The sequence below is a fragment of the Pinus tabuliformis genome, chromosome 1_1 (assembly GCF_031772625.1).
Source record: "Pinus tabuliformis cultivar Carrire ecotype Pingquan chromosome 1_1, CPIR1, whole genome shotgun sequence".
In the NCBI taxonomy this organism is placed as follows: Eukaryota; Viridiplantae; Streptophyta; class Pinopsida; order Pinales; family Pinaceae; genus Pinus; species Pinus tabuliformis.
Window position 1 is genome coordinate 821,143,302 of NC_142297.1, and position 576,716 is coordinate 821,720,017.

Consider the following 576,716-nt stretch of genomic DNA (forward strand, 5'->3'; position numbering starts at 1 on the left):
GGTATCGCGAAATATATATCCTCGGAGGTTCAAGCGGCTGTAACGATCGCAGAAAATTCAGTGGAAGGGGTGTGGGACAATGATGTCTGGCGACAGGACGATGGACAAACAGGAGGTGAGAGAGTCCTTCGATAAGCTAAGGCTATGTGTTGCCGAAGAGGAATTGGCCTCCACGATTTCGTGATTAGTCCCAATTTCTTCACGAGTACCCTCCCGCTCGAGTTAGCTAATATTACAAACGTCCAGTACTGGAATGTGAGGGGTAATTTGCTAACAAGAAGTATACCTATGGTCGCTTAAAATCGCTCACCAGATTCCTGGCATTTGATAACTACTTGAGCGGAGCGATCCCAACGGAGCTCGGAAACTGCTCAAGCTTGGCCTAGCTTTGGCTCTCTGGAAATCGGCTCAGTGGGCGTATACCAGAAGAACTTGGCTGCAGTTTGACGAAGCTTAGTAGTCGGTCTCTCTACCACAATGACTTGAGCGGCACAATACCAGAGAGCATGTCCAACTGCACTCAAATGCAAGACTTGAATCTCGGGTACAATCAGCTTCGAGGTAACATTCGTCCTGCTGTTGCGAATTTAAGGCATATAGTTCAATCGTTTTCTATGCCACGCAATCTACTTGAAGGCAACATTCCTGTCGAGATCGGAGGCATGATGCTTGTTACCAACATAGATCTCGCAGGCAATCTTCTGAGTGGTAAGATTTTCGCCAGTTTGGGAAGTTACGTGGAGATCCTTCATTTCAACCTTTCCGACAACCGCCTTGAGGGAGAAGTTCCGTTGTGGTTTCGATCGACGATCACTCTTACAGATTTGGATCTTTCCAATAATCAGTTGTCTAGTTCAATACCACCGTACCTCGGCGACATGGGAATTCTCCATCCTCAACATGGGAACTTTCCATTAACGCTTCACTTTCATTTCTTTTGACCGTGTTCTACATGGCTTCCATGCGAGAAGTCCCAGCCAACAATGATAAAAGAAATGTAAATAGTAAAAAGAGAAGAAAATTTAGGTGCTTGTGTTATAGGAGAGGAGGAGATTTAAAGTTATATTTGCACCAAACTCAAAACACGCTGGCAAACCTTAGAAAGTTAAACATGGGAAATGGAGACAAATGGCTTACAGCTTAAAGCTATTATGATATAAACATTGAAACCTCTTTTGATATAAACATTTAAACCTCTTTTGTCACTTTAAAAGCTAAAAAAAATTTCCTCGCAGAAATGAAATAAATGTTTTTGATACATATTCGCTGAGTTTGTAGAAGAAAATATTGTGGGCACTTATTCCATCTCGGTCAAACTTTCTCCATCCTACTAAAAACATTTTAGTTTTATTTTATAAATATTAATGATTCATGCCGGGGTTAGTAAACCAGAATTTTCCAAATGGGCTTCTTGAATTAAATGAGAATCAAATTTCTTTCAATCTCACAGTTGGGTATGAACTCGTAACTCATTTTTTTTTTTTCAAAATTTCAATGGTCTTTTTTAATCGTTACCGAGATGAAAAACTATCTTTGAAATATTTCAATGTTCTTTTTTAATAGTTATGAAAAGCTATCTTGAATCATTGTCGTGACTTTTACCCTAAAACAAAGCTGGAAAACATTTAAGGTAAAGCAGTTATTCATATTTTCCATTACACATCTCTTAAACCCATTTGAATTTTAATTTGCTCCCATCAATATTAGCAAGATTTCATCGAACTTCAATTTGAATAGGGAGGGGCAAAAATAAATATTAAATATTAAATATTAAAATAAATTAAATATTTAGAAAACAAAATCCTTGAATTCACGTGTATCAATTAAAAATATTTGTCAAATATTTTAAGAATTATATTATTTAAAAAGAAATAATGATTAAAATTCAAACTGATCTTCATATATATATATGTATTTAAAGAAATCAACTTCAATATATAGATAGACTCTATAAATGTGCATAAGTAGAAGTTAGATTGTATAAATATGCATATATGGATGTTGGCTTCCATATATTTATATATATACGAATTTGATTTCAATATATAATTGCGTATAAGATTTTCTTTCCATTAATGCATCCATATATGTGCATGCACAACAACCTATACATATATCTATATTTGTAAATGTGTATTTACAAAATTTCACATATACAAAGGCTAGTGTTTGTTTATGTGAATAGATTGATACCCATTTCTATAATTACATATTTATATAAGCATGCTTTCATAAATGCACACATACAAAAGATTATATATGAACAAATATAAAAGCATAAAAAAAAAAAAAATTAAAGATAAAATAACTAAAATATAATAAAAATAACAAATTGTTTGCGCAAATCTTATTTTTGAAAGGGGAAAATGTATAAATATAAAATAAAAAGTTTTATTAATATTTTATTTTCAATATATTTTATTGATTTATCTCTAATTTTCTCTCTCTCACACTATATATATATATATATATATATATATATATATATATATATATATATAAAATTAGAATTTAGAATTTCAATAACTTGATGATAAAAATAATTATAATGTTTTTATAAGTTTAATAAAATAAATAAAATAACATTTTTATTATAATTAATTTATAAAAAAATAAAATACTTTAAAATTTTGGATAAATAAATGTGAGAATTATTCCAAATGAGAATGGTAAAATATTTTAAAGTGATTATTTTGCCCCAGTTACAAGCACACTCACTTTAATTTCATAAAAGTAAGAATAAAATTAATTATGATACATTTTTTTTAAAGTTTAACACTTTATGTGGATACCACAATATTATGATAAGATTGATTATTTAAAAAACAGTTATTTTAAAATGTATTTTTCCTAATTAATTATTTATGTGTAAAGTTTAGTCAAATTAGGGATGCACACCTTGTAGGCGAGTCAACCTATCATCCATCCTAGCTCTGGAAGATATAGTAATAATGAATAGTTATAATAAATTTAAAGATGTTATTATTATAGTGAGGGACATTTTTAAATGTTTTATTGTTTTAATTAGTTATATTAATTTATTGATTTTTTTTTTAATTTTAATGGTTGTTTATTTATTCTCTAAAGTTCTAGTTGATTTTAGTATTATCCATATCTATCTATCTTGATGATGAACTATAAGTGATTTTAAAAGCATCAACCTTGAAATTTCTATGTGATTTTTCCAAAAATGACTTGATATATGATCATAATCACACAAGCTTGCATCCTAAGTTAAATTGAATTTAAATGCAATAAGAATAGTGTTAAATATATATTTCAATTATCATATCAAATATTTATTTTAAAAATATTATCATTTAAATAGAATTATTATAAATTTAATCACATTTTAATGATGATTAATGAAAATGTTAATTTTTATTAAAATGACTTATTTTAGAGTTGTTTTATATACTTTTAATAATAAGATAGGTCTTTCCAACTATTACATTGAATCTTTATATTAAAATATTATGATTTGAATACACTTTTTATAAAATTAATCATATTCTAAGGATGAATAAGGTAAAATGTTAACCTTTATTGAAATGATTTAGTTTATGGTTTAGTTGCATATTTTTAATAATAAAAGGAATAAAAAATGTCACCAATGGTTAAGGTATAATGTTTTCTTAAAGGAAAAAGTGTGTTTTCATGCTTTTATGAAAAGAATAATAAAAGATGCCTTTATAAGTATGTCTTATCCCATAATGTGTTTAGAGTATGCAAAGGAGAATGTGAAGGCTCGATAGTTATTCTTTGAAGTCATTTTTTTATTTAACGTAATGAGAAATAAATAAGGTGTCATTATTTTAGGAATAACAGGTTTAAATATAATTTGTGAAACATTAAATGACATGAATTTAGGAAATGTATAGAATTTACTTTCATAATCTACCATTCCATGACAAGTAGTTTTAGTCATAACAATGGCACATTGTTAAATTAAAGGGAACATACTCACTTTTAAACGAGGAGGGAAGCAATGTTTATCTAAAAGAATGATAGAAGATAGTCATGCTTAAATTAGGAAGGAACTCAGAACACGCTCTTTTACTTCATATGGAATAGAGCGAAAGCACCGATAAATCACACTTTGAAGGGTTTAGCTTTATTTAAATATGATACAATGCCTTTATCATTAAATATGAATTTGGAACATAAGAAATCTACAACACAAGAACATAAACAAAGAAGGTTGTTAAGCTGATAGTTAACTGAGAATGAAGAGCAAGGAGAAGAAGAGTAAGAAGAAGGATGAAGGACTTATATTGCTTAATGGAGGGAGAAGAGTAAGAAGAAGGATGAAGGACTTATATCGCTCAATGGAGGAATAATTCAAGGAAATCACTCCTCCAAGACATCTCAGAGAGCCTAGAGAAGACATCCCTTCTTCGAGATACCTCAGATGGAATTTAAAAGTGAACTCTCCTCAAACTCCATGTTGATCTCATCCATATTCTTGCCTATAAACAAAGCTACGTCGATGTAGGATGTTTTTTTATTTTACAATCATCTTCTATAGATCCTAGAGATAGCAGCAGTGGTGGTGCAAAATTTTTGGTTCCCTTCAAAAGGCTGACGCCCATTTCATTAACCGAATTGCAAGTTGGGGAAGTCCGCTACGATTAGGTAGTCTATGGAACACTTTTCATGAAGGTGTACAAGATGTGCATTGTCACGACTTTTCTTGACAATGAAAATGGTCTTGCAGCTTGGTTTGAAATTTACGATGCAATTCCTCCCCAAGTGGACATCAAGAAGCTTTACGTTATGGGTGCCAAGGTGGCCATCAAACAACCCTATATAAATATATCCAATGATGATGGCTTCTCCATCCACATGGACAACCTCGATAACATTGTGAATATCATGACTGAGAAGGGGAAGCCAACTAAGAGTATGTTGCATCTAGATTTGGAGGACTTGAGAGAAGAAAGAAACATATGCTTCAGAGAAAAAAGTTGGTTCGTGACATCCAAGCATTACACAAAACACATTGGCACCACTCTACTTCAAATTAGAACTCCTCCATTTCCAATGCTAATGATCATATCATTAATGGCCTTTTTTGTTCTTACTATAACATGACAAAGACGTGGTTGTAGATAAAATAATTGAAATGGGAATTTGAGGATTCAAATGAGGCCCTTCGAATCGATGCCAACCATCTAAAAGAACTCTACAAGAAAGGCGGGGCGCTACTCAAGTTGAGGCATTATAGTGCACCATGCAAATGTTGGAAGCATGAGAACATGACTAAAAGTGGGAAGACATAAATAAAAAAGTCACTAGGCCGGTGTGTAGGAATTGGGGCATCATATCTTTCTTCACACATGACATTCCTAGGAACTTCCAATCAGAGTTCCTCTAGTTGCTGTCAACCACCTCATATTCCATATGAGGACATATTATGTTGATTTAATCTAGTGTGACACATGCCTTACAGCATCGACTTTCATGGGAGGAGATTCCTTTTCTTTGATCATGCTTCTCAAGATAGAGTAGTGATCCATGTTACCTACAACCATACAACATACAAGCATACATACCTATTTTACCCTTAGGTTATCTACAATTATTTCAACAGCTTCTTTGATTGAAAAGAGCTTCAACTCCTTGATTTGCTTCATCTCTTATGCCATCATACCATTATCCTATGAATTCCACAAGTTGGAGTTCCTGATGAAGCACTTGCTTCCTCTCTATATTGGCGAACCTTCTAATATATGCGCAACTTCTGTATATGCATATATCTTTCATATATGTGAAGCTTTTGTACATGAACATATTTTTCGTATATGCACATACACATGTACAACTGCAACATTCATATATACACAACTCCAATATATATGCGTATTTTCCATATGCGCATAAATTCTGTGTATATGCATATACAGAGGCTGTGCATTGTAGAATATGCACATTTACAACAGATACACATATATACGGAAAAAGGTGCTACAGGACGCCCATGAGCTATTCTACCACTCTAGATGCCCAACCCCTGAGTTAACCTAGCATTTCAATGAATTAAACCCAAAGTCGCTCCCACGACAAGGCATGCATACAACTGGAAACCTACAGTCGCTTTCATAGGCTTGCCTGCCAGTGTCCAAAGACCCAAATTGGCAGTGCTATGCCAGCGACTCCAGGATTTAAGCCACTTTTTTAGGCCTAGAGCCCAGGTCGCTGCCTAGAATTTAACCATCTCTTCAAATCAGTAAAATAACATGGAAATGACAGTACTAAAGCAAATACTTGTTCAAGACCTTGATTGGACCCCTACTAGCCCTGATAGACATTTTTTTAAACACTTAGTAAATATGCAACCTAATGGGTGTAAATAATAGATCTGAGCATAAGGGTCTCATACTTATCTGAGATTCACTATGAATCATTGTCTCCTTGTCACATTAGTTTCCATTTCATCCATTAGGTCATAGATATATTGATAATTCAATAAAAAATAAGAACATGATGAGAGCCACTCATGGCTGCTGTCATAAAACATGTACATAACCAACATAGTAGGGACAAAAATATCAATGAAATCACAACCATATACACCAAATATAATCCATCATAATACTCATAGAAATACCAGGAGAAATAACCTTTCATTAATGATGCAAAATCCAAACCCAGGATGGAACATTTACTTGGAGGGAATCACGGGAAGACAGAAGATAATTCCACTGTTTACAGACAGTCCTCATTTTGCCAAGAACTCACATGGGCAACCTTGCTAAACTCATACACAACAAATCTTCTGGGAGCCTTTGCCAGATTTCTGCTTCCATAGTTACAATAATTTTTCCCTAATGATTGAACAACATATCTTCCATATATGCGCAATTTCCGTATATGCGCATATCTTCCGTATATGCACAATTTCCGTATATGCGCAATTTCTGTATATGGAATTTGTACATATCTTCATTCATGTATCTACATCGTATATGCGCAAATTCCATTTACAGAAATTTCGCATATATGGAAATTGTGCATATAAGGAAGATATGCGCATATACGGAAATTATGCATATACAGAAGATATGCGCATATCTTCTGTATATCCCTAACATTCCTATATGTGCATATCTTCCGTATATGCACGCCGTTTATGTATCTGCATCGTATATGCACAAATTCCATATACAAAAATTTTCGCATATACGGAAGATATGCGCATATACGGAAATTGTGCATATACGGAAGATATCCCTAACTTTCCTTATAGACTTCAACTTTAATTACAACTCCTCATTATATGTGAAAAGGAAAACCACTAAGGGATTACATATCAAATTTGAGTAAGAGAGTCAACCTTATAAACAAAGGTTTGTGTAGAAGGGAACCATAAAATCCAAGGTTAAATTTTCAATATAATGCTCCAAAATAAAGGTACAAAAATGGTCAATTCCCCGTTCTCCATCACATAAACCTTATTTATACTCTCATAAGTTGTCTAAGTTCATTGGGAATAGAAATTAGGGTTGTGTACTATAACAACCTAGTAACTTGCACTCAAGAGCATGCAATTAATGTGGATTTATTATTTTTTCAAAAGTTTGGAATGCATACACACCGAGCATGAAGAGAATGAGTGTATAATATGCGTGTTTCCATAAGGAAAAGTTTTTATACTAGGTAAAAAGTTATTTTTAAACTAATTTCAGTGGAAAAAAAAGATATTAAAGTAGATATATCCTTGTGAAGAAGTCATTAATGACAAAATAAATGTTATAGCATATGTCATCTAATAAATGAGATCAGAAGGGAAGTTGATGGTTGAATTACATTATAATACTACAAAAGATTCAGATAAGTGTAGCGAAGTGAAGTCCAACAACCACAAGATCAAAGCATTATATTCAAACAAAACCAATGTATCAAATTACTATCTTCCCCAAGGCAGGCATATACATGTTAAGATGAAAAGGTAAGCATGGTCACCAAATCATGTATGATGAAAATACATGAAGAATATATAGAATGGAAAATCCCAGACATGGAAAATACATATTGGAACCATGTCACATGCAGATCATAGCCACGATCAAATAAATAGTGGATCTATGTCTCAATGTATGTCGACAAAGCAACCAAAACTTGAGTAAAAATAGGAATTAGTTCTCCAAAACAGTATCCATTTCATATAGATAAGTAGTATAATATGTGTAACTTGAGGAGTAGCATAAGAATGAAAAACTACTACAACCCAAGGTCTTCAATTCAAATTTATCAAATATACAAATATAAATCATATGAGTTGTTATAGGCCATCTTGTCACATTTTGTCACTAGGCACGTTAACTGGATCAATCAACATCATTTTACCCCTTGTCATCACATTTGCACAAATCCCTAAGCATGACTCTCCCTAATCCTTGAATTTCTTCCTTTAACTGCTTCATTTAAGTGATTTTAAGGCCCAACGCACCCTGCTTCCTTAAGAGACTACGTTCACCAGCAGGCTAACCCTTGTTGGACCTGCACTGATTACCAATAGGTTACCCCTTGCTGGGGGTGTGCTAATTCTATAAATTCATGAATAATAACAAGAATCTCAAAGCTTACTTCTCCATAAGGTTCTAGGAATTCTTAAAACCATTTACCTTGGATGAAAGTCTCGAATCCTATCCCTTATCCCTTGATCTCATCCTTTCATCAAGAGTGGATCTCAAGCCTAGATTGGGTAAATGGATAAGAATTCCTAACCTACCATCCTGTTAGGGTCCCACCCTAACCCCCTTATTTATGTCATGGGATCACGTCATAGTCAAGAGTCAATAAAGCCCATATTAATATTTGTAAGTGGTTAACTCGCAATTAATGACGGGACCACAGTTAGTTGCAAATGGGTCGTAGTATTAGATAGATGGTATTAATAAAACCCACAGTATTGGCCCGTGGTATTGCATGTATGAGTCATATATAAAGGATAGAGACTCCCTGCGAGGAGTATCGTGTCTTATTTTGTAGTCGAGCTCTGCTCTATTGGAGGTTGCCCCCTCGAAGAGGCAAGTGAACATTACTCTCTGAATAATAAAATCATTGCTATTCTGTGTTCTGGGTATCTTTTCTTCGCATATTCTGTATTTGGGTATCATTTTGCAGGTTAAGAGCATAACAAGTGGTATCACCAATTGTTAGCAAAAAAAAATTTGGCTAGAGACGTGTTCCGACGTCTTTAAACCATGGGATCTGTCATTAAGCGCATAAACCTGCAAATTTGGGGAGGCATGCATGCAGGAAATACAAGAGGTGGTCACGTCTGTTGGACTCCCTTGTAACCCCTGTGTGTACCCCTTCGAGTAGTAGTGTATTAGACAGAACCGCGCACGGACTGTCTTCCACGTACCCTCTGGGTATATCGGAAGCCCCTAGGCTCCCTTGAAACCTCGCCATAGATAAACCGTCGACCGTCTTGTGGCTACAATACACCAAGAACAACACTCGAAGAGATTACTTGCCCGTACGATAGGGTAGTCGGGTTGTACGGCTAAGGGTACAGTCGATCCTCCTTAGTTAGAGCCCTGAAACATTGGGCCGAGTACTACTGCCAGACCCTTATGTATATTGTGATCTGTAGCACCTGACACTCCTCAAGACCATAGTTCCCTTTTCTATCGGGGGATCGCACATCATCTATTCCAGATCCGCTGGTGCAACGGGGTGCAGCAGCAACCGACATCAGTCCCGCAGTCTCGAGTTCGCAGATCAGTCATTCCGATATATTAGAGCCAGCTGATCCGCAGCAGCAGTCTGTTCCGCCACCCAGAGCTATCTGATCCGCCATTCAGATCTCTCAGATCCACCAGATCGGAGTTGTTGTGAAGGGTTCCTATACCGAGGTATAATTTTCGCAGGACTTTTGGCCGCATTGACATTTTGAGGATTTGGCGACTGCAGTATTGATCAGGGAGGAGTAAAACTCTGTTAGGAGTTAAAAAAAAAAAAAATCTGAGATCTTCCAGGGCGCTTATTGGTGATCTAGCCCATCAGAATCAGGACGACGAGCTGAGCACGGTGGTATCATTCAATTATTAGTGAAAATTTTTAGGCGGTCCCAATTTTTCATCAAGTTGGTGTATGGTAGAAACTAGAGCTCAAGCAATGGCCAATGAAAGAATGGACGAACTTGAAAAATCCGTCCAATCCATCAATAAGCAGCTTACCGGACTATGTCTCCAGGTCCAGCAATTAATCCCGAAGGGCAAGGAGCAAGCCCCAGAGGAGGAGTATAATGACAATGAATACAATGAGGGTGAGTCTAGCCACTCTCCTCACGTCTGGCACACCCACCCACCACCCAGTCAGCGACCTCCCAAGTTGGATATGCATAAATTTCACTGTTCTCATCCGTCCGTATGGATAGCACAAATGGAGCAGTATTTCAAACTGAATCATATCTTAGATGATGCGACTAAGCTTATGTTGGGGAGCATGTACTTGGACAATGAACGGTGGCAATGGTGGGAATGGCATCAACGTTGCAATGGACCTTTTAAGACTTGGACCCAATTTACCAAAGCTCTTCGAGACCGATTTGAACAGGAGGATTCTTTTTTGGGTCGTCTTACTAAGCTCCGACAGACAGGTACAGTGGATGAATATATTACAACTTTTGAAGCCTTAACCTTCCGCACTTGGGGTCTCTCAAATGTGTTCTACACGGAATGTTTTATCAGTGGTCTTAAAGAAGCTATCAAAGCTCAAGTCTTACTGCACCACCCTCCCACTTGGACAGAGGCTTGCAAGGTAGCCCGTAACGTGGAACGTGCATTAGCAGCCCAATACAGTCGCCCAAATTTCCCCGCTAAAGGTCGTCCCCCACAGGCTCACAACACGACTCAAACACTTAAGGTCCAAAAGGTGTCACCTGCGGAAATGGCCGAAAGAAGGAAGCAAGGACTATGTTACTACTATGATGAAAAATACTCCCCAGGTCATAAATGCAAGGAGCCCAAATTTTTTCAAATAGATGCCACTGACTACAGCTCAACAGAGGAAGATCCACCACTTGAGGAACATGAGGCGCTCGAAGAAGACAACCCAAAGGAGAATGTCTCTGACGAACCAGTTATTTCGCTGCATGTGTTGGCAGGGATTTCTTCCCCTCAAACTCTCAAAATCAGGGGTTTTCTTAAACATCGCCCAGTAGTAGTCTTGATTGATAGTGGAAGTACCCATAATTTCATCCATCAAAAAATCGCAGAAGCAGTGCATTGTTTTGTACGAGCAGTTTCTAACTTCCAAGTCCAAATTGCAGATGGGGGCACAATGAAATGTGAAGGCCGCTGTGAAAATGTCAAACTTCAAATGGGGGATTATCAGTTGAAAACCCACATGTTTGCCATACACATGGGGGGTTGCGACATTGTCCTCGGCGCTGAATGGCTCCGCACTCTTGGGCCAATCACAATGGATTTTCAGGAGTTATATATGAGTTTTAAGCAGAACAACTACACACATACCCTCCGTGGACTCCAGGCGGGAGCCCCCTCTATCATCAGCTCGCATCGGATGGAAAAGTTGTTAAAAAAGGGAAATCATGGAGTGGTAGCTCAATTTAATGCCATCCAGGTCGTCGAAACCAAGTCTCCGCCAATTCATCCTGAGATGCAACAGATTTTAAATAACCATCTACCTGTCTTTGACAAGCCTCATGAGCTTCCACCCTCGCGAGGGGAACATGATCATAGCATCACCTTGGTTCCAGGGGCCCAACCCCCAAATGTGCGGCCATATAGATATCCGTTCACCCAAAATAATGAAATAGAAAAAGTCATCAAGGAACTTTTGGAAGCAGGTGTCATTCGTCCCAGCATTAGTCCTTATTCATCCCCAGTGGTCATGGTGCTCAAGAAAGATGGGGAGTGGCAGATGTGGCCCGACTTCAGGGCCCTCAATAAGTTGACAGTCAAAGATAAATTTCCCATTCCGGTGGTTGACGATTTGCTGGACGAACTCAATGGGGATCAATTCTTCACTAAGCTGGATCTTCGCTCAGGCTACCACCAAATTCGCATGAAGGAAGTCGACATTCCCAAGACTGCTTTCCGAACTCATGAAGGCCATTATGAGTTCCTGGTCATGCCATTTGGTCTTTGTAATGCCCCCTCTACTTTTCAGAGTCTTATGAATCACATTCTCAAACCATATCTCAGGAAATTTGTCCTTGTCTTCTTCGATGACATCCTCATCTATAGTGGCACTTGGGCTGCACATCTTCAGCATGTAGATCTACTTTTACACCTGCTCCGCAAGCATAAATTATTTGTCAAGATGTCCAAGTGTTCATTTGGCATGGAAGAAGTTGAGTATTTGGGCCACATTGTGGGGCGTGAAGGTGTCAAGGTGGACCCCAAAAAGATCCAGGCAATGCAAGAATGGCCTCAACCTAAGACCTTGAAGAGCTTGAGAGGATTTTTGGGTCTCACAGGCTATTATCGTAAATTTGTCCACAACTATGGCCGCATAGCGAAGCCCCTCACTCAACTCCTAAAGAAAAATTCCTTCTTCTGGAATGAGGAAGCACAATAGGCATTTACCGCTCTCAAAAACGCCATGTGTTCCACTCCAGTCTTAGCACTACCTGACTTCACCAAATCCTTTGTCATTGAATGTGATGCTTCGGGGACCAGTATTGGGGCGGTCTTAATGCAGGAAGGGCGACCTTTGGCCTTCACAAGCCAACAACTAAGTGGGAGGAATCTAGGCCAATCTACCTACGAAAAAGAAATGATGGCCATCTTACATGCAGTCGAGACCTGGCAACCTTACTTATTGGGGCGACGTTTCCAAATCCGCATAGATCATCACAGTCTTAAATATATTTTGGAGCAATGCCTATCCTCCCCACAACAAAATAAATGGCTCGCCAAAATGCTGGGATATGATTATGAGATCATTTACAAGAAAGGGAAAGACAATAGTGTAGCAGATGCATTATCTCGCCAATTTGAGGAAGAAAGTACTCTGCTAGCAATTTCCCTCCCCATTCCAGAATGGATTGAAGAGGCTCGCAAGGAATGGTTTTCACACCCCGGGCTATCCCAACTCATTTCTCAATTGCAGGTAGATCCAAATTCCACCAAGGGCTACTCGTGGCAGGATGATATTCTTCGCTACAAGGACAGCGTCGTAATATTCCCAACATCCACCCTCAAAGGTCGCATTTTGGCAGAATTTCACTCATCGCCCATTGCAGGACATTCGGGCTTTCAGAAGACGTATGCTCGCACCGGAAGATCATTTTTTTGGACAGGCATGAAAAAGGACATCCTTACTTTTGTAGCAGAATGCGATGTCTGTCAACGCCACAAAGGGGAAACCGTTAACACTCCAGGAACATTACAACCATTGCCCATTCCGACATCAATTTGGACGGAAGTTTCTATGGATTTCATTACAGGTCTTCCAAAGTCCGGGAACAAGTCAGTCATCATGGTGGTTGTGGATCGACTATCGAAGTATGCTCATTTCTGCGCCCTACCCCACCCATTTACACTAACTTTGGTCGCTCAATATTTCATGGATCAGATTTTCAAATTGCATGGCATGCCCACTTCTATTGTGTCCGATCGCGACGCGATCTTCACCAGTAATTTTTGGCAAGAACTCTTCAGGATACAAGGCACTCAACTAAAACTCAGTACTTCCTATCATCCGCAAACGGATGGTCAAACTGAAGCCGTCAACAAATGTCTAGAAACCTACCTTAGGTGTTTCACTTCAGAAAAGCAACACCTTTGGGTACAGTGGCTACCTCTGGCTGAATGGTGGTATAACACCAACTATCATGCCACCACCAAAATGACTCCCTATGAAGCAGTATATGGTCAAATTCCGCCTTCCCCTACCTCTTATCTCAAGGGGTGCTCCAAAGTACAAGCAGTGGATCAACTCCTACAACACCGCGCAACCATGCTCGCCCATCTTAGAGAGAATCTTCATCAAGCTCAGAACTGCATGAAGCAACAGGTAGACCAGCATCGCTCAAAGCGCCAATTTCAAAAAGGGGATCAGGTCTTTTTGAGGCTGCAACCATATAAGCAAACATCACTCAAAGAGAAGGGTTATCAGAAGCTATCTCCAAAATTCTACGGACCATACCAAGTACTTCAGCGCATTGGAGAAGTGGCTTACAAGTTGGCTTTACCACCTACTGCAAAAATCCATCCAGTTTTCCATATATCGTGCCTCAAGAAAGTGATCGGGAACAATTGCCGAGTTCAAACCAGTCTACCTGAATTGGACGAAGAAGGGTCAATCTGGGTTCAACCCGAACAGGTTCTAGACACAAGAGATAAACACCTGCGCGGCCGCATGATTAAGGAAGTCCTCGTCAAATGGAAAGACACCTCTCCGGAAGATGCAACTTGGGAACCAGCCACTATTCTTCAGCAGTTTCCGCAGCTTCAGCCTTGAAGACAAGGCTAGTCTTAAGGGGGAGGGCATGTTAGGGTCCCACCCTAACCCCCTTATTTATGTCATGGGATCACGTCATAGTCAAGAGTCAATAAAGCCCATATTAATATTTGTAAGTGGTTAACTTGCAATTAATGACGGGACCACAATTAGTTGCAAATGGGCCGTAGTATTAGATAGATGGTATTGATAAAACCCACGGTATTGGCCCATGGTATTACATGTATGAGTCATATATAAAGGATAGAGACTCCCTGTGAGGAGTATTGTGTCTTATTTTGTAGTCGAGCTCTGCTCTATTGGAGGTTGCCCCCTCGAAGAGGCAAGTGAACATTACTCTCTGAATAATAAAATCATTGCTATTCGGTGTTCTGGGTATCTTTTCTTTGCATATTGTGTATTTGGGTATCATTTTGCAGGTTAAGAGCATAACACATCCTTTTTTATATATTTACTATCATCCACAAGCTAGCGGTTGGATTTTGGAGATAGATTCTACCCTCATGTTGTTGTTGTGAGAGTCATTATTCCATGCATTAGGGTGACATAGAGATACACTTTGTGACAAGGAAGGTCAAGTCAACTTGGAGATCTTCTACAAGACCAACTTTATATTTGGTTGTAACTCTCTCCATTTCTATTAATACAAAGAGTTCATTGTTTTCCTATATGTGATATTATGATTTCATGTATTTCAATACCATGTTGAAATATTGAATAAAGTGATTGGATAATACTACATAGATATTGTAGATATTTGGCTTGTGTTATCTAATTGCGGAGGTTCTAATTATAGTGATCAGATCTAGGATTGGATATACGGAATATATGCGTGCATATACGGAAGATATGCACATACAGGAAATTTAGGAATATACGGAAGATATGCACATATCTTCCGTATATGCCCAATTTTTGTATATGCGAATATCTTCCATATATGTACAATTTCTGTATATGCACAAATTTTGTATATGGAATTTGTGCATCTACGATGCATATATATGAACAACGTGCATATACGGAAGATATACACATACAGGAAAGTTATGGATATACGTAAGACATGCGCATATCTTCCGTATATGCGCAATTTCCGTATATGAGCATATCTTCCGTATATGCGCAGTTTTTGTATATGCGCAATTTCTGTATATAGAATTTGCGCATCTGCGATGCAGATACATGAACAACGTGCATATACGAAAGATATGCACATACAGGAAAGTTAGGGATATGCGGAAGACATGCGATTATCTTCCGTATATGCCCATTTTCCGTATATGCACATATCTTCCGTATATGCCCAATCTTCCATATATGCGGAATTTCTGTATATAGAATTTGCGCATCTGCGATGCAGATACATGAACGACGTGCATATACGGAAGATATGCACATACAAGAAAGTTAGAGATATACGGAAGACATGCGCATATCTTCCGTATATGCACAGTTTCCGTATATGCGCAATTTATGTATATGGAATTTGCGCATCTACGATGCAGATACATGAACGACGTGCATATACGGAAGATATGCACATACAGGAAAGTTAGAGATATACGGAAGACATGCGCACATCTTCCGTATATGCCCAATTTCCGTATATGCGCATATCTTCCGTATATGCACAGTTTCCGTATATGCGCAATTTCTGTATATGGAATTTGCGCATCTACGATGCAGATACATGAACGACGTCCATATACGGAAGATATGCAGATATAGGAAAGTTAGGGATATACGGAAGACATGCGCATATCTTCCATATATGCCCAGTTTCCGTATATGTGCACATCTTCCGTATATGCACAGTTTCCGTATATGCGCAATTTCTGTATATGAAATTTGCGCATATACGATGCAGATACATAAACGACATGCATATATGGAAGATATGCCCATACAGGAAAGTTAGAGATATACGGAAGACATGTGCATATCTTCCATATATGCGCAATTTCCGTATATGCGCATATCTTCCGTATATGCACAGTTTCCGTATATGCGCAATTTCTGTACATTGAATTTGCACATATACGATGCAGATACATAAACGACGTGCATATACAGAAGATATGCACATACAAGAAAGTTAGGGATATACGGAAGATATGCGCATATCTTCCGTATATGCCCAATTTCCGTATATGCGCATATCTTCCGTGTATGCACAGTTTCCGTATATGCGCAATTTCTGTATATGGAATTTGCGCATATATGATGCAGATACATGAACGACGTGCATATACAGAAGATATGCACATACAGGAAAGTTAGGGATATACGGAAGACATGCGCATATCTTCCGTATATGCCCAATTTCTGTATATGCGCACATCTTCTGTATATGCACATTTTTCGTATATGTGCAATTTCTGTATATGGAATTTGCGCATCTACGATGCACATACATGAACGACGTGCATATACGGAAGATATGGACATACAGGAAAGTTAGGGATATACGGAAGACATGCGCATATCTTCCGTATATGCCTCGTTTTCGTATATGCGCACATCTTCCGTATATGCCCAATTTCCGTATATGCACAATTTCTGTATATGGAATTTGCGCATCTGCGACGCAGATACATGAACAATGTGCATATACGGAAGATATGCACATACAGGAAAGTTAATGGTATACGGAAGACATGCGCATATCTTCCGTATATGCGCAATTTCCGTATATGGAATTTGCGCATCTACGATGCAAATACATTAACGACGTGCATATACGGAAGATATGCACATACAGAAAAGTTAGGGATATATGGAAGACATGCGCATATCTTTCGTATATGCGCAATTTCCGTATATGCGCATATCTTCCGTATATGCACAATTTCCATATATTCATAATTTTTGTATATTGAATTTGCGCATATACGATGCAGAGACATAAACGACGTGCATATACGGAAGATATGCACATACAGGAAAGTTAGAGATATACGGAATATATGCGCATATCTTCCGTATATGCACAATTTTCGTATAAGCACACATCTTCCGTATATGCACAGTTTCTGTATATGCGCAATTTTTGTATATGGAATTTGTGCATCTACGATGCAGATACATGAACGACATGCATATACGGAAGATATGCACGTATAGGAAAGTTAGGGATATACGGAAGACATGCGCATATCTTCCGTATATGCCCAATTTCCGTATATGCGCACATCTTCCGTATATGCACAATTTCTGTATATGGAATTTGCGCATCTATGATGCAGATACATGAATAATGTGCATATACGGAAGATATGCACATACAGGAAAGTTAGGGATATATGGAAGACATGCGCATATCTTCCGTATATGCCCAGTTTCTGTATATGCACACATCTTCCGTATATGCCCAATTTCTGTATATGTGCAATTTCTGTATATGGAATTTGCGCAACTGCGATGCAGATACATGAACGACGTGCCTATACGGAAGATATGCACATACAGGAAAGTTAGGGGTATACGGAAGAAATGCACATATCTTCCGTATATGCGCAATTCTTCCGTATATGCGCAATTTCCGTATATGCGCAATTTTTGTACATTGAATTTGCGCATATATGATGCAGATACATAAACGATGTGCATATACAGAAGATATCCACATACAGGAAAGTTAGGGATATACGGAAGATATGCGCATATCTTCCGTATATGCCCAATTTCCGTATATGCGCATATCTTCCGTGTATGCACAGTTTCCATATATGCGCAATTTCTGTATATGGAATTTGCGTATATACGATGCAAATACATGAACGACGTGCATATATGGAAGATATGCACATACAGGAAAGTTAGGGATATACGGAAGACATGCGCATATCTTCCGTATATGCCCAATTTTCGTATATGCGCACATCTTCTGTACATGCACAGTTTCCGTATTTGCGCATCTACGATGCAAATACATGAACGACGTGCATATACGGAAGATATGCACATACAGGAAAGTTAGGGATATACGAAAGACATGCGTATATCTTCCGTATATGCCCAGTTTCCGTATATGCGCATATCTTCCATATATGCCCAATTTCCGTATATGCTCAATTTCTGTATACGGAATTTGCGCATCTGCGATGCAGATACATGAACAACGTGCATATACGGAAGATATGCACATACAGGAAAGTTAGGGGTATACGGAAGACGTGCATATCTTCCGTATATATGCAATTTCCTTATATGCACAGTTTCCGTATATGCACAATTTCTGTATACGGAATTTGCGCATCTACGATGCAAATACATGAACGACGTGCATATACGGAAAATATGCACATACAGAAAAGTTAGGGATATATGGAAGACATGCGCATATCTTCCGTATATGCGCAATTTCCGTATATGCACAGTTTCCATATATTCGCAATTTCTGTATATTGAATTTGCGCATATACGATGCAGAGACATAAACAACGTGCATATACGGAAGATATGCACATAGATGAAAGTTAGGGATATACGGAAGATATGCGCATATCTTCCGTATATGTCTAATTTTGTATAAGCACACATCTTCCGTATATGCACAGTTTCCGTATATGCGCAATTTCTGTATATGGAATTTGCGCATCTACGATGCAGATACATGAACGACGTGCATATACGGAAGATATGCACGTAAAGGAAAGTTAGGGATATACGGAAGACATGCGCATATCTTCCGTATATGCCCAATTTCCGTATATACGCATATTTTCCGTATATGCACAGTTTCTGTATATGGGCAATTTCTGTATATGGAATTTGCACATCTACGATGCACATACATGAACGACGTACATATACGGAAGATATGCGCATACAGGAAAGTTGGGGATATACGGAAGACATGAGCATATCTTTCGTATATGCCCAGTTTCCGTATATGCGCACATCTTCCGTATATGCCCAATTTCCATATATGCGCAATTTATGTATATGGAATTTGCGCAACTGCGATGTAGATACATGAACGATGTACATATACGGAAGATATGCATATACAGGAAAGTTAGGGGTATACAAAAGACATGCGCATATACGGAATAAATGCGCAATTTTAGTATATATGCATATCTTCCGTATATGCGCAATTTCTGTACATTGAATTTACACATATACGATACATATACATAAACGACGTGCATATACGGAAGATATGCACATGCAGGAAGTTAGGGATATACGGAAGATATGCGCATATCTTCTTTATATGCCCAATTTCCGTATATGCGCATATCTTCCGTGTATGCACAGTTTCTGTATATGCGCAATTTCTGTATATGGAATTTGCGCATCTATGTTGCAGATACATGAACGACGTGCATATACGGAAGATATGCACATACAAGAAAGTTAGGGATATACGGAAGATATGCGCATATCTTCTGTATATGCTCAATTTCCATATATGCGCACATCTTCCGTATATGCGCAATTTCTGTATATGGAATTTGCACATTTACGATGAAGATACATGAAAGACGTGCATATACGGAAGATATGTACATACAGGAAAGTTAGGGATATACGGAAGACATGCGCATATTTTCCGTATATGCCCAGTTTCCGTATATGCACACATCTTCCGTATATGCCCAATTTCCGTATATGCGCAATTTCTGTATATGGAATTTGCGCATCTGCGATGCAGATACATGAACGACGTGCATATACAGAAGATATGCACATACAGGAAAGTTAGGGGTATACGGAAGACATGCGCATATCTTCCGTATATGCGCAATTTCCGTATATGCACAGTTTCCGTATATGCGCAATTTCTGTATATGGAATTTGCGCATCTACGATGCAAATACTTGAACAACGTGCATATACGGAAGATATGCACATACAGAAAAGTTAAGGATATATGGAAGACATGCGCATATCTTCCGTATATGCGCAATTTCCGGATATGTGCATATCTTCCATATATACACAATTTCCATATATTCGCAATTTCTGTATATTGAATATGCGCATATGCGATGCAGAAACATAAACGACGTGCATATACGGAAGATATTCACATACAGGAAAGTTAGGTATATACGGAAGATATGCGCATATCTTCCGTATGTGCCCAATTCTCGTATAAGCGCAATTTCTGTATATGGAATTTGCGCATCTACGATGCTGATACATGAACGAAGTGCATATATGGAAGATATGCATGTACAGGAAAGTTAGGGATATACGGAAGACATGCGCATATCTTCCGTATATGCTCAATTTATGTATATGCGCACATCTTCCGTATATGCACAGTTTTCGTATATGTCCAATTTCTGTATATGCGCACATCTTCCGTATATGCACAGTTTCCGTATATGCGCAATTTCTGTATATGGAATTTGCGCATCTACGATGCAGATACATGAACGACGTGCATATAAGGAAGATATGCACATACAGGAAAGTTAGGTATATACGGAAGACATGCGCATATCTTCCGTATATGCGCAATTTTCGTATATGCGCACATCTTCCGTATCTGCACAGTTTCCATATATGCGGAATTTTTGTATATTGAATTTGTACATATACGATGCAGATACATAAATGACATGCATATACGGAAGATATGCACATACAGGAAAGTTAGGGATATACGAAAGATATGCGCATATCTTCCGTATATGCCCAGTTTCCATATATGCGCATATCTTCCATATATGCATAGTTTCCATATATGCACAATTTATGTATATGGAATTTGTGCATCTACGATGCAGATACATGAACGACGTGCATATACGGAGGATATGCACATACATGAAAGTTGGGTATATACGGAAGACATATGCATATCTTCCATATATGCGCAATTTTCATATATGCGCACATCTTCCGTATATGCACAGTTTCCGTATATGCGCAATTTATATATATTGAATTTGCGCATATATAATGCAGATACATAAACGACGTGCATATACGGAAGATATGCGCTTATACGAGAATTGGGCATATACGGAAGATATGCGCACATCTTCCGTATATGCTCATATCTTCCGTATATCTCTATCTTTCCTGTATGTGCATATCTTCCGTATATGCACGTTGTTTATGTCTCTGCATCGTATATGCGCAAATTCAATATACAGAAATTGCGAATATACGGAAACTGTGCATATATGGATATATGCGCATATACGGAAATTGCGCATATACGGAAGATATGCGCATATCTTTCATATATCCCTAACTTTTCTGTATGTGCATATATTCCGTATATGCACGTCGTTCATGTATTTGCATCGTAGATGCGCAAATTCCATATACGGAAATTGCGCATATACGTAATTCATGCGCATATACGGAAGATATACGCATATACAGAAGATATGCGCATGTCTTTCGTATACCCCTAACGTTCCTGTATGTGCATATCTTCCGTATATGCACGTCGTTCATGTATCTGCATCGCAGATGCGCAAATTCCATATATAGAAATTGCACATATACAGAAATTAGGCATATATGGAAGATGTGTGCATATACGGAAGTCTTCCGTATATCCCTAACTTTCCTGTATGTGCATATCTTCCGTATATGCACGTTGTTCATGTATTTACATCGTAGATGCGCAAATTCCATATACAAAAATTGTATACGAAAATTGTGCATATACGGAAAATGTGCGCATATACGGAAATTGGGCATATATGGAAGATATGCGCATGTCTTCTGTATATCCCTAACTTTCCTGTACGTGCATATCTTCCGTATATGCACGTCGTTCATGTATCTGCATCGTAGATGCGCAAATTCCATATACAGAAATTGCGCATATACGGAAACTGTGCATATACGGAAGATGTGCGCTTATACGAAAATTGGGCATATACGGAAGATATGCGCATATCTTCCGTATATCCCTAACTTTCATGTATGTGCATGTCTTCCGTATATGCACGTCGTTTATGTCTCTGCATCGTATATGCGCAAATTTAATATACAGAAATTGCGAATATACGAAAACTGTGCATATATAGAAGATATGCGCATGTACGGAAATTTCGCATATACGGAAGATATGCGCATGTCTTCCATATATCCCTAACTTTTATGTATGTGCATATCTTCCGTATATGCACGTCGTTCATGTATTTGCATTGTAGATGCGTAAATTTCATATACGGAAATTGCGCATATATACAGAAGATATGCGCATGTCTTCCATATACCACTAACTTTCCTGTATGTGAATATCTTCCGTATATGCACGTCGTTGATGTATCTGCATCGCAAATGCGCAAATTCCATATATAGAAATTGCGCATATACAGAAATTGGGCATATACAGAAGATGTGCGCATATACGGAAGATATGTGCATGGATTCTGTATATCCCTAACTTTCCTGTATGTGCATATCTTCTGTATATGCACGTTGTTCATGTATCTGCATCGTAGATGCGCAAATTCCATATACAGAAATTTTGCATATACGAAAATTGTGCATATACGGAAGATAAGCGCATATACGGAAATTGGGCATATACGGAAGATATGCGCATGTCTTCCGTATATCCCTAACTTTCCTGTATGTGCATATCTTCCGTATATACACGTCGTTCATGTATCTGCATCGTAGATGCGCAAATTCCATATACAGAAATTGCGCATATACGGAAACTGTGCGTACACGTAAGATTTGCGCATATACGGAAATTGGGCATATACGGAAGATATGCGCATATCTTCCGTATATCCCTAAATTTCATGTATGTGCATATCTTCCGTATATGCACGTCGTTTATGTATCTGCATCATATATGCACAAATTCAATGTACAGAAATTGCGCATATACGGAAACTGTGCATATACGGAAGATATGCTCATATACGGAAATTGCGCATATAGGGAAGATATGCGCATGTCTTCCGTATATCTCTAACTTTTTCCTGTATGGGCATATCTTCCGTATATGCACATCGTTTATGTATCTGCATCATATATGCGCAGATTCCATATACAGAAATTGCGTATATACAGAAATTGTGCATATACGGAAGATGTGCGCATATACGGAAACTGGGCATATACGGAAGATATGCGCATGTCTTCCGTATATCCCTAATTTTCCTATATCTTCCATATATGGACGTCGTCCATGTATCTGCATCGTAGATGCACAAATTCCATATACAGAAATTGCGCATATACGGAAACTGTGCATATACGAAAGATATGCGCATATACGGAAATTGAGCATATACGGAAGATGTGCGCATGTCTTCCGTATATCTCTAACTTTCCTGTATGTGCATATCTTCCGTATATGCATGTCGTTCATATATCTGCATCGTAGATGCGAAAATTCCATATACAAAAATTGCGCATATACGAAAACTATGCATATACGGAAGATGTGCGCATATACGGAAATTGCGCATATACGGAAGATATGCGCATGTCTTCCGTATATCGCTAACTTTCTTGTATGTCCATATCTTCCGTATATGCACGTCGTTCATGTATCTGCATCACAAATGCGCAAATTCCATATACAGAAATTCTGCATATACGGAAGATTGGGCATATACGGAATATATGCGCATATACGAAAACTGGGCATATACGGAAGATATTCGCATGTCTTCTGTATATCCCTAACTTTCCTGTATGTGCATATCTTCCGTATATGCACGTCATTCATGTATCTGCATCGCAAATGCGCAAATTCTATATACGGAAATTGTGCATATACGGAAACTGCGCATCTACGGAAGATATGCTCATATACGGAAACTGCGCATATCTTCCGTATATCCCTAACTTTTTTGTATGTGCATATCTTCCGTATATGCATATCGTTCATGTATCTGCATCGTAGATGCGCAAATTCCATATACAGAAATTGCGCATATACATAAACTGTGCATATATGGAAGATATTCGCATATACGGAAATTGGGCATATACGGAAGATATGCGCATATCTTCCGTATATTCCTAAATTTCCTGTATGTGCATATCTTCCGTATATCCAATCCTAGATCTGATCACTATAATTAGAACCTCCACAATTAGATAACACAAGCCAAATATCTACAATATCTATGTAGTATTATCCAATCATTTTATTCAATATTTCAACATGGTTTTGAAATACATGAAATCATAACATCACATATAAGAAAACAATGAACTCTTTGTATTAATAGAAACAGAGAGAGTTACAACCAAATATAAAGTTGGTCTTGTAGAAGAGCTCCTCCAAGTTGACTTGACCTTCCTTGTCACAAAGTGTATCTCTATGTCACCCTAATGCATGGAATAACGACTCTCACAACAACAACATGATGATAGAATCTATCTCCAAAATCCAACCGCTAGCTTGTGGATGATAGTAAATATATAAAAGAGGATGGTAGGTTAGTAATTCTTATCCATTTACCCAATCTAGGCTTGAGATCCACTCTTGATGGAAGGATGAGATCAAGGGATAAGAGATAGGATTCGAGACTTTCATCCAAGGTAAATGGTTTTAAGAATTCCTAGAACCTTATGGAGAAGTAAGCTTTGAGATTCTTGTTATTATTCATGAATTTATAGAATTAGCACACCCCCAGCAAGGGGCAACCTATTGGTAATCAGCGCAGGTCCAACAAGGGTCAGCCTGCTGGTGAACGTAGTCTCTTAAGGAAGCAGGGTGCGTTGGGCCTTAAAATCACTTAAATGAAGTAGTTAAAGGAAGAAATTCAAGGATTAGGGAGAGTCATGCTTAGGGATTTGTGCAAATGTGACGACAAGGGGTAAAATGACGTTGATTGATCTAGTTAACGTGCCTAGTGACAAAATGTGACAAAATGGCCTATAACAACTCATATGGTTTATATTTGTATATTTGATAAATTTGAATTAAAGACCTTGGGTTGTAGTAGTTTTTCATTCTTATGCTACTCCTCAAGTTACACATATTATACTACTTATCTATATGAAATGGCTACTATTTTGGAGAACTAATTCCTATTTTTACTCAAGTTTTGGTTGCTTTGTCGACATACATTTAGACATAGATCCACTATTTATTTGATCGTGGCTATGATCTGCATGTGACATGGTTCCAATATGTATTTTCCATGTCTAGGATTTTCCATTCTATATATTCTTCATGTATTTTCATCATACATGATTTGGTGACCATGCTTACCTTTTCATCTTAACATGTATATGTCTGCCTTGGGGAAGATAGTAATTTGATACATTGGTTTTGTTTGAATATAATGTTTTGATCTTGTGGTTGTTGGACTTTACTTCGCTACACTTATTTGAATCTTTTGTAGTATTATAATGTAATTCAACCATCAACTTCCCTTCTGATCTCATTTATTAGATGACATATGCTATAACATTTATTTTGTCATCAATGACTTCTTAACAAGGATATATCTACTTTAATATCTTTTTTTCCACTGAACTTAGTTTAAAAATGACTTTTTACCTAGTATAAAAACTTTTCCTTATGGAAACACGCATATTATACACTCATTCTCTTCATGCTCGGTGTGTATGCATTCCAAACTTTTGAAAAAATAATAAATCCACATTAATTGCATGCTTTTGAGTGCAAGTTACTAGGTTGTTACAGTACACAACCCTAATTTATATTCCCAATGAACTTAGACAACTTATGAGAGTATAAATAAGGTTTATGTGATGGAGAAGGGGGAATTGACCATTTTTGTACCTTTATTTTGGAGCATTATATTGAAAATTTAACCTTGGATTTTATGGTTCCCTTCTACACAAACCTTTGTTTATAAGGTTGATTCTCTTACTCAAATTTGATATGTAATCCCTTATTGGTTTTCCTTTTCACATATAATGAGGAGTTGTAATTAAAGTTGAAGTCTATAAGGAAAGTTAGGGATATCTTCCGTATATGCGCAATTTCCGTATATGCGCATATCTTCCGTATATGCACAATTTCCGTATATGCGAAAATTTTTGTATATGGAATTTGTGCATATACGATGCAGATACATAAACGACGTGCATATACGGAAGATATGCACATATAGGAAAGTTAGGGATATACAAAAGATATGCGCATATCTTCCGTATATGCATAATTTCCGTATATGCGCATATCTTCCATATATGCACAATTTCCGTATATGCGAAATTTCTGTATATGGAATTTGCGCATATACGATGTAGATACATGAACGAAGATATGTAAAAATTCCATATACAGAAATTGCGCATATACGGAAATTGTGCATATACGGAAGATATGCGCATATACGGAAATTACGCATATACGGAAGATATGTTGTTCAATCATTAGGGAAAAATTATTGTAACTATGGAAGCAGAAATCTGGCAAAGGCTCCCAGAAGATTTGTTGTGTATGAGTTTAGCAAGGTTGCCCATGTGAGTTCTTGGCAAAATGAGGACTGTCTGTAAACAGTGGAATTATCTTCTGTCTTCCCGTGATTCCCTCCAAGTAAATGTTCCATCCTGGGTTTGGATTTTGCATCATTAATGAAAGGTTATTTCTCCTGGTATTTCTATGAGTATTATGATGGATTATATGTGGTGTATATGGTTGTGATTTCATTGATATTTTTGTCCCTACTATGTTGGTTATGTACATGTTTTATGACAGCAGCCATGAGTGGCTCTCATCATGTTCTTATTTTTTATTGAATTATCAATATATCTATGACCTAATGGATGAAATGGAAACTAATGTGACAAGGAGATAATGATTCATAGTGAATCTCAAATAAGTATGAGACCCTTATGCTCAGATCTATTATTTACACCCATTAGGTTGCATATTTACTAAGTGTTTGAAAAAATGTCTATCAGGGCTAGTAGGGGTCCAATCAAGGTCTTGAACAAGTATTTTCTTTAGTACTGTCATTTCCATGTTATTTTACTGATTTGAAGAGATGGTTCAATTCTAGGCAGTGACCTGGGCTCTAGGCCTAAAAAAGTGGCTTAAATCTTGGAGTCGCTGGCATAGCACTGCCAATTTGGGTCTTTGGACACTGGCAGGCAAGCCTATGAAAGCGACTGTAGGTTTCCAGTTGTATGCATGCCTTGTCATGGGAGCGACTTTGGGTTTAATTCATTGAAATGCTAGGTTAACTCAGGGGTTGGGCACCTAGAGTGGTAGAATAGCTCATGGGCGTCCTGTAGCACCTTTTTCCGTATATATGTGTATCTTTTGTAAATGTGCATACCTTCTCTACAATGCACAGCCTCTGTATATGCATATACAAAGAAGTTATGCGCATATGGAAAATACGCATATATATTGGAGTTGTGTTTATATGAATGTTGCAGTTGTACATGTGTATGTGCATATACAAAAAATATGTTCATGTACAAAAGCTTCACATATATGAAAGATATATTCATATACGGAAGTTGCGCATATATTAGAAGGTTCACCAATATAGAGAGGAAGCAAGTGCTTCATCAGGAACTCCAACTTGTGGAATTCATAGGATAATGGTATGATGGCATAAGAGATGAAGCAAATCAAGGATTTAAAGCTCTTTTCAATCAAGGAAGCTGTTGAAATAATTGTAGATAACCTAAGGGTAAAATAGGTATGTATGCTTGTATGTTGTATGGTTGTAGGTAACATGGATCACTACTCTATCTTGAGAAGCATGATCAAAGAAAAGGAATCTCCTCCCATGAAAGTCGATGCTGTAAGGCATGTGTCACACTAGATGAAATCAACATAATATGTCCTCATATGGAATATGAGGTGGTTGACAGCAACTAGAGGAACTCTGATTGGAAGTTCCTAGGAATGTCATGTGTGAAGAAAGAGATGAAGCCCCAATTCCTACACACCAGCCTAGTGACTTTTTTATTTATGTCTTCCCACTTTTAGTCATTTTCTCATGCTTCCAACATTTGCATGATGCACTATAATGCCTCAGCTTGAGTAGCGCCCCGCCTTTCTTGTAGAGTTCTTTTAGATGGTTGGCATCGATTCGAAGGGCCTCATTTGAATCCTCAAATTCCCATTTCAATTATTTTATCTACAACCACGTCTTTGTCATGTTATGGTAAGAACAAAAAAGGCCATTAATGATATGATCATTAGCACTGGAAATGGAGGAGTTCTAATTTGAAGTAGAGTGGTGCCAATGTGTTTTGTGTAATGCTTGGCTGTCACGAACCAACTTTTTTCTCTGAAGCATATGTTTCTTTCTTTTCTCAAGTCCTCCAAATCTAGATGCAACATACTCTCAGTTGGCTTCCCCTTCTCAGTCATGATATTCACAATGTTATCGAGGCTGTCCATGTGGATGGTGAAGCCATCATCATTGGATATATTTATATAGGGTTGTTTGATGGCCACCTTGGCACCCATAAGGTAAAGCTTCTTGATGTCCACTTGGGGAGGAATTGCATCGTAAATTTCAAACCAAGCTGCAAGACCATTTTCATTGTCAATAAAAGTCGTGACAATGCACATCTTGTACACCTTCATGAAAAGTGTTCCATAGACTACCTAATCGTAGTGGACTTCCCCAACTTGCAATTCGGTTAATGAAATGGGCGTCAGCCTTTTGAAGGGAACCAAAAATTTTGCACCACCACTGCTGCTATCTTTGGGATCTATAGAATATGATTGTAAAATAAAAAAACATCCTACATCGACGTAGCTTTGTTTATAGGCAAGAATATGGATGAGATCAACATGGAGTTGGAGGAGAGTTCACTTTTCAATTCCATCTGAGGTATCTCGAAGAAGGGATGTCTTCTCTAGGCTCTCTGAGATGTCTTGGAGGAGTGATTTCCTTGAATTATTCCTCCATTGAGCGATATAAGTCCTTCATCCTTCTTCTTACTCTTCTTCTCCTTGCTCTTCATTCTCAGTTAACTATCAACTTAACAACCTTCTTTGTTTATGTTCTTGTGTTGTAGATTTCTTATGTTCCAAATCCATATTTAATGATAAAGGCATTGTATCATATTTAAATAAAGCTAAACCCTTCAAAGTGTGATTTATCGGTGCTTTCGCTCTATTCCATATGAAGTAAAAGAGTGTGTTCTAAGTTCCTTCCTAATTTAAGCATGACTATCTTCTATCATTCTTTTAGATCAACATTGCTTCCCTCCTCGTTTAAAAGTGAGTATGTTCCCTTTAATTTAACAATGTGCCATTGTTATGACCAAAACTACTTGTCATGGAATGGTAGATTATGAAAGTAAATTCTATACATTTCCTAAATTCATGTCATTTAATGTTTCACAAATTATATTTAAACCTGTTATTCCTAAAATAATGACACCTTATTTATTTCTCATTACGTTAAATAAAAAAATGACTTCAAAGAATAGCTATCGAGCCTTCACATTCTCCTCTGCATACTCTAAACACGTTATGGGATAAGACATACTTATAAAGGCATCTTTTATTATTCTTTTCATAAAAGCATGAAAACACACTTTTTTTTTTAAGAAAACTTTATACCTTAACCATTGGTGACATTTTTTATTCCTTTTATTATTAAAAATATGCAACTAAACCATAAACTAAATCATTTCAATAAAGGTTAACATTTTACCTTATTCATCATTAGAATATGATTAATTTTATAAAAAGTGTATTCAAATCATAATATTTTAATATAAAGATTTAATGTAATAGTTGGAAAGACCTATCTTATTATTAAAAGTATATAAAACAACTCCAAAATAAGTCATTTTAATAAAAATTAACATTTTCATTAATCATCATTAAAATGTGATTAAATTTATAATAATTCTATTTAAATGATAATATTTTTAAAATAAATATTTGATACGATAATTGAAATATATATTTAACACTATTCTTATTGCATTTAAATTCAATTTAACTTAGGATGCAAGCTTGTGTGATTATGATCATATATCAAGTCATTTTTGGAAAAATCACATAGAAATTTCAAGGTTGATGCTTTTAAAATCACTTATAGTTCATCATCAAGATAGATACATATGGATAATACTAAAATCAACTAGAACTTTAGAGAATAAATAAACAATCATTATAATTAAAAAAAATCAATAAATTAATATAACTAATTAAAACAATAAAACATTTAAAAACGTCCCTCACTATAATAATATCTTTAAATTTATTATAACTATTCATTATTACTATATCTTCGGAGCTAGGATAGATGATAGGTTGACTCGCCTACAAGGTGTGCATCCCTAATTTGACTAAACTTTACACATAAATAATTAATTAGGAAAAATACATTTTAACATAACTATTTTTTAAATAATCAATCTTATCATAATATTGTGGTATCCACATAAAGTGTTAAACTTTAAAAAAAATGTATCATAATTAATTTTATTCTTACTTTTATGAAATTAAAGTGAGTGTGCTTGTAACTGGGGCAAAATAATCACTTTAAAATATTTTACCATTCTCATTTGGAATAATTCTCACATTTATTTATCGAAAATTTTAAAGTATTTTATTTTTTTATAAATCAATTATTATAAAAATGTTATTTTATTTATTTTATTAAACTTATAAAAACATTATAATTATTTTTATCATCAAGTTATTGAAATTCTAAATTATAATTATATATATATATATATATATAGTGTGAGAGAGAGAAAATTAGAGATAAATCAATAAAATATATTGAAAATAAAATATTAATAAAACTTTTTATTTTATATTTATACATTTTCCCCTTTCAAAAATAAGATTTGCTTAAACAATTTGTTATTTTTATTATATTTTAGTTATTTTATCTTTAAATTTTATTTTATTTTAATGCTTTTATATTTGTTCATATATAATCTTTTGTATGTGTGCATTTATGAAAGCATGCTTATATAAATATGTAATTATAGAAATGGGTATCAATCTATTCACATAAATAAACACTAGCCTTTGTATATGTGAAATTTTGTAAATACACATTTACAAATATAGATATATGTATAGGTTGTTGTGCATGCACATATATGGATGCATTAATGGAAAGAAAATCTTATACGTAATTATATATTGAAATCACATTCGTATATATATAAATATATGGAAGCCAACATCCATATATGCATATTTATACAATCTAACTTCTACTTATGCACATTTATAGAGTCTAACATCTATATATTGAAGTTGATTTCTCTAAATACATATATATGAAGATCAGTTTGAATTTTAATCATTATTTCTTTTTAAATAATATAATTAAAATATTTGACAAATATTTTTAATTGATACACGTGAATTCAAGGATTTTGTTTTCTAAATATTTAATTTATTTTAATATTTAATATTTAATATTTATTTTTGCCCCTCCCTATTCAAATTGAAGTTCGATGAAATCTTTCTAATATGGATGGGAGCAAATTAAAATTCAAATGGGTTTAAGAGATGTGTAATGGAAAATATGAATAACTGCTTTACCTTAAATGTTTTCCAGCTTTGTTTCAGGGTAAAAGTCACGACAATGATTCAAGATAGCTTTTCATAACTATTAAAAAAGAACATTGAAATATTTCAAAGATAGTTTTTCATTAAAAAAGACCATTGAAATTTTGAAAAAAAAAAAATGAGTTACGAGTTCATACCCAACTGTGAGATTGAAAGAAATTTGATTCTCATTTAATTCAAGAAGCCCATTTGGAAAATTCTGGTTTACTAACCCCGACATGAATCATTAATATTTATAAAATAAAACTAAAATGTTTTTAGTAGGATGGAGAAAGTTTGACCGAGATGGAATAAGTGCCCACAATATTTTCTTATACAAACTCAGCGAATATGTATCAAAAACATTTATTTCCTTTCTGCAAGGAAATGTTTTTTAGCTTTTAAAGTGACAAAAGAGGTTTAAATGTTTATATCAAAAGAGGTTTCAATGTTTATATCATAATAGCTTTAAGTTGTAAGCCATTTGTCTCCATTTCCCATGTTTAACTTTCTAAGGTTTGCCAGCGTGTTTTGAGTTTGATGCAAATATAACTTTAAATCTCCTCCTCTCCTATAACACAGGCACCTAAATTTTCTTCTCTTTTTACTATTTACATTTCTTTTATCATTGTTCGCTGGGACTTCTTGCATGGAAGCCATGTAGAACACGGTCAAAAGAAATGAAAGTGAAGCGTTAATGGAAAGTTCCCACGTTGAGGATGGAGAATTCCCATGTCGCTAAGGTACAGTGGTATTGAACTAGACAACTGATTATTGGAAAGATCCAAATCTGTAAGAATGATCATCGATCGAAACCACAGCAGAACTTCTCCCTCAAGGCGGTTGTCGGAAAGGTTGAAATGAAGGATCTCCACGTAACTTCCCAAACTGGCGAAAATCTTACCACTCAGAAGATTGCCTGCGAGATCTATGTTGGTAACAAGCATCATGCCTCCGATCTCGACAGGAATGTTGCCTTCAAGTAGATTGTGTGGCATAGAAAACGATTGAACTATATGCCTTAAATTCACAACAGCAGGAAGAATGTTACCTCGAAGCTCATTGTACCCGAGATTCAAGTCTTGCATTTGAGTGCAGTTGGACATGCTCTCTGGTATTGTGCCGCTCAAGTCATTGTGGTAGAGAGACAGACTACTAAGCTTCGTCAAACCGCAGCCAAGTTCTTCTGGTATACGCCGACTGAGCCGATTTCCAGAGAGCCAAAGCTAGGCCAAGCTTGAGCAGTTTCCTAGCTCCGTTGGGATCGCTCTGCTCAAGTAGTTATCAAATGCCAGGAATCTGGTGAGCGATTTTAAGCGACCATAGGTATACTTCTTGTTAGCAAATTACCCCTCACATTCCAGTACTGGACGTTTGTAATATTAGCTAACTCGAGCGGGAGGGTACTCGTGAAGAAATTGGGACTAATCACGAAATCATGGAGGCCAATTCCTCTTCGGCAACACATAGCCTTAGCTTAGCCATAGCCTCTGCGACCGTTACAGCCGCTTGAACCTCCAAGGATATATATTTCGCGATACCCAGCACTACCAGACACGCAGTATGCACGGCCAAATTCAAAATATAGTGGGCGGGTAAATTGAAAATATCAAAACCGGGCGGGAAAATAATATCAAAAATTTTTGGGGAAAATTCAAATGTGAGATCCATCATGTCGATCATGCCCATGGTGGATCGTGTGACATCCACATAAGCCATGGTTGATGGATGCGAATACATACCGAGACGTCAACACAATCTCCTATTAATCGAAATCTGTTTGCCAGAGAAACGATGCACACGGGTTGACAGCCAAAGCCGATGTCAGAACCCGTCTCCCAAGACTGTCCTTAGACTCTGTTAAGAGAGCATTTATAATGCTATAGGGTCTGAAATAGGAACTGCCGAGACTCTAAGGACAGTTTTGGGAAACGGGTTCTGACATCGGCTTTGGCTGTCAACCCGTGTGCATCATTTCTCCGGCTAACAGATTCCGATTAACCATGGCTTATGTCAATGCCACATGATCCACCATGCACATGATTACGTCGATGCCACATGATCCACCATGCGCATGATAGATCCCAGAAATTGCGTTGACAGTACGCCATGCGTTTGGAGGTTATGGCATGGAGCATACATGAGGTTGTGCGCGGGCGAATAAAATTCAAATTTGAAATGGCGTTGCCAGTGATGGAAGACAAATGGTCGAATGCTCGGATCGAGTTCGAAGGGAGACTCCATCAGATAAACTCACAGAGGTAAGCAAAATTTATTATGGTAGTTTGCTTGGAAAGCTAAGTGGTACGGGATCGATGAAGTAGAGCACAATTTCTTCGGTTAATCCTTTGTTAAGACCAAATCCCCCCTCCCCAAAAGGGTGGTCTGATCTGAAAAGGGATTGCGGAAATAAGGCCGCAGGTGATGAAAATGGATTGGAGAGACAAGGGATTAGGCCAAGAAATTGAACAAGCCCTCTGCTGCCGATTGAACAGAGTGGTGATACGAGGTTTTGTGGAAAATGGATCGTAGAGATAAGGGCTTCGGCCAAGAAATTGAATAAGCCCTCTGCTGCCGATTGAGCAGCGAGTGCTGATATGAGGGTGTTTTTTTTTGGGTTAGAAATGTAATTTTCTTTATAAATTAGTATTGCTCTGTATTTGCCGGGATGAAAATGGGACCAATATTTGGTTAAATACACCAATCGCTTCTGCTGAGTTTTCGAGAAAAATTCTTTAACTACCTTACTCATCCGATGGGTTCGCAACATCTCTGAAATTTGGGTATAAATTCATTTAAGGAACTTGACAGCCTGTATTTCGTATCGTTGATTTTCTACTGATAGCTAGACCCTCGTCGCTGATTCTGTGCCCGTGTTCATATTATTATTTTCTTGTCAATTAAAGCTTTGGGCAGAGGATTTCGGTATCGGTTGCGAGGCAAAACAAATCATGCTCCTGCTGAGAAATTCAATGATCAAGACTTCAGTGACACCATGTTTTGTTTTCCCTCCGCAATTGATACTCACAAGTCCTGCCGAGGAGCACCAGCAAGGATTCATTAGCACGACGCTGAGGCATAGCAGAGCACCGCATCGTGTTTTCTCCATTTTCATTCAATACATTTTATATTTTCCCCGTTTCCATTTTTTTTCCTATTTGTTGAGCGATATAGATAGGGTTTTACCTTGTATAGCTGCACAGAGTATGAAAGCCGCACCAGGGTAGGTATTATGGGAGATCGTGAAGCAGAACAACTCTTTCCTTGTGAAGCCGAACAGCTACAGGAGCACCAAGATCTTTTCTTGTGCAGCCGAACAGCTACAGGAGCACCAAGATCCAGTTCAGCGAAGACACCTATAATCTCTGCAACTTGCATTCATTCAAGTTTTCAGGTATGGCTTCTCTTTTCCCTTTCTGTTGAAGTTTGTTGGTATATTTTGAACTGCTTATTTGCATATTATGATCAGTGTTTTTTGAAGTCCCAACAGAGACAAAAAGAAAGCATGTAGATGCATTGAAATATAGATTACATAACGTAAGGGAAGAACTGCGTGACTTGGACCTTGATTCTCCATAAGCTTATAAGTTTATTTTCCGTGCAGGAATTTATATTTAGCTGCAAATTTTCAATAAAATGCAAAATTGTGCAAATTTATATTTTGAACTGCTTATTTGCATATTACGGTCAGTTTTTTTTGAAGTCCCAACAGAGACAAGAAGAAAGCATGTAAATGCATTGAAATGGAGATTACAGACTCCAAGGGAAGAACTGCGTGACTTGGACCTTGATTCTCCATAAGCTTATAAGGTTATTTTCCGTGAAGGAATTTATATTTAGCTACAAATTTTCAATAAAATGCAAAATTCTTGCAATTTTTGTTCATAAAGGTGCTTGTTATGACCTATAAAGCTGAATACAGGTATAGATAACTCTGACAATGTTGCGGTTTTCCTCTGCTGTATGTGTTTTAGGGATCGATTCCATTAACTCACGATTTGATCTTTGGCTGGCTAACTATATAACGCTCTTCTTCCTCCTTGTTCTTTGGCAGGCTAGCCATTTTTCTATTTCTTCCTCCTGTCTGAAAGAAGTACTAGTTCTTAACATACTATAGGACAAGTAATGGTAAAGTTCGAAGATGAAAAGCAAGGAACCTTTGAGGTAAATTACCTTTCCTTTAATCCACCTTACATACAAACCAAATGCTCCATTTGGGGACACTGGAAGTGCAGAGAAGTTGATTGCTTCATTGGGTTTCTCTGTAACTGGGAACAACTATGACACGTGTTTGTTGAAAGCAATGTGCAAGAGTATGTAGGAAATTATTTCCCAGAGATTTGTGGGAATTACCCTGGTGATTCCTTTGTCTCAAATTTCAAAATAAATTACTTTTGTTGTAACATTTTGAAAAAACATTTGCATGGTCTCAAAGTTTGAAATAAACTTCTTTCATTATAACATTTAAAAAAAAAGCATTTACTCTGCATCATTCAATGCCATACATATGATATTCAAAGGTTTTATATTCTGGTTTTGCTTTTCACAAATAATGATTCATGCCAATGCAGACTCCATAACACACGTAAACATTGCAGACTCCATATACTTTGACTGGTACACACAATTTTGCAGAAGCTATATATTATTTGTGGTCATTGCCAATCATAGGCAGTGACCAGATTCTAAAAATGATTGGAATTATGGCATTCCATTAATTTTATTATAATATGAATCATAAAACCATATTGGTGTTATGGCATTCCATTATTTTTCTTATTTGTAATATGAATCATAAAAACATGTATGCAATCATCTGTACTTGTTCAAATGGTAAGCGGAGCATTAAGCTTCGTTCAGGTTTTTTCAATTAAATTTCAGATGGAAGTTGTGTAACACATTCGTGTTGGAAGGGAGAGTCAGCCAGTTGTAATTTTATTTATCGTGGATTTATAATGAAATGAACTTGTTAATAAATTAAACAGAGTTTTGAATGTGATTTAAGATTTGGAAACTTTGGATGGTCACCTATAAAGGATGATTGACACTTTATTATTGTTTACCTAAATTAGGATTTATTATTACTTTATGAAATATATTTTATAAAAGAAATATAAATTTATGGTTGTACAAGGAAATGAATATGATTTTAAACTCATCAAAAATATTTTAGGAAGAAAATTTCACTTTGTAATTTTATTTTTTTAAGAAAATAGATTAAAATTTAGCTTTTCTATAGTTTCTTAATATGGAAATTCATATAATTGGGTTTGTTTTAAATGTTTTTTATTATGGAAATATTTGTACGCTGCTAGTTGAAGAAATTCACATAAATAATATATATGAAAATATATGCAGACTCTTTTTTTTATGGAATAAATAAAAATACCTTACTGATGTGAAATTAATTATATTATGTATACATAATATATTTGAAAAGATTCAGCTTACTAATTGTGAAATAAATTATATTATGTATAAAGATTTAGTTTACTAATTGTGAAATAATTAGTGATAAATTATATTATGTATAAAGATTTAACTTACTAATTGTGAAATAAATTATATTATGTATAGATATTATATGTGAGAAGACTTAATACTAATCAATTAGATTTAGTCTTTAAATTATTGTTCAGGGGATTTATTATTTAAATGATTTTTTAGGAGATTGTAAATTCTTAGTTTTATTTTTTGGTTTGACATGTTTTTTTAATGGAAAAATAACATATATTTTTGAAATATTAAATCAATTGAAAATAATAATTTTGAAATATATTTTTGAAATATTAAATTAATTGAAAATAGTAATTTTGAAACTTGTATATTTTTATGTTAGTTTAAGATAAATTGATTACTGATTTTGTGAAGTTTTAAGAAATAAGAATTGAAATTCTAGAATATATAAAGTAATGTAGTTTTTTCTAAATAAAATAATAGAGGTTTAATTTTTGTATATACTAAATTAAAAATATGAAATGAAATAATATATATATATATATATATATATATATATATATATAAGTCAATATATGTCTCATCTTGTCTATACATTATACATTAGGCATATGAAATTAAAAATAATATCCTTTTTTGAGATAGAATAATATATATATCATCTTATCATACAAAATTGGATATATGAAATTAAGTGTTTCAAATGATAATCATGGAGCACATAAAATTTTGATTTTTACTATTTCAAATTCTATAATTTTAAACTAAGGAATCTCGCATGTTAATATGTACAAAGAAGATGACATTGTTTGGTCTTCTTGATAGAGATGCCATAAGGGACTTGCAGATATTTGATGATTGTTTCTTAATTAACCTTTGTAGTGGTTTGGAAATTGAGCATGAATTTGTAGGATTTTCCTTCATAGCGATCTATGAGAGAAAAGCGAGATGGGAAAATGTGAAAATATGGTGTACATGAATGCTTTCTCAATAGCCCTGGAAACAAAAGCTTACTATTATGCTTCAACTTAACATTATTGATATATCGACATTCTACAAACATTTAGATAAAAACCTATATCATAAAAATACAATGGTTGAAGATATTTTTGAACTAAAATATTGTGATATTTATATCTCATAAAAGAGTTTTGAGATAAGAGTAATTTAAGTCTCATTTTGTCTATACAAAATTGGATTTAAAAATGTGTGTGGATGCAACAAATACATCAAAAGATGGGTAAATTCCATTTGTTGATTTATATCCCCTATCTACCTTTGGAATGCCCACTATGCCAAATGTTTTGAGTTCTTTTATGTCCAAGCTACTATTCCTATATGCATGTACATAACAAAAAAACATATGAAATTCGACAACATGAGTAGACTAACATGTTAGGTATTTCAAAGAGGAATGTCATCACCCAACCTTGATTCCCCCTTTTGGGGGGAACATTGTTACATCAAGATAAGGTAAATTTTGTGTAGCTATACTAATGTCATCACTGGAGGAAGATGGATTTGAGGTTCACATCTCAATAAGAAACTGAATGCCTTCAATTTGTTAGCGGAGACTAGAGAGCTCACCATCATTTATGTGTATTAAGGTTCTATGTTCAACTAATAGGTCCACTGATCCAAACTTAATGAAGAACACAACAAATTACAATGTAATCATAAATACAGAGACGTAGCAGAAAAACACTTCATCTCATTAATAGAAAAATATTGAACTATGCTTACAAACAGAATGGAAATAAACTAGCTCGGGCGATGGTAGCTTATCTCTAAGAAGAGATGTGGTAGCTACATGCCTCTGAACTATGTTATAATGAGGCTCAAAGGCCTATTTGTTATTGAGCAACAAGATAAAACCCTAAACAACCAAAACCCTAACCCTAGGGATGTAACGCCAAGAGTTTTTGGGCCTCGCTGGGGTTAGTTGGGCAGCCAACTTCTCACGGTCATAAGTTGGTCATATTATATCCGTTTGGCACGTACGATACCTTGTTGGAAAGGTCTCTCTGAGTACTACAAGATTTGTGGTAGACATGAACTTACAACGGACCTAACCAAAAAAAAAAAAAAAAAAAAAAAACATTTAGGGGGTCAAAATTGCTCCGAAAGTTCAAGACCCGAAAAATTGCTAAAAATAGTAAATTTTGAAATAAACAAGAAAACAGATGAAACTGACTGGAGGTCTAGGTGGAATAGGCAGGTGGCCACCAATATCCACTTGGATCATCCACAACAATGGTCAGATTGGACACCAATTGATTATGGCGCAACGAGACAATTTCTTCCTAACGTTGATTAATTTTCTCCATTAACTGTTTAAATTCCACATTGGAGGGTCATGGCATAATGTTGACAACTTTGCACCCATTGGTTTTGAAGAAAGGTATATAACTGATCTTTGCCGATAGGAAAATCCCAACAAAATGTTGAGCACTGATGTGAGTTAACTTTCATTGTTGAGTGCTTGAACTGCCAATTATATTGGAGGCCTTGTCACTCTTGAGGAGATTAAAGAGTTTTTAAAACAATTCGGCAAAGATAAAAGTCATGGCCCTGATGGCTAGACAATTGAACTATTCCTTTCTTTCTTTAATGTTATGGGTCCAATCTTCTCTTAATGGTGGATGAATCTAGAGAAACAAGGAAAGTCTCAACAGCCATAAACGCTACTATTATTTTTTTGATTCCAAAATGTTCAAATCCAAAAAACCTCCTTGGCTAATCTGGTGTATAAATTAATTACAAAGATCATTGCTAACTAATCAAGCATCCACTAGTTGAGAAGATGTCTCCAAATCAAATTGGGTTTCTTGCAGATACCCAAATCCATGATGCCATAGGCATTGCACATGAAGCCATTAATTCTATTAAAACAAAAAATCAAAATGCCCTTGTGCTAAAGATGGACCTCAATAAAGCATTTGACATAATTAATTGGTCCTTTCTTATACTCGTTCTTCTCCAAATTGGGTTGGGCTTGGATGTTAGAAACTAGATCATGGATTGTGTGACTTCAGCCAATTTCTCCATTTTAATTAATGCCCCCCCTCCAAAAAGTTCACTAGCACTAGAGGTCTTAGACATGGATGTCCACTGTCACCTCTATTATTTTTTCTAGTGATGGAAGGATTAAGTCTATTATTATTGATAGAGAAATAAATTGGTAGTTTAAAAGGTGTAAAAATAACACATAATCTTTTCATCACGCACCTTCTATTTGTGGATGACGTTTTGATTCTAGGAATGGGAATTGTAAAGGAATGACATGCATTTCATAAAGCCATAAATCCTTTCTGCAGTGCAAATGGAATGGAAATCAACCTGAACAAATCTTCTTTCCACCAATTCTCTGTCATCCTGGACATCCTCTCAGATATACATTATTTTTTCCCCCTACATACTTCCTCATTGGAAAATGGTATCAAATATCTTGACTATTTTTTAAAGTTGAATGAATACCATAAAGAGGATTGGAAGTGGATGATAAGAAGAGTGGAGCAACAAATAAACTTATGGTGCCACAATTGGTTTTCCTTGGGAGACAAAAAAATTATGGTCAAATATGTGTTGGAAAATATTCCACTTTACTGGTTATCGTTAGCAAAGATTCCCATCGCCATCCTTACATCCATTAGACAGTTAATGTTTAGATTTCTGTGGACCGGGAAAAATAGCAAAGAAAGTTTTCATTTGGCAAGTTGGACCTCTTTATCAATCTCAAAAAGTCTTGGAGGTTGGGGGTTCAAAAATTTGAACTGGTTTGCAAAAGTCTTAGCACTGAAAAATATGTGGAGAGGCCTATTTGGTGAAGTTCTTTGAAGTTTGGTTTTAAAAGAAAAATATTTAAATAGGCAGTGAATGGTTGATTGGCTCAGAAAACAGGCAGGGAAATCTATTAAAAGAGGCTTTATTGTTGGGAAAGCTCTCATGGATTCCTTTCCCACTCTCTTCAACTCGTTAGCATGGAATGTAGGGGATGGAAAACAAATTGTTCTTAGAAAATATCCCTTCATAGGGGGAGCTGGTGTCTACAAACTATCCCCCAATTTGATTCAAATCTTACACTCCAAAGGGCTTTTCTACCTGTCAAATATTAAAAGAGTGCATCCTCACCAGACCTCCTCAAGTTATTGGATGACCTAAATAGAGCTTGGATTGGTGGGTCCTTTAGCTTTGGAATGGAGCTCTTTCATAAATGTGATGAATCTTAATGGAGTGAGACTTAGTAATACAAAAGAAAAAGTTGGTCTAGAGCTTGGATGCCAAATTCGGCAAGGTAAACAGTCGGCTTGCTTATGAAGAAATATCACACACAAAGGTCATTCCAATCTTTAGATGGTGGAACAATCTCATATGGAAGTGGCACATTCCCAACAATTTAAGGTGTTTCACTTGGTTGATCCTCCATAATAAAATTTTAACTTGGGATAGCTTTAAAAAAAGAGGTTTCATGGGGCAAAATGGTTGATGCCTCTGCAAATATAATGAACAGTCTATAAATAATATTTTTGTGAAATGTATTTTTGGTTAGGAAATATGGACTATTGTTCTTTGAGTCATGAACATTAGAGAAAATATGATTGAGAACACCTTTGCATATATGCTCCATTTATGAGTGAAGAAATATCAATATATCCGAGCACTCCCTATCTTTGTGGCATGGGGCATCTAGCTGCTTAGAAACAGAGTTATCTTCAGAAATAGAAGTGTTACCCATCATTCCACAAGCCTAAAAGATCATATCTCTTTACAAGGATTATTTTCCTCTCCAAAATCCAAATCCCAGAGACTTGCTCCTCTCCCAAATATCCCTCATGCTCATCCTGTATGCTTCTTTGATGAAGCTACTCAATATAATTCATGTGGGGGTGGAGGACTGATGAAGCTGTTAGAAACAAAATCTATTTGCTTCAAAATTGGAATCGGATCCAGGACGAATACCAAAGGCGAACTGATTGTAGTTTGGGCCCTGCTATCCTCTAAACTCAAAAACATTAAAAGCATTAAATTTTTTGGCGATTCTAAATGTGTCATTCACTGGCTAACAAGTCAGGGACAACTGGATGTCCTAAATTTAACGTCTTGGAAAAGCAAAATTGTGGAAATGAAAGAACACTTTCACGACATCAGTTTTGGGCACATCTACACAGAATTTAACAAAGAAACAGATAGATTATCAAAGAGTGCCTTAATTATGGAGCCACAATATACATCATATGAAGAATGGGAGGGTAAATTTATCCTAAGAACTCACTCCCTCCATTTAGCACATATGTTTTAATCTTATATCTCCTTATATGTGCAGATCTTCCGTGTATGCATATATGGAAGATATGCGCATATCTTCCGTGTATGCATATATTGAAGATATGCGCATATCTTCCGTGTATGCTAACTTTCCTATATGTGCATATCTTCTATGCGCATATACAGAAATTGTGCATATACGGAAGATATGCGCAAATTGCGCGTATACGGAAATTGTGCATATACGGAAGATATGTGCATATCTTCCGTATATCCCTAACTTTATTATATGTGCATATCTTTCGTATATGCATGTCGTTTATGTATCTGCATCGTATATGCGCAAATTCCATATACAAAAATTGCGCATATACGGAATTGTGCATATACGGAAGATATGCGCATATCCCTTCCACTCTTAACGATTTGGAAGAAGTTGTTGAAAATAAAGAGGAACCTCCAGTATTCCGAGAAGGAAAGCAAGATAAACTCTTACTCTTGGGATCAAGTTCCGGTGGAGGAGGTGGAGGGGAAGGCATTGGAGGAGGCGAAGGCAGAGATGACCAACAGATTCAGAGGTAGAATCGTCAGATTCAAAAGAAGAGGAAGAGGATGAAGAAGAGGACAACATGGTTGACCAAAATATGGAATGGATGACCAAGGCCCATTGGCACTCTCGAGTGTCTTGCACAAGATGCCAAGATATGCAGAGAATTTGTTAACAAAGTATGAGCCTGAAAATACAATGAAGGAAGAAGACCATTTACACACATTCTACCTACATCTGCAGACACTCGAGGTACATTATGATGATGTTGCATGTAGAATATTTCCATGTACCTTGGATGGCAGAGTCGTTGTATGGTACCACGGCCTTCCTGTGAACTCCATTCAGAATTGGGGGGTGTTCAACAGAATTTTCCTTGAGAAGTTTGTTGAAGACAAAACCTCCACCATGTTGCTAAAAAAGTTGGGTAGTCTCAAGAAGGAGCAGAAAGAAAAAGCCAAATATTTTAACTAGAGGTTTAACCGTATCTTGAACAAGTTCATAGCAGCCACCAAACCTCACGACTCCATCACTGTTGACTACTACAATTCTACACTATTGACCAGCATTGCGCAGTTCGTCAAGCGAGCCGCGAGACCAACACTATTGAAAAATTTCCAATAGGCAATTGTTGTGGAGAAATACCTGCGCAATATTGGAGTCATTGCAGATGACGAACCAGCTAAGGACTCTAAAGACATGGGCAGGAGGTCTCAGACTACTATGAGTAAGGCAAAGGAAAAGGAAGCAAATGAAATTGAGAGCCTTGGTCGTCTCATCAAATCCTTGACAATCGAAGTTTCCAAACTCAAACAACGGACGGGCGAGACAACCGAGAACAATAGGCCTCCCAAGTTTGCACAGAGGAAGAACATGACTTCGGGCAGCAACAATAACTGCCTGGCCAAATTTGAGCAAAGATCTAACCTTGTGCTCAACCTCAATGAGATCGCGACAAATCATTACTGCAATTTCCATAGAGAACAACATTCAGAAAAGACTTGCCTAGGATGGAACCAAGGAATGAACACTCTGGCTACACAGTTGACTGACCAATTCGCGGCGAGTGAGTAGGCTCAACCTAAGGATGAAGATGAAGAAGAAGTTGATGCATCTAATGAAGCTTCAAGTGTTGGGCATGTAATCAACATGTATTAATGTTCTCACACTACCCAGCAAAATACCATCGATAAGGAGCCTCCGAGCGACCATCCGGCCCCAAAGCAAAACAATTGAGACAACTTGAGAAGCTCAGGGGGCCCATTGTGTTTGAGATACTGAAAGACAAGGTAAAGCAAAGTCTGCTCAGCTCAATTGGTTTGTCAATCAACCCAACACAAAAGACTCAAAGAAAGTCTGGGAAGACAACTACAGCAAAAGGTACATCTATGAGCAGCAAAGACAAGAGCAGCCCACCAGACAACACGAACACAAGTCTACCCCCAGACATCTCGGTGAGACTTCCTGCTCTAAACTACAACATTTTTGAAGACAAGAAAAAGACCTATTCAAACATATCTTTGTATGGGTTAACCAAGATCATGAGTCAGGGGGGTATTCTTTTGCGCGCACTAGGGGAAACCTCCACATCCAATGTTACCTCTTCCAACAAGGGACCAAGTAAGTCTCCCGACTCACTTGCATCTATGCTCAACGCACTCTATATGGAGGAAGAAAACTCGCACTGCCCACCATTTTTGTTGTCATTCAAAACATTTAACTTCAATGTCCACAACTATTTGGTTGATTATGGCATATTAGTCAATGTCATTCCACTCTCCATTTCTAATAGCATCAATGTTCAATGGAGTATCACAATTGCGCAAATTATCCAACTTGACAGAAAATGTGTGCCAACCATTAGTGAACTCCGAGATATGATCATTTAGCTATCATCTGATGGACGAGTTCACCAGTGCATTAATATTGTGATTGTGGACATCCCAGAAGCATATGGCTTACTGCTCAGCAAAGACTAGTCTAGCAGCATGCAAAGACACTTTTCTATGGACTGGTCACACTTTGGCTTTCGTACAAGGGGAGAAACAACCAAATCTAGGTGTTGTCAAAAAGATACATGAAACACAACATTACTCCCTTGAATGATGAAAATGAATTGTTGGCTTTCATAGAACTCATGTTCATAAATTTATTTCTGGAAACACAGTTGGGGTGTTATCTCGCACAACTAGCCCCAACCCCACCAGACACATAGTTGGGGTGTTATCTTGCACAACCAGCCCCAACCCCACCAGACACACAGTTGGGGTGTTATCTCGCACAGCCAGCCCCAACCACACCAAACACACAGTTGGGTCTCCTTCCTTGCCCAACTGGCAAAAATGAAACATGTACCATAGATTGTAACAGTAACAACAGTAGTGATAGTAGTACTAGCGCAGTAAGCAGTTTGTGTACAGATAATATGTGGACCTTATACTTTGACGAATCCAAGACACATGAGGGCTCTGAATTCAGTTGTGTTTTGACAGAATCGTTGCAAAGAAAACATTTAGTCTCAAGTCTCTTGGAGTTCGAGTGTACGAACAACACCGCCAAGTATGAAGCACTTATTTTGGGCTTATAGAAAGCCATCATCCTCAACGTTGTTGTACTAAAAGTGGTAGGTGACTCAAAGATTGTGGTGCATCAGGTATGTAACACTATACACTGTGTGTCACCCCGTCTTAATAGTTATCTACAGGAGTTATGGAGACTTATCTCTAACTCCCAAGCTTTCAATATTATTTTTGTACCAAGAATGTGTAACGTAGCTATAGATGCTCTTGTAAATACAGCTGCTAGGATGAAATCGCCGAGGGATAGATTTTCTGTTGAAATTTTTTATAAGCCATATGTCCTTGATAACATCACTAATTTACGTGTTTTTCATGATGACCAACATATACTGCATTTCATGGCCAACGCTGACGTCTTCAAAGACGCAGGAATAGATGAAGACGTGCGCAAGCAGTCTCTGTAGAGCACAGCTGATGACAGTAAAGGAAACCTCATCCCCAAGGGGGTGGTATCACTTGAGAAGTTGTATGACTTTCAGAACTGCTTCAGTGGCTCGTGAATGCCAAAACCCATAGTTCCACCATGTTGTATGAACAGATCAATCTAGGAATATATAAAGATCTGAAGTTCGTGAATCTCGGTACATGTTTTAGACATTACCATGATGTGTTCGCATGGATGTACGATGACTTGAAAACATATGGCATGCGAATAATCCGACACGTTATTCCAATGAAGGAAGGGGCCACACATTTTCAACAGAAGCTAAGGAAAGTGCATCCATCACTTGAGCCCCTTATTTAGAAAGAATTGACTAAGCTACTGGATGCTCAGATCATTTACAAGGTTTGTCATTCCACATGGGTTTCCAATCTAGTCCCTGTTAGGAAGAAGTCCGAGGAGATCCACCTATGCGTTGATTTTCGTAATTTGTATTGTGCCTCGGACAAAGATAACTACTGAGTGCCGTCTATGAAGCACATATTATACACAGTATCTGGAGCAGAGATGTTCTCTTTTATAGATGATTTCTCAGGATATAATCAGGTTCTGGTAGCAGAGCCTGACATACTGAAGACAACATTTTGTACCAAGTGGGTTATGTTCGCCTACCATAGAATGTCATTTGGGTTGGTAAACGCAAGCGCTGCATTTCAGCATGCAATGGACATCACTTTCTCTGGGATCATCGGACAAAGCATAGTGGTCTACCTCAATGACGTGACAATATTCTCTAGATAGTATTCAGACCACCTACGCCATCTTAAGAAAATATTTGAGCAATGTTAGAAGTATGGGATATCCTTGAATCCCAAGAAGAGTGTATTCACAGTATTTGAGGGTAACCTCCTTGGGCACATCATTGCCAAGAGTTGGATCAAGGTAGATCCAGACAGAGTTCAGACCATCATGCAGATTCCTTATCCTGTGAACAAGAAAGTTATGCAGTCCTTCCTGGGGAAGATCAACTTCCTCAGAATGTTCATCTCTGATTATGCACAAATTGTCAAACTCATTCAAGAAATGACTAAGAAGGACGTAGTATACAGTTGCGGAAAAAAGGAAAAGGAATCGTTTTCCTGGATTAAGCAAAGCTATAGTAGAGGCACCTACGCTGTACAACCCAAACTTCAACAAAGATTTCTTGCTCTACATGTTTGCTTCTGATACTTCACTCGTTGTTGTGCTCACTCAGAAAGATGAATTGAACAATGAATGACCCATCTCTATCATGAGTGAGCTTGCAAGGACTTGAACTAAACTATCCCGCCATGGAAAAACAAGCATATACAGTATATAAGGCGGTTAAACACTTCAGACCCTACCTATTAAAAAATCATTGCATTGTCTTTATGTCGCACCTAGTAGTCAGATCACTGCTTGTTCAGCAAGAGCTAGGTGAAAGACAAGCGAACTAGATGACAGGACTGTAAGAGTATGACCTTGACATCAAGCTAGTTCACACCATAAAGGGTCATGTCTTTGTATATTAGCAGCAAAAGAAGTACATGTGCAAGAGGAAGAAGAAGAGATCATCGGTTGGGAGCAATAAATTGAAATGTATAATGTTGAGCAAGCCCCACCACTTCGCAAAGAAACTATTGGTACATAGACGTGTGCCAGTACATGGAGCATGGCACCATGCCCTCTGACTTCTTTATGCAGTAGAAGAGGACACTCCGACTAAAATCATTATCTTATCATTTGGTGCATGGAGTGCTTTACTAAAAAAAATCACAACAATGTTTTTCTCAGGTGCCTAGAGGCACGGGATTTGGAAAGGGTGTTACGTGATCTCCATGACAGATCATCCAGGGGTCACTTCGCCGGAAATAAAACAGTGCAAAAGGTCATGTGGGCTGGTTTCTACTGGCCTACATTATTCAAAGATGTAGATGCCTATCCCCACAAGTATCTGGTTTGTCAAAGATGTGCCAGCAGAAAATGAATGTCAGCAAACCCGTTGTAGTATGTTGTAGTGGACAAACCATTCCAACAATGGGTCTTAGACATCATTGGGGAGATTTTCCCACATTCGTCAAAGCATCACCACTACATCCTAACGGCTACATATTACTTCACGTGGTGGAAAAAATTAGTTCCATTGAAACAAGTGAATGACCAGGAAGTCATCAGCTTCCTAAGACATAACATCATCTCGAGTTTTGGCATTCCTGTATCACTTGTTTTTGACGATGCAACGTAATTTTCTTCGTTAAAGCTTTATGACTTTGCATTGCAAAATTGTATTGTTTTAGAGAATTCTACTAACTAATACCCGCAGGAAATGGTCTTGCCGAGTCCACAAACAAAAATAGTTTGAATTATTAATAATTGGTTACTATCTTAAGGAAAATAGTTTGATTATGTAAAAGCAAAATTAGTGTAAAACTCTATATTAAGACATCTTGCTAAAGAATAAAGATATGGATTTATTTTGAAGCTTATTCTTGGGTTCATTCTTATTTTTGAAAGCAATATTTTTTATGTGAAGGTTGAGGCTCATCATTTGGTATTAGAGCTTACAATTCATATCTTTCTCCTCACATGAATTTGGTTCCTTTTAGCTCCAAGACCACCCTTATTTCATTAAAAATTTGGTTCCTTTTGAGGTTTTCCACTCCACATACACCTTATTTTGGTTCCTTTTGAGGCTTGAGGTTTCTTTTGGCATCCAGGCTCTAATTATTTTGGCTATGTGCCCACATTGAACCTTTTACCACATACACCTGGTTTCCTTGAGGTCTAGTGCTCCGTCCTAGGCACTTCTATTTTCAAATTTGGTTCATTTCATGCTCCCACACCCCATCTAGATCCCTTGGCATTCCATCATTGCATTCCTTTAGAGGTCCTCACCTCAACCCCAAGGGAACTTTTAAATATTCATCAACAATAGTTCAATCTAGGTTCTTTTGTGTTTTTGATATCCACCTTCAATACAAGTTTTCAATAATAAAATACTTTCGTCACAACTCTCCTCTTGGAAAATCTATCATTAGCTTCCTTTACCCTTTTTTCTATTCTCTTTATTTTGCACATTACAGAGTCTTTCTCCTTGGGCCACCTATCAAAGTTTACCCTTCAACCTTCACCTTAACATCGTGGAGCTCAACTAAAAAACACTACTCTCCCTACAATATCTTCTCAATAATATTCTTGCTCGGTCTTGGCATGAATTTTTGTTAGCTAAGAAGTCAACATTTCTCTCTCTATTGGAAAAGTTACATAACATCCTTTGTTCCAATGTCCTTAGTTTGGGGTTTGAATAGGGGATTGGTGCTCAATATTCCAAACTTACATCCCATCATCTCCTTGCATTAATATTCTCATTGTTCACATCCACATTGCCATTTCTTATCGCAACTTATTATTGGTCACTATATCTCTAGAAATTGCCCCAATATCACATTAACAAGGCTTGGGCATGCTAGATTTTGCCAATTTTGAGGTATACATAATTGCCCCTCCATAATATTCTATTAATAAAGGTAGCATAGATGCAATACAACTCATGGAGAAATGAGTGAATGACTTTATCACTCTCCAATGTAATGTACCTAGGGAGGTGCCCAAGGGGATATTGAATAAAATGTATTCAAATGTATTTTTTAAATATTTTGTTGATGGGGAACTAGCAACCACCCTATATATATGCAATAACCCGCAAGCCATATATATCATAAACTCATAGTTCAGCCTAATACCGAGACGTTTGGAGACCACCGAAAACTGGAGCCATGATCCTAGACTTCAATGGGACACCTCTCCTTCTAGCGTTACTATGATGGGCCATGGTGTCCCCCCATAGGATTTTAAACCAGGTGGAAGGGATACATCCCAGTGAGACAACCACCCCGTCGTCCCACAAGTACACATTTTATTTAATTTTAATTACAAGCTAGTTATATTCCATTATTATGTTTGTTGGAAATGTAACTAGTTTCAGTCTTCATAATTCTTCTTGTACTCATTTCAATATGTATCTTATCTAAAAAAAAAAAAAAAAAAAAAATATTATTATTTTAAAGAATGGGGTTCATGTATCTACATCGTATATGTGCAAATTCCATATACATAAATTTCGCATATACGGAAATTGTGCATATACGGAAGATATGTGCATATACGGAAATTGCACATATACGGAAGATATGCGCATATCTTCCGTATATCCCTAACTTTTCTATATGTACATATCTTCCGTACATGCACAATTTCTGTATATGGAATTTGCGCATATACGATGCAGATACATAAACAACGTGAATATACGGAAGATATGCACATATAGGAAAGTTAGGGATATACGGAGGATATGCGCATATCTTCCGTATATGCGTAGTTTCCATATATGCGCATATCTTCTGTATATGCACAATTTCCGTATATGCGAAATTTCTGTATATGGAATTTGTGCATATATAATGTAGATATATAAATGACGTGCATATATGGAAGATATGCACATATAGGAAAGTTAGGGATATATAGAAGATATGCGCATATCTTCCGTATATGCACAATTTCCGTATATGCGAAATTTCTGTATATGGAATTTATACATATCTTCATTCATGTATCTGCATCATATATGCGCAAATTCCATATACAGAAATTTCGCATATACGGAAATTGTGCATATACGGAAGATATGCGCATATATGGAAATTGCGCATATACGGAAGATATGCGCATATCTTCTGTATATCCCTAACTTTCCTATATGTGCATATCTTCCGTATATGCACGTCGTTCATGTATCTGCATCGTATATGCGCAAATTCCATATACAGAAATTGCGCATATACGGAAATTATGCATATACGGAAGATATGCGCATATCTTCTGTATATGCACAATTTCCGTATATGCGCAATTTCTGTATATGGAATTTGCGCATATACGATGCAGATACATGAACGACATGCATATACGAAAGATATGCACATATAGGAAAGTTAGGGATATGCGCATATTTTCCGTATATGCGCAATTTCTGTATATGTGCATATCTTCCGTATATGCACAATTTCTGTATATGTTAAATTTCTGTATATGGAATTTGCACATATATGATGTAGATACATGAACGAAGCTATGTACAAATTCCATATACGGAAATTGCTTATATACGGAAGATATGCGCATATACGGAAATTGCTTATATACGGAAGATATGCGCATATATTCCGTATATCCCTAACTTTCCTATATGTGCATATCTTCCGTATATGCACGTTGTTCATGTATCTGCATCATATATGCGCAAATTCCATATACAGAAATTGTGCATATATGGAAGATATGCGCATATCTTCCGTATATGCACAATTTCCGTATATGCGCAATTTCTGTATATGGAATTTGCACATATACGGAAATTGTGCAGCGCATATCTTCCGTATATGCACAATTTCCGTATATGCGCAATTTCTGTATATGGAATTTGCACATATACGGAAATTGTGCAGCGCATATCTTCCGTATATGCACAATTTCCGTATATGCGCAAATTCCAATATGGAATTTGCGCATATATGGAAATTGTGCATATACGGAAGATATGCGCATATCTTCCGTATATGCACAATTTTTGTATATGCGCAATTTCTGTATATGGAATTTGCGCATATACGATGCAGATACATGAACGACGTGCATATACGGAAGATATGCACATATAGGAAAGTTAGGGATATACGAAAGATATGCGCATATCTTCCGTATATGAGCAATTTCTGTATATGCGCATATCTTCCATATATGCACAATTTCCGTATATGCGCAATTTTTGTATATGGAATTTGTACATATCTTCATTAATGTATCTACATCGTATATGCGTAAATTTCATATACGGAAATTGTGCATATACAGAAGATATGCGCATATACGGAAAATATGCGCATGTCTTCCGTATATCCCTAACTTCCCTATATGTGCATATCTTCCGTATATGCACATCATTCATGTACCTGCATCGTATATGCGCAAATTCCATATACAGAAATTGCGCATATACGGAAATTGTGCATATACGGAAGATATGCCAATTTCCGTATATATGGAAGATATGCGCATATCTTCCGTATATGCACAATTTCCGTATATGCGCAATTTCTGTATATGGAATTTGCACATATACGATGCAGATACATGAACGATGTGCATATATGGAAGATATGCACATACAGGAAAGTTAGGGATATACGGAAGATATGTGCATATCTTCCGTATATGCGCATATCTTCCGTATATCCCTAACTTTCCTATATATGCATATCTTTCATATATACACGTTGTTTATGTATCTGCATCGTATATGCGCAAATTCTATATACAAAAATTTCGCATATACGGAAATTGTGCATATACGGAAGATATACGCATATACGGAAATTGTGCATATACGGAAGATATGTGCATATCTTCCCTATGTCCCTAACTTTCCTATATGTGCATATCTTTCGTATATGCACATTGTTTATGTATCTGCATCGTATATGCGCAAATTCCATATACAGAAATTGCGCATATATAGAAATTGTGCATATACGGAAGATATGCGCATATCTTCCGTATATGCACAATTTCTATATATGCGCAATTTCTGTATATGGAATTTGCGCATATACGATGTAGATACATGAACGATGTGCATATACGAAAGATATGCACATACAGGAAAGTTAGGGATATACGGAAGATATGTACATATCTTCTGTATATGCGCATATCTTCCGTATATCCCTAACTTTCCTATATGTGCATATCTTTCATATATACACGTTGTTTATGTATCTGTATCGTATATGCGCAAATTCTATATACAAAAATTTCGCATATACGGAAATTGTGCATATACGGAAGATATACGCATATACGAAAATTGTGCATATACGGAAGATATGTGTATATCTTCCATATGTCCCTAACTTTCCTATATGTGCATATCTTCCGTATATGCACGTTGTTTATGTATCTGCATCGTATATGCGCAAATTCCATATACAGAAATTGCAATTTGAAAGATATGCACATATAGGAAAGTTAGGGATATACGGAAGATATGCGCATGTCTTCCATATATGCGCAATTTCTGTATATGCGGATATCTTCCGTATATGCACAATTTCCGTATATGCGAAATTTCTGTATATGAAATTTACGCATATATAATATAGATACATGAACGAAGAGATGTGCAAATTCCATATACAAAAATTGCGCATATACGGAAATTGTGCATATCTTCCGTATATGCACGTCGTTTATGTATCTGCATTGTATATGCGCAAATTCCATATACATAAATTGCGCATTTCCGAAAATTGTGCATATACGGAAGATACGCGCGTATCTTCTGTATATGCGCAATTTTTGTATATAGAATTTGCGTATCTTTCGTATATGCACAATTTCCGGAAATGTGCAATTTCTATATATGCAATTTGCACATATACAATGCAGATACATAAACGACGTGCATATACGAAAGATATGCACATACAGGAAAGTTAGGGATATATGAAAGATATGCGCATATCTTCCATATATGCGCAATTTCCGTTTATGCGCATATCTTCCATATATGCACAATTTCTGTATATGCGAAATTTTCTGTATATGGAATTTGCGCATATACGATGTAGATACATGAAATTTATGTATATGGAATTTGTGCATATAGATACATGAAATTTATGTATATGGAATTTGCGCATATACGATGTAGATACATGAATGAAGATATGTACAAATTCTATATACAGAAATTGTACATATACGGAAATTGTGCATATACGGAAGATATGCGCATATGCGGAAATTGCGCATATACAGAAGATATGCACATATCTTTCGTATATCCATAACTTTCCTATATGTGCATATCTTCTGTATATGCACGTCGTTTATGTATTTGCATCGTATATGCGTAAATTCCATATACAAAAATTGCGCATATACGGAAATTGTGCATATACAGAAGATATGCATATATACGAAAATTGTGCATATATGGAAGATATGCGCATATCTTCCGTATATCCCTAACTTTCCTATATGTGCATATCTTCAGTATATGCAGGTCGTTTATGTATCTGCATCGTATATGCACAAATTTCATATACGAAAATTGTGCATATACGGAAGATATGCGCATATCGGAAGATATGCGCATATCTTCCGGATATGCGCATATCTTCCGTATATTCACAATTTCCGTATATGCGCAATTTCCGTATATGGAATTTGCGCATATACGATGCAGATACATAAACGACGTGCATATACGGAAGATATGCACGCGCAATTTCCGTATATGCGCAATTTCTGTATATGGAATTTGTACATATGTTCGTTCATGTATCTACATCGTATATGCGCAAATTCCATATACAGAACTTGTGCATATACGGAAATTGTGCATATACAGAAGATATGTGCATATCTTCCGTATATGCACAATTTCCGTATATGTGCAATTTCTGTATATGGAATTTGCAGATATACGATGCAGATACATAAACGATGTGCATATACGGAAGATATGCACATATAGGAAAGTTAGGGATATACGGAAGATATGCGCATATTTTCCGTATATGCGCAATTTCTGTATATGCATAATTTCCGTATATGCGAATTTTATGTGTATGGAATTTGTGCATATATGATGTAGATACATGAACGAAGATATGTACAAATTTCATATACAGAAATTACGCATGTACGGAAATTGTGCATATACGGAAGATATGCGCATATCTTCTGTGTATCCCTAACTTTCCTATATGTGCATATCTTTCGTATATGCATGTCGTTTATGTATCTGCATCGTATATGCGCAAATTCCATATACAGAAATTTCGGATATACAGAAATTGTGCATATACGGAAGATATGCAGATATCTTCCGTATATGCGCAATTTTTGTATATGGAATTTGTGCATATACGATATAGATACATAAACGACGTGCATATACGGAAGATATGCATATATAGGAAAGTTAGGGATATACGGAAGATATGCGCCTATCTTCTGTATATACGCAATTTCCGTATATGCACATATCTTCCGTATATGTACAATTTTCGTATATGCGCAATTTCTGTATATGGAATTTGTACATATCTTCGTACATGTCTTGTAAACTTCACTTGATTTGTTTGTAGATCTTCCAGTGTACCATTGACCATAGTTGTAGATTTTTAGTGCCAATAGTAACCCAAAAATGTCTTTGCACTATCCACACTAGGGAAATAAGGTTGTTCAAAATATATCTGACGCAGGGCATGACAAGCACCTAGATATGATGGACCCTTCATTTCAATGCTACCCATGGCTGTTACTACCAGCTGCTGATATGAGAAGAAAAACCTTTTCACCACGGCTTCTATTGCCTGGAATGCCAACAGAACATGTATTGTTGCAACATGATATGCACCTGAAGTGTTATGTGAGGGAAGTCCATGTGAATGAAACAAATGCATAAGTGCCTCCTGGAGCCTTGGTCCACCCTTTGGATCAGCCTCAACACCCATGACTTTGGGCACTAGATGCCTTAGTTCCTTGCATGCATTTGTAAGGTCTTTAAGGGGGGCAGACCGAAGGCAATGAGTGCCTGCAAGCGTAATAGTGCTGCTAATTGCCAACTGGTGTTTAAGGCAAAGGAAATCATTTGGGTCCATCACTAGAAGAAAATTCGTAATTTCTGTGAGAATCTTCCACATCCTTTCAACCATCCAACAGTCTGTGGATGCTCCTACGAAATCCCCAAAGTCTATTCTTTGATATATTTTGTGCAACAATTCTTGGCCTACAAATACCCAGGCCTCAAAGATCTGGAGGACATTGCAAAGTTTGGCATCTTCTGGATTATGGAACTGTTTATGTTGTTTTAAAGAGTGAAAATATCTTGGCTTGCAGATTCTATCATATTCAAGAATAGGCTTACTTGACATATTTGGTTCCCCCAGAGCTAAAGTGAAGGGAGTCCTCTGCATATGGCCTTCAATGGCAAGCCATATTCTAGAAACCATAGCTTCAGCTCTTTTCCATGTACCCAAACGAGGAAGTAAGCTCTCTTCACTTGTTCTGCTAACCACATGTAAAGCACAGGTATATAAAAAATTTGCACATGCTACCCCTTTGAAATCCCCTTAATAGTATAACTCAAATTAATAGTGACAACACTTATCTAGAAGATGTTGATCGTCACCAAGGTAAAACAAGGGTTCCTTGCTTCTTTATGAAGATATTATAATATAATAAGTAAAGTCATACTGAATTTGTGAGACCCTAAAGTTTCTTGTAACAATTCAAGTCATATTCAATGATTACAACATGTATGATTAAAGTGCAGGATTGACCTTGTTACTTTTCCTTACTCGAGACTTGCCTACTGATATAACTCTTGTTTTTTTCTTGTTTTAAGAAACAGAGCCACGTTGAGGGGAAGCCTTTGTATCACCCAATAATTGAAGATTAGTTAAATTTTAACAAGTTCATTTGAATACAATGTGATTGGTTAGTGAGTGCAATCTATTACATTTTATGGTTGATTTTTCAAGTGTGGAACAAGAACCTTTGATGATTTAAATGAACTAATGTGAGAAGGTTGTTAAGAATTGACTTATAATTGGTTTCATTTTCTTTCTCCTGCAGATCTTTCTCTTAGGTGCAGTTTTAGACCTATGATTTGGGATACCTTTTGGTTTGAGAAGATAGAATAGAGTATGGTTTTCCTGTAATGAAAGTTTATACATTTGATTTGTACACCATAGTGCCACAATTTACTTTTGAATGTACAAGAAATGAGAAGTTTAGATAGTGTATGAATGATTAGAGATTTGTTTGATTAATTTTAAGCACACTTTTGAACTGAATGGATTGAGACTTGTGTTCCTTTGAGACTTTTGATTATTTATCTAGCTTGAAATCTCAGTTTGCTTGATACATTAATGAGTGAAGTAGCTAGTGTCCATATTGATCAAGTTCTTTTTCTTTTAATGAAATTGTCAAATCTAGTGTAGGAATTGAATTGAGAATTTATGCATTGTTTTCTAGAACTTAGAATTTTTTTAACATTTTAGAGTCTTTTGAACTTTTCATGTTTTCTTAAGATTCCTTTGAAGTGCAGGATTCAATTTAATTTGTTTGGATTGATGCACAAGTTGTACTAGAATTTGGTTTGCAGGTTGCTAAGGGCTCTCTCTGTCATTTCTAGTGTTGCGCCTCGAATTTCACGAACTACTGGATTGACAATTAAATGTTTGTACATTAATATGCCCTATACAACACCCAACATTTTGCCGCCATTGTTAGGGAGGCGCTTAGGGGATTGACCTTCGTAACCTGTTGCAGTTTGGTTTTCTTTTCACCTAGTTTCTCTTGCAAGTTTGTGTTCTTTGAATTTATTTATTTCCTACATATCTTGTTTATTTGAAGGTTTTTCATTTCTCGGGTGCTTTAAGAACCCCCCTATGTATATATACATTACCCCTGCGATAACGAAATATACTAGTTGGCTTGTTGAGAACAGGAAAATGGTATTTTGAGGAATCATTCAATGAGGAGTTTTGATGCTGCTACAGAGACATATAAATCATCCAACGAAGAACTCACAAATGCAGAATTTAATATTTTGATTGAACATAAAGATATTGTTATTAAATCTTTGATTTCAAAATTGGATGATTTGCAGGAAGAACAAAAGGATGAAAGAAACTTTTGCGCCAACTATAGAAAGAAACACTTCCTTGGAAAGTGTCCACTTAGTAGCCTGAAAGTTTGCAAAATTTGTGAAGAGGCTCATCAAACAGAACATTGCCCATCACTACCAAGATTATGAAAGCTACTCAGGAAATCAAGTAAGGAATCAAATCAACCACCAGGTATAACTCAAAGCCCATCATCATTCAGTACTTGGATTAATGCTTATTCTCCTGAGAAAGTTTCTCAACATGTTTATAATTCTGCAGCTTCATGGCAAAATTTTAGTCCTCCTCCAATTGAATACCCTGCTTCATGGCCACAACGGCCCTCTCCCTGGACCTCATCCTCAAGTCAAATATCCCCATGGCCTCAAGAAAGGTTTGGAGCCCCTTCCCTAGGGTATTCTTTCATGCAAAGTAAACAACACTAACAATTTCCACTTAATGCACAACCAAGTTATCCTCCTCCATGGTCACACCTACCTGTGCAACCTTACACTAATCCATACCATAGCCCTTATCCTACTACATATCCTATCCCTCATCCAAACCCTAGTCCATATCTTAACCCAAACCCTAGATCTAGTTGTAATCCATAACTTAATAGATACCCTAAACCTAGTTCAAACCCTAGACCTAACCCTAGTCCATACCCTAATCCAAACCCTAGACATAACCCTAGTCCAAAGCCTAACACAAATCCTAATCCAAATCAAAATCCTAGCCTAAACCATATCCCAAACCCTAATTCAAACCAAAAGGTTGCACAAGTAGTTAAAAAACCTATTCTTCCCATTGATTCCCCTACTGAGTGTAGTGATATATCTTTGAGGTTGGGGGAAGAGGTGAGTTTGGAAACATCTCCTATCACTATAGAACATTCACCCTGGGAAGATCTAATTCAAAGACCATTAGAGGAGAAATATTCAATTGGAACATGTTCTAAAATTGTTGTTGAATCTCAAAGCCCTAAAATTTCCCTTAACCATTCTTGCCATTATGAAAAGAAAATGTTTGAGCCCGAACTTGAGGGGTTTCTCTTTTGTCTTTCACCATATCCTTCATACCTCCAAGGGAGTGATTATCAAGCTGTGGAAGATTTGTAAGAGTTGGAGAATCATAAATATGTAAATCCCATTGAATCATGTTTTCAAGCAGTCATCAACACACCTTATTCCCTCATCATTCAACGTCTCTTGGTACCATATCAATCAAAGAAACTAGTTGCTCATACTCTGGTATGTCTTGAAGTTTATTCTTTAAAACTGAGTGTGAGTATATTTAACATTATGTTACACACATGGCTACATTGGAAGTACTCCTACACTTGTATATTTTTGTGTGTTAATGTTGTCATCAATATCAGCAATTCATGTTATTAATGAGATCATGTTGTTAGTATAATGTTGGTCTGAAGTATGGTTATTCATCTATATATATACATTTTGTACCACTGCCTTCATATGTTTAAACATCAAATCAAAAATACACCAACAACAATGAAACCACAAACTATTTGATGAAAGTCCTCACCGAGAACCTCAATAAAAAACTCATAAATTGGGTGGAAAGTTAAGGGCTTTGGGAAAGGGAATCTTACACCTTATCAAAATGGGTCAAACATGTCCCTTGGGATTAAACCCGGGTGGATCGGAGAATACACCGTGCTCCCAACCACTCGAGCTACCAACCCAATAAATTATTATTAATGTTGTTGGTGTTTTTTAACCATCGCTTTTTTCAAATGACATCTTCCACGTATAGGTTGGTGCATCCCTCTAAAGTGGTTATTGTTACATATGGGCTTGTTGGGACAATCAAAATAGTGTGTTTTTATTGTCCAAGAAATTATTGTTCGACCATTAATAATATTTAGAGGGCTTGCTGGGACAATCAAAATAGTGTGTTGTTATTGTCCAAGAAATTATTCAAAGTGGTTTATTTGTATTGTTCATGAGATTATCATTTGACCATTAATGATATTTAGAGGGTTTATTGGGACAATCAGATTAGTATATTCTTATTGTCTAGGAAATTATTGTTCGACCCTTAATGGTGAAGTACCTACATTGTTGTAATCCATAGATGTACTTCAAAGAGGGTTTGTAGAGTTAATGAAAGGGAAAGTTGGTATTTCCCACACCAAAGTTGATTCCCCATAATGTCAAAGAGGGTTTGTAGGGTCAATGAAAAGGAGAGTTGTCCTCTCCCCCCACAAAGTTTGATTCTCTGTAATAACATGTTTGCTCCAAATAGCACATTGGGCTAGGTCGAACAATAGATGTCTCCCATGAAAAAGTGTTTGCTAATTAATATTGAGGTCCCACTAAGATTTAAAACTCAATTAACTCACCTAACATACTTGTGAACAATTATATTACATTCAAAAATATAAAAACAATCCCTCTAACTCTAAATTTCCCTCATAACAAACAAATAGTTTACCAATTCTCTGGAATAATACCACATAAGAAAAGAAAAAAACATGTTTATCTCCCTTTAATTGATAAATCATTTAAAAAACAAATAAATATGTAAACCATTGTTAAATAAATGATATCATTGTTTATGAAATTCCTCAAAACATTACACACCATAATAAAGTGATACAATTGTCACTTTTTAACTAAAATACTCCACACTTAAATTAAATTATTAAAAGAAATAACCAACCAACACTCTAATTTTAAACCTTTGAAATTGATCCAAAATTTTAAGATAATGAATGAACAGAAAACAATTTAAATTATAAAGATGACTGAACTCTTTCTGCAAATGTCACGTGAAAGTATTGCCTAACCTATCCCAATAGGTGACGTATTCCATAAATATTTCGATTGGCCATGATTTTCGCGTTATTTTAATTGGCATATAACAGATTCCACATTATAATTGTATTAGGTGAGAAGATTACCTTAAAATTTATTAAGAGTAAGACACCAATTTTCATGATCTAAAAATTAGTTTCATGATCTAAAAATTTTCATATTACCACATTTAATGATAATAAAAATAAATTATAAATTTTATTAATAAAATTTAATAAAGTTGGGTTGAAAATCACGATTTTAAATTATGAAATTCATGTAATTTTGATTTTTTAAAGATTTTTAATAAACTAAACTAATAAATATATTTAACAAATACAATTTAAACAATAAAAATCACAATTTTAGCCCAACAAACCAAAAAAATTATTTCTAAATTTTATTAAAGACATTTTAAAAAAGACTGACATTTTTAATTATGTAACTACAAAGTTTGAAACCATTTTTCCAGGAGGAGATGGCACTCCTCAGCTGTTTTCTCCAACAGCACACTAATATTTTTTTAAAGGCCTCTTCACTGGTTACTGTACAAATTTACCTCTCTGAGGTTTCAATACCAGAAGCTCGACCAAACCAAATTAACAACTACTTTCACACAATGGATGTAAACCTTCTCACCAAACTGTTCTACCATCTGTAGAAAAGCAAGTCCCCATTGATGTTGATTTTAACCGGGCGCACAATAATACTACAGCCTACGCTTTACTGAATAGCCAAGCAGGTCACCAATACTACCAACTGTTCGCTTCAGCCTCTCTTACAATCAGGAGAATGCGTGGACAAATTTCATACTTTTCTGGATTCCAGAAAGCCCAAAATCGTACCATGCCTTCAATTTTACCATCTTGTGCTTTAAGAAAAGTAACTTCAAATGCATTGAAAGTGTTTTTTTTATACAATACCAAAATCCCTGCAACATAATCCAACAAAGCCAAAGAAAGCTGAAAACTTCGATTAAAATGTTCCGAATAAGCATGCAGGAAGAACTGAAAGAGGAGTGTATACCTTGAAATTTCCTAGGAAAAGCTAAAAACATCCCTTGAAGCTACATGCTTATCATGGCTGAAAGAGGGCCTAAAACAGGCACCAGGCCATAGATTCATACGCCGCTTCATTTTTCTTGGAAGAAATTTGTGGTTATGGCTGTCCATAATGCTCTTTGCTGCTCTCTTTAAATTTCTAGCTGCCTGCTTCACGATTTCTTCAATGGATTCCTCTCTTAGTTTCCGAAAGGACCTTTTCAGCTTATCTTTAAAGCTTTCTTCGATACAAAACTGGTAACTCCGAAGAAATGCTTGTCTGGCTAGGTAATTCTGATTTCCCCTGAACCTGTAGCCGAAATAGTAAGCATCGTCTTCAGTGGCATCAAGGAGCCTCACGAAGTCCATGCTCGAATAAGACCAGTTTCCGGAGCTCACATATGTTTCATAAACTCTCCCGACACACATAGTTTCTTTGTTCAGAGGCATGGGAAAAAGATCAGTAGGAATCCTTCGATTTAAATGACTAGTTCAGTGATCCTCCATAACCATAAGGTCACGGTCAAATTGGACAAATTTAACGACTCCAGCGAGGAAAAACAAATCATTTTTATACCTAGCTAGCCAACCCAAACCTGACTGTGTAGTGACTGGGAGAAATTTCACAAATTGAGTATCCAGAATCAAACTTGGAGGAATATGACGAAACTAAGAGATGACGCATGAAAAGCCAGCTTTTTCTATGCTGGAACAAGAATTTGAGCCTGAAACGAAAACAAGTAAGCATCATTCTTAGTTATTAGGCGAAATTTTTTATCAGTTAATAACGAATACATACTTTATTTAACAGACTTTTATGCCAACAAGAAAATGCAGAGACCTCGTCTAAACATAGATTACGAACATCTAAGCTGCTTTCGTCGGAGATTATAAAGATTTTCAGCTTCATGTAAGATGTGCGTATAAAATACATTATGGAGTTCATTATACCTTAGCTTACACAGACTGAACCGCAACTATTCAATATCTAAGCAAATGATTTCCAACTTATGTAGACATTTAGGCTTTGAATTTAAAACTTTTCAGCATTTTCAAAGTCGGGCCAAATATTCTAGATATCTTCTTTCCATTTAAAAATTTTCAGCATTTTCAAAGACGACCAAATGTTCCAAATATCTTATTACTCTCTTTCCCAGTTACAAACCCCAACACTGATATAATAAGAAGGCAAAGCAAAATTTGATTTAAACTTTCAGCAGCTTTACAGGCGGCCAAACCTGTCAAAAAATTTCTTTCCATTTCTTTAGAGTACTACTATTTTTTAGTTACAAGCCTGAAAACTGAAAACAAAAAAGCAATGCAAAATTAAATTGCACCTATTATACCGAACGACTTCCAGAACTCATCCGAACAGGGTTCCCATTTTCACGGTGTAGTTTGAAGTTCTCTGCATCCTCTAAACTGCTTTAAGCCCGGATTTCCTAAAATTTTGCATCAGCGAAAACAACGCATTTTTTAGTTGGGAATTTACCTGGTTTGGCAGCCTACGGCCGTGCCGGTCCCTTAATCCGCAAGAAACCGAAATTTCCTCATCGTATTTTACTCTGGGATTTGAAATTCATGATGCTCTCCGTGGACTTCAGCGGTTCCGAAGCCGCAGGGCTCATTGGCGGTGCGTGGCTCAAGTACTGGGTTGAGGTCGGCGCCGCGCTGTCCGTCGTGGGGCTCTTCGAAGCCCAGTTGAGCAGCGTTTCGTTCCAGTTGCTGGGCATGGCGGAGATGGGCATCCTCCCCTCCATCATGGCCACGAGGTCGCCGACCTTCAATACGCCCACTTGGGGCATCCTTATCTCCGCCTGCGTGATGCTGGGGATTTCCTACGCGGTTTCAAATTTTAATTTCATTCGCTCGCGCACAATTTAAAAATTTGAGCACCTTATCATGTATGCTCCATGCCCTAACCTCCAAACGCATTGCGTACCATGGAGTCAACCCAATTTCTGGGATCCGGTGGATCATGTGGCATCATAAGCCATGGTTGATGAATGATGCACACATTCTCCTATTAATAGGAAACTGTTAGCCGGGAAATGATGCACACGGGTTGACAGTCAAAGTCCAGGAAACTGTTAGCCGGGAAATGATGCACATGGGTTGACAGTCAAAGTCATGTCAGAACCTGTTTTTCAACACTGTCTTAAGTCTTTTAAAGATGCATTTATGTTTTTATGGAGGTGGAAATAGCGTTTGTCAATCATGTTCATGAAAAGACTGCATTTATGTTTTTATGGAGGTGGAAATAGCGTTTGTCAATCATGTTCATGAAAAGACTGATGGATTAAAATTGATTACAGAAAATTGGGATGCTCGACATGACGATAAGTGGAAAAAAAGTGAAAATAAATAGAATTAAGGACGTTTTCAAAAAATTGTTGAACCTCGAAAATAAGTTTTCCTGAGATTCAAACACGTTTAAAAAAACAGGTACCAAACCATTTTAAATGTTAAATACGGTTAAAATTCCGGGCATTTTTCCTCTCACGTTTAAAAAAACAGGTACCAAACCATTTTAAATGTTAAATACGGTTAAAATTCCGGGCATTTTTCTCTCAAATTCCATCTGAGTGGGAAGGCCATTGCGGCTGGAGAGATGCTAGTAGGTTGCACCAACCGATAGGGATTAGACTTGATCTTCCACATTCATTGCGTATCTTGCCACCCATGTGGACCATTAAATAGGATCCCCTCCTGTACCATTAAATAGGATCCCCTCCTGTATCTTCAAGGGATATCAAACCATTTACTCCACCACCAACCATTTACGCACCTCGGGACAACAGAGTTTGAAACCAGCGGAATCTCTTCGATCGAGTGGAGAGGAAAACCATATGCGATTATTGCGTAAATAAAATTATGTTTCCTGAGTTAGCACTCAATCCTTTTTTTGGAATGAATGATTATATGGTGTGGTGGTCAACAGACAGAAAAACACTGCTTTGTATGGCCAGGAACTACGTACCTTTGCTTGCTTCGAGCCCAGGAGTTGTTAGAAAGCAAGTAAAGGTCATAAGAAAGCAAGGAAAGTTCATATATATGATCAGGTATATAACCGTCCACAAAGGAGGGACTCTACTTATAGCGAAGGGAGGAGCTTGTGCTTGAAGCCCAACCGAAGCGATCAATGCAAGCACTTTGAATTTTCAATATTTACCCTTTGTTGTTGATAAATCCCTTATCTGTATTCTTACCACCAACCCTGCTCTGATCGTGCCTTTCCTTCGCTACAGTGGTCTAGGTCTTACGCATAGTAAAGGTAATGTTTTTCTCTTCCTCGAACTATACTCTAGCCGAACCCATCAGATGACAAACATCTATCTATTTCTTGGGAGAATAGGGCTCCGGCTTTTGGGAATCAGATCCTTTCTGGCGGGTCTGCATTCATGATCTTATTAGTTTACTGGATTCCAAAAGGAACTTCTAATCACCCTTGTCATGTGTGCAAGGAATCCTGTCATTGTTCTTTCCCCAACTCTAGAAGTTGCATCAGTTACATTTTATCAAACCAGCAACAAAATTGGGTTGAAGGAAATCGCCATAACTCATCTAGGGAATCACTAGCATCCTACAACTGCATAGGCTATTGCTCCAGCATTACAGGGAATCACCAACACCAAGGAAATATGGTTTCACTCCCTCAAACACCATTTCAATTATGGTATGTATTTTATAGCAGAATATTTTCGTCTAAAACTCTCTCTCTCTTTTGTAAACTTGGTGAGGCACATTTTCAAAACAAGTTTTAGCCACAGGTCATTCCTATGCGAAATTAGAAACAGGGAAAAAAAGGACCATAGTTTAAAGCTCTTTTGTAGAGTTCAAGGAATGATCTAATTCATATTTGCAACTCAAACTTGGCACGATTAGATTCATTTAATGACAAATGCAAACTATAACTGCTTTTTTTCACACAACAAGCTTCCGCTTCGTTACATGAGTGAAATTTTCAGCATTGGATTCAATTGATCTTTCAGAGCTGGAAATAGTTGTTAATGATTCAACCACATGCTGTTTTGGGCTTTAGGCCTGGCTTCTGAAATTAGAACTGGACTTATCCTTTACAACCTACATCCTTTATCCTTTAGTTTTGTTTTAAGAACTTTTTCTTGCATAGTTTACCATTATATTGTATTGGCAAGCTGTGAGAATTTTGCATATAACATTTGATTAAATCTTCTCTTCAGTTTTTTGTATCTTGCAGAATTTCTTTCATGCAATGAAAGAAAATTATTGGCACTCTTGGACTGTAGTCACGGTCTGTTGAGGTGATTGAGGGATGCCTTAAGGCTGGGATATCGAGGGAGTCTTCCTTCAAACATTGTTTTGGAGGTCTATTTTTCTATGCTAGAGATGCTTATTGTTTTGTAGCTTTCTGAGTTTGGGTAGAATCATAGCAGGGGTTAAGATGGATTGTTCATCTCCATGGTGCTTATGAGACCTAGGATGTGTTTGCTAAACAAGACTTGTATAATGTTCTTGTATAATGTTTGCATTTTGTTTTTTCTACAGTTTCTTGATTTGATTTCTCTAAGGCAAACAATGAATATCATCAAGAAACTCTTGAAAACCTCATGATTGAAAAAAAATTGACAGAAACGTAAATTGACAGGCATAAACACCTGTCTTCAAATTTTCATTTCACAGATTTTTTTCTTTTGAAATTCCAAGGCTGTAGGCAACTAATATAACCGGGCCATTGACCCATTAATGTGGGGCGGAAATATATGCCACTCGTTCGATTATGTACTTGGGGTAGTTTAACTGGTGGCATATATTGTGGCCTAGCATTAATGTGTTAATGGCCCAAGATATAAGTCTTGCTTTAAATATAATAATAGTGTATTTGTTTAATGGCCCAAGAATTATAAGTTTGATGAGTAAATTCTCCACAATTCCATGACCAAGAACCCAGTGCCTAGGCTATTGGTCCATTAATGCCCCTTAAAAGAAACAGAAGTACCAATGGCCATGCTCATGCAAGCCCATGCCATGTGATCTTATGTCGTATTTCAAACTTCTGAGTTATTTCAAATTTCTGAGAACATATTTAAATTGAAAACTTAAGAGTTTGAATGTCCATTTCGGGTCTGGCAATCTTGGGTCATTAATTACTTTTCAATGCATTACCTCTTTTTCTCTTCATAAGTAAACATAATGCTCTCTCTGTTGAAATATTTATGCTTAAAATTTTGACCACATCAAGCACTTAAACACTCCATAATATAAACCCCCAACTTTTATATTTGCGGTTGAAAAATGAATCTAATATACAAGCTCAAGCTCCTGTGCATTGAACTACATTAATGCTCACATTTTCTCTTTTTGTTGACTCAAGATGGGACTATGAACTGTAAAATAGATCTCACCTGTTTGCTTACTCATTGTGAGCTTTGAATGTTTCATATATATTTTTTATCTTTCATGTTATGGTGAGAATTGTTACACAAATCTAACGAATTCCAGAATGATTATGGCAGGCTCTCCATAAGTAGTGAGACAAGTATGAGAATGATGAACCGTTGAAAAATTCTTACATAAAACAAAACTTAAAAAGAAAAAATGACCTGGATTTCAAGCAAACTAAAGTAGAATAGTATACTCAATGAAATCGTGTTTCAAAGTATAGAGAGTTTCTAAACGCAATCAATTAGATGGAATTAACAGGCTTACATCATTTCTGGTTTTAGTTACACAACTATATACAATTCATGAGAATGCCAAACTTTGATTATTGTCACCATTGTTACAATACATTATAATTTTGAACTTTTATTGTTACCAGTCATACAAGTACCAGCCTAATTACCACTGGTACTTGAACTGCCCAGTAAGCTCTGATATGATATTTGACTAAAATTTGACTTCTGAGGATGGAGAAAGGTATCTCGAATGCTTTGCAATGTGCAAACAACGTCCATCATATTTGGTCATTCTTGAGGAGATTGTTGTGTGCACAATAAACCTTATTCTTGAGGAGATTGTTGTGTGCCACTGTGCACAATAAACCTAGTCTTATAAGTTGATTGAGGCACATCAGTGTATTATCTTTTTCTTCAACTTATTACTTGTGTTACTATTATTCAATACATTTTTATCTACCATTTCTTCTAATTGATTTGGAAAACCATTACTCTCTATATTTTCAAGTCTAGTTTTTCTACAAATAGATTATAGGTACGTTTATTTTTTGTGAGCATCTCCAACAACACTATTCCATATAGTTACAAGCATCACCTTTTTTTTTGTTGTAACTTTCCCTCCTAATACATATTCTGCATTTTCACGACTTCAATTAAATATTTTTAAATACAAATAAAATACTAAAAACCAAATTTAATATGCTATCAAATTCAAATTATACCCAGAAAAATGTAACCTACAGATCCTATATAGACATATAAGTCGATTCCTCAAAATTTGCAAACCATATGGTAGCAATTCCAAAGTCTATTAAACAATATTTTAGAAACCAATACTATAACAACACTTTCCGTTCCCAATACTACAACCCACACATTCCCACATTCTGTATCATTCCCCAATACACCCATAGTCTTGCATTCCCTCCTCTTTCTCACACCTTCGCCTCCACTGAAATTCGGTCGGTCTGTCCTTAGTTAGTAGTCTTAATGCTCTGAAAATTACCAAACTTTGCGCTTATCTTATGCTTCCAATCAACATAGTTATGCAGGGAATTGCAAGAAAAATGTAAGAATGCACAAAGTCATTAAAACCAAGCCCTTTATCGAATCTCAAACAACCAAAATTGAAAAACTATAAGAATACACAGAGTCAATCACTTTCGTTACATTTGACTTTAACCAAGAACTAATTGCCTTTAAGAGTAAAACATTTTATATTATTTTAACATGGGTTTGGTTAATATTTTCATGAGATTATGCAAGACCCCTACTTATATTGTTAAGCAACCAAAAGAAGAAAAAGAGGGACCTATTGTTCCTAGACCATCTAGATGTTTACACCAAAGTCAAATACACTTGTATAGCAGATCTTCCTAGCCTCCTCCCAATCACCTTTCCAGTAACATATTGAAATATTCCCTTAGAATTTACTTGGCATTTGAAAAGAAAAAGTAATATAACTATATAGAATATGTACGAGAAATAACAAAGTGAATACTTTGTTTATTTTTAAAATAATTTCAAAGATAGATTAGTGAACTAGTCTAGTTTATGTATTTTTAAATTAAGGTTAATATATGAAAATGAAATGTATAATAATTTATGTTTTTTTAATGTTAGTATATAAATGTAAATATGTTTATTTCATTTTTTAAAGAAAATGTTAAAAGTAAATTATAAAATTATATATCAATTAAGTATAATGAATAATAATTTAATTAACAATTTATTATGGATTTTACATTTTAATACTAGTATATACTTATTTTTTTGGAAGTATTATGATGTGACAGATTTTTATGCTTTCACTATGCATGATTTGTCTATTGATAGCATTGCACCTTTTATTTTTCATATGAAGATTATTTTGTATTGAATTACTTTCCCTTGAGTCATCCTACCCTTACCAAAATGTATGATGTCCTTGGAATATTTAGTACTTAGGTAAGGTCTCATGTTTCCTATTCTCTTGTTTTTGGCATTTACTTGTTGGTTTGAATTTTCTAGACCCTTTGAGTCGCCAAATTGGGATGCTTTTTCCATTGGTTGGGATTTGTCATAGGGATTTTTTCTCCCTATCTAACCTACATTTAATTGGAGCAATTCACTTTAGGTCTTCAATGACCCAAATCCATTTGGGTATTATAAACATAGGGTCCAATGTGTCAATCCTTCCTTGCCCCTTTCCTTAATTCTTGATTCCAAGTAAACAACAACTTCCTTAGGTTATACCATGATAATAAGTCAGGACCCATCGAATAGAGTGTGCATTTAAAAGGAATTATTGGTGGAGTAGGGCTCAAACCTATGGTTCATAGTTCATGGTACACTTCCAATGGATGACAAACTTTTCCTAGTGGCTAACATGGAATTCATTAACTCCTTGAAGTCATCTCTTAACCTATTTACATCCCTCACCTCCTCTTTGTAAGGCCTCTTGAACTATTTGATCTCTCTTTTCATATCTCATATGAACATTGTTGGATTGTCATCAAATCTCAATATATTTCCTCTACTCCTTTTCCATGCTTTCGAGTTACTTGGTCCTATCATATCCATTGCCTTTATTGGTATATATTACTTTTGATTCAATTTATTCCTTGAAGTTTTTCTATCTTTTCATAAGACATCTCCATTAGCTTTGTACCTCTCACCCCTTTGCTAGTTCAACTCTTCTACGTCAAGGGATGGTCCAACATAGTTAAGGTAAGGGAGGTATCACCTTTATGAGGGCACTCACCATCCATCACTTCATTGTTTCATTACATTATTTAATACATATGATGTATTATATTGCATTGTATTGAAGATTAGGATGAAGTCTATTTTGCAGGAAGGTGCAACAATTTGTGTAACTCCATTTAAGTGGAGTTCCACTCACTTTGAAATGCCCTTTGTTTCTAGATTTTCATCTAGATTAACCTGTATTGTCATCTATATTGCATGAATCTTTGAAAGCTTCACCCTCAATTTCTATGAAGGTTTGCAGATGCATTGGCCCTTTTGTCCAAGATGCATGTGCGCTAGAAAGATTTGAATTTGTTCTTTTGCATTGGTTTCTTTGAGGATACTCAGGGATTTATGTATATTGAAGTTTTAACAATGTACCTCATCATATTTTTATTTTTGCAATTACATTTTTAATTTTTGTGAGATTTGAATTTGGAAAATTGTGATTTAATTGAACCACGATATTGAATATATATTTTTGATATTATTAACTTGTATCTATTTTAATTTTAGATTTATTAAAAGTTATGGAGTATTAAATATTTTTTTAATTTTTAATTTATTTTTTGGTATAAATGAGATTTTCATTATAAAAGTTTTTTGTATTGTTAATGTCTTAAAATCTGTGTTTATTTCCTATACAGAAACTTTGTTTACTTTTATTTTTTAAATGAAAGATGAAAGAATTAAAATTACAATGGAAAATTAAAAAAAAAAAGAAAATATCTCCAACTTTTGCATGTGAATTTGTTATGATTTTGGTTGCAAAGTTACATATCTACTCATATTTATCTAGAAACATTCAATATATAATACACATTTTCCTAAATATGAATGATTAGGTTTAATTTTGTTTATTTAATTGAAGACTATATATTGGTGTATGAAAGTTTGTAGCTAGCCTCTTAAGAGAAATGAAGTGACAAGGGGAGGCAACAAAGTGAAGATAAAGCCATCCTTTGAAGGATGTAGGGGCAAGCAACGTCAATGACTGTAATGATTGTAATTTTAATTAAATCATTTATAGTCTACTATAGTTTATAAAATATGTTGTTCCCTAATTATATAAGTTATAATCCAGAACATTCATAATGCATATTACTTATCATCATTATCACTCTTAATCTCTATAATTTTTCTTAACACTTATCATTTGTGATTCCTATTTGTATAAAACTTCATCCCTAAGGAATTTAACTCTTAACTTATTTAAACCCTAGCTCCTATAATCATAATTACCTTCAACTATTAACTTATGTAGATCTCAACTATTAGTAGGGTAGTTACTTAGTCTTTACTTTAAAATTTTTGCAATTCACACATAGCTTAATCAAGGGGAAAAGTAAGTGGCCATAATCCACACATCTTTTTCAATTTGTTTTGTTATTTTTCACAACTCACATACCTTAATTAGCAAAGGAGTAAGTGACCCATAATCCACACATTTTTTTACTAACCAAAGCATTTTTACTTCATTAGCATTGGGACTTGGAACTAGGTGTTATTAAAGAAAGGGAGTAGCCCCTGCTTCTCTTGTGTCTTGGGCTTGCATCTGAAAGCTTTCTCAAAACACCTGATTTTCCATCTCCCTTTTTAGACACATAGTGTTATAGGAAGGAAGTAAGTGGCCCCTCAACCACACATTATTTTCTTTACAGGTAAGGAACAAACATAACTTAGTGTAAGTAGGGGATTTTGTAAAGGATCATCACATATCCACATCACTACACCCTTTGTATGTTCACATTGTCACTTACACACACATTGTACTACACATACTAAGCTACTCTAAACTTTGAACAAAGGGCATCCAATTTCAAGAGCTTTTGTACTTATTTTATTTGAGCTTAGTTTTTCACACCATAAGTGAAGGAAGACTCCTAAAAGTAACCATAACTTGAACAAACTAAATTTACCCACGGGGACCATAAAATAATATATAGTTCAGGTTAGGACCATTGGGGGTAGGCATCCAATAAGCCGACATGGGCATGTTACATTTTGAAGCATACAAGTTATCTTTTAGGGTGACCCCATTAGCACAATGAATCCCACTATCGTACAATCGGTGGGGGTGTATCATCGCCCACACCCACTACCTTTTTCCTATTTCATTTCCACCATGCCTTTATCCATCACCCCTGAACCATTCTTATATTCATCACTAAGTGCTCCACTATCTACCCTGGAAGGGAAGTCTTCTCCATTACCTTAGATCTTCACGGTGAGAATGAGTAGTTAATCAAAATCTCATAATGAATTTGTCATGAACCGTGTTCTCAATTTTTTCCTTTTTTTTTAATAACTTGAAGTTATTGGCAACAAATTTAAGGCAACTTGGTCACCCTATTGATTTCATGAACTATAATATAAGATAACTTATGGTACATTAAGTTTCACCTTAAGGCATATAAGGAGGCTTACCATAAAAAAAAATTCCTTCACATATAAGGTTTGCATGGTGTAAATCACAACCTTCTATCTTATATATATGTCTTAGCATAAATCTTACTCCATGCCATTGATCTATATGTATTCCCCATGTATTGTCATTTCTAGACGCGCCCTTATTATCATATATATAGATGTACACATATAAGAAAGAAAGGAGCATCTTATCTCCATTTCCAATGAAGTTCTTATACTAACCATACCTCCCATTCATAGCTTATTCTATTTCCTTTTCTACATCTTCTAATAGTTGTAAGAGTTATACCGCTGAACGGAATATACCTTTAACATTTATAAGTATCTTTTAATCCTTTGGATGATCATCCAATGGGGAAATTATTGCTAGTTTGGATTTGTAACATTGGCGAGATGGATAAATTGAAATTTTAGGGTTATCTGGATTGTTCTGTGAGGTACCGCCTGGGAATATGTGAAATGTGGGTTTGTGCATAATGAAGCCACAACTCACCATGTCCACCCAGGTCATGTGACTCCATGTGATTATCATTCCTTGAAATAATGAACGATATAGATGGGTTCTTGTTGATCCAATGGCAGGGATTTGTTTACCAAACCCTAGATTATCTTTCATGACTCATTATGTCATTTTCATTTCGTTCTATTCCATTTGGGATTTCAATACAGTGGAAGGTGTCATGCCTGGAGAGGCACCACCCCAAAATTTTCTTAATACTCGGCAATTGTATTCCCTACCTCATCTGCGTGACAAATAGACCTCTCCTTCTGGTGCAGGTTCATTCCTCAACAGATTGCACAGTAAAGTATTTAATTTCTTTCCATGGTGTCATTCTATATTATCAGACTCAATACTGCCTATTTTAGGTTTCATACCCTAATTGAACCTCTCTTTTTTTTTCTTCTCATAGTTATGTTCGACCCTCTTCCTAGTTACAGGTTAGGCATGTGTTGGATCAGTTTTTTTTTTTTTTTGGGTTTTAATGAGAGGGATACATTAAGGCAAGGGTTTTCTCTGTGTTATTATTTTTCTTTTTCATGCAATGCTCTTCTCATTGTGTCATTATGTTGTAGCGACTGCAACACCCTCCAAAATTTTGGCCCGCATCCAATTTCAAAGCCTCCTTTGAGAGTTTTACTTGATGTCTGCATGCACTCGGGTTCACCCTGTGAGCTTGTGTGAGTCTTCACACCCACCTTGCTTGATCGTTCAACTGACAGTGTTTGCATGTTGATAACAATGTCACGCGTGCGACCTTGTTCTGGTCGTACACAAGGTCTCCAGTTCATGTGTACATGTTGTGCACGCTATGTAAACATCCGTCAAGCTCACACACGGAGTCATATCCACTGTCGTGCAAGCATCATCGTGGTCATCCAACGATCAATCACAAGCGTCACGCTTGTCGACTCACACTGTCAGTCAATCATCTTGATCATGTGTGTCTATATGGTTTGAGTCATCTCGTCGTCAATCATGTGAGTGTGTTTGCAAGGTCGTGTATGCACATTTTAACTCGCTCACACGCTTAGTAGTTTTGCTGAGGTTCTGACGACCAGATCACCCTCTAATAGTGAGACCTTCACCCTGTTATTGACTCGATCGATTGTCACCCATAATAGCGCAGAAGCACCAAGAAAGCCATTTCAAGTTGCGTTGCCTGCAAGCTGATCAATCAACCCTCCTGCTGGTCAACCAGAGAGTTTGACCCGGCAGTCACCTCAAGATTGACTCCCCTAAAAAATTGATCAGAGGCTGTAGACCACGCTCGCTCCATTGACTAAGAAAATTGCACAGACAGGCCAGACAGACACCCAGTTCCCGTCCCTATATCCCTCAGGAAATTGCGCAATTTTCCCAGCCAACCCACGAGTCAGTCGGCTAGCTGCTCACCCAGAAAACTCCGTAGATTTCATGAGCAAACCCTCTGCTACCGAGCAGTCCGTTCGGCTCAGAAAATGTGCAGAGGTGATCAGAGGGCCAACCTCCTAGCATTAGCGTAGTTTTTCCCGCCAGCAGCTCCCAGTAGCCCGCTTCCAGTTCCCTCCAGGAATTGCGCAGTTTTTGTTGCCAAGCTCCCAGCAACCTGCTGCCAATTCTCTCCAGGAATTGTGTAGTTTTTGCTGCCAAGCTCCCAGTAACCTGCTACCAGTTCCCTCCAAGAATTGCACAGTTTTTGTTGCTAGACTCCCACTACCTGCTCCTTCCAAAAATTGCGCATATTTTTTTTGCCCAGCCTTCCTGTAGCCCGGACTTCTCCTCCCAAAAATTGCGCAGATTTTTCCTCCATCCGAGCAAGACCCCGCGAATAGTCACTGTCGATCTGGATTGCCCGTCACCATCTTCTAGTGACTTCTGCGTAGTTTTCACTAGCAGTGCCTGGAGCCTCCATCCTAGCTCGAAACTTGCCTCACCCGGTTTTGTAACCTTGTCTTCTCTCCCGGTCACCTACATCTGAAACGGTGATGCATCATGGTAGACTAGGAGGTTTATGGATTTGATGTCGTCTCGTCATGAGTGATTGCAGATACAAGTACATGAACAAAGATGGCGTGACAATGGATGGAATAAACAAAGGGAGTACATGCAAAAGGACACGTTCGAGAATGAACGAACAAACGATGTATGCAAAGAAATGTGTTCACAAATAGACGATCATGCAAATATGTGTTCACGGAGGACGGACAGACGAACATGCGAAGATGTGTTCACAGACGGATGGACATAATAACATGTGAATATGTGTTCATGGATGAAGGACGGACGAACATACACTTTTCACAAACGAATGAACCTATCGAGCATGCCAACATACAAGTAATGGGAAACGTACAAATGCAACATCAAGTGAACCCAATGACCATCAAAGACTCTGTGCATCTTAACATGTGGAGGTGAAGCTATGACACACCATAAGGACATCCATCACCTAGCAACACTGCAGCTCGACATGCACAACAACAACAACACGAATGTACCAGCACTGTCATGTTGAGCCTTGTCATGAGTCATGTTGTCCACATCTCTACTATGGGCCATATTATCGATCAATGTAATGTAACGTGGAAGTCCAAGAGACCCACTTGTCATATGTAGAGTCATGTAAAATTGAAAGGTCATGGAAGTCAAATAGTCATGAGGGAAGTCGAATAGTCACAAGGGTCAATTTTACCCTTGGCTATAAATACCCCCTCATTTGTACATGCAAAGGACTTTTCACCTTGGCTCCTCCCACATAGCCTTGAGATTTTGTAATATTTTCTTTGAGGAGCAAGTAATGGCTCCAATGCCCCGCCCACAAGGTTAATTATGTATGGTGTATCGATGTGTCTTGGAACTTTCGCTAAATTCAGAAGCCTACTAACATGCCAACACATTTTCACACATCTGTTGTAACTGTTTGTAAGATTCACCTTGAACACTTTTAATGCATGTTGCTTTAACCTATGTTTAACACTTGGATTCATTCAACTTTTCTAATACATATATATTAATGAAAATGTGTTGTATAAGTTGTTAACACTGTCCTACCCGTGTTGGTTACCTCTCGGACATCAGATAGAACCTTTCATGTGAACTTGCTGTAACGACCGTCGCACTCGCGCTGATTGCCTGCTGAGTGTTGTACATGATATCTTACCTTGTGTGTTGTGACTGCCGCATCCGTGTGGATTCCTCCTCCGCAAGTTGCGCATGTCCTATTGTGTTGTGTGTTCATAACAGTGTTGGGTTTCCTACGATCCGACTTGGGACTCACTCCCACTCTCTCTCTTTGCGGTGAAAGAACCTTGACACAAGTAACACTATCAATCACCAGGCATAAGAACCTCACTACTCGAAGACAAGGCAGACCACTCACCTGTGATGACAAGAAAGAGCCAAGGCAAACATTTAAGATAATGGAAATCGGGCCATCATACCAGATGGGACTCCCACACCAAATTGTGTGAGATCTAGTTGGGACTTCATACTGGGGTGATCCCCTGAATGTTAGCAGGTCCAACACCATCAACATTTCTGGCACTAGAAGGAGGGCCTCTAGTTGTTTATGGTTGAACATCCTCTCACACTTACTCATCAACCATATGGTCAAGGTAGTAACTCGCACTCCCTCTCACCTACACGTGACTCTTCAGTTGGTTACTCCTCACCTCCTAGGAATGAACACAAAATTCCATATCACCATCTTCACTTTGTCCGTCCCATCACCCGCCAGTTTGCGAATCAGTCAGACTGATCCCAGGAATACAACATCTTCCATATGCATCAAGGAAGCCAAAAACCACTCCCACAGGGGTTTTTGTATCATCAATGGAAGAAGCAGTTCTTGCCACACTTGAAGGTCTGGAAGAAGTTGTTGAAGATGGAGAGGAGCCTCCGATATTCCGACAAGGAGAAAGAGACACCCTCGTGATCTTGAGTTCAGACTCCGGTACAGGAGGCGGAGGGGAAGGCAGCGGAGGAGGCATTCGTGTTGATTACTACACATTCGCATTGTCGACCAACATTGCGCAGTTCGTCAAGCGAGTTGCGAAACCAACATTACTAGAAAACTGTGAAGAGGCTATTGTTGTTGAGAAAGACCTATGTGCAATTGGATTCATCAAGGATGATGAACCAACAAAGGACTCCAAAGACGCAAGAAGTAAGTCCCATGTGGTGGCAATCAAAGGTAGAGACAAGGAAACAAGCGATATTGAAACCCTCACTTGCCTCATCAAGAACTTGACAACAGAAGTGTCCGAGATTAAACAACGGAAAACGGACATGTCTGCAAGCAACCATCTACCCAGACAGAGACAACGAAGCATGTCATCAGGCAGCAACCGTCTCCCTAGAAAAACTACACAGAGCTCTATGTTCCAGCTCGAACGATGCGCGAACCCCGAGTTCTATTCGTTTCATGAAGATGGTCACTCAGAGAATTCTTGTTCAGACTAGAAGCGAGTTGCAAACTCAGTATACAGTCGCACATTTGAGTGGACAACAGTATCCAGGAACATCTAGGAGATACAGATAATGACAAATATGTTTCACCTGATGAGGCATCAATTTATGGGCATGTGGTAAACATGTATCAATGCTTGGAAGCAACTCTTAAGATGAACACAGAGAAACAACCCCAAAAGTAAAATTATCGTTACAATCTGACGAGTAAGGGGGCTCCCCCTAAAGTTAGGGAAGTGCAAGAAAGTATAAGATTGCTGATGAGGAAGGTTGATCCACCATCCATCCCAAAGCAGAAAACACAAAGCAAATTCGGGAAGACAGCGGTGGACAAGAGTACATCCATGAGCAGCAAACTGCAGAATACTCCTCCGAACAACACGAACACCAATCTTACCCCGGACACCTCGGTGAGTCTACCCCCTCTAGACTACAACATTGTGGATGACATGAAGAAAACTCATGCAAACATCAGTTTGTTTGAGATAGCTAAGATCCAGAGTCAGTGGGACATCCTGCTACATGCATTGGGACAAACAGCAACAGACAGCGCATCCTCTACCAGCAAGGGAGCAAGCATGCCTCCTGGAACACTTTCAAATGTGCTAAACGCACTCCAGATGGAAGAAGCAAACTCAAGTTTCCCTCCATTCCTGCTCTCATTCGAAATCTTTAACTGTAATGTTCACAACTACTTGGTTGATTCTGTCGTGGAAGCTAATGTCATGCCACTCTCCATTGCCAAGAATATCAAAGCGCAATGGAGCAAGACATATGTTATCACTGAAAATGCTGTAGTCAAAAATTTTTAGCCTGGCTTAAAGAGTGGGTGTTTTCGCAGCGCCAGAATTTTTTTTAGCAGTTTCGCAGCGCTACCTGTTTGAGTGGTTTCGTAGCGTGCTACGAAACTGGAGATTTGTTCGAGTTTTCAGTGGAGGCCCGAATCATAGCATGCCTATTGTACACTGGCTACAACTGCTGTAGATGAGGTTGATGTGCTTAAAGGTCTAATGCTGACTAAAGGATATAACTCTGGTGTTGTTGCATACAATGCTCTGATCTATGGATTTTGCAAAACAGGGTCAATGAAAGAAAACTTGAACTCTCATGGGTTAATTTGATAAAAGTTTTGAGTTTTAGTTGGGTTATATCATCGTTCCTTGCAATAGCTACTTCTAGAGAACATTGTGCCTAGGCATTATGAACTCAAAATATCCAAAGATGGATGATATAACGAGAGAAGAGCAGAGATAGAATGACATGTCACGAAGAATCTCATGCATGCATCAAGGCCACTACATACGGATGCCACTTCACCATGCGCTCTGTTCTCCATCCATTCACCTCATCTTATCCTCCTCATCAATGAATGAGGTGAACTCATCTGAGATTTCCCCAGCATTTTTAGCCTTTCGCTAGGAGGTCCTTTGGATGATATTCCTCCGGTTTTTACTTCTCTTTATATATCTACAGTTTCTCCCTACCGTCGTCTGTCCAATATATACTGTCATCGTCATCTTCTACTTAATTTCTTCACGAAGCGTCTCCATCAATCCTGCAACGAAGTTGGGAAAATGAGAGTTCAAAATAATGGCATGACTGAGATTGAAGAGGGGATTGTAGGTCAAAGCCATGGAGAAAGTGCAGAAGAACAAGAATTTTATTTAAGGGAGAGCTCGTCATCATGTAAATACAAACAGCGCCTCATGTACATTCGCATGGTTCAACATTTGATCGAGAAATGCCTCATATTTCATATGGGTTTTCGTGACTGTGTTCGCGCTCTCGCTAAACATGCCAAAATTCATCCTCTCGTGACTCTCACTGTTTGGAAAGGGTTGGTAAAAGAGAACAAGGACTTCTTTCGGGCCTATTTCTTGCAGATGGGGTCTCAACCATTTTCTTGCTCACAGGGAAACGGGACCTCTTATGTCTCTCACCGTTTCTCTCGTCAAAGAAGGATTACTGCAGTATGTGAGCTCCGACCGCAGTATTATCCCTCCGAGCATTCCGCCCGCTTGGCAATCATTCATGTGAGTTTTGTCAAGATGTTAGAAATGGCCAGAACAATCTGAAGAGCTATTAGGGTTGATTGTCAATTCTCTCAAGGCACTCGATGGTGTAGTTCCCCGCGGTGGTCCAGAACCGAGACAGAAGCCATGTTATCTATTTATTTTGGTTGCTGGACAATTTGTCAGTGGAAATGATATATTCATTATACGATAAGGAAGCCAAGCAGGCGCTGAATTAGATGAGGCGGTGGGCACCTGTTGACACTACAGGGGAATTGAAGCTGCTGTCTCCTTTATTCAAGAGTGAAAAAGAATATTTATGATAAGGTTTATGTTTACACCATGTTCAAGGATAAAAAGAAGGGCACTTCGGCGTTTCAAACTGGAGATGTCGTTTTCTCTGTTATAGGCGGTCGCTCAAGAAAAGAAAGAATGATATGATAGAGTGAGAGATTCGATGAAGTTTGTGATACTTTCGAAATCTACTTTTCAGTAGCTGAGCAAATAAGTTTATACCTGGCACGCATGTGTCAATAACAAACAATTGATCACTTGGTTCTGATTGCCACAAAGCCGCCGTTATTGGTGACACCTAGGATCCATTAAAATATATATCGAGGCCACATGCGTTTGAACCGTGCCCAGAAAACTGCACCAGCAAGTTTTGATGCCACTACTGCAATCTGGAAAATGTTAGTGATAAATTTGAATGCATTGCCTCCTTAGAGGGCCGTGAAAATAAAGTCAAAAGTGGCCGCAGGTGGTCGTGATAAGTCTATCAAGGTTTGGGCAGGAGACGGTGATGACTAGGCATGAATGCAAACATTGGGCAATTCTGTCAGTGGTCATACATCAACACTGTGGGCGGTTTCTTTTGACTCTTCCAGAGACAAAATGGTCTTTTGCAGCGAAGACTTAACATTGATGGTTTGAGATGCAAGCATAAACCCAGCAGAGAGAGATGGAAATAATGGGCTCTGGAAACATCTTCGCATCATTTCTGGATATCACGATCGAACAACATTCTCAGTTCACTGGTCAAAGAACGGTTTTATTGATAGTGGAGCATTTGATGATTGCATCAGGCTTTTTAGTGAGAAACACTGTAATTTTTAGATGCCTTTATCTTTTGTCAAATATTAAATGAATTCGATTCAAGGAAACTGGATCAGATGAATATATTTCAAGGTGGTGCATAATTCTTTCGTCTCAGATTACAGAGCATTGGAAAGGAGTTGTAAGCAGTTTATGGAGGATTTGCAGCGCTTCAAGTGTCACAGTCAGTTTGGGTGTTTATATGGTTGATTGTCATGTGGTTGTTTGAACAGAGTGTCTGCAAGCTGGATGCTCTTGCAGCTGTTGATGCATGCGCCAACATTGGGAAGTCTAAAGGTCAGGAGGAGACATTGGATGAATGTTGTGTAGAAATGCTCTCAGAAGTCGCCAGTGATGATGTTTATAAAGAAAATGATGAACCTGTTTCTTATACCTGAAGGATGATGGATGGGCAAGCAGATGATGATTCACAATATAAAAATGGAGAATACAGAGATCTAATTCTTGTTATTAGGATGAAGACAATACTATTCAAAGGGTTAACTATCAGGTGGAGCCTCTAAATATTGACCTTGTATCTCTTGCAAACCATAGAGATCAAGACAATAAACAAGTGAATCTCCATTTAGCGATTCATTTGAAACTCGTACCCAATCTTATGATTTCTTCCAAACAGCAAATACTCCACCTGATGTGACTTCTCAGAAAGGAAGTTCATTTGTTCATGATATATTCCAGAGCAGATCGAGGTTGCTTCCAGAAGAAACAAATGGATCCTCGGGTCTACTTAATTCACTGATCGAATTGGAAGACTGAGGAAAGAGAGCTGGGACTAAATGCTAAACTAGTAAACTATGTTCCAGCCAAAATATCTCCAGAAAGCAGAGGAATCCGGGCATGCTGTTTGAGTTTTGCTTTTAGGAAAAGCTATTGACATTGAAGCCTGGTAGCTAAACAGGATTATTTGCAAATTGTTGTTCATTTGTTAGAATGAGGAGATCATTAATAAATGTAGCACAGTGTTAGCAGAAAACCAGTGAGGAGGACTGTGTTTTTAAATCACACAGCAGTTTCGTAGCGCGCTACGAAACTGCTGTAGGTGATGTTTTCAATGCAAAATGAACAGTTTGACCAGGAATGTTAGAGGAGAGACACCTGTACATCAAGGCAGAATACAGCTCATCTGGAGACATGGTATGGTATTTGGTAGCAGCGTTCAAAGTTATTAAAGAGTTGGGAACATACTTCTACACTTTCGGAAAGTGCTGGGAGACAGAGACCGTTAAAATAGGAGCACATCTTGTGGTCAATTAATGAGCCATCAGCGCTTTCAAGCATCCAAAGTCAGCCTTCATTGCATCCGTAGCTCAGCCATCTCAGCCTAGCAGAAAGAGGACATGTGGCAGCATTCAAAAAGGCATCAATGCACTCGAGGAGAATGGAATTAATGTTTTAGTTTGATTAGGAATGTGTGTAATTACAGCCCAGCACTTTCGTAATTAATTAGTTTGTTTTAGATATGAATAAGGCAGTTAATGGTAGGATTTCGAGCTCCCTTCATGCTGGTTGAGGAGTCTCAAGAAATTATAGTTTGGTTTAGCTATATATAGAAATGACTCTGATGTAATAGGGGTTGGACATTTTATAGAAAAACAGAGTTGTTTTGGGCCATTGTAAAGCTTATGACAGTATTAGTAAAACAGTGTTGATTTCTTCCCAAGATTCTCGATGGATTATTGTGGTCAAATATAAGGATGGTGTTTTATGGTTTATGTTCATTTACAGCCTTGTTGTAACACAATCACTCAGAATTCATAATATTATGCTCTGACTTCCTGTGTGTTTAACAAGCTGTGGTTTTGATGGAGTATGTTTGACACTTAATGCAAAGAGCCTTGGCTTCTATGAAATGATAATGTTTTCTTGTTTACTTAGTGTATGAGACTCCATAGCCCAATGAGAACCAGTTTGACATGAATCCAACCAGCTTTTGCTTTTATCAATGAATAAAGAGTTAGCCATCTTTTGTAGTGAATGATTTTAATCAAGAGTTTGTGAGAGAGCCCTCTCTGATCAAAGAGGCTAATCTTTGATCTAAAGCTAGGTTGAAAGAGTTACATGAAATCTTGCTTGGTTGCAGCCCTCAGTAGTGATTTTGTGATAACAACATACATGCAAATCATCCAACTTGATCGAACATCTGTACGATCGATTGGTGAACTTTCATCTGAATATCTCACGCGGGCGAGTCCACCAATGCATCAACATTGTTGTTGTGGACATATCGGAAGCATACGGCTTACTACTCAGCGGAGACTGGTCCAGCAAGCTGAACGTATATTTTGCTACGGACTGGTCACACATGTGGATTTCATACAAGGGTAAAAACAATCAAATCTAGGTGCTATCCAAGAGGTATATGAGGTAGAATGTCACTCCCATTAATGGCGAAATTGAACCGTTGGCCTTCACAGAACTCATGTTTGGCAACTACCTCCTAGAAACAATGTTGGGGTGTTATCCTACACGGCCATCTCCAACCCCACCAGACATGCAGTTGGGTCTCCTTCCTTTGCCCAACTGATGGAAATGAAGCATGTACAATACATTGTAACAATAGTAGAAGTAGTAGTAGAAACAACAGTAGCAGTAGTGCAAGCGCGTTGAACAGTCCGTGTACAGACGAGTTCTGGACCATGTATTTTGATGGATTAAAGACACAAGACAACTTAGGAGCTGGGTGTGTCTTGATCGACCCAAACTATAGGAAACATCTAATTTCTAGTCGCTTGGAGTTCGAGTGCATGAACAACATTGTTGAGTACGAAGCACCCGTTTTGGGCTTACAGAAATCCATCAGCCTCAACGCGGTCACGCTCAAAGTGGTAGGTGATTCAGAGATAGTGGTATGGTAAGTAAGTAACAACATTCACTATTTATCACCGCATATTAAAAGTTACCAGCAAGAGGTTTGGCGACTGATCTCTAACTTCCAAGAATTTAATATCATTGTCATACCACGTACGCGTAATGTAGCTGCCAATGCTCTGGCAAACACAACCTCTAGGATGTCACCGATTAGGGAAAGATTTACTATTGAAATTTTATATAAACCATCTATCCCATATAACATAACTAAATTACATGTGTTTGATGATGATCAACAGATACTGCATTTCATGGCCAACACTGACACCTTCAAGGATACAATGATAGACAAAGACGAGCATGAGCGATCTCTATAAGAAGATGTTGGTAGCAAGAAAGGTCACCTCATCCCGAAGGGAGTGGCATCATTGGAAAATATTTATGACTTCCAAGAATGCTTTTAGGGGCTTAGGAATAGCAAAACCCAGAGTTCCACCATGATGCATGAGCTGATCAACTTGGGAATAGAACAAGATCTGAAGTTTGTCAATCTCGGTACGTGTTGCACATAGCAAGAGAGACAAGCCTTTGTTCTCTTGTTCAAACAGTACCTGGATGTGTTCACATGGATGTACGATGATTTGAAAACTTGTGACACATGAATAATCCAACACATCATCCCGATCAAGGAAGGGGTCAAGCCATATCAGTAGAAGATGAGGAAAGGACATATATCACTTGAACCCCTCATACAGAAAGAGTTCACCAATATGTTGTATGCACAGATCATATACAAAGTTCATCATTCCACTTGGGTTTCAAACCTTGTTCCTGTACACAAGAAGTCCGGGGAAATCTGCTTGTGCGTTGATTTATGGAATGTGAATCGCGCCTTGGACAAAGACAACTACCCCGTGTCGTCTATGGACCACATTCTACAAATAGTATCTAGGGCCTAGATTTTTTCCTTACTCGATGGTTTTTCAGGATACAATTAGGTTATGGTGGCAGAACCTGACAGACTCAAGACTACCTTTTGTACCAAGTGGGGTACATTTGCATACAGACAAATGTCGTTTGGGCTTGTGAATGCAGGCACAACCTTTCAACTCACCATGGACATCGCTTTTCACAGACTCATCGGATAGAGCGTAGTGGTATACCTCGATGATGTGACTGTGTTCTCAAGGAAACGTGAGGACCACATACGCCATCTAAAGAAAATTTTTGACCAATGTCAAAAGTACGGGATTTCCTTGAATCCCAAAAAGAGCATATTCGCAGTGTCTAAGGGGAACCTTCTTTGACACATCATTTCCAAAATCGGGATCAAGGTTGATCCGAACCGTGTAAGGACTCTTACACAAATCCCTCACCCCACCAACAAGAAAGCCATGCAGTCCTTCTTGGGCAAGATAAACTTCCTTCGGAAGTTCATCTTGAATTATGCACAGATAGTCAAACCCATGCAGGACATGATCAAGAAGGATGTAGTCTATAGCTGGGGAAAGAGGAAAAAGTACACATTCACCTATATCAAGAAGGCTATTGCAGAAGCACCTGCACTCTACAACCCAGACTTCAAAAAGGACTTCCTACTATACACCTTCACCTCTGATAATTCGCTCACTGCAATACTCACTCAGAAGGACGAGATGAACGACGAATGCCCCATCTCCTTCATGAGCTCAAGCATGTAGGGACCTAAACTCAACTACCCCGCCATTAACAAACAAGCATATGCAGTTTACAAGGTGGCGAAACACTTCAGACCCTACTTGTTGAAGAACCACTGAATAGTCTATGTCCCTCACCCAGCAGTCCGCACACTGCTTGTACAACAAGAACATGTGAATGACATGTGAACTGGATGAAAGGCTTGTAAGAATATGATCTTGACATCAAGCCAATTCACACGGTCAAAGGACATGGGATCTGCAGACTTGAAACTAAAATAGTATAGGTGTAGGAGGAGGAAGAAGAGCTCACCAACTGGGAGCAGGAAGTTGAAATGTATGATGTACTGCGAACAACACCCATTGAATATGGAACCTCTTGGTACGCAGATGTGCGCCAGTACCTTGAGCACGACACTATACCCTCTCACTTTTCCATCAGACAGAAGTGGGATCTACACCTCAAAGCTTTAGCATATCAATCAGTGAACTGAGTGCTTTACATGAAGCACAACAACAGATTTTTGCTCAGGTGCCTGGAGGCACATGAATCAGAGAAGGTACTACAAGATCTACATGCCGGACCCATTAGGGTTCACTTTGTAGGAAACACCACTGCACACAAAGTTATGCAAGCCATTTTCTATTGGCCCACATGATTCAAGGATGCACACGCTTACGCCCACAAGTGCTCGGTCTGTCAACGATGCGCCGACAGAACACGAAGGTCAGTAGCCCCACTACACCCTATTGCAGTGACCAAACTGTTCCAACAATGGAGCTCGGACATCATTAGGGAAATTTTCCCACATTCGTCAAAACAACACCGCTACATTCTGACAACAACTGATTACTTCATGCGGTGGATAGAAGCAGTTCTGCTCAAGCAAGTGAATGACTAGGAGGTCATTAGCTTCCTCCAACAGAACATCATCTCATGCTTCGGCATTCCGGTATCACTTGTGCTTGATAATGCAACGTAATTTTTGTCTTTTAAACTTTATGATTTTGCATTACAAAATGGTATTGTGCTGAAACACTCATCTAACTACTACCCACAGGGAAATGGTCTCACAGAATCCACAAACAAAAACCTTATCTGCATAATAAAAAAGATTGTTTACTCTGAGCAGTACAACTAGCATTCTGCCCTGACGAATGCATTATGGGTTGGCCATGTAACACCCAAACCCTCTCTGAATACCTCACCGTACCTCCTGGTCTATGGTAAAGAATCCATCCTTCCACCCAATATCTACTTGACTGCACTTCAGCTATCCCAAGAATCCCAAGGCAAGCCTTGCCAGCTAGTCCAGCGTAGGATGGATACACTTTGCAAGCTTTAGGAAGAAATGATGAAAGCAAGAGAAAAATTTACACTTCTCCAAAAATGTATCAAGAGATGGTTTGATAAAAAGTCTGTAGGGGAAGTTGACTTCAGCGTTGGTGACTTGGTCTTGAAATGGGATAAATCCCATGAAGACAAAGGCAAGCATATGAAGTTTCAGTCCTTGTGGATTGGTTCGTACACAGTCCATGAGAAGCTTGGCCCACACACATACCATCTTCAATTACTTGACGAGAGGATTGACAACCTTCCTATCAATAGCCAAGATCTCAAACAATACTTTAGGTAGTTCGGGCCTCGCCCCGCGCCATGTACATAGTCTGCTTGCTGCTTTTGTTTTCACTTTGTTTGCCTTGCTTGCTATTTTTGTTTTCATTTTGTTTGGTTTTCTTGATACCTTACTATTTTTGTTTTCCGGAAATAGGTGTTGCCATCTACTAAGTTCTGGATTGAATGAGTATGTAGATGAGATATGAAGAGACTTGTGACACTACAACACTTGGCTAGTTTTGTGTCCATCTTCTCTATGCTTGGTTACAACCTTCGGCCGATGAAGTCTTGATGGACAAGCTGTCTGCAAGGGGAGATTTGGTCGAACCATGAACCTGTGTCCACACTGGGAAGCTCCATGCCTGTACTCAGCCTTCTGCTCTGTTTGCTCAATCTCATCCAACTATTAGAAATGGAGAAGGGGAAAATATAAACGAGCAAACCTATGTCAGAGGTCTTACATGCTTCTCTGAAGGACCAACCTATTCTTCTCTCAATAAGTCGGGATCCCTCTTCCTCCCCACAAATAAATAAGTGCCTATGCACAGTCCTCTTAAAAAATGCAAAGGTGAAAGAAGAAAAAGGCTTCCTTTGTAGAGAGGTGAAGCATGCAACTCCATTAGGGTACTAACCAGGCTCGCTAGTAGTGAAGCAATGCGTGTGTTCCTGCGTAACTCTATCGGGGTACTATCCAAGCCTGTCAGCAGCAGAGCAACACCAGAAATGAAAACTTATACTATGAAAATCTTCAACTCGCGAGCCAAACTACCCATCCCAAATTCGAAACACTGTGATCAAGCTGAATTTTTGTTGTGTTTGACTGAGTTGGAAAAAGGTGAACCATGTCTATCCACGAGGTAAGTGGGGAAGTTGAAGTAACCCGCACAACGATTCAATACTCTCTGAAAGACTAAGGCCCTGTGCTATCAAGGAACCAAAACAGAGAAGCTGGAGTTCTACTAGTGTTTCGCCAAGTGTTGTAGCGGCTGCAACACCCTCCAAAATTTTGACCCGCATCCAATTTCGTAGCCTCCTTTGAGAGTTTTACTTGATGTTTTCATGCACTCAGGTTCACCCCGTGAGCTTGTGTGAGTCTTCGTACCCACCTTGCTTGATCGTTCAACAGACAACTTTTGCATGTTGATAACAATGTCACGCTTGCGACCTTGTTTTGGTCGTACACAAGGTCTTTGCTTCATGTGTACATGTTGTGTTCGCTATGTAAACAACTGTCATGTTGATCATGTGTGTCTAGATGGTTTGAGTCGCCTTGTCATCAAGTCATGTGAGTGTGTGTTTGAAAGGTCGTGTATGCACATTTTCACTTGCTCACACACTTTGTCATTTTGCTGAAGTTCTGATGACTAGATCACCCTCTAACAGTGGGACCTTCACCCCGCTATTGACTCGATCGATTGTCACCCAGAATAGCGTAGGAGCACCAAGTAATCCATTTCAAGTTGCGCTGCCTGCAAGCTGATCAATCAACCCTCCTGCTGGTCAACCGAAGAATTTGACCCGACAGTCACCCCCGAACTAACTCCCCTCAAAAATTGCGCAGAGGCTGCAGACCATGCCCGCTCCGCTGATTGAGAAAAATGCACAGACAAGTTTGACAGACACCCAATGCCCATCCCTATCTCCCTCAGAAAATTGCACAGTTTTCCCAGCCAGCCCACCAGTCAGCCGGTCAGCTGGTCACCCGAAAAACTGTGCAGATTTCATGAGCAAGCCCTCTACTACCCAGCAGTCTGTTTGACTCAGAAACTGCACAGAGGTGATCAGTAGGCCAGCGTCCTAGCATTAGCACAGTTTTTCCTGCCAATAGCTCCCAACAGCCCGCTGCCAATTCCCTCTAGGAATTGTGCAATTTTTGCTGCCAAGCTCCCAGCAGCCTGCTGCTAGTTCCCTCTAGGAATTGCGCAGTTTTTGCTACCAAGCTCCCAACAGCCTGTTTCTAGTTCCCTCAAGGAATTGTGCAATTTTTGTTGCTAGGCTCCTACTGCCTGCTCCTTCCAAAAATTGTGTAGATTTTGCCTGCCCAGCCTTCCTGCAGCCCAGACTGCTCCTCCCAAAAATTGCGCATATTTGTCCTCCAGCTAGGCCAGACCCCACAGATAGTCATTGTCGATCCGAATTACCTGTCACCATCTCCCAGTGACTTCCATAAGTTTTCACCAGCAGTGCTTGGAGCCTCCATCCTAGCTCGAAACTTGCCTCACGCAGTTTTGTAACCTTATCTTCTCTCCCGGTCCCCTACATCTGAAACGATCATGCATCATGGTAGACTGGGAGCTTTATGGATTTTATGTTGTCTCGTCATGAGTGACTGCAGATACAGGAACATGAAAAAACACGGCGCGACGACGGATGGAATGACCAAAGGGAGTACATGCAAAAGGACATGTTCAGGAATGAACGAACAAACGATGCATGCAAAGAGATGTGTTCACAAACAGACGATCATGCAAAGATGTGTTCACAGATGGACGGACGGATGAATATGAAAATATATATTTGCGGACGGACAGACGAATGGACGAACAAGCAAAGATGTTTTCTCTGACAAACAGATGGATGAACATACACTTTTCACGAACGGACGAACCTTGAGCATGCCAACATACAAGAAAGGAGCAATGTGCAAATGCAACATCAAGCGAACTCAATGACTATCGAAGACTTCACACATCTTTCCATGCGGAGGTGAAGCTGTGACACACCATGAGGACATCCATCACCCAACAACACTGCAGCTCGACATGCACAACAGAAGCAGCACAAATGTACCAACACTGTCACGTCGAGTCTTTTCATGAGTCATGTCATCCACATCTCTATTGTGGGCCATACTGTCGATTAATGTAATGTAACGTGGAATTCCAAGAGACCCAGTTGTCATATGAAGAGTTATGTAAATTTGAAAGGTCATGGAAGTCAAATAGTCATGAGGGAAGTCGAACAATCACAAGGGTCAGTTTTACCCTTAGCTATAAATACCCCCTCATTTGTACATGCAAAGGACTTTTTACCTTGGCTCCTCCCACATAGCCTTGAGAGTCTGTAATATTTTCTTTGAGGAGTAAGTAGTGGCTCCAATGCCCTGCCGATGACGTTAGTTATTTATGGTGTATAGATGTGTCTTGGAACTTTCTCTTAATTCAGAAGCCTGCTAACAGGCCATCACGTTTTCACACATGTATTGTAACTGTTTGTAAGATTCGTCTTGAACACTTGTAATGCATGTTGCTTTAACCTGTGTTTAACACTTGGATTCATTCAACTGTTCTAATACATATATATTAATGAAAATATGTTGTATAAGTTGTTAACATTGTCATGCTCGTGTCAGTTATCTATAGGGCATCAGACAGAACCTTTCACGTGAACTTGTTGTAACGACCATCGCACTCGCGCAGATTGCCCGCTGAGCATTGTATGTGCTATATTATCTTGTGTGTTGTGACTGCCACATCTGTGTGTATTCCTCCTTCGGAAGTTGTGCATGTCCTGTTATGTTGTGTGTTCCTAACATTGTTGGGTTTCTTCCCATCTGACTTGGGACTCACTCCCACCCTCTCTCTCTGCGGTGAAAGAACCTTGACTCAAGTAACACTATCAATCACCAGGCAAGTGAACCTCACTACTTGGAGACAAAGCAAACCACTCTCTTGTGCTGAAAAGTAAGAGCTAAGGCAAACATTTAAGATAATGGAAACCAGGCCATCATACCAAATGGGACTCCCACACCAAACGGTGTGAGGTCTAGTTGGGACTTCATACTGGGGTGATCCCCTGAATGTTAGCAGGTCCAGCACCATCAACACATTATTTAACATTCCCTAACACATGTTTAATCATCGATGCTATAGGCACTCAAAAACTCCAAGGTATTCAATGCTTCTTATTCTAGGATTCCTCTATGGTTGCACAAATATTTATAAGTAAAGTTTCCTTGTTCCATAGTGGTTTTCCTCAGTTTGTAAGGTCATGGTCTTATCAGCCTCATTTTTTTTAGTTAGCTCAGGGTTTCAAACCTTGAAGTGGTTATTTTTGGGTGTGTTATATTCATTCCATGACTAGCCCCACGCGTAAAGTCAGGGGGTTAGAGCTAGTCCCCCCTTTGTTTAGGTGGGCGCAGTGGGGGGGTAGCCTTTTTTGGACCCTATATTAGGTGGGAAGACTAACCTATGGTTTTGTGCATGAATTTCGCACACAGTTTTGGACATGATGGTTTGTTGTCCATGGTATTTTGTAGATCCGATCAAGGGAACTATAGTTATGATCTAATCCAAGGATAATGGATTTGATTTTATGGATACTTTGGCATGTATATATATGTATCAATTTGTCTTTAGTGAGACTTTTTGGAATATTTTCCAGTGGGTTTTTCTGGTCTAATTTCTCTAAAATATGGTAGAAATTTATTGAAATCACAAGCTTGATGGGTAACACCTACACAATCAAACTACCCTAGGGGTTTTCCAGGGTGCTAAATCCATATATATGGTTAAAAAACTAGTTTAAATAACACAAATCAAGATTTCACCTCAATTTTTTCCGCCAGATTCCGGCATCGAAAAGTCCAAAAAGTCGCACTAAAGGCAACTCCTATATGTATTGTAACATTGAAAGGAATATAATGAAAAATTAATCTGGTAGTCTCGGTTTTGGGATCCATGGGAAAAATATTTGTGTATTTGTTTTGCATTTCTCGCCATTGTATATTTTCTATTTTTAAGAATTCGTTTGTAGGTAATTTTTGTACAGGGTTAAAACCTACATTTGGTATCAGAGCCAAGTTTCGGCTTCAAGGGGATGCCTTTGCTGCTAAGGGGTTTTGCTTAGGCCTATGGTAGACCCTTTTCAGTGGGATATCTGCGGGATCGATTCTTGCGGTGAAAGAAGATGATGAGAAGTGGAAAGATAGAGATCAAGAAATTTAATGGTTAGAGTTTTGAGTTGTGGAAACTCAAGATGGATGATCTGCTGGTGGATAAAGATCAGTGGATTGCGATGATCTTGGTACTAAACCAATGACAATGTATGATGAAGGCTGTAAGAAGTTGGATCGAAAAGCAAAGAGCACAATATGGTTGTGTATCTCAGATTCATTATTGTTGAATATATCAAGGGAAGTTATGGTGAAGGCTTTGTGGGACAAGTTAGGGACTTTGTACCAATATAAATCTTTGATGAATAAATCTTTCCTTTGGAAAAAGTTGTATAACTTGAGCATGAAGGATGGAGGCTCAGTGATAGATCATATGGACGCCTTTAATGCTATGGTAAGTCAGTTTTTATATGTTGATATTAAAATTTCAGAATAAGATAAGTGCATCAATTCGTTGTGTTCTCTACCAGAATCGTGGGATAGTCTGGTTGTTGCAATAGGTAGCAATACAACTACCTTGTAGTTTGATGAAATAGTCTCATTCTCGTTGTCGGAGGTGTTATCACTCAGGTTGTTTCCAAAAGTTGTAAGAAAGGGAATACGGCCGAGGTAACCACAAACCAGTCTTTTAGATATAGACTCTAGCCAATCTGTATCCAGAGAGGGCTCTCTCTTTATGATTTAATGTTGTTTTGAAAGGTATTAGGCTAGTTATGAAGTTCAGGGGTTTTGTTTGATTGTTTGGATGGTGAGTTTTAATAAAGCATAGGTGTAAGTTTGAGTAGTTCAGTCCATTGGGCTAATGGAGTCAACGAGGATGGTTTCCCGGATTTGGTTTATTGACAGAGGGTGGCTTCATAGAGCAAGGTAGTCAAACATGGAACAAACAAAAGATTTGTAGCAGATGAAATGGGCTTAAATTAGATGAAGGGCAGTTAAGAATCCTTCAACATACTTAAAGAGGGAAATGGGTAATTACTATAGAGGAGCAGTTAAGAATTCCTTAGCAAATAATCAACATGAGAGAATTAGGAAACATGAGCTATCAAGATTTTGCTGCTTATTCTAATTCTGGAGAAAACATAAAGAATGATAATGAATGAAAACCAGAGTGTGATTAAACATATCCTGGGTTATTCTTTATCTTTATCGTTAAGATTCTGAAATATAAGCAATACAAGAAACTAGAGAAATTACAAAACAGGAAATATAGGGGACTTATTGGTCCACTGATTGATTCAAGAATTCTGCAACAAGTCCTATGCTTCAATTCTACATCCAGTAAGTCCAGCAAAAGTTGATTCCAAGAGCTTCTTTATTCCAAAATTTCAATATTACAGCCAGTCTAAGAACGCATCACCAACCCCAAATACTTCGATTGGCGAGGTATTTATACAAAATATCTTTACAATATATCTCACGGAGATAATATCTAGTGATGATTCATCGCTTTTTACAAAAGATAGAGACAAATAGTCTCGATAACAGGGAAAATAAAAACTGATGCTGTGCTGGCTACTCCGTCATTATCAGAACTTTGGAGGTAGGCTCTATGAGTCGGTTTACATCTGTCTTCCACTGATACTCTGCGCTGGCTGCTTCGTCATTATCAGAACTTTGACCCGTTTGACACTTATTGATTAATGTTGATCTTATCATGAAATAATAACCCAAAACTTACGTTTTTCATCCAAGAGAAATTTACAAAATCTCTAACATATCCTCCCACCACTTCTGCTCTGGCATTTTATGTCTCTGAAGTTTTCTGAGAGTTTCATCAGTCTCTGTGTATCTGAAGAAATTAGGCTGAATGGTGAATAGATGCCTTACCTCATGCTCTATGTAAAATAAGTCTTCTAAGTTGTCATATAGAGCTTGGCCGGTGGGGGGTGCTTTTGCTCCTGAAGCACTTGTGGATGAACTGGCTTGATCAGCAGCATATTTATTCAATTTGTGTACATAATCAATGTGCTTCATCAGTCGGTCATTATTTGCTAAAGGACTTGGTAGACCTTTATCCTGCAAAACTATGAACTTATTTAAGAATGAATTAATTTCTACTTGCATATCATGGCATCGTTTTTCCAAATTCTGCATCAAAGTCTTCTTGGTTAGGACTCTCTTGATTACAAGGATGGTGGCTGTCCTGTCTGTGATTTCAAGTGCTTCCAGTTGTTCGCTGGTCTTGGTATTCAAAAAATGTATAAGCCGGTTGGCTTGTTCAGGCATCTGTCCCAATAGAATTTTTGTCCTTTGAATTTCAACATATGCTGCTTGCACTAAGTCCATCTGCTCATAGATAGCTTGGATGGATGGCCAAATATTTTTTATGGACTGATTGATGTTGGCCAAAAGAATTCCATTGATTTCTGCTAATGGTTTATCCAAAGTGAGATCCTTCTCTAATGTTCTCACTTTATTCTCCAATGCTTTAACCTCTCTTATTTTCTCTGCAACATTCATCTTGGATTTGTCATAATTCTTTTCTATTTTTTCCAATTTTTCCTTTACTTCTTTCAACTCTAATACTTGGAGTCTCAATTCTTCCATGGCTTTTATCAATTCTTCTGTGCTCATACTGGTATTGCTGCCTGGTGTTGTTCCTGCTGCTGCTGTTGTTGATGTACCTATGATTGCTCCTGTTGTGACTGTTGGGACAGTTGGGACCAATGTTGATCCAATTGTTGAAGGTGCTGCAGTTGTGACTACAGGGATTACCTCAGGTGGCTGGGAGGTCGACTCTCCCTGCTTTTCTTTTAATGCTTTTTCCAGCGCCTGCTCTGTTTCAGTTAATCTTTCATTGAGCCTCACGAGTAGGTCCATCATATCTTCTTCTGATTGTTGTTGTATAACTTCTGCAGTCTGTGGACGCCTAGAAGGGGGAAGCTTCAGCTGTTTCTTCAAGGCTGCAATGTCTTCTTCTTTCTTCTTTATTAGTGCCTTTATGCCTTTAGCATCTTTGGGATCATGTCCCAGTTCAATGATGATTTCCTCTAAAGATTTGATCCTATTGTCCTTGGCTAGAGAAGAATCTTTCTCCAAATATAATTGAGCAGATGTGTTGTCCAAGGAGTTTTGTAATTTATGGGCCAACATTGCTTTATCAGCCAATGTAGAGTAGACCATCTCTCCAGTCTGTTTATGAAGCTCAATCTGGTCCATAGGATGAATATCCTTGGCTAAGACCTCCAAATTTGTCCTGATGTAATCAGCTGCTGATTGCGGTTGTTGCACTTTGGGCTTAAAGTAGCTCATTATCATTTTTCCTTCCTTAATGGCATAGGTTGACATTAATCTTTGCTGCTTTGTAGGGGCCATTTTAAGATACTGATTGTAGATTTGAAGCCTTAGTGGGTCATTCTTGGCCTTTATCTCTGTGAATGTCCTTTTGATGTCGGAGGCCTGTTTGCTTTGTGGCTTAGTGGATGAAACTTCTACACTGTGTTGCCTTTCTAGCTCCTGCCTATGTGAGCTAGTTGATGTTTCTATCACCGGGGAAGTCTGTTGGCTAACTAACCTCTCACCTCTTAGACTGTCTGTTGTTTCTTCAATGATTTCCTCTTCTGACAGAGGATTCAGTCTTTGCCTTTTTTCCCCAGGTTGTTCTGCAGGTCCATTGATAGGTGTGGGGTCTTCCCTGTCTCTCTTCTTGCTTCTTTCCTCATTTAGAGGAGTCTGTAATGCAGGAAATTTTGCTGCTTTAGTTTGGGCCGGAGGAATTTGCCCCTGACTCTGCTCTTGTGATGTTGTTGGCTGATCTGTCATTATAGGAGGCTCTGTGGTATCTATTTCTTTGCCCTTTGAAGTCCCTGTGACTCGTGTGCTGGTTTTCTGTGTAGGCTACTGAGAAGTTCCAGCAGAGGATGTTCCAACTCCTGATTGCTGAGGTAGCTTAAAAGGTACCTGTCCAAAAGAGTCCAGGTCAAGGGTTTTTTCAAGATCTTTCATAGATTTTTCCATCTTTTCTTGCTCACTAATTTCTTCTATTAAAGTCCCTTCTACCCATTCATCCTGATTTGAAAACTGTTGAATTTCTGGGATATTATGATGTACATAAACTGACAACCTGTTTCTTACCCTCCTGTCACTTATGAAACTATTTGGGTCATATGGTACCCACCAAAAACTTTTCTTCAATTTGAGGTCTTCTTCTAGAATCTTCTCAGCATCTTGCCATGCATTCCTAGAATGGATGACATAAGGGCCTAACTAGTTTTTGATTCTAAATTGGGCTTTCTTCTTTACATTACAAAAATGAAGTCTACATTGATGATTTGTCTGAAATATTCCAATGCAAACAGTCTCATAGGCACATATTTAGGCAACTTGAATGGGCAAAGTTCACACCCATACATTCTGATTTCTGTGTGATTTTGGTACAGGTACCAATCCCCTATCCTGCATTGCTTGGAAAGATGCATAATCTTCTTCATGTCACCAGTGAGCCTAGGAGGATGTGATCCTATCAACAGAGTGGAGGCTGGATGTACAAATAAGTCAATGAATTCATTATAGGAATAAGGGGGCTCAAAGATATGATGGAAGACTTAGGTCCAAAAGATCATAGACCTTCAATTCCCCTTTGAATCCAATTTCCTGATGGGGAAAGAAAAGCTGTCTGGATGATGATATAACAAGAGGTGGTATATAAAAGAGGTGTATTTGAAGACTCCTTCTCTATCCAAATTCAGAAATTGGTCATGGATTTTGTTGGCAATGAAAGTGGCATAGTCATATTTGATAGCAGGGGGTTGTCCTGGGGTAAACATTGACAATAGAACTAGGATGATCTCATCAACAAATTCACTGGTATTAAATCCCAAGATCAGGGATATCATGTCAACAATGAGTCTTCCAGTTTTTGTGAACCAGCAATGCAAATAGGGAGGTGGGCCTTGGGGCTGGCAGTTTGGTTTCATGAACATATGAGCAATACGGGTTATCTCTGAGCTGGACAATTGAGAAGCTTTTTCAAGTAGATACCCCATGGAAAGACGAGAAAGGGGCTCAGTGGAATGGAACTGTATCATTTCATTAATAGACTCTGCAGTTATGGGAAAAAGAACAGTTTGGGATGGGGACATGACTACTCGGTGGACAGGGTCATAGTTGGCACAACACTGATGAATAATGTCTAGGAAAACACGGACTGAGGGGAGAAAATACATGGGAAGGTTGGATTCCCATATTCCAAAAATATCAGTGTTGTTTACATGACTATCCCTGACTTGGCAGAAGGCCTGGAGATGGTTAATGTCAGTGGATAACTCCTTTATTTGAAAATCTTTGTCGGCCAGGCCAAATAATCTTGGTCCTTATGAGGTGCATTAATAGGCGCGACGTTCAGGGCTACGGGAGCTTCCATGTTTGGTTCTTGTGTTTTCAACTGGAAGTAGGTCTTCTGTGGAGAATTTGGACTGAATAGCAGGTTTAGGGGCCTCTTTAAGGTAGCTACAAACTGATTTTTTCTTGAATTTGGCTGTTTAGGTAGAATTCGCAGCGAAAAACGGAAATTACAGGGTTACTAGTAAACATGGATAAATACCTGGGTTTACAAAGGAAACCCATACAATGGTAAGTGTTGACAGACTGCGGGGGCGCGTCGCTGTGGTCTCCTTGGCCTGGTGGTGGTTGGAAAGCTGGTATAGTGGCTTCAGTTGCTATTTTTGCATGGGGGCTCGAACGAAGAAAATCACAGTGAAGATGACATTGCAACGTTTTTTAACGGAATTGACTTTGGCGGGTAAATTTGGCATTTAATGGTCAGATGACGTCACCGTGATGGGACGTCTTGTCGCTTAGCGAAGGGTGGTAAGTGGTTTCCCCGCACCACTTTTGGGCTTGGGCGATTTCGGGCGGAGGGGCAGCGAACATGGCGGGAGTGCGACGTGTGTCCGCCTTACGGGGGAAATACTGCCGGTTCCCCGGGACTTAACGTGCAGCGGTTATGGTGGTCGCGAAATGATCATCGACTGTCCGATGCGAGAGCTGAGATTTGATGGTGGGTGCTGCGCGGAGATGGAGGGAGATTAACACTGTGGGCCCAATATATTAACCATGTTTTTAAACATATCGGGGGTTTTTATTGGTTCGGGGGTGAGTGGTTAGGTTATTAATTAACCAAGGGTTAATTAATCCCTTGCGCACGGGAAAAAGGTTTTTTAATAAGCTCCAAATGAACCTATTAATCCCTGATTAATCAGTGCTATGGTTATAGTTAACCGAGGCGGGGATACATATTTTTTTTGGGCTTTTTCTTTAATATAAATATAATATGGGAAAGGGTTAGTGTATGGGAATTAATATAATAAATGTTAATTTGTTAATATGACATTTGAAGTGGAAAGCGCTAAGCATAATTTTTGGAAAATTTTCATAAAAACTTAGGCCAAAGGGGAAGAAAAGGGGTTTATATGAGGAATATGGTTGACTTCCTAAGTAGAGTAGGAATTCACTTAGGCAAATGAATGAAACGAAATGAGAGGCTTAGTGATATTAAGCAGATCTTAATATTACTGGGGGAATTAGTAAATGATTTGGGGAGAAGTGTGAAGGGGAGTTAGTCATGCCTCGCTTGTGTTGCCCCAAGAGAAATATTTGCCACAGTACTTGTGATAGAGGTAAAATTAACAGTTTGAGAGACAAAATCAATCACGAGTCTCATTCTGCAACACCAAAACTGCCTACCCAGCCTACTTTGCCTAACATTTTTTCTTCTCTTTGCTCGGGTGCATTTAGACTAGCAAACCCTCATCAACTTTCTTTTCTTTTCGTTGTAAGCCTATCTAAGTCTGCACTTATTTCTTCCAAGTGCTCAGATTAAACAGTTGAGCTCTTTTGCTTCTCTACCTATCTATCTATCTACCAAGATTAAACAGTTTGGACAGACTTTATTCTCTATCTCTAAAACAGGAAATTTAAACATGAACTGGCCAAGATTAAGTTGTTTGGCCATTCATCAATTGTGGCAAGAATTAACAAGTTGCACACAATACTTATTACAGAAAATGGAAAAGTAGTGGCATTGTGGATTGCCCACTTTCCTGGTCTATTTTGTTTGGGGTTCATTTCTTCCACTTTTTTGACCATTTTATTCTTCTTGCCCTTTGATTTTTCTTTTAGGGCATACCCTCTTTACATTTTTTAAATTTTTTGATTTTTGACAATATGGAAAACCTTTGCAACAAGAGAAGGTATGAACATATTACAGAGCTCATCAATGTCAATCATGAAATATGACACCTATTGGTATAGGAGCATAACAGTGGCTCCACTTGGGGATGGCTTTCCTTGGTGGAAAGTCAAGAACAACAGGTCAGATGGCCTTCTCCATAACTTTGACTGTGCTCTGAAATCTCCTTCTACTGGTTGCTTTATTATATGTACAACAGTTATACTTGTGAAGCTTAGGGCCTTCTCTTTGGGCTCCTACTCCATCAAAAGGTTGGATCAAAATAATGTTTTAGCATCCGACCATTGACTGGCCCTTCTTCTGTTTCTGTACCATCCAGATTTTTCAAAAAGTAAGTGTTGTTCCCTTGTAAGGCCTGGATAATAAAAGGTCCCTTCCATAGGAAGTCAAACTTCCCATGTTTTCCTTTGACTTCTCTCCTGGAATCCCATTTTAAAACTTTGTCCCCAAGGTATAAATCTTCTGCCTTGGTCCTTTTATCAAATATTTTCTTGAGTTTTTCTTGTAACACTTGGGATCTTAGGTATACCTCTTCTCTAGTCTGCTGCAAATGGATGGTATAATTTATTCTTCTCTGAATATCATTGGGTTCCACTTGAGCTTCTTGCAGTAATTTCATTACAGGGACTCCTAAAGATGAAGGGAATACGACCTCCATGCCATAAACTAACTCATAAGGGCTAGTCCCAATAGATCTCTTTGTAGTTAATCTGTCTGCCCATAGTACATTTGTAAGTTTTTTGTGCCAGTTTTTCTTGTTATCTTCCAACAATTTCTTGATAATGTTAATCAGGCTTTTATTGGAAGACTCAGTTAGGCCATTACCTTGAGGGTAATAGGTTGTGGAATGGCCTAAAGTGATATGGTATTTGCGACAGAAATTTATCATTTTCTTAGATTTGAAAGCAGCAACATTGTCAGTTATGATCTTGTCAGGACAGCCAAACCGAGACAGTATGTTGGTTTCTAAGAATCCTATAATCATTGTATCATTGGCTTGTCTGGAAGGGATGGCTTCAATCCATTTGGTGAAATAATATGTGGCAGTGAGGATCCATTTATGCTGGCCAGAAGAGGGAGGATGGATTTCCCCTATGAAGTCCAAACCCCATTGTTGGAAGGGTTTTTCAGTGGAAATTGGTCTAAGGGGTAGAGGTAAAAGTTTCCTCTTGCCTTCAAAAATTTGACATTTATGGCAAGTGGTGACAAATTTCTTTACATCGGCGAACAAGGTGGGCCAATAAAATCCAGCCCTTAGGATTTTGTCTACAGTTGATTTCCAATAAAGATGTCCACCACAGTCCCCTGCATGAAATTCTTTGAGAACTTTGTCAGCTTCATCTTTTATTAAACAATTCAATAGAATACCTTCTAGTTTTTCCAAAAAAGAGCATTATCTAAAATACAAAATTTTGAAGCTTTCATCTTTAAAAACCTTTTCTTTGTTCTGGATAACCTTGGAGGAGCCTGCAGGTTTAATAATACATGAGTTATATCAGCATACCAAGGTGATTCTAAAAAGGCCTGGCTAATTTGTGGAGTCACCATCTCCTGTTCATTATCCAGTTCATTGATATCCAGGGCTTGAAAGTTTGTTTCAGTCATGAGTTTAGCCAAACCCTATCCTTTTATAAGCTTTGTAGGTCTTATTTCAATATCATACTCCAATATATTAGCTATCCACTTACCTCGTTTGCCTTCAATTCCCTCCTGAGTTAGGATGTATTTGACAACAGTACTTGGTACATAAGCTATCACATGGTAGTACAATATATAGACTCTGAAGTCTTTAATAGCTTTCACAAGTGCAAAAGCCTATTTCTCCATGATTTGGTATTTTAGCGGTGCATCTCTGAGTGCTTTATTGAAAAAGGCTATAGGTTTTTCACATCCTTGATCATCTTTTTGTAGTAAAACAACAGCAATGGTGTGTTCTGATGCAAATGAGAATATTATGAAGTCTCTATCAAACTTTGGACTTGTAAGGATTGGTGTTCTGGTCAAAGCCATTTTGATTTCTTCAAATGTTTGTTTAGCTTCTAATGTCCATTTAACTTTGGAGTCCTTTCTTAACATATTGTTCAGCAATCTAATTAATTCAGCCAAATTAGGTATGAATCTTCTTAAAAAGTTAATCTTTCCTAGGAAAGCTTGAAGTTCCTTGACATTTCTGAGGTGGGGTACTTGTAGAATGGCTTCTATTCTAGCAAGATCAATTCTGATGCCATCTTTGGAGATGATATGGCCTAACAGTTTACCTTCCTCTAGACCAAACAACGACTTCTTAGGATTTAACGAAATACCATATTTTTTGCATTTTAAAAACACTTGTCTTAAATGATCTAAATGTTGTCGATCTGATTTAGAAAAAGCAGTAAGGTCATCTAGATATATGACTAGAAAATCATGAATTTCTTTTGCAAAATCTATGTCCATACCTCGTTGAAAGGTTGCCCCTGCATTCTTAAGTCTGAATGGCATTTTAACATATTTGAAGGTTCCCCATGGTGTTGTAAAAGTAGTCTTTTCCAGGTCATCAGGATGGACCAGAATCTGGTTAAAGCCTGAGAACCCATCCAAAAGTGAAATCCTCGAGGCACCTACTATCCTTTGTAGAATGTGATCCATCTTAGGTAAAGGGTAATTTTCCTTTAAAGAAACTTTATTTACATTCCTTAAATCAACACACAATCTGATCTCTCTAGTCTTTTTCCTAGTAGGTACTAAATCAGACACCCAGTCAGAAAATCTAATAGGAGCAATTGTCCCTGCTTCATACATTTGTTTTATTTCTTTTTCAATTAAGGGAAGCAGAACTGGATTAATTCTCCTAAGCTTTTGTTTGAATGGTTTTTGATATTCCTTGAGGGGTATTGTATGTTGAATTACGGCGGTGTCATAATATTTCAGATCTTCATAGCTCCAGGCAAAAACATCCTGGAATTATTTGAGCAGATCAAGATATTTGAGTTTTTTATCAGGGGGCAAAGTTTTGGATAATTTTATCATTTTTGGATTTTCTTCAGTTCCTATGTTATAGTCTTCAATGTCTGCTTTTGGAGGTTCCATTTTGGGTTTCGTTGGAATATCATTGAAATCAAAAATATCTTCCAAAGGAGTTAATCCTTTGGGAAACTGATTATCCTTTAAATTGATAACTTCAGATTCTTCTTCAATAATCTCATCGATGTCTATTTCTTTAAGATTTTGCATTTCTTCATTGGTAAATTTTGTTGGGTGAAGCATTTGGGTTGCACTTTCTGCTGAAATGTCTGTTTCGATCTCGTCTGTTTTATTAAACTCACTAATAGTGTCCATGTTTATATTTGTGATAGAAAACTCTTCCTCTAGGGTTAAGAAATTGTTAATCTGAATATCATTGTCAAACACTTGCCAGTTCTTTACATTGTCAGGTATGGCTGGCCTATGTCTAATCTCAGCTGTGAACTGATGATTGGGTTCAAAAGGCAATTTACAAGTGCTGGCAAATGTTGCCAAGTTGTGGGCATGCAAGTTATGTTTTCTTGGAATTTTAGCAAGCTGTGTTTCAAGAAATTTATTGAGGATCTCAGTCACTGTTCCTCTGTACAATCTTAGTCTGGGATCAATTGTGAGGAAGTTCCCTTTTATCTGTTGAATGACTAAATCAGAGTCTCCCAAAACTGATGCCATGATTGCCCCTAAACTTTTGATCAATTTAAGTCCTAGCAACAGGGCTTCATATTCAGCCATGTTATTGGTGCATCTAAAGTTTAACCTGTAAGCATGACCTTCAGCATGATCATTTTCAAGATTATACACCCAAATCCCTGCTCCTGCTCCTAATTTATTAACTGAACCATCAAATTCTAAGTGCCAAAGGATCTCATGTTCATAGTTAGGAGTCTCAGCAATTTGTTCAGTAAGATCTGCTTTTTTAGTTTCATCTGTTTTCTCTTGAGTATCTGATATATCATTGTTCTTAGAAATTTCTTGAACCTGAACACTAGACTTCTCGTTTATAATTTCTTTTTGTTCAAATGCTGAAACTTTGACATTAGTTGGAGGATCAATTTTAGCGTTGTAGAGAATGAAAGAATCCAAGTTAGAGTGCATGGAGTAGATGGGGAAATTTTGGGGTTTCTCCTGGCTACTTACCACATATTTCATTAAAGTTTCTCGGTACAATTTCTTTGGTTGACCAAATACTGAAACAGTAGCATAAGACATGTCCAACTATAAAGATCCTTGGAGTTTTGCCCCCCAAGATCTAAACAATAACATACCATATTTTGGTGAAATATCAGCTACCACTATGTCCATTAAAATGGTTTTGGCAGGGTATTGAACTAGTGATACACATAAATCTTTGATCAATCCTAGACATCTGACCTGGCTTGAATCAAAAGAGAATAAGTCTTTGTATGGCCTGGTAATATCTAGGTCCAATTTCTTCATTACTGATTTAGGCATTAAATTATGAGAAGCACCAGAATCAAACATGGCATTATGGAGTATTTTATTATGTACGTTCAGACTTACATATAAAGGAGGAACACCTCCATCTACTGATTTTCCGTTTAGCTCAGGGCCAAAAATTAATTCAGGCTAATCATCAAAAAGATTTATTGAATCTTTGTTCTAAGAAATTTGGAGTGATCTGCTAATTTGACTTCTGTAGACATCATGTTTAGCCAATTCTGACAATGGAATAGCTATCTTTAATTTTCCTATTTCAGTCTCAAGGTTGAAAGGTTTTTCAGTTTGAGCTTTTGTATTTCGGGCAGCAGGATTCTCTTTTTCTGCTGTATTTTCTGTGTTTTTCTCTTTTTAAGGAGTGGTGTTATGGGCCGAAGTTGCTTCCAAATCGCTTTCTGAAGGTTCTTCCACATTCCCTTTGGGAGGAATGGAAGTGGAAGGTTGTCTATTAGGTCATTGATTGTCTAATACATCTTCCACTATTGGGTTATCTGGGTTATGACCTGTTCTAGGAAGGGCTTGTACCAGAGGTTTATTGATCTTAGTTTTATTAGTTTGCTTGGTATCTTTCTGTTTATTGGTTTCAGGGACATCTATTCTTCTGCTCCTTAGATTGTATTGCTTATGGACTTCATAAATGGCTGTATCATATCCCTCCCTAAAATCAAATGATTCACCTGACTGAGTTTGGAATTGTTCATGAATGTGAGCTTCTTGGTCCTCTTGGGTCAAGAAAACTTGTTGTTCATTATTGAGGCCCATTAAGTTATTTTGAGTGTCTTCTGGTGGTTGATCAGAAGTTGAGGCTTCAGCATAATTTTCCTGAAATGGGGGCCTAATGTTTTGGTCAGGTCCCGCCTTTCCAGTATTAGGGTTTTGATTTTTCCTGAAATTTGGATTTCTCCCTGTATTAGTTGGTTGACCATCCCAAGGGGACTTCCTCTCAATTGTTTATACTCTATCACCAAGTCTATCCATTCATTTAATAATAGCATCTAATTTCTGTTCTAAGGCAGAAGGTTCTTCTTTGAAGGGTATCCTCCTTTCAGCTCTGGCTCGAGCTCGTTTAGAAATCAGGTTGGCCTCAACGCTGACAGCTATACTCTGCATCTCTTCTAAGTCTCGAGGAGCTCTTTCCCTAAGTTGATATGCCATATCAGAATCAAATGCATCAGGGAATTTGATCAAGGCCAAGTCTGGAGGAGGTCTGAGATTTTGAGGAATAGCATTGTAGACATTGTTGAATCTGGTATAGTAATCTTGGACAGTTTCTTGGGTACCTCTTTTTAAGCCTTCATATTCTGATAAAATGTGAAGAGGATCTTTCTTCTTTTCCCATCTGTTCAAGAAGGTCTGATAAAGAGTTTGAGGGTCATTGATACTGTTTGGAGTGAGGGCTCTGAACCATGTTCTAACATCTCCAGTCAGACTTTGAACAAATACTCTCATTCTAACATCATCAACATCCACCTCATATATTTCAAAGTAATCTGTCATTTTCTTAGTATGTTGTTGAGCTGTGTATGTGCCTGTGCCATCAAAAGGAGTGATTTTACTTTGATAGTCTTGGGGCATAGCCCCTAGATTGGCAGGCAAGTTCAGAGGAGCATATCTATTTTCCATGATAGCAACAATATATGTGACAACTGGTGTAGTAGGGACGACAACGGGAATATGGATGGCAGATGGAAGAGTGGATGGGGTGGGTTGAGGTTGTGAAGTGTGAGGTGCTGATGGTGAACTTGGAGAAGCGGTAGTAATCACAGAAAGATTTGGTGTTTTTCTAAAGGTAAGCTCAGATTGGATGGAGTTCTGCGGGTATTTGTCAAGATGTGAAGTACCAGCTTCAAGCTGCAAATTTTCAATGAATGTTGGATCTTGAAGTGTATGGGTTAGCCCAGATTCTGAAAAGGTCCCAAATGAAGAGTTTTCTAAATAGTTAGCTAAAGGTTGGTTCTCAGGGTGGGTCCACTTCTCAGGGCAGGATTTTGATCTAAATAGAGGCTGCGAAATAGCAGAATTTTCCTAGCTCTCTTGTCTCCTAAGAATCCTAGGAATCAAATTAGGATTTTCAAACATAGGTGGAGGGTTTGGATAAGGATTTGATCTGGTGTAACGAATCCTTTCTAAAGCCAGGCTTCTTAGTATGTTATTGGTTTTCCTGTAAATGGGTTTAACACTACAACTTTAACAATTTCTTTAAGAGACTTTGGATATGGGAGTTGTGAACTTTCTTAAAGACTTTTGATCAAGGAACTGACCAAATATTTGAAACCAACCATCCAATTTATAAGTTAGAGCAGAGATAGACTAAAGTAGCTTATATTCACTTCTGTCATTGCAAGGCAAAGCATCTCAAAGACTACCTGGCTAACTTCAGGCTCTGTCCGTTGCTTATAAAGTAGACAGCAGCAAAAACAAATTATTCAGGTCCCCAGCAGAGTCGCCAATGATGTTATCACTCAGGTTGTTCCCAAAAATTGTAAGAAAGGGAATACGGTCCAGGTAACCACAAACCAGTCTTTTAGATACAGACTCTAGCCAATCTGTATCCAGAGAGGGCTCTCTCTTTATGATTTAATGTTGTTTTGAAAGGTATTAGGCTAGTTATGAAGTTCAGGGGTTTTGTTTGATTATTTGGATGGTTAATTTTAATAGAGCATAGGTGTAAGTTTGAGTAGTTCAGTCCATTGGGCTAATGGAGTCAACGAGGATGGTTTCCCGGATTTGGTTTATTGACAGAGGGTGGCTTCATAGAGCAAGGTAGTCAAACAGGGAACAAACGAAAGATTTGTAGCGGATGAAATGGGCTTAAATTAGATGAAGGGTAGTTAAGAGTCCTTCAACATACTTAAAGAGGGAAATGGGTAATTACTACTGAGGAGCAGTTAAGAATTCCTTAGCAAATAATCAACATGAGAGAATTAGGAATCAGGAGCAATCAAGATTTCGCTGCTTATTCTAATTCTGGAGAAAACATAAAGTTCTAAAACATAAAATGAAGCCTTCCTTTTCTTTTGATTCCCTAATATTTTATTTTCCTATGCCTTCTTTATTTAGGACAGAGAACAACTAACATTTTATTGATATGGATGCCTATAAAACATCGAATTTTCCTAACACTTTAACTTTTCATTCTTTTGCATCCATATCCTATCTTAACATTTTCAAAATTATTTGACTAATATGCTAACTTATCAAAACTAGATAATGTTACAACAATATCCACCTTATATTATTTACCATGTATCCTGCCATTACCAGTCAAGGGGTTCCTAGGCTCAACAAGGGTGTTCACAACTAGGATTTATCGTATATACCACCAAAGGATTCCTAGTCCTTGTGATTCTTCCCGAGACCACCCCACTCAGTTTTGAAACCATCCGACAATCCATCTCAACTAAGTAAGAGAGCCCCATCACACCATATTGTTTCCATTACACATTATTATGGTACTTTAAAGAAGTTAAAATATATGTATTACCCACAGTTAAACTTGGAGCTTTTAAAATTAATGGTCAAACTCTTCAACCTTGATTTCAAAGATGATATTCCCTTAGCTCTAGATTCTGAGATTAGAGCCATCATGCATGATATAGACGCAATTAGAGGAAACATAAACGTTCTTCTCACAAATTTCACCAAGGCCCTCTAACCTACATACTCTCACTACCTTGAATCCCTGCAAGAATATGACAAAGTGAAGTCAAATACATTTGATTCTCTAGTCGAGAAAGTTGCAGAACTAGAGAAATTTTTTGGGAATAGGAATACAACAACTTAAATCTTTGAAGAAATAGTGTGCCTTTCTCAAAAGGGAAGAATCAGTCACATGATACCCCTAGAGGAAGTGAGAGTAATAGAGGTCAACATGGAACAATAATTTCATAGGTAAGGGGGGTAAGCACCATCAAGAAGAAAAATCTAATATTCATTTCATTCATTGCAACAGAGATGGACATAATGCATCAACATGCAAAATCCTATGGCAAAATATCAAAGATAAATAAAATAAAAAAGAAGATAGAGGTAAAAATAGAACCAACAACAAGTAAAAGACCTGAATATTTTCATTTTGTCATTTTCCATTACAATGTTGGAGTAATTGAAGGTTTTCTTCAAAATAAATCTTCTTCTTGGAGAGATGAATGGATGCTTCACATAAGTGCAACATGCCACATGACATTTTGCATATACTTCTATGAAAACTTCAATGACAATGTAGATGGAACAACGCATTTCACAGGTAAATCAAGTATCAAAACCTCAAGATTTGGCACCATTAGGTTTAAATTTCCTGGATTTTCTAATTTTCTTCAGCATGATGTACTCTATCTTCTAGAACTGCAAAGAAATTTGCTATTTCTTCTTCACATTTTCTAGCAAGGCTACTCTATTCATTTCCTCTATGGTAAAGTAGGAATAAGGAAGGCATCTGACAACATGGTTGTCATCACTAGAGTGGAGGATGAAATTCTACTAAAGCTGAAAGGGACATTTTCTCATGGACATGATTCTACATATCTCTCTCATCACGATGAAGGTACATTACCATATAGTCTATTTCATGTTAGATTTGGATATATTAATTATGACAAACTTCATTTATTGGAGAATAATTGTATCTCTAGTTTTCCTACTACTCCTAAGAAACTAAATCAATGTGATGCTTATATCCTTGGAAATGTAGCAAACAACCTTTTAATGATTCCACTTCCAGAGTATGTAGAAAAATTGGACTGATTAATTTTGATTTGTTTGTCCCTATGTATTTTCCATCTGCTAATGGAAATAAAGATATGGTGAATTTTATTGATAATTAGACCTAGGATGTGTTGGGTGTACTAGTTAAAAAATAAATCTCATGTATGGATCCAAAATGAAGCATAATCACATATTGGCTCTTTTCGCACTAATAATGTAAGAGAATATACCTAGAACGAATTTGAAAATCTCTTTTTCAGCATGGGATTCAACATCCAACTACTGTTCCATACAATTCTCAACAAAATAGTGTCGCTGAAAGAATGAATAGGACTATATTGAATACGATTTGTTCCATGAGGTTTTTAAAAGAAGCAAAGTTTATGGTTTGTGATAATGAGGTTCTATGTGTAGTTTATGTGAAAAACATATTTCCATCTCATGTGCTCATAAATAAGACTCCTAATGAAATGTTGTATGATTTCATTCCTTTGATAAGACATCTCAAGGTCATTAGTTCGACTGGTTATGACTTGATTCCTAGGGGAAATGGAAAAAGCTTGATGCAAGTGATCAAAAGTGCATATTATTGGGGTATTCAAGTACAACCAAGGCATATTGTATTTACGATGAGGTAATTAAAACATTTATTCTTTCCAAAATTTTATTTTTTCTTGAATCTTCTACACCTAAAAACACTGTTGAGTGAAAACTTGATCATTTGGATATATTTGTTGATGTAAATACATATCATGAATTTGGTAAAAGGTTCCACATCTTGAATGGGGGATCACTATCTTGGATCAATATTTGGAATCTCATTTTGAAGCACCATCTCATGCTCATGAAGTTACAACCACTTCAACAGATTAGGAAGATCCTTTGAATAAGCATAAAGAAAGCTTTGTGGCTAAAGTATTTGCACAAAAGGAAGGTGTTTATAATGATGATATTTTTTCCCTCACAACAAAATGGAACACCAAACAGACCACCTTTTCCCTGGTAGCTCAGAATGGATGGAAATTTCGTCAAATGGACATGAAGACTACTTTCTTGAATGGAGACTTGAAGGAGAATGCCTTCATGTCTTAGATAGAAGGTTTTGTTGTGAAGGGACAACAACATAAATTATGTAAACTCATTAAATCCTTATATGGCCTAAAACAAGCACTATGAGCCTAGCGTAAAAAGTCAACTAAGCATATTCTGAAATTGAGTTTCAAATACTTTAATCTTAATAATGCAAATTTATTTGTCAAGAAGGTTGGACAAATTATTGTATATATTATAGTATGTAAATGATATACTGATGATAGGGAAAATTGAAAGATATATTACATCCATAAATAAAGAATTGAAGAGTGGATTTGAGAGTATATATTTGGGACATCTTCACTATTACTTGGGCATTGAAGTGACTCAACATCCAAATTACATATTCATCTCTCAAAAGAAGTAAATTGTAGATTTGTTGAATAGGTTTGACATGGTTGAATGTAATCCGCTTTCTACTCCAATGGTGTAATACCCTCCTCCCATATTTACCCAAGTTACTAGCTTGTTAGGGTAAAAATGTGATGGAGAGTTACTATGATATGATTTAACTCCCCATGTACAGTTAATGAAGTTGAATCGACAAGAAAATACCAATTTGAACTTCCTCAAGAGCTATAGAACCTTCAGGAGCCAACCAACCCCTTCAGGTGTCCAACCCTGAGAGAACTTGATGTTTTTTTGAACTAGACCCCTAGTCACTCCCATTACAAGGCATGCATGTGACTGAGACCCTCCAGTCACTCCCACAACAAGGCATCCATGCAACTGTGGCCTCTTTCAGGTAGTTCTGTGTTAGTGACCCCAGATACTGAGCCATTTTTCAGGGCTAGGACTCAGGCCACTACCCAGAACTTCATGAAACTTCCAAAAATGATAACTAACAATGATACAAGGCTACTAATGCAACCACTTGAACAAGGACTTGACCTGACCCCTACTAGCCATGATAGGAATTCCATCAAACATATCATAAACATGTAATCTACAAGTCATAACAACATATCTAAACATAGGGTCTCATACTTATCTGAGATTTGTCAAGAAGGAATGATGCCTCCTCATAGTAGCTACATTATCATCTATTAGGCCATAGTTTCACTATTCATTCATTTACTAATCAAGAATGATAAGAGCCACAACTAAGATTTGTCATAAATCCATGCATATAACCAACTAAACAACATAGATAGAACAACCATCAAACCACATGTTAACAAGTACATTTACACATACACTCCAAGAGGAAAAAACTCTTATTAACATATGCAAAAGCCAATCAAGCTAAGGACTTCCACGTACCACCCGTCCATAGATTGTCTAAACCAAATCTTTCTGTCAATCACCCTCGTATCATATTCCAAGCATGAATGTGGGACCCACAACAGAACCAATCAAGGCTTCCTCAGGCTTTACTGTGTAACCCGCTAAGGGATTCCTAGGCCCAAACAATGAACATGCACTTCATGATTTACCGCAATCCCACCATATACAGATCAAGTTATCACTGGGACCTAAACAAGCATGGATGCCTCTAGATCTCTCAACCTATAATGTTGCTTCATTACATTCCAATAGAGGAACAAGATGTTGACATCTTGACAAAGGCCTTGTTAGGAGGGAAGTTTGAATTCCATTGGGGAAGGATAGGGGTGGTTGATAATCCCTTTCTTACTAAGAGGGAGTGTTGAGAAGTAGCAAGAAAATGTCAGTTATGACTTTTTCCTTGGTCAAAATTGAGATAATTTGAATTTCCACATCAACAAAAATCTTGGAGGTAGTTAACTGAAGTGACATGGCTCGTGTCACTCAATTAACTCATTTAATTCAAGTGACATGATTGATAATTTGTATCAATCTAATTCATTTATATTAAGTTGTCTCTAGTTAAACTAGTTCCAACTGTTGGAGGAACTAGAGGGAGGTCAATTATGTAGTGTGACTTTATTCCAATTCAATGATCATCCAGTTAACTGATGAATCAACCCTAATTAGCTAATGCATGCAGATAATTCGAGCTACCCAGTTGAGGTGGATATTCCAAGGTAATGTAACATCAATTGTAGACTATTCTAGAGTGTACAGGTGTTGCATGCAATCATAGATCAATCCTTGGGAATTGCATAATAAATTTGGAGGAAATTCCTAAATAATAGGGGCCTAATTTTCTTAGGATTTGTGCAAGGAAATAGGGGCTTGGGTGAGTTTATATTTGGCTAAGTGTTGGCCAAAGTCATTCAATTGATCAGAGAGATACATTATTCAATTTTAGGTTGTGCTCAGACTAAGCAAGCATTTGTAATACATCTCTATTATTTGATTTATGCAAGACAGATTGAAGGGGTTTTGAGTAGTTGGTTTCCCTTAGATAAATAATTGTGCATGTCTGATGTTTCTTACTGCATGTTTATGGTTGGTGTTCTAAATTGTGAATTGAATTCCATAAAGCACTAGAGTAGGATTATGTCTTGTGATTTAGATTAAAATTTCATAAGAAATTGCAATTATATAACCATAAATCTACAAATATTCAGAGTTTTGTTATCTATGGAGTTTAATGTTGTAATGTTACTATTTATTACTACATGATTTTACTTGTTATTAGAGTTGTACGTTGTCATGTTTCTCCATCAACCTTGGCTACCTTCATGTTAAGATTTGGTTATTATTGGGTTAATGCAGGACCATTATCCTACTTACCCTATTTGTGGCTCAATCATATTGTGTGGGTATTGCTTACAACTACTGCTTGTGGTCATCATTGAATACAATACCATATTTGTGGTTTGATTTTTCCTATAGAATGGTTTCTTTGTGCTTGTGATAATCCCAACGCAGTGCAGGTGTGCCCTATCTTACATATTAAACAAGTCAACTGCCCCAAAAATGACTCGACAAGAACCCTTGAGGGTTTGACCATTTGACATAAAGGTTGAAATATTTTAGTAAGAATTTTTTCTTGTGCTAGAAAATTTCCTTTGTAAAACTTAGGTGCCTCTAATAAATATTCTTTTTTTTTTTAAGGAGGGGAAGTCACTCTTAGAAGGCTCATTTAGCTTCCTTATGATTTCTTTGGAAGTCTCCCACTTTACATACACATCATAATCACAACCATGTTGCTATTGAAATCCACTCTCCTCATTATCTATTGATTTGGTATTAGCAACACCCTTAATTACATACACATCACAATCGTGGCCCTATAGTTGTTAAACCTAGTTCTCCTTATTATACATTGATTTGGTAGCAACAACTTATTTATTAGGTGTTTTTGGTATTTCTTTATAACAATGACTTAGTATTGATGTTATATCAGTCAATATCAAAACAAGGTCACTGACCATTGAATGAGATAGTGCTCTCAGAGCATCTCCCTGAGACAATCTTGTGCTACTTCTAGTTTTTTTGTTGATATGTTTACATTGCTTTCCAGTGATTCATGGCCTAATTTTATCCTCTTCCAAGACATAAAATCTCTAGGGATCATTGATGATGAAAGGGTTATTGGGCTCATTAATGTAGATTATTAAGGGAGGGAGCTTATGGCTGAGATAACTTTACCATCGCTTCTAGTTGAATTTGGAGAACAGATCGAGTTGTTCTTGGTTGTTGACCTTATAGGTGTTGTAGAAGCTTCATTTTCAAAGTCCTTTTCTGTTTCATCTAAGATGAGCTTGTTTCTCTAACTAGCCTCGATGCTTTATTTCGTAGAAAAAACTTCCTTGTTATTCCCACACACAAGAAAAAGTTATAAATGCATTCCCTTATTCATTTGTTACATATATTTCTAAACTCTTTAATTTTTCCAATTCCTCATGGAAATGGCATCCTTTTCTTCTATTGTCAAAATCTATTAACATGTTTATTGTCATCAAGAGTTGTCTCTTTATTTGAAACAATCTTCGTCACTTATTCCCCACTTTCCCCTTCCTCATTCCCAGTTAGTATCCAATGTTTAATTTGTAGTCTTGTGGTTTGTATAAGATCATCATCTTCATCTTTGTAAAATGAGCTTCCCTCACGATTGCCTCCATGTAAGTGCCTAGGCTTCTACAAATTAGGCAATCCATTTTTTTCATTGGAGGTCATTTCATGATTGTTATTCAAGTGATTTTCACCCTCATACTTGTTGTACATAGAATTTCTCTACCATTATATTTTTGTAGTTACAAACATGTTAGAAGGTTCAACTTCTTACAAAAATTTTGAGCCTATTGCAACATGTTTGTTCACCCTGATAAAGCATGTTATAGGGATTATCTCAATTTATTTACTTGAATTCTCAATTCCTTCTTCTCAAGTACTGAGCCTAAGTTTTCTTATTAGGTTTATAGTTTCATAATATACTATTCTATCCAGTATGAAAGTACCAAGTACTACAGATTGAAATCCCAAGGATTCACATTTTCCATTTGGAGGGGGGTTGGGAAAATCAACAATTCACTTCTCTTTGGCCCCATATTCTAGTGTCTCAATGGACTTGTGTGTGTCTCAAGGATCTAGACTCACATAGAATACCATCAAATTTTTGGCATCATCATCCTCAAAAGAATCCTATTGCATCTAAAAATAAAAATTAATTATTCCAATTTGGATTTGCAATCATCCTCAACCCTTGTCCATTATATACCTGGACTTTTCAATTATAGCTTTACAAGATTCAAGGAGAGAGGACCTTACACAACTACAAGTCTATATCTAAGGCATGGATCCAAGTGGTTTTCATGTACACCCGGTTACCCACTATTTTGGTTGGGTACTTATTTGGGAAATTGAAGACCAAACCTTGGTACAAAAATGAAGTAGTGAGAAAACCATCCTTGAACAGTGATAAAAAAATTATGCCTCCAATAATTTCCTAAGAAGTTGAGACCTTCATTCATAAAGATTACATAGAAATTGGAACTTCACTACAACACTTGGTGTACATTCCTTAAGGTAGACATGAAGAAGAAATGTGGAAAACCTTGTTATGATACAAGAGCATAGAAGTATGGATTGACCGTTAGACATAAGACTTGTATCACGTCATGAAGATGTGAGCATTTGCAGTAATCAAACAAGTTCTGAAATTGATCATGAAGAGATAACCAAAGATGGTGATGCCAATTATGGTGTTGCAATGGGTGTCTCTAGAACATAAGTTTCTAATAAAATCTCATATGTAATTATATTGGATGACAAGAAATTGTAGTGATCCATCTACGACATTTGGTCTTCTCTGCAAGTGTTTTACCATGAACTTGATAGTGAAATGAATGAATGGGCTTCTCCATACATTAATTTTTTTGGCTTCATGTAACTAGATTATATTTGAGTCCCTAAGGCATTATGTTGTTGGTTTGATTAGGATTTTTCTTCAAGATAAAATGGAAGGATGAGTACGATGTGTTTTTATGTCTATGTACTATTTGATATACTTTTCCCTGACAAATTGTGACACTGCCCAAATGCCACCATAAATAATAACTAATTATTTCATATCATTTGAAAACCATGCACCACATTGTGCTTCCACTCGAGATTCCTTCCATGTGTGTCGAACACTACCTCGTGACAGGAATGATCGTGATGTTATTCCAAAATCAGCTAATGGTAATCACTACAGTGCAAGGATAATGTTTTAGAGGACTCTTAGACTTAATGAAATGATCTATAATCCATACATTGTGGAATGTGATAGATACGAGATGAGAATTCATGTTTTTAGTCTAAAGAAGACAAAACTAAAGCTCTTTGTTAGTGGGATTCAAAATCATCTATGTATGCCAAAACAACAATGGGGTTTACCCACACAGAGAAACATATATGACCAGAGTGAAGAATTAGAAACAAGAGATTCTTGAATATAGGACCCCCATCATAGAACCTTGAAGAAATAATAATAAGTTTGTTTGGACATATAAGTGTGAAGAAGAATTCAACAAGTTAGAGGAACTATTAATAACCATGCCCATTCTAAAGGTACTTAACATGGAACAATAATTTTTGGTTTGCATTGATGCATCCAAGGAAGACCTTGGATGTGTATTGCTACAAGATGGAGGGTAATAACCTATGTGTAAATAAGACATAGGCTATGTTAGCATTCCTTAGTTTTCCCAAGGCTGAGAGAGGAAGCCAAGGAGGTAACCTCAGACCAACTTTGGACTTGGAAGCTAGCCCTACCAAATCAGAGAGGGCTTTCTCTAAAATAACCTCACAACCAATGGAAATGATAGGAGAATATGTATATTTTAGGCTAGGTATTTTGCACAGTAGGGTTTGATTAGGGTTTGTCAGATAAGAGCACTAGGTCTAAGAAGTAGGTCAAGTATTCCTAAAGATCAGTTGCAGTCATAAGATGGGGCAAGGTAGATTCAATCAGTGGCTCAAAATCATTTGTCATTGTAGTGTAGTGAGGATAATGTAGTAGGATTTAAGTGAGAAAAATCATGAATTCACTTATGTAGAAAGAAAACGTTGAAATGCTAATCCCAAACAAAACAGAGCATTCAGATGATGATTTCTGTTTAAAACTCATGAGATAAATCATAAGCTAAAATGTATATGGCTTCTAGGTAGGTCTAATAATAAAATATAAAATAAAATAGAAGAAAGAATAGAGCCACTGTCACAACACAAGAATCCCATAAAGATAGCTGCAATTGCATATATTTCTGCCAATATCAAGTACGCTAGTTCAAGAGCATGAGTTTCCAATATCTAATCCTCTCCTTTTCTTGATTCTGACTACATATAGATGAAAAACCAAATTCCCCCTCTTGGGGGTCGAATTCTTCATCCTAGGAACTAATTACATCATTTTCTCTAACCATTGCCAAAAACTAGGGAGGTTAGAAACCAATTCCCTTTTTACACTGACTGATTTGATTTGACTTTGAAAGCTTTAATTACAAGGAAATCAACTCTAACCATCACTAAAATTCTTAATTACATCATATAAAATAAACGAGATACAAATTACATCTACCAAGGTCAAATCTTGACCATCAAAAGGCAGAAACAAGCCTCCTCCACAGAAGCGCAACGAACTTTGGCAAGATGTTTTGATGGCTTTCAGGGATCTTTAAACTTTTTTGAAGGCTATTACAGGTAGCTTAGGATTTCTACTACACCTATGAAGCTTCAAGTCACCAAAAATACATCTCTAAGACACCTCAAAACTAATTAGAATACAACTACTCCAAAAGCGCAGCAAGTGACCCAAAACAGTGGCAGAAGGGTGATATAGGTGGTTTTTGGCCATTTTCTGAAAATTCATGAGCTGACAAGTGACCCCAAGTAGATTTCTGGAATGTAATAATAAAAATCCACCTCCAAATTCTTTCCAATCTTCATTTGGAGCCTCTGGGAAAAAGTGCAGCGAGCACACACTGCGTTTCTATAGAGTACCCTTTAACTGTGTGCAAAAATTCTTCAAAATTTCAAACATTTGTTTCTTTTTCTTGTTTTCTGAGTTGCATTCAGGCCACTAAGGATGCATCATCTAGAAGGTCAAGGTTGTCCCTCTTCTTTATCTTGTTAAGGTATTTCTTGAGTTTTCCCTTCATGTTCTTGACCTTAACCCTAGAAACCATGTTCCTTGCATAATAATGTCTAGCCATATTCCTCTGCATGGTGAAATCTTTGTTTGCCTTCTTCAAAGGCTTCTCTAAATACTCATTCCCCTATTCAAGCCAATACTCCTTTTTATATTCAAAACCAACAGCTATGGGGTCATTGGGGTCTTTGTGAGCTTGAGGAGGAGATGGCTCTTTGTCATGTTGTTATTTCCTTACCATTGCTCTTGTTGTAGGTCTCCTTGGATGTCTCTGAAGGTTTGTGTCTTCCATTTTCTCTACATTAATAACTGCTTTTCCCTTGTCCTTAGCTGCAAAAAGATCTGCTCTGCTAGATGAGGGATAATCTTCACGTGATTTACCCTACTGTAGTAGGCTTAGATTCAGTTACCTATTCTCTTATTTCAAGGAACCACCATGAAATTGGCTTTAGAAAGGTCATCTTGTAACTCTTTGAGTTGTGTCTGCTGCTCTTTAATGATGTCTTTTGTTGCCTTATCTCCATGATCAATCATATCTACCTCAGGAGGTACCTCTTCATGATGCTACAATGGTGAATCACCTCTATCCCTAAGTGATTTCTCTATCACGGCTTCAGCTTGAACTTCTTCAATAATAACCTCCTTAGGCACTCTTTGTGCTTAAGCCCTAGTCATAGGTTTAGGAGTAGGCATGTCTCTTTCTATCTCAGGGGAAAAAACCAGCCTCTTAAGCTTCTTGTATGTTTGTGAAACCTCTTTCCCAGGCTCAGGTCTCTGTGGCCCGGATGATGTATGAGTATTGAGGCTTTTGGACTGATGAGAGATAGGCAAGAGAGAAACTGCCTCCAAGAATGCTTCCCATGACATATTGACCTATGTGAGCTGGTGGAGAACTATGACTTTGATAAAATAATGATGGAATAAGCTTGCTTGATGATCTTTCCCTTTAGTCTGCACCTTTTCAGTCATCTTAACCAAGCTTCTTATAAACAAGTAATTGGGTAGGTTTATTAGTTGGATGGATGTGAAATTCATCAATAACCTGATGTGATACTAATATAACCTACTGAACCTACCTTCACAAGTGAAATATTTCATAATCATCTTCATCAAAGGAGTATATTTATCCAATAATTTCCTGCTAGGAAAGATATGAGATGGGGTTTTCTTATATTGTGGTTTCAGGAACACTTTGTAGTTTTCAATGTCCAAATCCATCCCCTTTAACCAAATTTATCCTTGATTGGGAATACTAATGGCTGAAGATATAACCTCTGTTGAGACTAGGAAGTCCATCACTGTTATGGTGGTCTTATTCCTCTTGAAATTGGTGGAAAATAGATTAGTCAACTCACAATGGTAGCCCACCTCTTGTACTTTCTCACAAAACCCTAAGTAGCCTACTTGTTCAAATGACCTCTTGATGAACTCAGAAGCATTGATCTCTTGCATATGAGTTGGCTCATATATTTAGATCTATTCCCTGTTATTGTATTTCTTCTTTTCAAGTCTGGCCATGTTGTTGGCTTTACTTGACTAAAAATCCTAGTTTGAGAGGAGAAAGGGTAGGGGTCTAGGGCTGCAAAATAGGGGAAACAGAGCAGCTAGTTTAGGGAGGGCAATGGAGGGGATAGGAGTTAGGGAAATTTTTAGGGAAAATTTAAGGGGTACTTGGCAGTGAAATTTCTTAGAATGTATGAGGGAAGAAGGGGAAGAAATGAAAAACACATTGAAAACCCAGAAATGCAGCAAAAGCGTAGCGAGGGCTTGGGTTTTTTAGAAAAGTGATGGGATGAGTGAAATAGGTATGGAAAATGGTTGAGGAGGGTTTAATAAGTTCATACAAGTGTATTTGGGTATAAAACTAGGGAACTTCTCCTTGGAATGAAACAAAGACCATTAAAACTTAAAAACGCAACAAAAACCCTGGGAGAGGGGATTTAATAACTTTTAGAGGGAAAACACTGCATCAGAGGGTTGATGAAAGGTTTAATTAATTTTTCAAGAGTGTTTGAATCTTTTAGAGTGAGAAATGAGCTATTTCTTTACTTTGTTTGACCTCCAAACCTAAAAACGCAGTGAATCTTCAGAAGCACAACAAAAATGCAACAAGCTAATGGAAAAAGCAATGGGTGATGGAATTTCGAAGATCTGATGGTTGTGATGAGGCACGATGGTAGAGAGGAACTCTTGGAGAATGAAATTAAGTTTTTGAATGATTTAGTGCCCTTTATTAGCTTGAAACTCGATTTTGGCTAGATGAAAACATGACATCATCTGTACTTTTGAGAAAATGACAATTGACTAATTTGACATGCAACATTATTTCTTCAAAAGGAAATGTTACTTTGATTTCTTTTGTTCCCTAGTTTCTAACTCCCATGATGATGACCAAATGGATGACATGACTCCCTAAATAGATATTCATGACTAATATAATGATGAAAATCAAAGGTGAATCCTAGACCATGACCTATATGATGACACATTAACTCTTTTGATGACCTAGGACAGGAGATGATGACATTACCATGATGGGTGATGGTGACCTTGAGAAAATGGAGGGAGTAGAAATGACCTAGATAGTAACCAATGACCCTTTGACAACCAAGAGGTATCAAATTTTATTTGAAAATATAACAATTTGACCTAATGACCCTATCAACCACATGGAAAGAGTACATTTGATCACTGGTGACTCATAGACACTAACATTGGCTCCATCTGAGGATGGCAGATCCTTTAGGAGGTGTCAAGAACACTGTAGACCAGGTAGCTCATCCATTAGGCAAGGGAGTCAAAATAAAACACTTGACATTCAAATGACTCACTAACTAAACTTAAGAAAAACTGACACTGACTTGACTTGACTAAAAAATTGACTTTACAACTTTAGAAAGAAAACAACAGCTGATCATAGAAGCCTTATAACCTTCACCTAGGGCTTCAAACTTCTTTGACAACTCCTCTCCTTGACAACAAATAAAAATGTTATTTACAATGGAAATGAGAACTTTTGTGCAAGATCAGGTGAAATAATGTTTGAGGAGTCTACCATTCACCGATCCTCCTGGAAGTGCTTGCCCGTCAAGATCTTCTAACAAGTAAGCATTTTTCCCTCTGAATGCTAAAATCTTGTAGGGTCCTTTCCATAGGTTGTCGAACTTACCATGTTTTTCCTTATCCTCATTCCTAGCATCCCATCAGAGAACAACATCTCCCAATTTGAAATCATCATCCTTTGTTTTCTGATCATAAATCTTCTTAATATTCTCCTGAAGCTTTGAAGTATTGTGGAAAAATTCTTCCTTAGACTACTGCAAGTGAATCATTTGATTGATTCTTCATTGAATATCATTTGGCTCACTATCAACCTCTTGTAGGATTTTCATCACCGACACTACTAGGGAAGTTGGAAACACCGTATCTACACCATAGACCAACTGAAAGGGTGACATGCTGATAGATTTCTTTGTGCTCACTCTGTCTTCACATAGAGCATTAATTAACTTTTTATGCCAATTCCTTTTGTTCTCTTCCAACAACTTTTTTATTATGTTCACCAATGACTTGTTTGATGATTATGCCAGCCCATTGCCTTGAGGGTAATATGTTGTCGAATTCCTATCTTATGTGATATTTATCACAAAAGTCTATTATCTTTTGGTATTTTAAGGTTGTTGCATTGTCAGTAATTATTTTATATGGGCAACCAAAGAGAGACAAAATATTACTCTCGATAAACTAAATAATTATCGTATATGTATCTTTTCCTGTAGGAATGGCCTCAATCCACTTTGTGAAATAGTTTGTGCCAGTATCCACTTATGCTGAGTTGTGGATGGAGGATGAATCTCACCGATGAAGTCAAGCCCCCACTGCTGAAAGGGTGCTTGGACTGAAATTGGCTGCAAGGGTAGCGGTAACAACTTTCTCTCTCTAAAAAATTTGGCACTCATAGCAACTCATGATTGTTTTATATACATCGGAAAACAAACTAGACCAATAGAAACCAGCCCTCAATATATTATCTGTTGTAGTTTTCCAAAAAAGATGACCACCACAATCACCTTTATGGAAATCATTCATCACTTCTTTAGCTTCACTTTCTACCAAACAGTTCAATAAAACCCCTCCTGGATCCTTCCAATATAAAGCATTATCAAGAATACAATACTTTAGAGCCTTCAATTTCAATCATCTACCTTTACTCTTGGACACACTCGGTGGAGGATTTAAATTTGCAGCACATGAACTATATCTAAATACCATGGTGATGAAGTAAAAATTTTAGATACCTGAGGAAATGAATCAACCACCTTCTCCTCAGAAAGTGCAGCAATAAGGTTGATGTCCAAGGCATGTAAGTTAGATCTTCCCATAATCTTAGCCAAGCCCTGTCCTTTGACTAGCTTTGTAGGTCTGTTTTCTAAGTCATATTCCAGCATCGCAACTATCCACTTACCATGCGTGCCTTCAGGATCATTCTGCATTAACACATCTTTGACAACAACATTTGGAACATAGGCAAGAATATGCGAATGAAAGATATAAAATCGGAAGTCTTTCAAAGCTTTAACTAGTGCCAATGCCTATTTTTCAATGATATTATATTTAAGAGCCCCATCCCTTATTGTTCTACTAAAGAAGGAAATTGGTTGCTTTATTTTCTGATCTTTCTTTTGCATGAGGACAACAGCCAATGTATGCTCAAACGCAAAGGAAAAGATGATAAAATATAGTGTATAATCCGGGCTATTAAGGATAGGATCATGGGGCAATGAAAACTTGACTTGATTGAATAATTTCCTTGCCTCCTCGAACCATTTCACTTCGCTTCTTTTCTTCAACATATTAGTGATTTCCCTTAAATGTTCAGCAAGGTTAGGAATAAACCTCCTCAAAAAATTGATCTTACCATTGAAAGATTGAATTTCCTTCTTATTTCTAGGAAAATCCAGTTGATGAATTTCCTCAATCCTTGAAGGATCTACTCGGATGCCATCTTTAGATATAATATGACGAGAAATTTTCCCTCCTCCATAGAAAATAAACGTTTCTTTGTATTTAGTGATATGCCAAATTTTTTTCACCTTTGGAAGATTGTCCTTAAATGTTGCAAGTGCTCTTTGTCCGTCTTGGAAAAAATGGTTATGTCATCGAGATTAAAGACCAAAAATATATCCTTCTCATTGGAAAATGCGATATCCATTGCTCGCTAAAAAGTTCCTCCTGCGTTCTTCAACCCAAAAGGCATCTTAAAGTACATAAAAGTACCCGAGGGTGTCGTTAAAGTTGTCTTTTCTTGGTCATCCAGATGAACCAAGATCTTATTGTACCCTGAATATCCATCTAGTAATGACATCCTGAAAGAACTAACCAACCTCTATAGGATATGATCAATCTTTGGAATTGGATAGTTTTCCTTCAATGACACTTTATTTAAATTGCAGAAATCAATACACAAGCGAATCTCACCTATATTCTTTCTTACCGATACTAAATTTGACATCCAATTTGAGAAACGGAGAGGGACAATAATACCAGAAGTATACAACCTGTTTACTTCCTTTTCAATAGAGGGAAGCAACTTCAGATTCATCCTTCTAAGTTTCTGACGGAAAGGCTTCTGATCGGGATTTATGGGAATGGTATGCTGAATTATGCTCTTGTCATAAACCTTCAGATTAGTGTAATCCCATGCAAAAACATCAACGAATTCAGTCATGAGTGCTGCATATTTACCTTTCATTTCTAGAATCAAAGACTTTGATATCTTAACCATTCTTGTCTTCACGGGCGTGCCAATATTAAGGTCTTTTACACCTGCTTCAATTGGCATCATTGTTGGTTTATGTGCAACATCATCATGATCAAAAAGCTCCTCTAAGGGTACAAGACCTCTTGGAATTGAGTTATCCTTCAGTTGTAGTACCTCTAATTTGAATGCATCCATTTCCTGATCATCTTCATAAAACATATCATCAATTTGAGAACTAGAAAACTCTTCTTCCATCTACAATTTTTTTTAATTTGTTTGTCATCCTGAAAAACTTGCCAATACCAAAGATTTTCCGGAACAACAGGGTGATGTTTGACATTGATCTCATACTTCTTGTTGGGATATACCGAAATTTTAAACATACTGGATGAAGTGGAAAGGGAATCAATAATGATATTGTTGTTTCTTAGGATCAATGATAAAGTATATTTAGGAAAGGTCTTAAGAATGTCTAATACTGCATTGTGGTATGCTCGCATTCTAAGATGCTTGGCCTGGTATTCCCCTTTGACTTTCTTTATTACTAACTCGAAGTCGCCATATACATAAATCTTCTTAGAAACTAGTTTCTTGAGTATTTTAAGACCGACTATCAAAGCCTCATACTTTGCCTCATTGTTGGAACAATCAAATGCTAATTTATAGGAACACAACCAGACATTGCGAGGAAGATTAGACAATGGATTCATAGGACCATGAATCCAAATCCCAATTTTATCTCCCTCCTTACCTAAGGCTCCATCAAAATCCATGGTCCATAAACCATTTTCTTCATCAGTAAGGTCAATTTTGGATGACTGATTTTGATTATCTGTTTGAGAATGATCTACTGTCCTAATAGGTTCTTTCTCATGTGTTGTTTCAGCTGTCTTTTCAATTTCTACACTTGACTGCAAACTACTCGGTGCTTGTTCTTGTTTTTCTACACTTGAAACTTCTTGAACACAATCTAAAATTTTTGGAATTTCTTCTTTTTCTTCTATCTGATTTTCTAACTCAACTAAACAATCATCATTATACAAAATAAAAGACTCTAAATCTGTATGTACGGCATGAATTGGGTGATTATTGGGTTCCTTGCTACTAATCATGTACTTCATCTTTTTCTCCCTGTATAATTTTTTGAGTTGTCCAAAAACTGGTATAGTAGTATAGGAAAAGTCTAGCTACAAAGTGCCTTTAAGTTTGGCTCCAAATGATCAGGAGAGAAGCATTCCATATCTCAGGGAATGTCAGCTACAACCCATCTATGAGAACATTCTTCTCTAGAATTTGATCTAAGGATACCACTAAATCTTTGATAAGACCAAGACACTCAACCCTTACCGAGTCAAAAGAGTAAAGGTCATGGTATGGTTTGGTAATATCCAATCCTAATTTATCCATGATGGCTTTGGGCATGAGATTATGGGAGGCCCTAGAGTCTAGCATAGCATTATGGAGGATGAAATCATGAATTTTGAGACTGAGGTAAAAAGGAGGAACTTCAATGTCTTCTAAGTTACCATCTATAGTAGGTCCAAACAAAAGCTTGGGGTGGTCATCGGTAACATTCACCATATTAGACATTTGATCAAGCTTAAGAATTTTGGCTACAAGGAACTTGTACTGGTCATTCTTGATTAATTTAGTCAATGGAATTTAGACTTTAAGTTTTGAAATTTCATTCTCAAGACTAAATAAAGTAGAATTCTTCTCTAGCTCTTTAGATGGCATGTCCTTCTTCTTGAGTCATTCTCTGATGGGGATCTCCTTTCTTTGTCCTCCAACTTGAGTTTGTTTGTCTTTCTTTAGAGTGCTAGTAGAAGCTTCATTACTTTTTCCCTGATTAGCAACAACAATGTCTTTTTCCTTATTCTGATTTGTAGAGGTCATCTATTTATTCTGAGTATCTGTTTGGGAATTTTGTCTTTTCAAATTTGAAGTTATGAGCACATTTCTATTCCTCAAACTATATTTCCTTTGCACTTGGCTAAGGGAATTTTGATAACCTTTTTTATAATCCTCTCTCTATATTGCTAACATATCATCATTAGAAATAACATATTGTTGATCATCTAGTACATAAGGTTCTTCAGAATATTCATCCTCCTTAGTCAAGAAAATGGGTTGTTGATCTTCCTCAAAAAGTGATTTTGATCCTTTGAGATTTCTTCTTCCTCATCAAGGCCCTATGTATAATTTTACTAAAAAGGAGCACAAATCTGCTGCTGACCTTATTGATCTTGACCCCTCTACTCCCTTTGCTTAATCTTGAATTGGGGTTGTTGTTGTTGACCTCTGTAGTTGGGATTTTTTATTGGAGGTCCTGCTTGTCTCTTTGTGATAGTCATCTTGTCCATCATCTTCTCCATTGTCTTAATCAAAGTATCAATTTTACCCTCAAATGAAGTGGATGGCTCCTCCTTTATGGTAACCTTATTTTCTCATTTCATCTTTGATTTCTTAATAATCAGATTTACCTCAATGCTTAATGTGTTTCTTTGCATTTCTTCAAGAGGGGAAGGACTTCTCTCCCTCAACTGGTAGGCCATATATGGATCAAAAGCATCTGGATAATGAAGAAGTGCCAAGCCAAGAGGAGGCTTAATATTTTCCAGGATAGATTTATATATCAGATTAAATATGGCTGTGAAATCTTGCACAGATTCATTAGTGTTTCTTTTCAAGGCATTGTGCTCGGCCAGAATTTGGAGAGGATTATTTTTCTCTTCCCACTTTGTTAGGAATAGGTCCATTAACTATTGGTAAGTGGTTATAGAATCAACTGTTAAGGAACGAAACCATTTCTTGACTTCCCCTGAAAAACTTTGTGCTATAATGCGCATTTTGGCATCTTCATTATCAATTTCCTCAAGATCAATAAAATCAACCACTTTATCTATATGTTGCCTGGTTGTGACTTCTATTGTCCCATCAAACAAAGGCAATCTCTGACCATAACCTTGAGGCAAAGCAGTGAGTTGTGCAGGTAAAACTAGAAGAGAAAATCTTGCCATAACTGTTACAGAAGGTAGTATAGCAATCACAACAGGAGGGGTTGATGAATGGAATGATTATGGAGGAAGCAATGGATTGACAGTGGAGGATGATGGAGTAGTTGTATGAGGAGGTGTGACAGTAGATATAGTAGCAAATAAAATCTCTTGTTGGTATTGGATATAAGATTTTTCAGAGGCTAATTGGAGCTGATTAACCAAATTTTTAAGTTTATAGAATTGTGACCAAATTTTCTTATCACACTCAGCATATGGAGACTCAGGAGATGGCAAGTAGGATTCAAACTTAGAGGGATCAAAAATAGTTTCTGAGAGGAAAGACTTTGACTTGGATTTGAATAAAGACAACTCAAAATTGATATCAAAAGATAAATCTTGAAGAGCAACTAATTCTGCGGGAAAAGATGCATATCTTACCAGTAGAGGTGTACCTGTTTCAACTTCTTGAGGCTAAGATATTTGCTACCTCAATATCCTTTCGGGGTCATCAACTGATGATGGAGGATTTGGATTAGGATTGGACCTCGTGTGCCTTTTGGGAGCCAATGTTCTTCTGAATATGCACTTTGGCTCTAAAACAATTGAATCGACCTTCTTTGAAAGGTAGGACTTGTCACCCACAGGCCTAGACCTCAATGAACTTGTAAGAAAAATCCTAGGGAAGATTTTAAACTCATTCCCTGGAAACAACGCCAAAAATGTTAACACTCCTTAGTTTTCCCAAGGCTGAGAAAGGAAGTCAAGGAGGTAACCTCAGACCAAATTTGGACTTGGTAGCTAGCCCTACCAAATCAGAGAGGGATCTCTCTAAAATAACCTCACAACCAATGGAAATGAATGGAGAATATGTATATTTTAGGTTAGGTATTTTTTATAGTAGGGTTTGATTAGGGTTTGTTGGATAAGAGCTCTAGATCTGAGAACTAGGTCAAGTATTCCTAAAGATCAGTTGCAGTCATAAGATGGGGCAAGGTAGATGCAATCAGCAACTCGAAATGATTTTTCATTGTAGTGTAGTGAGGATATTGTAGTAGGAGTTAAGTGAGAAAAATCATGAATTCGCTTATCTAGAAAGAAAACATTGAAATTTTAATCCTAAACAAAATAAAACATTCAGATGATGTTTCTATTTAAAACTCATGAGATAAAGCACAAGATGAAATGTATATGGTTGCTAGATAGGTCTAATAATAAAATATAAAATAAAACAGAAGAAAAAACAGAGCCACTGTCACAACACAAGAATCCCATAAAATAGTTGCAACTTTCTGCCAATATCAAGTACACTAGTTCAAGAGCATGAGTTTCCAATATCCAACCCTCTCCTTTACTTGATTCTGACTACATATAGATGAAAAATCAAATTCCCCCTCTTGGGGTCGAATCCTTCATCCTAGGAACTAATTACATCATTTTCTCTAACCATTGCCAAAAACTAGGGAGGTTAGAAACCAATCCCCTTTTAACACTAATTGATTTGATTTTGAAAGATTTAATTACAATGAAATCAACTCTAACCATCACTAGAATGCTTAATTACATCATGTAAAATAAATGAGAGACAAATTACATCTACCAAGGTCAACCCTTTACCATCAAAATGTAGAAGCAAGCCTCCTCCATAGAAGCGCAACGAATGATTACAGAAGCGCAGCGAACTGACAACAAAAGCACAACGAAATTTGGCAAGATGTTTTGATGACTTTGGGGGATATTTAAACTTTTTTGAAGGCTGGTATAGGTAGCTTAGGATGTCTACTACACCTTTGAAGCTTCAAGTCACCAAAAATACATCTCTAAGACACCTCAAACTTATTAGAATACAACTACTCCAGATGCATAGCGAGTGACCCAAAACAGTGGCAAAAGGGTGAAAAATAGGTGGTTTTTGGCCTTTTTCTGAAAATCCATGAGCTAAAAATTGACCCCAAGTACATTTCTAGAATGTACTATTCAAAATCCACCTCCAAATTCTTTCCAATATTCATTTGGAGCCTCTGGGAAAAAGCGCAGCGAGCACACACTGCGTTTCTGTAGAGTACCCTTTAACTGTGTGCAAAAATTCTTCAAAATTTCAAAAATTTGTTGCTTTTCTTGTTTTCTGGGCTGCATTTAGGCCACTAAGGATGCATCAGCTAGAAGGTCAAGGTTTTCCCTATTCTTTAGCTTCTTAAGGGCTTTCTTGAGTTTTCCCTTCATGTTCTTGACCTTAACCCTAGAAACCATGTTCCTTGCATAATAATGTCTAGCCATATTCCTCTGCATGGTGACATCTTTGTTTGCCTTCTTCAAAGGCTTCTCTAAATACTCATTCACATGTTCAAGCCAATACTCCTTGTTCTCTTCAAAACCAACAACTATGGGGTCATTGGGGTCTTTGTGAGCTTGAGGAGGAGATGGCTCTTTGTCATGTTGTTCTTTTCTTTCCATTGCTCTTGTTGTAGGTATCCTTGGTTGTCTCTTAAGGTTTGTGTCTTCCATTTTCTCTACATCAATGAATGTTTTTCCTTTGTCCTTGGCTGCCAAAATATCTTCTCTGCTAGTTGAGGTAGAATCTTCATGTGATTTACCTTGCTACATTAGGCTTAGCTTCAGTTGCCTATTCTATTGTTTCAAGAAAGCCACCATGAAATTGGCTTTAGAAAGGTCATCTTGTAATTCTTTGATCTGTGTTTGTTACTCTTTAATGATGTCTTCTGCTACCTTATCTCCATGATCAGTCATATCTACCTTAGGAGGTACCTCTTCATGATGTTGCAATGGTGAATCACCTCTATCCCTAGGTGATTTCTCTCTCACGACTTCATCTTGAACTTCTTCAATAATAACCTCCTTAGGCACTCTTTTTGCTTGAGCCCTAGTCATAGGTTTAGGAGTAGGCATGTCTATTTCTATCTCAAGGGAAAAAACCAGCCTATTACCCTTCTTGCATGTTTGTGAAACCTCTGCCCTAGGCTGTCTTTTTGTCACTGATGGTATGCTAGATGGCTCGGGTCTCTGTGGCCCAAATGATATAGGAGTATTGAGGCTTTTGGACTGATGAGAGATAGGCAAGAGAGCAGTTGCCTCCAAGAATGCTTCCCATGACATATTGACCTGTGTGAGATGGTGGAGAACTATGGCTTTGATCAAAGCATGATGGAATAAGCTTTCTTGATGATCTTTCCCTTTAGTCTGCACCTTTTAAGCCATCTTAACCAGGCTTCTAAACAAGTAATTGGGTAGGTTTAGTGGTTTGATGGATGTGAAATGCATCAACAGCCTGATGTGATACTAATATAACCTACTGAACTTGCCTTCACAAGTGAAATATTTCATAATCATATTCATCAAATGAGTATATTTATCCAATAATTTCCTGCTAGGAAAGATATGAGATGGGGTTTTCTTATACTGTGGTTTCAGGAACACTTTGTAGTTTTCAATGTCCAAATCCATCCCCTTAACCAAATTTCTCTTTGATTGGGGATACTAGTGGTTGAAGCTATAACCTCTGCTAAGACTAGTACGTCCATCCTTGTGATGGTGGTCTTGTTCCTCTTGAAATTGGTGGAAAATAGACTAGTTAACTCACAATGGTAGCCCACCTCTTGTACTTTCTCACAAAACCCTAAGCAACCTACTTGTTCAAATGACCTCTTGATGAATTCTGAAGCATTGATCTCTGGCATATGAGTTGGATCATATCTTGAGATCTGCCCCCCCTTATTGTCTTTCTTCTTTTCATTGGCCATGTTGTTGGCTTTTCTTGACTGAAAATCCTAGTTTGAGAGGAGAAAGGGTAGGGGTCTAGGGATGCAAAATAGGGGAAACAAAGTAGCTAGTTTAGGGAGGGAAATGGAGGGGATAGGAGTTAGGGAAAATTTAAATGGTAGGGGTAGATGTTAGGGATAAATGGGAAGTGAAATTTCTTAGAATGTGTGAGGGAAGAAGGGGAAAAATGAAAAACACATTGAAAACCCAGAAACGCAACAAAAGCGCAGCGAGGGCTTGGGTTTTTGGGGAAAAATGATGGGATGAGGGAAATAGGTATGGAAAATGGTTGAGGAGGGTTTAATAAGTGAATACAAGTGTATTTGGGTATAAAACTAGGAACTTCTCCTTGGAATGAAGCAAAGACCATTAAAACTTAAAAACGCAGCAAAAATGCAGTAGAAACCCTAGGAGAGGGGATTTAATCACTTTCAGAGGGAAAAAAAAACATCAGAGGTTTGATGAAAGGTTTAATTACTTGTTCAAGAGTGTTTTAATCTTGTAGAGTGAGAAACAAGCCCTTTATTTGCTTTCTTTGACCTCCAAACCTAAAAACGCAGCAAATCTTCATAAGTGTAGCAGAAACGCAACAAGCTGATGGAAAAAGAAATGGGTGATGGAATTTCGAAGGTCTGATGGTTGTGATGAGGCACGATGGTAGAGAGGAGCACTTGTAGGATGCAATTAAGTTTTTGAATGCTTTAGTGCCCTTTATTAGCTTGAAACTCGATTTTGGCTTGATGAAAACATGACACCGTGTGTAGTTTTGAGAAAATGACAATTGACTGATTTGATATGCAGGATTATTTATTCAAAAGGAAATGTTACTTTGATTTATTTTCTTCCCTAATTTATAAATCCCATGATGATGACCAAATGGATGACATGACTCCCTAAATAGATATTGATGACTAATATAATGATGACAATCAAAGGTGAATTCTAGACCATGACCTATATGATGACACATTAACTCTTTTGATGACCTAGGACAAGGGATGATGACATGACCATGATGGGTGATGGTGACCTTGAGCAAATGGAGGGAGTAGAAATGACTTAGACAGTAACCAATGACCATTTGACAACCAAGAGGTATCAAAATTTATTTGAAAATATAACAGTTTGACCTAATGACCCTATCAACCACATGGAAAGAGTACATTTGATCACTGGTGACTCATAGACACTAACAAACTCCATGAGGATAATTATGTGACACATGATCTAGATATGGTTGTTATCGAGAATGCATTGAATATTTGGAGACACTACTTGCTACAGAGGAAGTTTTAAAGACTAATCATTATGGGTTACAACACATATTCACGCAAGACCATTTAAACTCCAAACAAATAAGGTGGTAAAAGTTAATAAGTGAATATGATTTTTATATTACTTACACAAAGGGCACAATAAATGGGGTGGTGGATGCTCTAAGTCGAAGGGCTCGAATATTTTCAGTTATTCCCTTAAGGACAAATTTGAGGGAGAATTTGGTTAGAATATAAATTTAGAATTATAGGTACAAGGATGTTATCCAAAATTTGAGTGAAGATAAAATTTCATGATTTCAAAATAAAACGGGTATTATTTAGATAATGATGGCTTATTACGATTCCATGGGAGGATATAAATGCCACTAAAGGAAGATATGCAACAAGTGATCTTGAGCGAAGCTCATCAAGCTGTGTACATGACACACCCCAGTATGAAGAAGATGAATGTGGAATTGAAACAATTATTCTTATAAAAGGGGATAAAGAAGGATATTGTAAATTTCATGGCAAGGTGTTTAGAGTGTTAGCGAGTAAAGGCTAAATGCAGACATCAGACATGATTGTTGCAACCTCATGAACTATTGAAGTCTGAGTGGGAAGTTATAACAATGGAATTCATCATGGGACTACTAATGAAGGAAAGGTGATCCATACATTGTCGTGTATATTCCACTAGATAGTTCGTGACAACAGATATGATAATATTATATTAAAAATATGAGATTCTACACTATTACAATTTTATTAATCTTTAAGATCTGTAGATTTAACTGTAATTAGTGCATGCATGTGAATGGAAATTATGTAGAAAAGTAGAGAATGATAAAATAAGCGCACACAAACACAGACAAACGATATTCTCTATGGGATACCCTTTCGGGAGAAAACCCGGTTGGAAGGTGAGGTCACTTTGCTCTCTTTCTTTGTCTGGAAATATGGCTACAAGTACAAATAAGTAATTCCCGTGGCCCGTGGGATCCTACAGTGCACAAATCCTCTTTGTGTGCTCTACCTCTTATCTCTTCTGGCTATCTTTGCTCAGTTATGGAACAAAATTCTCTTGAAGGAATGGAATGTGTCTTCCTCCTAGTGACCTAGTTATAACACAACTTGATAGCCTACTAGTGGTTAGTTTTGACTACATCAACTCTTAATTAGAGTTACAATATAAACTCTTCTAGAGTATTTTACATCATAATCACATCACTATCCCATTTTCCATGAATAATGGGGGCTAACACAACATCCTCCCAAACTATAGGTGTGAAAACAAGAAGGTCAACTTCTAAGTGACATAACCTTTTCATACGGAACCCAATTGACTTGTTCCTTGCGTCATTGGAAAGATATTTGTGTGTAGAACAGCATGAAATGATGTGGTGTTAAAGCCACAAAGTTTTACCCCAAAAAAGCGTCATTTGATTCCTCAAAATGATCCCAAAAGGTTTCAGATCCCGCTTTTGCCAAATTGGGTCCCTCCGGTAAAAACGGTTCCATGAGTTGATTCCTCCACTTTTTTCACTCCAAATGCATCGAGATGGATGAGAAACAATATAATGATCTAATCCGGATCAAAAGGAGACTTCACGTTATATTTGTAATAGTAGACATTCGACCAAAAGTGTCAATTTCATACAAGTCAAGACTATGCATAAAGCACCTAAGATAGCTAGAGTTTTTATTAATGAGATAGTGAGATTGCACATAGTGCCAAGGAATATCATATTGGATAGGGGAGAGGTGTTTAACAAAAGATTTTGGACAAGTTTCCAAGAGGCCTTAGGGACACAGTTAAACTTTAACATGGCTTATCATCCTGAGATGGATGGAATGACAAAGAGGTCTAACCAAATCCTCAAGGACATGTTATAGATGTATGTGATGGACTAGTAGAAAATATGGAAAGAGTTTTTGCCATTAGTAGAATTTTCCTACAATAATAGTTACGGGAGTTCCATCAATATGTCACCTTTTGAGCTCCTATATGGGAGGCCTTGCATGATGCCTCTAAGTTGGGGTCCACTAGAGGACCAAGTATTGATAGGACCTAAAGTAATACAAGAGATGGAAGATCAGATGACCATGATTAAGGAAAAGATAAAGAATGCTCAAAATTGAAAAAATAGCTACGTGGATGCTCATCCAATCGATGATATTTATTAGATTGGAGATACAATGTTTTTAAGGGTAAAACCTCAAAATAGTTCCATAAGATTTTCAAAGGGAGTGAAGTTGTCTCCACAATTTATGGGACCATTCAAAGTGATAGAGAATAAAGGGCTAGTATCATATAAGCTTGCATTACCTACATCATTGGCACATATGCATGATTTGTTCCATGCATCTATTATACATCACTAAATTTCAAATCATTTGCATGTTATTGACTTAATTTTTTGTTGGTCTTATACAAGGGGGTGATGATGTTGAGCTAGTTTGCAGATTAGACCAGTGAAATCTAAAGTTTAGGTGGGGATTAGTGGACCAAGTGAAGGTCTAGTGGGACAATTAATTTTTTGCGGGTCTTAGATAAGGGGGTGATGATGTTGAACTAGTTTTCATATTAGACCAGTGAACTCTAAAGTTTAGGTGGGGATTAGTGGACCAAGTGAAGGTTAATTGGGACAATTATAGTTCCAATTCAACTACTTGGGAGGAAGTTGACGAGATACATCATAATTTTCCTTTCATGTTTTGAGACTTGAGGACAAAGTCTAGATTTAAGAGGGGGCGTATGTAGTGTCTCGCTATAGTGACATGAGATTTACACTTTCTTGAGACATCATTTGACTTATACATTATCCTTTGAAGACATCATTATGTCGATCTAGGAATTTTATGTATTTTAATGAGACATGTGTTTCATTCTATTATGATAGTTTAGTTTCATTATGATGATGATGTTGATTATGATATTTATTTATGATAACTTATAATGCTTACTAGATGAAAGTTATATCATGTTTATCAACTTTTTATTAACTATTTCATGAGTGTTGTAGGAAAAGAGGACTATGGACACAACTCATACCAACGACAATTTGAGTCACATTGTGATTTATGTTATATTTTGATATTTGATATTGATGAAAATAGTGGGTATGCTTATATGGATTATAATAATGAGTGTTCTCACAATTTTGTATACACTGATAAGTTATACCAGATGAACCGCATGTGGGTAATAGAGTTGTAGGTCAAGGAGACCATACATATTTGGAGGGGTGTGATCATGATCATTGGTCGTACTTTCTAGCACTCTAGTCGTGGCTCAGGATGAACTATGGGGTAACCTTAAAGTTGCACGATGTCGTGAGGGTCAAACCATGGGTATGGTCACTCTCAAGGAAATACTGAGGGATGCACATCAAAGTGAACCTTGAGCCTTAGTAACCAAGAAACTATGAACAAGATTGATGAGGAGATTATTGAGTTTCCATTCTAAAGTCAATAAGTGTTAATAAGTGTTAACTTTGAAAACTAAACTTAATGACAAAGCCTAATAAATGAAAGAAATGACTTGGCTAATTTTTTAATTCTAATACTCAAAAGAATATATATATATATATATATAGTAAGGTTATCATGTTTAGAAATGTTGATTAGCTTAAAAATCAAAAGATATAAGTTTAACTAAATTGAAATCTAAATAGACATGTGTAAAAATTAAATTATTTTAATAAATAATTCAAAGAATTTAAAACCAAAATAAACGAACTTCACTTAGTTGAGAGAATCTTAGAAAATATAACTAATTTTGAAATGGAGAAATTTAAGGAAGTAACTAAAACTAACTTGGACTCATGGTACAATGAATTAACTAAAATAAATTGCAAATTTTAAAGAGAGAAGGACGAGCATAAGGAAACAACTGGGAGTAAATTTAGGAACTTGTAACTCTTGGGTAAAGAAAATAGAATAATATAATAATAGGAATTTACATGACAGCCAAATTGTGGATAGGACATGTGTCTTGGTGAATAATCAAATTATGGAATTAAATAATTAGTTATTTTTTCATGTGAAGACAAGTGTCACACCAAATCCTCACTTAAAAGTCTCTATAAAAGGAATACATTCTTATGAAAGGGGAATATTTTTTTGCCCACTAATGTTGGATGGGGTTCGTAATGACATTCTATGTATTTTTGTGAGAACTTGTGATATTGTAATTTTGTGATTACCAAATCGTGATCTTGAGTACTTGTTGGATAGTGTGGTAGATAGGAACTTGTTAATATGGGGATATCAAGTTTGTATCCCAATTCCTGTAAGCTAACATTGATCTCTTCTCCTTCCTACAATCTCACTGCAACTTGAGGGGCCAAAGGGAAGAAGAGTACCTTGGCATTGGTAGGGTGGACAACCGAGTGGGTCATCAACTTCGGTCTAGTGCACTATGAATTGTGGAAGTATTGGTCAATGAAGCTACTTCAAGCCATAGGGGCTTCACTAGGGGAGAAATACCCTACCACGTGCATTCATATTGGGGGATATATATTGAGGAAAAAATGACATAATATATTGAGCATATAATATAGGATAAATGGTTTTTATATTGGAAGGTATAAAAAATGGAGCTCAAAATTAATGAAAAAATATAAAGGGGTATATAAAATGTTAATGAAAAAATTGATACCTACAATATCTAGTGAAAGTAGGGGTTTCTTAAATTGGGAAGGTGTATTGGGTTCGTATTAGTAGGGGATTAAATAATGTGATTATTATATGTGTTTTCCAATATATAGTCAAATTAAGGGTATTGTTTAGTATGCCATGAACACACGTGCTATGTCAGAGGTTCATTGAATGAAGGGATTAAATAATGTGATTATTATAGGTATTTTCCAATATATAGTCAAATTAAAGGTATTGTTTAGTATGCCATGAACACACGTGCTATGTCAAAGATTCATTGAATTAAACCCCGTGCTTCAAGCTAGCAACGAGGATCATGACTAGCCTACATTGAAGAGCTTACACCCACTAAAGTGAATATTTTTTTAAATGATTGAATAACATACATTGAAAAGTTTACACCCACTAAGGTGAATATTTTTTTAAATGATTGAATAACTTAAGCTTATTGTTTTCTTCAATGGCTATAATTTAAGACTGGTGTTCATGTATAAACTCAAAACGTTATTGTAAAATATTTATATGGTAAATTTTTGCTCATATGTAAAAGGATTGAAGGTAGTCTATTGGAAGTTGTTTATTATAAATTCATTTTATTGTTAGTCTATAGATTCTTGATTATATGCCATGAATAAAAAGTGGTATATTAGAAATTGTTTTCCTAAAATAGTTTAATTAGCAAAAGAAAAAAATATAGGAGTGAAATTTTGGGGTTACAAACTATGGGTGCTACAATTTTCATGGATGTTAAAAAACAACAATGGATGTGAATGTTGAAAAACCAGAGTGGTTGGTGGTGGCATCATTTTTGAGCTGAGTGATCTCACTCTGACTGTGTGCATGTGGATATGTGTGGGTGGTGTAGGGCTTCACATTGACGACAAACGTGCAAGGAAAACCAAAATGCATGTCGTGTATTCATCCCAGAATTAATATTTACACTATTTGTATTTATTTTTTATGCTAATGTTTTTATTTGTTAAGCACTCCACATTATTGAGATTGATGTAATAGGTGACATGGACAACCATGACATTTCAAGCAGTCCAAAAGGCTTCAAAACACAAGCATTGCACATATTTCCAACTAATGACCACATGGGAAACCTGATAATAAAAGCATGTGTGACAATAAATGTTTCATGGATAAAGTATTGAAGAATTGTATTGTTATCTAATTAGTTAATTAATTTTGAGGACACTTAGTGTTGTGTGAGTTTTTTAAAAATAAATTTTAAGTTTAACAATTTCATTTAAAATTGGATAAAACTAGTCAATTCATATAGATTAACCAATTAAATGGGTAAAAGAAGTCAATTCATATACAACAACCAATTAAATAATAAGAATTAAAAAAATTAAATAATTTTAAACTTTTCAAAACATTAAATTTAACATTTAAATTTTACAAAAACTTTACTAATTCTATAATTCTTTTTATAAAATTCACAAACTAATTACAATTAAATTAATTTTTACTAGCAACCAATTACAATATAACTTATTAGAAAACACATTTCCACACAAATTTAACAAAAATAAAAAAATAACCATAAAAATATTTTATTAATTAATAAATTAAATAAAAATAATTATAATACATTCATTTCTTCTTATTTTCTTACCATGGTATATCTGTGAGAATATGGGTGAGTTCATTATCATTATAAATTATAATCCCAAGAGAATATCCAACAACCCTTAAGTTAGATACATTAGGATTTTATGACTTAGTAAGAATCAAGACTTCACAAAAATGAAAAAACCTAGCTCAAATTTTATCACAATAAACCAAAAATATCTTATATCTCTTTTATTTCCTATCCCATATCTATTTTAAATAATTATTCCAATAAATATCATACACAATATAAATACAACTTAAGTTTAATTAGTAAAAAAAATTAATTATCACTATTTAACTTTATGAATTAAACATAACAATGGAATGAATTAATTGTAAACAATTTAGATTTAATTTTAAAAAATAAAAAATCATCCCTGTTAAACTTTATGAGTTACTTGCAACAATGAAATGGATTAATTGTGATGGGATGGTATACATATGGCAAGGCATATTAGAAAAAAATAGATATCAAAAACCAAAAATATACTTTAATTATCCATGTGTTGAGATATTATTATTTTTAATAAATGTGCTAAAGACAGAACATAATAACATTATTATTAAAAAAATATTATTTTAGTAATGAATTTTTAAATACTTCAAAATTAATAAATATGAAATACTTGTAAGGAGAAAACTCCTTCCAAGAGAACATTTTAAAATATAAAATAATTTAAATTAATTAATAATTTATTATTTTAAAATTAATAAATAGGAATGAATTGTGAGGAAATTTGTTTTAAGGAGAAAACTCCTTCCAAGAGAACATTTTAAAATATAAAATAATTTAAATTAATTAATAATTTATTATTTTAAAATTAATAAATAGGAATGAATTGTGAGGAAATTTGTTTTTTGAATTTAAAGGTAAAATTAATCAAAATGCAATGGTTTTAAAATCTAAAATAATTCAATCATTATATCTTATTTTGGAATGAGTAATATTCAAAATTAAATTTGGGATATCATGAAGAGCTAGTCTATGTGGCTTAAAAAAAAAAAGTTTAGATTTAATTTTTTTTAATGATTTAATGATTTTGTCACAATTTTAAATGATATGAATTTAAAAGATAATTTTTAAAAATTTATGATTTAAATGATATGATTTTTTTCCAATAAGAAATTTTATTTATAAATTAAAGTTATTTATATATATTTGTTTGTCTATATTATTTTCATTTATTATTAGTTTTTTGACATTTGACAAAAACATGTTATTAAAATATTGATTTTTTTCCAACTATACATGTAGTCAATGTTTATATATATATATTTTTAGACTATCTCCTTATTTCATTCTAACATTTTTTTTTTTGTCTATTCTTTTTATTACCAAAAGAAAACTTTGATAAAATCTATTAAGCAATGAAGTGACATATATGTGTATTTGATACATCATGTCTTTGAGAGTCAATAATATATTTATACTCCCAGAATTTTGGAGAATTTTGTTAATGAAAGCCGAGAATTTTACCTCCCTTGCATCTTGTTGCAACCTTCTTTGGACAAAGAATATGCTACATAATTTTGCTCCTTGTAGATGTGTGAAAATGTAAGACTAATTTTTTTTATCATCATTCTAGTTCAATGCATCCAGTTTATGAGTGAGGGCGGCTCAAATTTTGATCTCATCAATACCCAATCGATAATTATTTTGGAATCTTCATACACATCCAGTGATCCAATATCAAGCCATCTTGTATAGAGTAAGACACATCACAAAGCTATACACTCTGCGCGATTATTAGAACCTACACCACTATTCCAGCTAAAGTGATAATAAAGTTCAAGCTTCAAAACAATATACGCTTCACTGTTGTAAAACCTATTTGTTGACGCCCTATCAAAGAATCCAACAAGATATATAGTCCACACATTCACTAGCTGAAAATGTCTCCTAGATATTTTCTTTGATTTAGGCCCATCTCCATAAAAAATGTTGCAACCTTCAAGCACGTGCCTCTAACATTAGCCATTAAATCTTCAAAAATGTATACATTCTGACATCTCCAAATACCCCATAGTATATAAAACAACGGAGCACCAAATTCCTTATAGTCCACAAACCACTGTTGAAGACAATTCCCAATGGAGCTCTTTTCGTAGATAAGAGAGATATTTAGTATGTTTAATATCGTGTTAATACCATGCACCAAACAAATACCGCAAATGGAAAAGATAGAAAAAAGTGAAGCACATCTTCATTATCTAATTTACATAATATGCACCTCCCGGGACCCTTGAAACCTCTAAGGTTCTAGCTAAATGATATGAATCTAGAAAGTAACTTATTTATCACCTAACATCTATGACCATTATCAACTGAATCTAAACTGGGAAATTGAAGAAAGCCTTCCTCATGGACAAATTGGCCCCAAAGAGTAGCCACTGACACACAACCAAAACCTGCTATGTCATAAGAAGATTTGAAAAGTCTTAGAAAATTAAAGTATAAAAAGAGAACAAACCATTAATGAGGTACGTTGTCTAGAAGATGGAGTGCAGTCACCGGAGAGTGTAACAACCAGATTATGTACATCAGCGGGTGGCAACTTTGAAGGTTGAAATATGGCAATGGCTAACTATTTTATGTTTTTTGGAGTTGGTGAAATAACATTATGTTATTTTGTTGTTTAAATTTTATTTTTATATTTGTTTATTTAAAATTTATTTGTTGAGATTTTCTGTTTCATAAATTAGGCAAAAATCTCTAATGTGTGACAACAATAGGAATTTGTTGCTAGATTAGCTCCAGGTTGTTGGGAGAGAGTTAATGCATCCTATATTTGATTTAAGAGGATTTATGAGGCAATTAGATTCTCTTAACTATAAAACAGGTGTCCATACGGATTGTTTTGAGTGAGAGTTTGTGAGGAAATTGATTATTATGTAATATCCTGTTTGATAATAAATAATTACCGATGCCTATGTTTGGTGGATGTAGCCCAGATTGGTTGGGTGAACCACGTTAATTTGCTGTCTCCTGTGTATGGTTATTTGCTGTGTATATTGTTTATTTGTTTGCTGCACACCTTTGCCTCTAACAAATGGTATCAGAGCAAGTTGGAGGCGTCGTGTGAGCTTGAAGAAGCTGCGTGGAGCGTAGTTTTTTGGTGCGTTGCTGGTGCGCACTGCTGCTGGTGCGTTGGGCGTAAACCATTGTCTTTTGGGCGTGGTTGTGGGGCTGTGTATGTCCACTATTGCTGGTGCTGCGTGGACCAACTGCGGATGCGTGGAGGTCGTTTTTCCAAACCTGTGTGTTAAGCTGATGTTCATCTGGTGTTCTGTGCGTGGAGTGTATCTGCGTATGTCCACTGGTGCTGATGCGTGGAGCGTATCTGCGTAAGTAGGATTGCTGCGTGGGAGCGTTGAAGGTGTTGCACGTTCCACAGCATTGTGAGATGGCAGGAGTTGAAGGCGTTGCACGTTCCACAGCATAAAAGCTGCCCCCACATCTAGGCCGGAACATTCCAGTTCGCACCCATATGGATACAAATAATCGGTAATCCCTGTGTTTCAATTAAAATTGTGTTAGAATTGGGTACAACATGGTTTTGTTTACGGAAAAGAAAAACAACAAAAATATATAAGTCCACTCCCAAAGTAAGTCGCAGTATACGTGGTCTCGTGTTGGTTTGTGATACTTTTTGGGTTGGGTTTATGATAAGAGCCGACAGGGTATTGCCGTCTGGTTGGCCCATATAATCCATTGGATCTACCATAGCCTTTCACAGCAAATGAATTTTTTTTGTTTTTTGAAAGCAAAACCAGTGTACTATACGGCATAGGCATTTCTTTTGAGATTAACTTCTGTTATTTAAAGATCAGAGATAAATCTGGAAATTGTTTAGTTGGAGCACGAATTTGGAGTGTTGCTTAAAATTAAGATATACACTGTTTTTTTAATTTCTGGTCTTTAATAGTTGGTTTTGGAGATTATTGTGTTTTTTGGTTAATACAAGATGGCGAAAACTCAGAGTGCCCGGTTTGAAATTGAGAAGTTTAATGGAAAAAATAATTTCGAGATCTGGAAGGTGAAGATGTACGATTTGCTTGTCCAACATGGTGTGGCAAAGGCATTGTTGGGAAAATCCAAACAGCCTTACAACATCACAGATAATGAGTGGGCCGAGATGGATGAAAGAGCAATAAGTGCTATTCGACTGTGTCTGGCGGATGATGTCCTGTTTAATATCGTGTCGGAGACAACAGCTGCTAGTTTGTGGACGAAACTGGAGAAACTGTACATGACCAAATCCTTAACCAATAGGATTCTCCTGAAGCGACAGTTGTACAGTTTGCGAATGAAGGAAGGTACATCGATTGCTGATCATTTAAATGCTTTTAATACTCTTCTGGTGCAATTACAAAGTATAGAAGTAAAAATTCAATCCGAGGATAAAGCTATTACTTTATTGTGCTCGTTGCCCGAGTCATGGGATCATTTTGTTACTTCTATAAGTCTTAGTTCATCAGAAACCATTGAGTTTGATGATGTAGTTGCATCTTTATTATCCGAAGAAACAAGGAGAAGGTCGCATTTAGAAACCTCTACATCCGAAGCTATCATGGTTAGAGGTCGTTCGAAAGAAAGACGCTCCAGTAGGCCGAGCGACTCACGTTCAAAGTCGAAAGGGAATAAGAGTAAGGTAAAGTGTTGGTTTTGTGGCAAATCGGGGCATTTAAAGAAGGACTGCTGGAAGCGACAGCAACAGACTTCTAAAGCAGATTCTTCGACAGAGAATAAGGAGGCAAATACTACAGATATAGGTTCGGCATCAGGTTCAGGTATGAGTGATGAAGTATTATCAGTTAATGTGTCAAATCATGGTAAACATTGGTTGTTAGATTCCGGTGCATCAAACCACATGTGTATTCATAAAGACTGGTTTAAGACATATAAATCAATTGATGATGGTGTTGTGTACATGGGTAATGATGTAACATGTAATATTGTGGGGATTGGGAGTATGAAACTGCAAATGTTTGATGGGACAACTAAAATGTTAACTAATGTGAGGCATGTACCAGATTTAAGGAAAAATTTGATTTCATTAGGAGCATTTGATTCAAATGGATATAAAACTGTAATTCAAGGTGGAGTAATAAAAATTTACAAAGGTATTTTACTAGTTATGAAAGCTAAGAAGGTAGGAAATCTATTTCAGTTAGAAGGAAGTACAGGGTCAGATCATGTGTCTACGGTGTCTGAACATGACAGTAGTTCCATTCACTTATGGCATCAAAGATTGGGGCATATGAGTGAAAGAGGGTTAAAAATTTTGGCTGATCGCAAGTTACTTCCAAATCTAAAGTCTGGAAACTTATATTTCTGTAAGCATTGTCTGTTTGGAAAACAAAGTAAGCAAACATTTAAAACAGGCAAACATACTAGTAAAGGTATACTTGATTATATCCATTCAGATGTTTGGGGACCAGCCCCTAAAACCTCATATGGTGGCTCGTCTTATTTTGTATCATTTATTGATGACTTTTCTAGGAAAGTGTGGGTCTACATGTTGAAAAGGAAGTCTGATGTTTTTTCAGTTTTCAAGCAGTTTAGAGCATTGGTAGAAAACAGCATTGGTAGAACAATAAAATGTTTAAGAACTGACAATGGTGGTGAGTTTACTTCCAAGGAGTTTGACAGCTATTGCAAGGATGCAAGGATCGAGAGACATAAGACCACGGTTTATACTCCTCAGCAAAATGGATTTGCTGAACGCATGAATAGGACTCTTCTAGAGAGAGCAAGGAGTATGCTGAGTAACGCGAGATTGCAAAAGGAGTTGTGGACAGAAGCAGTGGCAACAGCTTGTTATGTGATAAATCGATCTCCATCAACGACGATAGGCTGCAAGATTCCTCAAGAGGTATGGAAAGGTCACCCTTGTGACTATTCTAAACTCAGAGTGTTTGGTTGTGATGCATATGCTCTAGTGCCTAAACATCAGCGAACTAAATTAGATCCAAAGTCTAAAAGGTATATCTTTGTTGGGTATGGTGTTGGAACAAAGGGATATAGATTGTGGGATCCTACTACCCGCAAAATCATAATCAACAGAGATGTAAAGTTTAATGAATCCTCTCTTGTACAGTTAGATGTAGATAGTAGATTGAAACAGGATGATGTATCTGACTTTCAGCACATTCAGTTTGATAACATTTCTAATGATAGTCATGATGACCATAGTTTAGATACTAGTCATGAACAGGTTTTAGAATTAGAACATGAACAGGGTTCAGGTATAGATCATGAACAGGTCTCAGATATTGATCGTCAAGAAGTTCCTACAGATGGTAGTCAGCCAATCGAGGAAGCACCAAAAACATCCTTAAGGAGGTCGACAAGAATCAAACGGCCATCGAGAAGGTATGATGATTATGTCACTTCTGTTGCATTTACTGCTAATGACGATGAACCTCTGTGCTATCAGGAAGCAATAGAAGGTTCGAAAAGTGACAAGTGGAAAGCAGCCATGAAGGACGAAATGATGGCCTTAGGTAAGAATGGCACATGGGATCTGGTTGAGCTTCCGAAAGACAGGAAAACTGTAGGGTGTAAATGGGTTTTCAAGCTGAAACGGGGTGTGAATGATATGGAAGACAGGCACAAAGCGAGGTTGGTTGCAAAACGGTTTTCTCAGAAAGTCGGCATTGACTTTCATGAGATTTTTTCACCAGTGGTTAAAATTCTTTCAATTAGAATTGTGTTAGCATTAGTGGCTTTGCTTGATTTAGAGTTGCAGCAGTTAGATGTTAAGACTGCATTTCTACATGGAGACTTAGATGAGGAAATTTATATGGAACAACCGGAAGGGTTTGTTCAGCATCGCAATGAGAAATTTGTCTGCAGGCTCAAGAAGTCATTATATGGCCTGAAGCAGTCGCCTCGACAGTGGTATAAGAAGTTTGATTCTTTCATGTTGAGTCAGAAATATGTTAGAAGTGAATATGATCATTGTGTTTATTTTAAACAGTTAAATAATGGCATATTCATTATCTTAGTATTATATGTTGACGATATGCTTTTAGCAAGCAAAAGCATAGAAGAAATCAACAGGTTGAAGGCTCAGATGGCAAGGACATTTGATATGAAAGATCTAGGAGCAGCAAGACAGATTTTGGGCATGGAGATTTTCAGAGACAGGAGCAATGGTAAGCTATGGCTATCACAACAAAAGTATATTGAGAAAATACTTTTGAGGTTTGGTATGAATAATGTGAAGCCTGTGTCATTCCCTTTCGCTTCCCATTTCAAGCTTTCTTCGAGTTTATAATTCAGATGAAGAAAAGGAATTTATGTCTCGAATTCCATATGCTAATGTAGTAGGGTGTTTAATGTATGCGACCAGATATTTCACATGCAGTTGGGGTTGTCAGCAGGTATATGACAAATCCGGGTAAAGAACACTGGTCAGTAGTGAAATGGGTGCTTCGGTATTTGAGAGACACAAGTAGTTATTGTATCACTTACAATAAGAGTAGTGAATTTGTTTGCGGGTATGTTGATTCTGATTTTGCAGGTGATTTGGATAAGAGAAGGTCAACATCAGGGTATGTCTTTACTCTTGCAGGTGGAGCAATTAGTTGGATGTCTAAGTTGCAGAACATTGTTGCTTTATCCACTACTGAAGCATAATACATTGCTGCTTCTCATGCTTGCAAAGAAGCGATTTGGTTGAAAGGTTTGTTTGGTGAATTTGGTAGGTTGCAGGACAACATCAAGTTATTTTGTGACAGTCAAAGTGCAATACATTTGGCTAAGAATCCGGCCTATCATAGTAAATCAAAGCATATACCGATCAAGTACCATTTTGTAAGACAGGTTATCACAGAAAGGGGAATCTCTCTTGAAAAGGTGCATACAAAGGAGAATTGTGCAGACATGTTCACGAAACCAGTTTTGTTAGAGAAGCTACGTTGGTGTTTGGCTTCTCTTGGCTTGCAGAAAAGATAAAAATAATAAACAAACAGGGTATCAGGCTAATTGTTGTCAAGGTGGAGATTGTTGAGATTTTTTGTTTCATAAATTAGGCAAAAATCTCTAATGTGTGACAACAATAGGAATTTGTTGCTAGATTAGCTCCAGGTTGTTGGGAGAGAGTTAATGCATCCTATATTTGATGTAAGAGGATTTATGAGGCAGTTAGATTCTCTTAGCTATAAAACAGGTGTCCATACGGATTGTTTGGAGTGAGAGTTTGTGAGGAAATTGATTATTTTGTAATCTCTTGTTTGATAATAAAGATTGCCGATGCCTATGTTTGGTGGACGTAGCCCAGATTGGTTGGGTGAACCACGTTAATCTGCTATCTCCTGTGTATGGTTATTTGTTGTGTATATTGTTTATTTATTTGCTGCACACCTTTGCCTCTAACATTATTTTTATATTTGTTTAAAGCAGATATATTGTAATTACTTTTATATTTGCGTAAAGGTAGATATATTGTAATTATTTTTAATGAAAATAAATTAACTTTTAATTATTTCTTTCAAATATAACAATTTTACTATGTTTTGAAAGGTTTAAATATTAAACCAAATATTTTATAATTATAAAATATAATCTTTCTTTTTTTAAATGTATTTCAATTTTTTTATTAAAAAAAAAACATTGAAATAACTAATTTTATATGTTTTAATATTTATTTGTTAAAATTTACGAAACAAAATAAAAATATAAACTTAAAAATTCTGTTATAAGTTAAAATAGCAAATGACATGTTACACATATGTATTAAATACCCTATTTAATTTGTACCATAACTTAATTAATTCCTAACTTATATTATATTATTTTATTTTCCAATCTCCATCTCTGTATTTAACCTTGCCTATATTTCAATACGGTGCATCTGACCCGTGCAATCGATGTTATCCTTTACCATCTTGCACCACTAATTAAGATATCAACAATGAGATTAGCGAAATGGTGTTAGGGTCACATATTTTAAGATATTCGTCACATAATTTATAATATAATTAAAAAAAAATACAAATTTTAAAATTTTACTTTAATTCAATATTCAAAAACATTAGTTTACTTAAAAATAAAAATTAACATCATAAATCATTATATGAATATAATAAATTTATTTTTCAAATATTTGTTAAGTTTTTTTTGTTTTTTTTGAAATGAGGGGAGGTAAATCTCTCGGAAGAAGCATTATATTACCAAATGTCCAATGTTTACAATTGTTGCGTCAATAGATGGCAACTCATCATGTAACTTGTGGGTCGAACCCGAGTGGGGAGGTTAATAACGTGCCGTCCCAACCACGTGGGATATCGCCCGAGTACACTGTTTTATATCTTCAATATACTTAATAAATTTCATAAACTAATCATTAAAGTGATATACTACTTTTTTCCAATGATTAATTATGTCAAGAAGCATTTTCCAATCTATTATGATAGAGATGTAATGTATCTTGTTTTTGTCTTGTTTAACATTTTAACTAAATAAAATTACATAAAAATTAAAATTAAAATAAAATAAACTAATAATTAAAGTAAAGTAGTTAATTTGGCATTGGTAAATTTTAGATTCTAGATTTTGAATATAATATATTAAAGTAATATATATATATTATTGGGTTGAGAGGTGTTCTCCAACCCAGTGTGCTAGAGATGTGTAACATAATGTAATGTAAACATTTTGACTCAATCAAAATACAAATAAAATTAAAATGAAAATATGATAGAGTTGAGTTCTGTAATGAAAGTGCTCTGTAATTTTCGAAGTGGTTTGTGAAGGTAATCTTGGTATTATTGTTGGTGAGAGCTGCTAAAGCTAAGTAACAGTGGTCGAGAGCGAAAAAATGGCCAGCAACCAGACCAGTTACAACTTCCAGCTTGATGGGGGCTTGCAGCTGCAGGTGAAGGTTTCGAGTGGGCACTATGGCCTCCACTGGACTTCTCTACCTCTCGACGACTTCACGGCAGGGGCTGCCGCAGGAGGGCGTTTACCATTCACGCCTCCCAGTTTTACGCAAATCAATGGCTCGGCTAAACCTTTCAAAGTACCCGACGGCGAGGACCTAGAAATCGAACCCGTAACCAATCGAGTTCTGTACTCAGACTTTGTGATCTCAAGCCTGGGCTCAGAACCTTTAGGTCCTTCCAGAGACTTCAATTTGGACATAGCGGGGCCGAAGCTTGCGTTCTGCGGAGGTCCCTTGGTGGACTTGTTAATGAAGGCCGGTGCGAGTAACTATCTCGAATTTAAATGTGTGGAGGCCAGCTACATTTGGTCGGGCGGCCAAGGTTTAATGCCGGTGCCGGGTTCCTGTGCGAGTATTTTCCAGGACAGGACGCTGAGTTTAATGGAGAAGCGGCATCTGATGAGGTTCTGTAAGCTGGTGCAAAACTATGGTGACGCAGAGGAGCTGAACTCGGAGGTTCTGGAAAATAGGTTCGTGGATTTCCTGGACCAGCAACGGCTGCCTTCATCTATCAAATCCAAGGAGGATGCGAGGCAAGTGTTTGACGAAATGCCTTACCGAGATTTGGTCTCATGGAGGGGCCTGATCTTAATCTATGCACAGAATGGATTTTCTGAAGAGGTTTTGAGAAACCTGCGTGAGATGCAGTGTTCAGCTGCCATATGGCCTCTGCTTGGCCCTGCAGAAAATGACGCCGTGAGTTTCAGAGGGGCCTCGACTCCATGCAAGCCAAACCCAGCGATTAAAATCGCGTGCTGCCCTGCGAGGGAAAAAAAGAAACAGGCACAGTTTGGGCTCTCAGCAAGCTGTGCATGCACCAGCTTCCTCTCGTCTCAGGTTTGCAGAGGAAAGCAGAATCTAGATTTCTCTGCATCGTTCCAGATCCTGATTGTGCTCCTCTCTGGTAAAACTCTGCTACAGTGGGTGAGCTCTTTGGATCTAGTGCAGGACCTCAAGCAAATCCTGGAATTTAAGATGGGGATTCCCTCGGCATCTCAACGACTCCTCTACAAAGGTAAGCAATTGGAGGATCTCTATCCCCTTTCTTTTTACAACATTCAAAGAAATGCATCCATCATTTTTTCCCTTCGTTTGAGAGGGGGAGCTGTTGGACAGTCATCTTCAGCTGCAGCTTTTTCATACAAAGATGTTGTCCATGCTCAGATGCCCAAGAAAACAGCTCCACCAGCTCAGGCTCCAAAACCTTTTTTGGTGGACAAACTGGAGGAAACCCCCTCCATTGAAATAATGCATCCTACGATGGATAGGCAATACCAACTGTTTGCAGAGCTTGGCATTATTTGCAGGTTCAATGGGCTATGGCCACGCACAGCGGATCTCTACCAATGGATTCACTCTAACTGGACCAACAATTGCAAGGTTTTTCTCTGCTCAAAAGGTTTCTTCATTGTAGTGTTTGTTTGCAGTGAGGACTACCAAAAAGTATTAACTGAAGGCCCATGGTTTTGGGACTCAGCGGGTTTATTCCTAACCCCTTGGTTCCCAGATTTCGATCCTTCTACAGCAATCATCACCAAACTCCCCATCTGGGTCAGACTTCCTAACCTCCCGGTGCATTTATGGCACTTTGTTGTGTTTCAAGGAATCGACAATTCTCTAGGACGCTTTCTTGACACAGACACCTCTAGAGGGGAAAAGGGCATATACACCTTCGCCAGAATCTGTGCAGAAATAGACATAAGCAAAGGTCTACCTGATCAGATTATTCTCAAAATTGGAGACTTCCATTGGACTCAGACCCTGGACTACGAGAACACAGCCTTTCGCTGCCGAAATTGCCATCTCACAGGGCACCTACAGAGCGCGTGTCCATCGATGCCTGCCCAAAAAAAGAACGCCAATTCTAAGCCAAAATCCAAAAGCTGGAAACCTCATGATCCTCCCCCAATGGATGTTTTTGATTCCAGCTCAGATGAAGAGGATGAGGATGAGGAAGGTATGGACGCAAAGCTGGCACAGGATTCGCCCTCGACTGGTCCTGAGGAATCCACTGTCCCACCTATTTCACAGAAAAGAACTCATGAGTCATCTCCTTCGGATTCAGACAAGGAGATCTCTCCATCAGCCCAGCTCAGTTTGCAAATCATGCCGGCCCAGCAGAGTCATCTTGGTTGGGTCAAAGTTGGTAAAAAGAAAGGAAAAAAAGGCCGAACAAATGATTCTACCCACATTGGGTAGAATCCTTGGTTCTGCTCTTGTTTCTCAGTTCTTCTGGTTTCTTCTTGCTTAGCACTGCTCTCTTCTTGACTTCTCTTCGGGGCCGAGGTGGATAGTCTATCCTTTCCGGCTGCCCGTTTTCTTCGGGGTTCTGTTGAAGATCCTTTTGGTCAGTTGTTGTGTTTGCGAAGTTGCGTTTCAGGCTTCTGTCTGCACGAGCAAACCTTTTGTAAATATGTTTTGGTGTCTTAATATAAAAAGCTGATTTACACAAAAAAGAAAATATGATAGAGTTGTGTAACTTAATGTAACATAATGTAATGTAAATATTTTAACTCAATGAAAATAATATAAAAATAACAAAATTAAAATAACCCTGTAAAAATTAAATAATAAAAAAATAGAAATGACCCATGGTATTCATGTGGAATATAATCTGTTTAAGGTGGAAATTAAACTAGCCTAGATACATCTTAGTTTGATGTTATATTTAGATACATAATTAGCTATAGAAAAATTGATGGCGTTGAATCCATGTAGCCTGTAAAGGTAAAACTTTTTTATGGATATGTTCGCGTTGGGCATTTGTATGGATCTATTCGGTGGCCCTATGTCTTGTTATATGTTTTGTTTCTATCTTTGAATAAATGATACATAATGTGTATACATGCATAGACGCTTTAGAGCGTTGCATTTCATTTGTTGGTCAGGACCCTTCACCTAACCTTCGGAACCTACCATTTACTGTGCAACACCTACCCTAATAACATTAATTATGTTGTAGATCTTAGGGTTTGTGGTTACAACCTCAAGATCCTTAGTTGGATTCATTATTTTAAGATATGTAGGGTCTTGAGCAACGGATCAGGCCTAAGAGATTTGATCGTATGCATTAGCAAGAGGCCTTAGACAAGAGAATACATCAAACATCCTTGCAACACCCAAAAAAAAAAAATCCATTTTCCTTTTTCCTGTTTGTTTTGTTGGTAACCCCTTTTTTTGCTCATACTCCATACTGGATCAATAGCATTTTGGGCGGATTCATCACTGAATTCGCGATCGATACATCTGTAAGCTATAGCGAAGCTGAATGATGATTCTTCAAAGGACCAAGAGGTAAGTATCTGAAATCCCTAAAGACTTGGATTAAAATGCTATTGTGTGAGAAAAGGGTGATGTCATTACATTAATGTTTAGAAGAGATTTGACGGGAGCTACACGATGTGGAAAAATGTTCAAAGGAAATCTAGATTCAGGTGCTGAGTATAGTCCTCTGTTGGTGTAGAAATTTCACCTGTAGAACAAACCGATATATGCAATGTCCTAAAGCATAATACTTGTTCTACTTCTACAAAACATTAAGCAGAAGCATAATCAAAATCATGAGCAACATCAAGTAGAAACATGCATAACTGATCAAGAGAATTAATCACACATAACACAAGATATATCCAGGGGAAAGCACCAGCATAAAACCCCAACCATGTATTATCAATCAAATGGAAATCCTCTTCACAATACAAGAAGAATTAGCTCTCAAGCTATTCAGTTCTCAATGAACTATGAAGATCCTGATGATCTTCAATTAGAAGATAAAAAATCATGGACTACCTAGGCCTCAATATATAGGCCACAAATCCTCCAATCTCCTATAATAGATCCTTCTCCATGCAAGGAATACTTACTAGAAATATCCAAGCATCTGATAGTACACTGTCCCACATCTGATCTCAATTGGGTCTCTGACAAAACTGACATGCAACAATTATCCATGAGTGAATTCTCAGTTATCTAAAATAATAGTTGTCACATGCATGCAAGCATTAACAAACTATATTTTATTATTTTAACAACTTGTTAAAATAATCTAAATGGACTTGACGAGTAAGAACTAAGTCAACTGATTCTCTCATTATAGAACTCATGCTTATTCCCTCAATCAGTGGAGAAAACTCATGTGCATGCTCACAAAGACTTCAAATTCGAATTTCCTTAATTAATTAAATCAAATGAATTAATTAATTAATATTTCAAACTGCTGTTAAGACCAAAATTAATTTTACTTCCTATAGATAGACTAGGGACTGCTATAAATAGGAAGGGACCCAGAAATGCTATTTTTAGAACTTTCTATTTTTAGCAATGTCACCTCTCACCCAATGTGGCCAATGACCTCACTGGCCAAACTGCTATTTTTAGACATGTTATTTTTAGCAGGTCTATTTTTAGCACATTCTAAATTTAACATTTCTTGTTTCACACTTTTCAACACTCCCTCTCAACAAGAAAGGCTTTCTCTTGAACCTGATCCTGTAACTCTGGAATGTTCTGCATGCAACACATCTAGCCGGTCCGCTTGCTCCAACAACACTTGGAACAAAAACACTCTCAACTGACCACTCTGTTGGGCTAGGAACATACTTTGATACTGAAGCTCTACCTGCTGCTGACAAGTGCTCCCTCTTTGACATCTGCACTACTGCAACATATCCATGCATCTCGCACCATTTCACACCTCTCTGTGCCACCTAGCACTGTGCAAAACACTTGTGCCTCTCGCATTGTTGTAGCCTGCTAGCTATGCGCTATCCTGGGATTCCCTGCACTGTTGCTCTCTTTGCCGCTCCATCCGCATCTGTCTCTACCCAATCAGTCAGTTCCTGCTACTCCACATCGGGGCTCCCGTAGCAAGGTCTCATCCAAGAGGTTGGGTACCTCAAGGATCCTGCCCCTCCTCATTGAGACGATCATTCCACATCGCCCCACCTCCTACCTGGAAGTATGCCTACATGTGATCCCTCTGCCATGGAAAATTTTAGGGGCGAATTTTCGCCCTTAGGCGAAATTAAGGGGTTTTAAACTTTTAGTAGGAGAATATTTTGTATCATAGTACATTTTTACATATCGCCTCAAATTTATTTTATAAAAAAATTAGGTATGGAGGTTAGCCCACCTTATTTTAAGGGAGAGGGTAAAAAAGCTAAATTTAGCCCTTGAAATTAGGAGTTACAACCTTCCATTCGCCCTAATTTTCAAGAATAGGTTTTATTTAAGTGAATCCTATGGGTCAAATACCATATTTATAAAAGAGGTATGGTAAATTAATAAAAATATAAATAAATGAGAGGTATGGTAAATGAATAAAACATTTTTTATATTTACTCCATAAGTCACCTTATATACATGCAAGGGTGTAAACAAATAAAAATATAAATAAAGTGGAGGTATGGTAAATAAATAAAACCTCTTTTTATACTTACTCAAAAGTTATGGTAAATAAATAAATATAAATAAACTAGAGGTATGGTAAATAAATAAACCCTCTTTTTATATTTAGTCCATAACCCTCTTTCTATTTATGAAGGCTCAAAAAAGAGGTTTTATTTAAGTGAATCCTATGACCCAAATACCATATTTGTAAAAGAGGTATGATAAATTAATAAGAATATAAATAAACGAGAGGTATGGTAAATAAATAAAACATTTTTTTATATTTACTCCATAAGTCACCTTATATTTACGAATACTCAAAAAATGCGTTATATTTAGATGAAACCTATGGGCAAAATACTATGGGCCAAATACCATTGGGTAGATTATTATTAATACCATGCAAAAAAACATTATTAACCCTAATATTAGTATTAATAAAAATAAAAATGGCACATAGCCTATTTAAAGGGGGGAATTAAACCAGCATAGATCCATATTTACTCTGGATCTACTAAGCCCCGAGAGGGATCAAATATCGTGATATGCAAACTAGAATAGAGTGAAAAAATATTTGATCCCTCTCGGGGCTTGGTGGATCAAGAGTAAAAATGGATGTTGTAATTTAATGTATGTTAAACATTTTAACTTGGTTAAAATAAAAATCAATTATTAATTTTATTAATTTTTATAAATTACTAATAGTAATTTTTAAGCTCCAGGTTTATGATAACCCATGGTAATACCATGGTATTCATGTGAGCATAGACTATTTAAAGGGGAAATTCTATCATCTTATATCCATCTTAATTCTGGATCTACCAAGTGCTCAGAGGGATAAAATAGATTTCATCCCTCTAAGAGTGGTAGATGTGGAGTTAAGATGGATATAGGTTGGTTTTTATGATAATGAAGATATTAAATAGAATTAGGAAATTATATTGTAAAAACATAAAAACATCTTAAAGTGAATGGTTAAAGCTACATTTAGTCACTTCACAAAATTTAGTAAAAAATACCAATATCTCCATTAATATTGGTTTTTCTGATTTAACAAAAAAAAAATCAAAACAGTGAAACCTTATCACTTTTTCCGCATCACCCTCGCAGAAGATTTCCCACCATTTTTCAAACTTTCTCAATATGATATCTTCATGAAAAAGTTTAGGTACTGATGTTGGATTAGTTGTTTGAAAAACAAGCTAGTTTGTACAACCTTTCATCTTTTGTGCTATTCTTAGTTTGTCCTAATGATCTGTAGGGGTTGGAGCCACTGCACCATATTTTCCTAAAAGGTGGAGATTGTTCACCAAAAAGGAAATTAATCTACATGTTACAACGCTGTTAAAAAATGCGAGACGTATGAGGGTAGTGAATTACGCTGATAAGCAATTTAGATTGGGAGAGATGTAATTAAACTTTATTATTTAATTGAAGATTTCCAATTAAAATAATAATAAATCTACATTTATATATTCATATATTGATTGGAAGGTTTCTCAGAATGGTCACTTCTTTCAATTAGATCCCCTTCAAGCCTTTGGGATACCTAATACTTTCTTATATAATATATTTGGGGCTTGCTACTTGTTGGCGTGTTGGGGTAAACAAACTTGATGTGTTTTTTTTTATCTCGCAGTTGGAGTCTATGGAATAAGAAAGAAATTTGATAACTTGAAAAAAGTGGTAGCTTGACAAAAGTTGTAGAGAAAAGATTAATCTCTCCTACCTTGACAGAACTCGTGGTCAATATCAACACCTACAAGAACTTTGTTGTGGAATATTATCAAAACTAATAGAAGGATATGAAAGAGTGTATTGTAAGAACCTCAACAAACATGGCCACTGAAACTTGGAACATTGTTTGTAGGAAGAGAAAATTATGTTTCCTTTTACCAAACATGTATGTTAGTGTATTACAGTTTAATGAATATGTTCTCTTATTATCATATATGGTTTCATACTTTAACAAAACAGTCGCCAAGACTTCACAATGTTTTATTATTCAGTAAAATTTTTTCCAAGATCTTACAAAATTTCATAATTCAGTGAAAGATTCTCCATCAATAATCTGGTAAGAGATTCGCCAAAAAAATTATATATACATATTATATTATTGATAAAATCGCCTCCCATTTTTCCTATGTCTCATGGGGATTAGCCCATTTATTATACATATAAATTTAGGGTGGTTCTTAAAATTTTCCCTGCCCTCTACCCACCTGGCTCGAAGTTTCCCCCTACTAAAGGTCTCTGCATGAGTAGATGTCTCTACTCAATCTCCTCTCAGCTTCCCCTTTTGTCGCTGCTCCACAACCTCCTGAAGCTGCTGCACCAATCATGGCTCCTCCACAATTGTCTGAGACTTCTTCTGGCTATGCATGTTGAGAGGTAATTTACTCTCCCTCTCAACCACCAAGTATCTAACCTCTGCCTTGCTCCTCAAGGCTTTGCATGCATCTTGTACCTCGAGTGCATACAGGTTCTTGGCTAGCACACCAATCTATTTCCACTTTCCCGCCATCATGAAATTTTTTAGAAAAATAGCTGATTTTAAATCAATGATATCTCCCTTATCCGAACTCCGATTCAGCCGATTTTTTTTTATTATTTTGAGTATTTTTCCGCAAGGAATCCAAATCTGCTATTTATTTCTAAAAATTTTGTACAAAAATTTTTAGATCTGCTCTGCAAAATCTCGGCCCAAAACTCAAAACTTTGAAATCTCCTCTTAGTATATTGTTCTTGCTTGATCACCTGTGCTCTGATACCATGTAGAAATTTCACCTGTAGAACAAACCGATATATGCAATTTCCTAAAGCATAATACTTGTTCTACTTCTACAAAACATTAAGCGGAAGCATAATCAAAATCATGAGCAACATCAAGTAGAAACATGCATAATTGATCAAGAGAATTAATCACACATAACACAAGATATATCCAGGGGAAAGCACCAGCATAAAACCCCAACCATGTATTATCAATAAAGTGGAAATCCTCTTCACAATACAAGAAGAATTAACTCGCAAGCTATTCAGTTCTCAATGAACTATGAAGATCCTGATGATCTTCAATCAGAGGATAAAAATCATGGACTACCTAGGCCTCAATATATAGGCCACAAGTCCTCCAATCTCCTATAATAGATCCTTCTCCATGCAAGGAATACTTACTAGAAATATCCAAGCATCTGATAGTACAATGTCCCACATCTGATCTCAACTGGGTCTCTGACAGAACTGACATGCGACAGTTATCCATGAGTGAATTCGCAGTTATCTAAAATAATATTTGTCACATGCATGCAAGCATTAACAAACTATATTTTATTATTTTAACAACTTGTTAAAATAATCTAACTGGACTTGACTAGTAAGAACTATGTCAACTGATTCTCTCATTATAGAACTCATGTTTATTCCCTCAATCAGTAGAGGAAACTCATGTGCATGCTCACAAAGACTTCAAATTTGAATTTCCTTAATTAATTAACTCAAATGAATTAATTAATTAATATTTCAAACTACTGTTAAGACCAAAATTAATTTTACTTCCTATAGATAGACTAGGGACTGCTATAAATAGGAAGGGACCCAGAAATGCTATTTTTAGAACTTTCTATTTTTAGCAATTTCACCTCTCACCCAATGTGGCCAATGACCTCACTGGCCAAACTGCTACTTTTAGACATGCTATTTTTAATAGGTCTATTTTTAGCACATTTTAAATTTAGCAATTCTTGTTGCACACTTTTCAACAGTTGGGAGCATCTGATAGTGACGAAGAAAGTAGCATTCTAAGAACATATCTAGGTGCGCTACAAATGGTAAAGCAGGGTATCATAGGGATACCAAATCCATCCACTCTGCCTCCACCATCATCTCCGCCTCACACACCTACACCTACACCTCCACCTCCACCTCCACTATTCAACATGGACAACGCGATGAAGATGCCCATATTCAAGGGTCTGGGGACAGAAGACCCTGAACAATTTTGGTTTGTAGCAGATGCTGTGTGGAAGTCACAACAGGTTACCGCTGATGATTTAAAGAAAGCGCGGCTGGTTACAACACTGCAAGATAGAGCACTAAGATGGTATATTAAGTATTGTTCGGCTCATCCAAATGTAACACTGGATGAGACAAAGAAGGCACTCAATAATGAATTCAAAAAGCCTAAGTCGCAACCCCACTCTGTAATGGAGATCAAAGAGATCCAGCAAAAGGTAAATGAGTCCGCATGGGACTTTGATCAAAGACTAAAGTGTCTGCTCCAGCAGGCTAATATGCAGATCACAGATGATCAACATAGGGATTGGTACATTTCTTCGCTATTACCCCATCTGAGATTGTCATTGTCATAGGAGAAAATTGGAACGCAGGCTAAAGCATTAGAGATTGCTATGAAATTGGAAGCTTTGCCCATTCAAGATATGAATCAGGGGGTGCAACAGATTCATTCGCAGTTGGCTAGCTTACATATGGAGTTGCAAAGCCTCAAAAAGGGAAAGGAAGTCCAGACTGAGGTTCGCGCAGAAGTTTGGTGCTAGAAATGCAAAGGCCATAGTCACGATAAGGACCATTGCCTAGTCTATCATAATTATCTTATTGGGGGAGGCCCTGTCCCCCTGAAGCTAAAAAATACCGTTGGGCCGAGCACAAGAGTAGAACCGCGGTGCGCTATTTGTCAGGTTATAGGACAACATGCGACATATAATTGTCATCTACTGCAAAAGTTTGTATAGACCCCCGAGCAGTTTTTTTGCAATTTTTGAAAATTTGTAGGTCATGATGAGCACCATTGCCGAAGTTATGAATTGATGATGGATAAAACCCCTACATATAGAATGTGGGTAGAGACTCGTCCTCAAGATCAGGGTATAACTGCGATGCGCAGAGGATTCCAAGGCCGAGGGAGAGGGCGAGGAGGAGGAGCTGGAAGTGGTTGTGTTCAGATCATCTGTTACAACTGTGGGGAAGCGAGTCATTTTGCATGTGATTGTCAAAATCCAACACACCCTTCATGTCAATATTTTCGATAGTTTGACCATGTTATAGAATATTTCCCAGTGCTTATCGTGAAAATGTAAGAAAAGAAGACTCAGACTCGGCAACCTACCCAGAACATCCATATGATGAGATCTGAATTGCGCGAAGAAGACCCTAGTTTTAATATTGTCACACGAAGTGGCATAGCTACCGAGGAGGATAAAGGGAAGAAACCCAAGGGAAATGTATGGGTTTGCAAGGCTGCTGATAAGGAGATAGGATTTGATGTAAATAAGGTGAAGGAAACATTTATGGAAGCAAAAATGAGCTTCTCGAACGAAGGAGCTTCTACATCAAGGACTCAAAATACGGGAAAGTCTAAAGATACCAGTACTGTGCAGGAGACAGACCCCTCCTTATTAGCATCATTTTTAAAAACCTGTATGAAACTCCTAAGGGATAAGAAGGCAGTAGAAGGACTGCAAGATTTGATAGATAATTCCACTAGTAAGAACAAGCCTATACTAGAACAATGTGCAGTACATAAGGTGGGCAAAAGTAAGAAGAGAGCTCGTCGCGAAATGAGATTAACTACCCAGATTGGAGAATATGAAATGGGCCAGGTAATTCTTGATTTGGGGTCTGATGCAAATGTTTTGCCAAAGAAAACTTGGGAGAGAATGGGAATACCAGCGCTACAGTGGTCCCCGATCTAGTTGAGTAGGCCAATCAGAAAAATATTATTCCTATGGGGCGCCTACATGGAGTGACAGTGGATATTGAAGGGGTGCGCGCCATAGCCGACTTTGAAGTGATCAAAATAGTGGATGACAGTAACCCATATCCAACACTTCTTGGAATGGGTTGGGAATTTGATATGAATGCAGTCATCAATCTGAAGAAGCGTAGTATGACATTCTAAAAGAAAGAACTATAGATTATTGTGCCATTGGATCCAGCCGAAGGTGCGCGGTATACTGAACCAATCCGCGATTATGAGGAGGACGACGATATTGATCAAATCTATAAGTTGACCATGCAGGATGAAGATTGGATCAACCTTATGGCGAATGGGTGAATCACATGGGAGAAGGACAACTCCTGTAATTCAGATTCATATGAGGAGCTTGAACACTGGCATAACTAATTGCATGAAGTATCATCGTTGCGCTGCAACAGGCTTACCAAATCATTATGATGTATATCCACCAAGGTATGCAATTTACCGTATTATGATGGTTTAGAGGATGTCAATTTATTTATGGATAAATTTAAAAGAGATGTACCGGAGGAACATCGGTTCTAAGCACTAGATATTGCGCTGCGAGCTATGCCTGCCCGTTGGTGGGGCGCACATAAAAACAATTTCGCAGATTGGAAAGAGTATCGAAGAATGATGAAGTTGAGGTTTAGGTACGCTAATAACTTCTTGCACCGGGTCGTGGATGAAAGCTCACAGAATACTCCCTTTATTTCTTTTTCTGCTTTTACTATGGTATGAAAGGCCTCGGCTCCGTACTTTTGGCATTTTAAGTTTCAGTGGGAAAGGATCGCTTCAAAGAGTTGCGGTATATTATAATGGAAACGAATTTGTTCATATTACTCCATTGCTTTTTCTTTTTCTGGTACTTGTAGCAATCACGTGTATACCATCAGACTTATATGCCCGTAATGCAGGACGCTTGAGTTTGACCCCCCCGCTGGTTTTCATATCAAAACCTGCTGCTATCAATACACCCTTTCTTTATGTTGTACATCATCTAATCTTTGCATCTTTCGGTTTCTTGTGAAGGTGAGTACAAAGACTGTTATTTATATAACGGTCTTCTTTTGCTTTTATTTTCAGGTGCCTTTTGTGTTCTTGTTTCTTGGCCTCGAATTGCAGCAATGGCAGTGTCCTTGTTAAATCCCCCGCTACTCATGAAGGCGCCCTAGAAATTTGCCTCATCATGCTGCGTAGTTTTCTCTTCTTCGCTTTCTTGTCCTCCCCTTTCAAACCTTCGCGAGTGAACCGAGGCTCGGTTATGTGCAGGTAGGCGAGGGGCTCCTTCAATTTGTTGAGTTGTTCCACCATGTAGAGCCCGAGGGCCATAGGGTTTGAATCTGTGGCGCCCATGTGGTCTATGATGGGGGAAAGCCTTATTGCTCTCCTGCCTCCACCTATTTCTGCAGTCACGGCTTCCAGGATTTCGAGGGCGAATCGACATCCATTTTCGATGGAGCCTCCATATTCGTTTGTTCGGTCATTGATTCCGTCTTTCAGAAACTGATCTATTAGGTATCCATGAGTCGAGTGGATTTCTACTCCATCAAACCCTACACAACAAATAATCAAACACTTCTGTAAAATGGCCGTAGCATAAATCTTGAACTCAGATTTGAGGTCGATTGAAAATTTCATGCAATCTTTTCTCGAGGTTTCCACTTCAATTATTCCAAGATGGCTATGGAATTGATAATATAAGTTCAACTAATTAGCACAGACTCAACTTCATTTGGATGGGAAAGATATGCGCCTTTTGTGTTCTTGTTTCTTGGTCTCCATATTTATTCATCGGATTCTGCGCGTCCCCTGCATCGAGTGCTATTGCCCAGAACCTCTCTTGATCTTCTTCTAAATTTCATCTCATTTCTATTTCGATTATAAATTTATATAGTTGGTTAGGTGTAGCTTGAAATTAGTTTCCATAACCATGTTTTGTTTACATTAGAACTAAACAGAGGAATTAAATATGCCACCTCCTTTAAATTTGATCTCATTTCTGTTTCAAATGGTGGATTGATTAGGTCTAGCTTCTACTTAGTTTTCGTAAGTCTGTTATGTTTACATTGGAACTGAACAAATGAATTCAATATGGCATATATTCAGTATGCAGCATGGTTTCTACTGTACAAAATTGATCTACATTACCGTCTTCTTTAACCTTCCCCCTTCAGTTCATATGGTTCACTGAAATGACATGGTGTATCATGATATATTTGCGCCTCTATAAAATAATGATTAGCCTCTCATTCATTCATTACCCAATCCATCAATTCAAGAAAAAATGAGTCCATCAATATGAATTCAAGAAGAAATGAGTCCATCAAAATATCCATCCACTACAGTGTCTGGCTTCAGTTTATCATCTCACATCAGGTAGGGAAGTGTGTTCCCTCGATGAGCCCTGAATGCTTGCATTAAATCAATGCTTGGGATTTATAGCTCTGCATTGTGGTTTGGATTTTTTTTGTTTATGCATGTTCTTTGTTTACAATTGAAGTGCTTATGCTCAATGCCTATGGTGGATTAGCCCCGAAAGACTCTGTTTCTTTATGCATCAGGAAGTTACATACTAATGCATAAAGAGGTTGCATACATTATGTAATACACTAGTTTATGAGAAATATAGAGCAAAATAAACCGTTTCTCTTCCTTCTTGCATCGGGTCATGGATGAAAGCTCATGGAATACTCCCTTTATTTCTTTTTCTGCTTTTACTATGGTGTGAAAGGCCCCGGCTTCGTACTTTGGCATTTGAGGTTTCAGTGGGCAAGGATCGCTTCAAAGAGTTGCGGTATATTATAATGGAAACGAATTTGTTCCTCTTACTCCATTGCTTTTTCTTTTTCCGATACTTGTAGTGATCACGTGTTTACCATCATACTTATATGCCCGTAATGTAGGACGCCTGAGTTTGCCCCCCCAGCTAGTTTTCATATCGAAACCTGTTGTTGTCAATACACCCATTCTTTATGTTGGACATCATCTAATCTTTGCATCTTCCAGTTTCTTGTGAAGGTGAGTACAGAGACTGTTATTTATATAACGGTCTTCTTTTGCTTTTATTTTCAGGTGCCTTTTGTGTTCTTGTTTCTTGGCGTCGAATTGCAGCAATGGCGATGTCCTTGTTAAAACCCCTTTTACTCATGAAGGCACCCTAGAAATTTTTCCTCGGCATGCTGCACCGTTTTCTCTTCTTCGCTTTCTCGTCCTCGTCTTCAGCTTCGTCCTCCCCTTTCAAGCCTTTGTAGGTGAAGCAAGGCTCGGTTATGTGCAGGTAGGCGAGGGGTTCCTTCAGTTTGTTGATCTGTTCCACCATGTAGAGCCCGAGGGCCATAGGGTTTGAATTTGTGGCGCCCATGTGGTCTATGATGGGGGAAAGCCTTATTGTTGTCCTGCCTCCACCTATTTCTGTACTCATGACTTCCAGGATTTCGAGGTCAAATCGGCATCTATTTTCAATGGAGCCTCCATATTCGTCTGTTCGGTCATTGATTCCGTTTTTCAGAAACTGGTCTATTAGGTATCCATGAGCCGAGTGGATTTCTACTCCGTCGAACCCTACACAACAAATAATCAAACACTTATGTAAAATGGTTGTAGCATAAATCTTGAACTCAAATTTGAGGTCCATTGAAAATTTCATGCAATCTTTTCCCGAGGTTTACACTTCAATTATTCCAAGATGGCTATGGAATTGATGATAAAAGTTCAACTAATTAGCACAAACTCAATTTCATTTGGATGGGAAAGATATATGCCTTTTGTGTTCTTGTTTCTTGGTCTCCATATTTATTCATCGGATTCTGCGTGTCCCCTGCATGGAGTGCTATTGCCCAGAACCTCTCCTGATCTTCTTCTAAATTTCATCTCATTTCTGTTTCGATTATAAATTTATATGGTTGGTTAGGTGTAGCTTGAAATTAGTTTCCATAACCCTATTTTGATTACATGAGAACTGAACAGAGGAATTCAATATGCCACCTCCTTTAAATTTGAACTCATTTCTATTTCAAATGGTGGATTGGTTAGGTCTAGCTTCAACTTAGTTTTCATAAGTCTGTTTTGTTTACATTGGAACTGAACAAATGAATTCACTATGGCATATATTCGGTATGCAGCATGGTTTCTACTATACAAAACTAATCTACATTACCGTCTTCTTTAACCTTCCCCCTTCAGTTCATGTGGTTCACTAAAATGACATGGTGTATCATGATAGATTTAAATATAAATATGAAGCTCAATACCATATAATATCACGGGTTATGTTGTTTTTACATTCTTCTGTTTAATAATTTGTGTATAGCAACAACCTTTCATTTCTGTTTCGATTGTAAATTTATATGGTTGGTTAGGTGTAGCTTGAAATTAGTTTCCATAACCCTGTTTTGTTTACATTAGAACTGAATACAGGAATTCAATATGCCACCTCCTTTAAATCTGATCTCATTTCTGTTTCAAATGGCGGATTCATTAGGTCTAGCTTCAACTTAGTTTTCGTAAGTCTGTTTTGTTTACATTGGAACTGAACAAATGAATTCAATATGGCATATATTCACTATGCAACATGATTTCTACTGTACAAAACTGATCTACATTACCGTCTTCTTTAACCTTCCCCCTTCAGTTCATATGGTTCACTGAAATGACATGGTGTATCATGATAGATTTAAATATAAATATGAAGCTCAATACCATATAATATCACAGGTTATGTTGTTTTTACATTCTTCTATTTAATAATTTGTTTATAGCAACAACCTTAGAAATTGATTGGTTGTCTGTAAAAGAGTCCAGCCTTGTTTCTGTCATATGCAGGGTTTAGGGTTTAATATCTGGTTTTATGTTGTTTTACATTCTTCCATTTAAGAATTTGTTTGTCGTAGCAACCTGTTAGAATGTGATTGGTTGACTGTAAAGGGAGTCAAGCGTTGTCTCTTTAATAGGCAGGGTTTAAGGTTTAAGGTTTGGTTTATGTTGTTTTTACATTTTTCTAAGAGTTTGTTAATAGCAGTGGCCTGTTAGGATTTGATTGGCTGACCACAGAAAGAGTCCAGTGTTGCTTTTTTAACTGGGAAGTTTTAGGGTTTAGAATTTTATTTTCTTCTCGTTCTTAGAATTATTTACTCATCATGTTATATGACAGAGGAAAACAATGAGAAGAGCTAGAAGACCATCATGTTGGATGTTGGAAATGGTGTGCATAACATTGGCTAGCACTTGCATCTTCTTACTCATTTACACAACTTGTTTCCCTCCAAATTGGTACATATGTTTTGCCCTTCAATATGTTAGCTCTGTAATATTGCTGGCTGGTTTGCGGTGTAATGCATGGCATGAATACAAGTATGATGAAACAAAGAATAATATGATGCTCAACGATCATATGATGGCCCTTTGAGTGTTTTGGTTGTTACATTATTCTCCCGAAACATTCTTTAATATTATTATTTCTTTTAAATGTGTTTTGATAGTTGGGTACCTCAGACTGCAACTTTTACCATCGTTACCATAGTAAATCCTATGATTCTATAAACAAGAATTTATCCTTCATTGAATGAACATAGTGCTTACCCATATCCACAAGAATAAAACAAGCTGGAAAGCATTCTGCAGAACATAAGTTAACCATTAAGCAATTGGTATTCCCATAAATCCTCGGTGAATAGGATTTAGAAACACAATTTGTTAATTGAAATTTAGAATGCAAATCATTTTGATCCCTAGAAAAGAGTGAAATGGATCAAGAAAAGGATAAGTTGAGGGTGATTAAACCAAAACAGCTTATTGTTGGCTACACAGTTGGGGTTCCTTTAACTACAACATGCCTCCCTTGAATTTCTAAGGCCAACTCTGTTATTATAACTTGTATCTTTGTTCCAACCAACAAAATTATCTGTATATTTTGGAGATAAAATGACATAAAACCCAAAGAATTCAATCAAAAAAATTGTCATGATTATTAACTCCCATTATCAATAATTCAGTGTCATATTAGTCCAAGATTTTTGTGCACTTACAACTAAGGGAACTAAAGAGAGCCAAAAGAATGAATACCACCTTGCTCACAGAAATAAATCCAACCAAAAAGAGGATGTTAGCTTAAACAACAACAGAAACTCCTTTTAAGAATATGCAGATTGAAGTCATTGGAAGCAGAGATAGAGTGTTGAAGACTTACCATACACATTGAGAAGCAAAAAGATTACAACAAAAGCCCACAATGGAGGACTGTAGATAACCCTTCTTAACCCTTCTTAGTTCCTCTTTTCTTGTTGCCCTTATTCATCTTACTAACAAGGACGACATTTTGCTCCTCAATACCTGCAATAGTATCCAGTATTGTCTCCTTCTAGTTGAAGTCATTCCATAGCCTGCTAAAAATGGGAAGTTTTTTATGGCCAGATGTCATAGCCAAAAAGTTCCCAAAAACAACAAAACCTATTTAATGCAATGGGCATTGGGTACTAGCTCTTTACCCTTCACCTACTAATTTTCATCTTCAATGATTCTTTATATGTCACAATGCTTCTCGAATTTATGCCTTACGACGTTTCCTTTGCAACATCTAGTGCAAATGCTAGTTATGAATCTTTTTTTGTCATGTTTTGATGGTTGTGTGGGACCAGTACTATAACAACTATTGGTCCCTGCACAACAATAGAAATCTCTCCCCTATTTCATAGTAGGAGGATGGAGTCTTTGATGCCGTATAAGATGAATGAGGAGCATCATGACAAATACATGGAGAAGGCTTTAGAGAGAAAATGGGCATGAGTGAGGTACGATAATGCAAAGAATGAATGTGACTAGGGAAGACTTGAATATAATGAATGAGTGTGGTCACCAAAGCAGTGGTAGAGAAGAAAACTATAAATTAGAAAAACTATATATGGGAAACTCTTTAAATTATAATTAAAAAGGAGAAAGAACCAGACACCATTGTGTGAGAGGAAAATAACCACACAAAGTTGGTGACCTACATTAGTGTTGTGGTGAGCAGAGGTTCTAGGATACCACAAAGACCCTAACATAAAAATATTAGAGTTGACAACTTTGTAGAACAAATGAGCATGACAAAGTAATCACCAAGTGACGAGCAAAAAAGCTGAAGTCTAATTTCCCTTCTCTAATACCATGTCACACCAACATGAATAATTCCGCAAGATTTTTTTATTAATGTGCAATCAAATTTATACAATCAAATGACTCTTCATCTCATTATCCAATATCTAAGAGTAGACTGATCTTTATATTCTCCTAATTATTTAGGAAAAGTAAAATCCAAAAAATTATGTCCAAAGTAATCGAGCAAAAAACCTGAAGTCTAATTTCCCTTCTCTAATACCATGTCACACCAACATGAATAATTCCGCAAGATTTTTTTTAATAATGTACAATCAAATGACTCTTCATCTCATTATCCAATATCTAAGAGTAGACTGATCTTTGTATTCTCCTCATTATTTAGGAAAAATAAAATCCAAAAAATTATGTCCAAATCAAAAATACTTGAGAGGCAGGTCTATGGTATATTGGTACAGGAATAAGACTCTGGGCTCCAAGAGAGGATCCGCTATTTGGCTTGGATTTAAAAAGGTTCAGGCCCTCTTCTTCGAATTTCTCAGGTGGCGCTTTTCCTCCGGCTCCAATATCATTATTGGCGTAGATGCAACTGTTTATGACCTCCAAGAAAAGCTCTCCCCTGATTTGATATCTTTTCTTCACACTCGGGGTATGTTCACTTGGGACAAATTGATACTGTCATGGTCTTCCTCCACGCCGATTTGGAAGGGTGTTGAGGATCTTGGTCTTCCTCCTTCGTTGAAACAGTCTTGGGAGCTGGCCATAAAGTTTTTTACAGACAAGGGAATTATCCAGACAGGTGTCGTTGATGAACTGATTTGCTCTAAGCCGAATTCAACTCAGCCTATCCGGGTCAAAGATTTTTATGATGCTGCCTCATCTTATCTTCAGCTGCGGCCATCTCCAATCTTCCCTTACAAATTTTGGAAAGCCCACTGCCCGCTTAAGGCAGTTTTATTCTCCTGGCTGCTTTTTTCTAATCGAAACCTCTCATGGGAGGTCCTACAGCGAAAGGGATGGTCGGGTCCAAGCAGATGTGTTATGTGCCGCCAAGCGTCGGAAACGAACGTCCATATGTTTTTTCAGTGCCCAGCATCGGCACAAATCTGGTATGAACTTTCTTTATCTCATGGATTTGCCCAGCAGGTCTTCGCTTCTGTGCAGGAGGGTTTCAAGTGGTGGTCTGCTCAATGTCAAGAATGGCGAACTTTATTCATCATTACCTGTTGGTGTCTCTGGAAGTGGAGGAATGCATGCATTTTTCGGGACTCCAAGGATCCTATTCTCTCTTCTCTCATTTACATATCGGCGATGCTTAACCCTGCATGTTAATGATGGTTTTCTTTACATGTCTTTTTCTCTCTTCATGCTTTCATGTCTCTGCACCTCTTATGCTACAGGATTTCTCTCCCAATTGCTGGAAGTTTTATTGGCTAATGCTTTGTTCTCGCTGCATATATCTTTAGTTTCATCAGGTTGCGCAATGTCATACGGGGTTTCTTCCTCTCGGCTACAGGTTTCCCCTCTCTTTTGTCTGGAAGAAGCTTCAGCTTTATATGTTTTGGCCTATGTTTATCTTTGGATTTTCAGCATGTGTATCGGCATTCGGTACTCTCTTTTGCTCTTAATTTGGCTCCTCTGCCACTCCGTGGCCTGCCAATTTCTCTGGAACTGTATAGAACCGATGGCATCCGCCTGCTAATCCGCTCATATGTATCTGCTATACATTTCCTTAATATATAATATGAAGATTTTCACTCTGAAAAAAATGTTGGTATCATGAAAAAAGAACATCACGCCAGGAGAATTAGGTGCTGTTGTAACGTTAAATATGGCACTGACCACACAGCAGTGGATACAGTGTGTGAAAATTAAGCATAAATCCAATATTAAACATGGCATTGGATATGTGCTTCCAATGTCTACCCTGAATGGCTAGGTCTAACTCAATTGTGTCACTTTGGCACATTGGAGTCGTCTATCGCTTGATTTCTTATTACTCCACTTTTCAAAGTAACGGGAAAAAGACACGGACCTCTTCACAGGTTTCCTACAGAATTAAAAATGTCCACTAACTCTGTCATTGCTTGATTTCTTATTACTTCACTTTTCAAAGTAACTGGGAAAAGACATCTACGAACCTCTTCACGGGTCCCCTGCAGAATTAAAAATGTCCACTAACTCCATTTTGAGGTACTAACATAAGCTGCCAGAGTTGTCATATCTCTTTGCTATTTTTATGGAAAAGCTTTACCAAAGGTCGCATGTTCGATTCTCTGCGTGACTAAATATTCTTGTAGAAAAGTTGAATGAAGTCCGGAGTGTTCTGTGTAATTTCATCTCGTTTTCTTCACTCTTTTGTTTCACTGTAAAAATATATTTTTTGTTATTTACCATGAATAAAAAGAAGTACATGCTGTTATTTTAAAAAATTATCAGCTTATACAGCAAGCTGTAAAGTTCATCAATGACCTAGCTGTCTGGAGAAAACTAAAAGGGTAACTAAAAGGGTGTATGGTCAAAAGTGGCCAAAAAATTTCAATAAATCTTACAATAACATTGTTTGAATTATGTTTTTGATGGTGGAAATGGATTCAGCACCATCAAAAGGCACCCAAAATCTTCATGTTTGACAGCTATAACCTGGATTTACAAAAATCCCTACCAGATTTATATCACAATATTGCCAAAATTTCCATCATTTTCAGAGCAAATTTGCAAGCTCATTAGACTATTGCGAACTAAAACTACAGTTACAACAAGAACAAGTTTGGAGGTGAGGTACAGATTCTGCAAAATCTGAAGTACTGGTAAGAAAAAAAAAACAGAAAATTACTAAAACTGATTGCTGTCATGCCTGTGGTACAAAAACTGAGCTATTGATTCATCAAAATCTTCAATAAGGATTTGAAGAATTGTGAGTCGGAGAGGCAGGGGCCTGTTACTGTTGTGCTGAATAATTGAACCTATTTTCTCTGGGAACTGATATGAAAAGATGTAAATAAAAATGCAGAGGGATCCAAGTTAGAACATGAGATCCAAAGGAAAGAGGTGAGTAGCTTAGACTTAGCCACCAACAAACTCTTCCAGGAGGATAGTGCCATGGTTCAAGGACTCTTCCAGGAGGATAGTGCCAAGGTTCAAAGACAATGGCGCTTTTTGATAACCCGTCAGCTGTTTTGTTAAATTCCCTGTAAATGTATTGAAACTTTATCTTCAGGAAGTTGTTTTTTGTTTCAGTAGTTCTGTCCTTCCAAGCATCCAAGTTTAGTATCTCCAACTAGGCTTCACTTGCCAACCAGTCTATAAGCAAATTTATTTATACCTCTGGATCCAAATACCATTTCCTTTATTGCCGTTAAACGAATCACAAACATCCATTGGAAAGCTATGAAAAAACCTTGAAATAAATCACAGCCATCCACCTAAAAGTTAACATCTGTCCACCCTAAGTTCAAGTCGGAAATTTACTTTGATTTAGAATTTTAAATATTTGCATCAATCTTGGATTATAATTTAAAAACATAGGCTACCAATACAACTCAAAAGGATATAGCAAATGTTAAAATGAAAATGTACTCTTGACACGTCTTTTTTACACATGGTGAGAAATTTGATCTTAATAACTTCAAATTGTATAGATGGAGAATAAAGAAACAACCCTAAATAACATGGGAACAATTTTTTTTTCAATTTATTTTATGAACCTTTTTGAAGAATACAGTATTCACATTATTATTAATTTCTACCTAAATTGCATAAACTGCAGATTTCATAAATTCCAGATTTCAGAAAATTTTATTAACAAAAGCTAAGTCCACTGTTTCGATTCACTACCGCGAATTAAATTTTCAAAATATTCTCAAATCTACAAGAGAGCTAGACTCAAATCCAGATTTTCATAATATTCAAAATCTGCAATGAATGTGTTTCAGCTGTTTCTGCCTCCTCTTCTGTAGAATGGCACTTATTTAAAAATCAAGTACTTTATTAAGAACATATAAAGATAATCAATGTGTACTCTCGAGCAGGATGAAAAAAAGCCATTTCTGCATTTCGCAGTGACCACTGGTTGCCACTATGACTATTGTTGCAGGTGATATTATTTTATCACAACCTCCAAGCTGTGTCAAAATTAATTTAAAAAATTTCTGCAAAACACCTTCAATGAAACGTTCCCCAGGTATCAAACTGCAGCAGCCCTTCAATGTTTAAACTGTAGTGGATTCCAAAGGAATTCGGAAGATATCAGAAGCAAAAAGACTAGAGTGGATTCCAAAGGAATTAGGAAGATCAATAGCAAAAAGACTGATTGATGCTCTGTACAAATGTTCAATTCCCAAAGGAACTTGGAAGCATCTTCAAATTGTTGAACGAGCAAGGGATGTGTTGAGACTTTGGCCCAATTTCTTATTATGCCATTTGTTGAGAAATATTATATTCCTCTGGGAAGTAGGGGAGATCTCCAAATGGGTAAGACAGGTTTGATGCTTTAAAGATTTGTCATATTCCTAGGCCTTTTCAAACTTTTGCTCGGCGATGCGTTGGAGATTTTTAATTTCCCGAAGGAATTTGGGAACGTCTCCAAGCTGCAGAAGTTAGAAGCATCTCCAAACTTTTGCACTGCCGGAGATCGGAGAGTTGGAGATTTGTTAAATTTCCCATGGAATCTGGAAGATTTTGCAAACCTCTGCCCTGGCCGATTTGTAGATTTGTCACCTTCTTCCCGGCGGAATTTGGGAGAATCTGCATTTTGTAGTCTTTCAGCTTCAGATATTTCAAGCAGGCTAGATAACAAAATTCTTTTGGTAAAGTCCCTAGATTCGTCTCCTCTGCAACAAGCTTTTCCAACTGCTTCAGCTGCCCTAATGAATTTGGAAACCTTAAAAGTGGAGCACTAACATTTAACTCCCGCAGCTGCATAGGTACCTGCAATCTCCACGTTTCGATCATAAGAAAGATAAAAATATACAAAGATTCCCATCTTTAAATTGCTGCCTGTACATCTTACCCACCTGAGATTGTGGTTGCCACAATTCTTTCAATTCGCTTCCGTTCACTTCTAAAACTCTTAAATCGCGCACTGGAAGCGAGGGAGGCAGGGAAGAAAAAGGACACTTGTTCCAGCTGAGCCATATAAGGTTTGGACACCGCAACCACGTCAATATGCTTTCTACAAAATCGCCTTCAGCTTCAAGAAGTTGTAATTTATTGATCCCCCACAACCTATTACTGGAACGTCTTTCTGAGCTGAACAGTGGATCGTTGCAAGTATCTGTAAGGGTTGACCGAGGAGCCATTCTAATTCCACGCACTTGTGGTGGTACCTGTTTGTTAGTTAAAAACAATGAAGAATTATAATATAGGATGCCACGGATTTCTTTGAACAAAAATCCTGAATGTTTTGACACAAATAGAAATGTTAGTATGACTGAAGCACTTACATGATATGATTGTTCCAAAAGATCATTAATGTTCTGCGTCGTCGCACCCCAAAGACGACGCGGGTTCGATTCTTGAGCAATACTTTTTCCTAAATCGCGCAGGTGATCATGCATCCTTATCTGATTTTCACTGCCAACTTCCACGAGACACTTATTCTGTAGATTTCGAAATCCTACCAGCCCTTTCCAGCCTGATCCACCCCATATTCGTATCCATTTATCCCTGTCTTCTCCCAAGGAAAAACATGCAATATCTAAAAATATTTGTTGCTCCTCGCGATTGAGAGAGTCATAACTTATTTTAAGGCTCAATGCTATCTCCTCAGGTAGTTCGTGAAGTCCACCCAATTGCTCTTCCCAGTATGGTTTGTCTTCTCCACAGACCAGAGCCCCAAATACTTTCAATGACAAGGGCAAGCCACAGCTTGCAGCGACAAACCCATCTACAAGTTTTTCAAATCCTTCAGGCGGATGTGCCTCGAAAAAGGCATACTTGCAGAAAAGCTCTTTGGAGTCTGAACTATTAAGGGGGCTGAGCCTATAAATGGAGGTTTCTGAGATTCTTGCATTTGTAAGAGCATGCCAGTTACGAGACGTCACTAAAATCAAACTCTTAGGGTCAAGGACACGCCTTAGAATTGGCAAAAAGGCATCCAGTTGATCCACCTCACCTACATCATCTAATACGATGAGGGCATGACAATATGACAGAGTCCTTTCAAGTAGACCTTTACCTTCTGCGCAGCTAGCAATATTGACATCTTTGAATGTCAAGTCTTTAATGAGCTTACTCTGCAAAAAATTGAGCTTTCCTCTCGCTGAATGTTCCCTCACATCAAATAAAAAAGAGGATCGATTGTAAACTGATATATTCCTGTTGAAGAATTCTGTGGCCAGGGTAGTTTTCCCCAGCCCCCCTAGACCAAAAATCGCTACAACCTTGACCTCGGGGCTCTCATTCTCCTCCTTCCATGACACTATCCTTTCAACATCTTGTATTTTTGTTTCCAAACCAGTTGGATATTTGGCCACATCCAACGGTGGTTTTGGAATTATTTTCAGCACACTTTGCACCACTTTATCCAAGAGCTCCTCTTCGTCACTGAATATTAATTAGGAGAGTAAGATCATTAGTTTAAAAAGCCTACCTAATTAGTTGCAGTCATGTACCTATCAATCAATCCAAGAAATTAGCAGTAAACAGAGTTTGAGCTGATAGTAGGAGATACTCACCCATTAAACTCCGCCAACTCCAAGCCGCTTAAACTGGCAGCATGAGAAAGAGCGTCTCTCCACTCCTGAATTTCCTGGCAGTCGTATCGCTGTTTCTCTTCATGATTGCGCAGGCATTTTGCATACGTTCCATCTTTTGCATCTTTGCCCGTCCACCTGAGCTCAGAAGGCTTGACGTTATAAAACACTGGAATAATTTCAGCCCGTGAGTTTTTCATGAGCACAAGCTCTTTGAGGCACCAAGATGATTCCGCATAATTTGGAGAAAAGATAGCGATATGAACCGAAGCGACATTTATAGCGGCTTCTATCTGGGAAAGAATCTCATGTCCAACCTGCATCTCCGGCTTGTCAAGAAAGGCTTGCAATCCATAGGAATGAAGACTGCGGTAGAGACGTGTTGCGAAGGTTTTTTTGACATCAGAGCCACGATGGTTGATGAACACATCGTAGCTCTGACAATAATAAGAAGTCGAGGGAGAGGGAGAGGAGGAGGACGAAGAAGCGGAGACATTGTGAAGAGGGACCGTGACGGAGGAGGAAGAAGCAGAAGCATCGTGAAGAGGGATGAATGAAGGAGAACAGAGCGTGGAGGAAGAGGCGGGAGCATTGTGAACAGGGAGCGTGGAGGAAGAAGAAGAAGCGGCACAAGCATCGTGAATAGGAATGAATGAAGGAGAACAGTGCGTGGAGGAAGAGGCGGGAGCACTGTGAGCAGGGAGCGCGGAGGAAGAAGAAGAAGCGGCACAAGCATCGTGAATAGGGATGAATGAAGGAGAACAGAGCGTGGAGGAAGAGGCGGGAGCACTGTGAGCAGGGAGCGTGGAGGAAGAAGAAGAAGCGGCACAAGCATCGTGAATAGGGATGAATGAAGGAGAACAGAGCGTTGAGGAAGAGGCGGGAGCACTGTGAGCAGGGAGCGTGGAGGAAGGAGAAGAAGAAGCAGCAGAAGCATTGAGAAAAGGGACGAATGGCAGGCAATTTTTTAGGCAAGTCGTTAGGTTTCCCATTGGATGAACCTAAAGAAAGGAAGGATAAGAATAACAATAAGAAGATTATGTTTGCAGGCAGAATTAGGGTAGAGATGGGTGGACAAATCTTTCTTCAGGGCAAAGCCAAGATCGTGGTACTAAGTTGTAGACGCAGAACAGGCGGCGGAAGAACCCCTGGAGCATCTGCAGTCAGGATTGGAATTTGGATGGAAAAAAATCAGAATAAGATTCTGCAGTAGAAAACAGAATAGGATTTATGCGCAGGGAATCATTGCGATAAAATGGCTGCATTTCTTTCATAAAATGGAATGCTCTTCGCCTTAGCATATACCCGTTTAGCGGTGACAGAAGCCAAATGGCACAAAAGCGCGTTGTGAATCGTGGGAATTTCCATGGGCAAAGAAGAGTACTGAACAGAGCACCTGAATGTTGAAAAATTTGTGGTCCTCCTATCAAGACCATGACATCCATCCATATTTATTTTGAAATATTTTGTTCCCGATAAGAACACAAATCTTTGCAGCGGTGTGATTTTATTTTCAGAGATTTATTATTATTATTTTATAGGAAAGATAATTCAACGTTGAAAGTTTATAAAATATTGGTTAACTCCATTTGACATAAATATATGATTTTATATTTTATATTTTTTTAATATGGAAAATGAAAAGTAAAATGAAGAGTTTAGTAGTTGTGGTTAACTCAATTTTACATAAATATATGATTTTATATTTTATATTTTTTTAATATGGAAAATGAAAAATTTAATGGTTATTGTTAATTAAATTTGAAATAAAATTAGCTGGGGACTTTTTGTTTATTATTATGAAATGTTTAATATTTAAGAATAATTAACTTAGAAATAAAATTAGAAAGATATCTGGAATTTTTTGTATTTATAAGGAGCTTAAGTAGTATAAAATGAATTATGTTCTTTCTTTGGGGTTGTTCCATAGGATGAGAATCCAGGGATTTGAAAAACTAATAATAATTAAAAATTAAATTAATATATTAATATTATATTTCAAAATGTGTTTATTTTTTATTACTTTTAAAAATTTAGATAGTGAAACCTATCTTGTTGGGAGGATTTATAGATATAATGTAAGGAAATTATTTGTTAATAATCAAATTTGTGTATAAAAATTGTCATTGTTGAATTAGAATTTAGGTGATTATGATAAAATTATTGTTAAGGGTGTATTATAAATAAATAAATATACATATTAATTATAAAATATAGATTGATTATAAAGAATGATCTATAATATAAAGTATATATATTATTTTATTTATTTTTTATTTGTATAATAATAATAATAATAGGTTAAAAGGGGTGCACATCCCGATCTCTGTCATATTGGGTTGCATGTTTCTTCAATTTAATTTAATTTTATTTCATTTGATTTTGCATGTGCATTTGTTATGTTTTTGGTTTCAAGGTTGCATAATAGGCATTTGGTAGATCCATAGTTGAAATGGGTTTAGGATGATTTAATTATTAATTTTATGTTTTATTATTTTATTTTATTTTGACAGAGTTGAGCATGACATTAGATCTCTACCATATTGGGTTGCATGCTTTTTCAATTTAATTTAATTTAATTTAATTTTGCATGTGAATTTGTTATGATTTTGGTTTCAAAGTTGCATATCTACTCATATTTATCTAGATACATTCAATATATAATACACATTTGCGAAAATATGAAAGATTAGATATAATTTTGTTTATTTAATTGAAGACTATATATTGGTGAATGAAAGCTTGTAGCTAGCCTCTTAAGAGAAATGAAGTGACATCTTTTTCAATTTGTTTTGCTATTTTTCACAAGTCACATAGCTTAATTAGTAAAGGAGTAAGTGGCCCATAATCCACACATCTTTTTTACTAACCAAAGCATTTTTACTTCATTAGAATTGGGACTAGGAATCGAGTGTTATTAAAGAAAGGGAGTAGCCCCTGCTTCCCTTGCGTCTTTTAGATTATCATGGGCTTTCATCTAAAAGTTTTCCCAAAGCACTCGATTTTTCCATCTCCCTTTTTAGGTTCACATAGTGTAATAGGAAGGTAGTAAGTGGCCCATCAACCACACATTATTTTCTTTGCAGGTAAGGAACAAACATAACTTAGTGTAAGTAGGGGATTTTGTAAAGGATCATCATATATCCACATCACTTCACACTTTGTATGTTCACTTTGTCACTTACACACATTGCACTACACACACTAAGCTACTTTATACTTTGAACAAAGGGCATCAAGTTTCAAGAGCTTTTGTACTTAGTTTATTTGAGATTTTACTTTTTCACACCATAAGTGAAGGAAGACACCTAAAAGCAATCATAACTTGAAAAAACTAAATTTCCCCATAGGGGCCATAAAATAATTTATAGTTTAAGTTAGGACTGTTGGGGGTAGGCATCCAATAAGCCGACATGGTCATGTTGCATTTTGAAGCATAGAAGTTGTCTTTTAGGGTGCTTCAAATCCTTCAATTGTCCCACAGAAAAGACTACCCGGGCAGCACAGAGACCCGATTCAGAGGGGGTTCTACTTAGGCTCAGCGCGTGCGGTACTATATGGGAATACCCGCGGTCCTGTATGGGGATACCCAACTTATATAGTGCTCAGTACTGATCACTGATTACCAAGAAGCTAAAGACTTGACTGCCCCCGTGAGACGAAGGTATCCTATTGGCCAAATTTTAGGGCATATTTCCCTATAGGTGGAGGTGCGGGAAGCACTGAAGTCCCATTCATTACCTTGGTTGATTCTTTTGGTTGCTAGAAGCATCTCCAGTTCTTTAGAGATGTAGCCTCGGTACCCATCATTAAAGATATCTCCGCAAGGCCCAGTTACTTTGAGAGTGGAAAGGATGAATATGTCTCTTCATAGGATCTTTTATCATACACAAAACAAACTAAAACCATTTTTCTTGTTTGATTGATCACATAGCTTAACTTAAAGGGAAAGTAATAGTTTGTTTTTCACTTTGTTTTATGTATGTAATTTTTTTTATACATATCCCTCCCCTCCCCACAAAGTGACACACACTCCATTTTAAGAATACATAAATACCTTACTTTTTCATATTAAGAATAATAAGACAATGATACACAAAACATTCCAATTCCCGTTTCACCTAAATATACATTAAAATAAATCCTACAAATAAAAATTGAAACTAAGTATTTAAGTTTACCAACAAAATATTTTTAAATAATAAAAGCAATTAATCAAATTATAATTAATTAAGAAAATTGAAACCATTTACTATATTTCATTCACTATAATTATAAGTTGTAATTACTTATAAATAATGCTTCTTTTTTGCCCATTAACTATTGTGAAATGTAATTACGATTGTAAAATATACTATTATTAATACCAAAATTTAATAATTTAATCAAATTCAAATTATCCATTAAAAAAATGAAAAGAAGTGTAAACTTACTTCATAATATATCTTGTATGAATTGAAATATGTTCCCAAAATATTGTTGTTAATATCTAAATGTAAATTTTGTTATACTAAAATGTAAATAATAAACGTACTTGTCATAACTAACACATTTTAATGATATTTACATATTTAGGACCCTGGCTGGAAAAATGAGCTCTGCAATACTCTCAAAGGCTTTCTTGCAGGTTACCCTCAAAGATGGAACCCTGGAGGGACTTGGGATGTGCGCCCCCAAGGCAGATCTTACCAGGCTGAGAACGGTTCGGATCCTTCCCCAGCAAATATGCTTGACAAAAGTTGGATTCTGGCTCATAACCACGGACGAGAGAATCGCAGAAACCTCCTGGAATCGATGCGTAGACGCGGTCCTTGCCTCTGCGGCCAAGCGGCTCCCCAAGGAATACGGCCTTTTGATATCTGGAAGCCGTAACGAACGAAGCCGGTGCCTGCTGAGGGAAACGGATCCCTTTGGACCTGCATACGCGTGCCATGCTCGAAATGAGCTCCCCTTAAATGGATCAAGTGGATCAAATGTAGTAGACCTTGGCGATCTAGGAACGGGGTTTGCTAAATCGTTTGGCAGTGGCTTAGCAGGTTCGGCCTACCCTACCGACCCTCGACAAACCGACCCTGTCATCTGCATGTACCGGACGACAGCCGATAAGAAGATCAGTCAAGAGTTCAGCCCAGATATGAGTTTCCAGATCTATGCGGTGGGTATGTGGCAGGAGGGAAACCTGATCGCAGACGTGGCCAGAGCTCGCAGGCTTCAAGGCACCGATACTGCGGTAAGGTCAATATCATTTTTTCCATATCCTTCCTACACACCCAATCTAGTCCAAGATGCGTTTGCAGGGTCAATGCACAGATCTGGATCGGGCGTCCTGACCATGGATGGTAGTCAGCTACTCAGATCTGCCGTTGAACCACTAGATCAGAAGCCCAGAAGAATAAGAAGCCTTAAAAAAACCCAGATCTATGGGCAGGCAACCGTCAGGCGGCAACCTCAGACGGGCACAAATCTGAAGCAGCTTCCTCTCTTGAACCAGCCAGATCTGCTTGAAGAAACACACGCATTTCAGATCCAAGTCAATCTCTCGGGCAAAACGACAATGCAATGGGTACACGCAACAGATCTCATGCAGGATCTTTTGCAAAAACTCGAACTCCGGCTGGGGATCCCCTCCTCTTACCTCAGGCTACTATATAACGGTAAGCAACTTATGAATTCCCTTCCTCTCTCCTCTTACAGCATTCATAAGGATGCTTCTATTGTGGCTACCTTTCGTTTAAGAGGTGGTTCCTTTAGGCAGACCTCCTCTGCCCCTTCTTTCTCTTATAAAGATGCAGTCCGCAAAGACGCTGCCCAACCGCAGCCCTCTGCGAAAGCAGCCCAACCATCTGGGGCTCCAAAGCCATTTTTGGTAGACAAATCAGAGGAAATTCCTTCCATCAATCTCTCTCATCCTGGGATTGACGATCGCTATCAGCTTTTTGCAGAATCCGCACTCATATGCAGATTTAATGGGCTCTGGCCTCGCACATCAGATCTATACCAATGGATCCATACCAATTGGACTAAAAAAAGCGAGATCTACTTATGTTCAAAAGGATTCTTCATTGTGGCTTTTGACTTAAATGAAGATTACCAGAAGGCCTTAACGGGAGGCCCTTGGTTCTGGGGCTCGGCTGGGCTTTTTCTCACCCCCTGGTTTCCAGACTTCGACCCTTCTACAGCTGTCATCACCAAGATTCCCATTTGGGTCAGGCTCCCGAATCTTCCGGCGCATCTATGGCATATCTCTGTCTTCTTAGCCATTGCAGACACCTTAGGACGCTACCTGGCTGTAGATTCTTCACGGAAGGAAAATGGACTCTACACCTACGGTAGAATTTGTGCAGAAATAGATATTAGCAAAGGACTGCCGGATCAGATTAATCTCAAGTTTGGAGATTTCCACTGGACTCAAACCTTGGATTACGAGAATACAGCCTTTCGTTGCCGCCATTGTCATCAAACGGGGCACCTCCAGAGTTCCTGTACCCAGTTCCTCGACAAAAAGAAGAATCTGAATCGCAAACCCAAATCCAAAAGCTGGAATCCATGTGTGCCTCCCCCTCCTATGGACGATACAGATTCCTCTAGTTCGGATGAGGAGGAAATTGTAGCAGATGGGCAGAATGTTGAGATTCCGTTGGATGCTCCCTTGGTCGATCCGACAAACCCCTCCGCCTCTCAGATCTCTCAGAAACGTTCTCATTTATCTTCGTCCTCAAACTCTGATAAGGATATTCTGTCGCCGGGGCAGAATAGTCTACAACTTGTTACGGCTCAGCCAAACTCCTCTGGATGGGTCAAAGTAAGCAAGACAAAAGGCAAAAAATGTGGTGTGGCCCAGTAACTATCTGCTTAGTTCTAGCTTTTTGTATTTCCGTGTTTTCTATGGCCCTTTCCTTGTTTGTCTCTATGGAGCAAGGTGGATAGCCTTTCACCTTCGGCTCCCTTGCTTTTCTGCTTCGCTTGCATGCAAGCTTGATTGTACTATACTTTTCTAATCCTAATAGAATTAGTCTTTATTCAAATAAATAAATAAATAAATAAAAATAAAAATAAAACTAACACATTTTAATAAAACCAGAGGCATATTGAATAAATAAATAGCCTACCAAATTAGTCAAATGAAATGACGAAAGTAGGATTGTAATTCTTAGAACTAAAAATTTTAGCTGCAAAGTTTATGTTTGGTTATAAAAATTCAAAATAGTAAAACTAGTGTAGCCATTTAAATGAGATGGTTAATAAATATTGGTAGATATCAATTTTCAGAAGGAGACATGCGGATGGCTAATAAATATTGTTAGATATCAATTTTGAGAAGGAGGAGACATGCAGATGGCTAATAGATATTGGTAGATATCAATTTTGAGAAGGAGACATGCCTTTCTATGTATATATCAAAGTAAAAAATTTACTTCCAAAGCTTTTGTTTTTGAAAAAAAATTGATTAGAAAAGTTCAATAAAACTAGTGCAGTCATATAAATTAGATGACTAGTAAATAATAAACATCAATTCATAATCAATAACAAAACATACTACTTTAGTATATCTCATATTATTAAGATTTAAAAAAACATAAAAATTAACTAAATTCTAATTTTATTTTAAATTATATTATTATTATTAATTACAAAAACAAGTAATACATAAATTAAACATCTATATAGTTAGAAAAACATGTAACTAGATTTTTAGTCATGAGGATTCACACTCACTTTACCATGGAGATTTTCTAATGTAAATAAGCTTTGATACAATATCAAGGCTTATAAATACCACATGACCAAAAACCATAACTTGTTTTATATGACACTTGGTTGTATGTCAATTTTTTTAATTAATCAATTTAATTAAAAAGACAAAAAGAGCATAAATATTTTAGAATATTCCACGAAAATTAAATTCCTACCACTAATTCTAAAAACTCTACTAATTTTCTTAACTTAGCATGTTATAGAGTGGGGTGGTGGATGATAGAGGGGTTATTACAGATCCTATAGGATTAATTGAAGGTGAATTTGTTTAGGTTCTTAATGTTTCAATAAATAATCATGCTGAATCTTATACACTATGGAAAGGTTTCAAGGCTTCCATCAACTTTTATTTTCAAGTTTTGAAGGTGGTGATGGATTTTGAGAATGTAACAAGGTGTATGGTTCACATTACTCCATTGATTACTCTTTTGGCTTTAATACTAAAGTGGATGAAGAAGGTATCTAAGACCTCTCTAGGGTTAACTTCTTGCATGATTTAACAGAGAATAATGCTTTGATTGAGATATATGCAAATCAATCTGCATGTTGCTTACGTGAGAAACTATTTGGTTCCACACAATTTTGATTTGGTGAGAGGTTCCACCCTTTATTCTTCGGGGATTATGGTTATAGGCTTTGGATTTTTAGCTAGAGGAACTAGATTGCAAAATGAGGTTTGATTTGGTGAGTCTTGACTTTTAGAGCTAGTTGATTTGCATGGCCCTTATCCTATTCTATAACATTAGTAAGTCACCACCATTGTGTCTTGTTTTCTCAAAGAAGATTTAATAGAGGGGATTGCCTCTTGTCTTAATTCACAACATTTTTTAGTGGTTTTACTCTCGATATTGGGGGGTTTGTTGGGGAGAGGTGTTATGTCTCTCCCTTTGATCCCTCTTCGAAGGGCCCCAATTAGCACACTGATTCCCACTATTGTACAATCAGTGGGGGTGTATCATCACCCACACCCACTACCTTTTTCCTATTTCACTTCCACCATGCCTTTATTCATCAAGCCTAAACCATGCCTATATCCATCACCAAGTGGTCCAGCATCTACCCAAGAAGGGCAGTCTTCTCCATTGCCTTAGATCTTCATGGTGAGAATGAGTAGTTAATCAAAATCTCTTCATGAATTAATAAAATTGATTCTATGCATTATATTTTTTACAACTAATTGATTAATGTAATTTTTGCAGAAATATCAATTTGAAAATTCACTTGGGAGTGCCATACATAAATAATTATTCTTTGTTTTAAACGAAAAATATTAGAAACTTTCTTTAAAAAAAACATAAAACACAAGTATATGATAAATAAAGCACAATATATCATCCCATGATAAATGCAACTTATTGTATAAATAAAAATAATTTCATGTGCATTGTAAATAAATCCATACGTACATATATAGATAAATTTTGAGTCTAGGTTAGTAACCATTGGACTGATGGACATATATCGTCCATCTCCTTGTAGGAAACAATCCTAGACTCTAGCTAATAGGTTATAGGAAAGAAAACCTCGGTCCCCACTAGGACCTTCCAATTTAGCATTTTAAAAAGTGGTATATGATAAATAATACATACTAAAATTAACACACACTATCTTTACATAAACTAACTAATTAGTATCTACTTACTATGAATTTTTTTAATATGAACAAAATTTATTAATGGATCTATGACATTCGTCAAGGTATAAACCTTCTTCAACAATGTTTTGTTTTGTTCAATCATGTCTATAACAAGAATAACACATCAATATATTAAATATATTTTTAAATTTCTATAGAGCGAAGGACCTTCCAAGACTACACAGTGAAATGCAAAGTAGTAGTGCTTCATATGCTGATTAATGATAAAAGAAACAAAGATCGTTGATTTCTGAAGTTTCATGGCACTTCCAAGATTTTACTGAATGTTTGTGTTGTTGGCCATTATTTCAACAACCCAACCACTAGCTAATTAGCTGATTAATGAACGTTCATATTTATACTTTTAAAAAAATTAATAAAATATGACACAAATGTTCATATTTATACTTTTAACAAAATTAATAAAATACGCCATTAGGAGAACAAGGGCCAAGTGAGTAGGATGCTGATTAATCTTGTATAAAACTTTATTATTCTTTTATCATGATTAAATCAGTTCTTCTCCCATCATGTCTTCTACCCTTTCTTCTTCTTTGCCTGGTGAAAGTCTTGATGTTGGTAACTAGGAGGCTAAGAAGAATAAGATAAGGAAGAAGAAGAAGAAGCAACATAAGAAATGGTCTAACAAACCAACCATGGTTGTGAGTGTTGGTAATGTTGAGGAACCCTCCAACATGTAACGCAAGCCCAAATAAATTTGCAAGCTTTGTAAGGATGCTCACCTTCTTAAGGATTGTTCTGGTATACCTAGAGTCTTAGAAGTATGGTATAAATATTCTCGTCAACTTATGGTTGATCCATTGACTAGTGATTCTAAATTTCTTGGGGAAAAGGGAAAAGTTAGGTTTCCTTGTAGGTTATCTGAAGGGAGGCATCAAAATCATCTTTGCCCTCATATGGATGTAGCCTCTAAATTGTCTAAATCAATTTTGTTCAGAATGCCCACTTTTTCTATCGACAATGTGTCGAGTCTTGCTCCCTTTAGTAAAATTAGTTCTTTCTTGATCAAACTCAAAGTAGTGTGACATTCCTACATTAGTTTTGACCCAAATCATCAATCTAGGAGATTACAAAACCTTCCCCCTTTGAGAGAGGTGTTATGTCTCTCCCTTCGGTCCCTCTTCGAAGGGCCTCTATTAGCACACCATCTCATGCCTCGGTGTTGGGCACATCCTTGCTTTTATGAGATTGGCATGTTAGGTATTGCCCTTCGACCCCTTCCACCTCAACCACTCATCACAAGTTGTACCATGAGACCAACATGGTGATACCACCTCCACAAAGACATCATATGCCATACATGGTTAGTCTAAATTTGTCAGAAATATCTTAGTTAATTAATGACCCAAATATTACCTTTACAAAAGTGGTTTACCTGAAAAGTATAAAATATTTACCTAAAAATGTGATTTCTATGCTTAGTGATATGCATTAATCAAGACCATAATATTCACTCAAACCAAATTATTTTCAATGCAATTTTTATAGGTATTTGAAGAATGACTAAGTGGGAGAGGATTAATGGGTTGGAAGTTGAAGACCCAGAGGATATGATTGAATTTTCAGTAGAAGACTTAACATGGATAGAGATTGATGGGGACTAAGTTGAAATTATTCCATATTGTCGACTTAATGATTTTATAAGAGGAGAGGAATCGAGTGAACATGCACCCACTCAATTTTTTCTTACTTCTCAACAAAGTAAAAAAGTAGAGGATATCAGACAAACATATTTTTCAACATATTTGGAGTACATCTTTTTTCCAAAGGAAAAATCGTAATCTTTCATTATGTAGAAAAATTACATATAGTAGATGCCCAAGGCATATGCATAGTTGTTGGCCCATGGCCAGTTCTAATTACATATCAGTAGATAATTATGGCGGATGCCAATTCCTGAAAGTAGTAATTCAAAAGCTATAAAAAACTTACCTCGCAGAGGTATTTAGTCTGATGAGCCATATATATATGTACATAAATATTTTCAAAAATGACAAATGTTTTTAAAATAATATCCAAAAACAATGATTTAGGGCCTATCCACCTTATGATATGCATGATCTATGTAGGGGCGGTGATAGTATTGGTACTGTTCAGCACCCTCCTATTCCGTGATCATCCACAGGCCTTGAGGTAGTAACGTGGCCTCCTTGGAAAGCCTATCAACACTTTCGTTATATTCCCTGTAAATATGTTGACATGAAATTGTGTTAAAATTTGCTTTGAGGATGACAACTTCATCCAATATATTTCTAAGTGAATGAGCATGACAGTGACTTGTATTGTTGAACTAGTTTATAGTGATTTTAGAATCCTTGAAAATCTGAATGGTTGTGCAACCATGTGCTAATGCAAAGTGCAGTAGATTTCTGAGGGTGATAAGCTTGGCGAAGTTGTTTGTCCCCTCCCCAAACCTAGTTGGACTTTGTATGAGTGTTGTTCATATATATTCAAAATGAAAACCCCTTATTTGGAGTACATTATGTGAGTCTTTATATATTTTTTCAATCTACGTATATTTGTTTTCAATATGCATAAATGTTATATCTAATTTGCCGTAAATGTTTTATATATGGTTATTGGTGTGCATATGGTTCGAAGTGCAAAAACAGAAATATGAGTGCATCCTCAGATCAAAAGGAAAAACACAATCGACATGAAATTATTAAAGTTGGTTGCCAATGTCACTTCATTGTGCGATGACTTCAACTTAGACCAGATGATGCTGTAATAATATATACTGCATGTAGGCATATTGATAAATTTTTCATGGAAAAGATGCAATCAATAGGTCTATGAGATTCAATTATGCACCACATTTAACAAGGGATATGCGATCTATTGTCCAACATCTAATCCAAAGAGGTTTTAATGTTACAATGATATGGGACAAGCTCATCTCTGATGTGAAGGATGGACTTGGTGAGTTATACACATGGACATCTCGAGATACATACTAACAAGACAAGATATATTAAACATTTACAATGATACCATAAGGCTAGAGTATGTTAAATATCAAAATGATCCAATCGGTGTAGAATGTAATTGGTGTAAGGAACACTCTGAGAGCCTTTTCTTCTACCAGAAACAAGATTTTGTTGAAAACATCCCTTTTATCATAGACATACAAACAAAGTGGATGCATTCAATGATGCTAACATATTCTAGGAACAATATAATCTCAATGGATTCAACATTTAGTACAAATAAGTATGGGGTGACTACAAATTTATCCTAAATCTAATTCATTTATTAAACCCCATTTTAATGCATGTATCTTATATAAATATAATTATGTACTTTGTTTGTAACGTAGTATCAACTTTACACCTTAATGGTTTTCGACGAACGTCACAATGGGGTTCCTTGGGTGATATCATCACGCAATACTATAGCTAATATTTCTAAATGGATGTCAACTCTCTTTGCCATTGGGAAGAAAGAGCGACCAGATTGGCATGTTCAAGCCTTCATTACAGATGATGCTACTACTGAAATTGAAGCGTTAAGGTGATGTGTTTATTCTTTTTATAAGAGACATAAAAATATTGTTAATGTATATTCTCTCTAAAAAGTATGTTATTCCATGTCTTCAATCAACTGTACAATATTATTATGTGTGTGGCATGTTCGTCGTGCATGGTTGAAGAATGTTAGAAATAAAGTCCAAGGAAGGGAAAACCAAATCCACATTTTTCGTGCTTTAGGAGAAATCATGCACACATGTGAAGATGATGAATTTGTAAAAAAGGAAGTTGAAAATTTCTTTGAAGGATTCAGTGACCATAAAAAGTTTTTGGAATATTTTAAAACAACTTGGTTAGCAAACAATAAAATATGTAAGTTTCTTATAAGTGGCTTTAATGACTCTATTTTGCATGTCATATGTATAGTTATTAATTCATAACTAATAAATTTCTTTCTACAGATATGTGGGCAAAAGAGTACAAAAATTTTCCACATTCCAATCAAGATACGAATAAGGCAATTGAGTCTTACCATCGGTATATCAAGCAAAGGTACCTAAGTGAGAAGAACAATGCATGCCATAGGCAGGTTGATTGGTTGATTTATGTGTTGTTGACAAAGGTTGTATTATATTACAATCATATGCAACATTTAAAAGAAGTTGGTTTTGTACGACCCAGAGAATTGAGGAATAGTTGAATTCATCCAAGTGTAGAGCTAACAAAATCCCAAATAAAGATTGTGTGCTTGATGAAAAGAGTAATAACGATTATTGGGTTCATATCCAAAATAAGAATACTCGTGATATTTGGTACAATGTCATATATAAAGATTCCAATCTACACTTTAGTAATTGCAAGTGGGCCCTGAATGGAAATGTCTGTAAACATGTATTGAAAGTTGAGATGTTGGTGAGTAACATTAGTTTGGGTGAAAATGTACTACCTAATGTCACTAATCCTACCATAGAAAGTCCTATAATTTTATTTGATCTGAATGAATCACCTATATTGGGCCCAGAAATCCAAACAAAGCTTCTACCATGCTTTGATTCTCCTCCCAATCTAAATTATCTAAATGAAACAAGCATTGATGATTTAGATAATTTCTCATATAATGTTGAATCAACCAATGTATGACCAGATAGTGCATTATTTGAAGATGATGAGATGAAACATGTTAACTCATCAACTCATGAGAAATTGAGATCCATAATACCTACAAATTTGGAACAGTCATATGCATTGAACAATTTGGTAGACAAAGCATGTCAAGAATAAAACATAATTTTTTTCAATAATATAACTCCATCCAAAATCACTACCAAGAGAAAACATAATTTCTTGAGCCCATTCAATAGGAAAAGGCGATGTGGTCGCAAGTCAAAAGTAGGGAAAGATAAAGGGTTGGACAAGTTCGTGCAAAAAAAAAGAGCATGAACGAACAACTGGAGTTATCTTCTCAACAACAAAGAAATGTGGACCACATGCTTGAGTTAGTGCAACATTCTATTATACACAAAAATGGTATGGAAATCTAATGTTATGCATTTTTTTATGTGAAATATGATATATTATCATTTGCAATGCATAGGCATAACTATATGAACTTTTTTGTTGTTACAGTTGAGGGACCAAATTTTCGACTTCAATTATTTGATGAAAATGTTTGTGAAAGAAACTATAGCACTGGGAACACTTCTCTAGTCATTACCATCCCAATTTCCTCCCCGAGGGTGCTTCCCCTATTGTATAACCAATGGGGATGTATTGTCAGCCACACCCACCACCTTTTTCTTCATAAATTATCCCATGCCTTTAACCGCCTCCCCAAACCCTTCCCAATTCCCACCCCTACCCTTTAACCACCCACTCTTCTCATTTTTCCAATCATCCACCCTTAACATTCCAATTTCCCCCCTTAGGGTGATCCCTCGCCCTAGGGTTATTCCCACTATTGTACAATTGATGGGGATTTATCATCGCCCAAACCCACTTCCTTTTTCCTACTTCGCTCCCACCATGCCTTTATCCATCACCCCTGAACCATGCCTATATCCATCACCAAGTTCTTCATCATCTACCCAGGAAGGGAAATCTTCTCCATTTCTTTAGATCTTCATGGTGAGAATGAGTAGTTGATCAAAAACTTATCATCAATTAACGAAATTGATTATATGCATTTTGGATTTTACAACAATTTGGTTATTGAATTTTGGCAGCAATATCAATTTGGAAATGCACTTGGGAGTGCCAAGAGTGGCGAGGGTGACTTATACACCCAATTTCTAGATCAGTCATGAGGCCATTTTTCCATTATATCAGTCATGGGCATGAAATTCCATTATCTATGTTCGCAATGAAGTTCCATTTTGTAGAAAATAAAAATGTATAGCTAGACAAATTTGGAATACAAATACATGAATTTGAACTTGTGAGTATGACAATGTCTTCATTAAATTTTAAATTTATGATGTGGATTTGATGTTATATTCTATCAATGTTACATTACTTTTGATGAATGTAGTTAGAATGGATTTATTTGTTTCATTTATAAATTATTAAGTTTGCAAGTTAAGTTACTTTTATATTTATATCTTACTCAATGTTTCATGCATGAACAAACATATCATTACCAAGGAACTTTGCTTAGTTATAATAATAGATGTACCATGTATATGAAGAGAGCATATATATGGATTTAGATTTATTTTAATTTTTAATTTATGAAAAAGAAAACTAAAGTTGATTTTTTAAAGTTGAATTTATGAAAAAGAAAAGTACAATATACATGCCTTATAAGAAAATATGCAAAAATAGATAAAGATTTGAGCCTTTACCACTTCAATACTGACATTTAAAGATTAAAACTTTATTGATAAGTGGTGTATTATTATTTAAGAATTTTTTTGTTCTATATATATTTTAACAATTCCTTTATTTATCTATAAATAAGGCACACAAAATATGTATGGTAAGAATACAAAGAAGTGTGTAATATTTTTTTTAAGATGTGGACCCCCCTTAGAGTGGCTGGATTTTTGCCCACATAGTTTCGAATAGGTGACATAATGTTCATCCACCCTATGGTGGGTTATCCGAGCATGCATGTGCTCATTGACAATTTCAACTTCATCAAATCCATCAGTTGCAGATGGATGCAACAATTCACATCTCACTTTGCAGTCATCATCCACATGTGTTTTGTCACTGTGGGATTCACCATCATCTGCACCATCCATGTTACAATGGAGTCCTTTAAAATTTATATGCTCTTTCTCTTCTTCACACACAAAGGCTTCAACTTATCTCTTTGCAATCTTTGTTACATCTTCTTCATCCATATACATGCTTGCATAATGGGTTTCAATTTTATGGTCTTGATAACCATCATCCACTTTTAAGTAGGATTCTCCAAGCTCTGTTGTCCTCTCATAGTCTTTCTCATCTACTCTCAGATCTTCGACTGACTCAACAAATTTTCACACATTTAGTTGCTACATGTCACTCCCCATCTCTCCCTTGTCACTCCCTCTCTCTCTCCACCTCTATCTTTCTATGTCTTTGTTCTTCCCTCTCTCTCTCTCCCCCCTTCCAACTCCATCTCTCTCTCCCTCCCTCTCTCCTTATCTCTCTCAATTCCTTTCTCTCTTTCTTTCTCTCCCACCTCCTTCTGTCTCTCCCACCATATCTCTCTCTCTCTCTACCCTCCAACTCTATTACTATCTCCCTCCCTCTATATTTATCTCTCTCTCCCTCTCTCCCCCCTCCACCTCTGTGTCTTCCTCTCTCTCCCCTCTCCTTCTCTCTCTCTTCCCTCCTATCCTCCCTCTCTCTCCATCTCTTCGTTTTCACTCCCTCTTTCTCTACCTATATCTCTTTATGTCTTTGTTCTTTCCTCCCTCTCTATCCCCCTCCAACTCCATCTCTCTCTCTCTCCCCCTCTCTCCTCTCTCTCTCCATTCCTCTATCTCCCTCTCTTACACCTCCCTCTATATCTCTCATTCCCATCACTCTCTCTCTCCATCCTCTAGCTTTCTCATCGTCTCGTTCCCTCTCTCCTTCTCCCCTCCCCCCTCCATCCATATGGTGGAGAATTTTCACTTTATGTAATCAATGCTATATGTAATGTCTAAAATATTTCACTTTTTAATTTTGTATCTTTAAATGTGTTATGTTTTTTATAATGTGGTATCAATAATCCATGATATTGTAGAAATCCCTATTTACAAGTTAATAGTATCCATGGTAAAGTGCTAATAGGATGATTTGTTTATCAACCATTATTGATTTAGCATTGACCAATGTAACTTATTCAACCATTTATTAGTCACTGCTAAAGAAAGATTATAGGATGATTTGTCTATCAGCCATTATTGATTTAACATTGACCAACGTAACTTATTCAACCATTATTGATTTAGCATTGACCACTGTAACTTATAATTATCTTCCCGGAGCATAATTTCTAACTTTAATTAGAGGGGATAAGTTGCCTTACAAAACATAATTACAATATAACAAATTGAATTTTATTATTTTTATTACTTTTGACTTTTTATTATTTATTAAGTCAAGATTTAAATGTCTACACTACAACATCTCCACCATAATAGACTCAATATTACTTTTAATCTATTATTATTATTATTATATAAATTAAAAATAAATAAAATAATATATATGCTTTATATTATATTTTTTTTCAGAGGAAAAAGCGCCATAGATTATATTAAGTCAATATAAAAACCATGATTAGATACAAAAGGATGACTTGAACAGCCCCATATCAAGACATCATTGAGAAAAAGCACATAAGAGGGATGACAGATAGCACAGCTTAACATGGAGACTGTGGAAAAAAGAGCAGACCAATATTCAAAACTTCTAGAAATTGGTTCTAGATCGAGAGAGGCAGAACTCATCGATACATATGCCTATCATCATAATCATTGAGAAAAAAACAAAGACCATAGATAGCCAAGCCCAAACTTTAGGCCTGTTTTCTTGGAACAGAGTCACAAATTGAGCAAATGCGGTGCAAAATGGACTTATAGGGAACCTTGGAATCTCTGAAGATTTTATAGTTCCACCACTTCCAAGCGCACCAGATCATGATAATAAGAAGAGGGCGCTTAGACTCGCATTGAGAACACCACCATTGAAAGGCTGCATGAATAGAAACAAAGACAATATGAGGAAACCCAAATAAAATGGCAAGATCATACCAGATTTCCAGAGAGGAATTGCATTGAAAAAACATGTGTAGATTGGTCTCCTCTGTTGATTCTCACATCGAGCATCTGCTAGGACCATGCCAACGATATCAATTATTTGTTAATAATCAATCTATATTTTATTAAAAAATCATTCTATATTTTATAATTAATATATATATATATATATATATATATATATATATATATTTGTAATACATGCGTAACAATAATTTTATCATAATCACCTAAATTCTAATTCAACAATGACAAATTTTATACACAAATTTGATTATTAACAAATAATTTCCTTACATTATGTCTATAAATCCTCCCAACAAGATAGGTTTCACCATCTAAATTTTTAAAAGTAATAAAAAATAAAAATTACTTATATATATGTTTTGGAATATAATATTAATTTAATTTATTTTGGAATATAATATTAATATATTAATTTAATTTTTAATTATTATTAGTTTTTCAAATACGTGGATTCTCATTCTATGAAACCACCCCCAAAGAAAGAACATAATTCATTTTAAACTACCTAGGCTCCTTATAAATACAAAAAATTCCACATCCTTCTAATTTTATGTCAAATTGGCTTAACCGCACAGACTAAACTCTTCATCTTATATATGAAAATATTTTATGAACTTTAAACATTGAATTATCTTTCCTATAAAATAATAATAATAAATAAATAAATCTCCGAAAGTAAAATCAATACGCTGCAAGGATTTGTGCTCTTACGTTGTAACAAAAAATTTACCCATGCGCTTCCATTAATGGTCCACAAACAATCTGAAATTATTATGATTAATCAAGATTACCTTATTAGTAAAGAAAAAGGTAAGATTGCCTTTACATTTTAATCGGAAGAAAAAGGTAAGATCGTGCATGTTTATTAATTCGGAGTCCTGATTGTACGAGTATGACCAGCCAATTTGTCAAAAATCAAAGTAGTTGAATTGCCTTCGCCAGGGGTTAAATTTGACGCCCGTATACCCGTATTTAGCCTTTTTACCCGTAAAATACGTTTTAATTTCAAATCTCCACGTCATGTGCAACGTGCCATTAATTTTTAAAAACGTCAATATGACGGGCAGGTTTAAAAATTAAAAGTTTTAAATTTTTTTTTTATAAATTTATATATATATATATTTAACCAATCCACCTGGCACCCGTAAGTTAAAACTTAAAGTGATTGAAATGGACCGGTTCGAGCCTCAATGACGACATTTATCGCTCCCGTAGTCCTGGTCATTCGTGCTATTAATGATGTAGCTGTTGCACTTGGCTGAGGTATGGTGTATTTACTCAAGATGCGCGTTGGCCTGTGGTACTGCCTTGCTGTCAGCCTTGAAGGGAGCTCCACATCAATGATGCCTGGTCTTCGAGATGATCGAACGACGGGAAGAGTTTTGAATATCTATGCCTCGGGCACTAGATGTCACTCCTCCATTTCTATCTTTCCGGCGAGGTTTATTAACTACTTCGAAGAGGTTTTTGCTTCGAGCTATGGTAGGTTTACAGTCCTGAAACTTTGGAGAAATAGTTTGTCGATGTGCAAGAAAATCTATACAAGGCTTTATTCGGCTCTGGTTCATTCTCCTAGGCAGGTGAAAAATGTTCCTCCATTTCTGGGTAAGGATAATTAAAAAAAAAAGAGAAGTCTTTGTTTTTCTTCTTTTGAATGTAACATGGTTTCGTGCATTGTCTCTTCGGAGACATCCGAAAAATTGGAACGATACAGAGAAGATTAGCATGGCCCTTGCGCAAGGATGACACGCACAAATAGAGAAATAGACCAAATTTTTTCTTTCTGAAAATGGTTTCGTGCACAGATTTTGTAACTTCTATTAATTTTCGTTTCAGGTGGAAAGGCGGCGTGAATGGAGCCCAGGGTTTGGGGAAAACACTGAGTTCAGCTCCTCATATTGGGCACGAAATAGTCATATGGACAAATCCACCGGGTATTTATGTTTTTCTTAGCTTAAGCTCTAAAGGCTGGGATAGCTGTGAGTTTTAGATTCTAGGAGGGTTTCTCTGCTACATACCTTGACTATCTCTGGTAATTTGTTTTTAAAAGTATCATCGGGTTTTTCTAAGGCGAAGTCTGTATATTGTTTTAAGGGTATGGGGTTATCTCCCTGACCCATATCTGAACTGATTATACTCTGCATTCTAAGCTATGAGGCTAAGAGAATCTATGGTTTTGCAATCACCTGATTTTCTTTGTTCATCTTTAGTTTCCTCTCTATCTTTCAAATGGTTTATATATATGAGAGTTTTGTTGGCAAGAAAGAGAGTTTTCAAACGTTGGTAGTGATTCTTTCCTTCGTTTATTTCTTAGCGTGAGTAGGTAGTTTTGTAGAAAACTTGTGTGAAGTCAGGTCGGGGTTCCGGACCCATCGACCGTGACCCGTAGTCCATAAATATATATTTCGTTGTTTTGAACGCTTGTGAGAAAATAGGTAGAAGCTCATGGTACACCGAGTTTTGGTTACTCTTATTATTCTTTCTTTGGTTAGAAAAAATGGTGTACTTATTATAAAATTCACTGAAAAAATTCGGGTTCGAATTTGTTTTATTTATTTCTCTCTATTTCACATAATGGAAATCTTTCTCTGTTTATTTAATAATCTGTTATATTGAACATTAGAGTCTAAATCTCCCACTTACTTTATCATAATTCGGGTTCGGTTATGACAATACAATTTCAAATTATAGTAAAAATACCTTTAAGTGAGACAGTGGAGAACACGATCAAATTCGTTGATACTCACTATTTTGTGCTTTTGATTCATTTCTCCAAAATCTGATGGATATCGCAGTGACAACGTTTGAGCGAAGCGAGGATGCTGTAACAGCTCTTACAAACCCTGATAGTTCGTTCCATGTAGCTTTAATAGAGGTAAATTTCAGCGTCAATTTCTCTTTATGGAAATTGAACAAAAGCCGGGGTTTTCTTTTGTCAAAATTTGCATGTATTTCAGCATAAATCTACAAGCACTGAGAATATTTAAATTTAGTCTTGCAGTAGGCGGCCTTCGGCGAAAGATTGGATGAATTCGACATTCTTGGTGCTGAGATTCGCAAGAATATCCCTACAATAAGTGAGTCTTCAAAGCTTATTTTTGCCTTCTCTGCCATTCTTTTCTCTTCAATTCTCTATACAGAAAATAATAGAGGGTCTGGTTCTTATATTTTAGGTAAATTTGACGCCCGTATACCCGTATACGCACATGTTATTTATCTAAATTTATAGATGCCTCTAAATTTGGTTTTTTAAAAATTTGTGATAAGGAAGGGCTTGTTCACAAGCATGAATTAAGATTTGTAGCAATTCCATATGCATATGTTGATTGTGTTGATATACAAAAACAATTATGGAAACTTGTACAAATAAATTTTAAAAGTCATATGATGGGCAGTTTAAAAATAAAAACGTCATAAAAAAATTCCTTGACGGGTAGGGTCACCCGTCAAATTTAACCCCTGGCCTTCGCCTACCAGCATATTGGTCACATACCAAAAAAAAAACGTCAAATCATTTCTGTTAGTTGAAAAATTAGGATGCCCTTGCATGTGTATGCAGTGTGTGGTTAGTGTATTAAATATCTTATAACATTGTAAATAAGGTTTTCCAATCTATGGGATCACTAGTTTCCTTGTTTTTGCCTTTTGTAATTCAATCTTCTTATTATTCAAATTAACGATGCACTGGCCCAACCTTCTAACCATTCCTTCACTGAAAAGATAATGCTAAGGAATCGATGTTAACGTACAACTGTAACTGTCTCTCATGTATATGAAAGCATCACATTCCAAAATGAAATGTTTTTTCGATTTCACTATCCTAGAAGTGCAAAAAGTACGCACCTGTTCTTCCCAAGCTTCTTTAGGTCCTTTCTACCGACCTAATGTTTTTTCGATTTCACTATCCCAGAAGTGCAAAAAGTACGCACTTGTTCTTCCCAAGCTTCTTTAGGTCCTTTCTACCGACCTATTTCGCACCATAGTTGATGCGAGTTAGTTCTTAATTGAGCAATAAGAATATTTGCTCTCCATGGAATGCTAGCTCCAATGTACTCTTTTTGTTGGAGATCACAAGTGGGGTTGATTGAAGGCAAATTAGTTTTCATTACTAATTAGGGAAAATATTGTTAAATGGTATGGGTAAATGGTATAGGTACCTTAAAATTATAACTATCTCATTATATATAAACTAAAAGATATATAAATTGAGAGGTAAATGGAAATACATATCAAAATATTTAGTTAAGATTAAAATTAGTTTAGATTTTATTTGAGGTGCAAACCTTTGGTAAAGTGAAAAGAGTTTTTTTTTGGTAGATCCGGAATTAACTATTAGCCTTTAAATAAGCTACATGAGACGAGAAGACCATGGGAAAAAACATCAATTAAGAATAGAAAGATGGATCTAGGCTAGTTTAACTATTAGCCTTTAAATAAGCTACATGAGACGAGAAGGCCATGGGGAAAAACATCAATTAAGAATAGAAAAACCATAGATTGGAGTCCGGAAATGTTAAATGGAACATTACAACATTTCTACCATATGGGGCTCGAGAATATTATGTTTTTTACTTTATTTTATTTCAATTTAATTTAATTTAATTTTGTTTTATTTTTACCAAGTCAAAATGTTAAACCTTATAACATCTCTACCATAATAAGCTGGAGAGCATCTCTCTACACAAGACTCATAAAACTTAATTCAACTTATATATATATATATATATATATATATATATATATATATAAGATTTTTAATGATGAAGATTCACTTTACTTTATCTGGGAGGTGTAGATTCTTAAGTTGCAAATAGGATTTGTTATAATATCATGTGCCACTATCCTGGCTTATTTATATCATATGTCAAAAAAACTATGCTTATATTATACATGATATGAGTTTTCTTTTAATTAATCAAGTTAATTAGGGCACGATGAGATAAATCTCAACATTTTATGTGTGACTACTAGTAAGAATATTTGAGAATATTTTATCAAGGCTATTGATAGAATTCTTACCATCCACCTAATAATTATTGATAATTAAATTAAAATTCTAAAAACCCTATTCCAAAATGGACATTAGTAAATATGGTTAATATATGTAGTTTTGCAATAAAAACACATTATAATTAGAGAAAAAAATGATTTTTCAATCATAATTATTTATCTTTATTTTTAAGGGATCATAATTCTTACAATTTGTAATGATGGATTGTGATATTTGAGGAATGAACAATTGTTATTGATGAGTTGTCTAGCACCAAAACTACTAAAAATTATGTTTACACCATCAAAGAAATAAGGGAAGCGCTCCAACATCCCTCAACACATGAGGGGTGGTTTCGAGAGCGACTACTTCATCTCATAATTAGAACTCATGATGTTCAATTTGTAGTTTCCAGAATTTTCCACAATTTTATCTGCCATACAAATTTAGTGATAGAGATCAATAAACTCCAAGTTTGATTACTCCAAATTGTTCTAGAGGGATAATGAACACCTATCTTTGAACACCTCTCTTTTTATTGGTATGGTTTTTTCCTCCTAATGGGTAGTCTTGCAACACTAATATATAATAATACTTAGTGAAGATTAAAAGGAAGATAGACAATAGAACATTCCCTACCAAAATTAGTTGTCATCTTTACTGATTACCAATTTTTTGATCAATTTGTTGTTGCATATATGCGCACAGGAATAACTTTGTTGGTATTTCCATGGACGTGAATGTACTGCTTGAAGCAATATAAGTAGTTAGGGGACAATAAATTTCCCTGCAATTATAAATTGCAATGATGGCCAACATTATGATCGCTAATGGGTGTTAAAAAGATGACAACAACTATTGTAAATAACATAATTATCTGGGCAAATATATTTTACTGTTTAGTCGGTTTTTAATAACGAAAGGAAGTTATGTAATGAAATAGCCCATATTAATTGGTGATTGCTCGAGAGGTTGTATGTAACTTGGAGAGTCATTTTGAGCAATAAAAATTCCAATCCCTTGCCCCGTGGAGGTTTCCTTAACACACTGTCAGGGTTTTACCACATAATTTCTTATGTTAAGTTGTGTGATTTCATTTTCTATATTTATGCATTTCATTCTTGTTTTCGAATATTAATAACTCCAGAATACCAACAAGTGGTATCAGAGCAAAGTTATGAGAGTCACGAGGCAAAATCCGCTCAACTTGGTTGTGAGGTCAAATATTAAAAAAAAAAATGTGTGCACCCACAGAGCCGCATTCTGGTGTTTTTTCACAGGACCGTACGTTGAAGGAGGCATCAGTCATTTGAATAAGCTCGCACAAGTAAGTGTATCTGCGTGAGTCATAGTCACTGGTAGAAAAGCCAATTGGGAGTTTGTGTGAAGATCACTGAGCAGATTCCAGTCCAAGAAAAAGGGGAGAGACATCATTTTTTGAATCTGGTCAATGAGTGAAAAGGATGAGTAGAGAAACCAAAGAGAAGCTCTGCATGTTGCGGCCAACAACCATTACCAGACTGGTCACAAGTCTGAAGTATTGTGCTGAGAGAGTCACCAAGTCTGAAGTATTGTGCAGAGAGAGTCATGGGAACCCTGGTCGAAGAGAAAAACTTCCCTAGCAACCCCGCCCTGCATAGACTGACGCTGAAAAATAAAAGACAACCCCTGCATCTAATTTTGAAGCAAAAGTCTGAGTATTTCTTTGGCAGCAAAAATAAAATTGTTTGTGCAGAAAAATTTGAAATTTTTTCAATTTTTTGAAGAGTTAAGTTGGGTTTCGAAAATGAAATTTGAGTTCTGAAGAGTTAAGTTGAGTCTCAAATTTAAGTAGGGGATTTGAAGTTTCTTGGGATTTGAAGTTTTTTTTTTAAATAGTGGTTAAAAAGAGAAACCATAGTTAAAGAAACCAAAAGAAAATAATTCATAAAATCCCTAATTGAAGGAATTTAGAAAACCTTATTTGAAGACAAAATTTAATAATAAAAATAAACTAGTTGGTGGACTCAACAAAATTTTATCATTAATAATAGGAAGAAATGGAAAAAATGACTAATGCTAAGTTTGAGGTGGAGAAGTTCACCGGAAAGAATATTTTTGCATTGTGGAAACTGAAATTAAGGGATTTGTTGATGCAACAAGGGTTGTAGAAAGCTTTAGATGGGGTGAGGAAGAAACCTGCTGGAATAACAAATTTGGATTGGAAGGACTTGGATGCCCGAGCTCTCAGTACCATCAGGTTGTGCACGGTAGATGAAGTTCTCTTCAATATTGTTGAAGAAACCTCAGCATCAGGTTTGTGGGTAAAATTGGAAACATTGTATATGACCAAATCTTTAACCAACATAATTTATTTGAAGAGGAAACTATATAGCCTTTGGATGAAGGAGGGTACTAAAATTGCAGAACACTTAAATTTTTTTAATACACTTATTTGTCAATTATCATAAATGGAAGTTACATTTTAAGAAGAAGACAAAGTTATTACCTTGTTGTGTTCCTTGCCCGAGTCTTGGGATCACTTTGTGACTTCTATTAGTTTGAGCACAACCGAATCTTTGGAATTTGATTCTGTTGTGGGAGCTTTGTTCTCTAAAAAAGTACGGAGGAAGTCCAACATTGGAACTTCCACACCAGAAGCCATGGTAGTAAGAGGTCGGTGCAAGGAAAGAGGGGAGAAAGTAAGAAGTTCTTCCAGATCAAAATCAAAAGGAAAGAAGTGTAAAGCTAAATGTTGGTACTCCAACAAAATAGGGCATCTCAAGAAAGACTGTTGGAAAATAAAAGAGTCCGTTGAAAACCCAAAGAAGGAATCAAATCAATTTGAGTCAGGTATGATTGATGAACTTTTATCTGTTGAATTAGGTATGGTAGATGAAGCTTTGCCTATTTGCATTTTTTCCTAAAATTATGAAAATTGGTTGTTAGATTTTGGTGCTTCTCATCACACGAGTCTGCATAGATATTGGTTCACTTCATATGAAGTTGTGAATGGTAGTTATGTGTTTATGGGAAATAATGTATCTTGTTAGACTATTGGGATGGGAAATGTCAAAATTAAAATGTATAATGATACAGTTAGAACATTGACTGATTTTAGACATGTACTTGAGTTGAGAAATAATTTGATTTCCTTGGGAGTATAGGACTCAAAAGGTTACAAGTTTACAAGTCAAAATGGAGTGCTGAAATTTTCAGAGGGCACTCTAATTATTATGAAGGTAGAGAAGATTGGAAACCTTTATATACTCAAAGGAAGTACTCGGGTCAGTGAGGCAATGATTGTATCTAATAAGGCAGAAGAAGATACTCGTCTATGGCATCAGTGATTGGCTCACATGAGCGAGAAGGAACTCCAGGTACTGATGAATCGCAAATTGCTTCCTAATTTGAAATCCTTGAGGTTGGATTTTTGTAAACATTGTGTATATGGAAAATATTGTAAACATAAATTTAAAACTAGAAGTCATAATAGTAAAGAAATTTTGGACTATATTCATTCTGATCTTTGGGGACCATCTCCTATTGTATCTTATGGAGGTGCATTATACTTCATAATATTTATTGATTATTTCTCCAGGAAAGTTTGGGTCTATATGTTGAAAAGAAAATCTGATGTATTTAATGTTTTAAAACAATTTAAAGCTATGGTGGAAAAGAAAACAAACAAATAAATTAAATGTTTAAGAACTGACAATTACATTGAATTTTCTTCATTAGAATTTGAACAATATTGTAAGAATGAAGGGATTGTTAGACATAAAACTATTGTCTATACTCCTTAGCAAAATGGCATTGTTGAATGTATGAATCAGACTCTTATGGAAAGAGCCAAAAGCATCATAAGCAATGCTAACCTTCAGAAGGAGTTATGGGAATAAGAAGTATCTACTGCTTGTTATTTGGTAAACAAATCACCTTCAGTTGCCATTAATTGTAAAATTCTTGAAGAAGTTTGGTTGTGTCAGTCTTGTGATTATTCATATTTAATAATTTTTGGTTGTGTTGCCTATGCTCTTATTCCAAATAATCAACGTTCAAAGTTAGACCCAAAAGAAAAATGTTATGTGTTTGTTGGGTATCACTATGCAGTGAAAGGATACAGGTTGTGGGGTCCTTCTTCATGGAAAATAGTCATTAGTAGAGATGTAACATTTGATGAATCTTCTCTTCTAAAATAAAATGTTGTAAAAGTTGAACAGGAACATGTATCACTGAATCAACAAATTCAGATGGAGGATAAACCTTTTTCAGAAAGTCAAAAGGAATAAGAGACTTCTGAAGAAAAAGGTTAAGAAGATGCAAAGGAAACTGTAGAAACTTAGGAACCAGTTCAACAACCAGTCACTCTAAGGAGGTTTACAAGGGAGAGAAGAACACCCAAAATGTATGAAGATTTTTCTTCATCTATTGCATTGATTATTGAATATGGGGAACCTTCTTGTTTTCAATAAGAAGTGGATAATATATATAGCGAAAACTGGAAAAGAGTTATGGATGAAGAAATGGATTCCTTAGCCAAGAACAAAACCTGGGATATTGTAGAACTTCCTGAAGGGAGAAGTGTTTTCGGATGTAAATGGGTCTTCAAATTGAAGCAAAATGTTGATGGAAGTATCAAAAGTTATAAGGCAAGGCTGGTAGAAAGAGGGTATTCTCAAGTTGAAGGAATGACTTTCATGATATTTTTTCACCAGTTGTAAAACTTGTTTCTATTTGAATTGTGTTAGCACTAACTGCATTACTTGATCTTGAGTTAGAACAGTTTTATGTAAAAAAGAAAATTCTTCATGGAGATTTGGATGAAGATATTTATATGGAACAACTAGAAGGTTTCATACAAGGTCGCAACAGAAGGTTAGTTTGCAAGCTCGGGAAATCATTATATGGCTTGATGTAGTCTCCCAGGTAATGGTACAAGAAGTTTGACTCCTTCATGGTGAGCCAAAACTTTACTAGAAGTGAGTATGATCATTGTGTGTACTTTAAAAGTTTCAATTGCATATTCATTATCTTGGTCTTGTATGTTTACAATATGCTTATTGCAAGCAAAATCATGGAAGAGATCAACAAGTTAAAGGCTCAACTTTATAAGACGTTTGATATGAAGGATCTTGGAGTGGAAAAAAATATCTTGGGCATGGAGATACACAGAGACAGGAAAAATGGAAATCTTTGGTTATCATAACAGAAGTGTGTGGAGAAAGTACTTGAAAAGTTCGGTATGAACAATGTGAAACCTGTTAATGTTCCATTAGCTTCCCACTTTAAGATTTCTCTAGTTTTGAGTCCTAGAACTAATGAAGAAAAGAATTATATGTCTCATGTACCATATGAAAATTTAGTAGGAAATTTAATGTATGTGATGGTATATACAAGACCTGACATTTCACATGAAGTTGGAGTTTTTAGTAGGTTCATGGCAAATCCAAGAGAAGAACATTGGCGAGCAGTGAAATGGGTGGTTCGGTATTTGAGAGGAAAAAGTGACCATTATATCATATATAATGGTAGTGAAGGTTTAGTTTGCGGATATGTGGATGTTGATTATGTAGGTGATTTAGACAAGAGGAGATCTACTAGAGGATATGTCTTTACTCTTGCAGGTGGAGACATTAGTTGGATGTCAAAGCTTCAAGAAACAATTGCTTTGTCTACTACTAAAGTAGAGTATATAGATGCTTCATATGCCTGTAAAGAGGCAATCTAGTTGAAAGGTCTACTTGATGAGATTGGAAGAAATGAGGAGAAAGTGAATGTGTTCTATGACAGTCAGAGTGTTACTCATTTGGCCAAAAATCTAGCTTATTACAGCAAGACTAAGCACATTGATGTAAGGTACCATTTTGTGAGACATGTGATCGATGGCGGAAAAGTAGCTCTTAAGAAGGTTCCTACACAAGAGAATCGTGAAGACATATCCACAAAGTCAGTTTCAGTAGAGAAGTTCTGATGGTGTTTGGCTTCTCTTGGCTTGCAAAAGAGATGATGAATGGGCATGGGCAAGGGATTAGGAAAATTGTTGTCAAGGTGGAGATTGTTAAAAGGATGACAACAACTGAAGTAAATAATATAATTATCTGGGAAAATATATTTTATCGTTTAGTTAGTTTTTATAATGAAAGGAAGTTATGTAACGAAATAGCCCATATTAATTAGTGATTACTCGAGAGGTTGTATGTAACTTGGAGAGTCATTTTGAGCAATAAGAATTCCAATCCCTTTCCCCATGGAGGTTTCCTTAACACACTGTTAGGGTTTTACCATGTAACTTCTTGTGTTAACTTGTGTGATTTCAGTTTCTATATTTATGCATTTCTTTCTTGTTTTTGAATGTTAATAACTCCAAAATACCAACAATGGGATAAAGGAGGAAACCAAACTCAAAATAATTTAGAAGAATACCACACAAAACATGCTAGAGATACAACTCTATCACTTGAATTGATTGAAGCTACATGATTAAATATACTCAAAATTTCTAATATTAGTTATGCTAATAATCGCTCAAACATACATCAATGAAACTTCCTAAGTTTAGACTCAATGAAAGCTACAAGAAAATATGAGCTAGCTGGGATTAATTAAAACATTCCAACACTCCCCCTTAATTATGACCACTATTTGCTATTGGTCTAAGTCTTAGCTAGCCTTACAATACTTAAGATCGAGTCAAAAGCTTGTTTTACTTTTTCTTGTTGGTGTAGGTTGTCTTCAAATCTATGTTATACAAGCTTTTTCTTTTTTTATTTTGTTCCAAAATTTATATTTTGTGTAATTTTTCTTTGAATTCATCTTAAGCTTTATTCTAGTCTTTTTATTCAATATTTCTTTGTCTTCTTTGTTTGATTTTTATTTCACATTTTCTTGTACTTCAACTATTGGTGATTGAACTTTTTTTTCAATCACTATAAGATCAAAAGAAGCATCTTTGTTTTCTTTCATCTCCTCTTCCACTACTGTAATAACTTCAACAACGTTGGTGGTTTCCTTAATTTTCTTTGTTCCTTCTATTGTTGTAGTGATTGTAGCTTTTTCATACCAAATTTCATCTCCATCACACTTGGGCTTTGCAATCTTGTCATCAAGAAATGTTAATTCAACCTCATAGTCAAGCTCAATACTCATTACTAGGTTTTTCACACCTATCATTTTCGCTACAAATGTGATTTTAATTTCAGCACTTCAACTTCAACTTCATCTTCCATACATGTATATGCATGATGGGATTCACTTTCTGTATCATGTTGATACTTTTTTTCTGCTTCCATAGGATCTTCTGCTTCCATAGGATTTTCTACTACAAATGTGATTTTAATTTCAGCACTTCAACTTCAACTTCATCTTCCATACATGTATATGCATGATGGGATTCACTTTCTGTATCATGTTGATACTTTTTTTCTGCTTCCATAGGATCTTCCATAACATCTCCAATTACTTTTGTGATATAAAATCTTCTGCTTCTCCCATTAGGAAAGTAATTTCATTACCAATTGCAATGCTTTGTTGAGTGGTATTTCTCTTCCTTTCATTGAATATCATTTCCTTTTGGATGTGGTTGTTACTGCAATCCTGGGAATAATACTATAATCCAAACCTTGTTGAATGAGAAATAATTTTTTTTGCATCATTCTTCCTTTTGGCTATAGTTGATCCCTTTGATATTTTGTTATGACCTCATAATTTTCTCGACTTGGGACTTCTTAAAACCCGTACACAATAATATACCATAACTCATCCATTCATAATATGGTTCTCATTTTAATTGCCCAAAATTCATATTTTTTACCGGAGAAAATAATATGTTATAGAAAATAAGAACTATCGAAGAAATCAATACTCATTAAATCTTAAGAGAACTCAATCATATTTTAAAATCAACTATGAAAAAGAAAACCTTTTCTTAAAGGAAATAACCCCCTTTTTTTCTTATGTTTCCTTCTCTTACCCCTTTTTTAAACTTGTTTCTCTTTTTTAAAATAATTTTTTTCTTTTTCTTTATACTAATTAAAAAAAAACTTTTTAAAAATATTGCTCAATCACCTTTCTTAATTATTTCTATGCAATAGTTTGAAAAACCACTTTGAAAATATCTCTAAAACAAATAAGGGGAATACCTATTTTTTAATGAACAACTTTGACCTTAAAATGATATTCTCTCCCAAATAAAAAATCAACTTTGTGTACATGTCATGTGTTGGGCCTCAAAATGGTCCCTATTTTCACTCCATCATTCACCAATATCTTCACATTTTACCTTCATGTCACCTCCATTCCACCTCCACATCATTCCATTTACCTCATTATTGGGTTATAACTATGCTTTTCCAAAGTTTATTAATTCTTAACATTTTTAAGTGAATTTATGGCTAAACTTTAGAAAATAATATGCTTATACTTGTACCTAACAATTAGAATGAGTTTGTTGACATGTGTAGGTACAAAGGAAGCTTCCAGGGCATCTTTATGTGGCCTTGAATGATCAAATTCGAATTTGATAAGATAAGCCTCATGGAAAAGATCATGATCTCATGGAGAAGATCATGGACCTCATGGAGGAAATCAAGGAGGATAGGGTTATGTGTCTAGATGGTTGAGAAATGTATGGAACTAAAAGAGAGATTAGTGGATCATCATTATGAGTTTGTTATCTCATCCCATTGTATAAATAAGAGTACCTCCTCCATTCCAAAGGGAGGACTCTTGGAGCATTGTATCCAACTTATGATGGCATAGAATAAAGCTTCATTTTTCATATATTTCCACTATGTAGTTTTAGATATAAGTTGTACATATATTTCCATTATGTAGTTTTAGATATAAGTTGTCTTAGTGTAGTAAATGGAATAATTTGTCACTTTGTTCTTAGGAGAATTGAGCTCACTCTAGAAGGATCAAAGGAACATGTTATTTCATATTAGATCTTATTTCATTTAATTGCTTAGATGTTTGAGGATTTGTTTATGATTGATGAATGAGTTTTAAATTAGAATCTTATCAGCATATGAGAGGACAACCAAGGGTCTAAGTTAGGCTCTCTCTCCATTTGATTTGCATGATAAATGAAATTCATTCTTTTGCTTTTATGTTTCAAGTATCATATGAGGAGATAACCAAGAGTCTAAGTCTCCATTGATTTATATGGTAATTGAAATTCATTCTTTTGTGCTTTTATGTTTCAAGTCATTTCATTTCTTATGCTTATGAATGAATCTTAGTTTAGTTTGGATTAGTACATGGGAGGACAATCAAGAGACTAAGTTAGTCTTTCTCTCTCTTTGAATCTGAACAACAATTAAAATTCATTCTCTTGCCTTCATTTCAAGTTTCTAGTTTTATGTAATCAATGATTTCTCTATGATACTGTAGGGAAGGACAACCAGGACCTCCTTAGTTAGGAGCCTCTTCCCTTGCATATTATATTGAATCGTAAATAATTCAGCTAGACATAGAGTTAGTTGCCTACTCTTGCATATATATTGCTGGCACCATCACAAGCTTACGAGTTTCCCTGGTTGATAATTTAATGCAGCAATTTAAGCCCAATAAATTGCCCAACATCATGTGAATACATATGGCATGTCATACTACTAAACTTTTTCCGATTGTAAATTCTGAGAATATCCTAAAATCCAAAGGTAAGCAATGAGGTCAAACAATTGACGTCACTATTGTGTGTTGGATTCTAGAATATTTCCAAAATCTACAATTAGGATAAGGATGGCCATGTCATACCTTGAATACCTTTTAAGAAGATACTTCTTAAAAATATTACTACATTGACCCTATGCCCTCAACAACAAAGGTGAGTCTTGATGGTGGCAACACAATTACTTAAAAAATGGTGGCTCTTGAAGAAAACAACTGCTTCTTAAGAACATAATGGTGGAAATACCCCTTCAACACATAATGGTAGTTTTATTAACATTTTTCAGGACTTGATTATTTCCTTCTCTCAATTCCAACAAACAATGGTGGCTAGTTTTGGAGAGATGATTGCACCTCTCAAAATGGAATTGATTCATGTCACCTTCTAAATATGGTCATGGCTTTGTAGGCTCACAACAAAAAAAACTCATATAACCTTAGCTCTGAGCTTTTCTCTTCTACCTTGGATACACTTTGGTTCTCTAGCTTTGATAAACCAAACTAAAAATAACTTAGAAGAATACCACACACAACATACTAGAGTTTCTCTCTAGATTTGATAAACCAAACTAAAAATAACTTAGAAGAATACCACATACAACATATTAGAGTTGCTCTCTAGCTTTGATAAACCAAATTAAAAATAACTTAGAAGAATACCACACACAACATATTAAAGTTGCAGACAGAGTTGGAATTTTATGGGAATTTTTCCCTTCAAATACGTTTACAAAAATTTACATGACTGTCTCTTGTCATGTGTTTTGAAGTGTGAAAAATGTGTTTTCAATGGTTTGTTTTTATTAGAAAACATTAATAATACCTTATGTCAAGCTCCTGAAGGGCACTGCCACCTAGGCACATTCCATCTAGGTCAAGGGTTGTCATAGTATCACCGAATCACCACTCACCTATGAAAGTTATCCTATGTTATAGTGTCACTTGTGAAATAGTGGAAATGTCGTTTCGACCGTAGTCTACACTAGATCTCCAAATCAAATCCACCCTCCATAATTTAAGGAATCCAAATGGATATCATCCCAATCAAATATCATCCTCAAAAATTAATAAATATAGGTTAAGATGCATTACGCTTTAACAAACGTGGTTTTCCTCTCATCCTGTTGGCTTATCATGCATATATATGCTCCCACAATTTTATTCAACCGTGAATTATGTCATCCTCCAATTTTAACAATTTACAAAACATATCATTCTCCTGTTGTTTGTGGTCTAGTTTGGTGGACTTCACATGAGCATGACAACCTATATGAACTTTATTTTTTATGGACGTTATAGACCATATTTCAAATATCCAATAATTTGGTGTAATTAATGTTAGGCTAATCCAGGTGGATATTGGTGGCCACCTGCCTATTCCACCTAGACCTCCGACTGGTTTCATTTGTTTCCTTGTTTATTGCAACATTTACTATTTTTAGCATTTTTTCGGGTCCTGAACTTCTGGAGTAGTTTTGGCCTCCTAAACGACGTTTTTTTGAGGTTCGTAGTAGGCCGCAACTATTGTAGTACTCGGAGAGACCTTTCCAACAAGGTAACGTACGTGCCAAACAAAGATAATATGACCAAGTTATGACCGTGGGAAGTTGGCTACCCAACTAACCCCAACAGGGCCCACAAACTCTTGGTGTTCCATCTCCTGGGGTTAGGGTTATGGCTCTTTAGGGTTTTCCCTTGTTGTTCAATAATAAATAGGCCCTTAAGCCTTATATTAACATAGTTCAGAGGCATGTAGCTGCCACATATCTTCTCAGAGATAAGCTACCATCGCCCGAGCTAGTTTATTTCCATTCTATTTGTAAGCATATTTCAGTATTTTGATATTAATGAAATAAAGTGTTATTTCTACTGCATCTCTGTATTTATGGTTATATCTGTAATTTGTTTCATTCTTGTTTAAGTTCGGATCAGTGGTATCAGAGTGGTATGCTCTTTCTCTGTTTTTCTTTGCATGTCCCCAACGAGGTTAGTGTATAAGGAGTTATGGCTCGAACTAGTTGAGCCTTTGCCATACCAGCCTCACAAACCCCGACGACCTCCCATAGCGGAAGAAAATAAAGATTAGGGGGCAAGAGATCCTTACAAAATATTTCTCAAGGAATCCCTCGAGTGACAAAGGAACACAATGATGGATAACTTTACCTAGATCCTTTGACGACTACCCATAGGCAACACATTTTCATCCAACAACCACTCTGGAGGCACCACACATTTTAAGATACAAGTTAGCTTTGATATTCCCATATTTAAGGGCTAGATAGATGCATACTTCATAGGTAAATGGTTAAATCTGTTGGAAGGATATTTTTCTTTGCATGTCTTTTCTAATCGGGAAAAGTTATTTTTGCACTTCTCAAAGTTTCCCCACACGTCAAGGAATAGTGGGAAACCTACTGTGAACAAAAGGACGAGAGGGGATCCTCACTATTTTCAGTTGCACCCACTTGGAATTCTTTCCAAGACGCCATAAAGGAACAACATTACCCTATCGGTATCTATGAAGATAAATACATAAAGTGGACCACACTATGGTAGGGAAGGGACCAAGATGTGTCAGAGTTCACAATTTTTTTCCATTCCCTTCACACAAAGCTAGGTATCAAGGATTCTGAGTGGCATTTGGTACTGAAGTACCACGACTATCTACACAAGTACATCCAGAACGAGATGGATTTCCTAGACATCTCCTCTCTCGGAACGACGTACCCATATGCTATCAATATTGAGTAGATGTTTAAACAGAAGAAGCGGGACTTTGGATCTGCAAATTTGAAGCAAGGAAAAGATTCCCCAAGCCACGGAGAAAAGGACAAAGCTAATCCAGGGTGACCCAGGACAACCTGCCGAAGCTGTAAGAAAATAACAACACCACGAAGACAAAGAAGGACATGGGGAAATGGTGTGAGTTCCATAATATGTCCACTCACAACACAAGTGAGTGTCGGGCCAAGTAGTCATTAGAGGCCGAGATGAAGGCTTCCGAATCAGACGCATTTTCCGACTCTGATTCAGAACCCGACAAGGGGAATGAAAAAGGGAAGCATATCATTTACGCAGAGCATAGTGCCATAGTGACCACCACCAATATCTAGAAGAATGAGCCTGAAGATCCATAGGAGGGGTAATACCTCTTCCACTCACAGATGTGGGTGAAGGGTTCTCCGCTACAGTTCATTGTCAACAGCAGGAGCCAAAAGAAAATTATTTCAATAGATTTCATGAAGAAGTTTGGCCTACCGACTACATCACATCTGAAACTGTACACCATCGAGTGGCTTCACCAAGGACGGGATCTTCATGTTAGCCAACAGTGTCGCCTTCCCTACAACATCAAGCCCTTCATGGATGAAGAATTGTGTGATGTTTCTCCTCTTGAAGTTTGTGATGTATTATTAGGACAATCATACTTGTGAAGGTGGCATGTTGTATATGAGTCTAAACCTCACTCTATGATTATTACTTTTGGAAATAAGTTGTACAGGATACCAGAGGTAGCCCCACCTACCGCCATCTCTTTGATCACTGCAAAGAAATGTAGTAAGATCATTTCCTAGATCTGGATTTTTTTTCCTTATCATTCACCCTCAAGACAAGAAGAAGGTTGTGGCCACGACTTCTAGACAGTGCTCCTCCGCACAGCAACAATAGATGGGCAATGTTGTGGAGGAGTAAAGGGACATTTTCACTTCACCTACAAGGGTACCTCTGCACTGTCAGGTCAAGCACTCCATCGATCTGACCCCGGGCGTGCCACTACCCAATGGACCGATCTATCGACACTCTGTTATGGAGAATAATGAGATCAAGAGGTAGATTTAGGACTTGTTGAAAAAGGGGCACATCAGGCCAAGCTAATCACCTTGTGGGAGCCTGATTATATTGGTACAAAAGAAGGACAGGACTTGGAGACTCTGTATTGCCTATCGAGCGCTACAAGATCACTGTACGGAATAGGTACCTAATCCCACAAATTTATGACCTTTTGGACCAGCTCAAGGGGGCTAAATATTTTAGTAATATTGACTTGAAGTCTGGTTAGCACCAAGTTCCTATTGAACCCTCCGATGTGTGGAAGGCTACCTTCAAATCCAAGGAGGGCCTTTTTGAGTGGTTGGTCATGCCTTTCAGGTTGACGAATGCCCCCAAGACCTTCATGAGATTGATGGACGACATCTTGTGACCCTTGACCAATTCGTGATGGTGTATTTAGATGAAATCTTGATCTTTAGACAGAGTTGGTAAGAGCACCTCCACCATATTCGACAGGTCCTTCAAGCCCTGGGACAACACAAGTTGTGTGCCAATTTGGAGAAATGCACTTTTGTCTTGAACCAGGTTCAATATCTAGGGTACATCATTTATGAGAAGGGTGTGCATGTGGATCCAGCCAAGATACAAGTCATTCAAGATTGGCCATCCCTAACCACTCTAACAGATCTTCGCATCTTTCTGGGTCTTACCAATTTCTATAGCAGGTTCGTGTGGGGGTTCTCTCATATCATTTGGCCTTTAAGTCAAGTCACCAAGGGCGGAGTGAAAGAAAAATAATTTGGTCTGAAACCCAATAATATTAAGGGAGTTTTGAGGTCTAAAATGGGCCTCCTAAGAAAAATGTACAACCAAAATAAAATTTATAAGAACCAATAGGATTCAAGATGATGATGTCAACCATGGGGGAGGATTCACCATTTTTGGAGTAAAAAAGTGAAAAGATTAAAAAGTAATAAAATAATAAACTACTTTTTCAACTCGTATTTTCAACTTATCTCCCTAAGGTTTCACTCACATTTCGAGTGGGAGTACTCGTTCGATGCAAAATTTAATTCCCCATCCAAGGAGTAGCCATGTTGCATACTTTTGATGGACCCTGCTACAAGAAAAATGAGAAATGCATGAAAAAATGTGATTACAATTACATTTTTCACGTATTTCTCATTTTTCATGTAGTAGGTTCTATCAAAAGTATGCAACATGGGTACTCTTGGATGAGGAATCAAATTACGCATCCAACGAGTGTTTCCTCTCAAAATTTGAGTAAAGCCATAGGGAGATATGTTGAAAATACGAGTTGAAAAAATATAGTTTTTTCTTTTTTTCCTCTACAATTTGATGATGTAATCTAATCTTAATTTATTATTTCCACTATTATTTTATAATTTCCTTAGAAGGCCCATTTTATACCTCAAAACTCCCCTAATGGAAGGCGTTTTCCGAGTTGAAGCATCACCTTTGTCATGCACCACCGCTCACATTACCAAACGTGAAACAACCATTTGAGATTGAGACAGAAGCCTCCGACTATGCTATTGTGCAGTTATTACTCCGCAGGGGCATCGAGTGGCTTACCACAGTGAGACACTTTTAGACACAGTCCAAAAGTATCTGACTTATGACAAAGAAATGTATTCCATTGTGCAACCCCATTGTCAATGGAAGCATTACATTATGGGGAAGGAAACTATCATTGACACAGACCACCAACCCCTGCAGTTCATACAGACACAAGGGAAGTTGCAGAACGATTTCCATCAGAAATGGTCGACATACCTACAATAGTTCCTCTTGAACATTAAGTACAAGAAGGGAAGCACCAATAATGTTGCAAACTTCCTTAGCCGACCACCAGTCATGGCGCTGATCACGGTGCACGACTCTTGTGGGCATGAGACTTTGAGGTGGCCGCATCTTTACAAGGGCGATCCAGAATTTGGCAGCACATACCAAACACTCCTGGAAGGTAAGAAAGTTCCAAATTTTCACCTCCAGGATGCACTGTTATGCCACCTGGGATACATATGTGTTCCTTCAAGTGAGTGTGCCAAGATGATTTGGGAGGCGCACTACATTCGGGTCGCTAGACATTTTGGAGTAGAGAAAACAGTGGTAGTACTGCAAAAGTAATTTTATTGGCTGAATCTTCGTCAGGATGTTGGGAAGTACATTAGATCTTGCACCACCTATGTCATTGTCAAACCAACCATCAAGAAGCAATGCCTATATACTCATCTGCCTACTCCTAGTCGACCATGGGAATCCATCTCCATGGATTACATGTCGGGCCTTCCTTCTACTAAGCATGACAATGACTGCGTATTCGTGGTCATCGATAGATTCTCTAAGATGGCCATCATGGCGACCTACAAAAAGAGTATCACAACAGAGGCCGCTACTAAGCTCTTCTTTGAGGAAGTGTGGGTAAACTTTTGGATCCCACACTCCATTATCTCAGATCGGGATAGAATATTGTTAAGTGCATTTTTTTCAAGTCTCTGGTCGATGCTGGATACCAAACCTACTAAGTCCATGACATTCCACCCCCAAACTAATGGCCAAAGAGAGGTCGTCAACTGGATGATCGTACACATTCTGTGCATGTACAACTCAAAGCATCCATGCACAAGGGATGAAATCCTCCTCTATGTCAAACACAAATACAACAGAGCTCTCCATAGCTCAACGGGCCACAACCCCTTTCAGGTAGGGTTAGGATTTCAGTCATTATGTCCCATTGATGTGGCCATACCATTTGCAACTACTCAAGCAGATTCAACACACATCCAGTTTGAAGCCGACATGGCTAACAACTTCATTGAGTTCATTCAACACATCTGCTAGCAGGTCCATGATATATTGGATAGAGCTAATGCTAAGTACAGGTAGCGCCATGATCAACATCGAGTGCCGCACAAGTTCCAAGTGGGTGACAAAATTTGGCTACATTTTCGAAAGGAGAGCCTCGCTGGACCAAACCGCAAGCTTTGCCTGCTTCGATATGGGCCATATACCATCATCAACATTGTAGGGTATAATTCCTTCGTGCTCAACATTCCACCGTTCCTTGGTCTGCACCTAGTGTTCAATGTAGACTGCCTTCGGCCATACTTTACACCATTGCTGGACACATTCGACATTGCAGAACAAATCACACCAACAGAGCTAAAATTGAATTGCATCGAACATGCCACAACTGATCAGATCATGGACACACGGATTAAGAACACTCATCAATAGAGGATCTAGCTATATTGATTTGTCAAAGCAGGCCAACTCCCTCACCAAGGCAAGTGGTTCACGAGGGATCAGGTTCAATAGAAATTTCCTCACCTCATGGAGGCTCTGCATGCAAGGGGGACCATTACTTCCTAAGGAGGGAGGATTGATCCAAGTGGATATTCGTGGACACCCACCTATTCCACCTAGACCTCAAGTCAGTTTCATACGTTTCCTTGTTTTTTGCAACATTTACTATTTTTAGCAGTTTTTAGCGTCCTAAACTTCTAGAGCAATTTTGATCCCCTAAATGGTGTTTTTTCGAGGTCCACAGGAGGCCCATAGTCATGGGTAGGCTACTACAAATCCCTTAGTACTCGGAAATACCTTTCCAACAAGGTATCATACGCGCCAAATAGAGATAATATGACCAAGTTATGACCCTCGGAAGTTGGCTGACCAACTAACCCCAACTGGGCTCACAAACTCTTGGCGTTCCATCTCTTAGGGTTAGGGTTTTGGTTGTTTATGGTTTTCCCTTATTGTTCAATAATAAATAAACCCTTTAGCCTCATTGTAACATATTTCAGAGGCATGTAGCCACCACATCTCTTCTCAAAGATAAGCTACCATCGCCCGAGCTAGTTTATTTCCATTCTGTTTGTAAGCATATTTCGATATTTTGATATTAGTGAAATGAAGTGTTATTTCTGCTGCATCTATGTGTTTATGGTTATATCTGTAATTTTTTGTGCTCCTGTTTAAGTTCAGATCATAGGAATTTGTTGACATGCTTGAGATTTCCATTTCCCACACACAAGATCATTGCCTAAAAGCAAAACATATGTTGTTACTCAGACTGACTTCTTCATCTAAGCATCGTTTAACTGTTAGGTCCCTACAATAATAGTGATTCCCCCATTTATATTGTCATTGTAGTCCTTATTCTTATTTTTGTGCCCCTATTGTCCCCATAGTTTTGATGAGCCTCATCATTGGGTAATTATATGGGCCTTAATTGGCCTTAATTCACCTCCTAGCTTAGTCAAACCAACTATTCTCACAACTTATTGCATACTTTTGATTATATTTTGTTTATGAGATGAGTTAGAGTTGGATATTTTTCTTTGTGGTCTAATGTGCATGTAATGCAGGAATAAAGGATAAAAGCAAGGAAATGTGGCAAAGACCTTGGTAAAAACTCGAATGGGACAAGGGAGAGGAATTATAGGAGGTAAATCCTCCTCATTTACTACCCCTCCATTCGAATATTCCTCCATTAGCTCGGAGTGCAAACAACCAAATCATGAGGACTAGAAGACAACTAAGCAAGTGAAAGTGATAGAAACCAGTTTATTTTGAGTTGGGAGCCAAGCCTCCCTAATTGGAAGGAAGTCGTTGGAGACTTCAATTGTATAAGTAGAGAGGCTTAGGACCTCAGTAGGATTCGTATTTTTATTGTAAAACTATACTTTATTTCTGAGCTACAAGACTTGTGACAGTTTGTTCTATAATCCATGGTTTTGATAATAAGGATGAGTTATGTTTTAAGCCAGCACCGAGTTAACTCAAAGGGCTGAAGCTCTTGGGTTAGGGCCCAACCTGATCAACCAAAGCTCCTCTTTACTGTACATGTATGCTAGCATAGATTTCTAGTTCTGTTCATTTAGTTACATTGCTGCATTTTCATTACAACAGTATAGCATAGATTTCTAGTTCTATTCATTTGCTTAAGTAGCTTTGTTAGGCCCCTATATTACTAGTGTAACCCCTTATTGTTATTAGTACAACCCACTTATTATATTGATGTACCCATGTAGTGCCCATATTGTTACTCTTGTGCCCCATAGAAGCCCACTATTGTTATTATTGTGCCCTTACATTATTATTGTTATGTCGGCTCTGATTATGTTATGACCCCTTAGACTCTTATATATAGAAAGGAGGTATTTTCATTTGTATCATCCAAGAATTGTTCATTTATGTAATGTAAAGGAGGTTGCCCCCTCGAAGAGGCTGAATTCTAAGGCATTGATCTATCTTTTCTTGTGCTGGTTTCATAACGTTTGGTATCAGAGCTTTGGATTCTAGGGTTTTGTTGCTCCAAACAGGTCATCGTGGCATTTTCGCTATAATTTTTTTTTGTGACGTTTCAGAAGTCACAAAAAAAACCCATTTGAGAAGAAATTGCGCTGAAACTTGGGTCTGAATTTCAGAGCTTTTCGCGGGACATTTGCAGAGATATGATCTGAGGAAGTTGGTCTTTTTGCAGACTCCTGAATTACATTCAAAACAGGTGACCTGGGGAAAATCGTCATAACTTTCTTTCTGAGCATCGGATTGAATTTTCGCAAGAAGGTACAGAACGAGGACGGAATTTAGTTTTCTTTTATATATTTTTCAAAGTCAAAGCTTGAAACAGTGACACGTGGCACTTCATACAAGTTCGCTCTACTGAACTAGTCTACAATCAGGTCACTGCGGGAGATTGTGCATAACTCTTTCTTGGAGAATCCAATTTGGATCAGACTAGTGGAATTGGAAAGAGGACACAGAAGGATACTACAAGTTGCAATTTCAGAACTTAAAGATCCAAAAGTACAGAGTTACAGTCGTTTCAAGGTCGAGCTCCTAAAATCAAGAAAAAGCAAGATGAGGAAGTTTGATGGCAAGGATCCGGTAAATTGGATACTTCAGATGGAACAATATTTTGATCTACATGGTGTAAAACTGTTACAAAAGGTATGTATTGCATCTTCATATTTAGAACCAGATCAATTTTTATGGTACAAAGGGCTTTGTTCTCGTAAACAACTTGTTACGTGGTCAATTTTCACGAAGGAAATGATAGCACATTATGAGGATACAAAGAGCAACACCACAACAATTGGAAAGAGTAAAAGGCCTTTGTGACATAGTGGAAAGCAAAATTATGGAAACCAGGAAGCGTACCCCTCACAACTATAATGATGGAAGTGTTGTTTCTCCTAGCCTTCCACAACCTACAAGGGTTACACCACAACAATTGGAAGAAAAAAGAGAAAAAGGGCTTTGTTACAATTGTGATAGCAAATGCACTAAAGGTCATAAGTGTGCTGAGAAGAAATTATTTTACATAGAATATGAAGAGGAGGAAGAAAAGGATCAAGAAACATCAAAAGAAGAAGATATATGCCAGGACCCCACCCCAGAGAAAGAAGAAACAAATCAGACCATATCTTGTAAAGCATTGGCAAGAATTACCACTCCTCAAACTCTCAAGATAGAAGGACATATCAAGAAGAAAAAGGTGCAAGAAGTGAAAGATCACATCGAGAAAGAAGAAATGAATCCAACCATTTCTTGTAATTCATTGTTTGAAATTACCACTCCTCAAACTATCAAGATAGAAGGACATATCAAGAAGAAAAATGTTCAAGAAGTGAAAGATCACATCGAGCATCAAGAAATGAATCCGACCATATCTTGTAAAGAATTGGAAGAAATTACCACTCCTCAACCTCTAGAGATAGAAGGACATATCAAGAAGAAAAAGGTTCAAGCAGTGAAAGATCACATCGAGCATCAACAACAAGTTCTCCAACTTTTAAAGGATAACGCCACTTCGGTGCAAAATCAAACGAAACAACAGGTAGATCAACATCATAGTGAAAAATGTTTTGATGTAGGCGATTGGGTATTTTTACTGCTACATCTAAAGCGAGCTATTTATGAGAAGGAAATGTTGGCAATACTACATGCACTTAAAAAATTGCGACCTTACCAAATGGGAAGACTCTTCAAGGATGAGGATGTGGAAGCATCGTTTTGTGCTATTTCTATTATCCAACCAGATTGGATAAACAAAGCAAGGGATGAATGGAAGAAGGACAAAGAAGTATGGCCACTTATTCAAAAGTTGCAAAAGATCCCAATTCAAACAATATTACCAAAAATTGAAGAGGAAGGAAAAATCATATTGGAACCTGGAGTAGTCACAAAAACAAGAACCCGACAGCTATGAAATCGATCAATTTCAGAGTATCTCATCAAGTGGAAGAACCTACCTGCTGAAGATTCCACATGGGAGGACAAGAATTTTATACAGAAGAATCAAGAACTACTCAAGAGTTGAGGACAACACTTTTTGAAGGAGAGGGGCATGTTAGGCCCCTATATTACTAGTGTAACCCCTTATTGTTATTAGTACAACCCACTTATTATATTGATGTACCCATGTAGTGCCCATATTGTTACTCTTGTGCCCCATAGAAGCCCACTATTTTTATTATTGTGCCCTTACATTATTATTGTTATGTCGGCTCTGATTATGTTATGACCCCTTAGACTCCTATATATAGAAAGGAGGTATTTTCATTTGTATCATCCAAGAATTGTTCATTTATGTAATGTAAAGGAGGTTGCCCCCTCGAAGAGGCTGAATTCTAAGGCGTTGATCTATCTTTCCTATATTTTCTTGTGCTGGTTTCATAACAAGCTTCCTGGTTTTATGTTCATTTTCTTAAGTGGTTGCATTCCCATTACAGTAGTGTAGAGTAGATTGGTTGTGCTTTAGTTTACTTCCAATTGTGCCTTCTTTCAATTAGTAGGTTAGCTAGGAGGAAAAGATCACCATAAGGTTGTGTGTAGGTGTCTCGGCCTCACCTCCTCCTTCTGGGATCATGACTTAAGGAAGAGACCCTTCAACAACCCCAAAAACACAGGTTTCTGGTTCTCACATGAGCGTTGGAGTTTGTTGTTTGATGCAGTTACTTGTTTCGTTTCACTGTCATCGTTCTCCCTCACTCTCGGTCCACCCTCGCCCTCACTGGTTTTTTTGTCGTTTTCATTTGAAACCTCCTTCAACACATTCTTCATGCATCATTTCCTCACTGTCCGATCCACAACAGACTTGACCAATCACTGTCCAATTCATTAGTTTACCCAACAGCCACCGCGCGTGAAGTCTTCCACCTACATTATGCGCTCTAATCTCCACAGTCGATCTGTCTCTTGATCTAATGGCTATCGCGTCACATCAATACTTTATGTGCTCCAATCTCCACCGTCGATATGTCTAGCCTGATCCATCGGCTATCACGTCACCCACTCACCAAATAGCTTGGCCAATCTCCACCGTCAATCTTTCTAGCCTGATTCGACGACTATCTCGCAATCTCGCGCAGATTCTTGCATGACCGTTATCTGCCTGAGAGAACGCGAGAAAAGTGGTTTTCTCATGCTACGTGTCGCTTAGTTAGTCTAATTGTGTGAAATTTAGAAATACAACTTACATCCTTGAGGGTGTGCGAGAAACTTCTTACCGCCTTCGAAACCCGCTCCATCATTTCTGCACGTTTTCTTCCCACGATACGATCTCCGTCGTCCATCCTCCGATTAATCCTGTTCATCCATCTCTTGACTTAATCTCTGCGATAAGATCTCTGCCATTCATCTGTTGTTAACCTTGTTCATTCATCTATTCACCAAACCACCCGCGATAAGATCTTCATCGTTCATCCTATTCATTAACCCTGTTCGCCCATCTATCTACGTAACCTCCTGTGATACGATCTCCACCATTCATCTTCCGTTAACCCGACTGATCCAATGGTCCTTATGCATTGCTGCTCCCTCACGTCCTCCTTTCACCAATTTCGATCTCCAACTTCTCTTCCACTTGAAAGCCTATTTAGCTTAGTTTCCTTGCTTACACCTTAGTCTGGTTTTGATGCTCTTTACTTCTGCAACTTAGATAACAGCATTAGGTTAGTGTTGATTTCGCAATTTTGTTTAGCATAGTTGTTTAACTGGTTTGCTAGGGTATGGTGTGATTTAGCGTTACATGTTGTTTTCTTCATTACTGCAGTAGAGTAGCTCTCACTTAGAATATATTTTATTGTCTTCCATAAAAATCAAGCTTCTTTTGACCTTATAGAAGTCTGGATTGGAACCCCTGGGGTCTCTTGCTAGATGAACAATGACAACAGGCAGGACCTTCACTTGTACTTGTGCATATAGCACTGTCGCTTCCAAGTTTGTATGAACCCCGGGTTGATAAGTAAAGCTGACAGCCCTGGGAGTTGCAACATTCTTATTGCAATACCTAGGCTCATCACTTTTTGGCGCCGTTGCCGGGGAGGTGTCAAAGTAGAATGTGATTACTGCTCTTTTCTTCTATTTCTAGTCTTTAATTTTCTTCCATTAGTTTATTTCTGCAAAAGTAATCTAGTAGCTTCCTTTCTTTCATTTGTCATTATCTGCTTTCCTTTCCATTCTGCAAGTAGAATTTCAATTCAACAAGTAGTTTCTTTTTGTTAGTGGTTTTCATTCAATCAGCAATTTCATTCTGCAAGTAGTTTTCTTTCTGCCAGTAGTTTTTCATTCAATCAGCAATTTCATTTCTGCAAAGTACTTTCTATCTTTAACAAAATATTACAAAAACATTTCCTTTCATGCCTCGTAGAAATAGGGACAAATTAGGGAAATTCTTGTCAAATACCCCCACTGCATCCAACAATCAACCTTCTCTCTTCTTCGGTGACTGTGAATTGGAAGACCCTTTAGGTGAGAAACCTTACATATTTGAAGAACCTATAAGGGAAGAAGAAGAGGAAGAACCCATTCCTACTGAACCAATGACTGAAAATCGAAATGACAGAGGGAATAGAGAGAGAATTGAGGGTGACTTCCCCATCAGGGAAACCAATGGGGATACTAAGATGAAGAATATAGGCCCCTATGCTCTACCTCATTTCCATGGCCTGACCACAGAGGACCCTAACACTTTCCTATTTGAGTTTGTTGCTATATGCCGAACCTATGACAATACAGATGATGAGAAAAAGTTAAAAATGTTTCCATCTACCCTTAATGATGTAGCATTGCGCTGGTTCATGGGTTTACTTGGAGATAGCATCACAAATTGGGCTCAGATGCAATAGGATTTTAACAACAAATATAGGGACTACCGTAGGTCAAAGGATACTAAATAAGAATTTTTTAGGATGACCACAGGCTAGGATGAATCCTTAGAAGACTATGAAGAAATATTCTAGCTCAGTTACAAAAGGGATAGGTGCACACTTGACCTCGAGTCACTGAAGTTGGTCCTGCTTAGAGGAGTAAGGGAGGATCTTCTGGATAACTTACATATGTTGGCAGGAGGAGATATCTACCAATTACCCTATAAGGATATTAAGACTGTCTTTAGAAACCGTTCTAGGGCAGCCAGGCAAAAGGGTAGGGGTAGTCAACCTATGGCTAGTACATCATCTTCCAACTCATCCATCAAGGGTGAAATTGGAAATATGCTAGAAGATTTCAAAAGTGATATGCTGCAAACCCTTGCCTTGCAATTGGACACCGTGAACATCAAAAGGAGGCAAGAGGAAGCAGCGAGAGTCTTGGCCATGTTTTGTCCTAGATGCACCATGAGGCATCTTAGGAACGAATGTCCATTGAACTATATTGAGATTTGCTCAGTTTGTGAAGAAAACCACTCCACAAACAAGTTCCCTTCTTTACCTGGACTCAAATTTGTATATCAAGGAGTTGAAGGGGTCATTGAGCAACTTTGCTACATCAATCAAAGGAGACCTCCTGGGCCTAGACCATACCAGTAGGGTATGCAAGGGTCATCCCATGCATATTACAAACCCAACCAAACCACATGTATACCTTCTTGGGGACACCCTGCTCATCCTTCCTAGTCTACACGCCCTCCTTGGTCCTATGCATCTCAGTATCATTCCCTGCCGCCATCCAATCATTTCAATCATATGTTCAGACACAACATCAGTGGAATACCACACTCCAGGGGTGGAGGCCCCAATTCAACAATGTTCCAGCCTTATTTCCTCCACCACCTACCCAACCACAAATCTTGCACTCTGCTCCACCCAATTCACCACAAATGCCTGCCCAGCCAAATCTGAACCCGAACAATAGGCAGAATCAACAAGTATATAGTGGAGAGACATCATACCCAGCTTATGCTATAGAAATATAGGATATCAATCTAGGATCTGGGAGAATTCTCCTTGATAACCAACTTACCTCTCCACATAGGGAGGTTGATGAAGAAAGAGAGGAAAGAAACCTTAAAGTAACTCCACCCTTTCTTGAGAGATTAGCCCAACCACTCCAACCTACCCCAGAAGAAACTGAACTTTTGGGAGAATTGAAAAACCTATGTGTAAAGATTCCCCTTCTCCAAGCAATCAAAGATGTTACCATTTACAATAAGTTGATTAAGGAGAAGTGCTTCAAGCATCTAGAAAGAAGAAAAAGGGATGCCCCTACCATTAATGTCATTGGGCAATTGTCTGAGTTAATGATGGGGTGGGTAATATGTCCAAAATATTTAGACCCTGGAAGCCCTGTAGTAGATGTGCACATCAATGGCACCATTGTCCCACACACTCTAATTGATCTTGGGGCTGCCATTAATGTTATGACCAAGGACACCATGATCAAGCTCAACCTCCAAGGGTTATTGAGGAAGACCACAACAGCTCAGCAACTTGCAGACCGTTCCACAGTCACCCCTGAGGGTGTGGAGGATGTGATGGTCTCCATTGGTTCCTGGGTGTACCCTACAGATTTCCTAGTTCTCCAGCCTAATGCTAAGCTTACTAGTTACCCTCTCATCCTTGGGAGGCCATGGTTGGCCACAGTTGATGCTTACATTAGTTATAGAGCTGGGAATATGACCATCAAGAATGGGCATATTTCCAAACAATTAGTCCTATACCCTCCTGCTCAACCTACCCTAGAGCATGATTTACCTTTATGGTTGGAGGAGGAGGAAGAAGATGAGGTTTATTCTGCCCAACTTTATGCTTTGGAAGCAACCATAGGAGGAGGACAACAAGATGAGGATGACTTAATTGAACACCTGCTCCAAAGTCCAACTCCTAGTTCATTACCATTAGAAGAAGTAAGGGAAACCCAGAAAAATCATCCAATTGACTTATGCTTGGCCAATTCCAACCCACTCTATGTCAAAACCATAGAATTCGGCCCAGAGAAAACTTTGAAAATTAATCCATCTTTGTCTGCTCTTGAAGAGGAAGAGTTATGCAACATGTTGAGAGAAAACCTAGAAGCCTTCACTTGGATTTATAAGGAAATGAAGGGAGTACACGACTCAATGTGTACTCACCACATATACATCAAAGAAGGTTGCAAGCCAGTCAGACAACCACAAAGGAGGATGAATCCAGCTCTTAAAGACATAGTCAAAGAAGAACTGCAGAAACTGCTAGATGCAGGATTCATTTACCCTATCTCAGACAGTGAGTGGGTCTCTCCTTTAGTATTAGTTCCCAAGAAAAAATGGCAAGTGGAGGATTTGTGTCAATTATAGGGAATTGAACAAAGCCACAAATAAGGATCATTTTCCCCTACCCTTCATTGACCAAGTGCTAGATGGCCTAGCAGGGAAGAAGTTATTTTCTTTCCTAGATGGATTCAGTGGGTACAACCAAATCCAAATCTACCCAGAAGACCAAGATAAGACCACAATCACCTGTCCTTAGGGTTTGCCTATAGGGTCCTTCCTTTTGGCCTATGCAATGCTCTTGCCACTTTCTAGAGAGCAGTCTTGAGTATTTTTGTTGAATTAGTAAATGATGCTATGGAAATCTATATGGATGATTTTACACCTTATGTCTGTGATTTACAAAAAGCCCTGACTAACCTAGGCAAAGCATTACACAAATGCATTGAAATGAATCTATCTCTCAGTCCAGAAAAATGTGAATTCTTAATGACTGAAGGGATTGTGCTAGGTCATTCAATATCTCAGCAAGGACTGCAGGTGGACCCAAACAAAATAGAAATAATCCAAAGGGTCCCACCTCCACAAAAGCAGAGAGATGTCAAGAGTTTCTTAGGGTTAGCTGGATACTACTGAAGGTTCATAAAGGACTTCAGCAAGTTGGCGCCTCCTTTTTTTGGGTTGTTGGACAAAGATTCTGAGTTTATATGGTCAAAGAACTGTTAAGAGACCTTAGACATTCTAAAGGGTAAGTTAACCACTACACTAATTCTTCGAGGACCAAACTGGGCCCTCCCTTTTCATATTCGTGCTGATGCCTCACACAAAGCCATAGGAGCAACCTTAGGTCAGGAAGAGGAGAAATTGCCATATGCCATCTATTTTACTAGTAAGAACCTGTCAAAGGCTTAGCTAAATTATACCGTGACAGAAAAGGAACTCTTGGCTGTTGTGCATTCATTAAACAAATTTAGGCATTACATTACAGGCTATCAAACATTTTTGCATACTGATCATGCTGCAATCAAATATTTAATGAACAAACCAGATGTGAATGCTAGAATTATAAGATGGTTTCTTTTATTACAATAGTTTGATCTAACTATTGTTGATAAGCCTGGTAAGGAAAATGTTGTTGCAGACTTTCTATCTAGGATGAATCTTCCTGTAGGTGAAGAAGGAATGGTGGATGACCAGTTACCAGATGAGCATTTGTTTGCTATTTCAGTTCTCTCCCCATGGTTTGCTGATATAGCAAACTATTTGGTATCAGCACAGTTCCCACCAAACTTTCCCTCTAAAGAAAAGAGAAAGATAGTCAGGAAAAGCGCCCCCTTCACCTGGATTGGGGGCAATCTATTCAAACTTGGCCCAGATCAAATCTTGAGAAGGTGTGTAAGGGAAGAGGAAGTCTTTGACATCCTTCTGACTTGTCATGATGGGCCTTGTGGAGGTCACTTTGCAGCAAAGAGGACAACATTCAAAGTGTTGCAAGTAGGCTATTATTGGCCTACTCTTCATCAGGATGTGAAAAAGTACATTAGTCAGTGTGATTGGTGCCAGAGGATGGGAAAGCCTACTCCAAGAGATGAAATTCCCCTACAATCTCAAGTGACTTTTGAGCCATTTGACAAGTGGGGCATGGAATTCATTGGGCCTATCAACCCTCCAAAGCAAAAACAGTACATTATTGTGTGCACTAATTAATGACTAAGTGGGCTGAAACTAAGGTGATTAAGGCATCAACAAAAGAGAAGGTGGCTGAGTTCCTAAGGGAGAATATATTCTACAAATTTGGATACCCTAGAGAGCTAGTCACAGACCAAGGCAACCAGTTTACCTCCAACATGATTGAAGAACTACTCAACCATCACAAAATAAAGCATAGGACCTCCACTCCTTATCATCCATAAGCTAATGGGCAAGTGAAGGTGACCAACAGGGCATTGGAGAGCATCTTAACCAAGGTAGTGAGCAGCAGCAGGAAGGATTGGGCAGAGAGACTAGTTGAGGCCACCTGGGCCTATAATACAACATGTAAGACCACCACTGGATTTACACCCTATGAGTTGGTCTATGGGAAAAAGGTTTTGATGTCCATTAAGTTTGAATATAACACATTAACGATGGAAGCCCAACTAGATTTGGAACTCAGTCATGCGCAGAAAGAAAGATTGTTCCATTTGAATGGCTTGGATGAATTTAGAATGTAGACCCTCCTACATACAGAAATAGTTCAGCTTTAGAGGAAGATCTCGCATGACAAACATATTAAGGAGAAACAATTTAAAGAGGGAGATTGGGCATTTTTATATGATTTTAGGTATAAGGACTTCAAGGGAAAGCTAAGGAAAAGATGGCTCAGACCTTATGTGGTGGAAAGATGCCATGATAATGGTTCAGTGCAAATCAGAACTATAGATGAAGAAGCCATTCCATTGCTTGTTAATGGACATCGATTGAAAATGTACAAGAGGCCTTTATCAAAACAAGAGTTCATTAACAATATCAATAAGACAGTGATGATGGTGGAGCAATTTCCAGCTCCTCCCTCATCGGGGCACTGAAAAAGAGAAAAAAAGAATAAGGATTCAGGTGAAAACCTCCATGAGGCGCTTGAGTCCCATCTTTGGGTTGAAAACCTTGTGAGGCGGCCCAAGGATGAGAAAAAATGAAAAAGGATAAGAAGATCCTTGGGTGAAAACCTTCCTTGAGGCGCCCAGGGCAAATATCTAGGGTGAAAACCTCTCTGAGGCAACCTAGGTGTTTTTGCAAAAATAATAATAATAATAATAAAAGAGAAAAAAGACATAATTTTTATTTGCAGGTGGGTGAGAAATACAATCAAGGATCAAAGAGAAGATCCAAATGGAACCCTGCCTCACATATATTCATCTCCTCCACTCCTTACCATGCATCCCTCCATCAATTCAATTGTTTTTTTACTTCATTGCTTCAATTTAAGGTGAATATTGTGTTTTCTACAGGATCCTCTAAATGGTAGATTGGTTAGGTCCCCAAAATTCATTCTAGACATGATCTAACCCCTCACCTCATCCATTACCATCATCCCTGCATCCACACACAATCCTACTCCCTTTGTCCATTCATTACAGCATCCTCACAGCCCCAATCAGCTACAGGACATCTTGTAGGAAATCTTTTGGCAACCTATCCCACAGAATATCAATCATCAGCTACAGGTCTTCACTAGGATGATCCAGGAGCTTCACAACAGTAGTAGCAGCATCAGATCTTCAGTCACAAACACCAACAACATCTGATCTTCAGTCACAGACACCAACAGCAGCAACAACATCTGATCTTCAGTCACAGACACCATCAACAAACAGTAGAGGGTGAAGAAGGATGACCATGCAACAAATAAACAACGCAACACCTCTGATCCTCGACAACTGTAGCATGGCATCGAGACCACAGGTAAGTATCCCACTCACTTACTCATATGCATCATTTGATCAAAAGTTGTAAAGGTTACAAGGTAGTTGGTTTGTAAGTGAAACCATCCCCATTTACAAGCAAATGAACTAGAAGTGCTCTAAAAGCTAGTGGATTACATACACAAGAAACTGTGTTTTCTCCTGAATTTAAAATTCTTGTGTCACACCTCTCATTTCCTCCTCAAGCCCCACAAGCAAGATGACAGGAGGGTTTAATAGGTGAAGAACCCACAGAGGATAAAAATGGAGTAAAGAGGGACAATCTACCATACCCATGGAGTGAGGTAGGCTACCAACTCATGAAAAATATCTCATGTGAGGGTAGATACAATGTTGTTTATGGCTACCATTTTAGGATGCTTGAAGAACTAAGATTTGGGGTAGAAACACCAGTTCACCAAAGACTCAGCATACCCTTTTTCTTGATGCAATCACTCATAGACTCCAGCAACAAAGTAAAGGAAGGGAATTCCCAATAGTTGGCTCATAATGGGTTGATCAGGATCCTCATTAAGGATGTTGTCGAAAACCTCAGGATCCCTATAACATGATCAGTCTTTAGAGACTTACCAGCAGAGGATGATATCAAAACCCTCACCTATGATGCTAGTCCTTCTGTCAGTGAGGAGGAGGCAAAACAAGAAGAAGAAGAAGAGAGCTAGATGGGGATGATATGGATGAAGAAGAAAATAATACTGAGGAACATGATGAAGCAGAAGAGAAGAAGGATGATGCTGAAACAAAGGAGGAAATGAAGGAAGAAACTGATGGAGATGAACAAGAATAGCAAAAGGAAGAGGATAAGAAAAACAGAGAGGAAGAAGGCATTGAAATAGAAGGGGAAGAACAAAAGGAGGAGTCACCTAGGGTGTCTCTAGAGGTCCCTGAGAGGGAGGCAACAACCACCATCACTGCTCTCAGCACACCAGTCAAGAAAAAAGGGAAAAGAAGGAGGCAAACCCCTCTATATTTCAGAACAAGAAAGAGCACAAGAATCAAACAAGGGAAGCCACAAATATCAAAAAAATCCCTATTGAGATTGAAGATTCCCCTACACCAAAGGACAGAGAAGCAATAATGAGAGATCAACTTGAGAGGGAAAATGCATGGCTGAGAGGTCAGATGCAGGAAAAGGAAAACCAACTAGCATGTATTTCCAACTTCTCATTGGAGGCCATCCAGTGTAGGATGTCAGCTAAATCCTATGCTCTTTACCTTAGAGAACAATGGCTGCAATTTCAAATTAAAACACTAGCACAAAGTGGCACCAGACCATTTCAGGACTACAGGCAGTTTATTGCTCTTTGTGATCAAAGTGCACTAGAAGATAGGGCCAGAATGGATGAGTTTTACTTGCACAACATGGCCCTCACAGATGTTAGGTTCCTATACCAATAGGAGTCATAATTTTGAATGACTAAGGTTAAGCCTTGTAATATTGTACATAACTTTGCTTTCTGCAAATGTTTTCCATATTAAAAAATAAAAAAATGTAAAGAGGGTATGTCCTAAAATAATAATCAAAGGATGAAAAAGAATGAAAATAGGTCAAAAAAATGAAATATGTGAACCCCAAAAGACAAAAAAAGAGCAGGAAAGTGTGCAAGTCAAAATGCCACTACTATTTACTTTTTATGCATAATAAATGATTGTGTGCAGCTTGTTACTTATGCCACAATCCATGATAGTCAAAATGTTTAAACTTGGCTATTTCATGCTTTGAATTTTATGTTTATAGGCAGTGAATAAATATGACCAAACAGTGTGATCTTGGCAGATCATTAGATAGGTAGAGTGAATAAAAGGAGCTCATCAATTTAATCTGAGCCCTTGGAGGATACAAGGTTAGAATTAGATAGTTTGTTTTGTAAAGAAAAGAAAAATATTGATAAGGGTTTGCTAGCCTAAATTCACCCTAATAAAATGAAGAAAAATGGTAGGATGAGTAAGTGGGTAAGTAGTAGAAAGGTTGCAGAAATATCATGTTATTTGATACAAAAAAGCACTTATGTCATTGTTCCAAATGCATCATTTAAATATGCATAAGTGGTAAAAATAAATAAAAGAAATGGTTCACAATGTGGTTTACTTAACATCCCCTCATTCAGTTTAAACCCCCATGATACTCACTAACTTCCCTTTCATAATAAAAATATTAATACCTATAGTTTTTAAGTCAAAAAGGCTCAGAGCCTTTCTCTGACTTCTAGTGGGACCGAACCCTTGACTTGATGACTTAAGAAGGAAAGGTGTTAAATTCCATCATAATTCAATCATCCCCCTCAAAAAACCCCTTTTCCTAAGGTTAATTTCTTTTGCCTAGGAAAACCCCTTTATAAACATATTTTATGTACAAAAACCCACCAAATACATTTATCCTAAGTACTAGGTATATGGAGAATGCACAACATTTCATGTACCTAAGCACACTACATCTTTCGCTCATTTTACTTCATATTAACCTTTTAATTAAATATATAAAAATCCTGGAAAACCCATTACCCCGTATATATTTAACCCCCTTATATAAAATAACCCCACCCCTTAGTTTATTTATAAACTATATTACTACCCCTTATCCCGCACAAAGCATTAAAACCTCGCCCTCATTCCCTAATCCCGCATTACAGTCTAGCTCAATCCCCTAAACCTAGATTATTCCCTAAAACTAATCCTGAAACCACCACAATTAAGTCCCCAGGCCCCCCATCAAATCACATTGTTTACCCCCGCGCAACTCCCATCTCCCGATCACCGTTGATCATCCCTCCTCCACATCCAATGCCTCACAAGCATATCGGGCCGGCTCGACGTCCGCCCTTTACCCGCCCGATAAGGTGATTTTCCCCCTGGCCCCCGTCGGTACATGTCAAGCATTGAATGGATTCGGGTAACCCCTCCCGAATACTGCCTGCACCACAAAAGCGGTGCGATGGACCTCCCAAACCACTTCCCCCTTTCCAACCAAAAACTGCCACTGTTCATCATTTAGTGAACCCGCCAAAATTAACTGTCTTTTCTATAAAAGCCTATTTACCCCTCTTTTCACTCTTTTCGCGCATTTGCCTTTGAGAACTTAGAAAGTCATTGCGGCCACTGCAAATGGCCTAATTTCTCACAAACCTCCGCCATTGCTCCACAGACGCTGCAGACAGTCCAGCTCGTTCATCAGTCCGTACCAGTACCGTACGAACCTCTACAGCCGCCTTCAACCACCATTTACAATTAATTCCACCCAATTCTAGGTATTTAATCGTGGAATTCCAACTCCATTATCAAATTTAGAGTCAATTCACCCTCTTTGACACTGTTAATTAAGTAAAAGGATCAAATTTACTTAAATTTTAAACACCGTGAGCCATAAACCACTGGAAAACCTCTATTGCCCTAAAAAACTCTGAATTACCCCCCACACTCAAATCCACAAGAACTGAGTATGGCTGCCCCAATTTTTATGGATGTAAGACCCATCACTACACCTCATTTAGACTTGGACCACCTTCCTTTAGCGGATAAAGATTTCCAAATAAAAGATACCACCGTCTTAGAACCCCTACACAAAGTACATTGCCAAAGTAGGGACAAGTTCTTGAACCATGCAGATGAAATTGGCCTTTGGGAGTCAAATTTTCCCAAGTACCAGTTCCTCGAAGTCCACATTTTTCCTGAAATTGTGCATATGTGCTATGCTTGCTATGTCCCCAGTCACAGAACTGTCATGTCTCATGACCAGAAGGTCCTTTTCACCATCACTGCTGAGTCTATAAATGAAATGTTGCAGCTCCAACCAGGACCAAGCCTAACCCCACTCTCAATTGGAGACTTGTTGGACTTGTATCCCAAACTTAGCTCTGCAAAGTTCACCCAACTATTCCAAGCCTTCATTAGAGAAGAGAAACACATCCCTAAGGACTCCCCTCCATATGTATTAGTCATTTTCTCTCCATGGGGCCAGAATATTGTGGCCATGATATCTTCTGTTTTGGGTTACTCCACCAGTGAGTACATTGATGAAATAATCCTTGCCTTCATGTCCATTTACACTCCAGGGTAGCCTCCTGCTGTCATTTATGACTATGCCCAATATATAGCTAATAGGATGCATGAGCAATTCCTTAGAATGAATAATGAAAGGGTTTTTAAGTACTCCTCAGTTTTATACCATATGTTCTTATATTATCAATCAAAAAAGTTCCCATTCACCCTTCAAAAGCTTGACACCAAGGGTCAGCCTAGGTCAATCATTTTTTGGACCCCATTGATCGACCAATACCAGTCTCCATACTCTTACTATGATTTCATTGATTTATTTGTACATCCAGTCATGACAGTGTTGACTAGAAACCCTCCTCCTAGAATCAGTCCAGAAATAAAGAGAGTCCTTCAATTGTCTAAGCAGACCAAAGTTGGTGACTGGTACCTTTACCAGAACCATACAGAAATCAGGATTTATGGTTGCATGCTTGCACCATACAAGCTACCAAGATACCTCCCAATGAGGTTGTTTGCATTAGAATACTATAGGAAAATTATCAATGTAGATGAAGTAAACTTCGTCAATGCCAAGAAGAAGGCCAATTTCAAAATAAAAGACCAACTAGGCCCCTTCATATGCAACTCTAGAGAGGCTAGCAAAGAGGCATATTTGATATTATAGAATATGAAGTTCCAAATAAGTTTTTTCTGGAGATATGATCCTTTGGAATTCATCACAAAGAAGAGACAAAAGGTTAAGCTAGGACCTTTCATTCACCATACCATACCTAAGATAGAAGCCTATGCAAATCAGATAGAATGGTTGGAGGGTACCCTAGTAGACCAAGACAACACCAGAGTAGATGTTGAGAATGCTCTTATTGATTTAGAAAAGCAGATTGATGACAACTCTTTTCCGCAGTTACCAGAAGAACTAGAGACTACTATGAGAAACCCTCCGGTCATGTAGACTCCTCAGAATGAGGAGAAGATCCCAAAAATAAACAGAGAAGGGGCTTCCACTTCAGAATGGCCACCTCTGGTTTGTAGCAAGAATCAAACAAGAGGCAAAGGGTAAATCTAGCCTTTGAGCAAGAGTATACTGAAGACTCAGCTGAGGTAAAAAATTAGGAGCATAAATAAGTAGGCCTACCACCCCATCTAGAGGCATGCAAGAGCCTTCCACATCACAAACTCAAATGTTGGAAAGGCAGCTCAGTGTTGAAGTATCTTCCTTTAGAATGACTGCCGATAACGATCAAGATATCAAGGAAAGATATAAAGAAATCAAGGCTAGAAACGAGAGGCTTAAGGCCCAAACCTACGCATAATACCTGAAGCTAACTCCTACCAATCAAAAAAGGCTAATGTCAGCCTTTGACATTAAAGAGGGGAAGCTGCATGTGACTTTTGTGAAGCCTACAACCCAACAACCAAAGACAACATCAGATTTCAAAAGGGTAGATTTCGAAGTGTTGGCAAGGGATATTCATCCCATAGACCAGATTGAGCTACACAAACAGGCTGGAGAGATGATATACTCCACCCTAACAGGTAAATCCATAGCTACCCATCAGCTATAGAACTCCCTGAACAACATCTCAGCACAATTCCAGTTGGAGAAGGCCTCCTCACAGGCCAAGGACACAAGGATCAAGTCCCTAGAGGACTTAATAATTGAATTGGGACACGATCCCAAGGATATAAAAGCTACATAACAACTTATCAAAAAGAAGAACGATGACATAGCTGCATTGAAGAAACAACTAAAAATACCTCAGCTACAACATCCACAAACACTGGAAGTCCTAGAAGCCTAGCAGGGGCATGAACAACTAATGGACTTGGTCTTGAAATTAAATGATCAACTTAAAGAAATTGAGAAGGAATTGGATGCTTTGATCCAATTAAAACAGGCAGATATGGCCACTTCTTCAACAAATGTTATCCCCACAGTCTCCACAGTAGTGCCATCCACACTAGCAGCATCTTTGGCACCTACAGCTCCACTTGCAACAGCCTTGCCAACAACAATAGAGTCTACATCAGCAACAAGTGCATCAAGAGAGAAAGCAACAGAACTTGTCAAAGTCATGGAAGAGATGTCTATCCAGGCTACTGAAATGAACAAGTTAAGAGAAAGGGTTGCAAGTTTGGAAATAGACTACAGACTGGCCCAACTGAAGCAGAAAGAAGAAACTCAAAAAGCCCAGAGAATGGGTGAGAGAATCAAAATCCTAGAGAAGGATTTAACACTAGAGAAACCACTTGGAAAAACCAAAGAAACGCTGTGGGCCAATATCATTGACTCTATCAATGATATTTGGCCATCAATCCAAGTAATTTTTTAACAAACAGAGTTGGTAAAGATAGCTATAGAAGCTATCCAGAAAGTGAAGGAGGAGTTGGGAAATAAGCCAGAGGATGCAAATAGACTCATCCACTTTCTCAACAGCAAGAACAGATACGAGCTCCAGGAGCTAAATATAGAAGATAGGATTGCTGCCATTTTATAAATAAGGAAGGTCCTTTCCAAAAGGAACCTTACGCTTAATTTGGAAGAAAAGTGCCAGAATATGCAGGTAGCCATTGATAGGCTCATGGCTAAATTCCAAATTTTGAGGGAGAAAGGTCTGCCCAGTCCTATGGTCATCAATGACAAACTCATGACACAGTTGGACTATGGTGATAGACTCAGAAAATTGGCTAAGGAACAAGCTAGTTCTTCATCCATAAAAGCCCTGCCAATAGGTAAAGTGTTATATGACACCTTTGAAAACTTATTTTTCCTTGAGCATGAGGTAAAACATTTGTTCCTCACCAAGCCAAATTTTGCAAAGTATATTGAGGCTGATGAAATCTACATGAGAATGGTGAATGTGAAATTACCAGATGCATAATGGTGGGAGAAAATGACAGATTTACTGTGATAAATTTATAGTAGAAAGTTACTGCACAGTAAAAATGAAGGCAACCAGGTAAAATAGGTAAAACAAGGCAGCAGGGTCAAAGAGTATCAGAGTTAAAGAGTATCAGTTGAAAGATGAAAGTAAAGAAGACTCTAGCGTGAAATTCCACAACTACAAGCCATCATAAAGGGCTACACTTCAATAATAAAGGCCAGCACGACCTTAATAAAAGGGACATCATGAAGTAGTTCATTAGTTGTCTCTATCTTCTTGCAAGAAGATATTTATATTTCCTAGATTAAATCTCAAGTTGTTTTGAGATATTTTGTAATATTTTTTTGTATAAATACTTCACAATTTGAAGTATGTAGGGTGGATTCTTAGACATTTCTATAGTTTTCTTGATCAAAGACTGTAATCTATTGTATCACTGTTGGACCAGCAAGCTGGATTATTGAATAAAGCAAAGATATTTCACTGGATTCATGTGTAGTGCGAAATACAGACAAGTATCTTCTTTTGTGTTGTCACTTTTCTTTAAAAGTTTTTCCATAATATTAAATGTATATGAAATCTAAATGCTTTAATATGGAATGATATTTTAGAACTTGCTTCATTGCACTCTGTTTTGACTATTAGGCATTTTGTATGTTTTTTGCTAAAATTATCTAAGTTAAGGAATTCTTGATCGCTCCTTAGTTCAGGTAATTTCTCTCTGGTCTATAGTAAAGGATTCTTAACTGCCCTTTTCTCATTATCATCCTCTATTCCTCCTTTTAATCCTATTTTGAGGATTCTTAAGGGCCCTCTCACCCTGGTTAAGATCATTTCACCCATTTGACCTAAAATCTATGCTTCACTCCGCTAGCTTGCCCATTGAACACTCCCTTTAATGATTTAATCTCAGTTCTGCTGTCCCTATTTGACTCCATAGCCCAATAGCTAGAGACACCATTCTATCCATCTGTTTCAGGATTCCACCATCCAACTTCCAATACAAATCCAAAATCCCCCTGAATTTTAAGAACTAGCCTAAAATCTCAGCAAACAAAGCTAAATTATATAGAGAGAGCCCTCTCTGAGTCATAGGTTGGCTAGAGCCTATACTTAAAAGATTGGTTTGTAGTTATCTCGGTCTTTTCCTTCTTTTGATAACTTCTAGGGAAAATTTCTGAGTGATAACAACAAACATGAATGTTTGAGATCCTAATGTAGAGCTAGGAGATCTAAAATTAATGGCTTTGGCAACATGGATGAACCATGAGGAGTCAAGGGCTGCAGAGACGAAAATAATATTGGCCAGAGAGAAAAATTAACCTCTTTTCATCAAAGTTGAACAATCAAATCCCATGGCCCTAATCAACACCCATTATCTAATTGCAAATGATCCTCAGCTGGCACCTAGATATATTGCTGCCCAAAAGCAAGAAATTTCACATTTTGAGGATATGTTTAGGCTGCTAAGAGATGATAATATACATGCCTGCTAAAGGAGATGGAACACACTGCCACATAGCTTGAAGATCAGAGAATATCACTCCCCTCAAAGGTTGAGAGAGGCATTAAACAGGACACCTATGTATAAGCAATCAATGCAAAGGTTGAAGGTTAATTGGATGGGCCTAAAACTCAGTCCACCACTACTCCTAGGAATGCTAGAAGGGAGAAAAGAAGAAGAGGAAAAGAGGTAGTGGAAGAAGTAGAAAGGAAAGCAGGCTTCTATAAAAAAGAATAAGAGACCACAACAGAAGCATCGGATGTCAGAGAGGCTACCAGAGCCATGAAGGACATGGACATTGACTAAGTTTCTCAGAGGATGAGCAACACTTTCAGTAGGGGGTGATGATGAGCCTCATCATTGCGTAATTATATGGGCCTTAATTGGCCTTAATTCACCTCCTAGCTTAGTCAAACCGAATATTCTCACAACTTATTACATACTTTTGATTATATTTTGTTTATGAGATGAGTTAGAGTTGGTTATTTTGCTTTGTGGTTTAATGTGCATGTAATGCAGGAATAAAGGATAAAAGCAAGGAAAAATGTAGGAATAAAGGATAAAAGCAAGGAACTGTGGCAAAGACCTTGGTAAAAACTTGAATGGGACAAGGGAGAGGAATTATAGGATGTAAATCCTCCTCATTTACTACCCCTCCATTTGAATATTCCTCCATCAGCTCGGAGTGAAAACAGCCAAATAATGAGGACTAGAAGACAACCGAGTAAGTGAAAGTGACAGAAACCAGTTTATTTTGAGTTGGGAGCCAAGCCTCCCTAATTGGAAGGAAGTCATTGGAGACTTCAAATGTATAAGTAGAGAGGCTTAGGACCTCAATAGGATTCAAATTTTTATTGTAAAAATATACTTTATTTCTGAGCTGCAAGACTTGTGATAATTTGTTCTGTAATCCATGGTTTTGATAGTAAGGATGAGTTTTTTTTTGAGCCAGCACTGAGTTAACTCAGAGGACTAAATATCTTGGGTTAGGGCCCAACCTAAGCAACCAAAGCTCCTCTTTACTGTACATGTATGCTAGCATATATTTTTGGTTCCGTTCATTTGCTTACATAGCTGCATTTTCATTACAACAGTATAGCATAGATTTTTGGTTCTGTTCATCTGTTTAAGTAGCTTCCTAGTTTTATATTCATTTGCTTAAGTAGCTTCATTTCCATTACAAAAATATAGCATAGATTTATGGTTTAACTGTTCATTTGCTTAAGTGGTTGCATTCCCATTACAGTAGTGTAGAGTAGATCGGTTGTGCTTTAGTTTACTTCCAGTTGTGCCTTCTTTCAATTAGCAGGTTAGCTAGGAGAAAAAGATCACCATAAGGTTGTGCGCAGGTGTCTTGGCCTCACCTCCTCCCTCTGGGATCATGAATTGAGGAAGAGACCCTTCAGCAACCCCAAAAACACAGCTTTTTGGTTCTCGCACAAGCTTTGAATTTTGTTGTTTGATGCAGTTACTTGTTTCGTTTCACTGTCGTCGTTCTCCCTCACTCTCGGTCCACCCTCACCCTCACTGGTTTTTCTGTCATTTTAATTTGAAACCTCCTTCAGCACTTTCTTCATGCATTGTTTCCTCATGGTCTGATCCACAACAAACCTGACCAATCACTGTCTGATTCATTAGTTTACCCAACGTCCATAGTGTGCGAAGTCTTCCACCTACTTTATGCGCTCTAATCTCGACCATTGATCTGTCTCTTGATCCAATGGCTATCACGTCACCTCAATAATTTATGTGCTCCAATCTCCATCGTCGATCTGTCTAGCCTGATTCGACAACTATCGCGTCACCTGCTCGCCAACTAGCTTGGCTAATCTCCACCGTTGATTTGTCTAGCCTGATTTGACGGCTATCGCGCAATCTCTCGTGGATTCTTGCACGATCGTTATTTGCCTGAGAGCACGAGAGAAAAGTGGTTTTCCCATGCTACATGTTGCTTAGTTAGGCTATTCACGTGAAATTCAGAAATACAGATTACAACTTTGAGGGCACGTGAGAAACTACTTACCGCCTTCAAAACCCGCTCCATCATTTTTGCATGTTTTCTTCCCACGGTACGATCTCCACTTCCCATCCTCCGATTAATGTTGTCTGTCCATATCTTGGCTTAATCTCTGCGATAAGATCTCTGCCATTCATCTCCTGTTAACCCTGTTCATTCATCTATTCACCAAACCGCCCGCGATAAGATCTTCGCCATTCATCCTATTCATTAACCCTCCTCACCCATCTATCTACGTAACCTCCTCTGGTATGATCTCCACCGTTCATCTTCTGTTAACCCAACTGATCCAACGGTCCTAATGCACTGTTGCTCCCTCACGTCCTCTTTTCACCAATTTCGATCTCCGAATGCTCTTCCACTTGAAAGCTGATTTAGCTTAGTTTCCTTGCTTACACCTTAGTCTGGTTTTGATGCTCTTTACTTCTACAACCTAGATAGCAGCATTAGGTTAGTGTTGATTTCGCAATTCTGTTTAGCATAGTTGTTTAACTGGTTAGCTAGGGTATGGTGTGATTTAGAATTACATGTTGTTTTCTTCATTACTGCAGTAAAGTAGCTCTCCCTTAGAATAGATTTGCTCTTCTTCCATCAAAATCAAGCTTCTTCTGACCCTATAGAAGTCTGGCTTGGAACCCCTGGGGTCTCTTGCCAGATGAACAGTGATAACAGGCAAGACCTTCACTTCTACTTATGCATATAATACTGTCACCTCCAAGTTTGTACGAACCTCGGGTTGATAAGTAAAGCTGTTAGCCCAGGAGTTGCAACATTCTTGTTGCAATACCTAGGCTCATCAATTTTATTATTGTGCCCCATAGAAGCCCACCATTGTTATTGTTGTGCACTTATATTATTGTTGTTATGTCGGCTTTGTTTATATTGTGACCCCTTAGACTCCTATTTATAGAAAGGAGGTTTTGTCATTTGTATCATCCAAGAATTGTTCATTTGTGTAATGTAAAGAAGGTTTCCCCTTCAAAAGGCTGATTTTGAAGTCGTTGATCTATCTTTTCTTCTATTTTGTGAGTTGGCTACATAACATTTGGTATCAGAGGTTTGGATTCTAAGGTTTTGCTGCTCTAAATAGGTCAATGTGGAATTTTCGCTATAAATGTTTATATACGATGTTACAGAACATGAAATTAAAACCCATTTGAGATGAAATTTTGATGAACCTTGGGTCCAAATTTCAGATCTTTTCTTGCTATATGTTTAGATATAGGATCCAAGGAAGTTAGGGTTTTTGCGAGTTCCCAAATTATATCTCAAACATGTGACCTCGGGAAAATCATCATAACTTTCTCTCTGAGAATCAGATCGAAATTTCATAAACCTTTATAGAAATAGGATGGCCTGTAGTTTTATGTATATCGGTTTTAGGTCCTAAGGTCGAAACGGTGATAGATGGAACTTCATACAAGTTCGCTCTACTAAACTAGTCTATAATCAAGTCATCATGGGATATTTGGCATAAATCTTCCTTGGAGAATCCAATCTTCATCAGACTTGCGGGGTTAGAAAGAGGACTCAGAGGGATACTGCAGGATGCAATTTAAGACCTTAAAGATCCGAAATTACAGAGATACAACAGATTCAATACCAAGCTCCTACAAAGAGAAAAAGGTGTGTAGTTTTTTATTTTTTTTTATTTTTTTTTTTAATTTTGCATAAGTTGGTTTGAAAATTAGTTTGAAGTAATTCAAAGGGAATAGTGAAGCATTATTATCATTAATTGATACCCCAAAGAAATAAAATGGAAACACCTAGTAAGCAACCTGAAAGCTCTAGCATGACTCATGAAAAAGAGGAATAAATGCAACATGATATATCAAAATTATGAGACCAAGTGCAACAAATTTCACTCTCACAAAAAATAACAGAAGCTAAGATGGATGGTTTAAAGAAAGATGTGGAAGCTAAGATAGATGGTATGAAAGACAACATTGAAGATTGGAAGAAAGACATGGAAGTTTGGAAGGAAGGTTTGACAAAGTTGCTACAAGAAAGGCTTCCTAATGGCGAAAAGGTAGTAGAGGAAACTCATAATGAGAACAAAAGAAATGTTAATCATGATTCTAAGAATGACAAAGTTGAAGATTTGAAGAAAGATGTGGAGGGTTTGAGAAAGTTGATACAAGAAAGACTTCCTAATGGCGAAAAGGTAGTAGAGGAAACTCATGATGAGAACAAAAGAAATGTTAATCATGATTTCATAGACTCTAACGTTGGAACAAAGACCCACCATGTTCCAAAGATCGATATGAGGAAGTTTGATGGCAAGGATCCCGTAACATGGATACTACAGATGGAACAATATTTCTATCTCCATAATGTGAAAAACACACAAAAGGTATGCATTTCAACTTTATATTTGGAACCAAATCAGTTTGTATGGTATCGATGACTTTGCTCTCGTAAACAAATTGTCACTTGGTAAATTTTTAAGGAAGAAATGATAGCACATTATGAGGATACAAAAAGCAACATCGTTTTTAGCCAATTGATAAATCTCAAACAAAAGGGCTCAATGATGGAGCACATTGAGGACTTCCAAAATTTGAATATAAGGGTAAAAGATATTCCAGAGGAGCATAGGATTGATATGTTCATAGGGAATTTAAAGGATAACATCCAACATGAGGTTCACCTTTTGGAACTTGATTCATTGGAGAAGGCATTCAGGTTGGAAAGAAAAATGGAAAGTAAAATTATGGCAACAAGGAAGCCTACCACGCACAACTATAAAGATGGAAGTGTTGTTACCCCTAGCCTTCCACAACCTACAAGGGTGACACCACAACAATTGGAAGAAAAAAGAGGAAAAGGGCTTTGTTACATCTATGATATCAAATGAACTAAAGGTCATAAGTGTTTTGAGAATAAATTATTTTGCATAGATTGTGAGGAGGAGGAAGAAAAGGAACAAGAAACATCAAAAGAAGATGATATACACCAGGAACAAAATCTAGAGAAAGAAGCAATGAATCCGACCATATCTTGTAATGCATTGGCAGGAATTACCACTCCTCAAACTATCAAGATAGAAGTACATATAAAGAAGAAAAAGGTAATAGTGTTTATTGATTCGGGCAATACCCATAATTTTATTCATTGTAAGATAGCCAAGGAATTGATTTGCTTCCTATATCTAGCACCAGAGTGTCAACTGATGGTTGCAAGTGGAGGAACCATAAATTGCTCTGGAAAGTGCCATAATATCAAGTTATCCATGGGAGAATATGTATTGAATAGCCCAATGCTTTCCATTCCAATGGGTGGTTTTGATGTTGTACTAGGAGTCCAATGGCTACAATCCTTGGGTATAATAAATTTTGATTTTCAATAACTTTTCATGAATTTTTTTTAGAAGGAAAGAAAGTTGAATTAAGGGTGGTCGCAGGGAAACCAGGAAAGTTAATCATCTCTAATGGAATGACAAAGCTTCTAAAGAAAGAAAAATGAGGCATAATTGCACAATTATGTTCGCTAGAGGTTCCCACATCGAAATCATCTATTTCTCTAGATTTCCAAAAAGTCTTGGACAATCATTCCAAGGTGTTTGAGACTCCCAAAGGCCTCCCACCTATTCATGATCATGATCATGTTATTCATTTGATTCTAGGAAGTGTTCCTCCAAACATCAGGCCTTACAGATATCCCTATGCCCAAAAGAGTGAAATTGAACGTCTGGTTGTAGAAATGCTAGAGGTTGGTATAATTCAACCTAGTCAAAGTTCTTTCTCTACTCTAGTAGTATTGGTGCACAAGAAGGATGGGTCATGGCACATCTGTCTGGATTATAGGGAGATCAAAAAGCTCAATGTTAAAGATAAATTTCCCATTCATGTTATTGATGAATTATTCGACGAATTCCATGGATCAATTTAATTCACCAATTTGGATCTTCATTTAGGATATCATTAAATTAGAATGAAGACTGAAGACATTCCGAAATTTTTTTTTAGAACTCATGAGGGTCATTATGAATTTTTAGTCATGCCTTTTGGCCTTACCAATGCACCTTCGACATTTCAAGGTTTGATGAATTCCATTTTCAAACCCTTCCTTAGAAAATTAGTGTTAGTATTTTTTGATGATATACTAATCTACAACAAGTCTTGGAAGGATCATCTTCAACATGTTGACAGGGTGCTCAAACTATTGGAGGAGAAACAAATATATACAAAAAGCTCCAAATGTTTCTTTGGAGTACAAGAGGTGGAATATCTGGGTCATATTGTATCTCATGAAGGTGTTAAGGTAGACCCTAGCAAAATTAAAGCCATTAAGGAATGGAAAATCCCGACATCCATAAAGCATCTACGAGGATTTCTCGGGTTGATAAGGTATTATCACAAGTTTGTTAAGAATTATGGTAGAAGAGCAGCACTTCTAACAACATTATTGAAGAAAGATGCATTTCATGGACTCCAGAAGCAACGAAAGTCTTTGAACATATTAAAGAGGCAATGTGCCAAGCACCAGTCTTAGCTACACCATACTTCACAAAAACCTTTATCGTGGAACGTGATTCCTTAGGAAATGGAATTGGTTTTATTTTAATGAAGAAGAAAGACCCATTGCTTTTGAAAGTCATATAATCAAAGGAAAGTATTTACACAAAGATATTTATGAGAAGGAAATGTTGGAAATACTACATGCACTTAAGAAATGGCAACCCTACCTAATGGGAAGACACTTCAAGGTAAAAATAGATCATGATAGTCTTAAATACCTTTTAGAACAAAGATTATCTTCAGAAGAGTAGCAAAAATGGGTCACAAAGATGTTGGGTTATGACTTTGAAATCATCTACAAGAAAGGGAAGCAAAATGTTGTGGCAGATGCACTCTCAAGAAAGGATGAGGATGTGGAAGCATTACTTTGCGCCCTTTCTATTATCCAACTATATTGGATAAATGAAGCACAGGATGAATGGAAGAAGGACGAACAAGTGTGGGCACTCATTCAAAATCTATAACAGGATCCCAGTACATCTGATATATTTATCTGGAAAAATAAAATGTTATGGTACAAAGATCGCTTATACCTATGTAAGAATTCCCAAATCAAACAAAATATTCTTATGGAATTGCAAACCTCGCCCTTAGGAGGGCACTAGGATTTTTAAAAACTTACCACAGGGTTAAGAAGGAATTTTTTTGGGATGGCCTTAAATAATATATTCAAAAGTTTGTGGCAAAATGTTTGGCTTTCCAACAAAATAAATTTGAAACAATTAAGACCCCAGGTCTATTACAACCTTTATCCATTCCAAGCCAACATTGGGAGGAGTTTTCAATGGATTTTATCACACGTTTACCCAAGTCCAAAGGAAAAAGTGTCATCATGGTACTAGTTGAAAAAATTACCAAGTATGCACACTTTTGTGCATTATCACATCCATTTAAAGCAAGTAAAATTTATACTGCATTTATGGAAACAATTCAAAAGCTACATGGAAACCCAAAGATTATTGTAAGCGACAGAGATCCCATTTTCATTGGAAAATTTTGGACAAAATTATTTTCTTGTCTTGGTGATGAGCACCAATATTGCAAAGAGAATGCTGCAACTCCTGGGGCTACCAACTTTACTTTATCAACCCAGGGTTCATACAAACTTGGAGGTGACAGTGTTGTATACAAAAGTAGATGCAATGCGTCCACTATTTGTCACTACTAAGATGACGATAGACCACTAGGGTTTCTCAAACCATCATTCTATTGATTTAGAAGAAGTTTGATTACCAATGGAGAAAGGGGATTTTACCCTAATTGAGAGAATTGAAATATTGTCTACTGCAGTAATGAAAGACTGAAATAAATGCTTTAAACACATCACTCATCTAACTACTTGTTAAGATATCTTGCTTTAGAAGAATTCTAAGCTAACATTTGTGTAGTCATAACTATAATAGGCATGCAATATGAAATAATCAAACACTTTACTATTGTGCATATGAATGAACACAATAACATTTTTTTCCTTTTTGTCCTTTTTGTGAAGATATGAATGCTAATCCTTCTTGGTGGTATGGCAGGGGGGTTAGAGAAGGTTGTGAAAGGTCATATGGCTTGGGAGGCAGGTAGGGGTCTTGTCCTATCTTTCTGGATGCGTTTTCCACAAATCGGCCTCAAAACAGGCCACTACAGGTTGTCTTATAGGATATCCTAATGCTCCTATAGGACCCCCTATATTCCTACAGGATCTGTCTGGAAGAAATAGGAGTGATTTGGAAGGTAGTATAGGACTTAGGGAAGGTGAATGATGGAAGACATAAGGCAAGGGAGTGGCTAAGACGTCCTCAGAACTCAAACTAAGGTTTATAAGATGGTTGGATTTGCTCAACAACCATGGAAAGTTGTTCTTATGGAATGATAAATTGGTTGATGGACTTAGTGGCTCTTGGTGATCATTGATGGATGAGGTTAGGCTGGGGCTACTGATGTGAGATCTTCCTACACTATTGAAACTCCTGCAATACACACATCTCTGGCATTTACCCATGAATCATGTCAAACAAGAAATATTTCCAATTAACATTAGAAAACATAATTCCAATATTTAATTTCCTAGTTCATGCATGGAAATACTTGTAGAATTTTGTGAAACATAATGAGATCTAATACAAAGTTGGAGATAGCAGAGATAACAACTGAAACCTATTCTTGAAAACTGAAAAGATGTTGGCCTAAGTAGCAAAAAACCCTAAATTCCATAAGAAATTATAACTCTGTGTTTTTGGGGCTAAATAGGAGTTTTTCCTCAAACCATGGTCCCTAAAGGGAGGAGTGAGGAAAAATCCACCTACTATCAGCCTTTTTTGTATTCCTTTATCTCTCTAAAGCTACTACTAAATCTATGCACAAATGGAAGCAAACTAATCAAATTCACCACTACTTGCAATGAAACAATGCCAAAATCAATTCAACAATTTAATATATGAAATAACCTAAGCATACAAGTACAATAAGAGGGACCTATGATGCTAGGGTTGGGCGCTAACCCAAATGCTTCAGCCCTCTGAGTCAACTCAGTGCTAGATCAAGGATATGCTCATTCTCATTATCATATCAAAAAAATTACATAACAGTGTTTTGCCACAATCCTTTAACTCAAAAATGCTTAGTGCTCTTACATAAAAAAATACGAATCCTAGTGAGGTTCTAGGCCTCCTTATTTATACCACTGAAGTCTCCAAAAACTTCATTAAATCTAGGGAGGCTTAGCTCCCAAACTCAAGATGAACTGGTTCTTTAACTATCACTAGCTCGACTGCCAATGATCTCCATGACTCGATTGCTTGCAACTTCGAGCTAGTGTGATTTGATTAAGGGATATTCGAATGAGTGAGGATTTAATCATGGAGATCCATCTCCTATAATCTCTCCTTCTTTTCTCATTCGAGTTCCTGCACCTTAATTATCTAAAATTGTCGTGATTTTCTCCAAAAAACCTGTAATCAATGCACATTAGACCACTAGACATAACATCTTACTTTCACTCATCTCATTAAGAAAAATATAATTAAAACATGTAAGGAATTATGAGAAGAGTTGATTTTAGGAAGCTTGGAGGTGTATTAAGGTCCATATAGTTGCCCAATGATGAGGCTCATCATCACTCCCTGAGTGAAAGTGTTGCTCATCCTCTGAGCAACTTAATCTATATCCATGTCCTTCATTGCTCTAGTGGCCTCCCTGACATCCCATGCTTCTGCTGTAGTTTCCTCTTCCTGTGAATAAAATCCTGCCTTCCTCTTTATCTCTTCCCACTACTTTCTTTCTTCTTCTTCTTTCCTTCCTTCCAACATTCCTAAGAGCAATGGTGGACTAAGTCTCAAGCCAATCCAATTGACTTTGAGTCTTTTTAGAGCCTGCTTACACATGGGTGTTCTATTTAGTGCCTCTCTCATTCTATGAGGAGAATGGTATTCTCTGATTTTTAGGCTGTAAGGCAACGCGTTCCACCTTCTCTGGCAAGCTTTCATGCTGTCATCTCCTGGCAATCCGAACATGCCTTCAAAGTGTGTGACTGCTTGTTCTTGTGCAACAAGGTACCTAGGTGCAAGTTTAGGATCATTTGTAATGAGGTTGTGGGTGCTGATGACAGTCATTGGATTAGATTATTCAACTCTGATCATAAGGGGTTTTGTCTCTTCTCTTTCCATTACCTTTTTCATCTATGTAGCTCTTGCCTCCTCATGATTCATCCATGATGCTAAGGCCATCAATTGCAAGTCTCCTAGTTTTGAATTTGGGTCCCACACATTCAAATCTGTCAAGGCCAAGTTGTGTAGGTAAAACTCAGACATTTTTGCTCTATCTTCCAAGGTGCTTTGATCATAGAGATCAATGAATTTTTTATAGTATTGGAAGGGCATAATGCCTATCTGTGCTAAAGTATTGATTTGGAATTGTAGCCATTGCTCCTTGAGATGCAAGGCATAAGACTTTTCTAGCATCCTACACTCGATTGCCTCCAAGGATAAATTGGCCATAGTTTCCAACTAGCTTTCCCTTTCTTGTAGTTGTCCCCTTAGCCATGCATTCTCTGCTTCTAATTGAGATTTCATCATTGCCTCTTTGTCCCTTATGCTACTCAGTTCTCTTCCCATCTCCTTCAATTTCTCCTCCATGTGGCCTACATCCTCCACTCCTTTTGATTTGGAAATTTTCATCCACCTGTGTGTCCTTGCCCTCTATTTTTCAAGTTCAAAGAATAAGGGGATGGAAAAATTCTGTGGGATTACCCTACCCCCTTCAATGAACCTGTAGTAGGAGTTGAGGTTGGGTTGTGGACTAGGTTCTCTCAGTTCTGGGTCTTCTTTCTTTGTTTCTTGCTGAGTGATACCTTCTTGGTCCATTTTCTGAGTTTCCTGTAGGTTTAACAGAGTTTCCTGTAGGATGGCCTCTGCTTCCTGTAGGTCTATCTATGTCTCTTGTAGGAGACCTTTTCCCTTTGATGAGGCTGACCTTGTGACAGGCCTCCTAACATAAGTGATGGGAGATTTGGAAGAGGCTTGTCTTGATGATCCTTCTCCTTGATTTTTCTCTAAAGGAGATGCCTTTTCTTGCTTCTTTGTTGAGTCTTCAATGACAATACGAATTTTGGTGGGGGTGTTAGAAAATTATATATTACGGAGCAATGGAACACATAAAATATTGCAGAAATATAAACACAGAAAACGCATAAAACAAGAGAGACACAAATATACATGGTTCACCTAGTTTGGGCTACGTCTACCCTGAACAACCAGTTCTTCCTTTCTATTATCCAGCAAAATGAAGAGACACAACCTACAGCAGATCCATTGTAATATCCTCTGTTTTCTCTCACAGTCTCACCTATATGCTTCTCGCCCAGAGAATACACATATATTACATAGACTCAGTACAATACCCCATACAAAGAGAGGGGTTGCCTTCTAGGGAAAAAAACCCTAAACTAAACATAAGTTCTACCGTCAGATCATCCGCCCAATGAACGGCCTAGATTGACTAGAAATTACTATACTTTTACAAGGCAATTTTACATCTGTTTTTAGCTTCAGGGGCGCTGCCCCCAAGCCCCCGCTGGGGAACCGCTGGCCCCCGGACCCCCCCACCCTCCCCGACACCCCCTCGCGTGGATGAGTGTACAAACTTCCTGGGGTATACATCCGGCTGAAACAAAGACCTTTGAACAATCATGCTCCACACACAACAATCTCCCACATGAAGAATGATTGTAGCAACTCCACCGCTGCTTCATTTGCTGGACAATGACTCCTCTTTGGACCTGGCTGTTTCTCATCTTCATCGTTATCCTTGAAGGACAATTGAAACTGAGCATATTCTCAGTTTCTCCCTGGTTACAACTTTTGTTAGCATATCTGCAGGATTTTGGCTAATGTGTATCTTTTCCAGCTTCAACTCTCCATCTTCCAATACTGATCATATGAAATGGTACTTGAGCTATATGTGTTTAGTCTTGGAATGAAATGCCAAGTTCTTTGCAAGATGAATGGCACTTTGGCTATCACTGTATAACGTGCCCATATCATGCTCCTTACCCAATTCACCCATAAACCTTTGTAACCAAATCATTTCTTTACTAGCCTCTATAGCAGAAACATACTCTGCTTATGTTGTTGAAAGTGCAACAACACTTTGTATTTTTGAAACCCAACTAATAGTTGTTCCACCAACAATAAATACATATCCTGTAGTGCTCCTCCTATTATCTCTGTCACCTGCCATATCTGCATCAACATATCCCTGTAGGGAAATGTTTGAACCACCAAAGCATAATACTTGATTTGTGGTACCTTTCAAATATCCGAGAATCCATTTCACTGCCATCCAATGTTCCTTTCCTGGATTGTTCATGTACCTTCTTACAACTCCCACTGCATGTGCAATATCAGGCCTTGTGCAGACCATTGCATACTTTAAGCTTCCAACTGCTGATGCATATGGAACTTTAGACATATAATCCATGTCTTCTTGGGTCTTTGGGCACATTTCCTTACTAAGTTTGAAATGGCTAGCAAAAGTTGTATTAACTGGTTTTGCATTGTGCATATTAAATCTTTTCAGCACCTTTTGTATGTACTCATTCTGAGACAATGTTAATTTACGATTTTTCCTGTCTCTAGTTATTCTCATACCAAGGATTTGTTTTGCAGCTCCCAAATCCTTCATTACAAATGAATTTGCCAATTTTCTTTTGAGCACATTTATTTCCTGCATGTTAGACCCTACAACAAGCATGTCATCTACATACAATAACAATATAATATAGCTGCCATCATTTTTCTTTTTCAGATAAACATAATGATCAGAGTGACATCTAGTATAACCTTGTTAAGACATAAACTTGTCAAATTTTACATACCACTGCCTTGGAACCTGTTTTAAGCCATACAAGCTCTTCTTCAACCCGCACACTAGTTTCTCCTTCCCTTTCACTTCATATCCTTGTGGCTGCTACATATATATCTCTTCCTCCAAATCCCCATGGAGAAAGGATGTCTTTACATCTAACTACTCAAGATGCAAATCTTCAACTGCTACTAGACTTAAAATAGTTCTGATTGAAGTCATTTTAACAACAGGAGAAAATATTTCATCAAAATCAATACCTTTCTTCTGTGCAAACCCCTTCACCACAAGTCTAGCTTTGTACCTCCGTTTTCCTCCATCTTCTTCCTTCAGCTTGTAAACCCATTTATTCTTCAATGTAGTTTTTCCTACAGGTAACCTGACTAAGTCCCAAGTCTGGTTATGCATTAAGGAGTCCATCTCTTCTTCCCTGGCTACCTCCCACTTCTTCCTGCTTTCAACCTGCATTGCTTCTTCAGAACATTCGGGTTCACCAGAATCAGTCAACAATAAATAATATAACGAAGGAGAGTATCGTTCAGGGGGTCTACTTATCCTGGTAGATCTTCTAACACCACTTTCAGGTGTTTGGGGTGCCTGTTGCTATTGTGGTGGTTGTTGTTGTTGTGGTTGCTGTTATTATTATTTTCAGGCACCTTTACTTTTTCAGTGATTTCATCAAGGACTGCGTATTCCTTGTTTTCTTTTTCTTGTTTCTTTTCCTGCAACTGATTTTTATACAAGACCTTTTCATTGAATATTACATCTCTGCTCCTAATGATTTTGTGATTTTCGTAATCATATAAGCGATGACCAAAATCATTAACACCATATCCAATAAAGGTACATTTCTTTGACTTTCCCTCAAGCTTTGTATTATTTTCTTTATCAATATGGACAAAGGCCTCACAACCAAAAGGCTTTAAAAAAGAGTAATTTACATTTTTACCTGTCCATGCTTCCTCTGGAACACCACCATCCAAGGAACTTGAAGGCCCTTTGTTTATTAGATAAACAACAGTATCTACAGCATCTGCCCAAAACTGTAAAGGCAATCCTGCATGCAATCTCATGCACCTTGCACGCTCCATGATTGTTCTGTTCATCCTTTCTGACACACCATTTTCTTGTGGTGTTCTTGGAACTGTCTTCTCTCTGTGAATTCCATGCTCTAAACAGTACCTATCAAACTCTTTGCTGCAATAATCACCTCCATTGTTTGATCTAAGACACTTCAATTTCTTTCCTGTCTCAATCTCAACCAAAGCTTTCCATTTCTTGAAAGTATCAAATACATCAGATTTATTCTTAATACAACAAATCCAAGTTTTTCTAGTTGCATCATCAATAAATGTAACATAATAATGAGAGCCACTGAGAAATGATACCTGAGCAGGTCCCCATACATCTGTATGCACAAGCTCTAATTTTTCGCTCTTCTTTTCTTTCCCAACTTTGAGAAATCTGACTCTCTTCTGTTTTCCATAAATGCAATTCTCACAGAAGTAGAAATCAACATTCTTCAAACCAGACAACAAATTCCTTCAGTGAAGAATCTTCATCCCTTTTTCACTCATGTGTCCGACCCTATGATTCCATAATGCTGCATCTGCTCCTTTGGAAATTAAAGCATTAATAGAGTTATAAATGCCATTGCATAAATACAATGTACCAACCTTTTCACCTTTTTCTATTACTAGGGCTCCTTTGGTGACCTTCCAAGCTTTATCTGTGAAAGTTTTCACACAACCTTCACCGCCTAACTGCTCTGTTGAAATCATATTTTTCTTTATATATGGAACATGCCTTACCTCCTTTAGTAGCCATTGGTTTCCATTCTGCTGTTTTACAAGAACTTTACCCATTCCAACAATTTTACAAGGTTTATCATCACCTAAATGAACTTGTCCAAAATCTCCTTGAACATAGTCATGAAAGTATTTCTTATCATGTGTGGCATGGAATGAGGCCCCTGAATCTACCACCCAGGAATCAATAATATTTTCGAAAGAAAGAATCAAAGCATCTTGTAACACCTCACCTGTCACATTTGCTTCATGCTTGTTTTCTTGCTTTGCATCTCCTTCTTTTCCCTTATGATATCTACAGTCTTTCTTTAGGTGTCCTTTCTTTCCGCATTTCCAGCACACTATCCTCGATGTCTGCCTTTCCTTGATTTACTGCAATATCCTGAGCTCTTTCCTCTTTCCATTTTTCTTCCCCTGGACTCTGCACTCAAAGCATTACCCAATGTCTCACCGAAGATTTTCCGTTGCATTTCCCCGCTAAGGATAGCACCGCCAACATCATCAAACTTTAAAGTACTAGATCCAGACACAGAGTTACTAATGGCCATTAATAAACCATTCCAACTTTCTGGTAATGAGCACAAGAATAACAGAGCTCTAACTTCATCATCAAAGTTTACCCCTACAGAACATAACTGACTTGTAACAGTATTAAAATCATTTAAATGGTCTGCAACAGATCCACCTTTCGACATCTTCATATTAAATAACTGTTTCATAAGAAATACCTTGTTTGAGGCCGAGGGTTTTTCATATAGTTTCTCCAACACCTTAATCAAACCCTCTGTTATTGTTTCTTTCGAAATGTTGAAGGCGACCGACGCTGCGAGGCACAACCGTATTGTTCTAAGTGCCTTTCTATCGAGAAGGTTCCATTCTTCATCTGTCATACCCGTCAGCATCTTTGCTTTTCCGCCCAATGGTAGGTATAGATCTTTCTGATACAAATAATCTTCCATCTGCATCTTCCATAGCGAGAAGTTTTGGCCGTTAAATTTCTCGACCCTAAACTTACCATCTTCCGCCATTACTCCCACTTGAACGAGGAACCCTTCTTTCCTGCGAGTTTATCAGCCAAATAGACCTTCGGCTCTGATACCAGTTGTTAGAAAATTATATATTACGGAGCAATGGAACACATAAAATATTTCATAAATATAAACACAGAAAACGCATAAAACAAGAGAGGCACAGATATACGTGGTTCACCCAGTTTGGGCTACGTCCACCCCGAACAGTCAGTCCTTCCTTTCTATTATCCAGCAAAATGAAGAGACACAACCTACAGTAGATCCGCTGTAATATCCTTTGTTTTCTCTCATAGTCTCACCTCTATGCTTCTCGCCCGGAGAATACACATATATTACACAGACTCAATACAATACCCTCATACAAAGATAGGGGTTGCCTTCTAGGGCAAACAACCCTAAACTAAACATAAGTTCTACCGTCAGATCATCTGCCTAATGAACAACCCAGATTGACTAGAAATTACTATACTTTTACAAGGCAATTTTACATCTGTTTTTAGCTTCGGGGGTGCTGCCCCCAAGCCCCCGCCGGAGGACCGCTGGCCCTTGGACCCCCCAGCCGGGGGGATCGGCCCCCCTGGACCCCCGTGAAGGGGGACAAGTCCCCCCGTACCCCCCCACGTGGAGGGGTGTACAAACTTCCTGGGGTATACATCCGGCTGAAACAAAGACCTCTGAACAATCATGCTCCACACACAACAGGGGGTTCGAGGTCTTCCTTACCTAATCCTTGTGCTCTTCCTTGTCCTGAAGTACAGTGGGGTTTGTCTTTGCCTCTTCCCTTTTGACTTGATAGGTGTACTTAGGGAAGTAAGAGAAGTTGTTGCCTCTTTCTCAGTGGGTTCTGGAGATACCCTTGGTGATTCTTCCCCTTCTTTGCCTTGAACTGTAGACCTTTGTTCTTCCTTCTATTTTGTTTCCTCTTTTCCATTCTCCTTCTCATTCTTATATTTCTCTTTCTCTTCTTCCTCTAGTTCCTCACTCTGCTCATCTATCTCTTCTTTTGTTTCTTCTCCTATCTCTTCTTCATTCTCCTTCTCCTTTTCTTTCTCTTTTTCCTCCTCTGTTTCCTCTTCATTTTCTTCTTCTATTTCTTCTTCCCTCTCACTAGCAGTGGGGATTTTGTCATATTCAAGAGCTTGAATTGCTCCTCCTGCTTGCATGTCTCTGAAGGTTGTCCATGTAATAGGGAGTCTTAGGTTTTGTAGAGGATTTTCTAGGATGATTTTGATCAACCCATGATGGGCTTGTTGTTGATGTCTTCCCTCCTGCAATTTGATGCTCGTGTCTATCATTTATTGAAGAAGAAAATAGGGGATACACAATCTGTTTTCAGGAGATGTGTTTTCTCCAAATCTCAGTTCTTGGAGGAGTCTGAAGTGGTATCCATACACCACACTATATCTCCCTTCACATGATATGTATTTAATGAGGTGGTAACTAACTTCATTCCAAGGGTATGGAATGATTTCTCTTTTGAACCCATTTTTTTCCTCCATTGGCTCCTCCCCTTCCAAAAAGAATTTCTTCTTTGCAAGGGTGTTGTTACCCGTATATTCTTTTCTCCAAGGTAACCCTGAAGGGAGTGTAGTGATTTCTTGGCTTATGGGGGCCTGACCCAGGTTCAGAGTTAGTTAGCCAAACAAATCCCTACATTACTAGCCCTTTTGGCATCAACCTGCGAAGTGCGGACTGAAGTCTCACCTGAAGCAGTATGGGGGGATGTTGGAACCAATTTTTCGCACCCTTGAGATGGTTGTGATGTCGATTTAGTCCAATTCTACGTGCTTTCATGCAGGTTGCTTTGCGCTTTGTTCCACCCTTTAGTACCCTTGCGAAGTGTCACAATCGGCTTTCGTGTAGCCCTAACCAAGGGTTGAAGTCCTTTCGTGCTGCTAGGGCAGCGAACTGTGATATTTCCCCAAACTACGCTAAGTGTCTTACTTATCTTATTAACAGATCTTCACTATCTTCATGTAACTAGATATTCTAACTTGCGTTCACTTAACCAATACAATTATACTCATTCGTGCATCATATAAGCATTAGAAGTGAAATTCATATCCAATATAACAGATGCATAAACAGGAAATAAAGATGCAAAAATGATAGAAACTTCTCTTTATTAATACTTCTAGATGATTACAGACTCGAATCGCGTTGCGCACTTAGCTGTAGGGGTCCGTGCACTCAGCTGCGGACTACTAGGCCTCTATGCACTAAGTTGTAGAGCCTCTTCCTACGCTATGACCCAAAACTAGACTTTACACTTTAGAACTATCTCGCATACATCATATCTTTTTCCATGTCTTTTCTACATGCCTTAACTACTTAGAGCTTCGCTCTATTTATACAATCCCATGGTCCACGAACCATGGGTAGATCTTCTACAACCGACATTATATTAACAAAATAAGGGCGAACAACCCTATGACTCTTTAACAACTACACGCTCCGTGCCCACAAAATGCGGAGTCTTTACATTGGAATTACAAAATCGGACCAAAATCTGGGCTCTAAGCCCCAAAACTGCCCTTGGGGGATCCCGCACCCAATAGGCCCCCAACACAAACATCGTGACTTGCCCTCGAGTCACTCTGCAGGTGCAGAGATCTTAGTGCAAAGACCTCCAAACTCTGATTAGATCGCTGCAAGTTCGGCAGCGCATTGAGCGACTGCTTGTTGGACTTCCTCCACGCGCTGTTCAGTGATCGTTGTTGCTAAACTGTTGCCCTGAATCCTCTCCTGAGTTGCTTGCAGATGCACGAGCTTTACTTCAATGGATGTTGTAATTGTATACGCTTCATCAATCCATGGCTATAGGCACACTTTCAAAACTGCCTCTTTATGCCGAGTGGCATCCACCTGCTCCTTTAGCACCTTTGCCTGCTGCATCCTTGCAAGCCTTTATTTAAGGGCAACCATCTGCGCAGTCCCTTTTACCTTGTCATACTTTTTCTGCAGCTCGCGTGCCTCTGTCTCTAGGTGCTCTATGTTCGGGCCCTCTTGCAGGGTGGTTAGGACCTCGAATGACTGTTCGAACAACTTCATGCAGTCAGTCACTGCATTGTCGACTGCCGCCATTGCTGCTGTGACCGTGGTGGTACGCTATTCTCTAACCTCCAGCAGAGTTGAAGGGTTGGCCTTCAACTACAGTTCTTTTATATGAAGATTCAGCTCTAGTTGAACCCTGGCCATTTCAGCTCTAGCGTCACGCACCCTTGTGGCTAAGTTACGTACGCGTGCCTCCACTGGTTCCTCTGCTTGGATGGCCAACTCCGGGACCATCTGTCAGGCTTCCTCCACAACCTACACTATCTTTTTGTTCTGCTCCATGGCCTAATTGTGCTGGAGGCTCAACTGCTCAATGTCGATGCGCTACTTGCTCATTACCTGTATAGCACAACTCTCCCTGGTCCGAAGTTCTATGGTGACTCCATCCTGCAAAATATAGAGTGTCTCTCGAGGGAGCGCAACCATGTTTAATCCGACCCCTTTCAATTTGTTGACCATAGGCTTGTCGACCTCATTATCTATAGTGAGTGCTCCATCCAGTAGCACTATTATGTTGGTCATCCTGGCATGCAACATTTCTTCGGCAGCTAAAGTGCTGACTGCAAGGCTGGTGGACACTATGCCAGCCTGTGGAGTGCGCACCTGCAACTCTTGTATTTGTGTCTGGAGATCCCCCAATACCAATTGGTGTTGTTCCTCAAACTGCTAGAGGGCCTCCGTAGTGACATCCCTCACCATTTTATCGATATCATGTAGATCCCCTTCAGTAAGGGTGATAGGGTCGAAAGATGTCTTCGAGGCCTTTGTTTTCTTTTGTGGCCCTACCTGCTCTCGTGGTCGCGGACGTTTTAGCTAGGTGGACGTTGTTTGTGGGTCCGCACCACCTTGTTCTATATCGGTCTCTGGTTCAAGTGAAGGTGACTTCTATCCTTCGCGCTCTTCTTCTGCTATTTTCTTTTGTTCTGCTAACTGCACAACGTCATGCACCGCTTGGGCCTTAGTCGTTGCTTCTTCTTTCCTGCACTTTTCTGCCAACTGCGCCATTCGAAGTTTTGTCTCTTCCTTCTTTCGCTGCGTGGCAGATTTCTCTACTTCCATCGTGGATTCAGCTAGAGCGCCACTCCAGCGGCCAAGACTCAAGGACCGCAAAAATTACATCGCCAGTCACCAAGTATGGTAACTCATGCCACATCTTCATAGGGTCCTTCCGCACCCTAATGAAGACATGGTGAAAGTCGGCTTTGAACTCCACAAAGCTTTGCAAGCTGTTGTAGACAGTGAGCAATAACCGCGACTTGCGATTGACTCCCATCCTGATGTTCATCTCCATGAGCGCCCAAAATATCTTGCTCTCTCTGATCTGTTGTGCGTCCCTAGTTTCCCATAGTGAAGTGTACTTCGCTGCCTCTGGAAGGTTCTACGCAATCGACAGGAAGTGGCTATCTTCGGGAAACTCCCATGCCACCAGTACTATCGAAAACAGGAGCCATGCATAATGAAATGTTTTTCCCTATTCCTGTGCCTCGCGACAATTTGCAAGGAACTCACCGCATAGATAGTTTGCCTAGTTTAACTAGACCCCTTCTACGCATTGCGCCGCTAGTGCAACCACTAGCGCGAACACATCATCTGCGTGACACTTCAGCATCACATTTCCTACCAATATCGGTGTCACGACCTTAACTGCAGGGTCATTGATGATGGAGATGGCATACCCTCGCTTCTTCTTTTCCAACTTAAATTTCTTTTTCATTACCTCCGCGATGACCAACTCGTCACTTCTTCCCTTTGAAATGTTTTTTGGGTCCTCCCCTGCGCAAGGTAGCCATGTAATCCGGTGAATCAGATGGTCTGTGATGGGGATGGGCTCCTCCAGCCACAATCACCCATCATGCACCAAGCAGAGTAGTTGCCTTAGGACAAAAATAGTCACTGGGATGCGGTGGTAATGTGGCACCCAGAGAAGGTTTAGCAACCCCGCTTAACACCTATGAGCCATTTGTGTGGCTCTAATTCGATCATTCCAGGCAACGCGTCTATATTCTAGCACATTAGCTTCACAGTCACTAAATGCGGAAACTTTTCATGGTCCGTGAGGTCCCAATCTTCAAATTTTAACACGAGAACCCATCCCAAGTGCACTCCTTCAAAAAGAATATCATCTGGGAGCAGCAGGGTTTGTAGAGAGCTCTTGCTCTCATCTATATCATTTGGAACCTTGGCTTTACCTTTTTGCAGAGGAACATATTCCGACAACTTGGTGATAGGGTCCACACCCTGGGTTTCGACTTCCATCTCTACATCCTCCTCCTCCACCAAGATTTCATTAAACTCTTCCTCCTCATCGGCCTCCAAATTAATGGCCTTCACCTTTTCCTCCAATGTGAGCTTGGTCCTGAGTGGATTTCTGGGTGAGACACGCACTGGTATCATGACCTGCTTATCCTTCTTAGGTCTTCGCATGTGCGGTGATTTAGGGACCTCAGCGATTATTCTGATGCTCTCTCGGGCTTCCACTTCCACAATTTCTTGCGCGGTTTCCTTGACTGTTACTACTCCAGTGTCCATGGATTCTGCGGGTGCTGACATAGTGTTATTCCACAGTTCTCTCAAGGTCTTTGGTAATTTCTCAAACAATGAATTCGCTTTCAGAATATCGAATAAGTCTCGGTTCATGAATACTTGAGCGTGCAACAACTCAGTTATCAAATTTCCAAGTGTTGTTTACGGGACAACCACTTGTAATTTATAGCACCTTTTGGATTTGAATTCAACTGTTGCCCCCACATTCGGTCCATTAATGCTAGATTGGCGGAAGATTTTCAAGGATCCAACCAATAAATTTTGCCTTAAATGCCTGCCTCCCGCTCCATATGGCCTCAAACCAAGCATCAAATCATGAATAGTGACTGTAACGGTCACTTTCCGGTAAGCCTACGTGCCAGCGCATCTGCCTTCACGCTGTCACGGACCCTGTGACACTTCGCTACTGTGCTCAGTCCTGACATCGCGCAGTTCCCGGGCAGAGTAGTTTATAGTCCCACACCTCCTTTCAACTACCTGGAGTGCTAAGACTGTGCTTTTGTCAGCTATTCAGATGGCCGGTCCACCTGTGTATGGCTTAAAACGACTGCCATTCACTTTTCCTTGGAATGGATCTCCATTTAACTTTACCAACTACACTGCGCCACCATCGGTAATCTCCTTAATAACATACAGTCCTAGCCAATGCATTATGAATTTCCTTGGGAATTTATCAAACTTACTATCATACAACAACACCAAATCATTCACCTTAAAGGTGCGTAGCTTAATATGTCGATTGTGCCATGCCTTTTCACGCTGCTTTTGGACCTGTTGGTGAAATCCAGCCAAAAATTGTTCTTCCTCAAGCTCATCCAACTGCGCGAGCCTCTCCTCCAGGGCTCCGCGATCCGTCATACATGTGAGAGCTGTTATGTGTAGACTAGGCACGATGTATTCCATAGGCATTACGGTTTCCACTCCATAGACCAGCCTAAAGGGTGTTTTTCCCGCCAATTTCTTGCATGTTTTTCGATATGCCCATAACAATGCTGGTATGCGTAGATCCCAATCACTTCGCTATGCATTGCATAACTTGGCTAGCGTGGTTTCCAGTACTTTGTTGAATGCTTTTGCACGGTTTCTCTTTCTGCATAATTTCTTCCCAACATTAAGATCCATCTGCACATTCACCCCCCCAACACTTGCTTATTGACCAGGTATTTCAACATGGAAAACATGTGCATCCACGCAGGTTGGGGCTCTTTTCCATAGGCCTGCGTCCACTTGGCCAGATGTGTGCGTGGATCATCCTATCCATTGAACTTATCTGTTAGTCGCACATTATGCTTCCCAAATCATAGTCACATCATTCTCCTACATTCGTGCCAATTGTCAAAACTTCCTTTGTGCGTACCCCACCATCTCGCGGGCGTAGCATGCAGTACCAATTCTAAGGCCTGGAAGCATTGCTTTTCCGACACCTCCCTTTTGAATGCATCCAAGAAGGTATCTACCTCATTCAGACCATCATAAGTAGGCAAATCTCTTACTTTTGTCGACATGCAACGTAGCGGTCTGGTCATCATATTGCAATTTAGCATAGTTACTTCATGTAACCGATTCTGCCATCGTTCAATTTCTTCATCAGAATCCGAAGTGCACGAGCTCTTGCGCTCCCATGTAATCCACCCATCCATGGTGGGATTTACCCAGTCTTGGTCTCGCATTGTTATCTTATAGATATAGTCCATATCATCATCACTTTCATAGTCGCGGACTGGCTTTGTATAGCACGATCCTTCAGCAGGGTCCAAGGGTATAATTATGTACAGTGACTTCTTCTCAAAGATCATTTTCTGCTTCTTCAGATTAATTACCCCGTTCATATCAGTAGCCCAGTCAATTCCCAAGAGCGCAGGATATGGATTGCTATCATCAATAATCTCTATCACTTCAAAATTTGCCAGCGCGCTCGCTCCCTCAATATCCACAGTTATTCCCTGCAATCGCCCCATGGGTATTATTTTCTACTAATTCACCATCCTTAGCTGAATTGGAGACCATTGCAGTGTAGGTCACCCCATTCGCTCCCATGTTTGTTTTGGTAGAACATTCGCATCTGATCCCAAATCCAAAATGACTTGATCCATCTCATATTCTCCAATCTGCGCAGTTAGTCTCATTTCTCATCCCGTCCTTGTTTTATGTTTTCCGATCTTCTGGACTACGCGTGGTTCTCGTTGCGTGGTCCTTGCGCATCTGTTGATGAGTTGCTATAACCCTTTCATAGCCTTATTGTCGCGCAACAACTTCATACAGGTTTCCAGGAAAGTCGTGAGCATGGATGGGTCCATCTCCGGCTTCGGTTTATCTTTGCTCCCTGAAGTGGAGGCATAAGCGAAGCTCTTCTTAGCTGCCATGAAGGTTTCCTGAGTGCACTCCCAAACAAACTCATCTTCTTTCATCGGGGCTTTACGAACACATGTACTGTCTTTTGGTTATTTCCCCTTGTCATCTCCTGTCACGATTCCACTTTGGAGCACAATGTTTCCATTCGGGTCTTCCTCGCGAGGCTCAAACCTCATCATCTACAGGTTTTGAGTTGGGGGAGGCAGTAGCGCTCCTTTGTCGCGTATCCTAGCTATTAGCATAGGACAATATTCTATCTCATGATCAAACAATGTGCAATATTTGCACAACGGGTGTATTAGATTCGTGCAATCGCGGGCATAGTGTCCTAGCCCTCCGCAATTGTAGAAAATCAACTGTCCACGACCTCTACTAGGTCATCCTCCGCCTCGACCTCGTCCGCGCCCCTAAAATCCTGTCCACACCATTCCCACATTCTGGTCAAGGGGCCACATTTCACCCTGAACTCTGTAGATGGGGGTTATATCCATCATCAATTCATAGCTTCTGCAAGTATGCTCATCATGTCCCACCGACCTACGAAAGTTGCAGAACAACAGTTGCGAATTTTGTGTATACTTCTGTAACAAGTGGCAGTTATCTGTGGCATGTTTTCCGGTTATTTGACAAATAGCGCACCATAAAGCACTCGTTGCACTAGGTCTTGCTCGAGCTTCCAGCCTTAGAGGCATTGGTCCCCTTCCTGTGAGGTAGTTTATAAAGATCAGGGAGTGGTCTTCGTCATGACCCTGACCCTTGCATTTCACGCACCATACTTCTTCACGCACTTCTGGTCGAACTGTTCTATCTTGTTTCAAGCTCTGCATCTTAAGGCCCAGATTCTTCAGCGACGCGTGGATCTGCTGTACTCCTAGGTTAGGATCCTGCATCGGGGTCTCATGTAGCCTCATATAAATCTCCAAGGCCTTTTCCTGAGTTGTTATCTTCTGCTGCGATAGTGCACTCCTTAGATGTGGTAGTAGCGAGGCTACAAACTACTCGCGATGTTTTTCATCTGTCAGATTCATATTGGCTTCGTGAATCGTACATTTCAGCCTCTAATCTAGTTCCCAAGGAGTCTCGCCTGGTAGCATTGTGATCTCTTTAAATCCCACAATCGACTGTGCTTCAGATTTAGGCCTGCTAAATTATTGATTTAGCGCTATTTGGATATCCGCAACTCTCGCATTTGGGTTATCATTGGAGTACTTAATATACCAGGTCAGGGCGCGACCCTGCAGGGTGCTAAATAGCGTCGCTTTCTTTATATGGTCATCTGTAACACATTGTGCTTCCCATACAACCATTAACAATGAGCCAGAATTGGTCTGGATCCTCATTTCCCAAACCTTTGAACACAGGTAGCTTCACTATGTTTTCCATACTAAATTGCGGTGGTGCTGGAGTTGGTATGGGTGAAGATAGAGGTGATGGCAGTGAAGCTGGTGGTGGTGTGGGCAGGAGTGGTATTCACGGAATTCTTTGTCTTATCATATGAATAGCACTTCATGGAGAGACCTTTGTGAGATCTTCCTCATCCCCTCACAGAGGTGAAATCAAGGGGCTATTCTCTGGACCCTTATTTCCTTCGTTCTTATAAACCTTTCCACTTCGTGTAGCTCCGAACATCAAGGTAACTGCATAACCCACTTTTTGCACAACAACATTTTAATCCAAGTATTCAAAGATTTTACATAATTACCTTGTGGTCCCTTGAGAAAGCATCGCTCTGCCTCACTGTAGCTAACTGAGGTGTCGACTGTGAACTTAGCAATAAATCCTCCTATAATACAATCAAGCCAATGATCAATGGTGCGCACAATCTTATCCTCCGATGCTTCCAACCTTCGCACTAGCTCTGGGGTCCACATAATAGGACCGTCAAGTTTCCACATTTCTTGGCTATTTGCTAGCTTCGCGATCCACTCGTATAGCTTAGTAGGGAAGGACACAAAAAATATTTTGTGGATCTCCATATACAGGTAGCTGTCTAGCCACTCTTCTTTCGACAGTCGCGGGTTTCTGTCCTCCTGCGCCGCGAACTCGTGAATTCTTCTGTCCAACCAGCATTCGATTTCCTTCTTAGTTGGATTCCAATGATACGACATCACACATCTCTTATTTAGATTCCAATCCCAACAACGGAACCATTTGTTGGCTTATGGGGGCCTAACCCAAGTTTAGAGTGAGTTAGCCAAACAAATCCCTACACTACTAGCCCTTTCGGCATCAGCTCGCGAAGCGCGGACTGAAGTCTCACCTGAAGCAGTATGGGGGGATGCTGGAACCAAGTTTCCGCATTCTTGAGATGGTTGTGATGTTAGTCCAACTATACCTGCCTTCACGCAGGTTGCTTCGTGCTTTGTTCCGCCCTTCAATACCATCGCGAAGTGTCACAATCGGCTTTCGTGCAACCCTAACCAGGGGTTGAAGTCCTTTTGCGCTGCTAGGGTAGCGAACTGTGATATTTCCCCAAACTACGCTAAGTGTCTTACTTATGTTATTAACAGATCTTCACTATCTTCGCGTAACTAGTTATTCTAACTTGCGTTCACTTAACCAATATAGGTATACTCATTTGCGCATCATATAAGCATTAGAAGCGAAATTCATATCCAATATAACAGATGCATAAACAAGAAATAAAGACGCAGAAATTTATTAATACTTCTAGATGATTACAAACTCGACTCTCCCTGCGTACTCAGCTGCAGGGGTCCGTGCACTCAGTTGTGGACTACTAGGCCTCTGCGCACTTAGCTACAGAGACTCTTTCTACGCTATGACCCAAAACTATACTTTACACTTCAGAACTATCTCGCATACATCATACCTTTTTCCATGTCTTTTCTACATGCCTTAACTACTTAGAGCTTCACTCTATTTATACAATCCCATGGTCTGCGGACCATGGGTAGATCTTCTACAGCCGACATTACATTAACAAAATAAGGGCAGACAACCCTATGACTCTTTAACAACTACACGCTCCGTGCCCACAAAATTCGGAGTCTTTACATTGGAATTACAAAATCAGACCAAATCTAGGCTCTAAGCCCCAAAACTACCCTTGGGGGATCCCGTGCCCAACAAGGTGATTACTACTGATAGGCCTTTCACCACAATAGTGGCATGGGTTCTAGTGAGGGGTATGAGTGAGAGAGAAAAGTCTATGGCCACCTCATCGTCGTATCCTCTCATTCTCTCAAAGAACCCCATCCATTGGTGCCTTATGAAAATTTCTACTACAGGAGGATGTTGGTGGATCCTTACTATGTTTGTGGGTTCTCTCTTGTTAAAACCCCAGTCATCTTTCCCTGGTAATTGTGAATGCTTGTATGGATATAATTCAAGAATTCTGGTAGGTGAGAGAGGTTTGAATGTTAACTTTGAAATACAATTCTCCTAGACTGCAATTTCCTTAATCAAATTGAGGAATTTTCTTCTTTTAACTGGAAAACATGGAAGGTATAGCTCCTACCTCACTTGTTATGTTTTGTTGAGGAAAACCTTTGATTTCTCCTCCCTTAGTGCCCACTGATAATCCTATATATTGACTGCTCTGTATCCTGTAGGTTTTCCTGTAGGATCTTGTAGGTCTCTTGCATTGCAAATGCTAACTATCTCCTGTAGGTGCTGCTTCAAGAAGGCTGAGAGAAACCTCTTTTCGATGAACTCTCAAGATTGCTAATGCTCTCTTTTTATGGGAATCGGTGTTTTATTTCCATATATGGATGATCATGTGGGATGATGTGATGGCTGTCTAAGTACGAGCACCTCCTTTTGGACCGTTGGTCCCACTATCACTCCATCATCCCACCTTACCTCGTAATCATCTCCCACTTCGTTCCTCTGTAACTTAACCATTTTTGGCATTATTCCATTTTTCTTCTAATTTGACTGTTGCCGCACGTGGAGTGGTCTAACTATTTTCTCCTTGTCAACTGGCCGAAGGTGGCCAAGTTAACTGGCCACCTTTGCTTATAAAACCAACTCTCACATAATCCTACAGTTTTGATTATATCGTTCTAACGAGAGAGCATGAGTAAGATGACATACATGTGGGTAATAATCTTTGATGATGATGTAGGTTGGAGAGTGATGTCTCTATGTTGTGTTTTTGCTACATATTCTTCTGTGTATTCGCCTGTTTTGATGCTTGTTTCTTTTGATGTGCAGGTGCTAGAGAGTGATGCTAGTGATCTTGTTGCTGCTAAGCTCTGGAGGAGATGCCTCAACCTTGGAATCCTTGTGCTAAAGATGGCTGCAAACTTGTGAAGTTTCCTTTGTGGGATAAGCTGCTATAGGATTTCCTACAGGAAACCTACAGGATGTCCTGTAGCTGCCTCTCCCCTAAACTTTCATACTTTTCTCAATTCTGGAGCATGAGGGATGTTAACATGAGTGGAGAGGGTTGTAGGGAATGGTAGGTGAGAGTTGTGGTCTTCAGGTAATGTCCCTCTTTTCTTCTTCTCTCCCTCTTCCATTTGTTGTTTTTTTCTTTTCTTTTGTAAAAGGTATTTTTTTGAATTGATTTATTGGATGGATGCAGGGGTGACATGGTGATGAAAGGCATGGAGATGATGTGGTAGAGTGAATGGTGTTTTTTTTTAGACATAGGCTTTTCATCCCCTTTCTCTAGGATCACTTTTCTTGGGATTTTCACTACCACTATAATTCCTACAGGAAACTCCTGTAGGTTTACAGGGAATCCTGTAGGATTATAGGGAATATAGAGCATGTGTAAATTGAGCTACAGGGGTTCATAAATGGAAGAATGCATGAAATAATGAAAAATATGAGATGGAGGGATTGAAATATGGATTTTGTAGGTCCTTCTGTTCCTCTCAAGCTGCGCTTATCCTCCTCTTGCTGACCTGCAAACAACATTTCCAATTTTGTTTTCCTTCTCTCTCTCTTTTTCTCCCTTTTTGTTTAGAAAACATTGCCTGCCCTGGGTGCCTCAAAAGAGGTTTTCACCCAGATATATTTTTATTTCCTTCTATTTTTTCAACACCATTGGGCTGCCTCAAGAGGTTTCAACCCAACAGTGGGACTCAGGTGCCTCATGGAGGTTTTCACCTGAGTCTCTCTTTTTTTTTTCTTACAAGGACTTGGTGGGGTGGAAGCTGAGGCTTTCTCCACCAACATCACTATCTTGTTGATGTCATTGACAAATTCTTTCTTGACAAGGGATTCTTGTAGACCTTAAATCTATACCCATTGAAAAGTAAAGGGATAGCCTCTGCATCAATGGTTCTTATTTGTACTAAACCATCATCATGACATTTTTCTATGAAAGAAGGTCCTAACCATCTAGTCCTTAACTTGCCTTTAAAATCCTTGTACCTGGAATCATACAACAAAGCCCAATCACCTTCTTGAAACTGTCTATCCTTTATGTTCTTGTCATGCCAAATATTCCTTTGAACTTGAGTCACCTCTATGTGCAGGAGGGCTTACATCCTAAATTCATCTAACCCATTTAGCTGGAGCAATATTTCTTGTTGTGCCCTGGTGATATCTAGATCCAATTGTGCTGCCATTCTTAAGGTGTTGTATTCAAATTCAATGGACAACAGGGCTTTCTTCCCATAGACCAGCTCATAAGGAGTGAACCCAGTGGTGGTCTTCCAGGTGGTATTGTAGGCCCAAGTGGCCTCAACTAATCTATCTTCCCAATCCTTTCTGTTGCTGCTAATCACTTTGGTTAGAATGCCTTCCAGTGCTCTATTGGTTACCTCCACTTGCCCATTAGCTAAGGAGTGGATGTTCTATGCTTGATCTTGTGTTGGCTTAACAAATTTTCAATCATGTGAGATGTAAATTGACTGCCTTGATCAGTGACCAATTCTCTAGGGTACCCAAACTTATAAAATACATTTTCCCTTAAGAATTCAACCACTTTTTCTTATGTTGCTTCTTTGATGGCCTTGGCTTCAACCCACTTGGTTAAATAGTCAGTGCACATAATGATGTACTACTTTTTCCTAGATGGAGGGTTAACGGGTCCAATTAAATCTATGTCCCACTGATCAAATGGATCAAAAGTCACTTGAGGTTGCATAGGCATTTCATCCCTTGGGGTAGATTTCCCCATCCTTTGGCACCGATCACATTGACTAGTATACCTCCTCACATCCTAGTGAAGAGTGGGCCAGTAATAACCAACTTGTAGTACCTTGAATGATGTCCTTTTGGCTGAAAAGTGACCTCCACAAGGCCCATGATGACAGGTCAGAAGGATGTCAAAGACTTCCTCCTCCCTGACATGTCTTCTCAAAATTTGATCTGGGCCTAGTTTGAAGAGGTTGCCCCCAATCCAAGTGAATGAGGCACCCTTCCTTACAATCTTGCTCTTTTCCTTGGAGGACAATTTGGTGGAAACTATGCAGACACCGAGTAATTTTCTATGTCAACAAACCATGGAGAGAGAAATGAAATGGCGAATAAGTGTTCATCTCGTAACTAATCATCAACCATTCCTTCCTCCCCTACAAGCAAAGTCAATCTGGATAAAAAATCTGCAACAACATTCTCCTTGCCAGGCTTATCAATAATAGTTAAATCAAACTGTTGCAATAAAAGTAACCATATAATAATCTAGGCATTTACATTAGGTTTATTCATCAAGTATTTAAGTGCAACATGGTTAGTGTGTACAAATGTTTGGTAACCAGTAATGTAATGCCTAAATTTATTCAATGAATGCACAACAAATAGGAGCTCTTTTTCAATCACTGTGTAGTTCAGGTCAGCTTTTGACAAATTCTTACTCATGAAGTGAATGGCATAAGGTAGCTTGTCATCTATTTGGCCTAGAGCTGCTCCTATGGCTTTGTGAGAGGCATTGACATGTATATGGAAAGGAAGAGCCCAATTTGGGCCTCGGAGAATAGGTGTAGTAGTCAACTTGTCCTTTAGGGTGTCTAAGGCTTCTTGACAGCTTTATGACCATAAAAATTCGGAGTCTTTGGCCAATAACCAAAATAAAGGAGAAGTTAACTTGCTGAAGTCTTTTATAAATATCCTATAATATCTGGCTAAACCTAGAAAACTTCTAACATCCCTCTGTTTTTGTGGAGCTGGGACCCTTTGGATGATGGCTATCTTATTTGGGTCAACCTGCAGTCCTTTCTGGGATATTGAATGACCTAGAACAATCCCTGCAGTCATCAATAACTCACATTTTTCAAGACTAAGGGACAAGTTCATTTCAATGCATTTGTTCAACATCTTACCCAAGTTGGAGAGAGCCTCCTGGAAATCACACCCATAGGGTGTAAAGTCATCCATATAAATTTCCACTGCATCATGGACTAGCTCAGCAAAGATACTCAGGACTTCCCTTTGGAAAGTGGCAGGGGCATTACATAGACCAAAAAGAAGGACCCTATAAGTGAAAGTACCCCAAGGACAGGTGAAGGTGGTTTTATCCTGGTCCTTTGGGCTAATCTGGATTTGATTGTACCCACTGAACCCATCTAAGAAAGAGAAATTTTTTTCCTTGCTAGGCCAGCTAACACTTGTTTAATGAAAGGAAAAGGGAAATGGTCCTTCTTTGTTGTTTTGTTTAACTATCTGTAATCAACACAAATCCTCCACTTCCCATTTTTCTTTAGAACCAACACCAAAGGAGACACCCACTCACTGTCCGAGATAGGGTAAATGAATCCTGCATCCAACAACTTTTGTAATTCTTCTTAGACTATATCCTTGAGAGATGGATTCATTCTCCTTTGGGTTTGTCGAACTAGTTTGAAACCTTCTTTGATATAAATGTGGTGAGTACACATCGAGGGGTGCACTCCCTTCATTTCTTGGTAACTCCAAGCAAAGGCATCCAGATGTTCCCTTAACATGTTACACAACTCTTCTTCTTGATGTACAGAAAGAGAGGGGTTGATTTTCAAAGTTCTTTCAGGGCTGAATTTTATTGTCTTGACATGAGTAGGATTTGAATAAGCTAAGCATAGATCAATTTGATGGTTTCTCTTGGTTTCCTTCACTACTTCTTCTAGGGACAAGGTGTTGGGAGTTGGATTTTGGAGTATGTGTTTAATCAAATCATCTTCATCTGGTTGTCCTCCTCCCATGGCAGTTTCTAGGGTATAGAGTTGGGTTGAGTATACTTCATCTTCTTCCTCCTCTTCTAGCCATAAAGGTAAATCATGTTCTAAGGATGGCTGAGAAGGAGGGTACAAGACCAACTTCTTGGACAAATGCCCATTTTTTATAGTCATGTTTCCAACCCTACAGCTGATGTAGGAATCAACAGTGGCTAACCAAGGCCTTCCAAGTATGAGAGGATAATTATTAAGCTTTGCATTTGATCTGAAATGGGGCTCCAAATGCTTCTTTTCAAGCTTACAAGAACCTCTCCCACTCCAAGGCTTATATATTCCCCAGATCTATGCTTATGACTGATAATTTGCGGAATTAAAAGAACTTGAAAGAGGTGTATGCTTGTGTTTGTTTTTAAACTGTTCAAGTGCTTATGTACATTTTCTTATGCTGATGTAAAACACACATAATAGTAAATAAAGCAGCAAATAAACAAACACATAAGACAACAATACAATTAGGAGTTCACCCAAACCTCTTGGGCTACGTCTCCGTGAGCTCTAGTCAACTCAAATAAGCTCTCTGGGATCATGGTAATCTTTCTTTTACAAGCTCCACACTCAACTCCATTGGTTTACAACTGAACCTATGGGTTTAGAATACCATCTTATCCCTCTGGCTATCCATACTCTGCAAACAGATTTAGGCTTCTCTGGACTAGATTCCTTCAATCAGCATTTCGGGCTATCTTGAGCTCCTGGTTTGCACCAACTCCCTCAGAATTCTTTACTGTCTTTGGAATTTCTTCTTCTATCTTCAGCACACATCAGACGCCAACAACAGCTTGATCATTTGATCTCTTTGTTGTTTTGCCTCCAACCTCTCGTGGCTTCTGCGTCTGCTCTTGGCTCTGGCTCTTGGCTCTGGCTCTCGGCTCTGGCTCTTGGCTCTGGCTCTCAGCTCTGGCTCTTAGCTCTGGCTCTTGGCTCTAGCTCTAGCTCTCTATGTTATCAGTGGTTTTCTCGACCTCCAAGCGAATCTTGGAAACCTTCAGCAGCCCTGTCAATTGAGCTCTCTATGTTTTTGTAACCATTTGGTTACAGTCCTCCATCATGGAAAACCATGTGTTTTCACAAAAGAATCAATTTCTCATGGAAATGAACCAGCGGGCACCGGAAACCCAACCGTTTGACCTTCCTCCTGCAGAAAGCCCGCATTCGAACACGTAACGCAATACAGAGGGAAAACTAGTGAAAACGCATCATTGAGCGTTTAATCGAACTTCAAATAATATAGAATTGCCCCTATAAACCTGTCGGGTCCGTGTTCTTCATCGCTCATTACAAATCACATTGCATAAGGCCAAAACCCAATTACACGGAAATACAAAGGAAATCTGCAAACCTGGATTTCAAATAATATGAAATCGCGTCTATAATCCTTATCGGGTCCACCTTTGGTCACAATATCGCAATCGCATTGTCGCATGGTCAAAAACCTAAATACATAGGAATACACAGAAAATCCAAAATTCCAGATTTCAAATATTATTCAACCACATTCATAAACCTCATCGGGTCCACGCTTTGTCGCAAGTCGCAATCGCACGTCGCATTGGCATTGGCTCCTTGTATAGGGGATTCACCAATCGCCGATCGCCGATCTCCGATATCGGTGCATCGTTATCGGCCCCAATCCCATGTCGCATATCACAATCGCAACAGCCCTGGGGGTCTTCCCTTTGACTGTGCCGATCACCGATCGCCAACCATCGCATATCGTAATCAGCTCACCCAGGGTCCCGATATCGCATGGCAGCCTACCTCTAATCCGATATATCGGAGATCCCTAATCGGTGGTCCTTAAGGCCTTTGGTCTAAGTCCTCCCTTTGAACCTTCCGATGTGATTTTTCCATAGAAAGCATTTTTTCTCTTAAGTCCCATTTATATAAGAAATTGCCTCCTTTTCAAAGGACAATGGGCAAACTTCTTTCTGCGATAACTTCTTTATCCGAAGTCATTTTAGCCCATTCAAATTGTGTTAGATTCAGATTGAAAAGATCTATGCATTGAGAATATTTCTAAGAGCGTCATTTGACTTTCATTTTCCTCTGCAAGGAACATTTTTAGACTTAGAAGTCTAATTAGATACATTTTGGATCACACCTTCCCACTAATAAGCTTTTGGACTCCAAAAGACTGATATATTGATCTGAACAGTAAATGAGAGTACCTCACCCTCTTCTTTCAGCCTCCATACACTTGCCTTACATAGCTAGTGCCTCTGAGCCAATACCTTTGAACACTTCCTTCCTGGATGTGCTTGTCCTCCTAGGAAGAACCATCTTCCTCCTTGAATTCCTGTAGAACTCTTTCTGAGAAGGTCACAGAAGGTAGTTTGAACTTCTCTGCCTTGATCATTGATCCAAGGTGGCTCAAACCAATGTGAAGTTACATCTACTTTGTTAGAAAATTATATATTATGGAGCAATGGAACACATAAAATATTGCATAAATATAAACAAAAGAAACGCATAAAACAAGAGAGACACAAAGATACGTGGTTCACCCAGTTTGGGCTATGTCCACGGAGAAACAACCAGTCCTTCCTTTTATATTATCCAGCAAACTGAAGAGATACAACCTACAGCAGATCCACTGTAACAACCTCTTTGCTCTCAATCTCCTCTCTCTTTCTCACTCAGGATACAGATCTACATAGACGCAATACAATTCCCTCATATATAGTGAGGGGTTTCCTTCTAGGGAAAAAAAACCTAAATTAAACATAACTTCTACCGTCAAATCTCCACCTAATGAACAACCCAGATTGATTAGAAATTACTATACTTTTACAAGGCAATTTTACATCTATTCTTAGCTTCGAGGGCACTACCCCCGAAACCCCCCGCTAGGGGGGGGGCTCCCCAAAGGTCACAGTCGCCCCCCCCCCTTGGACCCCCCTGCAGTGAATATTTTACGGGTAGCGTTGCCACTCCATTTCGAACTGGGGTCCAATGTGGCAATACCTTTGAATACAAAAGATAATCAGGCTCCACACCCAACATGCTTCACAGAATTTTCATTTGTTCCTGTTTGACATACTGTCAACAACAACAGGATTACAGACAACAACTAGATGGCCTAAAATACTGCTTCAACAAAAGAAACAGATTTCACATCTTGTGAACACCTCCACGTCTTTACATCTGCATACAAATGATTGACTAGATAACAAGCCATCAAAACATGCCTTTAAAACAATTGACCCTTCAAGTCAAGCATGTAGAAAAAGAATTTTAAAGTTCTTTTTCAAAGATGAAACACTTGATCATTATCTCCATCTTGGAGACCAAATCAACTTTTTCCAAGTCAACATTACATGCATGTTTACAACAAAGTAATCAACCCTTCAAGTTAATCACACATACGTGTTTAAAGACAAGGAAATCTTCAACCTCCCTGTGTTCATGCATATCAAGCTTATGCATGCATTTCATCCTTCAACTTTCACTTAAGCACGTTGTACTTTTGAAGCTAAAATGAATATAATGTTGCAGGAATAAAGTGAGTCTCCTACTCAACTTTTCCATTCACCTTCTTGGTAAAATCCTGCAACTTGCATTCCATTAACAAAGAAATGCAAATAAATGCATCAAATCAAAAGACATGCAATCTTTAATTGGATAATAACTCTAACCATTTCTTACCAATCCATTTCAAAGGTCCTTCCTTTGTCTGCACATCATCATCAACATGTGAATCATCCTGAAACACATCATTCATAGAATCTTTTTTTCCACCTTCTTCATTTTTTGTGGAAGCATTGTTGGATTCAGAGTCCAACATTTTGCAGCAATATGTCCTTGCTTATGGCAGTAAGTCCAACACATGTGCATCTCCTTGAAAACATGATTTTCCTTTTCCAATGGACCTTTGGCTTCTTGCTTCTTTTCCTTCCAAAGTTTCCTACATGTGGCCATTCTCTTCCAACATCTAGAAACAATATGGTTATCCAAACCACAAAAGGAACAAGCAATTCTTTTCCAATGCTTATATGGAAATTTATCATGCTTAACACAATCAAAAGGAATGTGTTTAGAACTAGATTTATACCTTTCTTTTTCACCTTTATTTCCTTCATGAGGAGGTGAATTGAATGAAGAAGTAGCTCCCTTTGGAACACCACCAATCTCTTCAAGGCTGTCAGAGTTTCCACAACTCTCTGATTCAAGTGCATGCTTATGAACACCTGCATCCCACAAATGATGTTTCAAGCTATTGCATTCTCCATGAATACGATCTTTACACTCTTGAGGTAGAAGACCTGAAATGAAACTCATTCTTGGAACTATTTCAATGGCCTTCATGGCAGCTTTGGAACTTTCTCCATAAGATTGTCCATATCCAAGACCCAAATACTTAGGCATTTCCTCAACCATTATTGGCTTAACAATAACTTATGCATGTTTGCCCAAGCCTTTTCCTTCATAGCCTATCCTGGACATTAACTTGGAACCTATGCCTCTGGTATGTTTTTCAAAAGAACCAACATAAGCATTATTAGATGAAATTGAAGACAAACTGGAATTATTCACCTCTTCTTCAAGCTGATACTTGACTAAGGCTTCTTTGGCAACAAAGAGTTGTGTCTCCAACTCATGCATCCTTTCCACGTTCATATTTGCAATATGAAGTTGTCTCTCCATTTCCTGCAATTTGTCAGAAAACAACTGCTTCTCTTCCTTCATGGAATTCAACTGCTCTCTAGGGGTGATGCTCTTCCTTCCACCCTCATACATTTCTCTCACCATGTCCATCATGATGAACAAGTATTGCTTCATGTCTTCATCAAAGAATCTTGTGATGAAGGAGGAATTTGAGGATTCACTTGTAGAAGTTGTCATTATGCAAATGAACAAAAGAACTTCAAACAATATTAACAAAGAGCTTATTCAAGCAACCTTTTGCAGCAAACCTCTTGTGCTTCAAGGATTGCTTTGAGGTATTTTAGGATAAGAAGAATGCCTTCAGTCCTCATTCCCTTTGTCCTCTCTTGGACTTAGCTAACAGTGACTTTCCTTTCACCTTTGCAAACTCAACAACAGTCAGTTTACAAACAATCAAACAGCTAAATTCTTTTTACTGTTTGAACACCTTTCAAGTCAAACAAGCATATAGCTCTGGTACCACCTGATCTGAAATGGGGCTCCAAAGGCTTCTTGTCAAGCTTACAAGAACCTCTCCCACTCCAAAGCTTATATATTCCTCAGATATATGCTTATGATCGATAATTTGCAGAATTAAAAGAACTTGAAAGAGGTGTATGCTTGTGTTTGTTTTTCAGATTGTTCAAGTGCTTATGCACATTTGCTTATGCTGATGTAAAACACACATAACAGTAAATAAAGAAGCAAATCAGCAAACACATAAGACAACAATATAATTAGGAGTTCACCCAAACCTCTTGGGCTATGTCTCTGTGAGCTCTAGTCAACTCAACTAGGCTCTTTGGGATTATGGTAATCTTTCTTTTACAAGTTCCACACTCAACTCCATTGGTTTACAACTGAACCTATGGGTTTAGAATACCATCTTATCCCTCTGGCTGTCCATACTCTGCAGACAGATCTAGGCTTCTCTGGACTAGATTCCTTCAATCAGCGCTCCGGGCTATCTTGAGCTCCTAGCTTGCACCAACTCCCTCAGAATTCTTTATTGTCTCTGGAATTCCTTCTTCTATATTCAGCACACATTAAACACCAGCAACAGCTTGATCTTTTGATCTCTTTGCTATTTTGCCTCCAACCTCTGGTGGCTTCTGCCTCTACTCTCGGCTCTGGCTCTTGGCTCTGGCTCTCGGCTCTGGCTCTTAGCTCTGGCTCTCTGTGTTATCAGTGGTTCACTCGACCTCCAAGCGAATCTCGGCAACCTTCAGCAGCCCTGTCAATTGAGCTCTCTATGTATTTGTAACCATTTAGTTACAGTCCTCCATCATGGAAAACCACACGTTTTCACAAAAGAATTAGTTTCTCATGGAAATGAACCAGTAGGCATCGGAAACCCAACCGTTCGGCCTTCCTCCTGTAGAAAGCCCGCGTTCGAACACGTAACGCAATACACATGGAAAACTGGCGAAAACACATCATTGGGCATTTAACTGGACTTCAAATAATATAGAATTGCCCCTATAAACCTATTGGGTCTGTGTTCTTCATCGCTCATCGCAAATTGCATTGCATAAGGCCAAAACCAAATTACATGGAAATACAAAGGAAATCTGCAAATCCGGATTTCAAATCATATGAAATTGTGTCTATAATCCTTATCGGGTCTGCCTTTGGTCACAATATCACAATCGCATTGTCGCATGGTCAAAAACCCAAATACACAGGAATACACAGAAAATCTGAAATTCCGGATTCCAAATATTATTCAACCATGTTCATAAACCTCATCGGGTCTGCGCTTTTTCGAAGTAGCAATCACATGTTTCATTGGCATTGGCTCCTTGTATTGGGGATTCGCCGATCGTCGATCACCGATCTCTGATATCGGCACATCGCTATCGGCCCCAATCGCATGTCGCATATCGCAATCGCAACGACCTCGGGGGTCTTCCCTTTGACTATGCCGATCGTCGATCTCGACCATCGCATATCACAATTGGCTCGCCCAGGGTCCCAATATCGCATGGCAGCCTACCTCTGATCCGATATATCGGAGATCGCTAATCGGGGCTCCTTAAAGCCTTTGGTCTAATTCCTCCCTTTGAAACTTCCGATGCGATTTTTCCATAGAAAGCCTTTATTTCTCTGAAGTCCCATTTATATAATAAATTGCCTCCTTTTCAAAGGACAATGGGCAAACTTCTTTCTGCGATAACTTCTTCATCCGAAGTATATTTTAGCCCATTCAAATTGCGTTAGATTCAGATTGAAAAGATCTATGCAATGAGACTATTTCCAAGAGCATCCTCTGACTTTGATTTTCCTCTACGAGGAACATTTTTAGACTTAGAAGTCTAAGTTAGATCCATTTTGGATCCGCCTTAGGCTAGAGAACTAGGAAGTCACCAGGGTACTCCCAGGAATCAATGGAGACCATCACATCCTCAACCATCCCCTCAGGGGCTACTGTGGAATGGTCTATAAGCTACAAGACTGTTGTGGTCTTTCTTAATGAACCTTGGAGATTTAGCTTGAGCATGGTGTCCTTAGTCATTACATTAATGGCAGCCCCAAGATCAATCAAGGTGTGTGGGACAATGGTGCCATTGATGTGCACATCTACTACAGGCTTCCAAGGTCTAAATACTTTGGCAAATTACCTGCCCCAACATTAAGTCGGACAATTGTCCAATGACATTAATGGTAGGGGTGTCTCTCTTTTGCCTCCCTGGATGTTTGAAACACTTCTCTTTGATTAGTTTTTTGTACATATGTACATCCTTAATGGCTTGGAGAAGTGGAATTTTGACACATATATTTTTCAATTCACCCGGAAGTTCATTCTCTTCTGGGGTAGGATGGACTGGATGAGTTAATATTTCAAGAAAGGGTGGTGGATTCACTCTAGGCATAATTTGCTCTCTTTCCCCCTCACTCTCCCTTGGTGGAGATGGAGGTTGGTTGTCTGGGAGTACTCTCCCAGACCTTAGGTTGATTTCCTGAATTTCCACAGCATAAGCAGGGTAGGATGTCTCTCCACTGTAGACCTATTGTGCCTGTCTATTGTTCAGGTTTAGATTTGGTTGGGAAGGCATCTGAGGTTGTTTAGGTGGAGCAGGGTGTAAAATTTGTGGTTGAGTAGGAGGTGAAGGCAATAAAGTTGGAGCATTGTTGTATGGGGGCCTCCACCCCTGGGGTGGTGCATTCCACTAAGGAGTATATGGCTAAAATGGCTGGTTGGTCGGCTGGGAATGGTATTGAGGTGCAAAAGACCAAGGAGAAGGTGTAGACCAGGAGGGATGAGTAGGGGGCCCCCAAGAGGGAATGAATGTGTTTTGGTTAGGGTTGTAATATGCATAGGATGACCCTTACATGCCCTGCTAGTACGGTCGAGGCCCATGAGGCCTCCTTTCATTTATGTAGCAGAGTTGCTCAGTCACCCCTTCAGTTCCCTAATACACAGATACCTAGGGTGCCTCCTTGTGCATCCGGGGCAGAAGATGGCTAATGCTCTCTCTGCTTCCTCCTGCTTCCTCTTGATGTGAATAGTGTCCATCTATGGGGAAAAGGTTTGCAACACTTCACTCTTGAAATATTCTAGCATATTTCCAATTTCACCTTTTATAGATGTGTTGGAAGAGGATGAGTTGGCCATTGGTTGACTACCCGTACCCTTTTTCCTAGCTACCCTAGAATGGTTCTTAAAGATAGTCTTGATATCTTCATAGGTTAGATGGTAGATGTCCCCTCCTGCTAGCAGGTTTATGGTATCCAGAAGATCTTACCTAACCCCCTAAGTAGGACTAGCTTCAGTGACTCAGGATCAGGCGTGCACCTGGCCCTTTTGTAGCTAAGCTGGAATATTTCCTCATAATATTCTAAGGACTCATCATGCCCTAAGGTCATTCTAAAAATTTCCTCTTTAGTGTCTTTGGACCTATAGTAGTCCCAATACTTGATTTTGAAGGCTTGCTACATCTGAGCCTAGGTGGTGATGCTATCCCCAAGTAAACCCATGGACTAGCGCAAAGTTGCATCCTTGAGAGTGGATGGGAATAATTTCAACTTCTGATCATCAGTGGTGTAATCATAAGTCATGCATATGACAACGAACTCAAATAAGAAATTATCTGGATCTTCTGAGGTCAGGCCGTGGAAATGAGGAAGAGCAGAGGGGCTTATGTTTTTCATCTTGGCATCCCCATTGGTTTCTTTGATGGGAAAATCACCCTCAATTCTTTCTCTATCTCCTATTTCATTTCTATTTTCATTCACGAGGTCAGTTGAAATGGGTTAATCTTCTTCTTCTCCCCTTCAGTCTCTTCAAAAATCTCTGGTTGCTCGCTTAAGGGGTCATCCAATTCACAGCCACCGAAGAAAAGGGAAGGTTGGTTGTTTGAAGTGGTGGGGGTATTTGGTAGAAATTTCCCTAAGTTATCCTTATTCCTACGAGGCATGAAAGAAGTGTTTTTTTTTGTTTTTATTTTCAAGCTTTAAGACTAATTGCAGAATTGAAATAACAAACTAAATGGAAACTAATTGCTGAATGAAATCTCACTTGTAGAATGGAAAGGAAAACAAACCAACTTACAATTACTTTTGCAAAAAAAATGAAGCTAATAGTAAAATGGAAGAGATAAGAAATGAAAGAAAGAAAGCAAAAATCACATCTACTCAGACACCTCCCCGACAACGGTGCCAAAAAGTGATGAGCACCAGTATTGCAACAAGAATGCTGCAACTCATGGGGCTACCAACTTTACTTTATCAACCCGGGGTTCATACAAAATTGGAGATGACAGTGATGTAGACACAAGTAGATGAAATGGGTCCATTCTTTGTCACTGCTAAGCTGGTGATAGACTACTAGGGTTTTTCAAAGAAACCTTCTATTAATTTAGAATAAGTTTGATTACCAATGGAGAAAGGGGATTTTACCCTAATTGAGAGAATTGAAATATTGTCTACTGCAGTAATGAAAGACTGAAATAAATGCTTTAAACACACCACTCATCTAACTACTTGTTAAGAGATCTTGCTTCAGAAGAATTCTAAGCTAACATGTGTGTAGTCCTAACTATCTTAGGCATGCAATCTAAGATAATCAAACACTTTACTGTTGTGCATATGAATGAACACAATAACCTTTTTTTTCATTTTTGTCCTTTTTGTGAAAATATGAATGCTAATTCTTCTTGGTGGTATGGCAGGTGGGTTAGAGATGGTTGTGAAAGGTTAGATGGCTTGGGAGGCAAGTAGGAGTCTTCTCCTATCTTTCTAGATGCTTTTTCCACAAATCAGCCTAAAAACAAGCCATTACAGGTCGTCCTACATGATGTCCTAATGCACCTATAGGATGTGTTAATGCTCCTACAGGATTCGACTGAAATAAATAGGAGTGATTTGGAAGGTGGTATAGGGCTTAGGGAAGGTGAATGATGGAATAAATAAGGCAAGGGAGTGGCTAGGACTTCCTAACTCAAACCAATGTTTGTAAGATGGTTGGATTTGCTCGACAACCATGGAAAGTTGTTCTTATAGAATGATAAACTGATTGATGGACTTAGTGGCTCTTGGTGATCATGGATGGATGAGGTTAGGCTGTGGCTGCTGAAATGATATCTTCCTCCAATATTGAAACTCCTGCAATACACACATCACTAGCATTTACCCATGAATCATGTCAAACAAGAAAGATTTCCAATCAACATAAGAAAACAAAATTCCATTATTTAATTGCCTAGTTCATGCATGGAAATACTTGCAAAATTTGTGAAACACCATGAGATATAATACAAAGTTGGAGATAGCAGAGATAACAACTGAAACTTATTCTTGAAAACTGAAAAGATGCTGGCCTAAGTAGCAGAAAACCCTAAATTCCATAAGAAATCAGAATTTTGTCTTTTTGGGGCTGAATAGGAGTTTTTCCTCAAACCATGGTCCCTGAAGGGAGGAGTGAGGCCAAATCCACCTGCTATCAGCCTTTTTGGTATTCCTTTATCTCTCTAAATTTACTGCTAAAGCTATGCACAAATGGAAGCAAACTAATCAAATTCACCACTACTTACAATGAAACAATGGAAAAATCAATTCAACAATTTAATCTATGAAATAACCTAAGCATACAAGTACAATAAGAGTGACCTATGTTGCTAGGGTTGGGCCCTAGCCCAAGAGATTTAGCCCTCCGAGTCAACTCAGTGCTGGATCAAGGAAATTCTCATTCTCATTATCATATAAAAAACATTACATAACAATGTTTTTCCACAATCCTTTAACTCGAAAATGCTTAGTGCTCTTACATAAAAAATTTGAATCCTAATGAGGCTCTAGGCCTCCTTGTTTATACCACCAAAGTCTCCAACAAATTCCTTAAATATAGGGAGGCTTGGCTCCCAAACTCAAGATGAACTAGTTCTTTCACTATCACTGGCTCGATTACCAATGATCTCCATGACTCGGTGTTACACTAAAAAATGTCACCATGACCGCTTACAGTTAGTATGGCTCAAATCAACAGTCATGCTACCCTCTTAGGCAAGTCTTATGCCTCTGCTATCCATCTCAAACTCAAAGAAGAGAGAAAGTCTTGTAAAAATGTGTTTATCTCTGGGGTCGCAGGTTCTCTCAAGCCTTACCTGCGGGGACGCTCACAATGTTCACAAAAGCTGCGTCTTTGGACGCTCTGTATGTCAAGGGACAGGTGCGTCCTTCTGTAAAAGGCAAAATGCGCAAGTTTCATCTTAAAAAAGTTACTTGTGGTTACTTCTAGAACTTTCTAGAGGTCGGTTTGATGAAATGGATGCGCCTCCAGCTGGTTCATGTATCCCTATTAAGGAGGAACTTATCCCATCAATAAGGGAGCTATCCCACCCAAAGAGGAGGATTATCCCATTGATGGTGGACCTGAATAACCTCTTTACAACACTATAAATAAAGACCTTGGGCCAGAAGGAGGGGAGGTTGGAGCTATACATTTTCTTTGGGTAAATGCTGCAGGAATTAGGACTCCCATTTAGAACCTTGTGAGGAGAGATTGTCTTTGCTTGATTCTACTTGGAACTGGGTGAGCTTTGTCAAAGTAGAGGAAAACCCTTGATGGACCCTGGGAGGAACTTGCACAACACCAAGGCCAGGTTGTAAGAGTTTCCTTTGTTTCGTTATTAATACAAACTGGTTTACTTTTCTCAATAGCTTGTGTTAATGAGTTATTTCATGTGTTCCTTGGTCTGCATGTTGGATATATGTTTTATTATATGAAATGCAAGTGCTTGGTAATTGTTTGATTGTTTGTGGTTGCAGGAATTGATGTGAAGGAGGAGCTCATCCGGATCGGCAAGGACGGACTACAACAACAGCGTTTTGGAATAAGGTAAGCCTAAACACTTGTAGTTTTCATGTTTTAAAAGGTGTATTTAGAGAAAGATTATTCCATTTTGTCTTGTTTGTCGCTAGAGAGTCTAGACTCCTAGGGAGGTCAGTTGTGTCCGCACAAACGAATTTTTCCGCCACGACAAATTGGCGACTCCGCTGGGGAATCCATTAATGAGAGAGTCTTTTCCTTTGTGTGAACTTTGCTCTCAGAAAATCATTTTTATTTTCTGGTTTTTGACTGTGAGAATTAGTATTTGGGTGGCTTAGCTTTAGATTTAGTTAGATTTGGTTTTTCTTAACTTTTCCCGAAGGACGCACCCTCTGAGTACTGCACAGTGCGTCTTTGGACGCGCTGTTGCCGTTTGCACAGAGCGGGCCCGCACCTGTGATAACGGGTTGCCTGCGTCTTCCTGTAAAATTTAGGAAAATTCCATTTTTTGCTTTAATTGCTTTTAGATTTTGATTTTTCTTAGTGTTTTCTGCCCAGATCCTTTAGTACCCTGTCAAAAATTTTCACCTGAACTTGTTTTGTGAGCTTTGAGTGTTTTAGTGGATTTCGACGAAGTTTAGGCCTAGGGTTTGATTTTTAGATAGGTCCTGTAGTGACTTTGACGGTAGAAAGTTGTCCAGCCTTAGATCTCTCTGGTTTGTCAGCCTTCTTAGAAGTCGGGCCTGTCATAAAGTCTCCTTGTGTGAGCAGCTTGCCATTTAAGTTGTTTTGGGTAAAATTTCGAATTACTTGTTTATAAAGTGTTGATTTCCATTTTACAAAAGAACAAAAAGATTAGAGTTTTGTTTTGACTAGTTTTTGGTTCTGCAATAAGCTAGTCCTTGATTTGATTGTGATCAAGTAAAACACCTTAGAATAATCATTGTTGGTTTTGGCCTCGTTAAGATTGCTTAGAGTAAATTTACCTTTTAGTTTGCTTGTGAGTGAATTTTCGTAGATTTTAATAGTTGTTAAGATTGATTTTTGTTACCTTAGATTTATTTGCTTTATTAAAAGAAAAATACAAAAACATCTTCTTTAAAAGTCTTGTTTCAAGTAGCTTTTTGTTTTTGAAAGAGAAAAAGAGTTTTTTCGTGCATGTAAAGAGCGGTCATGTTTTTATGCTTGGAAAAGACAAACGAATTGTTTCTTTGATTGTCTTTAATTAAGAAGTTGCTTTTATAAAGATTGCATTCTCTCAACTTTTTAGTTAAGCAATTCATCGAAAAAGTAAAGTAGTGGGTAAATCATTCTAGGTGCATTTTGTAGTGGTTTTGAGTCGAGTCAACACACCACTGGTTTCACTTCCATCACCTTTTGACTTAAGAAACAACCTTAAAAGTAACGCTTAAATTAAAATCAATCTAGTAATCTTTATTTTTCTAGGGCTCTGAAACACCAACATAGCTTAGGCTACGGTCTTGGAGTAGGTGAGTACTTAACTCTCCAAGACTACAAAACCAAACAGATAGTTTATCTTGAGTAGAATAAATCCAATTGTTTCAGTTGCACTCTGGGAAAGCTCCTCTTAAAGGAGAAGCACGAGCTCGTGTCCGAACCAGTGAGGGGATCATTCCTCCCTCGTTGGGAACGACGCCAGACAGTACGTATTACAAACGGTAAACCTCGGATTAACCATTGTCGAGGAGCCAGGGGTCACTTATCGGTAAACCTTGGATTATTGTCAAGGAGCCGGTAAGGGGATTGAGCTTGTTACTCTGCCCTTGCGTGCTGTCGGAGTTTAGACTGTTCCCCCAGGTGTAATTGTTGTGATTGGTAACTTTAGTGACCATAATCTTTAGGGTTCTACCGAGGTGACGGTGGAGGGAAGGTCCCACTGTACCTGGAGCAGACGTCGGTTATACTCACTTGGATTTTCCGGGGGTTCACTTCACTTCGAGACGGTTAAAGTGGAGGAACTTGTGCCGGTCTATTCATTAAGCAGGTTGCCGGGGTAACTGTTCCAACCGCCATTTCTGTACTGAATCCTGCGAGGTTGGGCCTAATCACCAACTAGCGCTTTTGGTCCGGAAGACTACTGTTTGTGTTTGGTTTGACGCTCTAGATTATTTAGGCGTGTGCTTCAAATTTGTTTGCTTCTTAGAAGACTTTAGGTGGTTTGATTTGAAATTTTTACTTTGTTTTCGTGTGTTGTAGTTAAAAATCTTTAATTGTGGCGGAATTACCGAGACAGTCCCGTAGACTTCGGGGCCAGTCTCCTGAAGTTGTTTCTGTGGCCGAATTGTTGAGAAGATCCCGTAGACTTAGGGGATCACCTCCTCGAGACGACCCGGGTAATTTAGAAGGTTTAAAGGTCCTTGTAACTCCTCCTAGTGACAGTAGAGTAGGTTCACCTGAAGAAGGAGAATCTTCCTTGGTAGTCCATCCAGATTACCAAAGTTTAGAAACAGGTTACAATCCCGAAACTGTTTACAGTTTCCGAGCTTGCTGGTAGTTTTTCATCTGCCAGTGAAACAGGCGAAGAACCTGAAATTTCCGAACCTGTTACTCCAACTTCTAGTGTCCCTGATTCACCGAGAATAGAAAGAATTATCACCGAAAATCTTCCCTCTGGTTTGATTGCTATAGAAGAACTTGCTCCAGAAGAGGATATAGGTGTCTCTTACCTTGAAGGTCAACTTACTATTGATCTAAGGGAGCGTGAATCCATCTTTTACAGTCCTCCTAGAAGTACTCCTTGGTACCTTGCATTAACCAACTTTTTGGACAACTCAGTAGGTTTTTCTACACCTCGTACTCCTTTTCCACCTGGAGGTATATATACTCCTGTAAATATGTCTGGTCAGTCGTCCGTGTTTACTCAAAGTCCTGAATCTTTTTTACACGGCGGTCCTTCTGTTCCCACTGGGTATCAGTCACTTTCTGGTACTTTTGCGGGGGCATCTCCTCAACCCGTTGATCATGGGTTATTTGCTGGAAACAGTGGTAATGTACCATTGGGTGTAGGAGACATTTACATGATGTCAGGTTCAGTTCCCGTTTCCCAACCTCAAGGTGGCCAATTACCGCCTGGGGGGCAACCGCAGTTAACGCCTGGGGGGCAACCTCAAGGTACACAAATCGTGTCTGGGGGGCAACCTCAAAGTCAGTATGTACCTATGGTGCAATACGTGCCTCAAGGTCAACCTCAGCCTCAATATGTACCCCAAGGTCAACCTCAGTATCAATATCAACCTCAAGGATGGCAACCCCAAGGATGGCAACCTCAAGGGTATCAACCCCAAAGTTATCAACCTCAAGGGTACCAACCTCAAGGTCAAGGTCAACCCCAGTATCAGTATTTACCTCAAGGTCAATACTCAGGTCAAGGTTATCAACCGCCTCAAGGTCAGTCTTATGTTCCAAGTATGGGAACTGCACCTTACAATTATCAATCCTACCCTCAATCTGGTTATGGATCTCAGTATCCTCAACCTGTTACGGGTCAATACCCTGGAATGTTAGTGTGGGATCCATCACAGGGTCAACAGGTGTTGCAGCCAAGTGTACAGATGCTTCCTCAAGCTGGACAACCCGTAGTTTCTGGTCCAACCCAGCAACCGCAACCTGTCCAGCCCAATGTTCAAACTTCTGTAGCTTCGGTAGTTACTCAGCCGTCAATTGCACCTAGTACTCCATCTCAAACGGCTGCTGCAACTACCGCTACATCTACCATACTTACTTCTGGAGTATCGACGGCTCCAGTTTCTACTGTCCCTGTTACCACACCTCAGACATCTTTACCGTTGTCTGGATCTACGATTCAAACCACGGTCCAGATGCCTGTAGGTCAGCCTGGTATAAGTACGGTTGTCACTACTCAACCTCAATTTGTTCAACCTCCGTACCAGGGACAGTACCAACATGGGCAAGCTGTCCAACAACCGGTTTACCAGTATCAACCGTATCCTGGGTACACTTATCAACAACCTCAACAACCCCAGTACGGTCCGGTTAATCCTGGTTTTCCAGGAGGATATAATATCCCAAATGCGACTCCTGTTCCTAGTTATCCTGGATATCCTCCTCCTGGGGCTGGTATTGTGACCCAGAGTTTTAGAGATCCTAACCGGCAGTTACCGTTTATCACAACTTTGGATTTACCCGACTTGACGCGCCTAACTAATGATCCAATTCAATATCTTCAGTTCTGGCCGCCAATGCCAAATAAGTTGCCCAGCGATATACCCAAGTTCGAAGGTAAGTCTGGAGAGGATCCGTCCAATCATGTGATGACTTACCACCTCTGGTGTGCTTCGAATTCTATCTCTGATGATTCCATCCGCTTACGTCTTTTTCAGCGTACACTCATTGGTCTCGCGGCCAAGTGGTACATTGAGTTGCCACGGGCCTCTTTTTACAACTTTAGCCAGTTAGCTACCTCGTTCTTAACTCACTTTCAGTTGCCGGTCAGATACGATAACGGCACGGAGTTATTAACTTCGCTAAAACAATCGACGTCCACGTACATTTCTGATCACATCCATGAGTGGAGACGTCGTAGGAGGTTAGTGAAAGTTTTTATTCCGGACCAAATCTTAGCTGAATGGTTTGTCAAATCATTATTACCGAAGATTACTGAAGATGTAGCTAAGGCCGGAGTAGTTACTGAGGAGCAAGTCATTGCTCAAGCACAATACCTTGACTTAGTTTACACTCAGTCGGGTACGTTACACGAGAAGATTCCGGATCTTCCAAAGTCGAATCAAATCGCTGCTGCTCCTTCGGGATCTCATGCCGCTGATGGTATGATTGGTATAGTGACTACGAAGAGTAAGAAGAAGTCTTCCAAGGCCTCCAATACTCCAATAATCACTTTGCCTGATTCTCCGACAGGAGAGTCTTCTCCTCCTGAACTTACCGCCGACATTCACGCTGTAGAGTCATCTACGGCCAAATCAAAAAACGGTGGAAAGAAGAAAGGAAAGAAGAAGGCTAAAGCAGACAAGGCTCCAAAGGAGAAAACTGAAAAGTCGGAAACCAATGACGAAAAACGCAAACCTCGATATCCTTGTCTTATTTGTGAAGAGGATCATTTTACGAGAGATTGCCCTCATCGGGCCGAGGTTGTGAAAATAGTCAAAGGTTCTCCCACTCCTGCTGTGTTAAAGAATCCATTTCCAGAGCAGGAGAATAAGATGATAGGTTCTTCTTCGAATGCCAGTGAAGAACCCATTTTGATGATGTCTCATGTGAGGATTGCGACTCGATCGCAAGATTATGGTAGTAAGGCTCCTGTTGATGGTAAGGAAGCAGAATCTTCTCACTCTAACCCATCAACCTCAGCTCCTGGTTCCGATCCACTACAGATCGAAAAACCTAACCCAGACTTAGTGATTAAGCCGCCCGCCAAGGGTGTACTTCGAAGGTCTGCTTTCAATCCACATGCGAGAGCAGCCCAGAATTACAACATTGTTGAAGACTTAGCTGTTTCACCTTCAGCAATGTCGGCACTCGAAGTGCTGCAATCATGCCCAGCACAACGGAAATTGCTTTTGTCGGCTATCGGAGCTGTCGATGTTCAGGACCCGAACCTAATGATCTTTGATCTAGAAAATAGTACACCGCGTCTCCCCCATCAAATGGCTTTCCAAATTCCAGTGATAGTCAAAAACAGGCCTATTCATCGGACTGTGATTGATGAGGGAGCTTCTACGTGTATTATGTCGATTCAATGTTGGAGATCCCTTGGTTCTCCTCCGTTGAACCAATCCCCCACCATCCTTAAGGCCTTTGATGGCCGTGGGTTCCGTCCGTTTGGTATTTTACAAGAATTGCCTATAGGGGTAGAAGGTAAAACCGTTAGTCTGGATGTGGAAGTGGTTGATGCCCCTCTAGACTACAACCTTCTTTTGGGTCGAAGTTGGTCATATGCTATGACAGCGGTCGTTTCATCGGTCTTCAGAGTAATTAAGTTTCCATATAACGGTAAGATCGTGACTATTGATCAGCTGACATACTTTTCATCCGACCCAGCCTCTTCAGAGAGTATCCAGCATGTCGGTAAGACGACAATCCCTTATAGGGACGTTGGTGTAGGTTTAGTTAAGGATTCCGGTTTACTGGGAACTTTTCCTCTCCCTCCACTCAACGCAGACCCTTCATTTGCAACAATTCATATGATTACATCAGAAAACATTATTTATGATGATCCTTGGATTGTCCCATCTGACTCTGAGATAGACTCATTCGGTGATGTTATGCCTTTGAGTCCGTATGAAATTGCTTATGAAGCTGTCGTGTCTTTTACCGACTCGCATTCAACCGAAATCGACCAAATGAATGTGGTCAGTGAAGAATCACTTTTCACCTCAACCTTAGAACGGATAGCGTTTCCCGAAGTCGTGTCATCTGACGAACAACTTCGCGAAATCCTAAGTGTAGATGATCTACCATGGGAGGATCTCCATCACAGATCTTCGTTTTTACCTAAGGATGATGCATTTGAAAATGATTTTTCATCTATCTTTACCGCTGAATATGTCAAAGACGCTCAGGATCCAACGAAACATTCTGATTCAGAGTTGAATTTAGGGAATATTTCTCGTACTATTCCCATTGATATTTCAGTGAAGCCCGGAATCGAGGAAAACATTCATATAGGTGCCGCATGTACAGAAGAATGAAATCCAAACTTACAAGGCCCTATTCCAAGAATTCCGCGACGTGTTTGCCTGGTCTTACGAGGAAATGCCGGGAATTGATCCTGCCATTGTTGTTCATGAAATAAAGACCTACCCGGATGCTAAACCCATCCGGCAACGGTTGCGTCAGATTCACCCTCGAAAAGCGGCTGCGATTAAAGCAGAAGTCGAAAAGCTGTTGAAAGCAGGTTTCATTTATCCGATCCCGTTAACGGATTGGGTATCGAATATTGTTCCGGTTAACAAGAAACAAGGAACAATAAGAATCTGTATCGACTATAGGGATATAAATCGAGCTTGTCCAAAAGACAACTATCCTACGCCTTATATCGATCAAATTATTGATGATTGTGCCGGAAGTGAACTGTTTTCCTTTATGGATGGCTTTTCAGGCTATAATCAAATCAATATTCTACCTGCCGATCAACCAAAAACGGCATTCATTTGTCCATGGGGGACATTTGCTTATTGCAAGTTACCTTTTGGGCTTAAGAATGCCGGGGCCACTTTTCAACGGGCGATGTCTTATGCATTTCATGACATCAAGCACATTGTGCAACCCTATCTCGATGATTTGCCTGCTCATTCTTTACATCGAGCTGATCACCTTGTCCACCTACGAGCAATCTTTATGAGGTGTAGGCATTATCGAATTCGGTTGAATCCCCACAAGTGTGTTTTCTGTATAGAAACAGGTCGATTGCTGGGATTTGTTGTTTCAAAAACCGGCATTCGCGTCGATCCCTCGAAGGTCGAAGCTATCATCAAATTGCCTCCTCCTTCGAGTTTGCGCCAACTCCAAAGTTTGCAAGGGAAAGCGAACTTTTTACGCCGATTCATCCCAAACTACGCCGAGGTCACTAAAGGTTTTACACGGTTGTTGAAACAGAACGCACAATTCTTTTGGGACGAGATTGCCCAACAATCTTTTGATGCACTTAAACACGCGTTGACCCATGCACCGTTGTTGCATCCTCCCAACTACAACCAGGACTACTTCTTATACCTCGCAGCTTCGCATTCCACCATTGGAATGGTGTTAGTTCAAGAAGATGAGTTCGGAGCGGAACATGTGATATATTATCTTAGTAGGACCTTAAATCCCACTGAGTTAAAATATTCGCATGTGGAGAAATTGGCCCTGGCAGCCGTTCAAGCTGTCCAGCGTTTCCGTCACTACATTCTTCTCCGCAAAACTACAGTTATTTCGGATTGCAACCCTATGATTTATATTTTGACAAAACAACTGCTAGGGGGCAAGTACTCTAAATGGATTGTCATCCTGCAAGAGTTCGACTTGGAGTTCGAGAAGTCCAAGTCTAAGAAATCCTTAGTTTTTGCGGAATTGATGTGTGATTTCCCGAGTGCTGACACAGAGACTGTGGCAGAGGAGTCCATTGCGGACGAATCTTTGTTTCTTATCAGTACGTTAGATCCGTGGTACGGGGATATAATCATCTATCTCCAAACCCAAACCTTTCGGCCTGAAGCTTCCAAGGAAGAACGTCGAAAAATTCGGTTTCAATCCCAGCAATACAAAATTATTGGAGATACACTTTATCGCCGGGGGGCAGACTTAGTTTTTCGACGTTGTTTAACTCACGAAGAGGCTGAGAGAGTTTTGAATGATTGTCACTCTGGAGCATGTGGCGGTCATATGTCTGGGTATGCCACAGCTCAGAAGGTGTTGCGCGCTGGCTATTTCTGGCCGTCTATGTTTAAGGATTGTATCATTGCCGTCAGGAAATGCCACAACTGTCAAGTGTTTGATCGCAAGATGCGCGCTCCACCTGCTCCTCTCCACCCTATAATTGCCGCTGGTCCATTCGCCAAATGGGGTATTGACTTTATTACTTGTAACCCTCACTCGGCCAGGGGGCATGCGTATATCATCCTCGCGGTTGATTATTTTACTAAATGGGCCGAGGCGATGCCTACATTCGACGCAAGCGGCAAGACAGCTGCAGTTTTCGTATTCAATCATATCATAACTAGGTTTGGTGTCCCACAAGCAATCATTACTGACCATGGGAGCCATTTTCGAAACGTCATGATGACTGAGCTTACAAGCCAGCTTGGTTTGCGCCACGATAGCTCTACTCCTTATTATCCGCAAGCCAACGGTTTGGTTGAGTCAATCAACAAAGTTCTAGTCATCATGATTCGACGGATCATTGGTATCCATCGAACGAATTGGCACAACATGTTATTTTCGGCGCTATGGGCATATCGAACTTCAGTGAAAAATTCAACAGGGTTCACTCCTTTCCAGCTAGTTTATGGCTTGGAAGCTGTGTTACCCATTGAATGCGAAATCCCATCACTTCAAATGGCTGTCGAATTACTTCCAGCTACTTCCGAAGAGGAGAAACGGTTATTATACTTGGCTAAATTAGATGAGACTCGACGTGACGCTACATTAGCTATCGAGACTCACGCGAAACGAATGAAAGCTCAGTATGATAAAAATGTAACCCCTCGAAGTTTTTCGGAAGGAGACCTAGTACTATTATATGATCAAGCTAACGATAAGCTAGGTGCCGGAAAATTCGTTCCCATGTGGCATGGGCCCTACATTGTAAAGCGAAAGCTAGCAAAAGGGGCTTATGAGCTAGTTGACTTTGATGGGGACTCTTTGGGTAAACCCAGAAATGGACTTTACCTAAAGAGGTATTATGCTTAAATGATGGGTATGGAGAATTTTTTAGATAGGTTAGATTTTCTTTCTAGCTAGCAAGTGTGTTAGTTTAGTCAGTGTGCTTAGCTTAGAGAGTGTGGTTTTTCGTCATTATTCTGGCTTATCTTGGTTTTACTCTTGATATTGCAGATGTCGACGCCTCTCCAAACATACATTGGATTTGCTGATGGTGCTTGTCGTAGTACACGGAATATTTCTTCCGCAGCTTGGGTTATCTATTCGCCCTCTGACGAGTTAGTTTCTATGCATGGGGTAAGCCTCGGTCAAACAACGAACAACATTGCAGAATACAGTGCAGTGATTGAATTATTATCCGAATCTATTTCATTTGGAATTCGACGTTTGATAGTGAGGTTAGATTCTGAACTTGTTGTATTACAGCTTAATAGAGTTTATGCCATTAGAAATCCTGTGTTATTAAGGTTGTTTTTGAGAGTGCGTCTCTTGGAACGTGAATTTGATTACATTGAATATCAACATATTCCAAGGTCTTTGAATACATTAGCAGATGCAATTGCTTCTCGAGTGTTGGACAGACATTTACAATAATCATGCAAGTAAATTTAAAAACATTTCATCACATATGTTAAACAGGATAAGCCGGTAATAGTGATATATATAGATAGAAGTGTGTCAAAAAAGATATACATCGTCTTCGATCATAGGTTGAAAACACCTTATGATCGGCAAAATGATAGTACAAAAAGTCAAAATGTCACATGTGACTACAAAAGTGACTAGTCAATCACTGGTGGTGCTCTCTGTATGACACCACTGCGCGGGCTACCTTACGCAAAAAACTCCTAAACGGTCCAGGGACCGCGACTACGAAGCGCTGAAGCCGAATAGGAATGTCGTCCATTGTAGTCTCAGGTATATCTGCCGTGAGACGCTCTAGATCATGCTCCAACTCAGCTAGTACTTCTGCAGCCGCGTCCTGTGGGACCGGTACCGGTGCAGCTGGATGTAGTCTATCAAAAGGCCGGAGGTTGGCTGGACGCTGTGGACCAACATCTGCATTTTGAAAATTTTGAAAAAATAAAAAAATACATAATTTGAAAACTTGTGGAAAATAAAGTACCTCTGTCATCCCATTGTTCTCCCTGTGGAAGAATCATGTCCGGATCATGTCGAAAGTCTACTCCGGCATACGGAAAGTCCTGTATCGAAAAAACCTGGTCTTCTAACCAGTGAAAGTAACTATCTGAGAATCGAACCACTGTCGCGCCCTCGTCAGGATGCCGGGCCATCACCGCAACCCATCGTATCAGCTTTGGCTCCCGAGGACCCAATGTATCAACAGTGAGTTGCTGAGGGATCAGCATTGGAACTCTCTCCAAGGCAAAGCTCACGACTAGAGGCCCATATCCAAAAGTCTTTAGTCATCCGTTCTTTGCCTTGGTCAGTTGGCTCTTCATATGAGCCGACACAGCTTCACACCAGTTGAAAATGGTGCCTTGGTAACAGTCAATTGCCATCCGCATTTGGGATCCGGAAGCAATATGTAAAGCGGCCGCGCCGCAAATTCTGGTAACCGTGAACGCTATGACTTTGAGTTCACGCAGAGTGATGTGTTTTATCTCTATGCCTTTCGCATGGTGAGCCCCAGGTGTGCACCACTCGTCGCGGAGACTATCAAGGGATTGGCCACCCGGCCTAGTCCCCGCAAGACTGAGTTGCTCGCCTCTGTTTGGCAAGCCAGTAAGAAAGTATACATCCGAGGGCTCTATCTCGAGCTGGTGCCCTCCTATGTAAAAGCATTGTTCTTGAACGTTCCATCGCTCAACCAGCCATTCCAAGAATCTTACCTGGCCCCTCATGCCCTGTATGGTCCAATATTTGTATAATCCGCATACTCTTAGGGCATCCAGGGAAGGTTGATGATTTATTGCAGCTTCATCATCGTCTACATGCTCTCTTTCTCTCCAATCTAACATGGTTAATGCCCTACACATCAAAAACAGTCATTAGAAATTGATTTGGGAATTTTTTATGGTTTTTTGAGGGGGTTGGGGTTTTGAAATGCGCGTTTCACGGAAGACGCACCCCGACTTTGCAGCACAGGGCGTCCGGACGCGGCTGCTCCGAAGACGGGCTGCGTCTTCCGACCGTTTTCCTGTGTAGGAAAAAGTCGGGGGACGCGGGTCACCCGAAGGGCACCCGTGTCCGCCGAGAGGCGCATTCCAAAACCAAAACCCCCCCAAAAAATGAAACTAAGACCTAAAAATTAATTCTAAACGGATAGAAATGCAGAGTAGGATGTGTAAAATACCTGGATAAGACGGTGTTCAGTTCCGACGGTCAGATTTTCCGCAGCAGCCACGGGAAGTTTCTTGTCAAAAGCTCCTTTTTCAACCTCAACAGTGAAACGGTAAAAATGACATGGTAAAAAGTCTTTTTATAGGTTTTTTGGATGAATTAGTTCATTTTTTACCATGAAAAGATGTTTTTCGATGTATTTTTGCCTATTTTAAACAGGTATGAGTAATGTGTTGCTTTTGTGCAGGACAAAGGGATTTCGAGGGAAATTGTCATTTTTCACAAACAAAAATATCAGAGTCATCTTTTAAGCTCTTTTCTGACTCCTAAAACATGAAAATATCGCCGAGCGTTTCTTTTACACTCGTTAAAACGGAATTAAAAGACGTTCCCCTTTTAGCTCTTTTCTGACCGCAAAATCAGGAAAAGATTGCCGGGTTTTTGTCGTTTCAAACTCGATAAGGAAATAAAACGACATGTCCTTGATCGTTTTTTACTTTTCAGGTCAACAACACTATTATGAAAGTACTCCTTGGTCGCAAGACCAAGCGGTTCCCCCAGGTATTATTTTATACTTTTTCGGGCTTGAGGGACACAAATGTACGAAAAAGTTCAACGTGGAGTCTCCTTTAGTTTTTTCAGACTCTCTAAAATTGAAAAACGCCGAGTTTCTCCTATACTGGGCTCGTTAAAACTTTTACAGTAGAGGACCTGTTCAATTACAAACAGGAACGAACCACTCCTTCCTAGGGTTCGAATTTAAACTAGGTTGGACTCGTCCGAAGGATGAGCTTACAATCAAGCATATGTTATCCTCCTCAAGCTTGTTAAAAATAAAGAGGTACTTGCCAGAAATGGTGGGGGAAAAGAGAGAAAAATGAACCTATTTGTCACCTTTTGTCTCAAAAGAAACTTTATTACCACTCTTGAACACGACACTTTTCATTCACCTGGGTTGGGAAATCTTTTACCTCACAGTTAACCAAACCACTTTGAAAATCTTTAGCCGGGTTTCGGGAATCACTTTGAGTTATTCGTCACCAAGCCATCTGTTGTGTCGTTATGTGTTCAAGAGGTCTGCGAGCAAAACTTTCATCTGCAAAATACTTGTCATCCATTTGACCATCCCTGAGTCAGTCCTCACAGCAACATTTCTTCAACTTGAACAATGATTTCGTGTTGTGGGCTTGCCTGCAACGGGTCGCTTTCTATCGACATCGACACATTATCTAGAAAGATGACTTAGGAATCGACAGTACCTTGAAGTCTGCATGCATCAATGGCAGGTTTCTCGCCTTTGACGTCAGTTTACATCATTGACTTTCGATCAAAGGATTCCGTGAAGTGTTCGACATCAAAACATCTATTCACATTTCACGGGTTGTGCTTGGTACTTTGAGAACCATTGACATTACTGGTGGTCTCTCTCACGCTTGTTAACAGTTTACATCATTGACTGGTAATCAAGTGGTTTCTACCATGTTCGACATCAAATCATTTAATCACATGGCTAGAATCGTACCAATTCGGGAAGTAGAAGTGAAGACCCTGGATCTAGTTTCTACCATCCAGGCTGCGAGGAGTTTTGTATTCATTATCTATGTAGACTAATCATAAACAGATGGCTGCGTCCATACTGTGTCTACAAAAGTCTATAAAATGATGTATTAAGATCATTCCTGTATCAGAGTAGTTAGTCCATTAGTTAAAGTTTTGAATCTGAGTATGGGAATGCCTACCTCAGTAATGATATAATCTTATACATGTATTTTGTGTTGAAAATTGCAGGTTCCAACCAGGTCATCCACAAGACAATCCTTGAAATGATAAAGCGCTTCACCCTTCCTAGAATTACAAACCCTAATCTATTCCAAGCTTCGCACTTTAGGGGGCAATCTGTTACACTAAAAAATGTCACCATGACCGCTTACAGTTAGTATGGCTCAAATCAACAGTCATGCTACCCTCTTAGGCAAGTCTTATGCCTCTGCTATCCATCTCAAACTCAAAGAAGAGAGAAAGTCTTGTAAAAATGTGTTTATCTCTGGGGTCACAGGTTCTCTCAAGCCTTACCTGCGGGGACGCTCACAATGTTCACAAAAGCTGCGTCTTTGGACGCTCTGTATGTCAAGGGACAGGTGCATCCTTCTGTAAAAGGCAAAATGCGCAAGTTTCATCTTAAAAAAGTTACTTGTGGTTACTTCTAGAACTTTCTAGAGGTCGGTTTGATGAAATGGATGCGCCTCCAGCTGGTTCATGTATCCCTATTAAGGAGGAACTTATCCCATCAATAAGGGAGCTATCCCACCCAAAGAGGAGGATTATCCCATTGATGGTGGACCTGAATAACCTCTTTACAGCACTATAAATAAAGACCTTGGGCCAGAAGGAGGGGAGGTTGGAGCTATACATTTTCTTTGGGTAAATGCTGCAGGAATTAGGACTCCCATTTAGAACCTTGTGAGGAGAGATTGTCTTTGCTTGATTCTACTTGGAAGTGGGTGAGCTTTGTCAAAGTAGAGGAAAACCCTTGATGGACGCTGGGAGGAACTTGCACAACACCAAGGCCAGGTTGTAAGAGTTTCCTTTGTTTTGTTATTAATACAAACTGGTTTATTTTTCTCAATAGCTTGTGTTAATGAGTTATTTCATGTGTTCCTTGGTCTGCATGTTGGATATATGTTTTATTATATGAAATGCAAGTGCTTGGTAATTGTTTGATTGTTTGTGGTTGCAGGAATTGATGTGAAGGAGGAGCTCATCCGGATCGGCAAGGACGGACTACAACAACAGCGTTTTGGAATAAGGTAAGCCTAAACACTTGTAGTTTTCATGTTTTAAAAGGTGTATTTAGAGAAAGATTATTCCATTTTGTCTTGTTTGTCGCTAGAGAGTCTAGACTCCTAGGGAGGTCAGTTGTGTCCGCACAAACGACTTTTTCCGCCACGACACTCGGCTGCTTGCAACTCCGAGCTAGTGTGATTTGATTGAGGGATATTCAAATGAGTGAGGATTTAATGAGGGAGATCCATCTCCTATAATCTCTCCTTCTTGTCTCATTTGAGTTCCTTCACCTTAATTAGCGAAAATTTCCATGATTTTCTCCCAAAAACCTGCAATAAATGCACATTATACCACTAGACATAACATCTTACTTTTACTCATCTCATTGAGAAAAATATAATTAAAACATGTAAGGAATTATGAGAAGAGTTGATTTTAGTAATCTTGGAGATGTATTAAAGTCCATATAGTTACCCAATGATGAGGCTCATCACTTGGTACTTAGTTATCTCATAACTCATCTTATCATCCTCAATCTGATGGGAAAACTGAGATAGTAAACAAATGTTTGGAAGGATATCTCCGTTGCTTTGTATCTGATAAACAGACACAATGGGTCAAATGGTTTCCTCTGGCTGAATGGTGGTATAACACTTCCTTCCATACTGCAGCAAAAAATTACCCCATTTATGGCACTTTATGGATATCATCCACTGTCCATCACATCATATTTAAGAGAAAATTCTAAGGTTCAAGCAGTGGAAGATCACATAGAGCGTCAAAAATAGGTTCTCCAACTCTTAAAGGATAACCTCACTTTGGTGCAGAATAGAATGAAACAATAGGCATATCAACATCGTAGTGAAAAAAGTTTTGATGTAGGTGACTAGGTATTCCTACGACTACAACCATATAAACAAATGTCCCTCGAGCAAGCTAATAAGGATAATAAATTATCACCAAATTATTATGGTCCATACAAGGTGTTGCAAAATATTGGTACTATGGCATACAAATTGGAGCTTCCTGCAGCTTCCCGAGTGCACCTAGTTTTCCATGTTTCATGCTTAAAGAAGATTATAGGTGACAAACTCCTAGTTCAAACAATATTTCCAGAACTTGAAGAGGAAGGAAAAATCATATTGGAACCTGAAGCAGTCACAGAAACAAGAACTCGACAGTTACGAAATCGATCAAATTCAGAGTATCTCATCAAGTGGAATAACTTACCCGCTGAAGATTCCACATGGGAGGGTGAGAATTTTATACAAAAGCATCTAGAACTACTCAAGCGTTGGAGACAACACTTTTTTGAAGGAGAGGATCATGTTAGGTCCCTATAATACTAGTGATTCCCCCATTACTATGGTCGTTGTATCCCTTATTCTTATTGTTGTGCCCCTATTGTCCCCATATTGTTATTATTGTGCCATATAGAAGCTCACTATTGTTATTGTTGTGCACTTATATTATTATTGTTATGTTGGTTTTGATTATATTGTGACCCATTAGACTCCGATATATAGAAATGAGGTTTTGTCATGTGTATCATCTAAGAATTGTTCATTCATGTAATGAAAAGGAGGTTTCCCCCTCGAAGAGGCTGATTTTGAAGTTGTTGATCTATCTTTTATTTTATTTTGTGAGCTTGTTACATAACATTAACTTTTACATCTATGGATGTAATCTCCCTGGTTCAAAAAAATAAGGAGGTACTTAAATGAAACTCCTTCTTTCTAATAAAGTATAATAGATGGATAAGATGTTCCATTAATGAAAATTTCTTATGCATGGAAAATGGAGATTTTAAACTTGTAAATCTCTGTCCATAGGGATATGACTTCTTCATCTATGCATCGGTTAAATTTTATATCTATGGACTGTAATCCGCCTGGTTATAAAAAATAAGGAGGTCGTTAAATGAAACTCCACCTTTCTCATAAAGTACAACAAATGAATAGGATGTTCTATTAATGCAACTTTCTTATGCATGGAAAATGGAGACCTCTGCTCTTGGTTGTCTAGAAAGAATCTTAGTAACTGTAGCTCTATAATTCTATTGATACCCGTATCTAGACCCTCGTGATCGATAGTCAGACCTGTGCTTTCAAGACCGAGATTCAACCCCTCCCATAGACCTTGACCTGATGGATCATGTAGTTTACCATTTATTAAAGGAGTTGTCTAACGAGGTGGAGGAATTGCTCGGACGACCAAAAGTGGTCGGAATCCGGGCAAAACAATTTCAAAAAATCTTGTAGAGGCAATGTTTGAATCGTGCTTTTGATGGTGGAAATGGATTCAGCGCCATCAAAAACGTCTAGGACACCTAAAATTTTGAAGTTTAACAATTATAACTTGGATTTACAAAAATCCTTGTCGAATTTTCTCTAAATATGACCGGAATTTCCATAACTTTCTAGGCAACTCCTTTGCCTCTTTAGACTACACGTTTATTCAAGGTTATAGGAAGGGTTAGGTGCGCGTAGTTTCTTTTTATTATTCATTCTAGTTGTTAATGCATTAAGGAAACACATAAATGCAAATGAAAAATCATGACATGGTCCTCTTGTATGTCAACAATGTGGTTAGTGGTTTTGTTGCTACTAAGATGATGAATTGCTACTGATAAACGAACTTAAATGACAAAAATTCTTAGGTTCAATTGATAGTGGGAGTGTTGGACGATGAGTAATGACCAGACTATCATAATGTAGAAATAGAAACAACATAAGCCAGTGCCATAATGTATGAAAAGTGTCAATGGAAAAGTAAAATATAGTATGTGTAACACATGAAACTACCTAATTAGAAAAGCTAATGATTAATGTTGAATTTAGCAATTGTTTTGAATTTTAAAGAGTAAATCTGGGCACTTATTTTACTCCCAATGAACAATAATGATTATCACTAAAGTAATTAATCTTACGTACACACATATCAGAATAATTTAGTGAATAAATTACATGATAAAAGTGAAACATAAGTTTTAGAGGACTTGGACTTTCATTATGAAATAATAAGACGGGAAAAATTCAACTCATGTGGGAAGTTTAGTTTCATTGATAATGGAATTTTCAACATGCAATTTTGTTTAGATATTTTGTCCCGACTATAAATAATTAAAAAATTAAAATTATTAAAATTAAAGAACTTGATTTTAAGAAAATGATAAGATGTTTATCGTCATTTATGAAATATTAAAACACTTTCAATGCAATGTGATTTCTTAATTACAAACTTTCTAGTCTCCACTGGAGACCCCCACATTAATTCCATGTGATTATGATCATAGAGAGGATGTGGAGGATAGCCTTGGTCCAAAGTCCTTGAGATGGAAATTTCTTCTTGGAAAACTTTCCCCATTCACATTGGTGGAAAAAATCCATTTTTTTTTACTGAAATTGCAACATTCAAATGGTTTGATAAAAACCCAAATCAAGAATACTATAATAAGAGAAGATGGATTGCAATAATGAGAGAAAATTTTAATAAAATAAACTTCTAGATTTGCACATAATTTTATTCCCTGTTTTTTGGAGAAGAATTGATAAATGGAATCAGATTGGTTTGAGAGTTATGGATCTCATGAATGCAATCTTTCATTAAATTGATGAAGTTCTTTCTGTGTAGCTTAGCTTTAAGGAAATTGGAGGATCCTTCTAAGATGAGTCTGATAGCAAAGTGGAGAATGCCTCTCAATAAATCAACAATTTTCAAGTTGTTGCTACTACTAGTGATGTTTGAGGAGAAATATAAATAGGAGCAAGAAGAGTGGGACCAAAGTTACAAGCTTGAGAGGGAAATGCTTGAGAAAAAACACAAGAGGAAGATTGAGATTATGATGGAGTATTACAACCGCATATAGGAATACTATAAATAGATGGATGATATGGAGAGATGTAGGCTCAAGAGGTCCAGGTTTGGAGTTGGAGTAGATGTGCTTGGTGCAAATGTTTCCACTCAGCAGAGCTTTTATAGAAGGCTTTAGGTGAAGAACAGATCGTAGGTAGAGAAAAATTAAGAATTTGGTTAATCTTTAATTTTTGTTTGCAACATCAATAATGATTAAGAATTCCGTGGTGTTGGTTTTCATTTATGTTTGAAAGATTCATACTTAGATGAATTTTTGTTTTAAAGCCCAAAACTAGGTCTATCTTCAGGACATTCGATTTTCATCTTTGATGTCATGAAGATTGATTTTCACTTCAAACTCAATAGAAATTCATCCAAATGAAAATGTTCCAAACATAAATAAAAACAAGAATTATTAGTATTTTTATAAAAAATAATTTACCCAAAATCTAAATTCTTATTTGAAAGCATAGAACTTTTTTACTTAAAATTTGAATAAAAATATACATTTTAAGAATTAATAAGCTCAATCAAGGCTTCTTTATAACCATGGATCCTTAAAATATATCTTGCATCACAAACTTGGTGGCAATAGTGCAATCATCGAGGATTCCATGATTTAGAGTTCCATAAATCCTTTCAAATGAGTAGGGAAACTTTCAATCATATTTACGAAGAATTGAATTTAGTGGTGGCGAAGGAGGACACAATGTTGAGGGCAATGATCCCTATGAGTCAAAGAGTGGTTGTGTGCATCTAAAGGTTGGCCACTAGAGAGCCATTGTGTCTGGTGTTCAAGAGATTTGGATTGGGAATATCAAGCTATCAACCACCTTACCCAAGAGCTCCTCTTCGTCACTGTATCTTAATTGGGAGAGTACGGTAACTAGTTTAAAAAACCTAACTCATTAGTTGGAGTCATGTACCTATCAATCAATCCAAGAAATTAGCAGTAAACAGAGTTTGAGCTAATAGTAGGAGACAACCCCCATTAAATTCCTCTAGCTCCAAGCCACTTAAACTGATAGCATGAGAAAGAGCATCTCTCAAATTATGAATTGTCGGCTAGTGGTATTGTTGTTTCACTTCATGATTGCGCATGAATTTTGCATACGTTCCATCTTTTTGATCTTTTCCTGTCCACTTGAGCTCAAATGGCTTGACATTATAAAACATCAGAGTAATTGTAGCCCCCGATTTTTTAATGAGGATAAGCTCGTCAAGGCACCAATTTGATTCCACATAATTTGGAGAAAAGATAGCAATATGTACATAGGCGAGTTTTATAGCAACCTTTATCTGGGAAAGAATCTCATGTCCAACTTGCATCTCTGGTTTTTCAAGAAAGGGTTGCAATCCATAGGAATGAAGACTGTGGTAGAGACGGGTGGCGAAGGTTTTTTTGACATCAGAGCCACGATGGTTGATGGACACATCATAGGTCTGAGAATAATAAGAAGTAGACATAGAGCAGGAGGATGAGGAAGAACAAGCAACAAAAGCATTGCGAAGAAGACAATTTTTTATGCAAGTTGTTAGGTTTCCCATTGGATGAACCGAAGGAAAGGAAGGATAGGAATAATAACCAGCCTATATCCATCTAACTCTGGAACTATCATGAGACGAGAGGGATCAAATCCCTTGAGATGAAAACCTTCTTTTTGGAGTGTAGAATTTGAGGAAAGGTTTGCACCTTGAGAGATTTGATCCCTATTGAGACATGATAGATCCATAGTTAGATGGATCTAGGCTGGTTTCAACTGAGGGCAGTAATGTCATACTTTTATATTATAATTATTATGTATATGTTTGATATAAACTTCATACTTTGAAATTTAAATTACACTTTCTTTGCCTGACATGACCATATAATTTTGTTCTTTAATTTATTCTATGTTGTTTGCCTTTAATGGTTTGTAGGTCCGTGTTTGGATGTTTTGAGTGGTTTGTGTGTGTTTGTGTTTGGATTCTTTGAGTGGTTTGTGTGTTTGGATTTGGATGGTAATATTTGTGAATGTTACAGTTTTTGTGTTATATTTCTATATGTGTATGTAATTGTCTATTAGTAATTAGTTGGTGATGAACAAGGAAGAGGATATTGTCAATAGCTTGCAGGAGGATTGATATTGCACATCTATTTCATTTAATTTTAGGTATCACAATTTTTGGCAACTAAATAATTTTTAATAGCATCCCTCTTGGCATTACTAAATATATCTCGAAGAGTAGTTTTAATTTTAAATTTTCTAAGTTACGTCAATTTGTTGAGATGATAGATATTGTTAGTAACTTTAAATATGAAAAATGATGAAATAAAAAATTTGAATGCAAAGTGACAATGTAAAAGTGTTGAATGGAAAAAAAATGTGAATAATAAGAATGTATTCAATTACAAATAGTCTTCATTGTGATCAATCTCATTTATTTTCTTCTACTATTCTTATAGTCACCCCTGTTAGTTTTGCCATATTTTCATATCAATTATATGAAAAGTGCAGTTGAAATCGTAAACCATTCAAATATTTAACTGGAACTATTGTAGTAAACATCTTACCTTTTCTCTCTTAATCTCCAATATTAATAGGTTGAATTACTATAACACAAAAATCAATGCACATTGTCAATAATTCTTTTGTGCTTATACTAAAATCAACCACACTATTAATTCAATCACTTTAAAATTAATGTACCATCATGTTGAGGGGCCCGGAATCGGGTCGACAACAAGGGGGATACCCGCCCAGTCAGGAACCTGGTTGGCGGCTCCGTATCCGTTTGGTGTAGCGGGTCCTCTGGGGATGACGGGACCAGCTTCCCGATGTAAAGGGTGTGCGTGAGTGTGTGTTGATTTTGATTATGTTGATTCTTGTAACATCCTAAAACTAACTTTAAATCTAACTTATTCTTTAACTGCAAGCTGTTAGAATCAAAATAAAGATAACTTATATAACCTACGCTAGCCCGGGATGAATCCTTTCCATCATGTGATCTAAAAAGATTTCATATGATAACTGGTAATGAAGATTATTCAGCAAGCATATGAATATAAACCATTTGAAATAAACTATTCTGCATAAGAAGTTATACAGGACGGTTGTGGACTGCATATCACATGATAAATCATTCATATATCAGACATAAACGGATGATTCCACCGTACAAAAGTGCCAAATGGTAACCATAAATCTATATCATAACATGCAAATAATATCAGCTGTATATTACTTTAAGCAAACCAGCAGAAACTCATCAAGAGATAAAAGTACCATTTATGATTCATTCCTACTCGTAACTTCAAGCAATACTGATCTACTTCTATTTACTCAAAATGCCCACTAAGAGTACAGAAATGCAACATCAGTAGCAGACATAAAAGATGCAAATAAATATAAATCTGATCCTTCCATTCATCAAACCCTCCTCTGAGGTGCAGAAGTGCATGTTCTGAGGAAAAGTTCTTGACAAATTTCTGGACCCTTCTCCAATGCAATGAGAAGGGTTAAAATACTACTATCTAATCCTAATAATAGTATTATTACAAAATTTAGGATACGGCTCTCAAATGACCGTCCTTTTTCTAATTCAGTAAAACAAAAAGAAAAACAACTTTCTAAATTTGAAATTACTTCTTAATTTGGTCCTTGAAATTGCAGTTATCAAGCATGGGCTTAAGAAGAGTCGGTTGGCCGACTTCCGTGCTTAGTTGGGCTGCGAAAACAGCGTCCATAAGAGCTGGCGCTACTTTCTCGGCCGCGTTCATGATGCACCTTACCGTCATGCATTGGCTGTGAGGCTTAACTAAGTAAGTCCAGTAACTTTCCCAGTTTAACCTAGCCAATGCCTGAATTGTCTTCCCGTTTGCCTGTGCTTTCTGCTTCCATTCTGCTTCCAGCTGTGACGCACTTGGTAAGTATCCCGGGGTGGACTCTGAAATCAAATTAGCTCTGTGCAAATTTTCATTTACACAATCGATAAGTATGGTCGCCTGTGTTGCCGCTGACTCTGCTGCCTGCTCCGCCTGTGTAATTTGCTCGTCCCATTTGTTGAAGAGCAAGTCTTTGTGATTTTCATTAATCTTAGGCGCCCCTGCTTTCTTCCCTTCCTCGTCATTTTTCCAAGCCAGATATTCTGTTACTCTTTTGTTGGCCTGGTCATAGTCATTCCGTAGTTCCACTACCTGGCTGGTGATCTTGTCGCTCAGCTCACAAAAATACCTCCACTGTGATATTCTACGTACCATGTCTTCCTGTTGCTGTGACAGTTGGTCGTTCAAGCCAATGGACTCTGAAATAAATTCTGTCAGCTTGGGTTCATCCTTGTGCATTTCTTGCGCCGTCTGCAGTTGCTTTTCCTTTTCTTCAATATTTCTTTGGTGGCTCAGCTGCATCTGGCGAAAGTCTTCTTGTAGTTTTTCAAGCTGTTTGGAAGCTTCAGCGTTTATATTGGCTTGTTGCAACTGTTGTTGCAGCAGTTGTATTTGACTCTCACGTTCTTTTAGAAGTTGCTGAACTTCAGAAGCCTTGTCGATGGTCGCAGAAGCATATGCTCCTGCAATTTGAGACAACTTGGTGAGGTTTTCGGTTGGATTGCTATTCGGATCTTTCCACAAGACATCCAGCTGTTCGGCATCTTGAGCTAGTGCATCCGCAAGCTTTCTTTTCTTCCTTTGTCTCCTTACAACTGCCTTGTGCTGTGGGCTGTAGAATACGTCCAGTGGAGGGATCTCTTCTACGCTAAGTAGAAGTTCTGAGGATGGAGCGATAGGAAGATGCTCCACCTCTGTGGTGCTACTGACTATGGTTGAGAGGACCTCTTGCACCACCTGCGTGTTGTCCACAGGTGTTTTCGGGACCTGACCTTCAAGATTAATCATTTCATTGAAGGTCTCCCATTCTTTATCTAATTCTACTGTAACAAGAGGTGCTTCGGTGACGGGGGGAGGAACTTCTCTTGATGACGAGGCGGCAACTTGCTGCTGAGCCATCGAACTTGACTGAGCTGTGTCCTTGATTGTTTCTTCGTTTCTTTCTTCTTTGCGGACAGACTCTTCGAGATCTGGAGATATTTCTTGCACGGCGCTGGAATCAGATTTAGAGGCACTGGAGTGTTCACTGAGGCTGACGCTTGGAGTCGGTTCTCTGGCAGCTATCCGCAGTCCTTCCAGTGGAATGCTAGCCAGCCTCCTTTCTCTATACAATGTGAATCTCCGGAAGTCTTCCGGGGAGAGCCTCGATTGTGCTTCCTGCAAAACTTCTTGGAGCGAGTTCTTTCCCTGGAAAAGATCGTCAAACAGATCTTTCTGTCCAGAGAACACACTTATCCTGACGCTAATTGTAAATTCCTGGGCAACTTTATTTGGGTCGAATGGCCTTGGTGGGAGTTTAAATAGTTGGAGACACGTCACATTCTCCACCTCACCAAAAGCGTGCCCTACATCGAATAAAGAGAAGACCCCACACGTGACTGGGAATTGAGGCCAAATGGCCTTCTTTTTGTTCTTTAGGTCCTTAGTTAAACCACCTTCAGAACAAGTCTGATAAGCGATTTCTCGGGCCAACAATTTATCTGGGATATATAAGGGTAGGACATGCGGGGGTACTGTGCTTCCAAAAACTCGGATATAGGTAAACCATTCCTCCCCAAACCATCTCGCGATGGAGGTGATATCATTCTGTGCCTCGGGAGAGCATCTTGGGGGATCTTTATTGTATACTATCCTATGTATGGGTAATATAAGTCCATGGCAAATCTGGTAAAAATGGGGGGCGAACTGGGAATCCCACAGAATTTTATGATAGACATGAATAGGCAATGGGTCCTGGGTAGTCCATTGCCAACCCATGGTAGGAAATTTGGATACAAGACAGATAGAATCCATTATATATGCAGACAAATAAAAAGGCGGATAGACTCTTTGGGAGTGGGATCTTTTGGAACGGTAGTGGAGGACCGCTGTAAACAAAGTGTCAGAAAGGATTTTGGCCCAATCCACTATCTCAGAGTTAGTTGCAGCATCGATCAGGGGTAGCCATTCGGCTGAAAATTTATTGATATCTGGCTTACCGAATATCCTACAGAGCATAGCTGCAGCAAAACAATATGGAGAAGTAAGAGAACCAGTACTATACATACCGTTCTTATCTTTCTTTAATGGCTCATCTCTTTTTGACCACTCCTTAGTGGTATCGGATAAGTCGGGATTTTCTGCTACGAACTTCGCAACGAATTCTGCGTTGTAGGTCACTTGCGGCTCAGGTAAATGATACATGAGCCTTAGGTCTTGAGTTGCAAACGCTGCTATAATCCCATGCCCCTGAGTTCTGAACTGTCTCTGGTGCAACTCCGCATCATCTAGTATCCATTTGATCATGTCTGTGTATGGCAGGATCTTCGGCCTTGCTGCAATTCTGTGTAGGAAAGAACACGCTAGGTCTTCCAGGGATGCTTCTGAAGAACGTAATGCATCCGGGACAGCAGGAGTTACTTTGATTATTCTCGGATTTTCTTCCTCCAATATCCTATACATGCCCTCCCAGGTTGAAATGCCTGCATCCTTATTGCATGCAGTATCTGTGTAGAGGGGCGCCATCTCTCTGGTCTTTTCCCTTGCCTCTGAGCTCTGAGCTTTGCTCTTCTTCCCCATCTCGCTTAGCGTTTCTATTCGGTTTTGCCTTCGAGCTTTGCTCCTGCAAGTTAAGAGCGAAATGGAAAGATCGATTAGAAAGGTGATGGGAAGGTGTTAAATGCAAGAGATAGATTAGATACGCCACCTTACGTGAAGTAAAATCTGCATTAAGGCACGCGTCTTCATGCCACTTAATAACTGACAACTAATTCATTACTAACATTGAATGCGCATAATTTCCAAGTCAGGTAATGGTAAGTGGATTTTCTTTGGGTGGCGTGCCCGAAAGCGTCGTATTGAGGTGCTTTTATGACTTGCCAACGCATCCTCGCATATCGCGCGATCGCAAACGGCAGTGATCGCAACATCGCAGGTCGTCATATCGCAGATCGCAACAATTCAATGCTTGCCAAAGTACTTCGCCATAGTTTCTGCGATGTGCGATCGCACGATCGCAGGTCGGCGGGTTTACAAGTTTTTCTTTATGGAGGCTAGTGCATTGCGATGCGATGTTGTTCATCAACGCTGAGGCGATGCGCATATTGGCGTTTTTTATCTTTTTCGTGATGCACTTTTAGAGATTTGCTTTTATGAACATAGGTTTAGGCTTAAATCGTCCAAGGACCTTTTTCTATGTTTTATGCTTGTAATTTCAAAAAGAAGTTTTTTGTTTTTCGAAAATTAACTAAGGGTCCCCTATTCTATCTATCATCATGACTGATATTAGGTTGAATTAGGGGGGGTTGTTGCTGGCCACAACACATCATACATACAATTACATCAAATCATAAATCAACATCTACACTGAAATCAACGCATCTAATACAAGAAATCAAATAAGATTATAAATCAACATCTAGATGGAAATCAATGCATCTAGTGTAAGCAATCAAATATAATAAAAAATCAACATCTAAACTGAAATCAATACATCTAGTGCAAACAATCAAATACGATTAGAAATTAATGTCTACACTGAAATCAATATATCTAGTGTAAGAAATCAAATAGAAATAGAAAAAATCTACAGTAAAATCAACGCATCTAGTGCAAACAATAAAGTAGGATTAGAAATCACATTTACACTGAAACCAATGCATCTAGTGCAAGGAATCAAATATCATTATAAATTAACTTCTACATTGGAATCAGTGAATCTTTTGCAAGCAATCAAATAGGATTATAAATCACCATCTACAATGAAATCAATGCATCTAGCGTAAGCAATCAAATAAGATTATAAATAACCATCTACACTTAAATCAATGCATCTAGTGCAAGCAATCAAATATGATTAGAAATCAACATCTACACTGAAACCAATGCATCTAGTGCAAGCAATAAAATATCATTAAAAATCAACATCTAAACTAAAAACAATGCATCTAGTGCAAACAATCAAATAGTATTAGAAATCACCATGTATGTTAAAATCAATGCATCTAGTGTAAGAAATTTTCTTCCCTCTCCCCCCTCCATATATATTTATATCTCCCTCCATCTCTCCTTTTTTGTCTCTCTATCTCACCCCCAAACATACACACACTCTCTCCATCTCTCCCTTGTCACTCCCTCTCTCTCTCTCCACTTCTCTCTCTCTATGTCTTTCTTCTTCCCTCCCTCTCTCCCCTTCCAAATCCATCTCTTTGTCCCTCCCTCTCTCCTCCTCTCTCTCCCTCCCTCTCTCCTCCTCTCTCTCATCCTTCCTCTCTATCCCTTTCTCTCCCCCCATCACTCTCTCTCTCTCCTTGCCCTCCAACCTTGTCACTTTCTCCCTCCCTTTCTCCTTTTCTCTCTCCTCCTCTCTCCCCCTCCACCTTTGGGTCTCCCTTTCTCTCTATTAGCCTTCTCTCCCTCTCTCACTCCTCTCCTTCTCTCTCTCTTTATTCCTCCTCTCCTCTCTAATTTAGTTTATCTCATTCAATGCAAGCAATCAAATAGGATTAGAAATCACCATCTACACTGAAATCAATGCATCTAGTGTAAAAACTATTCTTCCCTCTCTCCCCCCTCCATCTATATCTATATCTCCCTCCATATCTCCTTCTTTGTCTCTCTATCTTACCCCCCAAACACACATTCTCTCTCTCCATATTTATTTATCTCTCCCTCTCTATATCTCTCTTTTCTTCTCTCTCTTCACCTTCCAACTATATCTCTATCTCCCTCTGTCTCTCTTTTGTCTTTCTATATCACCCCCAAAACATACACACTCTTTCTCCATATCTATCTATCTCTCCTTCCCTCTTCCTCTTCCTCACTCTCTCTCTCTCTTCCCCTTCTCTCCCTCTCTCCACCTTTCTATCTCTCTTCCCTTCTGCTCTCCTCTCTCTCTCCCCATCTCCCTTATCACTCCCTCTCACTCTATCCACCTTTCTCTCTATGTGTCTTTATTCTTACCTTCCTCTCTCTCCCTTCCTCCCTCCTTCTCTCTCTCACGTCCTCGCTCTCTCCCTTTCTCTCCCACCTCCCTCTATCTCTCCCTCTGAACTCTCTCTCTCTCTCTCTTTGCCCTCCAACTCTGCCACTATCTCCCTCCCTCTCTCCTTCTCTCTGCTTCTCTCTATCTCTCCATATTTGTCTCTTTACCTCACACCCTAGCACAAACATTCTCTCTCCATCTCTTCCTTGTCACTCTCTCTCCCTCTCCACTTTTCCCTCTCTATGTCTTTCTTCTTCCCTTCCTTTCTCTCCTTCCAACTCCATCTCTGTATCCCTCCCTCTCTCCTCCTTTCTCTCACTCCTTCTATCTCTCTACCTCTATCACTCTATGTCTTTGTTCTTCCCTCCCATATATATCTAGAGTTAATATATATCATTATAATATAAAAAAATTTAATATTATATTAAATTTAATGTTGTATTAATTAAAAGCTATTAAGTTGAATGATATTAATATTATAATATATTATTATTAATATTAGATTTAATGATGCTTTTTACATGGTATGATAACAAAATTTATAATAAAACTACATCAAATGAATATTTTAGAATATGATATGGTTTCATTTTTAAAGATTCAATTTATAAATAATTAATTAAAAGAAATATTAAAAGATTTTAGAGCAAGATTTTGGATTATTTATGTTGAATTAACATTTTTACTTTGAATTAAGAAATGGTAGTGGCTTTAGTAAAGAGTAAAAATGTTTAAAATTTTAACTAATTTGGAATTTTAAAGTGGTAAATTTTTGTTGAAGGTAAATTTATAATACATTCAAATTCAACTTATATGATGAAAGAACTATTCAAATTCAACTTAAGTGATAAAAGAACTATTAAAAGTATGAAATAATTATATTGTAATTTTTTAATCTAAACACGAAATAATTGTATTGTAGTTTTTTTTTTATATTTATATGATTATTTTCATTTTTGTTTCATAACAACATTAATTTTTTCTATTTTCATTATTATTATCTATTAAAACAACGAACATAAACATTATCTAAATTTTTAATTTTTAATTTTTATATTAGTCGACCTTAAAATTTAAGGTTAAACACAGAGATACTTACACATCAGGGTCTCTACTAGACTGTAAAATACAGTACAATAACAAGATTATTTGTATCTCTACTAGACTGTAGAATACGGTACAATAACAAGATTATTTGTAGACAGAATTACTGTAGAGAAATCTTTCTTCCAATATGGTTTAAAAACAGATCGTGATACAGAACAGGCCGGGAAAGAACCGCCAGGATTGGAATTTGGATGGACAAAAATCAGAATAAGATTTACGCAGGGAGTCATCGCAATAAAATGGCTGCGTTTCTTTCATAGAAATGCTCTTCGCCTTTCCATACCCATTCAGCGGTGACAGAAGCCAAATGGCACTTCAACCCGTTGTGAATCGTGATTGATGTGGTGTCTTTGATTCTTTTAATAAGCACCGCCGATGGGATACTCTGCGTTATTCACGTGTTTGACAGTGCTGCGATGTGAGGCAGTGGCTAACCAGTTTGCCATAGGGCATTAACTGTTTGCCTGGTTAGTCTCGAGGCAAGCGTGTTATTGGGTTATTCAGTCTGCATATAATCGGGCATTTAATGCCCTATGGCAGGCTGGTTAGCTCCTGCCGCGATGTGATGCTACCATTAGGGGGCAATGATTGGACTTAGAATTGAAGGCAAATTGGTTTTCGTTACTAATTAGGGAAAATATTATTAAATGGTAAAGATGGGTAAAAGGTATAGTTATCTCAAAAGTAATACGCTAATTATATATATTGGTAAACGTAAGTAGATGTTAAAATAAATAAATGAAAATTAAGCATTATATATATATGCGCTAATTATTAAGCATTAAATAAATGAAATTTTTTTTTGAGGTGTTAATTTCTTTTAAAGTGAAAAGTGCAGAGTGAAAAGTGAAAAGTGCAGGGTAAAAAGACATTTGGTGTTGGGTAGATCTAGAATTTAAATGGATTTAAGTTGATTTAACTATTAGCCTTTAAATAGGTTACATTATATAAAAATACTATGGGAAAAACCATGACTTACTAATAGGGAAACTATGGGTTGGAGTCCCAAAACGTTATTATTACTATTATTTTATAAATTTAATTCAATTTTGTTTTATTTTTAGGGAGTCAAAATGTTAAATATTACAACATCTCTATCATACTCAAGATGGAATCATAAAACTTAATTAAACTACAACTTCATTTAAATTGTTATTATCAATTAAAAAATAATATTATATTATTAAAAACATGTAAAATTATTTTTAATCATGAAGGGTCATCTCACTTTATTGGGGAGGTGGAGTGTAACTAAGATTTGTTATAATATCATGTGCCATTGCCATGGCTTATTAATATTGTATGTCCAAAAAACCATGTTCATATTATAGACAATAATATGATTTTTTATTTTTTATTTTTTTTTTACAAAAATATTTGAGAATATTCTATCAAGGTTATTGATAGAATCCTCACCATCCACCTATAATTATTAATAATTAAATTAAAATTTAGAAAACCTATTTCAAAATAGACATCATACATAATAATACATTATAATAAGAAAAACAAAAAACTGGTTTTGCAACCAAAATTATATTTTGTTATTTTTAAGGGATCAAAATTCTTACAATTGAGTGAAGAGAGATGAGAGCTCCTGAGGCCACTCGCGCGTAGCCCTAGCTGCTGTTGTAGCTCTCAGAGACACAGGCCTGCTTCTCCTCAGCGGCCTCCAGCTGCTGAGGATCGACTTCTTCTGGACTAGAGAGATCGTGCACCTCCCTGCAACAAGCAATTCGCTGCTGCCCTCAGCGGCCTCCTGCTACCGAGGCTCGAGAAAATGGATCCACCAGAGAACGAAGATCATCATTTAGTCCACCATCAGGAATCAGAAGAAACAACCAAAGCATTTTCCTCCCTCATTTCGACAATGGGACCGGCTAAGAACAGACCAACAGTCTCAAAGTTTGTTAAAAGAATGGAAGAAATAACATAGATATCTCTTCCTCCTGCCCTCCCACAAAAAGTAGCTCTTTCCCTGGCAGAACGAGGATTAGTAGGGCAGTTCATGGGGTTGTGGCCATTACCGAGGACTGTCCAAAAATGGGTAGAAAGAAACTGGTCAACTTCAATAAACGGGAAGATCTCAATTAGGTTTTGTGGCAGAGGATATTATACCTTTCACTTCGAGACCAAGGAGGATCGAGACTTGATTTTCAGGAATGGTCCATATTTCATGGATACGAGGGGGCTGTATCTAAACAGATGGACCCCGGACTTTGATCCAGAAATGGATGTCCCAAATGTTGTACCTGTATGGGTTAGATTGTCGCACCTCCCTCTCCACTGCTGGGGAGACCACTTAGTTAAAGCCATAGGAAATGCAGTGGGGAAGTACATCAATCGATGCGAGCCAAAGGAAAATATGCATGCATGCGCCCGAATATGTGTCAAAGTGGATCTAGGGAGAGGCCTCTCGGAAGCTATCAAAATCAAAGTGGACGAGTGGATGCACATACAACAGCTGGACTACGAGCAGATTCCCTTCAAATGTAAGGTATGTCATGAATACGGTCATTTCGCAAATAGATGTACAAAAAAAAGAAAACAAAAGTGAAAAAATGGAGGATCTGAAAAATAAATGGGAACAAGTTAAGAAGAAAAAAACTGCAAACAAGCAACCAAACCACTCTTCTTCGTAGCCCTCAACATCCACAGACGCTCAGCCTATCTCACCGAATGCAGACCTTGCAACTGCAAACCCATTCAATCCATTGGATTTCTTTGCTCCCCCATCTCCCCATTCCAAGTCTAGATCTAGATCTAGATCTAGAACTCCTCATTCCCTTAACTCTTCTCCCCACTCCCCTAGAATCTCAAATCCACACCTCTCTCCGCCCCCCTCACTAGACATAATCTTAACCAGAAAGCAAGCAAAGGAAGCACTCCCTAATACTGAAAATAAAATAAAAAAGTGGGAAGGAAGACAAACAAGGAACTAAGGGACGAAGCAACAACAAAAGAAATGGCTCTAGGAATGCAACAACCTATGGACACTTTCCTAGGGAAGAGCACATGGAATAATGAGAGAATTCAACCCAAGGGGAAGTGCACTATGTACCACCAAGCAGGTAAATAATGATAATAGTCTCCTAGAATTGTAGAGGCATGGGGTCAATCATTAAGGAAAATGCAGCAAGAGATATATTAAAAAATGAAAACCGAGATATTCTAATGATCCAGGAGACAAAGGTAGGCAATCAAGACACCGAAAATCTCAAAAAAAGTTTAGGAAGTATGAAGGGGAAGCCATGCAGGCAATAGGAGCATCCGGAGGCATATGCACAATATGGAAAAAAAATAATATGGGAATCGATTCAAAAGAAAACAGATCAGCATTGGATAATAATGGACCTCAAGAAAATCAGTACAAGGGAGAGGTACAGGGTCATAAACATCTATGCCCCCAATCACTATAAGGATAAAGAATAGTGCTGGGCTTCTTTGAAGGAAATCTTATAGGAAAATCAAGCAGGGAAGGTGATTTTAGGAGGAGATTTAAATCTGGTAAGAAGTATTGAGGAAAAATTTGGAGGAAATTATCAAACGGACCCCTCTAGGAACTCTCTAGAAGAAATTATGGAGCAGCATAACCTTCTTGACATTCCCCCAAATAATGGGAAATACACCTGGAACAACAAAAGAGTAGGTAAAAGTAATATCAAAGAAAGGCTGGATAGGATATTAATTCAAGAAAGTATAGCAACAGAATACAGCTCTATAAAATAAAAAATCATCCACACCTCTGCTTTAGATCATAAACCAGTTTTAATAGCTCTGGGTAAGCTGGAGAACCAGGGCCCGCTCCCCTTCAGATACAGCTCAACCTGGGACAACAACATAGAAATCAACAAGTTAGTTAAAACAGTATGGGAACCAAGAGTAGTAGGTTCACCTCACTACATATGGGAGACAAAAATTAAAAATTTAAGAGCCAAGTTAAAAGAATGGGCAAGAACAGAGGAACAAAAAAAAAAGAAAAGAAAAAAGAGCTCCAACAGAAAATGGACAGCATGCAAATGGAGAAAGAGGGCAAAGAGGAAAGCAGGCAGGACTATTTAAAAGAGAGAGAAATCTTTTGGGAAATCTATAGGGAAAACAAGAAAGACGAAGGAGAGGTTAGATTGAAGTCCAGGAGTTTATGGCTCAAGGCAAGTGATAGGAACACGTCTTTTTTCCATAATTCTATGAAGATTAGAAGAGCCAGAAATCAGATAGAAAAGATCCAAGTGGAAAATCAAGAAATTAAAGGAGCGGAAGAAATAAAAAAAGCAGCCCACAAGCATTTCAAAGATCTATTGTCAGCCACAGATGAAATGGTTGAGTATGAAGAAATTTTGCAGCACACAAAAAAGAAAATAAAGAGAGAACAAAACGCAGATTTGTGCAAAGAGCCAACAGAGGAAGAGATAGTGGAGGCCATATGGAGTCTACACCTGGATAAAGCACCAGGGCCAGACGGTTTCACCATAGCTTTCTTCAGAAATCACTGGTATACAATAAGAAAGGACTTCATAAGAATGGTGAAAAACACCTTCAAAAAAAAAGATGGGAGGCAATACAAAATCCTCCTATCTGGCACTTGTCCCAAAAGAGGAAAATCCCATTACTTTCAATAGATTCAGGCCCATCTCTCTATGTAATTCATCTTATAAGATAATAACCAAATTAGTGGCAAACAGAATCAAGAAAGTGCTGCCTCAAATCATATCTAAAAACCAAGGAGGGTTTGTGCCAAACCGACAAATCATTGATAATGTCATAATTGTCTAGGAAGCTATCCATTCTAGTATCCAAAAGCAAGAGAAAGGCATGATAGTTAAACTAGACATGGAAAATGCCTTTGATAGGGTCAACCACCCTTATCTCATGGCTATCCTCCAGAAACTTGGCTTCTTAGAAGAAATAACAGGTGTGATTCAGGCATGCATCTCCACTCCATGGATAGCCCCTGTCATAAATGGAAGACCCAATGATTTCTTCGAAAGCATAAGAGGTCTTAGGCAAGGCTGCCCTCTTTCCCCTTTTATTTACATAATAATGGCAGAGATTTTAAGCAGAGCTCTGGAAGCCCAGAGGAAAGAAAGAGCTATAACAGGGATAAGAATAGCAAAAGGAATAAAAACCATAAATCACTCCTTGTTTGTGGACGATACTCTACTGCTGGGAGGAGCATCAACAATAATAGCCAGAAGATTTAAAAAAACATTGGATAAATTCCTACAGGTGTCAGGTGGGCTATTAAACAACACTAAATGTAGGATTTATGGCTGGAATGTTCCACCTAGAATTATGAAAAGGATATCCCAAATCATGGAAATCCTAGCACAAGAAAGATGGAGCCATTTCCTCTACCTAGGACTCCCAATCTCCAAAGAGAGCATGAAAGCCGAAATATGGACAAAACAAATCGAAAAAATGCAAGCTAAGATAAAGAATTGGGGAATGATGTGGTTAAATATGGCTGGAACGGTGACCCTAATTAAAGCTCTTCTTGCAGCACTGCCGATTTATCAATATGTTATAATCATGGCACCAGCAAGCACCCATAAACAGATGGAGTTAATTATAAGAAGCTTTCTATGGCAAGGTAGGAAGCAGGAAAACAAGAAGTTCAGCTTGGTCAAGTGGGATCAAGTAGTGTTACCATATGAAAAGGGAGGGCTATCTATTCGACTGCCTGGACTAATGAATGCAGCTCTTGGTATGAAAATAGTGTGGAGACTCATAATAGGTAAAGAAAGCTGGTGGAAAAAAATCCTAATTAACAAATACATGGATGGATCCAAAGAAAATTTGCTGAAAGGAATCAACCCAATCAGACAAAGTTCCCAAGTATGGAAGCTAGTCAAAAAAGTAATTCCATTAATGAGAAGCCACATCTCAAAAATTCCAGGTAACGGGAAAACCATTTCGATATGGGAGGACAGGGTCATGGGGAAAGATCAAATCCAAAATCTCTTGGAAGTTGAAGGCATTCAAGAATGGCTAAAAGAAAATGGATACAACACTCTCCATTCAATCTCTCTATGGAACCAGAAGGAGTGGCAGGAGTGGAAAATTTCAGCCATTCCAGTAAACCTAGAAGGACAATGGAAAAAAATCAAACAACATTTAAAAGGGGTAGCTCCTATCCACTATGATGAGGAAGATAGCTACCTATGGGATCCAAACAATGGGCAGTACATAGTTAAATCTGGATATAATATCCTCCAAGAGCAGATTGATCACCGGGAATGGGACTCCTGGAAACTAGCCTGGAAGTCAAAAAGCCTGCCAAAAATAAAAATTTTCATATGGACCTTGTTAAAAGGGAAGATTTTGACTGCAGAAAATTAAAAAAAAAAAGGGGCATTCAAGGGCCATCAAGATGCCCTTTATGTCAGCAAGCGGAAGAAAACATACAACATTTATTCCAAGAGTGTGAATTCTCAAAGGAATGCTGGAAGCAGCTAATACAACCATTGGAAATTAACTTAAGCTTTGAAAAACCATTGCCGGAATTTCTTGGAAACTTTGAGAAAGCTTACCCTTATGAAATAAAGAAGAAATCCACAATTATAAGAATATGGAAATGTATACCAACAGTGCTATGTTGGCAAATCTGGTTGGCTCGAAAAAAGAGCATTTTCAAAAATCAAAACCCAAGAATTGGGAAAACACTATCCAAAACTTGGGGAATGACTTCCGAAATTCTCAACGCAAAAGGAACTACACCAATGGACTATAGCATTCTCCAACAAGAGGAAAGGGATTGGCTCAGTAAGGCCATAATAGACAACAATGAGCAGAAAGGTCAGAGAAAAGAAAATACAAAAGGAAAATGGAAATTAAGAATGATGGAAGAGGAGTTGGAAAGCTGGAAGAAAACTCAGAATAGACACTATATGTATTTTGATGGAGCCTCAAAGAATAATCCTGGAAAAGAAGGAGCGGGTGGAATAATTTATGATCCAAATGGAGAAAAAATAACCACCTACGAGTGGGGATTGGGAAAAATGTCAAATAATCAAGCAGAAGCATACAGTTTACTGATGGGAACAAGTCTGATTAAAAAAAAAAGGAATTCAAAATCCTATCATCATAGGAGACTCAACCATCATAATCGAGATTATGGCTCGAAACAGGAACCCCAACAACAAGTTTATGAGCCGAATCATCCAAAGAACTAGAAGGAATTTAGCAGGATCCAGAAATGCAACCTTCAAACATGTCTTGAGGATGCATAACAAGCAAGCGGATCATCATGCAAATCAGGCTGTGGAGAAGGAAGAAGGAATCGTCAGAGAGAATCAGGAGGAATACTATCTCAGCATGCCATAACTCCCATCGAAAAATGACAAGAATGAAGTTTTGGTATACAATAGGACAGCGCAGAAGGAGTAGAGAGAAACATCAAGGAAGAGAATGTACAATGCAACAAGGAATCCACAGCCATCGGGAAATCCAAAAAAACTCGGATAGTCAAAGGAAAAATCATGACATCACATGAAGGATGTTAGTGATGGCAGCTTAGATCACAAATTTCAGGAGAAAAGTAGAGGCACTGGGGAAAATTGAGGTAGACTGAAGGAATAACAGAAGAAGGAACAACAAAAATATGAAGGAACAATAGTAGAAGGAACAGCAACCAGAAGGAACAGCAACCAGAAGGAACAACAGCAGAAGGAACGACGCCAAAAGGAACAGCATCAGAAGGAACAACAGCTGAAGGAACAACAAGCCGAAGGAATAACAGGTTGAAGGAACAACAAGCTGAAGGAACAACAGCAGAAGGAACAACAAGAAGACGAAGGAACAACAGTAGAAGGAACAACAACTAGAAGGAACAACAGTAGAAGGAACAATGCCAGAAGGAACAACAACCAAAAGGAACAGCAGCAGAAAGAACAACAGCCGAAGGAACAATAGGCCGAAGGAACAACAGACCGAAGGAACAACAGGCCGAAGGAACAACAACAAGGAACAACAAGCAGAACGAACAACAGAAGAAGGAACAACAACCAGAAAAAGGAACAACAGCATAAGGAACAACAGACGAAAAAAATACAGACCAAAGGAACAGCAGGTCGATGGAACATAAGCAAGGGACAGTAAGCAGAACCAATAATAGCACAAGGAACATCAAACTTAAGGAACAAAAAAATGCAAAACATATGGAAAAGGCCACAGAATATACTCTCCTAGTTTACAAACCATAAATTTCTGTGAAATATGCTATGTAAATTTGTTTTCTTAGTGGGTCAATATGTAAAATAGTACTCTAGAATAGCTAAAAAAACTTCTGAAGTTTTGATACCAAGCACAGAATAAAGGTCTGCGTGCCTATTTAACCGCTCAGTCTATCATATCAGAACAGAGGAATGTAAAAGGAGCTTGCTCCAAAAACTTTTTTGATAATATAACAACTATATGATCTTGTTAAAAATAAAAAAAAAAAAAAAAAATTCTTACAATTTGTGATGATGGATTGTGATATGTGAGGAATGAACAATTGTTATTGATGAGTTGTTTGGCACCGACATCACTAAGGATTATGCTCACACCATCAAATAAATAAGGGAAGCACTCCAAAATCCCTCAACATAGGAAGGTGTTTTCGAGAGGGATTGCTTCGCCTCGTAATTATGACTCATGATGTTCCATTTGTAGTTGGTAGAAATTTCCACAAATTTTATTTTTTGTTCTTCTGGAAAAGTGGAAACAAAAAATCATTTCATTTTAGAATGCGATGCCTTCAAATACAACAAGGAAAGTTATGCATATATTCCGGCAGCTAGCTCTTGGGATAATCTATTTAGTGAGGGGTTTGTCGAGAAATTGGGAGCGGTTATTGAGAAGATTCACAAGAAAAGGGCCGAATATATCAACCAGATGAAGAAGCAACTATCCCATAGGCTATCTTTAGCCTCATGGACGTTAAAATAATTTCTTTCTTTCTTTCTTTCTTTCTTACAAATTTGGTGATAGAGATCAATTAACTCCAAGTTTGATTACTCCAATTTGTTCCAGAGGGACGATGAGCGTAGTAAGAAGTCGAAGGAGAAAAAAGCTTGGAGGAATAAGAAGAAGCATTGTGAAGAGGGATTAATGACAGACAATTATTTAGGGTCATAGTTGGGTCTCCTAGTGGATGAACCGAAGGAATGGATAGACATGAATAACAAATTTAACAAGATGGTGTTTGGGGGCAAAATTACGATAGTGATCGTTTCCTAAGGTTTTCTTCATGGAAAACCAAGATGGTTTAAACACAATGTTTTAGTGAGAGTAAGAAGAGGACACAAAACAGGCTGTGGAAGAAGCACTAGGAGAATCTCCCATTAGAATTGGAATTTGGACGGATCGAAATCAGAATAATATTAAGTGCAGAGAGGCACTGAAATGGAATGATGAAATTCCAAAGCACTTTGTGGGTTTAAATAATAGTTTCCTTCCTTCCATCCTAAATCTCTCTGGCTTTGCACACTCGTTCAACAGTGGTAGATGTCGAACATGCATCCTTAGTGCGTTGTGATGATCGTTTTGGTTTTTCAGTGAGCACAATTTTTGTGGCACTCCACATTATTCAGGCCTTTGACAATGTTGTGATGTGACGTTACCATTTTTCGGTGATTCTTGATTCCAAACACCAAGCTTTCAAAGATGTTGCTTGTGTGTCAATTTGCAATTAATACTATGGAAAATGTTGTTGTGATGTCATGTTGGAACCTATGTGGATAACTTAACTTCTTAGCTTGCTTTTGTTACACTCATTAGCCTTAGGTTGATGTAGGGAAAACGGAATTCATGTCCTTTGACATCTCTAAAAATATAGGCAAGCAATGTAATCCTTACATAGGTGAGACGATTGTGTTGGTATTTTGAGTCATTAACATTCAATCAAGAAAAAAAGCATAAAAATAGGAAATTGAATCACACAAACTAACACAAGGAATTATGTGCTAAACCCCTGACAATGTGTCAAGGAAACCTACACGAGGCAAGGGATTGGAATTATTCTTGCTCAAAATGACTCTCCAAGTTACAACAAGTCTCTCAGGCAATCACCAATTAATATGGACTATTTCATTACATAACTTCCTTTTGTTATAAAAAATGGTTGAACGGTGAAATAGATTTACCCATATAATTACATCATTTACATTATTTTTTGTCATTTTTCAACAATCTCCACATTGACAATAATCTTCCTAATCCCTTTCCCATGCCCATTCAACATCTTTTCTGCAAGCCAAGAGAAGCCAGACACCATTGCAACTTCTCCACTAGAACTGTCTTCATGAAAATGTCTGCACAATTATCCTGTGTATGGACCTTCTTGAGAGCTACTTTTCCACCATCAATCACATGTCTTACAAAATGGTACCTTGAATCAATGTGCTTAGTCTTGCTATGATAATTTGGATTTGTATCCAAATGAATAGCACTCTGATTGTCACAAAATACATTCATTTTCTCCTGCATCCTTCCAATCTCATCAAGTAGACCTTTCAACCAGATTGCCTCTTTACAGGCATCTGAAGTAGCTATATACTCTGCTTCAGTAGTAGACAAAGCAACTATTTCTTGAAGCTTTGACATCCAGCTAATTGCTCCACCTACAAGAGTAAAGACATATCTTATAATAGATCTCCTCTTGTATAAATCACCTGCATAATCAACATAGACATATCCATAGACTGAAACTTCACTACCATTAAATATGATACAATGGTCACTTGTGCCTCATAAATACTAAAGCACCCATTTCACTGCTTGCCAATGTTCTTCTCCTAGATTTTCCATGAACCTACTGAAAACTCCAACTGCATGTGATATGTTAGGTCTTGTAGACACCATCACATACATTAAGTTTCCTATTGAATTTGCATATGGTACACGAGACATATACTTCTTTTCTTCATCAATTCTAGGACTCAAAACCGAAGAAAGCTTAAAATGGGAAGCCGATAGAACATTAACAAGGTTCACATTGTTCATATGGAACTTTTCAATTACTTTCTCCACATACTTTTGTTTTGATAACCAGATCTTTCAATTTTATTTGTTTATGTGTATCTCCATGCCCAAGATATGTTTTGCTGCTCCAAAATCCTTCATATCAAATGTCCTAGAGAGTTGAGAATTTAACCTATTGATCTCTTCCATGCTTTTTCTCATAATAAGGATATCGTCAACATACAAGACCAAGATAATGAATATTCTATTGAAACTTTTAAATTACACACAATGTTCATACTCACTTCTAGTAAAGTTCTAGCTCACCATGAAGCAGTCAAATTTCTTGTACAATTGCCTGGGAGACTGCCTCAGGCCATACAATGATTTCCTGAGCTTTCAAACTAATATTATGTTGCGACCTTGTAAAAAACCTTCTGTTTGTTCCATATAAACCTCTTCATCCAAATCTCCATGAAGAAAAGTTGTTTTAACATATACCTGTTCTAACTCAAGATCAAGTAATGCAATTAGTGATAACACAGTTTGAATAGAAACAAGTTTTACGACTGGTGAAAAATTTTCGTGAAAGTTAATACCTCCAACCTCAGAATAACCTTTTTCTACCAGTCTCGCCTTATAACTTTTGATACTTCCATGAAAATTTCACTTCAATTTGAAGACCCATTTGCATCTAAAAACACTTCTACCTTCAGGAAGTTCTACAAGATCCAAGGTTTTGTTCTTGGCTAAGGAATCCATTTCTTCGTCCATAACCTTTTTCCACTTTTCGCTATCTGCATCATCCATTGCTTCCTTATAAGAAGAAGTTTCCCCATCTTCAGTAATCAATGCAATATATGAAGCAAAATGTTCATACCTTTTGGGCGTTCTTCTCTCCCTCGTAGATGTCCTTAAGGTGACTATTTGTTGAACTCGTTCCTGAACTTCTGCGATTTCCTTTGCATCTTCTTCACCTTTTTATTTAGAAGTCTCTCCTTCCTTTTGACTTTCCGAAAAAGGTTTAGCTTCCATCTGAATTTGTTGATTCATCAATACCTATTCCTGTTCAACTTTTACAACACCTGATTTTAGAAAAGAGGATTTATGAAATGTTGCATCTCTACTAATGACTATTTTTTGTGAAGAAGGATCCAACAACCTGTATCATTTCACCACATAGTCATACCCAACAAAGACATAATATTTTTTTTTGGGTCTAACTTTGAACGTTGATTCTTTGGAATGAGATCATAGGCATCACAACTAAAAATTCTTAAATGTGAATAATGACAAGACTGTCCCGACCAAACTTCTTCAGAATTTTTACAATTAGTGGTAACTAAAGATGTTCTATTTACCAAATAACAAGCAGTAGACACTTCTTCTACCCAGAACTCCTTCTGCAAGTTAGCATTACTGATCATGCTTATGGATCTTTCCATAAGAGTCTAATTCATACGTTCAACAACAACATTTTGCTGAGGCATATAAAAAGCAGTGTTATGTCTAACAATCCCTTCATCCTTGCAATATTGTTCAAATTCTAAGGAAGTAAATTCACCACCATTGTCAATTCTTAAACATTTAATTGATTTTCTTGTTTTGTTTTCCACTACAGCTTTAAATTGTTTTAAAATATTAAATACATCAGCTTTTATTTTCAACATATAGACCCAGACTTTCTTAGAGAAATCATCAATAAATGTTATGAAGTATAATGCACCTCCATAAGATACAGTAGGAGATGGTCCCCAAAGATTAGAATTAATATAGTCCAAAATTCCTTTACTATTATGACTTCCGATTTTAAATTTATGTTTACATTGTTTTCCATATACACAATGTTTACAAAAATCCAATATAAAGGATTTCAAATTAGGAAGCAATTGTGATTCATCAATACCTGAAGACCCTTCTCGCTCATGTGACCCAACTGCTGATATCACAGTGAGTATCTTCTTTTTCCTTCTCAGATACAATCGCTGCTTCACTGACACGAGTACTTCCTTTGAGTTTGTAAAGGTTTCCAATCTTCTCTGCCTTTATAACAACTAGAGCGCCCTTTGAAACTTTCAGCACTCCATTTTAACCTGTAAACTTGTAACCTTCCAAGTCTAATACTCCCAAAGAAATCAAATTATTTCTCAACTCAGGTACGTGTATGACATCAGTCAATGTTCTAACGGTATCAGCACACGTTTTAATTTTTACATTTGACATCCCAACTATTTGACAAGATACATTATTACCCATAAACACAGAACTACCATTCACAACTTCATATGAAGTGAACCGATTTTTGTATGGACTCATGTGATGAGAAGCAGCAGAATCTAACAACCAGTTTTCATAATTCTAAGAAACATTACAAACAAGCAAATTTCATCTACCATATCTAATTCAACAGATAAAACTTCATCAATCATACCCAACTCAACTTGATTTTCTTCCTTCTTTGGGTTTTCAACGAACTCCTTTCTTTTCCAACATTCATTCTTGAGATGCCCTATTTTGTTGCAGTACTAGCATTTAGCTTTACACTTCTTGCCTTTTGATTTTGATCTAGAAAAACCTCTTACTTTCTCCCCTCTTTCCTTGGACTGACCTCTTGTTGTAGAAATTTTGAATAATATAACACTTATTCACAGAGATTATCTTGATTATAGACTATTTGCGGAATGCATGCATAATACATAACCTCCTCTACCATTGATCATCAATTTGTGAAATTAAAAAAACAATCGCATGTGCACATTGAAACATCAATCACACATATCAACATAGTATGTAATGGGGAAAACATACAGCTGAAAACCCCCAACTATCTGTATATTATAATGATAGAGAACATGTAACAATACATAGTACAATACTCCTCACAAATACTTAGTACTATCTCCACATGCTACACACAAAACTAGCTCAGATCTGAACAAGTCACGGGTTCAAATCTCCTCCACTATTTTCCTGCCTCTATTGCACAATCCAAGTTGAGAATAGATCAGATCCAAGTTTGAAATCCCTTGTCTTGTACTGCGCAATCCTCATTGGCAATCTCAATCAATGATTGTGCAAATCTCATGCACAGCTATAGTCACATCTGATAGTAGTCTCACCCTTTCACCCACCTCTAACACTTGTCTCCACTGAACTGTCCATGCACTGAGTTAAATGATGTATTCTTTAGTTGATTTATGAGTTAATAATTAGTGAATTAATTAATAATTAATTCACACCACTCATCACTAGTGTATTTGTCAGTTAGACTAAATACAACTAGTTCAACTAAGTCAAACTGAACACAACTCCATCAACTCCTCAATTAACTCCACCAAACTCAATCACTTGACTTCTAACTGAAGTCCATCATGCAATAGCTCAACTAACCCATAGGAAAAGCATATTTCCTTCTGGCAGTTGCATGTGCCACATCCGTAGCTAGAACTGAAGTGCTGCAAGAGGATAAGATAATGTTTATAGTCCAAATATTATTAAGAGCTAATAATATTCGACTGTTCTATTTTTTGACTGGCAGTCTAAAAATAGACTCCGCCCATATGTCTAAAAATAGAGGTCCATATATTTTCTACCAACATGACCAATCATCCATAAATAGCATCCTGCAACTCATAGACGATGATCCATATGTCTAAAAATAGACTTTGCGCCAAAAATAGCCTGCGGGCCCACTTAGAGAAGGTGACTTCTTTTCACTAAGCTCCATCATCTTGTTGCATTTTCAACACTTGCTACCATGGCTTTTGGCGCGGAAGTTTCAATATTCGACTTCCCTTTGTACTTCTTCAGATAAAAGATCTCCCATAATAGAATCAAATTCCGCAGATTCGGTTTTGCTCAAACTAATAGAATTCACAAAGTGATCCTAAGACTCAGGCAAGGAACATAACAAGTTAATAGCTTTATCTTCTTCTTCAAATCTAACATTCATATCTGATAACTAGAAAATAAGTGTATTAAATATATTTAAATGTTTAGCAATTTGAGTACCCTCTTTCATGTTAAGGTTATATAGTTGCCTTTTCAAATAAATTTTGTGGTTAAATATTTGGTCATATACAATGTTTCCAATTTTACCCACAAACCTATTGTTGAGGTTTCTTCAACAATGTTGAAGAGAACTTCATCCCCTAGGCATAACCTGATGGTATTGAGAGCTCGGGAATCCAAGTCCTCCCAATCCAAATTTGTCATGCTAACAAGTTTCTTTTTAACCCCATATAATGTTTTGTGCAACCCTTCTTGCACCAAAGAATCCCTCACTTCCACTTTCCACAATGCAAAATTATTCTTACCAGTGAACTTCTCCACCTCGAACTTAACATTAGTCATTTTAACCATTTCTTCCTACACGGGCTCTTTAAAAAATATTAATGACTGTGTTCCTTCAAAAATTTTGCTAGAGTTTCCTTTCTGCTTTCAACTAGGGTTTTATATTTCTTTTATATGTTTGAATTGAGGGTTTCTTTTCCGAAAAATTTTGGTTCCCTTTTTCAGAATAACCATAAATCTTTTGACAGAATGAAACCCCAAAAAATAAAATTAAACAGTCTTTTGCAAAACTTCATAAAACCCCATAAATTATTTTTTTAACAATTCTTCTGATAATTTGTTTCTTTCCCACAAAAAAACCCTACTTCAAACTTATTGTCAAAAAATTGTCTCCAGATAAACAATCTTCATAAAAAATCCTAGAAAATCATTTTCACCTCATTCTTCCATAATCAAAATTATTCTGTAAATTACTCAAGCAATATATTTTTTTAAATACATGTCCTTTGTGTGTCAACAACCACCTCCACGAAAAGAATCAAGGGTTTCATTGTGTCGCTCCACTACGGATAACATTGTGAGCTGATGGTTGATGCGACACCCTCCACCCTCGAAGAAAATTCCATGCGCTCCTTTTCCGGCTGCAACACCCGACTCTTGGCAAGTCCTAAAAAACAATTGTTATGACAGGGCGGCTCACTCCATAATGTTCAATTTACACACTAGAGTGGTTCCACGATATAGGCTCAAAAAAGTGGTTGGCGGCTGGACAGCATATGACTCTCTAATCAACGGCTCTGTGTCGGCTCTAACACGTCTTCAAATAGGCAATGACACGGGTGTTCAATGAGAATTTCGATGGAGCTGATCTACAAGAGGCTATGTTGTTGACTTTGCTACGAATTTGATTAGCGGTGGCTCTGTCACACCGACTTAGTTCTTTTGGCAGCTGCTTCGAGCATGCTCCTCTCTATGCAGGTGACTACTCTAGATAACGGTCCACTCACTGTCAATTGGCGACTCTGTGACATGACGACTTGGCTCGAAACTTAAAAAAAATTGACCACGAAAACATCGCTCCAGATTTCAATTGACATATAACATCTACTTCTCAATTTTTTAATGGAGACTGCTCCACTTGGGCTCCGCACACAACGTCTAAAAAAAAATCTTTGTGATGGGATGATAAGAAAAAAAACTCTAACAAACAACTCTAATAGACAATCCCCAATCTCACAATCCTCACAATCAGGCTCTTCTCGTTCTCGCTCTGATACCACTTGTTAGTATTTTGAGTCATTAAGATTCAATCGAGAAAGAAATGCATAAAAATAGGAAACTGAATCACACAAATTAACAAAAAGCATTATGTGGTAAAACCCTGACAGTGTGTCAAGGAAACCTCCATGGGGCAAGTTATTGGAATTCTTATTGCTCAAAATGACTCTCGAAGTTACAACAAGTCTCAAGGGCAGTCACTAATTAAAATGGGTTATTTCATTACATAACTTCCTTTCGTTATAAAAACTGACTCAGCGGTGAATTAGACTTACCCAGATAATTACATCATTTACATTAATTGTTATCATTTTCAATAGGTTGAGGCAATTCTTTTCATAGGTATATTTGGGGTCCTCTTCTCCTCACGATGCTTTAGCTTGGTTGGCTAGAGTCAGTGAGAGCTATGAGACTCTTACTACCTCATAAAAGCAATGTTTTTATCTTTATTTTCAAGAAATTAGATCATTTTTTTTTCATTGGTCATATCTACCATCTTGTATGGATGTGAGGTTTGGGGATAATATCTTTGGGAGTAGATTGAAACAAGATAAAACAATGTTCACCACAATGTTATTGAAACATGTTCATGTCAAGTGATCATTCCCTTATGCTATCAATCTTGTTGAATTTGGCACAACAACAATCTTTCATGTGGTGGCAATGATACATATGGTTAAAAAAATAGGCACCTTATAGAGTGGTCTTATTACATATTTATATCTAGTTCTCAATTCCTTTATGGAGTAGGTAGAACTTGGGATTAATTCATTTCGATATGTGAACACCTCTTCATTACATCAACTTGTTGCCTTTGATATTGATAGAACATCTTTACATAATTTTTTAGTGGATGCCCATACTCTCTCCAAAAATATTTATAGAAAAATTTACAAAACCTACATCAAATATACATACCCTTAATTGAAAATAACACATTTTTCCAAACATTATCACTATTCAAACTCATATCACACAATAATAATAAGTTCATCTAAACCTCACAATACACCTGATTTTATATTTTACAACTACTCAAACTCATATCACACAATAATAATGAGTTCATCTAAACCTCACAATACACCTGATTTTATATTTTACAACCTAACGATCTATCTCACCAAGCTTAAAATTTATTCCCATTTTATATTTTGTTTTGTAACCTAACGATCCATCTCACCAAACTTAAAATTTATTCCCACTAGCTTTACATTTGAACTTTCCTTAGAGTCCCATGCTTAAGTGGACATTAATATCTAAATTAAATGCGATACATGCAATTAAAAGATATTAAAATATTGTATTAAAATAGAGACACACTTCCTCATCTTGCATTACATCCCAAAAAAAAGAGACAAGTTAAATATGTGCTATAATGGTTTGAAGGAATAATAAATTTATATGGTTTAAGTAATGTTACGATCAAAATATCTTTGATAGTTTTTGAGGCGTTTTTGGAATTAAACAATTTTTACTTTCTCATATATATATAAATATAAAACTTAATGGTTTGAAGGAATAATAAATTTATATGGTTTAAGTAATGTTACGATCAAAATATCTTTGATAGTTTTTGAGGCATTATTGGAATTAAACAATTTTTACTTTCTCATATATATATAAATATAAATTAAGTTATATATATATATATATATATATAGCTCTATATATATAAAATAAGCAATTTAAAAAGTTTATCAATGAACTTTAAAATATTTTTAACTATATAATTTTAATTTGTTTGCATAAAATAATAATAAAAAATCTTGGAGTGAAAACATTTAGTAATATCAACGACCATTTGCTTCTCACACATCTATATAATATTATTAACTAGTATTTGTATGTTATAGTGTAAAAGAATTCACCATATAGTTTTAATATATTTGTTTAGAATAATTAAAAAATATTAGAATGAAATTATTTAGTAATATTAATGATCATTTGTTTTCCACATATTTATGTAATATTAATAACTCGTATTTGTACATTACAGTGCAAAAAGAACGCTAACAATGTTAAACAAAAGGCAAAAGGCGACGAGGAAGGAGGGCGACTGGAAGAACGGTTGATTTTTAAAATACCACTTGAAAGACTTTTTACAATATTATTTCATAAAATTTACAGTAAAAAAACTTCTTCAACCTAATTATGTACTTTTAAAACTATATTATGTACTTTTAAAACTATATATGTAATATGGATAATTATGCGCTTTCAATCACAGTGTATTTTTTTATTGGATCTTTAGATAGATATTTTATGAATTGTTTTTAGTGCGATTTTTTGGAAGTTTTTTTGGTGGATTTTTCTGATCTAATTTCTCTAAAATCCTGCCTGAATTCATTGAAATCACAAGTTTGATGGATAAACTCTGCACAATAAAAATTCTCTAAAGATTTTTCATGGTGTTGAATCCATATATACAATAAAGAAACTAGTGTAAATAACACAAATCAAGATTTTACCACAAATTTTTCCCCGGGATTCCAGCACCGAAACTCCAAAAAATCACGCGAAAACAACTCTACTATTTTATGCACTCATTCATTAAAGATATTTTGATTAGTGTGTTCATTACTAGTTGTTAAATAATAAAAAAAAGGTTTGATACTCCAAGAAATATTATTACCTTCAAAATTGAAAATTAAATGTTTATTGAAAATAAATTTCATTATATTAACTTTATTAATAAAACTATTTATTTATAGCTATATATTTGTTTAACCCATTTCATTATTCTTTATACATATTAAAAAATTAAAAAATATAAAATATATATATAATAATTTCTTTTATTCAACAATAATTATATATAATATTTTATTCAAATTCATACTATAATGAATAACCAAGAGTGAGCCTGCCTTTCTTAAAATAAGTCATTGGATAGTCATATCTCTTATTTTCCATATGTATTACATAAACCTAAAAAGGAATATACAAACAATTACCTATGGTTTAAAAAAATATAAAATATATATATAATAATTTCTTTTAATCAACAATAATTATATATAATATTTTATTCAAATTCATACTATAATGAATAACCAAGAGTGAGCCTGCCTTTCTTAAAATAAGTCATTGGATAGTCATATCTCTTATTTTCCATATGTATTACATAAACCTAAAAAGGAATATACAAACAATTACCTATGGTCATTATAACCAAGAGTGAGCCTGCCTTTCTTAAAATAAGTCATTGGATAGTCATATCTCTTATTTTCCATATGTATTACATAAACCTAAAAAGGAATATACAAACAATTACCTATGGTTTAAACATACTTTCTGCATACTAATAATGTCCCTGCTAAACTATTATTTTTTTTTTAAAGATATTGATAACTTCTCAAATATTTTAAATATTTAGTGATTTTTTAAAAATCATAATTTCATTAAGATAAAGAAATTACATTCTGTAGATGCAGAGCATATTCAGATCATAATATGACAAAAAACAAATTTTGTTGACTTGATCCACGGAAGGAGGTAGCAATATATAAGGTTGTAAAGGCAAACAGTTACCATACTGTTTATCCATACTGATCAAACGTCAATATATACATACAAGAAAATATGTTAAGTGACTGTTCATAACAAAACCGATATATAACATAAATTAAGCAGGAAAGTCCATGAATGGCCAATGGAAGTATTGGTAGTATGCTTCATCATGATATTCTCTAATCAACCAGATGCCCGGCTCCCCGAGCACAGCTTCTTTAGATAAGCTGTCAGCAACTCCGTTCGGCTCCCTGAAAATATGGTTACATGTAAAAGGATCAAAAGATGAAATTAATCTCAAAGTTTCTTCCAAAATATGATTCAAAGTATAAGTAGAGCATCTAATTTTCTTGTTCAGCCAATCACATATGATTTTGAAATCCCCAAATCATTGTAAATCTCTGCAGCTCTTTTCCAATGCAAAAAGTATGAGGTGTTTTGCAGCAAAGAGCTTAGCAAAATTGTTTGTGCCTCTTCTAAAGCCTATAAGCATCCTAAAAGAATGTTGTTGGTTTAAATGCAGTATAGCCCCCCCACCATAGCCTCTCTCTTGTGCATCACCATCAAAAAATGCCCATGGTTTGTTATGATCAATTTGTATAAGTGTAAAGATGCAGGAGCGTCATGGCGAAGGATCATCCGGGATGAGGGAGTAGTCAACCATGACTCTGGCAACCAATACAGCCCATTTTGGTGCTGAATCCTGAAATATTAATCTATTTCTGGCAATCCAAATTGCCCAGCAAATCAGTAGGGGGAGGTTGCGGAGTTTATGCGATGATGCTGTAATAAACCAGGACTGCCAGGCCTCAGGAATAGTTATGCCTGTCCAATTTGCAGATGGGGCGATAGAAGGGAGAATAAGTTCCCACAATTTACGAGCTAATAGGCTGCACCAATGGGGATCTATGTAAACTTTGAAATGGGAACTGATACTGTTACCTGTTTTGTAGAGATAGCAAAAAAGTGACCCAATTTTGAAAAGGGGTGATGCAGAACACACAAGCTTTTTTGAGAGCATAGTTTTTGGCACTTTAAGTTTTTTTATGTACATTGTGTTTTAGAATGGTAGCGATTTTCATGATGATTATAAAAAGTGGTTATTCTGCATCAGACCCTTTTTTTAAAAGACCTATTTTTTTACTTTAAATTTTCTAATGTATGAAATGTAAATAATTATTTTGTAAATTTAATAATTTTGGAAGTGGTCTTCTTTTTCTTATTTTCTTCTTTTTATTTTTATTTATTTTTAGTGAGGTTTTTATTGTTTTGCATATTTAAAGAAGAACGTCGATATTTTGCATTTTCGATATTCTATATATTTATATATCATTAATTAAATTTTCAATCCACATGAAATAATTGTCTCTAAAAAGAAAATATAAAAATATATATAAAAAAGACAAAAATAAAAAATGTTAAAAAAAAAATTATCTCATAAACCATAAAAGAATTTGGAAAAAAAAAAAAAAAATTATATATATATATATGTAAATAAAAATAGAGAAATTAAAAAAAAAACATTAGCAAAAACTAGGAATTTTTTTTTTAAAACAAACTAGTAAAAAAATAGAAAATTACCAAAACAAATTAAAAACTAGTAAAATTAATATTAAAAAAAAACAAAAATAAACTTAAATTAAAAAAAAATAAAAAATAAATAAATAAAAAATAAATAAAAAATAAAAAAATGAAAATGTTGTAAAATATATGTCTTTTCAATTGAAAAAAATAAATAAATAAAAAAAAAACATTTACAGTTTATAAAGAAATGCCTATTTTTGATTTAAAAAAAAAAAAAAAAAACATATTTTTGATTTTAAAAAAAAAAAATTATTATTTTTTATTAAACCTATATTTTTTATTTAAAAAAAAAATATTTTTTTAAACTATTTTTTATTTTTATTTATTTATTTTTTTTTAACTTTTTTTTTGGGTTAAAATACAAATCATTAAAAATATTTTAATTTTTTTAAACAAATTTAATTTTTTAATTTAAAATTAAAAAAATTATTAAAAAACAAAAATTTTAAAATTAATATTGGTTTTTTTTTTTTTTTTAAATTACCGTGGCCCTTGGTGGCGCGGCCATGGGCGGAGGGGCCTGCACGTAGGCCCTCTGCCCATGGCCGCGCCACCACAGGCGGACGGGGGGCGGGCGCCCGCCCCCCGTCCGCCTGTGGTGGCGCGGCCGTGGGCAGAGGGCCACCACGGGCGGTCCCCGGGGAGTGGAGGGCCACGATAATTAAAAAAAAAAAGTTAAACAAACCAATATTAATTTTTAAATTTTTAATAATTTTTTAAATTTTAAATTTGTTTAAAAAAATTAAAATATTTTTAATGATTTGTATTTTTAAACAACTAAAAAAATTGTTTAAAAAAAAATGGTTAAAACAAATATTTAATTTATTTATTTTTAAATAAAAAATGTACGTTTAAAATACACATTTTTTTTTTGTTAATTTGATTTTTTTTTTTTTTTGAAATATTAATTTTGCTAGTTTTTAAAAATTTTCATTATTTTTCTATTATTATTATTATTATTTTTTTAAACTAGTTGGTTTTTAATTTTTTTTCCCCTGGTTTTTGCTAATGTTTTTCTTAATTTCTCTATTTTTACTTACTTATATATATATATATATATATATATTTTGAATTTTGTGTTTTTTTTTTTCCAAATTCTTTTATGGTTTGTGAGATAATTTTTTTTTAACATTTTTTATTTTTGTCTTTTATATATATTTTTATATTTGTTTTTTTAAGTAATTAACATTTTAATCTTTATTTTAGTAGTTTTTAATTTATTTTTGTTAATTTTCTATTTTTTTTTTTTAAATCTAATTTGTTTTTAATTTTAATTTTAATTTTTTTGTTTTTTCTTAATTTTTGTTTATTTTGAATGTTTTTTTTTTTTTGTTTTGTTTTGTTTTTTTTTTTGTTTTTTTTTTTTTTTTTTTTTTTTTTCCATATTTTTGTTTGTTTGTTTGTCTGTTTGTTTGTTTGTTTGTTTTGTTTTGTTTTGTTTTTTTTTTTCTTTTTTTTCTCTTGCCAATTTTTTTATGGTCTACAAGATAATTTTTTTATTTTTTCCATTTTCTAAGATATTTTTTTTACTATTTATTTGTTTATAATTTTATTTTTTTTTTTAGTTTTTTAATTCTTATCATTAATTTTGATTTTTTTTTTTACATTTTTATTTTTATTTTTAATTTGATTTTTTTTTTAGGTATATATTTTAATTTATGTTTTGTTATTTATTTTAACTTTTTTTTGTTTTGTGTTTTTTCACTCTTTTAATTTTTTTTATGTCTTCATTATTTTTATTAAATTTAATGTTTTTCAGGGTCATGATAAGATATTTTATGCCATTATTTTGAAATGTTGAAATTTTATTTTTGAAAAAAAAAGTGTTCTCCCAGCATTAACATTTTTCGTTTTGAGGGTGTTTTTTGGATAATTTTTGCGCAAAAAATTGGTTTTCACCACCATTTTTAAAACATGTTGAAAATTTACCCATGAAAAAAAAAGTGTTCTCCCAGCATTAACATTTTTCGTTTTGAGGCTGTTTTTTGGATAATTTTTGCGCAAAAAATTGGTTTTCACCACCATTTTTAAAACATGTTGAAAATTTACCCAAGAAAAAAAAAGTGTTATTCCAGCATCAACACTTTTTGTTTTTAGCACTGTTTTTGATGTTTTTTCGGGGTTTTTTGGCCAGAGTTCCCGTTTTGAGTTTATAGTTCCCGTTTCAAAGTTTACATTGTTGGGGGTTGAAATGTGCGCGCTTGAGGAGATTATCACCAGTCGGGATTTTGTTCCGGAGGATGGTCCACATTAATAGCCTTGTTCTGGGAGGAGCTTTAAGCTTCCAAAGATGTCTCCACCAGTCGGCGATTATCAGAGGCTTTCTCGATGCCGACAGAGCCAAATATCCTTCTTTGGGAGAATATCGACCATTTTTTGAAAGGGCCCATATGATCTCATCATCTCCCTCAAGGATTCGAATGTGGGCTTCTGTAAGGGCCAGAGTGAAGTCTTCCCAATGTTGTATCCATACAGGAGGAATGTTTAAATGATGAGCAGACTTCCAAGCCTGTTGTAGGAAAGAGGTATTCTCCGAGTCTGCAATTTGTGCTATATATGTAATGTTTTGTTGATGGAGATGCTGGATGAGATCCATGGGGAGTCGATGCATATTCCCACAACCCACCCACGGATCGAGTCCAATGCGAACCTTATTTCCTGAACGAATTCTCCATGTGATACCCTCTCTGATGGGGTTCAAAGCCTTGAGGACAGCCTTCCAGATGATAGAGATCCCTGAAGTACATTGGTGGGGTCTTCTAATCCAGTCCATAGTATGCATCGGGGCAATGTATTTTGCAGAGGTAACCCACATCCAAAGGTTGTCTGCAGATACGAGGTGCCAACCAAGTTTAGCAGCAAGTGCTAAGGAGAAATCTTCAAGCTTTTTGAGGCCCCATCCCCCCATTTTTTAGGTAAATTCAGGGCCTCCCACCTAACCCAAGCAAAAGTCCTGCCCTATTTGTTCCCTTGCCAAAGAAATATGCAACAGAGGGATTGTATTCTAGAGAGAATGCCTCTGGGAATCCAGGCCAGAGACATCCAATAAACAGGAGTGGCTTCTAGGAAACTTTGATAAGTGTGAGGTGGCCTGCTCGCAAGAGATATTTGAGATACCATGTATTAAGTATTTTTTCCATTTTGGAGATGATCCAAGTCGAGTCAATGATCTTATAACCTAAAGGCTTCAACTTGTATCCCATATATTTTAAGCCTTCAGACAACTGCAACTGAGAAAAACGAAAACGTTGAAGAGCAAAATAGATCTCATATGGAGTACATTCAGCAGCTGTCAAAGTGGACTTTCTTTCATTGATGAGCATGGTTGTAGCCACTTGAAATAGAGAGAAAGTGGCTTTGATGATACTAAGGTCTCCAATACTGCCATTGAGAAATATAAGGATATCATCTACAAAGAGTAGATGGGTTAAGATGCAACCCTCTGTTATCTTTATGCCCTTTAATCTGCCCCTTCGATGTTCTTCATTAATGAGTCTACTGAGACCTTCCATAACTAGAAGGAAGAGCAAAGGCGATAGGGGGCAACCTTGTCTCAATCCCCTTTCAGATGTAAAAAAGGGGGATGCACTTCCATTCACCAGGATGCTGAAAGGGATGTTAGTTATGCAACTCATGATCCATTTGATGAACATGAATGGAAATCCTAAATGAGTTAAAAGCATTCTAATATATAACCAATTTACCCTATCGAAAGCCTTTGATAAATCAACCTTCAAAATCATACCTTTGCCACACCTGGTGTGTAGAGTATGTAATACTTCTTGAGTAGTACCCATAGCCTCATATATCTACCTATCTTGTAGGAAGGCAAATTGCTCCAGTAAGATGTGGTTGGAAAGGATAGGTCTCATCATGTTGGCAATGATCATGGCAATAATCTTGTATATACAGTTGCAGAGTGATATCGGGTGAAAATCCTCATAGGAGGTTGGGTTGTCTGTCTTCGGGATGAGTGCAATGAAGGTAGAAGTCTCAAGATATCCTCTGGCTCTTGAGTCCTCAACAATTTTAAGCAGGTCTCCACCTATAATGTCGAAGAAAGCCAAATAGAATTTTATCGACCATCCATCAGGTTCGGGGCTTTTATCCTTTTTGAACCACTTTAAGGTGGCCTCCAATTCTTCGAGAGTAACTTCCTTTGTTAATTCACCCCCCTCCTCTTGATCCACAAATCTAGGGAAGAGTTGTGCTACCTTGGTGATTTCTGCTAGGTTAGTGTCCCTCGGGCATTGAATGTGCACTTGAAGTGAGAAGTCACAAGCTCAGCCAATTGTGGGAAGGTATTAACAAACTGCCCCTGGTCATTCTATAGCTGCCATATGGTGTTGATCACCTTTCTTCCATTGGCGAATTTATGATAGAATTTTGTATTTTCGTCCCCTTCATGCATCCAAATGGCCCTACTTCTTAGTCGTCAAATTTCTTCCCTATCTTTAAGTATTTTTGCCTTGGCAGAGTATTGAGACGCCATCTTCTCCTTATGTTCCTCAAATATGAATATTCGTCCTTGATCATTTTCAAATGCGGCTAAATCAGATTCAATCTTTCTGAGGGAGTGTTCCTCCTGTAATATTTTATTGTGAGCCCATTGTTTTGACATTTTCTTCAATACTGTAAGATTGTGTATAAACCCTTTGATGCTATCATCCCTCGCCCCAGGAGGGTTGGCTTTCCAGAAATTAGTGACCATATTGATGTAGGATTCTTCCTTAAGCCAGGTAGAGCAGAATTTGAAAGGTCCTCTAGGTTTTACTCGCCCTCTATCAATCTCCAAAAAAATGGGTAGATGATTAGAGATCCCCCCTGTTCCAACCCATTGTCGGACATGAAAACCCAAATCGATAACCTTTTATTTGACAAGGAAGCGATCAAGCCTATGAGCCAAAATGTCTTCCCCAGTCCTGTTATTCCTCCAGGTCACTTGTATTTTAGCAGAGGGGATATCAATCAAATGGTGAGATTCCAATACAGCTAAGAAGTAATCCGATAGGGAGTCTCGTTGAGCTCTGTGTCCCCAGGACTCAGCATGTTCTATGGAAAAGTTGAGGTCCCTGCCAAGGATCAGGTGGTCATCCAAGAATAAATCAGAACCTAGGAGGTTTTGCTAGAAAGCAGGTCTTTTATGGCAAGGCCCATAAACACTAAAAATCCTGAAATTCATTCCAAGATCTGCAGATCTGATGTCTGCACCAAGGTGACCAGCTCCTCCCCAGCAATTGAGCATCTTGATAGAATGAGTATTGTATCCCAAGGCTAATCCCCTAGATCTCCCATGTGCATCAAGCCCAATAAATTTCCACCCAGGAAGCATATTTTGTATAGATTGTGTAATGTCAATTGCTAGTCCCAGGGTCTCTTGTAGGAAGATAATATCCAGCAATACATATGTAAGTAAACGACAGAGTGCTAGTTTTTTATCCGGCCTAGCCATCCCTCTACAATTATATGAGAAGATCTTCATGGAGGGGGTACAGAAGGGGATTCTCTGGCTCTAAGTGTCCCGGGAATAGTAGATTGTATACCCAATGCAATCTCATCTCCTGTCGTAAATTGGGCTTTTGATAGGGAGGAGGGTTTGCCCCTATGCAGCTTAGGGGGAGGGGGGGAGTGGATAATATCAAGCTCGACATGGTCTTGGGCTTGTCGCTTGGATTTTGAGCGAGTCATGTACCCTGCAGAAGGGGGGGCTGATAGGTAGATGAAGATGGTGGGAGGGGGGAAGGCAAAGGCGAGGATGGAGCTAGTGAGAAGATGGGGCAAGCTGTAACTTGGCATGAGAGAGGAGTGGTGGCAGCAAGTTCTAAGATCAAACCCAAGCCCAAATGAACACTAGATGGGTTCACGGAATGAAGACAAGAAGATGATCCAGATATAATGTAGTCAATTTGAGATGAGCAACAAGTGGAAGCGGAGATTAAGGGAGGATTCATACCCGACGAGGGAGAGCCCTCAGATGGCGCCTGTGGACGAGCTGGTGGAGGCAGTTGAGGATGGTGAGGAGGCCGGCCTCGCTTCTTCAGCTGTGGGGGTGCCATGGTATTTTTTGATGGAGACTTCTTCTTTTCGGCCAGGTCCTCAATTGCAACCATATTTTGTGGTTCTGTAGATGCCTAACTCTGTGGTTGAACGTCCTGTGAGATGGGCGATTGGGCCACCGCTTCCTGTACCGGGGACTGTTTTTGAGTCTTGCCTAATAGAGGACAGTCTTTATAGAGGTGTCCTACCTTGTGGCACCACCAACATCGAAATGGCACACCCTCATAATCCAGCAGCTATCTCCTGGTGTTGTTCTGCCACTGAATGTCAATGTGTTCTAGTAAACCCTCCGAGAGATCCAGGTGTACCAAAATCCTGGCATAAGCCATCCGCCCCGAAGACTGAAATGAGCCATCATATGTAAGGTAAATGCCTAGGGCATTCCCAATCCGCTTGAAAACGTCCTCCGTCCAGAAATGTAGAGGCAGTCCGAGAAGGCGAACCCATATAGGACCAGCATCAACCCGCTCCCGCTCTGGATCAAACAGAGGTGTCCATCTTCGAAGTAAAATAGGGGCCTGATCGATGTGCCAGACCGTGGATAGCACCCAGTTGGTATGCGCAAGACAACTGAAGTGCAAGGCAAACCACCCTTTTACAAATGTCTGTACCTTCGGGATGTCTTTCAGATGTTCTCCCCAGACCTCCAAGGCCCATTGTTGTAGCTTCTCCACACTATAATGTCGGCCGCGAACCCGGCCCACAAGTACCTTTTCAGCTGTGTCCATAGAGTCCAGAAGTTGTGTGTCCTCTGTGAGGTTGAGGAGCACCGCACTGGTCTGAAGCTTCAAATACCTTTTTTTCCTTGAAACCCCAAAATTCCTCGCAACCGATGATTCCAGAGCCGAGGTAGGTTGAGTAGATTCCGAAGAAGGTGAAACCCTAATATTCTCGGCCGCCGTCGACGGAATGGATGCAAAGATCCCTGAGATAGGTCCAATTCCAGTATAATTCCCCAGAGGGGGAGCCACAATGTTCAGGGGAGTAGATAAAACGGGGCCTAGAACAATAGAGCCCAAGGGTCGTTCAGATGAGGGGATGCTAGCCACAGACGAAGGAGGGTTTTGGGTAGGTTCTCCTTCGAGAGATTGGCCGATAGGGTTAGACGGAGGGTCAGTGAAAGCTAGAGAGCGCGGCGAGAGTGGCTGGGTAATGAACTCAGGGGGAGAAGGGGCGTCCTCCGGAAGGGATACAGGCGGTATGCGGGAGCGAGAAATGGGAGGGAGGGCATCAATCTCGTCGGTTAAATTAGACATGAACAAAAATAAGCTAGCTGTAGAGGTCCTGGTGGGTGTCTAGATGGGAACATCCTCCGAAGGATCCGCGAAATCGCCCAGCTCATCCATAACTGTCAAAATATTCCAATGACAGCTGCCAGAAGAGGACAAAACCTAACTGCAAACGGTGAAGGTCAGTGAAATGGCTGAGGAGGTAAGAAGTAAACCGCAGCAGTAGGGGTTAAGTCAGTGGTGAAACCCAAATCCAAGGAGTGAGTGGGGAGAAACGGAAGGAAGATGACCTGTAAAGGATTACGGGGGCAGGCGCAAGCGAGCTTCAGTGGCTGTAGGATGCATGCACGCGCAACATCTAAACCCTAATCCGATCGCCATCTCCAGCAAAAGCATAAAGCTAAATGATAATGTTGTAAGAATTGAAGATTATATTTCTTAAAAATATTATAGTATAATTTTGAGTGGGATTTAGTTTCCAACAAATTTTAAGTTCAAACATTAAAGGGAGAGGTTTAATATGAAAATAGGTTTTAAGATAATTAAATTATCTTAATAATAACATCTCACTAATAAATAAATAATTTTTCTATTTAATAAAAGAATTACTTAAAACCTAAATTTACTTTATTTACAATATGTGTATATAATATTTTTGTTAATTGTTAACTTATAAAATTTTGAACAAATTTTATCATTTATGTATTTCCACTATTACTATAAATAAAATATTCAAAAAAAATAAATAAAATATGTTTTTTCCATACATGCTAACATGACTCCATAATTTCAGAGACGAAGAGAATTCTAGGAGCAAAAAAGTAAATTGCCTAGCTACCACTCAAGCTATAATCTTTTAACTTAATCACGGGATTTACCTCCTCTTTATAATAGAGATTTTTAATCTATAAATGAACTTTGTTGCATTACTATGAATCAATATCATGACTTATCAATACCACATGCCGAAAAGATCATAACTTACTCCGTATAACTCTTGTTCATATAACATTTTCTAATTAAACAATTTAATTAAAATGGTAGAAAAAACATAAGAGAAAAATCTCAACCACTCATTTCTGTATATTAACATAAATATTTTAAAATATTTCATAAAAGTTTAATCTCTATCACTCGTATAATTAATTATTAATAATAAATTCAAATTTTAAAAACCTTATTTTAAAATAAAAACACATATCTACCCAATTAACTAAATTAAAATAAACTTTATAATTAAATTTCAATTTTAGAATTTACCATTTATTCTCCCCCTACCCTTATAGAATCATTCATAACGGTTTTTGCATCTCTATATATCATTGTTCTAAAAAGGTCTTGGTAAAGATTTTATCAACTTCCTATCATTTTATATGAAACTGTGATTGTCTAATTTTATGACATAACGGTGGATGATTTTAATGTGTTTTTTTTATGATTTGATGTGGTTTGTTTTACATGAGGCATAAGATATTTTTGTCATCACAATAATGTTCTCAAAATTAATAATAGTGGTGGTATGTTCTTGTGGTTGTTGTGGATCTTGTAAGATCCCTAGTGGGAGAACTAATTAATGTGACAACTGCATATCCCTCTAAACTAGATGGATATCCCTCTAAACTAGATGGTGGGAGAACTAATTAATGTGACAACTATTATCTGCTTCTCATTACTCCAGCACAATCTCAAATTGAAGTGAAGAAAGATAACAAACGGTTGAATTTTTTTATCATCCATTAAGCTAGTTCAAATCGAAATCCATGTAACTCAATATCTCAAGCTTGTTAATGGAAAATTAATTTATATGAAAATTTGAAATAACACTCGCACACATTAAACCCTTTTTGTTACCATTCGAGTTCATGCGAATCGTACATGATAAAAAAATATTAGAGTCTCCACATACATACTGTATTGCCCACGTGTAGTGAGGTATATTTGGCCTTTTAATTAGGCGCGCATATATATATATATATATAATTTTATGCATAGTGTTAATAACATTGGAAATGTGTGATTGTATCTTCTGGATCTATCGCATTTTATTGTTTTTATGCATCGACGTTTTGAACTTACCTTTATGGTTCATCATCAAAATTTTATTTCAAATTTATCTAAAGAAAACTTCACATATTTAATTTGAAAGTTTATGTTTCTCACACTTAATTTCATCTCCATTAATTATATAATATCAAATTCTCACATCATCTCTACCCAAAATTTATCCAAATTGATCCAGTACACTTTTGTTATTACTTTGATACCATCACAATAACTCTAATACTAAGCATTTTATTTTCAACACATTTGATATACAAGGTTGGCTCTTAGTTGCTTCTATTGAAACCATTTTTAAAGAAATTACTATCAATCCTTCCATGTGAAGCACGAGGAGCCTATTCCAATCATTTTAATACATTTTTTGACTCGTAAATAAATGGTTCTTTACCTTCACATAGACTTCTTTATCTACATACGCATTTAGAAAGGTGGATTTTCCATCCATGTGAGATACAATCCACCTATTTTACATCTATTTGAGATACAATCCACCTATTTTGTGATGTTATTACCAACATGGAATTTATTGTGTCAAATCTTACCATGAGGGTCAAGGTTTATAACTATTTAGTCCTCCGGTTTTTTGGCAAAACACTTGGGAACAAATAATTCCTTATGCCATCCATAGAATAATATTATGATATTTTACTTTATGGATCCATTTGACACCAATTGCTTCTTTCAAGATTAAAGCAAGGAAATAGGAGTTTTATTGCTATCAATTTTATGATTTTGGACATACTAAAGCATGTGATTTAATTCAATTCTTAATATATTTCAACATACTAAAGCATGTGATTTAATTCAATTCTTAATATATTTCAATAAGCCTAGAAGAAATGAATGATGAAAGCATATGTCTTTAGAGCTTTCTCGGGGGCTAAGCCCCAAATAGTATTGATGATTTTTTCTTCATTTATAACTATGGTTAAATTAGCATTTTCATCACCATAATCAAAGTGGGTATGTTTCCTGGTATTGTATTGATGGAGTTGGAATCTTCCTCCTCTTATTCATAATATATTTCTTCAAAATGATGGTTGGATCTACTATTATAGATTTTGTAACTTGATCAGTTAAAAGAAACAAGTGAATTTTATGGATGCCTCTTTGATTGTTAGGTAATCTTGCAACTTAAACCATATTCTAAAGGATTTTTTTTTGACATTATTGCTCTTTAACCTAGTTGTAGCTTTCCCATGGATAAAAGAGGTATTCCTATCCCATGATTTCAAGCATAAACTCTAGATTTAGGATTCCACATTTCTTCTTCAAAATTGAAGGCTTAATGAACTTGTGGTATAAGGCTCTTTCTTCTTCCTATCCTCGATTTCCATCTTAGCTAGAGATCTTTAAGTTGAGATTAAATTTGTGTTTTTTCTTTTCCAAGGAAGATGTAAGAGAATTTTTCCAAATCCTTATGGGTGACTTTCATGTCATTGAGTTTTTATTCCCTAATGCACCCACACTTTTAAATAGTCTCCATAAATTTTGGGATTTGGAGCCAGAGAGGGTTGAATCTAAATTGAAAAATCCCAAAGTCTTAGGATAACAAAGCTTGAAGTGTGATTGGTTTTTGATAGGAGATATTCTATGGGATGATCTGAGAAGTTACGATATTATTGGCCAAATTGTCTAATTAATAGGGAAACTAAACACTAAACATGACACAATATCTCTGAAGTGGGAAATTTACCATATGTCCACCTACTCATTCATATTTATGCATATTTGTGCGAGTGGGATAATAGGGTTATGAAGTTTTCTTAGTAACTTAGTCTATTTTCTAGGCCTCCTTTCCCCTCAATCTAGTGAGAATGGGTTCCATGACAACATGCAAATCTTTGGTGGTGATCATTGAAGGTTGACCTATCATTTGTATGGTAGGTATATGACAATATGGGGATGGAGGATGTAGAAATGGAGGGATTTTAACAATGGCCCATGCAACATAAAATTGTCAACATTAGGCACAACCTCAACTACGTAGCTTTGATCAACCATGATTCTAGGTGTTCCTTCCACAAATCAAGCTATAGAACTTCAACCATGACAAATTATAAAAAAATTAACATCACACTATATGAGTATACATTGTGCATTCCTATAGAACGAAGAAAATAACATAAAATAAGTGTGCATTATTGCATGGTTTATAATAACCTTGCAAGTAAAATATTTGTTGATCAACATACCAGTTGTTGTCGCTGATAGATATAACCATCGGGTTGAGGAGAAGGGTCAGTTCCTAGGAAATCTTAGTGTCTCTTGAAGATAAATCGGTGTTGCTCAAGAGATAAATATAAAATGAGTTAAGTCTGGTTCAATTACCCTACTTAGAGGAAAATTCAATATACATATAAACAATATATCATTCCAAAGAGTAAATGTTCAGATCTGGTGGCCTACACACAGAGAATGTAGCTTAATTGGTTGTTACGGTAAAGGTGGAAAGAAGAAATATAAGAAAGAAACCCAGTGCAAAGGGATGGATATAAACATAATCCTATGCACTAAATCCTAATAAAATCATGAAAAGATAAAGGAAATGAGGTGCAAAAGTGATGGAGTTTGTTTTAAGGCTTTCAACTCAATATCTCATAGGTACTCTCTGCTATATCATAGCATAGGTAAATATGAAATCTCATAGGTACCATCTTCTTTCACATAGCATAGGTAAATCTACAATCTCACAAGTACCGTATGCTACAACATAACATAGGTAAATCTGCGAACTAAGATTGAATCCAACAACTACAATTACACAATTTCTAAAGAATAAAAACACACATTAAATGACACAAAGAGGTAGAACACGTACTACATATCCCAATGCTTGGAATTAATAAAAACTTCTTCATTAATCTTCAAGAATGAAAATACATCTCACATGCCCAAACTTGCGAAATTTGCAGAACAATTACAACCTCCAGAACTGGAAAATCACATCTTTATAATGAGTTTTTCATCCCATTTTATAGGGAGAACCAAAATAAGAACAACTTACAAAAATATATTTGGATGCTACCACTGTATGAACTACACAATTGTCTGAGCGTGCAACTAGCCTAACTATCCTAATGATTACATAACATACTTGATTCTTTTATTAAAAATGAAATATTAATAACATTGCATAAATGACATGACTATGTCATGACTTCCACAACAAAATATCTCCATTGTTGATTCCTTTGATCTCCTAAGGTGGGCCCAGGCTCCATTATCTAGGTTCATGGTGGGTTGATGGTCAGGCCACGCCTCTGCCATTGTATTCCTTCCACGGTTACTTGCAAATTCCCATGTTGTTTTCTCCCTCTAACTGCTTAAATTGCCCCTTTTTGGAGTTGTCCTCTCTTGTATGGTTCTTCCTTTCACCCATTTGGATCAAAATCCCTGGTTGTACTAGTTGATGGTTGAACGAATTCAAGCACAGGAGTAGCAATAGAGGAACATTGTTGGCAAAAAACAAATTTGATATTTCAATGACTAGCATGTGACAGATGTATAGGTTGGGAACACAATGGAGTGACACGTGGATGGGGAGATGGTGTGGAGAAGTTTGTGAAGGACATGTGGAGCCATGGTGTTGGATGAGGAGTGGAGGGGGGAGACCCTCAGAACTACAAAAATCACGCTTACTTTCTTACGTTATTTTTGTGTTAGCACATTCTTGGTGGGTGTGGTCCCCCTACTCATGCGGGGTGAATGAACAAGGTTGGGAGAAGGGCTCGAGCCCCCCAGTGCGAATCTTGGTCGTTGATCTACCATACCCAATAATTGACCTTGACCATTCTGGGGGTCAACGTTGACTTATCTACAATGCTAGTTACCCCACCGAAATGCTTTCCAGGACTAAGAAATCTTAGAAATAAAGGTGATATGCCCGCTATTTGCTCGTATGTTAGTTGTTTCCATTCAATATGGAGGTGAGGCCCATTCCTTCTGTCTTTTTCCAAAGTCCTTTGCATTATTCCTCCAGGATACACTATCGGGTGGACCCTGTCACCTTAGTTTCATCCCACACTTCACTTCTGCGCCATATATGTTTCCTCCGGGGTGTTATTATTAGGTGGACCCCACCCACTCCTTTATATCATAGAGCTCAAATTTATTTCAAACTTAACATTCCGCCAGGGTAACTTTGTCTGGGAAAGCCCACCATGTGGGTTCCACCTGTGGCCAATAGAGTGGCTTTATGATATTAACGTGTCAGCCATGTCTACCAGGAGCTTTGTGTAGAGGCTTTGCTAGCGTTGCCACCGAGTTTGGTACTTAATCGAACTTTGGCTATGCTCCAAAGGCTCCTCCAAATTCCCTTTAGTTCTGCAATATTTGGCTTGTGGTCACCAACTTTTATTGGCTCTATCTCATGATCTGGTAGGCCATTTTCAATATTTTGGATACCATTGGAAAGCTCTTCTAGATCAATTTCTATTCGAGTGAGTTTGATATGGTCTTTGAGCTCGTCTTCTTCCATAAAAGTGGCTTCAAACTCTGTTATTATTTGCACGAATCCTCCTGAACTCTTCTTCAAATTCCCCCTTGAATATGCCTCAGCCTTGATTTTCTTTTTTAATCCCATTTTGTTTTTCTGGACGTTTCAATCCCTCCCTGCATATAAGAACAAATCTCCTCTGCTATATGGAAGAATAAAAGGGAGGATGAGGAGGTTACAACATCTGCTCTAATTGGGGATAAGGCCTTGCTGGCAAGACATTGAGAACCTACAAACTAGTAGCCTTGTTGGGCATGGAGTCAGAAATATATTGAATCTGTAAAACTAGAAAATGTCCTTAAACTTTATTTAAAGGAATTATTCTCCTTATAAAAACTAAAATGTAGAACTATAACTTCTAAAAACTAGAAATTGAATGCTCACCTAATGAGATTATTTATGTACAACTCCTACTTCTCCTACTCATGTATAGGGGTTAATTCACTTGAGTGAAGTCAACCTTCTAATGATACCAGCCCAACATCTGAGTACTGGACCTTATGCCACTATGCTCTTGAAAGTCAACAATTAAAACATGCATGCACCACATGGAAACCTAAAAAAAAAAAATTGGCACATACCTCGGAACTGATGTATGTTGTTGTCCAAAAAAGGATGCCATGTAGTCAGTTATTGGGTCACAAAATGGATGGAAGAAAAATTTGGTTGATTCATTTTCTTGGACATTTCTTTGTGTGGATGTTTTTTCATAGGGTAGCCACATTTACTACTCGACTCTTCAACTTTAGGATATTCTTGAGAAATTTGTTGTCGGTAATCTTCTTCCACTTGCTTGTAGCCAAATCCTTTTGAAAATATGCAACAATCTCGTCCTCCTTTGAATCATATGAATCATAGATCAGATAATCTTCATCAACTTTATTACCAGCTTCTTGAACTTCAAAAATAGAGATAGGCATAAACATGGGCAAGTAAAATTGATTGACAACTACTGATATATACCCAAAAGAAGAAATTATCTTTATTTGTTGGGAATCATTTCCTTCTTGTGGTTGTCTTTGGCATATGATCATACCTTGTTCTCCATCTAAAGGATGTAAGTCATAAACTGGAGTCTCTCTGTTAACCCCATTGTCAACTTCCTCTATTTGTATAGCTTCCCATGATTGGGACTGTTGTTTTTATGAAACAACCAACTCCCCATATGAGTCATACAAATCATATAAATGAGAACCATCAAATTCAACAAAATAAGATCTCTGAGGGTTTGTTTGTAGCTTAACAATGTCTCCTTCTTCCTTTTCTTGATTGTTGGGTAGTGCTTCTTGATGCAGGTTTATGTTTTCTTGGAGTTAGGATCCACAAATATCTTCAACAGCATCATCAGTCTTAGAAATATTTTCAATATTAAAATGTTCATAGCAATCTTCAAACAAATAATTTGGTGGATATAAACATTTTTAAAAATAACTAAATGCTATGTGAAAGCTCTTCAAAGAAGATATGCTTCCATGAGGTAGAGTTTTGTACCAAGTCCTAACGTCCTTTTTTGAAGAATACATGAACAACTTCATCTTCACATCTTCATGAACAATACCTTGTTTCTCTAGGAATTCATGAAAGTCCTTGAGGTACTGGGTTGGGCTTTCACATGAACTTCCACTAAATGTAGGAAAGCACCTATACCATTCTTGAACTAGAGGTACATGATTAGGATAACCAACAACAAAAGAAAAATATAATGGGGATTTTTTTTTGGCTAAGAATGAAAGAAGAGCCATTTTGAAACCCCTTTAGGTGAGAGATATCAACCCACACTTCCTTTTCTCACGAGACAAAGGAATACACAAATTTTTTCCCAGGGAAATATATTCTGATTCGATCCCCGACAATGGTGCCAGAAGATGTTGTCACTCCTAGAGACAACCCTCAGGTTGAGGAGAAGGGTCAGTGCCTAGGACATATTAATGTCTCTTGAAGATAAATTAGTGTTTCTCAAGAGATAAATGTAAAATAAGTTAAGTCTGGTTTAATTACCCTAATCAGAGGAAAATTCAATATATATATAAATAATATATCATTCCTAAGAGTAAATGTTCAGATTTGGTGGCATACACATAGAGAATGCAACTTGATTAGTCGTTGTAGTAAAGGTGGAAAGAAGAAATATAAGAAAGAAACCTAGTGCAGAGGGTTGGACAGACACAAAATCCTATGCAATAAATCCCAATAGAATCATGAAAATATAAAGGAAATGAGGTGCAGAAATTATGGAGCACATTTTAAGGCTTTCAACTCAATATCTCACAGGTACTATCTGCTATATCATAACATAGGTAAATATGCAATCTCATAGGTACCATCTTCTATCACATAACATAGGTAAATCTGGAATCTCATGGGTACCATCTACTACAACATAACATAGGTAAATATGTGACCAAAGGTTGAATCCATCAACTACAATTATACAATTTATGAAGAAGAAAAAAACACATGAAGTGACACATAGAGCTAGAAAACATACTACATATCCCAATTCTTGGAATCACTAGAAATTACTTCATTAATCTTCAAGAATGAAAATACATCACGCAGGCCCTGCTACCACTCAAACTAGAAAGGGGACCTAAAAGGGACCCCTAAAGGGACAACTTCTAGATTAAGGGAAACAATGGAGACTTGGCCCACTGTCACCTCAGCTAAGATTCGCTACTCTTTATGTATTTTCATCGATGGGAGGAGACCTGGTGTATAAAAAATCACTTGTGAAGGATAAGTTAGCAAATGGATGTGAAGTAACCTTAATTATCCTTTTCCTAGATGGAGGTTAAGAATGGAGCTTCCTTGCTCTTCAAGCAAGGTACAAATATTTCTAGAAGAAGGAGATGAGTACTTAAGGGCTAGGTTGAGGGAATATGACTTGTAAAGGAGTTTCCTAATCCCTAAAATCCGTATTGAACTTGGTTTTCCAAGTGGTTCTTGAAGAATTAACTTTTTAAAGGTATGGGACCAAGTTGACCTAGCCTAAGTTAAGGGGAGGGAGTTTAGCAGCCAATGATGATCTTAACCCAGACAAAGAAGGGGAAAGGATCAAAACAAAAGTTTCCACTTAAAGGTGTCAAATTGATCCCATGAGGTACTAGCCTAGGGAACATTAGAGAAAATTATGATATTAGAGCTAGAGATTGGGATATCTCACGTTCCCACTATCAGAATTTTTGGGTGTGGAGCTTGATTATCTTCTTTATTTAGAGGTATCGCCGCATTGGACCCCAGTTGGTAATGTGGCGGCAACGCTGCTCGTAAGTTTGTGCCACCAGGGGGGTTTAGGGAGGGTGACGACGATTATTTGGAGCGCCACACCCCCCCCCCCCCCCTCGATGGGGGATCAGGGGCAGTGCCCTCGAAGCTAAAAAACGATGTAAAATTGCCTTGTAAAATGTTGTAATTTCGTATTCAATCTGGGCCTTCATTAGGCAGAGATATGATGGTAGAAGCTATGTTTAATTTAGGGTTTTTTTCCCTAGAAGGAAACCCCTCGCTATATATGAGAGAATTGTATTGCGTCTATGTAGATCTGTATTCTGAGTGAAAAATAGAGAGGAGATTGTGTGAGAGCAAAGAAGGAATTATAGCGGATCTATTGTAGGTTGTATCTCTTCAGTTTGATGGATAATATAAAAGGAAGGACTGGCTGTTTCTTCGTGGATGTAGCCCAAATTGGGTGAACCACGTATATCTGTGTTTCTCTTGTTTTATGTGTTTTCTATGTTTATATTTCTGCAATATATTTTATGTGTTCCATTGCTATGTAATATATGATTTTCTAACAGAAATTTCTTCAAATTTGGAGGATACCTTGAGGACACACTGACACAGTAGAGGCTAAGCAATCGAACATTTTCTATGGCCACTTTATTGGGAAAGTGATGCCTTAGGTGACCCAACGTGGCTAGTCTTAGAGAAGGGGAAAGGTGAAGAAAAATGGTTTTTTGAGTGACCACGTATTGGTAGATCAATGCCTAATACCTTGGGGAGAATGGAGTCTAGGAGAATGATGAAAAGGGACTTTGTTTCTCGGTCAAGGAGGCATCAAGGACTACTTTGCTTGACCTTTAGGGCAAGAAGAAGTGACCTCAAAGCTTTATACTTCACTTTGAAAAAAAAAAGATGTGATCAAGGTAGATATTGGTGGCCACCCACCTATTCCACTTTGACCCCCACCATTGTTTCTTTCAATTTTTTAGTTTCCTTAATTGTAGCAGAATTTACTATTTTTGGCAGTTTTTCGGGTCTTGAACTTCTGGAGCCATTTTGAGGCCCTAAACAACATTTTTTGGAAAAAGGCAAATTTAAGACTTCAATTACATTTGCAGTCGAAAGTTATATTCCTCTAATAGATATTTCTAATGAGGAATCGTGCATACCAAACGAAGACCGTCTGCCAAAGTTACGACCTCAGGAAGTTGATGTACCAATTTATCTAAACGAGGCCCATACTTTTGGCGCTTCATCTGCTAGGGTTAGATTTTTGGATGTTTATGGTTTTCCATTATTTCTCAATAATAAATAGGCCTTCGAGCCTCATTGTAACATAGTTCATAGGCATGTAGCTGCCACATTTGTTCTTAGAGATAAGCTACCATCGCCCGAGCTAGTTTATTTCCATTTCTGTAGGTAAGCATATTTCAATTCTTTGATATTAATGAAATGAAATTTTATTTCTGTTTCACCTCTATGTTAATGTGTATATTTGTATTTTTTTGCATTCTTGCATAAGTCTAGATCAGTGGTATTAGAGTAGTCTGCCTTTTCTCTGTTTTTCTTTGCATGTCCCGAACGACGTCAAGGTATAAGGAGTTAGTGCTCGAATTGGTTGAACCTTTGCAAGACCAGCCTCGCAAACCTTGAAGACCTCCCATGGCGGAAGAAAAGAAATATGAGGGGGAAGGAGATCCTTTCAAAATATTGCTCGAGGAAGCCCTCGAGTGATAGAGGAATGCGATGATGGATAAGTTTTCCTAGTTCCTTCGGAAACTACCCACAAGGGACATCTTCATCCAGTAGCCACTCTAAAGGGAATCTGAAGCAAGGGAAAGGCACCCCCAAACCGCAGAACAAAGGACAAAGCCAAGGTGGGATGACCTAGGAAAACTCACCGAAGCCACAAGAAAAGAACAACACCACGAAGATAAACAAGGACAAAGGGAAATGGTGTGAGTTCCATAAGAGCCCCACCCACAACACAAGTGAGTGTTGAGCCAAGCAAGGTGGCCGAGCTGAAGACTTCTGAATCAGTTGCACGTTCTAACTCTAAGCTAGAAACTGAAAAGGGGAATAAAAAAGGGAAGTATATTATCGATGCGGAGCCTAGTGCCACTGTTGCCACTACCAACATCCAAAAGGATGAGCTCGAAGATACAGAGGAGGGGGGTCGACTCTTCCACTCACATATGTGGGTGAAGGGTTCTCCTTTGTAGTTCATTGTCGATAGCGGGAGCCAAAATAACCTCATTTAATTGGAGGTCATGAAGTGGTTGGGCCTACTGACCACACCACACCCACAATCATACACCATCGGGTGGTTTCACCAAGGGCGAGATCTCCACGTCAACCAACAACGTTGCCTTCCCTACAATGTCAAGCCTTTCAAAGATGAGGTACTATGTGATGTTGATCCTCTTGAAGTTTGTGATGTATTGTTAGGCCAACCATGTGGAAGCAGAATGGTGTGTACGTGTCTAGGCCTCACACTGTTATTATTACTTTGGGAAATAAGTTGTACATGATACCATAAGTAGCACCACCTACCACCATTTATTTGATCACTATGAAGCAATGTAGTAAGATCATTTCCCATACCAAGAAATTTGTTTTCCTTGTGATTCACCCTTAGGGAAATAAGAAGATTGTGGCCACGACCTCCAGACAGGGCTCCTCTGCACGACAACATCAAATGGAAAAGGTTGTGAAGTAGTAGAGGGACATATTCACCTCACCCACAGGGGTACCTCTACATGGTCAAGTCATGCACTCCATCGATCTGACCTCTGGCACACTGCTACCCAAGGGATTGATCTATCAACGCTTTGTTCTAGATAATAATGAAATCAAGAGGAATATTTAGGAGTTGTTGCAGAAAGGGCACATCAGGTCAAGTTCATCACCCTATGGGAGCCCGATCGTGTTGGTACAAAAGAAGGATAGAAATTGGAGACTTTGCATTGGCTATCAGGCACTGAACAACATCATTGTATGGAATAGGTATCCAATCCCTTTGATTGATGATTGTTGGTGGCTAGATTTGCATACTTTTATTTACCTTTTACCCTATCCTTTTTATTCATTTCACTCCTATACTGGTTAATTGATATCTTAAAATACACAGGTATACCTCTTGTCATGTCTTTATGGGTTATTCTTCAATGAAGCATAGTCTTAGTGGATTATTACCTAAGTGCTAATTTAGTTATTTCTACAGATTTAAAGGGAGAAAGACCAGGATCGTGACTCATTGCATGGTACCATCAAAGCTGGCAGTTCCATCCTTGGAAACTGGCTGCAATGGTGAATCAATATTTCGATTGACATACTGCTATATTTTACATTTTGTTTTGCTCGGGAAACCACCAGGTAATTAAAGGCAGACAATGTCATGATTCTAGGAGGTGTATTATTGATAATTTGTATAAATCAGAGTCTGGGCTGTGAAAGCTATCATTGTTTTAGGTCATTAAGGTTACAGACAATTACTCTAACTTTGAGTCTGTAACAACACACTTGTAATATTCCTTTAATTTATGACAGTTTGATCTTCTGGGCATATCATGATTTGTTGATCTCGCCACAACCATGATCAGGGTGTTGGGCCCACTCTCTTGACCAGGTGCTGTTGGATTAGATGTGCGGTAGGTTTATTTTCGTAAGTTAATTATTGTTGTCAATGTTTATCAGTGTGTTGTTATGAGTCCTTCTTGCTATTACTCTTATTTCTGTTACAATTATTATTTGTTGTACTTTATTTGTTGTTACAATATTGCTTGCTATTACACATTGATGAATTTATAGTTAATGATCAATGCTGGGTAGGGAAACTATGGCCTGCACATATAGTGCACAATAGCCTTGAAACAAGAGGTAGAGCCCTGGGTTGACAATTAAATTTGGATTTGGTGAATTTCATGATTCATGTTCAGACATCAACATTTTGAAGCCGTTGTCGAGGACACTATCAAAGGTGCAAAATTATAACTAGTATTGACCATATGACTAATATCTCATCCTGGGTATGGAAGCTTAGACCTTGCTATAGGTTTTTATTGTTAGATCGTTTGGTTGTTTGGTTTCTTTCAATACTTGATTTTTATAGGACTAGTCTCTCATCTCGGGGAAGGAAGCTTACACCTTGATCCAGGACCTGAGTGTTAGATGGTTTGGTTTTTTGGTTTCTTTCTTTACTTTCTTTTTGTAGGATTAACCTCTTGTCCTAGGGAAGGAAATTTTTATCGCCTTGCTCCAGGTCTGGAGTGTTATAGACATTTTTGGGCACTGCAACCCTGATCATACATGTCCATAAACCAAGGGCTCCTAAGTCCTTAAAAGTGTTGCTTCACACCATAAAGGAACTAGGTCAGCTGATTACATCATCTCCCAGAAGTTCTCCACAGAAAACTGCTCAGAACTGGTCAAAGCTGGACCATACAGACTGCCCAGTGTAGAGGGTTCGATGCATCTCACCTGATCAGTGTAAAAAGTGCGATGCATACTGGAAAGCCCTTCTGTAGGGTGTGATGGGCGAGAGTAGACATATGGCAGAGACAGTTTGCAAGGTGGATCGTCATGGAATCTTCCAGAAACTTCTCTTGTGACACTTGCCTCTCTGAATTTGCCCAAGGATGAGTAAGAGATCATCAATCTCCAAGTGGAATCAAGAAATATCAGAGAGAGGACACTAATCAAAATCCCAGAAGCTGACTCACCCCCTGCAATCATCTATATATGGATCCCTCATCCCAGAGATCCAGAGGCTGGAATTTTGTATCTTGTAAGGAAGTGTTGTTGGTTTCTTGGTGGAATATCATAGTGTTGGGTGATATAAGCTTTTCATGAGGTGAAGAAGGGCTTTCATGCTGGGAGGATGACGCTGGGTCAGAATAATTGGTTGTAATCCTCTTTTCTATTCTTGATATTAATAAAGCTATTTGAGTTTTCCTCCACATTCTTGTATGTTTGATGATATATGCATTTGTGTGGTCAATATATATCTGGTCTTATATTGTTTATGGTTGTAGATATCTGTTCTTCAATAGTGTTATGCTGCTTTGATTCCACGGGCACTCTTTGAAGCTGGGTAGATGAAGGAAAAGCGACAAGGATCTGTCAGAAGGGAGAGGAACCAAGCAAGGAACCAAACACAAGACTGAGGTTGGTGTCCTTTGTTCCCCTCTTATCTACTTCTCATAAAGGAAAGCGAAAGTAGTTTTAGTTTGTTTGTTTCTAAGATAGCTACCAGTCTTAGTGGGACTAGCAGCTCCGAGTGGACACTAGATTTCCCGATAACATGGAGCTTTAGATTGCTTGTTTTGATTTTTAAGTGTTGCTCTCTCATCATGGGAAGGGAAGTTTTATTTTCGCCCTGTTCGAGGTCCTGAGTTTGATTTTTGTGATTTGATTATTTTATTTCTTTTGATTTCCTTAGGGGCCTCTCTCTCATCCTAGGGAGGGAATTTCTTATCTTGCTCTAGGTCTTGATATTTTAATTTGCTTGAATGTTTCCCTTTTATTTCATGATTGTATGAATAGAGACACCAATAAAAGGGGCAGAGGCAGACCCCCGAAAAGAAAAGGGGTTGATTTGGGTAGAAAAACTTACATCCAAGAGATTATCTCAAGGGTTGAGTTTGGAGCATCATCACAAGTTGTTACTAGGGTAAGGTCTCATACAAGATCTGGAGGATAGTCAGTTTCACAACCAGAGCCTCCTCTAATAGCATAAGTGCAATTCAGGGAAGAAGTAGCAAGCAGAGGATCTTAGGAACTGCATATTGCAAGTTCGCGGGAAGAATATTTGAGGGAATTATTGGAACCATTTGATCAAGGGAGTGATGTTAAACAACTTACACCACCAATTATAGAACAACCAGAGCTAGAACCTGTTAAAATTCCGAGAAATTATTTGCAGATATTCATGGCTTCGACAACTTATTCAATTCAATTTCCAATTGGGGATATTAGAGGTGATGCACCAATGAAGCCTATTTCTTTGACAACACTACCTAATTTCCATGGCCTCATTTTTGAGGACCCAAACACATTCCTTTTTGAATTTGAAGTTGTTTGTCGGGGATATGATTATATTTATGATGCTCAAACATTAAAGATATTCCCTCCTACCTTGAAGGGTAGAACTTTGAGATGGTTTATGGGTTTAGGAGGAAAATCCATTATGACAGGGGACGATATGAAGTTGATTTTCCTCAAGAAATATCAGGACTACTGCAAATCCCAGATGCAAAGGAAGAAATTTTAAAGATTATGTAGAAAGAGGATGAGAATATGGAAGATTTTGTGGAACATTTTCAATATAGTTTGCAGAGATCGGGCCATAGTGACTTGGACAAGAATATTTTGAAGATTATATTTCTCAAAGCACTGAGGGAGGAATATCTGGAGCTATTGAGAGTAGTAGGGAAAAGAGAAATATCAAAGGAGGAATTTGATGCCATCTGTGAATTATGCATCAAGTGTTCACGAGGGGCCACGAGACAAAGGTAAGGAATCCGAACTCTCAAAACATCCAGCAGTGGAGTTACAAAGGCTGAAATTGGGAATCTACTGAATTGATATCCTGAGTACATTATCATTGCAGCTAGATGTGTTGCAGGTGAAGCAGAAGAAAATAGAAGCAGAGAAGGCCATGTCTATTTTCTTCCCCGAATGCAGGAAGAAGCACCTATTGAAGGAATGTCTATTAAATTCTGTGGAGACTTGTGCGATATGTGAATAGGGTCATTCCACTAGTCCTTATCCGTATCTTCTTGGGTTGAAGGCAATATTTCAGGGGATGAATGAAGAAATAGATTATATTTATTTCATAGGATCAAGGAAACCGTGGCAACCACGACTGCTGAACATGAATCAAGGTATGCCTCAAGACCCAACTCAGTATTTTAATAATTTGAATTCTGGTCAGCAACCTGTACCTTTTTCACCTTCTTGGCCACAGTCTTACCGATACCCAATTCCTTAGCAACCTTGGTATCCTCCATTTGGTCCAAATTCTTCATGGTCCCAGAATTGGTGCGGACCTCCTCCTCCTCCTTCTGTACAATTCTCCCAACCTGTACCACAACAGCAGCTACATCTACTTGTTAATGCGCCCACTAGTAATCCTCCTCTTTGTCCCTAACCACATGCCCAACCTAATTTGAATCCAAATAACAAAGGGGCCCAATAGGTTGAGACACTCAACCTCCCTACGTATAGTATTGCCACTATGGAATGTAATGAACTAAATCTTCGATCTAGTCAGGTGCTCAATACTCAGACTTCACCTGTAGTTGTTGAACATATCGATGATGAAGTCTTAGAACCAGAACAAAGAACGATATGGGATGAGCCAACATAGATTCCTATAAAGAAAAAAACCCCTTCATAAATTATAGTTACTAGAGGGTTTCAGACTAGTCCACCCTATCCTGAAATATTATCTCTGAGAAAACAAAGTCCTCATATTCAATTTGAATTTTTGGGAGAATTACATAATTTATTCGTTAAAATTCCATTACTACAGGCCATGAAGGATGTATTGATATATGTGAAGACAATTAGAGAATATTGTTATAAGAGACCTGGCCAAAAACCAAAGGACCCACTTACTAATCATGTTATGGATAAATTATCAGATATCATTTTGGGGAAGTCTATACCTGTCAAATATGGGGATCTCGGGAATTTGATTCTGACGATGCAGATTAATGGGGTGGATATCCCAAATGTACTGGTCGATTTGGGGGTAGTGATTAATGTTATAGATTCTGCAACCGTGATTACCTTGGGCATGCGGAATCTTAAACCAACTCCCACCGTCGTAGAATTGGTAGATAGGTCTACTATTAGATCAGTAGGAAAGCTGGGAGAAATCACTATTTTGGTAGGTTCATGGAAATACCACGTTGAAATTTTAGTCTTACATACCCAATCCCCAGTCGGTGGGAATTCTTTGATCTTAGGAAGATCGTGGCTCGCAACCACAGATGCTTATATTGGGTGTTGGTCTCGGAACATGGTAATATCCAATGGGGAAGTTACAAAGAACCTTAGCCTTTACCCCCCTGTAGAACCAAGCTCATCAGATAAACCTGGATTTAACTTGATTAAAATTTCTTTACCTACCAAAGAGCCCAAATATGAGAATGAAGAAATTAGACCCATCCTTACCATCAACGAGGCTCTCCGATTTAAGGATGAAATGGAGGACGATGCCATTAGCACCTTTCTCAACAATTTTGACTCTATTTCTAACTCAACCCATCAGCTGTTAGAAACTGTCATGAGTTGCATTATTTAGGAAGAGATTAAACCAGAATAAGAAGAAGAAAACATTCCTGAAATTGTACCTCGTAATAGTGTTCTTGTAGAAATTGAACTATGGAAAACATTGAATATTAACCCTAACCTTTCCCACTCCCAATCCGAACAGCTGCTGAAAGTCCTTTAGGAGCATAAAGAAGCTTTTTCTTAGGAGTACAGAAATATGAAAGGGGAGGAAGAAACAACCGAGGAAGACGGGGAAGAAGAAAGAACCGAGGAAGAAGAAAAAGGGTCAACTTTAGGATCAACTTGAGGTTGATTTTGTCCAATTATAGGAATATTCGGTTGCGGGGCCAAGGAAGTTGAGAACAACCATACTGGCAAGTCGATGGTAAGTCTCAGAAGGGACAATGTAGCCATATAAGGAGCACCAATATTTCCGAAAGGAGGAAAAGGACTAGGATTTCCATCAAAATGAATTCCTTAATCGGTGGACTCTGGAGTTGTTGCCATATGTCTCAACCTAAGATCAACTAAGGAGTGAGTGTGGAGGGTGTTATTGTTGGAAATAATACTGAGGGGGGGGGGTGAATCAATATTATTAAAATCTTTTCAATTCACACAAAAATTTGTATACGCTACTTCAGTTAGTGAAGACAGCATGTATATGCAACTTTGGTTAAGAGGAACCTGCGTACCTTATTTTATTTCATTCTGAGAGCTTGAACTGTGATCTGCCCTTTGAGTGAGTTGCCATCAAGGACAACACCTGTGCCTTAGTGCCAAACCTGAGTCATAATGCCAACAATCTCCCCCTTTGAACTTGATGGCAACCCTAAGTCACTCAAAGTCATCCTCCCCCTTTGACATCAAGGGAAAAGGGTTATGCTCCCCTTGAGTACCTGCTAAATTCTTTGCTCTGCTATGCTGTCCAAACTCCCCTTGACTGAAGGCAAAGTCTGCAAGAAGATGTTCTACAAACGAAACATGACTTTTTACATCATAACTGACCTTCCTATCACCAAAGACTCACATCCAACTCCCAACTAAGTGGGAAGATACCAATATTGACTCATCCACCCAAACAAATGGGGGGATACATGATAAAACAAGGACATTACATCATCCATCCCAGGCATAGTGGGGAAACCAAGATAGGCCATTACATGACCTTGATAAAGGAAATATAAGACATAGAGACAAAAATATCTACAGCAAGACTCTGACAGTTATCAACAACAAACATCAGCAGCATTTGTCCATCATTATTTAGACTAGCACCCATGTTCTCCTTCTGCACTTGTTCCACCTGAAACTAAACCAACTGTGAATTTGAACCAAGATCTTCTAAGATAATTCCAACAACGAAATTTTAGAAGAATATATGCTCCCCCTGAACCTGTGCCAGATGGTCTCTGTCAGAGCCATGTTAGACTCTTTTCATCCTGAGCCTGGCCCCACTACTTTTCTTCAAACCAACATATACACAATTGTACCTTAATATACCGGCGTATGTACGCGGATCATCCTTATTCAACTTGCATACAACTACTTTTCTCTGAAATAGACAAGATTCAACAGCAAGATGATGCATCAACTACCCCCAGCTTCTGCCTGAGGTATTCAAATGTCTCCCTAGGCAGTGGTTTGGTGAGGATATCAACAACTTGTTCCTTAGAGGTAACATACTCCAATTTGACCTTTTGTTCAAGCACTTGTTCTCGGAGAAAATGATACTTGATCAGTATGTGCTTGGTCTTTGAATGCATGACATGATTCTTTGAAATACTGATTGCACTTGTATTATCACAAAAAATGGAGATAGCTGGAGTACAAGTGATTTGAAGGTCTTGCAATGTTTTCATCATCCAAAGGAGTTGTGTGCAGCAAGATGCAGCAGCTACATATTCTGCTTCAGCTGTAGATAATGCAATAGAGCTTTGTTTCTTGCTGAACCAAGATACTAATTTAGGACCAATGAAGAATGCACCACCACTAGTGCTTTTTATGTCATCCACGCTTCCTGCCCAATCTGCATCTATATATGCATGAAGTGTGAGATCTGTACCTCTAGGATACCATAAGCCATAGTTTTGAGTTCCTTGAAGATACTTGAAAATTCTCTTAACTGCTTGAAGATGAGTTTCCTTTGGATTTGCCTGAAACCTTCCAACTATTCCAACTGCATGCATAATGTCTGGTCGGGTACATGTTAGATAGAGCAGACTACCAATCATGGATCTATAGGTTGGTTGATGTACTGCTGTTGATTCATCATTTGCGCTGAGGCTGCGTCGTGTTAACATAGGGGTACATACTGGTTTCAAATCCTCCATCCCATATTTCTTCAAGATCTGCTTGAGATACTTGGTTTGTGATAGAAAAATGCCGTCTTCGTTTTGTTGAACTTGTAAACCAAGAAAATATGTGAGCTCACCAAGCATGGACATTTCAAACTCTTTCTGCATCACCAAGGCAAAATTTTGACTCATGTCTTCTTCATTGCTACCAAAGATGATATCATCAACATACACAACAAGTATTAGCAACTTATCATTGTCAATTTTTATATATAGATTGCTATCAGTTGATCCTTTTATAAAACCTTATTGATGGAGGTACTTATCCAACCGATAATACCAAGCCCTTAGAGCCTGTTTAAGGCCATAGAGAGCCTTTTTGAGTCTGCATACAAGTTTTGGATCATTTCCAAGGATAAACCCATCTGGTTGTTCAATGTATACTTCTTCATCCAAGTCTCCATTCAGAAAGGCAGATTTTACATCCATCTAAAATATTTTGAACTTCTGAAAACTAGAGAGAGTAAGGAACATTCTTATAGCCTCAAGTCTAGCAACTGGTGCAAAAGTTTCTTCAAAGTCTATACCTTCTTGTTGCGCATACCCTTTAAAAACAAGTCTTTCCTTGTTTCTAACCACATCTCCATTTTCATTCAGCTTATTTTTGAAAATCCATTTTGTCCCTATGACATTCTTATCTTTTGGTCTAGGAACCAACTCCCAAGTGTTATTCTTTTCAATCTGCTCAAGTTCTTCCTACATGGCCTTGACCTAGCATTCATCTTTGCATGCCTCTCTTACATTTTGTGGTTCAGTGGAGGAGATCAATGCTAGATAGCTTGAAGCTTCTGAAATGGATCTCCTTGTTTGTACACCTACCTCTTTCTGCCCCAAAATTTGAGATTCTGGATGATTCTTCTGAACGTATCTGGATGGAGTCTTTTCTTCTATCCTTATCTATTCTTCTGATGCCTCATGGGTTTCTTCTTCATCATTAATCTGATTTTATGTTGAAGGATAGTCCTCATCATCTTTGAAATCTTCATATTTTGCTTGCCTAGGAGTGTTTCCTTCTTCATCAACTACTATATCAATACTTTCAACAATTTTACCAAGTCTTTTATTGTAACACTTATATGCTTTGTTGTGGGGAGAGTAGCCTAGTAGAATGCCTTCATCTGCTCTAGGTTCAAACTTGCCAAGATTTTCATCAGTCCTTTTAATGTAGCATTTGCTTCCAAAAATTTTGAAGTATTTTACCGTGGGAGTCTTACCATACCAAAGTTCATGAGGAGTCTGAGTGCTGTTTACCCGGATGTTTGTCTTGTTAATAATAGTAACTGCAGCAAATGCGGCTTCACCCCAGAAGGTTGAGGGAGTTCCAAATTCATCAAGCATAGCACGAGCCATTTGTTGAACCATTCTGTTCATCCTTTCCACTACTCCATTTTGTTGAGGAGTCCTTGCAGCAGAAAATTCCCTTCTTATTCCATGTTATTCACAAAAATCAAAAAATTCATCTGAGGTAAATTCCCCTCCTCAATCAGACTTGAGGCATTTAATTCTGCGATCTGATTCGTTTTCAGCCAAAGCTTTGAATGATTTGAACTTTTCGAAAGCTTCATTTTTATACTTCATGAGTCCTATCCAACCCATTCTTGAAAAGTCGTCAATGAGCAATATAAAGTACTCTTCTCCTCGAGGTGACCTCTTCCTAGTTGGACCACATATATCAGTATGGACAAGTTCAAGTGGCCTGCTGGTTAATCCTTCCTTCTCAGGGAAATTAGTTCTGGTTTGCTTACCGAACTGACATGATTTGCATATTGTATTGTCTGGAATTCTAATGTCAGGAAGATCACGAACTGCCTGATATTGCATGCTTTCCTTATCTGAGAGAAACTTAGATGCCCCAATCTTCTGTGCCATAGCCAGTGTTCATCATTCTTGCTTAGATAGCATTGTTGTTGTCCTCCCTTTAGTATGTATAAATTATTTGGAGTTCTTATGGCTTTGATCACTATTTCTCCTGTATCAAGCTCACGAACAATACATCCATTTGATCGAAAGATTACCTCATTTGCTTGATCACACATATGACTGACACTTAATAGATTATGCTTTAAGCCATCAACATACATAACATTTCCAGCTTTAACTTTTTCTTTCAAACGAACAGAACCTTTACCTTTTATGAGTGCAGGGGTGTCATTTCCAAATGAGACCTTCTTTTCCTTTTCTAAGGCAGTATATGATTGAAGTTTTTCTTTATCACCTGTCATATGTTTCGAGCATCCACTGTCAATGTACCATTGATTTTCCTGTCCTTCCGCATATAAGGCTATCCCACATCTTTCTGGTTGTAGTTCTTTCTTTTTCCATGTTTTGGGACTCAATGAAGCTTGCTCCTTCTGAGTTGTTTGCCGAAACCTACTCCTGCATTTAGAATCTTCATGAACGAAGTTGTTACATATAGAACATTCTATTTCATTTTCAAGAGCAGAAAAGTTATTGTAGGTTCTTTTCATGATTCCAGTCATACTCCTTTGTTTTTGAGCTTCCCTAGTCATGATGGTCTTGTAGGCAACACATTGAGCAGCTTTATGACCAAAGTTATGACAAGAGAAACATTGGCCATTGAAGAAATTCCTGTGATTATCAACTCTTCCAACCAAATGATTGTAGTTTCTATTGACATCCATTCTTGAGCCAAATTGAGAATGATTTACTTGTGGTCGATTGAAGCTTCTGTTCATCCTTGAAGTAGATTGCCCCTGGTTTTCTTTGATCATTCTTGAGGCAAATGATCCCTGATTTACCTGGTGTTCTACATTATGCTTTTGCTGTCGATTGTCAACCTGTTCACTTCTCCTTGCTGCATCAAGATAACTTTTGGAGGTGGATGGCTTCTGAGCTTGAGATGCTTCTTCAGAATATCCGAGACCTGTCTTGATTAGAGGAGAACGCTGCACTTTGATGATCTCATCTAAAGTTTCATATCCTTTAGAAAATCTAAGATTAAGGGCTTTTGTTTTCTCAATTTCTTTTCTAAGTCCCATAACTTCACACTCTAACTCTTCATTGTGTTTATCTCTTTCAGCAAGTTGGAATGTCAGAGTATCTATAATCATATTCTTTTCCTCTAAACAAATTTTAAGTTTAGAAATTTCTTCATAAAGACCTTCTTCATTTATAGAATCCAAGAAATCATCATCTTCAAAGGCCATCAAAAGTCTATCATCATTATCTTGTTCATCTTCATCACTATTTGAAATTCTATCACTGTCTTCATGAGTATAATAACTCTTCTTACTTACATTTTGTTTTCTGTTCCATTTAACTGGTTCCTTACCTTTGTCAAGTTTATCTTTATGAGGACACTTGGTAGCATAATGACCAACTCTTCCACAAGAAAAGCATTTGAAAGGCAGCTTACCTCTAAATCTTCCAGTTCCCCGTTGAAGATTCTTGACAAAATTTGATTCTTCCTCTTCTTCTGACATATGTCCTATCTCATTGTAATCTTCTTTTCCTGAGGCTTTGAATGTAGCTTCTCTCCTATCTAATGGTCCCCCTTTTCTCATTTCGTAAGCAGTTAGGATTTCGTGTAGCTGTGACATGGTAAGGCTCTGTAGATTTTGTTTTTCTTCTATGGTAGAAACTTTTGAATCGAACTTAGGAGACAAAGATCTTAAAACTTTTTCAACCAAAACAACTTCTTTTATTTCTTCACCCAAGTTTTTCATGCAATTAACAATCTCATCTATACGTAGGAAATAGTTAGCCACGCTTTCATCATTATACATTTTGAGCTTTTCATATTGAATTCTAAGAGTTTGTAGTTTTGCTCGTTTTACCTGTTCATCTCCTTCATAGCTCAGAACAATCTTGTCCCATATTTCTTTTGCGGTTTTGAGCTGCATAACCTTGACAAATTCTGATTGAGATGAGAGGGGGGGTGAATCAGAATTACTAAAATCTTTTCAATTCGCACAAAAATTTGTATACGCTACTTCAGTTAGTGAAGACAACGTGTATACGCAACTCTGGTTAAGAGGAACCTGCGTATACCTTATTTTCTTTCATTCTGAGAGCCTGAACTGTGATCTGCCCTTTGAGTGAGTTGCCATCAAGGACAACACCTATGCCTTAGTGCCAAACCTAAGTCATAATGCCAACAGTTATCCACGGTAAATTAATTTTATTTTAATCAAAATAACATAACAAAACAAAATATGGATAATCTAGGAAAAAGGATTACCAAGCAACTGTGAACTGCAGAATACCTCCCGGCAAATTGAGCAGTATGGGTAGGCAATCTCCTCGAACGCTGTGTTCGGTGTATCACAGTGTACAAGGCAGCCGACTCGGTTACCTAAGGATGGATAGCAACATAATGTAGTCCTCCCATATATACCTAAAAGTACGTGGAGGCCCAATCTGTGTTAGCGTTGTCTAATGCGAAACCACATAATGAGAGCATAACCCTATATACCTGAAGGTACGTGGATGAGATACGATATACTTACGTACGTGGAATGAGGTTTCACACTCGGAATGTATCGTAGACAAGTTAGCGACATCTGCTATGTTTAACAATGTGGGAACACATCTCTAGCCTAGACCTCTAAATGTTTTGCGTTAAGTTACAATGCTCCATTAGGTTAATTGAGATAACTTTTAAGTTGATCTTCTTAATAGTTTGCCTTTCAAGGTTCACCATGTGATGTATGTTTGCAATTCCTAGAATGCAACTAACATGAGAAACATTCTTTCATTCAATTAATAATGAAAACCGTAGCTAGTAAGGGATAGAGAAATCAAATATTTGACAAAGAGCAAAGAGCACACCTAATGCAATTTCCCTAGCTATTCTTATCAAGCATTTACAAACTACCATATGCAAAATGCAAGTTTTTCTTTTCAATTCCCTTAATGTTGAGATGAACAACAGTAAACTAATGCGCATACAATCAATCAATCTTTTTGAAAGAATGAATACTTTACGACAGTTCCTTTTCGAAAGAAATGAAGACTTTTACGACACTTTCTTTTGAACAAAGATTAATCGAATATAATCTAACTTTGACAACGAATTGATAGTGATAAAGAAATCATTTAAGAAACACTAAACAATAAAGGCCAAATTAGGGCTAGGAAAGGAAAGACAAATTGATTTCAGAGACACAACAATCATTGATCTTTCAACAAGCAAAAACAAAAGGAAATTTGGGGAAAATCTAGTCAAAGGTGGGATTTTTTACTTAAGGAGGATCAGCGTAGCCCTGAATGGGAGATAGTGCACATCAAATCACTATCCTCAAGCCAAGGGTGCTCTACAACGCTCTGTGTCTTGAACAAGCTTGCGATGGTGCCAGAGAGGCCATCCTAGGGGCTTTCAAGCACAATTTTTATCAAAAAACACTTCAAAAAGGCTGAAACAAGATCAATGGAAGCAAGTAAAGTCTACTAGGGTGTACTAAGATGAAGGTAAACTACCCAGAACGATGATCGTTCCCCAACGGAGTTGCCAATTTGTTATGTGGAATTTTGCATCTATGGATAAACACAATTTCCCTAGGTGGGTAGCTACACCTAGAACAACAGATTTAAAGCACTTAACCTTTTTCTATAGAAGATAAATAAGACAAGGGACCTACTTGCTATCTTTCATTTTCCCTTTGTCTCCTTTTTTTGGCTCCTGTCGCTCATTCTCGAACTTAATTCGCTCGAAAAGTACCTACAATCATAAACATAGGACAAAAACCAATCAAAGCAAGAGATCTATCTACTATAAGCAAATGGAATCGAAAGCATTTACACATATAATCATCATACATAAATACAAGAATATCGGAAAAGGTGTAAACAAATTTATTAAGTAGAAGGAAGAATTACAACCATGAATTCCGATCCATTGTCACTCTTCCAACTTGGGTTCCAACCAACCTCACATCAAAAGCACAACACTCCAACAACATAACAATACTTGCTTACAAGCTCAAACCTCACACCAACAATATCTCCTTATACATTCTCAAAGTCCAGCCCTTGATCACTTAGATGAGTGCTCAATTTATAGGAAAATGATGGTGGTTTGGTCATAAATGAGGGTATTGAATGGCCTTTCAAACATAGAGTTAGTTTCCATGGAGGAAGGGATGAGAGGATAGGAGGTTACTTAATTCATTCCATATCCAATTTCGAGCTCATAGGAGATGATAAGTGTGGGAATCTTCTAGATGGCTCCAGAAGATAAGAATATTCTTAGAACCCTATGATGATTTCGCTCAATCTCGCCTAGCGCAGGTCAAAGTGGGCCTAAGTGGTTTGAAAAGCACCCTGACATGGGCCTACCTACACTGAAGTGCACTTACCCTTGACCAAGGTTGTGCTGGTCCTTCAAGGAGGCATTTCTGGAGGGCTTCAAGCCAAGAAACTCTCAAGGAAGAAGGAATTCAAAGTATTGACTTGTCTAAGGCATGTAGCAACTGAATTAGGGTTTGATGAGCCCCAATAGTATTGATCTGAATGATGGGGGTGATGTGACCAAATGGATCTGTAACAACTGCCCCCTAAAGCATGAATTCGAAAATGTTAATGTCGAGTGATATGCTTTACGATGTAATGAGGCGATTCCGAAGTGGATGGTGACCTGCATCGATTACAATACATAAAATCATGATATTTTGATTTTTTCTCATGAATTGCTGAGGGAAGGCATTCCCATGCTCAGCATTAAACTTTCATTACAAGTACATAGATAGTCATCTACAAATATAAACCCATGATAAGATGACCATCATTGAAAGCCATTGTATAGATTATTTGGTACATTCCTGAAATCGCAGCCCGGATGGATGAAACTAGATCCAGGGTATTCTATCCCATTCAATCGTTCTCTCTAGTACGAGTCTAACCATGTGAATATGTGATTTGATGTCGAACATGGGAAGACACCATCTAATTACCAGCCAATGATGTAAGTTGTTAATAGATGCAAGAGAAATCACTGATAATGATAATGATCCTCAAGGTACCACAGTACATTCTACATGGTGTAAATGGATGTTTTGATGTCGAACACCATACAAAGTCTTTCGGTCGATTTCCAGTGATTTCAACCTATCGCCGGAAGCGTGAAACCTACCATTGATGTATGCGAGCCTCAAGGTACTGGAAGAGTGTTTCTAAGTCAACTTCTTGGATAATGTGCTGATGTAGACAAGAAGTGACTCATCGCAGGAGGGCCTTGATGTATCCCACATCAATGACACGAAAGGAGTGTAATGATTTTTAGAGATGGAATGTGACTGACGACACAAGGTTCAGGAATGGCGACCATGAAAATGAAGGTTTATGAGTATTGCAAAGGATGAATTTAAACTGAGCAACTTCTCTTGAACATGTTTGCGACACTAAATGAATTGGCAGCATTGACCCAAAACCAAAGTAATGGATGGTATGATAGACCAACGTATGCTGACCATCAAGAAGATTACCCAACACAAACAATCACTGTGATGAAGTGAAAGTGTCATGTCCAAGAGCGACCTGCTTCCATAAAGTGGTTTACCCCTTAGTCATTATTGACCAGTACCTCTTTATTTTTATCAAGCTTGAGGAGGATAACATATGTTTGTTGCATAATTCCACCCTTCGGGTGAATCCATCGCTATGTGATGTTTTAATGAGTGTAGCGAAGGTGAAACTCAGTCTTGTCATGATGGACAAGTTTGTCGCTATTTGATGTTTTAACGAGTCTAACAACAATGGTAACTCGGTCCTTTTCATGTTTAGAGAGTTTGAAAAGGGACAAAAAGAAAATTACACAAGTTCTTTTTTGTAAATTTGTCTCTCAAGTCCGAAAAAGCGTAAAACAATACGAGAGAGAAACTATTGACCATGTTCGATCAACGTATTCCTTTTTCATAAATAATCTATCTCAGTCCAGAAAAGGGTTTAACTTATACTGAGTAGATGTTGTTTCCAATTCGTTAATGAGTTGAAAAGGACAAGCGCTCGGAAATATTTTCATATTTAAATAGTCGGAAAAGAGCTTTAAGAGGGCTCCACTTTGAGGAACGAGTGGTGTATAGGATAGAAACTAGTTCCGGTGATGTTGGAACTTCTCAAACATGTTGATTTATGTGAAGAGGCTGGCTAATAAGATCACTTATTGCAGCCGTTCCTCAAAAAGGGTAAAACAACCAAGTGAAAACATATGATCGGCCAAGCAGGTAATGATGATGGAAGGAGAAAAACCAAGGCTTATCTGATGGAAGAGGCTGATAGAATGGCAATCACGAGGGTTAAAATGGAGATGGGTTCATTTTTACACAAGCTTGAACCATAGGGAACTATGCTTGGATTCAATTTCATGTTTACACAAGCTTGAAATGAAAAACTATGCTTGGATTCAGTTTTATTTTTACACAAGCTTAAAACAAAGAACTATGCTTGAATTCAGTTTCATTTTTACACAAGCTTAAAACGAAGAACTATGCTTGAATTAGTTTACATGCCCCCAGCATGATGACTTGATTCTAGGTGCATGCCCCCAAGCTTCATTACATTCACCTAAATAGACAACTCATGGCTATCAGGTGGATGGCATGAAGGTTCATTTACGAGATAAAGTGAAAGACTCGACAGGGATTTTACGAGATCTACTCAAAGACTCAAATTGGATCTTTGCTCCAGGGGACCTTGTTGCATTTTTTAATGAGCTTGACACAAGACAAGGAACTCTGCTCAAATTCCTTGTTTCATTTTTTAACGATCTTGACAAAAGACAAGGAACTATGCTCGGGTACCTGTTTCATTTTTTAATGAGGTTGACACAGTAAAGGAACTATCCTCATATTCCTTGTTTCATTTTTTAACGAGATTGACACAAGACAAGGAACTGTGGTCATGGGACCTGTTTCATTTTTTAAGGAGGTTGACATAGTAAAAGAAATATCCTCATATTCCTTGTTTCATTTTTTAACGAGGTTGACACAAGACAAGGAACTATGCTCACACTCTTTGTTTCATTTTTTAACGAGGTTGTCATAAGACCAGGAACTATCCTCATACCCTTTGTTTCATTTTTTTAACGAGGTTGACTCAAGACAAGGAACTATCCTCGTATTCCTTGTTTCATTTTTTAATGAGGTTGACAGAAGACAACAAACTATCTTGTATTCATTGTTTCATTTTTTAATGAGGTTGACACAAGACAAAAAAATATCCTCATATTCCTTGATCACGACCCATAAGAGGTCATGACATCCAAGAGGTTCTCATCAAATGGGAGAACAATGCTCTGGAAGGAGAGAATGCCCCCAGTACATATTGTACAACATCACAGAATTGATCTTCCATTGATGTAGGCATGGAACGGGTTGCCACATAATTGGCCAGTGGTGGGGAAGATACTGTTGTGATAAAATGACCATTTAGGGAATATAGTTGACTGGAAGCCATATTTGGACCGGGAAATGAAAGCTGGTCAACGGTGACAATTCTGCCTTCATGCGAGAAACACATCACTCAAAAGAGTGTTGAAACAATAGCTCCCATGTCATAAACATAGTCGCGCCCAAGAAGTAAATTGTAATCTAAGGGGCCTGGGACTACCATCACATTGAGATAAACAATTTTTCCTCCCAAAGTAATTGGTAAATGAGGAAATATCCCTAATGGTTGACTGGTTCCTCTGTTAAAAGCCAACAGATTCTGAGTAACAGGCACAAGTGGCGGTGAACCAAGCACTTGCCAAGTAGTGGAGGAAAGGATACTCACAGATGCACCTTCATCTATAATAGTGCTAGGTACAATCATATTACAAACTTGTACTATGATCTAGAAAGGCACATAAGGAGGAAGACGACATCCTGCTAGTTGATTCCAATAAAAAGAAGTGACCAGACTACTTGGAGGGGGTATCATAAGAACAAGAGAATTAACCCCTTGAGTTATGGGAACGAGAGGATTTTCCTCATGTCTTAATGGAACATGAGGGTTGCCTCCAAGATCATTGGAATCTAAAGAAGAAAAAAGAACTTGAGTGGTATCATACTCACTCTCTACGGGAAAGGTACGATTAACTGAAGGTGAAATTGGGTCAACTGTTTCCTCGACCTGTGATTGGTTAGGTATAGACTCATGGGATTCACATTCAGAGAGAGTGGGTTTGATCGACAATTGATTTGGGTCAGTCAATTCATCAACTAGTGAAGGATTAAGGGAGAGTCTCCTGTAACTAGATGGAAGTCACTGCAGAGAAGCAGGATGGTTATCCAACACATTTTTGGCTTCATCCAGATAGGGACAAAGGTGAATGGGGTGATTCCCTTCACATAAACTACAGGGAAACTTAACTTTACCCTTCTTTCCATGAACTTTACTACCACTAGTTGATGGTGTGTCACCAACATGATCTTTAGAATTTGATGACACAAGACGATGTAAACGAGAAGACTATTCTTCTAAGATGTGAGGCGTATCAGGACAATTTCAAAGAAGATGGTCTCCCATACAAAGTTTGCAAGGATATCAAACTTTGTGACGCTTATCAGATGGTTTCTCCTTAGAAGTTTCATTCGAAGCAATGGTTACTTGGTTGCCCCCTCTTGAATTTTCTTCTTCTTCTTCTTAGCCACTTGGTTACTAGTACCAATACTTTCACCAGGCGAAGAGGAAGAAGGGGAGGAAGAAACAACTGAGGAATAAGGAAAAGGGTCAGCTTTAGGATCAATTGGAGGTTGATTTTATCCAGTTGTAGGAATATTCGGTTGCGGGGCTAAGGAGGTTGAGAACAACCATACTGGCAAGTCGATGGTAAGTCCCAGAAGGGACAATGTAGCCATATAAGGAGCACCAATATTTCCGAAAGGAGGAAAAGGACTAAGATTCCCATCAAAAGGAATTCCTTGATCGGTGGACTCCGGACTTGTTGCCATATGTCTCAACCTAAGATCAACTAAGGAGTGAGAATGGAGGGTGTTATCCACGGTAAATTAATTTTATTTTAATCAAAATAACATAACAAAACAAAATATGGATAATCTAGACAAAAGGATTACCAAGCAACTGTGAACTACAGAATACCTCCCAGTGAACTGAGAAGTACGGGTAGACAATCTCCCTGAATGCTATGTTCGGTGTATCACAGTGTACAAGGTGGCCGACTCGGTTACCTAAGGATAGATAGAAACCTAATGTAGTCCTCCCAGATATACCCAAAAGTACATGGAGGCCCAATCTGTGTTAGCGCTATCTAATGCGAAACCGCACAGTGAGAGCATTCCTTTATACTTTACGCACTGTAACACCACCCTATATACCCGAAGGTACGTGGATGAGCTACGATATACTTACGTATGTGTAATGAGGTATCACACTCGGAATGTATCACAGACAAGTTAGCGACATCTGCTATGTTTAATGACGCCGGAACACATCTCTAGCCTAGACCTCAAAATGTTATGTGTTAAGTTACAATGCTCCATTAGGTTAATTGAGATAACTTTTAAGTTGATCTTCTTAAGAATTTTTCTCTCAAGGTTCCCCACGTGATGTATGTTTGCAATTCCTAGAATGCAACTAACATGAGAGACATTCTTTCATTCAATTAACAATGAAAACCATAGCTAGTAAGGGATAGAGCAATCAAATCTTTGACAAAGAGCAAAGAGCACACCTAATGCAATTTCCCTAGCTATTCCTATCAACAATTCACAAACTACCATATGCAAAATGAAAGTTTTTCTTTTCAATTCCTTCAATGTTGAGATGAACAAAAGGAAACTAATGCACATACAATCAATCAATCTTTTTTCAAGAACGAAGACTTTATAATAGTTCCTTTTCGAAAGAAATGAAGACTTTTACGACACTTTCTTTTGAACAAAGATTAATGGACTATAATCTAACTTTGACAATGAATTAATAGTGATAATTAAATCATTTATGAAACACTAAACAATCAAGGCCAAATTAGGGCTAGGAAAGGAAACACAAATTGATTTCAGAGACACAAAAATCATTGATCTTTCAGCAAGCAAAAACAGAAGGAAATTTGGGAAAAATCAAGTCAAAGGTGGGATTTTTTACCTAAGGAGGATCAACACAACCTTGAATGGGAGATAGTGCACTTCAGAGCACTATCCTCAAGACGAGGGTGCTCTGCAGCACTTCGTGTCCTAACCAAGCCTGCGCTGGTGCCAGAGAGGCCATCCTAGGGGCTTTCAAACATAATTTTTACGAAAAAACACTTCGAAAAGGCTGAAACGAGATAAATGGAAGCACGTAAAGTCTACTAGGGTGTACTAAGATGAAGGTAAACCACCTATAATGATGATCATTCCCCAATGAAGTCACTAATTTGTTATGTGGAATTTTGCATCTACAGATAAACACAATTTCCCTAGGCAGGTAGCTACACCTAGAACAACAGATTTAAAGCGCTTAACCTATTTCTATAGAAGATAAATAAGACAAGGGACCTACTTGTTCTATTTTTCTTTCCCTTTGTCTCCTTTTTTTGGCTCCCATTGCTCCTTCTCAAACTTAATCCGCTCGAAAAGTACCTACAATCATAAACAGAGGACAAAACCCAATCAAAGCAAGAGATCTATCTACTATAAGCAAATGGAATTGAAAGCATTTACACATATAATCATCATACATAAAGACAAGAATATGGGAAAAGGTGTAAACAACTTTATTAAGTATAAGGAAGAATTACAACCATGAAGTCTGATCCATTGTCACTCTTCCAGCTTGGGTTCCAACCAACATCACATCAAAATCACAACACTCTGGCAACATAACAATACTTGCTTACAATCTCAAACCTCACACCAATAGTATCTCCTTACAAATTCTCAAAGTCCAGCCCCTGATCACTTAGATGAGTGCTCAATTTATAGGAAAATGATGGTGGTTTGGTCATAAATGAGGGTATTGAATGGCCTTCCAAACTTAGAGTTAGTTTCCATGGAGGAAGGGATGAGAGGATAGGAGGTTACTTAACTCATTCCCTATCCAATTTCGAGCTCATAGGAGATGATAAGTGTGGGAATCTTCTAGATGGCTCCAAAAGATAAGAATATTCCTAGAACCCTATGATGATTTCGCTCAATCTCACCTAGCGCAGGTCAAAGTGGGCCTAAGTGCTCTGGAAAGCACCTTGACATGGGCCTACCTGCACTGAAGTGCACTTACCCCTAACCAAGGCTGCGCTGGTCCCTCAAGGAGGCATTTTTGGAGGGCTTCAGGCCAAGAAACTCTCAGGGAAGAAGGCACTCAAAGTGTTAACTTGTATAGGGCATGTAGCAACTGAATTAGGGTTTGATGAGCCCCAATAGTACTGATTTGAATGATGGGAGTGATGTGCCGAAATGGATCTGTAACAACACCCCTGATCTAATAATAATAATAATAATAATAATAATATATCTATTATATAATAAAATGTTGTTACTACTCTATCAATATTTTTTGCAGGTACTTCATCGATCTTGTTATTCTGGTGGTGGAGATTTTGACTAAGTACTTCACTGGTGTTGTTACTCATTCGGTTCTGATACTCCATGATGATTTTGTCTAAGCATTCTGGTGTTGTTACTTCTTGTGTTGCAGGCAAGTTCCCTATGCGGACAAAGGCAACCCCTCTAGCCCTAGAGTGGGTCTAGTCACATCAAATACAATACCAAAGAAAATTTCCTTAGTTAGTTGATGTCATGAAGGCCTACCTTCAAATCCTCGACTGATGGAGTTGTTGTTGTGTTGCTCCAGATCTCATTCTTCTAATTAATTCTATACCTGAAAACAACATACAAATAACAACAAAAAACATAATAGAGTACGACAAAAACGATCTACTTAAAGGGTCAAGGAACTTCAAGCTATTAATATGCAATTTGACATAAGATGTAGGAAATAAACCATTGATTTGTATTAATATGAACTGAAGTAAAACTTACAATCATGCCTTGACATTGTAGGTCTCCTTGAAGGGTCTTGTCATCATGTCTCCACAAACATTCACTCATGAAGTGTCTCCCAAGAGGATGAATAACTCTCTCTCCTACCCAAAAGGCAAAAGTTTGATGCTAGAACACTCATACAATCACGCCAAATCCACACAAAACTATCCCAGGCTAAGCTACTTTCAAACTCTCTCCAAACCAACTGAACTACTTGCACTAATTCTTCACTACTAGCTTGAACTTAGCAATGAAGGAGATATTTATAAGAGGAGGAGCCTCCATAAGAGATGGGAGAAGGAGCTTATCCCTTTAGGAGGTTGCACAAAACGTGGAACAACCATCCCAAGGGAGAGAGTCGAGCTCATCTGATCCCACAACCAACCCTAGGGCCACTTCATTGGCAATTGGTTAAAACAAACTCGCCATAAGTAGCTCATCGTGAGTGAAACATAGAGACAAAGCGACAACGTCATCGGGCCTAGTTCAAACTTGGCCATCTTCACGGGTGGAACAACTGATGACTCGTGACGACCAAAAAGCATAGGTTAAAAGGGGTCTGCTCCAAGAGTAATAAACTGAGGTATTCTTCCTGATCTGACAAGGAAGACACTGACACATATTTTTCAACATGACACAAAGCAGATGTCAATAATATGGACGGCAGTGTCTGGGATCAGGGAATGTGGGGTCAGTGACAAAATACTATGTAACAGACGCCCCATAAAGCATGAAGGCCGAGAGAGTGGGAGGGGTGAAATTCTTTACGAAACCATAACTGAAACAAAACACCATCGTGGAGAACTTGCAAACGCAAGTACAATTTCTATCTCTGATACACGAGTACATAGTGAACAGAAATACATGTGCATAGGCATGGGCGCAACCATCCAGAAGATAAACATAAATGATCTGTGGTATGGATGCAACCATCCAATCAGAAGGACCATATAAAAGACTTAGGTATGGTCATAGCCATCCAATCAAAAGAGTCATGTATACAATCATGAACCAATCCGCGCAACCTGGACTTGTGTAATTTGAGCCCAGGGTCTTGAATCCCAACCCGATCAAGGTACAAATTCTAATATGCAAATAGATGTGTTGAAGTCGAGCATACTAGAAAATCGCTTGATTACCGGTCAATGATGTAAACCGTTAACAAGCATGAGAGAGACCACCAATGATGTCAATGGTTCTCAAGGTACTGCTAGTACAATCCACGAAGTGTGAAGAATGATCTGAAGTTGAACACCCATGAAATCACCCGATCGAAGGCCAATAATGAAAGCCTGTCATCAAATGTGAAGAACTTTCCATTAAGGCATGCAAGCTCCAAGGTACCAGAAAGGAGTCTCTAGATCAACTTCCCAGATAATGAGTTGAAGTCGACAGGAAGCAACCGGTCAAAGGAGGGCCATAATGTTTCCCACATCATCGACGTGAGACAAAGGAACAAGATGAATGTGGATGAGATAGAGAATCTGAGGAAGGTGTGTAAGGATACAAACTGCAGAAGGATTAAGCTCTTGAACATATCAGCAACACGACTCCGGAGTTTGGCAGCATTTTGGTACCAAGGGATCAAAGGTCATGATGATGCAACAAATATCAGATGGACTGAGGCAAAATGGATAACCCAAAACTCATAAGGCCAACGATAAAGTGAGGATATCTCAATCCGACACGAAGCAGAAAGAGTTTCGATGTTCAAGAGTGACAAGTTATCGTAATAATTAATACAACCAATGGAATACTTCCAAATTTTCCCCCACCATTTCTGGCGAGTACCCTAATTATTTTTGAAACACAAGCTTGAAGGGGACAACATATGCTTGTAATATAAGTTTGTCCATCGGACAAATATGACCTAGTAAATTTTAACGAGCCCTAGGAAGGAGAAGCTCAGTCTCGTAATGATGACAAGTCCAATGTCATCAGGGCTTAATGAGTTCGACATAGGAAAAACTCAGAGTCTATTTCATATTTAGAGAGTTTGAAAAATACATAGAAAAGAAAACTCCAAAGGTTCCTTTTCGTAAATTTGTCCCTCGAATCCGAAAAGGTAGAAAACAATACCCAAGGGAACCTATTGACCATGATATATCAACATATACCTTTTTGTAAATAATCTATCCCAGTCCGGAAAAGGGGTAAACTTATACTAGGTATATGACGGTTCACAGCCTTCAACAAGTTCAAAGCGACAAGAGCTCAACAATATTTTTACATTTCGAGAGTCAGAAAAGAGCTTAAAGATGACTCCAAAAGTGACTTTTCCGAGTTTTTACTGAGTCCAAAAAAGTATAAAATACAACTCGTAAATCATCATCACTAGAGTATTTGGAACCTGTCACTGCACAGAAAACAAGTGTAAGATCCGTTTTTGAAATAAATATGCATAAAATATTCAAAATAGACCTAAAACCTTAACTTACAACCCTAATTTTCCTAAAAAGAGCTTATAAAAGGGCCAATTGGTAAAAAAAAAATTCACTTTTTACTTTTACCCTGGAGTGAAGAAATTTCACCCTCCTGCACTTGCAATTTTTGGCGATCGATTGGAGGAGATTCAGAAGCCCGTTTTCAAATCCGTCTGTGCCAGGTAGGCACCGCATATTTCACCCTGCATTTTAGAGACAATATATCTCGTTTTTATGATTTTTAGTCATAATTTAGGAGGATTTTGGGATGGAAATGTCTTTGGCGGTCGTCGCGGGTTCATAGCTCGGGACCGCAAAGAGCTGGAATTTCCCAACAATGGGAAAATAATCTCGTCGCGACTGTACACCAAACTGTTGTGAAGAGCTCAAAATTTCCAAACCGTGGATTCTGGCTCATCGCACCTATTTTAGAAATAGGCATGGCGAGCACTAAGAACAAAGATTCCTCATAATTTAAGCAATTTTAATGGGTTTTAAGCATAATTATGGCACTTACAATTAAATGTTTGTGTGTTTGCAGGGAGAAAATCATGGTGATCGAATGGAAAGAGTGAGAACTTAGCAATGATGATAAGTTGGCCCTGGGGGATCCAAATTGTTTCGATGTGCTTAGGAATTGCGGGCTTCTAAAGTTCTTCATGATGTCGTGCCTAAGAGCACAACCGGATCTACTCCAATATCTCATTGGAGCATGGGATCCAAATGAAAGGAGATTCAACATCCGGGGGTAGGAGCTAGAGATCGATGCAATAGATATCTACTTCCTAACAGGGCTATCATGGGGGGGAGAAAGACCCTGAATGACAGGGACTCGAATCACAAGGGAGACCATGGACATGCTCATCGGGAGAATGTGTCCTGAGGCTCAGAAATTAGACAAGGGAGGCAAGCTAAAGATTGAAACAGTAGTTGACTTGTCACTATGATTCCTCCTTTCCACCATCACTAGAGTAGCTAGTTCACAGGCCCTGCATGAGGCCACCAAAACCCAATTCTAGTTGGCAGCCGACTGCTTAAACCCCATTGTATTCAACTGGGCAGAGGCGGTATTAGATAACCTCAAAAGGAAACTAACAAAATATCGGTGAGTTGATACCAAATAGCTCGGGTATGGCTCAATCCTCGTACCGTTCATCCTAGAACGACTTCCCATCTTTCAAAGACAGGATGTGTTCGTTACAAGGCCACCACCACGGGAGCCACAAATTACCCAATGGGCTATACTGATGCCTCAAGGAGGCGTTGGTCAACACGTGTCGTGGAGACTGGAGTTCTTCCAGTGGTTGGATTGCTAGCTCGTTGTGGTAGAGGACTGGCCATATGCTGGGACTAACTTCAGAGGTGATCCAAACCTATTTTTCCCATCTGGGGAACAATGGGATGATAGAGGTAACAAAGTCATTTTTTTTATTTTTTAAAGATTTTTGTAGATTTTTGTCTTATATATATATTTTCTGATCATTGCATTTCAATCTTGTAGATGTTAGACCGGAAAGACTTGCAGGTTTGTCTCCCATTACTCGGAGGGTCGAGAGGGAGTTTAAGATGCCCCCTCCTAGTGGAGACATGGAGGATGAGATCGCCCATGACCTAGAGGGTTTGATAGAGGGAATCTTGGATTATGCGAGATTCGAGGATGTCCCTCGGCGGTACCAATGACACACAACAGGGTGTCAAACAAGATCCACTGACTGCTGAGATGTGTTGCCTGAGCAGATGTGTGCTACAGAGAGCATCACACAGATTAGACCCCTAGGTTTATTTTCTACAATTTTGAGAGACATGTTGTCTCATGATGTAATATGAACACATATTTTTTGGGCACTACGATGTGCAACACCTGATATATATATACATACCTATGTTTTGCTGTATCAACTTATTATGTCTCAATATTTACTTTTACAAATTTCACAAATGTCTATCTAGCACATGATTTTCCAATGCATCTGTTAATGTATTTAGTCTTCTAGGAATATGTTGATATGTAATATAATCAAAATTACTTTCCAGTAAATGAACACGTAAATACAACCTTAAAATGTGAGGGTGTATGACGTAATAAAGCCCATTAAGTTGAATAACAACAAGCTGTGAATCTAGATTTACAATCAAGGTGCGAATATTGACGGCAACAGCCTCAGTCAATAGCTCAATAACTGCACTATATTCAATGACATTGTTCGTAGTACATCCTAGACAAACACCTTGAAGATCTACCAACTCACCGTGAGGATCATAGATAACCCATGCCACAGAGGAAAGATTCTGATTACTGTGACAGGCATCATCAGCGAAGCCGACATAAGGTGTGACAGACATCTGCATAGGAAGAAAAAGGACATAATAAGCAAAAATGCTTACACACCAAGCCAAACATGTACAAAAATGAAAACACACTTACGTACACAAAAAAATGCATGAAAGACTCATGCATAATACTTCTTGAGATAAAGCTTGTTTCAGGGCTTATCTAAAGGATTACCTTCATAATCAATTAGCTCATAGGCACCTTTTTGCAGAACATGTTTTACAATATAGGGCCCATGCCATAAAGGTTCGAATTTGCCTACCCCCAGCTTATCATGAGCTTGATCATATAACAGGACTAAATCCCCTTCAATAAAGGAACGTGGGCTGACCGTTTGATCGAAGTGGGCTTTCACTCGCTTTTTCTGTGCCTCAATGACCATTGAAGCAAGTCGACAAGTCTCATCAAGCCATTCTAAATAAAGAAGACGCTCCTCCACCGGAGGGGTATTTAGTAGTAATTTGATAACTAATTTAAGAGAAGGAATTTCACATTCAATCAGAAGGGTAGCTTCCAGACCATAAACAAGCTGAAATGGTGTAAATCCTGTAGCATCCTTCACCGAGGTTCGGTAGGCCCATAGAACTAAAAATAACATCAAATGCCAATTAGACTTATGCATACCAATGGTATGCTGAAGCATGTGACCAACACTTTGTTTACTTCTTCAACTTGGCCATTAGACTGGGGGTAATATGGCATCGAACTATTGTGACGCAAGCCCAACTGAGTCATCAACTTAGCCACCATGTAATTATGAAAATGAGAACCATGATCAGTGGTGATAGCCTGAGGGATTCCGAACCTGGCAATCAAATGATTGAATAGAAATTGCGCAGCTATCTTATTGTCGTTAGTCAATGTAGGCATCACTTTGGCCCATTTCGTAAAGTAATCAACGGTCATATGTCAGGTTCTGCCACTGCTCAGAAAATTCTTCGCGCTAGTTATTTTTGGCCATCCATTTTCAAGGATTGCATTCTTGCCATCAGTTCTTGTCATGCATGTCAAATTTACCAGTGCAAGATGCATGAGCCGTCTTCTCTCTTACATCTTGTCATTACAGTTAGCCCTTTTGCAAACTGGGGAATTGATTTTATGACCTACAACCGTTTCTCGGCCGGGGGGCATGGGTATATCATCATTGTCATTGATTACCTTAAGAAATGGGCCGAAGCGATGCCTACATTGACTTATGACAGTAAGATAGCTGCACATTTTCTATTCAATAATGTGATTGCCAGGTTCGGAGTCCCTCGGGCCATCGTCATTGATCATGGTTCTCATTTTCATAATTACATGATGGTTGAGTTGATGAATCAGTTGGGCTTGCGTCACGATAGTTTGACGCCATATTACCCCCAGTCTAATGGCCAAGTTGAAGCAATAAACAAATTGTTGGTCACCATGCTTCAACGTACCATTAGCATGCATAAATCCAATTAGCATTTGATGTTATTTTCAGTTCTATGGGCCTACCGAACCTCGATGAAGGATGCTACTAGATTTACACCATTTCAGCTTGTTTATGGTCTGGAAGCTACCCTTCTGATTGAATGTGAAATTACTTCTCTTAAATAAGCTATCGAATTACTGCCAAATACCCCTTCAGTGGAGGAGTGTCTTCTTTATTTAGAATAGCTTGATGAGACTTGTCGACTTGCTTCATTGGTCATTGAGGCATAGGAAAAGCGAGTGAAAGCCCACTTCGATCAGACGGTCAACCCACGTTCCTTCATTGAAGGGGATTTAGTCTTGTTATACGATCAAGCTCATGATAAGTTGGGGGTAGGCAAATTCGAACCTTTATGGCATGGGCCCTATATTATAAAACATGTTCTGCAAAAAGGTGCCTATGAGCTGATTGATTATGAAGGAAATCCTTTATATAAGCCCAGAAATGGGCTTTATCTCAAGAAGTATTATGCATTATTCTTTCGTGCATTTGTTGTGTACATAAGTTTGTTTTCATTTTTGTACATGTTTGGCTTGGTGTGTAAGCATTTTCGCTTATTGTGTCCTTTTGCTTCCTATGAAGATGTCTGTCACACCTTATGTCAGTTTCGCTGATGGTGCCTGTTGCAGTACTTGAAATGTTTCCTCCATAGCATGGGTTATCTATGATCCTCACGGTGAGTTGGAAGAAAAACAAGTTGTGAATCTAGATTTATGATCAAGGCGCAAATATTGAGGGCAATAGCCTCAGTCAATAGCTCAATAACTACACTATATTCAACAACATTGTTCGTAGTACATCCTAGACAAACACCTTGAAGATCTACCAACTCACCGTGAGGATCATAGATAACCCATGCCGTGGAGGAAAGATTCCAAGTACTGTGACAGGTACCATCAGCAAAATCGACATAAGGTGTGACAAACATTTTCATAGGAAGTAAAAGGACATAATAAATGAAAACGCTTACACACCAAGCCAAACATGTACAAAAATGAAAACACACTTATGTACACAACAAATGCACGGAAGACTCATGCATAATACTTCTTGTGATAAATCCCATTTCAGAGCTTATCTAAAGGATTTCCTTCATAATCAATCAGCTCATAGGCACCTTCTTGCAGAACATGTTTTACAATATAGGGCCCATGCCATAAAGGTTTGAATTTGCCTGCCCCCAGCTTATCATGAGCTTGATCATATAGCAGGACTAAATCCCCTTCAATGAAGGAATGTGGGTTGACCGCCTGATTGAAGTGCTTTCACTCACTTTTTCTATGCCTCAATGACCAATGAAGCTAGTCGACAAGTCTCATCAAGCCGTCTAAATAAAGAAGATGCTCCTCCACTGGAGGGGTATTTGATAGTAATTCGGTAGCTGATTTAAGAGAGGCAATTTCACATTCAATTGGAAGGGTAGCTTCTAGACCATAAACAAGCTGAAATGGTGTAAATCCAGTAACATCCTTCACCGAGGTTCAGTAGGTCCATAGAACTGAAAATAACATCAAATGCCAGTTGGACTTATGCATACCAATGGTATGCTGAAGCATGGTGACCAACACTTTGTTTACTACTTCAACTTGGCCATTAGACTGGGGGTAATATGGCATCGAACTATCGTGATGCAAGCCCAACTGAGTCGTCAAATCGGCCATCATGTAATTACAAAAATGAGAACCATGATCAGTGACGATGGCGTGAGGGACTCCAAACCTGGCAATCACATGATTGAATAGAAATTGTGTAAATTTCTTACCGTTGTTAGTCAATGTAGGCATCACTTCGGCCCATTTCATAAAGTAATCAACGAAAATGATGATATACCCATGTCCCCTGGCCGAGCGACGGTTACAGGTCATAAAATAAATGCCCCACTTTGCAAAAAGGCCAACTGTAATGACAGGATGTAAGAGAGAAGGCACCACACACATCTTGTGCTGGTAAATTTGACATGCATGACATGAATGGACGACAAGAATGCAATCCTTGAAAATGGATGGCAAAAAATAACCAGCATGAATAATTTTCTGAGCAGTGGCATAATCAGACATATGACTGCCACAGGTGCCAGAGTGATAGTCATTTAAGGCTTTCTCGGCTTCCTTGAGGGTTAAACAACAACGAAGAATAGAGTTAACTCCAAAATGGTATAACGTGTCTTTAATGATATGATATAGTTGATAATGATGGCGAATGCATCACCGAGCATCCTTAGACAAGTCAGAGTGAAATGAAGACGTTTGGAGGTAGACAATTATGTCACCGTACGAGGGATCGAGGGCACTAATCAAGAAGAGTGAATCGTTTGGAATGTGGTCCTCTATCCAAGGGGGAGCGAAAGTAGATGGTAAGGAGCAAATCAACTCAGTAAAAACCAGTGACTTCTTAGATTTGGTAGTAGTGAACTCCAAATCAAACTCTTGGAGGATAACAATCCACTTGGAGTATTTCCCCCCCAACAATTGACGTGACAGAATATATGTCATCGGGTTGCAATCAGAAATCACAGTTGTAGTATGCAACAAAATGTAATGACGAAAATGTTGAACAGTGTGAGAGGCCAACTTCTCCACATAAGCATAGCGAGCCTCAGTGTCAAGAAGGTTGTGGCTAATATAATATATGACATGCTCAAAACCATCATCATTTTCCTGTACCAGAACCATGCCAATGGTACTATCAATGACAGCTAGATAGAGGGAGTAATTGTGATGATAGTTAGGTGGATGCAACAGTGGAGTGGAAACAATAAGGGTCTTGAGTTGCTCAAATGATTTTTTGGGAAATTTCATCCCAAATGAATGAAATGTCACGCTTAAGTAGATTTGTATAACCTTTAGCGACCTCGGCATAGTTAGGGACGAAACAACATAAGAAATTAGCCTTCCCTTGCAAACTCTGCAACTGGTGTAGAGTAGCAGGAGGTGGAAGATTCAAAATAGCTTCGATCTTGAGTGGATTGAGATAAATACCCTCGTTAGAAACGACAAACCCAAGGAGTCTGTCGGACTTAATGCAAAAGACACATTTGTGCGGGTTAAGATGAATGTGATAATGTCTGCAGCGAAGAAAAATCAGATGGAGGTGGTCTGCATGGTCTGTGCATTTAGTTGAATGAGCAGGAAGATCATCCAGATACGGCTGAACAATGTGTCTAATATCATAAAAAGTGTAGGCCATTGCTCTTTGGAAATTCGCACCAGAATTCTTTAGACCAAAAGGGAGTTTTTTATAAGCAAAAGTACCCCATGGAAAGATAAAGGAAGTCTTGTGCTGATCAACAGGTAAAATATTGATTTGGTTATAGCCAGAGAAGCCATCTATAAAAGAGAACAGCTCACTGCCAACACAGTCATCAATAATATGGTCAATAAAGGGAGTAGGGTAGTTATCTTTCGGCCGTGCACAATTGATGTCGTTATAATCAACAAAAACTCTAACAGTGCCCTGCTTTTTAGTCACAAGGACAATGTTAGAGACCCAATTGGTCAATGGAATAGGATAAATGAACCCAACCTTGAGAAGTTTTTCAACCTCTCCTTTAATGGCAACTGCCTTTCTTGGGTGCACGGGACGTAAACATTGACGAACTAGTTTCACATCAGGATATGTAGGTATCTCATGCACCACAATACTCGGATCTATACCGGGCATCTCTTCATACGACCAGGTGAACACGTCGCGAAACTCTCGGAAGAGACTAGTGTAAATCTTGATCTCCTCAGGAGAAAAAGTTACTCCAAGATGAATATTTTCGACATTCCCTGGTTTAATAGAGATGTCGATAGGCATGGTTTGCATGATATTTCCCATATTCCCTTTAGAAAAAACCTCATGAGTTCAGATGGGCATCTGAAGCGGTTGAGAAGGAACATGGGAAGCAAAATTATCGAGACAAGTAGTCATGGCTCCAAAGCTAGGAAGAAATGAGGAACAATGATGACTATCGTCCCAAGGAGGATCCTTAAAAGACAAAGTTTCAAGAATATCCTCATCAGAAGGAAATGTCTTACACAAAGGATCAGGAGAAGCAACATCTCCAAGCCAAGGGGATTGCACATACGTGTCAAGAGATCTACTCAAAGGAGTAGAGTTAGAAGAAGAAGCCGAAGCGAGACGATTTCAACATAGTTAAGTTCAGCAGGGCTTAACGGCATAACATCACCCCAAGAAGTGACCTGATCAAGGGGAGGAATCACCCAAGGATCAGGATTAGTAGAGATCATATTGATGGAGGCGACATTAGGAGGTGGGAGTGGAAAAACACCCATGAGGGTAGGATATTTAAAGAGTCTAACACCCACACTCTCATAAGGAATACTGGTATGCTCCACATATGGAACATTGCCTTTCGAGGAAGAAGAATCCAAGAAGGACAATTGATCAACTGTAACAATCTTCCCCTGATGAGGAAAACGGAGTACGCGGAACAACGAAAAAGCAATGGAATGCATAGCATACGTCCAAATTCGACCCAGTAGAAGGTTGTAAGTTAGATTGGCATCGAAAACCTCTACTTCGACATTGACCATCTTGCCTTCCAAGGTAATAGGCAAGCGCAGGAGAATACCAAACTGATGAGAATCTCTTCCATCAAAAGGCTCCAAGGTATTCAGAGATTGAATCAAAGATGGAGAACCAAGGGCTTTCCAGCAAGAAACAAACATGATGCAAGTCGAGGCTCCTTCATCGATAACAGTACAATGAATAGTCTTTGAGTTAATAACAACCTGGATGAGAAAAGCATTTGGTGAGGTAAACACGGCACATGATTTCAAGATCAAAAGTAATCAGCCAGATCAATTCCACCGATGGCGGATAGTAATGAATTTCAATGTGGAGGACAACTCTGGAGAACCTCCAACGTTGACATAGATGAAGGAGCTTGGGCTAGATCTTTGACTATACTATAGTGCTATGCGGCATGAGCATTGGGGTTATAGGAGGACTTTCGGAGAACTCCTTTAGCAGGCGGTCGAATGGTGGACTCATTACTAGGCTTTTCAATATGAAGAGGGCCATAACTAGATGGGGGAACATTAGAAGGGACTTCAGGTTCTTCATTGGCTGGCAAAGCATAATATTTCGATCGAGTAGACAAGTGAGTAGGAATAGCCCCGACCATAAAGACTTGGGAACCAGATGAGGAAGAGGATTGAGGATGGTCCACCATTTGAGTTTGCAGGGAAGGAAAAGGTTCTTTAAGCATAGCATGAATCCCCGAAGTCCCCTTCAGCAAACGACTTACTTCAGACCATCAAGGACAGTCCTTAGTGAAGTGATCCTCATCATAGATAAGAGAAGGATACTTAGGCTTACATTTAGAACCATCATCGGTAGGAGCCTTAGGAGGTTCTTGCTTTGGCGTGTCAGACTTAGTTTTACCTTTCCATTTCTTCTTACCCTTTGAAGTTTTCTCTACCATGGTGGACCGAGCAACATTAACTTCTGAGGTTTTCCTAGAATTGGATGGAGACTGAGAAGCAGTTTCAGTAGGAGCAGTGGATTTATGCTTCGTAGGAGTCATGGAATACTTTCGAGAAGACTGAGCGATGGAACCAATAACACCATCGACAGAAGGTGTCGACATAGCTTTAGAAGTTCTGGGTCACGGAGCATCGGGCAAGACGTCATAAAGCATTCTAGATTGGGAATATACCAAATCAAGATTTTGAGCATGTGCGATGGCCTGCTCTTTAGTAATGCATGCCCCCATAGCAATATCTCTGGCTATTGGACCAACAAAAGAAGTAGTGAAACAATCAGTCAAAAGTTGATTTGGAATCCAAAACTTGATCAAATGGCGATGCATTCTCCATTCATGAATATGATTAGAGATGTGAGTAGCCATGTCCTGTTTCAGAGAGGTAAGAAGATGCATTCCAGTTTCGTAGTGAATTGGTAACTGAAAATGCATAAGGAATTCCATCACAAGAGAGTTAAAGTCTTGGAAATTCCCACAAGCGAGTTCAATGTACCACTTTGCAGCGACACCAGTAAGAGTCCTTAGGAAAAAATGGAGATGAATAGAATTGTCAAGCTAGGAATTGGATGAACACCAAAGGTGATAAGTCATAACATGTGCCTGGGGGTCTTCGCCGGACTTGCCTTCAAACTTAGGATAGTCACCAGGGACCTTCGTTGGAACATGTGGCCAATATGGATTATAATGTATAGGATCATTCATCAACTTAGACACATCGGGTAGTTCCAAAGTCGGAAGAAAAGGTAATTTAGGATTGAAAGACATCATGGGTCTTTGATAAGGACCAACATTAGGGTTCCAACCAGGGCCTTGTTTCCCCCATGGATTTTGTTTCGGAGGATATTGTCCATAAGGGTTAAAGTTTGGCAGATTTAAACCATACCCTGTTTGTTGACCTAGATTTTGACCTCCAGCAAACCATTGATTACTAGCTTGACCAACAGGGGCATCATATGGCTGCTGAAAATTTTGATAAGGATTACCCTGAGGTTGCTGATAGTTCTGATATGGATTACCCTGAGGTTGCCCTTGGGGTTGCTGAGGTACCTGAGGACCAAACTAAAACTAAGGCCCAAACTGTGCCTGGGGCCCAGGTTGTACTTGATAAACAAGTTGAGCTTGGAATCCAATCTGAGCCTAGGGATCAGGTTGAACTTGAGGTCCAGGTTGCGTTTGAGCACCAGGTTGACTAATAGCTGGATTGACCTGAGAAAAATTTTGTCCTTTTTGAGCATAAGGTTGACCTTGTTGAAATTGAGGCCGACCTAACTGACCAGAAGGTTGTCCTCGCTGAGCAGCAGGTTAGCCTTGTTGGAACTTAGGTTGACCTAACTAACCAGAGGGTTGTCCTTAAGATAAGGGAGGTTGTCCTGGATAAAAAAAGGATGAACTTGTTTGGGCTGAAGGTTGTTCCTAAAAGGTTTGTCCTTGCAAGCTCAAAGGTTGCCCCTGCTGAACATAAGACTATCCTACTGAGACAAAAGGTTGTCCCCGAAAGGATTGTCCTTGCGAGCCGTGGTAAATAGTGTGATTCCAAGAAACCGAAAGTGGAATTTGACTGTCGATTGGAGCTGTCCGAGGAAGAGGTCTAGTATGATAAATATGAGCTCCACAATGATCATAATAATGTGTAGGGTTGTGCAAAACAGACATCTGCTGAGAACTTAGAGTGTTATAAGTCGAATTTTGAAGATCAAACATATATTTATCATACGACAATCCCCCGTGGAATGGGATTCGAGGAGATAGATACATTACCTGTAGGTTGACTGACTCTGGATGCCAGAGGCAAAGGACCACTACCAACGGGTCTGGAAGATATCCCAGTAACAACAATGACCACTGAGGATGCAGTAACCGCACTAACAAGAGGAGCAGAAGACGCCACACAAACGGTGGGCATCGATGGAACATATATAACAGATGTAACCTACGTCTAAGGAATCTAAGTCATGGCAGACTGACTGGAAACAAATGGCCCTGAAGTCGGAACCGTTGTACGAGCCCATACAAAGCTCTGGTGTAGAGATGTAGCACCAAGCATTTCAGCCAGAGTATGATATCCAAGCGGTAATGAAACATCTTGAGAGGTGTGGAAAGGGAAACCTTCCAAAGGAAACGAATATTCACCAGTCGACACAAGGCTCTATTGACTACTAATAGGACTTGACTTATCCATGTCGGAATAGGCCATATGAACCGAAGCACCAGGGGGAGTAGAAGGAAGATCTTCGTCTAAAAATCCCCAAACGTTGGGAGGAGCCCAATTGATATCAAAAGGTTCCTCACTCGGAGCTCGAGAGGCAAGAGGTTTAACACTTGGAACTATAGAAAGAGCACCACTAGAAAATGATACCTTAGAAGAGACAGAGGAAGAATACTCTTCACCGCTTGGTAAAGAGGACAGAACAGATGAGTCCACCAGGATGGCCTAAACTCAACAGACCGGGAGAGAAGATTAATTAAGAGGGCTTTAAATTCTTTTCAAGGAGATTACTCATGATGTGGCAAAAATTAATGGGTAGGAGGTTATCATGGGCAAATAAATTTTATGACACTGAAACAAAACTTTGCCTTTTCATGTTTATAGGGTTGAGAAAAAGGGCAAAAGATGACTCTAGTCTCTTTCAAAGTTTAATGAGCCTGAAAGAACAAGTGATCAGATGATTCTTTTACTTTTAGAGAGTCGAAAAGGAATGAAAGTGACTGCTCTGGAACTCTAGGCGAAAGGTTTTACCTGGAAAATCGTAAAATTGCATATACACCTTGGCAATAGAATGAAAGAGAAATGACCAAGGACTTCCCATACGGCAGCTGATCTTCCTGAATGTTATTTTCATTGCATTATGATTTGCAAGGTGACATATTCGGCTTCCTATAAATAAAAGGATTGCAACCTAGTGGGGTCTCCCATCATATACACGACAGTACAAGGAGCACAAGTCCATACTAGCACTTATCGAATCACAAAAGGAGGAATCACCCAACCTTAGTGAAAACAACAACCACTAGGTTTAAAGACGCCAGAACACGTCTCTAGCCTAGACCTCTAGATATATGAGTGTTAAGTTCCAATGTATTTTTAGATTAATTCAATAAATTTTAGCAGTTTATCTTGAATTAAATCTCCATTTCAAGGCCCTACCGAATGTATCTTCAACAACTCCTAGAATCCAGCTAAATGAGTAAAGAAACCATTCCTTTTCGATGAACAACTAACTAAAGAAAAGTGAGAGGTTCATTTCAAAGCAATCAAAGCAACAAGCAAGAAAATGCAAGAATGGTACTTTTCGGTATTTCGCAAGCAAACCAATCAAGAGAAACGCTTCTATCTTTCACTAACTTGCAAGCAATCTAATTAATAAAATGAAAAATACATCCTTTGCCCTTCAACTTCTAAATGTCAAGAATTTACTAATGCAAAATATTGTTCTCATTTCCTAATGCAAAATGAATTCGATACTTTTTTTTCTTTTTCAAATAGATGACAAGCAACCAAATGTAAAACTTAAAACGTTGCTAGTTTTAAATCTTTTCCAAATGAAAGAATTCAATAAGTAAAGAGAAACATTCCACTCAAAACGAATCAAAGACTCAAAACAAAGAATATTTTTCTTCTTTCAAAAATAAGAAAGCTTTCTAACTGACTGGGAAGCAATGTGATCTATGCCAAAGTGATGGAAGGAAACCAAACAAACGAAACTTGAAAGCTTGATAACCAAACGTCACATACCAATTAGGAAGATGAAAGAACAGTCAATAAGGAAAAGCCTAAAACAAAGCCAGGGATTGTTTCAGACACAGCTCAAAGGTCGAAACGAACAAGCAACCCAAGAAAAAGCTAATGATCCAAGAAACCCTAAGGTGAACAAGTCACACAGTTCAAAAGGAAAAGTGTGAAGGAAATAAAAAAGAATCAAATATTCTAGCAAACAACAATTTAACATACAATAAATGGGCAGAAGACAAGCTCAGAAGGATAGGACACACTGGCCAATCAGCAAACATAACTTCAAAATTGAAACCTACAGGAATCTTCGCGAGCGTCAAACTAACAAAAAGTGCCAACAATGAAACATTGCACCACCCTAACTAGAAAATTCGCGACGTTGTTGCAGAAGTACACCAGAAAATAGAGCCAATCCTATTTCAGAGCTCTTCGCGACTGTGAGGTGATTTAATCGCACCAATTAGCAGAAGGTGCAACTAATTATAAAGAGCACATGTGACTATCTTCGTGACTGTCATAAAATAAAAGGCGACAACCCCAAATCAAAGGAAAAAATAAAAAAACTGGCTAAGGCAAGGCCAGGCCTATCACTTATGATAGTGGGAAGACTACTAGTAGTAGTCAAACAACCTACAAAATAGAGAATTCAACCCAAAATGCATAGGAGACAATAAACAAGCAAAGAAAAATCAAATCAAGAGACAAAATACAAATGATTCCCAGTATGGTCACCAACTTGTGATGCAGGCAAGTTCCCTCTGTAGACAGAGGCAACCCCTCTAGCCCTTGAGTGGGTCTAGTCACAACAAAGACAATACCAAAGAAAATTTCCTTATATAGTTGATGTCATGAAGGCATACCTTCAAACCCTCATTCAATGGAGTTCTCATTGTGTTTCTCCAGCTCTCCTTCTTCTAATTACTTCTGTACCTGAAAACAACATACAGAGAACAACAATGAACATAATAGAGTACGACAAAAATGATCTACTTAAAGGGTCAAGGAATTTCAAGCTATCAATATGCAATTTGACATAAGATATAGGAAATAAACCGTTGATTTGTATTAATATGAACTGAAGTAAAACTTACAACCATGCCTTGACGTTGTAGGTCTCCTTGAAGGGTCCTTTCAGCATGTCTCCACAAAAATTCACTCATGAAGTGCCTCCCAAGAGGTTGAATAACTCTCTCTCCTACCCAAAAGGCAAAAGTGTGATGCTAGAACACTCATACAATCAAGCCAAATCCACACAAAACCATCCCAGGCTAAGCTACTTTCAAACTCTCTCCAAACCAACTGAATTACTTGCACTAATTCTTCACTACTAGCTTAAACTCAGCCATGAAGAGGATATTTATAAGAGGAGGAGCCTCCATAAGAGATGGGAGAAAGATCTTATCCCTTTAGGAGGTTGCACAAAAGTTGGAACAACCATCCCGAGGGAGAGAGCCTAGCTCATCTGATCCAACAACCAACTGTAGGACCACTTGATTGACAATTGGTTAAAACAAACTCGCCATAAGTAGCTTTTCACGAGTGAAACACAGAGACAGAGCGACGACGTCACTAGGATTAGTTCAAACTTGGTCATCTTCGTGGGTGGAAAAATTGATGACCCGCGACGACCCAGAAGCATAGGTCAAAAGGGGTCTGCTCCAAGAGTAATAAACTGAGGTATTCTTCCTGATCTGATAAGGAAGACACTGACACATATTTTGCAGCATGAAACAAAGCAGATGTCAATATTATGGACCGGCAGTGTCCCAGATCAGGGAATATGGGGTCGGTGACAAAATAATATGTAACACTCATCCGATGTTGTTACTCCTCTGGTGCTATTACTCCTCTGCCATTTTTACTCTGTCATAATTTAGTCTAAGTATTTTGGTTTTGTTACTCCTCTGGTGCTGTTACTCCTCTGGTGTTGTTACTCTGTTTTGATTTTGACTAAGTATTCAAGCGTTGTTGTTACTCCTCGGGTGTTGTTACTGCCCCGGTGCCGTTACTCCTCGGGTGTTGTTACTCCCTTCGATGTTGTTACTCCTCCACTGCTGCTACTCCATCAAGGTAAGTTGCTAGGTACGTCCCCGATCGAATTTGTGGATTTGATTAATAATTCAGATGACATGACTTGATATAACCGCGAAAGGTCATCCCTTAGTTGGGGGGAGGTACTATAATAAACAAAAAGACACGATAATAATGATTCATTATTATTTTTATTAAAACCTATGCTAAACACATTCATTTCACGATTTTCCACCATAATCGCACCATATTCATATGCATCGTGACTTGAAGTTAGTACTGTTGTACTTATGAATGGTGCTTTCCAACACTGCGAAGTGATTACCATTATTATCGTCCATAATTTCCATTAGCCGCCATGATTTTTCCATTTTCCACCTCTATCCTCCCAGTTTCCACTCTCACTACACCCAATCGTTATCACAACTCTTTCACTGCAAATCTATCTGCTAGCACTCCTCGATTGTTCGTTGTCACTCCGAGTGTTGTTACAGAGATGTTGTAGAATGGGTGGGTAGGCTATGAGTCACGAACCAGAGAATACAAAGTAGGTTCGACGCATTGTAGATGTTTGGCGAGTCTTCTTGGATGTAGGGTCGCATGTGTATATTGAAAGGTTACAAGGATTTGATGAAGCCATTGTAGTGGAATTCGCGTTAAACCTGGAAGGAAACCACTCTAGAGTCTGTGGGCTGGATATCTCTGTCACAGAGGAAGAGATGTCAATTGCTAGTGGACTACAATGAGGAGGTTAGAAATGGCTCTCTTAGAAGTCTCCTTTGTTGGAGTTTCCAGAATTGTTTTTACAGGTTGGGGAGATAGTGGTTTAGAAAGGAAGAGGGTATGATCGTAAATATCTGCGATATCCATGGGGTGAGGTGGCATATTTTGTTATGAGGTATGTTACCTGTGAAGGCCATTTCTCTACATTATTCAAATATCATTTCAAACTTCTTGAATGCCTTCGGTTTCAACATGCGTAGATTCATTCTTTAGATATGCCATCCTTCCTATGGAGCAACCTCCACTTGATGGCGTAATTTGCTCACCAGTCTCGACAACCATTACCGGTTCTCATCAATCATGGGTTGGTCAGATTATTGGTGGTGCATGCCCTATCTCGGACATATGTGGATTGGCCACAATTTATTGAGTTGGTTAAGGAAGAAATGTCGGGTATGCTGCCTATAGAAGAAGAGGAACAAGAGGTAGCGATGGAAGAAGAGGCCACAAATGATGTTGTTCCAGCATCACCTATTGGCCCAATAGAGATAAATGATATGGAGATAGAAGAGAGTGCAGTTGACACTCCTCCACAATGTTGAGTATGGAGCATGATTGTTTAGAGGTCTTTGTTTCAACCGGATTTATATCCTAGGAAGTTTGTACACCCCTCCACGTGGGGGGGTGTGCGGGGGCCGATCCCCCCCGGCTGGGCGGTCTGAGGGCCAGCGGTCCCCCGAAGCTCAAAACAGATGTAAAATTTCCTTGTAAAAGTATAGTAATTTCTAGTCAATCTGGGTCGTTCATTAGGCAGATGATCTGATGGTAGAACTTATGTTTAGTTTAGGGTTTTTTGCCCTAGAAGGAAACCCCTCTCTTTGTATGAGGGCATTATATTTGAGGCTATGTAATAGATGTGTATTCTCCGAGCGAGAAGTAAAGAGGTGAGACTGTGAGAGAAAACATAGGATATTACAGTGGATCTACTGTAGGTTGTGTCTCTTCATTTTGCTGGATAATAGAAAGGAAGGACTGGCTATTCGGGGTGGACGTAGCCCAAACTGGGTGAACCACGTATATCTGTGTCTCTCTTGTTTTATGTGTTTTCTGTGTTTATATTTCTGCAATATTTTATGTGTTCCATTGCTCCGTAATATATAATTTTCTAACAACTGGTATTAGAACCGAAGGTCTATTTGGCTGATAAACTCGCAGGAAAGAAGGGTTCCTCATTCGAGTGGGAGCAATGGCAGAAGATGGTAAGTTTAGGATCGAGAAATTTAACGGCCAAAACTTCTCGCTGTGGAAGATGCAGATGGAAGATTATCTGTATCAGAAAGATCTATACCTACCATTGGGCGGAAAAACAAAGATGTCGACGGGTATGACAGATGAAGAATGGAACCTTCTCGATAGAAAGGCACTCGAAACGATACGTTTATGCCTCACAGCATCGGTTGCCTTCAAAATTTCGAAGGAAACAATGACAGAGGGTTTGATTAAGGTGTTGGAGAAACTATATGAAAAACCCTCAGCCTCAAACAAGGTATTTCTTATGAAACGGTTATTTAATATGAAGATGTCGGAAGGTGGATCTATTGCAGACCATTTAAATGATTTTAATACTGTTACAAGTCAGTTATGTTCTGTAGGGGTAAAATTTGATGATGAATTTAGAGCTCTGTTATTCTTGTGCTCAATACTAGACAATTGGAATCATTTAGTAATGGCCATTAGTAACTCTGTTTCTGGATCTAGTACTTTAAAGTTTGATGATGTTGTCGGTGCTATCCTTAGCGAGGAAATGTGATGGAAAAGCTCCAGTGAGACATCGCGTAATGCTTTGAGTGCAGAGTCTCAGGGAAGAAAAATGGAAAGAGGAAAGAGCTTAAGATATCGCAGTAAATCAAGGAAAGGCAGATCCAAGTCCAGATCGAGGATAGTGTGCTGGAAATGCGGAAAGAAAGGACACCTAAAGAAAGACTGTAGATCTCGGAAGGGAAAAGAAGGAGATGCATAGCAAGAAAACAATCATTAAGCAAATGTGACACGTGAGGTGTTACAGGATGCTTTGATTCTTTCTTTCGAAAATATTACTGATTCCTGGGTGGTAGATTCAGGGGCCTCATTCCATGCCACACCTGATAAGAATTACTTTCATGACTATGTTCAAGGAGATTTTGGACAAGTTCGTTTGGGTGATGATAAACCCTGTAAAATTGTTGGAATGGGTAAAGTTCTTGTAAAACAACAGAATGGAAACCAATGGTTACTAAAGGAGGTAAGGCATGTTCCAGATCTGAAGAAAAATCTGATTTCAACAGAGCAGTTAGGCGGTGAAGGTTGTGTGACAACTTTCATAGATAAAGCTTGCAAGGTCACCAAAGGAGCCCTGGTAATAGCAAAAGGCGAAAAGGTTGGTACATTGTATTTATGCAATGGTATTTCTAACTCTGTTAATGCTTTAACTTCCAAAGGAGCAGATGCAGCATTATGGCATCATAGGCTCGGACACATGAGTGAAAAGGGGATGAAGATTCTTCACTCAAGGAATTTGTTGCCGGGTTTGAAGAATGTTGATTTGGACTTCTGTGAGAATTGCATTTATGGAAAACAGAAGAGAGTCAAATTTCTCAGAGTTGGGAAAGAAAAGAAGAGAGAAAAATTAGAGCTTGTGCATATAGATGTATGGGGACCTGCTCAGGTATCATCTCTCCGTGGCTCTTGTTATTATGTTACTTTTATTGATGATGCAACTAGAAAAACTTGGATTTATTATATTAAGAATAAATCTAATGTATTTGATACTTTCAAGAAACGGAAAGATTTGGTTGAGATTGAGACAAGAAAGAAATTGAAGTGTCTTAGATCAGATAATGGAGGTGAATATTGCAGCAAAGAGTTTGATAGGTACTGTTCAGAGCATAGAATTCACAGAGAGAAGACAGTTCCAAGAACACCACAAGAAAATGGTGTGTCAGAAAGGATGAATAGAACAATCATGGAGCGTGCAAGGTGCATGAGATTGCATGCAGGATTGCCTTAATAGTTTTGGGCAGATGCTGTAGATACTGTTGTTTATCTAATAAACAGAGGGCCTTCAAGTTCCTTGGATAGTGGTGTTCCAGAGGAAGCATGGACAGGTAAAAAGGTAAACTACTCTTTTTTAAAGCCTTTTGGTTGTAAGGCCTTTGTCCATATTGACAAAGAAAATAGAACAAAGCTTGAGGCAAAATCAAAGAAATGTACCTTTATTGGCTATGGTGTTAATAATTTTGGTTATCACTTATATGATTACGAAAATCACAAAATCATTAGGAGTAGAGATGTAATATTCAATGAAAAGGTCTTGTATAAGAATCAATTGCAGGAAAAGAAACAAGAAAATAAAACAAGGAATACGCAGTTCTTGATGAAATCACTGAAAAAGTAAAGGTGCCTGAAAATAATAATAATCAACAACCACAACAACAACAACCACCACAATAGCAACAAGCACCCAAAACACCTGAAAGTGGTGTTAGAAGATCTACCAGGATAAGTAGACCCCCTAAACGATACTCTCCTTCATTATATTATTTATTGTTGACTGATTATGGTGAACCCGAATGTTATGAAGAAGCAATGCATGTTGAAAGCAGGAAGAAGTGGGAGGTAGCCATGGAAGAAGAGATGGACTCCTTAATGCATAACTAGACTTGGGACTTAGTCAGGTTGCCTGCAGGAAAAACTAAATTGAATAATAAATGGGTTTACAGGCTGAAGGAAGAAGATGGAGGAAAACAGAGGCACAAAGCTAGACTTGTGGTGAAGGGGTTTGCAAAAAAGAAAGGTATTGATTTTGATGAAATATTTTCTCCTGTTGTTAAAATGACTTCAATTAGAACTATTTTAAGTCTAGTAGCAGTTGAAGATTTGCATCTTGAGCAATTAGATGTAAAGACAGCCTTTCTCCATGGGGATTTGGAGGAAGAGATATATATGCAGCAACCAGAAGGATATGAAGTGAAAGGGAAGGAGAAACTAGTGTGTAGGTTGAAGAAGAGCTTGTATGGCTTAAAACAGGCTCCAAGGCAGTGGTATCTAAAATTTGACAAGTTTATGTCTGAACAAGGTTATACTAGATGTCACTCTGATCATTGTGTTTATCTGAAAAAGCAAAATGATGGCAGCTATATTATATTGTTATTGTATGTAGATGACATGCTTGTTGCAGGGTCTAAAATGCAGGAAATAAATGTGCTCAAAAGAAAATTGGCAAATTCATTTGCAATGAAGGATTTGGGAGCTGCAAAACAAATCCTTGGTATGAGAATAACTAGAGACAGGAAAAATCGCAAATTAACATTGTCTCAGAATGAGTACATACAAAAGGTGTTGAAAAGATTTAATATGCACAATGCAAAACCAGTTAGTACACCTTTTGCTAACCATTTCAAACTTAGTAAGGAAATGTGCCCAAAGACCCAAGAAGACATGGATTATATGTCTAAAGTTCCATATGCATCAGCAGTTGGAAGCTTAATGTATGCAATGGTCTGCACAAGGCCTGATATTGCACATGCAGTGGGAGTTGTAAGCAGGTACATGAACAATCCAGGAAAGGAACATTGGATGGCAGTGAAATGGATTCTTAGATATTTGAAAGGTACCACAAATCAAGCATTATGCTTTGGTGGCTCAAACATTTCTCTACAGGGATATGTTGATGCAGATATGGCAGGTGACAGAGATAACAAGAGAAGCACTACAGGATATGTATTTACTGTAGGTGGAATAGCTGTTAGTTGGGTTTCAAAAATCCAAAGTGTTGTTGCACTTTCAACAACAGAAGCAGAGTAAGTTGCTGCTACAGAGGCTAGTAAAGAAATGATTTGGTTACAAAGATTTATGGGTGAATTGGGTAAGGAGCATGATATGGGCACGTTATATAGTGATAGCCAAAGTGCCATTCATCTTTCAAAGAACTCAACATTTCATTCCAGGACTAAACACATACATCTCAAGTACCATTTCATATGATCAGTGTTGGAAGATGGAGAGTTGAAGCTGGAAAAGATACACACTAGCCAGAATCCTGCGGATATGCTAACAAAAGTTGTAACGAGGGAGAAACTGAGAATATGCTTAGTTTCAATTGGTCTTCAATGATGACAATGAAGATGAGAAATAGCCAAGTCCAAAGAGGAGTCATTGTCCAGCAAATGAAGCAGGGTTGGAGTTGCTACAATCATTCTCCAAGTGGGAGATTGTTGAGTATGGAGCATGATTGTTTAGAGGTCTTTGTTTCAGCCAAATGTATACCCGAGGAATTTTGTACACCCCTCCACGCGGGGGGATTTGTCCCCCCCGCAGGGGTCTGGGGGGCTGATCCCCCACAACAGATGCAAAATTTCCTTGTAAAAGTATAGTAATTTCTAGTCAATCTAGGTCGTTCATTAGGTGGATGATCTGATGGTAGAACTTATGTTTAGTTTAGGGTTTTTTTCCCTAGAAGGCAACCCCTCTCTTTGTATGAGGGCATTGTATTTGAGGCTATGTAATAGATGTGTATTCTCCGAGCGAGGAGCAGAGAGGTGAGACTGTGAGAGAAAACAAAGGATATTACAATGGATCTGTTGTAGGTTGTGTCTCTTCATTTTGATGGATAATAGAAAGGCAGGACTGGCTGTTTGGGGTGGACGTAGCCCAAACTGGGTGAACCACGTATATCTGTGTCTCTTTTGTTTTATGTGTTTTCTGTGTTTATATTTCTGCAATATTTTAGGTGTTCCATTGCTCCGTAATATATAATTTTCTAACACACAAGAACCAGTGTCAATTGCCAATTTAAGAAGGAAATCACCTGTTCGAGCAAATGAAGAAGCATTGATTGAAGATGTTAGTGGTGCTGATACACAAGAACCAACACCACCTGTTCAAACAATTGAGGAGCCTTTGGTTGAAAATGAAGGTGGTGCTGACACAAAAGAACCAACACCACCCATCCAAGTGGTCAAAGAATCCCTAGATGGAAATGAAGGTGGTGCTGTCACACAAGAACCAGCGATGCCCACTCAAATGAATGTGGAACCTTTGGAAGAAACAGGCACCACAATCGACATTGCTCCACAAGAACTAGTGTTAGTTGCTGGATAGAAGGGAAATGTGGAAGATGCATGGGTAGAAGGAAGAGAAAAAGGAAGCATAGAACAACCGGTGAATACAGAAGAAGAGGAAGGAGGGTATGTGTTATCAAGCATTGAGAGAACGAAAATTGATGAAATTATTACTTGCTTTCATTTTCTTGCATATTTTCCAAAAGGGGTAAGGAAAACCCATTCCTCTAGACACATGGAGAAAGAAGAAGATTCTCCCCCAATCCTAAAATTTGTTGTGAAAGCTAAGGGAACCCTCATCGACACTGTTATTCAAAAACTAGTGTCGATTGATGAAAGAGTTGAGCAGATTGAAGGGTTAGAGGTCGGCACTACCATACAAGAATTAGTGCTGACCGAAGGAAAAAATGAAGAAGTTTTGGCCAGTATTACTCCTGTAGAGACCACTCCTGAGTAGATGGAGGAGGATGTTGCTGATAGGGTTGACCCGTAAGGGTTAGAAACCACTCCTGAGTAGATGGAAGAGGATGTTGCTGATAAGACTAACCCACAAGGGTTAGAAACCCTTATTAAGCGAACATAAGAGGACATCACTGATGGACCTAACCCGCAAGGGCTACAAACCATCCCTATACAGGTGGAAGGAGCTAGTCAGACGACATAGAAATCGCAAGAAGATGGTGTATAGGACACCACCCCACAAGATTCTACAGTAAATCCAGAGCCACAGAAGAAGGATGTAAGGACTTTGACACCTGATGAGGGAGATGGCAGGCTTGTTCCCTGAGTTGAGGAACAAATAGAAGCAATCAGAGTAAAACAAGAGTCGGTTGATGATTTTTTCAATGACAACTCACCAGGTCATTGAACAATTGTGAGACCTATGGAGGAAATTGTTATAAAACAAGAATTCATCGATCAATGCACTAAAAGGAGACCCCCTCTCAAGGAAAGATATCAAGTGCAGTTCAGAGAAAATATGCAGTTGAAAATAGAACTCATGAAGATGAGGAAACAGATGTGGTGCCTACGAAGAAAAGTGAGAAGACACAAGAGAAACACTGTGAAGACTCGGCCTGAAACTGTTTCAGTGGCAACACAGATCAAAGACAGTAAAATTACTTCAGCGACTACACATACATAGTCATTTTTGCATATGTTTGAAGCATGTGAGTTTTTAATGATTGCAGAAATCCAGAACTGGCAAGATACAACAGCTCGCCTTCAACGGGGGACCATTCCCTTAGAAGATCACCGTGAAGGAATAAGGAAAGTTTGTGAGCAGGCTGCGAGAACACTATCTGGCTATATAGAGCAAATAGAGAAGGAAAAGTGGAAGTAGGAGAAATAGCAAAAGTGAATTGTCAAACAGGAAGAACAAGTGAGGTTATTGATGACTGATAGGGAAGAAATGTTTACCTTGGCCCAACAAGCTATGGCATGCCGTACCCCTGCTCATAGCTACGCCCTGTTCCTCCATGAACAATACCTATTCTTTTGTTTAGAACGTATCTGCCAGGAGCTTAGTCATGAGATGGAAGATTCGATGTAGTTTCTGTGCATCTTGAGATGCCATAATATTTTGAATCAACACTTGATGTGCGAATTTTACATGCACAATTACTTTCTCGGCAATGATCAATCATTTAACCCAGTGCCATACGTAGGAGACATTCAACTGAGAGCCTTTACCTCCTACAAAGTCAATTAGGTTAAATGGAAAAATGCCTTTGACATGTTTGAAGAAAATCAGGCAAACATGCCACTTGTCCTCTGTATGGAGAATTTTCAGTCTATCAGTGTGTATAATAGGCATGGAACCCTCTTAGCAATTGAGGGACAGAAAGAAAAAATGTTGGAAACCCATAAATGGTGCATTGACATGTGCACAAAATAAATATTCACTTGTCAGGAGGAAGCTCAGGACAACTGTCAGAGAAGGTGGATGCTCTCATTATCAGCGATTAGAATTCGTGAGCCTTTTCCGGCCCCCAATTTTGTTTGGGCCTTAAATAGGGTAACTTGGTATATTTCATGCATGTGGATTTGTGGGGTCCGATGGATGGATCTGAGGTTTCAATTTCCCATTATTGGGTTGTCGGTCGATCAATACACTCCCTCTTATGAAGTAGATGAATATTGGTGGAAATAAGTCATCCAGATAGATGGATATAAGCCAAAAGGAACAAAGATGTCTGCAAAATATGATCTTGCACAACTCCATGTTGATCATCGCAACTCCAACCCAGACTTGTGCAGGCGACGAATTGCATGAGGACATGCAGTAAGGCTAGTTGGGGGGAGATGTTGGTGGCTAGATTTTCATACTTTTATTTACCTTTTTACCCTATCCTTTTTATCCATTTCACGCTAATAATGGTTAATCTATATCTTAAAATACATAGGTATACCTCTCGTCATGTCTTTATGGGCTATTATTCAATGAAGCATATTCGTAGGGGATTATTACCTAAGTGACTTGCTAATTCAGTTATTTCTACAGATTTAAAGGGAGAAAGACGAGGATCATGACTCACTGCATGGTACCGTCAAAGATGGCAGCGCTATCATTGGAAATTGGCTACAACGGTGAATCAATATTTCGATTGACATACTGCTATCTTTTACATTCTATTTCGCCCTGGAAACCACCATGTAATTAAAGGCAGACATTGTCATGATTCTAGGAGGTGTATTATTGATAATTTTTATAAATCATAGTCATGTGCTGTGAAAGTTATCATTGTTTTTGGTCGTTAAGATTACAAAGAATTAATCTAACATTGAGTCTATAGCAATGCACTTGTAATATTCCTTTAATTTATGATAGTTTGATCTTCTGAGCATATTGTGGTTTGTTGATCTCGCCACAACCCTGATCAAGGAGTTGGGCCCACTCTCTTGACCAAGTGTTGTTGGATTAGACGTGTGGTAGGTTTATTTTCGTAAGTTTATTATTGTTGTGAATGTTTATCAGTGTGTTACTGTGTTTCCTTCTTGGTGTTATTCTTATTGTTGTTACAATTATTATTCGTTGTACTTTTATTTGTTGTTACAATATTGCTTGTTGTTACACGTTGATGAATTTATAGTTAATGATCAATGTTGGGTAGGGAAATTGTGGCTTGCACATATAATGCACAATAGCCTTGAAACAAGAGGTAGAACCCTGGGTTGACAATTAAATGTGGATTCGATGAATTGCATGATTCATATTCAGACACCAAAAATGACCTTATGGACCAACTCAAGGGGGCCAAGTATTTCAGCAAGATTGACTTGAATTCATCAACAAGTACTGATCGAAACCTTCAATATGTGGAAGACTTCCTTGAAATCCAAGGAGGGAATTTTCGAATAGTTAGTCATGCCTTTCAAGTTGACGAATGCCCCTGCAATCTTCATGAGGATGATTGAAAACATCTTATGACCCTTCACCAAATTATTCATGGTGGTGTATTTAGATGATGTTATGATCTTCAACTAGAGTTGGGAAGAGCACCTCCACCATATTTGACAGGTCCTCCAAACCCTGCGACAACACATGTTGTGTGTCAATTTGGAGAAATTCACTTTTGGTGTGACCCAGGTTCAATATCTGGGATACATCATTGATGAGCGGGATGTGCATGTGGACCTAGACAAGATACATGATCCGTAAATTTCCATGGATATTCCACTGGACAACTCCTCACAACAGATATGATAATGTTATATTTAAAATCTGAGATTATACACTATTACAATTTTATTTAATTTCTAGATCTGTAAAATTAACTATAATTAGTCCATGCATGTAAAACTAAATCAAGCAGAAAAGTAGAGAATGACAGAAATAAGCTCACACACACATAATACACAAGATATGCTCTATGGGAAACTCTTTTGGGAGAAAACCCAGGTTTTCTACCTACTAGTGGTTAAGTTTGACTACATCAACTCTTAACTAGAGTTACAAAATATACTCTTCTAGATTATTTTAAATCAAAAACACGTGGCTAGCCCCATTACACGACATCCTCCCGAATTATAGGTGTGAAAATAGGAAGGTCAACTTCTGAGTTGCATAACTTTTGCATACTGAATCTAATTGATGCAATTCTTGAATCGTTGGAAAGCTCTCTGTGTGTAGAATAGCATGAAAATGTGTTTCATTAATGCAAAAAGGTTTTAACCCAAAAAAAATGTCATTTAATGCCTTAAAACGCTCCTGGAAGGTTTCAAACCTTGTTTCGCCAAACTGGGTCCCGCTAGTACAAACGGTCCCATGAGCTGATTCCTCCACTTTTTCCACTCCAAATGCATCGAGATGGATGAAAAAAATATAATGATCCAATTCAAATCAATACAAGTCATTTGGGATTAGCCAACCCCAACCACTCTAATAGAGCTCCACAACTTTATGGTTCTTGCCAACTTCTACCGCAAGTTCGTATTGGGGTTCTCTCATATCACTTGGCCTTTGAGTCAAGTCCCCAAGGGAGGAGCGAAAGAAAATTTCATTTGGTCTGAATCCAAATAGAAGGAATTTACCGAGTCAAAGAATCACCTCTTCTCTACACCAGTGCTCACATTACTAGACTTGCAAAAACCATTTGAGATCGAGATAGATGCCTCTGACTATGTTATTGGTGTAGTTCTTACTTAGAAAGGGCATCCATTGGCATATCATAGTTGGACACTTTTAGACACATTCCGAAAGTATCCCACCTATGACAAAGAGATGTATTCCATTGTGTAAGTCTTCTGACAATGGAAGTATTACATTATGTGGAAGGAAACAATCATCCACACAGACCACCGACCCCTGGAGTTCATAAAGACACATGGGAAGTTGCAGAATGATCACCATCAGAAATGGTCCACATACCTACAACAATTCCATTTGAACATTAAGTACAAGAAGGGAAACACCAACAATATTGTAGACTGCCTTATCCAACCGACAGTCATGGCATTAACCACTGTTCTTGACTCTTGTGGGCATGATAATGTGGGGTGGTAACATATTTACAAGAGTGATCTAAAATTCGAAAACACATACCAAACAATCCTGGAAGACAAGTAAGTTCCAAATTTTCACCTCCAAGTTGCACTATTATGTCACCTGGGACACCTCTATGTTCCTTCAAGTGAGCGTGCCAAGATGATTTGGGAGGCACACTACAGTCGAGTTGCTGGACATTTCAAGGTAGAGAAAATAGTGGCAGTGTTGCGGAAGTATTTTTATTGGCCGAACCTTCGACATGATGTTGGGAAGTACATATGATCCTGTAGTGTTTGTGCCATTGCCAAACTAAACATCAAGAATCAAGGCCTATATGCTCCTTTACCTACTCCTAGTCGACCTTGGGAATCCATCACCATGGATTACATGTCGGGCCTTCCTTCTACTAAGCATGGCAACGATTGTGTTTTTTTGGTCGTCAACAAATTCTCTAGGATGGCCTGAAAGAAGAGTATCACAACAGAAGCCACTACTAATATCTTCCTTGAACGAGTATGGGTACACTTTTGGATACCACAGTCCATTATCTCAGATTAGAATAATAGGTTCCTAAGCACATTTTGGTCAAGCATCTGGTTAATGTTGGATACCAGGCTCACTAAGTCCACAAATTTCCACCCCCAAATTGATGGCCAAATAGAGGTTGTTAAAAGGATGGCCATACATATTATGCACATGTACAACTCGAAGAATCCACACACATGGGATGAAAGCCTCCCTTATGTCCACAACATCTACAACAGAGCTCTCCATAGCTCAACTAGCCACAACCCCTTTCAGGTGAGATTGGGATTCCAACCACTATGTCCCATTAATGTGGCCATACCATTTGTAGCTACTCAGGAAAATTCAACTCATGTCCAGTTTGAAGTTGACAGGGCTAAAAAGTTCCTTGAGTACATTCAAGACATCTTCCAATAGGTCCATGACATATTAGACAGAGCTAATGCTAAGTACAAGGAGTGACATGATCAACATCGTGTGCCACACAAGTTCCAGGTGGGTGAAAAAGTTTGGTACATCTGCAGAAGGAACGACCCATTGGGCCCCATCGCAAGCTTCGCCTACTCAGATGTGGGCCATACACCATCACCAAGGATTCAGGGGACAATGCCTTCGAGATCAACATTCCACCTTTCCTTGGCTTGCACCCAGTGTTCAATGTGGACCACCTTTGACCATACTTTCCACCATCATTGGACACATCTAACATTGCATACAAATTCACACAAACATAGTTAAAATCAGACTAAATGGAAAAATCTACAACAAAGGATCCAACTATATCGAGTTGTCAAAGTAGGCCAACTCCTTCACTAGGGAAAGTGGTTCACTAGGGACCAAGTTCAACAAAAGTTTCTCCATCTCATGGAGGCACTCAATGCAATGGGGACAATTTCTTCCTAAGTGGGGAGGAATTACAAAGGTGGATATTGGTGGCCACCTACCTATTCCACTTGGACCCCCACCATTGTTTCTTTGAGTTTTTCATTTTCTTTAATTGTACCACAATTTACTATTTTTGGCAGTTTTTTGAGCCCTAAACGACGGTTTTTTTTAAACAAGAAATAATTAGAATTTTAATAATGTTTGTAGTCAGAATTTATAATCCTCTAATAGATATTTCTAATGAGGTATCATGCACTTTAAACGAAGATCGTATGCCAAAGTTACGACGCCGGGAAGTTGATGTACCAATTTACCCCAACGGGGTCCATAGTTTTATCACTTCATATGCTAGGGTTAGGTTTTTGGATGTTTAGTGTTGGACATAACAACAAGGAATGAAAAATGGAAGTGCTAAAAATAGCATTTCGAGATGGATTCCAATTTTAGTCAGTCCTTGGACTAAAATTGAGAAGTAAAATTCGAATTTGATCTTACCAGTTGTTTGAAAAACAATTAATTAATTCACCATGAGTTAATTAGTTGTGAAAAATCAAACATGAAGTCTATGTGAGGACATGCAATAGTTTCTCCATTGATTGAGGAATTTATCCGTTAGTTAAAGAGATAAGGATGAGTTGTAATTAGTTGGCTCAGTTAACTGAGTCAATTCCAGTTAGATTAATTCAAATAGTTTGTTGAATTAATTGTGAGTTCAGTTAGTTAATTCTTGCATGCATGTAACTGTTGCACTTCAGATAACTGAATATTCTCTCATAAATAACTCATGCATGTCAGTTCAAACAGAGACCCAGTTGAGATCAGAGGAAGGGACAGTGTACTATTAGTTGGAGGAATTTTCCTATAAAGAAAACTCATCCATGCAAAAGGAATTATCTCCTTCAAGTTTGTGCAATTATTTCTAAGCCAAGTGAGCAGTGTGAGGTGGGATTTCACACTTGTGGAAGCACTAGACCCCAGGAAAAACTGCCCAAGGAAAAAGGAGGTTTGGAGGACAGAGGAGAAGGTTTGTGAGAGGCCTTTGACTAATGAGCAGTGGAGGGATTGTCGAGAGAGCATGATAGCTTGTGAGTTAATTCTTTTTGTAATCTGGACTATATTTCCACTTGTATGATATTACAGAGATTGGGGTTTTAGGCTGAGGTTTTCCCTAGGATTATTCTTCTGTGTTCATGTGTGTTTGCTTTCTCTTCATTAGTTATATGTGTTCTTATTGATCTTGCTCATATTTGATTAAGCTTCTACATAATTGGTTGTAGAAGTAGATCAAGTATTTTGCTTTAGTATATTTCATTATCAGGTGATCTACAGTGGGAATTTCTACATGGTATCAGAGCAAAGGTGATCAAAGCAAAGAACAATATACTAGAGGAGATTTTGAAGTTTTGAATTTTGGGCCGAGAGTTTGCAGAGCAGATCTGAAAATTTATGTGCAAAAATTTTCATAAACAAATAGAAGATTTGGATTCTTTGCGAAAAAATACCCAAATTAAAAAAAAAATCGGCTGAATCAGAGTTCGGATGAGGGAGATATCACTGATTTAAAATTAGCTCTTTTTCCCGAAAATTTCGTGACGATGGGAAAGATGAAACAAATTGGTGTGTTAGCCAAAAACCTGTATGCACTTGAGGTACAAGATGCATGAAAAGCCTCGAGGAGCAAGGAAAAGGTTAGATACTTGGTGGTTGAGAGGGAGAGTAAATTACCTCTTAACATGCAGTGCCAGAAGAAGTCTCAGACAATTGTGGAGGAGCCACAATTGGTGAAGCAACTTCAGGAGGTTGTGGAGCAATCACAACTAGGGAAGCTGACAGGAAATAGAGTGGAGGCATATATTCATGCAGAGACCTCCAGTAGGGGAAAATTTTGAGCCAAGTGGGCAGAGGGATCACATGCATCCATACCTCCAGGTAGGAGGTGGGGCGATGTGGAGTGACAATCCCAAGAAGGCTGCAATAGGAGCATGATCATTGAGGTACCCAAACTCTTCGATTAGACATTGCTACAGGAGCCCCGATGAGGAGTAGCAGGACTGGCTGAGTGGGTAGAGACGGATGCGGATGGAGTGGCAGAGAGAGATATAGTGCAGGAATCCCAATACTGTGCAGAGATAGCAAGCTATAGCAATGCGAGAGGCACAGGAGTGTTGCACCAGTGCAGGATGGCACAGAGAGGTGTGCAATGGTGTGAGATGCATGGAGTATTGCAGCAGCTCATAGGTCAGAGAGGGAGCACTCGTCAATGGCAGATGGAGCTTCAGCATCAGAGGATGTTTCTAGCCCAACAGAGAGGTCAGTTGGGAGTTTTTTTGTTTTGTTTCTAGAGTTGCTGGAGTAACAACACTTGGAAGAAGTGTTGCATGCAAAACATTCCAAAGGTTTAGGATCAGGTTCGAGTTGAATGCCTTTCTTGTTGAGAGGTAGTGTTGAAAATAGCAACAAGAAATGCTAAAAATAGAAGTGCTAAAAATAGCATTGCTATAAATAGCAGTTCAAGTACCAGTGTTGGACATAGCAACAAGGAATGAAAAATGGAAGTGCGAAAAATAGCATTGCTATAAATAGCATTTTATGATGGATTCCAATTTTAGTTAGTCCCTGAACTAAAATTGAGAAGTAAAATTCGAATTTTATCTTAGCAGTTATTTGTAAAATAATTAATTAATTCATCTTGAGTTAATTAGTTAAAGAAAATCAAACATGAAGTCTATGTGAAGACATGCAACAGTTTCTCCATTGATTGAGGAATTTATCCATTAGTTAAAGAGATAAGGATGAGTTGTAATTTGAGTCGTAATTAGTTGGCTCAGTTAATTGAGTCAAGTCCAGTTAGATTAATTCAAACAATTTGTTGAATTAATTGTGAGTTCAGTTAGTTAATTCTTGCATGCATGTAACTGCTGCACTTCAGATAACTGAATATTCTCTCATAAATCACTCATGCATGTCAGTTCAGACAGAGACCCAATTGAGATTAGAGGAAGGGATAGTGTACTATTAGTTGGAGGATTTTTCCTATAAAGGAAACTCATCCATGCAGAAGGAATTATCTCCTTCAAGTTTGTGCAGTTATTTCTAAGCCAAGTGAGCAGTGTGAGGTGGGATTTCACACTTGTGGAAGCACTGGACCCCAAGAAAAACTACGCAAGGAATTAGGAGGCTTGGAGGACATAGGAGAAGGTTTGTGAGAGGCCTTTGACCATCTATGAGCAGTAGAGGGATTGTAGAGAGAGCAGGATAACTTGTGAGTTGATTCTTTTTGTAATCTAGACTATATTTCCACTTGTATGATATTACAGAGATTGGGGTTTTAGGCCAAGACTTTCCCCAAGATTATTCTTCTATGTTTATGTGTGTTTGCTTTCTCTTCATCATTTAAATGTGTTCTTATTGATCTTGCTCATATTCAATTAAGCTTCTGCATAATTGTTTGTAGAAGTAGATCAAGTATTTTGCTTTAGTATATTGCATTATCAAGTGATCTACAGTGGGAATTTCTACATTTGAGCCTCATTTTAATACAGTTCAAAGGCATGTAGCCACCACATCTCTTCTTAGAGATAAGCTACCCTCACCCGAGCTAGTTTATTTCCATTTCTGTATGTAAGCATATTTAAATTCTTTATATTAATGAAATGAAGTTTTATTTATGTTGCAACTCTGTGTTTATGTGTATATTTGTAGTTTTTTGCGTTCCGACAAAATTTTGGATTAAGATGGGTTATCAAGATAAATTCAATGGTATAATTATCCCTAGGAGATTCCATTCAACATACATGGCCCATTGAGAGATGTTATATAGAAACAATAATTCCACAATTTCGCAACTATGCAATGTAGAAATTAACCACAGTATAGTGAAAATCCCATTCCAATGCACATGACAAAGTAAAACAAGAATAATATTAAATATGTGTACTTACATTTAAGATAACATATCCAACCATCAACAATATTCCACTAAAGAAGCTCCAAGATAAGAAAATCCAATCCAAACATCAAAATTCATCCATGCTTCAATTCATCCTCCAAGAAAGAAATGTGAAATTATCAAGGGAGAGAATGATCTAATCAAGCGACAATCCAAATGAATTCATGTCTCTCATATTTATACACTCATTAGGAGTTTGAATTACCTAATTTGAGCCCAAAATATGCCATCAACTAAAATAATGTGCAAATAACTATCTTTTGGTGACAAGCCCACCAAACTAGCTCATAAACAAAATAATAAGCCTCCCAAGAGGTCGAAAAATAAATAATGCATGTTGTTGGGCTCTCTAAGAGGCCTGGTGAAGTACATAAGTGCCAAAATTGATGAATTTGACTTCAGAAAGTAATGGACAAGGGGTTGGCCCCTTGTTTTTCACATAATAAACGTATGGTGCTCCCAATGGCTACGAAGGCACACAAGTGACCTCATGGGTCTCCAAGTGTGTTGAAGATGCATGTAATCCATTTGTAGGGGCTCAAATGATGGTGTAAGTGATGCCACATTAACATTCAAGTCTTGGGTCATCTTCCAAGTGCATGGTACAATTATGGGGCAAGCTGGGAAAAGGTGAACCAGGTGCATCTTCCTCGTCCAATAGGTGAATCTCAAGCAATATTTGAACAACCCTGGCGATCCAAAGAGAATTTTCTACTGCTGTGGGGGCCCATGTCTCTTAACAAAACCCCACATGTTCCATTGTATCCCTATGGAGGGTTAGAACCCTGTATAGGAGACCAAATCCAAGATGGAGACCACTTGTAATCCTTCATAAGATCCGATGTGTCCCCTTGCCTTCTAGTACCACAAGCCATCAATGAAGTCAAGTAAAAGAGATTACAAACCATGGAAAATAAGTGGGGACTTCATAATGGCATGCCCTTCCATAATGGGCTTCGACATGTGCTAATATCTCCAAGCTCCAAATGGGGTTAAACAAGTGGTCCATTAGGTGGTTTCTACTTCTAAAGGGGATAATATTTCCAAGGTACATCCTTCAAAAGGTGGTGGGATGTGGTAAAGAGATGAATGGAGTAGGAAATGAAAATGTACAACCCTAGGCCACATTCTGGGGTACAAGGGTAGCTAGTAAGAGGGAAGCCCACACTTGGGTATATAATGTATAGGAGGGAGCAATCGTGGTACATGAGGTGCCCCAAACTTGAATTTTCCACCCTTCTTTATATGCCTTTTTCTTTTTAAGATTTTTCTTTAATTAATTGCCTGGGGCTCAAGGGGCAAGAGCATGATTTGTGAGATATAACAGTGGATACCCCCTTTTAAGGTAGGGTGTTTCATTTCCCACCAGGGGTTGGGACAACCATGGGTTCCTATATGCTGAAGGAGGCTCATTGAGCCTGTAGGAACTAGGGTGTTGGCCATGATGATGGGGTAGAGCTCCTGTATTGGATTTTTCTCATGTGCTAAATGTGTTTGTCTTGGCCATATTTTATATTTTTTAGTACATTTCCTGCTGAATGTGGCCACTTATGCTTTTACTTTTCTTTTTAGTTGCATCAACCTTTAGGTCATGATTCCAGGCCCGACCCAAGGTGTGGCAAGGGGAAGGGGAGACCTAGCCCTATGTGGACCCAGTGGAGGAATGTGGAACCAGGTGGGAGAAATGATGAATGGGGTTATAATGAGTGAAAAGGGGGAAATATATGTGGATGAGGGAGTGGGACCACGCAACCAAAATTAGGGTTTCCTATGAAATATCACCCCTAAAGCCAAATGGTCAGTAAAAGAGATCCCAGGGGACTATTATCCAAGGTTAATATCCCAAAGGGTTTTAGGGGACAAGGCCAAAGACCCAATTCATTATTTACGCTGAATCCACCCATTAGTTCATGCCCAAAAGTGTCATTGTTTGGCGCAGGATCCCCCAAGGAAAGTTTTGGGGCTTAAAGCCTAGGTTTTGACTAAATCCGATGTAAAGACTTCGCATTTTGTGGGTGCGGAGCGTGAATTTGTAAATGAGTCATAGGGTTGTTCGCCCTCATTTTTGTAATGTAATGTCGGCTTTAGAGATCTACCCATGGTTTGCGGACCATGGGATTGTATAAATAGAGCAAGGCTCTAAGTTGTAAAAATAATTAATGGAATGTCATGGAAAAAAGGATGATGGAATAGAAGCATAACATAAGATCTAAGTGTAGAGTCGAGTCTTTGGGTCATAGAGTAGGAGAAGGCTCTGCAACTGAGTGTGCAGAGGCCTAGTATTCCGCAGCTGAGTGCACGGACCCCAACAACTGAGTGCGCAGGGTGAATCGAGTTTGTAACGGTTGGAGAAGTAATAAAGAGAAGTTTCATATCATTTATGTGTACCTTTTTCCTATTTTGTGCATTGAATGTGTGGGTATAAATTTCATTTTTACTGTTTATATGCTGTGTGAACTCATATGATTGTGTTGATTAAGAAAATATAAGATAAAGTATCTGTTTATGAGAAGTTAATTAACTGTTATAAGAAGATAAGTAAGATCCGTGGTGTAACTTGGGGAAATAGCAGAGATCGCTGCATTAGCAGCGCGAAAGCACCTCAGTCCTTGATTGGGGTTGCGTGAATGCAATTATAATAGATTGTGAAGACCTTGCAGGTTAGAATAGTGTGCGAAGCGACCTACGCAAAGCTATTTACAGTTGGACTAAATCGACCCCTTAGACTGCATGTCAAGGGTGTGGAAACTTGTTTCTAGCATTCCCCCATACTGCTTCGGGTGAGACCTCAGTCCGTGCTCTGCGGGCTGTTGCCGAAAGGGCCAGTAGTATAGGGATTTATTTGGCTAATCAACTCCGAACCTGGGTCAGGCCCCATCAAGCAAACAAATGGTTCCGTTGTCGGGACCGAAATCTGCATAGAGATGTCTGATGTCATATCATTGGAATCCAACTAAGAAGGAAGTTCAAGGTTGGTTGGATGGGAGAATTCACGAATTCACGGCGCAGGAGAATAGGAATCCACAACCATCAAAGGAAGTGTGGTTATACTGCTACCTGTACACAGAGATCCACGAAATCTTCTTCACATCTTTCCTTACTAAGCTGTACAAGTGGATTACGGAGCTAGTAGATAGCCAAGGTAGGTGGAAGCTCGACGGTCCTATTGTGTGGACCCTAGAGTTGGTGCGTAGATTGGAAACATCGGAGGATAAGATGGCACGTGCTGTTGATCACTGGCTCGATCGGATTATAGGAGGATTCCTTACTGAGTTCACAGTAGATACTTCAGTCAACTATAGTGAGGCAGATTGATGCTTTCTCAAAGGACCGCGAGGTAAGTATGTAAAATCTCTGAATACTTGGATTAAAATACTATTGTGCGAGAATCAGATAATGCAGTTACATTGATGTTCGGAGCTATGAAAAGTGGAAAAAATTACAGAAACGAAGGAAGTAAAGGACCGGAGAATAGCCCATTGATTTCACCTCCGCGAGGGAGCAAGGAAGAGCTTGTGAAGGTCTCTCTGCGAAGTGAGATCCATTTGATAAGGCAAATAATTCTGTGCATACCACCCCCACCCACACTGCCACCAACTTCACCACCATCACCTTCTTCTTCGCCTGTACCACCTCCACCGCCACCGTGTTTCATTATGGCAAGCACGATAAAGTTGCATGTGTTCAAGGGATTCAGAAATGAAGACCCAGACCAATTTTGGTTCATTGTAAAAGCTGTATGGGAAGCGCAGGGAGTTGCAAATGATAATATCAAGAAAGTGATGCTAGTTAGCATTATGTAGGACCACCCGCTAACCTGGTACATTAAGCACTTGAATGATAATCCGAATGTGGGAATCGCGGAGATCCAAGCTGCACTAAATAAGGAATTTAGCCGGCTGAAGTTAGAAGCACAGTCGATCATTGGATTCAAAGAAATCACAATGCTACCAGGCGAGACCCCTTGGGAGCTACATCAAAGGTTGAAGTGTATGATTTGCGAAGATAATATAATTCTGACGGATGGACAACACCGTGAATAGTTTGTAGTGTCGCTAACACCACATTTGAGGAGCACCCTGTCGCAGTAGAATTTAACGACTCAGGAAGAGTTTTTAGAGATCGCAATGAGGTTGTAGGAGACACCAATGCAGGATCCTAACTTGGGAGTTAAACAAATCCACCCATAGTTGAAAAACTTATGCCTTGAGATGCAGAGTCTGAAACAGGACAAGACAGCTCTACCAGAAGTGCGTGAAGAGGTGTGGTGTGTAAAATGCCAATGTCAGGGTCATGACAAATACCACTGCCCAGTGTTCGTAAATTAACTCGCGAGAGGAGGACCGATGTTGTTAAGGCTGGAAGCGTAAGTAGGACCTAGTGCGACACCTGCTTTGTGGTGCACGATTTGTCAAATAGGTTGAAATCATGCTAAAAACAACTGCCATTTGCTACAAATGTATACACAAAATTTGTTGGAAATAATATTGAGAGGGGGGGTGAATCAGTTTATTAAATTCTTTTCAATTAATTTCTTCTTCAGATATTAATCATTATTTTGTATGTCAGTACCATATAATAATGAGCAAGAACAAGAAAAACAGGTAATCACACCAAAGAACACCAGATATAAGGTGGAAACCCTATGTGGGTGAAAACCACCTGCTGCAATATGTCTCTATCTTCTTTCAATTAGAAACTTCTTTTACAATGATTTTTTACTGGTGCAGTCCTTTACCAGTACGCAGGTTGCAACCTGCAGAGAGCTACAACACTCTCTCATTTTCCAGTCTCTCCTGGAAGGGAGCTACAACCCCCTTAGCTCTTTTACCTCTTTAAGGACCACGTTTCATTAATTTTCAGACTGGATCCAAGAAGATCAAATAATCATCAAGTACATGCGAATCACCCAATCTACTTATACAATCAACCAATGCATCACCCAACTTCTCAGAATGTTGTAAACAGAAAAGTAATATCAGAAATCTAAACCCAGAACTCTACAGCAATAGATAAAACACAGCCAACAAATGTTTCAAGATAGGTCCGCAACTTCACCAATAGAGGCATGCGAATATCCACAGCTCTTCTGTGTCTAAACTGCGAAGATCCGCACCTAGTCGGTCTTCTGCTCTGCGTATCTCCACACCTCCTCCTTCTGTTGACCTGCGTACCTCTGCTCAGATCTGCACCTGCACTGTCTGCCTGACAGTGTACCTCCGTAACTGGTTCTTCTGTTTCCCTTCGTACCTCCGCACTGTGCCTTCTTCTAAGCTGCGTACCTTGCACCTACGCCTTCTGCTGCGTTGCGTATCCCCGCACTTGCGCCTTCTCCTGCGCTGCGGACCCCCGCACTCACACCGTGGATCGACTGTGAACCTCTGATTAGGGCCAAATTAACAGTCCTCCAATGTGCCACAGACAGTCAGATCCACAGTTCTGATCATGCACCCAAGAGATCACGACCTATCAATAGATTCGCCTTCAATTTCACCTTAATTTAGATCTAGCCTTTAAAATCGATTACCACAGGCCAAAACCATAGGATCAAGAACAACGGGCTAAATACCAAGGGCCAAACATAAGAAACCCCACGTGAGTGCGCTTCTCTGCATTGGAGTGAGTGAACTGAGGGACCACACCTTCTGAACAGAGAACCTGCGGGTATGACTGCACTTCTTGGTTGGCGTACCTACGGGTCCGCACCTTATGAATGGGGCACCTGCAAACCCCTTATTTTCCATCATTTTGAGAGCCTGAACAGAGTTTTGTCACTTGAGTGAGTTGCCATCAAGTACAACACCTGTGCCATAGCGCCAAACCTAAATCATAATGCCAACAATCTCCCCCTTTGGACTTGATGGCAACCTCAAGATCCTCAATGTCATTCTCCCCCTTTGACATCAAGGGAGAAGGGTTTTTCTCCCCCTGAGAACATGCTTAAGTCTTAACTCTGCTAATCATGCTCCCCCTGACTATAGACCAGATCTGCAAAAGAAAAAAAAATTCTTTAAGAAGAACCATAATCCACCATACACCATAAATGACTGTGAAAGAGATAGAGACATATTGCAGCCATATTCAGATCAGCATCCATGTTCTCCTTCTGTGCTACCATAATGCCAACAATGCATTATATATGCTCCCCCTGAACCTATGCCATTCGAACTTCGACCAATCCATAACCCAGCAAATGTACGCGTATACCCCATATGAAATCGCGTACAACCAACAATCTCTGAAACATATGAGATTCAACAACAAGATGATGCATCAACTACCCCCAGCTTTTGCCTGAGGTATTCAAAGGTATCCCTGGGCAATGGTTTGGTGAGTATATCAGAAACTTGTTCCTTAGAAGGAACATACTCCAACTTGACATTTTGTTCAAGCGCTTGTTCCCTGAGAAAGTGATACTTGATCGGTATATGCTTGGTCTTTGAATGCATGACTGGGTTCTTTGAAATTCTGATTGCACTTGTATTATCACATAAGATGGAGATAGGTGGTGTACAAGTGATTTGAAAATCCTGCAAGGTCTGCATCATCCAAAGAAGTTGAGTGCAGCAAGATGCAAGAACCACATATTCCGCTTCAGCTGTAGATAAAGCAATCGAACTCTGTTTCTTGCTGAACCAAGATACTAATCTAGAACCCATAGAGAATGCACCACCACTTGTGCTCTTCCTGTCATCCACGCTTCCAGCCCAATCTGCATCTGTATAAGCATGAAGTGTGAGATCTGTATCTCTAGGATACCATAAGCCATAGTTTTGAGTTCGTTGAAGATACTTGAAAATTCTCTTCACTGCCTGAAGATGAGTTTCCTTTGGATTTGCCTGAAATCTTCCAATTATTCCCACTGCATGCATGATGTCTGGTCGAGTACCTGTCAAATAAAGTAGACTTCCAATCATAGATCTATAGGTTGGTTGATGTACTGCTGCTGATTCATCATTTGCACTGAGGCTGCATCTTGTAACCATGGGGGTACATACTGGTTTTGCATCTTCCATGCCATACTTCTTCAAAATTTGCTTGAGGTACTTGGTTTGAGACAAAAAGATACCACCTTCATTTTGTTGGATTTGTAGACCAAGAAAATATGTTAGCTCTCCAAGCAAAGACATTTCGAATTATTTCTGCATCACCAAGGCAAAACTTTGACTCATGGCTTCTTCATTGCTACCAAAGATAATATCATCTACATACACAACAAGTATTAGCAATTTGTCATTTTCATTTTTTATATAAAGATTGCTATCTGCTGATCCTTTTGAAAAACCTTGTTGATGAAGATATTTTTCCAAACGGTAGTACCAAGCCCTTGGAGCTTGTTTAAGACCATAGAGAGCCTTTTTCAATCTGCATACAAGATTTGGATCATTCCCAAGAATGAAACCATCTGGCTGCTCAATATATACTTCTTCTTCTAAGTCTCTATTCAGAAAGGCTTATTTCAAGTCCATTTGAAACACTTTGAATTTCTGAAAGCTTGAGAGAGCAAGGAACATTCAGATGGCCTCAAGTCTTGCAACTAGAGCAAAAGTTTCTTCAAAGTCTATTCCTTCTTGTTGAGCATACCCTTTACAAATAAGTCTGGCCTTGTTTCTAATTACTTCCCCATTTTCATTCAACTTATTTTTGAAGACCCATTTTGTCCCTATGACATTCTTATCTTTTGGTCTAGGAACCAACTCCCAAGTGTTGTTCTTTTCGATCTACTCAAGTTCTTCATCCATTGCCTTGACCCAACATTCATCTTTGCATGCCTCTCTTACATTTTTTGGTTCAGTGGAGGAGAGTAATTCCAAATAGCTTGAAGCTTCCGCAATTGTTCTTCTTGTTTGTACGCCTGCCTCCTTTTGCCCCAAGATTTGAGATTTTGGATGATTATTTTTAACATACCTGGATGGAGTCTTCTCTTCTATCCTTTTCTGTTCCTCTGGCGCTTCTTGAGGTTCTTCTTCATCTTCAGTCTGATTTGGAGGGTAGTCTTCATCCTCTTCGATATTTTCATAATTTACTTTCCTAGGAATGTATCCTTTTTCATCAACCACTACATCAATGTTGTCAACAATTCTTCCAAGTCTTTTATTGTAACACTTATATGCTTTGCTGTGGGGAGAATAACCAAGGAGAATGCCTTCATCTGCTCTAGGTTCAAGTTTTCCAAGCTGTTCATCATTATTCTTAATATAGCATTTGCTTCCAAAAATTTTGAAATGCTTTACCGAAGGAATATCACCATACTAGAGCTCATGAGGAGTTTGAGTGTTGTTCACTCGGAAATTTGTTTTGATGAGAATAACAACCGCAGCAAATGCAGCTTCACCCCAGAAGGTTGCGGGAGTTCCAGACTCATCAAGCATAGCACGAGCCATTTGTTGAACCATTATGTTCATCCTTTCCACTACTCCATTTTGCTGAGGAGTCCTAGCTGTAGAGAATTCCCTTCTTATTCCATGTTCTTCACAGAAATCGAAAAATTCATTTGAGGTAAACTCCCCACCTCTTTCAGACCTAAGGCACTTAATTTTGTGATCTGATTCATTTTCAGCCAAGGCTTTGAAAGATTTGAATTTTTCGAATGCTTCGTCCTTGTGTTTCATAAGTCCTAACCAAACCATCCTGGAGAAGTCGTCAATGAATAATATAAAGTATTCTTCTCCTCGAGGTGACCTTGTCCTAAATGGACCACATACATCTGTATAGACTAGTTCAAGAGGCTTGCTGGCTGATCCTTCCTTCTCAGGGAAGTTAGTTCTGGTTTTCTTACCAAACTGACATGATTTGCATATGGTGTTTTCTGGAATTTTGATATCTGGAAGACCACGAACTGCCTGGTATTTGCATGCTTTCCTTATTTGTGAAAAACTTAGATGCCCCAACCTCCAGTGCCATAACCAGTGTTCATCATCCTTTCTCAAATAGCATTGTTGTTGTCCTTCTTCAAATATGTATAGATTATTTGGAGTTCTTCTGCCTTTGATCACTATTTTTCCTGTATCAAGATCACGAACACTACATCCATTTGATCGAAATATTACCTCGGTTCCTTGATCGCACATCTAACTGACACTTAGTAGATTATGCTTCAAGCCATCAACATACAAAACATTTCCAGCTTTGACCTTTTCTTTCAACTGAGCAATGCCTTTTCCTTTTATGGCTGCAGGGGTATCATTTCCAAAAGAAACTTTCTTTCCCTTTTCTAAAGCAGTATATGATTCAAGTTTTTCTTTATCACCTATCATATGCTTCGAACATTTGTTGTCGATGTACCATTGATTTTCCTGTCCTTCTGCATAAAAAGATATCCCACATTTTTCTGGTTGTGGTTCCTTTATTCTCCATGTTCTGGTACTTGAGGCTTGTTCCTTTGTCTGCCAAAACTTGCTCCTACATTCAGAATCTTCATGACCAAAGTTATTACAAATAGAACATTCAATTTCATTTTCAAGGGCCAAAAAGTTGTTATAAGTCCTTTTCGTGATCCCAGTCATATTTCTTTGTTTTTGAGCTTCTCTAGTCATGATTGTTTTATAGGCAACACATTGAGCTGCTTTGTAGCCAAAGTTATGGCAAGAGAAACATTGGCCATTGAAGAAACTTCTGCGATTATCAACTCTACCTGCCAAATGATTGTAGTTTCTATTGTCATCCATTCTTGAGGCAAATTGAGAAGATTTTACCTGTGGCTGGTTGTAGCTTTTGTTCATCCTTAAGGCGGATTTCCCCTGATTTACTTGGTAGTCTTTGTTTATTCTTGATGTAATTCGTCCTTGTTTTACCTGGTGATATCCATTGGGCTTTTGCTCATTCCTTCTTGCTACATTGAGATAACTCTTTGAGGTGGATGCTTGAGATGTTTCTCCATTATACCCCAGACCTGTCTTGATTAGTGGAGAACGTTGTACATTGATAATCTCATCCAGAGTTTCAGATCCTTTAACAAATTTAAGATTAAGAGCCTTTGTTTTCTCAATTTCTTTTCTAAGGCCAACAATTTCACATTCTAACTTCTCAAGAAATTTTTCTTTTTCATCAAGTTGGAATTGCAGAGTATCAATGATCACATTCTTTTCTTCTAAACATGTTTTGAGTCTAGAAATCTCTTCATAAAAGCCATCCACATCTATAGCATCCATGTAATCATCATCTTCAAAAGCCATTAAAAGTTTATAGTCATTACCTTGTTCATCTTCATCACTATTTGAAAGTCCATCACTGTCTTCATGAGTGTAATAGCTTTTCTTATTTGCATTCTGTTTCTTGTCCCATCTAACAGGTTCCTTCCCCTTGTCAACCTTATCCTTATGAGGACATTTTGCAGCATAGTGACCTACTCTTCCACAAGAAAAACATTTGAAAGGTAACTTACCTCTGAATCTTCCAGTACCCTGTTGAAGATTTCTAACAAAATTTGATTCTTCTTCTTCTCCTGACTCATAGTACTCTCCTTTGCCTAAAGCCTTGAAGGCAGCTTCTCTTCTATCTGATGGACCTCCTTTCCTCATTTCATAAGCAGTTAGAATTCCGTGCAGTTGTGACATTTTAAGGTTTTGTAGATTCTCTTTTTCTTCTATTGCAGAAACTTTAGATTCAAACCTAGGGGACAAAGATCTTAGAACTTTTTCAACCACACAAATTTATTTCTTCACCCAAATTTTTCATACAATTAACAATCTCATCTACACAAAGAAAATAGTTAGCCACACTTTCATCATTGTACATTATGAGATTTTCATACTGAATTATGAGGGTTTGAAGTTTTTCTCGTTTTACCTGATCATCTCCTTCATAGCTCAGAACAATCTTGTCCCATATTTCTTTTGCGGATTTATACTGCATAACTTTGACAAATTCTGATTGAGATAGACATCCTAATAGAGTATTGACCACCTTTTCATTTGTTTCATATTTCTTCTTCTCAGCCGGAACTGTAGGAGTTGCTGATGGAAAAGTATACCCTGTATCTATGATGTCCCAGACTTCTATACCCAAAGATTGAAGATAGGCAGTAACTCTTACCTTCCAATATACGAAGTTTGTCCCATCAAAAATTGGTGGCCTGATTGATGCTTCCCTCTCGTAGTTGCTCATGATGATCGATATTCCTTTAAGCGATCAAGCTTCTTCAGAAGGACCTACTCTGATACCAATTGTTGGAAATAATACTGAGAGGGGGGGTTAATCAGTATTATTAAATTCTTTTCAATTAATTTCTTCTTCAGATATTGATCATTAGTTTGTATGTCAGTACCTATAATAATGAGAAAAAACAAGAAAAACAGGTAATCACACCAAAGAACACCAGATATAAGGTGGAAACCCAATGTGGGTGAAAACCACCTGCTGAAATATGTCTCTATCTTCTTTCAATTAGAAACTTCTTTTACAATGATTTTGTACCAGTGCAGTCCTTTATGAGTACGCAGGCTACAACCTGCAGAGAGCTAAAACCCTCTCTCGTTTTCCAGTCTCTCCTGGAAGGGAGCTATAACCCCCTTAGCTCTTTTACTTCTTTAAGGATCACGTTTCATTAATTTTCAGACTGGATCCAAGAAGATCAAATAATCATCAAGTACATGCGAATCACCCAATCTCCTTATACAATCAACCAATGCATCACCAAACTTCTTAGAATGCTGTAAACAGAAAAGTAATACTAGAAATCTAAACCCAGAACTCTGCAGCAATAGATAAAAGACAACCAAAAAATGTTTCAAGATAGGTCCGCAACTTCACCAATAGAGGCATGCGAATATCCGCAGCTCTTCTGTGTCTAAACTGTGCAGATCCACACCTGGTCGGTCTTCTGCTCTGCGTATCTCTGCACCTCCTCCTTCTGCTGACCTGCGTACCTCTGCTCAAATCCGCACCTGCACTGTCTGCCTGACAGTGCACCTCCACAACTGGTTCTTCTGTTTCCGTGCGTACCTCCACACTGTGCCTTCTTCTGAGCTGCGTACCTCGCACCTGCGCCTTCTTCTGTGCTGCGTATCCCTACACTTGCACCTTCTCCTGCGCTGCGGACCCTTGCACTCACGCCATGGATCGCCTGCAAACCTCTAATTAGGGCCAAATTAACAGTCCTCCAATGTGCCACAGACAGTCAGATCCACAGATCTGATTATGTGCCCGAGAGATCACGACCTATAAATAGATTTGCCTTCAATTTCACCTTGATTTAGATCTAGCCTTTAAAACCGATTACCCAAAATTTCAGATCTTAAGATATTCAATTTTTCACAAGTGTCTAGCCAAGTGATCTCCTTTCCTTTCTATAGGCAAGCCCTTATTCAAACCATGGGACAAAACCATCGAAAACCAATACAAGGGATCCAAACCGGGATTCAATAATTTTGATCTTATACCACGGGCCAAAGCCATAGGATCAAGAACGATGGGCTAAATACCAAGGGCCAAACATAAGAAACCCCATGTGAGCGCGCTTCTCTGCATTGGAGTGAGTGAACCGAGGGACCACACCTTCTGAACAGAGAACCTGCGGGTATGACCGCACTTCTTGGTCGGCGTACCTGCGGGTCCAAACCTTATGAAAGGGGCACCTGCGAACCCCTTATTTTCCGTCATTTTGAGAGCCTGAACAGAGTTTTGTCACTTGAGTGAGTTTCCATCAAGTACAACACCTGTGCCATAGCGCCAAACCTGAATCATAATGCCAACAAAATTTGCAATAGTTGTTCCGTAATTTTTGTAGGTTGGTGGGACACAATGAGCGCACTTGTAGAAGCTATGAGTTGATGATGGATAGAACTCCCACCTATAGGGTGCAGGCTGAAATGTGGCCCCTAGACCAGAGTAGAGGGATGGCCCGAACCAGATTTCAGAGGCGCAGACAAGGCCGAGGTGGAGGAGGACCTGGAAGAGGTCGCGGATAGGTGATATGCTACAATTGCGGAGGGCCATGACATTATGCCTGTGATTGTACGAATCTAATGCACCCGTCATGTCTGTATTGTACATTTTTTTATCATGAGATAGAAGATTGCCCTACGCTGATATCTAGGATACACGAAAAGGGAGTGCTACCACCTCCCCCAACTCAGAACCTGTAGATGATGAGGTTTGAGCTGCGTGAGGAAGATCCAAATGTGAACATTGTGCTTCGAAGTGGAATCACGATGAGAGATGATTAGGACAAACAACCAGAAGATAGTACTTGGGTTCGCAAAGCTCCAGTGAAAGAAGTGGAGTTTGATTTGGAGCGCGCTCGGAAACCTTTATGGAAGCTAAGAAGAGCTTCACTGATGCCTCCACTTTAGGAAGCAAATATAGACTGGAGTCGGAGATGGACCCATCTATGCTCATGATGTTCCTAGAAACATGTATGAAGCTACTACACGATAGTAAGGTTGTAAAGGGATTACATGAACTCATTAACAGATGCACTGGGATTTCGCTAGGAGAACTGCACGTAGTCTGGAAGATTGGAAAGCATAAGACTAGGACAAGGAGAGAAATGAGGCTAACCATGCAGATTGGAGAGTATGAAATGGACCAAGTAATTTTGGCTTTAGAATCGGACGTGAATGTTCTACCGAAGCAGACATGGAAGCGCATGCGGAGGCCTACACTGCAGTGGTCTCCTATTCAAATGCGAATGGAGAACCAATAGAAGATAATACCCCTCAGGTGATTGCAGGGAATCACAGTGGATATTAAGGGAGCGAGCGCGCTAGCAAACTTTGAGGTGATAGAGATTATTGATGAAATCAATCCATAAACCGTGCTCTTAGGAATTGATTGGGCCACTAACATGAATGGGGTGATTAATATGAAGAAGTGCAAGATGTTGAGATTGCAACAAGATGATGGAGCTTAGTGAAAAGAGTCGCCTTCACTAAGTGGGCCCGCAGGCTATTTTTGGCGCAAGTCTATTTTTAGACATATGGATCATGTCTATGGATTGCAGGTTGCTGTTTATGGATGATTGATCAAGTTGGGAAAAAATAGATGGACTTCTATTTTTGATGAAAGTGTGAGTGATCACAGTGTGAGTGATCAAAGTCAAAAATAGAAAAGTCAAATATTATTATCTCATAATAATATTTGGACTATAAACTTGATCTTATTCTCTTAGAGCACTTCAGTTTGAGCTACAGAGGTGGCACATGCAGCTGTCAGAAGGAAATACGATTTTCTTATGAGTCAGTTGAGTTGTTGCATGCATGACTTCAATTAGAACTCAATCAGTTGAGTTTGGTGGAGTTGATTGTGGAGTTGATGGAGTTGTGTTCAGTTTAGCTTTGTTAAACTAGTAGTATTTAGTCTAACTGGAAAATAGACTAGAGATGAGTTGGGAGAATTAGTTATTAATTAATTCACAAGTTATTAACTCATAATACAACTAATGAATACATCAGTTAACTCAGTTGCATGTCAGTGCATGTTCAGTTCAACAGGGACAGGTGGTAGAGAATCAGATTGCTATCAGTTGTGACTATAGTTGTGCACCAGATCTTGCACAATCAAGGGATTGAGTATGCCAATGAGTTTGCTCACGTATTTTCCCACATTATAGCTTGTGCTCAGGTCCAACAAAGAGTGAGTGACTATTTTTCAGGTGAAAAACGAGTTTGGTAAGCCATTCTCATCAGTTCTTGAGCAGGTATTGAGCAGTGGAAGAGATTTGGAGATCAGATCTGAGCTGTATTGTGTGTAACATAGGTGGAGATACTTGTGAGAAGTATTATGCTGTGTAATGTTACATGACTCAATCATTAATATACAGATAGTTGGGGTTTTTAGCGAGATGCTTTCCCCAGGATACATACTGTGTTAATGTGTGAATGCTCTTGATGTTTTATTGTTACTGATGCTGCTATATTGTTGATCAACGTAGAGGAGCTTATGTATTGTGTATGTTTTCCGCAATAGTACATGATCAGGATAATCTCTGTTGAATATGTGTTAAATTATTCAAAATTTCTACATGGTATCGGAGCGAGCTAGATAATTGTAGAAAAATTTTCTACATGGTATCGGAGCTATTGATCATCAGATCTACTATTCAGGAAGTGTTTACATTCTATTTCTTCAGGCAGAGTCTGTGATCGGGCCAGGTAGCCTCTGGATTCATCCTTCTTTTGGAAGGTGAGATATCCGGTGAATGCCCATACAGTCAATCTCTGTACGAGAAATATTTTGTTCTCACGAATTTTAGATCGGAAGCGGTTGAGTTGGTTGCTGGTGGAAAATCGAATTTGCAGCAGTGTTGTTGAAATGTCTTTCAACGGATTGCAAATGTTATTCCAAAGCAAGAGCGACTTGGTGCTCAAGGATAAACTCAGAAACAATAAAGGTGAGAATGGATCTTCATCAAAGGTATCTGATGAAGAGAATTGTGCTTTGGTTGCCAAAGCAAAGAAAGGGAAGAGCAAGAAAGCTTCTCAGTCTGGTGCGAAAGGCAAGAAGCAGGACATGTCCAAGGTGAAGTGTTTTCACTGTCACCAGCACGGACACTATGCCACAAATTGTCCGCAGAAGAAGAAGAACAAGCAAGCTGCTGGATCTGCAGGGGGAGAGGCCTTAGCTTCTCAGTTTGAGCTTGATTTTTCATTGATCGCATGCTTGGCTTCAAGTGTGATGGGATCAGTGTGGTTCTTGGACAATGGTGCATCTTTTCACATGACGGGAGATAGAGATTTGTTCTCTGATCTGGAGGACAAGGATCTTGGAGTGCACATCGAGATGGGTGATGATGGTAGATACAGTGCGACCGGTATCGGTACCATTTCCTTTGAGAGGGAGTCTGGTAAACCCTTTGTATTGAAGGAAGTCATGCATGTTCTAGGATTGAAGAAGAATCTCATCTCAGTGGCGATGTTAGAAGACAAGGGGTATGATGTTGTTTTCAGCGAGGGAAAGGCCTTCCTGCGCAGCAAGACAACTGGTGAGACCTGGAAGATAGGGGTTCGAGTGAGGAACCTTTATCAGTTGCATGTAGATGGATGCGCAGCAATGGCGGGCAAGGCAGAAGGATTGGTGAGCCGGGATGATGGCGAGTTGTGGCACAGGAGATTGGGTCACCTTCACCATGGAGCCTTGAAGATACTGCAGCAGATCACTACAGGGCTTCCTAAAGGCACACTTGCACAGTCAGATCAGTGCAAGGGGTGTACTTTGGGGAAGTTTGTGAAAGCCACCTTTCACGAGAAGGATAGTCGTGCCACGACGATCCTTGAGAGCATTCACACAGACGTGTGTGGACCTTTCTCAGTTGCTTCGACAACAAAACACAGGTATTATGTGATTTTTGTTGATGATTTCTCTCGTAAGTGCTGGATCTTCTTCATGCAGAAGAAGAGCGAGACATATTCAAAGTTCTGTGAATTCAAAGCACTGGTCGAGAAGGAGTCGGGGAAGAAGGTGAAGGCTCTTAGGAGCGATAATGGTGGTGAATACATCTCGGATGAGTTCAAGGATTTCTGCAAGACAGAAGGGATTCGTAGAGAGCTCATAGCTCCCCATAACCCACAGCAGAACGGGGTAGCTGAGCGAAAGAACAGAACGATTGTGGGTGCTGCACGGGCAATGTTGCATGATCAGGGCCTACCCCTTCACTTGTGGGCAGAAGCATGCAATACAACAGTTTATGTGCAGAACCGTTGTCCTCATAGGATACTTGGCATGAGTACACCTGAGGAGGCTTATTCTGGTAAGAAGCCTGATCTTTCTCATTTGAGGATTTTTGGTGCTAACATTTACATGCATGTGACGAAGGATGCCAGAAAGAAGTTGGAACCGACCGCAGAGGTTGGGATATTTGTGGGGTACACTGATACGCCCCACAACTATTGTGTGTATTTTCCAGACAGTGGTAAAACTGTTGTGCGACGGGATATAAAATTTCAGGAGGAGAAAGCCATGAAATGTTTGCTTGAGAGGGAGCTACACTTGCATGCAGATGAGGAGCTATTAGTTCCTAAGGATGAGCTTCAGGACGTGGATCAGCCACAGGACGAGGTTCATGGAGTGGAAGAGACCACTCATGCAGCGCCAACCATCAGAGGGCGAAAGCGCTTGACAGAAGCTGAGCGATTGGCTCAAGATGCAGAGAAAGTTGTAGGACCACCTACAGCCCAACGTAGGTAGAGACAGTCACCTGATCGGTACACTGGATACATGGCTCTTATGAGCAGGTGTGTTGTGACTGAGCCATCCTCTTTCGAGGAAGCTGTGGAGGATCCCGCATGGGTAGACGCCATGGTGGAAGAGTATGATTCTATTGTCAGAAACAGTGCATGGGAGATTGTTCCTAGACCGGAAGGGAAATCAGTGGTGGGTTGGAGATGGATCTACAAAGTTAAGCATGCAGCTGACGAGAGTGTGGAGAAGTACAAGGCAAGATTTGTTGCCCGAGGCTTTTCACAGATTGAGGGGATCGATTATGAGGAGACCTTTGCACCTGTCGCAAGGTATTCTTCCATACGGACGATTCTTGCTCTCTCAGCACAGATGAGATGGCACATTCATCAGATGGATGTGAAGACTGCGTTCCTCAACGGAGTCATTGAGGAGGAGGTGTACATTGAGCAACCCGAAGGCTTTGAAGTCTTCAGCAGTGAGTCGCATGTGTGTAGGCTCAAGAGAGCACTGTATGGGTTGAAGCAAGCACCACGTGCTTGGTACACACGGATAGACAGCTATTTCACAAGACTTGGATTCTCCAAGAGCGAGGTGGATCCGAACCTATACCAGATTGTGGTGGAGGGTAATTTGCTTATCATTGTACTGTATGTTGATGATTTGATTCTAACGGGTGATGAGCTGTTGATACTGTCATGCAAGAAGGATCTTGCTACAAAGTTTGAGATGAAGGATTTGGGCCTCCTTCACTATTTCCTGGGATTGGAAATATGGCAGCGCAGTGGTGGACTGTTTGTTTCTCAGGACAAGTATTCTCGGGAGATACTGGAGAAGTTCAACATGCATGGCTGCAAGCCTATTGATACTCCTCTTCCTGGAGGTTGGAGGAAGGAGGATGCCACTTCGGGAGAAGAAGTGGATGCCACTGTTTATCGACAGTTGGTGGGGTCGCTGATGTATTTGGTCAATACACGACCTGATATATGCTATGCAGTTAACCGACTTTCACAAGCTATGGTTAAGCCTACCAAGCTCTTCTAGAAGGCGGGAAAGCATGTATTGCGCTACTTGAGAGGCACATCGGGATATGGTTTGTGGTACATACAGGAGGATGAGGTGAAGCTATGTGGCTTCACGGATGCAGATTGGGTAGGGAGCCCAACAGACAGAAAGAGCACATCAGGAGGGGTCTTCAGTATTGGATCGACTGCAGTTTCTTGTTACAGCAGGAAACAGAGATCCGTGGCACTCAGTTCAGCGGAGGCCGAGTATATGGCAGCAAGTTTGGCTGCATGCGAGGCTATATCGATGAGGAAGATCCTGGTTGGTTTGTTCGGTTCTCATTTGGATCCTACTATGATTTACTGTGATAACCAGAGTTGCATTAAACTCTTGGCTAATCCTATATTTCATGATAGATATAAACATATTGACATCAGGTACCATCATATCAGAGATTGTGTGCAGCGGAGGATCATGTTACTTTCGTACATTCCAACGGAGGATCAGGATGCTGATATTCTGACGAAGGCTCTCACCAGGAGAAAATTCGAGTACCACCGAGGCAGGATAGGGGTTGTTGATAATCCATATCTTGTCGAGAGGGAGTGTTGAGATTGAAACAAGATGATGGAGCTTAGTGAAAAGAGTCGCCTTCACTAAGTGGGCCCGCAGGCTATTTTTGGCGCACGTCTATTTTTAGACTGTCTATTTTTAGACATATGGATCATGTTTATGGATTGCAGGTTGCTGTTTATGGATGATTGATCAAGTTGGGAAAAAATAGATGGACTTCTATTTTTTATGAAAGTGTGAGTGATCACAGTGTGAGTGATCAAAGTCAAAAATAGAAAAGTCAAATATTATTATCTCATAATAATATTTGGACTATAAACTTGATCTTATTCTCTTGGAGCACTTCAGTTTGAGCTACAGAGGTGGCACATGCAGCTGTCAGAAGGAAATACCATTTTCTTATGAGTCAGTTGAGTTGTTGCATGCATGACTTCAGTTAGAACTCAATCAGTTGAGTTTGGTGGAGTTGATTGTGGAGTTGATGGAGTTGTGTTCAGTTTAGCTTTGTTAAACTAGTTGTATTTAGTCTAACTGGCAAATAGGCTAGAGATGAGTTGGGTGAATTAGTTATTAATTAATTCACAAGTTATTAACTCATAATACAACTAATGAATACATCAGTTAACTTAGTTGCATGTTAGTGCATGTTCAGTTCAACAGGGACAGGTGGTAGAGAATCAGATTGCTATCAGTTGTGACTATAGTTGTGCACCAGATCTTGCACAATCAAGGGATTGAGTATGCCAATGAGTTTGCTCACGTATTTGCCCACATTATAGCTTGTGCTCACGTCCAAAAAAGAGTGAGTGACTATTTGTCAGGTGAAAAACGAGTTTGGTAAGCCATTCTCATCAGTTCTTGAGCAGGTATTGAGCAGTGGAGGCAGGCAAGCAGTGGAAGAGATTTGGAGATCAGATCTGAGTTGTATTGTGTGTAACAGAGGTGGAGATACTTGTGAGAAGTATTATGCTGTGTAATGTTACATGACTCAATCATTAATATACAGATAGTTGGGGTTTTTAGCGAGATGCTTTCCCCATGATACATACTGTGTTAATGTGTGAATGCTCTTGATGTTTTATTGTTATTGATGCTGCTATATTGTTGATAAACGTAGAGGAGCTTATGTATTGTGTATGTTTTCTGCAATAGTACATGATCAGGATAATCTCTGTTGAATATGTGTTAAATTATTCAAAATTTCTACATGGTATCGGAGCGAGCTAGATAATTGTAGAAAAAGTTTCTACATGGTATCGGAGTTGTTGATCATCAGATCTACTATTCAAGAAGTGTTTACATTCTATTTCTTCAGGCAGAGTCTGTGATCGGGCCAGGTAGCCTCTGGATTCATCCTTTTTTTGGAAGGTGAGATATCCGGTGAATGCCCATACAGTCAATCTCTGTACGAGAAATATTGTGTTCTCACGAATTTTAGATCGAAAGTGGTTGAGTTGGTTGCTGGTGGAAAATCGAATTTGCAGCAGTGTTGTTGAAATGTCTTTCAACGGATTGCAAATGTTATTCCAAAGCAAGAGCGACCTGGCGCTCAAGGATAAACTCAGAAACAATAAAGGTGAGAATGGATCTTCATCAAAGGTATCTGATGAAGAGAATTGTGCTTTGGCTGCCAAAGCAAATAAAGGGAAGAGCAAGAAAGCTTCTCAGTCTGGTGCGAAAGGCAAGAAGTAGGACATGTCCAAGGTGAAGTGTTTTCACTGTCACCAGCACGGACACTATGCCACAAATTGTCCGCAGAAGAAGAAGAACAAGCAAGCTGCTGGATCTGCAGGGGGAGAGGCCTTAGCTTCTCAGTTTGAGCTTGATTTTTCATTGATCGCATGCTTGGTTTCAAGTGTGATGGGATCAGTGTGGTTCTTGGACAGTGGTGCGTCTTTTCACATGACGGGAGATAGAGATTTGTTCTCTGATCTGGAGGACAAGGATCTTGGAGTGCACATCGAGATGGGCGATGATGGTAGATACAGTGCGACCGGTATCGGTACCATTTCCTTTGAGAGGGAGTCTGGTAAACCCTTTGTATTGAAGGAAGTCATGCATGTTCCAGGATTGAAGAAGAATCTCATCTCAGTGGCGATGTTAGAAGACAAGGGGTATGATGTTGTTTTCAGCGAGGGAAAGGCCTTCCTGCGCAACAAGACAACTGGTGAGACCTGGAAGATAGGGGTTCGAGTGAGGAACCTTTATCAGTTGCATGTAGATGGATGCGCAGCAATGGCGGGCAAGGCAGAAGGATTGGTGAGCCGGGATGATGGCGAGTTGTGGCACAGGAGATTGGGTCACCTTCACCATGGAGCCTTGAAGATACTGCAGCAGATCACTACAGGGCTTCCTAAAGGCACACTTGCACAGTCAGATCAGTGCAAGGGGTGTACTTTGGGGAAGTTTGTGAAAGCCACCTTTCACGAGAAGGATAGTCGTGCCACGACGATCCTTGAGAGCATTCACACAGACGTGTGTGGACCTTTCTCAGTTGCTTCGATAGCAAAACACAGGTATTATGTGATTTTTGTTGATGATTTCTCTCGTAAGTGCTGGATCTTCTTCATGCAGAAGAAGAGCGAGACATATTCAAAGTTCTGTGAATTCAAAGCACTGGTCGAGAAGGAGTCGGGGAAGAAGGTGAAGGCTCTTAGGAGCGATAATGGTGGTGAATACATCTCGGACGAGTTCAAGGATTTCTGCAAGACAGAAGGGATTCGTAGAGAGCTCATAGCTCCCCATAACCCACAGCAGAACGGGGTAGCTGAGCGAAAGAACAGAACGATTGTGGGTGCTGCACGGGCAATGTTGCATGATCAGGGCCTACCCCTTCACTTGTGGGCAGAAGCATGCAATACAACAGTTTATGTGCAGAACCGTTGTCCTCATAGGATACTTGGCATTAGTACACCCGAGGAGGCTTATTCTGGTAAGAAGCCTGATCTTTCTCATTTGAGGATTTTTGGTGCTAACGTTTACATGCATGTGACGAAGGATGCCAGAAAGAAGTTGGAACCGACCGTAGAGGTTGGGATATTTGTGGGGTACACTGATACGCCCCACAACTATTGTGTGTATTTGCCAGACAGTGGTAAAACTGTTGTGCGACGGGATATAAAATTTCAGGAGGAGAAAGACATGAAGTGTTTGCTTGAGAGGGAGCTACACTTGCATGCAGATGAGGAGCTATTAGTTCCTAAGGATGAGCTTCAGGACGTGGATCAGCCACAGGACGAGGTTCATGGAGTGGAAGAGACCACTCATGCAGCGCCAACCATCAGAGGGCGAAAGCGCTTGACAGAAGCTGAGCGACTGGCTCAAGATGCAGAGAAAGTTGTAGGACCACCTACAGCCCAACGTAGGCAGAGACAGTCACCTGATCGGTACACTGGATACATGGCTCTTATGAGCAAGTGTGTTGTGACTGAGCCATCCTCTTTCGAGGAAGCTGTGGAGGATCCCACATGGGTAGACGCCATGGTGGAAGAGTATGATTCTATTGTCAGAAACAGTGCATGGGAGATTGTTCCTAGACCGGAAGGGAAATCAGTGGTGGGTTGGAGATGGATCTACAAAGTTACCAGGCAGCTGACGGGAGTGTGGAGAAGTACAAGGCAAGATTTGTTGCCCGAGGCTTTTCACAGATTGAGGGGATCGATTATGAGGAGACCTTTGCACTTGTCGCAAGGTATTCTTCCATACGGACGATTCTTGCTCTCTCAGCACAGATGGGATGGCACATTCATCAGATGGATGTGAAGACTGCGTTCCTCAACGGAGTCATTGAGGAGGAGGTGTACATTGAGCAACCCGAAGGCTATGAAGTATTCAGAAGCGAGTCGCATGTGTGTAGGCTCAAGAGAGCACTGTATGGGTTGAAGCAAGCACCACGTGCTTGGTACACACGGATAGACAGCTATTTCACAGGACTTGGATTCTCCAAGAGCAAGGCGGATCCGAACCTATACCAGATTGTGGTGGAGGGTAAGTTGCTTATCATTGTACTGTATGTTGATGATTTGATTCTAACGGGTGATGAGTTGTTGATACTGTCATGCAAGAAGGATCTTACTACAGAGTTTGAGATGAAGGATTTGGGCCTCCTTCACTATTTCCTGGGATTGGAAATATGGCAGTGCAGTGGTGGACTGTTTGTTTCTCAGGACAAGTATGCTCGGGAGATACTGGAGAAGTTCAACATGCATGGCTGCAAGCCTGTTGATACTCCTCTTCCTGGAGGTTGGAGGAAGGAGGATGCTACTTCGGGAGAAGAAGTGGATGCCACTGTTTATCGACAGTTGGTGGGGTCGCTGATGTATTTGGTCAATACACGACCTGATATATGCTATGCAGTTAACCGGCTTTCACAAGCTATGGTTAAGCCTACCAAGCTCTTCTGGAAGGCGGGAAAGCATGTATTGTGCTACTTGAGAGGCACATCGGGATATGATTTGTGGTACATACAGGAGGATGAGGTGAAGCTATGTGGCTTCACGGATGCAGATTGGGTAGGGAGCCCAACAGACAGAAAGAGCACATCAGGAGGGGTCTTCAGTATTGGATCGACTGCAGTTTCTTGGTACAGCAGGAAACAGAGATCCGTGGCACTCAGTTCAGTGGAGGTCGAGTATATGGCAACAAGTTTGGCTGCATGCGAGGCTATATGGATGAGGAAGATCCTGGTTGGTTTGTTCGGTTCTCATTTGGATCCTACTGTGATTTACTGTGATAACCAGAGTTGCATTAAACTCTCGGCTAATCCTATATTTCATGATAGATCTAAACATATTGACATCAGGTACCATCATATCAGAGATTGTGTGCAGCGGAGGATCATGTTACTTTCGTACATTCCAACGGAGGATCAAGATGCTGATATTCTGACGAAGGCTCTCACCAGGAGCAAATTCGAGTACCACCGAGGCAGGATAGGGGTTGTTGATAATCCATATCTTGTCGAGAGGAAGTGTTGAGATTGCAACAAGATGATGGAGCTTAGTGAAAAGAGTCGCCTTCACTAAGTGGGCCCGCAGGCTATTTTTGGCGCAAGTCTATTTTTAGACTATGTCTATTTTTAGACATATGGATCATGTCTATGGATTGCAGGTTGCTGTTTATGGATGATTGATCAAGTTGGGAAAAAATAGATGGACTTCTATTTTTTATGAAAATGTGAGTGATCAAAGTCAAAAATAGAAAAGTCAAATATTATTATCTCATAATAATATTTGGACTATAAACTTGATCTTATTCTCTTGGAGCACTTCAGTTTGAGCTACAGAGGTGGAACATGCAGCTGTCAGAAGGAAATACACTTTTCTTATGAGTCAGTTGAGTTGTTGCATGCATGACTTCAGTTAGAACTCAATCAGTTGAGTTTGGTGGAGTTGATTGTGGAGTTGATGGAGTTGTGTTCAGTTTAGCTTTGTTAAACTAGTTGTATTTAGTCTAACTGGCAAATAGACTAGAGATGAGTTGGGTGAATTAGTTATTAATTAATTCACAAGTTATTAACTCATAATACAACTAATGAATACATCAGTTAACTCAGTTGCATGTCAGTGCATGTTCAGTTCAACAGGGACAGGTGGTAGAGAATCAGATTGCTATCAGTTGTGACTATAGTTGTGCACCAGATCTTGCACAATCAAGGGATTGAGTATGCCAATGAGTTTGCTCACGTATTTGCCCACATTATAGCTTGTGCTCACGTCCAACAAAGAGTGAGTGACTATTTTGCAGGTGAAAAACAAGTTTGGTAAGCCATTCTCATCAGTTCTTGAGCAGGTATTGAGCAGTGGAGGCAGGCAAGCAGTGGAAGAGATTTGGAGATCAGATCTGAGCTGTATTGTGTGTAACAGAGGTGGAGATACTTGTGAGAAGTATTATGCTGTGTAATGTTACATGACTCAATCATTAATATACAGATAGTTGGGGTTTTTAGTGAGATGCTTTCCCCGGGATACATACTGTGTTAATGTGTGAATGCTCTTGATGTTTTATTGTTATTGATGCTGCTATATTGTTGATCAACGTAGAGGAGCTTATGTATTGTGTATGTTTTCCGCAATAGTACATGATCAGGATAATCTCTGTTGAATATGTGTTAAATTATTCAAAATTTCTACACAAGATGGTCTTTGAGAAGAAGTCTTTGCGCGTAGTTATACCCTTGGACCCTGTTGAGGGATTACGCAATATAGAACCAGTGCACAACTATGAAAGCGATGATGATTTGGACTGCATCTACAAGATAATTGCGTGAGAGAAAGACTAGGTAAATGCCACCACGGATGGATGAATTTCATGGGAGAGAAAAAGCTCTTGTACTTCAGATTCAGATGAGGAGATAGAGTGATGGCAGAACCAGTTACATGAGGTAACCACGCTGAACTGTAATATGATGCCAAGATTGTTGTGTTGCGTATCGACAGAAGTAAGAGATATTCATACTCATGATGGGTTAAGTGAGGTAGATACTTTCTTGGATAAGTTTGAAAGGAAGGTGCTGTAGAAGCAATGTTTCCAAGCATTGAACTAGGTACTGCACGCTATGCCCAGGAGGTGGTGAGGTATGCACAAAAGAAGCTTTGACGACTGGCGCGAGTGTAGGAGGATGATGCGCACATGGTTTGGTAAGCATAGAGTGCGATTGGCAGGTAAATACAATGGATGGGATTGTCTGCCCGCACATTTATCCAAGTGGGTACAGGCATATGGCAAACAACCTACGTGGATTCATAGGAACTTTGCGTTGGGAGCTATGGTCAATAAGCATGTGTTGGGGGGGAAAGTGCGCAATCAGCTCCTCAAGTTGGAATGACAAAGTGTGGAGAGAACGATCACGTAGAAGGTTATCCGTGTGGAAGCCTTTAGTGAAGTGTGCGAAGCATTGAACAAGGTATGTAATGCACAACAGAGTGACTGGGAACTGCACATACTAGCAGTCTTCTGGGCTTATAGGACAACATGCAAGAAACTGATGGGACAAACACCTTCTAGGCTGGCTTATGGAGCAAATGCTGTAATATCGATGGAGTATATCATGCCTAGTACATGCATAGCAGTGCCCAAGGATATGATGGATCACGGAGCCTTGGAAGAAGGGATCGCACAGTTGAAAGAGCTCAAGGAAGAATGGTTGGGACTTGATGAAGAGATCCGGTAGGCTGATCTTAGGATCTAAGAACTCATGGATGAAAGAGCTCGATTGAAGGAGAAAAGTGCCATGGTAGAAGTAGAAGTCAAGAAGCTGGAGGAAGGGATAAAGAACAACTTTCTTGATAAAAATACCGTTGTGATAGCACAAGATGAGATTGATTACAGTGAGAGACTTGGGAACTGCCGCAGAGAGTTTGTTAGTTTGATGGATGGGAGGGGACTATATGGTATTAGGGGGATCATAGATGGTGGCGCGATGCAGTTGATGATGTTAAATAGCGAACTATTCCCAGGAAAAGTAAACGATAGTTGGTTGCAGATGTATATCGGTGGCCCAACCACTTGACTAGCCATGGGAAGCATTGTCTTACCACTCCAGGCAGTTTAAAGGAGGCGTGGGACTATAAACTACTCTGACCGATAGCTGTGATGACAAAACTACATGCAGGAGCAAAGTGTCACAAGGTCCGCGACAACGCAAGGGTAGATACAGTGCCACGTGGGTTGGCTGGGAAGTGACCATTATAGTCACTATTCACGATGTGATTCTTGGTTTGAGACCAAATGGAGCGGGTGACAAGCATTTAAGGCATACTTTATAGGCTAGATTTGGGAAAATTTACCACCAAGGGAGCATTAATGGACCATATTTGGGGGGAACAGTGAAATTCGAATTCAAAAGGTGCTATAAATTGCAAAGGGTTGCCTAGAAAACAACACTTGGCCATTTGATAATTCAGTTGACGTGTACCCAGAGATTTATGAACCTAGACCTACTTGACCTGTTGGAGTTGAAGGCATTGTTTGAGAACCTACTTGAGAAATTGAGAGATTTTTGGAACAACAAGATGGCAGCATCTGAACAAGCCAGGGATATCGGATAAGTGACCGTTGAAGAGGCTATGCAGGCCATGATGATAGGAAATACCCTAGAAAGCACTGAGATAGTCGTGGAAATCCCTAAATCACCGCGCACACTGAGACCCAAGAAAGACAAGCAACCTATGGTTCCGATGCACATGTCCCCTAGAAACCCATCGAGAACTAAACTGACCATGGAAGAAAAGTGGAAAGTGGTTAATTTGGAAACCGATGAGGAGGAGGAAGACCTTGAGGAAATCCTAGTAGAAGAGGAGGAAGACGAAGAAATGGAAGAAGAAACTGAGGGCGCGGAGCTTCTTACCAAGCTGCTCGCATCTGTTCCTCCATGGAAGGGGAAGGCAAGGGTGCCTAAGGACCTAGATGAGAGCAAGAGCTCTCTGCAAACTCCATTGCTACCTGATGATATCATTTTTGAAGGAGCACACTTAGGACGAGTGCCAGTCCTAAAGTTTGAAGATTGGGATGTCGCAGACCACGAGAAATTCCCACACTTGGCGACTATGTAGCTAATGCGGTTGAAGAAAAACACAACGGTGGGAGTCATAGAGATGGAGCCACACAAGTGGTTGGATGGAGTTAAGAAATCAGGATTTTTAAACCTGATCTGGGTGTCGCATTACCATTGCACCCCAGTGACTATCTTTGTCATCAGGTAGTTTCTTTACCTGGTGCATGATGGGTGTTTGTGGCTGTAGGAGCCCATCCCCATCACAGACCACCTGATTTATATAATTACCCAACTCCTTTGCAAAGGGGAGGACCCCACGGATATTTTGGAGGGTAAAAGTAACGACCTGGCCATTGCAGAGGCCATTAAGAAAAAATTCAAGCTGGAGAAGGAGAAGAGGGGATATGCGCTTTCCAGTATCAATAATGCGTCGGTCAGAGTCGTGATGTAGATAATGGCTGGAAAGGTGATGCGGAAGTGCCTTGCGGATGAGGTGCCCACGCTGGTGGTTGCACTTGTCGCGTAGTGCACAGAGGGGGTCCAGTTTAACTGGTCAGAGTACTTGTGCAAGGACTTCCTAGAGAATCGCTGTGAGGCTCAAAAATAAGGGAAGACATTCCACTATGCATGGCTTATGCTATCCATAGTGCTGGTGGATTCAGAATTGCTTGAGGACAGCCAGTTCCCCACAATTGTGCAGGATCTTCCAGAGGCAGCAAAGTATGCTTCGCTGTGGGCAACTAAAGACGTGCAGAGGATCTGAGACAGTAAGATATTCTGGGTGTTCATGGAGATGAACATCAGAATGGGGATTAACCACAAACCATGGTTATCGCCCACTGTCTATAATAGTCTACAAAAATTTACAGAGTTTAAGGTGGACTTCCATCACGTATATATCAGGGTGTGCAAGGACCCCGCGAAGAAATGGAACGAGCTCCCGTACCTAGCCATGGAGGATGTCATATTCACCGTGGTTAAGTCGTGGCCACCGAAGTGGCGTGCTCCAGCCAACTCCGTGTTGGAATTGGAGAAGTCTGTTGCACAAAGGAAGAAGGAGGAGGAAAAACTATGGATGGCACAGTTGGTGGAGAAGAGAAGAAATGAGGCAGTAGTAGCAAAGGCGCAGGAGGCGTGGGACGCTATGAAGGTAGAAGAGAAGGAGCACGAGGGCCAGAATTTTCCTTCGCTAGAGCAAGAGATAGAGACAGAGGAAGGTGGCGTGGACCTACAGACATTGTCTACATAGTTGAAGCGCCAACACCTGAGAGAGCAGGTGGGGCCACGAAGAAGTCAAAAGCCTCCAAGACTTATTTCGACCCGATCACCCTCACTAAGGGTGATCTACATCACATAGGGGAGATGGTGTGCGATGTCACCACGGAGGCCCTCCAGCAATTCGTGGAGGAAAATAAAATGGTATTGGGGGCCCTCAGGGCATAAATACTGGAGTTGCAGGTGTGCACTCCCCAGGCTGGTACTCTGTCGACCAGCATCACAGTAGGCATGACTGCAGCTGAGGAAATGTTGCACGCCTACATGAAAAATACTATAGTGTTACCAGAGGGAGCACTGATTATAGAAAATGAGGCCAATAGGTCTATGGACAGTGTGCTAAAGGGAGTGGGGATCAACATGGCTGCACTCACTCGGGAGACACTCTATTTTCTGCAGGACAGAGTGATTGTAGAACTGTGGGCTAGGGAGAGCTGCATGCTCCAGGTGATGAGTGAACAACAAATTAACATGGAACAAATGAGCCTGCAGCACAATGAGGTAGTGGCGCAGAACAATGGCACGATTGTGCAGGTGGTTGAAGAAGCCTACCATATGGTCCCTGAGTTGGCCATCCCAGCAGAGGCACGCATCCAAAGGCTAGAAACAGGGGTGCGTGAGGCGAAGGAAGAGATGGCTAAGGTTCAGCTAGAGTTGAACCTTTAGATAGCTGAGCTGCAGTTGAAGGCACAGCCTTCAACTCCACCAGAGGTGAGGGAACAGCGTGCTAGCGCCATTACAATGGGAATAGAGGAGATCAACAGTGCAGTGAAGGACTGCACCAAATTATTTGAAGAGTCATTCGAGGTCCTCACCACTTTGCAGGAGGACCCGAACATACAACGCTTAGAAACAAAGGTGCATGAGCTGCAACAAAAGTACGATGACATAAAAGGGACCGTGTAGATGGTGGCCCTTACACAAAGGCTTGCACAGATGTAGCAGGCAAAAGCGCTCAAGGAGGAGGTAGAAGTGGCGCGCCACAAGGAAGCGGTTTTGAAGGCACGCGTACAACCTTGGATCGATGAGGCATTCATCATTACAACCTCAATTGAAGCCAAGCTTGTGCAAATGCAGGGAACACAAGAGTAGATGCAGGGAAGCAGTTCAGGTACTGCGGCCTCTGAACAGTGCATCCTGGAAGTGCAGCAGGTAGCCGCTCAGTGTGCTACCGATCTTGCAGTGGTTTGGGCAGAGTTGGGAGGTCTTCGCGTGAAGATCTCTGCACCAACAGAGTGACTCGAGGGTGAGTCACAATGTTTGTGTTGGGGGCCTGTTGGGCGTAGGATCCCCCAAGGAAATTTTTGGGGCTTAAAGCCCAACTTTTGGCTAAATCCAATGTAAAGACTCCACACTTTGTGGGTGCAGAGCACGAAGTTTTAAATGAGTCATAGGGTTGTCTGCCCTCATTTTTGTAATGTAATGTTGGCTTTAGAGATCTACCCATGGTCTGCGGACCATGGGATTGTATAAATATAGTGAGGCTCTAAGTTATAAAAAGAATTAATGGAATGTCATGGAAAAAAGGATGATGGAATAGAAGCATAACAGAAGATCTAAGTGTAGAGTCGATTCTTTGGGTCATAGAGTAGGAGAAGGCTCTGCACCTGAGTGTGCAGAGGCCTAGTAGTTCGTAGCTGAGTGTGCAGACCCTTGCAGCTGAGTGCATAGAGTGAGTCGAGTCTGTAACCGTTGGAGAAGTAATAAAGAGAAGTTTCATATCATTTATGTGTACCTTTTTCCTGTTTTTTGCATTGAATGTGTGGGTATAAATTGCATTTTCACCGTTTATATGCTGCACGAACTTATATGATTGTGTTTATTAAGAAAATATAAGATAAAGTATATGTTTACGCGAAGTTAACTAATTGTTATAAGAAGATAAGTAAGATCTGTGGTGCAACTTGTGGAAATAGCGTAGATCACTGTGTTAGCAGCGTGAAAGCACCCTAGTCCCTGATTGGGGCTGTGAGAAGGAAATTATAATAGATCGCGAAGGCCTCGCAGGTTAGGACAGTGCGCTAAGCGACCTGCGTGAAGCTATTCACAGTTGAACTAAATCGACCCATCATACATCTCAAGGGTGCGGAAACTTGGTTCCAGCATCCCCCCATACTGCTTCGGGTGAGACCTCAGTCTGCGCTCTGTGGGTTGTTGCCGAAAGGGCCAGTAGTGTAGGGATTTGTTTTCCTAATTAATTCTGAACCTGGGTTAGGCCCCATCAAGCCAACAGTCCATGACAAGAAAACTCCAATACTCAATTATCAAATGAAAAGGCATACATTTAGGTTTGGGAGGCCCACCTTCAAACATACGATCATGACAGATGGGTGAGGGACCACATGGCTAAATCAAGTGGTAGAGAAGTGGCACAACGAGCTAGTTGGTGGCTAAAAGGGGCTACTAGCTACCAACTGAGGACCATCTTGGAGAAAAAATTCTCCTAGGGATATCGCCCAAAAATTGGTCGATAACATCTGGCTCCAATTGGGACGTGATCTCTCAAAGAAGTGGACGAAGCTACTCAAACGGGAGGTCACAAGAACTCCATATATCTCTTGGTTGTCGTAGACTTTTTACCTACACATCAACAATTGAACCCACGGGGCAACATGATTTTCATGGTGTCTTATGATCACCCATGCTTAGTGTTAGGTAGTAAAATCAATAGAAAAATCTACTTTAAATGCATACAATCTACCATGAGAAATATCACATGATGTTAGTTCTAATGCAAAATCAATGTAAAATGCATCCTACTATACCATGCATATGATAATATATCAAGTCTCAAGGAAAGGGGTGATATGACTTAATTTGACCGTCTCGGGCCAAAGTTCATCGTTGAGTTTAGTAATGTAATAATAGTCCTTTCCAAAATTTCTATGAATCTTTAGAGGCATTGGGTCTCTATCAACCAAGACCAAGTCCTCAACCTTATACTGTTTTTTAGGCTTCCACTTTTTGCTTTTTTTGGACATTGGTCATTTGATAATACAAACCTCTTGAGCTGGGAGAATAGGAGAAGGCTTCTTAATTTCATGAGTTTCATAATATGGTCTAGGATTAATCACATGGGAGAGGTAGGTGGGTTCCCTATAATGAATAAAATGGTTTCCATCAGATTGCGGGATGGTAGCATATGATAAGTCCATTTGAACATGACCCCCAATAGTAGCCCCCCACTTCCTAGATAATAGAATTTCTCACACATGAGGAATATAAATGACAAAAACATCCATGAGAAGGGATATGTCGATGTTCCTAGCCAAAGAAACCTTAAGGTATTTAATGAGACCTACGACCTCCACAGGATTGGAGTTAAAAACACATACCTTCTTATATGGCCGAGTGATGTTGAGACCCAATTGCTTCATAACTTTTAAGGGCATGATATTTGCATAACCCCCTAAGTCTAACATATAATTTTGTAAGAAGAGGTCATTGATAGCCAAATTGATCATAAATGGTTCACACCCAGGGTTTTAGTCAGGAATACAAATGTTTTGTAATTCTTCAGGTAATTCCTCTTCCTGAATTCCTAGGGACTTCTTGATTTGTTGTTGTTACTCAAGAAGTTTTGCAATCTATTTCAAAGGAATGAATATAATTTTTTTTCATATGACAACTACTATATCAATGTAAAGTTTAGCCTCTTTTCCTTTTTCTTTCTTATTGATGTTTTCCTTCCTTGGAGGATCTTTTTTTGAATTGGATTGGTTTGGGGGATCCTTCTTGGGAGGAATTTCAGGAGAGACTCCTTGGGAGTGGCTTGCTTTGGAAATGAATCTTATTTAGATGGTTCCTTATAGGTTGTAGAGTCTTTTTTATTTTCCTTTCATGAATATTGGACCCCTTTTAACCTTCCCTTGCTATCAGAGTTAATAGTGTATTCTTTCTTTTCTTCCTTAAGGGTGACCTCACTAATGGGACGATGTGTATATGATCCTCATAGAAAAAAGTTGAATATGTTAAATTTGACAAGGTTAGCCTGCTCATCCACTTATTCACCCTCACTCTCTCCCTCTTAACTTTCCTCATCCTCAGAATATGAGTCCGGCTCAACAACATTAGTTGGATCCAAAGTGTTTGGGAATTGAGACAATCATAACCTATCTTCTTCACTTTGCTTTTTGGGAAAGGGTTTTCCTTTTGGAATATAACTGGATTTTTGAGCGCTTTCCAAGGCTTTGATTTTATTCATGATAATCCTATCATGTGCATTGGAATCTTCAGTGAATTGCTCCATTTTCTTGAGGATGTCAAGGAGGTTTTCTTCGTGTTGATCTTTGGACTACTCCTTCTTTATCTTGACTTTAGCTCTATGGTGGTCAGTGATATCTACCTGATGAGCACTGGTATTGTAGTAAGAATGCTGCAAATCCTGGGGCTACCAACTTTACTTTATCAACTAGGGGTTCGTACAAACTTGGAGGTGACAGTGTTGTATACACAAGTAGATGTGATGGGTCCACTCTTTGTCACTGTTAGGCTAGCGATAGAACATTATGGTTTCTCAAACCAGCCTTCTATTGATTCAGAAGAAGTTTTATTACCAATGAGGAAAGGAGGAATTTGCACTAACTCAAATATTGTCTACTGTAGTAAGGAAAGACTGAAATAAAATTCTTAAATGTGCACTTCATCTAACTAATTTCTAAGAGGTTTTTCTTCAAAAGAATGCTAAGTTAACATGTGTGTAATCCTACTATCCTAGGCATGCAATATGAAATAACCAAACACTCTACTACTGTTCATGTAAATGAACACAAAAACCCTTTTTTCCTTTTTGTATTTTTTTTGTGTGAAAAATATGAATTCTAAATCCTCTTGGTGATGTGGAAGGTGGGTTAGAGATGGTGGTGAAAGGTCAGATGGCTTGGGAGGCAAGTAGGGGTCTTCTCCTATCTTCCTAGATGCTTTTTTCCACAATTCGACCTCAAAACAGGCCACTATAGGTCGTCCTACAGGATGTCCTAATGCTTCCTACAAGATGTCCTAATGCTCCTACAAGATCCCCTATATTCCTATAGGATCCGGCCGAGAGAAATAGGAGTGATTTGGAAGGTGGTGTAGGGCTTAGGGAAGGTGAATGGTGGGAGAAATAAGGCAAGGGAGTGACTAAGACTTCTTCAGAGCTCAAAACAGAGTTTGTAAGATGGTTGGATTTGCTCAACAAACCTGGAAAGTTGTTCTTATGGAATGATGAATTGATTGAGGGACTTAGTGGATTTTGGTGATCATGGATGGATGAGGTTAGGCTAGGATTGTTGATCATTAGATCTCCCTACATTGTTGAAACTCCTGCATTGCATCAATCACTGACATTTATCCATGAATCATGTCAAACAAGAAAGATTTTTAATCAACTAAAGAAAACATAAATTCATTATCTAGTTGCCTAGTTCATGCATGGAAATTCTTGCAGAATAATGTGAAACACTATGAGATCTAATACAAGACTAAAGATATCAGAAATGAAAATTGAATCATATTCTTGAAAACCGAAAAGATGTTGGCTTAAGTAGTAGAAAACCCCAAATTCCATAAGAAATTAGAATTCTATCTTTTTGGCGCTGCATAGGAGTTATTTCCTCAAACCATGGTGCCTAAAGGGAGGAGTGAGGCCAAATCCACCTACTAACAGTTTTTTGGTATTCCTTTATCTTTCTAAGCTACTGCTAAAGTAATTCATAAATGGAAGAAAACTGATCAAATTCACAACTACTTGCAATGAAATAATGTTAAAACCAATTCAACCATTAATCTATGAAATCAACTAAGCATACAAGTACAAGAACCAGAGCCTTTGTTGCTAGGGTTGGGCCCTAACCCAAGAGATTCAACCCTCTGATTCAACTCAGTGTTGGATCAAGGAAATTCTCATTCTCATTATCATATCAAAAAAATTACATAACAATGTCTTCCACAAGTCTTGAACTTGAAAATGCTTAGTGCTCTTACATAAAAAATCTGAATTCTAATGAGGCTCTAGGCATCCTTATCTATACAACTGAAGTCTCCAATGACTTCCTTAAATCTAGGGAGGCTTGGTTCCCAAACTCAAGATGAACTACCTATTAACTATCACTGGCGCGATTGCCCATGATCTTCATGACTCAGCTATTTTCAACTCCAAGCTAGTGTGATTTGATGGAGGAATATTCAAATGAGTGAGGATTAAATGAGGAGGATCTATCTCCTACAATCTCTCCTCCTTGTCTTATTTAATTTTCAGCCCTTAATTAGCCAAAATTGCCATGATTTTCTCTCAAAAACCTACAATCAATGCACATTAGACCACTAGACATAACATCTTGATTTTACTCATCTCATTAAGAGAAATATAATTAAAATATGTAAGGAATTATGAGAAGAGTTGATTTTAATAAGCTTGGAAGTGTACTAAAGACCTTCCTTCCTCTCTATCTCTTCCCACCGCTTTCTTTCTTCCTCTTCTTTCCTTCCTTCCGACATTCCTAAGAGTAGTGGTGGACCGAGTCTGAAGCCAATCTAATTGACTTTGAGTCTTTGTAGAGCTTTCTTGTACATGGTTGTTATGTTTAGTGCCTCTCTCATTCTCTGAGGAGAATGGTATTCTCTAATTTTCAAGTTGCAGGGCGAGGTGTTCCATCTCCTTTGGAAAGCTTGCATGCTGTCATCTCATAACAACCTGAACATGTCTTCAAAGTGTGTGACTATTTGCTCTTGGGCAGTAAGGTACCTAGGTGCAAGCTTAGGATCATTTGCAATCGGGTTGTGGGTGATGATCACAACCATTGGGTTAGAATGCTTAACTCTTGTCATGAGGGGTTCTGTCTCTTCTCTTGCCATTACCTTCTTCATCTCTACAACTCTTACCTCCTCATGATTCATCCATGATGCTAAGGCCATTAATTGCAAGTCCCCTAGTTTTTAATTTGGGTCCCACACATTTAAATCTATTAAGACCAAGTTGTGTATGTAAAACTAAGACATTTTTGCTCTATCTTCCAAGGTGATTTGATCACAGAGATCAATGAATTGTCTGTAGTCTTGGAAAGGCATAGTGCCTCTCTATGCTAAAGTCTTAATTTGAAATTGCAACCACTATTCCTTAAGATACAAGGCATAAGACTTTGTTGGCATCCTGCACTGGATTTCCTCTAAGGATAAACTGGCCATAGCTGCCAACTGGATTTCCCTTTCTTGTAACTGTCCCCTTAGCCATGCATTCTCTGCTTCCAACTGAGCTTTCATCATTTCCTCTTTGTCCCTTATGCTACTTAGTTCTCTGCCCATCTCCTTTACTTTCTCCTCCATGTGGCCCACATCCTCCACTCCTTTGGATTTGGAAATTTGCATCCACCTGTGTGTTCTTGCCCTTTATTTTTCAAGCTCAAAGAATAAGGGGATGGAAAATTTCTGTGGGATGACCCTACCCCCTTCAATGAACCTGTAGTAAGAGTCGAGGTTGGGTTGAGGACTAGGTTCTCTTAGTTTTGGGTCTTCCTTCTTTGTTTCTTGCTGAGTGATACCTTCTTGGTCCATTTTCTGAGTTTCCTGTAGGTTTAGCAAAGTTTCTTGTAGGATGGCCTCTGCTTCATGTAAGTCTTTCTGTGTTTCTTATACGAGACCTTTTCCCTTTGATGAGGAAGACCTTGTGATAGGCCTCCTACCATAGGTGATGGGAGATTTAGGAGAGGCTTGCCTTGATGACCCTTCTTCTTGATTTTTCTCAAGGGGAGCTATCATTTCTTGCCACTTTAGCAAGTATTCAATGAAAATAGGAATTTTGGTGGGTGTTTGAGGTCTTCCTTGCCTGATCCTTAGCTTTTTCTTGTCCTAAAGTACCATGGGTTTTGTCTCTGTCTCTTCCCTTTTGACTTGTTAGGTGTACTTAGGGCAGTAAGAGCAGCTGCTTACCTCTTTCTCAGTGGTTTCTGGAGATTCCCTTATTGATTCTTCCCCTTCTTTGCCTTAAATTGTAGACCTCTATTCTTCTTTCTATTTCCTCTTTCCCATTCTCCTTCTCATCCTTGCCTTTTTCTTCCTCTTCTTCCTCCAGTTCCTCACTCTGTTCATCTATTTCTTCTTTTGTTTCTTCTTTTGTCTCTTCATCATTTTCCTCCTCTGTTTCCTCTTCATCCCTTTTACTAGTAGTGGGGCTTTTTTCATATTCAAGAGCTTTTATTTCTCCCTCTGCCTTCATGTCTCTGAAATTCTCCCATGTAATAGGGAGTCTCAGGTTTTGGAGAGCATATTCTAGGATAAGTTTGATTAACCCATGATGGGCTAGTTGTTGATGTTTTCCCTCCTGCACTTTGATGCTCATATCTATCATTGATTGAAGAATAAATTAAATTGTGCCTTGTGAAGATTTCTACTACAGGAGGGTGTTGATGAATTCTTACTGTGTTTGTGGGTTCCCTCTTGTTAAAACCCCCTACCATCTTTCCCTTGGTCATTGTGGAGGGTTGTATGGGTATATTTATAGAATTTTAGTGGGTGAGAGATTTAAATGATAACTCTACAATATAATTCCCCTACACTGCAACTTCCTTAACTAAATGGAGGAATTTTTCTTTATTTATAACTAGAAAATATGGGAAGGTATAGCTCCTACCTCCTAGTTACTGTCTGATGAGGCCAACCTTTGATCTTTCCTCCCTAAATGCCCACTGATAATCCTGTAGATGACTGATTTGTATCCTGTAGGTCTTCCTATAGGATCTTGTAGGTTTTCCTGTAGGATCCTGTAGGTGTCCCTGCGCTGCAAAATACTCATTGTCTTTCCTGTAGATGTTGCTTCAATAGGTCGAGAGAAACCTTGTTTCGATGAATCCTTGAGATTGCGAATGACTTATTTGCATGGAAATCAATGTTTTATTTCCTCATATGGGTGATTGTGTGGGATGGTGTGTTGGCTACGTAAGTACGAGCACCCACTTTTGGACCGTTGGTCCTACTATCAATCCATCATTCCTACTTACCTCGTAATCATCTCCCACTTTGATCATTCGTAATTTAACTATTTTTGGCCTTATCTTCCTTTTTCATCTGATTTGACTGCTGCCACATGTGGATTGGTCTAATGGTTTTCTCCTCGTCGACTAGCCGAAGGTGGCCAAGTTAACTGGCCACCTTTGCTTATAAAACCAACTCTTACATAATCCTACATTTTTTATCATATTGTGCTAACGAGAGAGCATAAGCAAGATGACATACCTATGGGTAAGATTCTTTGATGATGTTGCTTGTTGGAGAATGATGTCCCTGTGCTGTGTATTTGCTGCATATTTTATTTTTTTTGTATTGGCCTCTTTTGATGCTTGTTTACTTTGATGTGTAGGTACTGGAGAGTGATGCTGATGATCCTGTTACTGCTGAGCTCTAGAGGAGATTCCTTGATATTGGGATAGATTATGCTGAAGATGACTGCAACCCTGTGAAATTTCATTTTGTGGGATAGGCTACTACATGATTTCCTATAGCTGCCTCTCCCCTAAACCTTCATTTTTTTTTTGTACTTCTAGAGCATGAGGGTTGTTGTAATTGGTAGAGAAGGGGTCTAGTGATTGGTAAGCGAGAGGTATAGCCTTTAGGTATTGTCCCCTTGTCCTCTGTTCTCACCCTCTTTTATTTTTTTTTTTCTTTTTCTTTGAAAGTTGTAATCTTTTTGGAATTGACTTATTGGATGAATACAGGGGTAGCATGGTGATGAGGTGGTGGAGTGAAAATTTTATTTTTTGACACAGGCTGGTCATCCCCTTGCTCTAGGGTCACTTTCTTTGGATTCCCAATCCACTGTAATTCCTATAAGAAACACTTGTACGTTTCTAGGGAATCCTGTAGAAAACACAGAGCCTGTGTAAACTAAGCTAGAGGAGTTCACAAATGGAGGGATCGATGGGATAATGAAGAATATGGGATGGAGGAATGAAAATATGGAGTGTATAGGTCCTTCTTCTCCTCTCAAGTTTCTTTGATCCTCCTTGTCATGCGGAAAGAGTCAATAATGCGGACAAAACCGACCTCCCTAGAAGCAAAGGCTTTCTAGTGACAAACAAGACAAATAAACACTACTTTTCTCTAAACATGCATTTAGAATACAAATAATCAGGTGATTTTAACATACCTTTAGTCCAACGCTTTGTAGTAGTCCAGCCTCGCCGATTCGGATGAGCTCTTCCTTCTCTTCGAAACCTGCATTCACTAACAAGCCAAAAGAGTAAATAGCACCTGATAAACTCATAAAATAATACATATCCATCATACAAACCAAGGAGTATATGAAACAAATCATGAATAACAATCTGTTGAGAAAAATGAGTTCATTTGTATTAAGTGGAAACAAAAGAAACCATTACAACCTGAGCCTTGGTGTTGTGCAGGTCCCTCCTAGGGTCCAGCAAGAGTTTTCCTTTACTTTGATCAGCTCACCCACTCTCAAATAAGGCTAGGAAAGGATAGGAATCTCTCCTCTCAAGCTTTACAAGGGAGTCCTAATTCCAGCAGCATCTACCCTTAGGAATGTTCAGCTTTCAACCTCCCCTCCCTCTGGCCCAATGCCTGTATTTATAGTGCTCTAGGGGAAGTTATTCAGGTCCACCATCAATGGGATAAGCCCCTCTTTGGATGGGATAGCTCCCCTCTTGATGGGATAAGTTCCTCTTTGATAGGGATACATGAACCATCTAGAGGCGCTCTAGACACGTCAAACAAGCTTCTAGAATGCTCTAGAAATGACTACAAGTAACTTTTTTGGAGTGAAACTTGCGCCTTTTGACCTTTACAGGAGTACGCACCCTCCCCTTTACAGACAGAGCGTACAAGTACGTAGGTATTGTGAACTTGGGGTGCGTACACGCAGGTAAGGCTAAGAGAAACTGCGTACCCAAAGATATATATATTTTTAAAGACTTTCTCTCATTCTTGGAGTTTGACATGGAGAGCAGAGGTATGAGACTTGCCAAGGAGGATAGTATGACAGTTGATGGAGCCATACTAACTGCAAATAGTCATGGTGACAAATTTTAGTGTAACAGATTGCCCCCTAAAGTGCGAAGCCTGTAGTAGATAAGGGTTTCATATCATCTAGGAAGGGTGAAGTACTTTATCATTTCAAGGATTATCTTGTGGATAGCCCAGTCAGAACCTGCAAGTATTCAACACAAAATACATATATAAGATCATATCATCGCTGAGGTAGGCATTCCCATACTCAGATTGAAAAATTTAACTAATTAACTATCTACTGCTCTGATACAGGAATGATTTTGCAGTACATCATAATCATAGACTTTTTGTAGACACAATATGGAAGCAACCATCTGTTTATAGTTGGTCTACTATATAATGAATACAAAACTCCTCGCAGCCTGGATGGTGGAAACTAGATCCAGGGTCTTCATTTCTACTACCCGAACAGGTACGATTCTATCCATGCGAATAAATGAGTTGATGTCGAACATGGTAGAAACCACTTGATTACCAGTCAGTGATGTAAACTATTAACAAGTGTGAGAGAGACCACCAGTGATGTCAATGGTTCTCAAAGTACCCAGTACAATCCATGAGATGTGAATGAATGAGTTGATGTCGAACATTTCACGGAATCCTTCGATCGAAAGTCAATGATGTAAACCGTCATCAAAGGCGAGAAACCTGCCATTGATGCATGCAGATTTCAAGGTACTGATGATTCCTAGGTCATCTTTCTAGATAATGTGCTGATGTCGATAGAAAGCGACCCGTTGCAGGCAAGCCCACAACACGAAATCATAGATCAAGTTGAAGAAATGTAGCTGTAAGGACTAACTCAGGGATGGTCAAGATGGATGACGGGTATTTTGCAGATGAATGGTTTATATGCAGAGACCTCTTGAACACATAACGACACAACAGATGGCTTGGTGACACTTGACCCAAAGTTAATACCCGACTGAAAACTTTCAATGTGGTTTGATCAACTGTGAGGCAAAGGATTTCCCAACCCAGGTGAATGCAAAGTGTCGTGTTCAAGAGTGGTAATAAGGCTTCTTCTGAGACAAAGGATAACAAATAGGCTCATTTTTCTCTCTTTTCCCCCACCATTTCTGGCAAGTACCTTTTTATTTTTTACAAGCTTGAGGAGGATAACATATGCTTGATTATAAGCTCATCCTTCGGATGAGTCCAACTTAGTTTTGATTCAAACCCTAAGAAGGAGTGGTCTGTTCCTATTTGTAATCGAACAGGTCCTTTACTGTGAAATTTTAACGAGTCCAGTATAGGAGAAACTCGACGTTTTTCATTTTTAGAGTGTCTGAAAAAACTTAAGAAGACTCCAGGTTGAACTTTTTCGTAAAGTTGTGTCTCCCAAGCCCGAAAAAGTATAAAATAATACTTGAGAGAACCGCTTGATCTTGCGACCAAGGAGTACTTTCATGATTAGTGCCTCTGACCTGAAAAGTAAAAAGCGATCAAGGACATGTCGTTTTATTTCCAGTATCGAGTTTGAAATGACAAAAACCCGACAATCTTTTCCTGTTTTTACGGTCAGAAAAGGGCTATAAGGGGACCGTCTTTTAATTCCGTTTTAACGAGTGTAAAAGAAATGCTCGGCAATCTTTTCATGTTTTAGGAGTCAGAAAAGGGCTTAAAAGATGACTCTGATGTTTTGGTTCGTGAAAAATGATAATTTTCCCTGAAAGTCCTTTTGTCCTGCACAAAAACGACACATTACTCATACCTGTTTAAGATAGGCAAAAATACATTGAAAAATATCCTTCCATGGTGAAAAATAAACAAACTTAGCATTCATTTATCCAAAAAACCTATAAAAAGACCTTTTACCATGTCATTTTTACCATTTTACTGTTGAGGGAGAGAAAAGGGCTTTTGGCAAGAAACTTCCCGTGGACTTTGCGGAGAATCCGACCGTCGAAATCGAGCGCCGTCTCTTTCAGGTATTTCACAACATCCTCCTCTTTGTTTTCATCCGTTTAGAATTTCATTTTAGGCCCTAGTTTGATTTTTTGGGGGCTTTGGGGTTTCAAGATCCGCTTTTCGGGGTACGCAGGTGCCCCATGGGTGACCTGCGTACCCCGACATTTTCTCCATTGGGAAAATGGCAGGTGTACGCAACCTACCTTCAGAGCAGTTGTGTACCCACGCTCTGTTTCTGAACGCGGGGTGCGTACTCCGCGCAAAGCATTTTTAAACCCCCAAATCTCAAATTTGAACCATTAATTTTTGATTTAGTGAATTCTAATGGATGTTTTCTGGTGTGTAGATTGCCCACCATGCTTGATTGGTGCGAAAGAGAACACGAAGATGTCGATTTGGCCGCAATAGATCATCAACCTTCCATTGATGCTTTGAAGGCATGCGGTCTCTACAAATACTGGGCCATACCTGGCATGAGGGCCCAGGTGCAATTCTTAGAGTGGCTGGTTGAAAGGTGGAACGTTCAGGATCAATGTTTTTACATCGGAGGGCACCAGCTCGAGATAGAGCCCTCAGACATATATTTTCTCACTGGTTTGCCTAATAGGGGTGAGCAACTGTCTTTGTTCGGGACTAGGCCGGGTGGCCAATCCCTTGCTAGTCTCCGGCTAGAGTGGTGCAATAATCAGAACAAGGAGAAGGGGATAGAAATCAAATACATATCCCAACCTGAACTTATGGTAATTGCCTTTACAGTTACCAGACTCTGCGGCGCAGCCGCTTTGCACATTGCCACCGGGTCCCAAATGCGGATGGCGATTGACTGCTTCCGAGGCACCATTTTCAACTAGTGCGACGTTGTGTTGGCCAATATGAAGGGCCAACTGACTAGGGCAAAGAACGGGCAATTAAAGACCTTTGGGTATGGGCCTTTAGTTGTGAGCTTTGCCCTAGAGAGAGTTCCGATGCTGATCCCGCAGCATCTCACTGTTGAGGTTGGGCCTCCTCGGGAGCCAAAGTTGATGCGATGGGTTGCGGTGATGGCCCGGCATCCTGATGAGGGAGCGGGAGTTGTCCGATTTCCTGCGGGTTACTTTCACTGGTTGGAGGACCAGGTCTTTGCGATCCAGGATTTTCCTTATGCCGGAGTGGATTTTCGCGGTGATCCAGACATGGTTCTTCCACAGGGAGAACAATGGGACGACAGAGGTACTTCATTTTTCACAAGTTTTTAAATTATCTATATTTTTTTTGTTTTTATATCGTCTCAAAACTGACAGTGACAATTTTCAAAATGCAGATGTAGGTCCACAGCGTCCGGCCAATCTCCGGCCTTTCGAGAGGAGAGTACCAGTTGCACCAGCACCAGCCCCACAGGATGCGGCCGCAGAGACCTTAGTCGAGTTGGAACAGGACCTAGAGCGTCTTACGGCGGACATACCAGAGATGACTATAGATGATATCCCTATCAGACTTCAGCGCTATGTGGTCGCAGTCCCAGGACATTTTAGGAGGTTCTTGTGTAGGGTAGCGCGTGCAGTGGTGTCGTATAGAGAGCACCACCAGTGATTGGCTAGTCACTTTTGTGGACACATGTGACATTTTGTTTTTTTGTACTTATCATTTTTGCCGATCATAAGGTGTTTTTCAACCTATGATCGAAGACGATGTATATTTTGACACACTCCTATCTATATATATCATTATTACCGGCTTATCTTATTAAACATGTGTGATGAAATGTTTTTAAATTTACATGCATGATTATCGCAAATGTCTGTCTAACATTCGAGAAGCAATTGCATCTGCTAATGTATTTAACGACCTTGGAATATGCTGATATTCAATGTAATCAAATTCACGTTCCAAGAGGCGCACTCTCAAAAATAACCTTAATAACACTAGATTTCTAATGGCATATACTCTATTAAGCTGTAATACAACGAGTTCAGAATCTAACCTCACTATCAAACTCCGAATCCCAAACGAAATAGATTCAAATAATAACTCAATCACTGCACTGTATTCTGCAATGTTGTTTGTTGTTTGACCGAGGCTCACCCCATGCATAGAAACTAACTCGTCAGAGGGCGAATAGATAACCCAAGCTGCGGAAGAGATATTCCTTGTACTACGACAAGCACCATCAGCAAATCCAATGTACGTTTGGAGAGGCATCGACATCTGCAATATCAAGAGTAAAACCAGGATAAGCCAAAATAACGACGAAAAACACATTCTCTAAGCTAAGCACACTGTCTATACTAGCAAACACACCAGCTAGAAAGAAAAAACTAACCTAACTAAATCTCCATACCCATCATTTAAGCATAATACCTCTTTAGGTAAAGTCCATTTCTGGGCTTACCCAAAGAGTCCCCATCAAAATCTACCAGCTCATAGGCCCCTTTTGCTAGCTTTCGCTTGACAATGTAGGGCCCATGCCACATAGGAACGAATTTTCCAGCACCTAATTTATCGTTAGCTTGATCATATAATAGCACTAGGTCTCCTTCCAAAAAATTACGAGGGGTCACGTTGCGATCATACTGAGCTTTCATCCGTTTTGCGTGAGTCTCGATTGCCAATGCAGTGTTACGTCGAGTCTCATCTAATTGAGCTAAGTATAATAGACGCTTCTCCTCTTCGGAAGTAGCTGGAAGTAATTCGACAGCCATTTGAAGTGACGGGATTTCGCATTCAATGGGCAGCACTGCTTCCAAACCATAAACTAGTTGGAAAGGAGTGAACCCTGTTGATGTTTTCACTGAGGTTCGGTACGCCCAAAGCGCGGAAAATAACATGTTGTGCCAATTCGACCGATGAATACCAATGATTCGTCAGATCATGATAACTAAAACTTTGTTGATAGACTCAACTAGGCCATTGGCTTGTGGATAATAAGGAGTTGAGCTATCGTGACGCAAACCAAGCTGGCCTGTAAGTTCTGTCATCATAATGTTTCGAAAATGGCACCCATGGTCAGTGATTATCGCTTGTGGGACACCAAACCTAGCAATAATGTGATTGAATACGAAAATCACAGCTGTCTTGCCGTCTGCCTCGAATGTAGGCATCGCCTCGGCCCACTTAGTAAAATAATCAACCACAAGGATGATATACGCATGCCCCCCGGCCGAGTGAGGGTTACATGTAATAAAATCGATACCCCATTTAGCAAAAGGACCAGCGGCAATTATAGGGTGGAGAGGAGCCGGTGGTGCGCGCATCTTGCGATCAAACACTTGACAGTTGCGGCATTTCCGGACCGCAATAAACAAAGACGGCCAGAAGTAGCCAACGCGCAATATCTTTTGGGCTGTGGCATACCCAGACATATGACCGCCACACGCTCCAGAGTGAGAGTCATTCAAAACCCTTTCAGCTTCCTCATGAGTTAAGCAACGACGAAAAACCAAGTCCGCCCCACGACGATAAAGAGTATCTCCAATAATTTTGTACTGTTGGGACTGGAATCGAATTTTTCGACGTTCCAACTTTGAAAGTTCGGGCTGAAAGGATTGGGTTTGGAGATAGACAATTATATCCCCATACCACGGATCTAAAGTGCTGATGAGAAACAAAGATTCATCCGCAATGGGTTCCTCTGCCACAGTTTCTGTGTCAGCACGCGGGAAATCACACATCAATTCCGCAAAAACTAAAGATTTCTTAGACTTAGACTTTTCAAATTCCAAGTCGAACTCCTGCAGGATAACGATCCATTTAGAGTACTTGCCCCCTAGCAATTGTTTAGTCAAAATGTAGATCATAGGGTTGCAATCCGAAATGACTGTAGTTTTACGGAGAAGAATGTAGTGACGAAAACGTTGGACAGCTTGAACAGCTGCCAAGGCCAATTTCTCCACATGTGAATATTTGAGCTCAGTGGGATTTAACGTCCGACTAAGGTAATAGATCACATGTTCCGTTCCGAATTCATCTTCCTGTACTAAGACCATTCCAATGGTGGAATGAGCGGCGGCGAGGTACAAAAAGTAATCTTGGTTGTAGTTGGGAGGATGCAGCAACGGTGCATGGGTCAATGCGTGCTTTAGCGCATCAAAAGATTTCTGAGCTATCTCATCCCAAGAGAATTGAGCATTTTGTTTTAACAACCGGGTAAAACCCTTGGTAATCTCGGCGTAGTTAGGAATGAATCGGCGTAAAAAGTTTGCTTTCCCCTGCAAACTTTGGAGTTGGCGCAGACTCGAAGGAGGAGGCAATTTGATGATAGCTTCTACCTTCGAGGGATCGACGCGAATGCCGGCTTTTGAAACTACAAACCCCAACAATCGTCCCACTTCTATGCAGAAGACACATTTGTGTGGGTTCAACTGTATACGATAATGCCTACACCTCATAAAAATTGCTCGTAAATGGACAAGGTGATCAGCTCGATGTAAGGAGTGAGCGGGCAAATCATCGAGATACGGTTGCACAATGTGCTTGATGTCATGAAATGCATAAGACATCGCCCTTTGAAAAGTGGCTCCGGCATTCTTAAGCCCAAAAGGTAATTTGCAATAAGCAAATGTCCCCCATGGACAAATGAAAGCCGTTTTTGGTTGATCGGCAGGTAGAATATTGATTTGGTTGTAACCGGAAAAACCGTCCATAAAGGAAAATATTTCACTGCCGGCACAATCATCAATTATTTGATCGATATAGGGTGTTGGATAGTTGTCCTTGGGACAAGCACGATTGATATCCCTATAGTCGATACATATTATTATTGTTCCCTGTTTTTTGTTAACTGGAACAATATTCGATACCCAATCCGTTAACGAGATCGGATAAATGAAACCTTCTTTCAATAGCTTCTCAACTTCTGCTTTAATCACAGCCGCTTTTCATGGGTGAATCTGACGCAAACGTTGCCGGACGGGTTTAGCGTCTGGGTAAGTCTTGATTTCATGGACAACAATGGCAGGATCAATTCCTGGCATTTCCTCGTAAGACCAGGCAAACACGTCGCGGAATTCTTGAAATAGGGCCTTGTATGTTTGAATTTCGTCATCTGAACACGAGGCACCTATATGAATGTGTTCAACAATTCCGGGCTTCGCTGAAATGTCAATGGGAATAGTGCGAGAAATGTTTCCCAAATTCAGCTCTGAATCAGGATGTTTCATTGGACTCTGAGCGTCTTTGACATATTCAGCTGTAAATATTGATGAGAAATCGTTTTCAAAACGATCATCCTCAGGTAAAAACGAAAATCTATGATGGAGATCTTCCCATGGTAAATCGTCTACACACAGGACTTCACAAAGTTGTTCATCGGATGACACAACTTCGGGAAACATTATTAACTTTGAGGTTGACGCGAAAAGGGATTCCTCATGGACCACATTCATTTGGTCGATTTTGGTTGAACTTGGGTCGGTAAAAGACTGCACTACTTCATAGGCTATTTCATATGGACTCCAAGGCATTGCGTCACCAAATGAGTCTATCTCAGATTCAGAAGGAACGATCCAAGGATCGTCATAAATAATAGTGTCTGAACTAATCATATGAATATATGCAAACAAAGACACGACGTTGATTGGAGGAAAAGGAAAAGTTCCCAGTAAACCAGCATCTTTAACTAATCCTACGCCAACATCCTTATAAGGGATAGTCGTTTTACCGACATGCTGGATACTCTCTGAAGAGGCTGGGTCGGACGAAAAGTAAGCCAGCTGGTCTATGGTTATGATCTTGCCATTGTGTGGAAACTTTATTACTCTGAAGAAAGATGAAACGACCGCTGTCATAGCGTAAGACCAACTTCGACCCAAAAGAAGGTTGTAGTCTAGAGGGGCATCAACCACCTCCACATCTAGACTAACGGTTTTTCCTTCAACCCCTATAGGTAAATCCTGTAGAATGCCAAACAGATGGAACCCACGGCCATCAAAGGGCTTAAGAATTGTCGGGGATTGGTTTAGTGAAGGAGAACCAAGCGATCTCCAACACTGTATCGACATAATACACGTGGAAGCTCCCTCATCAATTACAGTCCGATGAATAGGCCTATTTTTGACTATCACTGGGATCTGGAAAGCCATCTGATGAGGTAAACGCGGGGTACTATTTTCTAGATCAAAGATTATGAGGTTCGGGTCCTGAACATCAACAGCTCCTATAGCCGACAAAAGTAATTTTCGATGTGCTGGGCATGAATGCATCACTTCTAAAGCCGACATTGCTGAGGGTGAAACAGCTAAATCCTCAACAATGTTGTAATTCTGGGCCGCTCTCGCATGTGGATTGAAAGCAGACCTTCGAAGTACACCCTTGGCGGGCGGTTTTATTACTAAGTCAGGGTTAGGTTTCTCGATCTGTAGTGGATCGGAACCGGGAGCTGAGGTTGATGGATTTGAATGAGAAGATTCTGCTTCTTTCGATCCATCAACAGGACTTTTACTACCGTAATCTTGCGATCGAGTCGCAATCCTTACATGAGACATCATCAATATGGGTTCTTCAGTGGCACCCAAGGAAGAACCTATCATCTTACTCTCCTGCTTTGGAAATGGATCTTTCAAAATAGCAGGAGTTGAGGAACCTTTGACGATTTTCACAACCTCGGCCCGATGGGGGAAATCTCTTGTAAAATGATCCTCTTCACAAATAAGACAAGGATATCGAGGTTTGCGCTTTTCTTCATTGGTTTCTGACTTTTCTGTTTTCTCCTTTGGAGTCTTGTCTGCTTTACCCTTCTTCTTACCTTTCTTCTTCCCACCGTTTTTTGATTTAGCCGTAGATGACTCTACAGCGTGAATATCAGCGGAAATTTCAGGAGAAGATTCTCCTGTCGGGGAATCTGGTAAGGTTATAATGGGCGAAGAATTCTTTGAAGATTTCTTCTTGCTTTTAGTATTTACCGTACCAGTCATGCCATCAGTAGCATGAGATCCCGAAGGAGCGGCAGCGATTTGATTTGACTTTGGAAGGTCTGGGATCTTTTCATGTAACGTACCTGACTGAGTGTAAACTAAGTCAAGGTACTACACTTGAGCAATTACTTGCTCCTCAGTAACTACTCCGGCCTTAGCTACGTCTTCAGTAATCTTCGGTAATAATGATTTAACAAACCATTCAGCTAAGATTTGGTCTGGGATAAAAACTTTCACTAATCGCCGTCGACGTCTCCATTCATGTATATGATCGGAAATATAAGTGGACGTCGACTGTTTTAGTGAAGTTAGTAGCTCCGTACCATTATCATATCTGACCGGCAACTGAAAATGAGTTAGGAACGAGGTAGCTAACTGACTAAAATTGTAAAAAGAGGCCCATGGTAATTCAATGTACCACTTGGCCATGAGACCAATGAGCGTATGCTAGAAAAGACGTAAGCGGATCGAATCATCCGAGATGGAATTTGAAGCACACCAGAGGTGGTAAGTCATCACATGATTTGACGGATCCTCTCCAGACTTACCTTCGAACTTGGGTATATCACTGGGCAACTTATTTGGCATTGGCGGCCAGAACGGAAGATAATTTATTGGATCGTTCGTTAGGCGCGACAAGTCTGGTAAATCCAAAGTTGCGATAAACGGTAATTGCTGATTAGGATCCCTAAAACTCTGGGTCACAAGACCAGTCCCAGGAGGAGGATATCCAGGATAACTTGGAATAGGTATCGCATTCGGGATGTTATATCCTCCTGGAAAACTAGGATTAACCGGACCGTACTGGGGTTGCTGAGGTTGTTGATAAGTGTACCCAGGATACGGTTGATACTGGTAAACCGACTGTTGGACAGCAGGCCCGTATTGGTACTGTCCCTGGTACGGTTGATAAGCGAATTGGGGTTGACTAGTGACAACCGTACTTAAACCAGGTTGTCCTACAGGCATCTGAACCGTAGTTTGAATCATAGATCCAGACAATGGTAAAGATGTCTGAGGAGTAGTTGCAGAGACAGTAGAAACCGGAGTTGTCGATACTCCAGAAGCAAGTGTGGTGGAAGGAACAGATGTTGCGGTAGTTGTAGCAGTCGTTTGAGATGGAGTACTAGGTGCAATTGGCAACTGAGTAACTACCGAAGGTACAAAAGTTTGAACATTAGACTGGACTGGTTGCTAGGATGGACCAGCAACTAAGGATTGTCCAGCTTGAGATGACAACTGTACGCTTGGCTGCAATATCTGTTGAACTTGCGATGGATCCCACACTATGTTCATTCCGGGGTATTGACCCATTACAGGTTGAGGATATTGAGATCCATAACTGGATTGAGGGTAGGATTGATAATTGAAAGGTACATTTCCCGTACCTTGAACATAAGATTGACCTTGAGGTGGTTGATAACCTTGACTCGAGTATTGACCTTGAGGTTGATAACCTTGAGGTAAATACTGATACTGGGGTTGACCTTGAGCTATAAATTGATACTGAGGTTGACCTTGGGGTACATATTGAGGCTGGGGTTGACCTTAAGGAATGTATTGTACTATGGGTACATACTGTCCTTGAGGTTGCCCCCCAGACGCAACTTGTGTACCTTGAGGTTGCCCCCCAGGCGTTAATTGAGGCTGCCCCCCAGGCGGTAATTGGCCACCTTGAGGTTGAGAACCGGGAACTGAACCTGACATCATGTAAATGTCCCCTACACCCAACGGTTTGTTACCATTGTTTCCAGCTAATAACCCATGTTCAATGGGTTGAGGAGATGCTCCCGCAAAAGTACCAGAAAGTGACTGATACCCGGAGGGAACAGAAGGACCGCCGTACAAGAAAGATTCAGGAGCTTGAGTAAACACGGACGACTGACCAGACATATTTACAGGAGTATAAATACCTCCAGGTGGAAAAGGAGTACGAGGTGGAGAAAAACTTATCCCTGAGTTGTCTAAATAATTGGTTAACGAAAGGTACCAAGTAGTACTTCTAGGAGGACTGTAAAAGATGGATTCACGCTCCCTTAGATCAATAGTAGGTTGATCTTCAAGGATAGATACGCCAAATTCTTCCTCTGGAGCAAGTTCTTCAATAGCTATCAAACCAGCAGGAAGATTTTCGGTGATGACTCTTTCTACCCTAGGTGAATCAGGTGCACTAGAAGTTGGAGTAACAGGTTCAGATATTTCAGGTTCTTCGCCTATATCACTAGTAGATGAAAAACTACCAGCAAGCTCAGAAATTGCAACAGCTTCGGGATTATAACCTGTTTCTAGACCTTGGTAATCTGGATGGACTACCAACGACGATTCTCCTTCTTCAGGTGAACCTACTTTACTGCCACTAGGAGTTACAAGGACTTTCAAACCTTCGTAATGACCCGGAACCTCTTCAGGAGGTTCGCCCCGAAGTCTACGGGACTTCCTCAACAAATTGGCCACGGTAACAATCTCAGGAGACTTGCCCCGAAGTCTACGGGACTGTCTCGGTAATTCAGCCACAGTTAAAAACTTTTAACTACTGCACACGAAAACAAAGTAAAATCTCAAAGCAAACCACCTAAAGTCTCTAAAGAACCAAACAAATTTAAATCACACGCCTAAAGAATCTAGGGCGTCAAACCATACACAAACAGTAGCCTTTCGGACTGAAAACACTAGTTGGAGATGAAACCCAACATCGCCAAATTCAGTACAGAAGTGGTGGGCGGAACAGTTACCCCGACAACCTGCTTAATGAATAGACCGGCACAAGCTCCTCCACTTTAACTGTCTCGAGTGAAGTGAACCCCCCGGAAAATCCAAGTGGGTCTAGCCGACGTCTGCTCTAGGTACAGTGGGATCTTCCCTCCACCGTCACCTCGATAGAATCCTAAAGATAATGGTCACTAAGGTTACCAACAACAAAAAATATACCTGGGGGAACAGTCTACGACCCAATAGCACGCAAGGGCAGAGTAACAAGCTCAATCCCCTTGCCGGCTCCTTGACAATAATCCAAGGTTTACCGACAAGTGACCCCAGGCTCCTCGACAATAATCCGAGGTTTACCATTTGTAGTACGTGCGTATCTGGCGTCTTTCCCAATGAAGGAGGATTGATCCCCTCACTGGTTCGGACACAATCTCGTGCTTCTCCTTTAAGAGGAGCTTTCCCAAAGTACAAATGAAACAGTTGGATTTATCCTACCACAAGATGAGCTACTTGTTTGGTTTTTCTGTCTTGGAGAGTTAATTACTCTCCTACTCCAAGACACTAGCCTAATCTATATTGGTGTTTCAGAGCCCTAGTAAATAAAAAGTTACTAAGTTGATTTTACTTTAAGCGTTAATTTTATGGCTTTTCTTTTAAGACAAAAGGTAGTGGAGATGAAACTGATGGTGTGTAGACTCGACCGAAATCCACTAAAAAGATGCACTTAGGATGATTTATACTAATTTTCTTTTTCAATGAATTCCCTAGCTAAGAGAGTTAGAGAATGCAAAATTGATATAAAGACAACTTTCTTGGCAATGAAAATCAAAGAAACAAACTCTTTATCTTTTCAAAACATACAACACATGACCACTAATCACTTCACGAAAATTCCTTTTTCTTTCAAAGACTCAAATGCTACCAAAGCAAACTTTCCTTCAAAAGATATTTTTTGTATTTTTCCTAATTAATAAAGCATGTAAAACTTACTTTAACAGAAATCAAAGTTAAAAAAGCTATGGCAATCAAATCAACTCAATTTCACTCAAAAGCAAATCTAAGAGAAATGCACCTAAAGACTAAATCTAACGAGGCAAAAGCCTACTAAAGATGATTCCCGGATGTTTTACTCAGTCAAAATGTAACTAAGGACTAGTTAATGCAGAACCAAAAACCAGTCAAAAACAAAAATCAAAATCTTTTGTTCTTTTTCTCAAGAATAAAATTCAAAGTTCAATCAACAAACTTTTCGAGATTTGGCAAAGAGAGAACACAAAGGTAGGTTTCTCACAAGGGTGGATTCTATGAAAGGCCCGACTCCTAAGAGGACTGAACAAAACCAGGGAGATCCAAAGTTTGACAACCTCTAACGCCAAAGTCACTACAGGACCAGTGCAAAAATCAAACCCTAGGGCAAAATCTCTATGAATTTCACTAAAACTCTCGACACTGACGAAACAAGCTTAGGTGAAGATTGATGGCAGATAACCAGTGGATCTGGGCAGAAAAAACAAATTAAAACCAAATTCTAAAAGGCAAAAAGAAGAAAATTGAAATTTTCTTAATTTTGACAGGGTACACAGGCGACCTGTTTGCACAGGTGCGTGTACGCTCTGTGCACAAAGCTGTAGTGCGTACAGGTACGCACTGTGCTCAACGCAGAGGCTGCGTACTTCTAGCAAAAAAAAGAAAAACTAAAATCTAATGTAAGCCTAAGCTAACCCACCCAAAAACACAGTCAGACAGCCAAAAACCAGAAAACAAACGACTTTTCTCAGATCAAAATTTCATACAAAGGAAAAATCATTCACATCAATGGATTCCCCAGTGGGGTCGCCATTTTTTCATGCGGAAAGAGTCAATAATGCGGACAAAACCGACCTCCCTAGAAGCAAAGGCTTTCTAGTGACAAACAAGACAAATAAACACTACTTTTCTCTAAACATGCATTTAGAATACAAATAATCAGGTGATTTTAACATACCTTTAGTCCAACGCTTTGTAGTAGTCCAGCCTCGCCGATCCGGATGAGCTCCTCCTTCTCTTCGAAACCTGCATTCACTAACAAGCCAAAAGATTAAATAGCACCTGATAAACTCATAAAATAATACATATCCATCATACAGACCAAGGAGTATATGAAACAAATCATGAATAACAATCTTTTGAGAAAAATGAGTTCATTTGTATTAAGTGGAAACAAAAGAAACCATTACAACCTGAGCCTTGGTGTTGTGCAGGTCCCTTGTAGGGTCCAGCAAGAGTTTTCCTTTACTTTGATCAGCTCACCCACTCTCAAATAAGGCTAGGAAATGATAGGAATCTCTCCTCTCAAGCTTTACAAGGGAGTCCTAATTCCAGCAGCATCTACCCTTAGGAATGTTCAGCTTTCAACCTCCCCTCCCTCTGGCCCAATGCCTGTATTTATAGTGCTCTAGAGGAAGTTATTCAGGTCCACCATCAATGGGATAAGCCCCTCTTTGGATGGGATAACTCCCCTCTTAATGGGATAAGTTCCTCTTTGATAGGGTACATGAACCATCTGGAGGCGCTCCATACATGTCAAACAAGCTTCTAGAATGCTCTAGAAATGACTACAAGTAACTTTTTTGGAGTGAAACTTGCGCCTTTTGACCTTTACAGGAGTACGCACCCTCCCCTTTACAGACAGAGCATACAAGTACGCAGGTATTGTGAACTTGGGGTGCGTACACGCAGGTAAGGCTAAGAGAAACTGCGTACCCAGAGATATATAGATTTTTAAAGACTTTCTCTCATTCTTGGAGTTTGACATGGAGAGCAGAGGTATGAGACTTGCCAAGGAGGATATTATGACAGTTGATGGAGCCATACTAACTGCAAATAGTCATGGTGACAAATTTTAGTGTAACACTCCTCCTCCTAACTTGCAAACAATATTTTCAAAAGTTTTCTTTTCTCTCTTTTTTTTTTTGAAAACGACTAGTCTCCCTCCAAGAGGTTTTCATCCTAGATGCTTGCCTTGGGTGCCTCAAAAGAGGTTTTCACCCGGATATATTTTTATTTTTTATTTTTTTTGAGACCATTGGGCTGCCTATAGGGGTTTTCAACCCAACAGTGGGACTCAGGTGCCTCATGGAGGTTTTCACCTCAGTCTCTTTATTATTTTTTCTTTCTTTTTTTTCTTTTTTTGGGGACTTGATGGGGTGGAAGCTGAGACTTTCTCCATCACCATCACTGTCTTGTTGATGCCATTCATGAATTCTTTCTTTGACAAGGACTTCTTGTAGACCTTCAATCTGTACCCATTGACAAGTAAAGGAATAACATGTGCATCATTGGTTCTTACATGTATTGAACCATTATCATGACATTTTTCTATGACATAAGGCCCTAACCATCTAGTCCTTAACTTTCCTTTAAAATCCTTGTATATGGAATCATACAACAAAGCCTAATCACCTTCTTGAATTATTTGTCTTTTATGTTCTTGTCATGCCAGATCTGCCTTTGAACTTGAGTCACCTCTATGTGCAGGAGGGCTTGCATTCTAAATTTATCTAACCCATTCAGCCAAAGCAATATTTCTTGTTGTGCCCTGGTGAGATCTAGATCTAGTTGTGCTTCCATTCTTAAAGTGTTGTATTCAAAGTCAATGGACAGTTGGGCCTTCTTTCCATAGACTAGCTCATAAGGAGTGAATCCAGTGGTGGTCTTCTAGGTGGTATTGTTAGGCCCAAGTGGCCTCAACTAATCTATTTGCCCATTCCTTTCTGCTGCTGCTAATTAATTTGGTCAGAATTCCTACCAGTGCTCTGTTGGTTACCTCCACTTTCCCATTGGCCTATGGGTGGTAAGGAGTGGATGTTCTATGCTTGATCTTGTGTTGGATTAACAAATTTTCAATCACGCAAGATGTAAACTGACTACCTTGATCAGTAACCAATCCTCTAGGGTACCCAAACTTATAAAATACATTTTCCCTTAAGAACTCAACCACTTTCTCCTTTGTTGTTGGTTTGATGGCCTTACCTTCAACCCACTTGGCTAAATAGCTAGTGCACGCAATGATGTATTTCTTTTTCCTTGATGGAGGGTCAATGGGTCCAATGAAATCCGTGCCCCACTTGTTAAATGGCTTGAAAGTCACTTGAGGTTGCAGAGGCATTTCATACCTTGGGGTAGGTTTCCCCATCCTTTGGCACTGATCACACTGACTAGTATACCTCCGCACATCCTGTTGAAGAGTGGGCCAGTAATAACCAGCTTTTAGGACCTTGAATGTTGTCCTTTTGGCTACAAAGTGACCTCCACAAGGTCCATCGTGATAGGCCATAAGGATTTCAAAGACTTCCTCCTCCCTAACACATCTTCTCAGAATTTGATCTGGGCATAGTTTGAGGAGGTTGACCCCAATCCAGGTGAATGGGGCGCTCTTCCTCACAATCTTGTTTTTCTCTTTGGAGGAAAAATTTGGTGGAAACTGTGTAGACACCAGGTAATTTTCTATGTCAGCAAACCATGGAGAGAGAAATGAAATGGCGAATAAGTTTTCATTCGGTAACTGATCATCAATCATTCCTTCCTCCCTTATAGGCAAAGTCAATCTGGATAAAAAAATTGCAACAACATTCTCCTTGTCAGGCTTATCAATAATAGTTAGATCAAACTGTTGTAATAAAAATAACCATCTAATAATCCATGTATTCACATAAGGTTTATTCATCAAGTATTTAATTGCAGCATGTTCAATATGTACAAATGTTTGGTAACCTGTAATTTAATTCCTAAATTTGTTTAATGAATGCACAACAACTAGGAACTCCTTTGAAATCATTGTGTAGCTCAGTTCGGCTTTTGACAGATTCTTACTGATGAAGTAAATGGCATAAGGTAACTTGTCATCTATCTGGCCTAGAGATGCTCCTATGGCTTTGTGAGAGACATCGGCATGTATATCGAAAGGGAGGGCCCAATTTGAGCCTCAGAGAATAAGTGCAGTGGTCAACTTGTTCTTTAGGGTGTCCAAGGCCTCTTGACAGCTTTCTGACCATAAAAATTTAGAGACTTTCTCCAATAACCAAAATAAAGGAGAAGCTAACTTGCTGAAGTCTCTTATAAATCTCCTATAGTATCCAGCTAAACCTATAAAACTTCTGACATCCCTCTGTTTTTCCAGAGGTGGGACCCTTTGGATGATGGCTATCTTATTTGAGTCCACCTGCAATCCTTTTTGGGATATTGAATGACCTAGAATAGTCCTTGTAGTCATCAAGAAATCACATTTTTCGGGACTAAGGGAAGAGTTCATTTCAATGCATTTGTTCAACCCCTTCCCAAGTTGTACAGAGCCTCCTGGAAATCACACCCATAGGGTGTAAAATCAACCATATAGATTTCTATTGCATCATGGACTAGCTCGGAAAAGATACACAGGATTGCCCTCTGGAAAGTGGCAAGGGAATTGCATAGGACAAAAGGAAGGACCCTATAAGCGAAAGTACCCCAAGGACAGGTGAAGATGGTTTTATCCTGGTCCTCTGGGCTAATCTGGATTTTATTGTACCTGCTGAATCCATCTAGGAAAGAAAAAAACTTTTTCCCTCCCAGGCCATTTAGCACTTGGTCAATGAAAGGTAGAGGGAAATGGTCCTTATTTCTTGCTTTTTTTAACTCTCTGTAATCGACACAGATCCTCCACTTCACATTTTTCTTTGGAACCAACACCAAAGGAGAAACCCACTCATTGTCTGAGATAGGGTAAATGAATCCTGCATCCAACAGCTTTTGCAGTTCTTCTTTGACTATATCCTTGAGAGATGGATTCATTCTCCTTTGGGGTTGTCAGACTGGTTTGCAACCTTCTTTGATATAAATGTGGTGAGTACACATCGAGGGGTGCACTCCCTTAATTTCCTTGTAACTCCAAGCAAAAGCATCCAAATGTTCCCTTAGCATGTTGCACAACTTTTCTTCTTGGTGTACAAAAAAAGAGGGGTTGATTTTTGAAGTTCTCTCGGGGCCGAATTCTATTTTTTGACATGGGTAGGGTTTGAATCAACTAAGCATAGATCAATTTGATGGTTGCTCATGGTTTCCTTTACTACTTCCTCTAAGGATAGGGTGCTGGGAGTTGGAATTTAGAGTATGTGTTCAATTAAATCATCTTCATCCGACTGTCCTCCTCCCATGGTAGTTTCTATGGTATAGATGTTGGCTTGATGGGCCCTGGCCCAGGTTCAATGTTAGCCAGCCAAGAAAATCCCTACACTACTGTCCCTTTCGGCATCAATTCGTGGAGTGTGGACTGAAGTCTCACCCGAAGCAGTATGGGGGGATGCAGGAACCAAATTTCCGCACCCTGAGATGGTTGTGATGTCGTATTATACCCTAACTTTGCCTTCGTGCAGATTGATAAGCCTTTTAAGGCTTATCGATATACCTCTCTTAATTGTCCTTAAGGCCTCCATGAGGGTCTACGACTGTCCTTCGCATACCCTAAATAGGTAATTCAGGTACTAATGCACCTATGTAATTACTCTTACTTCTGTATTTACTCATAATAGCTTAAGCATTGGATAACTCTAACATGCATTATGGTTATCTTCGCATAAACAAATATTCCTACTTGTGTTCATATATCTAATCGACACATATAGATTTTCCCAATAATACAAAATTGAAACATAAACCCTATATTCAACATAACATAATCGCATGCATTATAAGAAAAGTAAAATGGCTCATACAACAGTAATTCCTCAATACTTCTCTTTATTGATAATTCAGATCTTTAGTACAGAATCTAACTACCTTGTGCACACAACTGCAGGGGTTCGCGCACTCAGCTATGGACTTCTACCCTAGGCCTCTACGCACTCAACTGCAAAGCCTCTTTCCTACACTAAGAATCTTAGCTCTTCGATCTCACAGACCCATTAAATCAAGACATCAATTCTACTCTTTATGCCCCCTTAGACTCTTCTAAGTCTTCCTTTTTTTATACAATCCCATGGTCCGCGGACCATGGGTAGATCTCCTAAAGACAACATGACTTACATAAACAAAGGGTGGAAACCGTTACTGACTCTTTACATCTTCACATTCCGCGACCACAAAAGCAGAGACTTTACATTCTTTTCTAGAAAATTTGGGCTTTAAACCCAAAATTGACTCTAGGGGGACCCGTTCCCAACAGGCCCCCAACACAAACATGGTGACTCGCCCTCGAGTCACTCTGCTAGTGTGAAGATCTTGTCATGAAAACTCCCAGATCCACCAATACTACTGCAACTTCGGCAGTGCACTATGTCACCGCCTGCTTTACCTGCTCGACCAACTCCTCCTTCACTAGTCCTGCGTTATCTGCCTGTATTTTCTACTTTGTTTCCTATAGACTAGCCAGTTTTCCTTCAATGGTGGCCATGAGCGCATAAGCTTCATCTAGCCAAGGCCCTATTCTAGCCTTGATAACGCCCTCTTTGCACTGTGTTGCATCCATTTTGGGCATGGAATCCCCCCCACAACAGGTTTTGGGGCTTAAAGCCCAAGTTTTGGTTAAAGGTTTTGTAAGACTCTACAAATTGCAAGCGTAAAGCGCGAAGTAGAGGTTATGTCATAGGGCTGTCCACCCTAAAGTAATGTAATGTAATGTAAAGTCATGTCGGCCTACCCATGGTATACGGACCATGGGATTGTATAAATAGAGTGAGGCTCTATGTTGTAAAGAGGGTAGAAGATAGAGTGAGTAGCGAAGGAATGGTTCAAGCTTAGAGTAGAATTCTAAGTGTCTTGGGTCATAGTAGTAGGTAGAGGCTCTGCAGCTGAGTGTACAGAGGCCTAGAAGAGTCTTTAGCTGAGTGCGCGGACCCCTACAACTGAGTACACAGGGTGGAGTCGAGTCTGTAATCGGGACAAAAAGCTAATAAAGAGAAGTTTATCCTAATTCTATGCATCTAGCCTTGAATTGTTATTCTGTTGTTATGTATTACTTTTACTCTGTTTATTTACTACGCACAATTGAGTAAATGTTTGTATGGTTCATAATACTTATATATGAAAATAATATAAGTAATTAGCTAACAGTGCATAATTAGGAAAGAATTGGGTAAATAATAAGGATCACGCTGCGAATAGGATTGCGCAAAGACAACATCGCAGGCTACAAGGTGCCCACTGGTGCACGTAGCATAGTGAGCACGAAGGTTGGACCGCGTACCAATCCCAACATATCAGACATCCCCAGGGTGCAGAAACCTAGTTCTAGCACCCTCCCATACTACTTCGGGTGAGACCTCAGTCTGCGCTCCACGGACTGTTTCCAAAAGGGCTAGTAGTACCAGGATTTGCTTGGCTAAATCACCTCTGAACCTGGGTCAAGCCCCACTAAGCCAACAAATGGTTCCGTTGCCAGGACCGGGATCTGCATAAAGGATGTCTGATGTCATGCCACTAGAATCCTACAAAGAAAGAAATTGAAGAGTGGTTGGACAAGAAGATTCACGAATTCGCGGCAGATGAAAATAGAAATCCGTGAGTATCTAAGGAAAAGTGGTTGGATCGCTACTTGTACAATGAAATCCAAGAAACTTTCTTTGCATCTTTTCCATCTAAGTTGTATGAGCGGATCACAAAATTAGATAACAGCCAGGGAAGGTGTAGGCTCGACAAACCAATAGTGTGGACTCCGGAACTAGTGCGTAGACTAGAAGCCTCAGAAGAGAAGATAGCATGAGCTATGGACCACTGGCTTGACCGAATAATAGGAGGATTTATCACTGAGTTCACAATAGACACAACCATCAGCTACAGTGAGGCAGAGCGACGTTTTCTCAAGGGACCGCAAGGTAAGTATATTAAATATTTGAACACTTGGATTAAGATGATATTGTGTGAAAAGTGGGTTATGCGAATAAATTAATGTTTGGGACTACGCGAAGCGGAAAGATCTACAGAACTGGAAGCATTGAGGAGCTGGAAAATAGTCCCTTAATTTCACCCTCGCGGGAAAGTGAGGGGGGGCTCACGAAAGTATCTCCGAGAAGCACGGTCGGTTTGATAAGACCGAGAATTCCATGTTTACCACCCCCACCCACACCGCCACCTGTTTCACCCTCCTCACCTCCATCTCCACCCACTCCACCGCAGCTCAATATGGCGAGTGCAATCAAACTTCCGGTGTTCAAATGAGTAGGAAATGAAGATTTGGACCAATTTTGGTTCATGGTAAGAGTAGTATGGGAAGCACAGGGCGTCATGGATGATAATATTAAAAAGGCTATGTTGGTGAGCGCGTTGCAGGATCACGCATTAATGTTGTATATCAATCATTCTAATGACCACCCGAACGTAGGGATTGCAGAGATCTAGACCACGTTGAACAGGGAACTTAGCAGGCCAAAATCAGAGACATAATCAATCATCGAGTTTAAGGAGATCACGATGCTCCTGGGTGAGACCCCGGGGATCGAGACCAAAGGCTGAAGTGTATGATCCGCGAAGCCAATATGACGTTAACATATGCACAGCATCGTGCATGGTTTGTGGCCTCACTTACGCCACACTTAAGGATGATGCTGTCACAACAAAAACTTTCCACCCAAGTCGAAGCATTGGAGATGGAAATGAGATTGCATGAGACCCCTATACAAGACCCTGGGTTGGGAGTCCAAAAAATCCACGTGCAACTACAAAATCTATGTCTGGAGATGCAAAGTTTGAAACAGGACAGGATAACTCGGTTGGAGGTGCACGAGGAAGTATGGTGCATAAAATGCAAAGGTCAAGAGCACGACAAGGACCACTGTCCAGTGTTCGCAAACTACTTGGCAGGGGGAGGGCCAATGCCATTAAGATCAAAGGCACAAGTGGGGTTGATCAAGATGTCTACATTATGGTGCACGATCTACCAGATAGGAGGAAAACATACCATGGATAATTGTCATCTGTTGCAGAAGTATACACAGATGTCCCAGCAATTGTTTTGTAATTTCTGCAGGTCGGTAGGCCATGAAAAATGCACGTACCGAAGCTATGAACTAATGATGGTTCAGACTCCTACCTACAGGGAGTAGACCAAAACACGAGCCCTCGACCCAAATGCAGGGATGGCGCACACTGGGTTTCAGGGGCACATTCGGGGTTGAGGTGGAATGGGACCAGGAAGGGGTCGCGAACAGAAAATTTGTTACAATTGTGGAGGGCCAAGGAATTATGCCTGCGATTGTATGAACCTGGCTAGGATATCATGTTGGTACTATAATCAGTTGATCATGAGGCAAAAGATTGCCCTTCACTGATAGCGAAGATACGCGAAAAGGGGGTACTCCAGCCCCCTCCAACCCAAAATTTACAAATGATGAGGTCTGAACCGTGCGAAGAAGACCCAAATGTAAACAAGACACTCAGGAGTGGTATGGCCATGGGATATGATAAAGGGAAGCAGCGAGAAGAAAACGTGTGGGTTTGCAAGGCTCTTACAAAGGAACCTGAATTTGACTTAGAATGCACAAAGGAGACATTCATGGAAGCTAAGAGAAGCTTCACGAAGGCCTCCACTTTAGGTAGTAAGGATCAACTAGAACCAAGGATGGATCCTTCAATGCTCACTACCTTTCTAGAGACATGCATGAAACTGTTGTGATACAACAAGGCAGTCAAAGGGCTATAGGAACTTATCACTAGGTGCATGGGGTTAGGAGAATCGCGTGTGGTCCAAAAACCTGGAAAGCATGCATTGCGCACAGGAAGGGAGATGAGGTTGACTGTGCAAATAGGCGAGTACAAAATGGATCACGTAATCCTAGATCTGGGTTCGGACGTGAATGTACTACCAAAGAAAACATGGGAATGCATGGGTAGACCTGCGTTACAATGGTCCCCTATTCAATTACGAATGGCAAACCAACAGAAGATTTTTCCCATGGGAAGATTGCAAGGGGTGACAGTTGATATTGAAGGCACGAGCGCGCAGGCGGATTTTGAAGTGATAGAGATTGTCGATGACAACAATCCCTATCTCGCGCTACTAAGAATAGACTGGGCTATCGAAATGAATGGAGTCATGAATTTGAAGAAGTGAAAAATGACCTTTGAGAAAAAGTCACTACGCATAGAAGTACCACTGGACCCAGCCGAAGGAGCGCGATACATTGAACTGGTGCGTGACAACAATAGTGATGATGATCTCGACTGTATCTATAAGATAATTGCACAAGGTGAGGATTGGGTGAATCCAACTGCAGATGGAAGGATTTCGTGGGAGCACGAAAGCTATTGCACTTTGGATTCAGACGAAGAGATAGAGTGATGGCAGAATCGACTGCACAAAGTAACAACACTGAACTGCAACATGATGATCAAGTCATTGCGTTGCGTAACAACAGAGGCAAGGGAGTTGCCGACATATGATGTATTATCAGAAATGGATGAATTTCTGAGAAAATTCGAAAGTTGTGATAGACATTTTTGTGCCTTACAGCATTGAGCATGAAATGTCCATAATCTAAGGGATCCAAAGTCCCTAAACATGTTGTTCCTACCCCTAAAGGAACAAGGTCAACAAATTACAGCTTCTCCCAGAAGTTCTCCACCAGAAACTACTCAAAATTGGTCAAAACTGGATCAGTGCACCCTCAACACAGAGGTTTTGACATTCAGCGCAGGTTGTACACATGGGAATTGCGTTTCAGTGCACCTAAATACACTGTGAGGGTGCGCTGATCAGGAAAAGACAAGTGGCGGAGACAGTTTGCGAGGTGGATGATCATGGAATCTTCTAGAAACTTCTCATGGGACACTTGCCTCTCAAAATCGCCCAAGGATGAGTAAGAGATCAATGAGATCTCCAAGTGGCATCAAGAACTATCAGAGAGAAGACACTAATCAAAAACCCAGAGCTGACTCACACCTCTACAAATATCTATATATAGATCTCTCATCCCAGAGATCCAGAGGTTAGAGGCTGGAATTTTGTTATTGCAAAGAATTGCTGTTGGTTTGAGATTGGAATCATTGGGTGCTTAATGCTTTGAGGGAAGGTGAAGATAGGAATTTCATTTGATGGGAAGGAGATGCTGGATTGGAGCCCTCTGGGTTGTATCTCTTCCTGAACCTTGTTATTCATCAATAAAGCTATCTTGGTTTCTCCTATATGCTGATGTGTCTTTGATGTATGATTGCATTAGTATGTTTAGTTTATTTCTAATCCTGAACTAGTTATGAATATGAATCTATGTCTTTGTGCAGTGTTCTCTTCTTGTGATCTTGCAGAAACCTCTTGAAGCTGGGCGAGCGAGAAGACAAGTAGCTGGGAACTCCCAAAGAGAAGAGAAACCGGATCGAGGGACAAACGGAAGACACCGGTTAGTCCATCCATCTCTCTTCATTCTTAATTCATAAAGGAAGAATACTAGAATAGCTGTCTCTGTTTGTTGCTAAGGCATTGTCACACCTTAGGTGGATAGGATCGTCCTGCATAGGCATTTTTCCCCACAAAAAAAGTGCAGTACCAGAGCAACTACGATTCGATGTGTTGAAGTGGGCATTGCGCGCAACACCCGCATGATGGTGGGGTACGCATCAAGGAACTTTTGAAGACTGGCGCGGATGCAGAAGGATGATGCGCCTACATTTTGGAAAACCCCAGCTTCGAATGAAAGCCAATCACCTGGGGCGGAACAACTTGTGTGCCCACATTTCTCGATGGGTACAAACATATGCTGTACAATCCACACAAGCGCACACCACCCAGCAGCAGGAAGGGCGACGCGCGTTACAAATTCTCCACAATGAGGCATTCGATTGGGTGCACGGAGTACTGAACAAGGTTCACCAAATGAGACGAATTGATTGGGACTTGTGCGTGCCAACAGTTCGATGGGCCTATAGGACCACATGCAAAAACTTGAGCTCAGAGATGATTCCAAAGGTGCGAAATATAGTAGAAACTGAAATTTCTGAAGGGAATACCAAAAGGAATCCACACGTAATAGCCCTCGCAGTTATGACAACGCACGAAAACCAGGACAAAGGAATCAGACAGCTACGTGAGGACGACCATATAAGGATTTAGAAATCCATTCGACGAGGGAACCTTAGAATTCGTGGACTCTAAGAAGATCGGGTACGATTAAGGAAGAAAATCATGTTGAATGATGCTAAGATCAAAAGACTGGAAAGCAAGGTCACACAAGCATGTCTCGTCGATAAACCAAGGATGACAAGGCAAGATACGGATGGTCATACCACTGCATTAGAAGAATATCGCCGAGAATTTATGATTCTGCTACCATGGCCAAGACCGCACCTTACCAAATGCAGTAAGAAGGGGAGCGCACCACATAAGATAAAACACGTGGTGGCGGCTGTCGCAAGGGAAATTGAGAAATGTCCACAAAGTATACTGGAAGGCGAATTGAAGTCTCGCGTAGATGATGTGACCACCTGACTAGCTGTAGGGAGCACAGTCTCAGCGCTCCAAACAGTTGAAAGAGAGCACGAGACTATAAAAGAGTCTATTTGGGAACTACATGACGAGGGAGGTGCGCGCAGAATCAGCATAGCACAAGGTTCGCGCCCGCGCATGGGGGGTTGCACTGCCACACTGGTAAATTGTGAAGTAACGGTTGGCGTCACTGTTCATGACGAGATGTCTAATTTAAGGCAAAAGGGAGCAGGTGACGGGAAATTAAGACACAAATTAAGAGCTATATTTGGGACGATCTACCGCCAAGGATGCATTAATGACTCAAAAGTGGGGGGAACAATCAAATTCAAATTCAGAAGACACTATAAAACTCCCAAGGCTAGCCACGAGACAACACTTGTTCATTTGAGATTTGAGCTATTACGAAGAGCACAGAATGTTGAGTGCAAAGCAATATTTGAGCCCCCAAGTTCACGAACAATCATAGACAGTTCGAAAAATATGACAACTACCAGGAGAGGTGTGGATGTTGTAGAGAGTACCATCGAGGAAGCCGTGCAAAGCCCTATGGTGTAGGTGGGGGATGCGCCGGAAATTCTGAAATCACCTCAGACGCTGAGGCCCAAGAAGGATAAATAGGCAGCAGGACCAGTCCACATGTCCCCATGAAATCCGCGGTTTGGTAAACTTTCCATGGAAGAAAAGGGCAAGGTTGTCAACCTTGAGACAGATGATGAGGAGGAGGACCTCCAGGATCTCGTAGATGAGATAGAGGTGGATGAAGAAATGGAAGAAGACATCCAGCCAGTGTGCGCTGCAGCAAAACTTCCTGAGTACGTTCCTCCGTGGAAAGGGAAAGCTAAAGTACCCAAGGATTTGGATGATGCTAAGAGCGCGATCCAAACCCCACTCCCAAATGGAATTCTGTTTGAGGGCTCGGCCCTGGGCCACATACCCATAATGAAATTTGAAGACTAGGACCTTATGGACAGCAAAAAGTTCGCACATTTAGAGACTGAGAACCTCATGAAACATAGCAAGGAGGGGTTAGTTACAGTGCTAGAGCCGCAGAAATGGTTGCACGGTGTGGGGAAGGCCAGGCTACTCCACCTACTATGGATTTTTCATTTTCACCGCACACCTATCACGATATTTTTCATCAAGCAGATGCTTTTCCTGGTGCACGATGAGTATTTATGGCTGGAGGAGCTTATTCCCATCATGACGGAGCTTATCCATAGGATTTCTCGAATTCCCTGTAAGGGAAAGGACCCCGCGGAGATAGCTGGAAAAAGTAGAGATTTGGCACTCGCAGAGGCCATGAAGAAGAAGTAAAAATTGGAAAAGAAGAAGAGAGGCTATGCAATCAGTAGCATTAAAGACAAAGGGGTGCATGTAGCCACCCAACTACTGGCTAGGAAGGTGATGAGAAAATGCTATGGAGACAACATACCAGTGCTGGTAGTTGCACTGGCAAAACAATGCATGGAGGGGGTCCAATTCAACTGGGCCCAGTTCCTCTGCGGAGAATTCCTAACAAACTGCAAGGAAGCTCAAGAGCAGGGCAAGAACTTCCACTACACGTGGTTTCTATTGTCTATTTTATTAGTAACAAGGGAAATGCTTGAGGATAGTCAGTTCCCTCATATTGAACAGGACTTGCCAGAGGCTGCAAAATATGCGTCACTCTAGGCTACGAAGGATGCCACACGGATCCGCTAGACTAAATTCTTCTGGGTACTCATGGAGGCGAGCGTTCGAATTTGGATTAACAGGAGGCCACGTCTATCCCCCATAGTGTACAATAGCCTGCAGAGCTTTGCAAACTTCAAGGTGGATATGCACAATGTGTGTATCAAGGCGCATAAGGATCTAGCGCATACCTTCTTCATGCTCGAATCATGGCAATTGACAACGCCATCTTCTTCATGCTCAAATCATGTCCTCCTGAGTGCCGCACTCTAGATCTGGTAGAAAGGGATAGAACAATAGCACAAAAGCGGAAGGATGCAACCAAGTTGTGTGTCATGAAGTTGGCCCAACAGAGGTGCAACGAACAAGTGACCGCGGAGGTAAGGGCCACCCGCGAAGTAGCAAAGGCAGCCGCAGAATAGGCAAAGGCCACTGAAAGAGCAGCAATAGCACAAGTAACAGGGGCCACCATGATGCAAGAGGAAGGGGGCCAAAACGTGTCTACAGGATAGGGACCAGATACAAAAGAAGGCGTGGACTCGAGCACAACATCCACCCAACTGAAATAGCCGCACGTCATGGAGCGATCAGGTCCACGAAATAAGGCCAAAACTTCCAAACTGGACATCAAGCCAATTACATTGATAGAAGGTGACCTCTATGACCTTGGCGACACAGTTCGCAAGGTCACCCGGGAAGTGCTCCAGGAAGCTATGACGGAGCAATAGAATGTGTTGGGGGCCCTAAGGGCACAGCTGTAGAAACTTCAGGGCAGGCCCCACAGGAAGGAATAGTAGCTGCCTACGGTGTTGTAGGTACATTAGCAATGGAGCAGCTATTGCGCGCAAAAATGGCCAACACCATAGTGCTGTCGGAAGGAGCGCTAACAGCGGAAAGCAAGGAGGATAGAGCCGCGGTGGGCAGGTGATGAGCCCCGGAAATGGGTAATTATATCAGCTCATTCTGCCTCTTATTTCGATGTAATCCACCATTCTCATTAGTTTTTTGCATGTTTTTGAATATATTTATGCTAATAGAGTGAATTGGGTTAGTCATTTTGCCATGTAGTCTAATGTGTGCCTTATGCAGATTTTTTGGTCAATTTTGGACAAAGTCAAGGAATTTATGAGAAAATGGCAGCCAAAACTCAAGGAAAACAGGGAAGAGGACTTGTAAGGGGGGTGTCTCCTTCATTTATGACCCCTTTCCTCAAATCCTCCATCAACAACTCGGAGCACAACGGTCCACATTGATGATTCCAAGGGGCAACTGAGCAAGTAAAGTAGGACTGTTGTTTATCTCCAGTTCTAGGAAGCTGAGTTCCTTGATTTTAGGAGGAATGTTGGAGGAATCCATTTGTATAAATAAGGGGGCTTAGAGCCTGGGTAGTTTAGCCAGTTATTAGTAGATTTTCGCACTTTGGTGTAGCATTGTGTTCAGCTCATTTTCGAGTTCCTTTTTTAGAACAGTTTATGTAATGTAATTGTTATTTTTGATAATGAAGATGAAACAGTTTTTGAGCTAGCACTGATCTCTTTTAGAGGGTTGAATCTCTTGGGTTAGGGCCCAACCCAAGCTACCCAGTACCTCCTACTGTGTACTTATATTTCTTTGCTTCAATTCATGAGTTAATTTCTGTTGCATAGATTCATTTTACTTTGTTAGATTAGGTTGCTTTTGATGGTTAGTATAGTTGTTTTTGTTTCAGTTGCTTAAGTAGGTTACTGCAGTGACAGAATAAGATTCAAAAAGGCCAATAGCAGGCCCTGATCTCCTTTCTCCCTTCCTGGGACTATGATCTTAGGTCAAGGCACTACTGCTGGCACCAAAAACACAATTTTTTCTCTTCCATGCAACTGGTAGTGTGATAACTTGATTTGGGAAGGTTAATATTAGTTCAGATTCAATTGCTTAGATAATTTCCTATTCTTTTTCCATAGTTCTCTTGCATTCTTTTCTATTCATAGGTTACTGTTCAACATTTTCTATTTGTAGGTCAGAAATTAGGTCAAGCTAGAAAAAGTTTTGTTTTCATGGTATAGTTAGTTCTTTCTTTGGTTAGTTTTGACAATTAAATGTGTAGATCTCTTGCAGGACATCTCAACTCACCATACATCCATAAAACAGCCAACATTAGCTCACTTCTCATAGATTTCCCAACTCATTCGCAACATTTCGCCAATCTGCCCTAATTTCTGTGTTTTTCTCCATAAAGCTGCTTTCTTGCCATTTGAACAAATCCAACCATTACGTTCATGCCTGATCTTCATTGAAAAGTTATAGAAACCTCAACACCTTCATCTAGCCTTCAGTTCCCCTTTCCCATCATTTTTCCACCTCCAAAACTCAAAAAATAGCTCTCGGCCTCCTCCTGTAGATCCCCTGCAGCCTCCTGTAGAACTTCCCATGAGTGGTTTTTCGAAGTCCGATCGCTATGGAAGCCTTTAAAAAGGTACTAGGGGCTTCTTAGGATCTCTCCACACCTTCCTCACCCTCTGCAAAAGCCAACTCCATCTTCCTTTGCCACCAAACCTCTGCACAATCACAACCAGGTAAATCACAAGCATAATAATTCCACATAAAAATACTCAAAAGTACAAAAAGATGTTTTCTTCTCATTCCTTTTCATAAGTAGCTTGAATAAATGCAATTTACCTTTTCAATAGTCAATGGCACTCATTTCATCAGTTTTCATCTCTTTTCTTGCAAAAGTAGGGTTAATAGGTAAATTAGGGTTTGCGTTACATTTCAGTTTTCCTTCTCTTTCTGCAAATAGAATAGCCCCTGTAGAGTTAGTTTTCTTTCATCACAGTTAAAAGCTTCTTCTGAGAACTCATAGAAGTTGGCTTAAGCTCCTAGCAAACTTGCGCCAGCTGACCAAGTGACAACCTGCAGTAAGAGCTAGTACTTGTGCATACAGCACCGTCGCTTCCAAGTTTGTTATGAACTACCGGGTTGATAAAAGTAAAGAAGGAAGCCCCAGGAGTTGCAACATTATTGCTGCAATACTAGAGCCCACCATCTTTTTGGTGCCATTGCTGGGGAAGCATCAGAGTATTTTGTGATTACTGCTTTTCTTCTGTTTTCTACTGCAACATTCCACTAAGTAGTTTATTTCAGAAAAAGTAGAGTAGTTGTTTCATTTCAATTTTGCAATTTCAATTCTACAAGCATAGAATTAGGCATTTCTTTCTTTCATTTCAATTCCACAATTTCCATTTCAGCAAGAGTACATTAGTCATTTCCTGCTTTCATTTCAATTCTACAATTTCCATTTTAGAAAAGTAGATTAGTCATTTCCTTGCTTTCATTTCAATTTTGTAATTTCATTTTAGTAAGATTCATTTCAGTTAGTTGCAATTTGTTTTTAAATCCATTTTAGTTTTGCAGGTACCAAAAAAAAAAAAAAACTCCCAAAAAGAGATCTCCTTTCATGCCTCATAGGAACAGAGACAATTTAGGAAAATTCCTACCAAACACCCCCACCACATCACTAAGTCACCCTTCTCTCTTCTTTGGTGGCAGTGATCTAGAAGAACCTATAGGTGAACCACCAGAGATATATGAAGATCCTATAGCAGAAGAAGAGCAAGAAACCATTCCTCCTGAGACCATGGCTGAAAACAAAAACGTTAGAGGAAATGGGGAAAGAATAGAGGGTACCTTTCCTATCCGAGAGACCAATGGGGACACTAAAATGAAAAACATAAGTCCTTCAGCCTTACCCCACTTCCATGGATTGACTACCGAAGATCCTAATACCTTCTTGTTTGAATTTTCTATTCTTTGTCGAACCTATGACTATGCAGAAGATGAGCAAAAGTTGAAACTGTTTCCTTCTACCCTCAAGGATGCAGCATTGCACTGGTTCATGGGATTACCTGGAAACAACATCACAACTTGGGCTCAGATGTAGCAAGCCTTTAACAACAAATACTGGGACTACTATAGGTCAAAGGATACCAAGGAAGAAATCTTCTAAATGACTGTGGGAAGTGATGAATCCTTAGAAGACTATGAAGAGAGGTTTCAGCTCAATTATAAAAGGGCCAGGTGCACAGTTGACCCCGAATCTCTAAAGTTGGTCATGCTCAGAGGAGTCCCTGAAGACCTTCTAGATACCCTCCATTTGATGGCTGGGGGAGACATCTACCAACTACCTTATGATGATATAAAGACTGAGTTTAGAAACCATTCTAGGGTAGCCAGAAAGAGAGGTAGGGGAAGTCAACCTTTAGCCAGTACATCCTCATCCAGTTATATCTATTATATCTGTTCATGCTTGATGTTTCTCATGTTTGATTAAACTTTCGCTAAATTGTTTGTAGAAGTAGATCAAGTGTTTTGATTTAGTACATTGCATTACCAGGTGATCTACAGTGGAAATTTCTACATGGTATCAGAGCAAAGGTGATCAAGGAAGAACAGTATACAAGCAGGAGAATTTCAAAGTCTGGTTTTTGAATCTTGAATTGAGTTCTTATCACATCTATTTCACCGATGGTGTTTAGTGGTTTAAGACTCAAATATGCCCTTGATGGCAGTGAAAATTATATATCCCGGAAAGATCGCGTGGAGGTAGTATTAGAAGATAATGGCCTAAAGGACTTCATTGATCAAGAAGTCCAGAAGCCGACTGATGTTACTCAACTGGTGGAATGGAAAAATTATGTGGCTAGAGCGAGGAGAATCCTCCTAGAGGGAGTTCGAGATCATATTGTCTCGAGCCTCCATGGGAAGGAGACTCCGTTTTCAATGTGGAAAACATTGAAAGATCTTTATCAGAATAGCAGTGATCAGAGGAAGCTGGTGCTGAAAGATAAACTTTGAAAGATCAAGTGCGAAAAGGGCAACACAATCTCTACGTTCCTGAACAATCTCACCACCTGCAGGGATGAGCTTGCAAGCGTAGGGGTCGTGACAGCTGATGATGACATGGTGAGTCTAGCACTCTTCGGTCTTCCTAAGAGCTGGCATAGTTACCAGGACTCAGTTCATGGAAGAGAGAAACTGTTAGATTGGGAATGACTTTGGTATGATCTGTTGCAGGAGGAGATAAGGCGTAGCACCAGGGATGGATCTTCATCAAAACAAGATGATGAAGAAAATCTAGCTTTAGCGAGTAAAGCTAAGAAAGGGAAAGGGAAGGTGTCCCAATCCAAATCTTCTCATGGTGGGAAGAAGGTTGACAAGTCGAAGTTGTGATGCTTTCACTGTCATGAAGTGGTCCATTATGCAATGAATTTTCCATAAAAGAAATCCAAGAAGGGTTCCCCCAAGGGATCTGATGGTGATGCACTAGCTTCACAGTTTGAGCTGGATTTCTCTCTTATCGCATGCATGGTTTCATCCATGGTGGGATGTGTTTGGTACATGGACAGTGGAGCTTCTTTCCACATTTCAGGTGACAAGAATATTTTTAGTACATTGGAGGAGAAGGATCTCCAGATGCAGATCGAGATGGGCGATGATGGAAAGTACTGTATCTCAGGTGAAGGGAGAGTTGTGTTTCAGAGGGAGCATGGTGCTCCTCTCACCCTATCTGCTGCTAATATGTACCAGGTTTGAAAAATAATCTTGTGTCTATTGCTATGCTAGAAGATAAAGGCCATGATGTAGTCTTTAGTAAAGGAAAAATTTTCCTGAGGCATATCGGCACTAGACAAACCAAACGAATAGGGATTCGAGTAAAGAATCTCTACAAGCTGGAGGTATATGACTGTGTTGCACTGAGTTCCAAAGCAGAGGTGTTGCAAAGCCAAGATGTTGGCGAGCTTTGGCATAGGAGACCGGGCCACCTGCATCACGGGGCCTTGAAGATCATGTCTTGAAGATCATGTAGCAAATTTCTATAGGCTTACCCAAGGGAAAACTTGAGCAGATGAATACATGCAAAGGTTATACCTTGGGTAAGTATGCAAAATCGTCCTTTCAGGATCGGGATAGTAGAGCTGGAGCAATCCTAGAGCGAGTTCACTCAGATGTATGTGGACCATTCTCTACAGCCTCCACTGCTAAGCAAAGGTACTATGTTATTTTTATTGATGATTTTTCTCAGAGATGTTGGATCTGCTTTATGTAAAAGAAAGATCGGACCTTCTTGAGGTTTTATGAGTTTAAAGCCTTGGCAGAGAAAGAATCAGCAAAGAAAGTAAAAGCCTTGCGTTGCGACAATGGTGGAGAGTATGTTTCCCAACAGTTTAAAGACTTATGTGCTGCAAAAAGAATTAAACAGGAACTGACGGCACCCCATATCCCACAACAGAATGGGGTGGCCAAAAGGAAGAACAGAAATATTGTGGGAGCAGCTCGAGCGATGTTACATGACCAAGGCCTACCACTTCATCTGTGGGTGAGGCATGCAATATAGCAGTTTACCTTCAGAACAGAAGTCCTCATCGTATCTTGGGGATGAAGACACCTATGGAGGCTTTTTCGGGGAAGCAACCAGATGTGAGTCATTTCTGCATCTTTGGATCACCAGTTTTTTGTCATGTGACCAAATATGCTCGGAAGAAGCTAGACCCAACAACTAAGTTGGGGATACTTGTGGGGTACATAGATACACCCCACAACTGTCGTGTGTTTCTGCGTGCCAATCAAAGGACCATAGTGCGCATGGATCTGAAGTTCGATGAGCAAAGAGCCATGCAAGTGTCACTTTTGAGAGGGAGCTCAAGTTGCATGGTGATTAGGAACTGTTAGTTCCAAAGGAAGAGGAGCCTCCTGATGATGTGGATTAGCCACATGCAGAGGATCCAGTAGTGGAGACCACCACTTCTGGAGAGTCTTCCAGAGATGGGTGGAAACGCTCACGGGAAGATGACAGATTGATGTAGAATGTGAAAGAGAGTGTGGGGCAACCATCCTCTCAGCGCAGACAGAGGATATCTCCCGAGAGATACACTGGCTACATGGCGCTGGTTGGGGAGTGTGTAGTGACTGAACCTTCTTATTTTCAGGAGGTAGTGCAGCAACCAGTCTGGGTTGATGCAATGGTAGAAGAGTACGATTCTCTCATATAGAACAGCGTGTGGGATGTTTTCCCCAGACCTGGGGACAAGTCAGTGGTTAGTTCCTGATGGATTTACAAGGTAAAGCAGGCAGCTGATGGCAATGTTGAGAAACACAAGGCAAGGTTTGTTGCCCAAGGTTTCTCACAGGTTGAGGGGATCGACTACGATGAGACCTTTGCTCCCGTAGCAAGGTACTCATCTATCAAATCGATGCTAGCTCTATTAGCTCAGATGGGTTGGAAGATCCATCAGATGGATGTGAAGATGACGTTCCTCAATGGGAAGATTGAGGAAGAGGTATACATTGAGCAGCCCGAAGGATTTGAGACCTTCGATCGCGAGTCGCATGTTTGTTGACTCAAGCGAGCACTGTATGGGCTGAAGCAAGCATCCTGTGCTTGGTATACTAGGATCAACAACTATTTCACCGGATTGGGCTTTACCAAGAGTGAAGCAGATGCGAACCTTTACCACATCATGGTATAAGGTAAGCCATTGATTATTTTACTTTATGTCGATGATCTGATTTTGACAGGTGATGATCAGTTGATCAAATCTTGCAAGGAGGACCTTGCAAGAGAGTTTGAGATGAAGGACATGGGCCTCATGCACTACTTTCTAGGCATGGAAGTGTGGCAGAAATATGGGGAAGTATTTGCATCTCAAGGAAAGTATGCTAATGAGATACTCCGACACTTTCACATGGAGAAGTGCAAACCCATGCAGACTCCTCTAGCTGGGAACTGGAGGAATGAGGATGCTACTTCAGGTGAGGTAGTAGTTGCTACTGTTTATTGGTAGCTAGTGGGTTCACTTATGTATTTGGTGAACACACGACCCGACTTATGCTTTATGGTGAACCAGCTGAGACAAGCTATGGTTCAGCCTACCAAGTGTAGAAATTTTGAATAATTTAACACATATTCACAGAGATTATCCTGATCATACAATTATAAGCGGAACATGCATAATACATAACCTCCTCTACGTTGATCATCAATTTACAGAAGCAGAAACATTCACAGGCACACATAGAAGCACCAATCAAACTCATAAACACAGTATGTATCCCGGGGAAAGCATCTCGCTAAAAACCCCAACTATCTGTATATTATAGTGATTGAATCATGTAACATTACAAAGTACAATGCTTATCACAAGAAATCCAGTACCAGCTCCACCTGTTACACACAATATAGCTCAGATTTGATCTCCAAATCTATTCCACTGCTTGCCTGCCTCCACAACTCAATACCTGCTCAAGAACAGATGAGAATGGCTTACCAAACTCGTTTTTCACCTGCAAAATAGTCACTCACTCTTTGTTGGATGTGAGCACAAGCTATAATGTGGGCAAATACGTGGGCAAACTCATTGGCATACTCAATCCCTTAATTGTGCAAGATCTGGTGCACAACTATAGTCACAACTGATAGCAATCTGATTCTCTACCACCTGTCCCTGTTGAACTGAACATGCACTGACATGCAACTGAGTTAATTGATGTATTCATTAGTTGTATTATGAGTTAATAACTTGTGAATTAATTAATAACTAATTCACCCAACTCATCTCTAGTCTATTTGTCAGTTAGACTAAATACAACCAGTTTAACAAAGCTAAACTGAACACAACTCCATCAACTCCACAATCAACTCCACTAAACTCAACTGATTGAGTTCTAACTGAAGTCATGCATGCAACAACTCAACTGACTCATAAGAAAAGCGTATTTCCTTCTGACAGCTGCATGTGCCACTTCTGTAGCTCAAACTGAAGTGCTCCAAGAGAATAAGATTAAGTTTATAGTCCAAATATTATTGTGAGATAATAATATTTGACTTTTCTATTTTTGACTTTGATCACTCACACTATGATCACTCACACTGTGATCACTCACACTTTCATCAAAAATAGAAGTCCATCTATTTTTTCCCAACTTGATCAATCATCCATAAACAGCAACCTACAATCCATAGACATGATCCATATGTCTAAAAATAGACTTGCGCCAAAAATAACCTGCGGGCCCACTTAGTGAAGGCGACTCTTTTCACTAAGCTCCACCATCTTGTTGCAATCTCAACACTCCCTCTCGACAAGATATGGATTATCAGCAACCCCTATCCTGCCTCGGTGGTACTCGAATTTGCTCCTGGTGAGAGCCTTCGTCAGAATATCAGCATCCTGATCCTCCGTTGGAATGTACGAAAGTAACATGATCCTCCGCTGCACACAATCTCTGATATGATGGTACCTGATGTCAATATGTTTATATCTATCATGAAATACAGGATTAGCCGAGAGTTTAATGCAACTCTGGTTATCACAGTAAATCACAGTAGGATCCAAATGAGAACCGAACAAACCAACTAGGATCTTCCTCATCCATATAGCCTCGCATGCAACCAAACTTGCTGCCATATACTCGGCCTCCGCTGAACTGAGTGCAACGGATCTCTGTTTCCTGCTGTACCAAGAAACTACTGTCGATCCAATACTGAAGACCCCTCCTAATGTGCTCTTTCTGTCTGTTGGGCTCCCTGCCCAATCTGCATCCGTGAAGCCACATAGCTTCACCTCATCCTCCTGTCTGTACCACAAACCATATCCCGATGTGCCTCTCAAGTAGCGCAATACATGCTTGCCCGCCTTCCAGAAGAGCTTGGTAGGCTTAACCATAGCTTGTGAAAGCTGGTTAACTGCATAGCATATATCAGGTCATGTATTGACCAAATACATCAGCGACCCCACCAACTGTCGATAAACAGTGGCATCCACTTCTTCTCCCGAAGTGGCATCCTCCTTCCTCCAACCTCCAGGAAGAGGAGTATCAACAGGCTTGCAGCCATGCATGTTGAACTTCTCCAGTATCTCTCGAGCATACTTGCCCTGAGAAACAAACAGTCCACCACTGCGCTGCCATATTTCCAATCCCAGGAAATAGTGAAGGAGGCCCAAATCCATCATCTCAAACTCTATAGCAAGATCCTTCTTGCATGACAGTATCAACAGCTCATCACCCGTTAGAATCAAATCATCAACATACAGTACAATGATAAGCAACTTACCCTCCACCACAATCTGGTATAGGTTCAGATCCGCCTCGCTCTTGGAGAATCCAAGTCCTGTGAAATAGCTATCTATCCGTGTGTACCAAGCACGTGGTGCTTGCTTCAACCCATACAGCGCTCTCTTGAGCCTGCACACATGCGACTCGCTGCTGAAGACTTCAAAGCCTTCGGGTTGCTCAATGTACACCTCCTCCTCAATGACTCCGTTGAGGAACGCAGTCTTCACATCCATCTGATGAATGTGCCATCCCATCTGCGCTGAGAGAGCAAGAATCGTCCGTATGGAAGAATACCTTGCGACAGGTGCAAACATCTCCTCATAATCGATCCCCTCAATCTGTGAAAAGCCTCGGGCAACAAATATTGCCTTGTACTTCTCCACACTCTCGTCAGCTGCCTGCTTAACTTTGTAGATCCATCTCGAACCCACCACTGATTTCCCTTCTGGTCTAGGAACAATCTCCCATGCACGGTTTCTGACAATAGAATCATACTCTTCCACCATGGTATCTACCCATGCGGGATCCTCCATAGCTTCCTTGAAAGAGGATGGCTCAGTCACAACACACTTGCTCATAAGAGCCATGTATCCAGTGTACCGATCAGGTGACTGTCTCTGCCTACGTTGGGCTGTAGGTGGTCCTACAACTTTCTCTGCATCTTGAGCCAGTCGCTCAGCTTCTGTCAAGCGCTTTCGCCCTCTGATGGTTGGTGCTGCATGAGTGGTCTCTTCCACTCCATGAACCTCGTCCTGTGTTTGATCCACGTCCTGAAGCTCATCCTTAGGAACTAATAGCTCCTCATCTGCATGCAAGTGTAGCTCCCTCTCAAGCGAACACTTCATGGCTTTCTCCTCCTGAAATTTTATATCCCGTCGCACAACAGTTTTACCACTGTCTGGCAAATACACACGATAGTTGTGGGGCATATTAGTCTACCCCACAAATATCCCAACCTTTTCGGTCGGCTCCAACTTCTTTCTGGCATCCTTCGTTACATGCATGTAAACGTTAGCACCAAAAATCCTCAAATGAGAAAGATCAGGCTTCTTACCAGAATAAGCGTCCTCGGGTGTACTCATGCCAAGTATCCTATGAGGACAACAGTTCTGCACATAAACTGCTGTATTGCATGCTTCCGCCCACAAGTGAAGGGGTAGGCCCTGATCATGCAACATTGCCCGTGCAGCACCCACAATCGTTCTGTTCTTCTGCTCAGCTACCCCGTTCTGCTGTGGGTTATGGGGAGCTATGAGCTCTCTACGAATCCCTTCTGTCATGCAAAAATCCTTGAACTCGTCCGAGATGTATTCACCACCATTATCACTCCTAAGAGCCTTCACCTTCTTCCCCGATTCCTTCTCGACCAGTGCTTTGAATTCATAGAACTTTGAATATGTCTCGCTCTTCTTCTGCATGAAGAAGATCCAGCACTTACGAGAGAAATCATCAACAAAAATCACATAATACCTGTGTTTTGCTGTCGAAGCAACTGAGAAAGGTCCACACACGTCTGTGTGAATTCTCTCAAGGATCGTCATGGCGCGACTATCCTTCTCATGAAATGTGGCTTTCACAAACTTCCCCAAAGTACACCCCTTGCACTGATCTGACTGCGCAAGTGTGCCTTTAGGAAGCCCTGTAGTGATCTGCTGCAGTATCTTCAAGGCTCCATGGTGAAGGTGACCCAATCTCCTGTGCCACAACTCGCCATCATCCCGGGTCACCAATCCTTCTGCCTTGCCTGGCATTGCTACGCATCCATCTACATGAAACTGATAAAGGTTCCTCACTCGAACCCCTATCTTCCGGGTCTCACCAGTTGTCTTGCTGCGCAGGAAAGCCTTTCCCTCGCTGAAAACAACATCATACCCCTTGTCTTCTAACATCGCCACTGAGATAAGATTCTTCTTCAATCCTGGAACATGCATGACTTCCTTCAATACAAAGGGTTTACCAGACTCCCTCTCAAAGGAAATGGTACCGATACCGGTCGCACTGTATCTACCATCATCGCCCATCTCGATGTGCACTCCAAGATCTTTGTCCTCCAGATCAGAGAACAAATCTCTATCTCCCGTCATGTGAAAAGACGCACCACTATCCAAGAACCACACTGATCCCATCACACTTGAAACCAAGCATGCGATCAATGAAAAATCAAGCTCAAACTGAGAAGCTAAGGCCTCTCCCCCTGCTGATCCAGCAGCTTACTTGTTCTTCTTCTTCTGCGGACAATTAGTGGCATAGTGTCCGTGCTGGTGACAGTGAAAACACTTCACCTTGGACATGTCCTGCTTCTTGCCTTTCGCACCGGAATGAGAAGCTTTCTTGTTCTTCCCCTTCTTTGCTTTGGCAGCCAAAGCGCAATTCTCTTCATCAGATACCTTTGATGAAGATCCATTCTCACATTTATTGTTTCTGAGTTTATCCTTAAGCACCAGGTCGCTCTTTCTTTGGAATAACATTTGCAATCCGTTGAAAGACATTTCAACAACACTACTGCAAATTCGATTTTCCACTAGCTCCAGCTCAACTGCTTCCAATCTAGAATTCGTGAGAACACAATATTTCTCGTACAGAGATTGACTCTATGGGCATTCACCAGATATCTCACCTTCCAAAGGAAGGATGAATCCAGAGGCTACCTGGCCCGATTACAGACTTTGCCTGAAGAAATAGAATGTAAACACTTCCTGAATAGTAGACTGATGATCAATCCTCGCTTGATATCCTATAAAAATCTCTTCTACAAATCAAGCAGCTCTGATACCATGTAGAACTTCTTCTACAAATCATCTAGCTCTGATACCATGTAGAGATTTTGAATAATTTAACACATATTCACAGAGATTATCCTGATCATACAATTATAAGCGGAACATGCATAATACATAACCTCCTCTACGTTGATCATCAATTTACAGAAGCAGAAACATTCACAGGCACACATAGAAGCATCAATCAAACTCATAAACACAGTATGTATCCCGGGGAAAGCATCTCGCTAAAAACCCCAACTATCTGTATATTATAGTGATTGAATCATGTAACATTACAAAGTACAATGCTTATCACAAGAAATCCAGTACCAGCTCCACCTGTTACACACAATACAGCTCAGATTTGATCTCCAAATCTATTCCACTGCTTGCCTACCTCCAAAGCTCAATACCTGCTCAAGAACTGATGAGAATGGCTTACCAAACTCGTTTTTCACCTGCAAAATAGTCACTCACTCTTTTTTGGACGTGAGCACAAGCTATAATGTGGGCAAATACGTGGGCAAACTCATTGGCATACTCAATCCCTTAATTGTGCAAGATCTGGTGCACAACTATAGTCACAACTGATAGCAATCTAATTCTCTACCACCTGTCCCTGTTGAACTGAACATGCACTGACATGCAACTGAGTTAACTGATGTATTCATTAGTTGTATTATGAGTTAATAACTTGTGAATTAATTAATAACTAATTCACCCAACTCATCTCTAGTCTATTTGTCAGTTAGACTAAATACAACCAGTTTAACAAAGCTAAACTGAACACAACTCCATCAACTCCACAATCAACTCCACCAAACTCAACTGATTGAGTTCTAACTGAAATCATGCATGCAACAACTCAACTGACTCATAAGAAAAGCATATTTCCTTCTGACAGCTGCATGTGCCACTTCTGTAGCTCAAACTGAAGTGCTCCAAGAGAATAAGATTAAGTTTATAGTCCAAATATTATTGTGAGATAATAATATTTGACTTTTCTATTTTTGACTTTGATCACTCACACTGTGATCACTCACACAGTGATCACTCACACTGTGATCACTCACACTTTCATCAAAAATAGAAGTCCATCTATTTTTTCCCAACTTGATCAATCATCCATAAACAGCAACCTGCAATCCATAGACATGATCCATATGTCTAAAAATAGACTTGCGCCAAAAATAGCCTGCAGGCCCACTTAGTGAAGGCGACTCTTTTCACTAAGCTCCATCATCTTGTTGCAATCTCAACACCAAGTTGTTTTGGAAGGCAACGAAGCATGTGCTGAGATATATCAGAGGCACTACACAGTATGGATTATGGTACATATGAACAGACGGAGTGAAGCTGCAAGGCTTCATGGATGCGGATTGGGTTGGTAGTCCATCAGATCGGAAGAGAACTTTTGGAGGAATCTTCAACCTTGGTTCAGATCCAGTTTCTTGGTACAACAGGAAACAGAGATCGGTTGCACATAGCTCAGTAGAGGCTGAATACATGGCTTCCAATCAGGCAACATGCGAGGCCATTTGGATGCAAAAGATCCTAGTGGGATTGTTTGGTCAGATGATGGATCCTACAATGATATACTGTGATAATTAGAGTTGCATAAAACTCTCTGAGAATCCAGTGTTTCATGACAGGTCCAAGCATATAGATATCCGTTACCATCATCTACGGGATTGTGTGGTCAAGAGGATCATGATGTTGCAATATGTTTCGACCGAGGAGCGGGATGCATATATTTTGACTAAGGCATTGTCAAAATGCAAGTTCGAGTTCCACAGAGACAGGATCCGGGTTATTGATAATCCCTTTATTATTGAGAGGGAGTGTTGAGATTTGCAACAAGAAATGCTAAAAATAGCACTGCTATAAATAGTCGGGCTATAAATAACAGTTCAGCCATTGGAGATCTTAGTAACAATGGGTGAAAAATGAAAGTGCTAAAAATAGCTTTTCTAAAATAGCATTTCGGGATCCCTTCTTATTTTAGTCAGTCCCTGGACTAAAAATAGGAAGTAAAATTCGAATTTGATATTAACAGCAGTTTGTAAATTGATTAATTAATTCATCTTGAGTTAATTGGTTGAGGAAAATCAAACTTGAAGTCTATGTGAGGACATGCAACAATTTCTCCTTTGATTGAGGGATTTATCCATTAGTTAAAGAGATAAGAGTGAGTTGTAATTATTTGACTCAGTTAACTGAGTCAAGTCCAGTTAGATTAATTTAACAGTTTGTTAAATTAATGAGAGTTCAGTTAGTTAATGCTTGCATGCATGTAACTACTGTATTTCAGATAACTGAAGATTCACTCATGGATAACTTATGCATGTCAGTTCAGTCAGAGACCTAGTTGAGATCAGATGGAGGGATCGTGCACTATCAGTTGCTAGGATATTCCTTGGTGAATATTCCTTGCATGCAGAAGGAATATTATTCCTTAAGGATTGCATAGTTGGACCTGAGGTTACAGTGAGTGTGATGAGTCCAATTCACACATGTGATATCATTGGACCCCAATCAAAACTGCGCAAGGAAATAGGAGGCTTGGAGGGCTTGAGGAAGACATATACTATGTCTATTCAGTCTATGCGATGTATTGTTTGATTACAGAGAGAGCAAGATAGCTTGAGAGCTGATTCTTTTTGTAACTTGAACAAGATTTCCACTTGTATGATAATACAGAGTTTGGGTTTTATGTTGGTGCTTTTCCCAGTGATATATCTTCTGTGTTATGGTTGACTACTTCTCATTCTCAGTGATATTTGTTCATGCTTGATGTTTCTCATGTTCGATTAAACTTCCGCTAAATTGTTTGTAGAAGTAGATCAAGTGTTTTTCTTTAGTACATTGCATTACGAGGTGATCTACAGTGGGAATTTCTACACCATGCTTGGACTTATTAATGGATAGGTTAAAATCTTGTAAGCTTACTAGTAAGAGATTCACATGTAACATTATTATTATTATTATTATTATCTAGAGGCATATCTAGGTTGGGGGTAGGTTTAACTCTTTTCATAAATCTATTATTCTATGGGCATTTTTGTTCGGTGAAAGATTTGCGCAAAGAAGCAAAATCTTCCTCCTCATGATTGAGAAATGATTGGACCTCCCACATAGATCTTTGATTATAGGTGGTGATGATGACCAAAGTGACAACCTAACATCGATCCATACAAAAACTTTTCTTGAGTGACACATGAATGATGGCAAGGGTTTTTCTACCCATGAACACAACTTTAGCACGAGTGACACATGAACAATAATGACTAGGGTTTTTTCTAGACATTGTGGAGTTTGTGACCATTACAGTTCATAGTTCTTATGGTTTCAATGTTAGCGCCACTTTAAGTATCACATATAAGAACCTTTACATGGCGTATCAACACACTATTGTTATTAAGAACTCAACACAACTGTCTCCACACAAACTGAATAGGAACCATCATGAGTATCTACGTTCTTCCTTTCTTGGTATTTTCATGTTGCATGTACATTCATCATTTGGAAGTATTCCCCAAAAACAAATTTTTTCTCGAAGTCTTTGTCATTTCACAATTGCACTATTAATTCAAGCTTATAGGTCATGTTCTTGCAACTTTATCCCCCATAATGATTCTATAAAGGCCCTTATTGCAAAATAAAAATAGAATCTTTATTCCACCCAAAGTAGTTGAATGAAGTAGGAATCACATTAATTGTGAACTAATCAATCCTCTTATGTTGTTCAATTCTCACCGATCTACAATAATATGAGTATTTTTCTCACAAACTTCTTGAATTGCGACAAAATATCTACACTAGAAATTACAAGACCAAAGAGAGGAGAGAATAAAATAAATAGACTAAGTAGTTGAAAGATCATTTTGAATTCATCTATATTACTTTACTTGACTTCAATACAATCAAATAACACTCATAGAGGCGATCAATGTGCATCGAATGTGGTTCCTTGTGCATATACAACTAATAGAAAAAAACTCTCTCTTAGTTCCAGTTAACTGAGTCAAAATTGGATTTGCAGGCTATAAGATACAGTTAAGTCAATAATAGAGTTAACTAAAGAAAGGATGAGGCATAAATAAGTGAGAATTGGTAAAGAACTCCATACAACTTTTGACTCAAGATATAAGAAAAAACTATAAGGTTTCCTAGGATAAATAGATAAGTGGATAGGGTTTCGGATAATGTTTATGCCTAGAAATAGGAAGTGTGAACTTGTGGATAATGTGGCTAAGCACAAGGAACTGTGCATTAATGGATAAACAATAGCCATGCCATTGGCACATGTCATTCTACATGTTAAACCCTAGTAAAAATAGGCATACTATAAATAGTAATTGTTAATAATAGTAGGCCCACTCGAAGAGTAGGAAATGTAGATTGCGTAATGTGTGTTGGCATTATGACATAGGTTTGGTGCTATGGCACAGGTGTTGTCCTTGATGGCAACTCACTCTGGTGATATATCTCAGTTCAGGCTCTCAAAATGAAGCAAATATATATATATATATATATATATATATATATATATATATATATACGCAGGTTCATCGTGACCAAGCCACGTATACACGCGGGTTAGATGTTCCAAAGACGCGTATGTGTATACACACACTTTCACGCAAGGAAAAGCGCGTACATGTGGGAGAACTTATGTTTGGTCCGTGGTATTTAGTCCTTGGTATTTGAACCTATGGTTTTGGACCATGGTATTGTGAAAGGCCTAAGACTATAAAAAGGGGAGGAGATCATTTGGCAAGGGATCATCTGAATTATTGAATATCTGATAAAGTGGTAGATCAGGAATACTCGTGATTGGGTTATGGTGCAAATCTGGATCTGAATGAAGGAGGAACCTGAGCGCAAGGAGAAGGATAAGTTCCATTGATGGGTCAAAATCTTAAGGCTTGAATAATAGTATCTTTGTATGATTTTGATCTATTATATGTGGCGCATGCTTGATCTACAAATATGATAATCTGGGTGAACTAATGTCTGAATGTTTGAAAGAATGAATTATCCTTTATAGATCTATACACAGGTTCAGTGAAGTGAATGCGCGTATATACGTTGTTTCTGTAACTCAAAAGTGCATATACGCAGGTTGGTCTTAACACAGAAGCGTATGCACGCAGGTTTCTGAATATTGAAGTAGCGTACGTCTCTTGAATTATGTTCTAGCTACTTCTGTTTATTCTGCAGTATTATGGGTTCAGAATTGGTGTGTGGTTACTGTTACTGTGTACTGGGTATAGCTGTCAGAGAAGTATCTACCTGATTCAGTTTTGATTGGTGAAAAGGAGATTGTTTGATGCAGAAATTCTTGATGTTTGATTGATGTTATTCATGGATCCAGTCTGAAAATTTATGAAACGTGGTCCCTGGAAGAAAGAGAAGGTTGTAGCCTTCTATAGGTCAGCACCTACGTACTAGTACCTGAACTAGTATAAGAGCTAAGGGGGTTGTAGCTCCCTTCCAGGAGAGGTTGGAGAAAGAGAAAAGGTTGGAGCATTCTGCAGGTAGAAGCCTGCGTACTGGTATAAGTCTGCACTAGTACAGAAACATTGTAAAAAGAAGTTTCTAATTAAAAGAAGATAGAGACAAATCGCAGCAAGTGGTTTTCACCCACATTAGGTTTCCACCTTATATCTTGTGTTCTTGTGTGTAATTGTCTTCTGCTCTATTTTACTGTTCCTGGTTACTGTTTATATGGTTCTGATGCAAAGATTAATGATGAACATCTGTAGAATAAATTGAGTTATAAATCTGCATGGTATACGCTGGTTTCCTTATCTGAAGTTGCGTATATACGCGGTTTTAACTAACTAAAGTAGCGTATATGATCTGGGTGTGAAATGAAAAATAATTGACTTGATAATACTGATTCACCCCCCCTCTCAGTATTATTTCCAACAATTGGTATTAGAGCAGGTCCTTCAGAAGAAGCTTGATCACTTGAAGGAAGATCTATCATCATGAGCAACTACAAGAGAGAAGCATCGATCAGGCCACCAATTTTTTATGGGACCAACTTCGTCTATTGGAAGGTAAGAATCACTGCCTATCTTCAATCTCTTGGTACAGAAGTCTAGGATATCATAGATACAGGGTACACATTTCCATCAACAACTCCTATAGATCCGGTTGGTAAGAAGCAGTATGAAACAAATGCAAAAGCTGTCAATACTCTATTAGGGAGTCTATCTCAGACAAAATTCATCAAGGTTATGTAGCTCAAAACTGCAAAAGAAATATGGGACAAGATCATTCTGAGCTATGAAGGAGATGAACAGGTAAAACGAGCAAAACTTCAAACCCTCAGAATTCAGTATGAAAATCTCAGAATGCACAATGATGAAAGTGTGGCTAACTATTTCCTACGTATAGATGAGATTGTTAATTGTATGAAAAATTTGGGTGAAGAAATAAAAGAGGTTGTTTTGGTTGAAAAGGTTCTAAGATCTTTGTCTTCTAAGTTTGAATCAAAAGTTTTTGCAATAGAAGAAAAACAGAATCTGCAGAGCATTACCATGTCGCAGCTACACATAATTCTAACCGCTTATGAAATGAGGAAAGGAGGACCATCAGACAGAAGAGAAGCCGCATTCAAGGCCTTAGGAAAAGGAGATTCCTATGACTCAGGACATATGTCAGAAGAAGAGGAAGAATCAAATTTTGTCAAGAACCTTCAACGGGGTTCTGGAAGATTCAGAGGTAAGTTACCTTTCAAATGTTTTGCTTGTGGAAGAGTCGGTCACTATGCTGCCAAGTGTCCTCATAAAGATAAGATTGACAAAGGTAAGGAACCAGTTAGATGGAACAGAAAACAGAATGTAAATAAGAAAAACTATTACACTCATGAAGACAGTGATGGACTTTCAAATAGTGATGAAGATGAATAAGGTAATAATTATAGACTTTTAATGGCTTTTGAAGATGATGATTTCTTGGATGCTGTAGATGAAGAAGGTCTTTATGAATAGATTTCTAAACTCAAAATTTGTTTAGAAGAGAAGAATATGATTATAGATACTCTACAATTCCAACTTGCTGAAAGGGAAAAACATCATGAAAAGTTAGAATGTGAAATTGTGGGACTTAGAAAAGAGCTTGAGAAAACAAAAGCTCTTAATCTTAGATTTGTTAAAGGATCTGAAACTTTAGATGAGATTATCAAAGTGCAGCGTTCTCCACTAATCAAGACAGGTCTGGGATATAATGAAGAAGCATCTCAAGCGCAGAAGCCATCCACCTCCAAAAGTTATCTTGATGCAGCAAGGAGAAGTGAACAAGTTGACAATCGACAGCAAAGGCACAATGCTGCTCACCAGGTAAATCAGGGACATTTCACTTCAAGAATGAATAGAGATCACCAAGTAAATTGGGGGCAATATACTTCAAGGATAAACAAAAGCTACAACAAACCATAGGTAAATCATTCTCAATTTGCCTCAAGAATGGATGTCAATGAAAACTACAATCATTTGGTCTGCAGGGTTGATAATCGCAGGAATTTCTTCAATGGCCAATGTTTCTCTTGTCATAACTTTGGACACAAAGCAACTCAATGTGTTGCCTACAAAACTATCATGACTAGAGAAGCTCAAAAACAGAGGAGCATGACTGGGATCATGAAAAGGACCTACAATAACTTTTCCGCTCTTGAAAATGAAATAGAATGTTCTATTTGTAACAATTTCGGTCATGAAGATTCTGAATGCAGGAGCAGGTTTCGGTAGACAACTCAGAAGGAGCAAGTCTCAAGTGCCAAAACATGGAGAATGAAAGAACCACAACCAGAAAGATGTGGTATAGCCTTATATGCGGAAGGGCAAGAAAATCAATGGTACATCGACAGTGGATGTTCAAAACATATGACAGGTGATAAAGAAAAACTTCAGTCATATAGTACCTTAGAAAAGGAGAAGAAGGTCTCATTTGGAAACGACACCCCTGCACTCATAAAAGGTAAAGGTTATGTTATTTTAAAAGAAAAGGTCAAAGTGGGAAATGTTATGTATGTTGATGGCTTAAAGCATAATCTATTGAGTGTCAGTCAAATGTGTGATCAAGGAAATGAGGTGATATTTCGATCAAATGGTTGTATTGTTCGTGAGCTTGATACAAGAGAAACAGTGATCAAAGGTATAAGGACTCCAAATAATCTATACATTCTCAAAGGAGGACAACAACAATGCTATCTGAGCAAGAATGATGAACACTGGCTATGGCACTGAAGATTGGGGCATCTAAGATTCTCACGGATAAGGAAAGCATGCAAATACCAGGCAGTTCGTGGTCTTCCAAACATCAGAATTCTAGACAATACAATATGCAAATCATGTCAGTTTGGTAAGCAAACCAGAACCAACTTCCCTGAGAAGGAAGGGTCAGCTAGCAGGCCACTTGAACTCATCCATACTGATGTATGTGGTCCATCTAGGAAAAGGTCACCTCAAGGAGAAGAATACTTTATATTATTTATTGACGACTTTTCCAGGATGTGTTGGATAGGACTTATGAAGCACAAAGACGAAGCCTTCGAAAAATTCAAATCTTTCAAAGCCTTGGTTGAAAATGAATCAGATCACAAAATCAAATGCCTCAGGTCTGATCGAGGAGGAGAATTTACCTCGAATGAATTTTCCAATTTCTGTGAAGAACATGGAATAAGAAGGGTGTTAAGGGATGAATTCCCCTAGGGTTTTGGGTTAATACCCTAGCAGACTGGAGGTTGTCTATACAAAGAAACACACATTTCATACAGTCATAACGCTAATATAATCAAACTATGCGATAGGGGGCATACCTGGGGGTCCTTCGTTTGAGAAGATCCACTTAGGGTCAAAACCCTCTTTGAGTCTCTTTTGCTCCTTTGACCTGCAAAACCATCAATTCAAGAAAGTACAACAGTATATGGACTAAACATCATCAAGAAATCATCTTCATAATATATTGAAAGGAAGTTAGTTATGCAATTAAACGACCATTCAGACATGAATCATAACATAGATATCATAAACATGAAGAAGATCTATATCATGAACAAGGACAAATGTTTCTTTTATTATAGACAAATAAAGTACAGAAAGGAATAATTTCACCTGATTCGTCCTTTCGCGAGGCTCCAAGCGGAACCGTCCTCTGGATTCGCCCAAACTCAAGCCTTTCACAAACTCCTTCCATGACTTACTCCATGATATCTCAAAAGGTGGATAGACATCAACACACAAGGAAACAAGGGTTTCCTATAAATGGGGGAAGTGCAGGAGGCACAAGGATCTTCAGACCTAGTCAGGGAAATTTCAGCATAATAATCTTTCTCTCTCTTCTCTCCTCCCTTAGGCCTTCCCATTGAAGCCTTTTTATACTTCTCCCAAGGTAGTTGTTTAGTTGGGAATTAGTTGGGAACAGTTGGGCCACGGGCACTAACAGGTGATCAGTAGGTAAAACCCGCGATTTCCGCCCAAAATTAAGGAGTTTTATATTTTTTTAAAGTGTTCTAATACATATACACGGGTTGGGTATAGACCTACCTGCGTATACACGGGTTTAACTCAGGGCAATGTCGTGTATAAGGGATAAAACACTGTTTTTTTTAATTTTTGGACCATGTCTAGAAGGATGGGTTGCCCTAGGCCATGATTGCAGCATCAAAAACATCAAGAGTGAGATTTGGAGCTATAACAAAGGGAATTCTCTACAGCTAGGACTCCTCAGCAAAATGGAGTAGTGGAAAGGATGAATAGAACGGTTGAACAAATGGCTCGTGCTATTCTTGATGAGTATGGAACTCCTGCAACCTTCTGGGGTGAAGCTGCATTTGCAGCAATCACTATTCTCAACAAGACAAACGTCTGGGTAAACAGCACTCGGACTCCTCACGAACTATAGTATGGTAAAATACTTCAAAATTTTTGGAAGTAAATGCTACATCAAAAATACTAATGAAATTCTTGGCAAGTTTGAACCTAGAGCATATGAAGGCATTCTCCTTGGTTACTCTCCCCACAGCAAAGCATACAAGTGTTACAATAAAAGACTTGGAAGAATTTTTGACATCATTGATGTAGTGGTTGATGAAGAAGGAAACATTCCTAGGCAAGTAAGTTCCGAAAATTTTGAAGATGATGAGGACTATCCTTCAACATCAAATCAGAATTATGATGAAGAAGAAGCTCAAGAGGCACCATAAGAATAGATAAGGATAGAAGATAAGACTCCATCCAGATACGTTCAAAAGAATCATCCAAAAACTCAAATTCTGGGGCAGAAAGAGGCAGGTATACAAACAAGAAGAACAATTGCAGAAGCTTCAAGCTATTTGGCATTGCTCTCCTCCACTGAACCACAAAATGTAAGAGAGGCATGCAAAGATGAATGCTGGGTCAAGGCAATGGATGAAGAACTTGAGCAGATTGAAAAGAATAACACTTGGGAGTTGGTTCCTAGACCAAAAGATAAGAATGTCATAGGGACAAAATGGATATTCAAAAACAAGTTGAATGAAAATGGGTAAGTTATTAGAAACAAAGCCAGACTTGTTTGTAAAGGGTATGCTCAACAAGAAGGAATAGGTTTTGAAGAAACTTTTTCTCCCGTTGCTAGACTTGAGGCCATCAGAATGTTCCTTGCTCTCTCTAGCTTTCAGAAGTTCAAAGTATTTCAAGTGGACGTGAAATCTACCTTTCTGAATGGAGACTTAGAAGAAGAAGTGTACATTGAGCAACTAGATGGATTCATCCTTGGAAATGATCCAAAACTTGTATGCAGACTTAAGAAGGCTCTCTATGGTCTTAAACAGGCTCTAAGGGCTTGGTATTATCGTCTGGACAAATACCTTCATCAACAAGGTTTTTCAAAAGGATCAGCAGATAGCAATCTTTATATAAAAATTGAAAATGACAAATTGCTAATACTTGTTGTGTATGTTGATGATATCATCTTTGGCAGCAATGAAGAAGCCATGAGTCAAAACTTTGCCTTGGTGATGCAGAAAGAATTCGAAATGTCCTTGCTTGGAGAGCTGACATATTTTCTTGGTTTACAAATCCAACAAAATGAAGACGGTATCTTTTTATCTCAAACCAAGTACCTCAAGCAGATCTTGAAGAAATATGGCATGGAAGATTCGAAACCAGTATGTACCCCTATGGTCACAGGATGTAGCCTCAATGCAAATGATGAATCAGCAGCAGTGCATCAACCAACCTACATATCCATGATTGGAAGTCTGCTCTATTTAACAGGTACCCGACCAAACATCATGCATGCAGTGGGAATGGTTGGAAGATTTCAGGCAAATCCAAAGGAAACTCATCTTCAGGCAGTGAAGAGAATTTTCAAGTATCTTCAAGGAACTCAAAACTATGGCTTATGGTATCCTAGAGATACAGATCTCACACTTCATGCTTATACAGATGCAGATTGGGCTGGAAGTGTGGTTGACAGAAAAAGCACTAGTGTTGGTGCATTCTTTATGGGTTCTAGATTAGTATCTTGGTTTAGCAGGAAACAGAGTTCAATTGCATTATCTACAGCTGAAGCAGAATATGTGGCTGCTGCATCTTGTTGCACACAACTCCTTTGGATGATGCAAACCTTGCAGGATTTTCAAATCACTTGTACTCCACCTATCTCCTTATTTTGTGATAATACAAGTGCAATCAGCATTTCAAAGAACCTAGTCATGCATTCAAAGACCAAGAACATACCTATCAAATATCATTTTCTCCAGGAACAAGTGCTTGAACAAAAGGTCAAGTTGGAGTATGTTCCCTCTAAGGAACAAGTTGCTGATATACTCACCAAACCACTACCCAGGGAAACATTTGAATACCTCAGACAGAAGCTGGGAGTAGTTGATGCATCATCTTGCTATTGAAACCTGTCTGCTTCAGAGAAAAGTGGTTGTACGCGAGTTTCATAAGGAGGATCTGCGTACATACGTCGGTTTATGTAGATACAGTCGCGTATATGGTGGTTTGAAGGAAATCAGTAGGGACAGACTCTAGTATGGGTCTGTCTGAGACCATTTCGCACAGGTTCAGGGGGAGCAGATAAACTTCTAATAATGCATTGTTGGCATTACCTTAGAAGCTCTTGGTTCGAATACACATGTTGTTTTTGGTTTCAAGTGGATTAGCTACAGAAGGAGAACAGAAGGAGAACATGGTTGCTGATCTGAATAGTGATTGACAGATGCTGCTGATATCAGTTATCATAGTCTTGCTCTAGATATTTTGTCTCTATGTCATGTATATCTTTTATTATTATCAAGGTCATGTAACGACCTATTTTGGTTTCCCCAATATGCCTGGGATGAATGATGTAATGAACTTGGTTGTCATATGTAAATTTCTGATGTATCCCCACTTGATTGGGTGGATGATCCCCACTTGGTTGGGTGATGGATGTATGTATAGAGTCTTTTGGTGATAGGAAGGTCAGTTATGATGTATAAGTCATGGTTCTTCTTTAAGAACATCTTTTTGCAGATCTTGCGTACAGTCAGGGGGAGCATGGCGAGCACAACAGAGCAGAGATTTCAGCATGTACTCAGGGGGAGCATAACCCTTTTCCCTTGATGAAAAAGGGGGAGAATGACTTTAAGGATCTTGGGATTGTCATCAAGTCCAAAGGGGGGGATTATTGGAATTATGACACAGGTTTGGTTCTATGGCACAGGTGTTGTCCTTGATGGCAACTCACTCTGGTGACAGATCTCAGATCGGGCTCTCAGAATGAAGGAAAAATATATATACATAGGTTCATCGTGACCAAGCCGTGTATACACGCGGGTTAGACGTTCCAAAGACACATATGCGTATACATGTGCTTTCACGCAAGGAAAAGCGCGTACATGTGGGAGAACTTATGTTTGGTCCGTGGTATTTAGTCCTTGGTATTTGAACCTATGGTTTTGGACCATAGGTATTGATTTGTTATGGTTTTGGACCGTGGTATTGTGAAAGGCCTAAGACTATAAAAAAGGAAGGAGATCATTTGGCAAAGGATCATCTAAATTATTGAATATCTGATAAAGTGGTAGATCAGGAATACTGGTGATTGGGTTATGGTGCAGATCTGGATCTGAATGGAGGAACCTGAGCGCAAGGAGAAGGATAAATTCCATTGATGGGTCAAAATATTAAGGCTTGAATAATAGTATCTTTGTATGATTTTGATCTATTATATGTGGCGCATGCTTGATCTATAAATATGATAATCTGGGTGAACTAATGTCTGAATGTTTGAAAGAATGAATTATCCTTTATAGATCTGTATGCAAGTTCAGTGAAGCGAATGCGTGTATATACGTTGTTTCTGTAACTCAAAAGTGCGTATACACAGGTTGGTCTTAACACAGAAGTGTATGCAGGCAGGTTTCTGAATATTGAAGTAGCATACGTCTCTTGAATTATGTTCTAGCTGCTTCTGTTTATTCTGCAGTATTTTGGGTTCAGAATTGGTGTGTGGTTACTGTTACTGTGTACTGGGTACAACTATCAAAGAAGTATCTACCTGATTCAATTTTGATTGGTGAAAGGAGATTGTTTGATGGAGAAATTCTTGATGTTTGATTGATGTTATTTATGGATCCAGTCTGAAAATTTATGAAACATGGTCCCTGGAAGAAAGAGAAGGTTGTAGCCTTCTATAGGTCAGCACCTACGTACTAGTACCTGAACTAGTATAAGAGCTAAGGGGGTTGTAGCTCCCTTCCAGGAGAGGTTGGAGAACGAGAGAAGGTTGTAGCCTTCTGCAGGTAGAAGCCTGCGTACTGGTATAAGTCTGCACTAGTACAAAAACATTGTAAAAAGAAGTTTCTAATTAAAAGAAGATAGAGACGAATTGCAGCAGGTGGTTTTCACCCACATTGGGTTTCCACCTTATATCTTGTGTTCTTGTGTGTGATTATCTTCTACTCTGTTTTATTGTTCCTGGTTACTGTTTATATGGTTCTGATGCACAGATTAATGATGAACATCTATAGAATAAATTGAATTATAAATCTGCATGGTATACGTTGGTTTCCTTATCTGAAGTTGCATATATACACGGTTTTAACTAACTGAAGTAGCGTATATGATATGGGTGTGAAATGAAAAATAATTGACTTGATAATACTAATTCACCCCCCCTCTCAGTATTATTTCCAACAATGTGCTTATACACAAATAGCTAGTCCTTGAGGTTCCAAGTCATGGTAGAGATTGATGAACACATTGGTTTAAAGTGAGCTCTAAAAGGCCTCCACTCTTTCCATATTGTCCATATCAGAAAACTTGGGAGTAAGTTCCATGCTTTGTTAAGAATATGATTGTAGAATGGTGTTTGTTCTCAATTTTTCTATAGTTTGATTGATATTCTCCTCAATTCTATTCGTTTGTCGAAAAAAATGATGCACCTTTGTCCCATAACCTTGCCACTATTATCCATTTGTTGAAAAAATGGTTGGATGTTTCTACATTTTCCATTCACATTAGACAAACTGAGGGGCATTCATATTCTTTTCATATAAGATGAACCCAAGGGAGAGCTTAGTTAAACTAACCCAACCACTCCCATAAACTATTTGGGAAGTGGGCTACTTTAAAACTTATCTCATCTATATTAAAATTTCATACAATAATATTATATTGTAAATGTACCCAATTATCTTCATCACTCTTGAGAATGTGAGGTACTTTTGTATCATAATCATATTTAGGGCAACAATTCTCATTTTTTATCATAATTATATTATCTATAATTATATGATGTTTATTTTCCACGCCTTTTCCATTGCATTCATAAGATCATAAGTTTGGCTCTTAGAGACAACTTTCTTCTTCTCAAGGAAGAATGGAAATACTCCCTTTGAAAAACCAAAATAAATGTATTATACCTACATGCATGTATTTCATTTTCCTATTAACTCTCAGGGTCTAAATAATAATTTGAAATTTAGGGTTAGGATTAGAATAACATTATTTCGCTCTAGCCCTCTAATTCTTTCTAGGATTGTTTTACATTTTACATATCACATTGTTGTTTTGATTTTAGCAAATTATCATGTAGACATTATATAAAGGGTTAATTCATGGATAAAAAATATGGGGTGTTACATTCCCCTCTCTAAATTTTGCAGCTTCCTTGCGCACCCATAAAAATTACATATATAATTTTTTTATGTCAAAATGTCAAAACTAATGTGGATATTCCATCGATATTGTAAACTCCTTTGATGTTGCTTCTTTTGTTACTTTTGCATGTTATAGTGCATCCTTTATACATATTGGTGTATGATAATTTTGTTTGTTTCCACACAATACCCTCATGCTCGAGGGGTAGTATGTTTTTCGACCCCTTAATTAACATCATTCTTGGGAGTTTTTTTCCAAATATTCAATTTGTGTCTTCATTTTCCAATTGTCATACAAGAAACAAGAAAATATATGCTTTATAGCATTTTCATACAACAATTATCTTATCTGCCATTCTCAATGCTATGTGTAATATGCAACAATAATTCATTGCTTCATAATGTTGCTAGAGACAAGAATTCAATTCATCTTTTTTTCTTGCATGCTCTCTTGGTTTTCAGTGATCATGCCATAGTGTGGTAGTGTCATCATAGTGACTTTCTACAATTTTGTTCTCCTAGTAAAGCTTTCATGTAATTCATCCAAATCTGATTACTTTGGTGTACAATTCTTTTTTTACATCCACAACAACTCTTGAAATTATTTAAAATTTTGTGTTGGTAACAACTTCATCTTAGTTTATATATAATTGCAATAGGACACAAAACAAATAATGACATTCCATAACTAAAACATGGCATGCCATTTATTTTAATTCAAAGGCTTTCACCTTTTTACACCAAGTGGATATCATTCCGATATATTTCTTTTAATCAAATAAAGGTATCATTTTAGAATCAAATTATCACTTAAGAATCTATGCAACAAAATAATAACAAATTAACAAATTCCCTTTTGTGTTTGTGCAACATAAGTGTACCAAATTTCATATCCATATGGCTATCATCAATTTTATTTGATACTACCTAATCAGTTGGTGTTTGTTAGAGGCTCATAAGTTGTATTCATCAACCTCTTTTTTATAACATTGACTATCATATGCAATTCCATCATTAGAATCTTTTTCCATGATGTCAAATTCCATTGATTTTTTCAAACATCGTGTATTTGACTCTAATTATTTGTACATTGTTTCTATCTTTTCTAACTTATTTTCAAGGAAATCCAATCCCATTATCTTTTGTAACCAATGTCAATTATAAATACATGTTCTCTTATGTGTCTTAATATTTTCAAACTTGAAATCATTTTTTATGCTCTTCCTTGATTTGCCATATGTTTATACATTTAGAGTGCATTTAACACACTAGGAAATGGTCAAAGATGGAATGCATTTTTATGTCAGCCCCCACATTGGTTGTTCTAAGTATATTGACCATTACATGTTGGAATATTGATGAGATTTATCCACTCAATGTTACCCTAGAAAACTATGTTATCCAACTCTAATATTCTTCCTCTCCCTTTCTTCTCATCTAGAGAAGTGATCATGTTGAAATCTCTTCATATGATCCATGATTGCTATTACAGTGAGGTCCCAATCAAGTGAAACATGTAGAGAAAGGCCTCCTTCAAAAATGAGATTGGAGGGCCATATGAATTGATGGGATATGCTTATTTTGATGTTCCTTGTACCTGATATTCATATATAATCAATCTAGAATTGATCATTTGGATTTCTTGTTGTAACTTCTCTAGATTCTAGAGGATTCCTAGAATACTAGAAGCTCTCATATACTAATATGACTTCACTATTTTTCTATATTTTTGGGTTATCCTAAACACAACTTCAATGTTGTATTTTATTTCTTACAACATTAGAATGTTGGGTTTCTCCTAGTGGATTCTTCATCTTAATAACAATTATGTAGAGGTGGCATTCATGCCCCATTTATTCTAGGATATGAATTCAAAATTTAAATCTTAGGTTGAAATGAGATGTACCTTTCTAGGAGACTAATGGTTTATCAAGACTACACCAAAAAGGTGCCCATTTCTTTTTCTTCTTTGTTGATTTTATTTCCCTTAGTTTTTTTCCTTAAAGATAAATTTATTTTGTGACTTTAGGGGGTTGGTCTTCACCTATATCCCTCCCATTTCCTTCCATGACTTGGTTGATGCACTACCTTTGCCTTTGCTTTTGAGAATGTTTTAATAATAAAAAATAGTTGTTATTCTAATCAGTCGCTCCACCCATTCTCTCCATTGAGGTCAACCAAATCCTAATTGTCATAGTCAAAGTGCTCAATAATTTCCTATATTACATATTTTTCCTCTAGTGGTTGTGGCATCTCTTGACATTTGTGCTATATTGGCTTGTCTCATTTCGTTCTTTGTGGGTAAAGGTTTTCTTGCTCTATGACTATTTTGGATTTCTTCTTGTTGTTTGGGTTCATCCCATTTACTGGGTTTCCATTATATGTCCCATTTATCGAATTTGAACCAATAGGTCCACCTCCCTTTTTCTTTGCGGGGATTTAAAAAATATTGTTGGTTTTCTCCATATGAAATGTACCCATCTTGATGGGTTTTAACTGTCCTTTCTTTTTTTCCAATACTTTTACTAAACCCTCTTTGTTTGTCATCTCTTTTTCCTTTCCTAGTGCATTATTTACATTTAGTGTTTAATATCAAAATAATTTTACATGCGTGTGGCATTCCCAACAACAATGGTATATGTTTTGTTGACGGAGATGGAAATCCTTCAATCCAAGGGGATCTCCCAAATACGAAGTCCCAATCATACTTCACACCATTTGGTGTGGGAGTCCCATCCGATATAAAGGCTCGGTTGCCAAATCCTCAAAGATTTGCCTTGGCTCTAGCTGTTAGCACATAAGAGTGATGCAATGGTGTCTTCGAACAACAAGGTGAGTGTGCCTCGTGAGTGTGCATCACAATTGTGTCTAGGTTCTCTTACTGCAAACAGGGGGAGAAAAGGGAGCCTCTAAGTGAGAGGTAATAGTACGACCCAGGAAGAGACACACATGAACCAAAAGGACCTGTCTATCATCCAATGGAATAGTGCACAACGAATGTGATAGTCGTTATGACCGATAAGCAAAGAAAGGTTTGTATAGTATCCCGCGGAATAGTCCACAAGGATGAGACAACAATAACAACCATTACATCGCATTCCCAACAAGATAAGTACTAAAATAACTGAAATAGTTCAACTATCTTAGTACATGTGAAAGAAAACATGAAATAAAAACATTCACAGAATAGTCTTACAAACATTCATAAGTCATGCATGAAGAACGTGTTGGCCTTAAAAGGCTTATGTAATTAAGAAAAAAGTTCCAAGACACATATTTACATTGTACATCACTCGCCCCAGTAGTGGGACATTGGAGCCACTCCCTGCTCCTCAAAGAACTCGTTGATCTCTCTAATGCCTTGTGGGAGGAGCCAATGTGAAAATTCCTTTGCTCATACAATGAGGGGGTATATATAACCAAGGGTGATTCCTCCCCCATATGACTCTTTGACTACCCTCATGACTGTTCAACTTCCTATGACTTTTCAACTTACATGACCCTTCATATTCTTGTGTGTCCATTGGACTTTCACTTTACGATACATTTGATTTACAATATACATGGCCCATAATAGCGATGTGGCATATGACAACTCATGACATGACTTGACACGACACTGCTGACATGGACTGACTTGATAGTGTGGCAATGCCAATTCACTATTGTTGTTAAGTAATAGAGGTGCTCTTGGATATGCTTACTCTTCTCCTCTGCATAGCTTGATGATGTAGGGCCTTCAATGATTTTTCAGTCTTGGGAGGTGGTTGAAAACTTGTTTCCCCTTGCTTTCTCTTAATAGGTTCACTCATCCATTCATCTACAAGTGAGTCTCTTAGCACGCTTCCCTCCTTCTCTTTATTCATCATCTCTCCATTGCTTGATAGTGTATTTGTTCTTGCAATTCACTCATGACAGGATGACATCAATCCGAAAACTCCCTATTCTAAGATGATGCATTACTATCCATGAACTGAGCCCAAGACAAGTGACAGGTTGTGAGAGAGGGCCCAGTAAATTTGCATTGCGTAGTTCCACAGGGAGAGGGCTTGATCACTGAAACTACATAGAGCACATCTCATGCTTGACTGAGGAACTTTTTAGAACAGTCCCCAATGGGGAGAAAAATTACACAGTGGCCACTGGGATTCAGGATTTTGTAGTTCTGGCACATAGTGGTTGATGCAGGATGAGACCCTAGCAGACAAATTTGCATTTCTTCCAGAGGCAAGGAGGATTGCTCAGTAGAGAGGCTTGGAGGACCAATCTGATGAGCACCAGTATTGCAGCAAGAATGTTGCAACTCCTGGGGCTACCAACTTTACTTTATCAACCCAGGGTTCGTACAAACTTGGAGGTGACAGTGTTGTATACACAAGCAGATGCGATGGGTCCACTCTTTGTCACTGTTGAGCTGGCGATATACCACTATGGTTTCTCAAACCAGCCTTTATTGATTAAGAATAAGTTTGATTACCAATGAAGGAAGGGGAATTTTGCACTAATTAGGAGAATTGAAATATTGTCTACTGCAGTAAGGAAAGACTAAAATCAATGCTTTAAACACATCACTTATCTAACTAATTGCTAAGATATCTTGCTTTATAAGAATTCTAAGCTAACATGTGTGTAACTAAACATTCTACAACTGTGCACATGAATGAACATAATAACTCCTTTTTCCCTTTTTGTCCTTTTTGTGAAAATGTGAATGATAAATCTTCTTGGTGGTGTGGCGGGTGGGTTAGAGATGGTGGCTAAAGGTCAGATGGCTTGGGAGGTAAGTAGGGGTCTTCTCCTATCTTCCTGGATGCTTTTTTCCACAAATTAGCCTCAAAACAGGCCACTACAAGTCATCCTATAAGATGTCCTAATGGTTCCTACAGGATGTCCTAATGCTCCTACACGATCCCCTGTATTCCTACAGCATCCACCTGAGAGAAATAGGGGTGATTTGGAAGGTGGTATAGGGCTTAGGGAAGGTGAATTATGGAAGAAACAAGGTAAGGGGGTGGCTATGACTTCCTCGTATCTCAAACCAAAGTTGTAAATTGCTAGATTTGCTCAACAAACCTGGAAAGTTATCCTTATGGGATGATGAGTTGGTTGGTGGACTTAATGGATTTTGGTGATCATGGATGGATGAGGTTAGGCTAGGGTTGTTGGCATGAGATCTTTCTGCACTATTGAAACTCTTGCAATACATACATCATTGGCATTTATCCCTAAATCATGTCAAACAAGAAATATTTCCAATCAACTTAAGAAAACAAAATTTCATTCTTTAGTTGCCTAGTTCATGCATGGAAATACTTGCAGAATATAGTGAAACACAAAGCTGAAGATATCATAAATGAAAATTGAAACCTATCCTTGAAACTGAAAAGATGTTGGCCTAAGTAGTAGAAAACCCTAAGTTCCATAAGAAATCAGAATTCTGCCTTTTTGGGGCTGAATAGGAGTTTTTCCTCAAACCATGGTCTCTGAAGGGAGGACTGAGGCCAAATCCACTTGCTATCAACCTTTTTGGTATTCCTTTACCTCTCTAAACTACTACTAAAGCTATGCACAAATGGAAGCAAACTAATCAAATTTACCACTACTTGCAATGAAACAATGCTAAAACCAATTCAACAATTAATCCATGAAATAACCTAACATACAAGTACAAGAAGAGGAGCCTTTGCTGCTAGGGTTGGTCCCTAACCCAAGAGCTTCATCCCTCTGAGTCAACTCAGTGCTGGATCAAGGAAATTCTCATTCTCATTATCATATCAGAAAAATTACATAATAATGTTTTGCCACAAACTTGCACTCAAAAATGCTTAGTGCTCTTACATAAAAAATTTGAATCCTAATGAGGCTCTAGGCCTCCTTATTTATACAACTGAAGTCTCCAAAAACTTCCTTAAATCTTGGGAGGCTTGCCTCCCAAACTCAAGATGAACTGGCTCTTAACTAAATTGGCTCGGTTGCCCATGATCTCCATGACTCAGTTGCTTGCAACTCCGAGCTAGTGTGATTTGATTGAGGAATATTCGAATGAGTGAGGATTTAATGAGGAGGATCTATCTCCTATAATCTCTCCTCCTTGTCTCATTCGATTTTCTACCCTTAATTAGACAAAATTTCCATGTTTTTCTCTCAAAAACCTGCAATCAATGCACATTAGACCACTAGACATACATCTTACTTTTACTCATCTCATTAAGCAAAATATAATTAAACATGTAAGGAATTATGATAAGAGTTGATTTTAATAAGCTTGGAGGTGTATTAAGGTCCATATATGTACCCAATGATGAGGCTCATCATCACCCCCTACTAAAATTGTTTCTCATCCTCTGAGCATCTTAATCTATATCCATGTCCTTCATTGCTCTAGTGGCCTCCCTGACATCCCATGCTTCTGCTGTAGTTTCTTCTTGTGAACATGTTGAGGCCTCGAAAATCGCTGCCACAACAAAGGGGATACCACCCGGTCCGGACCTTAATGCAGCTCCTTTTCCGTTTGGAGATAATGGGACCAGTTTCCCAAGAAGTATAAGTGAATGGGATGGATGAATGACTTATGAGATAACATGGTAATGAGCGGACAGCTAAACCATAAACAAAATGTAATAACTATAATCGGATCCCGGGACTTATCACTTGGCAAAGCGTAGCGTTTGATGATCTGTGCTTTAAGGCAGGCATATAGATGACTCTAACACTTTAAGCATAGACGTTTAAACCATTTAAACATTGCTCTGCATAATTAGTTATGCAGAGCGATTAGAGCGAATTACTACGCTTAATCATTCATATCATTGATACATGCATGAGTGAAAGGGATAACAAATCAACACAAGCATTCAATAGTGAAACGAAATGAGGATTCGATGTTATATCGCATACATGCATTCAACAATAGCAAAGATAATAACACAGTAATTCATATAATAAGAAAGAACACAGATACAGATAATAGTACCATGTAAGCTGATCGATCAATCCAGTACATCAATCACTATGTCGCAATCCTTCCTTCAAATCGGAAAGCATTCCAAACAACAGACAGTCGTGCGCAATTGTATAAAACAGCCTTCAAATCAAAATTAAGGACCGTTGGTCGAGTTTCACAAAAAGAATATAGACTGAAGCACAATAGTGCAAACTTCAGCCTTTAAGTCTTATTACAAAATTTTACGACCCTTTCCAAAACAATGAAAGGGTCTATAAATACTATACTAATCTAAATATCTAAACAACTGAAAAGCTATTAAATTGGCATCAATAAATGTTTTTTCCATCTTTCCTGGCGATCTGGCAGTTAGCGGCAATGCTTCATTCGGTGGGTTCTTTTCCTTTACTCCTTAGCTGACATATCGCCAGCATTGGCTCTACTTCTGGTGGAGTGTTGAGACGCGAAGTCAACTGAGCATCATATGTAGCATCCTGAATGTCGGGGATCAGGCATCCGAGGGCATCCGTTAAACACTTGAGAGCAGACCTTTGAGTATGTGGCTTGACTAGAAAGAGCCAATATGCTTCAGAGGTTAAAGTATTTACTCCGGTAATTAACTTCCTCTGTTCCTCTAAGCCAGGATAACTTGCTTGTTCAAGCATATCTGTTGTTGTTATACTTCCAGGTGTGCACTTAGAGATCATATTTGCCAGATAAATTGTATCATTGACTAGGTCGGTCATGTTGCTGGCAATTATTTTACACCTGGAAGCCGCCCTTTCTGCTTTCATTACCTGAGTATTCCATTCCGTGAAGAGTATGTCCTTATACGTTTCATGGATTCGGGACAAATTCGCCGCTTTCCCTTCTGGAGTGTCTTGCCACTCAACATATTCAGATATGGCATCTTCGGCCTGATCTATCTCATTTCTGGCCCCCTCTATTTTCTCACACAATGTTGTCGATATTTCGCATAATGACTCAACCTTAGCAAGTTGTTGACATAGAAGTCTGATCTGAGACAGTAATGCGCTATTTATTTGAGTTGCCTCTGCTCTGAAATTTTTTACGTTCTGTGTGCTCTTGATGCCTTCGAGCTGTGCTGATAGTTGAGCTATTCGCTCATCTTTCGATTGCATCATCAGCTCATTTGATGTTTTTAACTGTGACAATGCCTCCGACAATTCTTTTGCCTTCTGCGCTTCACTTTGGTTTATCCTTTGCCTCTCAATTTGCAGTTGCTGGGTTAACAAATTGTTTTCCTGTTGTTGAGCTAGCAACTGCTCTTCCACCTGTGCTGCTTTATTTTTCGCTTCAATCACCTCTGCCTGTAATGCATATATTTCATGATCTTTAGTCTTCAACAGAAGACTTACCTCCGATGCTTTGTCGATGGTTGCTGCAGAATAAGCTCCTGCGAATTGAGACAGTTTAGTTAGATCATCGGAGGGATCTAAATCCTCCTTCCAGACCATATTGCCCGTGACTGTTTGCTCAGGCAAGATAGAAGGTTGATCAAGCCTTCGTCTTTTCTTAGAGCGCTTAATAACGGCTCTATGCTTTGGGCTGTAGAAAATATCCAGGGGAGGAATTTCTTCCACCTCTAGAAATGGGTCTGTCATAAATAGAATAGTAAATGGGCGCCATGAAACTATTGCAAATTTGGTACAAGTGGTCCTCGTAAGAGGACTTCCACAATTTCTGATGGTATAAATGAATGGGTGTTGGATCTTGGGTAGTCCATCTCCAACCAAGGACGGGAAACTCAGAATTAAGACACAGGGTATCCATAATGTAAGCAGAATAATAAAATGGAGGGATTTTCCTTTCGGAGACTATAGTTTTGTTTCTGAATTCACGAACAGCTACGACCAACTTATCAGAAAGAATAGTGGCCCAGTCCATGATTATAGAATTGATAGCCGCTTCCATTAGGGGAACCATGTCAATATTGATATTAACGGAGTCATGTAATCCCCACAATCTACACATCATAATCCCCGCATAGCAATAGGGAGAAGCCAAAGAAACGTTGGAGTACTTACCCGAACTTTCATGCTTGTGCTTGGCTGGGTTCTGCCTCCAATCTCGGAGGGGTTCGGATGGTGATTGATTTTCTTTTGCGAATTTCTCCACGAAAGTTCTGTTGTAGACTAGCTCCGGTTCAGGTAGATGATACATTCGCCTCAGGTCATCAGGCTTGAATGACCCGAAAATCCTTCCGTCCCTTGTATGGAAAGTTCTATCAGTAATGGGGATTTCTTCAATTGCCCAGCGCACCACATCTGTGTAAGGGAGAACCTGCTCTCTGGCCGCTATTCTGTGTAAAAAGGAGTCGGCCAAGTCTTTGAGCATTGCATCAGACTTCCTTAATACATCTACACTAGCCGTTCTCACTGTCACTTTTGGTTGCTCGGCCTCCAACAGATTATATGTGCCTTGCCATGTGGTCCTAGCAAGACCAGTGCATGTAGTGTCCGAGATTAAGCCTTTCTTCGAAATTGGAGCAGCTTGACCTGCAACAGATGTTGCAGTAGAACCAGAACTCCTCTTATTTTTCTTCCCCATCATGTTCAGGCTTTCTTCAACAAACGAACTCTACACAAGTGCAAGAGAAATCGTAACACGAGGAATAATGAAGACAAAGCATAATTGGAAAGGTATATATCACTTGAAGCGTGGCGCTATTAATTTTCAAAAAGTGGCTGCGGATCCAATCACTGGTAGGAGATCGCATATGCATTAATGGTGATTTTAAGGCCTGCTACCCATTAAATGACCTTTACGCTGTTATTCAGTTGAATGACCTCCCAATGCGTGCAACAGATATGCTATGCCTTAGACGCAAGTATTCGTTAATCGAAGGGGAAAAGTTATTAAATACGCATGGATTACCTTATCCCTGCATTTAACGGTTTTTTGAAATCTGCGCCTTATCAACCGGATTTAAATATAACTTTAAGCTTAAAGCAATCGTTTTTTGAAAATGCCGATTACTGATGAACAATGTCGCATCGCATGGGGGGAGAGTGTTACATTATTGTTTGAAAGTAGCCCTGGCGAACGCCGATTGCGATATCACATCGGACTAGCGTGTGAACCCATTACCAGATGCATTTAAGTGATTTTCCGACTTCCGATAGCGAATTCGCATCGCATCGGGGAAAGAGCTGGGCGCCTTATAAAAATGCATGGGATACCGCTGACGGCCGATAGCGATATCGCATCGGGTCGGGGTTTATAACTTAAAGCATTTTCCCACATGAGACAGTGCCGATAGCCGATCGCCGATATAGCGTCGCGTCGGAGTATAAGATATGTGCTCTTTTCGTGTATACATTGAATACGCCGATCGCCGATAGCGATATCGCATCGGCAAAGACCGAAGTGCCATTTAATTGCATCTCTCTTGTCATTGCGATATGCGATCTTGCGATCGCTTTATCGCAATAACAAAAGATTGTTTTATTTTGGAAACATTGTTTTTCGAAAAAGGCTTTAATTTACATACTCATTTGATTATCATACCTTTTTCGAACTAATTCATTAATACCAATTAATTTTTTAAAAGGGACCCATTTCATATGTTGATTATTTGTAAATACAGATGATATGAAATGGGGGGTTGTTGTAGGGCACAACAATTGGCGATTCGTTGGTAGAACCAGTTATCTCTGAAATTAACATAAACATTCAAGCCTTTCATAAATAGAAACTCAATCAGAAGGAGAAATTTCTAATATAACTAGATATTCATGTGTTCTGATAAAAGTGAACTCCATTTTGTTAACTTCGTCCCATTTAGTTTAAAGAAACCAAATACATAAAAAGTTTCTAAAATAAGTCTTTATTGGTTCATAGTGATAAAAATAGAAAACTTTCCCAAATCAGCTTTTATAATTAACTCCTTTGTCATAGGTAGAGCCTCTGTTGCCAGCAGACATTTATAGTCTCGACAGGGATACCTTTTAACCATAGTATTGTCTACTTTTCCATTCACATAAGAGTGTGATTAACAGAACGAATCCATAAAATGTTTTCATATTTCACTTTTTCATCTGTTTTTCTTTGTAATAAATAAGATAAAAAGCCACTGTCTTGGTTTGGTAGCCAGCTTATGACAATGCCATTCACTGGTAATAATTTAACTGATCAAGCTGGCTCGTGATGAGACCCCTTGTCTTGAAATTTCAAGCCATTACCCTGTTTTGGTAGGCAGTATTGGTAATGTCAGTTAAGCTATTTCCCTATGAACATGGTAAGCAGGCTTATGATAAGACCTCTTATCTTTAATCTTTTATATTTTAGAATTACACTCTGAATAATCACATCCTTTAGTGAATGGGGTGAACAATTTTCTCCTTAAGAGCAGATGGATGACAAGTGAAGAGTTGAAGATACTGAAAAATGGTTTAGCCTCTATTTCTTTTAACAGATAACCTTTGGAGACTAGTTTTGGAAACAGAAAATGATTCAGAACTTTTACCTCCTGAGAGGAGTCTTCAAAATTTAGATTAAAGTTTCAGAACACAAGGATATCTAATTTCCTAGAAACTATTTCTTTTGATTGAGGGTTCTATTATCTAAAAACAAGTATTTATATTATTTCTGTGAGACAGCTTTCTCAAACACAACAAAAGGTCAATGGAGGTACTCTACAGTTTTATTTCCTACTAATCCTACAAACTACGCAAATCTAAAAAAGGAGAAGGGGTTACCTTCTCAATTAAAGAATTTCTTCAGGATCAGGCCATTGACGGGGAGAGAATCTCTCAACCCTGATAAGCTTTGCAATATAAAAGTTGAATGGCCTATCTTTTCACAGATCTGAAATGGTCCAAGCCACATTTTCTGAAATTTGGTATGCTTACCTTTATCCTCATGGGCCTTGTCCCATTTGAGAACTAAGTCACCAACTTGAAGTTGTTTGGAATCGGATGATGCTGAGTCAAAAGATGCTTTGATGATTTGTTGATGTTTGGCATGAGTGATTCTGGCCTTTTCCCTTTCTTCTTCTAATTTGAGAATTTGGTCATGTCTAAGTTGGATAGAAGAAGACGGAGTCTCTTGAATAAACTGCACTAGGGCTAAAGATGGAAGAACAAGATTTGTAGGCAACACGGCTTCTTTTCCATATACCAGATTGAAAGGAGAGGTCCCTATAGAAGCCTTTTGTGTTATTCTATCAGCCCATAATGCAAAGACCAAAGATTTATGCCAGTTTCTATAATTCTGTTCAACAGTTCGCTTAATGATTTTGATGAGATTCTTATTAGTTGATTCGGCTAAACCGTTCCCCTGGGGATAATAATTGGAAGAATATTTCAGTTTAAACCCCCTTTTAATAGCAAAATCATATATAGCGTTTCCTGAGAAATAAGAAGCATTATCAAAAACAAGAGCGTTTGGAACACCAAACCTGGTAATGATGAACTGGTCAATGAACTCGATGATTTCCTCTGCATTTGCTGCCTTCAAAGGAATAGCCTCTACCCATTTAGTAAAATAATCAGTAGCGGTAAGGATATACCTATGTTGTTTGGAAGATGGTGGAGTAATTTCCCCGATGATATCTAATCCCCATTGTTCGAATGGCTGTTCAATGTTGACAGGTTGCAGAGGGAAAGCGGATTTTCGTTGTCTTCCACCAGACGTTTGGCAATTAAGGCATTTTCTTACGTACTCATGGCAATCTCTAAATAGAGTAGGCCAATAATATCCAGCATGAATAATCTTATGAGCTGTTGTGTCGGCTCCAAAATGTCCTCCAGCTGGTCCATCATGTAGCTCCTGCAGAACCTTTAGTGCTTCAGGTTTCTCAAGACATCTTAGCAGGATAGAATCATAATTTTGTTTAAACAACACATCATCAATGAGAGTGAAATTCTTAGCTTTCAACCTAATGGCCCTTTTATTTTTGTAAGATAAATTTGGAGGAGCATAACCGTTCTTCAAATAAAATATCAAATCAGCATACTGAGATTCAGAATCAGTGACACTTATCTGATTGATGGATTTAATCTGATCTTCATCGCTTGATTCGTGAATGTTTGATGCTCCTGCCAACATCCTGCAAAAACCTTGGCCCCTAACAATCTTTGCTGGCTTTATTTCTAAATCATACTCTTGAAGCGCTGTAACCCAACTGGCTCTTTTTTCACCCAATTCTTTCTGAATTAGTAGTTGTCTTACCGCTAGGAAAGGAACTACCACTTTCGTGTGGGTTTTCAAAAGGAAGGGTCTATAATGTTTGACTGCTTTGAACACGGCAAAGGCTTGTTTTTCCACATCCGAATAATTCAATTCGGCACCTTGAAGATTTGAACTGAAAAATGATATGGGTGCTTCTAAATTGTTATCCTTCAGTTGTGTGAGTACTGCGGCATATGAAGTGTTGGATGCAATAGTATATAGTGTAAAATGATTAGAAAAATTCGGAGTATTCAAAGCTGGGGCATTGATTATTGACTGTTTGATAACATCAAAAGCTTGCTTTTCTTCTGATCCCCATTTGAAGACTGAATTCTTCTTGATCATTGTCTGAAGTGGTAATACAATCTGTGAAAAATCTGGAACAAATCGTTTGACAAAATTAATCTGACCTAAAAATGACTGCATTGATTTTTTGTTATGTGGGAAAGGGATTTCAGAAATTTCATTAATCCGATCAGGATCAATATAAATACCATCTTTGGATACTATAAACCCTAAGAGTTTTCCTTGATCTAGAGCAAAGAAGGACTTTTTTGGGTTTAGAGAAATACCATATCTTTTGCATCGCTGAAAGATCTGATTTAAGTCGTGCAAATGATTATCTCTCTTTTTAGAGTATACAGTAATATCGTCTAGATAGACGACTACTGATCGATTAATTAACCCTCTGAAGGCCATATCCATAGCTCTCTGAAATGTCGCTCCGGCATTTATAAGACCAAAAGGCATTTTCTGATATGCATAGGTTCCCCATTTTGTCCTGAATGTAGTTTTGAGCTGGTCATCGGGATGTACCAGAACTTGATTGTACCCTGAAAAACCATCTAGAAAAGACATCAATTCAGAACCTGCCACCGATTGGAGAATTTGCTCCATAGTGGGCAATGGGAAGTTGTCTTTTAAGCTCGCTTTGTTTAAATTCCTGAAATCAATACAAATTCGAATGTCGCCATTTTTCTTCCTGACTGGCACCATGTTAGAGACCCAGTTTGAATGTCGGACTGGAAAAATAATTTTGGCTTTCAAAAGCTTATTAAGCTCCGACTTAATCTGGCTCTCCAAATTTGGGTGTATTTTTCTTAATTTTTGCTGAATTGGTTTTTTATCAGGAAGCATAGGAATGGTATGCTGGATAATAGATGTATCGTATGTCTTTAAGTCATCATATTTCCAAGCAAAAACCTGTTTGTTCTTTCTCAACAATTTAATAAATGCTTCCTTTTCGTTCTGAGATAGTCCTGTTCCTAAATTGATGTTTTGAGGAGACTCGTTGGTTCCTAGATTTATCAATTCAAACCTAAGGGTAGAACTTTGAAGCTTTGTGTTGATTACAGGTTTAAACCTGTCTTTGATATCGTAAAGATCTTCTAATTTTACCACTGGTTTGGGGATCGAATTTTCTTTGGGCACTCCTTTCATCTGGGAATCATGATCATCTTCCTCAATAACTTGCTTATCATAAGAATTCTCAGAAGTTAAAAACTGCAAAATATCATCGTCATGATTAAATACTCTCCAATTAGTGACATTGTCGGGAATTGAAGGTCTGAAAAGTAATTCTACGGAAAATCTATCAAGGCTGTAGTCTTCAGAAGGTAGAAGCTTTGAAGCTACATTGGCTAGTAAATCTGCGGCTGCATTTTGAGATCGAGGTATAGAAGAAATGTTCAATGCAAGAAAGTGTGAGGTAAGCTCCTGAACGAGCGATTGGTAATGTTTAAGGTGAGTCGAAAGGCAATGAATTGCATTTCTAACCTGTTTGACAATGATTTCCGAATCGCCGAATACCTTTAGATATTGTACCTCCAGGCCGATTGCTTTATATAATCCTTGGATTAAAGCCTCATATTCGGCTGTATTATTAGTGCACTCAAACTCTAACCTACAAGACAACATTGTCTTTTCTCCTTGCGGACTAACCAATATACATCCAGCTCCTGAACCTTCAGGGGACTTAGAGCCATCAAAATACAGAGACCAAAATAAAGGAATATTAACAAAAGTATCTACATTTTCCTTAGCATCATTAAAACATCTGGACCTATCAGTTTGTGAAAAATTTTCTATTTGAGATGTAAAATGATTGACTGAGAAAGGAGATGGTTGGGCAACAAAGTTGCCAAAGAATGATTCTGCCGAATAATTCCCCAAAATGTTGTTGTTGAATGCCACAGGTTGGTTTTCTTGCTCGAATTCAGTAACTGTGTGGGTCATATGTTTCTCACGATCGATCCTTATTTGATTTGGCTTTCCCTTGTAGGGAAGCCACATGTGTGACCAATCTGTAGAAATATACCCATGCAATTTTTCGGACCAATCTCTGCTCAATATTAAACCATAAAATTCGGGTATGTCAGCGATTAAGATGTCAATTCTCTGGACAATTCTGGGGTCGGCTGACAACCTGATGGTTACAGAATTAATTTCTCCCACAACCTGCACTTTAGTTCTATCCAACTGTACAATATGAATTGCAGATTTCTGGGGTTCAATGTTCAGCTTAGAGCAAACTGAAGCTGGCATTATATTAGATGAGGCCCCTGAATCTATTAAACAGTTGTGTAGGTTTCTATTATAAATCTCATAAGTGAGCAGGAAGGGTGGAGTGTGAGAATTTGATTTATCTCCGATTAAGACTGAGTCGGTAATTTCAACCATACCTGCAGGAGGCTGGCCTGAATCGTTGGCATCTCTTGCACTGGGAAGGGGAATAGAGGGAACAGCATTTAACTCTTTAAGAAGTAGCTTTTGCTGATGCTTCAGTTTACTGAGTTCAAACATGGTTATATTTGCCTTGGTTTTCTTCATATCATCAACAATGTTATATTCCATGGAATCGGATACCACTAGAGTCTTGGATGTTGAAGGAGAACTAGAAGTTGAAGGCTGGTTTGAAGGAACTACCACAGGTGACTTCTTTGGGGAAACTTTTTCCTTTGCTGTAGTAGCGCCTGCACTCCTCTTCTTTGAAGTTGCCTGGGGAAGTTCAGAAGCAATTTTACTTCTAGTAGTAACCGGGAAGGCTTCTTCTTCATTCTCAGTATCAGAGTTTGGGAGTATAAAATCCCACATTCCGTGACATTCAGCCACTTCTTCATCATCATCGGTCTGTGAAGGTGTTTCCTCTTCCTCTTCTTCTTGGTCTGAATCGGCGTTAGATATAACATTAGGTGGCTTTGATTCGGATTTCTTAAAAGTCCTAAATGGTCTTTTGCTTGAAGTTTCGGCCACTTGCTTTTTAATCTCAACCATTTCATTAGGCAATGTTTTAAGGACCTTTTGTAAACCTTCCATGTCATATGGGTCCTTGGGGGTTTTCTTCTTGGAATCTTCTTTAAACGAGACTTTTTTAGCTTTTCTATCTTCTAGAGCAGCTTTCTTTTCAAGAGCATTGATGCGCTTTTCAACGGCAAGTGCTTCTCTCATATTTTCAGCTAAGGTAGGTTTGCCAGCCCTGTCTACAAAGATAGCTATGTTGGCGGGTAGGGCAGTGATGTACCATTCGCTTCGGATTTGCTCACTTGGTTTAGAAGCGGTAGGGATTTTATTCAGTAGTTTATTAAATCTGGCATTAAACTCTTTTATTGGTTCCCTGTGCTCTATTCTCAAATTGGAGAGGTCATTTATTAAAGTTGCTAGGGACCTATCGTCTCCATATTTGGTGAGAAACTGCTCTTGGCATGTATTCCAACTGGTAATCGAACCAGAGGGTAAGGAAAAATACCAGGATCCTGCTGATCCTTGTAAAGTATAAGGGAACAGTCTTACTACGACATCTTGCTCTGTCACTCCTTTTAGATTAACTGCTAACATGAAGTTGTTGATGTGTTCTTCGGCTTCGATTCCATTATCTGGATTAAATTTAGGCAGCCATTTTTCGGGAGCATCTGGTAGATCATGTAATGGTCCAGGCATGTTGACAGCACCCGGTCTAGTCCATGGATCTGCCATTATGCTAGCGACAGTGGTTGTCACTACTGTCGGGGTTCCAGATGTTTGGTGAGGTTTTGAAGAGTGGATAGGTTGGGATATTGAGGCTCCTGTTCCCTGATGAACAACAACTTGTAATGGAGGGGTGGGTGGTTGACTTTGCAGATGAGGAGATGAAATGGATGATGTGGAAGAAAAATCCCCACTGTCAGATCCTTCAGTGTTTTTCTTTGGCTTTTTCCTTTTGGGTAAAGGAAACTCGGTGGGTTCAATACCAAGTTTTTCGCTCTGAAGTCTGGTAAGAGGATGAGTGAGGTTGAACTGCGAAGTCGCACTGCTTTCTGATATCTCAGATTTCTGTGGTGAGATCGAGAAGCTCTGAAGTTTGTGGATTAGAGACTGAACTTCAGGAGATTCAAGACTTAGTTGTTCTGGGATATGATGGGATTGAGCAGTGGTGATAGATTCCTCTTCTTCTTGGTTATGGGCTGGCGAACCAGTATGTAATTGAGAAAAACGAGGAGATTTGGAGGGAGAATTACTCTTAGAATGACTTGCCGATTTGGGTCGGCTTGCCATTCACAGTTAAGCCCTCCTTCAAGCGCCAATTTTGTTGAGGCCTCGAAAATCGCTGCCACAACAAAGGGGATACCACCCGGTCCGGACCTTAATGCAGCTCCTTTTCCGTTTGGAATAATGGTTCCGACTGGGGATAATGGGACCAGTTTCCCAAGAAGTATAAGTGAATGGGATGGATGAATGGCTTATGAGACAAGATGGTAATGAGCGGACAGCTAAACCATAAACAAAATGTAATAACTATAATCGGATCCCGGGACTTATCACTTGGCAAAGCGTAGCGTTTGATGATCTGTGCTTTAAGGCAGGCATATAGATGACTCTAACACTTTAAGCATAGACGTTTAAACCATTTAAACATTGCTCTGCATAATTAGTTATGCAGAGCGATTAGAGCGAATTACTACGCTTAATCATTCATATCATTGATACATGCATGAGTGAAAGGGATAACAAATCAACACAAGCATTCAATAGTGAAACGAAATGAGGATTCGTTGTTATATCGCATACATGCATTCAACAATAGCAAAGATAATAACACAGTAATTCATATAATAAGAAAGAACACAGATACAGATAATAGTACCATGTAAGCTGATCGATCAATCCAGTACATCAATCACTATGTCGCAGTCCTTCCTTCAAATCGGAAAGCATTCCAAACAACAGACAGTCGTGCGCAATTGTATAAAACAGCCTTCAAATCAAAATTAAGGACCGTTGGTCGAGTTTCACAAAAAGAATATAGACTGAAGCACAATAGTGCAAACTTCAGCCTTTAAGTCTTATTACAAAATTTTACGACCCTTTCCAAAACAATGAAAGGGTCTATAAATACTATACTAATCTAAATATCTAAACAACTGAAAAGCTATTAAATTGGCATCAATAAATGTTTTTTCCATCTTTCCTGGCGATCTGGCAGTTGGCGGCAATGCTTCATTCGGTGGGTTCTTTTCCTTTACTCCTTAGCTGACATATCGCCAGCATTGGCTCTACTTCTGGTGGAGTGTTGAGACGCGAAGTCAGCTGAGCATCATATGTAGCATCCTGAATGTCGGGGATCAGGCATCCGAGGGCATCCGTTAAACACTTGAGAGCAGACCTTTGAGTATGTGGCTTGACTAGAAAGAGCCAATATGCTTCAGAGGTTAAAGTATTTACTCCGGTAATTAACTTCCTCTGTTCCTCTAAGCCAGGATAACTTGCTTGTTCAAGCATATCTGCTGTTGTTATACTTCCAGGTGTGCACTTAGAGATCATATTTGCCAGATAAAGTGTATCATTGACTAGGTTGGTCATGTTGCTGGCAATTATTTTACACCTGGAAGCCGCCCTTTCTGCTTTCATTACCTGAGTATTCCATTCCGTGAAGAGTATGTCCTTATACGTTTCATGGATTCGGGACAAATTCGCCGCTTTCCCTTCTGGAGTGTCTTGCCACTCAACATATTCAGATATGGCATCTTCGGCCTGATCTAGCTCATTTCTGGCCCCCTCTATTTGCTCACACACTGTTGTCGATATTTCGCATAATGACTCAGCCTTAGCAAGTTGTTGACATAGAAGTCTGATCTGAGACAGTAATGCGCTATTTATTTGAGTTGCCTCTGCTCTGAAATTTTTTACGTTCTGTGTGCTCTTGATGCCTTCGAGCTGTGCTGATAGTTGAGCTATTCGCTCATCTTTCGATTGCATCATCAGCTCATTTGATGTTTTTAACTGTGACAATGCCTCCGACAATTCTTTTGCCTTCTGCACTTCACTTTGGTTTATCCTTTGCCTCTCAATTTGCAGTTGCTGGGTTAACAAATTGTTTTCCTGCTGTTGAGCCAGCAACTGCTCTTCCACCTGTGCTGCTTTATTTTTCTCTTCAATCACCTCTGCCTGTAATGCATATATTTCATGATCTTTAGTCTTTAACAGAAGACTTACCTCCGATGCTTTGTCGATGGTTGCTGCAGAATAAGCTCCTGCGAATTGAGACAGTTTAGTTAGATCATCGGAGGGATCTAAATCCTCCTTCCAGACCATATTGCCCATGACTGTTTGCTCAGGCAAGATAGAAGGTTGATCAAGCCTTCGTCTTTTCTTAGAGCGCTTAATAACGGCTCTATGCTTTGGGCTGTAGAAAATATCCAGGGGAGGAATTTCTTCCACCTCTAGAAATGGGTCTGTCATAAATAGTATAGTAAATGGGCGCCATGAAACTATTGCAAATTTGGTACAAGTGGTCCTTGTAAGAGGACTTCCACAATTTCTGATGGTATAAATGAATGGGTGTTGGATCTTGGGTAGTCCATCTCCAACCGAGGACAGGAAACTCAGAATTAAGACACAGGGTATCCATAATGTAAGCAGAATAATAAAATGGAGGGATTTTCCTTTCGGAGACTATAGTTTTGTTTCTGAATTCACGAACAGCTACGACCAACTTATCAGAAAGAATAGTGGCCCGGTCCATGATTATAGAATTGATAGCCGCTTCCATTAGGGGAACCATGTCAATATTGATATTAACGGAGTCATGTAATCCCCACAATCTACACATCATAATCCCCGCATAGCAATAGGGAGAAGCCAAAGAAACGTTGGAGTACTTACCCGAACTTTCATGCTTGTGCTTGGCTGGGTTCTGCCTCCAATCTCGGAGGGGTTCGGATGGTGATTCATTTTCTTTTGCGAATTTCTCCACGAAATTTCTGTTGTAGACTAGCTCCGGTTCAGGCAGATGATACATTCGCCTCAGGTCATCAGGCTTGAATGACCCGAAAATCCTTCCATCCCTTGTATGGAAAGTTCTATCAGTAATGGGGATTTCTTCAATTGCCCAGCGCACCACATCTGTGTAAGGGAGAACCTGCTCTCTGGCCGCTATTCTGTGTAAAAAGGAGTCAGCCAAGTCTTTGAGCGTTGCATCAGACTTCCTTAATACATCTACACTAGCCGTTCTCACTGTCACTTTTGGTTGCTCGGCCTCCAACAGATTATATGTGCCTTGCCATGTGGTCCTAGCAAGACTAGTGCATGTAGTGTCCGAGATTAAGCCTTTCTTCGAAATTGGAGCAGCTTGACCTGCAACAGATGTTGTAGTAGAACCAGAACTCCTCTTATTTTTCTTCCCCATCATGTTCAGGCTTTCTTCAACAAACGAACTCTACACAAGTGCAAGAGAAATCGTAACACGAGGAATAATGAAGACAAAGCATAATTGGAAAGGTATATATCACTTGAAGCGTGGCGCTATTAATTTTCAAAAAGTGGCTGCGGATCCAATCACTGGTAGGAGATCGCATATGCATTAATGGTGATTTTAAGGCCTGCTACCCATTAAATGACCTTTACGTTGTTATTCAGTTGAATGACCTCCCAACGCGTGCAACAGATATGCTATGCCTTAGATGCAAGTATTCGTTAATCGAAGGGGCAAAGTTATTAAATACGCATGGATTACCTTATCCCTACATTTAACGGTTTTTTGAAATCTGCGCCTTATCAACCGGATTTAAATATAACTTTAAGCTTAAAGCAATCGTTTTTTGAAAATGCCGATTACCGATGAACAATGTCGCATCGCATGGGGGGAGAGTGTTACATTATCGTTTGAAAGTAGCCCTGGCGAACGCCGATTGCGATATCGCATCGGACTAGCGTCTGAACCCATTACCAGATGCATTTAAGTGATTTACCGACTTCCGATAGCGAATTCGCATCGCATCGGGGAAAGAGCCGGGCGCCTTATAAAAATGCATGGGATACCGCCGACGGCCGATAGCGATATCACATCGGGTCGGGGTTTATAACTTAAAGCATTTTCCCACATGAGACAGTGCTAATAGCCGATTGCCGATATAGCGTCGCGTCAGAGTATAAGATATGTGCTCTTTTCGTGTATACATTGAATACGCCGATCGCCGATAGCGATATCGCATCGGCAAAGACCGAAGTGCCATTTAATTGCATCTCTCTTGTCATTGCGATATGCGATCTTGTGATCGCTTTATCGCAATAACAAAAGATTGTTTTATTTTGGAAACATTGTTTTTCGAAAAAGGCTTTAATTTACATACTCATTTGATTATCATACCTTTTTCGAACTAATTCATTAATACCAATTAATTTTTTAAAAGGGACCCATTTCATATGTTGATTATTTGTAAATACAGATGATATGAAATGGGGGGTTGTTGTAGGGCACAACAGAACAAAATCTTGCCTTCCTCTCTATCTCTTCCCATTGTTTTCTTTCTTTTTATTCTTTCATTCCTTCCAACATTCCTCAAAGCAGTGGTGGACTGAGTCTCAAGCCAATCCAATTGAATTTGAGTCTTTGTAGAGATTGTTTGTACATGGGTGTTCTGTTTAGTGCCTCTCTCATTCTCTGAGGAGAATGGTATTCTCTAATTTTCAGGCTGTAAGGCAAGGTGTTCCATCTCCTTTGGAAAGCTTGCATGTTGTCATCCCCTAGCAATCTGAACATGTCTTCAAAGTGTATGACTGCTTGCTCTTGTGCAGCAAGGTACCTAGGGGCAAGCTTAGGATCATTTGCAATCAGGTTGTGGGTGTTGATGACAACCATTGGATTGGATTGTTAAGATCTGATCATAAGTGGTTCTGTATTTTCTCTTTCCATTACCTTTTTCATCTCTGTAGCCCTTGCCTCCTCATGATTCATCCATGATGCTAAGGCCATCAATTGCAAGTCTCCTAGCTTTGAATTTGGGTCCCATACATTCAAATCTGTCAAGGCCAAGTTGTGTAGGTAAAACTCAAACATATTTTCTCTATCTTCCAAGGTGCTTTGATCACAGAGATCAATGAATTGTCTATAGTCTTGGAAGGGCATGGTGCCTCTCTGTGTTAAAGCCATAATTTGGAGTTGTAGCCATTGTTCCTTGAGGTACAAGGTATAAGACTTGGCTGGCATCTTGCACTGGATTTCCTCTAAGGATAAACTAGCCATAGCTGCCAATTGGCTTTCCATTTCTTGTAATTGTCCCCTTAGCCATGCATTCTCTACTTCTAACTGAGCTTTCATCATTGCGTCTCTGTCCCTTATGCTGCTCAGTTCTCTACCCACCTCTTTTAATTTCTCCTCCATGTGGCCTACATCCTCCACTCCTTTTGATTTGGAAATTTGCATCCACCTATGTGTCCTTGCCCTTTCTTTCTCAAGTTCAAAGAATAAGGGGATGGAAAACTTATATGGGATAACCCTACCCCATTCAATGAACCTATAGTAAGAGTTGAGGTTGGGTTGTGGACTAGGTTCTCTGAGTTCTGGGTCTTCCTTCTTTGTTTCTTGCTGAGTGATACCTTCTTGGTCCATTTTCTGAGTTTCCTGTAGGTTTAACAGAGTTTCTTGTAGGATGGCCTCTACTTCCTGTAGGTCTTTCTGTGTCTCCTGTAGGAGACCTTTTCCCTTTGAAGAGGAAGACCTTGTGACAAGCCTCCTAACATATGTGATGGGAGATTTGGGAGAGGCTTGTCCTGATGATCCTTCTCCTTGATTTTTCTCGAGAGGAGTTATCTTTTCTTGCTTCTTTGGTGAGACTTCAATGAAAATAGGAGTTTTGGTGGGTGTTTGCGGTCTTCCTTGCCTAATTCTTGTGCTCTTTCTTGTCCTAAAGTACAATGGGGTTTGTCTTTGTATTTTTCCTTTTGGCTTGATAGGTGTACTTAGGGAAGTAAGAGAAGATGTTGCCTCTTTCTATGTGGGTTCTGGAGATACCCTTGGTGATTCTTCTCCTTCTTTGCCTTGAATTGTAGACCTCTGTTCTTCCTTTTGTTCGGTCTCCTCTTTTCCATTCTCCTCCTCATCCTTGTCTCTCTCTTTCTCTTCTTCCTCTAGTTCCTCACTCTGCTCATTTGTCTCTTCTTTTGTTTCTTCTTCTGTCTCTTCTTCATTTTCCTCTTCCTTTTCTTCATATTTTTCCTCCTCCGTTTCCTCTTCATTTTCTCCTTCTGTTTCTTCATCCCTCTCACTAGCAGTGGGGATTTTTTCATATTCAAGAGCTTGAATTACTCCCTCTGCCTGCATGTCTCTGAAAGTGGTCCATGTAATAGGGAGTCTTAGGTTTTGTAGAGCATCTTCTAGTATAAGTTTGATCAACCCATGATAGGTTAGTTTTTGATGTTTTCCCTCTTGCACTTTGATGCTCATATCTGTCATTGATTGAAGAAGAAGTAGCGTATACTTAATCTGTTTTGAGGAGGTGTGCCTACTCCAAATCTCATTTCTTGGAGGAGTCTGAAATGGTATCCATACACCACAATATATCTCCCTTCACATGATATATATTTAATGAGGTGGTAACTAACTTCATTCCAAGGGTATGGAAGGATTTTTCTTCTGACCCCATTTTTGTCCTCCATTGCCTCCTCCCCTTCCAAAAATAATTTCTTCTTTGCAAGGGTGTTGTTACCCTTATCTTATTTTCTCCAAGGTAACCTTAAAGGGAGTGTGGTGATTCTTCTTATAACTTTAGGGGTGATTTCTGCTAATAGGCCTTTCACCACAACAATGGCATGGGTCCTAGTGAGGGGTATGAGTGAGAGAGAAAAGTCTCTGGCCACCTCATCATCGTATCCTCTCATTCTTTCAAAGAACCCCATCCAATTGTGCCTTGTGAAAATTTCTACTACAAGAGGGTGTTGATGAATTCTTACTATGTTTGTGGGTTCCCTCTTGTTAAAACCCCCTGTCATCTTTCCCTGGTAATTGTGGAGGCTTGTATGGATATAATTCAATAATTCTGGTGGGTGAGAGAGATTTAAATGTTAACTCTGCAATATAATTATCCTAGACTGCAACTCTCTTAACCAAATGGGGATTTTCTTCTTCTTTTTAACTAGAAAACATGGGAAGGTATAGCTCCTACCTCACTTGTTACATTCTGATGAGGACAACCTTCGATCTCTCTTCCCTTAGTGCCCCCTGATAATCCTATAGATGACGGCTTTGTATCCTGTAGGTCTTCCTGTAGGATCCTATAGGTTTTCCTGTAGGATCCTGTAGGTGCTTCTGCGCTGCAAAAATGCTCAGTGTCTCCTGTAGGTGCTACTTCAAGAAGGCTGAGGCAACCTCTTTTCAATGAATTCTCGAGATTGAAAATTATCTTTTAGTGTGGGAATCAATGTTTTATTTCCTTATATGGATGATCATGTGGGATGGTGTGTTAGTTGTCTAAGTACGAGCACCTCCTTTTGGACCATTGGTCCCACTATCAGTCCATCATTTCACTTATCTTGTAACCATCTCCCACTTCGTTCTTCGTAAGTTAACCATTTTTGGCATTATCTCCTTTTTATTCTGATTTGAATGTTACCATGTGTGGAGTGGTTTAACTATTTTCTCCTCGTTGACTGACCGAAGGTGGCCAAGTTAACTGGCCACCTTTGCTTATAAAACCAACTCTTACATAATCCTACATTTTTTATCATATCGTGCTATTGAGAGAGAATGAGTAAGATGACATACCTATGGGTAAGATGCTCTGATGATGTTGCTTGTTGGAGAATGATGTCCCTGTGCTGTGTAATTGATGCATATTTTTTATTGGCCTCTTTTGATGCTTGTTTCCTTGGATGTGCAGGTACTGGAGAGTGATGCTGATGATCTTGTTGCTACTGTTGAGCTCTGGAGGAGCTTCCTTAACCTTGGAATATTTATGTTGAAGATGGCTGCAACCCTGTGAAATTTCCTTTGTGGGATAGGCTGCTACAGGATTTCCTACAGGAAACCTACAGGATGTCCTGTAGCTACCTCTCCCCTAAACTTTCATACTTTTTTTCACTTCTGGAGCATGAGGATTGTTGACATGAGTAAAGAATGGTTCTAGTGAATGGTAGGTGAGAGGTATAGCCTTCAGGTATTGTCCCTTTGTCCTTTGTTCTCACCCTCTTCTATTTGTTTTTTTTTTCTTTGAAAACTGTATATTTTTTTTAATTGACTTATTGGATGGATGCAGGGGTAACAAGGTGATGAAAGGCATGGTGATGATGAAGTGGAGTGATTATTTTATTTTTTTGACACAGGATGGTCATCCCCTTGCTCTAGGGTCACTTTTCTTGGGATTCCAAATCCATTGTAATTCCTACAGGAAACTCCTGTAGGTTTTCAAGGAATCCTGTAGGATTACAGGGAATCCTGTAGAAAACACAGAGCCTATGTAAACTGAGCTGGAGGAGTTCATAAATGGAGGGATTGATGGAATAATGAAGAATATGAGATGGAGGAATTAAAATAAGGATTGTGTAGGTCCTTCTGTTCCTCTCAAGTTGCGCTGACCCTCCTCTTGCTGACCTATAAACAAAATTTTCAAAAAAATATATATTTTCTCTTTTCTTTTTTTCTCTTTTTTGAAAACAACTAGTCTGCCTCCAAGGAGGTTTTCATCCTAGCTGCTTGCCCTGGGTGCCTCAAAATAGGTTTTCACCCAGAGATCTTTTTATTTTATTTTCTCTTTTCAACACCATTGGGCCGCCTCAAGAGGTTTTCAACCCAACAATGGGACTCAGGTGCCTCATGGAGGTTTTCACCTGAGTCTCTTTATTTATTTTTTATTTATTTTATTTTTATTTTTTTCCAGGAACTTGATGGGGCAGAAGCTGAGACTTTCTCCACCACCATCATTGTCTTGCTAATGCCATTGATGAATTCTTTCTTTGACAAGGGCTTCTTGTAGACCTTCAATCTGTACCCATTTACAAGTAAAGGGATAGTCTCTGCATCAATGGTTCTTATCTGTACTAAACCATTATCATGACATTTTTCTATGACATAAGGCCCTAACCATCTAGTCCTTAGTTTGCCTTTAAAATCCTTGTATCTAGAATCATACAACAAATCCCAATCACCTTCTTGAAACTATTTGTCCTTTATGTTCTTATCATGCCAAATCTTCCTTTGAACTTGAGTCACCTTTGTGTGCAGGAGGGCCTGCATCCTAAATTCATCTAACCCATTCAGCTGAAGAAATATTTCTTTTTGTGCCCTAGTGAGATCTATATCTAGTTGTGGTTCCATTCTTAAGGTGTTGTATTCAAATTCAATGGACAGAAAGGCATTCTTCCCATAGACCAACTCATAAGGAGTGAATCCAGTGGTGGTCTTCTAGGTGGTATTATAGGCCCAAGTGGCATCAACTAATCTATCTACCCAATCATTTCTGCTACTGCTAATCACTTTGGTCATAATGGATTCCAACGCTCTGTTGGTTACCTCCACTTGCCCATTAGCTTGTGGGTGGTAAGGAGTGGATGTTCTATGCTTGATCTTGTGTTGGCTCAACAAATTTTCAATCATGTGAGATGAAAATTGACTGCCTTGATCAATGACCAATTCTCTAGGGTATCCAAACTTATAAAATACATTTTCCCTTAAGAACTCAACCACTTTCTCTTTTGTTGCTGCTTTGATGGCCTTGGATTTAGCCCACTTGGTTAAATAGTTAGTGCACACAGCGATGTACTGCTTTTGCCTAGATGGAGGGTCAATGGGTCTAATGAAATCCATGCCCCACTTGTCAAATGGCTCCAAAGTCACTTGAGGTTGCAGAGGAATTTCATCCCTCGGGGTAGGTTTCCCTATCCTTTGGCACTGATCACACTAACTATATACCTCTTCACATCTTGGTGAAGAGTGGGCCAGTAATAACCAGCTTGTGGCACCTTTAATGTTGTCCCTTTGGCTGCAAAGTGACCTCCACAAGGCCCATCATGACAGGTCATAAGGATGTAAAATACGTCCTCCTCCCTGACACATCTTCTCAGAATTTGATATGGGCCTAGTTTGAAGAGGTTGCCCCTAATCCAAGTGAATGGGGTGCTCTTCCTCACAATATTGCTCTTTTCCTTGGAGGACAAATTTGGTGGAAACTGTGCAGACACCAAGTAATTTTCTATGTCAGCAAACCATGGGGAGAGAATTGAAATGGTGAATAAGTTTTCATCCGGTAGCTGATCATCAACCATTCCTTCCTCCCCTGTAGGAAAAGTCAATCTAGATAAAGAATGTACAACAACATTCTCCTTTCCAGGCTTATTAATAATAGTTAAATCAAACTGTTGCAATAAAAGTAACCATCTAATAATCCGGGCATTTACATCAGGTTTATTCATCAAGTATTTAATTGTAACATGGTCAGTATGCACAAATATTTGGTAACCTGTAATGTAATGCCTAAATTTGTTCAATGAATGCACAACATCTAGGAGCTTCTTTTCAGTCACTGTGTAGTTCAGTTTGACTTTTGATAGATTCTTACTGATGAAGTAAATGGCATAAGGTATCTTGTCATCTATCTGGCCTAGAGCTGCTCCTATGGCTTTGTGAGAGGCATCAACATGTATATGGAAAGGAAGAGCCCAATTTGGGCTTCAAAGAATAGGTGCAGTAGTCAACTTGTCCTTTAGGGTGTCCAAGGCCTCTTGACAGCTTTCTGACCATAAAAATTCAGAGTCTTTGACCAATAACCCAAATAAAGGAGAAGCTAACTTGTTGAAGTCTTTTATAAATCTCCTATAATATCCAGCTAAGCATAGAAAACTTCTAACATCCCTCTATTTTTGCGGAGGTGGGACCCTTTGGATGATGGCTATCTTATTCGGGTCCACCTGCAGTCCTTTCTAGGATATTGAATGACCTAGAACAGTCCCTGCAGTCATCAAGAACTCACATTTTTTAGGGCTAAGGGACAAGTTCATTTCAATGCATTTGTTCAGCACCTTACCCAAGTTGGAGAGAGCCTCCTGGAATCACACCCATAGGGTGTAAAATCATCTATATAAATTTCCATTGCATCATGGACTAGCTCGAAAAAGATACTCAAGACTGCCCTCTGGAAAGTGGCAGGGGCATTGCGTAGGCCAAAAGGAAGGACCCTATAAGTGAAAGTACCCCAAGGATAGGTGAAGGTGGTTTTATCCTGGTCCTCTAGGCTAATCTGGATTTGATTGTACCCACTGAACCCATCTAAGAAAGAGAAAAACGTTTTCCCTGCCAGGCCATCTAACACTTGGTCAATGAAGGGAAGAGGAAAATGGTCCTTCTTTGTTGCTTTGTTTAACTCTCTGTAATCAACACAAATCCTCCACTTCCCATTTTTCTTTGGAACCAGCACCAAAGGAGAAACCCACTGACTATCTGAGATAGGGTAAATGAATCCTGCATCTAGCAACTTTTGCAGTTCTTCTTTGACTATATCCTTGAGAGCTGGATTCATTCTCCTTTGGGGTTGTCGGTCTAGTTTTCAACCTTCTTTGATATAAATGTGGTGGGTACACACCGAGGGGTGCACTCCCTTCATTTCTTTGTAACTCCAAGCAAAGGCATCCAGATGTTCCCTTAGCATGTTGTACAACTCTTCTTCTTGGTGTACAGAAAGAGAGGGGTTGATTTTCAAAGTTCTTGCAAGGCTGAATTCTATTGTCTTGACACAAGTAGGGTTTGAATCAGCTAAGCATAGATCCATCTAATGGTTGCTCTTGGTTTCCTTTACTACTTCCTCTAAGGACAAGGTGCTGGGAGTTGGATTTTGGAGTATGTGTTCAATCAAATCATCTTCATCTTCATCTGGTTGTCCTCCTCCCATGGTAGCTTCTAGGGTATAGAGTTGGGCTTAGTAGACTTCATCTTCTTCCTCCTCTTCTAGCCATAAAGGTAAATCATGTTCTAAATATGGTTGATTAGGAGGGTACAAGACCAACTGCTTGCATAGATGCCCATTTTTGATAGTCATATTTCTAGCCCTGCAGCTGATGTAGGCATTGACAGTGGCTAACCAAGGCCTCCCAAGTATGAGAGGATAAACATTAAGCTTGGCCTTAGGCTGAAGAACTAGGAAGTCTGCCAGGTACTCCCAGGAGTCAATGGAGACCATCACATCCTCAACGATCCCCTCAGGGACTACTGTGGAATGGTCTGCAAGCTGCAAGACTGTTGTGGTCATTATTAATACACCCTGGAGATTTAGCTTGAGCATGGTGTCCTTAGTCATCACATTAATGGCAACCCTAAGATCAATCAAGGTGTGTGGGACAATGGTGCCATTGATGTGCACATATACTACAGGGCTTCCAGGGTCTAAATACTTTGGGAAAATTACCTGCCCCAACATTAAGTCGGACAGTTGTTCAATGAAATTAATGGTAGGGGTGTTATTTTTTGCCTCCCTGGATGTTTGAAACACTTCTCTTTAATCAATTTGTTGTAAATAGGTACATCCTTAACGGCTTGGAGAAGTGGAATTTTGACACATAGATTTTTAAATTCACCCAGAAGTTCATTCTCTTCTGGGGTAGGTTGGACTGGATGATTTAATCTTTCAGGAAAGGGTGGTGAATTCACTCTAGGCATACTTCCCTCTCTTTCCTCCTCACTCTCCCTAGGTGGATATGGAGGTTGGTTGTTCGAGAGTACTCTCCCAGACCTTAGGTTGATCTCCTAAATTTCCACAACATAAGTAGGGTAAGATGTCTCTCCACTGTATAATTGTTGTGCCTATCTATTGTTTGGGTTCAGATTTGGCTGGGTAGGCATATGAGGTTGTTTAGGTGGAGCAGGGTGTAAAATTTGTGGTTGAGTAGGAGGTGAAGGCAATAAAGCTGGAGCATTGTTGTATGGGGGCATCCACCCCTGGGGTGGTGCATTCCACTGAGGCTGTGGAGGAGTATATGGCTGAAATGACTGGTTGGTCAGCTAGGAATGGTACTGAGGTGCAAAAGACCAAGGAGAAGGTGTAGACCAGGAGGGATGAGTAGGGGCCCCCCCAAGAGGGAACGAATGTGTTTTGGTTAGGGTTGTAATATGCATAGGATGACCCTTGCATGCCCTGTTGGTATGGTTGAGGCCCATGAGGTCTCCTTTGATTTATGTAGTAGAGTTGTTTAGTCACCCCTTCAGTTCCCTAATACATAGCTTTTAGTCCAGGTAGAGAAGGGAACTTGTCTGTGGAGTGGTTTTCTTCACAGACTGAGAAAATTTCTATAAGGTTTAATGGACATTCATTCCTAGGGTGCCTCCTTCTGCATCTAGGGCAGAAGATGGCTAATTATCTCTCTACTTCATCCTGCTTTCTCTCGATGTGCATAGCTTCCATCTGTAGGGCAAGGGTTTGCAACATTTCACTCTTGAAATCTTCAAGCATATTTCCAATTTCACCTTTTATGGATGTGTTGGAAGAGGATGAGTCGGCCATTGGCTCACTACCCCTACCCTTTCTTAGCTACCCTAGAATGGTTCTTAAAGACAGTCTTGATATCATCATAAGGTAGTTGGTAGATGTCCCCTCCTGCTAGCAGGTTTAGGGTATCCAGAAGTTCTTCCCTGACCCCCCTGAGTAGGACTAGCTTCAGTGACTCAGGATCAAGTGTGCACCTGGCCCTTTTGTAGCTAAGCTAGAATCTTTCCTCATAATCCTCTAAGGATTCATCATGTCCCAAGGTCATTCTAAAAATTTCCTCTTTAGTGTCTTTGGACCTGTAGTAGTTCCAATACTTATTTTTGAAGGCTTGTTGCATCTGAGCCCAGGTTGTGATGCTATCCCTAGGTAAACCCATGAACCAGTGCAAAGCTGCATCCGTGAGAGTGGATGGGAATAATTTCAACTTCTGATTATCAATGGTGTAATCATAAGTTCTACATATGACAACGAACTCAAACAAGAAAGTATCTGGATCTTCTGAGGTTAGGCCATGGAAGTGAGGAAGAGCGGAGGGGCTTATGTTTTTCATCTTGGCATCCCCATTGGTCTCTCTGATGGAAAAAGAACCCTCAATTATTTCTCTATCTCCTCTGTCATTTCTATTTTTAGCCATTACGTCAGTTGGAATGGGTTCTCCTTCTTCTTCTCCCCCTATAGGCTCTTCAAAAATCTCTAGTTGTTCGCCTAAGGGATCCTCCAATTCACAACCACCGAAGAAGAAGGAAGGTTGGTTGTTTGAAGTGGTGGGGGTATTTGGCAGAAATTTTCCTAAGTTATCCCTATTCCTACGAGGCATGAAAGAAGTGTTTTTCTTTTTTTTTTTTTTTTTCCAAGCTTTGAGACTAATTGCAGAATTGAAATAAAAAACTAAATGGATACTAACTGTTGAATGAAATCTCACTTGCAAAATGGAAAAGAAAGCAAACCAACTTACGATTACTCTTGCAGAAATGAAGCTAATAGCATAATGAAAGAGATAAGAAATGGAAGAAAGAAAGAAAAAATCACATCTTACTCAGACACCTCCTTGACAACGACGCCAAAAAGTGATGAGCACCAATATTGCAACAAGAATGTTGCAACTCCTGGGGCTACCAACTTTACTTTATTAACTCGAGGTTCATATAAACTTGGAGGTGACAGTGTTGTATACACAAGAAAAAGCAATGGGTCCACTCTTTTGAAATATTGTCTACTGCAGTAAGGAAAGGTTGAAATCAATGCTTTAAACACACGACTCATCTAACTAATTGCTAAGAGATCTTGCTTTAGAATAATTCTAAGCTAACATGTGTGTAATCCTAACTATCCTAGGCATGCAATCTGAAGTAACTAAACATTCTACAGTTGTGCACATGAATGAACATAATAACTCTTTTTTCCCTTTTTGTCCTTTTTGTGAAAATGTGAATGCTAAATCTTCTTGGTGGTGTGGCAGGTGGGTTAGAGATGGTGGTGAAAGGTCATATGGCTTAGGATGTCCTAATGGTTCCTACAAGATGTCCTAATGCTCCTACAGGATCCCCTGTATTCCTACAGGATCCACCCAAGAGAAATAGGGATGATTTGGAAGGTGGTATAGGGCTTAGGGAAGGTGAATGATGGGAGAAACAAGGCAAGGGGGTGGCTACGACTTCCTCATATCTCAAACCAAAGTTTGTAAATGGCTGGATTTGCTCAACAAACTTGGAAAGTTATCCTTATGGGATGATGAATTGGTTGGTGGACTTAGTGGCTTTTGGTGATCATGGATGGATGAGGTTAGGCTAGGGTTGTTGGCATGAGATCTTTCTGCACTATTGAAACTCTTGCAATACATACATCATTGGCATTTATCCCTAAATCATGTCAAATAAGAAAGATTTCCAATCAACTTAAGAAAACAAAATTTCATTATTTAGTTTCCTAGTTCATGCATGGAAATACTTGCAGAATATAGTGAAACACCATGAGATCTAATACAAAGCTTAAGATATCAGAAATGACAATTGAAACCAATCATTGAAAAGTGAAAAGATGTTAGTCTAAGTAGTAGAAAAGCCTACGTTCCATAAGAAATCAGAATTCTGTCTTTTGGGGGGTGAACAGGAGTTTTTCCTCAAACCATGGTCCCTGAAGGGAGCAGTGAGGCCAAATCCACCTGCTATCAGCCTTTTTGGTAGTCCTTTACCTCTCTAAACTATTGGGTTGTGTTATATTCTTTCCACAACTAGCCCATGTAGTGAACCAGGGGATTAGAGAGGGGGAGGAGCCCCCCCTTCGTTGTGTTGATTGCGCAACAGGGGGTTTGAGGGGGGCGGGTAGCCCCCCTCTATGGGGTCCGGGGCAGCGCCCTGGGAATTTTTTTTTGGACCCTATATTAGGTTGGGCAGACCTACCTATGGTTTTCGATCCATGGTTTTGGACACGATGGTTTTCGGTCCATGGTGTTGGATGCTTCTGCATTTATAAATATGTATTGTAACATTGAAAGGAACATAATGAAAAATCAAGCTGGTAGTCCCGGTTTTGGGATCCAGGGGAAATCTCTGTGTATATGTGTTTTATGTGTTATGCTATCGCATTGTTTATTTTTTGTGTTTTAGAATTCATATGTAGGTAATTTCTGTATGGGGTTAAAACCTTCATTTGGTATGAGAGCAAGTTTTGGATTCAAGGGGACGCCTTTGTTGCTGAGGGGTTTTTTTCAGGCCTGTGGTAGACCCTGTTCAGTGGGAGATCTGCGAAATCAATTCTGGTGGTGAAAGAGGATGGCGAGCAGTGGAAAGATAGAGATCGAGAAATTTAATGGTCAGAGTTTTGAGTTATGGAAACTCAAGATGGAGGATCTGTTGGTGGATAAAGATTAGTGGGTTGCGGTAGATCCAGGTCTAAACCAACGGGAGTGTCCGATGAAGAATGGAAGAAGTTGGATCGGAAGGCTAAGAGCACAATAGGATTGTTTGTCTTAGATTCAGTATTGTTGAATGTATCATGGGAAGCTATGGTGAAGGCTTTGTGGGACAAGTTAGGGGCTTTGTACTAATTTAAGTCTCTGGTGAATAAATTGTTCCTCCGGAAAAAGTTGTATAACCTAAGGATGAAAGGTGGAGACTCGGTGACAGAAAATTTGAACGCATTTAATACTATGGTAAGTCAGTTATTATCTATTGATATTAAAATTTAGATGAAGATAAGTTCATCAGTTTGTTGTGTTCTCTACCAGATTCATGGGATAGTCTGGTTATTGCAATAGGTAGCAATGCCATTGCCTTGCAGTTTGATGAAATAGTCTCATCCTTGCCGACGGAGGAGATGAGACAGAAAAATATGGAGAGCGAGAATGATGATGCCTTATCTGTACAAGGATGATCCCAGAACAGAAACAAAAATAAGTCATCGAGTAGGAGATCTAAATCTCCAGGAAAACCTGTAAAGGTGGTGTGTTGGAAATGCACAAAGGAAGGGCACTACAAAAGGGATTGTAAATCTAAAGCTCCTATTAAAGGAAAGGGATCCGATGATGCTCCTTCTGTAGAGGCGAAAACCACCTCAGATGAAGGTGGGGATGTGTACTTGGCTTCTTCAAGTACACATATAGATCATGAGGCATGGTTGATTGCACAGGTGCATCCTTTCACTTCACTCCCCATAGAGAGTGGTTCTGCAAGTATGAGAAATATGATGGTGGTGATCTCTTCTTGGGGGAAGATAGGAAGGCTAGAATTGTTTGGTCACAGAAAAGTAAATTTGAAGTTGCAAGGTGGAAGGGTTAGAACAGTTCTGGGTGTTTTACATATTTCTGCATTAGCGAGAAATATGATTTGTGTAAGCAAGTTGGATGATGTAGGTGTAAAAATAGTGTTTGAGAAGGATACTTGCAAGATGGTTCAGGGAGCACTGGTATTGATGCGGGGAGTTCAGACTGGAACTCTGTACAAGCTGCAAGGTAGCACTAATTTTGATGGGTGCAACGGTTCTATGGTTCCTGAAAGTGGAGCAGAAAATCTAGTGGTCTCTAGAGAGAAGACCATGCTATGGCATCAAAGGCTTGGACATATTGGAGAGAAGGGCCTTCAAATACTTCATGGTAAAGGTATGGTAGAAGGTATGAGTAATAGCTCTCTGGATTTTGATTTTTGTGAAAATTGTGTATATGGGAAGTGGAATCGGGTAAGTTTCCCCTCTGGTGGTAAGAGGGCGAAACAAATATTAGAGCTTGTGCACAGTGATGTGTTTGGACCTATGAAGGTTCCATCACTGGGTAAGTCTGTGTACTATGTATCATTTATAGATGACTTCTCAAGGAATACATGGATATATTTCCTTAAGAATAAATCTAAAGTCTTTGACAGGTTTAAAGAATTTAAGGCTCTGGTGGAAAACCAAACAGAGAAGAAGATAAAGGTGTTGAGGACAGATAACGGTGGAGAGTTTTGCAGTAAGGAATTTGAAGAATTCTATAAGAAGTGTGGTATAGCATGGAAGAAGAATACTCCATATACACCTCAGCAAAATGGAGTTGCAGAAAGAATGAACAAGACGTTGATGGAAAGGGCAAGAAGCATGCTCAGTGGTGTTAGGTTAGGACAGGAATTCTGGGCAGAGGCGGTGGAGACAACATGTTACCTGGTCAATAGATCACCTTCATCAGTGTTGGAGGATAAGACTCCACAAGAGGTATGGACTGGTAAGAAACCCTCTCTTCACATCTGAGGATATTTGTATGTGATGCAGATTTACATGTTCCAAAGGATAAACGAACCAAGTTGGATAGTAAATCTGAAAAGTGCATCTTTATTGGGTATAAGGATGGTTTAAAGGGTTATAAGCTTTGGAACCCAGCAACAAGAAAGGTTGTGTACAGCCGAGATGTGGTGTTCAGAGAGGTGAAAGATGTTATTAAACATGAATTCCAACCAAAGGAACCTAAGAAGATAGAGTTTGAGCTAAAGGAGGAAGAATCAGACTCTACAATGGAGGAGGAATTAGAAGATGAAGAGCCACAAACTCCAGGTGTAAGAAGATCAATTCAAGAAAGAAGGCAGCCAGAAAGGCATAGTCCATCTACTTTCTGTTCAAATTTTTCTTTATCTATTATTGATGATGATCCCAGAACTATGAAGGAAGCAATAGATTCAAAGGATGGAAAAATCTGGAAAGAGGCCATGGTTGATGAAATGGTATCTTTACACAAAAATGAGGCTTGGGATCTGGTGGAGTTGCTGGCTAGAAGGAAACCCATTGGCAGAAAATGGGTGTTCAAGAAGAAGATAAATGTAGAAGGAAGGGTGGAGAAATACAAATCTCGGTTGGTAGCAAAAGGTTACTCCCAGGTGCCAAGAATTGATTTTGGTGCTATTTTTTATCCTATTGCCAAGGTAACTTCTATTAGATTACTTTTATCTGTTGCTACTGCTTTTGATTTTGAGGTAGAATAGATGGATGTGAAGACAACATTTCCTCACGAGGATCTGGAAGAGGAGATCTACATGAAGAAACCTAAAGGCTTTGTAGTGAAGGGTAAGAAAGAACTAGTATGAAAGTTAAAGAAGTTTCTATATGGGTTAAAACAGTCACCAAGGATGTGGTATTAGAAATTTGATACATTTATACAGGGACTTGGCTTCACCAGAAGCAAAGAAGATCATTGTGTTTATTTTAAATTGATTGGTGACCATGTTATTTATCTGGTCTTGTATGTGGATGATATGTTGCTGGTTGGAAATGACAAAGAAATTATCCAGGATTTGAAGACCCATTTGTCATCCAAATTCGACATGAAAGATCTGTTGGGTGTGGAGCCTGATTATCTTCTATATTCAAAGGTATCGCCACATTGGACCCCAATTCGAAATGGGGGTGGAAAATCCACTCATAAAATATTCACTACAGGGAGGGCGGCTGCGACCTTTGGGAGCCCCCCCCTGGCGGGGGGTTTCAAGGGCAGCGCCCCTGAAGCTAAAAACAGCAGTAAAATTTCCTTGTAAAAGTATAGTAATTTCTAGTCAATCTGGGCCGTTCATTAGGCGGATGATCTAACGGTATAACTTATGTTTAGTTTAGGGTTTTTTGCCCTAGAAGGCAACCCCTCTCTTTGTATGAGGGCATTGTATTTGAGGCTGTGTGATAGATGTGTATTATGTGAGCGGGAAACAGAGAGGTGAGACTGTGAGAGAAAACAGAGGATATTACAGCGGATTTGTTGTAGGTTGTATCTCTTCATCTTGCTGGATAATAGAAAGGAAGGACTGGCTGTTCAGGGTGGACGTAGCCCAAACTGGGTGAACCACGTATATCTATGTCTCTCTTGTTTGGTGTGTTTTCTGTGTTTATATTTCTGCAATATTTTATGTGTTCCATTGCTCTGTAATATATAATATTCTAACAAGATCTTGGTACTGCAAACTATATTTTGGGCATGGAAATTGAAAGAGATTGGACAAAGTGGAAGCTTTGGTTAAACCACAGGAAGTATGTCGAGACAATATTGCAGAGGTTTAATATGCAGGATAGTAAACTAGTGAAGGTTCCTATTCTTGCAGGTGTAAAGTTATCTGTTGAACAGTTTCCCAAGACACAAGAAGAGGAAGAGGACATGTCCTATGTTCCATATGCAATTGCAGTCGGTAGCTTGATGTATGCGATGGTCTGTACTAGACCAAACATTGCACATGCAGTGGGAGTATTGAGCAGGTTTATGTCAAAACCAGGGAAGGAGCATTGGACAGTAGTGAAGTAGGTTTTCAGGTATTTGCGTGGCACTAGTGATTATGGTTTGTTCTACCAAGGAAGACCAGGATTGGACAGAGTGTTGGATATTCATGGCTTTTTTGATGCAGACTGGGTTGGAGATATGGATCAGAGAAGATCTACAAGTGGGTATGTTTTTAACCTATTTGGAGGTGCAGTCAGTTGGATGAGTAAGAAACAATCTGCAGTGGAACTATCAACTACAGAGGCAGAATACATGGCAGCCACTCATGCAAGCAAGGAAGTAGTTTGGTTGTAGATATTGTGATCTAGTATGGGGTTAGTACAGGTAGCTATAAGGATAGACTGTGACAACCAAAGTAAAATTTTCTTGGCAAAGAACCCTACTTATCATTTAAAGACAAAGCACATTGATGTTCAGTATCACTTTGTGATGGATATGTTAGAAGACAAAAAGGTGTTGCCGGTAAAGGTGGACACATTGAAGAATACTGCAGATGCATTGACAAAATTTGTGAGCTCTGAGAAGCTCTCTTGGTGTAGAGAAACAATGCGCATTTTAGGGCTGGATAAATGACTAAGCTCTCCTGTGGACCCCTGTGGAAAGAAAACAACAAGTGGGATAATGTTGGGTTGTGTTATATTCTTTCCACGACAATTCTTTTTGGACCCTATATTAGGTTGGGCAGACCTACCTATGGTTTTTGGTCCATGGTTTTGGACGCGATGGTTTTTCGGTCCATGGTTTTGGACACAGTGGTTTTCGGTCCTTGGTATTGGATACTTCGGCATGTATAAATATGTATTGTAACATTGAAAGGAACATAATGAAAAATCAAGCTGGTAGTCCTGGTTTCGGGATCCAGGGGAAATCTCTGTGTATATTTGTTTTATGTGTTATGCTCTCGCATTGTTTATTTTCTGTGTTCTAGAATTCGTATGCAGGTAATTTCTGTACAGGGTTAAAACCTTCATAAACTACTGCTAAAGCTATGCACAAATGGAAGCAAACTAATCAAATTTACCACTACTTGCAATGAAACAATGCTAAAACAAATTCAACATTTAATCCATGAAATAACCTAACTTACAAGTACAAGAAGAGGAGCCTTTTCTTCTAGGGTTGGGCCCTAACCCAAGAGCTTCATCCCTCTGAGTCAACTCAGTGTTGGATCAAGGAAATTCTCATTCTCATTATCATATCAGAAAAATTACATAACAATGTTTTGCCACAAACTTGCACTCAAAAATGCTTAGTGCTCTTACATAAAAAATTCGAATACTAATGAGGCTCTAGGCCTCCTTATTTATACAATTGAAGTCTCCAACAACTTCCTTAAATCTTGGGAGGCTTGGCTCCCAAACTCAAGATGAACTGGCTCTTAACTGGCATTGGCTTGGTTGCCCATGATCTCCATGACTCGGCTGCTTGCAACTCCGAGCTAGTGTGATTTGATTGAAGAATATTCGAATGAGTGAGGATTTAATGAGGAGGATCTATCTCATATAATCTCTCCTCCTTGTCTCATTCGAGTTTCTACCCTTAATTAGCCAAAATTGCCATGATTTTCTCTCAAAAACCTAAAATCAATGCACATTAGACCACTAGACATACATCTTACTTTTACTCGTCTTATTAAGCAAAATAGAACTAAAACATGTAAGGAATTATGAGAAGGGATGATTTTAATAAGCTTGGAGGTGTATTAAGGTCCATATAGTTACCCAATGATGAGGCTCATCACAATTTCCATAGTTTTTGTGGACAGTGAGCTCTAACTGAGGGAGGGTCACTAGAGGACACATCTGTGTAGTTATAGGGTTCTAGTAGGAAAGGGAAATGCTTGAGGACTAAAAGTGCAAAGTGCATAGTTCAAGTGAGACTAGGAGGAATTGTTGCACAATTCTAGGGGTGAAGGAAGGTTGTTGGGCTCTGAAATTACGAAGTACAACTACTCTCGAGGATAATTATTGTGCATTTCGTAGTTACAGGCTACAAGGTCACATCATTGAGGGTTGAGATTGCACAGTGTGTAGCTCAATCAGGGCCTGGTGAAGCTGAGTTTCGCGGTCAGGAAGATTTTCCAAAAAATGGCTAAGTGCGGGAGGGAGATTGACTTGTGATGTGATCACACACTTAGCATACTTCGGTGACATGAAAAAATGGACCACCAGGACAAAAAATAAATAATTACCCTCTATGTGACTGTCTCGGGCCAAGAAGCGACAAGTGCGACACTTGAGATAGACTTTAGGGTGACCGTGACGACACTTGTGCAACAATGCTCAAGACTTTGTGTATGAGTGAGACAAGTCTTTACATGGTTAGGAAAATTCATATATACAAAGGTCGGCCTTCGAAACCACCAGAGAAGGCTCGAAAACATGTCATAATAGTCAAACATGCCAAGAGACAAAAGTTGATCCAACAAGCAAAAGGGAGCAAAACATTTAGAGAAAACACATGAAATGACTTTTAGTGTTTTTGACCATACATGTCATTGAAGTTGTAATTATATGACAATGGTAGGATATCATTCATACTATGCTAAGAGGTTTATTTTGACTTTATGAGATATGCTTTATTTTTCGTACCTACCTTCCAAAGGGTTGTGAATCAGATGGAGTCGTCATGTAATCCAGGTCTTCTTTCATACCTTGGGTTCCTAGGTCTTCTTATCTGATAATTTTCTTTTCTCCTCAACTCCTTAAGTATCATTTAGCATGTCCTCCTTCATATCCTTCTCAATCATCTTTCCATAGCCTGGTAGAATTCATGTATCTGTAATCTACTCATGACAAGACGACATTAGTCTGATAAACCCCTAGTGTAATATATTGCATGATAATCCACTAACTGAGACAGAACTGGTATGAGGTCAGGGGGGAGAAGGCTCAGTGATTAGGATGGACTAAGGGATAAGACTGCATAACGCCCACTTAGGGAAAAATTTGCGCAGTGCCCATTGTGGGACATAATTGCGCATTTCAAGCAAGCAGTGGCTACTTTGAGATGAGGCCCTGGAGGACAAATCTTCTCAGTTTTCAGAGGCAAGGGGGACTAGGTAGCAAAGAGGCCTGAAGGACAAATCTCCACAGTTTTTGAGGGTAGTGAGCTCTGGCTGAGGGAAGGTCACTGGAGGTAGCCTCTGTGCATTTTTGGATGCCAAGATATGTTGGGCTTTTGGCACATTGCACAGTTATAGCAGGCAAGGAAAAAGCTTGAGGGTTGCAGATGCGAAGTGCGCAGTTTAGGAAGGCTAGATGAGGTTAGGGTGTTAGGAATTCTCTATAATTTTTCTAAGTGTGGAATAAGTGGAACCGATGTGAACAGTGATATAACTTGACTGTGACCACACACTTGGGCACTTAGTGATACAACATAGATCATTGAGAACATATGAAAACATACTTCACTTAATCTAACAACCTTTGTGGCAACTTACGACAAGTGCGGCTCTGACGATAGAATTTGTGAGGATAATGAAGACACTTGTGTAATAGGGTGTGAAACTTTGGAAATGAGTGTGAAACATGTCTATATGATGAGAACAACTCATTTTCACAAATATTTCCCCTTGAAGCAAAACAAAACTTCCCTTTCCATGACGAGTGATAACTCTCATGCCCGAAGATGACACTTGCTATATAAAGATAAAAGCGTGAACGATTCTTGATATCAATGAATGGAGCTTAAAAACATCAGCTTACTAATAAGTGACTAAGGAACGACTAATCACAAGATCCACAGTAGGCTCCAAAATTTGAGTGTAGTCCAAAATTTTGGAGGGTGTTGCAGTCGCTACAACACTTGGCGACACACTAGTAGAATTAAACTTCTCTGTTTTGGTTGACTCCTTCCGTGCAGGGCCTTGTTTCTTCAAGGAGTATTGATTCATCATGCAGATTACCTTGGCCTTCTCACTTATCCAATGAACAACCATGGTCCCCTCTATACCTTCTTAGTCGAATACAACATAATATTCAACATAATCACAATGTTTCAAGTTGGGAAGGGTAGTGTAGCTCGTGAGCTTAAGATTTTCAAATATTAAGTTTTCATGTCTGGTGTTTCTCTGCTGCTAGTAGGCCTAGATAGTACTCTGGTAGAGTCATGCAGGAACACAAACATTGCTTCACTACCAACGAGCCTGGACAGTACCCTAGTGGAGTTTCTTGCTTCACCTCTCTGTGTAGGAATCCTTTCTCTTCTTTTGCATTTACTTATTTTTTTAAAGAGAATTGTGCATTGGAACTTATTTATATTGGGGTGGAAGAGGGATCCCGACTTATTGAGAGAAGAATAGGTTGTTCCTTTAGAGAAGCATATAAAGACGTTTGATTTAGGTTTACTTATTTAGATTTTTCCCCTTCTTCGCTTCTACTAGTTGGATAAGCTTGAGAACACCAAAGAAGAAAACTAAGTATAGGCATGAGGTTTCTGGACTAGACATGGGTTCATGGTTGGACCAAAACTCTCCTTATGGATGGATCATATTTTCGTCGGAACTTCATCGGCCAAAATGTGTAACCAACACAAGGAAGACAGACATATGGCTAGCCAAATATTGAAGTGGCACAAGACTCTTTATAGTTCGGCCACACACATACTAAGAAGCCAAACATGTCCAAGTACAACACTTATTTGCATAATGAAAAAAAAATGAAAAAACTTAAGAAGGAAGAAAGCAAGACAAAAAGAAAGAAAACATAGAACCAGGAAACAAAACCAGAAGGCAAGAGAACAAAATGGCTAAAGCAAACATGGTGTAGAACTAGAATAAGAAAATAGGATAGAATACAAGGAATGAGTGTAGAATGGGTGCAAGAGAGGGAAAATTAGGATGCATCTAATCCTACTATCCTAACAGTTAAAGGGTCAAGTCACATGTAATGAAATTTCTATTTTAGCCATCATAATTGTTCTCGACTCGCATCCACAAAGATATGAACAATTAAAACAGATATAAATCACTGTGCAATGGACAAGATAACAACTTGAATAACTTGCACAAGAAAAGGAAGGTCTTTCCCATGGGCAGAAAGTTGTGTCACAACCAATACGTTCATCCAATCTACGTGCTTACCTTTTCTATGAATACCATTTTTCAATAAAACTCAAAATCTTCTTGCCATTGTGTCTTCATCTACACCAAGATCCTTAGAAAGCATGAGAAAAGATTGAAATTTCTTCTTTTATATGGAGATTTCCAAGTAAGATTGTCCCATCCATTCATCGTTTAGATCGTATCATTCATGATGGCCCTCTCGAAAATGCCAAAATCTTGAAAAAGGTGAATTTTCGATTAGAGAAACGAGATCACGATGGGAATATTGTGAGGGAAAATAGATTTGATCATACTCAGTAGTCATACCAAGACAGTGAGGACTTACTATAACCATCAGGGAAGGATGAAGTGCCTCACCTGCTTGACACAAATATGAAGAGAGAAATGTTGAACAATGAAGATAAAGGGGTCTAAAACAATGGATGTGCTGATGGGAAAATGATAAGTTGAATGAAAATCATCAAGGACAGAAGAATGATCAGATGTGATGATTGAAGCATCAAATTCCTTGTTTGTAATCAACAAAGATAGATCAATTTGAACAATTTCGTGAATGTTTTGAATAATAGAATTATCTTCTTCGCATGATGAATGTAACAATTCATTTCTTTGTAACTGGTGACACACTATACTAGCATCATAATATTTGGGAGAAATGGGAAGGGAGGCTAACGTAGTCGGCACATGACACTAGTCATGATGGAATGAACAGAAAGGAGATTGATTCACACAATAACTCGTGCACACATTCACACTCAAGAGGGCTTAAGGTGCAATGAAGGACAAGATTCAAGATATGATATTCACAAGGAAAGCTAGGAGCTTCTCATCATGAAATACATATGATATATATGATCATTTTGGCCAAATATGGTCTTTGGAATGATCAACTTCCACAAGAGGTACACATTCCAAACCCAAGTTTGCTACAAGAGAATTGCATGAAGACGAATGAACCGAAAAATATTCTTGAGTTCGACCAAAAGTAAAAATCTCGAGAGTTTTAAAGATTACATCCAAAATACCAAACATCTTTGAGAAAGAGATTTACACTGAATGAAACCATGCAAAAAGAAGGATTGTGTGAGAGAAACAAGATCTGACTTATAGGTGTGATTACAAGAGTAAGGAGATCCTGACATAACCATCAATGAAAGTTGAAGAGCCTCGACTCCCTGGAAGGTCTCAAAACTTTCCAGGATTGTAGAATCTCATTTTGAAACTTGAACCAGATCATCCATGGTTTGAGGATTGTTGTTGTTGCTAATTTCAAAACTGCTCATTGGATGGCAACCATCTCTGTCACAATTTCCACCGGATTTTTCATCTTCAACAATCAGAATACTCAATTGAAGAGGTTCTTCTGATAGCATATACAAATATAAATTAATTGGTGAGATTTCATGAGTAGGTTGATTTGAAGATTTTTCTTCATGCAGGAGAAGAGATGATGGGGAATGGGAAGGGTACTCTATGATTTGATTGTTTTCAATTTCATCATGGACAACCTCACTACCTTGTGTCAATTGAGGGGATAACTCATCGGATGAAGAAAATAAAGAGAATGGAGTATCTCCATTGCGAGAAGATGCATTGTGAATGGTAAGACATAAGGGATAGTGAGGTGAAGAGGAAGTTTCGATATGAACACCTTCTTTGACCAAACCTGATTCTACATCTAAATTAAAATCTTCATGAGAAACCGAAAGATCATATGATGTGCTTGGGAATTCGTCATAGGATATAGAAATAGAGTCACCATCATTGGAATGATTACTTCCCAAGGTTGGGGGTTGATTGAAAGAATTGATTGTATTTGGTTTTCTACTAAGATTAGTAGATTGAGAATCATTCAAGAATGGAAAATCATTATTTTGACATGGAAGATTATGAAATAGAGAGGAAAGATTAGAATCATCTTCACCTTCCCACTCCTCTACCCATGTAATGTGACTTCCTTGTACCTGATCACAATTTGAGCCAACAACTTGAGAATCAAGATAATGTGAAGAACTAGCTAGTGGAGTAGATTGATCATGCGAGTCATGGTACAGAGAGTCAAAATATGTAGACGATAAAGGATAATAAAAATCTGAATTAGCTTTGAGACTAGAGTTGTGAATGGTGACAACATCTTGAAGAATGGAGGAGTGAGTCTTCATTGTAGGCTTCATGAGCCATTATGGAGTTTCCTCCATTGAAGAAGAATGAAAAGATGGACTGGAGATTTGATTTGCAAATTTCCCAATTTTACAATCACCGCAAGGAGGCACCCTCATCGGGACCAGAAAAGGAGGAGGACAAAGAACAAAAGGGGTATTAAGCTCCTCCTCTGAAATTTGAGGTGCCTTATGATTCAAAAGAGTTGGGGAAGAAGATGAATCAGGAGGTTCAAACACACTGTATGACGAGACATGAAGAAAGTGCTCAAACACTTGTTTCAATAAATACCAGTTCAAATTTTTTTCAGGAATTTCATAACAAAGGTGAAGTAACTAATCAGAAAAATCCTCAACTGATTCATTGGGCTTCATTCTTAAATGATCGATTCTTCCACAAACCTCTCGGTAATTATACCTATCAAAGGCTTAATGGCACTCCCTAAGGAAATGATGAAGGGAATGAATGTAAGTGGGTGGCAAGGTATGGAACCATCGATTAGCACGATCTTCAAGGGTTAGGAAGAAAATAACGCAAGCCAACCCTTCATCATAGATTTTGTAAGATTCATAAAATTTAAGAAAATCAGAAATGTGCTCGGTTATGGATGTTCCATCCTCACCATAAAAATTTAATTGGGACAAGTGATTGAGAGGCTCATCAGGTCTGAAAATTGACGAAAGGAAAATTTGGAGAAACACCCTAGGAGTATGATTTGTGAAATATCCATTTTAGATAAGAGATTCAAACCAGATGTAATGGGCTCAGCATGTCATGTGGCCCTCCTTCTAGCACCATTTTGTTGACAGTGTTGGAAATAAGTCAATCTAAGGGTATCTCCCCAATACGAATTCCCAATCAGACCTCACACCATTTGGTGCGGGAGTCCCATCTAGTATAAAGGCTCGACCACCAAATCCTCAAAGATTTGCCTTGGCTCTAGCTATCAGCATATGAGAGTGATACAATTGTGTCTTCGAACAACAAGGTGAGTGTTCCTGGTGAGTGTGTAGCATAATTATGTCTAGGTTCTATTATTACAAATAGGGGGAGAAAAGTGAGCCTCTAAGTGAGTGGTAATAGTACCACCCAGGAAGAGACACACATGAACCAGAAGGACTTGTCTAACATCCAACAGAATAGTCCACAACAGATGCAACAATCATTATAACCAATAAGGAAAGAAAGGTTTGTCTAGTATCTCGCGGAATAGTCCATAAGGATTAGACATCATTAGTAACCATTACAACACATTCCCAACAAGATAAGCACTAAAATAACTGAAATAGTTCAACTATCTTAGTACATGTGAAAGAAAACATGAAATACAAACGTTCACAGAATAGTCTTAAAGACATTCATAAGTCATGTATGAAGAACATGGTGGCATTAAAATGCTTCCATAATTAAGAAACATTTCCAAGACACATATTTACATTGTACATCACTAGCCCCAGTAGTAGGACATTGGATCCACTCCTTGCTCCTCAAAGAACTTGTTGATCTCTCTAATGCCTTGCGGGAGGAGCCAAGGTGAAAAGTCCTTTGCTCATACAATGAGTGGGTATATATAAACAAGGCTGATGCTTCCCCCTTGTGACTCTTTGACTACCCTCGTGACTATTCAACTTACATGACTCTTCATATTCTTGTGTGTCCATTAGAATTTCACTTTACAATACATTTTATTTACAATATACATGGCCCACAATAGTGATGTGGCATATGAAAACTCATGACATGACTTGACATGACACTGCTGACATGGACTGACTTGATGGTGTGGCAATGTCAAGTCACTATTGTTGTTGAGTGATAAATGTGTTCTTGGATATGCTTTCTCTTCTCCTCCACATAACTTGATGATGTGGGGCCTTCAATGATTTTCAGTCTTGGGAGGTGGTTGCAAACTTGTGTCCCTTTGCTTGCTCTTGATAGGTTCACTCATTTGTTAAGCTACAAGTGAGTCTCTAGGAACACGCCCCTCCTTCTTCTCATTCTTCATCATCTCACCATGACTTGATAGTGTGCCTATTCCTGCAATTCACTCATAACAAGATGACATCAATATGAAAAATCCCTAGTCTAAGATGGTGAATTACTATCCATGAACTGAGCTCAGAAATTTTTAGCACAGTCCCCACCAGGGAGAAAAATTGCGTAGTGGTCACTGGGAGTTAGGATTATTTAGTTCAGGCATGCAGTAGTTGATGCAGGATGAGACCCTGGGAGAAAAATTTGCACAGTTTCTAGAGGCAAGGAGGAATGGTCAACAGAGAGGCCTAGAGGACCAATTTGAGTAGTTTTTAAGGACAATGAGCTCCGACTAAGGGAGGGTCAATAGAGGACACATCTACACAGTTGTGGAGGCCTAGGGAGGTTGGGCTCTCTGTGCACTACGGGTTTACAGCAGGCAAGGGAAAATCTTGAGGACTGAAAGTGCAAAGTGCATAGTTCAAGTCAGACTGGGAGGAACTGTTGCGCAATTCTCAGGGTGAAGGAAGGCTACTAGTCTCTGGAATTTTGTCGTACAAATTCCTTGTAGGAAAGTGACTACAGACTATGCAGTTCCAGGCAGCAAGGTCACATCACTAAGGGCTGAGACTGTGCAATGCATAGCTCATTCGGGGCTCGATGAAGCTGAGTTACTCGGTTAGGAATATTTTCTAAAAATTTCTAAGTGTAGGAGGTAGATTGACTCATGATGTGATCGCACACTTATCATACTTCAATGACAAGAAAACATACACCACCAAGACAAAAAACAAAGAATTTTCCTCTATGTGACTGTCTCAGGTCAAGAAGCATCAAGTGCGACACTTGAAATAATATTTAGGGCGATCATGATGACACTTATGTGACAATGCTCAAGACTTTGTTTATGAGTATGACATGTGTTTACATAGTTAGGAAAACTCATATACACAAAGTTCGACCTTCAAAACCACCAAAGAAGGCTCACAAACATGTCATAATAGTCAAACACGCCAAGAGATGACAGTTGATCCAACAAGCCAAAAGGAAAAAAACACTTGGAGAAAAGACATTGAATGACTTTCAGTGTTTGCGACCATACATCTCATTGAAGATGTAATGATATGATAATGATAGGATATCATTCATACTACGCTAAGACGTATATTTCAACTTTACGATATCTGCTTTGTTTTTCATACATACCCTCCAAATGGTTGTGAATCAGATGGAGTCGTCATGCGGTCCCGATCTTCTTTCATAACTTGGGTTCCTTGGTCTTCTTATCTAATAATTATTTTTTCTCCTCAGCTCCTTAAGTATCATCTAGCATGTCCTCCTTCTTCATCTCCTTCTCAATCATCTTGTCATAGCTTGTTAGAATTCATGTATATGCAATCTACTCATGAAAAGACGACATCAGTCTAATAGAACCCTAGTGTAAGATGTTGCATGATAATCCATTGGCTGAGCTGGAACTGGTATAAGGTCAGGGGGGAGAAGGCTTAGTGACTAGGATAGACTGAGGGATAAGATTACACATTTCCCACTGAGCGAAAAATTTGCACAGTGCCCACTGTTGGACGAAATTGCGCAGTTCAAGCAGGCAATGGATGTTGCGAGATGAGGCCTTGGATGACAAATCTACATTGTTTTTAGAGGTAAGGGGCACTAGGTAGCAAAGACACCTGGAGGAAAAACTTGCGCAATTCTTGAGGGAAGTGAGCTCTGACTGAGGGAGGGTCACTGGAGGTAGCCTCTGCGTAGTCTTGGATGCTAAGGGATGTTGGGCTTTCTGTGTATTGCACAGTTCCAGTAGGCAAGGAAAAATCTTGAGGGTTGTAGATGCGAAGTGCGTAGTTTAGGAAGGCTAGATGAGGCTAGGGTGCTAGGAATCCTTAAAAATTTTCCTAAGTGTGGGATTAGTGGGAATGATGTGAATAGTAATATAACTTGACTGTGACCACACACTTGGAAACTTAGTGATACAACATAGATCATCCAAAAATTATGGAAACATACTTTGCTTAATGCAACAACCTTTGTGGCAGCTTACAACGAGTGTGTCTGTAACGATAAACTTTATGAGGATAATGAAGACAATTATGTAATAGTGCGTGAAACTTTGGAAATGAGTGAAAAACATGTATATATGATGAGAACATGTGGACCAAATCAATCCACTAAGGTCACTACTAGTGCACTAAATTCATTCACATCATGAGAGGACCTTTTCAAACCATTTCTGACCTTTTTCACTTTTTCTAGAAGCCTCTGGGAATTTCCAATCTAATTTTCTTCCGAACAGTGTGAGGAATGCATAGTAAATCTCTTGAAATCCCATAGTCACTCCCTTTACATTGTATAAACTCAACTGGGGCTATAACCACTCCCATAAGCTGGTCTCCATGTGACTAGAGCATTCCAACCACTCCCATATGCCTTTGTGCATGCGACTAGGGCTTAGGCTCAGTAAAAATATCAGTTCTTTAGTCCAGAACCTTTGCCACCTATTGGATCACTTTCCCCTACATCTATACTAGCCTCCAAACAAACGACATGGCATTTGACACATCTACAAGTAGATCAAACATGTCTCCCAAGTGTCACTGCCAAGTTGACCTAGAAGGGCCAACAAACAAGGTTGGCAAGTGTGCCAACAAGTCCTCCACTCTCTATCAGACCTCTAAGAAAGTTGTAACTCATCTATATAGACATGAAAACCTTTGTAGTACATCAAAAACATTAGCATCATGATCATGAAGTCATCACACTACAACAAGTCATCTCCATGAAGCATAAGAATGAATACCTAGTTGACAACTCAACTAGTGTGCCATGAACCATCTCTATCATATGTAGATTTGATCATCACCTATAGCAACCTCCTCTACCTATAGTAGCATCAAAAAACCATCATGACATTTCCATCAATGCACATGCCAACATATGACAACTCCTCCAAGACCATCATGCTACCATCAAGCTCCATCAATGCCAACACATATCAACACACACCATGGTCCATCAATATGCATCATCATGAGGTTTACATAAGTGCATGACCTCAAGAGTTGAAATCAATGCCAACACAAAAATATCACTGCCAATACATCATGCCAACCAATAGGGCCACCAAGTCATCAGCCATCACACATGCATATGACAAGTATGACCATGACCATGACCTTTTTGACATCAATGCCAACACCATAATGCCAACAAGTGTCTTGAGAAGTTTAGTTAGAATGACAAATCAATTTAAAAGGTTATCTCAAAAAATTTCATGAGACGTTTCCAAATTATTTAAATGGTTATTTAGGTAAGGGAATCATACTTTTAATACCCCCGCAATCACCTACTGGGTGTTTTACTGCACCCTATCCTTGCAACTCATTTTTTAGAAAAAAAAAAAGTCCTCTTATTTTATTCCATGTACATATGACAATCTTAACTAATTTGGCTCTACCATGCAATGCTATCATGCATAGGAGTATAAGCAAATAACTATACCATTATTTTTCTATGTATAGGAAACATACAAAACTACATAATTAATTAAAATAGAATTTAAATAAACATTTATATAAACATGTGTTTGATTAAATATGCCAACTGGTTGCAAACTTGAGATGTTCCTCCTAGTGATAAATGATGCTACTTATTTTCTCTTAATAGTGAGTCACACCTTAGTTTGAGCTTTGACTCACTAAGACAATTACTAACCCCAAAACTAGGTACATGTCTAGTGCCAATTATGAATAAGGCCAAGGTACCAAACTCCACAAACCTCCAACCTACAAGCTCACGTCACCCATCATCCCCACAACCAAGTAGTGCACCCCCTTCTCTACATTTGCAGTCCCTCGGTCTATGCCACTGCCTCAAGGGTGTCTAATTCAAGTGTCCAATAATTTCTTAGGTCCTCGTGGCTTTTGAGAGTTCTTGTTGCCCTTAGAGGTCTCTAGGTACCCTCCAGGCCCTCTTATCAGGGAACCTATCAGACTTGTCACAGGGTCATCCCATGTTTCTCAATCCATGTGTCCAAACCCTTTCCCCAATCATATCATGTAGATTGTGTGTTTCATAACACCAACATCTTCATTTTTATGTGCATGTCCTTCCTTTGACACATGGCATCTCCTAAAGTCACTTACTGGACTTCAATTGTTTTCTTGTAGGCTGGGTGGGTGGGACAACCCTTGGGGGATTTAAACTGATGACCTATCACAAGGAGTGCCTTAATAGTGCACCCATTCACTACACTTAATGGAATTTTGTTTAAATCATGTGCTCTTTTTAATATTTATAAGTCATACAAACCCCCTTTTTAACACTCATGGAGCCTTAGACCCTTATACTCTTTTCATATAACTCGTTCTATAGTAGTAATTTATTTTATTATCATGCTTGAAGTTTCATATTTACAAAACCAGGCTCTCTAAACCCAAAACATATAAAAACATTTACACATGAGCACACCTGCCCAAAACATATAAACACACACGCACACACACAGGAACACCGACACCAAAAGTAATCCTCTATTCACAAACATAATTAATATATACCAACTCACTAGACTAAGTTTGGTATGTACCTATTTATTTATAATTTGGGGATCAAGTTAGGTGTTACATTACCCTCCCCCTGATTTATGCACTATACTCAGTGCATTATATATACACATATACACAACAAAATTATCAAAAAATATGAGGGTACTCTTCCATCATTACATCTTCATGCTCCCATATAACATCTTCAAGACCAAAATGTGTCCACTGCACCTTTACCAAGGTGATGGTTTAATTCCGTAACACTTTGACCGTCCTATCCAAAATTTACACTAGGTGGACCTAAAATCCTCCCTCGAGCTCCACTTGAATCATATTCCATGCAATTACATGGTTAGCCTTAAGAACGTACTTTTTAAGAAATGAAATCTAAAACATGTTATGAATATGCATGGATGTTGGAAATGAAATCCTATATGCAATTGGGTCAATCCTCTCTATGATTTCAAATGGCCCACAAAATCTAGCTAGCAACTTTGCACAACTACCCAATTAAAATTAACTTTTCTTTGCCTTAACTCTTGTGATGACATGATCAACAACTCTAAATTTCGTGTTTACTATGTTCTTATTTGCATAGTTGTTAATATATCATGGACAACCTTCAAATTCTTCTTGATTTTTATTTCCTGGTCTTCCATTTCCCTCAGTAAGTTTGGTCCAACAATGGCCTTGTCTACTGGGTTGTCCAAACTCATAGGTGTTTTGTATTTCCTACCATACAAGAACTCAAATGGGCTCATCTTAAAATGTGCTCGGTACATGTTATTATAAGCAAACTCCACCAAGTGCAAATATGTTTCCCATTTAGATGGATTTTCAATCACATGCATTCTCAACATATTTTTAGTCACCTAATTGACTCTTTATGTTTGACCATATGAATTAGGATGGTATGTTGTTCTAATGTGTCAATTAGTTTCAAATATCTTAAATAAATATGTCCAAAAGTTTGATGTAAACTTGGGATCCATGTATGAAATAATCGGTTTGGGCACATCACGTAGCCTCACAATTTCCTTCATATAAATTTCGGCAACACTTGTTTTCTTATGTTTTGACTTCATCAAAATAAATTGAACAGCCTTAATGAGTTTTTCCACCACTACCATGGTGGAACCATGTTGTCACACAGTCTTTGGCAGATTTGTAATAAAATCAATAGAGCCAAATTCACATTTCCACTTAGGAATGGGTATTGGTTATATCAGTCCAACTAGATGTCTATGTTCAACTTTAACCTTTTTCCATTCTAAAAACCCAACCATTTAGTTAGCCACCTCCTTTTTCATACCTAGCTAAAACTATTATTTCTTGACTTTTGAAATTATCTTTTGGTAGCCTGGAAGTCCAGCATAAGGTACCATTTGCAACTCATTCACCACTATATTTTTCATCTCCTAAGAATTTGGCACATAAATCCTTCCTCTGTCCGAGAGAATTCCATATTTTTCCAATTCATAATTCCTATACTTTGGCTGTAAATTACCATGCTATAGATTTCCTTTTATTTCCATGTATCATTGATCTAAATTTTTAGCATCTAAGTTTGTGATTTTTAAATCATATTTTCATACACTTATGTTTGTAGCATGCATTGGATGCACCCTTCTACTGAGTATGTTAGCCATCTTATTTGCCTTACCTTTTATGTGTTTAATTTCAAATTCGTAATCAGCTGAAAATTCCAACCATCTAATATGTCTAACATTTAAATTTGGTTGTACAAACAAGTGCTTCAAACCATTGTAGTTAATTCTCAATTCAAACATCATGAGATAATTCCTCCATATTTTTAAGGTGTGTATAATGGCTGCCAAATATAAATTGTGAGTGCCATTGTTCCTTTCATGCTCTTTCATCTTCGTTGATTCAAAACATATAACATGCCCATTTTGCATGAGGACTCCTCTAAGCCCTTCCTTACATGTATCAGTGCACACAATGAAATCTTCATTTGATCAACTATCTTTAGTATAAGTGCACTTGTTCATATCATTTTTAAATGTTGAAATACCCTCTTCACATTTATGAGACCATTCAAATTTCACACCCTTCTTTTGCACGGAACTGATAGGATGTTCTATTTTTTAGAATACCTCAATAGATCTTCTATAATATCTTGCTAAGCCCATGAAGAATCTCATCAATGTCACATTTTTGGGTCTTGGACACTCTTTGATTTCTTTGATATTTTCTGGGTTGATTACAATCTCTTTCTCTGAAACAATATGACCCAAATAATGAATTTGATTTCAATAAAATTAACACTTACCCAATTTGGCATACAATTGATGCTTTCTAAGTACCTACAACACTGTCCTTAAATGTTTTTCATGCTCTTCCTCAGATTTTGAATACACCGTGATGTCATCCAAAAATAAAAAAACAAACTTATCCAGATATTTCTAGAAAATTCCATTCATAAGGCACATGAAGACACATGTGCATTAGATAACCTAAATGGCACCACCACAAACTCATAATTCCCATATTGAGTTTGAAATGTTGACTTGTTGATTTCTTCCTCCTTAAACCTTAGTTGATGATACCTTGATCTCATGTCAACCTTGGAGGACACCTTAGCTCATGCCTAAGTTAATCAAACAAGTCACATATTCTTGGAAAAGGGTATTTGTTTGTGATTGTTACTTTGTTAAGTTGTCTGAAATTAATACACAACCTTAGTGTACCATCCTTATTTTTTAAAAAGATCATTGGGATACTCCAAGGTGACACACTTAGGCATATGTACCTCTTCTTTAAAAGTTATTCTAAATTTATTTATAATTCTTTAAGTTTAAATATGATCATCTTGTAAGGTGTTTTGGACATTGGGGCTGCTCTAAGTAATAAATTTATAGAGAAGTCAATATCCCTTTTAATTGTTGAAACCTGGAATTCGAAAAATACATCTTAAAATTCCTTAAGTACCCAATGATCTTAAATTCTTGGTGCTTGATCCTTGGCTTCCTCTTGCATGTGGGTTGCATAAATTTGGCACCCTTTTCTAAAAATATTCTTCAATTGCATGGTTGTTATTTCTCGGACAAAGAGTGGCCTTGGAATTCCCTGCACTTGCCTATGTTGTCCTTCTTCATCAAGGAAAATAAATGCTTTTTTATAATAGTCTAGTACTCTGTAACAACCTTGGGTTAAAAGTTAATGTAATAAAGTAATCAAGGAAAAATAAGACCAAGGTCATGGGACATGTATTCCAAGATGAATGTTGGGAAAAAAATCCTAGTGGGTGTTCATCTGGTTTATTATGGATGAGGGGAAAATGGCAAAGGCAATGTCAAAGGCTTTGAAAAGGAAAAAAGGCATTAATTGGAATTTTATTTATGAAATAAAGGAAAATAGGAGAAAAGAAAGTTGAAATGTCACATGTTGCACGTGAGAAGGGAATTGAAGGAAAATAGAGGAAAATTGAAGAAAATAAAGGCTTCAATGATAAAAAGGATTCTAAGGATCAGTTCACAACTTTTTTTTTGGTTTAGCTTCTGTTAGCACAAGCTTTTGTTAGTTCAATTTTGGAGCTCTCTTTATATACTCTCTCTCTCATACTCTTTCACACTTAGATAATTCTTGGAGCACTCTAGCATTGGAGAAAGGAAGGAAAAGGAAGGACAAGGAAGCAAAAGGGGAGCAAAGATAAAGCAAGGAATAGTTGGATCAAGTTTTTACAACGAGATTACTTGCAGGTATCGAGTTTCATGTATGATTTCCTTGCTAGTTTTCGCATGCATGTGTGTATTTAGTCCTCTTGCTGTCATTGACATGGGTTTTTCTGGGTCTGATAATGGTTTCAACTTTGCCTTGCCATTTCTAGATATACATGGTGTGATGGGGTTCTTTCATGTGGTTTGGATTTGGATTGTCGGATGGTTTTGGAACCAGGTGAGGTGGTCTCTAGAAAATTCCCATGGGACTAAAAATAACTTGAATGGGAATGGTGGGATACGGGGTAAAGCCTGAGGGTGGAGATGGGAAAATTCCTCAAGGTATTGGTGAATAAATCCATAGGCATCCAATATTGTTTAGGGCCTAGTGATCCCATGGCCAGTTTTGGCTACATTGCGATAAAGCCTGGTAGTGTATGTTTCTTTGCTTGGGTGTAGGAATCCTTTGTCCGGTAATTGTGGGATTGTAGTAAATCCTAGTCGGGTAGGTGCTTGCTTTGGGCCTAGAAATCTCTTAACGAGTAATGGAAGGATATGCAGTAAAGCCTGAGGAAGCCCGGGTTATTTTTGTTTTGACTCCCACATTCATGCTTGGAATATGGCACGGGGGTTATTGGTTGAAAGAAATATTTGGTTTAGCCCAATCTATGGTTAGGTGGTATGTGGAAGTCTCTGAATTAGTTGGATTTTGCATATTTTAATAAGAGCTCTTTTCCTGTTGTATTTCATGAGTATTAATACTTTTTATTATGTGGCTTTGATGATTGTTCTATCATTGTAATTATGCTGGTTATAAGCCTGGTTTTATGACAGACTTTAGCTATGGATCTCATCGTGTTTTGATTAGTAAATGAATGGTTAATGAATTTATTACCTGATATATGATAATGTATCTATTTAGAGAAGTCATCAAACATGTCTGACGATTCTCAGATAGTATGAGACCGCTATGTTCATATATGTAATCTCATGTTCACAATGTGGTTGATGAAATGTATGTCATATTTAGGCTTGGTTAGGTCAAGTGTTTCACTAAGTTTTGTATATATATCTTTTTCTTGATGTATTTTATCATTATGGAAAGTTCTATCAAGTTATGGGCAAAGGTATGGATCCTTGCCCTGAAAAAGTGGCTCAGATCTTGGGGTCGCATACACGGAACTGAGTAATTTTAACTGAAGTCACTGGGAGGTAGGGTTATCCATACAACTGGAGACTTACAGTCACTAGATTTCCTTGTAATGCAAACAACTGGGAGTCGAGGTCAGTGAAAAAGCAATATAGCTCAAGATCTGGGCACCTAGAGTGGTTTTTTAGCTTCTGGGGCACTTGTAGTTTCTGAGGGAGGTCAGTAAAGTTTTGGTTTGATGATTCCACTTCCTTAACTATACCTAGGAGCTTGATTCATATCATAGTAGCTCTTCGTCACATATTTACCCTAATGGATAGGTGAACTTAGGTAAGTGTGGGAGGAGGGTGGTTACAAAGTGGTATCAGAGCATGGTTCAACACTTGGACTTGATGGGCAGAATGTGTTTGTCATGAATGCATGTCAGTTGTATATGTATTTGTTATGCATGTTAGTGTTTACATGTTGTTATGCATGCATTGTTATGGGCGTGGTCATCATGCATGAGGTCATGATAAGCTGTTGATATTGTCATGCATGATGTCAATATATTGTTATTATTATGATTATACATGTATCGTGCTAATCAGGGCTGATTTTGCAGATGATATATCATCCCTTGAACTTCATTGAGGTATGTTTATTATGTTTATATTTTGGTTTAGCTGACATGGTATACTTGCAGGAAGAAGAAGATCAATTATAACAAGCAAAATGGTGGATTATAGTTCACAAGACTCTCCCTACAAATCAGATGAGCAACATGGTGATGGGTACTCTCTTGACATAGCAGACACTTTAAGAAGTTTGAAGGTAGAGCTAAGATGTTTCCAAGAAGATAATGACATAATCATTCAGTCACAAGAGAGACTTGCCAAGGCCAAGGAGAAGCAAGCAGAGGGCAATGCAATTATCCTTCAAAGTTTGTCAGACTTGCAGAGACATGGACACCATGGATCAGTTATGGACAAGAGGACAATATTGATAGAGCATATGGTGGCAAATCTCATGATGGGCACATTTCGGACATGGATGATACTGTCAGGGAAGGTAGGTTCTTGGATACACCTAATAGGAGAGGAAGTGGACATGGATTCTATTCTAGTTCTGGTTCGAACAGGTATCATCGTCATCATCGTTATCATCCTTACAGGAGGAGTGACAAGGGATATTTTTCGGATGAGTTCAATAAATCCAAGGCACCTACATTTGATGGGGAGATGAAGAAGTTAGAGAATGCATAGGCATGGTTTCTTGGAATGAAGAAATTATTTGAGTTGCATGTCTACATGGAGAACATCAAGGTCAGGATAGTTATTTTCATCCTCAACGAGAAAGTGGATATCTGGTGGGAATATGTGAAGTGGGTCAAAGACATTAGGACAAGGAAGTTGAGTTGGCATGAGTTCAAGAGACTTTCAGGAAGAAGTACTTATTAGAGAGGTACTATGACAATAAATCCAAGGAGTTCTATGAGCTAAAGATGGGATGAGGAGTACACAACTAAGTTCTTGGAGTTGTTGAAGTATGTACCATATATTAAGGATGAGAAGGCCAAATTTCGGAGGTTTTTCAATGGATTACCATTAGAATTTAAGGATCAGATTGAGTATGATGAGCCTCGGTCATTATAAGAAGTCATTGGGAAGTTGAAACAATGTTACGAGCAATCAAAGCATAAGACAAAGTCTCAGCAAGGTTAGAAAAGGAAAGATAAGACTTGAGGAAAATGGCCACCGAAGCAAACAAGACCTCAAGTTGCAGGTGTAGGTTTTAACCCCATACAGAAATTACATGCATAAGAATTCTAAAAATAGAAAATAAACAAAGGCGAGAGAAAAACACATAAAACAAATATACATAAAGATTTTCCCCTGGATCCCAAAACCAAGACTACTAGATTGATTTTTTATTATATTATTTTCAATGTTACAATACATATATATACATGTTGAAGCATCCATAAACCCCAATCCATTAACTCTGGATCAGAACATAATCATAGTTACCTTGACCGGATATACAAAATACGATGGACTGAAAAAAATCGTGCCCAAAACCATGTGCGAAAACCATGCACAAAACCATAGGTAGGTCAGCCCACCTAATATAGGGTCCAAAAAAAAAATTCCTGGGGCACTGCCCCGAACCCCGTAGAGGGGGGCTACCGCCCCCCTCAAACCCCCCATACAAGGGGGGCTAGTTATGGAAATAATATAACAATCTCCCACTTTTTGTTTTCTTTCCACGGGAGAGCTTAGTTATTTATCCAACCCTGCAATGCCTATTGTTTCTATACACCAAGATAACTTCTCAGAGCTCACAAATTTTGTCAATGCATTTGTAGTATTCTTTAAAGTGTCCACCTTTAACAAGAACAACTTTTTTTCTTCTACCATATCCATCAAAAAGTGGTACTAAACATTAATGTGCTTTGTCTTTGAATGGTAAGAAGGGATCTTTGATAAGAAAATTGCACTTTGGCTGTCACAATCTATCCTTATAGCTCCCTATACTAACCCCATACTTGAACACAATCTCTACAACCAAACTGCTTCCTTGCTTGCATGAGTGGCTACCATGTATTCTGCCTCTATAGTTGATAGTGCCACTACAGATTGTTTCTTACTCATCCAACTGACTGCACTTCCAAATAGTTTAAACACATACCCACTTGTAGATCTTCTCTAATCCAAATCTTCCACCCAGTCTGCATCAACAAAGCCACAGATATCCAAAACTCTGTCCAATCCCGGTCTTCCTTGGTAGCACAAACCATAATCACTAGTGCCACGCAAATACCTAAAAACCCGCTTCATTGTTGTCCAATACTCCTTCCCTAGTTTTGACATAAACATGCTCAATACTCCCACTGCATGTGCAATGTCTGGTCTAGTATAGACAATCACATACATCAAGCTACTGACTGCACTTGCATATGGAACATGGGACATGTCCTCTTCCTCTTCTTATGTCTTGGGACACTGTTCAACACATAAATTTACACCTACAGGAATAGGAACCTTCACCAGTTTACTATCCTGCATATTAAACCTCTACAGTATTGTCTCGACATACTTCCTCTGGTTTAACTAGAGCTTTCGCTTTGTCCGATCTCTTTTAATTTCCATGCCCATAGTTTGCAGCACCAAGATCTTTCATGTCGAATTTGGAGGACAATTGGGTCTTCAAATCTTGGATAATTTTTTTGTCATTTCCAACCACCAACATATCATCCACATACAAGACCAGATAAATAACATGGTCACCATTTAATTTAAAATATACACAATGATCTGCTTTTCTTCTAGTGAAGACAAGTCCCCATATAAATGTATCAAATTTCTCATACCACATCCTTGGTGATTGTTTTAACCCATATAGACTTTTTTAACTTGCATATTAATTCTTTCTTACCCTTCACTGCAAAGCCTTGAGGTTTCTTCATGTAGATCTCTTCTTCTAGATCCCCATGAAGAAATTTTGTCTTCACTTCCATCTGGTCTACCTCAAAATAAAAAACAACAACAACAAATAAAAGTAATCTAATAGAAGCTACCTTGGAAACAAGAGAAAAAATATCACCAAAATCAATTCTCGACACCTGGGAATAATCTTTTTCTAGTAACCGAGCTTTGTATTTCTCCACCTTTCCTTCTACATTCGTCTTCTTCTTGAACACCCATTTGTTGCCAATGGGTTTCCTTCCAACCGATAACTCCACCAGATCCCAAGCCTCATTCTTGTGCAAAGATGTCATTTCATCAACCATGGCCTGTTTCTAGAGTTTTCCATCCTCTGAATCTACTGCTTCCTTCACAGTTCTGGGATCATCATTAGTAAGAGATAAAGAAAAATTTGAATACAAGTCAGATGGACTATACCTTTCTGGTTGCATTCTTTCTCAAACTGATCTTCTCACAACCGGAGTTTGTGGCTCTTCATCTTCTGATTCCTCTTCTATTGTAGAGTCTGATTCTTCCTCCTTTAGCTTAAATTTTATCTTCTCAGGTTCGTTTGATGGGACTTCATGTTTAATAACATATTTCACCTCTATGAACACCACATCTCGATTGTACACAACCTTCCTTGTTACCGGGTTCCAAATCTTATAACCCTTTAAACCATCCTTATACCCAATAAAGACGCACTTTTCAGATTTACTATCCAACTTTGTTCTTTTCTCCTTTGGAACATCTACATATGCATCATATCCAAATACCCACAGATGTTAAAGAGAAGGTTTATTACCAGTCCATACCTCTTGTGGAATCTTATCCTCCAACGCTGATGAACGTGATCTGTTAACCAGGTAACATGCAGTCTCCACTGCCTCTGCCTAGAATTCTTGTCCTAACCCGACACCACTGAGCATGCTTCTTTCAATTTCCATCAACGTCTTGTTCATTCGTTCTGCAACTCCATTTTGATGAGGTGTGTATGGAGTAGTATTTTTTTGTGATATACCACACTTCTTATAGAAATCTTCAAATTCCTTCTTGCAAAACTCTCCACCATTATTTGTCCTCAGCACCTTTATCTTCTTCTCTGTCTAGTTTTCCACTAGAGCCTTAAATTCTTTAGGCCAGTCAAAGACTTCATATTTCTTCTTGAGGAAATATATCCATGTATTCCTTGAGAAGTCATCTATAAATGATACATAGTACACATACTTACCCAGTGATGGAACCTTCACAGGTCCAAACACATCACTATGCACAAGCTCTAATATTTATATCGCCCTCTTACAACTAGAGGGGAAACTCACCCGATTCTGTTTCCCATATACACAATTTTCACAGAAATCAAAATCCAGAGAGCTATTAGTCATACCTTCTACCATACCTTTACCATGAACTATTCGAAGGCCCTTCTTTCCAATATGTCCAAGCCTTTGATGCCATAACATGGTCTTTTCTCCAGAGACCACTAGATTTTCTACTCCACTTTCAAGAACCACAAAACTGTTGCAACCATCAATAACAATCCTACCTTATAGCTTGTACAGAGTTCCAATCTGAACTCCTCACATCAATACCAGTGCTCCCCGAACCATCTTACAGGTATCTTTCTCGAACAGTGTTTTGACACCTGCATCATCGAGCTTGCTTACAAAAATCGGATTTCTAGCTACTGCAGGAATATGCAGAACACCCAGAAGTGTTCTAATCCTTCCACCTTGCAACTTCAACATGAATTTTCGACGACCAATGATTCTGGCCTTCCTTTCATCCCCTAAGAAGACATCACCACCATTGTTTTTCTCATACTCGTAGAACCACTCTCTATGGGGAGTGAAGTGAAAGGATGCACCTGATTCAATCAACCATGCCTCATGATCTACATGTGTACTTGAAGAAGAAGCCAAGTACACATCCCCACCTTCATATGAGGTGGTTTTCACCTCTGCAAAAGGAGCACCATCTGATCCCTTTCCTTTGTGAGGAGCTTTAGATTTACAGTCCCTTTTGTAGTGCCCTTCCTTTCCACATTTCCAACACACCTTTACAAATTCTCCTGCAGATTTACATCTTCCTCTAGATTTAGATCTCCCACTCGAGGACTTATTTTTTTTATTTTATTTTTTTCTGGGACCATTCTCATATAGACAAGGCATCACCGTTCTGGCTCTCCATATTTTTCTGTCTCATCTCCTCCTTCGGTAAGGATGAGACTATTTCATCTAACTACAAGGCAGTTGCATTGCTACCTATTGCAATAAACAGACTATCCCACGAATATGGTAGAGAACACAACAAACTAATGCACTTATATTCATCTGAAATTTTAATATCAACAGAAAATAACTGGATTACCACAGTATTAAATGTGTTTAGATGCTCTGTCACCAAGTCTCCATCTTTCATCCTCAGGTTATACAACTTTTTCTATAGGAATAATTTATTCACCAGAGACTTAGATTGGTACAAAGTCCCTAACTTGTCCCACAGATTCTTCACCGTAGCTTCCCCTGCATAGGTTTTAATCCCATACAAAAATTACCTACATAAGAATTCTAAAACAAGAAAATAAATAATGCGAGAGCATAACACATAAAACACATATACACAGAGATTTTCCTCGGACCCAAAACCGGGACTACCAGCTTGATTTTTTCATTATGTTCCTTTCAATGTTACAATACATATATATACATTCTGAAGCATCCAATACCATGGACCGAAAACCATTGCGCCCAAAACCATGTGCGAAAACCATATACAAAACCATAGGTAGGTTCGCCCCACCTAATATAGGGTCCAAAAAAAATTTCCCCGGGACGCTGCGTCGGACCCTGTAGAGGGGGGCTACCTGCACCCCTCAAACCCCCTAGCGCAATTGGCGCAACAAAGGGGGGGCTTCACCCCCCCTCTAGCCCCTCGGTTAACTAGGGTGGCTAGTCGTGGAAAGAATATAACACAACCCAACACCCTAATACATTCAGCAATACTAAATCAGACACTCACATTGGTTTAGTACCTAGATCTACTGCGATCCACTAATCTTTATCCACCAACAGATCCTCCATCTTGAGTTTCCACAGCTCAAAACTCTAACCATTAAATTTCTCGATCTCTATTTTTCCACTACTCGCCATCTTCTTTCACCACCATAGTCGATCTCGCAGATCTCCCACTAAACAGGGACTACCACAGGCCCGAGCAAAACCCCTTAGCAACAAAGGCGTCCCCTTGAAGCTAAAATAACTCTGATACCAAATGTAGGTTTTAACCTCGTATAGAAATTACCTGCATACGAATTCTAAAAACATAAAATAAACAAAGGCGAGAGCATAACACATAAACAAATATACACAAAGATTTCCCCCGGATCCCAAAATTGGGACTAAACTGGGACTACCAGATTGATTTTTCATTATATTCCTTTCAATGTTACAATATATATATATATATATATATATATATATATATATATATATATATATATATATATATACACGTGTCTAAGCATCCATAAACCCCAATCTATTAACCCTGGATTAGAACATAAATGTAGCTCCCTTGACTGGATCTATAGAATACCATGGATTGAAAACCATCGCGCCCAAAACCATGTGTGAAAACCATGCACAAAACCATAGGTAGGTCCGCCCACCTAATATAGGGTCCAAAAAAAAAGAACCTCAGGGTGCTACCCCAGACCTCGTAGAGGAGGGCTACCACCCGCCTCAAACACCTCATACAAAGGGAGCTGCCGCCCCCGCTGCACATCGAGGCAACAAGGGGGGCTTTTCCCCCCCTCTAACCCCCCGGTTTAACTATTGGGGCTAGTTGTGGAAAGAATATAACACAACCCAGCAATAAGTGAGAAAGAGAATGTTGTTCCTTACAAGAAATTTAATGCAGTTGAGAAGGGACAAGGGTCATAGCCTGGAGAGTAGCAGAATAGAGGCAATGGTAGGGGATAGTTGCAGTGTTGGATATGTGGCAAGGTGCATCTCAAGAAGGATTTCCCATCATATCAGGGTGATAGGCCTCAGATCTATAGTGCACAAGAGGCACAGACAGTTGGGGATGTTGGGTAGAGAATTCCTCGGGTCTATGCAGCATTAGATAATAGGAAGATGGATCACCAGGCATCTATTATCGAGATGGATGGTAAGCTTTGTGATCAAGTTGTATCTATTTTGATTGACCCTGGATCTAATTATAGTTATGTTAATCCCAAACTGGTGGATAAGTGTGGTTTGAGAAAAGAAGTACATGTAGAGTCTTGGTTAGTGAAGTTGGTGACAGGTACTAAGAAATGAGTTCATCATTATGTAATAGCTTGTGAATTTGAGTTGAATGGTATGTCTACATCAATGCATCTGAATGCACTTCCATTAGGATCATACAATATTATTCTGTGTACAGAATGGTTGTACCATCATAGGACCAAATTATATTGTTATGACAAGACTATTGTGTGTCTAGATGACAATGGAGAACAAAGAATCTTGCAGGGTAAGAAGAAGGATACATCAGTTAGAATGGTTACAGCTATGCAGGTGAAGCACAGTCGCAGGAAGGGGTGTGTGTTATTTGCAGTGCCTATTTTAGGTGATAAAGGTAAGGATGTTGAGGTCATGGAAGCCTTGAAGAGGTAATCAATCTTGCAACAATTTCAGGATGTATTCCCAACAAAGATTTTAGAGTTTCTGCCTCACAAGGAAGTGGAATTTTCTATGGAGTTGGTATAAGCGGAAGCACCAACATCAAAGGCACTATACATGATGAGAACTCTAGAGTTAGTGGAATTGAAGTTGTATTTGAAGTAAATTCTTGACAAGGGATACATCAGGCCAAGTGTATCACCTTGGGGTGCACCAGTGTTGTTTGTGAAGAAGAAGGATGGTACTCTTAAGTTGTGCATCGATTACAGGTAGTTGAACAAGCTTATGATTAAGAACATGTATCCATTGTTGAGGATTGATGATTTTTTTGATCAGTTGAAGGGAGAAATAGTTTTCTCAAAGATTGATTTGAGATCAGGATGTCATCAAGTATGCATCAAGGAAGAGGACATTTACAAGCATGCTTTCTAGATTAGGTATGGGCATTATGAGTATTTTTGTGGTTCCTTTTGATTTAAATAATGCTCCAACTACTTTCATGTGTTTGATGAACAGTGTGTTGTGCCCTTATCTAGACAAGTTTGTGATTGTATTCATTGATGATATATTGATGTATTCTAAGAATGAGGAAGAGAATGTCGAAGACTTAGCTGCAGTATTGAGATTTCTAAGAGAGTGTCAGTTTTATGTCAAGCTTAGTAAATGTAGTTTCTTTCTGACAAAGGTAAACTATTTGGGACATGTGGTTTCCAAGGAAGGAATAACAGTTGATCCGAAAAAGATCATATTTATCATGGAATGGGAAGCTCCTAAGAATGTGGATGAGTTCATATCATTCATGGGGTTAGCAAGTTATTACAGGAATTTCATCAGGAACTTCTCATGGATTGCCTATCATATTACATCATTGCAGAGGAAAGAAAAAAGAAACAATGGATAGAGGAATATTCAACAAGTTTTGAGCAGTTGAAGCAATTGTTGACAAATGCTCTAGTTCTTAAGATTGCATATCTAGATAAAGAGTTTTTTTTCGGTATGGAGCCTAATTATCTTCTGTATTCAGAGGTATCGTCATGTTGGACCCTAGTTCATAATGGGGTGGAAATGCCACCCGTTTAATCTCCATTAGGGGGGTCTAGGTGGGGGTGACGATGATTTTATGAGACCCATCTAGGGGGGTTCAGGGGCAGCGCCCCCGAAACTAAAAATAGATGAAAATTTGCCTTGTAAAATATTTTAATTTCATAGTCAATCTGAGCCATTCATTAGGCGAATGATATGACGATAGAAGTTATGTTTAATTTAGGTTTTTTTCCCCTAGAAGTCAACCCCTCGATTTATATGATGGAATTGTATTTCGGCTATCTAGATGTATTCTGAGTGAGAAAGAGAGAGGAGACTGTGTGAGAGTGAAGAGGAAATTACAACGGATTTGTTGTAGGTTGTATCTCTTCAAGGTTGCTGGATAATATAAAAGGAAGTATTGGATGTTATTCGTGGACGTAGCCCAAATTGGGTGAACCATGTATATATGTGTCTCTCTTGTTTGATGTGTTTGATGTGTTTGTGTTTCTGAAATATTTTTGTGTTCCATTGCTCTGTAATATATAATTTTCTAACAGTTTGTGGTGTGTACAAATGCTTCCAAGAAAGGACTTGGTGAAGTCCTAATGGAGGAGGGGCATGTGGTATGCTATGAGTCAATGAAACTAAATGAGCATGAGAAGAACTATGTGATGCATGATCTTGAGTTGGCAACGATCATCCATGCATTAAAGATGTGGAGGAACTATCTTCTTGGAAGGAGATTTGTATTAATGAGTGATCATAATCGGTTGAGATATGTTTTTTACCAACCGAATCTGAATGTCGAGAGAGGTAGATGGTTGGCCATGCTTAGTGAGTTTGACTTCAAGATTAGCTACATCAAGGGTAAGGAGAACAAGGTTGCAGATACTTTTAGCAGAAAAGTGTCGGTAAATAACATAGAAACTATGAGCTCATATGGGACAGATTTACAAGATCAGATCTTGCAAGAAAGACAACAAGATTACAGATATGGGAAGCTTAGGCACAGGTTACAACAACAGGGTATAGGTGATCAAGATGTGGACTATCATCTCATAGCAAATTCTTTGGTCATATTTAGGGATAAGATCTATGTGTTAGACAATAGTGAGCAAGAAGCTTATCTTCCAGGAATTTCATGTTAAGTCGTATTAAAGTCACTTGAGATATAAGAATATATTGATAGCGATGAAGAAGTTCTACAATTGGCTAAATATAAGGAAAAAGGTAGCTGAGTTTGTGGCTAGATGTTTAGATTTTCAATAGGTAAAAGCAAAGTGCAAGCATCCAGGCAATCTACTACAACTGATTTTGATTCTATAGTGGAAATGGGAGATCATTTCCATGGATTTCATTATAGGTTTGTTGAGGACATCTAAACAACATGGTTCTATTATGGTTTTGGTTGACAAGTTGACCAAGGTAGCATACTTCATTCCAATGAAGTCTACTTATTCAGCTAGTGATGTAGCACAAGTCTTCATCTGGGAGATAGTGAGGTTGCATGGTGTTCTAAAGAAGAGTGTGTCAGACAGAGATGGTAATTTCACTTCTAGGTTTTGGAAGGAGTTATTTCAAAGTTTAGGTATAGAGTTGGCCTTTAATACAACTTATCATATGCAGAAAAATGGAAAGACAGAGGGTCAACAAGATTTTGGAGGACATGCTGAGAATGTATGTTATATATCATTGGAAAAAGTGGGAGGAGTATCTTCCACTGAAGATTTTTCTTACAACAATGGTTATCAGGAGTCACTGAGGATCAATCTGTTTGAGACACTTTATGGGCGGAGTTGTTGGGATAGGGTCCCTAGGGTCAAGTTGAGTCAAATTTTGGTTAAATTTTGTAATATTATTTTGTAAGCATGTAAAGTCCCCGTGAAATGTGGAAGTGGAGCATGAAGCTAGTATAAGTGAAAGGGCCTTTGGTCCCTTAGGTGGGTAAGTGATAGAGAGTTTTGAGACCTGCCCATGGTCCATGTACCATGGTATTGTAAGTGAAATGCTATATATAGATGATTCATAGCGAGTCTAAAGAGAAATGGATATAAGAATTTGTTTTGGGCAAGAATCTAAGACATGAAAGGTTTGGTTCCTATACTTAGGAAAAAGGGGAAGGCTTCTGCAGCTAAGTGCGCAGAGACCTCGGTAAGTCTAGGCCCCTGCAGCTGAGTGCGTAGGAAAAAGAAGTTTGTAATTGAACGATTATACTTAATAAAGACAGTTTTGAGCCAATACTGATGCATCTGAATCTTATTTACTACTTCTGCAAGTTTATGTATCTTCATTTTGTGTTATGATTTACATGAATTAATGCTTATTTTTTGCATGAAAATAGTAGATATATAATATTTATGCATGTTATGAATGAATATAAACCTTCGCAAAGATCTAGAAGTTGTTTAAGTGCATTTACAGTAGTTGTTTGTTTGGAACGGTTAAAGGTGCACGAAGTTAGAGCTAAGTCATAAGGACTACAAGAACCTATCACACAGGCCTCTAGATGCAGAAACCTGGTTCTGTCATCCCCCAATACTGCTTCGTGTGAGATTACAGCTTGCGCTATGCAGGTTGTTTCCGAAAGGGCTAGTAGTTAAGGTTTTTTTTGTTACCGCATATAACATTGAACCTGGGTCAAGCCCCATAAAGAAACAAATGGTTCCATTGTCGGGATCGGGATCTGTCTAAGGAATGTGTGATGTCGAATAAATGGTTCCCTACTAAGAAAGAAATTGAAAAGTGGATCAATCAAAAGTTGCATTCATTTATAGCTCAGGAGAATAGTAACCTATGATTATCCAAGGAACAATGGCTGAATAGATACCTATACACAGACGAAAATGAAGCCTTATTCTATTTTTTTCCTTACGAGTTACATGAGTGGTTGTCCAAGCTAGCGGATAGTCTGGGTATGTGGAGGCTTAACGACTCTATTGTGTGGACCCTAGAACTGGTGAAGCACTTAGTGTTGAAAATAGCAACAAGAAATGCTAAAAATAGAAATGCTATAAATAGCATTTCAGGTACCAGTGTGGAAAATAGCAACAAGAAATGCTAAAAATAGCATTGCTATAAATAGAATTTCAGGATAGATTCCAATTTTAATTAGTCCCTGAATTAAAATTGAGAATTAAAATTCGAATTTAGTCTCACTAGCTGTTTGAAAAATAATTAATTAATTCATCTTGAGTTAATTAGTTGGAGAAAATCAAACATGAAGTCTATGTGAAGACATGCAACAATTATCCCTTTGATTGAGGAAGCTATCCCTTAATTCAAGAGATAAGGATGAGTTCTATTTGAGTTGTAATTAGTTAGCTCAGTTAACTGAGTTAAGTCCAGTTAAATTAGTTCCAAACAGTTTGAGGAACTAATTGTGAGTTCAATCAGTTAATGCATAAATGCATGCAACTAGTGTTCTCCAGATAATTGAATATTCTCTCATAAATAACTCATGCATGTCAGTTCAAACAGAGACCCAGTTGAGATTAAAGGAAGGGACAGTGTACTATCAGTTGGAGGAATTTTCCTATAAAGAAAACTCATCCATGTAGAAGGAATTCATTCCTTCAGGATTGTGCAGTTATTTCAGAGGTCAAAGCAGTGTGTGAGATGAGAATCACACAAGATACAGCTAGAGGACCCAAGAGAAATTGCACAAGGAAAAAGGAGGCTTGGAGGACTAAAGGAAGGCAAATGTGTTGTTTATTCTGTCTATGAGTAGCAGTGAGGGATTGTACTGAGAGCTGGATAGCTTGAGAGCTAAAGCTTTGTGTAATCCTGAGAAATTTCCACTTGTATGATAATACACATAGTGGGGTTTTTAGCTGAGGCTTTCCTTAGAGTATTCTTCCGTGTTTCATGTGTGATTAGATCTTCTTCTCTGTTATATGTGTTATGTTGGATCTTGCTCAAAATTGATTAAGATTCCGCAAGTTTGATTGTAGAAGTAGATTAAATATTTTGCTTTAGTACATTGCATAATCAGTTTAATCTAAGGTGAAATTTCTACACTTGGAAGCTATAGAAAATAACATTGTGTGGGCCATTGATCACTAGAATGACTGTATCTTAGAAGGATTCATCACTGAACTTGCGATGAAAAAAATTGAAGGGAACAAAACGAAGTGGAGTAGAGGACTTTCTCTTCTCAGTATTACAAATCACTTAAATAAGATTACACTAGAAAAATCAATAATAAATTACTGGAGTCAAACTCGACTTAAACTGGAGTAAGTGAAACTGAACTAGGAAACTTGGAGGGGCAGTTTTGACACCTAACAGCTGGTTGGAATTAGATTCTCCAACACTCCCCCTTAATTACAACCACATAAAATTCAATTAAGATACCTGCTGCTCTATGTCTCAGCTAGGTTTACAATTTAAAAATTGACTTCAACTTTTCTTCTTCTCTTTTCCAGATCCTATAACCTCTAAATTGTTTAATCTTTTTCTCTTTATTGTATCGTTCAAACCTCAGTTATTTCATTTTCTAGTGCCACATTTGTATGGAAGTTTATTCCATTTTTCCAGTTTGTCTAAGAATATCCTGGACTTCTTCAAAAAATGAGTTGTATGTGGGTTTCTGCCACATATTATTTTTTGTACTACACTTTTCATCGTCAATTTGTTGCAACATAAGAACATAATACACTTTAATCTCTTTAGGACTCCAATACCTAGAAATTTCATTAATTTCTTCATCATGCATGTTGTCTTCAACAATCATTTCTGCAGCTTCTATGCAGATCTCATCTAAATATGATGTTGCAAGACATGCTTCAAGGAAATTTAATTCTTCTTCATAATCGTTTTGTTTACCTGCACACTGAAAATCAAGATTATAATTAAAAATATTTTCAAAACCACATTGGTTTTTTTCTTTCTGCTCTGTAATGAGATCTTCCTTCTATTGCACTTCCATCTCTCCTTCTGCCTTTGTCTCTATTTTTCTCTTCGTGGGCTTCCTTATTTTCCTCTTCCTCAATTTTTGTCTTTGTCTCTTTGACTTGTTTACTAACCTATGTTGCTGCAAATAGGTTGTCTTCCACTAACTCAATTGGGCTTTTCTCATTGAATAAAATCATGTCTATATGATGTTTTTGTTGCATCACTTGCAACCATTCAACATTAGCCAAGAATTCTTCATCAAATTTTACATCAGAAATACTATTATTCTAGATTCCCCATAATATCGACTACTCCATTAGCAATGTCATTGTTCTCAGCAAGCTCTGTTGCTGGATTCGCCAAACTTTCATCAACAAGCTCTGTTGCTGGATTTATAGAATATTCATCAGCAAGCTTCGTTGCTAGAATCATCATATTGTCATTAGCAAGCTCTGTCGCTAGAATCAACATATCTTCATCTACTTGTGATTATGCACAGTGGGGTTCATGAGCATCTATGTGCTCCTTCTCTGTTGTGTCTATGACTTCTTCACAAACATCATACACTTGTGACTGAGAATAGTGGGATTCAACAAACTTTCATCTCGATGTAGATATGTTGCTATATATCCACCTTCATCTTCAACTTCAATGCTCCCCCTTACATCAAAACTCCTCTCAAGGGTATCCCAAGCCTGCTTGGTTGTCTTGGCATTTGAAATGAAGGGAAGCCTCTTGGCTTTTCCCATTTGTTTAACAGTGGCTCTCTGCGGCTCAAAATGGACTTGCAGACATAACGGTTTCCTGTTGTGCCTTTGCGATGGCTTCTCTGTTGCTCGGCTTCTACAAAATAGATCGGTCTAGAATTCTCTACAACATTTCCTTTGTTTTTAATAGACCCTCTAAAAAATAAATCATTCTTTTCTTAAAGAAAAAAGAACTACGAACAAAGCCTTTTAAAATATATATGAACACTAATACCCTCGAAAACCTTTTAAGGAATTACATGCCTAGACTTTTCATTGAAGCCATTAAAAATCATATGAGCCTTTTAATAAAATTGAAGCCCAAATTACATGATATGAAACCCTTTTTAAAAGATCACCTCTCACAAATCTCATAGGAATGTCATAAAAAAAAGGTTTATGCAATGAAATATTACATGGGCCTTTTTAAATAACGTAAGTGGTTTTTCAAACTAATACAATGCACTTTTCATTCACATATGCATTTTATATAAGCTCAAACCTTTGACCATTTGCATTGGAATATCAAACCACATTTCGTTGGAGACCAAAACGTGCACATTTCGCTTGACCTCAACTGCTACAATGGAATTTGGCTAATGCTCATTCTAAGGCTCTATGCCGCGTGTGATAGAAAATGCTCTAATTTTTTGAAACTAACACGGCTTTTAAATCTTCTCAACTGCATTAGTAACGTACTGTACCAAAGTAATATAGAGCCTTATCACAAAACTTACAAAAAAAAATCTGATTTTGAGCTGAATTTTCTTCAATTCGTTTTTTCTTTGCCTTCACCCTTAGTCATAGTTGGCTTCTTCTTTCTCTTGCTACATCTTTGCAGGTTGCTCACCTTGCTTCTCTCTCTTCACTGACATTGTTGCTCTCTTAGGGAGTGTTATGCAAGCTGACTTATCTTCTCTTCTGCTGCTCTCAAGGAGTCTTGTGCAGGCCAAGCTCCGATACCATGATACAAATTGAAGGGAAAAAAACAAAGTGGAGTAGAGGACTTGCTCTTCTCATTATTACAAATCACTTAAATAATATTACATTGGAAACATCAGTAATAAATGACTGGAATTAAACTCGACTTAAACTAGAGTAAGTGAAACTGAACTAGGACACTTGGAGGGACGGTTTTGACACCTAATAGGTGGTTGGAATTAGATTCTCCAACACGCAATCGATACAACCATCAACTATAGCGAAGCAAAGTGCATATTATTCAAGGGACCAAGAGGTAAGTCCTTAAACTCTCTGAAGACCTGGATTAAAATTTTGTTGTGTGAAAAGAGGGTTATGTCATTACATTAATGTTTGGGACTACGTGAAGTGGAAAGCCCTTCAGAAAAGATGAAGAATCAGGCTCTGAATATAGTCCATTGTTAGGATCCCCTGATAGTGATGACGAAGGAACTATTCTGAGAACATCATGGAGAGTGCTGCAGATAGTTAGTCAGGGTATCCCGGGGATACCCCACCCATCTGTTATCACCTGGATTAAACCTTAGACTGAAGGAAGGCAATGCCAAGGTAACCACAAACCACGCTTAGCCAAGTAGCTAGCCCTACTAGGACAGGAGAGGGCTTTCTCAATAGGGATCTCAGCCAAGATGACTGGATCAAGAAAATGATATTAGGCTAGGTATAGTAGCACAAGGTTTGATTTAATTTTGAAGGGTTTTGCTAGATCAGGAGGAGGCAAACAATTAGGGAAAGGAAATTAGGTCAAAATTACAGGATGTTCAATGGGGCAAGGTAAGCACAAGGCTCAACAATCTATGGTTTGATGGGTGAGGTGATTCAAGACATTTGAGGAGCTAGAAAGAGCATGTAAGCAACATGGATTCTTCCTAAACTGAAGAAAACATAGACTGCAAATATTTTCCCAAAACAGAGCATAAATATTATGGGTTCTGCCTATCAACTTGAAAACATCCACTTAAAGCAATGAAATGATTAATGAAGTACAAAAAACATTTTAACATATGATCACAATAGAGAAAACTGAACTGAGCATCATACCACATGGATCCCAAAGAAATAGCTGCAAATTTTCATCAATCTCCTACTGAAAACTAAAACGAAATGATATCTACTCAAAGCATAAGCATCCAACTGAGTCCAACCCTTTACAATGAGAAAGAAGAAGTGTTGGGTAGCAGAAGCCTCGCGCAATGATCATGGGGCACGAAGCCTGAAATCTTGGGTAAAGACTCCGCGAGATGCGCGGAGAGCGATTGATAATAAGTTGAGTCAAAGGGTAGTCTGCCCAAAAATAATGTAAAGAAATATAAGTTGAGTTGACCTACCCATGGATGAGGGTCCATGGAAATGTATAAATAGAGCGGGGCTCTATGGGTAGAGAAGCTAAGTTTTGGTATGTAATCTTGGATCTAATGTGTAATGGGTTTTTGAGAAGGAAAGTCTTGAAGCATCTGTAAGTTCGAGTCGAGGGTTTGGGTAGAAGATAGAGGCTCTGCAACTGTGTGCACAGATGCCTGGAAGAGTTCACAGCTGTGTGCGCAGACCCCTGCAGCTAAGTGCGCAGGGCAAATCTGGATGTATGGGTGGAGAAAGTGAATAAAGATAAGTGTTTCTAAAATTCTATGTTATTTCGGATCTAGCTTTGGTATTGTTATTGTAACTGTTTGATCTATGTGAATATGCTTATGTTGTATGAACTTGTGTCTATTCTAAGTGTGTGAACTGGTTAACTCTGATAAATGTTTGCTTAAAGACCATAATAAGTAAATTGAATACATAAACAGTGCAATAATAAGTAGTAAGGATTATTCTGGGTCTGGATCTGGGCTAAGCAGAGCGGCACGAAGCTGCGAAACGGTGCATGAAACCTCCAGACCGACATCTGAAGGGTGCAGAAACATGGTTCCAACACCCTCCCCTGCTACCTCGGGTGAGACCTCAGTCCGCACTCCTCGGGCTGTTACCGAAAGGGTCAGTAGCTGCGAGATTTGTTTGGCTAAATAATTCTTCCAAACCTGGGTCAGGCCCATATAAGCCAACAAATGGTTCCGTTGCCAGGACTGGGATCTGTCTAAGGGGTGTTTGATGTGGGTACACTGGAACCCTACAAAGAAAGAGATTGAAGAGTGGTGGGATCTGAAACTCCACGAGTTCGCAGTTCAGGAAAATAGAAATCCGCGGATATCGGAGGAAGATTGGTTGGACCGCTAACGAGTGGATCACGAGGTTAGCTAACAATGTGGGAAGGTGCAGATTAGATCAGCCTACTGTGTGGAATCCAGAACTGGTGCGCAGGCTAGAATCCACCGAAGATAAAATCGCATGCGTCGTAGACCATTGGCTGGATTAGGTGATAGGAGGATTTATCACTGAGTTCACGATAGATACAACTGTGAGCTATAGTGAAGCAGAAAGGCGATTTCTTCAAGGACTACGGGGTAAGTATATCAAATCATTGAATACTTGGGTTAAGATGTTGTTGTGTGAAAAATAGATTATGCACGTGTATTGATGTCTGGGGTAACGCGGAGCGGAAGAGGTTACTGCGAAACGGGAGGAGCAGGGAATAGTCCTCTGATTTCTATTTCACAGGATAGCGAGGAGGAGCTCGCAAGGTTCTCACCAAGAAGTGTAGTCTGACTGATCAAGCAGCGCTTCCCTCTGATACCACCTTCGTCCACACCACCACCCGCATCACCTACATCAAATCCGTCCACACCGACCTCGACCCCACCACCACCAAAGGTTGGGATGGCGAGTGCAATCAAGCTGCCAATATTTAAGGGTGTAGGGAATGAGGAACCAGGGCAATTCTGGGTTGTGATAAGGTCTATATGGGACGCCCAAGGTGTAATAGATGAGAACATTAAGAAGGCCACCCTAGTTAGTGCATAGCAGGACCGCACACTGACGTGGTACATAAAATACTCGATCGATCATCTGAACAAGGGAATAGCAGCAATCCAGGAGGCGCTAAATAAAGAGTTTGGCCGACCAAAATTAGAAACACAATCAGTTATTGGGTTCAAGGAGATCACAATGTTGCTTGGTGAAACTTCGTGGGATCTGGACCAGAGGTTAAATTGCACTATTTGCGAAGCTAATATGACCTTGAAAGATGTGAAGCACTGCGCGTGGTTTGTGGTGTCATTGACACCACATCTAAGGATGGCTTTGTCACAACAAAAGATCTCAACCCAAGTTGAGGCACTGGAGACAAAAATGAGGTTGCACGAAACCCCAATACCGGATCCAGGGTTGGGAGTTCAGCAAATCCACGCGCAACTTCAAAACCTGAGTTTAGAAATGCAAAGCTTGAAGCAAGAAAGGGTACCATGACTAGAGGCACGTGCAGAGGTAGGTTGCATTAAACGCAAGAGTCAAGGGCACGATAAGGACCACTTCCATGTCTTCGCAAACTATCCAGTGGGGGGAGGCCCGATGCCGTTAAAAGTGGAGGTACAAGCAGGACCAAGTGCCACACCTGTGCTTTGGTGCGCGATTTGTCAAGTGAGTGGAAAACATGTAACAGATAACTGTCACCTATTACAAAAGTATACCCATACCCCGCAGCATTTTTATTACAACTTTTGTCGATCAGTAGGACATAATGAGCGAACGTGTCGAAGTTATGACTTAATGATGGAAAGAACCCCAACTTACCGAATTTAGATTGAAGTGCGAGGAGGATTTCAAGGACGCAGCCGAGGAAGAGGGATGGGGCCCGGGCGAGGCCACAGACAGCTAATCTGTTACAACTGTGGAGGGCCAGGACACTAAGCTTGTGACTGCACTAACACGACCAGGATCTCTTGCCCTTATTGTGAGAAGTTTGATCATGAAATGGTAAACTGTCCAACATTAATTGCCCAAATGCATGAGAAGGGAGTGTTACAACCTACACCAACCTAGAATGTCCAAATGATGCGATCAGAACCTCGCGAAGAGGATCCCATTATAAATATGGTATTGAGGAGTGGCGCAACCATAGGAGGTAATACGCGAAAAAAACTTGCAAAAGGTGGAAAGAGGCGCGACGCACCTACAAAGGAACCTGACTCTGAGTTGGAATAGGGGATGAAGACACCAAAGGAAGCTCAGAGGAGCTTCGCGGAAGCCTCTACTCTAGGTAGGAGGGATCAAACAGAGCCAGGATTGGACCCCTCCATGATTACTACCTTTCTCGAAACTTGCATGAAGCTGCTGCGCGCTAGTAAAGTCGTTAAAGGACTACAGGAGTTGATCACTAGGTGCATCGGATCGGGTGAGCCGCATGTAGTCTGGAAAACAGGAAGACATGCTTTGTGCACCGGACGAGAAATGAGACTGACAGCGCAAATCAACGAAAATGAGACGGATCAGGTCATCCTGCACTTAGGCTCAGATGCGAACGTGTTTCCTAAGCAAACATGGGAGTGCATGGGCAATCCCACACTACAATGGTCCCTGATTCAACTAAGAATGGCCAACCAACAAAAGATCTTACTAATGGGCCGACTGCAAGGAGTGACTGTGGACATCAAAGGTATAAGTACACAGACCGATTCGAAGTCATAGAGATTGTTGATGACAGTAATCCTTACCCTACATTGCTTGGAATTGATTGGGCCACGGACATTAAAGGGATCATTAATTTAAAGAGGCAGAAAATGACGTTCGAAAAGAAGTCACTGCGAGTAGTAGTTCCATTGGATCCAGCGGAAGGAGAGTGCTACACCGAACCAGTGTGCGACGAGGAAAGTGATGATGAACTGGATTGTATCTATCAAATAACAGCGTAATACCAAGATCGGGTGCATTCCACAAACGATGGAAGAATCTCATGGGAGCGCAATAGCACCTACGTAGTGGATTCCAATGAGGAGACTGAGAGATGGTGGAACCGATTGCAGGAAGTTACGACACTTAATTATAATATGATGATTCGATCATTGTGACGTGTAACCATAGAGAAAAGACAACGTCCAGTAGAGAACGGTGCAATGAATGAGGGGCAGCTCGTCAAGCTTGGCACTTTATTCATAACACAGGAGTAGCCTAGTGGGTCGGAAGGCGCATCACATGCACTCGGAGGGGGGGCGTAGAAGCGGAGATGTAGGAGGCAGTTCCAGGTATGGATTGGAGGACGTGCGCAGAAGCCACGTTGGTACCGAACAGTCGTTCATCAACAACGAAGGGTATGGGTGCACATCAGGCGACCATCAATCCAACCGGATCTGCGTGGAACGAAGGCTCACGTGGCCAGGCAAGGAAGTCTCTCTATGACTGGACGAACCAGCACAGATACAGTTCACCCTACCTGTGACAACATCTGCGAAAGGATTCAGCGGCTCTGAGTAGCCATTTTGCATGGAAAAATACAACTTGGTAAGTTAGAAGAAACAGGGGCTAGACTACGAGCACAAAGTGCAACGCTGGATGAAGCAATTGACAAGCTACAATTAGAAGTCACCTACATGGACGACGTGAAGGAACTAACAAAGGGATCGAACATGGCTGGCTCTCCTACACTGCTACAAGCAGCGACCCCGCTAGCATGGTTGTGATTTCACCCGGGAATACAAGGACGCACACATCGCAATCCGTTAGTAGAATCAAGTGAACACAAAGGGTGCCCGCAGCCTGGGCTAGTCGGGAAATGGAAGAACCCACACGAGGGGTTTTCCCACCTGACTATCCGTAGGAGACCTAGTCCCATCACCCCATGCAGTTGAAAGAGGGCACGAGACTATAAAATAGGCTGACGAGAAGCTGCGTGACATGGCCACAGAGCACATGCGAAAAACGCACCTGCATTCCTGGGGATCCACTGTCGCGGGGGAAGGATGGAAAGCGACCATTATAGGTACTATTCATGACATGATGGCCCATTTAAAGCACATTGGAGCGGGCGGTGGGAAATTAAGGCAGAAGAGTAACCGCCAAAGTCACATTTATGAGCTGCAACAAGGGTGAACAACTGATTTTAAATTTGAAATCATATATAATCATAGTAAGGGTCACACTACCCTGCTTTACCATTCCACAAGAAAGATGCCTTGGGTCTAAGCCGAGCGCAAGATGAATGCCAAGCAATTAGAAGAAAGTACGTGGTTTTAGGCATTGACGAGACATTATCGGGAAGCAATCCTCAAGTTGGCAAACCCTACCACAGAGAGCCCGCAGAAAGCGACACTGCAGATAGCCGAGCTCCCTAACTCAACTTGGACATCCCAGACCAGGAAGGATCCCCAGATTCCTGAACCAGTAAGGTGGTCGCCACGACACCTGCACTTTAGCAAGTTCACGATGGAGGAAAAGGGTAAAACTATCACAATTGACAGCGACGAGGAAGAAGAGGGTTCTCCAACATATGTCAAAGAAATAAACCCTGAAGAGGATCCCATCCAGCCAGTATGACAACCTAAGTATGTGTCTCCAAGCAAGGGGAAGGCAAAGGTACCTACAAATCTGGATGAAGTTGACACTATACTCCTTACCCCATCTCTTCCAAAAGCAGTCCCAATTGAAAGCTCGGTGGTTGGCCGTATTGCAATAATGAAATTTGAAGACTAGGACCTGGCAGATACAGCAAAATTTCCCCACTTGGAAACTGACACATTGATGGAGCAGAGTGTAGAAGGGACGGTTACAACACTACAGCCAAAAGAGTTGCTGCGAAAGGTGGAAAAAGGCAAGTTGCTCTGTCTCTTGTCTATTCGCCACTTTCTCCGGCCCCTATCACAATGTTGGTCATAAGGCAGTTGCTCTGTTTGCTCCATGAGGACATATTATGGGTCGGCAAACCTATCCACATCACAACTGAACTTGTTCATCGGATTTCGTAGCTTCCCTGTGAGGGAAGAGACCCCCAGGAAATTGTTGATAGAAGTGGCGATGTCGCGATGATAGACAACCTAAAAAAGAAGTATAAGCTCGAGAAGGGGCAGCAAGGATACATCATTGATAGCATTTCAGATAACGCAGTCCGTGTTGCCACCCAGTTGCTGGCAGGGAAAGTGATGCGGAAATGCCATGGCACTGAGGTTCCGGCAGTAGTCATTGCACTCGTTGAGGAATGCACAACTGGAGAACGGTTCAATTGGTCACAGTTCCTTTGTGAAGAGTTCCTAACCAACTACCGAGAGGTCCAAGAGGAGGGCAAGACCTTCCATTATGCGTGGCTGCTCCTGTCCATTATGTTGGTCACCACTGACTTACCCGAAGACAGCCAGTTTCCTGTCTTGGACCAAGATTGGCCAAAAGCCGCCAGATATGCTTCCCTTTGGGCGACAAGGGACGTTGGACGAATCTAGAACATCAAAATCTTTTGGATACTGATGGACACGAATGTGTGCCAATGGAATAATGAGCAAGCTCGCCTGTCCAACAGGATCTATGACAGCATGAAGCATATTTCCGAGTTTAAAGAAGACATGCATTGTATCTACATCAGGGCACACAAGGACCCGGCCCGCGCATGGACCTCACTCCCCTTTGTTGCCATTGATGACGTTGTCGACGTAGTTGTGGATACTTGGCCACCGGCATGGCGCGGACCAGAGGCAGTAGAGCACAACGAGGCCATTATCCGGAAGCAAAAGGACGAAGCTAAGTGCGCCGCATAACAAAAGCAAAATGAACAACACGCCGCAAAGGTTCAGGCAGCCCAGGAGGTGGCAGAGGCAGCAGCGGGAAAGACACCACCAAGAGGGGCTGCATCGACAATGGACAAATGTAGTCAGAAGGCACCCACTAAGACGGCCATGGAAGAACCACCATCAACTGTCCCGGGTGCGCCTTTGAAGCAACCAAGACAATTAGAATGGCCGAAGCCATGAAAGAAGGCGAAGGCATCTAAAATGGACAGCGGAGTAACCACCTTAACCAAAGGCGACCTAAATGACATAGAAAACACCGTTCGGGACACCGCTCGGGATGCAATCGACGAGGCCATGTCAGAGCAGTAGATTGTGTTGGGGGAACTCTATACGCAGCTACAAGAACTTGGAACAAGGATCGCGCCAATGGGACCCAACGCTACTCAGGGGGTTCCCGGTATGACAGCCACTGAACCGTTGTTGAAGGCCCAAATAGCTCATTCCATCATGATTCTAGCAAGAGCATTGATCACCACAAATGTGGAGGACCGAGTTGTGCTAGGACGACTTACAAGGCTGGGACTAAACGTGGCTGCTCTACCGCGAGAAAGTTTGCAACAGCTCCAGGACAACGCCACAATGGAGCTCTGCACTAGGGAAGGCCGTGCCAAATAGGTACTCCAG

At 38.8% G+C, this 576,716-nt stretch overlaps 2 protein-coding genes, 1 long non-coding RNA gene and 1 other non-coding gene across 5 annotated transcripts; 3 read left to right on the plus strand and 1 right to left on the minus strand.

Moving 5' to 3' along the window:
• The first annotated feature begins 34,603 nt into the window (after nucleotides 1-34,603).
• On the plus strand, nucleotides 34,604-35,558 carry LOC149216608 (uncharacterized). The gene is made up of 2 exons (XR_016250577.1): nucleotides 34,604-35,279; nucleotides 35,490-35,558. It is a non-coding gene; the product is annotated as an uncharacterized LOC149216608 (long non-coding RNA).
• Nucleotides 35,559-168,637: 133,079 nt separating this feature from the next.
• Nucleotides 168,638-172,924, minus strand: LOC149216609 (disease resistance protein Roq1-like). Its single transcript, XM_089392805.1, has 4 exons — nucleotides 171,519-172,924; nucleotides 170,286-171,387; nucleotides 169,857-170,168; nucleotides 168,638-169,770 (listed from the first exon to the last, which is right to left on the minus strand). Exons 1-4 carry the CDS (start codon nucleotides 172,526-172,528, stop codon nucleotides 169,396-169,398), a joined length of 2,799 nt encoding a protein of 932 aa, XP_089248931.1. The 5' UTR covers nucleotides 172,529-172,924; the 3' UTR covers nucleotides 168,638-169,395.
• An 18,196-nt stretch (nucleotides 172,925-191,120) lies between these two features.
• Nucleotides 191,121-193,139, plus strand: LOC149216610 (uncharacterized). 2 transcript variants are annotated; one of them, XR_016250578.1, is made up of 4 exons: nucleotides 191,121-191,284; nucleotides 191,516-191,613; nucleotides 192,475-192,554; nucleotides 192,684-193,139. XR_016250578.1 is itself a non-coding variant. In XM_089391248.1 (3 exons), exons 1-3 carry the CDS (start codon nucleotides 191,469-191,471, stop codon nucleotides 192,906-192,908), a joined length of 450 nt encoding a protein of 149 aa, XP_089247374.1. In that variant the 5' UTR covers nucleotides 191,121-191,468; the 3' UTR covers nucleotides 192,909-193,139. The 2 variants fall into 2 exon arrangements, 1 of the variants encoding a protein (XP_089247374.1); XM_089391248.1 differs by having other exon boundaries at nucleotides 191,121-191,613.
• On the plus strand, nucleotides 191,356-191,457 carry LOC149216611 (U6 spliceosomal RNA). The gene has a single exon (XR_016251396.1). It is a non-coding gene; the product is annotated as a U6 spliceosomal RNA (small nuclear RNA).
• Nucleotides 193,140-576,716: the final 383,577 nt, after the last annotated feature.

Excerpts from the sequence above, each read along its gene's own strand:
- LOC149216609 (XM_089392805.1), bottom strand. The coding sequence starts at position 172,528 with ATGGGAAACCTAACGACTTGCCTAAAAAATTGCCTGCCATTCGTCCCT. Across the intron at positions 170,169-170,285 it reads TTTTGGAACAATCATATCAT|GTACCACCACAAGTGCGTGG; the intron begins GTAAGTGCTTCA and ends ACTAACAAACAG. Across the intron at positions 169,771-169,856 it reads TGTGGCAACCACAATCTCAG|GTACCTATGCAGCTGCGGGA; the intron begins GTGGGTAAGATG and ends TGGAGATTGCAG.
- LOC149216610 (XM_089391248.1), top strand. The coding sequence starts at position 191,469 with ATGGTTTCGTGCACAGATTTTGTAACTTCTATTAATTTTCGTTTCAGG. Across the intron at positions 191,614-192,474 it reads CATATGGACAAATCCACCGG|TGACAACGTTTGAGCGAAGC; the intron begins GTATTTATGTTT and ends TGGATATCGCAG. Across the intron at positions 192,555-192,683 it reads TCCATGTAGCTTTAATAGAG|GCGGCCTTCGGCGAAAGATT; the intron begins GTAAATTTCAGC and ends GTCTTGCAGTAG.